At 43.5% G+C, this 432,492-nt stretch overlaps 8 protein-coding genes and 2 long non-coding RNA genes across 22 annotated transcripts in view; 6 read left to right on the plus strand and 4 right to left on the minus strand.

The window, feature by feature from the left end:
- Positions 1–29,793: 29,793 nt before the first annotated feature.
- Positions 29,794–33,022, minus strand: COX19 (cytochrome c oxidase assembly factor COX19). The gene is made up of 3 exons (XM_075899556.1): positions 32,788–33,022; positions 31,431–31,542; positions 29,794–30,410 (listed from the first exon to the last, which is right to left on the minus strand). Exons 1-3 carry the CDS (start codon positions 32,867–32,869, stop codon positions 30,323–30,325), a joined length of 282 nt encoding a protein of 93 aa, XP_075755671.1. The 5' UTR covers positions 32,870–33,022; the 3' UTR covers positions 29,794–30,322.
- An 18,977-nt stretch (positions 33,023–51,999) lies between these two features.
- LOC102457406 (cytochrome P450 2K1-like) lies at positions 52,000–67,332 on the plus strand. The gene is made up of 9 exons (XM_006112942.3): positions 52,000–52,207; positions 55,480–55,642; positions 56,132–56,281; positions 57,066–57,226; positions 58,981–59,154; positions 60,526–60,667; positions 65,466–65,653; positions 66,491–66,632; positions 67,063–67,332. Exons 1-9 carry the CDS (start codon positions 52,007–52,009, stop codon positions 67,248–67,250), a joined length of 1,509 nt encoding a protein of 502 aa, XP_006113004.2. The 5' UTR covers positions 52,000–52,006; the 3' UTR covers positions 67,251–67,332.
- Positions 63,232–102,239, minus strand: LOC112543773 (uncharacterized). Its single transcript, XR_012896165.1, has 12 exons — positions 99,578–102,239; positions 98,865–98,972; positions 87,305–87,418; positions 84,266–84,539; positions 82,983–83,293; positions 81,357–81,487; positions 80,956–80,994; positions 77,505–77,628; positions 75,964–76,019; positions 68,315–68,423; positions 64,463–65,369; positions 63,232–64,102 (listed from the first exon to the last, which is right to left on the minus strand). It is a non-coding gene; the product is annotated as an uncharacterized LOC112543773 (long non-coding RNA).
- On the plus strand, positions 75,739–90,719 carry LOC102455916 (cytochrome P450 2W1-like). 2 transcript variants are annotated; one of them, XM_075899558.1, is made up of 9 exons: positions 75,739–76,055; positions 79,001–79,163; positions 80,972–81,121; positions 81,254–81,411; positions 82,351–82,521; positions 84,206–84,347; positions 86,069–86,253; positions 87,383–87,524; positions 90,586–90,719. In XM_075899558.1, the coding sequence occupies exons 1-9, from the start codon at positions 75,858–75,860 to the stop codon at positions 90,624–90,626; spliced, it is 1,350 nt and encodes a 449-aa protein (XP_075755673.1). In that variant the 5' UTR covers positions 75,739–75,857; the 3' UTR covers positions 90,627–90,719. The 2 variants fall into 2 exon arrangements, with proteins under 2 accessions (XP_075755673.1, XP_014436392.2); XM_014580906.3 differs by lacking the exon at positions 90,586–90,719 and adding an exon at positions 90,222–90,412.
- Positions 102,240–139,194: 36,955 nt separating the features above from the next.
- CHLSN (cholesin) lies at positions 139,195–375,652 on the minus strand. Of its 5 annotated transcripts, none has more exons than XM_025178724.2 (5): positions 375,517–375,652; positions 372,502–372,629; positions 171,540–171,727; positions 145,773–145,854; positions 139,195–139,571 (listed from the first exon to the last, which is right to left on the minus strand). In XM_025178724.2, exons 2-5 carry the CDS (start codon positions 372,601–372,603, stop codon positions 139,389–139,391), a joined length of 555 nt encoding a protein of 184 aa, XP_025034509.1. In that variant the 5' UTR covers positions 372,604–372,629; positions 375,517–375,652; the 3' UTR covers positions 139,195–139,388. The 5 variants fall into 5 exon arrangements, with proteins under 5 accessions (XP_025034509.1, XP_014436428.1, XP_006112911.1 ...); XM_014580942.3 differs by having other exon boundaries at positions 375,445–375,523; XM_006112849.4 differs by lacking the exon at positions 375,517–375,652 and adding an exon at positions 375,372–375,446.
- GPR146 (G protein-coupled receptor 146) lies at positions 186,005–275,115 on the plus strand. 7 transcript variants are annotated; one of them, XM_075899561.1, is made up of 5 exons: positions 186,015–186,754; positions 229,701–229,789; positions 235,286–235,412; positions 248,753–249,001; positions 254,141–261,053. In XM_075899561.1, the coding sequence occupies exon 5, from the start codon at positions 254,185–254,187 to the stop codon at positions 255,184–255,186; it is 1,002 nt and encodes a 333-aa protein (XP_075755676.1). In that variant the 5' UTR covers positions 186,015–186,754; positions 229,701–229,789; positions 235,286–235,412; positions 248,753–249,001; positions 254,141–254,184; the 3' UTR covers positions 255,187–261,053. The 7 variants fall into 7 exon arrangements, 3 of the variants coding, with proteins under 3 accessions (XP_075755676.1, XP_006112906.1, XP_075755678.1); XR_012896167.1 differs by lacking the exons at positions 248,753–249,001; positions 254,141–261,053 and adding an exon at positions 245,212–248,746 and having other exon boundaries at positions 186,005–186,754; XR_012896166.1 differs by lacking the exons at positions 248,753–249,001; positions 254,141–261,053 and adding an exon at positions 239,378–239,760 and having other exon boundaries at positions 186,005–186,754.
- LOC102456427 (uncharacterized) lies at positions 280,625–328,127 on the plus strand. Of its 2 annotated transcripts, XM_025178694.2 has the most exons (4): positions 280,625–281,062; positions 307,957–308,252; positions 316,574–316,735; positions 317,124–328,127. In XM_025178694.2, the coding sequence occupies exons 3-4, from the start codon at positions 316,672–316,674 to the stop codon at positions 318,188–318,190; spliced, it is 1,131 nt and encodes a 376-aa protein (XP_025034479.1). In that variant the 5' UTR covers positions 280,625–281,062; positions 307,957–308,252; positions 316,574–316,671; the 3' UTR covers positions 318,191–328,127. The 2 variants fall into 2 exon arrangements, with proteins under 2 accessions (XP_025034479.1, XP_075755674.1); XM_075899559.1 differs by lacking the exons at positions 307,957–308,252; positions 316,574–316,735 and having other exon boundaries at positions 280,629–281,062.
- On the plus strand, positions 328,390–330,735 carry GPER1 (G protein-coupled estrogen receptor 1). The gene has a single exon (XM_075899560.1). The coding sequence runs from the start codon at positions 329,443–329,445 to the stop codon at positions 330,517–330,519; it is 1,077 nt and encodes a 358-aa protein (XP_075755675.1). The 5' UTR covers positions 328,390–329,442; the 3' UTR covers positions 330,520–330,735.
- A 5,998-nt stretch (positions 375,653–381,650) lies between the features above and the next one.
- Positions 381,651–390,802, minus strand: ZFAND2A (zinc finger AN1-type containing 2A). Its single transcript, XM_014580958.3, has 7 exons — positions 390,722–390,802; positions 389,776–389,872; positions 388,284–388,378; positions 384,615–384,737; positions 383,569–383,720; positions 382,967–383,056; positions 381,651–381,766 (listed from the first exon to the last, which is right to left on the minus strand). Exons 2-7 carry the CDS (start codon positions 389,828–389,830, stop codon positions 381,760–381,762), a joined length of 522 nt encoding a protein of 173 aa, XP_014436444.2. The 5' UTR covers positions 389,831–389,872; positions 390,722–390,802; the 3' UTR covers positions 381,651–381,759.
- Positions 390,803–431,807: 41,005 nt separating this feature from the next.
- LOC142818616 (uncharacterized) overlaps positions 431,808–432,492 on the plus strand; it is a 7,541-nt gene continuing 6,856 nt past the window's right edge. The window contains exon 1 of the long non-coding RNA XR_012896170.1: positions 431,808–432,492. This exon is cut by the window's right edge and continues 3,806 nt beyond it. This is a non-coding gene — a long non-coding RNA (uncharacterized LOC142818616).

Below are 432,492 nucleotides of genomic sequence, written 5' to 3' on the forward strand. Positions count from 1 at the left end.
GGGCTGGACTCAATGACCTCTTGAGGTCTCTTCCAGCCCTATGATTCTATAAGAGTTTGCTGGCTGCTTTTGGGAGTGGTGCAGGGACAAGGTGGGGATGAGCCTGCCTTGGTCCCCTGCACTACCACCCTGAAGCCACCTGTGGTAAGCGGTGCCCAGCTGGAGCCTGCATTCTGAACCCTGGCCCCAGTCCTGAACTCCTCCTGCCCCCCAAACTCCTGCCCCCAGCCTGATAGAGTGAGGATGGGAGAGGGAGGATGGAGTGAGCAGGGGCAGGATGGAGGTTGGTCAAGGGTGTTTGGGTTTGAGGTAGATCCTGGATTGCACGTAAATTCAATAAGTGATCTCATGCTTAAAAAGGTTGGAGACCACTGGCCTAAATGATTTACCAAAGGTCACTTAGGAAGCCTGTGGAATAGTGATGGGCAATCTGTGGCCCAAGGCCCACATGTGGTCCATCAGGGTTCTATGTGTAGCCCATGTGCAGGGTTTCCAAATTCCACTAGTTTCTGTCTGCATAGTTTTTTTCCTATCAGTATTACTAAAGTGACATACATGTGAAAAGCAAGGGCATGTGAAGTGAGGTGCATACTGATCACACACAACACTGATTGTAAGAGGTACAGTATATGTTCCCTCTGCATCCAATCAAAGTGTTGCTACAGTTCAATCCACACACCCTGCAAATTCTAGGTACACAAGCACAGTTAGCAAAACTACCCTATCCTGGGAGACTGTTTTGGTTATGACAAGCCTACGTTGCCCATCACAGCTGTGGAGAAACCCAGGTCTCCCACTTCTTATGTGAACATGCTAAATACTGGCTCATCCTTCCTTTTCAACTGTTAATCAGTTGCTCCTAGATCATATATAGCCTAGAAATGACTGTGCCAAAGTAATTTTTGATTCCTAGCATTTCAGTTTGGTTATGGAACCCTTTTTGGTTTTGTGATGTGGATCCATTTGTTCATACTCCATCCCCTAAAAAAATAAAAAAATCAAAGCTTTCACCCTGGAAAAGCTTACTTATCTGTTTGACTTTATGATGAGGAGTCCTATTGACTTGACTTCCACCTAAAGTAAAGCATGTATGTTTGTAAACAAGTATGTTTTCAGAATCAGGACTCAAATAACCCAATAGAAAATCACCACTAAATCCAAATTATGACCATGATGCTTCAATCACTTAATCACATGTTTAAAACTTCACTCCTGTAAGTAGCACCTTTGATTTCAATGGGACTCCTCCTTAATTTGGAAAATATTTTCTTTAATTTCTTGCCATTTTGACTGATAAGTTTAACTGCATTAATGTCTGAAAATTGACATCATGAGCCAACCCTCTGTATTACAACTTGCTTTTTCCATCTAGTTTTGAAAAAAAACAGCTATCATGCTAACCAAAAATCCAATCTTGCAGCTCTCATTCCTGTTAAGTAGTGCAGATAAAATCAATAGTAGGATTATCTACAGAATCAGGCTTCCTGCTTGTAGGTCAGTCTGTCACCCCCTTAACACTGAGCCTTTGTGTCGGTTTTTAAACTTTTTTCTAGTTACAGACTAACTTAGCTACCCCCCTGAACCTTTTTTTCCTAGTTATGCTGGTATAAATCTGGAATAAACCCACTGTCTTCAGTGGAGTTAATCTGGATTTATGCAAGCATAAATGACAACAGAACTGTCCTGAGACAGATTCTTAGCCCCATCCCTGCAAATACTCACATCTGTGAATAGTTCCATTAAAGTCAATACTCAGATTACTCATATGTGTGTTTACAGGCTGAAGGCATTATGCAAATCCACATCCAGTTGCCGGGTTTTCATCCATTCTTTTATTTTGATGTAGACCAATCCCTTGGCCATTCTTGCCCCCAAAAGCATCCATTGCACACAATGAACTCTTCATGCTGCAGCTGAGATATTGCAAGTCATTACCAGAGGAGAAACAACAACAAAAAAGATTTTGTTTTAAAGTCCCTGTTTAGCTTTCCATCGAGGCTTATTGATTCTCTTAATTTTTTGTTCTTCTGGTTGCTAGGCAATTCCTCTCTATACGCTGTGTGCCAGGGCTGCGGAAAGAAATTTATATCTTGTAATAAAATCAAATATAACAGGGACTGTAGGAGATGATCAGAACAAGCTCTCACATAAAGGAAAGAGGGGATGAAGGGTGTGGAAGACTGATAAGGCTGAGAGCAATTGTCATTATTTAAATCTAATAATAACATAATTGTTAGTGCAGAGCCTACCACAATGCAAGAAACCCTTTGTAGTAAAAACCCCACTGCAAAGTTTAAATGAGGAGAACAAAAAGTGCATGTGAGGAGAGAGGACAAGGGCCCAGCATAAGAAGAGGATGCAGGAGATGGGCTGAAGTCATATGGGACTCAAAGCAGTCTTAGTAAAAATGCTTTGGAAATAAAGGGTCCTGATCCTTTTTCACTTATACCAATTCTACACTAGCATAACTCCATGGCCTCAGTCCTGATTTGTGCTGTCTTAATGCCATAGATTTCAGCAGAGTTATGTACTCCTCATTTATGCCAGATGCAGAACCTTAGTCAATCAGAATAGCTTCGTAAACGTCAACAATGCTATGCTGATTGACAGCAGCCAAGGATCTGGCCCTTTTGTGCCATGGCTTTCGGAGGAGCTACTCCTGCCGCACAGAATGTGACAGCACGAACAGCAGATGTGGGGAGGAGTGATCTATGGTGGGTGCTGGGAGGAGCAAGTTCCATAGAGCAAGGTCCCTCACGGCAAAGACAGTCATCTACTGGCCTGAGTCACAATGACCTTTACAGATAAGGAGCGATCTAAATGCACATGCAAGAGAAGGCCCTGCTATCCTGCTGCCTGTGGTTTTGAGCCAAAGATGTTTAAGATGAGTGAGAGCCTTTCCAATGACTTCAACAAGTGTAAGATCAGCCCAGAGAGCAGGGATGACTGGTGCTTGTAGGGAGAGGTGTTACAACCAAATGGGGAGGTAGCATCTGGGGGCACCCTATTTTGCAATTAAAATTTTAGCAGGGGCATAGAGGGGCAGTGCACCTCCTAGGTGTTACCATGAGTCACTTGTGCCAGAGAGCGTACCAGCTTGGGAAATCTGCTCATGAAGTCACCTGCAAATTTCTCACAGGCTTCAGGGCAATGCTGCTCTCACACTGATGGTATTTCTGTCTTTGTGTTGCCAGTCTGTGTTTTTAGTCAGACCGTTCTTTTAAATGAATAATGCCCCTCATTTTTTCAGGAAGAATGGCTCTTGTGCAAGAGAGGGGTTTTGCGCAAAAAGGAGCAGTCCACACAGCTCCTTTTTGCACAAAAACCTCTTGAGCAAAAAAAGGCCCCTAATTAATTATGCAAATGGAGTGCAGCAATATGCTAATCCATGCTTCATTTGCATAGGCTTTTGAGCAAGAGAGGTGCAGTGTAGCCTGAGAAATTCTGTAAGTAGCATAGGAATTTTTGGCTGACACTGAAAATACCGGACCAAAACGACCAAAAAAGCCATCTTTTCCTCCCCAGCATCAGCTATTTCTTCTCAGGGATTTCAGCTGCTTTCTTTTTATTATGGAGGAGTCAGCTTGCACTGTTAAACAGTTACAGCTGTGTCAACATTTTCCATGATGAAAGTCTATTTTCAGGCATTACTGGACATAAAAATCTCTTCATAGCTGCCCCGGTGAGAGCCAAGAGCAGTTGTTTTACAAAATAAAAATCCATCGGTCTGTTATTGAGAATTATTTAGAACATGTGTAAAGTGGGGAATCTAAGAGGATTAGCTGAAACAAAGAGAATAAATTAGCAATAATAACTGGAAAAGACAGAGAGAATCTCCAAGGCCCCGATCCTACACTGACTAAATCAACACCATGGCTGTGTCTACATTGGTGTGATCTTGCGCAAAAGTGGATGCTTTTGCGCAAAAACTTACTGCCTGTCTATACTGGCCACGAGTTCTTGCGCAAGTACACTGACGTTCTAATGTATGAAATCAGTGCTTCTTGTGCAAGAACTCTGACGCTTCCACTCAGGAAGAAGCCCTCTTGCGCAACTGTTTTTGCGCAAGAGGCCAGTGTAAACAGGCAACATGAATTTCTTGTGCAAGAAAGCCTTATGGTTAAAATGGCCATCAGAGCTTTCTTGCGCAAGAGAGCATCTACACTGACACAGATGCTCTTGTGCAAAAGCACGTCTCTTGCGTAAAGGCATATACCAGTGTAGACGCTCTCTTCTGGAAGAGTTTTTGCACAAGAACTCATCCGCAAAAGAGTTCTTGCGCGAGATCATGCCAATGTAGACTATGATTATGCAAGTAGAAAGTTATTATACTCAAAGCTGGTATGTGATTCTAAAGAGTATTCACTCCATTACACAAGTAAACAGTTTGCATGTATAGCAAACCCAAACTGAAATATCCATAATTCAGGCAGAGAGTAATTAGATAGAAGGAAAAGTGTCTGGAATTTTGTGCCCTCTGGAAAGGACATTGTTAGCTTCCTGATGAGCAGAAGACAGGCATTCCTCCCCACAGCAGTTTTCCTTATCAGCCAATGGATAAAAGCAGTTCCTCCCACTGATCCTAACTGAATCAATAGGGGTGCATCTACACTGAAGGGCTTAACTCGAAATAAGCTACACAAATTGAGCTATATCAATTGCATATCTTATTTTGAAATAGCATATTTCGCAATAGGGAGCATCTACACAGCACTTATTTTAAAATAGAGCACTCTTCCACCGACTTCCCTTACTCCTCACACAATGAGGGTTACAGGAGTCAGAGTAAGAAGTCCTCCAGCTTGATAATATTTTGACACTATTTCAAAATAATTGCCTGCTGTGTAGACATGGACTAAGTTATTTCGGAATAGTGCTAGTTATTTCAAAATAGTGTTGTAGTGTAGACATACCCTAGCAGATTCTACAGACTTCTCTTCTGATCCCATTAAAGAATACCAAAAAACCCTAAACCAACTGCTCCAGAAGCTCCTTGCTACAACTCAGGACCAAATCTACACAAACCTCCTCCTCCCCCCCAAATCCCCAACCAGGAGTTTTTTATCTGCTACCCAAGATACCCAAACCTGGAAATCCCGGATGACCCATCATCTCAAGTATTGGCACATTTACAGAAGGGTAATCTGGTTATATTGACTCTCTCCTCAGACCCTATGCTGCAAGCACACGTAGGTTCCTTCAAGACACCACCAACTTCATGAGGACTGAAAACACCATCGTGGCCATCATGGACATAGAAGCTCTTTACACCAACATTCCACACAAAGATGGATTTACTGGCTGTCCGGAACACTATCCCTGCTAACGCCACTGCACACCTGGTTACAGAGCTCTGTGACTTTGTCCTCACCCACAACTATTTCCAGTTTGGAGACAATTTATATCTTTAAGTCAGCAGCACAGCTATGAGTACTTGCATGGCCCCGCAAAATGCCAATATCTTTATGGCTGACTTGGAACAATGTTTTCTCAGCTCTCGCCCCCTAACAGCCTTATTCTACTTATGCTACACTGATGACATTTCATCATATGGACCCATGGGAAGGAGACCCTTGAAGAATTTCACAGGAATTTCAACAACTTCCACCCCACCATCAACCTTAGCCTGGAGCAGTCCACACGAGAGATCCACTTCCTTGACATTATAGTACAATTATATGATGGCCACATTGCCACCATCTTATACCAGAAACCTTCCAACTGTTACACTTACCTTCGTGCCTCCAGCTTCTATCCAAGACACATTTTCCAATCAATTGTTTACAGTCAGGCCCTAAGATACAACTGGATTTGCTCCAATCCCACAGACAGAGATAAGCACCTTCAGGATTTATAGAAAGCATTCTTAAAACTGAAATACCCATCCGGAGAAGTGAAAAAATGGATTGACAGAGCCAGACAAGTACCCAGATGTCAGCTACTTCAAGATAGGCCCAACAAAGAAAACAATAGGACACCACTTGTTATCACCTACAGCCCCCAACTTAAACCCCCAGCACATTATCAACAATCCACAGCCTATCCGGGAAAATAACCCCTCACTCTCACAGAGCTTGGGGTACAGGCCAATCCTTGCCTAGAGACTACCTCCTAACCTAAAGAAGAATCTAATAACCACGCAGCACGCCTCCATTGTACTTATCCAGGAACCCACCCCGGTACCAACTTTATACACACATCAATACAGGCGACATCATCACAGGACCTAACCACTTAAACCACTACATATAACTGTACATACACCAATGTGATCTATGCCATCAAGTGTCCCTCTGCCATATATACTGGCCAAACTGGACAGTCTGTACGAGAAAGAATTAATGGACACAAATCAGATATCTGAAAAGGCAACACACAGATCCTGTTGGGGAACATTTTAACTTGCCTCGGCACTCATTAATGGATCTCAGAGCCACTGTATTATTTCAAATCAATTTCAAAAGCCAGCTCCACAGGGAAACTACAGAACTGAATTTCATTTATAAGTTTGATTCCTGCAACAGAAGTCTAAACAAAGACATTGGCTGAATGGCCCACTACATTCCACTTCCTAATGACATACAAAACAAACAAAGGGTACTTAAAGTGGGTACTAAGTATTCTTATCAGCTTCATTTAGCATGGACACTCTAATTGACAATTTCTTTCCCCTTTTTTCTTCCTCTTCCCCCCATTTCCTCTCTGTACTATTTATTTGAAAACTGGACCAACCCCTTAGACTCCATTTATCCGATGAAGTGGGTTGTGCCCACAAACGCTCATCTACATTTTTTGTTAGTCTCGAAGGTGCTGCAAGACTATCTGTTGTTGTTTTTTTCCAGTTATAGACTAACACAGCTACCCCTCCAAAACTTGTGAATCAAAAACTTGTGGTATCCCTGTTAAACATATAAAACCTCAGGAGGTTCTCTTTTTAAGATGTGCTTGTTTCTTGAATTATTAAATTCCATCCGTAGACAAAGGGTGAATATAAAAACATAACTATGGCCATACTGGGTCAGACCAAAGGTCCATCTTGCCCAGTATCCTGTCTTCTGACAGTGGCCAATGCCAGATGTCTCAGAGGGCGTGAACAGAACAGGTAATCATAGAACTATAGAATCCTAGGGTTGGAAGAGACCTCAGGAGGTCATTGAGTCCAGCCCTCTGCCCAAAGCAGGACCAATCCCAACTAAATCATCCCAGCCAGAGATGAGACTTAAAAACCTCTAGGGATGGAGATTCCATCACCTCCCTAGGTAACCCATTCCATTACTTCACCATCCTCCTATCATCCTACCTAGACCTCCCCCACTGTAATTTGAGACCATTGCTCCTTGTTCTGCCAGCTGTCATACTGAGAACAGCCTCTCTCCATCCTCTTTGGAACCTCCCTTTGGGAAGTTGAAGGCTGCTATCAAATCCTCCTCACTCTTCTCTTCAGCAGAATAAAAGATCATCAAGTGATCCATCCCCAGTTGCCCATTCCCAGCTTCTGACAAACAGAGGGACCCTATTCCTACCCATCCTGGCTAATAAGTATTGATGGACCTAATCTCCATGAATTTACCTAGTTCTTTTTTGAACCCTGTTAAAGTCCTGGTTTTCACAACTTCCTCTGGCAAGGAGTTCCACAGGTTGACTGTGTTTCAGAGAGTGCCACTGTAGTGAGTAGAACACAGGATGGGGCATGCCTGACTTCTAACCCCAGCCCTGACACTAACTCCCTTCTGTGACCTGAAGCAAATCTTCAGTTTCTCCCTTGGTAGAACAGGGACAATAACCTTCAGTTCCCTACAGTGAGGATGGATTCTTGTGTGTCAAGTGTTGCCAAGATGAAGCAGGCTATGAAAGTGCAAAGAAAAACTGGGAATGGGTGATAAAGTGGCAAATTAACAATCTTCAGCCCCATTCCTGCAAGCTGCATTGCCAGGCAAACCGCTGCCCCTGAGAAGTCACTGGGTATCCATGAAAACCCAGGACTCCATCTAGATGGGGCTGCAGGAAGGATCAGTGATTTCAGCATCACTCCATTCGAGTAGCACCAGGTCCTTCAATCTACATAATCACTCTTTAAAAGATCTTCAAGTGGCTGTCTTGTCACAAACCAATTCTATTAGCCAAAGACACAGACGTTGGAATTACAATTAATCCACAAAGTCAATTCTCATTCTGATGGCTTCCTCAATCGAGATAATGGATAGCTGGGACATTATCAACCTAACATTCAATGAAGGTGCCAACAGCTCTTTGTCTGTACAGATTCTTGCATTAGTACCCTTCCTCTCAAATTGCTAACCTATGATCCTTATCTGCTCCTTTTAACTATCCAATCTTTAGGTGCTTATAGATTACCAGTTCTGCCTTTTTGGTTTTCCCTTTGATATTTTCTGCTCCTTGTTTCTGGCCCCCTTCCATTTTTTCCCTTCCCCCCCTCTCCCTTCTATCTTATTTATTTTGGGTCTGCACATCCTAAACTCAAAACTCTTGTCATCTGAAGAAATGGGCTGTGCCCACGAAAGCTCATGATACCATCTACATATTTTGTTAGTCTATAAAGTGCTACCAGACCATATGTTGTTTTTTTAAGTTTATGGACTGATTGTGAGTTCTGGTGACTGTCAGTCACACTAGCAGAGCTATTCTTCACTGGGACAACTGGTGCGAGCAAGAGTGGGAGATCAGGAAGTGTTAGGTTGGTGACAGGCAGGAGGAAGGAGAAAAGCATGATTTTGCTGATGCTCCTGGGAGGTTTCTCTAGGTATATTCAGGACTGCCGACTGGGGCAAAGGGAGCAACAGCCCCAGGGTCTGGTGATTCTAAAGGGCCCAAGATTCCAGCCACTACTGCTGCTGCAGTGCCTGGACTTCTCCCCTCCTCCCGGGCCCTTTAAATTGCCACTGGAGGGCTGGGCAGCATGCAGGTGGCTCTAAGGGTTGGGGGGAAGGGGTATGGCATACTCCAGGCAGTGCTGAGGGCTGGCTGCCCTTCACGGGCTCAGAAGGGCCTGGAAGTGTGCTCACTAAGCCCGAGGGACTCAAAATGCTATCTCCTCTGCTGCTGCCAGCCCTCTGGCTAGCACCACTGCAGTCCAAATAATCCACTTAGAATTGGAAACTGGTATGTGGAGGTGTGGATTCTTCTTGGTCATGTCACAGCCAGCTCGGTGTCTGACAGTAGCCAAGGAGACCAATAGGAGGAAATTATGTTATTTGTTGCCTCTGGGATGTTTGCGTAGTTGTATTCTTCTGTTCTGTAATATAAACTGTATAACACTACATGAAACTCACAAAGGTGTGCAGATTCCTTGTCAGTAGTGTGCAACCAGTGTAGTGTGTGTGGATTATTACAATGAGGCACCATATCCTCATCTGGAATAAGGTGGCATAGCTCCATTCACTTTGATGGTGCTACACTTTTTTACACTAGGGCTGTGTCCAGACTCAGGGGTTTTTTCGAAAAAACTTCACCTGCGTCTAGACTGCAGCCGCGTTCTTTCGAAATTAAATCGAAAGAATGCAGCTTTTCTTTCGACGGTGGTAAACCTAATTCCACGAGGAAGAACGCCTTCTTTCGAAAGTGCTCTTTCGAAAGAAGGCGTTCTTGACAGCAAACAGGCTTTTTAGAAAGAGAGCATCCAGACTCACTGGGTGCTTTCTTTCGAAAAAGCGGCTTGCTTTTTCGAAATTCCGCGTGCAGTCTAGACGCGCTCTTTCAAAAGAGGCTCTTTCGAAAGTATCTTTCGAAAGAGCCTCTTTTGAAAGAGGCTTGCAGTCTAGACATAGCCTAGCTGAGAATCCAGCCCCATCAGTGAGCCCTATTCTGCACTCACTTATAGCAGGGGAAGCCAGGAGTAATTCTTTGGAAGTCAGTAGGCCTGATTCTGACCTCATTTACACCACTGTGAATCCACTGACCTCAGCAGACTTACTCCTGATTTACAGAAGCTCCAGGGGGTAGCCGAATTAGTCTGTACAGGATCAACTTAAAAAACAACAAAATGCTCTGGTAACACTCTGAAGTGGGCTGTGCCCACGAAAGCTCATGATGCCATCTACATGTTTTGTTGTCTATAAATTGCTACCAGACCATTTGTTGTTTTTTAAGTTTATCCTGATTTACAGTGATGAAAGTGACAGCAGAACTGGACTGGTGGGAGAAAAGTTGGTGTGAGTGAGAGGAGACTCAGATCCTGAGTATGTATCAGCTTATCCAAGAAAAGCTGAAGCGATTTCTCCTTCCTGGCAGTTGTCAATTCATTCCTAGCTGGAGACTGCAGCAGGGCAAGTTCTATAGCATGCAGCACTCAAGGCAAAGCACTTGTCGGGGAAATTGCTTTTGCTCAATTCCAGTAATTGAATCTCTTCCTGTTCAAACGCACATCCTTCCGGGAAGAGTTCTGAGAGGCAGTCAAGCTGCCGTTTGCATTGGCACAATGTCTCACGGTGCTTCCGAGATGAAAGTGAAAGTAAGCCTTCCAAGGGCTGAATGCTGCATGCAGATGGGGAGTGGACAGGAGCTATAAATGGTGCAGCATATAGAACCTGGATGTGATAATAGTGCAAGCAAGACCCTGGCAGGAGCATTCTGTGACAGAGAGAAATAGCTAATAGCAATAGGTCATTTCTGGCCTTAGCCTAGAAAGAGTATGGTCCTTTTAAAAACTGGGCCCAGAGAAGAGAATAATAGCAAATCTTTATAATAATATATGGCATAAGAGCACATTTACTTGGTGTTATTCGGTTCTTTAACTCTTTTTTTTTAATAAAAGGAAAATGTACTTGCTTTATTTAAATGATTGTATTTTTAAAAAACAGGGAGCGAGAGCAAAGCACATAGCCATCTGCCCCCTGTGCACCCAAGCCTGAGTGAATAATGCAGCAAACCATGCATTTCCCCCACACTCCCTGATGAAGGGGAACAGCCAGTAATGTTCCCATATGAATCTGGAGGGTGGGGAGGCTTCAGCCCTCCACCCTGTCCTCCCTAAAGGGTGCCTGGGAGGGTGGGAGGCTCAGGGCTAGATGGCATGGAGGTGAGGACACATCTAACCAGCCCCTTTCTTCTACCTGGTGAGTCTCTCTTCTGTATGTTTCTCAGAAGACCAATCTCATCCCAGGCACATCCTATTTTCCTGGCACAACCAAACCTTGGCCTTGCTTGAAGTTATGATAAGAGGAAGCTGTATACTGAATTTGGTGGTCTGAGCTCTTACCAGAATTCTTGAATAGACAAACAAACCAAACTCTCTCAAATATAGTAAAAGTATCAGTCTGCTTCTAGCCAAGCTGTGTACCATGCCCTCTGCTGGTTGGAATGTCAGATCCATTCAAACGTATGAGACCATGTCACCCTCTGTGGCTAAATGCTAGTACTGCATAGCATTGACAAAAAGAATCACAGAATCACAGGGTTGGAAAAGACCTCCAGAGGTCATTATGTCCAACCCCCTGCCCAAAGCAGGACAAGGAATACAGCACACGGCAGAAGTTAAGGTGTTTGTTCTCTGGAAAAGAGGCTTTTTGACACAGGAAAGAAACAGAACTGATTGGAAATGGGTGGCAATGTTGTTTCATGGAAAAAAAATCACAATTTCCAAAAAATTAGTCAGGTCTAAGTCCCAAGTTATTCTAACGATCCTGCCTTTTTCATACCCTATGGCAAAACAGTTTGAGTAGCTTTGGGAAGACTTTATAACTTGGCATCTAACATACAACATCACCAGGTACATTTCCTGTACCTTTATTATATTGGTTAAAATATTGGTTTCAGTAATTACTTCCAGCAACCTGGGGCACCACAACTCCACAGCCAAAGTCATGTGGGGCATGAAGAAAACATCATGAGAAGTGGCAGCCAAACTTCTTCAGTGTTACAATAAGCAGGTGCAAAAAAACAAACTGTTTTACAAAAGGTTATAAACATGATCCAAGCCAGCTTACAAAACTACAGGCAAGAGCCAGACAGCAACCATTTCCAGGTTCTTTGTACCCATGGATTCTTTAGCTCAGCTGCCAGCCTCTACAGCAGTACTTTAATAAACCAACCAGCCCCGATTATTGGTGCCAACTTGATTGCAACAACCAGTCAGCCCAAGTTATTACTGCAGTAGTGGGTTTAATATATGAGCCAGCCCACGTTAGTAGTGCCACTGGAGTAATTTGCTGTACCAGCCAACCTAACCTATTAGTGCCAGACAGATTTAAGATATTAGCCAGGATTCAACAATAAACAACAGCACCCTGCTTATTATAGACACACACTAAGTGGCAGCCCTGATGAAGTCATCAATCGAGAACTCTCTCCACTTTAAATTAGCAGTTCTAACTTGCAGTTAATGCTGGCAAATGTCCTGGAGTGAATATTTAAGGAGCTGGGGACAGAGATTCCAGGAAAAATCCATTCCTCTCTCTCCTGATTCTTTTTGAGGGGATGGAGATGAATTTTGGGATTCCCCTACCACCCTATTTCCCCACACAAAGTCCCTACATGAATTCCATTCTACATAGGTCTATATACCACACATAGCACATACCTCCCCAAGTAAGAAGGGCTGGATGTAGCTCCATTTAAAGTGGATCAATACTAGTCCCATTCTGTCCACTTCTGTGAGGTGCAAGGTTCTCCCCTCGAGCTCTGTTCACTGCCTTTGCAGTGTTCCCAGGGAGGCAGGACTGAACTGCAGACCAAATTCAGGTCATCTGCATGTTATCACATTGTCTCTCAACAGAAGTCAGAGAGAGGCATGGCAGGGTAGAGTGTCATAGTCCATGCACATGGACCAGTATACCTGAGCCAAGCATGGCAACAATATGTATTGACATACCTGTGACCACCCTCCTCTGGTTGTGATGATGCAGGACATGGCATAAACACCTATCTAGGTTAGATAGCTGCAGATCATCTAGACAATGAGGGAGTGAATATAGCCAGGATGTGGGCACATGCTGATGCTTCATTTGCAGCTTATCTGAGCTCTGTTCACAGCTAGGATGTAGCACAAGGTGGGGAACTCTATTGGCTGTGTCTAGACTGGCAAGTTTTTCCGCAAAATCACATGATTTTGCAGAAAAACTTGCCAGCTGTCTACACTGGCCGTTTGAATTTCCGCAAGAACACTGACGATCTCATGTAAGATCGTCAGTGTTCTTGCGGAAATACTGTGCTGCTCCCAGTCGGCAGCACAGTACTGTTTTCCGCAAAAAAGCCCCGATCGCGAAAATGGCGTTCAGGGCTTTTTTGCGGAAAACCACGTCTAGATTGGCCACGGACGCTTTTCCGCAAAAAGTGCTTTCACAGAAAAGCATCCTGCCAATCTAGATGTGATTTTCCGAAAATGCTTTTAATGGAAAACTTTTCCAATAAAAGCATTTTCGGAAAATCATGCCAGTGTAGACGTAGCCTATGGGTTAATGCCAGCTTCCTACACCTTTTAGTCAGCAGCCTGCATATACTGAACTCAAACTAAACCCAAGACACAGGAGCCCAAGTGCAGAGGGAAGCTGCTTCTGAAGGGGAATATCCTCGTTTTGCAGGTAAATTAAAGCCTTTCAACTGAACCCATCTGTCACGGCGTCAACTCACCACTGCAGTGCCTCCTGCTGGTAGCACTGGGAATTAGCTCTGTTGTCAGCACGGCACTTCCCTCTGGCTGGTGTCTCACCCGTCACCCGCTCTGTCCATGTTCGGACTCTGGACCTGTGTTGCTCTCAGACCACGGTGGCCTCTTTGGGAGACTGCTCTCCAGCAGAGCCCACTAAAGTAGTCTCTCGTTCCCCTTGCAATGGTTTATCAACAGTCCTGTGTCTCTGTTCCCATGGTGGCTAACTGTGGCCTCCAAGCCTAGCCTCTCCGTCTCAGGGCAAGCCATAGTCTGTCTGAGCTATGCTCTCCTCCCAGGAGGGTATTGGCAGGTCTCCGCTTCACCCGCCACTGTGTCCAAATGCAGCCCCAAAGTCCCTTGCCCCATCGGCAAGCCACAGTCTGTACTGGCCACACTTTGGGGCTGTGTCTAGACTGGCAAGTTTTTCTGCAAAATCATGTGATTTTGCGGAAAAACTTGCCAGCTGTCTACACTGGTTGCTTGAATTTCCGGAAAAGCACTCACGATCTCCTGTAAAATCTTCAGTGCTTTTCCGGAAATACTATGCTGCTCCCGTTCGAGCAAAAGTCTTTTTCCGAAACACTTCTGTGCAAAAGGGCCAGTGTAGACAGCATAGTACTGTTTTCCGCAAAAAAGCCCCAATCACAAAAATAGCGAGTGGGGATTTTTTGTGGAAAACCGCATCTAGATTGGCCACGGACGCTTTTCCGCAAAAAGTGCTTTTGCGGAAAAGCATCCTGCCAATCTAGACGCAATTTTTCCGAAAATGCTTTTAATGGAAAACTTTTCCGTTAAAAGCATTTTCGGAAAATCATGCCAGTGTAGACGTAGCCTGGTGGCAAGGGGTGGTGCAAGAGGGAAGGGGGAGAAGAACTGCCAGGGGTAGGATCCTCCAACAGCAGCCTTGCCCTGCCCTCCTTCACCCTCACTCCACTACCTCTTGTTCCCTTGGCCACTTCTCCTGTGACCCTTTTGCACCCTCTTTGGCCTTGCAGCAAGGCCAGCAGTCTGGCAGGTATCAGTTTGGAGTTTCCTCTCTAGCCCCCCTGAGCCTGTCTAGCACTGCTCTCCCAAAGGCGCTTCTCCAGGAACCAAGTCCTGCACCTTCCCTGGTCAGGGCCTAACTACCTACTCTCTGCTGGGCAGCTCCTTATATACAGGGCTGCCCCATCAAGCCACCATCTGATTGGCTCATTAAAAGCCTCTCCCTGATTGGCCAGGGCTCTGCGCAGGATCCCATCTGTCTGCTTTAACCCCATCCTGACAAGAGTGGGGCAATTGCCCCATCACATGATCTAGTTGAACTCATTGCCTTACTCCCATGACATTTTATATCAATGTTTATTAATGGCGACATCAGACCTGATGGTGATTTCTTCTTGTTCAGTTCAACATCCTGCATCCTTCATTATTTTCTCAGCACTGCTCTGACCTGCAGCTTCAGTGCCATGCTGAGTGCACTCTGGATTTAAAGATAAGGGCAAAATTCTCCCCTAGAAGCCTCCTCGATCCTCTCTGTTGTGGCTGCTTTTCCAATCTCCCATGAAATCAGCAGATGGTTCATGGACATGGCGCAAATGGTGTAGTCACACCACTGCCTGAAGAACCCAGTGAGGCAACTCTCAGCAGGACAATAGGTCATTCTGTAGGCAAAATCTTGGCCATTGACTTCAGGGGGGAAGAGGAGGGTGGTCAATGGGTCCAGGATTTCACCCCAAGGCTGCTACTGAAGAATCAAGGTTTCAGTAACTCAGGAACAAGTCCTACATCCCCACCTCCATGGCTACATCTACATTGGCAAGATTTTGTGCTAATACTTTTAACACAAGAGTTTTTGCGTTAAAGTATTTGCACAAGAGAGCACCTACACTGGCATGTGCTTTTGAACAAGAGATGTGCTTTTGCACAAAAGCATCCGTGCCAGTGTAGACGCTCTCTTGTGCAAGAAAGCTCTGATGGCCATTTTAGCCATCGGGCTTTCTTGTGCAAGAAATTCATGCTGCCTGTCTACACTCGCCTCTTGCGCAAGAGGGCTTATTCCTGAGTGGGAGCATCATAGTTCTTGAGCAAGAAGCACTGATTTCTCACATTAGAATCTCAGTGTTCTTGCACAAGAACTCCCCAGTGTAGACAGGCAGCATGTTTTTACCAAAAATCATGCCAATGTAGACATAGCCCATGAGTGGAAGAAAGGGTTAGTGAATCCAAGTATGCAGGTAGCCCCACATAGGGCAGCATGCCATGGCATGCAGGAGCCTGGACCTTCTGTGCAGGCTCCCCAAATCCTACTTTTACTGAGAAGAACAGCGCTGACTTGGCTGTACTCAAGTCCTGTGGGTTTAAAGAGTCTAGGGCAGGATTTGTCCTCTTGAGTACTTTAGCAAGTCCACTGGACCAGCCAGAACCCACACCTGTGCCTAAAGTATAGGGCTATGTCTACACTGGCAGCTTCTTGCACAAGAACAGCCGTTCTTCCACAAAAACTTACTGGCTGTCTACACTGCACAAGCATTCTTCCAGAAGTACATTTCCAGTACAGTGTTGTAAAATAGGGCTTCTTCCAGAAGAGTTATTCCTCTCCCCACGAGGAATAAGCCCTCTTGTGCAAGAGCTCTTCCAGACGAGGCCACTGTAGACAGACAACATGAATTTCTTGCGCAAGAAGCCCCTATGGTTAAAATGGCCATCAGAGCTTTCTCGCGCAAGAGCATGTCTTCACTGCCATGGATGCTCTTGCGCAAAAGCACATGGCAGTGTAGATGCTCTCTTGTGGAAGAGTTTTTGCACAAGACCTCTTCTGCAAAAGTTTTTGCGCAAGAAGCTGCCCGTGTAGATGTAGCCTAGCTGGAAGGATATTCTGAGGGGCTCCATTCATGTCTATGTTTTGTCCCATAACAAGAGCTAACAACTTGCTGTCACAGGGCAGACACCATGGCGCCTCCAGCTGGTTGCTCTGGGAATTAGCTTGTTGACTTTCTGGGTGCCTCCCTCTAGCTCAGGGGTGTCCAAACTTTTTTCAAAGAGGGCCAGATTTGATGAAGTGAACATGCGTGAGGGCCGACCATTTTGCCTGACATTCTTTGAACCATTAAAATTAAATGCAAATTAATTATTTTATGCAAAGTTTATTGCAAACAGCATACTTTTCATTTCGTCACATGGATGACAAATCTAAACAGGTGTTAAATCACTCTGCCTTTCATATCTGAAGGCCAGATGAAAAAAAAAATCCAAGAAGCTGAAATATATGTCAGGAACATTGTAAAGTACATTACATATTTTCGGTAATAAAGGTTGTCTGTCAACTTTTAAGTTCAAAAAATATGAACAGGAACATAACACCAAGTATACATGTTGTGTCCAAATATATTTATAACTGATTTAGACCAACTGACATTAACTGAGATTTTACAATGTATTCATCTCAATACATATGGATTCGTTGGGGGCCATAAAAGATAGATATTGCCAAATTACCTGTGAGGCCGTATTAAACCGGAACACGGGCCGCAATTGGCCCGCGGGCCGGACTTTGGACATGCCTGCTCTAGCTGGTGTCTCTCTGTGTTCCTCTTTGTCCATGGCGTCCTCTTCAGAACACTGCCCTCTGGCAGGGCCCACTCCAGTCTCTTTGAGCCCCCTTCCAGGGGGTGTTATTTACCCAACTGTGCACTCCAGAGTCCTCCACTCCCAAGGGGTACCCAGTTCTTCTCCCAGGGAACACCCAGTTCTCCAGTACCCACCTTGCCTCAGCAACCCACTGTGGCTGTGTCTACACTGGCCACTTATTCCAGAAAATCAGCCACTTTTCCGGAATAACTTGCCAGCTGTCTACACTGGCCCCTTGAATTTCCGGAAAAGCACTGACGATCTACTGTAAGAAATCAGCCGCTTTTCCGGAAATACTATGCTGCTCCCGTTCGGACAAAAGTCCTTTTTCCGGAAAACTGTTCCGGAAAAGGGCCAGTGTAGACAGCACAGTACTGTTTTCCGCAAAAAAGCCCTGATTGCGAAAATGACGATCAGGGCTTTTTTGCGGAAAAGCGCGTCTAGATTGGCCACGGACGCTTTTCCGGAAAAAGTGCTTTTCTGGAAAAGCGTCCTGCCAATGTAGACGCGCTTTTTCCAGAAATACTTATAACAGAAAACTGTTCCGTTTTAAGCATTTCCAGAAAAGGGTGCTAGTGTAGACATAGCCACTCAGTCTTCATCTAGCCCCTGCCTCAGGGGCAAACTACAGCCTGTAATGGCCACTCCTCACTGGCAAAGGGGTGTGGACCTGCTGCCCCTCCCTACTATGGCTGCCCCTCACAGGCCCAGTAGCTACAGGCCTTACAGCCTGGGGCCTTGCTTAACCAGAGTTTCCCCAGCCCTGCCTTCCTTCCCCAGCACTGCTCTACCTCCAAGAAGCCTCCTGTTTCCCAAGCAGCCAGGTCCCTCCCGCTCTCTAGCAAGAGCAGCAGTCAGTTCTTCTTTATATAGCCCCCAGCAAGAACTGCTTCAGCTGGGGCTTCACTCTCAGCCCTCACTCAAGGCTCGGGTTTTGCCCTTAAAGGGCCAGTGCAGGGCAAACACCCTGTCACATCTGTCCAGAGAAGTTATGCCAGAGCTTGCTATAATCTGGAACTCAAAGAATTTGCGAAGTTTTTCTTGAGGAGACTGTTTTCTGCTGCCAGTCTCTCAGGGCACTGATACCTGTGTAATTATTTTCCAAAACATTCCCCCTTGATCAGCACCGGTATCAGTGAGGTTAGGGTCAGGTCATTGTATCAAGTATGACAGATAGGGGGCCCTGCCAAATACATTATGGCTACGTCTACACTAGCACCCTTTTCCGGAAATGCTTAAAACGGAACAGTTTTCCGTTATACGTATTTCCGGAAAAAGCACGTCTACATTGGCAGGATGCTTTTCCGGAAAAGCGCTTTTTCCGGAAAAGCGTCCGTGGCCAATCTAGACGCGCTTTTCCGCAAAAAAGCCCCGATCGTCATTTTCGCGATCGGGGCTTTTTTGCGGAAAACACTACTGTGCTGTCTACACTGGCCCTTTTCCGGAACAGTTTTCCGGAAAAAGGACTTTTGCCCGAACGGGAGCAGTATTTCCGGAAAAGCGGCTGATTTCTTACAGTAGATCGTCAGTGCTTTTCCGGAAATTCAAGGGGCTAGTGTAGACAACTGGCAAGTTATTCCGGAAAAGTGGCTGATTTTCCGGAATAAGTGGCCAGTGTAGACACAGCCTATGGCTACGTCTAGATTGGCATGATTTTCCGCAAATGCTTTTTACAGAAAAATTTTCCTTTAAAAGTATTTGCGGAAAAGAGCTTCTAGATTGGCACGGACACTTTTCCGCAAAAGCACTTTTTGCAGAAAAGCGTCCGTGCTGCTCTAGATGCGCTTTTGCACAAAAAAGCCCCGATTGCTATTTTCGCGATCGGGGCTTTTTGAGGAAAACAAATCTGAGCTGTCTACACTGGCCCTATTGCGCAAAAGCTTTTGTGCAAAAGGACTTTAGCCCGAATGGGAGCAGCATAGTATTTCCGCAAGAAGCACTGATTTCTTACATGAGATCATCAGTGTTCTTGCAGAAATTCAAGCGGCCAGTGTAGACAGCTGGCAAGTTTTTCCACAAAAGCAGCTGCTTTTGCGGAAAAATTTGCCAGTCTAGACACAGCCTATTTGTTTGGGTCAATTTATGGTCGTGGCATTTTAAAAACCATAAGTTTCATGACTGCAGTTATTTAAATCTGAAATGTCACAGTGTTGTAATTATAGGGGTGCTGAGCCAAAAAGGAGTTGCGGGGGTGGCGGGAGGGGGGGGGAGTTGCAATGTTATTTGATGAGGGATTGTGGTACTGCTGCCCTTACTTCTGGTGCTGCTGCTGCTGCTGGTGCTGCCTTCAGCTCTGGGCAACTGGAGAGAAGTGGCTGCTGGTAGGGAGCCCAGTACTGAAGGCAGAGCCTCTGCCAGCAGCAATACAGACATAAGAATAACATGGTATAGTATCGCCACCCTTATGTCTGTGCTGCTGCCTTCAGAGCTGGGCACTTGGACAACAGCCACTGATCTCTCTCTGTCCGGCTCTGAAGGCAATGCAGAAGGGTGGCAATACTCCAACTCCCCTGCAATTCCCTTTTGGGTTAGAACCCCCAGTGTGAGAAACGTTGGTGTCCCCTGTGAAATCTGTATAATATAGGGCAAAAACACACAAAAGACCAGATTTCACATTGGGAAGATCAGATTTCATGCTTTGTTACATGTTTTTCATGGTTGTGAATTTGGTAGGTCCTTAATGATAGAACAATATTCTCCTGTTGGCATTGGGGAATCCAAAAAGTAAACAGGAGCCTCATCATCCAACTCCTGGAAAGATTTTGTTAAAACTGGGAAAAGAGAGAAAAAGAGAGAGAGAGAAGGACCTGTCTCCAGAAATGAGAGCCGGGACCGCCTACCTCTGGTGCTTTGTTAAACCACGCTGATTAAAGGAACAAGCCTGAGTCATTAAAATGCATCATATTCCCCTTGAGGATGACTATGAATAATTACAGCATTTACTTCTGCATCTGACTCTTCCCTTTTCTAGGTTATTTCTCATGACAAAACTAAGTCTCAACAATGCAATACAATGACTGCCTGGTGTGCGTGCTGTTTTGAGTATGGATTTCATTCAACCATGCCCGGGAAGGGGAGGGGATGGGGGAAGGGAGTTAGTAAGCAGTAGAAAATGATGCACACACTAGAGCTACATCTACACTGGCATGATTTTGCACAAGAACTCTTTTGCGGAAGAGTTCTTGTGCAAAAACTCTTCCAGAAGAGAACATCTACACTGGCATGTGCCTTTGTGCAAGAGATGTGCTTTTGCTCAAGAGCATCCATGCCAGTGTAGATGCTCTCTTGCGCAAGAAATCTCTGATGGCCATTTTAACCATAGGGCTTTCTTGCGCAAGAAATTCATGTTGCCTGTCTACACTGGCCTCTTGTGCAAGAACAGTTGTGCAAGAGGGCTTATTCCTGAGCGGGAGCATCATAGTTCTTGTGCAAGAAGCACTGATTTCATACATTAGAATGTCAGTGTTCTTGTGCAAGAACGCCCCGCCAGTGTAGACAGGCAGAAAGTTTTGGCGCAAAAGCGACTGCTTTTGCGCAAGATTGCACCAATATAGACACAGCCTAGCTCATCTATTGCCTATGGCCCTTCCCCCACATTGAGCTTATGGTCTCCTGAAGAAGGGATATCATCCAGATACCGATGGCTAACCCAGAAGCTAGACGGAAAGAGAGCTATCAGTGAGTCACCTAGAAGGTCCCCTGAAGCCCACTGAAAATCTGCCAGTGATAGGGTTCTCCCAGCAGCTGCAAGAGAGAGATGTTTCTCTTCTGGGTTGATTGATTGCCTCCCTGATGGAGAGGGCAAACTGGGTGATGATCCGTTAGACATCTGGACCTTTATAAGCAAGCTAAGAGGGCTCAGCAGGAGGATAGACTGTAGGACTCTCTTGCAGGGGAAGGCCTTGCAGTTTGGGGCAGGAGAGTGAGCTACAGGAGTAGAACTAAGCTCTGTGGTGGTTCCTTGGAACAAGGTCCCCTGTCCAAGGAAGTACTCCTGTGATGAGTGATATGGAAGGGGAACAGGGAATAGAAGAAGCCTACAGGGAGCAGGCAAGACTCTTGTGGGGAGTACTGACCTAGTGCCTCTAAGGAGCAGGGAAATGAAGAGACCACCAAGAAAACTATGAGTCAAACCCAGGAGAAGAGAAGGATCTTTTGTTTATGTTGCAACTTTGATTGTTATGAAAGGGGATTCACTTCTATATCACCTGGATGGAGATCCAGATGACAGATGACCCAGAGAGAGCCAGCCCACTGAAAAGCTGAAGAATTAGAGGGAGGAGGACCAGGGATGAGGACCTCTGGCAGCACTGCGTCCTGATGCAAAAGGGTGCTACTCATGGTGAGGATGTGCCATTACACTACCACTACACCATGGCTGTGTCTAGACTGGCAAGTTTTTCCTCAAAATCATCTGCTTTTGCGGAAAAACTTGCCAGCTGTCTACACTGGCCGCTTGAATTTCTGCAAAAGCACTGACGATCTCATGTAAGATTGTCAGTGCTTTTGCGGAAATACTGTGCTGCTCCCGTTTGGGCAAAAGTCTTTTTCCAAAAAACTTTTGCACAAAAGGGCCAGTGTAAACAGCTGAGATTTGTTTTCTGCAAAAAAGCCCCGATCACAAAAATGGCGATCGGGGCTTTTTTGCAGAAAAGTGCTTTTGCAGAAAAGCGTCCTGCCAATCTAGACGTGCTTTTCCGAAAATGCTTTTAATGGAAAACTTTTCCGTTAAAAGCATTTCCGGAAAATCATGCCAGTGTAGATGTAGCCCATAAGAACATTGGGCCCCAGGAAATTAAAGCACATGCCCAGCTTTATCTTAACAGGAACTCTGCATGCCTACGCAACTGATTTAGATTGCTGTCTTTGAAGGCTTTGTCTCCAGCAATGACGTTGACATTTTGCATTGGAAGCCATATGGCAGTATCAGTTACGTTCCAAATCATTTTATCATGAAATCTGCAAGCCAAAAAAAGAAAAAACCCTCTGCTATGCAGATGGAAACACAGCTTTGCCAGAATGCCTCAAAGAAACAGGAGTGACTAAAAACCTGTGGGAAGGGTATTTTGGTACCTAACTTCCTTTGACAGCCAGTGGGAGTAGGCCACTTGACTCCCATTTGTGCTTTTGCAAACCTCCATGTCCTTAATCTGGACATAAGACTATAGATTCGGGGGGGGCGGGAGGGGGGGGAATCTCAAGACTCCCCATAAGACTTAGGATAAAATTAATCAAGCCAGGTTAATGATCCATCAGGACTATTTTACTTGGGAGACACTTTAGTGTGGCTCAGGTTGAACAATCCACACTAATAAAACATCTCATAGAGCTCTTGTAAATCTTAAAATGAATTCCAGAGAGCTGGTGTATAAATGGGAGTTCAACTCATTCCCAAGTGGCATGATTGAGACACTAAAGAAATGTGCTGATATTCAGTAGGAACAGGATGGATCTACACGGCAACACGTTCCTTGGGGCATGTAGCCTTAAATAACACAGAGAAGTGTCTGCTTAGGAGGAAAGGAAACTATCACTAACAGTCTGTGTCTTTTTTCCTTGAACTTAACACTGTTGCTGTCACCAATTCAGTTTCACTAGCGACAGTAGTTATGGAGTCCCAGTGGAGAAAAGGATTTAACCACTGTGTTGTCTAACCCTGCTCAGCGTTGATCTAGAGCACATGCTGATAAAACATACTGGTGTGACTGCCTGGCACCTTGTCTAAACTAGCACCCTGGGGCTGCTAGCATTGAACCATTGGTAACAAGTGGGGGGAAGGCTTCTTAGTGTGCACACAGCATACAGTGTCATTAATCTTAACATAGACTGCTCCCTGTGAGAGTCTGCAGTGTCAAGCCCCCCTAGAAAACCAGTCGGATGGCAGCTCATAGTAAGCACTATGCCCGGTAATAAGCATATAGAATCATAGAACTGGAAGGAACCTCAAGACGTCATTAAGTCCAATTCCCTATACTCATGGTAGGACCAAGCACCAACATTCTAGACAACCCCCCTAACAGGTTTGTCTAACTTGCTCTTAAAAATTTCCAGTGATGGAGATTCTACAACTTTCTGACAATTTATTCCAGTGCTTAACCACCCTGATAGTTACAAAGTTTCTCCTAATGTCCAACCTTAACCTTCCAGCTGGACTTTAAGTCCATTGTTTCTTCTATCATTAGAGATTAAGGAGAATAATTTTTCTCCCTTTTACTTGTAACAAACTTTTAGATATTTGAAAGCTGTTATATCTCCTCTCAGTCTTCTCTTTTCCAGACTAAACAAACCCAGTTATTTCAATCTTCCCTTGTAGGTCATGTTTTCCAGACCTTTAATCATGGTTGTTGATCTTCTCTGGACCTTCTCCAATTTGTCCATATCTTTCCTGAAATGTGGCTCCCAGAACTGGATAACAGTACTTTAGTTGAGGTCTCATCAGTGCAGAGTAGAGTGGAAGAAGTACTTCTTGTGTCTTGCTTACAACTCTCCTCTTAAAACATGCCAGAATGATGTTTGGTTTTTTTGCAACAATGTCACACTGTTGACTCATAGTTAGCTTATGGTCCACTGTGACCCCTAGATCCCGTTCTGCAGAACTTCTTCATAAACAGTCATTTCCCATTCTGTAAGTGTGAAACTGATTGTTCCTTCCTAAGTTGAGTACTTTGTAATTGTCCTTATTGAACTTCATCCTATTTACCTCAGACCATTTCTCCAGTTTGTCCAAATTATTTTGAATTATGACGCCAACCCCTCCTAACATGATATAATCTGCATACTTTATAAGAGTATTTCTATGCCATTATCTAAATAAATAATCAATGAAGCTATTGGGCTTGTTTAGTTTAGAAAAGAGAAGACTGAGGCTATATCTAGACTACGGAGTTTTCTGGGATACCAGAGGTATCCTGAAAAAACTCTGCCACGTCCAGGGAATGCATCTCCTCTTCTGACATTTTTTGCGAAAGGAAGAAGAGCTTTTCCAAAAGAGGAGGTTTTTACGAAATTTGGCCCAGTGTAGACAGGCCAAATTTCAGAAAAGCCTCTTCTAACAAAACTATTGGAAAAAGGTACACAAATTGCAGCGCGCAATTTGCGTACCTTTTTCCAGTAAGAAGCGGCAGTCTAGACATAGCCCGAAAGGGGACATGATAGCCGTTTTTAAGTATCTAATAGGGTGTTACAAGGAGGAGAGAAAAAAATTATTCTCTTTGGTCTCTGATGTTAGGACAAGAAGCAATGAGCTTAAGTTGCAGCAAGGGAGGTTTAGGTTGGACATTAGGGTGGTTAAACTGTCAGGGTGGTTAAACACTGGAATATATTTCCTAGGGAGGTTGTGGACTCTCCAGCACTGGAGATATTTAAGATATTTGGATAGACATCTATCAGGGATGATCTAGACGGTACTTGACGCTGCTGTGAGGGCAGGGGACTGGACCTGATGATCTCCTGAAGTCCCTTGCAGTTCCAGTATTCTATGATTCTATGATACAATAATAATGAACAGAAACGGTCCCAAAACTGATCTCTGCAGAATGCCTCTTGTAATGCCCTTCCAGCATGACTCTGAACCATCGATATGTATAGCCCTGAAATAGATAAGAGAAACAAGAGACAATTAATAGGAAAAGAATTCAGAGGAGACAGCAACAGCTTGCATAGACCTCTCTATACACTGCATATAATGTTTAACCTTGGGCTCATGAATGTCTATTTTAATTGTTTTGTTGTACTGTATATGCCACCTCCAGACAGATCAGATGCACCACAGAAGAATAAACCCACCCATTAATGGCAATGGAATAGTAATAATCCTCATTGACATAATGTTGAAAGAGCTTCTCAGTAAGCTTCTCAACCTTACAAAATTCAACCCATCTATTTACCAAGCTGAGTGTGGGGTTTTGGGTGAGGAAAATAGCAATCATGGTTTTTCCCCATTCTCATCGTTCTGACAAAGGAAGATCAAGTAGATTTTGTGCTTGGTCTGAGAGTTTTGTGACTATTTCCCAAGGCTAATATAACTTATAGGCTGTGTCTAGATTGCATCCCTTTTGCGGAAAAGGGATGCAGAGTAGACACATCGCAATTGCAAATGAAGCGGGGATTTAAATCTCCCCCACTTCATTTGCATGAACATGGCTGCCGCTTTTTTCCGGCTCGGGGCTTTGCCGGCAAAAAGCGCCAGTCTAGACGGGGATCTTTCGGAAAATAAAGCCTTTTCCGAAAGATCCCTTAGTCCTGATTTTAAGAGCGCGTCTAGATTGGCACGGATGCTTTTCCGCAAAAAAGCCCCGATCGCCATTTTCACGATCGGGGCTTTTTTGCGGAAAACAAATCTGAGCTGTCTACACTGGCCCTTTTGTGCAAAAGCTTTGCACAAAAGGGACTTTTGCCTGAACGGGAGCAGAATAGTATTTCCGCAAGAAGCACTGATTTCTTACAGTAGGAAGTCAGTGCTTTTGCGGAAATTCAAGCGGCCAGTGTAGACAGCTGGCAAGTTTTTCCGGAAAAGCAGATGATTTTCCAGAAAAACTGGCCAGTCTAGACACAGCCTAGTAGAAAGCCTGGAGTTACCCCAGTAAAGGAAAGCAATAGGCATTAATAGATTATGGTCTTTTAGATGAATTTCCACTGTTGCAGCAGATAGCCAGGGCAGGAGTCAGTGTTGAGTGTATAGGAGTAAGCTATGTTTTTCCACACCAGCTGTAACTACGTTTAGCTAAGCAGTGTGAACATGGAAGTATTCAGCTGATCCCTATTCAGCACTATTTGAATCTTCACAGTTGCCCCGGCCTTCCACTAGGTGGTGCTTCACTACAGCTTTTGTGGGTGATTGAAGGAGGTGGAAGGTTACAGAGGCACAACCCCACTTAAGATGCAGGCTGACTGGAGAAAGCAATGTCTAGACACAGAATCGATCTTGCTTCTCATGCCATGCATAGGTGCTGGGGATTTAGGTGTGCCAGGGGTGCAGCGGTACCCCCTGGCTTGAAGTGGTTTCCATCATATCCAGAGTGGTTCAGAGGTGCTCAGCAGCACCCTCCCCCCACACTATACAAATTGTCCAAGCACCCCTGGGAGCTATGAGCAGAATGGTGAGTTACTACCGGAGATCAAACACCCTAAGACACAGCAAAACATTCTGCTCTTACCCCCAGTCCTTCCAGAATACATCTGACCTGCTGGATTGAGGAGCAGGAAGATAAACCCAATAGTCCATTAGTTTACTTTGGTTTAAACACAGGAGTCATTTTAAAGCATACCTACAGGCACAAACCCTGATCCTATACGCAGAAAAGTTTAAAAGGGAACTTGTCTGGCAAAATATGGCCCAAATCACTCCATCTTCCTGCAGGACCTGTGGGAATAGGGGGAAAAGGTAATTCTGGGAAGTTCCACTTGTAGGATTGCTCCAAGGTTGTTCCATAATGATAAGGAAGGGAAAGGATTTAGAATGCCCAGCCCCTCCCACCACCCCTTAGTTGCACTGGAACATCTCAGACCTTTCTCACATCATGGCTGACTTGGGTCCCATATTACCACCTGCCTGAACTTCACCCCAAAATGTGTTGCCTTTTCCAAGAAATCTCCACAGAGCCAGAGGATGTGTGACTTCACCCTACCAGACACTCACTTTCCACATTGCCCCAGACACTGAGAACTCCCTTGCAGAGGTTTGGGCACAAGAGAGACAGTGCTCTGGAGCTGACTGAACTTTCCACACAGGCAGGGAAAGATGCATTTGTGATTTGATGGAATGAAAATTGGTTCCAATGGTGCAGCTCAAATTTTTTTAACCCATTTCTGTCCTGTGGAGTAGCTGTTGTGAGTTCAATCTCCACTGAAGAATGCAACATGCTGTGCCAGTTGGGGTTGGTCCTGCCTTGGCCAGGGGGCTGGACTCGATGACCTCCTGAGGTCTCTTCCAGCTCTATGGTTCTATGATCCCTGATTTTGAGGTCCAGAAAATCAGTGCTGGGCGGGATCCTTCTGACCACAGGAACAGCCCTTTTAACAGTCAAAGACATCCACTGCAGACTGACTTGCAGGCATCCAGAAGACTGACTTGTTGGGTCTTCCTTCATAGCAGTTTAATCTGTTTTCTGGATCTGTCAGTCTATCACACCAGTTGAAGCTAGATCAGAATTTTGAGTTTTTGGGATTGCAAATCTGAGAAATGCCCCACCACAAATAACCTGAGTTGTTTAAAATAAAGCACCTTTTAGCATTCCAGTTCATCAGATGCAATTCAATTATCCAGGGCTTTACTGTTTTATTTCTTTTGCTCACATGGTTACAGAATTCTGCAGCATCTGAAGCATGTTTTTCCTAATACAGTTAAGCTATGGAGTAACTGTCTTTTCACAATAAGATCTAGAGACAAAAACCAGCTGTATCATTGCAAAAGATCTGGTTTAGTCCATTACCACCAGTAGACTCCTTTATTACCACAAGGGATTCTCATCCCCTTATAATATCCGGGGAGCACAGAGGCATGAAATTTGATTTCTTTATTCTAAAGATAGTGGAGATTATTTTAACAATTTTCTCTCGTATTCTTACTCTGAAAAATCTCCCACTCAGTAGTTTAATATAAAATCCTTTAATATGTTTCAGCAATAAAAATCTCTGCTTTTCTGTAAATGTATTAATCTCAATAAAGGATAGAATGTAAACAGCAAAAGAGAATGGTATAAAAATATTGGGGCAAGTCTGTTTTCAAATAAAGATGCCCCTGAAAAAACAAATGCACAGAGGATTTAGTGGTTGATTTTTTTATTTTTGAATGTTAAACCCATTTCCAGATGACCATCTGACTGGCCAAATGTAATTAGTGCAAACTTTTGGAATATCAGCATCAACTAAGACTCATTTTCCTTCAAGTATAAGAAATGGCTCTGTCTCTGAAAATTCATCAAGCAACAAAGTTCTCAGAGCTCAGAGGCCATAGCCACACTATAATAGCTATAGTAACAGAGCTATGCTGCCGTAATCCTGTGGCATACACACACAGACTAGAGACAGAAGGGGCGTTTCCGTCACTGTAGGAACTCCACCTCCCTGAACTACAGTAACAAGATTGACAGTCACATTCTTCTGTCAAATTAGCTGCACTCCAGCGTATAGATTATTCATGGTCCTGAGCACCAGAGGTGTTGACCTAAGTGTAAACCAGGCCTAGGATCCAATAGAGATTTCATAGCAAATCCATCTTAATGGCAGGTCTCCACTAGAAGTGGTACTGCAGAAGCATTGCAGTTGTGCCTGGTGAAGATGTTCTGTGCAGGAGAGCATTCTCCATTTGGCATAATTACGTCACTTCCACTAGAAAGTGTCTCCTGCAGACATAGCGCTGTTTGGACAGTGCTTAGATCACCTTTCAAGGAGGCATCCTTTTCAAAACCCTGAGCAATGTATATTAGATTAATTTATGCAGTAGTGTAGACCTGCCTTTATTGTTTTGTAATAATGCCCATCACCATGACAGCCTAATCCCGTAGGACAAGTCTATATAGCAGGGCTAAATCCAAAATAAGCTTGCAACTTGAGCTACATCAATTGGGTAGCTTAAATTGAAATAGCTTATTTTGGCTTTTGGTGCTGTCTACACAGCAGGAAGTCTGAGAATGAGCACTCTTCCTCCGACTTCCCTTAATCCTTGTAAAATGAGGGTTACAGGAGTCGGAGTAAGAAGTCCTTCGGCTGGACATTATTTCAACATTAAGTCAAAATAACTGTTTGTGTGTAGACATGGACTATGTTGCTACACCTCAAAGGTGAAAGTGCTGCAGGAAGCACGGGGCCAGTGGGAGACTCAAGCAGTCCTCTGCTGGCCCTGTGCTCCCTATGGCGTTTCAAAGTGGCAGCGCTGCATGGAGTCTGGATTCAGCCCCGGGTTCCATGCAGTGCTGCCACTCTGAAATGCCGCAGAGAGCCCAGTATCAGGCTCCATGCAGCGTTTCAAAGCGGAAGTGCTGCATTGAGCCCAGAGTCAATGGGGGAGTCCCCAGCTGATCCCAGGCTCCAAGAGGTGCTGCCACTTTGAAATGCTGCGGGGAGCCTGGGGTCAGACTCCCCATGGCATTTCAAAGTGGCAGCGCCATGTGGAGCTGCTGACCCAGGGCTCCATGCAGCTCTACCGCTTTGACAACGCCGCATGCAGCCCAGGTCAGCTGGGGACTCCCAGCTGGCCCTGGGCTGCATGTGGCATTTCAAAGCAGCAGAACCACATGGAGCCTGGGGTCTGGCCCCGGGTTCCACACGGCGCTACCGCTTTGAAGCACCCCCTCTTTTCCCCTCCCCCCGCTGCCTCTTAGAGGCAGCAAGTGGGGGGAGCGACTAGTCAACTAGCCTGTTGATTATCCGATAGCATTTGCTGATCAGATAGTTGACTAATCGTTCACATCCCTAACCAGGAGTAGAGAAGAGAAATGCCAAGTTAAATTCAATACAAATATGTGGGGGGGGGCTTTAAATCACATGCACATCACCTGTTATATAAGTGTCTCATTTCCAGGTGATTTGTGCAGCAAGTTATTAAAACCTACAACATGTTCACCTTTTAAAAAAAGTCTACATTTTGCAATTTCAACAATAAAGTTTATTACAATGTTTTGATATCCAATTGCACAAATACAGACGAAAATAACACTTGTCTTACATTTTGTAATTATCAGAGAAGAGAAAGCAGGCCTGAGTCTCCAATTAGTAAAACAACTTTTTCAAATACAATTTGCCCATTCAAGAACCTCTACCTTCTAGAGCCATTTCAAGTGGAGGATCTTTGTTATTTCAAAGAGTTATATATCTAACAGAATAAGCACACTTCGATAAATAGCATTTGTGTTCTCTGATGCAACTTTTTCTTAATGCTTTGCAAGCCCATGCTGAAGAATTAACTAAATACTGTTTTTCTTGTGAAATAGTTAACGTAATGGTATTTTCTAAAGAAAACATTTTTATTCTTTCAGAGATCTAACTTCAGAATAAAGAGCTTTCACCTTCCCCAACCCTTTAAGGAATATATTAAAATATAAAACAGATTGTACAATATGTACTACAATAGTGTCACAATTTGCACATATGGGTAGAGTTGTCTTTTCTTCATTATAATTTATTATGCTCTGCTTCTGATTTCTCATCTATTAGGTCTTTGAATCCCAATTTTTCCAATGGTTCTTTAGCCATAAGTTGCCTAAATAAAAAAGCATAAACTGAAAAACAAGCTTCATAATAAACTTAGCAATATGAATATCTAATTCAGCAGCAATAATGTCACTTAAAATAATATTTACTCTTAAAAGGTCTGACAGTGCTGCTGAGAGAGCATTAACCACATACTCCATCCATCTCCTTCAAACTACCAAAATACCACAAGGTATCGACGCAGGAACAGCAATGTCCAGTCAATACTCTATTGTCTGGCCAAAGATTTCTAGTTAAATGTGTAAAATATCCCATACTGCAAGACAGTAGGCTATTTAGGAACTGAGCTGAGTCTTGGATAAGTACAATAAGAGTTAGAGCTGATTTTCCAAAATAGCTGTAGAAACTGCTGAGTGTGAAATGCTGCATGTCTATGAAAAATAGGGACATTTTACTACAATGGATGTGAAAACCAGCATATGCCCCTTCAAAAAGAATTTCAATATCTTCCCTACCTGCCCTGTTTAATAACTCAGGAACAGGTTAACTTTTTCACTTTAAGTATGTTCTGAATGTGGTCCACAAGGAGGACAAGTGCTGCTGAGGTGTCAGAGGAAATTGATTTACAATTAAAAAAGAACAAGTTACGTGCATCTGAACTGGCTATACATTGCAGTGACACCAGCAGTGGGTGTGGTCTGAGTCCATGACTAAAATTTGAGCTAAAACTGTTAAGAATTCTTCAAGTGGAAAAGGGTGTCCGTTTTTAAAGGGGATATGTGCTTTTCATACTTCCATAAATCAAGAAAGGTTCCAGGCGAATGCCTGCGTGAATTCACATCTGATGCCTATTGATGGCCAAAGTGAGTGTGGTCACTAAACTAGCATTGAAAGGTCAGCTTGGTTTCTTGTGGAAATAGCAAGAAAAAAAACCCAAGAAAATCAGACATTTGCAATCTCACAGGCAAATGCAGTCACACACTCAAAGAACATTCTCTGGCAATGATACACACATGTGAGTCTGCAATGAAAACTAATCTGCTTAAATGCTTGTACGAGATTTACTTGCCTCTCCATTCTGCATTCTAAATATTCCTTTGATTCCTGTCTGCACAAAGCATTCTCAAAGCTATTCTCTCTCAGACACTTCATGAATTTCTCTTTAAATCCTTTACATTCACCTAGAACAAAAAACAAATTTTAAAACAATAAAAAAGGTTGAGTGATGTTCTAGCAATAAGAGACAGGAGAAGTTGTGTGTATGGGAAACTATAGGAAAGTCCGTGCATGATCCTGTAGAGTATTACAAGTGACCCTAAGCAATCAAGAACCATGAATCAGCACTGTAAGCATGACTGAAAATCTTGCAGTTTTTAAGGCAAACATGTTTGGGATTCTATTTGCCTTCTGGTGTTTGCAGCTCTTTTGAGTGCCCCACTTTCAAGCTTTACTCTGCAACCAGGAAGGCTGGCAAATTTGTTTTCTGCTGAAAGCGGACATTCTCATGACCACTTGACTCTGGGGCTTTAAGAGGAATGGCCAGTAATACAAATGTGCAATGTCAGCAGAGCTGAGCATTGTGCTTGCTACCAGATTAGGCCCATCGCCAGCAGTAGGTACTGGCAGTACAGACCCCTGAATACGGAGTCTGGGGAGAGGCTTTGGGGCTGCCTCCATGCTACACAGGATGCATGGAGCAGAGGATCTAAATGGGCAGGGACATGGAAAATGTGTGTGTGGAGTTGTGTGTGGGGTGTGTGTGAAACCAGGCTCATCCCTCCACTCACAGAAGGAGCAGTCAATGGTCCCATCTGGCTGGGGAGGAGCCATCCAGGCCTCCCAGCCCCCCCTCGCAGGGCACTGACACTAGGGATGTGACTAATCGACTAGTTGATAAGCATGTTTATCAGGCAGTCAAGTCACTACTTGACTAGTCACTTCCCCCTCCCATAGAGGCAGCAAGCCGGGGGGGAGGGACAGGAGTCAGTGATGGGGAGGACTTCGCATCCCTAATTAGTAGCCCCCCCCCCACTGGACGGGGCAGGCCAAGGGTCTCCAGTGCTTATGGCACCTCAGGGGCTGCGCTGCAGGGGGACCCCGGTGGAGGGGGGGGCTTGCTGGGGGCGGAGCTTCGAGGGGGGGATTGCCGGGGGGCGGAGCTTCGCGGGGGGATTGCCGGGGGCGGAGCTTCGCGGGGGGATTGCCGGGGGGCGGAGTTTCGCGGGGGGGGGGGGATTGCCGGGGGGCGGAGCTTCGCGGGGGGGATTGCCGGGGGGCGGAGCTTCGCGGGGGGGGATTGCCGGGGGGCGGAGCTGCGCTGGGGTTTTCCGGGCGAGGGGGAGGGGGAGCTCAGGGTTTTTCCAGGCCGCGGCGCTGGGGGCGGCTCGCTCCGTTCCCGGGGGGCGGGCCCCGACCCCGCCGCGCACCGAAGTGATCCAGGGGGAAGGCGCCCTTGTCCGGCGGCCGCGGCGTGAAGCTCTTGGTGCCGAAGGTCATGGCCGTGGACATGGTGACGGTGATTGTGGCAGGCTGGGCCCAGGAGGAGCAGCCGAGCGTCGAGTCAGGCCGCAGGCAACGAGAACCGAACGAATCGAGCGGGAGCCCGCCCAACCATCCGCTCTCGTAGGCGCCTGGGCCCGCCCCCGCGGGACTTCGCTCTTCCCCCGCCCTCCCAGCTTGAGTCGCATCGCCATGGAAACGACGCCAACCCATTGCGAGGGGACAGTGTCGCCCAGGAGATGGCGTTGCCACGGAAACCTCACTGTCCCGTGACGTCATCCGGCAATGTCGTCACCCTCGGCCGGGCCAAGAATGACATCACGGAGGAGCGCTGCGAATTGTGTTGCCATGGAAACGACGCCATGCCACCCGATTGCGCTGAAGCGCGTTGGCCTGGAGGCGCTGCCTCGTTCCGGGTCAGTGGGCGCGAGGCCCCGGGCCCATGTGAATCACACCCATGCCTGGGCCCTGGGACCTCCCCTGAGTGCTCCCCAGCCGCAGCCACAGGGGAGAGTTCCACGTCCTCAGCCCCTGCGCGCCCAGGGCGCTGCTCTCTCTTGGGCGCGGGGCGGCTCTAGGTTTTTGCTGCCCCAAGCAAACAATTTTTTGCCCCGCCCCCTTTTTTTGTTGGGTTTTACACACGTTTGCACTTTGCAATGTTTTGCTGTTTTCGTTTTCATCCTGGCATGTAAGCCCTAAAAATAGCAAATAAAATTTTAATTATTTTTTTCCATAAAGGCAAAGGCGCTTCCAGTAAACTCCCCCTCCCCTTTCACACGCTGCTAGGGCGCAGCAGCCTTTTCCCTGTCCTGTCCAGCCCCTCCCTATGGACAAGCACCCCTCAGTCCTGACTCACAGGGGGAGCAGGGTGGAGGGACAGCGCAGAGCCGGAGGGGCATGGGGAACAGGGGGAGCAGGGTTCACCATGGGTAAGGGGAGGCACAGAGCCAGAGGAGCATGGGGACCAGGGGAAGCAGGGGGACTGGGGTGCACAGAGCCAAATGGGTGCTGGGAACAATGTGGGGGGTACAGGGGTGGCACAGGGAATGGGAGGTGCAGAGCCAGAGGGACACAGTGATTGGGGGGAGCAAGGTGCGGGGTGCAGGAGAGGCACAGAGAATGGGACGTGAGGAAGGGGAGGGTCAGAGGGATTAGGGACCAGGGACAGTGCGGGGAATGGGGGGCACAGACCCAGAGGGGCACAGGGAAAAGGGCTGTGAAGTGAAGAGGGGGCACAGAGCCAGAGGAGCACGGGGACCGGGGTTCAGGGGCGGCACAGAGAATGGGCAGCGCAGAGCCAGAGGGTCGCAGGGAACAGGGAGAGCAGGGGGATCGGGGAGCAGGGTGTGGGGCGCAGGGGTGGTGCGGGGAATGGGCGGCGCGGAGCTAGAGGGGCACAGGGTGGGGTGGGCGCAGCGAGCCGGGTGGCTGGCAGGGAGCAGTCTCGCTGGCAAAGGGGGCTGCAGCCACAGCAGGACTGGAGCTGACGGGGTGAAGCCTGGCCGTGCTGCACTCCACAGCCAGCTCCTGGGGACACGCAGCCAGGGCCGAGCTCCTGCGGCCCTTTAAAATCGGCGGGGCGGGGCCGGGCATTGCCGGGGAAGGCTGCTTACCTGGAAATGCCTCCCCAAGCATGTGCTTCATTTGCTGGTGCCTAGAGCCATCCTTGGTTGGTCGGCAACCTTGTGGTAGTGGAGAGGACTTGTGTGAGTGAAAGACCTTCAGAGCAATGCTCCCTCTATTCTCTTCCATCTATGTGCAGATTTTTTCCATCCATGTGTGGAATAATTGTATGTGCACTGAGGCATATACCAATGTGCACCACCAATAGAAACAAAAAAAAAATCTAGCTGTGGATGCTCTGCTAATGAGGTGAGTGGCATCTGAATCTCTTCTAAGTGGCTGCACAAGCACACAGCTTACACTGCTTCAGAGCTACATCATCTGGAGTTTTCATGCTTCTGTTCAGGGGCGGATGAGAGTGCCGCGGGGCCCAGGGCAGCGCCGTGGGGCCCCAGGCAGCGATATTTTGCAGGGCCCCTCCTTTGACATGGCGCATGCGCCGTGGCGCCACGGCGCATACACGGGGCCTCGGGAAGTGCGGGGCCTGGGGCAGCTGCCCTGCTTGCCCTGCCCTAAATCTGCCACTGCTTCTCTTGGCAGGGACAACTAGTGGCATTGGACATAAAGAGGGCACCAGCAGGGAGAGAGAACATGACTCCCCTCCCGTGTGACTTGTTTCCATCTCCAGCCTGGGGTCTCCCACACTCTCCTCATCCCCTCCCCAATGGCACATTACCTTGTGAAGGTGGGGGACACTCTGTGCTCTCCCAGGCAGCGTCCAATCACACTATCAGACATGAGAAGCTTCTTTCAAGTAACTACATGTGAGCTAAGTTCCAAAAGCCTAACCCCCTTACATTACCAGGGCGGCGCCATCCTCCTCAAGTACAATGCAGCCATTAAATAAAGCTAGAAGGAGCACTTTGAGAGACTACTAATCACAAATCTGTTGTTCCTGAAGATGCCACTGAGTCTATTCCACAATACTGAGCAATGGAACCCCTTGCTGATCCCCATCTTCTGGGGAAGTCTGGCATGCCATCATCCAGATAAAAAAATTACAAGACAACAGGCTCAGATAGCACCCAAGCTGAGGTTTTTATAGATGGTACAACAATGCTTCAGCACAAACTTTGCCAACGCCTTGACAAAATCTGGACTTACAAAAAAATTCCACTTGACTTAAGAATGCCAGCATTGTCAAGTCCAACTCCCTGCTAAAAGCAAGACCAATCCCAACTAAATCATCCCAGCCAGGGCTTTGTCAAGCCAGGACTTAAAAACCTCTAGGGATGAAGATTCCACCACCTTCCTAGGTAACCCATTCAAGTGCTTCACCACCCTCCTAGTGAAATAGTTTTTTTTAATATCCAACCAAGACCTCCCCCACTGCAATTTGAGACCATTGCGCCTCAGTCTATCATCTGTCTCCACTGAGATCAGCCTCTCCATCCTCTATGGAACCCCCTTTCAGATAGCTGAAGACTGCTATCAGATCCCCCCCTCATTCTTCTCTTCTGTAGACTAAATAAGCCCAAATATCCCTCAGCCTCTTCTTGTAAGTCATGTGCTCCAGCCCCCCAATAATTTTTGTTGCCTTCTGCTGGACTTTCTCCAATGTGTCCACATCCTTTCTGTAACGGGGGCCTAAAATTGAATGCAGTACTCCAGATTTGGCCTCACAGGTGCCAAATAAAGGGGAATAACAACTTCCCTCAATCTGCCAGCAATGCTCCTACTAATGCACCCCAATATGCTGGCAGACTCATATTCAGCTTCTCATCCACTGTAATCCACTGCTCTTTTTCTGCTGGACTACTGCTTTGCTAGTGTGCCCCAGCCTGTAGCAATGCTTCAGACTCTTTCATCCCAAGTGCAGGACTTTGCACTTGTCCTTGTTGAACCGCATCAGATTTCTTTTAGCCCAATTCTCCAATTTGTCCAGGTCACTCTGGATCTTATGGCTACCCTCCAGTGTATCTACCTCTACTCCAGCTTAGTGAGCTTTTTTACCCTCTTCCTCTTCACAAGAAAGATTCTTACCCAAATTCTACTAAACCACCTTCTCCCCCTTGCTGAGGAATTCCCCCCTGAATCACAGCGTGAGCTCAGGCCATCCCCCAGCACAACTGATATGATCTTCATGGCATTCAGGAGAAGTGTGGAGATCAACACCGGGAATTGTTCACAACATACATTGATCTAGACAAGGCCTTTGACTCTAGGGGTATGTCTAGACTGCAGAGTTTTTCCAGGATACCAAAGGTCCCGGAAAAACTCTGCTGCATTCAGGGAATGCGTCCACTTTTTCGGAACAGTTTCCGAAAAAGCAGGCACATTCTTTCAGAAGCTCTGTATTCCTCATTTTATGAGGAATAAGGGATCTTCCAAAAGAGGAGGTTTTGGGCCAAATGTCGGAAAAGCCTCTTTAAAAAAAGGTGGAAAAAGGTACACAAATTGCCATTCGTGATTTGCATATCTTTTTCAGGAAAAAGAACACAGTATAGACATAACCTAGGTGATGCCCTGTGGAAGATGGTGTGTAGGTTTGGCTGTCTACAGAAATTCAATTCCATTATTAGACTGCTCCAAGATGGGATGATTGTCCCATTCTGTGCAATGGCTCAGACTGAACCATTCAACATTTGCACTAGTGTCAAGCTGGACTGTGTCATTGATCCTACATTCTTCTCCTTTTACCTTGTGGTATTCTCACCTGTGACTGCCTTAATTCCTCTTCAATCTTCAACATGTCCAAACAAAATCTAAGATCACAAGAGTATGCAGATCACAGCCTGGGTCTCTCTCTCTCTCTCAACATCAGGAAAACCAACGTACTCTCCCAGCCCTCACCTGCACAACCTCCTCTTCATACTTCACAAAGTACTCTTTGTACTTCACCATCAGTGGAGAAACTCAGGAAAATGTTTACCAGTTTCCATACCTTAGCATCCACCTCGCCTAAACAGCCAGCATTAACACAGAAATTGAATACAGGATCCATTGTGCCAGCACATCTTTTGGAAGACTACTCAAATGAGTCTTCAATGATAAAGATCTGCAAATAGGCACAAAAGTAGTTATAAGCTAACTACTCACAAAAATCTTGGTTTACAAGACAGTTGTCATCCCCAGCCTTCTGTGTGAGCATGAGAATGCTGATTTCAGTGCATTAATCTTCCCAGCAGATCCTGAGAATTCTCCTAAGGCAGCACTGCTGGACCTACTCCAGTAGCATGAGATGCAATGACATCTCAAGCTCAGGAGGAGATCCAGCAGTGCTGCCTCATGAGAGTTCTCAGGATCTGCTGGGAAGATCGACACATTAACATCAGTGTTCTCTCTGAAGCCAGCATCAGCACTAGAGAAACACAGGTCATGTAACAAACCAACTCTTCAGCACTGGCCACTGGGCAACTCCCAAAGCAAGTTCGTACTCGTCTCTCCACTAAGGCATTGAAGAAGGACCTGTGGATGGCAGTAGAAGCACTTCAAAGACATAGTGAAAGTACACCTTAAAAAGGGAGGCATCAACCCAACAAATCGGCAGGACTTGTCACGGAACAGAACATAGTGACACCACATCACGCAGCAAGCCACAGCTCACTTTGAGGAGAACAGACATGCTCATGAGACAGAGAAGCAACAAAAGAAAAAAGAAAGGGCACAAGAGTCCAGCCAACACCTAGATTACATTTGTCACTTCTGTGGGAAAATTTGCAAGGTGCAAATTGGGCTCCTCGGACACTTAAAAACCTACTAATGAACCTCCTTGGCAGACATCATCCCTGCATCGAAGGGTAACTGAAGAAGAAAAAAATTAGTCTGGAAAAATCTGAGGCTATGTCTACACTGCAGGCTTCTTGTGTGAGAAGCTTTTTGCAGAAGAAATCTGCAAAAACGTCTTGTGCAAGTAAGCATCCACATTGCAAAAGCACATTGAAAAAGCGATGTGCTTTTCCGCAAGAGAGTGTCCAGACTGCATGGACACACTCTCAAAAGAAAGTGCTGATTCCTAGCCACTGAATGGCCATGAGGGCACCTGTGCTTTTTCCTCTTTCTGCACAAAAAAACCCTTTTGCCCGTCCACACACACCTTTAGTGCAAGAACTCTTGTGCAAAAAGGAGTTATTCCTTGTAGAAGGAGGAATACCTACACCAGAAAAACCCTCTGTTCTTTTGTTTTACTTGTGCAAAAACGCACTTGAGGTGTAGACACTCCATGAGTTTTTGTGCATAAACAGCTGGTTTTGCGCAAAAAGTCTGTAGTGTAGACCTAGCCTGAGAATAGCAGCTGTGGCTATGCGGATACAAAATATGTGTCTGCATCTGATCTGTGATCTGCAAAAATGGGCCAAGCATATAAATCAGTGGATTTTCAGGGCTCTAAAAATGCCTTAAAGTGCAGCTTTTAACTGGCTCAATTGACTGATTAATTGATTTTGACCAGGACTATGCTCTCCATCCTGCTACTTTAAGCACTGATCTAGGAGCAAGTTTTGAACAAGGGGACCGTAATTTTGGCCTTAATACTTCTGTAGGTGATATGCTGCATGAAAATGTTAATAAGTACAAAGCTTCTGCTTCCACTAACAGGTTTATCAGTATCCTGTCCTTGTCCTAAAGCTGGACTAGTAGGCAGGGAAAATTGAGTAGGTGGACTTTTTGTGGATCTATTCAGACCAGGAATGTCCCCATCTTTTAATGCTCCAATTCATCTCAGTGAAATTGACCTTTTCTTCTTCATACAAGCAGTTATTTTCCTAATATGCCTCCAGACTCTTCCTCAGTTGTTATTCCAAATCCAACAAGTGCAGGCAAAAACCTATTTAGAGAAGGAAAATGAGGAACTGACTTTGCTGAAATACTGAGATTGTTATCTAATTCTTAAACCTCAAGATAATCCATGTACATTTTTGTTTAATTAATCTAGTGCTTTAATTAAGCAAAAAGAAGTCCAAGCTGCTATTTGGTGACTATGCTCCAAAAGACTTTATGTAACAACTCAACCACCTAACTGCTGAATCAACAGTATTGTTTTCTGAGCTTTTCCAAATTGGCACATTTATTAAAAGGGGTCCTGATCCTGAAAGGTATTGAGCACCTATACTTTTCTTTAATTTAAGGAGGAGTTGTGTACCATTTCATCTCAGGATTAAACGAAGAGGACTCAATTTTAAAAATTGCTTTTAAGGCCTGGTCTACACTGATGGGGAATATTGAATCAAGATATGCAACTCCACTTACGTTAATAACATAGCTGAAGTTGACATACCTTGTTTCGTGTTTCCCCACCGTCCCGTTAGTAGGGACCCATTGGCTTTCTTTACTCCTTGCATAAGCAGAAGTACCGGCAGCCAGCAGGGGCACTCTCTGAATTTGATTTAGTGAGTCTTAATTAGACTCGCTAAACTGAACTCTGGAAGATTGATCATAGCAGCAGCAATCTTCTGTTTAGTGTAGACATGGTCTAAGGCAGTATCAACTATATATTACAGAGAGTTTGTCTGTCTGTTTGTTCAAGAACTCCTCCTAAACAGTAAAAGCTAGGACCACCGAATTCTATATACAGCTTCCACTTATAACTTAAAGCAAGGTAAGGGTTTGGCTGTGCCAGGAAAATGGGATTGCTTTTCATAGAACCATATAGAAGAGAGAGAGAGAATTGATTGCCAGGCAGGTGAAAGGGCAATTGGGGCACAACCCCCCCTCCCATCCAGAAATTGGCCCAAGTCCCAAAACTACCCTCTCCCCTTCCCAGGCACCCTTTAGAAAAGGCAGGGAAAGGCTGAAGCTCCCCCCATATTTGTACATAAACATTGCTGCTGTTCTCCTTTATCAGGGAGTGAAGGGAAAGTGCACAGTTTACTGCATTCTTCACTTTTGCTGGGGAGTGCGATAGGTAGATTAACCTGGACCTGCCCTAGTCAGGGTATATGCATCCCTCCCCTGGCTGTCTCCTCTGGAGCTGCAACAGCCATGGAGAGGCACTACGTAGTTGGCCCCAAGCTGATGCAGTGAGGGAGAGCTGGGATAGTCCTCTCTCCCAAGGGCAGTCCCTATACTGAACCTCTCACCCCCAACCCTACCCCAGCAATGATTGAAGTGAAGCATGTACATTTTCATTTTATTTTCCAAAAAACAAAAAATTGAGTTAATGACTCAAGCAGATAAATCTTCTAGTAAGTATATTAGGGCTGTCAATTGATGTGCGCTATTGCCTGCGATTAATGCAGGGAAGGATTAACGTGTTAATTTTTTTTACGCGTTAATTGCAGGCGTTAATGCTGCATCATCCCTTTGAAGCACATTAGGAGCCCGGGGTCAGCTGGAGTCTCCAGCTGATCCCTGCCTCCGTGTTACTCTGTCCCTTTGAAGCACCAGTCTGGAGCTTCAAAGGGGCAGTGCATTAGGAGCCAGGGATTAGCTGGAGTGCCCAGCTGATCCTGGGCTCTGCTTTACGCTGCCCCTTTGAAGCACTGCCGTTACGCTTCAAAGGGTCAGCGCTGCACAGAGCCCGGGGTCATCTGGGGACTCCAGCTGACCCTGGCCTCCTGCAGTGCTGCCTGTTGGAAACGTTGGGTGGCATTTATGTGGGACAGCAAGGCACAGAGCTGGGGTCAGCTGGGGACTCCAGCTGATCCCGGGCTTCCACATCACTGCCCATTAGAAATGCTGGGGCAGCCTTTCCAAGGAGCAGCACTAGACCGAGCCGGGGTCAGCTGGGAACTCCAGCTGATCCCGGGCTCCCATGGTGCTGCCTCTTTGAAACGCGGCTGCAGCGTTTCAAAGGAATAGTTCACACAATTAATCACAATTAAATTTTTTAATCATGCAATTAATCACGATTAATTTTTAATCACTTGACAGCCCTAAAGTATATATAATTGCTGTTGGACTGCTTTGAAAGCCTTTGGGATAAAGGGATTTGAGAGTTGAGATTCCTGTGAATAAGGCTGCAGAAGTTACAACTCCTACAGTAGGTGACTGACAACTGAAAAGCTTCAAGGGATGAAATGTTGGCCCCATTAAGTCAATGGGCATTTTGCCATTGACTTCAGAAAGGACAGAATTTCATACAAGATGTGTGTGCCACAGCAAAGTGCTTCCTCGTCCTTCATAAACCCTTAGCATGCTCAGTCACATGCAGTTTAACCTTTAATGCCAAGAACAGAGATTTTCCCCATCACTGAATTCACTTTCAGAAATGAATGAGCTATTTGCCTTCTAGGGCAGGGATGGGGAACCTAAGGTCTGGGAGCTGGATGAGGCCCCTGGCTTCCCTGGATCTGTCCCTCAAGGGTTAGGAGTCCCCCCTAGCATTGGAGAGCCCATGCTGTCTCTCCATCTCCCCCCCCCCCATCCTCCATGGGGCTGGAACACACAAAATCTATTGGACCCCCCCGAGGCTATGGTGTGCAATGGGAATGTGGGGAATGTTTTTCTCCTTATCAGTTGGGGGGCCATGTCAGTGAGGTGGACCCAAAAAAAGTTCCCCACCCCCGTTGTAGGCAATGACATAGAAGCTATGAACTATGCTGAGTAGCCTTATTAAGTGATAACAGCAGAGGTACTTAGAGATGGGGCAGAATTAAGTAGTTCACAACTGAACTGCCTTTTCTTCAAAGTTCAGCACTGCTTCACGACTTGGATCTTCAGTTTCGGATCAAGCTCATCTCTGCAGAACATGAATAAAATCAAACAACACAGCTGCAGCAGTTACTGGGAATGGCAGCCATGCGGTGCATTGTATGAACAATCTCCGCTCTCATTCTAAAACAAGACTAATAAACGGTGTCAATTTAACCCAGTCTATTATATTCTTATAGTCTTTCTTCCTTGCTCATAGCTGAGATTTGGCTTAAGCAGGTTTTTCATCTGTTTTAAGTTGACTTTCTTTTAATTAAATGAGTGAGATGAATAGAAAGCATTTCAGGGTAAAGAAAAACAGTTGCAATTGTTAAGAGAAGCTATTACAGAAATATTACCTGAAGCACCATTTAAAGTGTTTTTTCTTTATGCTTTGATTGCTTTCCTATTACCATACTTGAAACTGTAAATGGAAAATTACATAAAGTTGTATTACATGATCAACTGGTTTACACAGCTTGAAATATGAGATTTTATTTATTATGTTTCCAGGCTTGTGAACAATAGATGTTTTTATTATAAAGTAAATAGCACTTTTTCCCTTGACTTCATTATAACACTTAGCATAAAAAAAGATGTTTCTTGCTCGTAAATGTATGCAACATGATGCCTCCTGGGCTTCAGAGAAATAAACACATGACAAAAGGCTTTGTTTTTTCTGCACAATTTTTATTGATATAGCAAAGTATCTGATTTTAGCAAACTGCCTAAATTATGCTCCATAACTCCAGGTTTACTGGACTTAATTACTGCCTCCCTGCACTCCCCATAGTGAAAGTAGAGAAAGAGAGATCAGAGAGCGGGGCTCCTATTGTGAAATTATTTCCTGATCAAGAAGGCGGTTCCCATCCAGGGGACAATCTGTCTCTTGGCTGCATCTGACAAGCTTTGTTCCCATGTTACATAATTTACCATATAAGTTAGGGCAGTTAGTCTTTTCAATGACCCAAACTTGACCTAGGTTCTAGAGGAGGTTGTTGGTTTATGTTTTATTTATTGATTGCAGCAAATATACCAATTGTATTAGAATTTAATACAGCAGACTAGGTCATGACAACCCTTACCAGTCCGGGTTAAACACCAAAATATGACAATCTCTTAAATCTATGTCTGCATAATCATCAAACACACACAAATTATTGGCAAAAAGTTTGTAGAGCAATTTGAACATTTTGTAAAAAAAAAATCAATTTTTCAGTACTGTGGGTTGTATAATCTAAAGCCCAACAACACCAATTGAAGCAATGGAGGATCTTTTATGTCTGCAAAGTAAATTGAAAGATGACAGTCCAGATTTTACAAAGTAACTAGTGTTTGGGGACCCTTAATTTTTGGTTGTCCAACCTGAGGTCCCAGAAAGGAGCCTGCTTTTCAGAAAATGTTGAGCTCCTCTCCACATAAGGGCTTTTGAGCTGTGAACACCGGAGTGGAGACACCCAAAACACTAGTTGTTTTCAAAAATCTTGACCCTAATGTTCAATCAGCATCTTTCAGCCTCATTTATCATATTTCTTGAATGAGATAATGTGTGAGTTTAGTGGCTCATTTTCCCCAAGGTATAAAATGAAGCCAAAATTAGATAATCAGTGTGAAAAAAGTGTACCAACCCAGCAGCAGCAGATCAAGCTAACTAGTTCCTTCAATACTTTCTTTTCAGTAAAAGTAATGCTGCTAATGAATTAAATGCTTTTCACACATTATCACATAATTCTAGTTCTTATTCAAAGCTCACTGTACACACCCCATATATATATTACACAACAATATTCATGATCAGTGAGTTATTAGTTTTCTAATGTCATCTTACATAACACCTTTTAGATACCGATTATGACAACAACAGTGTATGAAGCATAGTATGTCAGGTCTGACAACAGTTGCTGACATAGAGGAATGAATGGCCAATGGGCTTCTGTGTCACTTATAGTTTAGCTTTATGTCCCTGCAGACCTGGAGAAAGGCAGAGCAGGGGGCTCCCACATGCTGTGCTTGCCTGCAGACACCACTCGTGCAGCTCCCATTGATCAATAACGAGGAACCGTGGTCAGTAGAAGCTGTGGGTTCAGTGTCTGTAGATGAGGGACAGCGCATGGCACCATGGAGCCATTGCTGTACATGTCAGCTGCTTTCAGGAGTGGTGCAGAGCCAGGGCAGGAGTAAGCCTGGAAGCTGAATGGTGCTCAGCCAGAGCCTGCTTCCTGAACCCCTGTCCCAGCCCTGAACCTCCTTCTACACTCAACCTCCTGCCCCAGATGTGAGTTCCCCTGCACTCAAACTCCTTCCCAGAGATTGAACCCTGAACCCCCTCCTGGACTCCAGTCCCCAACACTGGACTAAGCCAGAGCCCCTCCCACACTCTGACCGTGGCCCAAGATCAGAGCCTCCACCCCAATCCCCTACCCCAGCCTGGTGAAAGTGAGTGAGGATGGTGGAGGAAGGGAGATGGAGTGAGCAGGGTGAGGCCTCAGAGAAGGGATGGGAAGGAAGTGGGGCAAGGGAATTTGGGTTTGAGGTAGATCTTACATTGCACTGAAATTGACCATAGCCATCACACACAATATATCATGATCCCCAATGTCAGATGCACAGAACATGGAAATGCAGCTGGCATTCTTTGAAAATCCGCAATAAATTAATTATGTGCAAAAGTACTGTAAAGATTTTCTTTTCCAAGCACACTGGTTTGACAGTTAAATGGTGATGAACCCAGAATGACTTATTTGAGCCACAAAGTATGTGTCAGATACTTGGGATATTTGTCACTTATGCTTTTAAGAAAGAAACACAAGGGCCCAGAAGTTGAGGGAGTCACGAGTGGGCTCTCATATACTCTGCAGCTGTACCATTACAGGAAATGGAAAGAGGCCAAAGGCTTGAGAACTCCCCCCTCCAGTTACCTCCCAGATCAGGATTTGTCAAGGTGAAATGAATCCATAACAGCAACAAACCTCATGTTTTTTATCACACAAAAGTGTTTTTAAAAAGTTAACAGGTAATAGAGGGTTCCCATGCTTGATATATTTCAGATAACAATACATGGGCTGATAGGCATCACTATAGGTTGTAATGCAGCTGCAAAGTCTTGTGATGCATACAAGCTGCTTGAGGTTCACTATTACATTATCAGGACTCATTGATTGAATTACAGTCTGATAATAGCTCTCTCCCTTAGCATTATCCTGCTGTTATTGTAGCTGTTCTTACCTTATCTCCGATTAGAGGATTATATGTCCTTCTCAAGGCAAGCATGCAGAAATTAGATAAGTGTGCATGTTTACTCTCTTGGCCCAGTTTCGGCACGAAATGCATGAATCATTTCCCAGAGCTGCAGATAAAATGGCAGGTGTCCACACCATACAATTTTTCTCTTGAGGTTGATGTTCCCCTCAGCTTGTGACGGTGGAGGGGAAAAGAAGCTTGACAGAGTGAGGAATGAAGTGTTTCCTCTGAGACCTTTTCAGTTAGCTTAGCCTGGAACACCTTGTCCAGTTCTGGAAAAACTCTTCATCCATCTCTCTCGGATTGCAGGTCAATACCAGCTCATCACTCAAGTTACTTTATTAGGTCCTGAGCAGGGCCAGCCCACAACATTTTGGCACCTGAGGCGGGGAGCTCAAATGATGCCCTCATGCCCTCTCTTCTCCTGCCTGCCTGTTATGTCTCTTGTGCCCTCCTTCCTTCAGCACAGCACTCCACCATCTCTGTGCATCTAGAGCAGAGAGAATGCATATGCACCACAATCTTCTACACTCTGGGTCCTAGTGGCACCCCCCTCCAGCCCCCCACAGTCTGGTACCCAAGGCGGCCGCCTTAGTTTGCCTCATGGTACGGCCAGGCCTGGTCCAGAGATGCCAGGAGCCTCGCTAGGCCCCAGGGCAATGTGTGGGGGCTGGCATTCGGCTCCCCTCCCAGAAGGAGCAGGGCCTCAGGTGGAAGGGGTGGGGACAGCTGGTCCTCAGCACACCAGGGCCAGCACTCCCTCCCCCCACTGCCTGGAGTGTGCCCTGCCATGCCCCCACCTCCCTAAGAGCTGTCCGGAGCATGCCACACAGGGTTCCAGTAGTGATTGAAAGGGTCCAGGGCTCCTGGCGCCACCATTGCCATAGTAACAGTAGCAGCAGCCAGGAGACCCAGGGCCTAGATTCAAAAGGGCCCCAGGACAACTGCCCCCTGACTGTGGGCCTGTTTAGGTCTGTGACTGCTCTCTGCTCATGCTGGCCAGGCCCAGATGCAGGGGGGCTAAGTATAGAGAGATACACAAACCAACTCATGTCACACACTACACAGTTTATATTCATCTTTCCTACTTCTGACATCTATATTTCTTGCATTTAAGAGTCAATTACTTTACAGAAGGGGGAAAACAAGCTTATCAGTTCCGGGTGTGGCAGCCTATTTTGTTTACTATAAATTTACCTTCATGCTGCGTCTAGACTGGCAAGATTTTGTGCAAAAGCGGTTGCTTTTGCGCAAAATCTTGCCGCCTGTCTACACTGGCTGCGAGCATTTGCGCAAGAACACTGACTTTGTACTGTACAAAATCAGTGGTTCTTGCGCAAATACTCCGATGCTCCTGCTCAGGGACAAGCCCTCTTGCGCAAGTATTCTTGTGCAAGAGGGCCAGTGTAGACAGCCACGTTAATTTCTTGCGCAAGAAAGCCTGATGGCTAAAATGGCCATCGGAGCTTTCTTGCGCAAGAGAGCATCTACACTGGCATGGATGCTTTTGCGCAAAGGCACATGCCAGTATAGACGCTCTCTTGTGCAAATACTTTTAACGGAAAAACTTTTCCGTTAAAAGTATTTGCGCAAAAATCTTGCCAGTGTAGACATACCCTCAATGTTTAGTTTAATTAGCTTCTGCCTCCCTTCTTTACTGTAAACATAGTCACAAATGTTAGTTTTTTCAGGAATCACTTGTTCTGGTTAGTCTTAGCTTGGGGTTGCTCATGTCAGCTGAGCTATCCCTCTGCAATGCTCTCTCACTAGTCCTATGCAGTCATGTCTCCAAGATTCAGTAGCGCATGGGACTGATCAGAAGGGAAGGAGTGTGGGGAGAAAACGGAAGTGGGGGAATGACATACATAAGCAATTAAAAAAATAAATGGTCTCAAGGCTAAAGTTCTCTCATACTCATCTCTTGCTTCCAGTCTGTTTTAGCAAAAATGACAAGGAGCACCTTAAAGACTAACAATTAGGGAGGTAAGAGTTTAACCATTTAAGCGATAAGCATCATTTTATCAGTTTCCTTTATGATTAAACTCCTGCAGTGCAGCCGGCTCCCTAAGAGTGGGGCTGGCAGCTGGGAGCCAGTTTATAAGCCAGTTCCCAGCATGCACTAGCTCCTGGCTGCAAGCCCCTCTCTGGGGAGCTGGATGCCGCTCCACACTGCAAGCTCTGCAGTATCAGCTTTATGCTGTAGAGCCCACAGGGTGGGATGGTAGCCAGCTCCCCGGGAGCCATCACCATCCTTCCCTCCCTAGTCCCACTCAGCCGTAGATCTCCAAAAAAGGTTAACCACATAACTGCTAGGATTTTTAATGGTTACACGGTTACTGTTTGAAATCTTTTGTACCTACCTACTAGCAATTTTAATATTGCATAAGATTTAGGAGTTGCAATTGCACCTGGTGAGTTGAAACTCACAAAAGCTTATACCACAATACAATTGTTAATCTTTAAGGTGCCATCAGACGCTTTGTGTGTGCTGTGTCAGCACCTTGCACTTGTCCAAGGATTGCACTGTAAGTTCACAAGTTGGGATTTGTCCTGCCTTGGGCAGGGGGCTGGACTTGATGACCTTCTGAGGCCTCTTCCAGCTCTGTGATTCTATGATTCTAAGTCAGTGGGAGTTTTATTTGAGAAAGGATTTGGCCGTGTGTAATTACAGACTGTAATTGTAGTGGTTAGTAATCACGTAGTATCCCTGAATAGCTTGGGAGTCCTTTAGTGGGTGTCCCTGTCTTCTATTGCAGAAACCACCAGAATCCTAACAGGGCCTTGTACGTTTATGTGTAATTAGTGAACATGGTTATTTGGAACCCAGTTGTGTCCACGTGGTTTCCTCATATTCTTAATATTGTGTATAGAGCAAAGATTCAACAGTTAGTAGAATCAATCAGCATGTACTTTCAGGGCATCACAGACCACATTTATAATGGGGAGCTCCATCGTCAGAAAAGCATGCTTTTGGGAAGGTCCATTAAAAGAAATAAACTCAGAACAGGGTTTGCATAACTGCTGGGTAAATCTTTGCCCAGCCATCTCTTCGCTCTTCTTTCTGCACACCTTATCAGAATCTACATTTTCCAGGGTTATTCCCTTTTGCTGTAAAACCCCTTTGATAAGAAGCATCCAAGAGCAGACAGGGATGTGCAGTTGCCTTTGTTAATTTAGTTACAGTTTATTGATTCAAGCTGCCTTTGGCTGATGTACTTTTATTAGCATTAATAAATTATCAGGATTTTCCCATCCAAGCACAGCTCACACCCAGAGTCCTCTGAGGACCCTAGCAAAAGTATTATTAAAATTAAAGATTTCTACAGGGCTCTAATGCAGCACAGACTGATAATCAAACAGAGACTAGCTGATATGAAAAATACACTGATTTGGAAAATATTTTATATTGAACCAAAATCAGCTCCTGTCTTGGCCCCTGGCAATAATTAAAATTAATGGGACTCAGGGCTATTTTGCAACCATCTGGTTTGCACAGTGCATTATGTCTCCACTGATTCACTCCAGTGGACACAAAGGAATGGAAATTGGTCCTCTGTGAGCCCAGGAGGGATGCAGCATCAGAGGGGAGCATCACTCCCTTGATTATCTTCTGGGAATGTATTTGGGGATTGTTGCTGCAACTGTCAGTAGCGACTCCACAGGCTGAAACTGCCTGTAAGAGGCACTAAGTCAGCTCATTATCTACTCATCTTGGGTTTGTGTCATTCCTGGCTAGAGTCGCCCTGTCCTGGGACTGTATCAGCTAGCCACGGGCCTCACCCCACAGCACCTGCTGCAGGTGTTTTTTATCACCACACCCCACTTCTTCCATCCAAAGCAGACTGCAAAGAGCTACAAAAGGAGCTCACAAAATTATGTGACTGGGCAACAAAATGGCAGATGAAACTCAAGGTTGATCAATACGTACTGGAACATGTAATCCCAACTCTCCATACAACATGATGGGGTCTAAACTAGCTGCTGCCACTCAAGAACAAGATTTTGGAGTCATTGTGGACAGTTCTCTGAATACATCCAGTTAATGTGCAGTGACAGTCAAGAACAATAACAGCAACAAACAAAATGCTAGGAACCACTCGGAAAGGGACAGAAAATGTCATAATGCTACCATATAAAATCCATGCTACATCCTTGAATTTTGCATGAAGATTACACCATGTATAAAAATATACATTAGGACTGGAAAAGATACAAAAAAAAGCAACACAAATGATTGGGGTATGGACCAGCTTCCACGTGTGGGGAGATTTAAAAGACTGGCACTGTTCTGCTTGAAGAGACCAATAAGGGCTGATATGATAGAGAGCTATAAAATCATGACTGGTATGGAGACAGTGAATAAGGAAATATTATTTATCCCTTCCCATAACACAAAACCAAGGATCATCTAATGAAATTAATAGGCAGTGGGTTTAAAAGAAACAAAATACTACTTCATACAGTCCACCTGTGGAACTCATTGCCAGGGGATAGCGTGTAGGCCAAAACTGTAACTAAGTTCAGAAAATAATTAGATACCCTCATTGAGGATAGGTTATGAACCAGAATGGTCAGGGATGCTACCCTTGTGCTGGGAATCCTAAACCTCTAATTGCTAGAAGCTGGGAACAGATGATAGGAGACCAATCACATGTTAATTGTCCTGTTCTGTTCATTTCCTCAGAAGCAGCTGGCATTGCCAACTGTCAGAACACAGGATACTGGGCTAAATGGACCATTGATCTAACCCAATATGGATGTTCTTATGCTCTTTGTGATAAAGGAGGTCCCTTGGGAAGCCTGCTGAAGCCTGCTGAAATGGGACAGTTTATTGCCAAAGCTGGTGGTTACTCCAATATTTATATTCACCAAACCAGCACAAAACAACTTCTATGTTATTTTACTGGTCAAACCACGCAGGACCCTGCCTCAGGCCACCACCCAGACATCCCAGCCAAATAAAATTTTACCACATTACCTGCCAAGTCAATAAATATTTCAGACCTTATCCCAAACACAAGCTTTTAGACAATCCTTATGAACTGAACTAAGCTGTATTAAAAAAAGAAGAGCAAGGGAAAGAGTATTGGGTACCCAAACTGGGGGACGTGAAGAAATTCCAGGGGGGGGCGCAAGGAGACCCAGACGACCCAGACCCCCTCCCCACATCAATCTCCTTTCCCTAAGTTTTGCTGCTATTTTTGTTTTTTGGCCCTGGTCAGTTCTTTTTTTTTTTTGCTCAACAAGCTTTGCACCTATTGTGGGAGGAGGTGTGAGAGTTTCCCAAAAATCAAATAGGGGGCGTGATGCTGAAAAGTTTGGGAACCACTGGGTTAGAAGAATATATACATACAGACATGAGTTCAATTCCTGAGATATGGTTACAAAACAGAGAAGGTGATCTTGTAGTTGCAAAAAGTGTTTTTAGAATTTAGTCCATGATTATAGTCAGGGCTTGCTGAGCTGCGGCGAGCCCCGCTCACCAGCGGCGCTGTCCAGCGATCTGCGCCTGAACCTGGCTCTTTCAGGTTGTAATCTACTCGCCACGGGCGAGTAGATTACATAATTTGTCGAGCCCTGATTATAGTCCAAAATCCATATCCTGAGTGATTCCAGCTAATAACTGGTATCTCCATCCTTGTGGCTTAGGTTTCTGCTGTATGAAACCTCAAGCAGATCTGAGACCCTAAATCAATGTCCATTAAAAGGGCACCAGGATATCCTGGGATCTCATTTGTTATAGCCTACAGCTTTCCCAGAAGCATCCAAACAAATATGAGACAAAAAGGATTCTATTCCAAGGGTCTTTATACCTTTGCGGCAGCTCCTTGGCTTGGGAGAGTACAATATGCATAAACTTCTGTCTCCCAAACACCATGGCAATCAGCACAAGGTAATGTAGCCATTAAACTCCTTCACAAACAGTTTAGCACAGCCTTCAAAGAGACATATAAACAATAATACTACTTCAACCAAGTGTCATCATAAATGATAATATTCCCTTCTGAACTTGAATTAAAGCTATAGTAACAGACAAGTGTTGTTTGTTCACACCACCAGATCTGAGCCTAAAATTGTACTGTTCTAATGTTTGCATTTCAAAGGTCTATTCAAGCCTAATGTAACAAACAGCCCACATACCATTCATCCATCTTCTGAACAAATCTTTAAATTTAAAGGTTGACCCTGGGTCATTCAGCCTAGGAGCTGGCTAACTCTGGGCACGGGCGACATTTGAATCAGATATCTAATATTTCAATTAGATAACATCACACCCTTCCACTTTATTTTCTGCGGCTCGGAGCTTGTAGTCAGAGAAAATCCAGCACTAGACCCTCCCCATAAAGGGCCTAATTCTTCAATGTGAGCAGGATCCAGCCCTTATTTGCCTGAGCACTCAAACCCATTGTTGAGGTGATTCACCTGCGAATAACCCCTGCTCAAGTGTTGAGAATGAAACAGGAGCTCCTGCTTGACAACAGCCAGGCTAATCCATGTTTGAAACAGGGTTTTTCCTGATGGTTTCCCAACAAAATCTGATCTGCTGTAAGTAAACAAATCTGATCAAGTGAGAAGCGGTATGAACCCCTCTTGCTGTGAAAGAGCTGCATCCCCAGAAGGTGTGTCTAACTAATGAGGGCATCTCTATAAAACCAAGCACCAAGATGCTCATGTATTGGTTGCCCTTGCTCTGGGCTGGACCTTGGTCTAAGTATGGCCATGGTGAAGATTTTGCTGCAGTACCTGAGCACCAGCTTCCTGCTCTCTTTGGCAGGAGGGCTGGTAGTTCTCATGTATTTTCTGACCCGCTCCAAAAAGTCAATTTGCAGTTTGCCTCCAGGGCCACCTCCCCTTCCTCTCATCGGGAACTTGAATGTGGTGGATCTGAAAAAGCCGTTCCAGTCGCTGACGGAGGTAGGCTAGAAATGACAGAATGGATATGTTGAGCTTTGCGGTATTTGATGATTGGGAAGAGAAAGGAAATCTAATGAATGAGACTGTTGTTGTATCTACATTGTGTGGAAACACAAACACATTTCAAATGTTTATCGATAGCCACACACACACACACACACACACACACACACACACACACACACACACACACACACACGCAAAAATATGCTCCAGTTGTCGGACCCATGCGAGTGGACCCTGAAGCATTTGACAATCCCTGTGTAATCCAATGAGAAGCTGTGCTGCTCTGATTGCAGGATCATATACTAAATAGACAGAGTTGTACCTGTTAATTTAATCTTTTCTTCATTTTAAAAAATGACAGCTGTGGTCCTGGGCAGACGTGTGAACAGTTCAAATTCCTTTCAGAGCTGGTATGAAACTCACAGAATACTGACTCATTTTGCATAAGCCATCAAGCAGTTTTCCTCCTGCTTTTAACTGTGCCACATCAAATATTAATGCCACAGCCAGAAGTCAGCAGCAATAAGTCAGATCTGATGCTAAGAAACACTCATGCAAAGAAGTAGCGGTAGGAAAGTTGGGAAATTACCATTGTTGGGTTCAGTGCTATGCTGTACAGTAGACAGCAAAGAATCTTCCAAGCTGTCAAACTGTCATGTGATGAAAACAAAATTCAATTTGCCTTGCATGATAACAGGAGCCGCTTGTAATCTGAAATACAATTTACAATATGTACATACTGCAGTGCAAATCATTACCTGGGCACGTATGAAATGATGATATTTGGGGCAGATGACTTAAAGTATGTTTAAATGAGATGTAATTCAGAGTGAGCGATTATATTGTCAAAGCTGCGGAGTGTAACAGATGATGCATTCTTCGCTTGCTATTAAAGCCTAGAGCTCCTGTGACACTATCCAGGAGTATATGTCTCAAGGCTGAATTCCAGCATCTGATGGACAACAAATAATCCTATTACTGGAGAGACAAGGGCCAAAAATAGAATTAGTTTTGGAATTGTTTCTTGTACATTTGGTAGAATGTATTTTAATTGATAACAGGTACATTATTCTAAGTCACCGGGCCCCCTGCATTATATCTCTGCTACAGCATTTTGTAATGGTCACTGTGTGAGAGCTGCAATGGTTCGGATTGTTATTTTAGAACACTGTTGTCTTACGAAGGCAACCCTCAGCAGGCTCTTCTTGCCTAAGACAACCAGTCCTGTGAAAGTCATGGGCTTTGTCAGATGAGTAAGGCCAAGAGGACCTCCAATGCAAACAGAGACCCTATTTCTGGCTGCCAATATACAACCCCTCCAGTGCCCCAGACTCAGGACCCCTTAAGCAACTCTCCCACAAGCCCTTCCTTTGCTCCACCCTGCCCCCCTTCCCCAAATCCCTTCCCCTGCTCTATCCTGCCACACCCCTTCCAGCCCCTCCTCCACTCCTTTCTCTCCCCCCCAAGACAGAGCATTACCAGGTGCTGGGTGTGGGGCAGCAGCAGGGGTCACCCCCACCCCCACTCATCACGGTAGTGGGAGCAGAGTGGCCAGGCAGAGCTGGTGAATCGGGGGAGGGGGGGTCCTACTGTCATCCCCTGCCCATCCCATCCATAGGGCAGTTGAGGCCGCTACCAAAAGGGCTCCCAAAGTGTGGGGCCTAGAGCGGCTGCTCCAAATCATCCTATGGGTGGGACGGGTCTGCCAGGCATAAATTAAAGCAAATTTAGGATAGCTCTAATCCCTTTTTGCACATAGGCCCAGGGACTGTTCTATAAGCTGGATATTGCCAGGCCATGGGATATTTTGGCCAGGTCCTTTTCTGCCATTACTATTTGTTATTTGCATTGCAGTAGCACTTAGAGTAGATGTCCCAGTCAGGGATCATGGTCTCCTTTGTTCTAGGGTGTGGACACACACGTGGTCCCTTCCCCAAACTGCTTAGGTCCAGATCCTCAAAGATATTTAGGCTCCTAACTCCCATTGAAATCAATGGGCGTTAGGCACTTAAAGGCCTTTGAAGATCTGGGCCTTACAGCTTGGCTACGTCTAGATTGCATCCCTTTTTCGTAAAAGGGATGCAAATTAGATGTATCGCAATTGCTAACGAAGCGGGGATTTAAATCTCCCCCGCTTCATTAGCATAATAATGGCTGCCGCTTTTTTTCGGCACGGAGCTTTGCTGGAAAAAAGTGCCAGTCTAGACGCGGATCTTTTGGAAAATAAAGCTTTTTCCAAAAGATCCCTTATCCCTTATTTTACGAAAAAGAGATGCAATCTAGATGTAGCCCTTCAGAATGAAATAGAGAGTAAGTGGATGCTACACCCAAAGCAGGAGAGCAGGAGATAATCTTAAGACTTCTCCAGCCAGGCCCCTCAAAGCAGGGGCCAGTGACATAGCAGTTTCTCTGCTAACTACCATCCAAGAAGACACAAAGCAGTCAGAACAGGGGATAACATCTGACTCACCCCCTCCTCCCTTCCCCATCAGCTATCACAAAGACACAGTCCCTTTCTCACTGCCAAAGTCTGATAGTATCTCTTTTGCAGAGAAGAGGCGCTGGAATTTTTAAACAATCCAATTAGCTAAACATTCTGAGAAGCTTTTAGAATGAGCACAAGAAATGCCCCAGGCATTGCGGTCTCCTCTACAGCAAATATTTAAAAGCTAGAAGGAAAAAACACATTCATTTTGCAGTGACTCGGAGAATTCTTTACATAACAGTGCAAATATTTTCATGCAACCAGTATAGTGGCAGATTCTGCCTGGAGCCAAGCATAAGCTGTGTATGCTACTGTGTACAATGGTTAATCTTCCAGTTAAGTCAGTGGGAGTCAGACACCTCAGTGCTTTTGCAAATCCCAGCAGTTGCCTATTTAAATCCAGAGGCATCTAAATACCTTTAAAAATCTGCCCCTGAGTACCTGCCATTCCTACTGAAGTCATTGCAAAGTCCTAGTGAAGTCAATGGGACAGAAAGATGCTCAGTTCTGCACAGAAGTGGGTCCTTTGTGCTCTTATTGGGCCAGATTCTGCTCTCAGATCTACATAAAGCTGTTCTCGTTCCATGGGTGTGTTCTGACGATAGAATGTTCCCCACTGGGTCTGAGTGGAGTATGAGGCTTAAAAGACTGCGGGGTTGCTACATGTTATGAGCCAAAGAAAGTGGCTCCATCAGTGTGTACACAGATGATGGCACATTGTGAGCGACATCTGGGATCTAGACCTTGTTTCTGAATTAATGTATTTCCTTACATGTTGAAGCTCTCTGAGAAGTATGGCAGCATATTCACCGTGTATTTTGGACCCAGAAAGGCAGTGGTGCTGGCTGGCTATGAGACTGTTAAGGATGCCCTTTTAAATCATGCTGAAGAATTTGGAGAGAGGGCAGAAATACCCATATTTAGGAAAATAATACATGGAAATGGTAAACAAGCTTTTGTTTTGTTTTTTGGTTTGTTTTGATTATATTTAATGTATTCTTATGAAAAGGAAAAATCATCTTGTTATTACACATTTTCATATAGACTCATAGACTTTAAGGTCAGAAGGGACCATTATGATCATCTAATCTGACCCCCTGCACAGTGCAGGCCACAGAATCTCACCCACCCTCTCCTAGAATAATCCTCTCACCTATATCTCAGATATTGAAGCCTTCAAATACTTTGAAGACCCCAAGATGCAGAGAATCCTCCAGCTGTGATCTGTACCCCATGCTACAGAGGAAGGCGAAAAACCTCCAGGGCCTCTGCCAATCTACCCTGGAGGAAAATTCCTTCCCGACCCCAAATATGGCGATCAGTATATAGGATACTTTGAAAATTCACAGTATTTACTTTCAGACAAGGAAGTAAACATACGTTACAAGCACTATTAATGGAACTCGATACCAAAGAGTTTACCTGTATTTTAGGCATAGCCTTCAGTCACGGAGAATCATGGAAAACAATGCGAAGATTCACCTTATCTACCCTTCGGGATTTTGGGGTTGGAAAGAAAACCATTGAAGTGCGAATTCTTGAAGAGCTAAGTTTCCTCATTAAGTATTTTGAATCTCACCAGGGTGAGTGTTAAGAATTTTATCCTGATATGGACAGTCGAGCCCCAGTTCAGAAATATACTTTAGCACGAGCCTATCTTTAAGCATGTGACGTCAATGGGATTTCTCGTGTGCTTAAAATGAGGTGCATACTTTAAGTACTTTGGGGAATGGCGGTATTAAGCCTCTAAAAAGAGAGCCCTGCCCTGGTGCATATCTTGGATGGTGAACTTGTTTAGTTCTGAGACATTTTCAAAGGAGGCCATAACCAAGGGCCTGATTTTGCATTCACATTCTTTTATATGTGCAGTGTGGCTGACAGCCACCATGGGCCTAGGGTAAGGTGCTGGGGGGAGGGGGCGTGGCGCCATGCTCCTGGACGTGGCAGAGCCTCACGTGGAAGGGGCGGGGCCAAGCCATCCTTAGCACCACCCAGAGTATAGTGCTGGACCCTCCTCCTCAACTATCAGAGCCACACGGAGTAGTGCTCTGGCACTCTCATAGCAATTTGAAGGGGCCCGGGGCTCTGGCTGCCACCGCTGCCGCAGTAGTGGTGGTGGTGGTGGCAGCAGCCAGAAGCTCCAGGCCCATTGAAATGCCCAGCCCCTGTGCAATTGCTCCCTTTTCCCTCCCTGGCTGGGCCTGTATATGTGCAATTTTGCACACCATTACCCAGTGTGTACAAGAACTTAGTCAACCACTCGAGAGAAAGCAAAACCTGGTCCTTTCTACCTGCAGGTGAGCCCTTCTGTTTGCAGCACACAAATTCAATTCGAAAACCAATCTGTTTTCATTGTTTTAAACGTAGGGAAGCCTTTTGATACGAAGGTGATACTGAACAGTGCTGTCTCCAACGTCATATGCTCCGTGCTGTTTGGTGAGAGGTTTGCATACGAAGATCCCGTATTTCTAACTTTGCTGAAGTTGTTAAATGAAAACACAAAACTGCTGGGGTCTCCTGCGGTGCAGGTAATTATTTTTAATTGGAGGGGTTTATTAACACATTCCTTCTCTGAGTAGACTTAGCGCTCACTTCTGGATTTAACAGCTGGAAATGAACAGGGGATGGGATCGCTTGTATGGAGCGGGAGCTGCCAACATGACCAAGCAGGAATGACGGGAGGAATTCCTTCCAGCAGAGCAGTTGCAGGCAGGGTCATTATGACACCACACTCTGCAGAAAGCCTTGGTTCTCCTTTACAAAGAAAGAGCATGTTCCTAACCCCTCATCCCTGTTACCAGATGCTACATGCATGTCAAGGGTGGGGAGGGGGCACACCAGACTTGGTGGCCCCTGGGCAAGGTAGTGAGGGGCCCAACTCCATGCTCTTAGAAGGGGCAGGGCCTCGGGCAGATGGGGCAGGGTTGGGGCAGTCAGCCCTCAATGCTGCAAGGAATGTGCTGCACTACCCCTTCCCCCCTTGCAGCAAGCCCTGAGAGCTGCCTGGAGCTGCACAGGGCTCCAGCGGCGATTTAAAGGGCCCGGGGTCCCAGCCACTGCTGATACTGTGGTAGTGGGAGCCCCGGGCCCTTTTGAATTGCTGGGTCCTGGGGCAAGTGCCACTCCACTTCCCCCCACTCCATCGCAGGGCCTGAGGCATGCACAATTGCCTGCGGCCCTTAGGGCTTCTATCTCCAGTGCTCAGGGAGTGCTAGCAGCAGTGCTCTGGCTGCCTCCTGCATGACTGTGCATTCTCTCTGCCTTCTCCTGGTGTGGTTGAGTCTCCCTGTCCCTGAGACAGAATTAGGTGCACCTTCTGCACCCTGTTCTCTGGTCTGGGCTGTATGTTGGGTATTTAGCTCCTTTTCAGGGTGCGAGTGGTGTCTGAGTGCAGCTGGGAGGGTGCTCTTTGGTCTGGTTCTGTGCTCAGATCCCCACTCTCCAGGCTTGTGGCTCCCAGTGGTCATGGCAGACAAGGCAGGCAGGCAGGCAGCAGCAGAGGGAGTGTGCTTGAGGTTTAATTCCTTTCTGCTGGGGTTCAGGGTTGTTCTGTGAAAACGAAATGGCAGATTGATGGGGAACTTGACTGAAATGGACCAACCTGCCAAGGGCCAAGTGAAAACTGATCCAAGGGGCCTTTCCCCAACTCACTCACAAGAAGTAACGTTCACTCTACTCACATAAAGGCCAGCAACTGAAAGTTTGGGAGGAGAGAGAATTGACACTCCCCCCCCCCTTCCACACACACAACCTGCAGTCTACCATTGTGGCTGCTACTCCACGCTTTGAGCCAATCTTCTTGCAGCAGAGTGAATTTCACCCAACACAACACACAGTGAAACTGAGGAACAGTAAAATAAAAGGAAAAACAAATTAACAGCCTATTAACAGACTGAGGATTCTGTTGTCTGAGAGAGACCGAGGCCAAATGTGGAGACCTGGAATAGAAGGGGCATAACAGCTTTATAATTGCCCATAACAGTGTGGGCTGTACAAGCCAAGACATGAATACAGAAACTTTCCAATCTGGAAGCTTCACAGCATCAGTAATTCACATGTAGGGGGTCAGGGAAGAATTGCTTGTGGAATGTCAGAAACATTACTAGTTAGTTAAGCATTCCCCAGGAATTCTTCTCCATGTTCTTAGAGAATCAAACCAGACCCCACTAGACTAAGGGCGCAAATGGTGTGATGTGGAATACCGACTCCACCCATTTCATGTAAAGATGTTACACAGGTTCACCACAACACCAGTAAACAGCCATCCTTTTGTTTCTCACAGTTATATAATTTCTACCCATCGATTGGATTTCTATTTGGAGCCCCAAAGACTGTTTCTCGAAACATAGAGGAGCTGAATGCTTTTTTGGAGACGTTCTTTAAGGAACACAGGCAGAGGTTTAGTGAAAACAACTTAACAGGTTTTGTTGATGCGTTTCTGATGAAGCAGCAGCAGGTACTTTAAAGCTAATTCTCACCTTAACTTGCATCTTTCCCTTCTGTTAGCTTTCACTTAATGAATGTATTAAATTAATGCTGAACATATGGCAGGGAATGGGAGGTGTGAAGACACAGATTTGTTGTGATCAGAATACCCTAGATCTGGGCTAGTTCCTGCTACCATACTCACATTGAATAGTACTTACACCTTCACTAGGCTTACTGAAATCATTCATACTGTGACCTAATTAACAGGGTAGCCCCACTGAAAATAATGTCACTAGAGAGGGGAGTAAATTACTACTGAATGTGAAAAAAGGTTGCAAAATCCTAATCTTTATGGCTAAAAGTTTGATGTTTCTGTGATATCCTTTATGGAGAAAACAGAGGTTCCACCAATAGTTTAATATGATACTACCAGAATTCCTTGCATACTTTCAGCTAATAGAATCATAGAACAGTAGAACTGGAAGGGACCATAACCAACATATGTCCCCCATCACCACTAAATCCTGCACTTTGGATGGTTGTTTAAAAAAAGCCTCATCCACCTCTTCTGCCTCGGTAGGTGGTCTGTTGGGCTATGTCTAGACTACGCTCTATTTTTGAAAGAGGATATTCAAATTCCGCGGGAATTTGCATATCTTCTTCCGAGCTCACTTTCAAAAGCAGAGCTTTCAAAAGTGAAAGTAGTCTGGACGTGGGTCTGACGAAGTGGGTCTTTGCCCACGAAAGCTTATGCTTCAACACTTCAGTTAGTCTATAAGGTGCCACAGGACTCCTCGCCGCTTTTGCATATTAGGAATCGTTCTTTCAAATTCCCCTGTCTGCAGCCCCTTGTCTGTTTTTGTCCCCTGGTCGCTCTGCCTCTGGCTTTTAAAGGCTGCTCGCCTAGGTCAGGCCTACCCCCCTCGTTATCCACACAGGGGGACGTGGATCCCAAGGCTGAGTGAGGCTGATCAAAAGTAATTAAGGAACAAAAGATCAAACACTCCTAGTCACACAATCCCAACTTCCATTATAACTGAAATCACCTGCAACAGAACAGAAACAAAATGCAAAGAAACAGTCGAGAGAACTCACGCCAAAGCTAGTACACTCTCCTGGTGGCCTTTTCAGTGGCAGGATCTCTTGTGCTCCCCCTCAAACTCACCTGTCTGCAGACGCCTGTCCACTTCTCAATTCTTGATCCACTTGATCAGTTCTTTTATAGTCCATGGTGTTTCATCTGCAATATATCCTTTTCATTTCCTATAACTAAAAGAAAGAGGCAAACTCACCCTCATGTATGTACCCATACAAAGCTGGAACAAAGATGAAAAAATACAAAACTAAAGTAGTCAGTATAATTTGCTATAGAACTAATAATCTTTTTTATGTTTTGAAGGAGTCGAGAAATTCTCACACGCATTTTCACAATGCAAATCTTCTGTTCTCCACACTGGACCTTTTTGCAGCTGGCACGGAGACCACATCTACCACTATCCGTTGGGGTATTCTTCTGATGATGAAATACCCTGAGATTCAGAGTAAGGCTAAGCATTTATCTCTTATAAAAGTCTGCTAAATACCTAATCAAGCCTTCAGTTACAGAAGGGAGAAAGCAAGGTTCCCTCAGTTGGGACTACATTAAATAATAGTAAGTGATCTAAATTAGAAAACAATTGACTTTATAAAGAGAGTTAATTCATTTAAGCTTAACTGACATGTGTTAGCAAACCAGAGAGGCTGAATTCCTGATCTGTTCAGTTATCCAGAAGCATCTACTCAGCTCTCATGTTACACCAGCTGAACAAAGTCATTAGTTTCCCATCTCATCCGAGACACCGGGTATGTCTACACTGCAGAGGTTTTTTTGGAAAAAACGTTGTTTTTCTGAAAAAACGTGTTACACCCATACTGCAATAGTGTTCTTTCGACAAAAAGTTGAAAGAACGGAGGGGGTTTTCCGACAGTGGTAAATCTCTTTCTACGAGGAAGAACGCCTTTTCCAAAAGAGCTCTTTCGCAAAAAGGCGTGTGTGGATGGTGAAGAGGGTTTTCTTTGGAAAGAAGAGGCCTACAGGAAATAACACAGATGAACAAATGGCCACTCCATCCAAAGTAATCACAACTTTATAGTTCTTGTCTCCGGGCACCTCTTAAAGCTGCAGGCACCCTGGACAAGCCTTGTGGCAGGAAGCTGGCCCTGGACCAGCACCCTGACCATGCAGCTGTACCTGCCACAGGCCTTCTGACCCATGGCACATCCACAAGCTCCCGGAGAACTCTCTGGCCCTCACAGGGAGCATGACCAGGGCTCCCAGGATCCACCAAGGGGTACCAAGAGGTGGGCACCCTCCTGGTCTGGAGCGGAGAGTTTGTCCCTCCTCGAGCTGTGGGAGGGGGAGGAAACCCTACAGGATCTCCACTCCAAATGCTGCAACATGGACATTTATGGCCGGATGGCCAAGGCTTTGGCGGAGCGGGGACACCCACCCTGGACCTTAGAACAGGTGTGGAGTAAGGTGAAGGAGCTTTGCCAGGGCTATGTGAGGGCCAGAGAGCACAGCTTGCGCTCCGGGGCAGGACCCCACACCTGCCCCGACTTCAATGAGCTGCACCAGATCCTGGTGGGTGGGGAAGCCCTTTCCCCACCCGTGGTTGTTGACTCCGGCCTGGAGACGCCCGTCGTCACCTGGCCGGAGGTCGCAGAGGAGGAGGAGGAGGACAGCGGGGCAGGAGGAGCAGGAAGAGGACAACACTGCGACCATCATGATGCTGCCCTTGGAGGTGGTACCCATAAGCCTGGACGTGTTGGAGGCATCGTCTGACGCTGGGGAGGGATCTTCAGGTGAGTGCTCTCAGTTTGTCACACACAGGGCGGGGGAGGCTGGTGCAGAGGGGAAGGGCTGTGAGCATCACTCGGCCTGTTCGGGCTGGACATTGTGTTGCAGTCCGTGCACGTGGAACCACGTGCCGCATTAGTGTGCACCACACGGACTCAGCAGGCAGCCCTGGAGCACCCCAGGCTCCTGCTCCCAGGCTCAGGGGAGACCACACACACACACATCTATCCCTGGAGGGGCAGGGGGGCACCCTCCCACTACCTGCCATGGCTGGAAGCAGGCTAGCCACAAGGGCACAGGCACGGCCCCAGACACACCGAGGAGTGCCGCACACAGCACACGGGCATGCCTGCACGTGCAAGACATCACCTGCTCCAGCAGACAGCGCTGCAAGGCGCAGGTGTGTGTGTGCCCTAGGGAGGGCCAAGCTGCTCCAGGCTCCTCTGCCGCCCATGGGATCCCACTGCGGCCAGATACTTCCCTAGCCTGCTTGTCTATGGGGGGTGCAAGTGGGCAGCATGGTTCCTTGGGCACCTCGGGGCCCGTGAGGCAGGCCTTCTGTGCAGGCCACAGATGGCCTTGCTCCCGGGACATCCCTTTACTCTGGCCCAAGGACTGTTGGCCGCTGCTCACAGAGGAGGGCACGGCCACAGGGACAGTGTCTGCGTGGATGACTGATCGTCTCTCTTTCTATTCTCCACAGCTGGACCAGCTGGGACTGAGGGGTGAGCCATGCCACCCAAGCCAGCCGCCTGACCCTGGGAGACCCAAAAGAGCTCAAGGGTCCAGGAAAACCTGATGAGGCAGCATGTGAGCATCCTGCGCGACCTGCAACAGACCCTGGCGCAGAAGGTCTGGGAAAACACAGACTGGTGGACCCGCAGTGGGACCAGCTCGTGTGGCAGGGTGATAACGTGTGTGCCATCATGCGGGAAATGATGGCACACCCAGCTGCTGTCGCTGCTCTTGCCTACCACCCTCCTGCTCCCCCACTAAGCCCATTCTCCTTCCCCTTGCTCCCCCCAGCGATGCCTCTGCTCCCTCCCCAAGCAATGCCCATGCCCCCTGCCCATGCCCCCCCACCATCCCTGACCCAGATCCAGCACCCCCTCTGGCCCAGCACCCTGTGGTCCCAGGACCCACCCAACCCCAAGTTCAACGAGGTCCCCACACCTGAGGTGGCACTTCCAGCCGCCCACCACGGCACTCCCAGACCTGAGCCCCCTTCGCTCTCCCCAGATTTTTTTAATGCAATATAAATACAAAGTTCGGTGTGTTAAAATACAAACAGGTGTCTATTCACAGTTCAGGGAAGGGGGGAAGGGAGGGGTTGTGGTGGAAAAGGGATACTGAAGCAAGGCCCAGGCCCCTATGAGAGAGGCCCTAGGGAGAGTTACTGGGGTCCTTGAGAGAAACTCTTCTTCAGGGCCGCCCGGATGCGCACCCTCAATTGATGGGCCTGGCGGATGGCAGCTGTCTGCGGCTGCTTGAAGGGTCTCTCTTCACAGCCGGCCTCTGCCCCCCACCCAGGTAGAGGAAGGCCTCCCCCTTTCTCTCCACAATGTTGCGGAGGACACAACATGCTGAGACGATCTCGGGGATGTTGTGCTCCCCCGCGCCGAGGCAGGTCAGGATGCACCTGAAACGCTCCTTGAGGCGGCCAAATGTGCACTCCACCTGTGTCCTTGCCCGGCTGAGGTGGGAGTTAAATTGGTCCCTGCTGGGGTCCAGGTGGCTGGTATAGGGTTTCATCAGTCATGGCATGAGGGGGTAGGCCACGTCCCCCATGATGCACAGTGGTATCTTCACATTCCCAACCCCAAAGTCATGGCAGGGGAATAATGTGCCCGCCTCCAGCATCCCATAGAGGCGTGAGTTACGAAATACGTGGGCGTTGTGTGCCCTGCCTGAACACCCGACAAAAATATCCATGAACTGTCCATGGTGGTCAACCAGAGCCTGCAGCACCACAGAGAAGTAGCCCTTCCTGTTAATATACTGGGCTGCTCGATGTTGTGGTGCATGGATCAGAATGTGGGTCCCATCTATGGCTTCACCGCAGTGTGGAACCTCAGGGCAGCAAATCTGACCACGATCGGGTCCAGGTGTCCCAGGTGGATGGACGGAGTTGATGGGACTTACAACGTGCAGAAGGAGACAAAAAACACACAAAACAGAGAATGAGAGGGAGTGCCTGAGCCCTTGGGAGGTGCTGCCCCCTTCGTTCCCCCCCCAAACACCCCAGGAGCCACACCCTATGTAGCCGCTCCCCAGCAGGGCTGTGTGAGGGTGGCACAGCACAACCTCCTCCCCCACACTGCTTTCCCAAGGGTCCCCTTTTTCCAGGACTCCCCCCGCCCCTGCAGGGACTGCAGCCGGAGAGTGCCTTATCTCCATGAGGAGGGCCCTGATGGTGGACTTCCCCACGCCAAACTGGTTGCACACCGACCAGTAGCTGTTGGGGGTGGGGAGCTTCCAGACGGTGATTGTGACCCACTTCTCCAGGGGGATGGCAGCCCGCAGGTAGGTGTCACGTCATCGGAGAGCAGTGGTGAGCCAGGTACACAGCTCCAAAAAGGTGGCCTTCTGGATGCGAAAGTTTTGGAGCCACTGCTGGTCGTCCCACCATTCCATGACCAGCCGGTCCCACCAGTCGGAACTGGAGTCCAGCCTCCAGAACCGTCTCTCCACTGCAGTGTGCTGTGGCACGGGTCTTGCTCCTGCACATAGGGAGAGGGTCTCAAGAACGAGCTTGGTGTCGATCTCATGGAGGCAGCCTGCACAAACTGCTGAAGAAACTGCAGCATGGCGGTGTGGGGCCACCACATGCCCAGGGGCAGCTCCAGCTCCATGGCAAAAGGAATAATGCTGTGGCGTCCAAAAGCTGTGCAGCCAGAGCACGCACTGCTAAAGCTCTGCTGTCCCTCGGAGAGGTAGGCAAGTATGCAGCAGAAGCAGAGAACCAGCTGTCCAGGGGGGTCCCTTTAAGCACGTCTCTTGGCTAGGCTTCGGCACCAGAACTCAGAAGCAACTGGTGACCGAATGCCCAGGTGGCCTTATATGTGAGATAGCATCTAATCAGCGTGGATGCTCTCTTTTGAAAAAGCAAATCGCTTTTTCGATGCACTTTGGCCGTGTGGACGATCTCTTCCAGAAAAACCTCTTCCGAAAGAAGCCTGCAGTCTAGACATAGCCATGGTGGGCTGGATTCTTCTCTCACTTCCACTGAAGAGTAGGGAGTTACCTTGCTGCCAGGATAGAATCAGGCATGGAATTTGCCATGATGCCCTCTAACTCTGCAATGGCCCGATATTAGCTCTGATGGAAACATGGCACCTACAGACCCTCCTGCAGCATGCAGATTTGCCCGAGAAGTGCCATTCAAATCCTGGCTGAACCCCGTTCTGTGGAGATTGAGAAACATATGAGATCACAACCTGTGATAATGTGTCCTCGGCATTCTTGAAAAACTGCAATCCTTCTCCTTTTCCCTTTTTAAGAAAGGATTCAGGAAGAAATGGATCAGGTCATTGAGCCGGGACAAATGCCTAAGCTGGAGGACCGGAAAAAAATGCCTTACACTGACGCAGTGATACACGAAATACAAAGATTTTCCAATATTGTCCCAATGAGTGTACCACGTTCAACTTCCACTGATGTAAATTTCAGGGGTTATGTGATCCCAAAGGTAAGAGTTGAGGTTGGCAACTCAAATTGTAAACATTCGTGCAGTTTAGTGGAAAACTAGCACAAATCTAAATTTAAGACATTCTGGTGTTTCGTCATGCAGTACTTAATTCCTCCCACTCCCATCTGTGCTCCCTATAGAATGGACGATACAAATTTGGCCCAGATTCTATAGCCACATAAATCCAGGGTGATCGGACATCTGACATCAGGGAAGTTATTCTGCATTTCCTCTTGTTTATCTGAGCACAGAATTTGTGCTGGATCTTTGTTTGGAATGTGAATGAAAATGCAGAGGAAAGAAATCAATTTTTATTGGATGAAGTGAGGAGGGAGAAGTGGGATATTAACAAGTGTCAGTATCAAACTCCACGTATGCTGGGCACTCAACATCCCTACATAATGCTCATAGCTTCCTGTTCTCATGTTTATTTCTATGCACTTGGATCTGCCAGATTAAATATTCCCCAGAGTAAGGAAATATTCCCCAGAGCTAAGTTTCAGAGGGGTGGCCGTGTTAGTCTGTTTCAGCAAAAACAATGAGGAGTCCTGTGGCACCTTAAAGACTAATAAATGTATTTGGGCACAAGCTTTCCCGGGCTGGAACCCACTGCTTCAGATGAATCTGATCAAGTGGATTCCAGCCCATGAAAGCTCATACCCAAATACCCAAATTAGTCTTTAAGGTGCCACAGGACTCCTCAGTGTTCTTCCTGTACAGCTAGTTAACCCCACTCAGTACTGTTTGCTTTTTGGCACAGAAGATTGAGTTGATTTTCAGAGCGACCATCTCAGCCCATTGATAATTCCACTTGACAGTTTCCTTTATTCCTTTCAGGGAACAGAAGTCATTCCTCTGCTGACCTCGGTTTTGAATGACAAGTCACACTGGGAGACACCAGATCAGTTCAACCCTTCCCATTTCCTTAATGCTGATGGGAGCTTTAGTAGGAAGGAAGCATTTATACCATTCTCCATAGGTAACAACCTCTTCCCCCACACAGTCTACATGCTGGGGAACCCCTGAAAAAAACGGGGCATCCAAAATTGAGGCTCTCCAGCTTAAATGGTATTTGGGGAAACTTGGATGAAAATCTCCAACAGCACCTAGGTAGACAATGGCATTGCTTTGTCTGCCAACTTCTAGACATGCTGAAAGGGTCACAGATTTTCACAGCTTCCTGAATGGGTAGACACCATTCCTTTTAAATAGCCCTTCCGATATATAGATGGGGTGGGTGTGGCAGGGAAGGTGTGTGTGGGGGTGTCAGCCGGCATCTTTGGCTGCTGTTACAGATATATACATTTATATAGCTATATACATTTTAAAAGATCTCAGACAAAGGGGCTGACCAAGCCACCCTTTGCTGACTGTCATTCCACTGACTTCCGTGTTGGTTAACTTTACAGGACGAAGGGCTTGCGCCGGAGAAGGACTCGCCAAAACAGAACTTTTCCTCTTCTTTGCGGGTTTGCTTCAGAAATTTATTTTCCAGCCCCCTCCAGGGGTGGCGAAGGCTGATCTAGATCTCACTGCTGATGTTGGCTTTACCTTAAACCCAATGCCCCATCTGGTTTGTGCTGTGCTCCGTGAATAAATAAATGTAACTGAATGCAATAAATATTGCTGATGGCTGAATTTGGATCTGGGATTGCAATGATGCAAAAACCAAAAAAACACCTCAACCAGATAATTAACGGAGACAAAGGGGGGATCTCTGGTATGACTGCTCATTCATTAAGTGCCACAGCTGCTCTGTTTCACCAAAGGGGGCGCTACTTTGCAAAGGCTGGCAGAATTAGTGGAGGTGAAAAAAAGCTAAGGCCAGGTTGTTCCTGCATACACCGTTCCTGCATACTCCCTCCAATCAGGGAGAATGGAGCCGAGGGATACAGCCCTGTGGCCTTTAGGAGGAGAACAGGAGCAAATTCTGCTGGGGAACTGATTGGGGAGACGGCAGTGTGAAGGGAGATATGAAGGCACGAGGGTTTGTAGGAAACACAGAGAGCCGGTAAGAGACAAATGAGTCCACTAATAAGCAATATTTCCAGTCTGCTAAATGAAAGCCAGTTGCTTCAGCAAATGCCTGTTAATTGCCAGCACCCCGGCTGGAAAAATAGGGAATTCTAATGGGTTAACTGAAATAACTTGGCAGTGTCCAGTTAGTGGCTTTTCGCAGATAGAACCTGTTGCAGGTTGGGAAGATATTACATCTCCTAAGATCCAAATCCTGTCAATTACTCACAAGCATTCAAACCATCAGTCATGATGGCGCTAAGAGCTCTCTCTGGTTTTAAAGCACTTTACATTCACTTGAAAATGGTGCCCCCAACTCTCTCCATATTTGGGTTGTTTAAATCGCTAGCTCCTGGATTTCTGTGATTATTTGAGAATCTCAGCTTCCATTTAAAAAATAGTAAGTTTTTAGCCTCCAGGATTGTAGAGACAAGTCTGAAAATGCAAACCTAGTGCATCCTAAAGGCATGGAAGCTAGAAAGCAAATAAAAGAAAACCAAGATTTATTGTTTTAATTTAATTCTGTCATTTTCAAGCCAATCTCATGATTTTGAGGGGGTCTGATTCATGCTTTTTTGAATGCATGGAATCAGCAACACGGCATTAAACCAAAGCACACAAAGACTCTCTACAACTCAAATGTACCTGTCACCACTGGCCTCATTCCATTCCTTTCACACTGTTCCTCCCAGTAAGGTCAGATCAGATGTTCCCCTGCCCTTTGCATCATTCTTTGCAACAATTCCACTGACATCTGCAAAGCACAAGTGGGTATCAAAACCAAAGTCAACAAACATCCCCGACTCTCATGATTTGGAAAAAATGGACTCCATTGCTGGAATGCTGCCTGTAAACTGGCAGTAATGAAGGATGTTTTTAATCTAAGGAATTCAATGGGAACGTTCTCCGCAGAGGAGCCAGTGTGGACTGACTGTACAGTCAGAATCTTACAGCACATAATGTAACACAGCACTCTTGAATCAGCTGGAGCACAGCCAACGTGCAACTATCAATATTTGATGGGTTTAAAAATCTTTACCTTTCTGTTAGTCATAGCTCTGTTGGGGTACACGGGGTTATCATTATGGTCTGCAAAATGTTGATACGATGTTCAAAAATAATTAAGCGACGACATCCCATTTTCAAACGTGATCGAGGCACTTAGGTTCCTAAGTCGTTTCTGAAAACAGAACTTACTGGCTTTTGAAAATTCTGCCTTGTTTGTTCTCTATTATACAAGATACATACTCCAAGGAGTTTGACATTTCAAAACTAAGCAGCAAAGTCTCCAGGAAGAGCAACATTATATCGCCTGGTTTTCAGAGTACCCAACAATGGGCTTGAGTTTGTTTGGTGCCATGCAAATGCAGCTGCCATTGACTGTAATGGAAGCCACGGATCCTCAGTATCTCTCAGGATCATGATACAGCAGAGCAAGAATCGGGAGCAAATTCTGATGAATGCAAAAGGTGCAATATCCCCTTGAGTACAGATCCAGGTATGCTACAAAGCAAAGTTAATATAGGATCATATTCTATCCACAGGACACCCCAATCTACCCCCACATCTACTCCCAACCATGAATTCTGTGTAGTCTATACTCCCAAGAGAAGGAGCTTATTTAGAAATGAAGACACCCCTTCAGAAATCCCACGCTCAGCTCAAAGGAAAGAATTTAATCTGAAGTCAGAAAATTGCAATTGAAAAGGCAATTATAGCCGATCCTCTTTCTTACTTATTCATGCTCACCTTTAAATGTCTCCCCCTCCTGAGAATATGCAAATTCAGTTCCCACATGCAGGTTTAATCACATTATTATCCTGGGAACTTGGCAACCACATTAGTGATGCCACACCTGGTTTCACCCACCTGCTGCGTAACAAGGATTAAAAAGATTAACGGTGTCTATAGCTCAGTGCAGGGTGCAGTAGTGTCTAAATCTCCATGCACAGGCAGTTGTCAGGGAGATACAACAGTTCTAGAAGGCTGGGGCAAACTGCATAGACCAGCCCTTGTAGGCTTGGCTAGAGGCACAAACCTCCATGAATTCCTCTTCCCCCCACAGGCTGCCTCCTCAGCATGCCTGCTTCACCTGACGTCTTCAAAGGCACTGGTGACCTAGCCCTCCTGTTCTGTTTAGGCCAAGGCTTGTCCTAGGTCCTCAGGAGGTGCTGGGATGCTGTTCACTGCCAGCCCTTCAGAGGGTCTTCAACAGTGAAGCTGCATGGGTGACGTCCCCTCAATCCACCACAGGCTGTTCTGAGAGGGAAGAGCGGCACGATGGAGGTGGGGCCTGAAGCATTGGTGCCACTTACAGGCCAGGCGATTCTAGGAAATGACCGTTCCCAGCCAGCCTTGTATTGAGTTGGCTGCAGAGGTGATTCTCAGGGGACCCGATGGCTTCTGTGGCAGTAGCACCATCGTGCTAGTGATTTCTCAACCCCAGGAAAGGCCCACCACCGCCTGGTATTGGTGGAGGAAGAAGAAACCCAGCACACTCCCCGATTACAAGTGGGCTTTTGGTTCTGCGCAACACTTTTGACTGCATTAGTCTTAGGGAGATGGCAACTGGCTGACACCTAAGTTCCATACTGGTCGCCATCTTTTCAAATGGATGCAGCTGAATGAAAGGGAGGATCCAGGTGGGGCAAGAGGACTGATTATAGAGAGGAAAAGCCTCTCCCATAAAGAGAAGATGGAAGGAGTGCAACCGTTTGCATGACAGGGCCGATGAATAAGAGGGAGGCATGAGAAAGGCAGTCAAAACAATCAGTGGTGCAGAGATGGTCAATCAAACCCTTCGGTTCAGGATTTTTTAATTGTACAAAGCACAAGTGGACATTGCCTGAAGTTGAAAAGCAGCACGTTTAAAAAGGAAATTACACAATATTGACTCCATGGTTTGTTGCCAAGGGATATCACTGAAGCCAAGGATTGCAACAAATTGGACATTTATACGAGTAACCCCAGCGCCACCAGAGTTATAATAATGAGGATTTAAATACCCCAAGAATTTGGGAAGGGATGGAAACTTTCATACTTTAGGTCATCATAGGCTGATTTCCATCTAATCATGATAAGGCTGAACATTTTCCTCTGGGTCAATGTTCCCTCTAATCTCTTCCGTCCATGTGCAGAATAAATTTTGTTATGTACACCGAGGCATGTGCTGATGCACACCACCAGGAGAAACAGAAATCTTTGAATCTCTCCTGAGGAGGGGTAACCAAAGCCTGAACCCACCTGAGCTCCTCTACCATAGTCAGGGGCTAAAAGAAACATTCGAGTCTCATTGCCCTGGGTGGAGAGGCCAAAGCCAAAGCCTAAGGGTTTCAGCCCTGGGCAGTGGGGAATGGATTGTGGGGTTGGGCTGTCTTTGTCTCTAGGCCCCAGCAAGTCTAACACCAACAAAACCCATTAAAATGGACTCACGAGTCCACTTTGGAATCCCAACCCACCGTTTAAGAACTGCTGATTGAGTCTGACTTCCTGCATATCACAGGCTACAGAACCTTACCCACTTCTGAAATCGACCTCTAACATCTGGCTGAGCCCTCAATTCATGGTTTAAAGACTTCAAGTCACAGGGATGCCCCTATTAACACTAGTTTAACCCGCCAAGTGACCCATGCCCCCTGCTGCAGAAAAAAGGCCAAAAAAACTGGACAGCTTTTGTTCTTCCTTCCATTTGCTTTAGAGTGAAATTAGTGGAGCTGTTCTTGATTTATGCTGATGTGAGAGCCCAATGAGGCCCGCAGTATGGAGAACATTGATATCCTACCTGCCAGTTGGAACACACACCTTGATGCCCATCTACAATGTACACAGCTTTGTTTCATGATTCATGCCTGTGCACACATTATGCCATACCTGCTGCCACCTGCACGTTGTCTGTAGGAATAGCTGGGGAGCTGCACTTTTAAATCCCCTCCGTGTGCACTGAGGTAGGAAAGTTTACTGCAGTTACAGAATGGAAAATAGTTTATATTTTTTTTTAAATAGGGACTGTCCTTCTCAAGCATGGACAGTGAAGATGCACGTTCCTGACGGGCTCATGTTCGCTGGTCTGATTTGCCTTTACTGCCAGTGTAAGAAAGAGAAGAATCAGTCCCAAAGGCCTTAAGAAAAATTAATGGTATCAGTAAACTGGGCATAGGCATTGGAACTAGGGATGGGGGGCTGCAGCACCCCCGGGCTCCTGACCACTGTTCTGGCTGCCACCCCTGTGCCTGGGTACCTGTTGGCTGCCCCCTGTGCCAGGGGTCTCTGCTGCCAACCCCATGCCTGGAGTCCTGGCTGCCAGCCCCACACATGGGGGCTTTGTTCCTGGCTTCACCTAGGGGCTGGGATTTCAGCACTATTCCTCAATGACTGAGTACCCAGTTGCTTCTGGGGAAGGTGGGCTGGAAGAGTGACTGTGGGGTTAATCTAGGGACCTGGATATACGTGGCAGCCATGTTGTATAGCAGGGAGGGGCAACCTAGACTAGTAAGTGGGCTGTGTCGGTGGCCCTCCATCTCAGTGGGCCACAAGATTGTTGTAACCAAGACAGTATCCTGGGATAGGGTAGTTTTGGTAACTGCACTTGCAGAGGTGAAAGCAAGCGGGTGCAAAAGCCAGTAGGGAGCTATTCACAGAGCTGGCAGGGACCTGGGATGCACTAGGACAGTGCCTGTAAGAAATTTAAATTCCCTTCACCACTAGCACTTGCATACCTAGAATTTTCAGGGTGTGCCAACTGAACCACAACAGCACTTTGACGCAATGCAGGAGGAGCACAGGGCTCTCACAGCCAGCGCTGTTGCACCTCACTTCACATGCCCTTGCTTGTGCTTGTTGCTTTTGTAGCACTGGTAGGAAAAAAGCCGCGTGGATGAAAACCACAGAACACGGCAAACCTGTGTGTGGGAACGGTAAACACAAAGCCTTGTGGGACACGTGTAGAACCACTATGGGTTGCCCACCACTGTTGTACGGAGCAGGTCATGGCTCCGTGGGAATTTGGAAACATGCAATGGCTGCCAAATAGTTTGGGAATCTGGTCGGTGAGAAGAGTGCAATGACATAGGTAAGGCAGATTTGAACTATAGTGTTTGCTTTCCTAGGGCTGATCTCTGTGTGCTCTCAAGCAGGGGAGCACGTAGTAAGCGGCATGTCAGGTAAACACGTAGCCGATGCATTATCAAGACAGGAATTTCTTGTCATCGCAAAAACCACATGCAGCCTTGTCATATCAAAGAATCACACCCAGGGGCCTGTTTCCAAAAGATCTTTTCTGTGGTGATTCAAAACTATTTCTGAAAAGTCATTTTTTATTATTTAAACATTTAACATCAGGGCAAAATGCCAAAGCAGTGGCTAGCAGCACATAGCTCCACAGGCTGCAGGGTATGGCAAGCCAGGAACAATCCTGCAGGACAGCACAGGTCATACTGGCTCAATGGATTGAAGTACATTTGACCGTAAGTGCTGACTCCAGGGGTGCTCCACAGCATGGACTCTTGGAGCACCCATGGAAAAAAATTAGTGGGTGCTTAGCACCCACTGGCAGTTCAGCTCTCTTCCCTCCTCCTTCCAGTGCCTCCTGCCCACCAGCAGCCCCACCACTCAACACCTACCATGCCCTCTCCCAGCACCTTCCAACCACTACACATCAGTTGTTCCAGGAGGCACTGGGATAGAAGGGTAGGAGAGAGGGCAGGGGGTGGAAATGGGCAGGAAGAGGTGGGGAAGAGGCAAGGCAGAGGCAGCATGGGGGCAAGAGAAAGTGGGATGGGGTAGGGATTGGGGGAAGGGCCTGGAGCTGAGTAGGGGGTATGCGTGGGAAACTGGAAGCTGGCACCTAGGCATTAGACTGTCCCTTTCTGAAGGGAACAGAGCGGTTACTTGGTGGTTGCGGTGGATGGCAGTGTATGCGTCTGTTGGAGAACATACAAGCCTTCCCCCTCACACTGCAGGCCTCTCTCTTGAACCATGCCCACCATGGTTATAGGAGCCTATTCCAAAGTAACACCACAGCAAATTTGGCAAGTCCACTGTATCCCCTCAGGGTGCTCTCAGGATGTCCGAATCAAGTGCCTTATACCAGCAAAGACTGTTGCACCTCCTTCACAGAAGCAGGGTTTAGTCTTGTAACACATTTTTGGAACCAGTGCTTCCCCTGAGCGAATGACTAGTGCAGGCAGTTTTACAGAAATTTCTTCCAGACTTACATGTATCATGTAACCAATATTTTGAGTTTGTCCTAAAAAGCACAATGTATTTCACTAGTCCCACAATATCCAGGAATGATGCTGCATAATTTTGAGCCCTGTCTACCAGCACTGTATCTAATTATTCCCATAGGTACGGCTGTAGAGCACTTGTGTAACATGAATGCAGAGGAAGCTGCAGGGCATGTATGTAAGAATGTAAAACCCTAGACACATTTAAGCATGATTGCCAGGCCTGAAGTTAGGGTGGCAGCCAGTCAGAGCTCCTCTTCCAACCCCACAAGAAATGTGGGATGTTAACAACTCAGTTCAGAGGGTGGGGATTCATGTAGAATTGTTGTATTTTCTGCCATCATTTTAGAATGTTCAAGCAAAGCTTTTTCATGTTGAGTCAATGATGCCAAACTAATGAAGCAATTGCTTCTGTCATGTCTGTGTCTCATCTTGCTGTCATCCTTGGGAAGATCTCAGTTAAAGCTTGCTGCTTTTAGTTTACCATTTCCACACAGCCCTCTCTGCACATCACTTCCACTCTTTACTGGCTCCTTGTTAAGCTACGCACTGCAACAATTATTCTGGGATATGGCATAAAGACAACTGTTGAAGGGTAAGATGACATTGTAATTAAGGCTATTGATTTACAACTAAATTTTCAACAAGAATGCACTAATACACTTGCAAAAATTGCCGGTACATCGATTTGTATTCAAACGTGTGAATTTGTGTGGGCAAACAGGTATTTGTGCAGGCTCACTAGGAAGTTGGGTGCACAACTACTTGCTTTGTCCACACAGTTGCATCTTTATTCCTGAAAATTCTCATCTACAGGCATAAAGATGAATTTTGCAGGCTCGGTCAGGTTCAAGTGCAAAGCTGATGAAGGCCCATTTGAAAATATGACTAATACAATTGTTTTCCATATTTCATGGAGCAGCAGAATATGTATTGGCAAGAGTCCCAATTTTAGCATATTTCCTTGATCCTGCTGTTCAGGCCTTGGAGTGTTTCACACTCACTTTAAACAGGCAAGAAGGACTATCAAAGGTGCAAGGCAGAGTAGAATTGCACCCACAATTTCTACTTAAGATAGAACAAACTGGAGGAGAAGCACCCACCACTACACATTTTATTGATATGGGCCTGGTAACCATTTGCATGCATTGGACCTTAAAGCATTATAGTCAACTGCCAGTCACTGTCTATTCCAAAGACTTTAATCAACTACTGTGATGCTCAGCTCCCGTGACTATTTTGTGAAGTGTTTCGTGGTGATGGCACAGATCTGGCATCAGAAGTGCTAGGGTTTGACTCCACACTAGCAAAATGGGCTGTTGTTGGCAGTACTTGTCAACAAATCCTTATGTCCCCACTTTCAACAGGCATTGAAAATGATCTGTCCACACTAAGGCATTTTGGTCCCAAATCCACCAGAATCTACACTATTCTCAAGCCAGAGGAAGATGACCTACTGCTACTGCCCTGGGTCCTATTCCTATCTCCGCAACTGACTTACTGTGTGATCTTGGGCAAGTTACTTCATGTCTCTGTGATTCTGTTTCTGCATCTACAGAACAGGCATAATGGTACTTCCTATTTCACTGAGGTGTTTGGAGGGTTATAGAGTGTCGCAGCTCACAGAGTGCTTTGAGATCCTCAGGTGGATGGTACTCTAGGAATGCGGAGCTCTATCACCAGACACATGTATTCCTGCACAAACACGCACAGGTTTGTAACCCGAAACCCGCTTTATTTCTTGACAGACATTGCAAACTGCTTAGACCACATTCTCCAAGGTGTTTAAGGAGGGTGGAGTTTACAGTATTTATTTAGGTATTTTACAAACCCTAATAAGAATAGAACACTTGTAGCAATCGTAAAGAACAAATATAAAACCTGCGGCTAGACTCTGAACAGCGCCACCGCATTTTTTTTTCCATTGCTCCTAGCCCAAAAGTCAGATTACAACTAGGAAAAAAATGGCTTTTTTAATGCCATTTATTTCTGATCCTGCATCAATTGGTCTGCTGTGTGCCCTGCTTTTATTAGGTGCATTTTATTTTTCAACTGGCTCTAAAAATTCACCTTTTAAATTGCCTCCTGGTCCACCTCCTCTTCCGATCATTGGTAACCTGCATTTGCTGGATATTAGAAGGCAAGATAAGTCACTATTGAAGGTAGGAAACAAACCCACCTCATTTATTTTAAGTCTGTCTCAACTAAACCAGTGAGAAGACTTTCGTTGTTTATTAATCTGAATTAAATTTCAGAGCTGTAAAAATTGCACTGTAGTTTTGTCTCAAGCTTCTTTTAGCTCCTGTCTACTCAGAGACAGTGTCATTTCGGATCAACCACTAAAAGAGGGCCCCTGGGTAAGGTGGATTTTTTTCATGTAAACTTGATAAGGTACATGAAGTGTATAGCGCTTGTGAGATTTTAAATATGAACTTGACAGCTCCCTTACCCAGAGGGCTTTTAGAGTATTAGCAAATAACTAACAAGAAAAAGGAAATCCCCAGGAAGAAATAAGCGGAATTGACTAGAGTCCAACAGCCGCATAAGAGAGGGTCAAATCTATATGTGCTTATGCAGTTGTTACTCCATTCCTCAGCCGGCAAATTCCCATTGAAATGGATGGCATGACAGAAAAACAAGGTGGAATAGTTTTTTTCAAGTAGCCGGAATAAAAACCCTATGAACACTTCTGTTAACTTGTTATTAAAACTATTGCTTAAGCAGATAAACAGGTTTTTTTAAAAAATCTGTAACGGGATGCTGAAAAGGTGTCTGTCAGGCTAGGGTAATCCAGGATCTTTGCTTGTCCTTACCCCAAGAGGAAAGTTTTGCACAACTTTTCCCTGGCTCTCTTTCCTGCCCATCCAGCTCTGCTTTGGATCTGTTTCTGCCCATGTTTAATAAACAGAGCTTCAGATATCCTGCTGCATAACTAGAGCTCCTAAACACTAAGTTGACACAAATAGTAAATCAATAATAATAGCAGAGTTCCATCCTGTGCATAGTGCTTATTAAAATGGGCTGTAGCCTGAGTGGATGGACCTCGCATGGACAATTTGCAGGATTTGGAAGGGCTGGGATCCTCCCCCATGAGGGCACAAATGCAACTAACAGGCTGTGGATGAGGTTGCTTTCTATGGCTGGCATCTATGTGTAGGTTATAGCCATTGAATTTTGTGTAGTGGCCACATATCTCTGCATCTCCGATGCCTCTCTTGGCTGGCTTGAAGCACTGGTACAGTGACCTCATGTGTAAACTGTGATGTAAACTTTAAAGCCTTCCTGCATGATGTGACTGGGAGTTGGTGTCAGAATTTACCCCACAGGCTTAGACCCTACTTTATCCCTTAATATATGGAATGGTTTGGAACTTTTCACTGCATGAGAAATGAAGTTTCTTTGCAGGGATCCCATTCACCTCGCCTAAAAATGTATGACACATAGCGGCTAGCCGCATGAGCACATAAGACACCCCCATGAAACTAGGATCCTTCTCCCAAAGCGGTATGCTACACGCAGGGTGTCTATGGGTATCATTAGCAAACATGATTCTTTACTAAACAAAACAGGAATCTGCCCCGCAGCGCAGCCAGTTCTGCAGACATACTTACGAAATTAGTTATGGCGGTAGTTGAGGCAGTATCTTTCGTTGAACCCACTTATCATGGTGATAGAAACAAGCTTTGGAGCTTCTTCAGGTCTAGGAAGGGTACTAAATGTGTCACAGGCCCACAGCTAAATACAACATTGAACAGACAGTTTAGAGTCATTAGCAAAAAAATTCAGATGTGTCAAAATGTCGACATTTTTTAAAAGAAATTAAAAAAATGCAGTGTTTCCTCACAACTTTTCATTCAAATTTTCTTAAATGTTATAGCATACTATATAATATAGTACAGGCAGTCCCCGGGTTACGTACAAGATAGGGACTATAGGTTTGTTCTTAAGTTGAATTTGTACGTAACTCGGAACTGGCTCCAGATTCAGCCGCTGCTGCTGAAACTGACCAGGGGCTGACTACAGGAAGCCCGAGGCAGAGTTGCTCTGCCCCCAGCTTCCTGGAATCAGCCACTGATCAGTTTCAACAGCGGCTGAATCTGGAGCCTGGGACAGAACAGCTAGGGCGCTGCCGGGTAGGTCCCCCCAGGACCAACCCGGCAGCACCCCAGCTGCTCTACCCCAGGCGTCCACAACAAAAGCCTGGTCTACTGGGGGGGGGGGGGGTGCACTAGTTGGGCCCCCCCCCCCAGCAGACCAGGGAGACCCGGAGCAAAGCCGTGGTTGACAACAGAAGCCTTTGTCCTCGTGAAATGAGGTTTACCAGAGTGGTCGACGAAGGCTTCTGTTGTTGACCACGGAGAGTCCAGACTGCCCCGCTGTGCTGCCAAACAGCTGACCAGCACAGCGCGGCGGCCATTTTGATGTAAATGAAGCAGCGATTATTTAAATCGCCGCTTTATTTTCCTGTGTCAAGTAAACTCATCTACATGGCTCCGTCGACGGAGCCATGTAGTCTAGACGTACCCCAGCTGTCCCTCTCCACACTACTGTGCTGCTCCTGCCCTCTGCTTGGAGCTGAGCCTCCTGCTTGCTGTGAAGGGTGAGCATGGGCGGCAGGTGAAAGTCCAGCTGGGGGAGGCAAGCCCCAGCCCCGCCCCTTCTGCTCGAGGCCCCACCCATGGGGCAACCCTACTCATGAGGGTGGGGAAGGCAAAAGAGGAGGGTGTTGAGATCATTGTCCCCTTCCCTCTGTCCCTGTCCCCCATCTCCACAGAGTGAGCAGGGCAGGGCCACAGAGAACAGGTGGGACCAGGCCTTGAGGAAGGGGCTGGGAAGGAGGTGGGACCAGGGTATTTGGGTTTGAGGTAGATCCTGGATTAATTTAAACTCAAAAACTGATCTTTGTGCTGAAAAAGCTTGGAGACCACTGCCCTAGACCAACTTGTCAGCTCCCCAAGAAGAGGTTGGCATAGAACTCATGTGTGTACTAGTCCGAATAGTGCTATAAACAAGTACGCCAGCATAAGCCTAGGCTCTTCAGAGGAAACGAGTGGTTTATTGATGTGCTCTCTCCGTTGCTGACACTAAACCCCTGCCTCTCTTTCAGCTAGCAGAAAAATACGGGCCAGTGTTCACCCTCCACTTTGGGTCGCAGAAAGCAGTGGTACTGACTGGATATGAAGCAGTGAAGGAGGCGCTTGTGAACTTCACAGATGAATTTGTAGACCGACCACCCATCCCGATATTCGAACAAATCCAGCATGGAAACGGTACTAACCACTGGAGACAGGAGAGCCTCAAAAGTGTTCAGCCTTGGCCTACCTCTTCTCCTATGGCCATCATTGCCTGAGCATTTTTGGAAGTCCTGCCTCAAGTCTGTATTTTAGCTAAACTAGCCCCCAAATCCTGATTATTTGGAAGGGCTTGTGGGTGTTTTCACTACCGGTAGTTACTCTGGCAAATGACTTTGTGATCAGTTAATGGTCTGAATTTTAAAAGATGAGGGTAACATTTTAAAGGCACAATGGCAGCTATGCGACTAATTCCTATAGGCAGCCAATATGAGTTAGGTGCCTCACAGCCACTAACACATTTTAGCTGAGGTATCAGTTCACGAGAGAGAAACCATATGGGATTTGGTGCTCAGATATTTTGCCCCTCTTGCCTGGTGCTGCCATTTTGGATGTATTCATTCTAGAACATTCTGCCTCCCCAAATGGCCCTTTTTAGAACAATATATCACAGGTTCAAACAAGGGATATGGGGCGATGCTGTCATCCTTTCCCTCAAACAGCTCCATTGTTTGCAATAGGCAGTTCCTCCATCCCCATATCACAAATGGCTTAGAAAACATTTCACCCAGACCCTCCTCTTATTTCTTCCACTCTCTAGCTCAAAGTTTAACCAGGAATTCCAGCATCAGTTATTACAGGGTGCTCCTTGAGTACAGTGAGTGACGGTGCCCACCCCCCATCACACTCTGAGTGCTGATGTCAGCGCCACAAGCTGACAAATCAATGGAAGGAGAAAAAGAATTGGTCAGAGTCAGTATTGCTGTCACATTGATATAATGGGGGGCTCCTGGTAGTGCAGCAGAAAATCTTTCACGTGTAGTGCTAGGTCAATTCTAATCCAGAACAGCAGAGACGAGCAGCTATTACAATCTGCTGATTTTAGTGATGTGGGTGAAATGAGCTTGGTGGACTCAGCTTCATTCCCAGGGACAGGGATGCTGAGAGATTTGCTGGGCCCCTGGGCAAGGAGGAGGGGGCTGGCTCCATGCTCCCAGAAGGGGTGGCGTCTCAGTTGAGTGGGAGAGGGCTGGAGCAGCCAGCCCACCAGGCTTCCCAGAGCAGGCTGAGTTGGGCCCCTGCCAGCTGTCAGAGCCATCCGGATCGTGCTATGTAGTGCTCCAGTGGCAAATTAAAAGTCCTGGGGCTTTAGCTACTGCTCTCCTGGGGTAGCTGCCCTCCTGGGGCAACTGTCCCCTTCCCCTTCTCCCCCTCCCCCCGTGGTCAGCAAATCTGCTCAGAGGGATACCATCCATGTCACACAAGCAATGCCAATGCCCAGTATTAAATAACTGCCTTGTTAGTAGCTTCAGCAGAGATGCAAAGGACCAAATAAGGGCTCAGAGACTGTGTTATTCCCTGACCACTGGAGGTCATGCCAGATTTGGGGCACAGCTGGAAGCTTTTGCTTCTGCTACTCTGCAGCAGCTATTGAATGGACCAACAGAGGATTTAGGTCTTCAGAGCTGTTAATCTGGCCTACTATGTCAGTACAAAAGTCACACAAAAATATCTTAAAATACAAAGCGCTCTAAATGCCTGGTTGCCTTCCACATGAGTGTGGTGGCAAAGACTAAACTGGGAGGAAAACTATTCCCATGAAGTAAAAGATCATGGCAGGGAATGGGGGACAGGGCTAGGAGGACATAGAAATGAAAGGCAAATGGGACAGCAAGGAGAAATGGAGGAGAGGAACTGCGCAGATATTCTCATATTCTGTGAAGCAGTGTAGGGACCTGTTGAATTCTGCATTCTCAGCAATGACAGGTACCTCGCATATGCCTCAGGTGTCTTCTTTTCTAATGGAGAGCTGTGGAGAACAACACGGAGATTCACTGTGTCAAGCATGCGCAACCTTGGAATGGGGAAAAAGCTTATAGAGGAAAGAATTTTTGAAGAACTTCATTTACTTATGGAAACGGTCAAATCTTTCAAAGGTGAGCTGGAGAATATTCAGGCTAAATATTGCATCACTCAGACTTTTCAAGCACTGTCGTAAATGCAAGTGAAGCTCCCGAGAGGCTGTTGCATGACAGTTACACTTATACTTCTCTTTGTTCCTGTTACAGGTGAGCCGTTTAGCCTCAAGACCTTTAACGCTGCTCCAACCAACATCACTTTTCTTATGCTCTTTGGGGAACGGTTTGACTACAAAGACCCAACCTTTCTCACCTTGTTAAGACTCATAGATGAAGTTATGGTTCTTCTTGGCTCTCCATTCTTACATGTAAGTAACTTCTTCCAGTGTATTTTGAGTCACACAGGCTCCATGGTCCAGTGCAGCAAATCTCAAGCTGTAAGAACTAGAACATCCCAACCAAAAAAATAATAGTAGTTTGGGTGTGGCTGTCCTAATTATAATCATTGTCATTAAAATGAGGTCGGATCCTCATACTATATTTGAAACTAACCCACCCACCACCATTTACAAGTCATTGGTCTAGCACTCTAAACAAAGGGCCTGTGAGTTAGGAGTAACCGCACTGTCCAGAGTTGGATCCATTCTGAGAAAGGACAGGAAGCAGGTCTGCAAGTTTCTGCAACTCTGCAATCAATGCACTTCCCCTGTGACATTGGAGGTAACACTTCTAGCCCCAAGAACGGAGTTCAGGCTCTTGTGTGGTAGGTTGCAAGCCTGAGATTAAAGGATGGGTAAATAGAATCAGCTGTATTTGTGGATTCTGTAGCACATTCATAAGACTGAAACTCCAAGCCCATTTTGTGTATTGACAATTTTCCACGTCTATTATAGTGACTTGTTCTGAATTATACTTTACTAAGCAAAGGTTATCCGCAACAAGAAAAACTAGTTTGGGTGGAGGAAATCCATTGGTTGGTTTAGAGGGCCCTAGACAATGTCACGGGTCCACAGTGCTCCTGAGTGTTGTAATTTGCATTTGGATCATTAATTCAACTGGAAAAAAAATCACACTTTACCACACAACTCCCTCTATTGTTCATGTGAGGATGGTCACATGCAGAGTGTATTCAAGCCAGTTCATGGCATATAATCTGACACAGAGGCATCTGCCCACTTGTTCCTCCTCCCCCATGGATGGTCCTGGTTACAGACCTTTAATGATGAGCCGTTCCAGCACCCTTGTGCATGGTTCTTTCTGTATCTCGGCACATTGCGTTTAACACATCTCTTATTTTCCCTTTCTAGTTTTTTAATTTCTACCCATTCCTTGGCTTATTCCTCAAGCCCCACAAGATCTTACTTAAAAAAATAGAAGACGTGCGCGTCATTTTAAGGAACTACATCCAGATCAGCAGGCAGGACATCAACGAGAACTCACTGAGCTACATTGATGCATTAGTGTTCAAGCAACATCAGGTATATGACTGAGCTGATCCATTCACAATGTACTCTGATGTTTTCAAAACAAAAATGTTTAACTAGATCCTGATCTCAGACCTAACTAAAGTTCATGCAGTTATCCAGATGTAACTGAAATTGAACTCTGTTCCCCAACTTTTGCCATAATGTAACTAATGAATGTTTCACTGAAATTGGATGTGAAAACAGACTTCACCACGTTCTTGAAATATCACCCTACTTGATGATCTGTGATCAACTGTCTGTTCCTACAGCAAAATTAATGGGTTGCATAAAGGATGAATCTGACCCTAGGGTTTAATAAAGAAACCAGTCATTGATCTCATTGTTCTAAAAGGAATAACAGACACAAAGAAAATCAGTAGTTATATCACAACTACCTGTCATGGTCCCACATTTGCATCTGGTCACTGATTTCTAAGACACATTGATCTCAGTGTAATACTGGTTGGACCTACCTGATCCAGCACGCTTGGGACCTGGAGGGATTTTGTCAGACCAGGGAAGGTCTGCCCCTCTGTTGACAGACTCCGGTGTGTCAGCAGATTGTCAGGATCCCCTGGCTTCAGGCATCAGACTCCTGGCTCTGTGGCCCATTCCAAGACTGCTGGGGCTCAGCTGCTCTGACGCTGCCAGGGATCCACTTCTTTGGGCTGCCGGGACTCTATAACCCAGGGCTACCCTGGGGCCACTGAGATACCACAACCCCAAGTGGGGGCTCTCTGGTCCAGTAATGTCTGTGGTTGATGCTGGAGCAGAGCGTTTCAACCTGTATTAAAACAAAAAGCCATGTAGGCTCTATGGTTTTCTTCTTTCAAACAGAGCCGGGCCAGACATGCACATTGCACCTCCTAGTCATTCACCCTGAGCTGGGTTCACCGTGCTCCAGCCATCTGGCAGGGGAGAATGTTCACAAAAATATCTTTGTGCACATTCCAACTCTGCAGGTAGAGTGGGAGGTGTCCCTTGGAGGTCTGGAATCATTCAGCTCACATCCCCAGCAGCACATGGAAGGGAACAGTTATTTCCAAGCCCTGAAAAAGGAGCTTTAGGGCTGAGTTTGTGCCTTCCATCCAAAGTGGAGCTCAGCCCTGCTTCAGATTAGAGATGGACCCTCAACCAATCTCCTCCATCAAAACACCTCTGGCTTCTGGGGAAGTTCAGTTCCCCATTCAGATGTGCACTGTTTGGCTTAGGCCCAACTCTGCCCTTGACTCTGATATTGTTTGCTGGCTTCCCTTTGGCTTGCAAACTTAGGAGAATGCCTGAAAACATGATGGGTGAGGTGGTGCTTTGCAGGCTACTCAACCATCATCTTTCCTTTGTCAGGGTACATCTACACAGTATGCTTATTTTGAAATAGCACGTCTACACTACAGAGAAGCTGCAAAATTAGTCTGAGGCAGGTTTTCCTAATGTGGATGCGCTACTTTGATTTAGAGACCGAGGCGGCACTGGAGAGTAAATAGTCTGAATGGCCCTGGGGAGGCGCCATTTCGAAATAGCAGCAGTGGAGCGTCCACACAACTGCTATTTTGGAATAAGTGATATTCCTTGTGGAATGAGGCTTACAGATTTCAAAATAAGCCGTCCATTATTTTGAAATAACTGTGCTGTTTAGGCACCGCCTTGGAGAGCACAAGAGCCCTTTCAATACTAACTTAAACTTGTGTGTTTAAAGGAGACAAACAAGAAAGGGAGCCTGTTTCATGATGAAAATATAATAGCGTCTGTCCTAGACCTGGTCATGGCTGGAACGGAGACGACTGCCACAACTTTGCAGTGGGCCATTCTCCTGATGATGAAATACCCAGAGATCCAAAGTGAGCCACTCTACAGTTTCTCTTTGTTCTTGTCTTGAAAGTCAGGTGACGTCTGCTGTGTAGATACCAATGCTGCTTTCACCACAAAGGCTGCATCCCATCTCTTCATCAGTAGTTACTAGAAGATTGGCCTGGCTTGCTCAGGTTCTTAACTCTAATACGTTTCAGAGGAGTAGCCATCATAGTCTGTACCTGCCAAAAATCAACGAGGAGTCCTGTGGCATTTTAGAGATTAACAGATTTATTGGGGCATACACTTTTGTGGGTAAAATTCTAGTTCAGCACCCGATTGCAAAGGGAGATCGCTGAACTAACGTTAATTTGCAAATTCAATATGATCAATTTAGGATTGAATAAGTATCTTAACAGGTTAATGCATTAAAAAGGCAATATCCCCTCTCTTGATAGCCACATCAACTGCTGTGAATGAGCCACTTCCTCCCTGACTTGATTAGCCTCATTTACACAAGTGCCCTTTTTCTTTTGCTGTCCTTATCTATACCCATGCCTCTGTAAACTCCCCTCCAATTCATCTGATGAAATAGGTTTTACTCACAAAAGCTTATGCCCTAATAAATCTGTTAGTTTCTAAGGTGCCACAGGACTCTTTGCCCAATGAGTTTTGTTTTTCTTCATTTAAATCAGTGCTCTGGACTGGGGCTGGGGACAAGGGGTTCAGGATGCAGGCTGCCCTGAGAAGAGAGGACAACCCCAGCTCTCTCTCACCGTAGCACCTTGGGGCCAAGTGAGAAGCACCTGTCCATGGCCACTGCAGTGGCAGCCAGGGGAGGAGTGCATGTCCCCTGGCTGGGGGACAGATAGACACACAGACAGACACACAAACAAACTCTCTCAAATGTACAGTAGATAGTTGTCTCTTTCTCCACCCCTGCCTCCTGTTGCACCAGTGGGGTTATAGCTGTTCCAGTCCCCATCTCTGGCCCCCTTGCTACCTCTCTCTGGTCATTACACAGTATAACTGTCCCTGCTAGCAGAGCCCTCCTTTTCCATGTTATGAGAAACAATCAAATTCCAGGCACATCCCATTGTCCTGGTACAACCAAACACTTAACTTGCTTTAAGTTATGGTAAGAGGAAGCTACACACCAAAATTGGTGGTCCTAGCCCTTACTGTTTAGGAGGAATTCTTGAACAAACAGATTCACTCACAGACACACAAACGCTCTCAAATATATAGTAGATTATTTGTATGGTGGGATATAGGAGCCCCAGTCATGGAGCAGGATTCCAATGTGCTTGGCACTCGATAAACACAGAACAAAATGATTGTCTTTGTTCCAAAGAGTTTGCAGTCTAAATTGATTAATGCTGGTTCCTGTCTTCCAAAACGGAATGTTTCTGTATCCGGGAGGGAGCAGCGTAGAGAAGGGTTCTGTAGGTAGAAGGATACAAACCAAAACACACAAATTCAAAAATAGGGAACCAAATACAGGACTATGTAGCACTTTAAAGACTACCAAGATGGTTTATTAGGTGATGAGCTTTCGTGGGCCAGACCCACCTCCACAGATTTGATCTGAGGAAGTGGGTCTGGCCCACGAAAGCTCATCACCTAATAAACCATCTTGTTAGTCTTTAAAGTGCTACATAGTCCTGTCTTTTGTCCCAGCTACACCAGACTAACACGGCTACATTTCTATCACAAAACTAGGGAGAGAGTCCTGTTGATGGGGCTCATTTGTGCTTGCTTCTACTTTTAGAAAAGGTGCAAGCGGAGATCGGGACCGTTGTCCAATTAGGAAGCTGGGCCACATATGAAGACCGAAAAAACATGCCATTTACAAATGCAGTGATACATGAAGTGCAACGATTCATCACCCTGCTGCCACACGTTCCACGGTGCACGTCTGTTGACACACATTTCAGAGGCTACTTCCTCCCCAAGGTACGTATTGCTTTTTAAAATGGACACCACCATGTTCCGCCCTTCGCCAACAGCAATGAATGGAGACTGAGGGTATGTCTACACAGCAAAGTTATTTCGAAATAACTTTCCTAGCGTCTACACAAGCCAACTGCTATTTCAAAATTAAATAGTCATTCCGCCCTCTAGGAGGAGCTCTGTGGGGCTGTCTGCAGAGTGAGGCTCTCTGGAAGACTAGGATGCAGGGTCTGGCCCCGTGTTTGAAGTTTCCAGAGCAGTGCTGGGGATTTAGCCACCTTCTAAACACTCCACATGGCCTTGAAAATCTTAGCCTGTATTGTGTACAGTGCACTGAATGTACGTGTTGAAATCAGCTGTGCAAGTGTACCTGGTAGAACCCAGAACCCAAGCTTTAGTTTGGCACAGCCAGCAGTCAAATCCAGGTTCCAGTGAGGTCACTAGCAAGGTTCACACTTACTTCAGTTAGACCAAGGTTTGGGCCATAGAAGGAGGAGACTGACACAGAACAGATCAGTGGAATTCAGTAATCGTGTAGGACCCAACCCTGCAGCTCTCTCTCACCTCGGTCACCAGTAGTCAGACAGATACAACATCCTTGCCTGTATGAGTACAGCATTGGCAACATTCCTACTCCGAATGTTGTTGTGGTTGTTATTTACTACGGCTACTGTGGCAAGGCCACCGGCAGCAGGGAGCAGAGTGGGCAGTTGCCCTGGGGCCTTGGGCTCCGAGTCCTTTAAATCACTGTCAGAGCCCTGCACGGTTTGCTCCATGCAGCACTGAGGGCTGGCTAGGGGAGATACGGCACAGTCTGGGTGGCAGTAAGGGCTGGCTGCCACTAGCCCCACCCCTTCTGCCCTAGGCTCCGCCCCTTCCCACAGGCCCAGTGCTGAGCCCTCCCCACATTGCCCAGGGCCCAGCAAAATCTGTAGTAGCACAGCCCCAGTCAAAGACTGGGGCACGTTATGCCACGCACTGTACTAACACTGAACAAACAGATGCTCCTGCCTCATAGAGCATTGAGCAACCCACTCCTAAAAAAATTCCTCACCATCAGGGAGTTAGCGCAGCCAGAGGTTCCATTTTGCTTTTGGATGTTTAGGGGTTTGTGCCTCACGTTGTATTCCAGGGAATAACCGTGATTCCTTCGCTCACCTCGGTGCTGCTGGATCAAACACAGTGGGAGACACCGCATGAATTTAATCCTTACCACTTTCTTGATGCTGATGGGAAGTTTGTAAAGAAAGAAGCTTTCCTGCCATTCTCCACAGGTAATGACGGGTCCTGTCCTGCAAGAGTTCTCAGGCTCTGGCAGGATCAGAAACTTTGTACTGGGAAACAGGGCATTGATTAGGAGAGATCTATTTCAATATGATCAAGCAAAGCTAATACCCTGGTAAAGCAGAGCCAATGAATCTGCAAAGGACCTGTCTTATCTCAGCATAAGCTTTCACTCTAACAAAATGGATCAGTGCTCAACTGATACAAAGATAGGCAAAGGAAAAGAAAGGTATTGGCTCCAAAAGCACAAAAAAAGGGAGCCCAAAAGGTACCAAAGAGAGGCCAGTCAAAACAAACAGGACTCGAATGGTCCTCTAATCCAGATACATGAAGCTGCACCTAGGGCTGCCAGGTGTCCAGTTTGAACCGGACAGTCCAGTATTTGAGCTTTCTGATCGGGAAACAAATGAGAAAATATAAATGTCCGGAATTTTCTAAATAAGATGTAATGTAGATTGTGATGTAATGTCAAGTGTGTCCGGTATTTTTGTTGACACCATTTGGCAACCTTAGCTGCACCATTGACTTACTCTGTGACCTTGACACATCACCAAAACCTTTCTGGATTTCAACTTCTTCATCTGCAAAATACAGTTAATAATACTCACAAGAGAGTGGAGAGTAAGGCTTCACTGAAAGATCCCGGCTCGACAGACTTGTAAAATACGGATCTATTCCACTCTAAATATGTGTGTGTGTTTGTATGCATGCATGTGCACACACACAATGAAGGTGGAATAAATCATACAAAGTCCTTCCCAAGAATTCAAATTACATTTTGACGGGAAAGGAACATTGCAAAATATCAGAAATTTCCTGTGAAATTCCATCCTAATCCCTCTTTAGTGAAAAGGTGTCCTCCAACCGGCTTCTCTGCTGTGGCACAGTAATAAATGTTCCCAAATGCTGTTAATTTCCAAAGTTGCCCCCATCCTGGCCTGCCCGTGCTGTTAGCCAGCAGGGTTTGTTACAAGTGGGCACAGCTGGAAAGAGTAGCCTCACTAGGAACTTAACAAATCACAGCACAGCAGGAATCCTGAAGTATTATCAAGGGAGATTTCCTATAGAAATCCTGCCTTGTAACCCAACACATTACAGCTGTCTCTGTTAGAAGTTGAGAGGACCTGGGGACCAGGAGTCCAACTGTGACCCAGCCTAGGATTGGATGCTGCAGCACTGCATCAGCCAGCCTGTGAGTTTGCATTGTTGATGCAAAAATCAACAACGGTGGTTTTTATGTCAGGAGCCACTTTGCCCTGATTCCTTCATGATGTCATGAAGACGGAGCCATGTAGATTTGATTGTTTGGCAAAGGGAAATAATCGCAGCTTCATTTAAATTTACATGGCTGCTGCGCTGAGCCGACAAACAGCTAATCAGCTGTTTGTCGGCTCAGCGCGCTAGTCTGGATGCTCCCGTCAACATGAAAGCCTTTTATCGACCTCCCCGGTAAACCTCATCCTACGAGACATAACGGGGAGGTCAATAAAGGGATTTCAGGTGGCTGTGGGAGTGTCCAGACTAGCGCGCTGAGCCAACAAACAGCTGATCAGCTGTTTGTCGGCAGAGCGCGGCAGCCATGTAAATTTAAATGAAGCCGTGATTATTTAAATTGCGGCTTCATTTCCCTTTGCTGATCAGCCTAATCTACATGGCTCCATCAATGGAGCCATGTAGTTTAGACACACCCATACAGTCATTCTGGGGCAGGGAATCCAGCTCAAACAGAAACAATCGTATGGGAACCAAGAACAAAACACAGTCACCAAAGTGGGACTGTCGGGGTGATACCCTACAGGTCTTCGAACATTCCACCTTCGGGGGAGAGAACATGTCTCTGGCAGGTTGACTTTTAAGAGAAAGGAGTTGTTTGAAAGTGCTCAGGGTGCTGTGGTGTCAGGGTAAGTCTGTGGATGATCTCCAGGGACTCCTGTTGTATTCGAGATCTCAGCTGAGATTCATAGGCCCATTGTGCCAGGTCTGTACAAATACACAGGGAGAGGTAGTTCCTGACCTGTAGCATTCCCAGTCTAAACAAACAAGACAGACATAACACGGGAGGGGAAGAAATGCACAGAGAGGGGAAGAGACATACCCAGGCTCATACAACAATTCAGTGGCTGAATTAAGATCTCTCCTTACATCCTAGCCACTAGGCCATGGGTTCCCAAACTAGGGAGGGGTGTCCCCATGGGGGGGCATGAAGAAATTCCAGGGGGGGCGTGGTGCAACCCAGCCCTCCCCCCCCATTAATTCTCTCCCCCTAAGTTTTGCTGCTATTTTTGTCCTTCGGCCCTGGTCAGTTCGTTTTTTTTTTGCTCAACAAGTTTTGCTGCTATTGGGGGGGGGGGGTTCTCAAAAATCAAAAAGGGGGCATGATGCCGAAAAGTTTGGGAACCACTGCACTAGACCATACAGCCTGGCAGGGACGAGGATGCATAATACATTCATGTATTATATAGCCTGGCAATGTACCATGTGACTATCACCTCCTTGCTATATGAATGTGTCTGACAAATAAATCAGCATTCATATTGTTACAATGCCAATTACTTTGCTCTAATTGTGTGTATATGGGGAGTGCCATTACTGTGCTGAATAGATCACCTGATGACTGTAACAATAACATACACCACCCTTGCCACTATGTCTCTGACAATTAAAACGAATAACTTTTGACACTGCAGGGCGCAGGAATTGCATTGGAGAAAGCCTGGCCAAGATGGAGCTGTTCCTGTTCTTTGTAGGGCTGCTGCAGACATTTACTTTCCAACCCCCGCCAGGGATCACAGAATCAGACCTGGACCTTGCTGTTCCTCAGACTACATTCACGTTAAGACCACAGCCTCAGGCGGCCTGTGCTGTTCTGCGTGAATAAGCAGGGTGGGATTAGGGAATTGTTCCTTTGGATTGACTTTGAGTGCACAGGACATTTCTAGTGGGCACAGCAAAGAGAATGCAGCACCTCGGAGAAATGGTCAGTATGTTTCAGATGAGCTAGATATTGCGCTTTATTCACTGCAGTCGCTTCTCACTCTCTGCTTCTCACAGACTTCAAGGCCAGAAGGGCCCATCATGATCATCTAGTCTGACCTTCTGCACACTGCAGGCCAAAGAACCTCACCCACCCACTCCTGCAATAGTCCCATACTGTATAGGCTGCTGGACCTATGCACTGAGCAGTGTTCTATCTGAAAAAGAATATTATGGGAATCTCAAGATGACTGGAACACCCTTTCTCTGTAATGGGCAGAAATGTTGTAGGGCACTCATGCTAGAGTCATCCAATAGGATCTAATGAATTTCTTCAAGATCTCTGTAGCCATCTGTAGCTTCTACCAAAATTCTACTGTTACCCTCCCCCAGATGTGCTTCAAATGTCAACGCTGAGGCTGCACAACTTACAAAACCATGACTTGTTCACAGGATTTGAGAGTGGCCTGTTAGTACAAGGTTTGGGGACAGAGACCTTAGGGGGAGTGAGCAAACACTGGACAATGACATAGGCATTCGCTCAATGATGAAACTCCGCTTCATCATTTAAATGAAAGAGAGAAGAGGTACATAGAACAGTAATCCAAAGCCATGCACAGGTTTATGCATTTCTGCCCTCCTCAGGCTGCCTAAATGAGTGGAAACTAGCACAATATAACAAGTCTGACTTTCAGAACCTGTCGTTGCAATAGGTTTTGGGTGGGCTTTGATAGGGATTATTCCTGTGTCAGCTGGACAACTGGGATCAGGAAACCAGTGGAAGAAGGGGGAGGGCTTTGAGATTTGTTCTCTTCTGTACTCTTGTCACCTCTGCTTGAGCATGCTCTTTTTATCTGCCATTGTATTAATGAATCACGCTTTTCTTCCTGAATAGCTCAGGCATCCGTCTGTGCTTATATTCTGCCTGCTGACTGCTGTCACTGAATATCCATTATGCTCTCAACATGTGTTTCTTTTTATCAGGCCACTCAATAAAAGTTTTAACCCCAAAATGTACTTACTGCATATAATGTGCAGAACTGAAGGCATTTAAACAGCACATGGAAAGTTGCTTGGCGAGAAACCGCAGAGATAGATTTGTCCTACTACACTGACACAGACTAACAGCCCACCTAATTACCACAGGTCTGGGGCAAGCTTGTATGGCCCAGCCAACCTACCTAGATCACACTACCTTGGGTGTCTATACAAGCTACAACCCCGTGCTGTGATTGCAATGTACATGGATCTTCAGATTCACCAGTTTAACCTTTATGATCTAGTTTGACCTGCATAATGTAGGGGAGACAATTGCAGCTAGTGTTCCTGCATGAAGCCCATTCTTCTGGCTGAACTCAAGCATTTCTTTGGGAGAGGCATCCACTGATGTCAAGTGTTCCCTCAGCATTCTGCACCACGGGCGAGCATGCTAGGACTGAATCGCCTTCCCTTTCTCATACCCCAGTGTAAGTTCTTCCTCCCACCTCTGATGAGGGGCTTTCCTTCCACTGAATAGATACAGGCCCCTATGTATCCTTACCTCAAAAGATTGTCTGGGGGCCCTGAAATAAAAGTTTTAAGAAAGAAAGAATCGTTCTTCCCCAGAAGACAAAAAGCCCAGTCCTGAAGGAGGTATCAGAAGATGGTCCATAGCGGACATCAGCCAAGGGCAGGAGGCTGGCTATTCTTGAAAGAAGGTAGGCAAGTTAGGTCAGAAATCACTCAAGGCAAGTCCTAACCCAGGCCTGTCTCCTCAGTTTCCTCTTTCACTTCCCCTAACACAGCACTCTTTAGTGACATCCCCCTAAAACCAGGCTGAAATCCTGCCTTCTTGAAACGAATTGGTCTTTTGTTATCAGTTTCAGTGGGTCAAGATCAATGTATTCTCTAATCTTTTCCATCCATGGGTGGATTGTTTGTACTCGTGTGCAGAATAATTTTTTATATGCACCGAGGCATATGCCAATGGGCACCTCCAGTAGGGGGGAAAAAAACTAATGGTAGGTGCTCTGCTAATCAGCAGGGCAGCATTTGAATCTCCCCTGAGTGGCCACGCAAGCTCACAGCTTACAGGGAACACAGATCAAAATTCTATCCCTGGGATTTAATCAGTTGCCAAGTAATGTCCATTGAGGGATGTGCTGCTTTCCAAACAGCTAAGTGGCAACACGGTCTAGTGTTTAGAGCAAAAGATGGGATTTCAAGAGGCCTGGGTTTTATTCCCAGTCATCTCTTTGTGTGAGACTGGCCACTGAAAGACTCTTGACTCATTCTCCCAACCTATAAAACACGTATCTACTTCCTAGGATGTTAGGAGGGTTTATTTATGTACATGGGTAAAGCGCTCTGAGCAGCCTGGGTTGGAAAGTGACATGATTATGTCTCTCTCCTGTCCTGAGCAGCAGCTTTCTGCTGAAGGCCAGGCATCACCTCCCACTCTTGCACCTTCTGATGAAGAGAGATGGGCTGTTTGTAGACTGTTGCAGATGAACACGTGATGCACCTACATCAGGAACGATTGAGCCGGAATATTGATCAGAGCCAATGGATCAGCTGCTAGTGTCAGGCTCTGATTTACAATTTTTTAAAAACCATGCGTCTCACTTCCTATGCTTGTCCCTGTATCATCAGCAGATGGGTAGAATGCCTTACTCTGCAGCCTTCAGAGAATCAGGAAGCTGCGTACATCTCTGCACGAAAGACTCCTCCTCTGCGTCTGTCCATCCAAAAGATGGAAAAACACTGACTATGACTCAGTTACAGATCTGATGGAAAACACCTGCTCATGAGCCTTAGAAGTGGGAGTAAATACAAGCTCCGTGTTTTTCAATGGACCTCAAATTTTCACCTTTGCCAGCAAAAGATTTTGGTTAAGTGCTTCTGCCCTGCATTTCAATATAATACTTTTAAGGACTATTAGTTTATCTATTGCTTTCCTTTTGGCCACAAGATGGCACCAATATCCTACCATGACATTGACTAGCAGTTTGCAGTCCTTACTCAGGCAAAACTCCCACTGAGCTCTGCAATAAAGGACTAAGCCCATAGGGTTTTAGACATCCATATGCATATCCAAAGCATATACAAATTAGCTTACATGACTATTTCATCGTTAACCAGGAGAAATTCAGAAATTGCTCAGTGGGTAGGTTCCTTTGCTTCCTTGTGTTGTAGGGGTGGGCAGGGCTTGGGCCCACCACCCTCCCTACCCACCTGGGGTGAGTGCCTTATCCCCATGTCCATTCCAGAGCCTACCACACCGCCTCACTTTTGGAGGGTCCCATATCCTGCCTTCAATGTGCAGGAGCCAGCCCCATCCCCACCCCCAGGGGCAGCCTGTGTGTTGGCCGGCTGTCCCACTGCTTGCAGGGTGGGCGGGGCTTGGGCCCATCACCCCTCCCTTTCTGGGTGAGTGCTCCAGAACCCACCCCACCATCTTACCTTCAGGGCTACAACTACAACAGGGGAACTCCTGTCCCAAAAAAATTCCCATCTATGGAAAACCTTTACTCACCATTGTGAACATTGATTTGAACTAGTAGACCGATTGTGTCCTTTACAGCTCGCACAGGCTAGCACTAAGTGAAAAGAGAGCAACAGAGGATGATGCGCGGTCATCTCCCCTTGATGCTTGCATGATATGGAATGTTCCTCTATGTAATTCCCTCCCATATGTTCATCTGCTCAGAGAGCTCGAATGACAGTTTCTCAACCCCATCCCCATTATAAAACCCTATCTGATCCCTGTGCTGGCCTTATACACAGCATTTAAGACAGGTTAAAACATCCCATTTATTGGTATCTGTACTGCCCACAGCCAAGTGAGGCAGTAGGGATCAAAACCATGGAAGAAGCAGTAGCAGGGGGAAAGTGGATACATGAGATGCTCCTTCTTCCATATAATCACTCTTCCCCTACTGAAAAAAAATTGATGGGTTCCATTAGCAGGACTTAGAACCTGGAATGCTGGTTCCAGAGGAAATTCCAAAACTAAAATAAGAATTGTTGCACATTGGAACCAACAGTCCAATTTTGAAATTCCCATTTTCATGTAGAAAAACTGAAAATGATGTTTTTGAAAGGAAATTGACAAGGCTCCCTGAGCTGCTGGATCTCCAGCTTCCCACCCAAGAGAGGCTATTAAAAAGCTAGCAGCCTTGAAACCCTGAAAATCCCAGCTTGGACCAGGCTGTCACCAGGGAGGCTGGGAGCCCTGCTCAAGATGTTGAGTGCACAAATATTTGGCAATAGGGGATCATTAGAAATAATATATTATAATATGTTAATAGCCAGGAAAAATAACAAATATTTGAGAACAACATAATATTTGTGTCAGTGTCACTTCTTCCTCCAAATAAAGGAATAACCCACAGCTGTGGTTTCATTCTTCCCAATCTCTTAGAAACCAGGACAATACTCTGGGGTAAGACATGTAGTTGATATATAAAGAAAATGAGTGAATGCTCAGGTATTTTCAATGGGACCTGGGCACGTCCTCTGAAAATCCTACTCTGTGTGGTTGAATATATTTTATACATATTCAGTATTTGCAAGACACAGACTGAAACTTCCCATGCATATCCATCGTTTGTTGGGAGGATCTGGTTTCTCTGAAGTGGAGTTAGTGGAAACGTTCTCTGAAATCTAAGACAAAATAATAAAATTAGAGGGTTTTTTTAGTAACATCTCCAGTTTACTCCCTTAGTTTAGCACAGTAGCTGACAGGTTATGGTCTCACAATGAATCCAGCCTCATCAGCAAAGTCCTACCCTGTGACCTCATGTGGGGGCTGAGATGTACATTTCTGGAGCAAGCCTGTGAAGAGCTCCTTCATGGGTAGACTTACCCCTGTGCAGCTGCTTTGCCCTGAGATGTGGAAAGCCAAATGTTTAACAAACTGTAATTAAGGAGTAGCTACGGGTGGTAACACAAGTTACTATTACAGTTAGCACATGCTTCCATGGCTGCATTGATGCACCTTTCGGTGATATTATCAACATGGGTGCCATCAGGATGACACTGTCTGGTAATCGAGAAGCGTCTCCTATGAACAAGCATCTGGGGTCTCCCCCTGCTCCGCTCCAGTCATGTTGTTGATTCCAGAATCAGACAACTGCTCCCTAGTGGAATGGCCATGTTATCTCTACTGTAGAAAGTAATTAACGGTATGTAAGTGCAGCAGAACATTTTCAAACTCTAGTGCCAAAGTGAGGCTCCTAAATCCCTATTTAGGCCTCTCTCTCGGGCAGGTATAGAGCTCCTGTTACCATAGTAACTGAGTGCCTCACAATCCTTAAGCATGCTCCTCCTTATAACACCCCTGTGAGGTAGGACAATGCTTTTTTCTCCATTGTATAGATGGGAAGCTGAGAGAGTGTGACTTGCCTGAGATCACATGCAGGGAACAGAACCCAGGACTCGAGTCCCACTCTAGCACCCTAAGCAGTGAGCCCTTGCCCTCTTGAGTAAAATGGACCTTTTAAGGTCCAGTTTAGAGGTGCTGAGCCAACAGCATCAAATGTTTTGCCATTATTGCAGAGCCATGCATCCCAGCTGCTGGCTTCACCTGGGGGCTAGCCTGGGGGTGGAAGGGTGCCTTGCACCTTGGCCATGGGTGTTGCTCTGGGGCCAGCCACAGAGGCTGCCCACCAGTGCTCCTCAGGGCCAGCATGGAGGACAAGGGACACACAGAGGCCAACAGCTCCTCCCCGGGACAGGACAGGCTTTCAGGCTGGGGGCCCCCTGTGGTCATTCCACAGTATAACTCCCTCCTACCAGACCCCTCCCTTTCCATTTTATGAGAAACAATTGAATTTCACGTACATCCCATTGATCCAGTACAGGCAGTCCCCGGGTTACGTACAAGATAGGGACTGTAGGTTTGTTCTTAAGTTGAATTTGTATGTAAGTTGGAACTGGCGTCCAGATTCAGCCGCTGTTGAAACTGACCAGCGGCTGACTACAGGAAGCCCGAAGCAGAGTTGCTCTGCCCCGGGCTTCCTGGAATCAGCCGCTGATCAGTTTCAACAGCAGCTGAATCTGGACGCCTGGGACAGAGCAGCTGGGGCGCTGCCAGGTAGGTCCCCTCCGTGCTGCGGGGACCAACCCGGCAGCACCCCAGCTGCTCTACCCCAGGTGTTCCCAAGTCAGCTGCTGCTGAAACTGATCAGCGGCTGATTCCAGGAAGCCCGGGGCAGAGCAGCTGGGGTACTGCCGGGTTGGTCCAGTAGCGCCGAGGAGCGGCGCTGCAGAACCAACCCAACAGTGCCCCAGCTGCTCTACCCCAGGCATCGGCGAGAAAAGCCTGGTCTGCTGGGGAAGGGGCGCACTAGCTGCTCCCCACCCCCCAGCAGACCAGGGAGACGTGGAGCAAAGCCGCGGAGGACGTGGGCGGTGGGACCGCCTGGGTCCTCCACGGTGAGAAAAGCCTGGTCTGCTGGGGGGGGGGGGGGCGCACCAACTCCCCCCCCCCAGAGCAAACCAGGGAGACGTGGGCGGTGGGACCGCCGAGACGCGCCGCGTTCCCGCCACCCGTGTCCTCCACGGCTTTGCTCCGCGTCTCCCTGGTCTGATGGGGGCCCCCCCCCAGCAGACCAGGGAGACACGGAGCAGCTTTTCTCGCTGCGGAGGACGCAGGCGGTGGGACCGCGGCGCGTCTGGGCAGTCCCGCCGCCCTCGTCCTCCGGAGCGAGAAAAACCCCGTTCGTATGTAGGGATCCGACGTAAGTCGGATCCACGTAACTCGGGGACTGCCTGTACAACCAAACCCCCTGCCTTTGCTTTAAGTTAGGATAAGAGGACGCTGCATACCAAATTTGGTGGTCCCAGCTCACACATGGACAGACAACTATATCTTTCTATATATATGTAAACCAGTGTTCCCGCTAATCTTTTCCATCTGTGTGTAGATCAATTCCATCCATGTGCAGAATAATTTTATGTGACCAAAGCATGTGCAAATGTGTACCACCAGTAGAAATAAAAAACCTAGCTGTGGATACTCTGGTGGGGAGCATTTGAAGCTCTCCTGAGGGGCTGCCCAAGTGCATAGCTTACAGGGAACACAGATGTAAACACATACATATACAATCGTACTAACATGGCTTGAAATTATTATGACAAAACTTTTTTATATGGAAAATTCAGTTTTTCATTACATGAGGAATATTTTGGGGAAAATGTCATCTTCCATGATGCATCAACTCACCCTGCCAAGAGGGAAGACCATAGGAGATACAGTCCAATCAGAGAACCCAGCCTATTGTGGCATAAGTAAGTTTTAAGCATTCACATTGAGGCCCTGTGGTAATATTTCAGAACTGAAATATTCTGCATTTAACTAAAATATTTTAATTTTTTTTAATTTCACCCCCCCCCTAAAATCTATGTTTTCAAGAGAAAACACATCAATTTTCCAACTAGCTCTAGTCCACACATATAAGGTACTCTATCGATGTCCAACCCACGTACCAACTATATGCTACAAGGTTTAGATCCTTTCTTAATGACTGTAGAAGCTATTCAGTATGAATGTGAAGAGCTGGGATATGTAAGGAGAGGAATGGTATGCAGGCATTGCAACAAGGCTGGTGATGAGTCATCATGGATTGACTAGGTTGATATGTGTATATATCACTACCCTCTCCTGGATAAAACTAGAAATCTGTGTGTTATAGTTCCTGCACTGCTAACAGCCAATGGCGTTTTTTGTTTCACTCAAACGACTTAGGGATTGTGTGATTTTTGGATCAGAAAGAGCTGTGTTGCTTCTATGAAGTTCCAAGTGGTCACAGTGGGTAGAATAGCTCCACTGTGAAGTTCCTAAAAGTAGCCACCAATGTTTTGGTTCTGCTGATCTTTGCTCTACATTCTGGAATATAATTGAAAGTTTTGCTTCTCACTGTATTCTCACAAAATCATTGTCTGTGGGTGAAAGTGCTAGGCACAAGAAAATGATATGTTCTCCTGAGCAGTGTCCTAAGGCACTTTCATCTCACTGTGTAACTAGTAAACTGGTCTCTATTCCAGTGTCCTCAGAGAGCTATGTGATGGTCTTTAATGCATGGAAAAAATAACATGCATTGTCTCTGTCACTCCACTGAAAAGGATACTACCTGCAGACAAGTTTTGCACTGTTATGTCATATGGCATAGTAAATGATTTGGGCCGGGTTATCCAATTTCTTGCTTTTCCTGCAGGGCCAAATTTTTATCAGCTTGTAAAGATGTCTGCTGGCTGTGAAAGAAGTTTAGGCAATGTTTAAATACTTACATATATAACTTTGTAGGACATACTCATGAGATAAATTACAGTCAGAATCTGCATATGACGTATTAATGGAGCAGTAAAATACCTACTGTTTGATCAGTAAGCCATCCATGTAGCTCCTTAAATTGGTTTCATTAATATCTTCTCTGAATGTCATGCTGTATCTCCTAATGACTACACGCACCTCTTCTGTTTTTCTGAATATCATGTTGTGGAGTTTGAAAAGAAATCAAAGGAATGGCAGAAATTAAATACCCTAAAAACTAAACAAGATCAAAGCAGAAATTAGATGTGCCAATTATAATGCAAAACCGAAGTGTTCTGATAGAGAAGCCATCCACATGGCAATCAAAATGACACGTTACTGAAGTTTGTCCTTTTGGTAACTCAAACTTTCCATGTATAAATGTCTCCTCTTATTAAAGGATCCCTAGAGAAATGGAGCCCATCAGATTCGTCTAGACATAGACTATAAACATTAATTAAAAAATACAATTAAGGGAATGTGACAGAGAAACCAGTGAAACAATGAAATTACATTTTAAGAGAGATAATAAAACAAAATGACATAGCATCATACTTAGAGGGAAACCCCCACCAAAAAATTTTAAGAGCCAAATGTTATGTTTTAAAGTTGTTATATCATCTTTTTTAACTTTCACATGAATTATAAATCAATTACACTCAATTACCCGGCAACATTAAATTTCAAATCACAATAAACAGTTTCATTTTATATCATCCCACTACCATATGATCATAAACCAGGCTCCAAATAAAAATCACAAATCTCATGAGCTACCTTTTGCTAACTGGTTATAATTTTTGCTGTTTGCAGCAGAATCCAAGCCTGCAGTAAACAAAAAACAAATCCAATGAAAATGAAAGTTTCTAATCTTTTTTGCTGCTATAAACTTTCATACACAGAATAAATGAAGAAGCACTAATGCAGCATCATAACAGCCATTTAAAAGACTGCATACTAACATAATAAAGATATGAACTGTTTCCTCTAGTCTTCATAAGAAAGTGTTAAACTTAACATTAGCTGCTTGACGATGGTTGAAAGTTTAGTTCGATCCGGATGGGACATACTTTTTCGGCTATTAAGTTACAAGCGATGGAAACTCTAGCACGGAGAGCTCTGGAGTCCCAATAACAGTTAAACTTTTGACAAACTGTTCTTGTAACTAGATTCAGAAAATCAGTTATTTTGAGGCACTTGCGCAATATTCAGCAGCAAGCTCTTCCTATTTAGAAACGAGTTGATTATTCAACAGTTTTACTATTTTTTTTTTTAAGAAGAAACCCTAATCATTGATCGGGGCCTGTCTCATGTCTCTCACACTGTAATGTCTCTTGCCCACTGCTTAGTGCATAGCGAATAAGATCAGTGATACTAATAAAAAAGGAAAGATTGGCAGAATCCCAGCCAAGTCTCCCACCCAAGTATTATGCTAACGTTTGGGAAAGAAGGAGCACAATTCAAGATCCCAGTCCTGCAATCAGATCTGTGTTTGTGGATTCTGTTCACTTTGGGCACGTCTACACAGCAGGGCAAAATTCGAATTAAGCTACACAACTTTAGCTACTATATAGACGCGCTCTTTGTTACTTTGGAATAACATCAGTTATTCCAAAATATGCTGTGTAGACATAGCCTTTGAGAAAAGAAGGAATCAGCCTTTGTTTTTTTTTTCCAGATTAGATACATGTGGGCCCTAATCCTGAATCAGTGTGCGGATTCCACTGACATATAGAGCAGAGTCCCTTGAACCTTCCAGGAATTCCACTGAAGTGTGTGGAACCCACCCCTTTAATCCATAGGCAGGACTGAGGCCTAAGTTCTCTTGGAGCATTAGCCTGAAAAGTAACTAAGCACTTAACATTTAGATTAAGGCTGATTCCATCTGTAGCGCCCCCTCTCCACCTGGTTACCTTCTTTAATGCCAATCTGCTTACAGGTTTCGATGGATAGGTCTGGGTTCTTCTGGATCCTGCCACCAATTCAACTTAATTTTTTCCTATGGATTTATTTGGCGGTGCCTCCACCCCCCTCACTCCTTCCTGGCAGGGTCACCAGGGCACTTTGGGAGGAAAATTCTAACCCAGGGTAATCCCCACGTATTTGCCAGATAGTTGGAGGCTCCCAGAAAATAACACAAACACATACACTATATTAAACACAATTATATTAAACAGGAGACAAATATAACATAACAAGGTAAAAGTCTATTTTTAGGTTCACGGGTGCCCAGCAACTGTAAGGTTAGTGTCCCGTTGGTATGCGTACTTTGTTGGGGCCCTTGATGAGGGAAGGGATATCTCAGTGGTTTGAGCATTGGCCTGCTAAACCCAGGCTTGTGAGCTCAGTCCTTGAGGGGGGCCATTTAGGGATCTGTGGCAAATCTGTCAGGGATGGTACTTGGTCCTGCTATGAGGGCAGGGGACTGGACTCAATGACCTCTCAAGGTCCCTTCCAGTTCTATGAGGTGGTATATCTCCATATATTTATTTATTATGACTTATGACCACAAAATTCTTCTCTGCAGTGGTTTAGCAGTGGGGATGATTGGGTCCAGTACAGCCCAAAGGACTCAGGAGTGGGAGAAGGTGGTAAATCCCTCCTCAGGGTTAATATGCAGCAGGTTATAAAATTCCCAAACAAATTCCCTGACTAACTAAAAGATGGTGCACTCACACGCTCCATGAATGAGCCTCAGGTTCAGAGATGACTCAGTCACTGCAGAGGGGCTGGTCTCTACTGGCAGGGATCCTCTTCAGGCAGGAGGAATCAGGCTGCTTTGATCCCAGAATTTCCCCTCACCACAAAGGGCTGCAAGGCTCAAGGTGCAGGTTACACCACTGCACTAAAACTCAAACTGTAATCTCCTACCCCGGCATTTAGACACACACACAGCAGGCAGCAGCCCTGAACTAGCAGGCAGAGCAGAGCTGACCATGTGGTGACTGGTCTCACCTAGGGAGCTGGAGAGCTAACTCAGCCTGGCTGGGGAAGTTTCCCAGCAAACTCCACAAACTGGGAATCAACAGTGGAGAAATAAAACCCAGCTGAGGGATCTTGCTTTCAGGTCCTTAGAGGCTAGTTCTCGGGGGGACACCCTGCATGCAGGCCTGGGGCTTACTAGCTCCCACACAGACAGCCCTCCCCTTGCTTGATAGCCTCCACACTCCTCAAACAATGGCTCCTCTTCCCCCTCCTGAACTCCCTGGGAGGGGCATCTCACTCCCTATGGGTTGCCAGGAGGACTCTGTCTCTGGTAGGGAGGGGGAGCCAAAGCAAACTCAGTGTGCCTGTCCCTGAGCTGCCAGCAGACAGACCCCCAGGAATCTAGGTAATCTCCTTGGGGGTTACACATCTCTCTACTGAAGAGACCATGTCAGCCTCAGGGCCGGACTGAGGCATGGGCGAGCTGGGCAGCTGCCCGGGGTGCTAACCGATGGGGGGGGGGGGGGGCGCCTGATGGCAGCTGTAAGGGGCATGCTGCGTCCCTTACAGCTGCCATCAGGTGCCGCACGCCCAGCCCCTGCAGCACTGGCCCTGCGGCACCCTTCCTCCCCACGGCCGCGGGGCCCTGCACGGCCCGGTGTGGGCACCAGCAGCGCTGGCCGGTCTGGGCCGGGCAGTGCATGAGCAGTGTGTCCCGGGGGCGGGCCCGTGCACCTTGGGGGGAGGCCCGTGCACCCAGGAGCGGTGCTGCGTGCCTGGGCCTAGGGCTTCAAAAGGGCTCGGGCCGGCCCTGGTCAGTCTCACACAGTTACTGCTACCACATGATACCGTCGGTCTACTATAAGATTTTGCAGCTAGCTAGCAAAAGTACAGGTTGAACCTCTCTAGCCCAGCACTTTCTGATCCAGCAACATCCATGGTATGGCATGATTTTAGTGAGCTGAATGTCCATTTATCATGGGTGTGGCCAAGTTTCACGCAGTCCCATAAAATTTGTTTACAGCCACCAGTCCTGGCGCTCAGTGCTCTGTGCTGTTATTTAGCTCTAATTTACCCCTAAATGTCTTCTAAGAGGCTAGTAAGCAGTGGAAGTGTTGGTAATGCTGCTAGACAATATTGACATCCCGTGGTTCAGCAAATTCTCTGGTTTGGCACTGGACAGGGCCCAAGGATGCTGGACTAGAGAGGGTAAATCTTTACATGCATTTGCATTTTAGGAATGAGTAACAAACAAAACAAACCAGACAACCTTATGTTAACTTCAGATTCAACATCTACATGGATCACCAAAAATCCATGAGTGTTCAAAGTCCACTTAACCCACAATGCAGACAAGACATTAGAAGCATTATTAACTGATGAAAAATATGTTTCAGAGGGAAGCCATGTTAGTCTGTTTCAGCAAAAACAATGAGGAGTACTGTGGCACCTTAAAGACTAACACATTTGGGGATAAGCTTTTGTGGGCTATCAGATGCAAGAAATGAAAAATATGGAGCTCCAAGAAGGATCATAAACATCATCTCTGAGTCTTTATAGAGTGACATGTGTTGAATCTTTATAATTGAACCTAATCCCATGCAGATGATGTTGGTGGGAGCATTGTTAAATTATCTTAATTTAAAGGATTCAACTAAAACAAGCAAAAATATAAACATACTCATCATCCAACAGCTAGACAACACCATAGTCTGTACTGCAGTGCTGTAAATCAACACAAAACTATGGTGACTGGCAATAAAACAGAGTGTTGTGAGTGAGGGCAATTAACCATTAGAACAATTTACCAAGTATCATGGTGGAGTCTCTATTCCTGACCATTTTTAAATCAAGTTTGGATGTTTCTTCTCAAAGCTCGTCTGTAGGAATGACCTTGGGGAAGCTCTGTGGATGGTGGTAAACAGAAGATAAGATTAGATGATCACAGTGGTCCCTTCAGGCTTTGGAATGTATGAATCTTTGGGACATTTAATCAACAAATTCCCATCTCACCTTTGAAAATTTAGGCATTGCACTAAGAAAATGAAACTCTTCGAGAAATCTTCCTTCTGCCATTTTTTTACCTATTTCGAGATCCTGTATGTTTGATATGGTGAATCTACATCCTTCTCCCTAGGAGAAAAGACTATACCTCCAGTAGAGATCCATGTAATACTCTTAGCAGGACGTCTACAATAATATTTAGAACACAATGCAATTAGCTGGAATGTTTTACACAAGAAACTCCTCACAGAAACATCTTTGGGAAATAAGATGAGAGTTATAAAGAGGAATTGTACTAGTGTTTTAGGTGCTGGTAGCCTGCCTATAGTATGTTAAGATTGACACCTCACACTTTTCATTACAAGGCCCTCTTTGCAGTTGCTCATCACTTTGCCAAACTAATATTTCAGGCTGAAGATTCCTTGCTGCTCACTGCTTCAGGCAGATTTTTTCTCGGCAAGTTTCAGATTCGACAGTCCAGATGTTTCAGAGAATGAGATAAGGGGGAAATATGTTGTTTTGTCACATTAAAAAAAATCTTACAGCTGTTTAACTGAGGAATTCTAGCACCTCCATGCTTTAGAACACAGACTTGACTTTTGACATGGCCCCCAATTTGGCCTACTCCAACCCACTACAGCCTCTGCACATGACAGAACTGTGCACAAGAGCAAGGCTGACCATATTTCCCAAAGAGAAAATGGGAGTCCCCCAGCCACTTACTATAGGGCCTGCTCCTCCCGTGTTGTTGCTGGAACCCTGCCCTCCTTACCCAGGCTCTTGTCCATCCCTGGACCCTATCCCCCTATGGTGGGGAGGCGACAGCTTCCAGGAGCAGGTAACAGCCCCCCTGTAGCTGTTTGAAATACACACAGATAAATACTATTCTGCAGTGCAGTCAGTTCTCATGATTTCATTGTGAGCATTGCAATATTTTGTGTTTTTCTTAAAGCCCCCCAGCCCACATGAGAGTCTCAGCTTTATTCGTTCTTTCAGAAGTATGTCTCTAGCCCTCATGAGTGCGGAGATAAAGCTTGAAAACATGACTTGAGTGCATCAAACCCGAAAGGCAACTCCAACAAAGAGCGCCAACATTTATTATTAAAAAAATACATTTAAGCCAGTATCATGATTTTGTGGGGGCCTGACTGATGATTTTTAAATGTTTGGGGGCTACTGCAATTCAGACAACATTTATTAGGAACAAGTTTAGCAAAATTTCAACTCCCTTTCAAACATCCAGTACTATTTGCATGCTGCATGAGACAGAACATCAGTGTAAGTGACCTGTCTGCAAATTCATTGGCAGTGCTCACGAGTGGGTTTTTTTTTCCTATTTTTACTGCCTCAGAGCCTGTCGGCACAACGGCTTTCTGTAGCCCAGACTGGAGTGAGAACATTGGGCCATATTCTTCTGAAAGTTGGAAGTTTGGAAACTTTGAATTTCAACAACAAAGGAGCACATTTACCCATGTGGGGGTCTGGTGCAGAGTAGAGATGTAACAGTATAGTCGATTAACTGATTAACCAATAAGCAAAAGCTTATAGGTTAATGTTATAGACTACATGCATTTCCTTCCCTGGCCTGCCAGTAAATTTTTTAGCAGGCTGGCCAGCAGCCCGGCTCAGTCCTGGCTTGTGATGGGTCTGGGACCTACCCCTGCTGTGGTTCTGCATTTAAAGTGTATTAGAAGCTAGGCGGGCGGGCAGCCCAGCTCAGTTCCAACTTGCACCAGGTCCGGGAGCTCAGGGCCCCCCTACACAGGGGATGCTGTCACCCCATGCTGCTGCCTCTTTATCAGAGGCAGCAGCGAAACAGTGTAAGGTGGCCCTAGATGCTAAGGGAGGAATTCAAGCTATTCTTGATGAGCTACAAAGGGAAGGAATTGTTACAAAGCAGCCAGCAGAATGTAACAGCCCTATCTGGCCAGTACGGAAACCAGACAGTACCTGGAGATTGACAGTGGACTTTAGAAGTCTTAATGAGCAAACCTAGCCACTAAACGCTGCAGTTCCACACATTAAACAGATTATTGACAGTACAGAGTGTGCTAATACTCAATGGATGGCAGTGATAGACAGTGCCAATACATCTTTTGACATTTCTTTACATGAAAAATCATGGGGACATTTTGGAGTCAGGTGGGGAGTGTAGTATGCATTTATCCAGCTGCCACAGGGATGGGTGCATAGCTGTACGCTGTGCCATGGTAATGCTGAGAAACTAGCTGGTGCAGCTCTCCCTGATGGGGTAAAAATTTAGCATTCCATAGATGACATCATGATTGGGGGAACACCCTGGACCAAGTGTATGCAGCGGGGCAGGCTATTTTGTTACACCTAATGCAACGTGGATTTAGTTTAAAACCAGTAAAATTCAGGGACCTGCACAGGAAGTTACATTTTTAGGTATCCTTTGGTCCAGCGGCAAATATGTAATCCCAAATGCTGTTATTGATAAAATCTTGAGCTGGCAGGAATCTTCCAGTAAGCAGGAATTACGGAAGTTTTGGGGAGCTATTGGATTTTGGAGAAATCATATCCCAAAGGCAGCCCTTATAACTAGATAAAAAAGAAAAATGAGTTTGAATGGGGAAGTAAGCAACAGGAAACTTTTAATAGCCTGAAACAAGCTATTGCCAAACAAATCACTTCAGGACCCTGGAGGGATCAAGCTAATGCTGTAGTGTATGGCGGTTACATAGAAGCAGGTCCGTATTGGAGCTTGCGGCGGAAGATTCCTGGGGAGTCACAAGGGAATCCCTTGGGATTTTGGAGTCGGGACTAGAACGCTAGTGAGGAAAAGTATACACCCCTGGAAAAACAGGCACTAGCTGCCTATGAGGCAGTCAGTACAGTGGTGGGAATGGTAGGAGCAGTACTATTACAGCTTGTACCCCAGTATCCAATATTGGGAACCCTATTTTGAAATCAAAAGCCCCAAGGAAGAGCAATAGCTTCAAGATGGATCAAGTGGAAGGCCTTTTTACAGGATTGGGCCAAATTGCGTAAAGGAAGTGCACCACAGTTAGTAGAACTAATGGCAGCATGGCCTACTACCCCAGACCAATTGGTCACTCCCGGGCCCCTCAAAACGGATACGCTCCACTGGCAGCATGGGCAAAGGCATTTGATTAGCTACGCAGCAAGGAGACGCAGTCTGCCTTTTTCTCAGATGGCTCATGCGTGCTGGAGGGAGGAGAGCGGTGGTGGCGAGTGGTAGCCATTCCTGCTGAGTCAGGGCACAAGGTGTGGGAAGAGGGGAGGGCCAGTCAAGCTAGTGTGCAGAACTTAAAGGGGTACAGTTAGCAAGTGAAGAAGCTATTTGTAGGCAATGGCCCCAAGTAATTGTGTACACTGACTCATGGTCTGTAGCAAACAGATTGGTAGTCTGGACTCTGGAGTGGCAAACTGCTGGATGGAGCAAGCATAATCATCCAATTTGGTGGGGCAGAAATATGGGAACCCCCAGCAACATATCCATTGAAATTGGTCACGTGGATGCCCACAGCACAGGCACTGAAGCACATAAGTTTAATAATCAAGCTGCCAAGGCTGCTCAGATCCACAAAATTACAACTGGTACCCAAACACAGGCCATCTTAAGTGGGGGCATGAAAAGATTGGGTATTTGGGAGAGCAGTACACCTGGCAGTGGCTAAAAGAGGTATCGGCACTAGATGTGCATAACATAATTTGAGCATGTGAAGTGCGTGAGGCTGTGAAAGAAGGGCAACAGTAAGCTCAGACTCCTATGGCAAAACTATGTGCAAGGAAATTCAGTTATACCTGGCAAATTGACTACATCGGCCCCATGCAACTACAGCCCGGAGATCCCATTATGTGCTGGTAAGAATAGATATTTATTCAGGATGGGTGGAGGGATGGCCCAGAGGCAAAGCTAATGCCCACAGTACTTTACTGGGATTGCAATGAAAGATTTTATATCAGCATGGGACTCCTAGGGAAATTTAGAGTGACAACGGTTCACGTTTTACTGCTGGAGCTGTGCAGGAATGGGCTGCAAAGATAGGAGTCAAGTGGGTTTTCCACATATTTATTACTCCCAGGCTGCTGGAAAAGTGGAACACAATAATGGAATTTTAAAGATGATACTGCACCTTGTCTGTCCTAAGGACCAATGGAAGGGATGGGGTGACCACCTGCCTGAAGTGGCAAATGAATAATAGGTGGGCCAAAAGAAGGTCTCCATTTTTAAAATGCACCCAAGGACAGCAATGGGAAACAACACATGCTCTTCCAAACACCTGGATAGACTGGCAAGCAGGTTAAGCATTTGGATGTCAAAGCTGCTACACGGAAGCCCAGAGTTAATATTGCAATGGGTTCAGGATGCACCTATTGGGTTCTAACCCCCTGAAAATAACTTGATCTCTGGGCCAGGGATAAGGCTGAATCCCTGAGAATAGTTTTGTGTTCTTTTACAGATGCTGCTACTTCTCTATCTCTGGTTGGTGGACATGGCTGTTGGGCAACGTATTTCCTTATGGACACAAATGATTGGAAAGATGTTTCCTGCTCCACACCTGATACCTGTCAACAATCTGTTCTCGCACAGCTCAGCGACTTTATGGGACGAAAACCTTGGTTAATTACCATCAGCAGTCTACTGATGGAGTAACCTAGACTACTGACCTTACTACTAATTCCACTTTTGGAGTTACAGGATGCATTTGGGTTCACCCAGATCAAAGATCACCAGCTTCAATTTGGGGAACACAACATGAGGGCATCCATGTCCCAAATGGAACTGGCAACCTCACTTTCGAATTCAACATCTTAGTTCCAAACAATATGAACTGGACATTATGGTCAGAAGATACCGAATGTTACTAAAGTAGTATACAAACAGACTGAAACTGTATCTGGGATTTATAATCATTCAGTGATAAACAGATTACAGTTTATCTTCATGGTCATAAGTGCAGGTGTGAATGGCTCACTTGATTGTGCCAAGAAACCAAATAGTGTAAGTATTTGGGAAGCAAATTGGGTGGACATCGGGACACTTCAAAGAGGCAGCAACGCAGAGCCGGGGATCAGCTGGGCACTCCAGCTAATCCCCGGCTCCACATTGCACTGCCCTTTTGAGGTGCCGGAGCAGCATTTCAGAGAGGCAGCTGCACTGAGCCTGGGGTCAGCTGGGGACTCCAGCTGATCCCAGGCTTCTGCAGCGCTGCCCCTTTGAAACGCTGCGGCGGCGCTTCAAAGGGGCAGCACACGTGATTAATTTTTTTAATCACTTGACAGCCCTAATAAAAAGCCTCAGCCCCCAGAACCTCCCCAGTGCCAGCCCTAATCCTCTACTACCCCTCACCACCAGCCACTGACCCCGGAGTCCCTGCACCCAACCACCCCAGTGCCAACCTCCCACCCTCAGAGACCCCAGTGCCAGCCCCCCAGCCCAAACACCTCAGTTCCAGAACCCGCCCCTTAGAGGCCCCCCACCAGACACCCTCGGTGCCAGCCTCCTGTTTCCAGAGCCCCACTGTACCCAGCCCCCCAGAATCCCCACAGTGCCCCCCCAGTGCCAGCCCTGCCCCCATAGCCCTGTCACTACTAGCCCCACCCCCAAAGCCCTTGAGTGTCAGCTCCCCACTCCTGATGCCCCAGAACCCCCCAGCACTAGCCTCATCCCTGGATCCCCCAGTGCCTGCACTGTCCCCCCTCACCTGGCCCTGTGCTACCTCCCAGCCATCAGCTGAGTGCTGCTGCTGCCCAGGTCACAGCAGCTCTAAGGCTGCTGTGCCAGGCTCTGCACGGTCCTCCCGCCACACAGCAAACCACTCTTCTGCTGCCAGGAAGAGACCCTGTCCCAGCCCAGCGCTGGCTGACTGAGAGGTGGGGCAGGACACACCTCTCCCAACAGCCACAGCAGGAGGTAGGGCACTGGGCAGTGTACCTGAGCCCTGGCCCCCAGAACCTCTGCAGCCCGGCAGCCAACGGTTTGTGGCCTGTCACTGGTGCGCAGACCAGCAGTTGGGAACCATTGCCCTAACCCTCTACCCCAATCCAGAGCCCCCTTCTGCACCCCAAACCCCTCAATCCCCAGCCCCACTCCAGAGCCTGCACCCCCACATGGAGTCCAAACCCCTCCCACACACGAACCCCCTGCTTCAGCCCATTAAAGGTGAATAAGGGTGGGGAACAGCTAGCAATGGAGGAGGTGGAGTTGAGTGAGTGGGAGACAGAACCTCAGAGAAGAGATGAGCCAAGGAGATTGGGATACTGTGTTCAATTTTGTGCTATTAGAAAGTTGGCAACTCTCCTTATATACACTAGCACAGGCATAACAAATTAAACAACATTCTGAGTCCATATAAGGAAATTAAGCATATTGATGTAATCTGTTATTCAAAGGTACTACATTCAATTTCCCAGGCCAAACTGAATTTCCCACTCCCAAAGCAAAGTGGAGTGCATGTGCATTATTAAGCAATAAAATTGAGCCTGTCTTAGCAAGATTTAAGACAACTGGCAGTAAGAGATCTCTACAAGCTTCACAAGTCAGATCCTTTTATGCCTGATAGTAAGGTAAATAATGAATTAAGTCGATGGCATTACACCAGTGTAAAACTAGTAAGATCAGAATTAAATCTTGGATGTTGTGGGAGAAGAGACCAAAATCTGGCCATCAGAGGCCTGGTCTATGAGCATGTCTCTATGGGTATGTCTACACTAGCCACCCTAGTTCAGACGAGGGTGGCTAATGTAGTCATTTGAACTTGCAAATGAAGCCCGGGATTTAAATATCCCGGGCTTCATTTGCATGTTCCTGGGCGCCGCCATTTTTAAATGCCCGGTAGTTCGAACTACCTGCCCGCGGCTACACGCGGCACGGGCTAGGTAGTTTGAACTAAAGCTCTTAATTCAAACTACTGTTACTCCTCCTACAATGAGGAGTAACAGTAGTTCGAATTAGGAGCTTTAGTTCGAACTACCTAGCCCGTGCCGCGGGCAGGTAATTCGAACGACCGGGCATTTAAAAATGGCGGCGCCCGGGAACATGCAAATGAAGCCCGGGATATTTAAATCCCGGGCTTCATTTGCAAGTTCGAATGACTACATTAGCCACCCTCGTCTGAACTAGGGTGGCTAGTGTAGACATACCCTATGACACCTTGGTGTACAGCAAGCTAGGGTGTGAATCTACAGCACTCCAGCATGACACATTCCAAGTGTCTATGGGGACCCTGCACACTGAAAATTCTCTGACCCTTAGAACATAGGACTAGGCTCCACACAGACAGATCACTGGAGTGTGGTAGATTCACATTCCTGTTTGCCGCCCAATAACTTGTTATTTAGACATCCCCTGAGATGTTAGCCACCAGTGCAAGCTTGCGGTGTAGCTACAGTCTACACCAGTGCAGTGTGTTTCACACTAGTGCAGCATGCCAGCACCAAGTGTCAAATACCACTGAAAAAGACCTTTTCTGTAACTGCTTTTCAAGCTATATTGCTCATGGCCATAGGTGTGTTTGCCATATGCACTGGTGCTGAAAGTTTTCCCCTCAGCAGTATCTGTAGGGGAGTGGCTCTTGCAACCCTTAGAGTAGCATCCTCATGGCACAGTATAAGGGGTGCTATGCACCCCACCAGCCCTCTGTTCATTCTTGCTGACAATGGGGAAGGAGGGTGGGTCATGGAATCGATACGATGAACACCCAATTCAAAAGCAGGTAACCATCTTTTCTTCTTCGATAGCTTACTTATGTCCAGTCCACATTAGGTGATGCCACAGTACCTGTGGAGGCGGGTAAGAGTTCATAACCATGTAGATTGTTACCCAGCTCTGCCAAACCCAACGTCATCTCTGGCTGGCTAAGTGATGGCAAAGTGAGACATGACCGATGACCACATCACAGCCCTAGAAAGGTCTTGGCCTGCGCTCAGGTTGAATGAGCCCGGACAAGTGGTGGCATAAGGATCTTTGCCCACTCATAGCAGGTCTGTATGCAAGAGGAGATCCAGCTGGAAATGCTTTGTGAAGATACTAAAAGGCCCTCCATTCTCTTGGCCATAGTCACAAAAAGCTGTGTTGCTTGCAGAAGGGTTTTAGTATGTTCTAGGTAAAAAAAAACGAAGGCTCTGCAGACATCCAGGTCAATGTCTGTCTTGTGAGCTACACCGCTCAGCATGAGCTGGGGCCCAATGTCCTGAAGAGGGAGATGAGCGGCCTAACATGGGTGTTAGCTCATCCTTGGCCCAATCTTTCCCCTTAGAGGGAATGGGAGACCAACCCCAACTGGCCTTACTGATTTTCTTGGCCAGAACCACAGAAGGGACTAGGTGCCGGCTTGTTGATGGCACCAGCAGGACGCTGTGCACTGACATTGCGGTCAGACCACTACTCTGGTGCTGGAGTGAGCGCCGACTCCATCAGGAGCGCTCTGACTCTCATTTCTTACTCCTTCTCAGTCCTGGGCTCAAAGGACTTACAAATTTGACACTTGTCGCTTATGTGTTCATCACCCAGGGGACGTGTTTGCTTGCTTTCACTTTCGAAAGAAGATATGCAAATTTGACGGTAATTTGCATATCTTCTTCCGATCGCTTTTTCAAAAGAGTTTTTTTTTTTTTTTAAAGCAAGCAGTTTAGGCGTGGTTCTTTTTTAAAAACAACCCTTTTTTCAAAAGGACCTTCTTCCTCAAAAATTGAGGTTTAATTTGAAAAAAGTTTTTTCTTCCTGAAAGAACTGCGTCTAAACTGCTTGCTAAACCTCTTTCAAAAAATTACCACCGAATTTGCATATCTTCTTTCAAAAGTGAAAGCAAGTCTAGACATACCCTCTGGTACCTTAGACAATTATGAGGCAGGTCACTAATGGGCGTAGGAAGTTTACAGCGCTGGCAGGGTTTCAAGCCTCGGAACCGGGTCAAGCTCCATCCCCCAGCTAAATCCCAGGTAAGACTAACACATGAACTACTGCTAAGGTACTAACAGTAAAACAGTTCACCGCTATTTTACAAAGTCTCTCTGAAACAAAGCCTGAGTGGTGAACATTCTGTGCACCATCACTGGCAGCAAGAAGGAACTGAGGGTGGGTGGAGTGTGCAGCGCCCGTTATACCGCGCCATGAAGGCGCCACTCCAGGGGTCACCAGAGCCACTCCACTGCAGATACTGCTTAGGGAAAAACTTCCAGCACGGTGCACGTGGCAAACACTGCCCCCTATAATGTGGAATGGACATAAGCAAGCTCTCGAAGAACTTTTATTTACATTACAACTAAAGCAGCTCACAGGGAAAGTATTTCAGCTCATTTGATGAAAATAAAATTGCAGCGGATGCCTTAGCTACGGTACAGTGTGTGGCTTTTGAAACATTCATGATGAAATCCTTTAGCTCCTTTATGAGGATTTTCTATTGCATGTCAGTTATTTGTTAATGCCTTAAAAGCCTTCTGGCAACGCAGCTGTCACATCGCTTTTAAAATGCCACGAGCCCTATCTAGAATATATTACCTGAACCATCATGAAAAGGAGATGTCTTGTGTGAAAAGTATCTGTCTGTAAACGTGTGAGTCCTCACATACACTGACATGCATTGGCTGGCACAGTAATTGGGAGAACAGCAACAGATAAGGAGCCCAGTTCAGGCACCTTTTCGGGGAACTGAGTAGTCCCTTTTTGCATGAGTAGATGCATACATATCTGAAGGACTGCTGGCATAGTAAAGCATTTCACCACAGGAGTAAAGATTGCAGAATTGGGCCTATAGATCCTGATCCTACAAAAGACTCATGCGTGTACTTAATTTTAAGTGCAAGCAACTCCACTGACAGAGGGTGACTCATGTGCTTAAAGTTAAGCATGTGTGTAAGTCTTTGGAGAACTGGAGCCTCAAAGTTCTGCCAGAACACTTTGAAACCTTTAAAAACTTACTACATTTTTTTAAAACATGTGTGGGCCCATGTTTTCATCACTTTTGAATTGCACCAAGCAATAGAATTAAGGTTTACATTTAAAGAAAGATAAATTGCAAATAAATTAAGGCTCTGACCTTGCATAGGTATTTATGGTGCCTTTTCACATCCTGAAACTGCAGGCTACCAATGATCAGAAGAAGAGGTGGTCCAGGAGGCAAATTTAAATAATGGCAGGATCAAAATGTAGTGTCATTAAAAGACCCTTGATTAGCAGCTGCTTACTTTTGGTGTGAGCAACAGGAAAGCCGGTTGAACAGTTCCTAGAAAGTGGCTTTTGTATTTGTTCAAGGTTATTGATGGCAGATTTTTGCACAGTAGCTTAAAGCTGGAATCTGACTCCTCCCCACTTCACGCATTGAGATGAGTTAATTTAGCACAGGGGTGGGAAATAATTTTTGATGGGGGCCATTCTAAGAATTTGGTAGGTGGTCAAAGGCTGCACTCTTCCATGAAATTAATGGAGGCGATGTGGGGTATGTGATGGAGGTTGGGTGTGGGAGAGAGATTGGGATAAGGGACTGGGTTGCAGGAGGGGATGTGGGATCTGGGGGGGCTTTTGGGTGAAGGACGGGGGTTGTGATCTGGGGAGGAGACTGGGGTGCAGAAGGGGATGCAGGATCTGGGAGGGTTGGGTGCAGGAGAGGATTCTGATCTGGGGCAGAAGTGCAGAGGGGGTTCAGGGTCTGAGTTGTGACTGGAGGTAAGGGATTGGGGTGCAAGGTCTGGGAGGGAGTGGTGATCTGAAGGAAAGGTGTAGGAGTGTGTGCAGGGTCTGGGAGGGGTTTTGACCTGGGGCAGGAGTTCAAAGATTGGGGTGCAGGGACTGGGAGGAGGTAGGAGTATAGGAGGGGGCAGAGGGTTGAGGAGAGAGAGGAGCTGAAGTGCCAGCGGTAAGCTCTGGCTGCGAGGCACTTTCCTAGGTGGCTCTTGGACAGCCGCCCATTAGGTTTCTTGGCCAGGCTCCCTGCCTTCCATACCCATCAGCCATGTGAACACTGCGAGCCCAGAGAGGAAGGGATACTTCACACCCTGCCTGTCCTGCACACAGGTAGCTCCTATTAGGCAGAAATGGGTCAATGGGAGCTGACATTATCCTGGAAGTGAGAGCAGCACACAAAACCTCTTCTTCTCCTTGCCCCTCCCCCTGGACTTGCAGGGTTCAGAGAGCTGCTCTGAGCAGCATGTGAGGCAGGCCTCTCTCATTCCCAGAGACTAGTGCAGAATTGTTCTGTCTGCTCTGTACTTCAATTCATTGCCCACCAGCTGTGGTTCTACTTCTTCCCCCACAGAGCCTTTCAGTCTAAATAGCTTTACTGTAAGGAGATATTTCCTGATGGCAACCTAAAGGTTTCCTTTTTCATTTTCATGCTATTACACTTAATTGGTCTTTTCCTGATTCATAAATAATTCTTCCCCTTCCATAACGTGAATTCATCTCTACACACTTTCCTCCATCGGTTCTGCACACGATCTGCTAACACTAGCCCCACAACAGCGCTGAGAGGTAGGTTAGCATTAGTAGCTCAATTAAACAAGGAGAAGACCGAGGGTATGTCGTTACAGAAAGTCCCCAACTTAGGAACGGATTGTGTTCCAGAAGTTTGGTTGTTTGGAACTTGGAATTCATTTTCCCATAGAAACAATGGTAGAAATGGTAATTCCCAGGCTAGCTCACAAAAGCTTATTTAAAGCCAGAATGCAGCTGAAATACTGTGTATTTGCATTGAAAAGGAGTAGAAATCGTTCTTTATTTAAGCTTTAGTGCTGGTGCTTGAGGAAAGGCAGGTTTAACTACAAGAGGATGAGGAGGTAGGTGGAGACTCTGAAGGGGACTTCTGTGCATCCCCTGGGTGCCACCCACATGGGGCTCTGCACCTGCTCCGGCAGCCAGCCCCATTCCCCGCGCCCCCACAGGCTGCACCCAGCCCCCCACTCACCAGGAGGCAGTGAACAGCATGAACACAGGCCAGAGGACTCCAGAGGAGCAGGGGGTGGTTATGCAGCTGGCGGCTGGAGAGAAGCAGCGATTTCCTCTTCAAAGCACTTCTTCTCTCCAACCACTGGCTGTGCGACCATCCCCTGCTCCTCCAGAGGCCTCCAGCCACACTCTCGTTGCTCGCCACCACCTTGCCTGTTGCCTGCTGCCCTGAGGCGGCCAATGAGTTTTGTCTGTGTCTGTTCGTAAAAGGGATGTTTGTAACTCGGGGAGTGCCCGTACTGCACTCAGAAACCATGGCTGGCCTGTGCCAGCTGCCGCTGGGCCATGGGGCTTGGGCTAAAGGGCTGTTTAATTGCTGTGTAAGTGTTTGGACTTAGAATGGAGCCTGAATACTGGGACATGACGAGGCGTTGGGGTTTTCAGGTCTGAAGAAGAGCTCTGTGTAGCTCAAAAGCTGGTCTCTCTCCCCAACAGAACTTGGTCCAAGAAAAGATATTACATCCCCCTCCCCCTTGTGTCTTTTTCCGAGGGGTACTATACTACCCGGATCCTATACCCTCCACATTAAGAACAAGAGGGAAAATACTATTTGCCACCTCTTGATGATTTTCTATGGACAAAGTTTCCATCCCCCCAGAGGTGAAAGTAAGGTTGTGCGCCCCCGTGCGCCCCTGCTATGAGCTGGCTAGGGTGCTCCGCTGCAGGACGAGGTGGGCGTGCTCCCAGCCAGGCTCCTGGGGCTCTTCTGTAGGCTGCTGCGCTAAGCAGCAGAGAAGTAAAAGAGGCTAGCTGGGGGTGCAGCCTGCCACCAGGCCAGGATTGCCCAAGTGCCTCCAAGGAGCCCTTTAGACAGGGCAGAGGGAAACCCCTTCCCTGCCCCGCTGCTGCTGCTTGCTGTTCCCCTGTGACCCTGCCAGGGAGCAAGAGGAAAGCACACAGCGTGCCGGCCTTCCTCTCCCTCCTGGCGGGTGCAGGCAGACAGCAGAGGAGTGAGGGAGCCACACTATGAGCTTTCCTCTCACTCCCTCCCTCTGACAGAAGGGGAGCAACAAGCAGTGTCGGTAGTAATGGGAGCGCTTCAGCTCCTTCACCCTCCCTAAAGGACCCTCTTGCCCCACACACTCCCACCATGCCCCTGCCCTGATTCCTGCATCCCCTGACACCTAAGCCCTCTGCCCTGAGCCCCTCCTCACATCCCCAACCCTGACACCCACCCTCCTCACAGCCCCAACTCCTGAACCTCCTACCTTCCCACCCCCTACCATCTACCTCTCATTTAAACTTCTTACAGACACTGTCATGTCACACAGCTCGAACCCCCGGCCCTGAGCCCTCCTGAGGGAGGAGTGGCAATAGAAAGTACCTGTAAGAAATGTAAGCAACATGTTACTTTCACCTCTGCATCACCCTATTATGATGTAATGAAACTATGTCCATTTGAGGTCCTGCAGGCTGCATTTTTACATCACAGGATTTTTCCTTAAGATCAGGACCATCCCACATAAATCAGGATGGCTGGTGTCAAGCAGGATGGGAGTCAGTCTATGCTTTGACAGATTACATCACAAACCTATTCCACTTGTGCTGTGAAAGACAGTGTTTTCTAGTGGTTAGAGCAGGAGACTATGGGTATGTCTACACTACATGGCTCCGTCGACGGAGCCATGTAGATTTGTTTACTGGGCATAGGGAAATGAAGAGGCGATTTAAATAATTGCCGCTTCATTTAAATTTAAATGGCTGTCGTGCTGTGCCAATCGGCTGTTTGTCGGCTCAGCACGCTAGTCTGGACACTCCACGATCGACATCAAAGGCATCTGTCAACCTCCCCGGTAAACCTCATCCCACAAGGCATAATGGGGAGGTCGACAAATGCCTTTGATGTCGACCGCGGAGTGTCCAGACTAGCGCGTTGAGCCGACAAACAGCTGATCGGCACAGCGCTGCAGCCATTTAAATTTAAATGAAGCGGCGATTATTTAAATTGCTGCTTTATTTTCGCATGCCGGGTAGCCTAATCTACACGTCTCTGTCGTCAGAGGCATGTAGTCTAGACATACCCTAAGAGTCTGGGTATGTGGGTTCCAGGCCTTGCTGGGACAATGATTCAGTATGGGATGCTGAGCGATTCACATCAGCACTATGTACTGCCTTGCCCTGGCAATGAATCAGAGCTGTGTAGTGAATGCGGCTGCTGCCTACAGGACCCCAGCCTAATCTGAGACTTGACAGAACTTCCATTAAACTGATTCAGCTCCTACTCTTTGTAAAACGTGTAGCCATTTCTGAAAGGTGCTTTGAGATCCACAAAGGAAACACTCAAATGGAAATTATTAACAATAATTGTCATGTGGCAGCATTAGAGTTGCCAAGGGCAGTAGACTGAGAAATGCCTGCCTTAGATTGAAAGCCTATTTCTAATTACTAAATGAGAGGGACTAAGGGAGCAATCCCATTAACTAACAACGGTGCCAACCAATAGTCACTCGGCTAGGAGCCTATCACTCTCACTGCCTTCTCCCATAGCTATGTGCATTGGTAGGAGGAATTAAAGGCAGGTCGCTACATACAGGTTAAACTAACTCATGGAAAAGACAAAGCTGGGCAAAGATCAGAATACGTCCTTCAACCAGCATTTAAATACATTTGCACACAGGGATTTTAGTTAAACATTAAATCGGAGACAATTAAGCATTACCTGGAAGCCAGTGACCCTCATGAAAAATTAAACATTGGCAATTAGTTCAGAGCCAGGCCATTTCCAGGGATGCTGGGAATGTTACAGAGGGAGAGGCACAGAAAGAGGAGTCTGCCAGAGTAAATCCATCCCACGCCAGGAGTGGCAGAAAGTCGTCACCTGACAGCCATTCCATGGTCTACGTGTGGCGTGAGCTCCCCAAAGCCAACATCTGTTGGCAGCAACTGCAGGTCTGACAGGCCAACAGCAACTTCTCTTCCTGCTTGGGAGGCTCCCTCCAGGACATGACCCACTGAGAGGGAAGTCTGCACGGCTGCCTTTGGCATTTTATTGTGTGGATGAATCAGTCTCCAGGAGTATCCCTCTGACCCATTTCAGGAGCACTAAACACACACACTAACCGTGTAACATAACCTCAGGCGATAAACAAGGCAAGGCAGGACACAAGATTCCACATGAGCTGGCATTTGGCCAATGCTCTGTAGGCACCCACAGGAGTACACAGTGTACACAAGAATTTTCTGGCTGGGGGTGTTTATTTACACCATTTTGTAAGCGCTGCCTTTTCTGGGCGCTCTCTAGCTTTGCAATAAGTCTTCTGAAATCAAGACAGAATTGAATATCACATCAAGAGGAAAATAAACCAGGGAAAGGAGTCACTGTTAAAAACCACACTCTTCCTCATCTCTTTTTGGGTCGTAGAATTTGTATCAATTTTCTTAAACTAAGATCGTACACAGGGGAAAGTAACATTTCAGCCCCTGCCCTAACAGACCTGCTCAACTGGTCTGTCTCCAAAACAGGAGGCAGCAGATGTGCAGTGACTTCAGAGACCCAGGTCTCAAAAGTGCTCTTGTCATTTCGTACTCCCTCCAAAGGCTTCCTAATCCTGACGCTAAGCTTCTCCTTCTGCTCTCTGGGCCAATCCCACCTGTAGGGCATTTTGAGCAGGAGTCAGCCTATGCATTCTAAATAAACCTCCTCTTTCCCTTAGTTCTTCTGCCCATCTGCCAGGCCCCAAAGCCTCAATCCCTATCTCTAACCGGAGTTTAATTATGATAAAATGCCACCTATTGAAAACAAACATCTTTTCACTCTCTTCCTTCAGTCTGGAGATCACTACTTCAATGAATCCTTTTTCTGGAGATCACTACTTCAATGAATCCTTTTCTAAATTCAACCCCCTCCCTATACGGATCTCCTCTCTGCACTCACGGCTGCGAGCAATGCCTGTTGCATTATATTCACCCGTGTAGGGAGTTTTTTGAGAAGGGAAGGTGGCTTACTGGTAAGCTTGGCTGCTTTCTAGGGAATGATAAAAGCAACACTATTTCTAATATCGGTCCTCCAAAGATTTCAAATCGTGTTGCAAATATCAATTCATCCTCATGGCGTCAGGTGGCTGTTATACCCCTTTCACAGACAGGGAAGTTGAGGCAGGGTTACATACAATGCACACAGGAGGCAGAGTGAGGAATAGCCCCCCCCCCCGGGCTCCTACCCCCTGCTGTCCTATAACTAAGTCACCCGATCTGCACTGAGAAATCCAGCACTCCCTCCCGGCTTGAAGGAGGGATGCGTTTGCCTTGCTGACATGATGGTGGAGACAACAGCGTCAGGCCTACCTCAAGGCAAGCTCTTGGTTTTAGGGGGCCCTGTGCAAGCTGGAACACATGGTACTTTTCTTCCCACTTGCAACTGGGCTTCCCGTGGGTCTGGTGCTACCTGAACTCAAGGTGTACAGAGAGGAGTTTGCACTCCAGGAGGGTAATAAGCAAAGCAGCGAATGGGGCTAATGCATAGCTAGCTTGTAGCTAGTGTCAAACTGCAGACAGACAAGGATGGAGCTGAGGGGAAGGTGGTTTAAAGGCCAATGTGAGGTGGGTGGTCTCTGAGAACTTCCAGTGCTGGCACTATCAGCTGTTTGGTGGTTGGGCTCCATGCCCCTGGGCAGCTGCCACTGCATATAGGTTTCCAAATAAAACGTTCAAGACCATTTACGATTATTTTTCTTTCAAACTAAGTTTTGGATGTTATTTTGAACGGCCCTTTGAACAGCATGAGCCCCCTCGGTGCCTTCTCTTGAAACTTTAATGAATACCCGCCATCAGCTGGGACTCCAATGAGCACAGAAAAGGTCATTCGTCACACTTAATTGTTCTCACTGTAGCTAGAGAGGGGGCCCAACCCAAAATTTTGGATTCCTCCAAGAAGTCTGCAGCACCGATTCCATGTCTTATTGAAATCAGGTTGTTATTACAGCACACCACTAGGGCCAACCTACTGTCTGTTTGGGGAATTAGCAGCTGCATTCCAGTCTTTCCACTTTAAAAAAGCAACGACTTCTTGCACATAGGCTAGAACTGCTGTCTTTTAATGCAGATGCTTCTCCATAAATAAGGCTTGGGGCGGGGTTATTATTGGGAGGGTTTCGTAGGGTTTTTAGTTTTGATTTGAGAACTGGTTGTCAAGGGTTGATTAAAAGAAAATTGAGGTTCAAGGGTCAGCCATTCCCCTTCCCCACCTCACCCAACCCCACCCCTGCTCCTCCCTGCCCTCTTACCCCCTCCCCCTAGCAACGTGGCTGAGGGGATTATGGGGCCTGGTGTAGCAGCAGCAGGGTTTGTCCCCCCCCACTCACCGTGCGGGTGGCAAGAGCTGGAGAGGTTGCATAACCCCACCATGCTGCTCTCTCCTGGCCCGTTGAGCACCACTTCTCTGTGGCCCCCGTAATCCCTCAGTCCTGCCTATCCATAAGAAGGGCCTCTAAAAGTGTGGCGCCTGGGGCAGCCACCCCAATTCATCCTATGGATGGGACAGCTCTGCAGACCAATACTCCCATTTCCTTGTGGTGCTTTCAAGAACAAAGCCATAATTTTCTTTAGCATAATCTCTCTAATTCCCATCAGTCAGCTCTTCTTTGCAGAGTGATAGGACACTGTTCTTTATGTAAACACAGTGCACTCTAAAGTGCACCCCAGTAAGGAGGATCTTACTGGTAAGAAAGGCGGAGTGACACGTCCAAGAACAGGCAAGTCAAGATTAGAACTCAGTTTACATTCCAATAGGCACTATACAGCATTAGACTGCATGGTAACATTGCCAACCGGAACTGATATCCCAATGTCCTAGGAGATAATAATATACTGTCACTAATAGATAAATTTTGCCAAATGGGAAGAAAATGAAGTAACCTGGAGTCCCTAATCTATTCCATGTGTCAATATCCCTGAAATTGGCAAACTGACACGCCAAGGAGAACTTCTCAGAAAGCAGCAAAGTTTCCCCTTTTTATCTCATTTTTAAATCAATGACTTCAGGTTCAACTGTATCAAATTTAGCAGTCCAAACAAATAGTGTGTACAATTCCCAAGTCCAAAGCAAGCAAACCTGCCTTTCCGTGAAATCCTAACGACTTCCAAAATTTTCCTCCTCTTCAATGTGCTTTGAGGTCCTGCCAGAGCTTTCAGGAAACAGGCAATAAATCAAACCATATTTGCTTCACAGAGTATTAGCTTGCAAAAACTGAAATGCATGAGCTTGATCTGGAAAAAAGGTGTGCATTAACGTTTCTTGTTTGGTAACAGTATTATTAGACTCACAAAACTGAAAAACATTTCAGAATTTTTCCATGGAATTTTGCAAATTTTGTTAAATTACCGTTTTCTCCCAGGAACACAGTTTTTTCTGAACTGGTTAAAATAGAAAAGGTGAAAGTTGTTGCCTGTGAAAAATAGCCTTTTGATAGCATATTAATAGCAAGCATTTTGACACAAACTTAGCAATATCTTTTAAATGTAGTAATGTGGGATATTTTCACCAGGAATTAGAATCTCTTTTCTCCTTCCTAGAGCCCTTAAGTCGGGAGCTGATGGGAAGCAAAGCTAGAATTTTATAATGACCATAAAATATTCTAAGCAGAAGTTACTGGGTCATTTTCATACTTCTTGAGTGATAGCCACTCACAGCCAGAGCAGGACAAAAGGACATAACTTAGCATGAATATTACCCCAAATACATGCGCCACCAGGTGTCACTCCCACATCACTACTGAATTATTCAGCAGTAAATACAAGATGTGTGTCTTGCACCAACCACTACTTAACTCCAAAATTCACAAAATTCTGAAGTGCTTTGACTACGTGTAGCTACCTACCACAATTCAACAGATGGTCCCTTTTTTCCTCATCCCCATCATCTCTTAGCCCTGGTCTATATTAGGGAGTTATTTTGAAATAACCCCCCTTATTTTGAAATAACAAGTGAAGTATCCACACTACCAACACCATTATTTCGAAATAACAGGCTGGTTACTTTGAAATCTGTACTTACGCTTATTCCCTGAGGAAAGCAGATTTCAAAATAGTTATTTCAGGAATTATTTCAAAACAAATTATTTAGAAGTAATTTCCTAACATAGACATGCCCTATGGTGCTACAAGACCATTGTTGTTTTTTAAGTCTTCTGAATGGGGTGATTTTGAGTGGGGAGTTTAGAAAGAATTGAAACCAGGGATGAAAAGCTACTTTAGGGCATGTTTCCTCAACTTCCATTTGGCCTGATTCTCTTCCTACTGATAAGAGTGGAAATTTTGCCATTAGTTTAAATGTGAGAGTCATTTCATTGACTTCAACAGGATGATAACCACTCAGCCTTTAGCAGGAAGCAGTATTACAGATACTGGCTTCAATAACATTAACTTACTTTTCCAAATGGAGGGTCCAGAAAGGGTCCTCTGGTGATATGAAATGGATCGACCCCAATGTTCATGTTCCTAATTATACCAGGTGATCTTTTTTGTATACACAGTGCACAGGTTAGCTGATGTGGTAGAATTCTACCACGGATGCTCAATGACTATGGTTAAACCTAGTGTTCCTTATTCATGTGCAACATTTATGGTACTAATGTTCTTTCTTAGCCACACAAAAGAAGGTGGTTAGGTATTTTAACTTCCTATAAAAGGGGCTTATTTTCTAATTTCTCTCCATATAAGTGATAGGCACATTAACTGTGTTTTTTCTGTAGAGTAATATGCAGCTGAATTTAAAAATCCAGTTTCCATTTCGACATTTCCTCTCATTGTTTTGACTCTTCATATTCTGCATGTGGATTTGCTATTACCGATACAGAGTCTGTGTACAGCCTGCAAAAATATATGAACAACACAGACAACTGGGACAAACCAAAAGGAAGGGACCGTGGAATTGCTGTTTCCCCTAATCTTAAAAGACGAATGGTCCATTCTGTAATAGCAAATCCACATGCAGAATATGAAGAATCAAAGCAATGAGAGGAAATGTCAAAATGGAAACTGGATTTTTAAATTTGGCTGCATGTCACTCTACAGAAAATGTGGCTGAAGTGTCTCTTGGTACATATGGATTCACCACTGCATTCTGGCACTGTATCTATTCCTTTAATTTATGTTTGATTGCACTATCCCACAAGCCTGTGAATTACTCAGATTTCATGATCTGGTTAAAATACCAACATTCTTTCAACTCCCAGTTTCAAATCTGTGCTACACTGGAAAAAAGGCTACGTTCTAGAATACAACATCTTATAAACATTGGTTTTAACGGCCATCGTCCCAGAATCACTTTTGGTGTCTTTAAACACAGTAATCACAAAGTATTTTGAATTGTAGCCTGCAGCAACTGAATAATCTTTAGTCTCAGAATAGAAGCAAACCTCCTCCCATCTTGTGTCTTGGTTTTTTGGGCATTTTGAGGTTCTGCTGGTTCTTTCTGGTTTCCTTTTTTGTATTTAATAGGCACGTCACATCTGGATGCCAAGCCTCTGATCTGAGTGCCAGTCCACCAGCTTATTCTGCAAGGAAAAGAATCCAAAGAACAAAATATTAATAGAGATGTTCCAAGGAGGAGAGGCTTTATCTGCTTGCATTTAAATGTTTAATAAGGTAGCATGATCTAGAATACTGAGGTGGGAAGTAGAAGCCAGGGGACCAAAGTTCTATTTGAAGGTCCACCACGGATTGCTGGGTGACCTGGGCAAATCTTAGCTTCTTTTCCTCTGTTTCCCTATCGTGATACAGGGATAATGAACTACACTCCCCATGTAAGGCTTGGTGTGTTCCTTAGAGAAACAGTGACAACAGTAGAACCTCAAAGATACGGACATTAGAATGGGACACTGTCTGAAAATGGAAGTAACCAATCAGGCAGCAGCTGAGACAAAAACCAAACGAAGAAATGCGGTACTATGTCTGTATTTGTATCTTAAAGGTAGAAACATCTGGGCTGCCAGTCCCCACCATACCCTGCCTCCAGGGCAGCCACAGTAAGAGGTGAAGATGGTGGGGCTGCCAGCCGAAGGCACCTGAAGCCAACAGAGCAGGGGCAGCACTGGGCTTTTTGTTGCTTCCACATTCACACATCAGGAGGGGATCACACAGTTTTCAACCCCCTTCTCCACAGGCTGGGAGGGGATCTATTGTTAGACAGACAGACAGACATGGGAACTGGCATCTGCCCTCTCTTACAGAACCTTAGAACTCAGCTACGCCTGCTGATCTGTGTTATCTGGGTAATCCAGGAGGGGGACAAGCCTGCTAGAGTTGAGGAGAGATCTCAGCTGCTGCTGAAACCTGGCCTGGAGTCTCAGCTGCTGGAACTAGAGCCTGAGCCATGCTTTGCTCAGGGTTACAAACATTTCCAAGTTATGGAGAGCCCCATTCCATACCTCTGGTGCTGGTGTCCCAAGGACTAAAAATTGTTATACACAGGGCAGCCAGAAGATCACGAGTGTTCATACTTAGCTTAGGTATCCTCTCTCCTTCTTACTAGTCTGCAAGTAGCACTGCTGCTAACAGAAGTTACATATTAATGGAAGACTAGGTGTGCTAGGTGACCATTCCAATTGCATGTAAGTACCATTGAAACAAAACCAAGAAGAATCAACCAGCCTAAAGAGAGAGCAAACCAGAAGCAAAGGATATATTACAGGTCAAAACCCATAGACCTCAGGCCAGACATACCAGCAGGAGTCAACTTCCAGTTAGACCAAAGGAGGGAACAAAAAGGCATAGCAAATATCAAAAAGATTTGAAGGGGTGCCTCCAAGAGAAGGATAACTCTTCAATACACTTTATTATTTGCCTCTCCTTATTTATCTGACAAGGGGCTTAATTCTGTAGAGACTCTTGTTGGCCCTGACACAGCAAAGCCCTTAAATACGCACTTAACCGCAAACACATCCATGGCCCCACTGAAAGCAGCGGGATGACACCGTGTTTAAGTGCTTTGGTGCTTGAGACCAGAATGCGGGGCATCTGGTGGAATGGAGCCCACACAGTCCTCTTACCACATCACCCCTTGTTCTTCACTATACCAGAGATGCTAGTCTCAAGGGTGCATTTGTGTTTCCCCTAAAATGACCTTTGCACTTTATTCCACACTGCCTTACTCCACCCCAATACATAGAACTCCCTTCCAGTGCTCTTCTGCAAAGTCACTCCCCTCGGCTCCTTCAAACTCTACGACTCACATGCCAATCTGTCTTCTGCTTATTCATTCTAGCCATTTATTTCATGTATTGACATTAAAAGTCTCTGGTGTTTCATGCCATGTGCTAGCCTTGCTGAATACATATAGCTTATTAAAGCTGCCATGTTCTAGAATCTTGCATCCTATCAACAATTAGCATGGAAACTCCTGGGGGCAGGGATCTCGTCCTACAGTCATTTCGAGAAGTGTCTTAGGACCATAAGCAGACCCCACCAATCAACTTTGTTGCCCAGGGCAATTGGGCTATCAGATTCTTAAAGCTTGGGTTATCAGTGGTTTTAGATACTAACTCTAATGAGCTAAATGATCTGATAAGAATGCTGGCAGCCTGAATACAAGCACGACTGGCTTGTGTGCTTGTCTCCAAAGGAGAGACTGTGAAGCACTGTGAAATAGCTACAGCTCAGTTTCAAGGGAAACCCAGTTTGGATGAGCACATTACAATAGTCGACAAAAGGCATGATTGAGGTGAGGGTCACGTCTGACAGAAATCGTAAGTTTTCCCAGATAACAAGCCAGTGCGACATCTGTCTCCTCACAGACAATTTTAAATTTCCAAATATTGAAATATTATCCCAAAAATGTAACACCACATTCTAATTTGGGAAACAGAGGGAAGCAATGCAATGTCATGCTTCATCCTTTAGGTATCTTGGGAGCAAAATTCCATGAGGAGAAGAAATATTCCCCTATAGGTTTTTTTCAAAAGATTTTTCAAGCTCTCTGAAAAAAATACGAGATTCAGCAGCTGGATGCCTATATAAGGGAATGGTAGACATAGTTGCTCTTTTCAGCCCAGCATCGAGGCAGTTCAACACTGCAGTGAAGTCTGCACCCTATTAAAAAGTGTGAGTGAAAGCACTGGGCCATGTTTTGTTGCCTATCACCTGCATGGGTTGGCCTAACACCATGAACTAATGTTGGATTCTACAGAACCTTCTCTAAAACATTCCTGCAGAGAGAAATTCTAAACATAGTGGCTCTCTCAGCCCAACAGCACGTCAGAAGTTTGACTAGTAAGTGATTCTAGGAGGAAAACGAGACCCATTGCAAAGGCAATAATGTAACCAAGGTTGATCGATACAATCTATTGTGTCAAATACAGTTCTGTTATAAAGAAGACATCAACAGATGAGCAATATTCCAGTGAGTACTGTTTTTCATTGGCTTTTGTCATCTTATCTTCATTCTTTTGTTTAAACAGCAGCCTTCTGTAGTATTTCCATGGGAATTGGCATCTGCCCTCTCTTACAGAACCTTAGAACTCAGCTACTCCTGCTGATCTGTGTTATCTGGATAATCCAATACACTAACGAAACAATGCCATGAGTATTCTTGATTGCTTTGCATTGGAAGTTTTGGTTTTTGCTTTGTTCAAAGACAACTGAAATAATATTAAAAATGACTTAGAAAACAAAAGGCCCCCTGGAGACTATATCTATAGATAGATAGATATATAAAGGCCAGTCAACATTTTCTATGACTCAGCCAATCTCTGTAAACAATTGTCAAAATAACTATAGTTTTCATAGTCTGTTCTTCACTATATCCTGTTTTTAAAAAATAAGAGTGTAATATAATTTAATAAAATGCCGAGCATTATTTCATGACAAATTACTGTGGAAATGGTCACTTTTTGCCTCTGATTTTATTTAAAAATCCCCAAAATTTGAAATCCAAACAGCTATTCAGGCTATTATAAAATTGAGGCCAACTCCTGCATTTACCTCTAAGATTTTATCTAATTCTGATGAATGGTTTTTGTCCTGGTTTTCTATGTTAATTCACTTAGCGAAACTTTTCCACATATTAATTAGGCTTAACTATAATTTTCTCAGGAACTTCTCCTACAGGAAGGAAAGCAAGAACACAGGGTAATTTACAGTGTAACATTTGTAATGCAATCATCTATTCAAAGAAGGATTTTCATTGTTTTGGTACAAAAAGCACATTGTTGGGGGGGAAATAACTAACCCTTAAAATTAAAACATGTAGGAGTTTCTTCTTTTAGACGCAAGAAAAAACAAAGTTCCTATTTACAACAGGCAATGAAAGCTACAAACAGGTTTTTATTAGGGGCAGATAATATTTCGTTCCATCTAGGCAATGTGCTTCTCTGTTAGACAACTGACTACAAGCTGAGTTCTATGATCCAAATCAAAGGCGCGCACTCAGGCAAGATTCCTAGAGACACCCAGGGAGTTTTGTTTTAAGTGAGGACTGCCAATTTGGACAGTCATTTAATCATTTGCATGATTAAAAGCAGAATACAGTGACTTGTGGAAGAATCTCAAAGCAAAACTTCCAAATTTCTCCCCGCCACACTTTTTAATTGCTTACCTTTGTATCCCTCCGGAGTGAGACAAGTTTGAAAGCAGACAGAGCTGACTCCCATGTAATCTCCCCTTTTTCCAATATCAGAGCTTATCCCCTATCCTCCCGCACCAGTGCTCTTTCTCCACCCACAAGTCATGCACTGTCTCTTTGTGCTGGCTCTTCACATGAGCAGCAAGAAGAGGAAGTTACTCACTTTGATGCAATAACAATGGTTCTTCGAGATGTGTGTCCCTGTGGGTGCTCCACTGTAGGTGTTGGGTTGTCCCAGCACCGCAGATTGGAGTTTTCTAGAGCAGTGACCTGCCAGACCACGCATGTGCGGCACGCGCTCTGCGCTATTCACACCCTTTTGATGTCTCTTGTGGTCCAGTTCCTGTCTGTTCCTCAAGTCCACCCCAGTATCTGTAAGATATAAGGAGAAATCCGAGGCGGGAAGGAGGGCGGGTAGTGGAGCACCCACGAGGACACACATCTCGAAGAACCTTGTTACTTCTTTGAAAGGTCAACAAGCCTTGTGGATAAAGGGGAAGCAGCAGATGTGGTATACCTCGACCTTAGTAAAGCATTTGATACAGTCTCACATGACCACTTTATCATCTATAAACTAGGGAAATACAACCTAGACGGGGCTACTATAAGGTGGGTGCATAACTGGTTGCATAACTGTTCTCAAAGAAAACTTTAAAAATAGTCCTACTGCACTCAGAGAATAGCTGGAAGCGCATAGCAAGTGGGTTTCCACAGGGATCAGTTTTGAGACTGGTTCTGTTCAATATCTTCATCAATGATTTAGATGATGGAGTAGAGAGTACATTTATAAAGTTTGCAGATGATACCAAGCAGGGAGGCGTTGCAAGTCCTTTGGAGGATGGGGTCATAATTCAAAATGACTGGGAAAAACTGGAGATAAATAGGATGAAGTTCAATAAGGACAAATGCAAAGGACTCCACTTAGGAAGCAACAATCAGTTTCATGCATATAAAATGGGAAGTAACTGTCTAGGAAGGAGTACTGAGGAAAGGAGATGGCTCCACACTCCCAGAAGGGGTGGGACTCTTAGTACCTCCTGGACTGTGCCATTCACCCCATCGCCCAATCTAGAACTCACCATGGACGCTTCTGGCAATGATTTAAAGGCTGCGGTGACAGCAACTGGGAGTCCTGAGCCATTTTGAATCCCTAGGCCCCAGGACAGTTGCCCCCTTTACCCAGTTCTGTCAATGGGCCTGACAGGACGGAAGGCATAAAGGAAAGCACATACACCTAAAACAGATTATATGTGGCTAAAACCTGATTATAATTCATAGATTCATAGACTTTAAGGTCAGAAGGGACCATTATGATCATCTAGTCTGACCCCCTGCACAGTGCAGGCCACAGAATCTCACCCACCCCTCTTAGAATAATCCTCTCACCTATATCTCCGATATTGAAGCCTTCAAATACTTTGAAGGTCCCAAGATGCAGAGAGTCCTCCAGCTGTGATCTGCGCCCCATGCTACAGAGGAAGGCAAAAAACCTCCAGGGTCTCTGCCAATCTACCCTGGAGGAAATATATAAATATATAAATATAACAACATTTAACATTCCTGGGGTGGGAAGAACACCTCATCAGCCCAACACTGTGGGTGTGTCTAGACTACAGGGTTTTGTCGACAAAAGTGGACTTTTGTTGACAAAACTATATCTGCGTCCACACTACCGCTGAGTTCTGTCGACATAACGTCGACAGAACTCAGCAGTTTTGTCGACACTGGTAAACCTCATTTTACGAGGCATAACGCCTCCTGTCGACAGAGTTCCTGTCGACAGAAGGTGTTATTGCATGTAAACTGTCCTTTGCGTCTACACTACCATGTCAACAAAGCAGCTTGCTTTGTCGACAGAACTCAATGTAGTCTAGACGCTCTTTGTCGACAGAAGTTTTGTCGACAGTATCTGTCGACAAAAATTCTGTCGACAGAAGCCTGTAGTCTAGACGTACCCTGTGGCATTTAATTTCAAAAAGGGGAACTATGCAAAAATGAGGAGGTTAAACAGAAATTAAAAGGTACAGTGACTAAAGTAAAATCCCTGCAAGCTGCATAGACCCTTTTCAAAGACACCATAAAGAGGCCTAATTTAAATGTATACCCCAAATTAAAAAAAAAGAAGAACTGAAAAAGAGCCAACGTTGTTTAACCACCATGTAAAAGAAGCAGTGAGAGAAAAAAAAGACATTTTAAAAAGTCGAAGTCAAATCCTAGTGAGGTAAATAGTAAGGAGCATAAACACTGCCAAACTAAGAGTAAAACTGTAATAAGAAAAGGTAAAAAGGAGTTTGAAGAACAGCTAGCCAAAAACTCCAAAGGTGGTAATAAAATGTTTTTTAAGTACATCAGAAGCAGGAAGCCTGCTAAACAACCAGTGGGGCCCCTGGACGATCAAGATACAAAAAGAGCACTTAAAGATGATAAAGTCATTGTGGAGAAACTAAATGAATTCTTTGCTTCAGTCTTCACGACTGAGGATGTTAGGGAGATTCCCAAAACCTGACCCGTCCTTTGTAGGTGACAAATCTGAGGACTTGTCTCACATTGAAGTGTCATTAGAGGAGGTTTTGGAATTAATTGATAAACTTAACAGTAACAAGTCACCTGGACCGGATGGCATTCACCCAAGAGTTCTGAAAGAACTCAAATGTGAAATTGTGGAACTATTAACTATGGTTTGTAACCTATCCTTTAAATCAGCGTCTGTACCCAATGACTGGAAGACAGCTAATGTAACGCCAATATATAAAAAGGGCTCTAGAGGCGATCCCGACAATTACAGACCGGTAAGTCTAACTTCAGTACCGGGCAAATTAGTTGAAACAAAAGTAAAGAATAAAATTGTCAGACACATTCATAGAATAGAATCATAGAACTGGAAGAGACTTCAGAAGGTCATCAAGTCCAGCCCCCTGCTCTAGGCAGGACCAATTCCAACTAAATCAACCTGGCCAGGGCTTCGTCAAGCTGAGACTTAAACACCTCTAGGGATGGAGACTCCACTACTTCCCTAGGTAACCCATTCCAGTGCTTCACCACCCTCCTAGTGAAATAGTTTTTCCTAATATCCAACCTGGACCTCTCCCACTACAACTTGAGACCTTTGCTCCTTGTTCTGCCATCTGTCACTACTGAGAACAGCCTCTCTCCATCCTCTTTGGAACCTCCCATCAGGAAGTTGAAGGCTGCTATCAAATCCCCCCTCACTCTTCTCTTCTGCAGACTAAACAGACCCAAGTCCCTCAGCCTCCCCTCATAAGTCATATGCTCCAGCCCCCTAATCATTTTGGTTGCCCTCCACTGGACCCTCTCCAATGTGTCCACATCCTTTTTGTAGTGGGGGGCCCAGAACTGGACATAATACTCCAGATGCGGCCTCACCAAAGCCGAATAAAGGGGAATGATGACATCTCTGGATCTGCTGGCAATGCTCCTCTTAATGCAACCTAATATGCCATTAGCCTTCTTGGCTACAAGGGCACACTGTTGACTCATATCTAGCTTCTCATCCACTGTAACCCCCAGTGAAGAACATAATTTGAAGAACATAATTTGTTGAGTAAAAGTCAACATGATTTCTGTAAAGGGAAATCATGTCTTACTAATTATTAGAACAGGACTATGCAGCACTTTAAAGACTAACAAGATGGTTTATTAGGTGATGAGCTTTCGTGGGCCAGACCCACTTCCTCAGATTAAATTGTGGAAGAAAATTGGCATGACCATATATACCAAAGGGATACAATAAAAAAAAATGTGAACACATATAAAATTGACAAATCAGATTTTAGAGCAGAGGGAGGATGTGTGTGTGGGGGGGAGGTTAGTAAATTAAGTTGTCATGGGATAAGAGGGAAAATCCTTTTATGGACTGAGAACTGGTTAAAACACAGGAAACAAAGGGTAGGAATAAATGGTAAATTTTCAGAATGAAGAGGGGTAACTAGTGGTGTTCCACAAGGGTCAGACCTAGGACCAGTCCTAATCAACATACTCATAAATGATCTGGAAAAAGGAGTAAACAGTGAGGTGGCAAAGTTTGCAGACAATCCTAAACTGCTCAAGGTAGTTAAGTCCAAAGCGGACTGTGAAGAACTTCAAAAAGATCTCATCAAACTAAGTGACTGAGCAACAAAATGGCAAATGAAATTTAATGTGGATAAATGTAAAGTAATGCACATTGGGAAAAATAACCCCAACTGTACATATAATATGATGGGGGTTAATTTAGCTACAACTAATCAGGAAAGAGATCTTGGCGTCATTGTGGATAGTTCTCTGAAGATGTCCACGCAGTGTGCAGCAGCAGTCAAAAAAGCAAACAGAATGTTAGGAATCATTTAAAAAGAGATAGAAAATAAGACAGAGAATATCTTATTGCCCTTATATAAATCCATGGTACGCCCACATCTGGAATACTGCGTACAGATGTGATCTCCTCATCTCAAAAAAGGTATACTGGCATTAGAAAAGGTTCAGAGAAGGGCAACTAAAATGATTAGGGGTTTGAAAAGGGTCCCATATGAGGAGAGATTAAAGAGACTGGGACTTTTCAGCTTGGAAAAGAGGAGACTAAGGGGGGATATGATAAAGGTCTATAAAATCATGGGTGGTGTAGAGAAAGTGAATAAGGAAAAGTTATTTACTTGTTCCCATAATATAAGAACTAGGGGCCACCAAATGAAATTAATGGGCAGCAGGTTTAAAACAAATAAAAAGTAGTTCTTCTTTACACAGCACATAGTCAATCTGTGGAACTCCTTGCCTGAGGAGGCTGTGAGGCTAGGACCATAACAGGGTTTAAAAGAGAACTAGATAAATTCATGGAAGTTAAATACATAAATGGCTATTAGCCAGTATGGGTAAGGAATGGTGTCCCTAGCCTCTGTCTGTCAGAGGGTGGAGATAGATGGCAGGAGAGAGATCGCTTGATCATTACCTGTTCGATTCACTCTCTCTGGGGCACCTGGCATTGACCACTGTAGGAAGACAGGGTACTGAGCTGGATGGACCTTTGGTCTTACCCAGTATGGCCATTCTTATGTTCTTAAGTTCATTATTTGGACATTAATAACAACCTCAGGATTGTTGCAAAGATTTTTTTTTTAAAATTAAACATCTAATCAAATGACATCCCTGACTTTCTCCTGGGACCAGGGAAATCGATAGCAAAGTTCCCATTGATTTCAATGATGGAGAATCAACCACCACGGTCACTCACATGGCTTCAATATAATGATGTAGAGCTAAAGTTTGGAATCTGGAAGAGATTGACAGCTTGAAGATGGAAAATACAGAGCTTCACTGGTTAAAAATGTTTAATATCCGTTTTACTCAATGGAAGAAGTAGTACGTGATCAGGCAAGTAAAGACTATGTCTTCACATGCACAGAGTGAATTAAGGTTTCACAGTCAACCTTGATCCTGGCATTTCCTAACTTTTAACTGCTCCACTTTGCAACCTTTATATTCTTTCCCCATAGTTCCTTGAGCGTAATGTATTTATAGATTGAATATGCTCTCTGATGGTTTATTCTGTACATTCAGTACTGTATATTAAGCTACACTCATATCTTTCATGATATTATCCAAAAAGGCACCATTGTGAGACTGCCTAGCTCTTTTATAATGGCTGTTGCTTTGCTCTGTTCTGGGTGTGGGCAAACTTTTTGGCTCACAAGCCACATCAGGGTTTGGACATTATGTGGTGGGCTGTGAATGCTCACAAAATTGGGTGTGGGGTGGGACACAGAGCTCTGTCTGGGGGTGCATGAGGTGGGTCCGAGCTAGGACCAAGGCGTTCAGCATGTAGGAGGGGATTTAAGGCTGAGTTAGGGGGTGTGAGTGCAGGGTGTGTGTGTGTGAGGGCTCCAGCTGGCAGTACTTGCTCTGGCGTGGGGTTGTAATGAAGGGGTTGTGATACAGGAGGGTCTGGCTCTGGTCTGGGACTGAGGGTGGGAGGGATATCAGGGCTGGGGCAGGGGTTGGGACGTAAGAGGCTCAGGAGTGCAGGTTCTGAGTGGCACTTTTCTCAAGAAGCTCCCAGAAGCAGCTGCACATTCCCCCTCTAGCTCCTTCATGGAGGCATTGCCACATGGTTCCGCATGCTGCCCCACTGGCAGGCACTGCTTCTGCAGCTCTCATTGGCCATGGCTCCCAGCCAATGGGAGCTGAAGGGGAGGGGATTCTGTGGGGAGAGGCAACACATGGAGCCCTCTGGCTGTTCCTATGAGTAGGAACCATGAGGGTTCTGCTTCCAAGAGCTGAGTGAAGCCACGGCACACATGGAAACTCCAGACCCTGCTTCCCAGCGGGAAGCTTATGGAGAGATTAAAATGGCTGAGAGGTTGGCTATGGCCCACAGGCAGTAGTTTTCCTACACCTGTTCTATTCATATAATAGGTGAGAGGAGGAAGAATAGTTTCTAAAGTAACTGAGAAATTGTCAGATCAGACTAGATCCAGCCCTCTTTAATATTAACCTAGTGCCAATAAAACAGAGCCACTGCTCTGTACTGGGTAAAAAATAAACTACAGATCCAACATCTACAATTTGCTTCTTAAACGAGGATGGAGAATCAATTTCCTCAGTAATTTTGCAACTGTGGTAACAAATCAAAAATGAGGGCAGGCACCAGATAACCAAGAAGATGCATAACACAGAACAAAATTCACCCAAATTAAAGCAAACTCTTCTACATTGTCACTTTTTTAGTAATTAGTATCATTAGAGGCACAGCTTTAAGCAATTTTGAGTAATTAATGTTTTTATATTTTGCATAAGAAGTCCTGACTTCAGCGTTTTCCTAGCACACAAATTCTCCTAGTCAGAGCCACACAATACAGATTAACTCAGTTGAAAGACAATTAGAGTAAGCAGAAGAAAATGTAATTTGTCAGTCCGTACAAACTATTACTTCCAGCTTTGGATTTGATTTTATTACCAATACAACTGGCTGATTTAAATAGAGGCAGACGGATGATTTCATCAATTCCTATGAACACAATTGCTGAGTATCTAAGCCACAAGTGCTATCAAATATTTAACATTTTAAAATGACCAAACAGACAAAAAAGCTAAACAAGGGAAAACCTTAATTCCTTGCTAGGATAGGATTTTAATCAAAATATACACTTATAACTTTCCTCTTTCATATTTTGTTATCTGTATTAAACATTAAAAATAATGAATTGTGCAGGAAGCTCAAGGCTGGCTTTGTGGTTAGTACATAGGGTGTCATGTTAGAAGTCCTAGGTTCTATTGCCAGAACAACCACTAACTTTCTTTGGGACTCTAGGCCCAGCTCTGTAAAATGGGGCTAACATATACCTGCTTTCCTACAAGTGTTCTGAAGATGTCTTGTTTGCAAATCTGTGAGATGTTCTAGTGAAAGGGTCTGTAGAAGTCCAAAGTCTTATTAAAAAAATCAGTGACCAGTGTTTGTCCTTTCCTGTTTTAATTACAATGTTAGACATAAGATGGAACTTTGGACACTGGGAAAAATTAGAGCCCTGATAACTTTAAGCTGCAAATACATAGTAAAAATACAATACATGAAATTTTAGGTTCCTTTTACCTAATAATTGCTAGAATTGGATAGTGGCTTAGAAGATGTCAGTAAAGAGAGGAAAGAGAAGGAATGGGATCGGGTGGAGATGGATATTTCTGGTCTTACATGAGACTATATCAGTTCTCTATGGGTGTGCCTACATTGCATCCACAGCTCGAAATAAGCTATGCAATTTGAGCTACACACCTTGCATAGCTTATTTCGAGGCAATTTCAAAATAACTTATTTGGCACTGTCTACACAGCACTTAATTTAGAAATAAATCGCTATTCCGAAATGTTGCTTACTCCTTGTGGAATAAGGTTTACAGGGATGTTGACATAGCAAGCGCATTATATTTGGAAATAACAGGTACTCTCAAAAGTTGTGAAATAGCTATTTCAGGATACTTCCAATATCCCAAAATAGCACTGCAGTGTAGACGGAAGCCTAACAAAATATCACTCTCAGAGGAAGCCAGAAAACACTTTTCCCAGCCTTCAGAATTAGCAATACTGATTTATTTAACAACAACAAAATGACGTGCCTCATACTGCAGACCCTTTATCCTGGTTCTTTCTGATTCTTTTCTGCTACAATACATGGTACCTTAGTGTTGGCTGCATAAATTCAGTCAGCACCATCACAAAAGGGGCATATTTTTTGCTTGGAACCAACCCTAGTGCTATTGATCCACCCTTATCATATAAGTCTGTTAGTTCCTTCAGTTTCTTGTTGCTGCTTTGAACCCCATCTCTTCCCCTTGTTTTCCTCTGTTATTTACTAAAATTGTGATGGACTCAATTCAGTTGGCTCTTGATCTCCTTGTCTTCTAGACAGCCAATAGTGCTCATACTTCAGCCTCAGGCCAGCTGGCAGCACATGCCTATGACGACAGCATTCTCTGAGACACGTCAATGACAGAATTAAATTAAGTAGAACAACAAGTCGACTGACAACTGTACTATAAAATGCATGCAGGGCTATAATTAAATGGCTTCACTTCCAACCTTTTACTTACCCTCCTGAAGAAAGTAGATGAGACAGGTCACCAAAATACGATTGGTGATTTGGGATATGGGATAGCATGACTACGTGCACCTATGTCCATGCTTTTCTTTCACACCATACAGCCTCTATGCTTTAGTCTCCCTAATTTGCCATTCAGCCACTTATCTTTAGAAAGGCTCTTTTCAAGACTCCTGCAAATCACCTCCATCTAAAGATGAAAGGGCTTTTAAAAGGGGTGGAAATGAGAGACCTTCCATCCTTACGAAGGCAGGAGGAAATCTTATGTCTGGTAGGTTAAGGTGAATTAGGTGGAACAAGGGAGAACCTATGTATCCATCACAACATTCAAATAAATTCAAGGTAGTTTGCCAATACAATCTACTGATCATGCAAACAGAACTGCTTCATTTCATTTTATCATAGAAAACACAGATTATTTAATACTTTAGATGTATAAACTACATTGAGACCAGTGGACATCAGAATGCACATATGAAGAAGCAGAACAAATACACCTGAACCTCTGTGATCTCGGGGCACCTGATCTGGGAACACCTGGGGTTCAGACCCTGGCAGCGGGAGAAGGATGAAGCTTTTCATGCTGTCGCTCCTCTTTCCCTCCAGGTGAGGAAACAGCAGTGCAGTGAAGTGTTGCTCCAGAGACTTTCTCCCCGCTGCTACTATAGCAGTGGGACAGCAGTACCAGGAGGCAGGAGGCATGGAGCCACGTATGCCCCCAGGAGCAGAGCACCAGGTAAGCACCCATGCACAACCCCCTCACACCTAGACCCTGCCTCCCTATACCCTTCTCCCATCTTCCCTCCTCCCCATCCCCGGCGCGCTCCTTCTCCCTCCCAGACCACATATGTATTGCTATCTATGTCACACGTGAAATAAAAATTCAGCGTCTTACAAAATGTTTTTATTTTCACCTTCAAAACAACTAGTATACGTAAACATCCATGGTCCAGAAAATTCCATAATCTGGCATGGCCTATTTCCCAAGGTTGCCAGATTAAAGAGGTTCAAGCATATTTAGGAGATGAGACTATCTTCTACAGCTTCCCATTTTATCTCCCGACTGAACTTCATCTTGGGGGAAAGAATGAATCTCCTCAGGTTTAGTTGGTTTTATTTTAATTGTAATCAGTAGCTGCCTTTACTTGTAGTAAAAAAAACCGGGAGAGATACAAATGAGAATTGGTTTGGGCAAACGCAAAAAAGGAAGAAATGAAAGAAAATAATAGAGCTGAAGACATGGCAAGAAGAGAAAATTGAGAAAGTATGAGAAGGGATCCAGGTAGCACAACTGGTAAGTAAGAAAATATCCATAAGCAACATGTGTGTCCTCACTGTTTCTGCTCTGGGGATTATCGGCACTTTCTGTTGTTTTGTTCTCTATTATATCTTGGCTCACTCATTATGTTAAATTCCATTATAGTTACCATATTAGAACAGCACATGTTAGATCACTCAATATTTTTGGCTCCGATTGTTTTAAAGAGGTTACTGTGTATAAGCTGCTTTTATAACGGGTTGTATATTTCAAGAATTACAGCACTTCACTTATGTGTAGGTTGTCAAAATTCAGCCAAATTGCGTAATTACAGAACCAACCCAGCAGCGCCCCAGCTGCTCTGCCCCAGGCATCCCCAAGTCAGCCGCTGCTGAAACTGACCAGTGGCTGACTACAGGAAGCCCGAGGCAGAGTTGCTCTGCCCCCGGCTTCCTGGAATCAGCCGCTGATCAGTTTCAGCAGCAGCTGACTTGGGGACGCCTGGGGTTCTTAAGTTGAATCTGTATGTAAGTCAGAACTGGCATCCAGATTCAGCCGCTGTTGAAACTGATCAGTTTCAGCAGCGGCTGAATCTGGACGCCAGTTCCGACTTACATACAGATTCAACTTAAGAACAAACCTACAGTCCCTATCTTGTACGTAACCGACTGCCTGTATTCACATCTATTCACATTTTCTGAATATTAAGCTATTGCAATAAAGTACCTAGAAACTTTAAGTATTAAAAGGAAAAGTAACCAAGTTGACAATCTCCAGATCTTTACTTAAATTGCTAATAAGCAAACATGGTATAAACCCCATGGTCAATAGCCTGAAAATTATCTTTCCCAAATCCAAACGACATGCTGCTAAAGCTGAAAGTAATAGATTACAGCTGGCTGATCAAGCACTGTGCTTTATGTTCACTTTTAAAACTGCCCTTTGTGAAAGAACCTTCAGGCTTTCTGGTAGTTTGCTTTGCTTTTATTGAGACAAAACTTCTCTCATCAGTTAACAGTATTTACATGTGGATATGTGAAGAACTAAAGGGAGATGGATGTCTCCATTCATTTTCAAGAGATGTAAAAATTACTTGATGGAGCCAAAATAGAATGTTTAACAATGTTTGTTTTGACATCAGTCTCTTTATAAACTGTTTAATGATTGATTAAAAATATTGTACAATGAGCAAGGGAAATATGATATCTCATCAAAATTACAATTCTTAATGAGAAAAGTGTCATTACATTTTAAAAAAAGTTATTTGTTGCATCACACCTGCTCTGCCAGAGACAGACGAATCTAGAATAATGACAAGGTTTGGTTTACACACTTTCATGATAATAGCTGTAAAACTTTTCGTATGCGCTCACACTTCTCCAACAGGCCTGGATCTTCTGTGTCTGAATTATCATACTCTTTCATAAGAGCTTCAGCTTTCTTCATGGTTACATCTCGTGCGTTGCCTTTAAGCCCCTCCAGATAGTCCAATAAAATAGAGAAATATGAATCTGGAACCTTTAAGAAGAGAGAGAGTTGAGAATTAAAGTTATGTGAAGGAAGAAAACCTCAGTTGGCAATTCAAGTCATGTGATGGCATCAGGCTGAGTCAGACAGCTAATACATGGCTATTACAGGCTGCCAACAACTCTCAGCTAAATGGGCATATTTATTGACAATGTGCTAATCATTGTGGGAGACAATCATTTCATATTTACTCTATGCTCAGATCTCCACAGGTTTTAGTATAAAACTGTAAGACAGAAAGAAAGAACAAGAAAGTCACATGTCATAAAGAAATGTTTGACGTTCACAGCATTCTAGCTCTTGGTGAGAAGGGGAAGAGCGTGAGAGGAGCGCAAATCAGTCAGTTTACACCCTCCTAAAGTGCTTGGAGGGAGGGAGAGAAACAGGTAAATGTGGGGCTCCAGTGTACCCCGATATACGAGAGGTGGGGGAAGAGACAGACAGGGGTCTGCAGGTCACAGGTGCCCGTGAGCCGCAGGTTGCCCACCACTGCTATGATTGCTGCTGATGGAGAAAACAGTAGATGAAATTGCATCCTTGGATATGTGTGTGCAGGTTCTATTGAATTCAATGAGCATTGTATGCAAATAACAAAGGATTTGGCCAAAGAGTTCAGAATGTCTGAATAATAATGGCAACTTTCCTCCCTCAATGCCTCAAATTATCTGAGCTGCTGGGAGGAGATTCCACCCACTGTCACACAATAGACTGTGACTTTGACAGAATCATCATAAAAGCGGTTTGCATTTAGTTTTAAAAACAACAGACAAAGTCAGACATATGGAAACCACAGATCACAGTGAACTGGACTCTGGAATCATGTAAGCAAAAAGTGCCTAATGTGAAATAGCATAATGATCTCTAAGCAGCCATCGGTTTCTCCTTTTATTTCCCTTCTCATTAGTTCGTAATAGGTTAAATTTTAGCTTCATCAGGAGGAATGTAATGCTGTTATAATACATTACTGAAATCCAATGAAGACATTTTATGGTTAAGAATATGAACGAAACCAATGTATTTTCAAGAACATCACATAACCTGACTTTGTACAAGCTTTTTTAATTTTATGTACAATTTCTAGGACACCAATCCCAGTTATTAATAAAATATTTTCCTGTGATTTAGAAGAAGCTAAAATAATCCAATCCAGCAAACATTTGTACACATGTTTAACTTTACACATGACTTCAACAGGACAACTCCATACGTGTAACATGAAGCACATGCACGGGCATTTGAAGGATCAGGGCCATAATTAACACAGGACTGTATGCTTTTATTCTATCAGAGAAATAAAATTTTACAGAAGAGAGAATTTTAACAGATAATGAACTTTACAAGGTATTTCTGCATTGTCACGGAGCCCAATAACTTCACTGAGGCTTTGTCTACGCTTAAAAGTTTAAGCACAGCCATGGCAGTGCTTTAAACTGAAATTGTGGCCACTGCATGGGTACTGGGAGAGAGCTCTCCCCAGTTATATGTAAACCACCTCCACAAGGGGAGCAGCTAACAGTGCTTCACGTGGGCACTTCACAGTGCTGTAACCTGCTGCCCTTGGGGGAGGGAAATTCACGCCCCAAGCCAAAAAGTTAGTGCTGTAAAGTGCCAGTGTAGACTTAGCCAAACTGAACGTTCTATCACCCTCAGCGCATTGAAGAACTGACTGCAACAATGTTATGGCAAATTAAGGATAATACAGAACACTAAACCAAAAGTAAAGTCATTCAGACTTACAATTTATCTAGTAGGGAAGCCAACTATCATTCTTTAGCTACAACCAGCAAAACCTACCTAAAAAGGAAATTAACCAGAGAGATAGTGATGAAACTAACTAAACAGAAAGTGTTGTCAAATGCAGAGAGCAAATATATTGAAAAAACCCCTCCAAAACTATCTTCTTGTTTTCTAATCTGTTTCAGTTATAGTAAATTTGCAAAAATAGCAGACCGAAATGATCAGATACAAATATGATTTTTCAGTTGATAATACTGTTTTAATGGCAATAATTTTCTCTATAGTAATATTTGAATTCAACAGCCTGTGTACTTTAGCCAAAAAATCCATATATGATTTATTCTCCTTTTTACTAGACTTTATCTATGTTGTCATAACGCATCATGTATAATTATATCATTGTATAACTTAAGCAAAGTGCTTAAAGGAGCAATTAGTAGTTTATGCTAAACTTAGAAATTGTATGTGTGGAGAGAGTCACGTGGCTAGTTTGTTCTTAAGGCTACAAAGCATTCAGTTTTCAAAGACAGGTGAACCAAATCCTTTGAAACATTTCTTTAATCTAGCTATATAATTTATTCCAAATAAGAATGTACATTACACTACCATGTTAAGCAGATAGTAGTATGCTATGTATTTTTCCCTCCGTTAAATATGCAATAGTGGTAGACAAACTTAACGGGCTTATGGTTTGGTCGATCATTTCCACTGTCATTTATCTTGGCTTTTGTTTCATTTCTTCTCTTCCACACAACTTCCTTGCCTCTAGGCTTGCCTGCATATGATCCTGTAGAATATTAGTTACTTGTAGACTTGCTATGTCTACAATTAGAGGATGCACTCTACCAGGTCTCTGACACCAGCCAACCACCATATGGATTTTTATAGTCAGCCCTAACTGATTTTACAAAAAGAAGCAAGTACACCTTCCTCTCTAATCTCACTCCAGGACCTCTAGGTATTAACTGGGTACCACTAGAAGTCTGAAGATGCAATCTGGGAAGGAACAGAAAAAGTGTTTTCTTTTATATTTTATTCATCACTCAAACTCCTGTAGACTAATGGCTAAAGAGGAATGGAATTTAGGCATAAAAATAGATTCACCTTCACTGAGGTCCTGTGCAGGGAAGTACTTATGTATGTGCTTAACTTTATGTACTTGAATAGTTCCTCACTTAAACTCATTGAAATCAGTGGAAGAGGCCTATTTAAAGACCATTTGCAATCTGATCTCGATAGTATTAGTTCAAAATATGCTAGTATAAATAACTCACATGAATCTCAATAGATAAAAGAAGATTCAAAAATAGGAAAGATTTCTATTTCAGTATTGAGAAACACAGAATTCAGCTATGTATTGATACTCTCATGTATTGAAAACAGATGCTATTTAAAGATACTATTAACCAATTTATGTCATTTTGAAAAGAAATAAATCCAAAGACGAACAGATGTAAAAGCAAGCACATCATTTTGGCTTTGAAATAGCTTCTAGACAGCTGTAGAGAACATATGTTATATTTGGTAAGATGTTAAGGTCTGTTTTAAAGGAGAAACAAATATATGGCACTAGGCAAATTATTCCACAGATCTGCAATTAAACTTTTATTTTGTCACTTTCTAAATATAGCTATACCAGTAAAATTATATTAACAGTTTGTGAACATATTTCCTGCATAAAATACTGATTTTACTAATTTGTTTTCTTTTTTAATCTCTCTTCCCATTAAGGTAACACCTTAAATTGGTAGCTGGCTTGAAATCTAGTACCAAATATGTAAAAAATTACTTAAGTTTACTTTATATAAATAAGAAATTAATCAAACAAATCTTTAAATATATGGAACATTTATGCAGTTGGCAAAAATTGATTCCATGAAGGGCTTTAAAGTGATTAAAATTAATTGCTCTTAATCATGCAAGTAAAATTAATTGTGATTAATTGTGAGATTAAACAATAGAATATCATTTATTTAAATATTTATGGATGTTTTCACATTTTCAAATACATTTATTTCAATTAAATTAAAAAAGTACAAAGTGTACAGTGTTCACTTTATTTTTGCTTACAAATATTTGCACCTGTAAAAAACAAAAGATACATGAACATTAGCACAAAAGTTGAACTTGCAAATGTAGAACAATGTACAAAAAATAGCTGCATTCAAAAATAAAACAATGTAAAACTTTAGCACCTCCCAGTCCATTCAGTCCTACCTCCTGTTCACTCAGACACACAAGTTTGTTTACATTGCAGGAGATAATGTGGCTTGCTTCTTGTTGCAAATGTCACATGAAGTATGCCTGTTTACACTTCAAGCACAATTCCAGAGGACATGCATCCATGCTGATGATAGGTTTTGCTCAATAATGATCCCAAACAGTGCAAAGCGACATGTACATTTTCATCATGCGAGTCAGATGCCACCAACAGAAGTTTGAGGGTTTGGGGTTTTTTTTGTGGTTCAGGTTTTGTATTTTCTGCATTAAAGTGTTGCTCTTTTTAGACTTTTGACAGCATGCTCTACACCTTATCCTTCTTCAATAAGGAACAGGTGACAAATAATACTCCACCAAGGAGTTCACTCACAAATTTAATTAATGCTTTTTTAAAAAAAGAGTCATCAGCATGGAAACATGTTCTCTGGAATGGTGGGCGAAGCATGAAATGGCATATGAATGGTTAGCATATCTGGCATATGCTTGCTTTCAGGTGACATTGCAAATAAGAAGTAGAAACATTATCTCCTGTAAATGTAAACAAATTTGCTTTGAGATTGGTTGAACAAGAAGTAGGACAGAATAGACTTGCAGGCTATAAAATTTTACATTGTTTTGTTTCTGAGAGCATTTACATAGCAAAAAAAATCTTCACTTCTAAATTGCATTTCGTTATAAAAATACTGCACTACAGTATTTGTATGAGGTGAACTGAAAAATACTGTTTTTGTTTATCATTCTTACAGTGCAAATATTAATGTTAAAAACAACCAAGAAAGCAGTGTACATTTATATTTTGTGTAGGGATGTAATAGTGTAGTCGATCAACCGATTAACCGATAAGCAAAAGCTTATAAGTTAATGCTATAGACTACATGCATTCTCCCCTCCCTCCCTACCACAACCAGTAAATTATTTAGCAGGCTGTCCGGCAGCCTGGCTCAGTCCTGGCTTGCAATGGATCCGGGACCTATCCCTGTTGCAGCTCTCCATTAGAAGTGTATTAGAAACTGGGTCCGGAAGCTCAGGCTCCACCCCAAGACAGGGGTTGCTGCCACCCTGCACTGTTGTCTCTTTACCAGAGGCAGCAGCCGCGCAGGGTGACAGGCAGCCAGTATGCAAGGGGAGCTGGTTTTTAATCTGGCTGCACTCACAGACCAGCTCCCGTCTGGCACCCCAAGGCAGAGGCAACAGTGTAGAGTGGCAGAGGGCTCCTCAGGGTGACACTGGAGTGCACTAGCTGCTAGTCCCACCCCACCACTATAGAATAGTCGACTAATTGATAAGAATTAATGAGATTACTTGACTATTCAATTAACCGATATTTAATATCCCTAATTGCGTGTTGTAATTGAAATAATTTTATTCAGAAATTCAGGAACATATCCAAATATATTTAATCAATTTCAATAAAAAAAATCAATGAACTTAGTACATATTAGTTAGGTGGTTTATTCTATTACATTATAGAGCGAAATGATTTGAAACATTCTCTCAATGCCACTCTAACCAGAGACTAACTGAAAATTAAATCCATTGTTTTAAAAAGTTATTAAATTGCTGGATTCTATCACTCGTGCAAAACTTGCCTTTGATTTTTAACACAGATGCACTGCCAAGCCTTTTATGATCATTCTAAGGGTCCCACATATATTGTACTGAGTGAGAAATCATACAGTATTAGATTCCTACTAAGATGGTTTCACATCTGCATCAGAGCCTGAAAGGATCTGAAACAGCTTCAGCTGCCTAAAATGTGAGTAACTATGATTTGAATATTAGGTTCCATGTTCCAAAGTTCAAATTAACCAATAAAGCTGAAATGTGGTCTAAGTTTATCTTATATTTGTAATTAAAATGCAATAATATTTTGTATATTAATTATAACATACTTTATATGTATGTTATAACAAACTAATGTACATGGGAGAAAGGTCATTCCAGATAATCCATGATCTATTATTATATTTTTTTCTAAGTCTTGCTGTGTTAACTCCAAATGATTTAAAGAAGAGATGGGCAAACATGTCTTGCCAATTGCTGTGAAAGGCTACAGTAGCAAATGATTTCTAAAAATTGCTGATTTTATTCTAAAATTTAAATTTTGGCTCCTTGTTTAGATTAAATAAAAAATTACACCTGTGTTTGGATAACACAGTAACATTTGGCTAACAAAAATTACATATAACTAATTTAATATTACTTCATTAAATAATAAGTAATGTTAATACAAACCTTCTCTTTATTATACATGTGCAAAAGAAGCCAAGTCTGTCTTGTCTTTTGAAACTTCCATTTATTGGGTTTTTTGGACCAGCTGTAACAAAATAAATGCGAAAATAATTGTTCAAATAGAATGCTGGATAATTAAAAATACACAGAAACTCACACAGCACTTTTACATAATGACTTAAAGTGCTTTATAAACGTTACTTTAATTAAGCCTGATAATGTCCTTGTGACCTAAGTGTTAGAATATATATTGTACAGGTAACAAATATGAAGTACAGAAAAATTAAGTGGCTTATTTTGGGTGTATTGGGAGAACAAGCAGACAGGATCATTTTACATCATATTTGTAAAGTACATTGTGTTTTAAAAGCTTGCAGAACAAATGCACAGTGTCAGCAAACAGTCTCTGAATGCTTCATATAAAAAATTTAAATATGTAAACATTGAAATGAGCTTATGTCACTGATGTATGCAATTTGCATATAGTAAGACTGGAATTTTAAAGCTGGTATATTTTACTATAAATATGAAGAGGAGAATTAAAACCAGACTTGAGAAAATGGGCATTTCATCTAAAAACAACAGAATAAAGAGCAAGTAATAAATCTGACTCTAAAATGTATGGTGCTTTTTTACCTCTAAAATATAATATGCAAACATTTAATATCTTAATAGAAAACAGTACAAGTCAATGCACTGAGCAATTATTACAGATATAGCTCAATAACAGGAAAAATAAATTCTTGTAAACTAAAATTATTAGACTGAAGAAAAACAAGTCTCTAAAGATATAATGTAAGTCCATCTTTAATGTCCCATGTTATTTTACATAATAATATCGAGTACAGAAATCAATTGGAAAGCCAGTGGGGCAAAAGTATTAACTTTGTTCAAACACTGTCAAGTCTAATAGAGCAAAACAGCCCTCACATTAAATTTTTTCTGCACTGGCAAATCAATTGTTCAGTGAACTCTGTGAAACAGAAAGACCAAGTGATCACAAATTTGTCCAGGAGGGTTTCATGAGAGCATCTGTAGAAACATACAAGTGCACAAAATAAGCTCCCTTTTAACTTCAGAGGTTTCCAAACTCAGAAAGTGGGGAAGGGGAACCTGTAGTTTCTTTCAGAGTTCTCAATGGTAAATTAAATGGAAATCTGCCACAAAAAACAAAAGAAAAAGCAATGATAATAAAAATGTAAAAAAAAATGGTTAATAACCCAATGCACTATATTTTATACCACCAACTAAAGGTAAATTTGCAAATTAAGAAAGTCAATCCAGAACTCTACTACAGGATATTGCAGCTAAAGAATCAAACTATAAGAAAAAAATATTGCAGACAAACTGAAAAAGCAAGGAAATTGACAAGATAAGATCAAAAAATTACGGAATCAAATACAAAAATGAAAATTAAGAAACAAAAATGCTCAATCTTTTGTGTTGTTTATCCCCTCAGCAAGAGTGCCTGCTATAAAAAGAATGGCTAACATTTGTGGAGACTAGAATGGCTAACTTCAGATTTGTAGAGAATAGAAAATTAACAATAAACAAGGGAATAAAATTCAACATTTTCACTGGTACTTTGCTTGCATTTGCCTGAAACTTCTTTATTCATCCAAACACATGCACTGGCTGCAAAAGGGAAAACTGGCACTCATGCAAAAAATAGGCAGTTTTATAGCAATTGACTAACCAAAGTCTGTTCTTTAAAAATAAAAAAAACTGTGTGGTATATTCATGAAGTTGATGGAACCATGTTTGAGCCTACTACATTAGGCAACCACTTCAACTGTTCATTCTAATCTAGTCCACCTTTTGCACTATTATGGCCATGATCAAAGTAGACTGTCATGTAAAGAAATTGCATGATACATCAGTGATGTTCTTCCATGTATAGGTTACTGGCACATTCACGTTTTCTGAAAACAATTCTACATTTTTAACTAGTGCGCTTGGCTTGATCGTACTGGTTGCACTCATTCTCCCAGCTTTGTTGCATGTCTAACTCTGACCCCATTCTGAGCCAAAGAACCCATAATCATGGATACAGAGTTAATATAATTTTCATAATAGAATTTACGTGGCTGTTCCACATCATGAACTCCACCCCCAGTTCAACTCTTTTAGTATTACATAGCATAAATATTTCATTAATACAGATGGATGAATGAAGGGAAAAACTGATAAATGAGGAGAATATCACTACTGAGATCATTAAAATCTATAGTAAGTATCACTTTGTGAAATTCAGAGAGTGGGAAAACTCTATTAGAATTTGGTATTTATATCTTCATTATTATTTAGGTTCTCCATCCTTTAAAATACAAACAAGTTAAAACCTTTCAGTACAATGTAATACAACAAGTCACATGCAGATTATCCCAGTCACATGCAGAGATTTTTCTTAAAGGTCCTTCAAGTTTTCTTGACATATTACAGCATGAATGCAGCCTTTTTTCCTTGAGTGATTTAGTATCCAGTATAAATAAGATTAACTCCACTATGCTTCATAATAATTATTGTTCTATATATCGTTAAGGTTTATATCTTTTTTTCGAGCACAAGCTGGCTGAAAAAAATGTAGCTGACTGAAGTTTAATGGATCTTAAAATTCATGTTGCAACACAGCTTTAAAAGAGAAAAGAAGACACATAGGAAATGGAGTTCATCGTAGCTTGAATCAGACAGTCCCAAGACTTTCTTGGAGAATGATAGTCTCATGTGGGAGGCTTGCTCAAAACCTTCAAGACCCATCTACATTATAGTACAACCACGATTTTCAGTCAGTACATCAGGTCTCCTATGACCGTTATATGAAATACAGTTGAGTTGTATACAGCAATGCTTATTAGAACACAATCATGTATCATTGATACAAGAAATGCTGAGAAAATCTAGGCAGTTCTCTCATAGTACACACAGCAGGTCACTGACAACACGTAGGGACAACTCACTCTCGGGTGTCTTAGCATGCAGAGGCCTCAGAGTAAGGAAAACCAGTTCCACAGGCACAATCAGAGTGACCAAGCCACAGAGCAAAACAAAAGCGTTACAATCTGAATAATGGAAAGGCAATCACATGCTTAGTCTGCTGGGTAGGGCAGAGTACTCCAGGTTGAACCTCTCTAGTCCAGCAACATCCATGGTCCACCATGTAGTTAGCCAGATGGTTGTGGCCAAGTTTCCTGCAATCCCATAAAGTTTGTTTACAGCCACCAGTCCTGGCTTCAGTTTTCTGTGCTGTTATTTAGCTCTGATTTACCCCTAACTGTCCTCTAACAGTCCAGTAAGCAGTGGAAGTGTTGGTAATGCTGCAAGACAATATTGACGTGCCGTGGTTCAGCACCAGTCAGTTCCCAAGCATGCCAGATTAGAAGAGGACGGGAAGCTGGTGTGCGAAGTCGCTAGCTTGGCTCCAGCTCCACGGATGTCTTTTCATTCATCTCACACACACACACGCACAATGTACTGTGTGTGTGAAGTGTGATGAATGAAAAGACACCTGCGGCGCAGGGACTGTGCTAGCGACTTTGCATGCCAGTTTCCCTGGGCTTTACAATGCAGAGCTGCTGCTGTGTGAACACGTGTGTGTGTGTGTGTGAGACAGATATGAATGAAAAGACACCCATGGAGCAGGGACTGAGCTAGTGACTTTGTGGGCCAGCTTCCCCGGGCTTTACAATGCAGAACTGCAACTATGTGTGTGAGAGCACTGCAACTGCCAACCATTGGTGACCAATCGAATAGTTGACAGAAAATCTATCGACTATTCAATTAGGGAAGTAATCGCCTTTTAACATCCCTACTGACCATAAAGACACAGGATAAAATCCGGTGCACCCAGGAATACAGGGACAGGCTGAGATGGTTTTAAGCACTCTTCTAATAGATTTATCCTCAAGGACTATGAGGCCCTCAGAGACTACTGTGACAGAGGTCATAACTTATTAGAATAAAAAAAGAAACAATCTCCCAAACTTGTTAAATAGAAGTTGAATGTAGTATTTGTTGACTTTCAAAATAGAAACTGAATTGATTTGTTGTATTGTTCTTTTAAACATACATACCCTTCTTGGTCTATTTCTACCAAAGAAGAGATTAGAAAAAAATTAAGGATGCAGTAAAACAAAATAAACTGCACAACTGAACAGCACATTTCTTATAATGAACAGCACAATTGAAATTCTGATGACCAAGATTTTTCAGACCCCATATGTCAATCTTTTTATCATTTAAAACTAATATTGTCTGCTTATCTTGTGGGATTTACTTTGACATTTTGCCTATTTTGTTTTGCCAAATCTGAGCTTTTCCAGCTGGTAGGGAGAACACAACCTGTCTGTTTAGAAGGCAAAGGAGTTGACCTAGTTAAGATCTTTATAAAAAAATATGTTTGCATTTGATTAAAAATACCTTCCTTAGTCAGACATTTGGCACTTCAAAGCAACTTGTTCAAACCAACAGTTTACAATACAGTACATAAATGATACCCAATCATTTGTACACTTTAGTTCCTATCTTATTGCATTCATTTGGGAGGAAGGTAGCATGTGTGTATTTCAAGACCAATTCAGCAAGTAAATTAGAGATACAGTTACTGCACCAATGGAATAGGCCAATGGGCCAGTCAAACCTCTCTGAAAGTCTGTAGCCAGACAGAAACCCCCCCTCCCACTCCGAAATCCTTGGGAGGGAGAATCCTTGGGAACGAAACTGTCTTCAAGGCTCCAGGACCTCCAGAGGTGCTGGAATAACTATGCCCTGGATGCTAGACAGAAACCAGATAACAGTGGCAGTTGGGCCAGCAGACGATCAGGGTCTCGGGCTGCCCTTGGCTGGTACCAGTAAATGATATGCCTACACACCGACCCAGAAGAGGAATCTGCCGCCCCATCAGGAAAAGAATGTCCGGCCCTAATGATTACCTCCACCTCACAGGTGCAATTTAAGCTTTGGCAACTCCCTGTGGGAACGGGCGTCACAAAGACGTTCCAACTTAATTGGCATTTTATGACAAGAGAAGCATCTACGTGACCACAGGGGTATAAAGTGGGGTCCTATGCCCCACTCTAATTGGAGATCCAACCATATACCTGCTGGTCAGGTGGTCCTGGGACCCCTGAGACTTTATGGACGCCTTCGTCTCATACCGACTGCTTCCCATTGGGATTGAGAGAAACACTGGCTTTGCCGGAATAAGGATTGCAGGGTTGAGAATATACCTGCTAGGTGTCTGTTTTGCACACATTCAATAAGACCTCAGAGAACCAAAGGGTTCCATGGTACCTTTAAGTGACTTTTATTGTATTTCTGTCTTGTCTTTGTAGTGACTGTGTTATCTGTAACACAGCAGTAACATTTAACAGCTAAGCTTGCCTTGCAACAATAAAGTAGTAACTGTTTAAGTCTTAACCTGACTCCTCCTGTTGCTGTAACAGAACCGAACACAATCAAAAGAACCATAGCCTGTTTGGCTATCTTGCCGCGATCAGGGGTAAACGCAGTAAGAGCTGAGCGTTGAGTCATGCCGCCTCCACGGGGCTGACTTATGGGGTGCCCGTCATTCTCCCTGGCTGCCTGCTGCGAAGAGACTTTGTCCTAGCAGTTGAAGACGTGGGTGTATCTTTGGGGCATCTGTTGGTCATTAGGGTCGCCCGCTGAGAAGGGACTCTGTCCTAGCAGTTAAAGACTCGGGTGTGATAGGGCTCACAGACCACTCATTACCCCAGCCACTGGCTAACAAAGTCACAGGAAACTAAAGAGCTTAGCATGGTGGCATGGAAGTCTGAGGAATCTGGAAAAACTTAAAGAAACAATGAATAGTCTAGCAGCACCTTAAAGACTAACAAAACATGCAGATGGTGCAAGCTTACCGTTTTCAGAAAAAGAGGCATGTACTTCTACTAATGGGATGAGTAATCCCTGATCCTTTACCGTACACAGCACATTTAGCACTGCTAACCTTTTTGTGGGCCACATCACACTGAAAGCTTTTATGGGCAAAATACTTGTGTTTTATTTATTTGGTTTGGGTTGTTAATTTTGTGTTCAACTGTTTTCAGAGTTTTCCCTGGGACCATGAAAAGTTGGCTTCTAAATTATGTATATTGCTAGCCCCAAACCAGATCACAAACAGCAGCACCTTCTGGAGCAGCTCCTTCTTAGGAAAGGAAGAGAAGGACGGTGGGTAAGGAAGCTGGAAGTAATATCTGATGTTGTCAATGGGATAAGAAGAAATATCTGTGAATGTTCAGCTTTGAATTGATGTTAGGCAAGTTTGCTATGTTTGAAAAGTAAATTCAAAATATAAAATAAATTCAAAATGTAATGTTTGGATATGTTTTCAAAGAACGGAGTGGAGGGTTTGACCCTAAGAACCATGAATGCCCACTGGCATAAGGAACGCTATCTTTCTTCAGACTGAACTACATACAACACTGTCTTGTCTTAGTATTTATCGAAAAGGTATTGCATAAGGTATCACATAAAAGCCAATATCATACTGGTCCTTAATGTCATTGTAAAATTATAGAATAATCACAGAATCATAGAACTGTAAGGAAACTCAAGAAGTCATCAAATTGAGTCCCTTGCACTAATGGCAGAACCAAGCACCATCATTCTAAACTATCCCTGCCAGGTGTTTAACATGATTTTTAAAATCTCAAATGATAGACATTCCACAACCTCCCTAGGCAATTTAGTCCAGTGTTTAACCACCCTGACAGGAAATTTTTCCTAATGTCTAACCTAAACCTCCCTCACTGCAACATAAGCCCATTGCTTCTTGTCCTACCATCAGAGTTTAAGGAGAATAAATTTTCTCCCTGCTTGTAACAACCTTTAAGTTACTTGAAAGCTGTTATGTCACCTCTCAATCTTCTTTTTTCTAGACTAAACAAATAAGGTTCTTACAATCTTCCCTCACAGGTCATGTTTTCTAGAACTTTAATTGTGTTTTTTTTGTTGTTGCCATTTTTGGGGAAGTGAATGTGCTTACATTAATATTCTCAAATACAGTGTTTTCCAAAAATAGATGGATATTCTCAATTATATTCCTGTTAAGGCTTTTCCATAATTTTCAGATGACTGAAAGAAAATAAAAGGAAAAACTGTGTAGCACTTTAGAGACTATCAAGATGGTTTAATAGGTGATGAGCTTTTGTGGGCCAGACCCACTTCCTCAGATCAAGATCTGATCTGAGGAAGTGGGTCTGGCCCACAAAAGCTCATCACCTATTAAACCATCTTGTTAGTCTTTAAAGTGCTACACAGTTTTTCCTTTTATTTTAGCAAGATCAAACTAACACGGCTACCTCTCTCTTACTATTCAACATGAAAGAAAAATGTCACTCTTGGAGCTTTTTTGCCAGAAGAGAATTTCCTGAAATTGTCAACAGATCCTAGAATCAATGCCACGGTTTTGGCAGAAAAGTTATAATGGCAACACTGCCAATCTGTGATTTTTAAAACAACTTTTAATGTGTCCTTCCATCTGGTTCAGACACAAAATACTGGCTTGAGATCTGTGTGTGTGAAGGGGAAACAATTACTGCCTCTTTTTTTGGCAGCAAGGTAAACAGCAGAGAGAAAAAGAAACCACAAGGCTGTCAAAAAGTGCTTCTATTAATGTCTTATTTCTGCCCTAATGTCTAGTAAAAGGGCAGGTGGTACCTGCACAGCAGACTGAACGAGGGTCCAGATTTCTCTAGAAAGCATAATAAAGTAAAAGAAAGATCCTAAAATGCCTTGAAGCAAAGAAAATGATTATGTCTATAAAAAGATTAAATGTGCATAAACCAAACCCTTTCTGTGTATCCAGCAGAACCATGTTTACCTGATCTAACCAAGACCCGAGCCAGGCTGGATAATCCAAAATTTGGATAATCCGGAGAATGGGAAAGTGTGAGACTGCAGTGCCATCTAGCAGCCACAGGAGCGATCGCCCACTTTTGGACCTGTGTGCGATTATTGTTCTGTTAATATGGAGTGAGATAGTAGAGGATCTATTGCAGCGGTGGCCAACCTGCAGCTCCCAAAGAAAAAAACTGCAGCTCCTGATGGAACCAGGGTGGAACCTGGAATGGCTTAGGTCAGCTGCTCTCACGGCCGGGCCACTCTGAGCCGCATATGTGCTCAAGGCCCCCACTGTTCCGCTCAGAGCTCCCAGCGCATTACGTCATATCCCGTATGAGGGGATTGGGTTAGAGCGGGGGGTGGGAGGAAGTAGGAATCCCGGTACTGCATGCCAGCTCCAACTTCTCAGGAAGCACGTGGCTGTCGTGGGGAGCAGAGAAAAAGCACGCGCTTCCTGAGAAGTTGTAGCGAGCATGCAGTCCCAGGATTCCTACACACCCACACCCCCCTGCACAGGCAGGCAGCGGGAGGAAGGAAGTCCCCAGCCAAGCAACAGACCCGGTGTTTCAGGAAGCATGCCAGCTGTTTATGCGAGGAGAAGGGAGGAGAGGGGAGGGGAAGAGCAACCCGCGCGCTCTGAGTCCCGAGATCCCCAGGTACTGGCCGAGCTGTCACTGTCCCCTCGCCCTGGCCAGAACCTCCCCCACCAGCACCATGTCTCCTGCCCAAGCACTCTGTCCCCAGCTCCCACCAGCACAGTTGGGGCCACATTAGTGACACTTGGGTTTTTTTTGGAGGGGTTGTTTTTTGCATCTCACTTGTGTGGCCCTGACAGACTTTTCTGTGGGTCAGTAACCCCTGACTCAAAACAGGTTCCCTGGCCCTCTCAAAGACAGACAATGCTGAAACATGTTGTTTGACATAATATTTTATTTAAAAATGAAGCCTGGCCAACAAGTCCCCAACTGGGGCCAAGCCCTCATCTGGTCACAGCATCATAACACTGTTGTACCTCCCAGATCCCAAACCTGAGCCTATCATATACTGGAACCCCCTGTCCTGAGCCTTTCACGTCCCCAAACACCTACACCCCCACATCCCCAATCTTCTGCCACAACACTACTGCACCATCCACACGCTGCAAATCTATGTCCTGAGCCCATCATACTCCCAGCCTCCCTGCCCTGAGCCTCTCATGAACCCCAGCCCAAATTCCTGCACCCTCACAGCCACAAGCCTGTGGCTTGCTCAGCACCCCAACCCTCCACCTGACTCGAACACTGTCCAGCCTGGAGCTCCCTCCCTGGGACGGCGTACCAGCACCTACTTTCCCCCGGCATGCCTAGATTCCCCCCCCCCCCGACATCTCCTCTCCCTCCCCGTATGTGGCTCTTCACATCCTGTCCATCACTATTTTGACTCTTCGTCTCTAACAGGTTGGCCATCCCTGTTCTACTGTAAATTCTTATTGTTAGTATTATTAATTCTTTGTATTACAGTTGCGCATAGAGACTCCAACCAAGACTGGGACCCATTGTTCTAGACACTATACAAATAAACAGTGAGAGGCAATCCTTACCTTGAAGAACTTATAGTCTAAAGAGATAAGACTGATGAAAGATAGGAAAGGAAACTGGCCCAGAGATTTGACATAAGGTCTATAAATATCACAGCAGGTCAGTGACAAAACCAAAATCAGAACTCATATCTCCTGAGTTAATACCCTGCCCACTGGACCATACTACCTCTTCTAGTATTTTTTGTTACTTTTCATTCAAGACGCTGCAAGCAGCATTAAACTGTGAAGATTTGTAGTTGATTTTGAATTAGGGATATAAAATCCTGATTAATCAGTTAATTGCTTAAACGTTAAATTAACTTAACATTTAACAGATAACTAAGTCGGGTCCTGGCTAGTGCTGCTGTTAAATTACTGGTACTAGAGAAAGAAACAAACAAAAAAAAGTTTTCACTCTAGATATGTAGACAGTAGTAGTGATGTTGAGAATTTAAAGTGTTCCTTCCGGCAGTAACAAAGAATAGCCAGCTGGTAGGCATCAAAGACCATAGGTGAGCTGAATGGTTCCTAACACTCCGTTAATGTACTTTGCCTACATATATGAATGGGGTAAAAGATGGGAGTAGATAATGAAAAAAGTATAATCCATTTTCTTCTCTCCCAACACATTTTCTTGAATTCCATAAAAGCCCTTCGGAATTTTCCCTGTCTCATCTGTGTCCTTGGATAAATGTGCTGCAATGTACTACCTGAATGACATGCTAATGTCTTTCTGACCAGATGTCAGTCTTTTTCTACACATAATTCTGATCACCCGGATGGCCAAGATCAGCAGTGACAGTGTGTACAGTAGTGGGAGAGAAGAGAAAAAAATAGCTAACATTCTTTCCCTCCCATGAAGAACATCTTGGGGAAGAGAGTGAGGAAGGAAGGAGGCCCCTTTGCTGGCATGAATATATCTCAAAAAGCCAACTGCAAAAAGATCATTTACAAATACTGCCAGTATTCTGTCTTACTTATACAAATACTTTATGATGATTACATGAAGGATACATTACCAGCCTCAGGAAAACATAATAAAGTCTCATTTTCTCCCCACCCCTATACCTCATCTCTCCTTTCCCCACATATTACCACAATGTCCCAAACAGTCTGATTCCTGTAATGAAAATATTTCTGGTGGGGTCTGATACCTTGGCTGGAGGTGACTGCTTGTTTTGGCAGTTTCTGACTGATTGGAGTGTGGGGAGGGAGGAGGTTGAGGTTAATTTGACTTTGTTAGCCTTTTTTCCTCCTAGCCAGATTGGGATCTCGAAGAGAAATGATGTGGCAGCTTTGCACATAAGAGCAAAACTGAAAATAATTTGTTTTAAACCACATACTGTATATTTGGACTGATTCCAGGTGCTCAAATATAACTATTTTCTTCCTTCATTTTCTTACGTCAATCATTTTCAAATCAAGAAGTTATGGACTCTTTTAGCCTTTAAGGGCTATATCCACAAAGGGACTTATGCACTTAACTGCCACTTTAGTGGCGAAGTCCAAAATTTAAATCCTCAAAACTTCTGCTCATCTGCTGCCTACTCTAGCTGGAACTTAAGTTTCCACTAGTAGAGTCACCATGGAGCCAAAACTTCTGTGAATATGAACTCAAACAAAACTGCCTAAGTCCTGACACTGATCAGCTGCTTGGCAACTGTGGGTTCAAGTCACTGCTCCAAAGTAAGAGGGGATTTGAAGTTGGTTCTCCTACTTCCTGCCCTAACATAGTGGTGGGGGGTCACAAGCACCTTCTCCTGCCTTTTTCATGAGAAAGGGTAAACCTGACACACCTAACTCCAGGAAGTTTCATGGCTGTGAATCCAGAATAGAGTCAGGCACCTGAATCCTATTTTCAGATGCATTATATAGTAAACCTGGGCACCTAATGCGGGACTGAATTTCACAGACTGAGAGGGTGCCTAAACACTGGGCATTACAAGGCTGTGGATTTAGTCCTAAGTATTACACTGGATAAGAAGTTACTACTCTCTGGAAGACAGATTTAAGATGTCTACAACATTTGACAGCCAAATGGAGGGGTCTGAGCAGCCCTTACAATATGATAAAGTTACAATCACCATCTCTGCGAACAGTTTGACAACTAGTGATTTTCCAGTCACATGGTCAAGAGATTCTCATCGAACATGATGGGAATATGACCCATTTCACTGCATATTTCTGCAAACCTGTAAAAGGACATGTACCAGCACAGATCTAGACAGAAGTACATCCAAAGGTCCTGATCTAGCTCAAATTATATCAGTTTTAAATCTCCCATGATTTCAGGGGTGCAGGATCTGACTTGAAGCGATTATAGTTAAGAGTGTGTGTGGGAGTAGGTTGGGAATAATAGAGGTGTGAATGAGAGAATCTACTAGAAGCTGTTTTGAACAAATCAAATATTCACAAAAAAAATAAAATGTATAGTCATCTGATCCCTGCTACTGAGAGCAGAAAGACTTGCAGTGGTTAAGAATATCAACCAATTATAACTTTTGCTATGGAAATACCGAGGTCATGTCATTGTGCCTAGCGAATCTGAAAGTGTCAGAAGGAAAAAACATGAAACTTGAGGGTGAAAATTCATCAATGATACTTCCTGAGAAGAGAAACAGGAATGAACAAGGTTGACATTGAAGCTCTGGATGAGTGGATTTTGCTTTGGGGTAGCTAAGATGCCAAATATCAATTTATGGCTTGATATATTTCACAGGCAATTTATCATCATATCCCTCTGGTGCATGGGCTATTTTACAGCAATGAGCTATGGTACAGCTGGCACCATAAGAAGGTGTGTCACTCATCTGAGCCCTTAATTGGCAACACTGCTAAAAAGGTAGTGTTTCTTCTTGAGCAGATGTTTTTAATATAGTTTTGATTTATGTATTATTGCACTACTAGCACTTTCATAATGATCCATCAGACTTTTATTGCCAACAAGATACAAAGTACTCCTCATCTCCAGTTCCAGCCTCTAACCAGTTATACAAATGAATTCTTCTGGGATGAGATCGAACTGATATTGTTCAACACTGATATAATCCTTAGACACTTGGACAGTTATGAAGTTTGTGGAACTTATTTTAATAGCTCCATGATTACTATTCTAATTGTTGATAGATAACTGGAGATTTTAAAATCTAAAAAAGTGCATAGAAACTATTTAAAAAAAAATCTATCCAAGGATTTACATACCCTAACATCACTCGCACCACAACAAATCCCAGCAGCATTACAGAATCACTTTACAGAAGTGATATACTTTCAGACACTCCTTTCTACCCCTTTATCATTATGGAAAACATGCTCTCAGCCATCTTAAAAAATCCTGTCAAACAGAGGGCTTTTTACACCATGCCTAAAAGGTCACCAAATTTAGGTTATTTTGGACTACATATAGAAGCAAGCTCCTGACTTTCAGGGCCTTCACAGACAGTGATCTGCCATCCACCCTATTGTCTCTTACATACTGAGGGAGGGATTCAGGCTCAGTGTCTCTGCTGACTGCAGCTGGGGAGATATGGAATGAGAGAGATGATTCCTCAGCTAGGTCAGTTCTAAGCATTTTAGTCTTTATTGTTCATACCTAATAACTTGCACTCCACTTGGAGACCAGCTATTCACCCGACTGTTTGTAAAGACAGATTCTTAAAGCTGACAAACACAAATGCCAATTAAGAATAATCTATGTGTACCTGATACCCAGGAACCCTCTGCGTCCTCAGATTCTGCTATACTTGGCATGGAGTGCCACGTAGCAGGCAACATTTTTTACTATACTGGTGCACAAGTGTTCAGGGCAGCATCACATTTTCTCCCTAATATGCTGTGATGTGCAGGGTTCAGCCAAGAATAGATTTCTGCCCCAACAATTTATGCTTGGGGAAACTGATTCACGAACTACTGCTTCCTCCAGATAGCTGCTATTCCACTTTCATTTTGTTCATCTTCTAAAAGAAACAACTTTTACGTTTTTAGCATCATCATATTAATAATAAATGTGTGAAGTGGGAGGCTTATTTTATTAAGCATCTAGTTTTATTTGTTTTTAAAACCCATGTCTTGTTATTTTAACTTTGGCTGGGAGGTCATGATGACTCCCTGGAGCTAACTGATTAATAAACACTGTCATCTGCATTTTACATTTTAATTTTGGCTTTATTCGACTACTTTAGACACTTCCCTGCAGCTAGGAAGCTGCTCTCCACTATATTTGCAATGTTTGGATGGCTTCACCCTTCCTAGAAGCCAGAAAAAATTGTTCATTCTTTAAAAGTTTGCCTCATATTTTATGGCAAAATTATATGAAATCATGCACAAACCTCATTGTGTTATTTTCATGTCAAGAGCAAAATTAATTGGAGTGGGGAAAGGTGGAAGTGGATAAAAGATGTGTGCTAGAGTAAATACAGAACAATATGGTCTAAAATACCTGCTCAGCAAAAAAACCTTCATGGCCAAAAGTGTGAAAGGCCTGCAGGGTGTCAACTCTGGAGGTTAGAATATAACTGTTGTCCTCTATGGATCCTGAATATGCCTCATAAATTAAAACATGAACATGATCTCAAGGGAATAAAACTGGATTGATCTATACAATCTAGTATCAAGGAAGAAAAATAAATAGCTAGGATATTTTGGTAGGTTTTGCATATGACATCAAACCGTAAAGTTAACTGGCATTAAGCATTTCCCAGAGTTAGAGGGAGAATAATAATGCACTGATAATAACGCTTGTTCTATTGGAGAAGGGTATTCCAATCATTTATTACTTTGTTTTTTATGGTAACTTGAAAAAAGGAAAGTGTTCTATGCTTTCCTCACGTTGCATGACGAGAGGCAGATGATCCTATGAGGTGCTCAGCACACACATCTTCAGTGGGAATTGAGGCACCAGGTAATTTGAAGGAAGAGTCCTAATCTAGATGGGCTTTATGCTGCATATTTTTCTGTTTCTGCACCTCTCTATAATATCTTGCAAATTTTATAAAGGTCTTTTCAACTTTTTCAATTAAAATTTCCCTTTGAGCAGTGAAAGGGTCTCTCACCCCTTGCAGATGAGACTAACTACCAAGCTTTAGAGTCACCCTCATGCTTGCTTTCTCTCTCTCGCTTGTCCAATGAGTCTTTCATTAAATATCCACAGTGGAATGGTTTCAAAAGAAGAGACCCGAGGGAGTCGTACATCAGCCTGTCTCAGATGAGTAACTAGGGCACTCATGAGAGATGGAAGTTCCCTAAGTCCCTCCTCTGTCACAGGTAAAGGGGAGATTTAACCAGGGGTCTCCAACACCCCAAGTAAGTACCTAACCACTTAGCTAAAAATTATGAGGGAGGGCCTCCTCTCTCTCTGGCCCCTCCCCATTTTGTATACTCTGACCTACAGGGGCTCGATCTGCTATGAGAGATCTGAGATGCATACTGAATTATGCACCACAGGCAGGCTAGCTAAAGAAATGCCTATCTTCCTCCAGTTCATACACCACGCTGGGGCTCAAGCATGAGGCTGGAGCACAAATGTACAGAGAGAACTTTGACTGAAAAAATGCAGACAATGACAATTTTAGTATTATGTAGCAGCTCAGTGGGATTTTTATGAATCTGAGTGGTGCCTGATTCTGGGATTTAGGCTTCTAAAGTGGCAGTTGGCCACATAAATGTTTTGTGACTCTACACTTATTGTACAGTATATAAAAGCAGATGCAACATGAATACCAACTAGCAAAGGTACCTAATGACTATATTCAATGGACTGTAATAAATTGCCAAGAAAATTCATTTATGCCAAATTATATTTTCTGGAAATGAGAGTAATTATGAAAGAATGCATTCAATTTTTGGAATTAAGTTTGCAAATCAAGCAGTTTCTTGACAGGAAAGAGAATTAGGTAGAGAAATTAACTATTTTGGTCAAAGTATTTATGGGTTTAACGCCTGTAATGGTCAACTCCACTGATAAAACATTTTTACAATCATTATATTTTATCTGAGAAAGTTTATGCTGAGCTTTAAAGATCCTACTAAAGTGAAAAAAAATACAAGTAAAATAAAACTTGACACAAATCTGTTCACCAGCAATGAATGGAAAGCCTTCCTTGGCAAGCATGGAGGCTTCAAAGCAAACTCCTTTATAATTATGAAGACAATCCTGCAAACATCATCAGATGTAGTACTGTTTTATCTAATCTGCAGACAGACCACTCCAATGCTTCTGCCCCTCCTGGCAGATTTGCCAAGCAGCAAAAAAGTGACATTAACAAGATTCTGGTCAGTTTCACTATACTATTTAGAATCCCATAAGCAACACTGAAAATTTTCCTGGATTGCTGCTGTGAAAAGCTATGGACGGTACTATGGAAAAGCACTGTATCTTGGTGGAGATAGAGGACATTATTATTAAAAATAGTAATAGAAATCCACTTAATGGTGGGTATTTAGCTGATTTATAATTTTCAACAGTTGATTCTCGACTCAAGTGCTATCATATCCAAAGGACTTAAAATTTTGTGTTAATGATATTATTAATATAAAATATTTTCTCCAAAGAGAATGTCTGAACCAAAAGATTGTGTAAATATTTTGACAGCTTTACTTCACACAGACACAAGGGTAGGAGTGCAGGGAGGCGTGGAGTGGGTTTCAAAGTAAATCGCTTTGCAGTTTTTACTGAAATATGCTTTGACTCTCCATAAAATAAATCAAACTTTCATAGAAGAGAAAAAATTGATTACAAACTGCAAACCAGGATTAGAATTTCTTATTCTATTTTTTCTTTTTCTATAAACTGAGCAACCATTTATGGTTATGGAGAGTATAGGAAAAAGTCTCTTGCTTTAGCCATAAACTAAATAGCATGATGGGCTGATCAAACAGCTACTGATTCTTACAAACTTAAAAGTGGCAACCGCCTCTGCAGCTTTTTCCTTACTAGGCAAACAGCTTAAGCTACGTCTAGACTACAAGCCTCTTTCGAAAAAGAGCATCTAGACTGCATCCAGTACTTTCGAAAAAGCAAGCCGCTTTTTCGAAAGAGAGCACCCAGGCAGTCTGAATGCTCTCTTTCGAAAAAGCACAGTTTGCATTACATAGCGCCTTTTTTTGAAAGAGCGCTTTTGAAAAAAGGCGTTATTCCTCGTGAAATGAGTACCACCGTCGAAAGAAAAGCCGCATTCTTTCGATTTAATCTCGAAAGAACGCGGCTGTAGTCTAGACGCAGATGAAGTTTTTTCGAAAAAGGCTACTTTTAAAAAAAAAAACTCTGCAGTCTAGACACAGCGTTAGTGAGCTAATCCAAACCTGCTCCATACAAAAGGTAGACTGGTTTTATATAAAAGAATATTAATAACTGTATCTTAAAAGATTTGGTTCAGATAAACATCCAGAAATTAGACTGTTTCACTGAACCTCATATGAATGAGATGAACCCTTGAAGCCCACAAAATTTGACTTGAAAATCTCACAAGAAGTGAGGTTCTGATATTTCTTTCTTCAGACTATGTTTGAAATACCACATGATCTCAGAATTTCTGCTTCTTGTCGCAACTAGAACCCAGGAACTCAGTTGCCTAAGACTACAAATTTAGTTCCTAAAAAGAGAGCTATGAGATGGGACAGGCATTTGGTAGGGAACAGTTACGGAATCACCTTTGGCATGTTCTCTTTTCTTTTCAGGACATGATGCTACTAAAAATAGGACTACTCCCTCATATGTGTCTATTTCAGAATGGAAATTAATCTAATGAGTTCAATCAGGTTTCTCTTCTGACATTTTATGTCTAGATATATAAAAAAGTTTTTCCTGCTGGGTAACCAAATGACATCATCATGCTCTCTCATTCTCTGGCTACCAAAGTGGGAGTTGGCAAGTGTAGTGAGCACAGGGTACAGCCTGCTAGTAACTCTTAACATCCAAAATTCTTGAGATGTATCTAACTGAAACACCATATAGGAAGAGATGGGAAGGATATTTGATTATATGATTTTGTCTTCCTGGAAGTCAGCATCAGTACCCAGAATGCTATAGATGTGGCTGAGGTAATTCATGGGATCCTTGATAAAAACAGATATCTGACAATAGCCCAGAACTGCTTATAGTTCTTACTTTTGGCTGCATTTTTCCAAAAGTAAAATGGAACTAATAATATGTTAACTAATAATATGGGGGAAATAAACAAAAACCACTAGTTTGTTGGTTTTAGATTTTGTCTGATAGCAAATTTCCCTTCAGCTAGAGGGACTCACTGAAGTAGTATCACCATCAGCATTTACAAATATACCTGTTGAAATAACATGTTTAAGATCCTGGGAAGTATGGAGGGTTGTATATTCAATTTCCCCTCAATAGCAGGTCAAACCAAATAATATTAAGTTTAAAATAACCTTGCTTGCTGGATGGGTGGCAAGAAAGGACATTTCATCAGGTACTTAACATTAAGTATCCTGGATTAAATTAGATCATCTGGAGCAGAAAGCTAATTTGCTCAGCGCCACATGAAAAGGTCATCAAAAGGTCTAAATTTTGATAGAACTGGTTCCTTACGAAGCACATAGTGAGACTCAAAGAGACTTGGTGGATTTAACTAATTACTTAAGATTCTTTTTCTTACTGTGGTTCCGTAGGATGCAGCCCACAATGGTTTATTTATTTGTTAGTCCGATACAATATAAAAATGAAACTCATTATAAAGAAAATTAAATGTTTCCCATGCTTCACACGAGTTCAGGATATTGATCCCAAAGATGAAATGGATGCAAACATAGCACGGTAAGAGGAACAGTGTTAACAGTAGATCTGTGTCAATGCAGACTTTCATGCAGATGTCCAGCAGTGGAAAATCCAGCAGGAGAGGAGACTTTGGCAGCACAGAGTAGCTGCCACCTCTGTTGCATTGGATAGGTGCAGGAAGGGGCTTGGATAGCTCTCAGAATGGTGCTGGATGGGAAGGTGGTAGAATCAGGACAGCTAAACAGAAGCGCTAGTTTTACCCGGGCTCCGAGACTTTTACCAGATTGGAGGAGTGGGGCTCCAGCAGGAACATCTACATTGGTATGTTGTGTCAAACTCTGACCAGAAGAATTACTTCTAGTGTCTTGCTTACTACACTAAGGATATTAAAAGGTGGGTCATTTGGTAACTGTGTAGTTGATAGAATTTTTATCAACTATACAATTAGTCGATAAGGGAAGAAGCGCTCAGTCCTGGCTTGCTCTGTGCCCGGGAACTACCCCCACTGTGGCTCTGCAGTTTAAATGTAGTAACAACCAGGTGGGCAGGCAGCCTGGCTCCTACTTTGTTTAAACTGCAGAGCCACAGTGGGAGTAGGACCTGGACCTGGTGCGAGCCAGGACTGAGTGGGGCTGCCAGTCTGGCAGCAGCATGACAGTGGGGGTCCCAGAGGCTCCTAGGCCCACCACGGGTAGAGACTGCTTTGCAGCAGCCTCCCCTAGCCTCGCCTCCACTCCCCACGCACTGCTGTCTCTGATAGAGGCAGCAGCATGGGGGGCAAGGGGCAGGTGGCACCATGGAGATGGTGGTGGGGAGAGCCAGCTTAAAAACTGGTCATACAGAGGCAGTGGGGGAGGGAGGATGCGAGTAGTCAACTCGACTAACCGACAAGCCTAGGCTTATCAGCTAGTCCACTACTTGCTTACATCCCTATACTACTCTCCTGATAATACATCTCAGAGTATCTGCTTTTCTTACAACAATGTTACACTGTTGACCCCTATTTAGCTCATGGTGCACTATAACCCCAGATCCTTTTCCTCAGTACTCCTTCATATGTAGTCATTTCCCACCATGTGGAGTACTTTACATCTGTCTTTAGTAAATAGGATTAAATTCACTTCACCATTTTTCCACTTTGTCCACATTATTTTGAATTATAATCCTATCCTCCAACGCACATGAAACCACTCCCAGCTTGGTCCGCAAACTTTATAGGTGTACTCTCTATTATCTAAATCATTGATGAAGACACCGAATAGAACCTGACTGAGAACTGTTCTCTTTCAGCTTGATTGTGAATCACTCATGACTACTATCCGGGAATGATTTTCCAACCAGTTCTACACCCACTTTACAGTAGCGCCATCTAGCTTGTACTTCCCTACTTTGTTTATGTGAGTAAACAAGGTCACGTGAGACAGTTTATCAAAAGCCCCAAGTCAAAATATACCACATCTATTGTTTCTTCCCATCCACATGGCTTGTCCCCACAGTGTGAGCCTGAGTCAGTTGACCTGGACTCTGATATTTGCTGTGGCTTTTTTTTTCTTTTTTGCACTATCTCGCTTTAGGCCCAGTGGCAGCTCATGGATTAATGCATTTAGCCCTCCCTCTTGGTGAATCCTTCCTGAGGCACAGCCTGAACTATTGATTCCCTGCCAGCATATTGAGGAGTAGAAAAGAAACAAGATATACATAAGCCATGAGCCTAGAAAACAAGGAGTGTAGATGTTAACGTGTCTGTGGAGTTGCAGCAAAGCATGTTATACTGCAAATGGAAAGAGCAGCTACTCCGTGTAGTTACTAATCCTTCTGAAACAAAAGTTGACAACAGCTGCACAATATTCCAGCAGCAGGACATTTTGAGGTTAGGGAAACACTGGCTTGGGTCCAAAAGCAGTCCACTTTGTCAGCTGCCACCAAGATGCAGAAAACTGAATCCAAAAGTGCAGTGAATAGATTGATAGGGACAGAAAATAACCATGTCGGCTGCAGTTTAACATCTTGATGAAATGGGCAAAAGTTGTGTGCTACACCTTATACTCACCTTATACTATTGGGAGTATAAGGTGACATTCATGTGGTTCTCAATGTACAGTTTTGTAAATCAGATTAAGGGGAAAAGACGATCACCCCACCATCTCTATATATTAATATGCAAACCCATCTCTGATTATGGCAAGCCAGGACTACCTGCAACTTTCCTAGTGCCACATTGAAATGGGAAGTAATGGCTGTTCGAATAGTAAGGTGGGTGAGTTAGTATGTTTTATTGGACAAATGTCTTTTGTTGGTGAAAAAGACAAGCTTTCGAACTTGCACATAGCTCTTATTCAGGTCTAAGCAGTACAAGCTCAGAATTTTGTCCCTTTCACCAACAGAGTTTGCCCAACAAAAGATATTACTTCATCCACCTTGTTTCTCTCATATCCTCAGACTAACACAGCTAAAACAACATTGCAAGCAAATCTGAACAAAGTTGGTAGGTCTATGGGCAAGCCTATATTGTCATTATTATGAGAATGAATAATCGTTAAAGAGACCAAGCATTATTGTGAAAAGCAAATTAAACAATCTTGCAATGTGATATGGCTACAAAAAAAAAAAAAGATTAATTCAGTTTTGTCCCACATAAACAAAACATCACAGCATGGAGGCAGAAAGTAATATAGACTTTTAGTCCTTACATGAGCACCGGGTATCATAAGCCACAGAGGGAATGATGGAGGTTAGAGTAGTGATACAGGACCACATGCAGTACAATGGAGACAGTTGGGAGGAAGCAAAATGAAAAGATGGATTTGGTGGCTGATGTGGTATGAAGACCACCAATGCTGCCCCAGACCGTGAAACATGGCTCCTGTTCTGAGCCTGATGGAAGGCCCAAGGGGTCCAAAAAGGCCACTGCGGGGGATTCTGCCATTGGAGCAGCTGCTGAGTGGGATGAGGCCTCTGACAGTGCTGGGACGAAGATCATCTGTTGCCAGCGATGCCAGACCTGTAGGAGTCCAATTCTGACTCAGTATAAGGACCATGGAGGAGTCACACTTCTCAATGCTGATCTCACCGATGCTGAAGACCATCGTCTCTTGAATGGCACAGAGAGGGGGATCTTGCCTGCATCCCTTTTGACTGCCCCGGTGGCCTTGCTGGCGGCTGAAAGGGCCCATGTTGAATCTTGCCTCAGCGGTGAGAATGGTTCTGTTAGGTGCATTACATCCTGTGCTGCATGAAAAGCCTGGGATGCCAACAGCATAGGTAGATGTTCTGATGGCACTCGTGAATGGTGCTGGCCCAGACTCAACTGCCTTGGTTGGGCAGGAGTGGACGTGGACATCACCCGGGCTTCAATCTCAAGGCCTGATTACAGTACTGGTGCTGGCTGGTCACTGGGTTTTGCAGGTGGGGAGTGCCCATATCTTTCACTTTTCTGTGGCACAGGAATTACAACTGGAGCTGAGAGGTCACCTGGCTGTGAGAAGTGGCATGGCGATGATCAGTGTTCCCTCTAAGCTGCGAGGCAGCACAGCTTCACAGGTGATTAACCAGCCGGGTCCAGTTAGTCAGCTCCATGCATGGAGTCCTGAGCCTCTGACTGGGTGGGGCTGATTAATCACCTGTAAAGCTGTCTTGCTGCATAGCTTAGAGCAGTGTTTCCCAATTGGTGCTCCGCGGAACCCCGGGGTTCCGCAAAGCGAAAGTAAGGGTTCCACGAGAACTCGGCACTCCCCCGCCTCCTCTTAAAGAGACAGAACCTTTTTGCGGTAGAACTCGGAGAGTCTTTTTTTTTTTTTTCTCAACAAATTTTACCCTGGCAACCGTAGGGATTCCTTGAAATTCTTTTCAAGCTGAAAAGGGTTCCTTGGGCAAATAACATTGGGAAACACTGGCTTAGAGGGAACACTAGCAATGATGGTCTCTGCCTGTTTCTTTTCTAGGCACCTTGTCCTTCGACACCAGTGCCAGGGTGCTCTACACCGAGGAAGACATATTAAGCACCATCTCCACAGTGCTAGGGTCAGATTGGGGCTGTGCAGTCAGCTTCACGAGGACAATAGGGAGATACTTTTCTCTCTCCCTTATTGTCCAAGGCCTAAATTCCCTGCAGATTCTTTAGCTATCTTTCTGGTGACCCTCGTCCAGACACTTCAGACAGAAAGAATGAGGGTAACTCTTTGACATGTGCTTGATGCACGGCTGGCAAGCCTTGAATCCAAGAGAATGACGTATACCCCAGGAACGGCTTGAGCAGAAGGGGGGTGAGGACGCCCTAAATTAAACTTAACTAACTGCTAACTAAGAACTAACTATGACTAAGAGAACTACCTACAACTATATACAATAAAAGCAAGAGCTCTGATCTACTTGTGAAGGAAGAGAAGAGCATAGGGAAGTTCCAGCTACCATCACTGGCAGTAAAAAGGAACAGCCCGTTTGTTGTCTGGCCTCGCACTAATGAACAGAAAGCAATTCAAAGCTTTTGATCTGCACTGGAGCATGTAAACTCATTCAAGGGACCTGCGCGTGAGATGAATACCTGGTTTTCTCCAAAGTTCAGTTTTGGCATACTGATTGCTAGCTGACATTAACTTATGAGTTTCCCTTTGGAACTGATTTATCTTGATAGTTGGCCATCGCATAAAACCCCACATATCTGAATAATAGTCAGGAGGATCCATAATTTAGAAGGACCAGTAAGTTCAGATAAAACGACTACCTGACGTTTTGGAAGCCAGAAACAGTTTGGTTAACTTTTTTAATGCCCCTCTACACTTCCTGATTTCACCCAGAATTAGAAGCAGAAATACCAACACACCAAAAGAATTAAGAAAAACCCAACACTCTCATGAGCTTTCCACTGCAGCTAAAACCAAGAACAGGAACTCTGAAGAGAAAGTCTGTTCTTAGAAGATATACAGACTAATTTCTTGATCAAACAAGACTAGACATGTTCAGCTGCTAAGCTTTGGGATGCTTTTCCAAACTAAATATTTTGGTAGCTTCCTCATCACTAGGTCATTATCAATGAATACAAAATATTGACAACCTTCAAAGCTCTTACCTGTTAGGGTAGTAGTACACAGCAGTTGTATACCTTATATTTATAGGATAATTAAAAGCACAGTTAAAACACAAAAAAATAAAGTTACATACATTTCAGATTTGAGAAAAGGCAGAAAATGTTCTAAGCAGGCATTTGTCATGCTTGTTTTTCATTTTCAGACATGGTAAACTAAAGATGTAAGCTGCATCTTACCTTTCAGTTTCCAGGTTTTTGTCAGGATAAAGGTGTGTTACATCTGATATTTAAATACAGTGTGTTTTTCTTCTTTGTAATATAACCAAGCATTAGAAAACAGTTATTAAGCTGTTACTTTTGCTAATGTGACTTAAATTCCTTCAATTACAAGGAGGCATTGATTTATATGGGGCCAGTATTTCATTCTAGATTTTTGGGGGGACTAAAAACACATGCTCCTTTGTGATGAATTTAAATTCAGGCTGTTGTTGCTCTTCTGTAGGGGTTTAGGAAGTTTCCCAAATGAATAAAGATTAGGCAGATTTGTCTGTAATTTATATTAGAGCAGGATTGCTAACTGGAGTTCAAGGTTGGAAACCTACATTAACATGTTTGCTCTGCAGTTCAGCATCTTAGGAGCCCTTTTGTCAAGCTTACTAGACACAAGTCAGTGGTTTATGCAATGATCCCCTTGATATCCTATATCCACAGGACTCCGTCTATTTATTACCTGACCAAACTGTACCTGCCATAGTTAAACATCTTCAAATGGTAATTTAGCATTAGGCCAAGTGAAACCCTTGTAGCTACATTTATTTAACCCCAAAGAAAAAATACTCTCAGGTGTCATAATGTAGTATCTAAATAGGCAAAAATCCATAAAGATTACTAGACTATTCACCAAAAAAACCACAGCTTGTTCCTTTGCTTTCCGATCCTGAAAACCATTATCTCCATATCCACCCCAACATACATTCCAGAGTACAGTTGAAACAGATGGTAGCTAGCTGCCAATCCAATTGCAGTTCAAAACAATGGTGAAGTATCCCAGATGTTTTCCAGATTGAAAATATTATTGTCATTTTGTTATCACTCCATGATGAAGTTTATGTAACAAAAATGCACATGTCCTCCAGTCTGGAATGCAATTAATTTCCTTCTGCCCCACTGAAAGTTGTAAGTTGTAAGCAACCATTCAGACTGTCTGAGAACTCCAGTTTTAAGTATTACCAGAAATAGAACACTGGGGCTATTCCAACTGGTAACCTATTCTTTGTAACATGCAAAACTTCTGGAATTTTTAGAGGTAAAGTGTAGCTTGCAATTTGGAAAGAAATAAACACTACTTTCCTGTTTATCCATAATGTCTAATTGGCTGTAGCTTGTTATGAAAGTTTCATCACATTTGTTTTTATTGTAAGCGCAGGCTTTGCTTTATGCTCGAATTTTACATACAAATATGCTCACTATAGTAAATAACTATCTGCAGTCTGAAACCAATCACTTAACTTGGCATGTAATTATAAACCCGTGGTATGCAAATATAAGGCTTTGTATTTTACGAAGTTTAAAACAAAGTTTAGTGCATCTAATTTATAACTTCCAAACGTCATAGATTGCTTTGGGTGAAATTAAGTAATACTGCATGATCTCAAACTATTTAATGTAATTTTATTACATAGAGGTTAAAAGCAACGGTCCTATTTTAAAATGACAGATTAAATAAATAGAAGAAGTTCTCTCAATGCAATCTATTTAGTGATTTTCATTAGCAAGATCTCAACAATCTTTGAAAGTGAAGCAATTCTAGGAATATTTAGACTGTATGATCTTCAGAGTGGGGGCTACCTTTTTCCTTATGGTTGCCAACTTTCTAATCACACAAAACCAAATACTTTTGCTCTGTCCCCACAACTTCGGAAGCTCTGCCCCTGCCGAGGCCTTATCCCCGCTCTTTCCATCCTCTTCTCCCCCTATTGCTCACTCTCACCCCAAGCTCACTCACTTTCATGTCCAACTCCTGAGAGCAGGGGCCTGAGGGCTCTGTGTCATAGCTACCCCCCAGCACCCATTGGCTGCAGTTTCTACCCAATGGGAGATGCACAGCTGGTACTTGAGGTGGGCCTGTGAACAGAGCCACTTCTGGCCCCTGCACTTAAGAGTCTGAAATGCAGACCATTTCCAGGAGCTGTGCAGAGTCAGGGCAGGCAGGGAGCCTGCCTTCGTCCTGCTGTGTCACCAGCTGGACTTGTAATGGTCCGGTAAATTGTGCTGACCAGAGCTACCAGGGCCCCTTTTCAATTGGGCATTCTGGTTGAAAACAGAATGCCAGGCAACCCAATTTTTTGTATGTGTTTGTTCAGTGCCTATCAGAGCAGGGCCTTGATTGAGACCCCGGCTTCTACTGCAATACAAATAATAAAATAACAATATGGAATAGACCATTTTATCCATGACAGCTCTGATGAAACATTAATTTTGCATTTATCTGTAAACATTTATTTTTAAGTCCTATAGCTTAGTTCACTCTGTTCTGGAGTTCTGATATTGCCTACACATTACTTTTCATAGGGAGCTTTACATAGGCTTTGGGCTTCTCACCTAGTTAAATACTCCAGTGCTAGCTCAGCTCCTGATGGCTTTTTGGGCTCTTCTTTCTTTGCAGCAATTCCAGCTTCCTGCATTAGTTTTTTTTCTTCCTTCTTACGTTCTTTCTTCAGTTTTCTTTCTAATGTCCTCCTTTCCTCTGCAGTAAGGTCCTCCACCTCCTTCTCCACCTTTTTTGCTCTCTGAAATAAAATACAAGAGTAACTTGAACTGAAGACTTCATGAAATATTTCATATGAGAAATTCAAGTTGGTAATTTGACTATATACTCTATCAATCTCCTGCACTGTCAAATGCTATTGTAAGTAATAACCAACCACCAACCACCAAATGAGCAAACATACCAAATTATTGTTCTATTCTATACAGCTTTTTATATTGAGCTCATTATCACAATAACTGAGTGCCTAGTACTTTAACTGGCATGATTAATACGTGTCACCTGCTGTTTGTTCTCTCATTCACTCCCCAAGGAGAAGAGGCGCAGTGAAATGTTTTGGTTTGGTAGGTTGTTTTTTTTAAAATACGTATACACATATGTTGCTACGCATTTGTATGAGAGAAGCCTGTGTTGAAGAAAAGTGCCTTGCACCAGAGGAGGAAGATGGAGAGGTTTGCGCTTAGTTCCTGCATACAATGTTCCCTCAATCTTTTCCATCCATGTGCAGAACACATTTGGAATATGGAAATGTGCACCACCAGCAGAAACAAACAAACAAACAAACTAGCTGTGGACACTCTTTTGATCGGGTGGTCAGCATTTGAATCTCTCCTAAGGGTCCGCACAAATGCACAGGTTACAGGGTACACTGCTTGTGTATCTTCCACTGTCTTGGACCAACTCCCGACAAAGTTCTGTCTCCTGCAGAATGAGCTTCACTTTTGTAATAGAGAGTTCCATTGTTTCAGAGGAACTGAGTCATCATTTACGGTCTTCATCCTGAAGCTTTAAGTAATTTGAATATCTTGGGTCCAGGGCCATTGGGTGTTGAAGACCTTGTACGTTGTGAGTGAAGACCAAGAATTTGAACCTTGTTTCTTGTGTCTTTTTTTCAGCAGTGTAAAGATTGCGTGGAAAGAGAGTGTTATATTTCATATACTTTATGTATACCAAGTAAATATGGCATGTGATATATTTATGGTTTTTGTTATTGGTAATGATTTCATTTTCAGTATGAATAACTTATTTGTATGCAAATCTAAACAAATTTCACTTCCTCTGATTGCCCTCCCCTGCTTGGAGTTTCTTTATGTTGGAAGATAGAACAGCTATTCACACTGAAAGTAGAATTACTAGAAGCAACAAAATACTCAAATGTTAGCATGCAGTATGCTTATGTATTTGGCAGCTATGAAGTGCATGAAATGGAATACATCTACATCTCAGGAAGGAAGAATCAAGTATAAAATGCATTCAGAGTACACACAGTAAAAAGTGTTACGTGGCAAAAGATGAGGCTTATATAAAAGAATCCAACAATCTTACAAAATATTTGTTCATAAACTTATAGGCAGTAATTCATAGAATCATAGGACTTGAAGGGACCTTGAGAGGTCATCTAGACCAGTCCCCTGCACTCATGGCAGGTCTAAGCACCATCTAGAGTCTAGACCAGGGGGTGGCAACCTACGGCATGCATACCGTAAGTGGCATGCGAGCCAATTTTAAGTGGCACGTGAGGAGCTCAGCCGCCCTCTCCTCCCCCATGCACTAGGGAATCTGCGCTGCTGCTGGAGCCCTCCCAATTCCCAGGTAGCAGATTGGGCTGCATGCACCTGGCGACGGTGGGAGGAGGCAGCACTGGGACTGAAGTGGCTGGGGCTGAGGGAGAGGCTCCTCAGCAGCTCCTTCAGCATCCAGGGCCTGCCTGGGACTGTGTGGCCACAGCAGTGGCGTCTCCGGGGCTGACCTGGGACCGCATGGCTGTAGCAGCGATGACTCCAGCATCCAGGTCCAGCCTGGGATCATGTGACCATGTCAGCGGTGCCTCCGGCCTCAGGGGCCAACCCAAGACTGCATGGCTATGGCAGTAGCTCCTCCAGGGCTGACCTGGGACCATGTGGCCACGACAGCGGCTCCTCTGGCCTCTGGGACTGGCCCAGAACTGCATAGCCACAGCAGCAGCTCCTCTGGGGCCATCCCAGGACTGCGTGTCCGCAGCAGTGACTCTTCCAGCACCCAAGGCTGGTGGGATTGCATGGTCATGGCTTCGGCTCCTCCGGTGGCCAGAACTAGCCTGGGACAGCATGGCTGCAACAGCGGATCTTCCGGCAGCCAGGACCACCACCCAGGACAGTTGGCAAGTCACCACACAACCGTGGCCCCAGCTTCAGCGCTGGGGAAGGGCCAAAACTGGGTTAGGGCCACATGGTAGCTGCTTCTGGGGCAGACCGTGGGGCTCCGATGTGTCAAGGGAGTGCCAGGGAGCTGCTCTGGCAATGGCTGCTGCTGCAGTGGGGGATCAGGCTGCCATTCTTCTGTCATCATCACTGGTGGAGTGGCGCTGTAGACAGTAGCTCATGTGCTGCTTAAAGTATCAAACTACAAAGCCTGAGATTGGAGAACTGAGCAAGGAAAGCAAGGCCAAGGATCACACCAAACGGTAAGATCTGCATCTTAATTCATTTATTACTGAAGCTGCTAAAATGTAGGTAGGACTATTATTGACTTTAAAAGTATCAATGGCATGCAGACCCATAAATAGAAGCAAATAAGTTAAATCTCGGCACGCCACTTCTGAAAGGTTGCTGACCCCTGGTCTAAGCCATCCCTGACAGATGTTTGTTTAACCTGCTCTTAAAAATCTCCAGTGATTAAGATACCACAACCTTCCATGGCAATTCATTCCAGTGATTAACTACCTTGACAGTTAGGAAGTTTTTTTACTAATGTCCAACCAAAGCTGCCCTTGTTAAAATTTAAGCCTATTGCTTCCTGTCCTGTCCTGAGGTTAAGGAGAACAATTTTCTCCCTCCTCTTTGTAACAGCCTTTTTTGCACTTTAAAACTGTTATTGTATCCCCTTTTAGTTTTCTCCAGACTAAACAAACTCAGTTTTTTAAATCTTCAATTATAGACAATGTTTTCTAGATCTTTAATAATTTTGTGTTACTCTTCTCTGGACTTCTGCTGATTTATTCATATCTCTCCTGAAATATGGCACCCAGAATTGGACGCAGTATTCCAGTTTAGGCCTATTCCAGTTTAGGTATCTAAAAGGGTGTCACAAGGAGGAGAAAACTTGTTCTTCCTGGTCTCTGAGGATAGAACAAGAAGCAATGGGCTTAAACTGCAGCGGGGGAGGTTTAGGTTGGACATTAGGAAAAAGTTCCTGTCAGAGTGGTTAAACACCGGAATAAATTGCCTTGGAGTGGTTGTGGAATCTCCATCTCTGGAGATATTTAAGAGTAGGTTAGATAAATGTCTATCAGGGATAGTCTAGACAGTACTAGGTCCTGCCATGAGGGCAGGGGACTCGACTCAATGACCTCTCGAGGTCCCTTTCAGTCCTAGTATTCTATGATTCTATAATCAGCATGGAGCGGAGCAGAAGAAATACTTTGTGTGTCTTACTTACAACAATCCCACTAATATATCCCAATATGAATGTTGAATTCCACTGAAATAACTTATTGGTGTTCCTAACTAGTTGTTCTTGATTATAAAACTAAAGGTATGGGAGGTTCCAGTTGGTGTAATATTACATCAATATTACGCCAAAGAAAATAGTTTAACATTTTAAGAATTTTTATTTTCCTGTATGAAAATTCCCCATTGACTGAAACTGGTGGGGATTGCTCTTTCACCCTTCTTCTCACACAGTGATTGTAGATGTCAGAATCTTGGTATCTTCTACAGATGCAAACTGTATAGTGAATACACCCTACTCACCAGAGAGACACTGCCTCCTTTTACATCTGATGGAGATTCTGTGTTCCCAGCATTTTAAATCTAATTTTCTATAGGTGCCAAGATTCCTAAATCTCTGGGAAACAGTGTGTTTTGTACACTGGAGAATACCGTCTTACAGGTAATTGATCAGTAACAGCTGGACCATGGAGAATAGAAGATACTGAGAGCAGACTCTAGTGCCGGTGCTAATGAGGCTAATTAAGTGGGCTAGAAGTGTGAAATAAAGACTGTGTTTTTAAGAAGTTCATTTGCAAAGCACGTATTCTTTACTGGACAGATGTCCCTAAAGAAAGAGGATGAACCAGAGTCCCCACAGGGTAGATCCCTGGGATAAGTGTGCATAAGCAAGCAGGAACTCAGGACAGAGGGGAAGTGTTCAGTATTGGTTCCAAGACTTAGGGCAGCTGGACTGCAGAGTCCCATGTCCTAAGATGGGGCCAGGCAGTGAGTCTGTATCCTGGGAATCTTCACAACAGGCCAGAACTACAGGCCATGTCTGGACTGTGCGCAGGTCCAGCTGGCTTGAAAGCATTTTGGATTTAATGGAGAAAAGTGATTATAAGCAGTCTGGTGACCATGCGATAGGATACTCGGCCAAGTGTGTAACAGGCCCCATAATAGCCTTTTTAGCTTTGAGAAACCATGTATAACAAGAGATCAAATTTGTTAAACACGAATCCCCTGTGAGGAGAATTTCAATTGTGTACCTACATTAACATACTTGCAAAGCAGGGAAAAAATTATTCCAAGGGACATTGTTATATCTATATACTATAGCATAGGAAGCTAACCAAAGTCAAACTGAACACATCCACCAACAAGATAATTAATTATTCCCTGTGTCTCCTTTTCACCTCATATGAATGAATATCCAGCATACAAGACAGAAATGAGAATTGCACAAAAAGATAACCAATTCTAATAAAAGGCTGGTTAAATTATACTTCTTTAATAAAGGCCAAACCCTTAATGTGTCAATCAATGAATGTGTGTGAAGTGTTTTAAAATGAAAATCACAATGTAAAGGCTAAGTACTATTATTATTTTTCTATGAAGAGAGATGTTAGATAAAACATACCTAGATGCAACCTGGTGAGCCAAAGACACCTGCTGAGAACAACACATTTTTTCTGTTTGGATTCACAAATCATCCAAGTTTTCTCTGACTCACATCCACAGTTTGGTGCTTTCAAAGACTAAACTGATCTCAACAAGATGGAGAAAACCCCCAAATATTTTAATAAATGAGGGAAAATCTAAGAAAAGGAGATTTATTTCTCTAAAATGCTTTCTTGAGCATAGGCTGTAACCAGCATGCACATACACAAACACTTAGAAAAATCAATCAACTTTAGTAGGCAGTATTGTATAGCATTTGTGTTAAAGAGGTTTTTTAACTCATGCTGAAAAGAATTATTACTAGTGTGTAGGATGAAGGCAGGAAAATTGTTATTTTACAGGAAGTGAAGTTTTCACTTGATAAGCTGCTGTAGTATTTACTGAAATAACAATCTAGCCATGCAAAACCCAGGAAAAACATAGAGTGTAGTCATTCTTAAAATGTTTGTGAAAGATTATTATAGCAGCTGTCCAACAGAGGACACATTTAATCTTTTGAAAATAATGTAATGAATGTGTTTACTTTTCTCTTTGAGCCATGAAGCTTTCAAATAAAGTGACTGTGGCACATCAGTAAAACAGTTCTGATAAAGAGGCCTCTTGCATTCACATACTTACAGTAAATCTTTTATCTTCCCTTCCCCCACACATTCCTCACATTATCAAAAAGCTCTTTATCCCTCTCCATACTGCTTCAGTAAAAACAATACAAGTTGTGGCATCCACGTAACTATATCCAAATAGAAATCCCAATCGCTGACAACATTTGTTTCAAGCATAAAATTAGTGCACTTTAGTGACATCTGAAACAAAAGCATTGTTCTCACTTTGGACTGGAATTTATCCTGTGTTAAGAAAGTTAGAGTTTATACATCAAGTTACCCTTTTGACAGAACAACCTATTATAATCCATTCTGATTAAAACATGATCCACCCAGGCTTCTGTTCAAAGTTCCCAACACATTCGCTATAAATATGCAAGGAAATTTATAATTCACAGAAATCTTTTTAATTACACTGAGCTTTTACTCTTTCATACTAGCTTCATCAGGTTTTATAAATGTATGTACTGTGGAAACCAGGAGTTTGTCTTTCAATGAACATTTGTATGAAATCTAGCTCATATTGTACATTAGATTTAAATATCTAAGAATGAGTGTAAGCCAAAAAGTCAGAGACCAACCTTTTCAAATGAATTTCAAGGAGCATTCCCCCCACCTCAGCCCCTTCAATACACCTTACTGCCTGCCCCTAGCACTTCCACCAATAAGCCCAATATCTCCCTCCAACACTCCCACTGTCCCCCTTCGCCCCCCCCCAATATCCCGACAACCATCTCCTCTCCTCCCCCCCAAGTCCCCATTCAATCCTCCCACCAAGACCAAAACCAGAACTGTGCACAAAGAAAACCTATTATAATAAAAAGCTGGCTAAATTATATATCCTTGATGCCACTAATTATGTCATTCAGTGAATGACTGTGAAATATTTTAAAATGAAAATCACAGTATCAATGCTAAATGCTGTCCGTATGATTTACAAGCAAAGGAAAAGACACAGTAGATTATATAATACCTATATGAAACCAGCCTGATTTGCCAAAGACACCTGCTGAAAGTTAAACATTTGTTCTGTCTGGCTTCACATATTGCCCAAATTTACTCTGACTCATTTCCCCAACCTGATGCTTTCAAAGACTAAACTGATCTCTGTTGTATAAAACCTCCGCCCAATCCAGTATATTGTGAATGTAAGACACATAACTTTTTGTATTATAAGTCATGTCAGTTTCAGCCATTGCCAGTCCTGTAAACTCTGTTACTTTAAGATATGTAACTTTCAAGTTCTGCAACTTCTTTCAAGCTTTGTAACTCCCAGCTATTGCTTGTACAGTCTTTAAGCTCTGTAACATTCTATCCTGTCTGTAAGTGGTGTGAATAAGGTATGTGCAAGTGGAGTCAATAGGGTTATATCTGTGCCTTTATGGAGAGGAGCTGTGAGGCTACAGGGGCTAGATGGGGTCTGATGTAATCTTCGCTTGCCCATGAGAAAGGCAAGAAATGGAGGTGCAGCGAAGATGAGAAGAAGGATAAGACCATAAGAACGGCCGCACTGGGTCAGACCAAAGGTCCATCTAGCCCAGTAGCCTGTCTGCCGACAGTGGCCAGCACCAGGTGCCCCAGAGAGGGTGGACCGAAGACAATGATCAAGCGATTTGTCTCCTGCCATCCTTCCTCAGCCTCTGACAAACAGAGGCCAGGGACACCATTTTTATCCCCTGGATAATAGCCTTTTATGGACCTAACCTCCATGAAATTATCTAGCTTCTCTTTAAACTCTGTTATAGTCCTAGCCCTCACAGCCTCGTTCCACAGGCTGACTACACGCTGTGTGAAGAAGAGCTTTCTTTTATTAGTTTTAAACCTGCTACTCATTAATTTAATTTGGTGTCCTCTAGTTCTTCTATTATGGGAGCTAATAAATAACTTTTATTTATCCGCTCTCTCCACACCACTCATGATTTTATATACCTCTATCATATCCCCCCTCAGTCTCCTCTTTTCTAAGCTGAAAAGTCCCAGTTGCTTTCACCTCTCTTCATATGGTACCTGTTCCAAACCCCTAATCATTTTAGTTGCCCTTTTCTGAACCCTTTCCAAGGCCAAAATATCTAGGATGCGCATGTGTGGCTGATGCCAGAGTTCCCTGTAAGAGCTGTGCGCTTGCGTGATCACTCAGGAGAAATTCAAATCCCCACCAACTGATTAACAGAATGCCCACTCTGTATGTATATTGGTGGTGCACATTTGCCCATGACTTGGGTATACATAAAATTTATTCCGTACATGAATGGAAAAAAATCCACACATGGATGGAAAAATTTAGAGAGAACACTGGCTTACAAATATGATTCTGAGATTGGGAGTCAGGAGTTTTTTGGTTGCAAACAGAAATTTCCCTGACATACTGAAAGACTTGGGCTATGTCTACTCTACCATTTATGTGTGTAAAATTTATGTTGCTGAGTGAGTGGTGTGAATTTTCCATCCCCTTGAGTGACATAAGTTATGCTGGTGTAAGTAGCAGTGTGCACAGTGTTATGTTTTCCACTGCTCATTGCAGGTGGTTTTATTATGTCAATTAAAGAGCTCTTTCCTGACACGAGTGACCTTACAGTGGCACAGCTCCATCAGTACAGCTGTGCCACTGTAAGCGCTCTAGCTCACTAGTGTAGACATAGCTGCCATACTGTACAAAGCTAGGATAGGAAACCAGTTTCCTCAAAGTTTGAAGAGTGGTTCAGATCCGATGATTTGGTTTGGCCTCATCTTTAAAGAGCAATGAAAATAAATCATGATTTCACTTGTTTTATTGGGATTATAAATATTTCCAGTTGTCTTTTTCCATCTTTGTAAAATCGCATGGTAACATGTGGTGCTTTTTAAAAGATAATTATAACATAAATGCACATATCTGCACGTGATACATTTGTTTATGTCGTAAATTTAAAACACGTGCAATACATTTGCTTATTTGCAAAGCCTGCTGCAAGCTATTATACCACCTTGGACTGTGAACTCATTAGATCTCAATCTAAACAAAGTCAGGGTAGGTTAGTGCTTGAATGAAAAACATCTCTATTTCTTTTTCTTTGTCTCTGTCTCTATTTCTTCATTTCTTCTCTTAAATTATTTAATGGTGTTGCATTTGTTTTGCTCCAGAGATGGCCACATTTCAATGGTGGGCAAAGCAATTCCTATATATCACTATAAAATAACTGTGCAATATTTCCAAATAACCATACTATAGCAAAAGAAGGCTTTCAAAATTTATGGCATTGGGATAGTACTAGCCATATAAAAATTAACACAGAGTTTGGCTAATACCACGTTCTCCTTCCTAATTCAGTCACGGTCTTTAAGAAATCACTTCTATCTACTAAACATGACAGCAATACTAAAGTTTCTTAGTGGAAATGAAAACATTATATACATAAGGAAACCATAAAACGATAAGGGACTAGCTAGCTCTACACACTGATAATACAAGATGGAACCCTATATATCTAAGTCATAGATTATAATTTGAAACAGGTCTGTAACAAGTAAAAGGCCCTATACTCTGACAGCTATTGAACAGGCTTTGATAAAATAAGTGATTATTTAAATTTAGTTCCTATCTGCCAGATAGTTACAAAATAATTAGCACCCTTATTGGCTGATCAAGACAACAGGCTAAGAACTGAATGGGCAAAGAGCCAGTAAAATACCATCCATAACCTTCACAGAAATGGTCCTTTTAGGACAGGCCTGGGCAAAATATGGCCCGTGGGCCGGATCAAGCCCACAGAGGCAGCAGGAAGCCCCAGGCAGGCTCTGCTGCTTGCCCTGCAGCCTCATGTGCCATGCAGAAAAGCGGCTGCAGGGCTCCATTTCTGTTTTAAAACTGGAGGCGAGGGGGGAAGTTTTAGGAGCCGCCCCGCCCCCAACACAATCCCATTGGCCGGTTTCTGGCAGAAACCAGCCAATGGGAGCTGCTTGTTAGAAGAACAGGCAGCTAAGAAGAATCACGCCCCCTCTAGTGGGCTCAGTTGAAGCACATGGCCAGGCAGGAAGGCTGGGGAACATTTTAAGTCTGCAGGCAGGCCCGTTTGGCAGCTGGCAAGGCAGTCTCTTGGCCACAGCCTGCTTCTGGCACCCCAGCCCTTTCCTGCCCCAACTCTCTTCCCCCCCCTCAACATACCCAACCCCCCTGTCCCCGTTACTCCCTCCCAGATCTGGCACCCCAATCTCCTGCCCCAGATCACAATACCCTCCTACCCCAGATCACACCCCAAGCCCCTGCACTCCAGTCCCCTGCCCTAGGTCATAACTGCCTGCTTCATCCCAACTCCCTCCCAGACTCCAGTCTCCCTCCTGCATCCTATTCCCTTACCCCAAGCTCCCTTCTGCACCCAACCTCCATCCCAGACCCCGCATCTCCATGAATATCATGGAAGAGTGTGGACCTCGACCACTTTCCAAAATCTTGGAGTGGCCCCCCTCATCAAAAATTATTGCCCACCCCTGTTCCAGAATACCATTGAGGAGCACTGGTTGGGCAGCGTGGTGAAACTCACACAATACATTATTCAAGCCACATTCATCTACAGGGAACTTCAGTTTCTCGGCCACCACTAGTTTCTAGGGCCTTTCATCAACATCAGATTTGACACTAATCACACTGAAAATTTTAAAATATCAAAAAAATTAAATGTTTTTGAAATAAAATATTAAAATATATGTTATAAGCAGCTCTAGTAAAATAATTCAGGTTACAGATTCATGTGCATCAGATACAGAAAGGGGATGTTGAAACATCACCTGCAGTTGAGGAAGGTCATAAATATGCATCACAAAACTGCAATGCTGCTTTCTTAACTGACACTTTTTTTAAGGGCCCCGTGCAACAGCAGCTAGGAACTCAGCAAATCACATAAGGCAATTTATGAGGGTTGACATTAAACTATTTTCTCTCACGAAAAATATCAGAGACAAACAAATCATACATGAATGCTTCCTGTGGGACACACCTCTCCCTACTTGGCTCAAGTCAGTCAGACTTGGGCTGTAGTGGTCTGTCAGGGATAAAATCAGTTTCAAAAGTCATCAGCTGAGGAAGACCTTCTACTTATCCCAGTGTATAAAGTCAGGAACCAACAGTGCATTCTAGTAGATCTTAACTGTCATCTAAAACCTCACCATACAATCTTTCTAAGAGCCAGCTGGCAGATCCTTTAGGGATTCAATGATCATCACTAGCACCTTAGACTGCACTCAGAAATCCAAAGGAAGCAAACGGGAAGACTTGAAGGGTTATATGCTGCGCATAGTGGCTAGTTAGGGGTTACATAAAAAAGTAGGGTTGCCAGATGGTTTCAACAAAAACACTGGACACACTTGACATTACATCACAGTCTACATTACATCTTATTTAGAAAATACTGGACATTTATATTTTCTCATTTATATTTTCTCAATTTGTTTCCCGAACAGAAAGCTTAAATACTGGACTGTCAGGTTCAAAACCGGACACCTGGCAACCCTAAAAAAAATGTTGTCAATAGGAATAACTATAGATTTACCGTCGTGAAGCAGAAGAAAATCAGAAGGGCTGTCTGTTCATATGCGCACCACTCCAAAGCCCAGTTACACTTCCAACAAAAACTAATGGCTGAGAGATCTGCCCAATAAAATTCATACAACGCAGTAAACTGAATGCAATTATAATAAAGGTATATCTATAGGTCCACAAATGAGGGGGAGGGAAAGGGGCAACTGCTTTTGGGCCTGAGGATTCAGAGAGACCTGGGGCTCCCAGCAACCACTGCAACTGTGGCAGCAGCAGCAGCTGGAACCCTGGGCCTTTTAAAATTGCCCCTGGAGCTCTGCATAGTGAGCTGCAGGCAGGTCTGACAGCTTGGGGGATGCCCTAGCCCTGCCCATTTGAGGTGCATGGACCCATCTCCCCACCTTACTCAGGGACCCAGAAAGTCTGTTGACTGCTCCCCTCCCCATAGATCTATGATTGATTCTGTCATGTCTCCCCATAACAACAAATGTATATTTGAAGAATAACTGGTAGATAGATGGATGGAAGGTTACATATTTGTTCCTCATATTTCCATAGTATAAAAGAGAAGATGCATTTTAAGATTAGTTGGATGTATGGTTTTAAGGTACAAGAGACTGCACTGGACTACACTGCAAACTGAAAGCAGTTTTGCTTTTTAAACAAGATTTTTTCTCATTACCTACTTATTTTCTAGAATTACCATTAACCTAAATTCCAGGACACTTTGCACTTAGATAATACCCAAGGATTTATTCCAAAGGCCCATGATCTTTAGTCGCCTGCTTCAAGATTCCCATCATTGAACTGTCACTGTTGTGTGATTGCAACAAAATGAAGTTGATTAAATTTGTGGTCTCTAAAGAAAAGACCATTGCAGGGGAACTTAATTTTTATTCAAATAGACAGGCTCTGGATCACAACTGTCTTTAAACTGTGTTCTTTGTTTCTTGTTCTGCTTGCCAAACCATTCTATGCGATGGCCTTGTCAACCTCTGGCAACAACAAGCACAAACAGAGCCAAATGGCTGCACATTTAGCTGCTCTGCCGTGGTCAAGAACACACAGATTTCTAATGCTGCAGAATACTGCGTTGGGACCCAAATAGGAATGTAGAAGAGCTACTTGTGTCTCACTGACTACAGCTGGGTCACCCTTACAGAACTGGACATGATTACAAAGAATGGGGAAGAACAGAGGATGAGAAACACCACAGTGGAGATACACAATGCTAAAGACAAGGAACAACACCACAAAATGGCACAAAAAAGGAAGAAAGTCAAATTCACCATTGGTGCAGGACCCAGCTCCACAAATGTCAATGGAGTTGCACTCTTTTCTGCTAGCACACACAGCAGAAGACAAGGGAATGGAAGACCATGGACATGGAAGAGATATGACAGAGATAAAGGAAGCACCAACAAAAATTCAGATGAACAAATCTTAACTTGACCAACAATGACAAATATACTGAGGACACAACAAATTTCCCCAAAGCAGATGAGACACTACTCCCATTTTGCTTCTAGTAGAAGCATTGAATTGCCTTGGTCTTTGGTTTTAAGCAGTGTGTAACTGCCATTATTTTTTACATTAAAGTGATGCCAAAAGGGACTTGTTCACACAAGTGACCACAAATACGATTAATTTCATTTTAAAGACTTCATTAATGAAGTCTTTTGCCCCTCAATTTTAAAGTCAGAGTAGCTAAAACATTCAGTGTCTCCCCCCCCCCCCCCCCCCAAATCCTGACAGATTTGTGGCCATTTTCCAGCTAAAAAATTCCAACACCTATAAATATATTTTAAAAGCTGCAAAGAACCAGACCAGAATTACACAACTCTCAAAAGCAGGGTTAATAATGAAAAGGTTGATAGATGATTTATTAAGTGAGGCTTTGCCAAACAATTATACTGTAACTATAACTACAGAAACTACATTAAAAAAAACTCACACTCTAACTACTTTAAAACATTTTCTGTAGTTCACCCCCTTATGAACAGAGAAAGTATGAGCATAAAGAGCATTTAAGTTTCACGAAGATGCAGAGATCAGACTTAAAATCAAAGTAGCCTTTACCCCTTGCTGTGTAAGCGTTTCAATAATTGGACATTTTAAAGACTGCATTTCATATAATACAAAATTTACTTTATAAAGAAAATTATTGGATTTGATTTTAGGCCCATAATAATATGCTTAGAATCCAGTAAATAATTCTAAAAATGTATAGCAGTATCTAGACAAAATAAAAGATATTTCTAAAGTAACACATTGTAGAAATAAATAAATTAGTGCTGTTTCTTTAAAATGAATGTTCATAAAAGCTAAATTGTTCTTGCAATCTTATAACTCTTGACAACAGAAACACTGAGACCAAATTACGTTAACTTGATTTGGAAAGGTTTCTATAGATGCATTTCAGGCAGGAAAAACCTCAAGTAAGTTCTGCATGAAGCCAGATTTAAATGAGAACAAGGTTTTTTATTTTTTCTGGTCCAGGAATTGGATTCTTTCAGCTTTTATATGTGAAGAGGAAAAAAGTGCATGCGCACACACAGAAACATACAGTAGTATTTACTGTATCCCCCACAAACAAGAAGCAGGTATCATTTGCAATTAAAATTGAGTTCAACAGGCATGCAATCTTAGTGACATCAAAACATGGCCAATTAAAAGCTTAACTATTTCATATATCTAAAAACATGCTTTTGAAGAGTATACAAAATGTTATCAATGAGAAATGCTGAATAAAAACAAAACTGTAAATTTAAATTACACAGAAGACTAAGTGCACACTGGAGAAAAATATTTGCAGAAACTACTGCATCAATTTAATTCCACCCCTATATATGTTCCTTTAAAGTACTGAAATTGATCTCTGAAACAAGAATTAGTATTTTATTTCTCATTTTTTTGTATCATACTTCGGTTTCTTTATTCTGACCACAATACAGTTCTAAAGAACAAAAACAAGCACCTTTGCTTAGCCTAAAACTCTGGCACTGACAGGATTTGGTACTACTATTTTACTTAATTAAAATATCTCATTCTGATGAAATAGTAATGTAGCAGAAGACAGAACAAGGTCAGAAAAAACATTTTTACCCATTTATTCAGTACTTAGATTTGTATAATTAATCCAACCTCTCCTAGCCCCCCAAAAGAATAAATGAAACAGAATGATTTCAAATAAAAGGAATCTGAGATTGTTATGGGAACATTTGAATAAACAACCAGTATTCAGAGCTTGCATCATCAGCAACAAAGTTATCTCTGTGAGGGTGTGGATAAAACTGCCCCAAATATTGAACAGTTTAGACTTAGGAAAGGTAGAAACAGAGAATAAGATGTTTTGAAGTTCTTGCTGGAGAAGAAAACAAGAGCTTGGTTTCCTCCAATGAAAGAAGTACCACAGAGAGTAGGCAGGTTGCCAGGCAAGCTCGGCAGCGTGACCACACTGCATTGAGTTTCTTTAATGAAAGCCAGGAAAGAACACATTACACAGTGTTTCTTCTGAGAGCTAGCTAGCCTCCAGTGATTGAAATCAATAAAAACAGTCGGCATGGGGCCCAGTGGGGGAAGAGAGAAATCTCTACTACAGCGTTCAGTTTGCTTTGCACATTCTCCGTCTCCCTAAAGTTAAACTTTGAACACCAAGACAAACTACTTCATTTTCAGCACACAGAAGATTTTGAGAGGGGTGGAGAGAAGGTAGCATTTTAAATTTCCTTCTGCTTTCTATGCTCTCTCTGCTCTCCTACGGAGTTCAGAAAATGAAACGGTTGTTTTTAATTTGAATCCTGCCTGGAAGAACTTCTACAGACAAGTGCATCATCCAACACTTCGGAAAAGGAATGAATTTTACAGTGGAAGGATGTTAAATGGTGAAAGAGAAAAGAAAAAATGGAATCTTATACAGCAAGAAGTACATTTACCGGATAGAACGTCAGCCACTGCTGTGAAAGCTTTTGAACCTGCAAGCTCAGTACAATACACAGTCTAAAGCAGCTGAAACTTATAAAAATACATGCTCAACGCAAAAGACAGGCTCACAAGGAAAATAGTGGGTAAGTTGGAGCTGTTTTTAATGATTGGGTCTCTCATGTTTGAAATCAGCAATGCACATTTCCACTGTAGTTTTAAAGGGTTTCATGTTAACTCTTGGAAAACTGAATATTTAAAGTTAGATAATATTTACGCAATTTGATTTATACTATTTTAAAATTCTGCTAAATCACTGATCTTCACAGAAAATTTTCAAATATTCATAGAATATATTTCTTTGGGTTTTTTAAAGTTATGTTTACAGACAAGGTACCAATCAGGCCAGTAGGCAACTCCACCCACTCTTTCCAAGCTCTGTTTTGCTATTTTAATTATGAAACACTATAGAGCCCATAAGTTGAAACTGAACTGAATTTGAAAAACTGCCAGGAATGTAGTTTAGGGTAGATATTTATCTGTTATAGAGCACTTAATCACCATTGCAGCTACACTACATACCTAGACTAAGTTCTGTGTGCTGATTTAAATAATAAATTATAGCAAATTGTATATATGTTGGTTAGTTTCAACTGACATAAAAATGTACACATAAGGTATCTATAAAAAAGGTGTTAGAATTTTTTCCTGGAAAATGGCCACAAATCTTTCAGTGGTATTTGATGTGTGTGGGAAGACACTGAATATTTTAGCTACTATGACTTTAAAGGCATTTCTAAATCATTTATTATAACACCCAAGGTGGCTTTTTTGGGTTGATATATTGTTTGAAAAATGTTACATAAGTATACTCAGCACTTAAAAATTCAGCTATTATAACTGACAACATTTTACAGGCAGAGACTAGCAGAAAGTGGGGGAGATAGATGACCAATGCCACCAATCTTTCTGTAAGATTTCAAATTTTAAAAAAACTTTTCATTTAGATATCAGACTATGATAGGGGACAGTTCCTGTCTACAGCAAGGATGAGAAAAAATGCTGAGTATGCATCTTCTTTTACAGGGTGTGTCTATACAGCAAAGTTATTTTGGAATAATGGGTGTTATTCTGAAAAAACTATGCAAGCATCTACACAGCAATTCCGTTATTTTGAAATAATTTTGAAATAATGGACAGGTTATTCTGACTTCTGTAACCTCATTCTATGAAGAATAATGCCTATTCCAAAATAGCTATTTTGAAATAAGATGTGTGTAGACGCTCCACTTCTGTTATTTCGATATAGCCCCTCACCAGTGCCATTCTAAGTTATTCCTCCTGGGGCTCTAAATCAAGATAGCCTGTCTATATTATGGAAGCCTGCCTCAGACTAATTTTGAGGCTTCCCTGCAGTGTAGAGTGCTATTTTGAAATAAGATATTTCAGAATAACTATTCCAGAATAGCTTATTCTGAAATAACTGTGCAGTGTAGATGTAGCCATAGAGTTCCAGATAGGGCAGGAGTGCACAGAGAGAGCCAGAGTACTTGAATGTGGGGGTGCCTTTTGAGCAAAAGAACCATACATGCCCTCTGTTCAGGCTAGCATTTACTGGTGACAGCAGCACTGATTACAGCTGGGATGGGGAAGGAACTGAATTCCTCTCAAGTCCCCTTAGGAATGGGTCATGTGGGCTAGTGCAACAAGCAGGGCTTGACAAATCACGGAATCTACTCACCCATGGTGAGTAGATTTCAGCTGGTCGCCCCGTTCACTGGGGTGTGCGCATGCACAATGCGGGTCTTGCGCATGCGCAGTGCAGGGCTGGCGAATAGGTTTCGCAACCGTTTGTCAAGCCCTGGCAATAAGCATCCACATCTCCCAACACAACCCTGTAATTAAGGTAGCATGCCTGAATGATTATAGCGGTGGAGGATGGGAAGAAGAGACTTTCTGTGTTGTCACTTGTGCTCTAGCAGGCTGCATTCATTCCTTGGTGCCTTAAAACGCATATTCAAAACAGGGAACCTCATTATGTATGGGAAGCACTTTAAGGAATACTACATGATGTGAAGTAGTTCAGGCTAACTGTTGTAAGCAACTGAAAAATGAAAGTTTGTTTTTTAAAATCCATTTTGCTATTTTTTTTAAACTAAGAAAGAACTACATAGTGACAGTTTTGAACATCTGTATGTCAGTCTCATTTATCTTTTATAATCTTCTTAAAAATACAAGGCTACATCTACACTGGCATGATCTTGCGTAAATACTCTTTAACTCAAGAGTTTTTGCGTTCTCAAGAGTTCTACACTGGCATGTGCCTTTGCACAAGAGATGTGCTTTTGCGCAAGAGCATCTGTGCCAGCGTAGACGCTCTCTTGCGCAAGAAAGCTCCAATGGCCATTTTAACCATCGGGCTTTCTTGCGCAAGGCATTCATGTTGCCTGTCTACACTGGCCTCTTGTGCAAGAACAGTTGCGCATGAGGTCTTATTCCTGAGCAGGAGCATCATAGTTTTTGCACAAGAAGCACTGATTTCACACATTAGAATCTCAGTGTTCTTGCACAAGAACTCCCCGCCAGTGTAGACAGGCAGCATCTTTTTGAGCAAAAGTGTCCGCTTTGACGCAAGATTGCGCCAATGTAGACACAGCCAAGATGTTTGACTAGGCACGTGGAAGGATCAACTCTTAAGATGGACTGAAAAAACAACAAATAGTCTGGTAGCACTTTATAAACTAACCGAAGTGTTGGATGTCTAGGATCAAAATAAATAGGAGAGCCGGGGGGGGGGGGGGGGGAGAAGGGAAAATTGTTTAGGTCCTGGCCATTTGTACAGTCATATTTTTGCATGCAAATGAGGGGCAATTATATGCGCAGATTAGTAGCAAGGTGTGCAATCATCAGCTTTGCTTCCACAGCTGTGGGATTTTGTTGGTACAACAGGTGAATGCACATTGTGCAGGTGCACCCAATGTTCCTGCTTTGGAAATCTGGGCTTTTATGGCCATTTTACTGCTTCCATTACATGGAAATACAAAAGACACTCAATCTTGCAAGTTACTGGTCTAATAATAGAATTTGGTTAAAGATTCCATAACTGAACCAAGGAGCTGTTATTTAAGTAGATACTTGTGCAAAAATATTTTTAAAAGCACATATTTTTTCAATCAAATGTTGGAAATAGCATAGGTCGTAGGTTCTGAGGTAGTAACACATCTTAAAAATTATTTTCACTGTTCTAATCTTCAGCACCAGAAACAAAACAAAACAAAATATACTTGGCAGAGCAGCTGGTCATAATATAATTAAGTAGAAGAACAAGGTTACAATTCATGATAGTGACAATATTGCTTGTTTTTGGCATATGTCCAGCTATCCCAAATTCCATCCTTTCTGTAACCACTCAATCCAAAAATGTTTTCCTTGTTTTGTCCTTTGCCTCTGGTAGGTTAGGGAATATTGGCAGTTATTCCCACAACAAATGCTCTAGCCCTTTTTCTACTACTTTCATAGCAAAATAAATATTTTTGCAGAGGGGTCTGTGCGCCACTTCAGGCCCATTTTAGTCTTCAAAATAGGACTTAAATGTGACGTAAGTAATATAAATGGCTCACATTGGCCTTCTGTTTGAGGAAACTGTCACATACCCCATAGCACTGTTCTCTTAAGCACAAGAGCAAGAAAGCTCCCCAAAAAGTCTACGGCCTAGTCTACACTAAGTTAGGCTGACATAAGGAATGTTGACCTGATTATGTCAGTGTACACACTACAGTCTTGCTCCTGCTCATGTAAGTGCCCTTTCACACCAACATCATAACTTCACTTCCACAAAAGGTGTAAGGCTTGTAACAATATAAATAGGGGGATGAAGAGTCCATGTGGATATGATGCCAACAGGCTGATCTGAACCTGGCACTTCTGTAGCAGGGTGCATGAGCTATAAAACCAGCTGGCTCTCAGCTAAGGCTGTAGACCTCACTCATTCTTTCTTTCCGTAAGTGGTCTAAGTACTGCTACATGGGACCAAAGGTGTGTGGGTTACATAGACACTGTGGATTGCTTACATCAGCTGTTGGCGCTCTTGTCAACTAACAAGAAAGCTGCCCACTGTCAACCCATGGAGGGGGAGTGGAGAGGGGGTTGCGCTCCAGAAAGAGCCTGCCTGCCTCCCTCCATGGGCTCCCAATCTGAGCTGGGATGCTGCAAGGGTTCCAGCACCCTGCTCAGACTCCAGGTGGCTCTCAGTTCCTGGTGAGGAGCCAAGAACCTGGGTGGCTGTCATGCTCTCAGCAGGGAGCAGGTAGACTGGAGGGTAAAAGGGCTCCTGGTTGGTAGTTGCAAGTGGAATTTAGAGCTTGGGTTTTTCAGACTCCCACATCACCCCTTGTAAGTTACTGGAAATGTTCCTGATGAGGACATGCACCATCAACAAAAGGAAGGTAGCATGGGCATGAACCACCACAATAATTACAGCAGTAGTTGCAAGTCAATTTAGCATAGGTCAATTTAAGTGTGTAATGTAGACATGCCATAAGACTATTTCTGACCCTGGTCGAATTTTTCAAATGACAGGAGACTCAGCAATATTGGTCTCCATAGTATTATTAGCAGACTGTTTCTAATACAACATACTACATTTCTATGTGGTACAAAACACATCAGGCATTTTCTAATTAAGAAGAAAGGTCTTGACTGGGGACAGATACCTCATACCAATAGGCTGAACTTTATATGGATTTTCATTCACTCCAACAGTAAGAATCAAGGACAATTTCCTCCAGACCAACAGCTCCACTAACAGTGCTTCCAGTTCACCAGACCATACTTATACAGTAATTCCTCATTTAACACTATAGATATGTTTCAGAAAATGATCGTGTTAAGTGAAAACGTGTTATGCAGGGTCAATTTTCCCATTGAAAATAATGGAAAAGTTGGGGGTTGCGTTTCAAGCAGTGGTGTCTGTTGGGACTGGGACATAAGGTTGGGGGAGAAAGGGGACTGGGTTACAGCAGGGAGGGGAGGTGTTTGGCTCTGGGGAAGGGGAAGGGAGGAGAAGGCAGGGAGATTGGGTTGGGAGTATGCCCCTGTGATGGGTCTGCTGGGACCTGCACTGAGTCTGGCGAGGAGAGGTTGCCGGGGAATGGCGTGGCGAGTGGTGAACCCTCCACCGCTTTGCAGGGAGGCGGGGGAAGCCCCGGGCAGCCACCAGCAATGGGCCAACTGGGGAAATAGTGTTATTCCGGGGATGGTCGTGTAATTCAAAAAACGTTCCCTAAAAAAAATCGTGCTACCGTGAAAACATGTTAAATGAGGAATTACTGTACTTCAGTCAAGAAGGTTTAGCATCTGGAATAAACCTACTATTTGGTGGAGTAGATACAGAATCTAATCTATAGATTATTGTTTTTCACCAATTTCTGCTGTCGTAATATCAGAAATAATTTAACTCCAATTAAAAATTCTGTTACACAGCCCCCTATTCTTATAGCATTAGGAAAAGAGCAGTTTCAAAAATTTCCAGGGAGGAAGGAGGACGAATGTGACAGTTCTAGTCTAATCTCACATATACAAATTTGTATGGACCAGATCTAAAGATATGTACACAATCTGAATAAGGTATTCAAAACCAGCAACAACAAAAACACAGGCACATGAAAACCCAACAAGTGATTCATCAAAAAATGTTGAACTAATGCCAAATATCTCAGACACTTACCTATTTATTTAAAGAGCTGGATGACCAGACTTCTGTGCTGATTGGAGAAAGGGTGTTTTAGTCTCTTTCGGATGAACATGATCTGCACTTTTTGACTATCATAAACCTGTACATCTTGGCCCAAATCCTCCTAGGTATTCAGGCATTCAGCTCACACTGATTTGAATGGAAGGTGCCGCAATACTTTTGAGGTTCTGTGCCCTCCTTCTTATATTGGTAGTCCATGCTGATGACATTAGATGGATTCAACTAAGCAGTTTGCAGTGTGATGTCATTACACAGCTGATAGACTTAAACCGATTGGTTTTCTGTAGTTTACCTATTTTAACATACAGACAAGTTGTAATAAAAATGGTTACTGAAGGCACAATTTTCTTCTATGTATTTAAAAGTTAATGAAGGCATGAGACTGCAATCATTAAATGAAAGACAATGGGCAGTTTTCTCTAGGCAAGATAGTTTTTGCAACTGCTGGATACAGAGTCCTGATATTTCACTCAGGAAGAAATGAATTCTTGTTGTAAAACATAATGAGTTTCATATTTGTGCATACTTATAAAAAAGTATACACTTCATTATTAATCTGTCATCTATAGTCTTAGCTTCAAAATTCAACAGAATATGTAACTAGGAGAAATTAAGTATTCTGGGATTCATTTTCTACCTTCACCTTTCTAATGGTATGTTTACACAGCAGCTTTTTTTTCGGAATAACTGATGTTATTTCAAAATAACATAGTGTACGGCTACACAGCAAGCCGTTATTTCAAAATAATGTCAAGATGGAGGACTTCTTACTCTGATTCCTGTAACCCTAATTTCACAAGGAGTAGGGGAAGTCGAAGGAAGAATATTCTGTGTAGACAGTGCCAAAAGCTGAATGAGGCTATTTTGAGTTCAGCTAAGAAATTGACCCAGCTGAAGCTGTATATCTTAATTCGCCTTCTGTCCTACAGTGTATATGTGCCCTAACTATACATCCTTCCCACCTAAATTAAGAGAAAGAATTACCTAACTGGAGAGTGACAAATTACTAATTTGAGTGGACCACGACCTCTATAATTTGATATATCAGGGACCTTTAAATAGCTATTTAAATATTCTACCTTTTATTCCTTATAATTACTATACTCATGTGTACTTCCATTTGCCATAGCTCATACAGACAAGGAACCAAATTAGACCAAAAACCCCAAATAGATTGGGCAACTTTATATTATGAGAATTCATTTTTGCACAATTAACTTAGAATCATAGAATAATAGGACTGGAAGGGACCTCGAGAGGTCATCGAGTCCAGCCCCCCGCCCTCAAGGCAGGACCAAGCTCCACCTACACCATCCCTGACAGATGTCTATCTAACCTGTTCTTAAATATCTCCAGAGAGGGAGATTCCACCACCTCCCTTGGCAATTTATTCCAATATTTGACCACCCTGACAGTTAGGAATTTTTTCCTAATGTCCAATCTAAACCTCCCCTGCTGCACTTTAAGCCCATTACTCCTTGTCCTGTCCTCAGAAACCAAGAGGAACAAATTTTCTCCTTCCTCCTTGTGACACCCTTTTAGATATTTGAAAACCGCTATCATGACTTGTTCTATAGCATCTCAATTCACTATTCTACATTTCTGATGTAAATTTCTCACAATAATTGCTAGAGTACTATGGATCTGATTGTCCATTGCACAGCACATTCAGACCAGTGCAAGCTATGCAAATGCCACCATTCTGAATTGGCAGCATCTGAGACTCTACACTTTACAAAAGGATAAATACCTGCCTGTGGTCTAGGGAGATGGAGAACTGGGCACCAATTTTAATTAGGACAAGGAACTACTGTGACAGCATGTATCTAACATTCACATTTGACTTTGAGTATGTCGGATATGAACTGGATACAAATGATTCAGCCTTCTCTGCCAATTTTTCAGTGGACACATTCTGTGCTCAAAATCATGTGGTTTCCCTGGATTTCAATGGGAACCTTTAAGAATACCTGAGGCCTTGGAAATTTAAACTCAAGAAAATAAATACAACAAAAACTTCTGCTTATGGCTCATGCACTATTCATATTGCTAGTTGTCTCAATTTTAAGAAACTGTGTACCAAAGTAGTACAGTAACTATAAAAGATTTCTATTAGTCTATATGAAAGTTCCTTAGATTTAACTCTCTCATCCAATCCAAAATTATCTACTCCATATAGTTACAGATTGGTTGCAACTCTATAGTTGAAGCAAACTCTGAATATTAGGCTACACTGGTTCCAATACATTTCCTAGATATTTCAGAACCTGAATAAAAGCCCAGAGATATGATTCCTGACTTTTTCCACCATAAGAGAGGTTTTTCTTTGAGGAACCTTCATATGAAACTGCGTTAAAACATCAAGACAGCAAGAGAAAAATTGAATTATCTTCATGCAGAATTTGAACAGCTTACTTCTGCAGTGTACCCATCAACTGATAGATAAGGTTTCTTTGAAGGTCCTCAGGAAAAAAATTCATTTTCTTATGTATTTGCAGAGGCAATGGAATTAAAATGTAATCTGTTCCCCAAATACCAGACTCCTCTATTAAGGCTTACATGTTTTCTGCTCTTGCTAGCTCTCTGATAAACTGTCTGTGACACTAACCTGTAAACTCCACACATTTACTACACAATTCTAGAACACTGAAATGACATCTGTTTTTCATAGCATCAGGTGTACTTTCATTATGTTTCTGTGAGGCAGAGCAGAAAATTGAAAACCAATTATGATTTAAGACCCCAAATTAAAACCTGTCGACTGTTAAGTAAAAATACTCAATAAAACTTGTTTGCCTTTCAACAAACATACTGAAGTAGTTTGCAGTGTTGCTGTAGCTGTGCTGGTCCAAGGACACTAGAGAGACAAGGTGAGCGAGGTAGTATCTTTTATTGGAAAAAAAAGCTCTGTGTATGCTCAAAAGCTTATCTCTTTCACCAATAAAAGTTGGTCAAATAAAAGATACCACCTAATTCATTTTCCTTTTAACATCTCTGAAGTAAATCATTTTAAATGCAATTAGCATGCAAAACAAGGATTTATAAAAACAGGAACAAAACATAAGAAACAAACCGAACCTCTCAGGCAAACCACAGAATCAAAGAGAGTCAGTTTTTTTTCAGATATAATAAAACTTATGTTACCCTTAAATCTCTTCTACCTTCTTTACATTTCTTATTATCTAATATATTTTAGAAAAATGCATCTGTCTGTAATTCTGTTCAAGAACTTCTCTTACAAGGTAAGAGCTAGGACATCAAATTTGGTATGAAGCTTCCTCTTAGATTAACTTAAAGCAAGGCAAGGTTTGATTGTGCCAAGAAAATGGGACGTGCCAGGAATGGGGCTGTTTTCCATAGCATAGAAAGGGAGGGGCACAGAGAGGAAGGATGCATTACTGACACTGGCCACTGGGGGCAGTGAGTGCAGGGAAGAATTATACAGGAGGCTCCCACTTTACGACCGTCCAATTTACAACCCCCTGCACTTACGACCTTTTCCGTAAGTGAGGAAGGGGCTGAAATCCCCCGACTTACATCCTCAGCCCCGCATATCCAACGGCGTACGACACCTGTCGTAAATGTGGGCTCGAGTTACAATGCCCCCAACTTGCGATGCTATCCCTGGAGCTGATCACGTCGCAAGTTGGGGGCAGCCTGTACTGCAGATTCACCACTGGAGTCAGCTGCACCATCAAGAGGCCAGCAGGGCTGGGGCTTGCCATCATACATGCCATTAGATTGGGTAAGTAGCCCCAAGCCTTCCCCACCCCCGCAGCTCTTGGCTGCTGTGACAGGAGGGGGCAATGATGGAGGAACACATGGGAATAATGAGACAAAGCTGATCAGCATGGAAAGCAGTCTCAGCACACCAGCTGCCTTTTTGTTGTTAAGTTTTTGTAGACATCACAGCAGAGTTTAAGGAGGAATCTGAATGTGGCTACTTTGCAGATATTTATGGGGAGCTCCTCCCATGTATGAGAAGCAGACTGGGGAAAAGCAGAGCTGCTTGCTAGAAAATTTAGCCTGTGGGTGAGGGAGGCTGGCATTATGAACTAATCAGAGAAGCAAGAATCAATAGCCTGATAGCAAATGACAGCTAAGAAAGGCTATATGTTGTGCAGAAAAAATAAGGAAGAGTTAGATGTAGCATGGATGTGAAGACCTAGAAGAAGGCCTGAATCATAGATTACAGGCCTGAGGGACTGGCAGGGTAATGGTGTTGACCACACTAGCAGAGAAAGCAGGAAATGTGGAGAGACTGGGAGAGAAGATTAGGAGCTCTTTTTGCAGATGAGATTATGCAGAAATGAGGTGCAGAGGAAGATTAGAAAGAAACCAGACAGAGCCCCGTGGAACCCCCAGAGAAAGCTGGAGGGCAGATGAAGGGGATTCTTCAAAGGACACACTGAAAACGTGATTAGAGACGTAGGAGGAGAACAAGCAGAAGACAGAGTAGCAATAGCTGAAACGAAGGGAGTAAAAAATTTCAAGAACAACGTAGTCTCTAGTGGCAAAGGCATGGAACAGGTTAAAGAAGGTGAGACTAGAGTACTGGTTCCAAGATTTAGCTAGCAAGAGTATATTAGAGACTTCGGTCAGAGCAGTTTCAATGAAGTGCAAGGGAAAAATCAGATTCTAGAGGGTCTAAGATGAAATTGGAGGAGAGAAACTCTCAACAGCAATTACTTACATCATGTTCAATGAGTTTAGAGAGGAAAGGGAGAAGAGAGACAGGGCAATAGTTGAAGATGAGTTCAAGGGAGAGTGAAAGCCATGCTGTAAGTTTGTTAATTTTCTCTTGGAAGAAATTGGTGAAATCATGTGCAGAGAGAAAAGTGGTAGCAGGAGGAGGGTAGGTTTCAAGGAGCCAGTAAAGGCAATGAAAAGGCAGCTTGGGTGGGGAGCGTTGGGCTCAATTAAGCTAGAGAAGTAGAGGAAATTGCTGGTGATAAGAGGTATGGGGAAATAGAACTAGTAGGTGGTACCATCCCTCTCCCCACTTCCTATCATGCAGAAGAGGGGAGTGGTAAAATTCACAGGGGAGTAAGCAGATGGACAAAAAGGAAAACAGAAGAATGTTGTGAAGATAATGCTAGCACAACTGTCCTTCGGGTAGGTGGGCACGCGATGCCTCTTTCTGCTGCGGAGGGAGGAAAAAGAAGCAGGGCTGCACCACTGGGAAGTCTGAGGGACAACAGGGGAATAACAGAGGAGCAGCTTACGGTGCACAACTAGTGCAAAAGTTAGAGCAATTTTCATACCATCGAAAAGTCATGTTTTCAGCAACATTACATAAACATTTCTTCTTATGCCAAGGAAACAAACAAATTATTATGGATCATAGCTATTTGGTCTCAAGTGATTTGTTTGTTCAAATCTTTTCTTCATTGATGATGTCCTTTGGCAGCTGGAGCTATTATTTCCTGGATCACAGGGTTTAACTATTCAACAAATGCATTGACTTCCTGCCCAAAGAGAACTGAAAAGCAAATCCAGGAAACACAAACACTAGGAGCCAGGGAAATAACTAGAATTCAAATGGAGTTCTAAGCCTTTCTAACTTTGTCAAATTCTCTCTGTAGTGGCAAGAAATGCTGATTTGCTTTTTCTGCATTGTAAAATGGGGTTGTGGTCAATAAAACCTCCTTCCCCACCCCCACTTCTGCTCTATGTAGTCAGCAGATTAAACAAAGGCAAAGCACCCATCAGAAACAGTCACTTCTATTTGTTCTTTTAAAAGGATTCACACTCTTGCTTGCTACTTTTGGGTGGGTTTTTAAACTGAAGAGTACTGCAGCGTTAAAACAGATTGTTTGGCTGGATTGAAAGAAAATTTGAATTTTGTTATGGAAGTCTAACATTACCAAAGTAAAACTAAGGTTTTCAGTTGATAGACTTCCTTCAATTTATAAGAGAAGGATTATGCTAAACTGATTAATATATTAAACTAAGGTAGCATTTCAATCTTCCTTAAGTATTTTTATGAGCAAAAAAATGTAATGGATACTTCACTTCTATTTTTGGCAACACTGATTCCTTAGTTTTAATAAAATATGATATAATTAAGAACCTACCTTACTGAGATAATTTGATATTTTCCTATACTAAAATACAACAGTATATAGGTAGCATGCCTAAATTGGTTAATTGCTTTCTGGGGCTTGGCATAATTGCTCTGATCTCCATTTGCCATCTGTTGCCATCCCCTTGGCCTTTTCCCTGGTGCTTTCCCTCGCATTTCATTCCTTCTTCTTGTAGGTCTACACTTTTGGCTAAGCTGATCTAACTTGTGTTGCTTAGGGGTATGAAAAAGCAAGTTTCATGCTATCCGCACTGGCACTGTTCTTGCCAAGGAGGAGTAATTATCCCAAGGGGAGAGCACTCTCCTGTAGGCATAGAGCATCTTCACCAGATGCCCTTCAGCTGTGTTGATATAGCACTCTAGTGTAGGCTCGCTCTGAGAGAAGTTCCATCTCTGAAGGTGTTAATTCAGCTCAGTGTATACTGAAAGCCAGAGGCAGGCCAGATTGACTGAAATTAAAATCAAGTAATAGGTAAAGGTGTTTCATTTTATAACCAGAGCATGTAATAACTACTGAACTGAGGAATTAGAATGGATCTATACTTTTTATTTACTGAGCATGGACAATGTGTTTTGTATGGAACAGAACAGATCAGGACAATCAGAGAATATGAAATATGTTATTAATATGAAAATTATTTTATAAACATATATATTTGGTGTTTTTTCATGCTATAAGCTGTTCATTGTCTTTTGAAATACATCATGCTGATCTGAAAAAAGGAGTTCATTCACGGTTTCCCTCTAAACAACATGAAACAAATGAGAACAGGACTACATCGATCTGATCTCAAATCTATGTAATTTTTCTGAAGAATATTGATTCAGCTACCTAGTGACAAGACATTTTAGAACCTTGCTGCATGTTCGTTATTCCTCTAATGGAATGAAACAATATTTTCACCTTTAGCTGTTTTGCAATTAAGTCAGAGTCAGGATGATAGAATATGAAGTAGTGATATGTGGAGCTATCCTTCCAAGTCAAAACACACTCATCTGGAGAAGTGTTGCCACAATATGAAAATGAGGTACGTATGACATGATGTGATCACAGAATATTCCCTGGAGTGCTGACAAAACCACTGACACTCGCCTCTTTGCTTTCTGGGGCTTATCACCACCATGTGCTGCTGGGCCAGCTCACCTGGTCCCCTAGCCAAGGCACAGAGCTGAGATCACTGTTCCCCTCTCCCCCGAAGGAGCAATACAGACACAGAAACACTTCAGGTCCGAGGAAAATGCAGTTTTGGGCCCAGCTTTCAATGAAATCACTCCCCAAATGAGATCAGAACCCCAAATGAATTATTTAAGTAAACCCCTTTAACAATGAAAGGAGAATGTACACACTGATTGCGCCCCCAGGTAACAATTATTTACCCTGGGATTGGTAGTAAATGAAAGTGGTTTTATTAAGTGGAAGCAGTTGGATTTAAGTGATCACAAGTGAAAACAGACGAAGTAGATTACAAAATCAAAATAACAAAAAAGGAAAGCTAATTCTAACACTTACTGCAAACTTACCCTAAAACTGTTTTTATTCCATCTATGCTTCAAAACCACCTAAGTTCCTTTTCTCCCTGGGGTCTTTGGTTCATTCTCTTGGGAGTGCCATGCCAGACAAAGAACTGAAAAAATTTGCATCTTAAATAGCCTCCCTTTGAGGCATGAATTCTCTGTTTTACATTCTCCCCTTCCATGGAAAATAACCTGGTCAAACATGACTTCCTTAGACTTACAGGACAAAAGGGGCTGTTTACGGGGGATCACCCAGAGATTGAGGGAAACACCCTGGATGGCTTTTATTTGCACATTTCAAATCATAAACCCATTCCATACTCTATATTCCTAATGCTACATACAAGAATGATACATACACCCAAAATAATATATACAGATCCAGCAGACTGAGACATTAAAATTGATAGGTTACATGAGGTATTTTGTTTAAGGTATCTTCGAGTTATACATATTGGTGTCCATAAGTCAATTTCATAAAGCATGAGGGGAGCTGCCTGAAATGCCTGTTTCTATCTGCCCTAGAGCCAAGAAGTTTTTAATAAGAGTAAAACGTATTACTCTAGGGGAGGGAGAGGAGTATAGGAGGAAAGTAGAATAAATACATAGTCTACTGTATATAACAGTTCAGGCAGAAAAATTAATATTTTCGTCAGTAAATAAGATAGTCTAGTAATTGAATTATGTTTTATTACCTTTGCTCTAAAAGAGCTCTGACTTATAAATGTGGGGTTTTTTTTCATTTAAACGTATTACATTAGGCATATGCAACCTATTTAATCTAAGTTTGGCTAATTAGTGGAAAATTGTAATTGTAACAGTCCTTTATACTTCCAATTCCTTTAGGAAAAAATGACCACATTTTTGTCTTAAAAGGGGACTGTAATGTTATTAGGCTTTTCTTGTATAAACCATTAACATTTCAAACATTCAAATATATTTTTAAACATATATGCATCCAGTAATGGTCATTATTAAAAACTGATTTTCATAATGAGGAACTTATGTTTTGTACTTAGACAACTTAGTATAGACCTAATGACACAGACCAGAAAAGTGTTCAAGTACAAATTCTCCAATTCCTCAAACATCAGACTAACTTTTTTCTTCAAACATTAAATCAATATTTGAACAGTAGAGTAAATATTTGAAATGCAACTAGTTAGTTACCTATTACAGAGAATAAATTGAATTTAAATGATTTCTTTCTCTAGGAACACTGAACAAAATCTAGATTTAGTTCACAATATTTAAAAGAATTTAGATATTTTACTTTGCCCCCCCAATTCAAACCCTTATAAGGTACTGTTTTTATGACAATATTGGTTTACAGGCTGCTTAATCATGAAGGAAGACATTTCCTTCCCTGAGAATCTTGGTCTATTGCAAAGTGCTCTTCACTTAGCAGGATTAAATGAGTACACAACAACAGTGCCAGTTCATACAACACTGCTGAACCAGTAGCCATAGACAGCTCATTAGTTTACACATCACTTCCAGGGACAGGCTGAAAGGTTAGTAAGATATTTACTACTCATGCTCCATTACGGTGTGTATCATGATTTCTAGACCTTTAATCATTTCTGTTGCTCTTCTCTGGACCTTCTCCAATTTCTCCACATCTTTCTTGAAATGTGGTGCCCATAATTGGACACAATACTCCAAATGAGACCTAATCAGCACAGAGTAGAGCAGAAGAATTACTTCTCATGTCTTGCTCACAAAACTCCTGTTTATACATTCTAGAATCTGCTGATAGCAGCAGATTAACTTATAATATTTATTCAAGAGGCTAACGCAAAAAAGGGTTATGATAAAGGATGCCCACAGTCAATAGGTCACGTTAAAGATGCAAAATAATACTGTGGCTTACGTGCAGTTCATACATTGTGCACATTTAAGTCTCCATTAAAGTTTCCATTAAATTCAAAAGCTACACGGAAAGAACAGAAAATTTTTTCACTGGTCAAATGTTATATAATTTTGGTTTGTTTGCTTGGTTTGATTGCTGTTAAAGAGAGGGGCAAACTTTGACTGCAAAATAAAAGGAAAGTAGAAATGCTCCAACTAAAATTTTTTTAAACAAAATGTTAGATGGAAAAGAGATAAATAAGTTAAAGCGTAATCATTTCAAGTATAGCTTAGCTCCAGTTTAAGACACCACAAACATAAGAGAGCAAAATTGTGATCTGTTAATTTTGAACAAATTGAGGACTTGAAACACCTTCTAAATTAAACTATTGGGATTTGGTTATTAAAAATGTAAAGAGCATGGGGGGCCGAGGATCCCAACCTTTTCCAATAAATCCTCAGATTCCCCTTACAACCTCATTGTCCAGGTTACTTGCACATTCTTAATCTACGTAAGAAGGTTCAGTTCCATAACAGATGTTATTTTGTTTAACTCCATTTGTTAATCTTTTAAATAAAAACATTTACTCAAACCCCACATGGAGAGTTCTCAGAAACACAACAGGTTCAAAATTACACCCCGCAGACCTTCTTTTTTTAAAATAAAGTTTTCATTCCAAGATTGAAACAAGAACCTGCTGGCTCCAGTATGGGAGAATGGGGGACCCATGGGAAGAAGCAATGCTGGACAGTGAGCCCATCCTCTCTCACCCCAGAGCAGTGGCTCAGCTCAGTCCTTCACTTCTGGAGTTGCAAGCTGGCACACATGGTCTCAGTACTATTTACGTTTTGTGTATCCATCTCTTCACAGGTGGAGAAGGGCAAACTCTGGGATGATGACAATGTAAGCCAGTTTGCAAAGCCAATCAAATTTGGCCCTCCATCTCTTCCTCTCCAAATATGGGGGCAAGAGGGAAGGGCAGATGTACCAAACCAACTCCTTGGGAGGAAAGTCCCTAAATATGGGGGTCACAGACGTCATTCAAATTCACTATTACCATGAATATCATGATCTTTGTGCCAAGATCATAGATTTAATTATGAATTCTAATTTAAGTGAAGTGGTATGTTGAGTCTACGAAACTAATTTGTAAAGGTGTCATGCACTCTGGCTAGGTTAAAATATATCTGAAAATAGAGGCATAAAAAGACAGTATGAAGTCAAGTTTCCTTTTGCCAAAATGCAAGAATTAGAGAAAAAGTCTACATGTAATCAATGCTGAAAACATGGAACCACAAAACCCATTGTTAATTATTGGAGACAGAAAATAATGTAGCATTTCCATGGCACTTTCTACTGACTGTTTACCAGAAATAAAGAAAACAGAGGAAAAAAGCTGACTTACCCTCTAACAACAGTGGTTCTGCAAAATGTGTTGTTTCACAGGTTTTCCACTTTTGGCAGACATGCGCTGCATAAACACAAGATCAGAATTTTTTGGACAGCAGTATCCATCAGGGATTGTAGCCAAGGGAATAAAGGGCAAAGTGGCTACAAATGCCTTTCAGGTCCTTCACTAAAATAGAACCCATTTGACCCGGGACTCCGCAGTGGTGTGGAAGGAGTGCAGGTTGTGAAATACATGTGGACAATAAGTCCCAAAGAACAACAGTTATTGTGGGCTAAGTAACTGTTCTTTCTTCGAGTCCTGAAGATAGGTGTTCAGTATCTATTGAAGCAACAACTGGAAGGCAGCTCTGCCAAAGTGGGTGATAGATGTAGAGCCCTCTACTAAACATAAGTGCTGGAACTAAAAATGTTGCAACACCCCATATCCAGTTTGATGTGGTTTCTATTAGATGCAGGATTTGCTGTTTGGTTCAATTGCTCTCGAGACCTCCACTGTACAAACTGTACCAAGGAGCAGTACCGGCTGAAGGTGTGAACTGAATCTTAGATAGCTGCTCTGTAAATTTGATAGACTGGAATGCCCCTCACAGCTGCAGAAGTTGGTGGAATGGTCCCAGCTCTGCCTAGGTCCAGGGGTGTCCAAACTTTTTTGAAAGAGGGCCAGATTTGAAGAAGTGAACATGCGTGAGGGCCGTCCCCGCACTCTCAGCCCCAAGGCGGAGGGCCCGCAGAGTCGGAGGCGGGCGGAGAGCGCAGGGCACGCCGGCCCGGGGGCAGGGTGAACCCGCAGCCGAGCGGGGGAGCGGGGCTGCGGACGTGCCCTACAGGGCAGGCTCTAGGACCGCGGAGGCCATGGGCGGTGGCGGCGCGGCCGGAAGCGGCGCGCTGGGCGCGCCAGTTCAAAAGAGCGCCGGGGAGCCAGGAGAGGGGGAGGAAGCGGGGGCCGGATTAAATCGGAACACGGGCCGCAATTGGCCCGCGGGCTGGACTTTGGACATGCCTGGCCTAGGCAGATCCAAGAGATCAATCACATAACCAAGTTCTAATGTAGTCTGAAACATTGTTAGCCTGGGTGGCTACAGTTTGACCTCTCATCCCATTGGCAAAGGCTAGAAATACTCTCATTCTGTTCAAATACTCCTGATGTCAATTCAATAATCATTACAAATGGGCCAGGAGAAAACAATCGGAAAGAATACTAATTTTATATTTTTAATCCCATAAAAATCTTAATTAAAATTATTTTGTGTCAGGCCTGCCAATGGAGGGAGGGGAGAGGGAGGCAAAGGAGGCAGTTGCTCCAGGGATTGACAATTCAAGAGGGGTCTGGGGCTTCCAGCCACCACTATTGTTACTTAACTCGCTGCCTGAGCAACATGCCACATGCTCTGAGAATCTCTGAGGACTGTGGTGAAGGGGGGCACTGTGCTCCGGCCAGTGTGCATGGCTGGCTGGCGCTGGCCCAGGCTCTGGCTCCACCCCTCTTGCCTAAGGCCCAGCCCCTTCCGGTAGAGTGGAACCTCCCCCTTCTTCCACTTTGCCCAAGGACCCATGGAGGCTGTCGGCTCCCCTGCTTTTTGTTCAAACCATATTCTCCTGGTAACAAGGTCTGGAAGAATGGCATCAAGACTTGCTAGTCACTTTTACATGCTTACCTCTGTTCATCCCTGGAGTGGTTTTAAGCAACAATTGTCTCAAATTAGTATGGGTTTTTAGGGTGTGGAAAAGGAAAATAAGGGATGTGAGAGGATTTGTTCCCCCCTAAATCAAGTTAGACTCACAGCCTTAATTATAATCTGTCACAGAGGTTATAACAGTTACGGATTCCGTTTTCCATGACTGCCATGATTTCCACAGCTGCAGTGGCCAGAGCTGCTTACCCTGGGACCAGCCACACCAACAGGGATTGTCCATGAAGATGTCAGTTCACTTGGCCTTGGGGCACCCTAAGCGGTGGCCATTCAGCAATGCTGGGGGGTGGCCATTGAACACCACCCCAGGGGCAGCTGCAGAGCATTGGTCCCTGGGCTTTTTGGAGCAGCGGGTGGCCAGAGACAGTTAGTCCCTGCTGCTGCAGCAGCAGGGGCCAGCCATTGATGCCTAAGAGGCCCCCACAGTAACGAGGCCCAAGGAGCAGCTAATATTTACTCAGGGATATTTAAATAATAAAAGTCAAGGACAGGTCACAGGCTATGAATTTTTGTTTATTGCTTGTGACCTGTCCATGACTTACCAAAGATATCCATGACTAATCATAGCCTTTGTTATAATCAAGTGAAAACATCATGAGGGGGAAAAAAAATCCAATTTTTTATCTCAACAATTTGCATAAGTAAAAACTGCTGCAGTACTTTAGTTTTGTTTCTATATCTTATGTATGCAGTACACAGGGAACAGAACAGGCATAAGCACAATTTTAACCATTGTTTCAGTTTATAACAGTGTCACATAAAACTCCAAAATTTCAAATTTTCCTCACATGATTTCTCAGCATTTCCCAGTACAAATGGTCTCCTTGTTAACTTGATGTGATGATAATGCACAAGACTAGAAGCAGACAAAACACTCTTAGAACTCTAGGATCATCTGCATATTCAATAATGCAGAGCTAGATAACTATTCAAAAATCCAGAAAGAACTCTTATACTGTATTTAGCCTGGATATCAAAGTTTCATTTATTACTCTGTGGCTACAAAACTGTATCAATGTATATGAAAGAATTCATGCTTTCTACAAAGATTATCACTGAGGCCCAGTTTTCCCTGGGATGCTATCAAAGACTATTCTAGTTAGCAGCTGAGAAAGTGAAAGGAAATCTTGGTAACTTTCAATTCTAAATAACAAAGGAAAAAAATGCATTAAATGCCTCTTGTTTTTTCAAATGACTTATAGAAACTTCTCACTGAAACAGCCCCTTATTATTTAAGCACTGGGATATTAATGCATGAAGAAAATATACTGAGACAATGCCTGGATTTATTTCCACAGTCTCCAGTGATGAATTAGTATTTAAATGCAAAAACAAACTGAACAGCTGTTTATGGCACCAATTTTTATTTTGGCTGTTTCTAATTTTCAAAATTATGCCAGATGTTCCGTTCATATTTTGTAGGACCCACTTTGATCCCCATGCTGGGTATCTCACAATAGAAAAATCCAAGAAGTTACATAGAAGAGAACTATGTTTGTATCATATGTCCCATTTTTGTCAGATTGTACCTGTATATTTTACTTTATGTTGCCATACCTCGATTTAAATGTTCTGAATGTGGGGGATTGTAGCCCTCTCTTTAGAAGATTATTCCACGGTCAAAAAGCTGTTAAATATAGCTTCAACAAAGCTTGCAGGACTGATCATTATTCTACTCTTTTAACCTCTAAAATCAAATGCACACTTTATTGAACCTGAGAAGGAATTATCATCATGCATGCATTTTAATTACACAAATGGCCATGGCAGAAAACTCTCCACCAATGAGGTAAAGACACTTACGCCAAATATAATATGTGATGGATTACCTTCTAAAGTCAAATTTCTGTTTATAGACATTGCTTTGGCATTTGGGTGATGTAACAGCTATAAGCAACAGTTTCTCAAAGACAACTACTATAACTTCAAACTACATAGCATTTGCCACAACATTTAAAAGACCCTCTCTGCCCCAAAAATGCTTCCTGCTTTATCTAAAGCTTGTGTTAGCATGGTCTTATGTGAATTATCATGTTGGAGATGCAATGCATGTGGACTCTGAAATGAAAATCTTTGTCCTTAGTTTTGGACAACAAAAAAACAGGAATAAACAGCAAAAGTTACCCAGCATAACCACCACAATGAGGCATTATGACTCTACAAATGCATGTTGTGTATATCAGGAAAGGTTTATGCCATCAGAAAGTATATAATTATTTGAAATGTTATAATCTTCTCTGAAGCATCCAACAATCAGAATTAGATTTCATGGAGGAATACAGAATTATTAGGAAAATGACTAACTGATCTTGACACTGCATGGTCAGTAATGAATTCTGCTATAAATGTGCAACAAACGATCAACAATATGGAATAAGTTACATCAATGGTATAATTTGCAAAAGAGTGAAGGGACTTTCAATTATGACAGTATGTGTTTGCACAGTATTTAGCAGAATGAGGCCCAACCTGGTTGTGGCCTTTTGATACTGCTGCATTAAATATTGATGGCTGGCTCTTTTGCTGGTAAAAATCAATGAAGACTCATTGTCTTCATTGGAGCCATGCTGATTTATGCCAATTAAGGAGTTGGCCCATTATCTTGACTATTGTTTGTGTCATAATATATGTGATACACCCTTATGAGAGTTTCAATATATCCAGCATTATTTATTCATTGTGCTTGTATAAGAAACCTAATTATTGTAATTTTGGTAAATTGTATTATCATTTGAATCATATCATTTCACAAATTTTAAAGCTTTATCCAGGCTTATAACAATCATAGTGAAGAAGTTTCTTGATTTCATATAATCTGAAGACCCTCAGAGGCACAATAGGCCCAATTTATGACTGTGAATAGGCTTTATTTATCAATATAACATGGCCTATAATTCAGTTCAGGGAGTACACTGTCTAGTGATTTTATAATCTGGAATACCTTTGCTGGGCAAATGTTACAAACTGGAAGCGGTATTGCATTCTGCATTGTCAAACAACCTAACAGGAAATGACAGTTATGATTTCTAAGGCACAAGTGATAATTGGATTGCAAGGCAAAGTTCAGGAAAAGAGTAATGTTCTTGTATGTTAACAGAAGGCCTGCTCTGCTCTGCATCTTGTTAGCCAACACCATTTCCTTCCTTAATATTAAAATTCTAATCAGTCTTCATTTCATCTGCAAAAATGTATAACAAACTAAATCCTGCATGTAGCTATTCAAACAAAAACAACCTGGAATATCAAAACCAACATACTGCTGCAGAGCATAAATAGATTTCAAATTAAACCAAAATATCAAAAACAGCATGTGCAAAACCACAATATTTGGAAAGCATTGAGTGTCTTTTGAACTACTGGCTACACATTATGTTGATATTAGAAAAGATTCAAAAGTTTGAATTTCATTTTAATGAAGGAGTGTTGGAGTCTTACTATCTCAGAAATGAAATGCAAATAAAATGACCCATTTGAGGGGATCAATAAGTATGTGGACAAGGGGGATCCAGTGCACTTACAATTCCAGAAAGCCTTTGACAAGGTCCCTCACCAAAGGCTCTTACATAAATTAAGTTGTCATGGGATAAGAGGGAAGGTCCTCTCATGGATTGATAACTGATTTCAAGACAGGAAAATGGGAAGTTTTCAGAACGGAGAGAGGTAACTAGTGGTGTCCCTCAAGGGTCTGTACTGGGACCAATCCTATTCAACCTATTTATAAATGATCTCAAGAAAAGGGTAAACAGTGACATGGCAAAATTTGCAGATGATAATAAACTGCTCAAGATAGTTCAGACTAAAGCAGACTGTGAAGAACTTCAAAAAGATCTCACAAAATTAAGTGATTGGGCAACAAAATGGCAAATGAATTTTAATGTTGATAAATGCAAAGTAATGCACAAACCTTTGCATCAATGCACACTGGAAAAAATAATTCTAACTATTACATACAATATGATGGGGCCTAATTTAGCTATAACCTCTCGGAAGATCCGAGATCCTCCGAGAGATCTTGGAGTCACTGTGGATAGTTCTCTGAAAATATCCACTCAATGTGCAGCGGCAGTAAAAAACATGAACATAATATTAGGAATAATTCAAAAAGGGATAGAGAATAAGACAGAGAACATCTCATTGACCTTGTATAAAACCATGGTATGCCTACATCTTGAATACTGCATACAGATGTGGTTGCCACATCTCAAAAAAAGATATATTGGCATTGGAAACAGTTCAGAAAAGGACAAAAATGATTAGAGGTTTGGAACGGGTCCCATATGAAGACAGATTAAAAAGACTGGAACTTTTCAGGTTGAAAAAGAGGAGACTAAGGGGGATATGATAATGGTCTATAAAATTATGATAGGTATGGAGAAAGTGAATAAGGAGAAGTTATTTACTTGTTCCTATAACATAAGAACTAGGGGTCACCAAATGAAATTAATAGGTAGCAGGTTTAAAACAAATAAAAGGAAATTTTTCTCCAGGCAGTGCACAGTCAACCTGTGGAACTCCTGGCCAGAGGAACTTCTGAAGACCAGGACTTCAACAGGGTGCAAGAAAGAACTAAATAAATTCATGGAGGTTAGGTCCATCAATGGCTATTAGCCAGGGTGGGTTGGAATGGTGTCCCTAGTCTCCATTTGTCAAAGGCTGGAAATGGATAACAGGAGAGGAATCACTTGATTCCCTGCTCTATTCACTCCCTCTGGGGCATCTGGCATTGGCCACTGTTGGAAGACAGGATATTGGGCCAGATAGACCTTTGGTCTGACACAGTATGGCCATTCTTATGTTCTTACGTAAACCTAGAAACAAGATTAGATACACAATATACCAGATGTGAATTCATACTTTCAAACAACAGAAGGAGAAAAGTTATCAGGCTTATTCAGTCTATGGCCTGATCCCATAAACAGAAAAGAATGCTTTTAAATTCAAGCTACTCAAAGGAGGTGAACTAAAAAAACCCAAAAACTCTAGATGGGAGTAGGGATGTAAGCGACTAATCGACTAGTTGACTATCTGATAAGCAAAAGCCCACTGGGGCTCTTGTACATTTCAAAATTGGAATGCCACCTGGAGCCCAGGGACAGTAGGGAGTACCCTGCTGACCTCAAGATCCATGCGGGCACTTCCGCTTTGAAATACACAAGAGCCCCCACTGGGGTTCTTGTACATTTCAAAGGCGGAACACGGAAGCTCTTATCGACTAACTGAATAGTCAATGGAAAGCTGATTTACTTCGATTAGTTAATTAATTGAAATTTAACATTCCTAGATGAGAGTGTGTTTAGGATCCAGAACTATGGAAGAAGAATCACAGAATAATGAGGCTGAAGCAGAAAACACAGCTTAGAAGCTGAACATAAATCTGCTGCAGTGATGTGGAATATATTTTAAAAACAAAAGTAAATATATTTAAAAAAAAACCTTCTCTCCACAAACTGTGAAACTGAAAAGGCAAGAAACCGTAATAGGAATCATGTTGTCAGCAAATTGCATTATTTAAAGAAGTGAAACATGCCCTACTGTGACTGCAGGATTTTTAGTATCTGAACGCAAACTTGGTTCCCCAGGCTGAAAGTTACCTCTCACATTCAGTAGTAATTTTCTTCTCACGCCATGACTTATTTGTCTGCAGACTCACTGAACATAAATCAGATGTCTGATGCACCCCTTAAAAAACACTGTATCTAATACTGTACTAGCAGGTGCTGCTGAAGCATTTTATCTTTAATTCCATAAAGGTTGTTTGGCTGATTAGCCAACAGCCATAAGTTATACTTAGAAAAGTAACTTTTCAATACTGGACTCCTTTATACAGATCCTCTCATGTTTGTTTATCAGAAAATAAAAACCAGTGTATCTGCAGAAGTACAGTTACAAAATGATGGTTACAAAACATTGTACCTAGGTTTCAAAGTTTTGAATTCTAATTTAATTACAGAAGGATTTCTACAAATTAGGCTCTAAAAAGGAGGTTTTTCATTTATGCAGGTTGCAACAACAAAAAAGTCTTTAGGATATATGGGAGTGATGGTTCAGACTGAGTCACACTGATTAATCATATAGGAGTTACATGGATCACTAACTCAGTTCCTCTTAAGACAGTGGTCTCCAAGCTTTTTAACCACAAGATCACTTTTTTCAATTTACGGTAAGTGCAATGTAAGATCTACTTCAAACCCAAATACCCCTGCCCGGCTTCCTTCCCGCCCCGTCTTTGAGGCCCTGCCTCTGGTCCGCCCCTTTTCCTCCCCCATCCTCACTCACTTTCACCAGGCTGGGTAAGGGTTTGGGATGCAGGGTCTGGTCTTGGACCCCAAGGTATTTGGCGTGTGGGAAGAGCTCCAGGCTTAGCCCAGGCTGGGGGGTTGGGGTCCAGGAGGGGTTACAGGGTTCAAGCTCTGGGAAGGAGTTTGGGTGCAGGGGAACTCATGTCCAGGGCAGGAAGTGGTTCAGGATGCAGGTTCTGGCTGGTCACCATTTAACTGAGACAGCTTCTGGGTGGTGGAGCAGTGGGGGTAAGGCAGGCTTACTCCTGCCATGGCTCTGCACCACTCCCGAAAGCAGCTGGCACGTACAGCAATGGCTCCATGGTGCCATGTGCTGCCCCTCATCTACAGGCACTGAGCCCACAGCTTCTACTGGCCATGGTTCCTTGTTATTGATCAATGGGAGCTTATAGGAATGGAGCCCGCAGGCAAGGACAGCATGTGGAGATCCCCCCTACTCTGCCTCTCTCAGGGGCTGCAGGGACATGCCAGCCATATCCAGGAGCAGTAATTGCCATAGGGATAATTACTCCAGCCACAAGAAGTTAGGCATTTTAGAACTCATTGCTCAAATAATTAAATTTAAGCATTAGGGAAATGAAAATGGTGAAATCACAGACCAGTCAGAAACCAAAAGTAACCCACTTTGCAAGCAGTAAAGAAGTAACAACAATCCCCCAGGTATGTATTGGGTTGAGAGATGAGAGTGAAGGACAGTGTGTTTGTGAGAATGACAGACACACACAGTGAGGGTATGTCTATTCCTCGTTCCACGAGGTGTACCGGTAGTTCGTTCCACGAGGTGTACCGGTAGTTCGGAATAGGAAGCCTAGTCCGAACTACCTAGTTTGAGCCCCGTGTAGCCGCGCTGCACGGGGTTCGAACCAGCGGGGTTTTAAAAATGGTGGCTCCCCGCTTACGCAAATGAAGCCCGGGAAATTCAAATCCCGGGCTTCATTTGCAAGTGCGGTATGCATACATTACCCCGCTAGTTCGAACTAGGAGGGTAGTGTAGACATACCCTGAGTGTGTCAAGAGATTTGTATTGCCATGCTCCCTCCATCCCCTTCTCTCTGCATGGAGATGGGGTACAGGAGTAGAGAGGGGGTAACACCCTGACATCAGCACTCCCCTTTTCCCTCCCCATCCTGCACAGCAAGCAAGAGACTCCCAGCTCTAAGGCAGAGGGCAGAAGCAGCATGACTGCAGGTGGAAAGGCAACTGAAGTGCCAGCGCTCGATAGCTTCCTGGCCAAACCAGTCAGACTCACCTGTCAGAGACGCCAAGACCTACCAGTAAATCCCGATCTACTGGTTGGTGACCCCTATCCTAAGCTAAGCAGCCACACAGCTTCCCATTAAACCCCGTGTAGGGGCTCAGGGCTGCAGTGAGGCGAGATCTTTCCCCAAGTCCTGAAGCTTCTGGGGACAGTAGGGAGATGCACCTCTCCACTGATCCCAGCATAGAGCTGTGTGGGGTGGAGGGTGGCACCCCTCCCCGCTTGGCCAGTGCAGGGTGGAGAAGTGCTTTCTCTTACTGGCCCCAGCACTGAGTAGGTAGGGGCAGTAGCACTGCAGCAGGTAGGGGCAGTGCTCCTCCCCACCAGTTCCAGCACCTAACTGCTGCAGTGGGCAGGCAGGCACCTCTCTCCTCCAGCTCCAGCAGGAAGCAACCCAGATGAGCCCAAGCTCAAACCCCTTTCCCACCTTGAACCCTGCCCCCCATCCCTAAGCACTTTCCTGCATGCCAAAGCCATCATCCCTGGACCAACCCCAAAGCCCATGCCCCCAGCCTAGCGCCTATACTGGCTCCTGCACCCCAAACTTCAGCCCCGAGTCTGCATCCCAAGCCAGAGCTCTTGCATTCCAGCCCTCTGTCCCAGCCCTGGACTCCCTCCCACACTTAGAACCCCTTGCTCCCACTTACCTTGCGTAAATTTTCAATGTGTTGCACATCACCTCCACATTGGTGCACATAAGATAACTCATTCCAATCGGATGGAAAAAAATTAGCAGGAACACTGCTCATTAATCCACACATATACTTGGAAGGATTAGATTTTAATGGTAAATGACAATAAATGTTGATTTTATCACACACACACACACACACACACACACACACACACACACACACACGAAAAAATATTTCTATTGTTAATAATGAAAATCTATAGATAAGCAAGGTAAGAAAATGCTGCTTGAGAAATTACTAGAGCATGATTTGAGAATATTTACTTAGTATATTTTGACATGATGTGATGCTGACAAGTTTTAAGTTAAGTTATTAGCTTTAATTTTGAATCTCAACATTAATTATTGCCTGGTCCCTTATTGACTGATTCCCTTCTGGGATGTTAAAATGTGTTTATTTGTGCAAACGTGTACCCGCTGAAACTTTCAGCGGATACACATTTACATGTTGTGGGGGGGGGAGGAGGGGAATGAAGCGCGAAGGTGGGAGCTAGTTCTTGCGGGAAGCCAGCATCAAAGCCAGCTTATGTACCGGTTCCTACCTGCTCATGGCTAGGAGAGGGGAGTTGGAGCTGCAGAAGCCGGCTTCCGCCTATCTCCCTTACCCACCAAGCTACTGTCTCTCTAATAGAGACAGCAGTGCAGGGGAATGTGGCGGGATGGGCAGGCAGCTCCATGGAGCTAGTTCCCTGCGTGTACCAGCTCCCGCCTCCCTGCCTTGCTGCCCTGATACAGAGGCAGCTGGGAGGATGGGGGAGAGGGGATGGACATGTGGTCATTAAGATTAATCAATGAGTCCAAGCTTATCAGTTAATCATATAGATGACTACACACTACCATCCCTAATCCCCTGCATAATTTTCTACAAGAAAATTTAGAATAGATAAAAATGCTTAGATATCCACTTAAATTACATTTAAAAAAATAATTTCTGCCAAGCCTACCGATTCAGCAGTGGATGGGTAGTAAATTTTTTATTTTTCTGTAACATCTTTGTTTTTACTAATTTTGCAAGACCGCTCCTCCTGTAAACAATAATTCTGTATTGAGGATGTTCTTTTAAATTTCTTTGTGTGTGCCAATGCATGCTATCTGATCCCAGCACTTCAATCAGTCTCTTTTGGGGAGCTAGCATGCACATGATTTGTGTTGGATGGAGATGGGCCCCAAAAGATCCTCCTCCTGATAGCTACTTGGGCCTTCAGCCAGCATCAAGAGATTTGTGGAAACTGAATTCCTGTATGTTTCAAGAGACGGCTTACTGGTAGTCAGGAAGAGCTGGCATAGATGTCACGCACATTCACAATTTCAGAGGAAACCACCACCCAAGGAAAGTTGGTCATCAGAGATGCTAGGACTTCTGCAGTACAGTAAATTAATTTTGAAGCCACTCAACTCTGACAGTGATCTATCTGCTGAATTTTTATCTATGTAGAACAGATACAACATGGCCAACAACACAATAGCAAACACCAGCAGCAAATACCAGTTTCTTCTTGGCCAGAATAAAATACTACTGTCTGTCCAATTCTATGTACAGAATAAAAAGTTCAACTTATACTAGTAAGCCCTCATATTTTATTTGGCTGAACGGGGCCAGAAAATGGGAACTCTTTATAGATCAATGGACTCTACTTCAACCTAGAAGCTTGTTTCTAAACTATGGAAGTACTGTATCACAAATGAAAAATATTAGCTTTCTTAAAATTGTGGAAAACGCACAGAAACCCAGAGTGGGTTCCAAAGAAAAACTAGTTACACTTCCATTATAAATTTTGTCTGCAACAGTACTTTTGTTTGCTTAGCTCATTGCCTTTCACTGAATTATATAGTGTAATTTAGTTTTGATCCAAAAGAACTTTCCTTCAAAGCTACCCTTTCCTTACTGACAATAAATTATTTTTTATTTACAAAAATCTGATATCCCGTATTTAACAATATGCATGAGGTTTATGTTAACGGAGCGTTTTCTCAGTGGGGTGAATGAGTTCAAAGCACCTTCCGCTTACTTAGCAGATGATTGTTTTTTGCAAGATGGGAGGTACTTTCCATTTATCTTCCCAAACCAGAACTCAGAGTGAATAATATATTCAAAAGAAATGCATCATGTTAAAGTGAGGATACTGGCAGCTCAGCTGAATCACATGCATACGGTCTACAGGTTTCAAATCCAAGCTAAGGAAATAGGGGTTGCGACACACTGCAAACTGGGAGAAATGCTGTTCATAAAGTGAGATGTTAAATCAAGTCCAGTCTGTCAGCTCTGGCAGTTGCTCATGTTGAAGTTAAAGATCCCGTGAGAGCATTAAAAAAAGGGAACACTTTGGTATCCTTGCCAAACTTCCTTCTCTCACTTAATGTCACCACAGATTAACTGCTTCCAGAGCAAACACTTCTGGAATGTTGCAGCCGCGTAATGGCTGCCAATTCATTTACATCCAATCACATAAAGCAGGAATTAAATATTTTCTAAAGCACTTCAGAAATCTGACTACATAGGATCTTGGCATGTTTTCATATCATTGCCAAATATCTGAGCTCCTGGGGTATTTTGAACAAAAATAAAAGTGGCACAGAGAAGGTCTTACTGACATTATTCTGCATTAGAATACTTCATATTCTAATTTGGTAACCTTTTGCTTGGAGCATCAACAGAACTTTGTTATTGATACAATAAGCACTAGGTGCTAGGATTTTTCAAATGTAACCAGTGGATACAAAAAAAATTTAGACTCAGGAATCTACTAGTGGGATAACACTACTCAGCAAAAGTGGGGGAAGCATTTCCTCCCCAGAATATCTGATAGGATGCCAAAAGATAAAGCTAAACTTGAAAAACTCATAGCGACTACAATGCTATCTATGTCATATTCTGTGCAAACAGGTGGATTCATTAGACAGTGCCTGAAAATGGTGAATTCTAAACTTGATCTAGTGATATGATTCACATTATGAGAAAAAGGGGGCAAAAATAACCCCAAAAACAGAAAGACATTTCAGACCCATTTTAACTACTACTGAAAAATCACATAGATTAAGCATCCCATTACTGGGTGGCCTTGAGATTCCATCATCTGGAAAGTCCTTGGAAAGTTTGCCAACTAAGTCTGTGTCTACACATCAACATTATTTTGGAATAAATGACATTATTTCAACATAAAGTGTGCATCTTCACAGCAAGCCATTATTTCAAAATAATAACGAGATGGAGGACTTTCTTACTCTGAGTGCTGTTATCCTCATTTCATGAGGGGTAAGGGAAGTCAAAGGAAGAGTGTTCTTCCTTCACCTTCCTGCTGTGTAGACAGTGCCAAAAGCCGAATTATGGTATTTCGACTTCAGTTACAGAACTGAGTAGCTCAAGATACGTTTCAATTCAGCTTTGGCCCTGCTGTGTAGACGTGCCCTAAGAGAACAGAGGCTCTGCCAAGTGGACTCTCAATATTTCTCTCAGGCAGGATAATCAAAATGTCACTCTCCAATATGAGACAACTCTCTTGTTATTCAGAGCCATGACTCAAATTCTTGTACCTGGCACACACAAATTTAAATGCATAATGGCCATTTTATAACCTTCTACAAGTTTAAAGCATGCTACAATTATTACGCAATTAATAATAAATCAATTTTTTTTTAAATCCAGCTTTCAGCCATACCAGACTCAAAAAAAACCCCAAAACAACCCCCTCTCTCCCCAATCCCACTCCCATCTATAGGGATTTATACGGGAAAAGCTTCCAAATTCTTCCACAATAAATTGAGGACCAGATTCTGGTCCCTGCTCTGGCAGCACTAAGTAACTAGAAAATCAGTTTAAGAGCCTTTTCTCTGTAGGAGAAATCCCTAGGTGTAGGTTGCAGCTCCTCTGACCCTGCTCTTCAAGTTTATGGCATATGAATACAGTTGTTAGTTGCTGTATCAGACTGAATTCTGGTGGTCAGGCATTCATCTAAAGGATTCTTTGCTAGCCTTTAGATTAGAGAAGGGATTAAAGCCACCTTTACCTCCACACTCAGCACACGTTGGCCAGTTCATGGAATCTGGTCCCGAGCGTCCAGTGCAAAGATAACAGCTATGTTTTTTTTTTTGGTTTCTAATGCTATGAAGTAGATCAGTGCTAATTAACTTTGGAAGCCCCAGGGGCCACAATGATATTCACAGGATATGCAGAGGACTGTAAGTTAAATGTGGTTGCATATACATGCAAATAAATATGCAAATAGCTTTTCACACTGACACGCATGAATACAAAGATCAAGGCAAGACTATACAACACGCAGGCCCCCTTTAAGTCAGTTCTGCTGCTATTAATAAATTGCAATATCTACCCAATTTCCACCCATATGACAGCACTTTTAATGAGCAATGGCAGTCCAGGAATTTAATTACTAAAACACGTATAAACAGAAGACCATTACATTGACTTGCCATTGTGGAGTGTGTTCCCAGTGGAGGCCAAACAAATGGGTAGCCCTGAAATAGATGCTTCACCAGACTAAGCAGAAACAACAGAAGTCAGGGATCTTGGTGGGGAAAGAAGAATCAAACTGACACTTTCCCTCCAAAAATGAAAAGAAACCATGAGCATTGGAACCAGGCCCATATGCGGGGGCTGCGAAGAGTGCGAATGTTTTCCTCCCCCCCCAACAGTTCTTCATAGTCCACCAAGGCACCGATTTCTGCCAACCTAGGGAAGTCAGGGGCATTGCCCTAACCGCACTCCCACGTGCTCTGGCCAGCCAAGGGAAAGAAGGGAAGCACACTGCCAGCTTCCTTCCCCCATGCTCCGGCCCGGCAGAGAAGGCGGGGGCTGATTTCCCCCCCCCCTTCCTTTCCCATGAGCGAAGCTGTGGGTGGGGCTGGGCCACCGGGGATGGTGTGGGGTGGAGAATGAGCCAGGGGTGGGAGTGTTGGGAGCCACCTGCCCTTCCCACAGCTCGCACCCCTACACAGAAATTCCTGGGTATGGACCTGCGAACCATGACTGGAAAGGAACTATTTTAGTGGACTGTTAATTTTTACTGAATATAATTGTGTGAGTATTCCCTTACTTTGTGGGTGACTGTCAAGCTATAAACGGATCAGTTTTACATACACTCAATGCCAGAACAAATGGAATGCTGTTTTCCTTTAGTTTGACCTGGGAATATCCAGGTATTGTTCTCTGTTTAACAATGGCTATCTACCACTGACAGGCTGAAAATAACTCCTTCTTTTGCTGTACAATTGCTTCACTTTGTCCTTCATTTTAAGGAATGAAGAAAAGGAATTTACTCTGTAATTCAATGTCTAAACTTGTGAAATTCCCAGAATTTTCAACTCTCATTGATATTCTGTGGCAAACACTACTAAGCTTCCGGCCCTTTGTGTTATCCTAATGCACACTGTATAATACCTTATTCAAGGATATTATAACATATTTTACAAAATATAACAGATTATTGTTTTTAAAAAGTTAGCTTAAGGTCATTTTAGAAAGAAAAATTTACATTTTTGTTATGTCCGAACATGGAAAATTTAATTAGCTCTCAAAAGAATCAAAACTAGACATTACCTGAAATTTGTCTCTCTAATATGTACTACAGTCTTCATGGCAACTAAACATTTTATATGCACATAGTGAAAATGTAATGGCACCACTTACAAACTTAATAACTTGGGTTTTTTGGTCCATGTAAATTGCTTATGTGAAACATCTCACAAAAGTGCTATTTAGCTTCAATAAAACTTCCGAAAATCAGTTAAGTATATAGACTGCAAAATTCATTATTTGTTTCTACCAGCTTAAATAAATGAAGAACAGTATGAAGCTTAGAATTTCAGTTATCATCCACATTATGCTCCTTTGCTAAAGAATTTCCAAAATATTAAGTCTGTTTAACAAAGAAACTTTATTCCCTCAACCAAAGATGTCTGTTTTGCAATGCAAGCAAATCAAAATCTCAAGATGGGTGATTCCATCTCTCAGGGGAGCTGGTTTTAAGATATATATTCATCAATTTGAATCCAGTTTAGGTCCATAAAATAGTATCTGATTGCTGCTGACTGGTTAATAAATGAACTGGTGTTCAGTCCAGTTCCTAAAGAACTGTGTGCTCATAATAAAAATACCGATTAAACAACATAATACATAAATATGGTATCCTTCATCTAAGAACCTTAAAGTGCTTTAACAATGAGAAGTTCTGTGGCACCTTATAGACTAACAGATTTATTGGAGCATAAGCTTTCGTGGGAAAAGACCCACTTCATCCAATGTATGTAGTGGAAATTACAGAGGCAGGTATAAATATACAGGCATAAGAAAAGAGTTCCAATCTTTCTTTCAATAGAACACTATTTTAATCTTACAAATACTTTGTAAGGTATCTCCATTTTAACAGACAGGGGAACAAAAACATGTCTGAGATGACAGAGCAATGTAACAGCAAATCGGGGGGGGGAGGGGAACTCAGAAGTCCTAACTCTCAGTTTAGTATTTTAAGCACTAGCCTATATTCATTCTCTCTTTACCTCTGATCCTTATTATAAAGAAAGAACACATGGTATCACAAAGGGTAATACTAATTTTAAAATGTATTTCTAACTGATGATTTTGAAACAGGGGCCAAATGTTTAGAGATTCTTATGTCAATTTACAATAGAGCCTCCTTGGCCACATGCTTGTAGCAAGAGGCCCCAAAGAACACTTGTGAATGCAAACATTCTGAATGCAGCTCTTATCAAATTTCCTGCCCACACCATGTTTTTCATTAATCTATATGGTGTTAAAATAAATGATGCATTTCCTTTTGCATTTTATTCTTTTAATATGTAACAATATTTCTACAAATGTTTTGTGCTCCTGAACCACACTAAATCTGAGAATCTATTTTCTGATGAAAGGTGAAAAAAAAAAACAGATTAAAAGCAGAGCAATGTTTACACTCTTCACTGGGGTCCAACCTATTTCCAGTGCCAAGACCCATACTTATGCGGGTTACAGTAACAAAAGGCCACCAACAAGCACATAGTTGAGAAACATATTCCCAGAGTTTACATAGCAGATGCCAACCAGTTTACTCCCACACAGCTGACCTAGAAGAATTATTTCAAGACAATCCTGCCAGTCATGCACCTGCAACCCACTCAGCTGCCAGACCCTTTAACCCTACCATGCAAATATGTAGCATCTGGAAATCTGCTTAAGGCCCCACACATATGATTTTCACAAGGGTCTTTTTGCATAAGGGCCAGCCCAGTTCAACTTTTGTATAAAATAACATTTAAATGTTTAATTAGTTAAACAAAACTACCTTAAAAACACCGCATATATTTTAAAAAGTTCACCAAAAAGTTGCTCTTAAAGTTTGCATTTAAAACTAACAGATAATAGGCAGTATTTGAATTTAGGGAGCTAAAAGATCGTTTCTGGTAACCACATCCTTCACATTTTAGAACCAGAAGATCTTCCTTTCTTGCACCTGGTTTTCATTCACATGAGGCAAACAAGTCTTTGCTTCTTATTTAACACCTGATTGATTCCTTACCTTTAAATAAACTAGTGGCCTGGATTGAGCTAGCTGAATAAACTGAAGTGAAGAAAATATTCTCTCTGCACCTGCAGCAGAAGTGTTACTGCTGTCTAAAGTGGGTTTGGCACTTCAACAGACTTTCCTGGAGCTTAGATAGCAGCTTCAGTTCAGTGGTTTGACTTTCTGTAAAACTTAGATGCAAACATGTACAGATGTTTTATTTAACTGAAATTATTTTAATCATTTTATTAAGTGCTTTAACATTAGTTGTCATAATTTCAAATTTAATTCTAATTTTTTAAAAATAGGTTTAGCTCTTTTAGAATATCCTTTTTTAGTTTTTAAAAAACCCATTGATGTTATCCATCTTATAGCTACTTGAGACTACTGCTGCAATATAGGATTGCCAGGTGTCTGGTATTCTACCGGACAGTCCGGTATTTGCGCTTTTTGTCCGGTAAAAAAAAAAATCAGAATACCGGACATGTCCAATGTCCAGTATTCTCTGATTTTTCCAGCTGCGCACCGGACGGAAGCCTGGCATGGGCGGGGAGAGCGTCTGGAAGGCGGGGCCACGATCAGCGCTAGGAGCCTGTGATTACACAGAAGCCTGGAGGGGGTGGGGGGAGTGGCTGGGAGTCCCAGCCACCTCCCCGCCCCCAGGCTTCTGCACAATCACAGGCTCCCAGTGCCGATGGCGGCCCCCCCTCCCAGCCTAGGAGTCCCAGCTGGGAGGCGGGGCTGCAATCGCCACTCTGGGTGTTTCAGAAGCCTAGCCAGAGCAGGGAGTCCCAGCCACTCCCCCCGCCCCCACAAGGCTTCTGAAGCGCCCAGAACGCTACCAGGTGGGGAGTCCCAGCTGGGAGTCAGGGTTGCGATCACTGCTCTGGGCGCTTCAGAAGCCTAGCAGGGGCAGGGGGAGTGGCTGGGACTCCCAGGCTGGGAGGCGGGGCTGCCACTGGCACTGGGAGTCTGTGATTGCGCAGAAGCCTAATGGGGGCAGGGGAAGTGGCTGAGAGTCCGCCCCCACAAGGTATTTTATGGGAGACTATCGGGCAACCATAGCTGCAAAGAAGAGTGAACAAAGATATACCTTAATGAATTTCACATGTACTTAATGACATCAGTTACTGTTAAACTGTATAGTGAGATAGTGTGTCATGGCTAAAGGGCTAGCTGTACCTCTGACTCCTCCCTCTCCCAGTCTCACTAAATATACACCACACAAGTGTTAACTTAGGCCTCATGTACAGGCAGTCCCCAGGTTACGTACAAGATAGGGGCTGTAGGTTTGTTCTTAAGTTGAATCTGTATGTAAGTCGGAACTGGCGTCCAGATTCAGCCGCTGCTGAAACTGATCAGTTTCAACAGCGGCTGAATCTGGACACCAGTTCCGACTTACATACAGATTCAACTTAAGAACCCCAGGTGTCCCCAAGTCAGCTACTGCTGAAACTGATCAGCAGCTGATTCCAGGAAGCCCGGGGCAGAGCAACTCTGCCTCGGGCTTCCTGTAGTCAGCCGCTGGTCAGTTTCAGCAGCGGCTGACTTGGGGATGCCTGGGGCAGAGCAGCTCAGGTGCTGCTGGGTTGGTCCAGTAGCGCGGCCGCTCCTCGGCGCTACTGGACCAACCCAGCAGCACCCCAGCTGCTCTGCCCCAGGCGTCCTGATTCAGACGCTGCTGAAACTGACCAGCAGTGTCTGAATCAGGACTCCTGGGGCAGAGCAGCTGGGGTGCTGCCGGGTTGGTCCAGTAGCGCCAAGGAGCGGTGCTGCGGGACCAACCGGCAGCGCCCCACCTGCTCTACCACAGGCTCCGGGCTTTGCTCCATGTCTCCCTAGTCTGCTGGGGGGGAGGGGGCACTAGCTGCGTCCCCCCCGGCAGACCAGGGAGACGCACAGCAAAGCGGTGGAGGACCCGGGCCGGACCGCGGTGCTTCCAGATCAGCGCTGCGGGTCCGGCCCGGGTCCTCCGCCGCTTTGCTCAGCGTCTCCCTGGTCTGCAGACCAGGGAGACGCTGAGCAAAGCGGCGGAGGACCCGGGGCCAGACCTGCGGCGCTTCCAGCTGATCTGGAAGCAACGTGGGTCCGGCCCCGGGTCCCCCGCCGCTTTGCTCCCTGGTCTGCTGGCTCCCCCAGCAGACCAGGGAGACGGGGAGCAGCTTTTCTCGCCCCGGAGGAGGTGGGCGGTGGGACCAGGCGTCCCGCCGCTCCAGTCCTCCGGGGCGAGAAAATCCCCATTCGTAACTTTGGATCCGACATAAGTCGGATCCGCATAACTCGGGGACTGCCTGTACTTAAGTTTTCTGCGGTGAAACCCTGACACTTAGACTGGGTCCTAGGCCACATGTGTACTGACCATGTTTACCAAGCAGGTTCAACTGGGTACCCGTGTATCTTTCCGTAGGGAATATATGACCAATGGATTACAATAATCCAATATGTTTCCTAACTTTAAATGAACTATTGAACTGAGCTAGCTGAATAAAATGAAACTAAAATGTTCTCTCAGCACTTGTGGAAGAGGCCAGATGTCAAAAGCTGGTTTGTTACTTCAACAAACTCTGGTCTAAAATGACCCAAAACAGCTTTCCTAATACTTTTGCATCTGAACAGTAGGGAAAAAGCATAAAATGAAAGCCAAAAGGATTTTAGAACAAAAGGCCTACATACTTCCTGACATGTCTATCTTACCCTACAGTCTGGCTGGAGTCTAAGTCTTAGCCACAGTAATCCATGTGACCCTTTTAAAGAGGGGAGGGGGAGAGAATCTCTCTCTCTCTCTCTAAATCCAACCAAAGTTTTTTGTTCTAGGGGCTCAGAAATTTGGACTTGCTACCTAAAACTCCGGTCATCTGAAGAAGTGGGCTGTGCTCACGAAAGCCCATACCATCTATATGTTTTGTTAGACTATAAAGTGCTACCAGACCATTTGTTGTTTTTTAAGTTTACCTAAAACCAGTTTGGCAAGCTCCGTAGGGGGCTGGAGCCAGAGACTCAAAATAAATGCCTCATGCATTGTCTTCTCAGGTGTTTGCCATGAGAAGCATATCAGAAAACATCCCCCTTCCTGGGTGTATTTCCTTGAATTAACTCAGTATATGCATACTGTAGAAATCACAGTAACCCAATGAGAATGCAATATTTATAAATTATTACAGTAAGCTCCAAACCTACCACACCATTTAGGATAAGCTGTGAGTACACTTTTAATCTAACTATCAGTTTGCAGGTCTTGTTTCTTTTGTCTGTGTGACCATTTACCTCCTGTGCCCTTACCTACTCACCTCTGATATTGAAATCCCCTGGCTCCACAGTTAACTATTGAAGAGCTGCAGCCAATGAAGTGGAGGAAAAAGAAAAGACGAATAAAACTTTAAAAACTAAATGTTTAAAAAGATAAGATTAAAGATTAACTTTTCTTGCCTCAGCAAAATACACATACTGGATGGAAATATCTTCTGGTAAAATTCTCTTTGATCATATGGCTTTGATCAATAGGAATCACCGATGTTGTTCCTCCTAAGAACTTTCCCAGATGACTGATATGTACCATCTCAGTAACAGGGAACATATTTATTGCATTTCATAGATCAAATTTCACATTGTTTACAAGCATATAAACATATGTTCTCATTGGAAACCCCAAAAATTTCCCCTTGACCCTTTTCATCTCATGCATCATCACCAGCCACAGAGTCTCTTCTGGCTAAATATCACCCATACAACTTCATTATCTTCTGATTTTACCTTCAGACACACCTCTGTAACTCAATTAACCTTAAATGAGATTGCACAGGTGTCACTGCTGACATCCTCTGAAAACTCCTGCACAAAAGTAACTGAGGGTATTATTTGGAGTACAGGGCCAGTAGTTTGGTAGTTGAGTGAGAAGTTGCAGAGCCATGACCAGAATTAGAGGGATGATTACAATGGAAGACATGGTCAGGGAGGAGGCTGTGAGATGCTTTTTATACAGTCTCTGCCTGGCTAAGGAGTGATGGGGGCATATTGTGATATAGACAAAAAGCATACAGTCTCAGCTAGCAAATCTGAGGATGAGGAGAAAAGGGCATTGTCATGACAGCCCAGACTTTAAATGGCTTAAGAAAGCCTTAGTATGGATGTAATGGGAAATTTAAAGAATGTAGGGTGGTTACTAAAGATGACTAATTGTGCATCAATTGGCACACAAGAACCAAGTCAGCATATCATAGATAAAGCTTCTATTTTCCCTTTTATTTTCTTATGTATTTTTGTCTGTCATTAACCGTTGTCTTATTTTACTTATAGAATTGATGAAAAATTAAAATTGACATGGGCCAACATCTATTCTACATTCATTAACACTGGTGTAAATCTGGAATAACCCCCAAAGACTTCACAGATTTATACCAGTGTAATTGAGAGCATCATTTGTTCCCTAGAGTTCTAATCAGTTTCAATTTGTACACCAGGTGTAAAGATTTACCTACTACAAAGGGACAGATTAATTAGGGTTTTTTAGTATCAAGCTATTTAGGGACAAGTGGATGCTCAGGAAAATTATTATTATTGCACCACCGTTTTAATCTCACTTGCATGGAGCTTGTTGTTCAGAGGCTAGTATGAATCTACAAACTAATCCTAGAGTTGAAACAATAAGGACTTGGTTTCCCTCTGCCTGTTCTTTACACAAGTGCAAAAGGAAACTAACCAGAATGCTAAGCTCTTTCCTCTCTGTTATTCCTTCGTGTTTCCTTTTGAAGTGTAGCCCCAGGTGGCTGCTTCTACATAACTTTTCAGTTCATCTTTAAAGTGACCCCTCCCCATCTTTGCTGTTATATATGAGTATAGAGACGAACACATCATTAATTAAAACAAGCCGGTTGTATACCATTTCAAGCCTTTGCTTCAAATCTTAGACCATTTTGTAACACCTAACATGTAGGTATTCAGACTACACTGCAGAAAATGCCAACATTTCATAGACTGAATTGAGGTAAGATGATTTGTATAACATATGAACAAGCCTTATCTGAAAAAGCCATTTACTTTTACTTTAAAGTAAAACTGCATTTTACAACGTAGAAGCTAAAATTCAAGCTCTGGAATAGTTCCAACTAGTTTCTAACATTTTCCTACTATCTTTAGTCGATACGTTAACTCCTTCCTCATTCCATCACACATACACATTAATAAGATTGTTTACAGCCACATTTCTTCTTCAAAGATGTGAATCTATATATAAAGTTCATGTGGCTGGATTCACATTAGTCTAACTTGCAAATAGAAAGATAAGTCAGTTTTATGACATAGCGCTGTACTACAAACATATTAAACCATCATTACACATGCCACTATCTTCAAACTAACATATAAATAGTGAGTATAAAAGTATCATATTGGTGGTTCTCAATTTTTTTTTTCATACTGTAGACCACTTCTTAAGACAAGCACCCGTGTTAGACAGCTCTCCAGATCTCAGCAACTAGAGTGCTTGATAACCAATATTCAGATAGCAAGGTAAAGGGTTAAAATAAGGCTGATTTAATGTGATGGCTGTAGATTCTTGATTAGACCCAGACCCACCAATAAGGGGGAGTGCAAAAGGGGCAGTTGTTCTAGGGCTCAGCAATTCTAAAGGGCCCAGGGATCCTGGCCACAACTGCCCCAGGCCCTTTAAAATTGCTGCCAGAACACTGGACGGTGCCTTCCAGAGCTGTGGACTCCAGCAAATGGCAGTGAGACACTGCACTGGCTGGCCCCCCACTCCCACCCTTTTGGGAGTGTGGAGTTGAGACACAGTCCTCCCCCATATTGTGCAGGAGCTCTGCAATCCTGTCAACTCCTCTGATTAGATTCCCCCATTCACACTTTGTATATGTGCTGTTTATTTCCTTTTCCTGGATGAATGACTTTAGCATCACAATTACCAAATTTCTTCCTATTGCAAACATTTTAATCCAGACAAGTCAATTTGCATTTTGATCCATTCTCCCATTTTTTCTTCTTCTTCTCAAATTTTGCTGTTAAGAACAAGTGTAACCAGGGTTGAAATTACACCACAGAAACACCTATCAGAGAAAAACACACACATACATTAACAGACTGAATTTTCTGTTCAGCAGCAGTCATAAGTAGCAACAGCTACTCTTTGGATGACTTGTTGAGTCTCACAGCTTTAACTCTGTAAAAACAACTAGAAGTCCTGTGGCACCTTAAAGACTCCAACAGATTTATTTGGCATAAGCTTTATTCTTTAAGGTGCCACAGGACTCGTCGTTTTTGCAGTTACAGACTAACATGGATTCCCCCACTGAGCTTGAACTCTGTACTTCTTAGGAATACATACTCATACCACTGAAACCTTAACATCTTCTTAAAGATTTATGTGGGGACACTTTCTGCAAAAGTTAGGAGACTACCATGGGGAGGTTTAATCTTACATATTTTAGGAAGGAGGGCAGGGGAGAAAGACACTTGGTCTTGAAATTCTGCTTGCTAACCATAAACTTCAACCCACTGTGCGCATGCCACAGACTTCTTATGGTCTAATAAAAGCAGTTTTCCTTCCCCCATGTCTGTGGGTACTGCTGCACTCCAGACATCATAAAAGGAGATGACTGCAATGATGAGCCCCTCTGTTCTCGCCAGCCCTCAAGCACTCCACTTTTCTCATTCCCCTGGCTGCTCCAGGACTTCCTGATTGAAATTCTAGTGGTTGAATGCTCCCTCCACTGCTGCCTGCAATGTCCTCCCATCAGGCCAAACCAACCTAATTCCCTTCTTTGATAAGTATTTTTGCCTAGTAGATGGAGGAAAGCAGTAGATGTGATACAGCTTGGTTTCATTAAAGTTTTGATAAAAGGTTTAGAAAACATGACCTTTGGGGAAAGGTTAAAAAAATCTCCGGACGTTTAGTCTTGAGAAAAAAATTACTGAGAGGGAACCTAATAACAATCTTCAAATATTTTAAGATTTGATATAAAGGGAACTGTGATCAGTTATTCTCCATATCCACTGAAGATAGGACAAGGAGTAAAGGGTATAATTGGCAGCAAGGAAGATTTAGATTAGATATTAGGAACATTTTTCTAATTTGAACAGTAATTAAACACTGGAATAAGGCTTCCAAGGGAGATTGTATAATTCCCCTTGCAAGAGGCTTTTAAAAACAGGTTCAATGACACTTATCAGGGATAACAAAGGTATACTGGGCCCTGTTTCAGCAAGGGGCTGGACTTGATGGTCTCTGGTGGTCCCTTCCTGCCCTACATTTCTATGATTCTATCACATTAAGCCTTAGGAGGCTTGTGGCTTCTCACTCTAGAGTCTTAAGATGTTCATCTGGGCTACTAACATTCCCTAAGAAACACACTAAAGCTGGTAGGGTGCACTATTACAGCTTTAGGAGATTCTTCAATCCCAAATAAGGGAAATAAGGCTCATTAGGCCTCTTCTGAACCAAACACGTTTAATTAGAATTAAAAAGTCTCAGAGGAGGTGTTAGGTCGATGAGAAGGACAAATGACCACTAGGGATTTTCCCTCAAAGACTCTGCTTATAGTCACCTCTCCATGCCCAGAAGATCAATGTCTGCAAGAGCAAGACTCCCTTCCTACAGTCTTTAGGAAGTACTGTACATAGGGAGGGAAGATAAAGAAGAGAAATGAGATTGGTTGAAGGAAGGGGCATTTCCCTTGTCCTCACCATTTAAAGGTCTGCAGGAAAGAACCTTGTTAGCAACTGCTTTAATAAAAAAAGTCAGGACCAGTGTTTTATATTAGCTATGTTTGAATTAGTCTATACTGTAATAGCTAAATAAACTGATTTAACATTTAATGACATTTTTAAACAGGTAATATAATTACCCAAAGTATGCAAAATCAAAGAACCAAACTGAAGCACCATTGTAGTCTCCAAATCCATCTACAGCAGGAGTGACCTAACTCTGAACTTTAGTAGATCCCTTTTAACCACTTAGATTAGAGATCAAATGTAAATAAGCTAATGTATAGATTTTCTAAGTACAAGAGACAGAGATATTCAGGTCTCTGGCCATTAGCCCCATTTCTATATGTACGGAATGCAATAGAATCTTATCAGCTGCTACTCCAGCATAACTAGAGATTGAGGGTTTCAAATTCTAGGGACACAACAAAGAGTAAGAAAAATCTCATGCTTTTAAGAATTATGTAGAAACATATTGTTGGTTATATGTTAAATAATACTATTACTTAGTTCTCCACATTACAGAGGTATTTTATCTTTATTTGAAGTGGACATTAGTAATAAAGAGAATTAAAATTATTTGCAGGCACTGAGATCCTATAAATATGGATTTAAATGAATACTGGAATAGTTTACAGAACTATGAACTCTGCTCAGTCCTGGCTTTCACATTTATCTTGAATACACATACTCATGTTTAGCAATTAGAACTAACCTGCCAAATTCAAAACTAACCTTATTTTCATCCTTGTAGTAATAAACAACAAGGTGTTGTCTCTTACGTAGTAATATGAGTCAGGAACGTGTTGTATGATGAGCAATATAAAGCTATGTGAAGGTGTAGTTCTGAATACTCTGGATTATTTGCATTCCATAACTATAACATCCTTATCTTGCATCAACTGAAGGGTGGTACTGTGTTAAAAAAAATATACATGCACAGAGTTTGCCACTGCCATCAGTTGTTTATGCACATCAAGAGGAAAGATTGGTTTTGTGGTTACAAACGTGAAAAGGCCTGTATCACTTTTTCTGTGTACTTGAAAAAAAAAACACCCCAGTAATGGAACATAGATTTGCTTTCAGTGGCATTCAAAAGCTCTCCAGATAAGAAAAGTAAAACATAAAGACAGATCTACATTAGCACTGTTATTTTAATATGTGATAACAAGAAAATATGAAATCTAATGTAAAAATGTTGATGCACACATATAAACAAAAATGATCATATCTATTTTAATGCAACTTCAATTAGGTTTTTCCATCTTAAAGTGTTCTTGTGTGAACATCTACATTTTTTTTTCTTCAGTTAAAAGTTTATAGAAGGATTTTCCTGCTTCAAAAGTTAAGAGTACAACCCTCCATTTTGGGTCTGATCCAACACTCAGGGAATTCAATGTGAGTATTTCCATTTATTTCAAAGAGAACTGGATTGGGTCTTATTACTGAATAATCATACAACAATACCTCTTCATATCAGAATGGGCACGGAAAGATTTCAGTTACCAAGCAAACTGATTTAACATCTCTACGCAGAATGGGTTTTTGTTTGATTTTTTTGTGTGTGAGTGGGGCAGTGTGGAACAATGGAGGGGCAGGCAACATTATTTAATCAAGGTTTTTATGTTGGGCCAAACCCTACTCTCTATACCTAGAGTGGGGAACCTTTTTTTGGTTGGGGGCCAATGACCCATAGAAAAATCAGTCGGGGACTGCATACAAGTGAGAAAAAAAAACTACTGTTGCCCCCCAACTGAAAAGGAGAAAGACACTCTCCACATTCCCCTTGCACACCAGAGCTTAGGGAGGCCCAGACTAGTAAATTTTGTGTGCTCTAACCCCACGGTGGGGCAGCACAGGGGCTGAAGTGCCAGTGTGGGCTCCCCAGTGCTGGTGGAGGGGAGGCTTTGAGCCTCGGGGGGCTGGATCCAGGCAAGCCAGGGGCCGCATCTGGCCTCTGGGCCTGAGATTCCCTAACCCTGCCTTATACTCATGAAAACTACCAATGAATGGGAATTTTGCATGAGTGAGAATAGCAGGATTTTGTCCATTGTTGTTAAGGAGCAAAACAGTTGTGTAGAGCTCAGGCTTATCTAACAGAACCTCATTTACACATCCTGGGCCATCCCTAGGAGAGTATAGAGCCAGGACAATCCCCGACCACCTCAGACCCCACCTCTTCCCAATCCTGCTTCACCTCCACCCCACTTCACTCCTTCCCCCAAGTCCTGCTGATGCTCTGCCCCACCTGCCTCCATTGCACTCATTCCTCCAAGCTCCCTCGCTCAAGTGATGTGACCCAGGGGACTAGCAGGGGGCTTGGCACCAGCAGCAGGGGTCAGGCGCCCCTGCTGAACTCACCAAGACATCAGGAAGCGGAGTCACCCAGCCCCAGCCTACTCTTGCTTCTTTGGCTCCCAGCCACGGCGCTTGGGGGAGTGGAGTAGTCTGGGTGGCTCTGCTTTCTGTCAGTGAAGTGGAGCTACCCAGCTGGGAGATGGCGGGACAGAGCAGGCTGGGGCTGGGATGCTCTGCTTCTCGCAGCGCCTGCCACCAGTGACGAGTGCAGGAGCGGGTCCAACCCCTGCTGCCAACTCCAGCCCACCCTCCCCCATTCTAGGCATCTGCCCCAGACTCTGTGGGGCCCTGCAAACTGGGCCTAGGATGGCTGCTCCAAACCATCCTATGGATGGGATTGCTTTATATCCATCCTCCTCACGCGGGTTTTCTAATACATGGTCATATTACTCAGATATGTCAGGAAAATTCAGATGTCTGCTAGTCAGCTTCCCAAGTGTTCTGGCTCAATAGAACGGAGGTGTTAACTACAAGGCTTTGTCTACATTACACAGTTTTAGCAACATGGGCGTGTCACTAAAAGTCAGGTAGCGTAGCCGCTGCTTGTAGGCTCTTTTGCCGACAAAACATTTCTACCCCCAATGAGCAGTGTTCACGCTGTTGGTAGGAGAGCACTCCTGCACACAATGCGCTGTTCACACTGGCACCTGTCACAGAAAAACTTCTTCTGCATCTTTAGGGCTTAGCCCTGTACTACCCATGCTGTAGCTGGGAGACAGGAGGCTGCTAGTTTATGTCAATGGTTAGCAGCAGTCTGGAGGAGTTAGCTGCCTTTCAGCACTGTGTGGGCAGGAAGAGACAAGTTGGGAAGAGCTCTGCAAAGACATGGGCCAAGTCATCCCTTCCTCTCCACTACACCATGCTGAAAGGCTGCTGCTGGACACATTCTGGGGTGAACTTTGACAGAAATATGGGAAGGAAAGCATGTGAGCCTGCGTGCCCCCCACCATGTGCTGCTTTAGGAAGATGTGGCACCAGGTACTGGGAGAGGTGGGCCTGTCCTGTGGACCTGGCAGGCATGGAGGACAGCAAGCATTAGGTAGGGAGAGTCAATGAGTCACCTGTCATGTGAGAGGAGTAATCACATTTATAGTTGTACAAATTATATGCATATGGAAATAGCTGTATTGCATATCCATTAATTTACAAATGTTACACAGATATAGGAAAATTTAAATGTATTTTAATGCATACACTTAAGCAGTGGGGGTTTTTTTGTGATGGTATGTCCCGGAACATCTGGCACCTGTTTTCCTGGGGCAGCTTGTCTCCTGACGGAAGCCTGCTCAGGACGCGCGGCATTTTTTTTTTCTGGCACTTTGGCTCTTAAAGGGGCCGCAACCCTCAGTGGGCTGCAAGATTGTCATAACCAAGATCAATGGTGGGTAAGGTGTGGCCCGTGAGACATTTTGTTTACTGCCACCCATGTACAGGGTTGCTAGATCCCAGAAGAACATCTTGGTTATGACAATCTTGCAGCCCACTGAGATGAAGGAGGGCACTCATGCAGCCCACTTACTAGCCTAGTTTGCCCATCGCTGACCAAGATTATTTCCCAGGATAACTGTGCTTACATCTCTAGAATGTACAGGTTGTGCCAATTGAACCATATCAGCACTTTGATTGGATACAGACAGAGCACACAACTCTCATAGTCAATATTATGTGCAGTTAGTACACACCTCATTTCATGTGCCCCTGCTTTATGTGTACATCACTTCAGTAATTCCGGTAGGAAAAAAACTACACGGACTGAAACCCGTGGAATCTGGCAACCCTGCACATGAGCAACAGTAAACAAAATGTCTTACGAGCCACTCACAGAACCCTGGTGAGCCGCCTGCGACTCTCGGCCCATAGGTTTCTCACCACTAATATACAGAATACACAATTGACTTTTCCACTGACAGTATCAGGTCTGCTGATACTCCAGAAGTGACTTCATTTGAACCATTCAATGACTTCAGCTTCCTTGAGCCATTACAATCCTTTTAGTATTCAAGGTTCCGTGCTAATCAAATAAGACTTTTACGCTATCCACATTACTTCTAATTGGAAACATACAATAGCATTGTGAAATTGTCAAAGAGCACTATATTATACCAAAGGCATTGTTACATTGTACCTTACTCAAGTGACTAGCAACAAAATTATGTTTGACTGATGGTATACTTAGAAATTAAGAGTGAAATTTACGCTAATGAGGGTCCACAAAGCAATAAGAGCCACTCAAGTCCTGAAATGCTTTTGCTTGCTGGGGATGGGGAGCAGGGAAACTTTAGGATTCATTTACTCTGCAAAAAAATAAAAGCTTGTGATGGTGAGTCAGAGCCTGGGTCTACAAACTCGAGTTCATGATAAGGGGCTAATACAGCAGTGAAGACATCCCCCGTGGCCTGAAGCTTGGACTCAATCTCAGCAAGAGGTAGTGGGGATGTCTACACTGCTATTTTTAGCTTTGTAATATGAACCCAATCTGAAGACCTGGGCTCTGAGGGGTACTTCTTTAGTGCAAAAAATGCCCCTGTAACTGCAAGTCTCAGAGTCTGGGTCAATTGACTTGGGTGTGCTACAGGACTAAAAATAGCAGTGTGCATCTTCCTGCTTAGTTTAGAGTTTTGATCTGAGACCCTCCCCTGTTGCTGGGTTTCAGAGCCTGAGCAGGAGCACCTATGCAGTTATTTTTAGCCCCATAGTACAAGCCTGAGTCACTTGACCTGGACTCAGACTTTCTGCTGTTTTGTTTTTTGTTTTTTTAATGTAGCTGTATCCTTAGTTTGCAAAGCAGCCTCAGAGGAGCTCCAAACAGTCTAAAGTGAGACTTGCTGAGGCCTGGAACACTGAATGCAGCCTTTTAACTGAGGCACAAGGTGCAAAGACCCTGCTGCATAAGGACTGGCCACTATTCCAGCTGTAGAGTAAACGATGCAAGGGAATCTTGTGGTCTGGCCACAGGATGGAAGGGGGGGGAACCATTGCAACCCCAACCCTTACATTTATTGTTTACACAAAGCCCATTTGCTGAGGTTTATGAGTTTAGGTAAAGCATATTTCACATTACATTTTATAATCACAACATTCATGGCTGTTCTGAACTGTAAATCACAACAGATCATTTTTTGTGCTTCAAAATACAAATAAATAAAATCCTATCCACATAATGGTCTAACTGCCAAAAGTGTAATTAATATATAAATATAAAAATGTAGAATCCATTTTAATAATAGAAATGTCATCACCAAGAGCTGTCAAACCTTTCATACCCCGCATAAATACAACTTTGGGGGGGAAAAAAGATGCATATTTTATTTATCTAACAACTTAACAATAGAGCATATAATGGAAATGCTGACAGACATAACTACTGCAGAGTTCCCAGAGCCACTATACTATTATATTGATTATAAATAAGAAATAATGGAATCATTCTTTTACCTTTTCTAATGTATAATCTCCACAATAAACCATGAAATTATTTAATTAGGCAATTGTGGTTTAACTGTAAATAATGCTAAACAACATACAGTTCTGCTTTTCAGTCGTTCACTCTAGGTTTATTTAAATGACTTTTCTATTAAGATTTATCTTACAAGCTAGTTTAAGAATAAAAATAAGCAACTAATGGTTTCAAAAGCTGAAAAAATACATTTTGAACTCAATCTTACTCCCATTGACACCAATGACAAACTTTCTATTGACTTCAATGGGAGCAAGATTACTCCTTCCTGTTAATAAAAAGTTGTCACACATTGCTGGTTATTGCTTGGGGGAGGAAGGAGAACCTACATAAATTAAATTGCTCATTATGGTCTGAAGTAAAGGCAAATTATTTAAGGGTCACCTGAATCCAAGCTAAATAATTGGAATCAATGTACAATAGACTCTTTATTCAAATGCAACTAATTTAGATACTTAAAATCTCATTAGCTTAAAATAAAAAAAATCTTTGTAACACTGAATGAACAAATGATAGTCTTCCTTAGTGATATCTTGTTATTAAAATAATGAAATATTCTTGTGGAATGGCTGAAAATGTTCCTAGAACAGGACATTTTAAAGTAGTATAAACTACTATAAGCATGTTTTAAAGACCACAAAATTCTCTGGTTTTCAGACCTAACATTAGTTATGCTCTAGATGTATTTAATATTTGCTTTATGTTATGCAATTGTATTATAGATCTAATAGTTCTCAAACCACAATAATGCATTTCTAATATGTGCTTTAACACACACACACGTTCATGATTGTGCACTCTGTTACACAAAATAGGCCTCAGAAGCGATCAAGCCCCATGATTAATAAGTGATTAAGTCAGGAGGTTAAGGGGTAGAGATACCAGGGTGGAGGGGGTTGTTTTTGTAATAGACCTCTCAGCCAATCAGAGTATGCAGCTAAAGCTTAAAGGATTATACGTGTGTATGTGGGGGGGGGGGGGAAGTCACATGTATATACAGAGTTCAGTAACACTAACAAGAGTGGTGCAGTGGAGTCAGCGTTCTTTTTCTAAGCTCTGCTATTGTTTATTCTTCCTAGAGAAATGAGACGACAGAGGTTCTGCTGAACTTACTCTGAAAAAGGTTCCAATACAAGCAAAATGTTTGTGCCTGCTATCAAGAAACAAATTAGCTACAGCCTCAAACAACAGGGTCCTGCTTACTGGGTGAGTTTTTGACAAGTTCATATTGTAGCTTGCTCTAATTTTTTGAAGCCTGCATAATAATTTAGGTATCATACACATAAACACCAGCTCAGTAGAGCTGAATAGTTTCTTTGTCAGAAGACAATACACCACTTGTATGATGCATGTCTAGAAAGAGACACAGCATTTTTAAAATTTGTGCCTGTTACTGCTTTTATTATGCACTGTTCAAAGGAAAAAGCTACAGTACACTCTCTTGTGTGCACATTAATCCTCATTCATTTCCATATTAAGCTGGATTTTGCAAATATTGTCTCTATTCACTTTTTACAATATTCAAAGATAAAATTAATGATATCGTCAATTTTTACCCCTTATTTATTTGAAATATGGAGTTATGCCAGCAGAGAATTTAGTCTGAAGTCTATTCCTTTAACAAAATAAACCTCCCCTGAAAAACCACCATAGTTATTGAAAAAATGCTCTTTTTTACATGTTTTATTCACAATACTACAGCAAGAACTATAGTAACTGTACTGTGAAATAAAATTGGAAAGTAGTGAGAAGACATTGCAATATAACTACAGTCAGAAACTAAACCACTCACCAAACCATTAACCTGTATTGCATTCATTAGTCTGTATTACAACTGAGAGCAAGACTGAAATTTCATCATGATACAGATTTGCTTAGTACTTTCAGCAAATATAAACTATTTCAAATAGTGTCTTTTTTAGCTGATTAGGTATTTATACTATGCTTATCACTGTATGTATTTTCTTACTGTACATAAGAGAAATTAGGCCCAGTGTAAAGTAGAGCTTTAACTGTCAGTTGATCTTGAGGGCTTTCTTTATAAATCAAAGAAGGGGAAAGGGTGTGACATAAATGCTATTTCCTTTATCACTAAAATATTCATTATTTTGGTTAAGTGGTAGGAGCTGGAGCTACTCCAGCCCTGTAGGACCCGCAGCAAGCCAGAACAGCCCTTGACCACAGCGGGGGTGGCCATGCCACTAGGTTGCAGGGGATAGCAAGGGCCACCTACAGCTCTTTAATCAGTTAGCCAGTTAAACAATGTTTAACCTGTTAACCAATTAAACAGGATTTTACATCCTTAATTCTGTGATGTATTCTGTTGCCCCAATTTAATTCACATTAGAGTCAAGGAAAAGTCTCTTGCTGAAATCAATGGAAGTTGGGCTAGTCCCCAAATTAGTCAAGGACAAATGGCTATCAAATGTTTTGGATAAGACAACTCCTTCGAATGTCTGTTCTTGATCTGTAATAATGAATCTCCTAGGAACTAAAAAGAGAACTGTACATATCTTGCAAAATCTAGATATAGGGCACGATTCTGCATGTGCTTAATTTATGTACTAGTAGTTCCAACCAATGCTTCCTCTAATCTTTTCCATACATGTGTGGAATAAATTTATGTGCACCAAGGCATGTGCAAATGTGTACCATCAGTAGAAACAAAAAAAACTACCTCTGTGTGTGCTGCTAATCAGCTGGGCAGCATTCGAATCTTTCCTGAGCGGCAGCACAAGCACATAGCTTATAGAAAACACTGGTCCTAACATCCCTGTTGTTAACTGTGCTACAGTATAGGCATATACAGATTGCATCTCTAAAATCTATGATTCTCTGGTTCAGCAACACCCATGGTCCAGCATGACCACAGATGTTCCAGGATCAGAGAGTCCCGGCGCAGTACACGGGGGTGGGGACCCAGGAGCCAGTGCACGGCTCAGTTGGGCTGTGAGGGGGGAGCCAGGAGTTGGTACATGGGTCAGTTGAGTTGCAGGGGAGATGGGGACAGCAGCTGGCACTGTGAGGGGAGCGTGTGGCTCAGGTGGGCTGGGGACGGGCTGGGAGCTGAAACGCAGCTCAGCTGGGCTGTGGGTGGAGCCAGGAAGACTGGAAGGGGCGGCAGACGAGGCTGGCAAGCAGCAGGAGACCTGAAATGACCTCCCGGAAAAATTCCTCATCCAGGACCACTCAGGTCCCAAGGGTGCTGGACCAGGGAGGTCCAACTTGTATTTTTCTCAGTACAATCACATGGTACAGCCGCTCCCCGAGTTGCGAACGGTTGAGTTACGACCATTTGCACTTACGACCAAAGCTGCCATGGAGCAGTCGTAAAGGCGGTCCCTGAGTTACGAACGCCACCCGCGCTTACGAACAATGCGGTCGCGTGTAATTCAGTGGAGTCCGAGTTACGAACAGCTCGAGTTATACCCAAGTGTTGGGCCGTAACTTGTTCGTAACTCAGAGAGAGGCTGTATAGTCTAATTTTTATTTTGATATAGAGATCTCTTTGACCAGACATTGTCCATCCGTTCAAAGTAGTGTTTGCTTTTCCTAGTTTCATATGAATGCCTTCCTTGCAGATACCTTCTATTGTCAACTTACTCCCCAGATAGAACAGATAGAAGAATTCTGCTATTTCTTTTCCAGCCACATACACCTTTTCATCTGTAGTCCTATTTCCTACCTTCATAAGTCTCTCTGATTTTACTTTCAATCCAATTTTTGTCGCTTCCTGTTCTTCTGATATAAAGGTTGTATGCCGTTCCATGTCCTACTTAGTAAAGCAATACTGCCAGCAAAGTCAAGGTTGTGTAACTCATCTCCGCTAACCTATTCGACACTGTCTGTGATGCCTTTTGTTGACCATTTGATCACTCAGTCTGTTGCTAACTAATTGCAATGCAGTCTGGTGATGATAAACACCTTTGTCTAACTCCAGGTACAGTGTCAAACCATTCACCCAGGCCTGTATCTGATCTTACTAGCTATCTGTTACATCATATAAATTCATTATTACGTTGGTCAGTTTGTCTGACGTCCCGTAGCTTCTAGCAATATTCTATAGGGTGTCTGTGGACACTAATGAATACTAGGGATGTATGCGACTGGTCGACTATCTGATAAGCAAAAGCTTATCAGATAGTCAATACATTAGTTGACTAGTCACCTCCCCCCCATTCTGCCTCTATCACAAAGAGGCAGCAGGGGGGAAGAGAAAAGAAAGGGGTGCTGGGGGAGCCAGCTTAAAAGCTGGTTTCCCCCAGCTCCAGCTCTGTGGGACAGGGCAGCAGCGCTTCCTCTTTGAAACGTTCAAGAGCCCCAGCAGAGGCTCTTGTGCATTTCAAAGATTGAAACACAGCATGGAACCGTCCCCTGCTGGTCCCAGACTCCATGCAGTGCTTCTTCTTTGAAATATACAAGAGCCCCAGTGGGGCCAGCTGTGTGGAGCCTGGGGCCAGCAGGGAGTCCCTTGTTGACCCAGGCTTCATGTGGGCACTTCTGCTTTGAAATGTACAAAAAGCCCCTACCAGGTTGATTTGGTTTAAAGTCTGGAAGGGCACTTCCACTCTGAAATGTGCAAGAGCCCCCACTGGGGCTCTTGCACATTTCAAAGTGCAAACACCCACATGGAGCCTGGGGTCAGCGGGGGACTCCCCGCTGGCCCTGGGCTCCACGGGGCATTTCAATCTTTCACATTTCAAAGCAGAAGTGCCCTTCCAGACCTTAAACCAAATCAAACCATTTACTTACCAATTCCCAAACCCATTATGTGAAAAACAAATTCTGTTTGTATTGGTGCATTTCCTGGAACTCTTTATTCAGTACCATGTCTCTGCAGACTGAGGCTGAAGAATTAGTCTGTTTCACAACAGGAGTCTCCTGTGGAGTCACTGTAATGTACTGCTGATAAGTCATCAGGTCAGCTTTTACTTATTTCATGGATAGGAAATAGCACAATGGTTTTCAGGAAAACTGACATCTGCACCTCCTGTCAGTCTTTGCAACTGGCAACAGCACATCAACTGGGAATGGCTTAATAATGCCAGTTTTCAGCAGTGCTCCCTCACAGATTCTAAGCACGGGTGAATTTAACAAAATGGAGTTTGCATTAACTGTTGTTTCCATCACGCCTAGTCACTAGGCTCAATTTAATTCTGGTATAATTTCAGTAGAGTCAGCAGAGCTGCAACTTCTGACACTAGGGTTGGATTTGGCCCTACTATCCAGTAACAACTCAAGCATGACAGAGATCCTGAAATCCAGCCACTTATGCTGCCCCATAAAAGGTGTAAATGGCACATGTGACATGGCCATGATTCCATCAGCTTCCTTTTACAGATGAAATGAATACATTTCAAGGATTTCATTATGTAATGTCTTGTGACTGTCTGTGCTTTCACAAATAGTATGTTAGCATTTATTTCTTTGCATCTTGTAATTTTGATACAGTAAACTTCCGATAATCTGGCACCTTTAGGACCCAAGGGGTGCCGGATTATCAAATATGCCGGACTATCGGAAGGGGGGGCTATGAGGGGTCTAGGGTGGTGTTGGCGGGATGCCACCCCAGACCTCTCATAGCCGCCCCTTCCGATAGTCCGACTCTGCCCCAGGTGTCCCAGATTCAGCCACTGCTGGTCAGTTAGCAGCAGCTGAATCAGGACGCTTGCGGCAGAGCAGTTGGGGTGCTGCCGGGTTGGCCTGGTAGCGCCGCCCCTTGGCGCTGCGAGATCAACCCGGCAGCACCTCAGTTGCTCTTGGGGATGCCTGGGGCAGAGCAGGTGGGGTGCTGCTGGGTTGGTCCCACAGCACCAAGGGGGGGCGCTACCAGACCAACCCGGCAGCACCCCAGCTGCTCTGGCCCAGGCTCCCCAAGTCAGCTGCCACTGAAACTGACCAGTGGCTGACTCCGGGAAGCCCGGGGCAAAGCAGCTCTGCCTCGGGCTTCCCGGAGTCAGCCACTGGTCAAGTTTCAGCGGCGGCTGAATTGGGGACAGCTGGGGTGCTGCCAGGTTGGTCCCGCAGCGCCGAGGGGCAGCGCTATGGGACCTACCAGCAGCACTCCAGCTGCTCTGCCCCCGGCTTCCCCAATTCAGCCGCTGGTCAGTTTCAGCAGCGGCTGAATCGGGGAAGCCGGGGGCAGAGCAGCTCCAATGGTCCGGCTGCCCGGAGCACTTCCGGGTTCCTGATGGTGCCAGACCATCAGGAGTGCCGGACCAATGGAGTTTTACTGTATATCAATTTTCATTCTTATTTTGGTTTTGGCTTCATAAAGTGTAAAGTATTTTCTCTTAAAGACAATCACAACTGCTGATATTGTGTAGTCTGTAAGAGTCTGCAGGACAAGATATAAACTGTGTTAGTTTAGAAGTGCATCAGTATAACTAGGGTCCTACTAAATTCACAACCATGTGCTTTCAGAGGAGACCAGAGTTTCTCAAATTGGGGGCCCCAACCCAAAGGGGAGTTGAAAGAGGGTTGCCAAGATCATTTTATTGGGGTGGGGGAGGTGGGGTTAGTAGTATTGTGACTTTTACTTCTGCACTGAGTGGCTGCATAGGATAGCTGTTGGCCAGGTGCCCAGCTATGAAAGCCCACCAGCAGCATCTCTGCCTTCAGAGCTAGACTCCCAGCCAGCAGCCACCACACTCCAGCTGCTCAGCTCTGAAGGTAGCGCTACCACCAGCAGCAGTGCAGAAGTAAGGGTAGCAGTACAGAGAGTCCCCTACAATAACCTTATGATCCCCTCAACTATTTTTTGGGTCAGGACTCCTACAATTACAACACTATGAAATTTCAGATTTAAATAGATAAGATCATGAAATTTATTATTATTATTTTTTATGACCATGAAACTGACCAAAACAGACCGGAAACGTCGTAAGGCCCTACATATAACAAATGGTCCCAGTGGCTGATCATAAAATAACATTCTGCTTCTTGACAGAATTTTCAAGAAGTCAGAGTAAATTGTTTGATTAAATACTTCCATTGTGTATAACAGGCCAAATTCATCAACAGGCCTACGTATGGAAATTATTCCTAAACATATCATTATAGTATACATTCTTTTTGAAGTTATTTATCTTTCTCTGGTTCTTTGTTAAGTGTATATGTTAAGAGTATTTCACATTAAAAGAAACTTCAATTTATGCTCAGATTTGAATATCATGTGCATTTATTTTAAGGTTGATGGTGTGGTGTGCTCCACAATAAATGGTTTTTATGTGACATACTGATGTAGCACACAGGAAATTCTACAGTAGGTTCATTTAAATTTTAAAATGGCAGTTTTTACTGACCCAAATAAGAAAATGAACAATGCCAGACGTGCAGCAACCTTTCAGTTATTCATCCAAGTAGTAAACTAAATTTCTTGCTGCCTCAACTTATTAGTTTTCAATGTACTGCAGAATACTGGACTGACAACAAGTAACTGCATTGGAGAAGGTGTTTAAGGAAAATGTTGCATTAAAAAAGGCATGGCAGGTGGATTGGGACGGTAGTAAAATGAAAATGACTGTATATTCGTACTAAATTATCAAGAGTGAAGTAATTGACAATGCTTACATTTAAATTGTCTCTTGTGTTCCAAAAATTCCTATTTGGGAAAGGTAATTGTGTAAATCATCAACATGGGGAGTTTTAGTTTTCTTACTCTAGACTGCTTATATGTATTTACTGTGTAAAGATTGTTTACTTTAATGAGCATGGGGTGTGTTTAACTTGTATTACTTACATTATTTCTTTAGATTTATACAAAAATAAAACACAGAATCTCCTAGTTTGCTGCAACAAATTGTTGTGTCATAGAACTGTCATGCTGGAAATGAGGCATTAAAGTCTAGTGTGCGCTTTTGCAGGATGGGGGAAGTTACACCTCTCACACATTCTGAATGAACTTAAAAGACAACAAATAGTCTGGTAGCACTTTATAGACTAACAAAACATGTAGATGGTATCATGGGCTGTCATGGGCACAGCCCACTTCTTCAGATGGCCATTCTGAATGGCCACGTCACCTCTCCACATTGAGGCTGTATTGAGTTTTAGCATTAAGTCCAACTCAGAAAGGGATGGGCTAAGAGAATGGTCATATTACATTATCAGATGCCATCTCCTACTCAGCCAATAGCCAAGTTAACAAAACAATGTTTGATTGATGAGTTAACTTATACATAGCCACCTCTGCAGCAGCTGTTACTGAGCAGCTACAAAGGGATGCTATCAATGGTAGGCATCATCCCTGCAGAAGCCATTGTGACAAGCAGTGTGTAAGTAAATAAATAAACAGCCAGCAGAGTCATTTGGAGAGAAGATACCCCTACTGACTGGTTTCTGTCTCTATGAATTAGGGATGCTTTCCCTTCAATTCCCCAGGATCCATAATGTTGGGATTAGGGATGCAAGCGACTAGTCGACTATCCAATAAGCAGAAGCTTATCAGACAATCGACTAGTGATGCGACTAGTCGCTTCTGCAGAAGCCAGTGCTGGGAGGAAACGGCTTAATTAATTTAGAAATCAGGGGATGGTCTGCTATGGTCAGTAAAATTGTGAGCGACACAGGTGGCAGCAACTCTCAAAATGTGCACTTGGACTAGGGCCTGGCTTAATTTAAAGAATGACATGATGTTTTTTTACCAGACAAAATCATGGTTTTTACACCTCTGGGAAAAACCACCAATGAGTTGGGAAGTTATGCCTGTCAATCTTTTTTACCAGATAAAATCATGGTTTTCACTGTCCTGGTAAAAAAGAGGTTAGGAAGTTAAGCCGGTGATTACTCATATTTCACTTTTCAATAATATATAAAAAAGTCAAAAACATCTGATTATGTGAAAATGACAATGCAGAGTTGTAGGCTTGAAGCACTAAGCCAGAGACAGGGAACCTTTTTTGCACTGGGGGCTGCTGACCCACAGAAAAAATCAGTCAGGGGCTGTGCACCGCACACAAGTGAGAAACATAAAAAAAAAAAAGCAATAAACTCTCACTCCCAATTCATACACTCCCCACATTCTCACACATCAGGGCCTCCGGGGACCCAGCCTCCGGGGAGCAAGGGGAGAAGGAGGCTGGAGCACCAGTGCAAACTCCCCAATGATGGCGAGGGGAGGGCCCTGAGCCTCAGAGGTGGGATCCAGGCAAGCCAGAAACCACATCCAACTTGCTGGACACTGATGCAATTATTTTTCCATTTCCCAGTTTAAATTAGGGTTAAGCTGATATTTACCAACACCATGTTCCAAACTAGTTTTTCCTGGGAAATTGCCAACCCTGCTTAGTTCTCAAGATTTTCCAGATTAATGTTGCTACCACATTGCCAGTTAGTCCCAGAGATAAGGCAGTTTAATCCACAGCATGCCCTTTGGCAGTTATTGTGGTTTACAAACTGATCAATCCTTTTGTGTTTCTCCCTGTATGCATTCTTCCATTTTATTTGGCTTATCTGAAATGTTCCCATATGTTAATTTATTAAAAGAGTGTGTGTGAGAGAAAAACAGAGAAAGAATAAAAGAGAGAAAGAAGAAAGAATATGCCCTCTGAGTATTCATTTCTGAATAAAACAAGCATTACTTTGAGATATTTTCCATCAGTTTTGGATTCAGTCACACGGCAGCGTTCCATTGAACATTCAGCAGGAATGCTCATCTTGAAAAACCCTTCCCATCATTTATAGATTTTCTCTCTACCGAAATAATTATAGGAATGTCTTAACAAGACTCAGTAATGTTTGCAGCCCCATTTGCCTGCACCTGTACTACATATATAAATTCCCTGAAAGTTGACAATCTTATTAAATAAGGACTAGCAGGCACAAGACTACTAGGGAAGAGGAGATAAATGTCACAGTTACAGAAACAAAAGCATGCATATATTAGTTAATACATACAATTTGGAGGTTTTATTTTTTAAATAAAAATAAGTGTTACAGAATTAGTCATATTGTTTACAAGAGAACCACCAGATTTCCTAATTTGACCTTCTGCATATCACAGACCACCAACACCACCTACATATGAAACACATCAACTAAAATTAGACCAGTGTATCACAGCTCATGGAAGACTGCACTATTCTCTGTCACAGAACAGGAAGTACTGAAATGCATCATTGTCTGAATGGGTGGGAATTAGGGATGTAAAATCCCAAACAATCAGTTCATTGGTTAAACTTTAGGTTAACCCAGAACTGACTTAAGTGGGATCCCAGGTGAGGAACTGCTCTAGCTCGGCTGGAGTAGTCCCCAGTCAGTGGGGCTCCTGCCCCAGCCTATGAGGGGCTGGCTACAGGGCCGCCAGCCTCCTGGCCCCAGGTTTGTAGGCTGGGCCCACAGCAACCCTCCACAGGTGGAGTCTGTTCCTGGAGAACGGGTTAACTGGTTATCTGTTCGTATCCCTAGTGCAGGCATGTGAAACTTGAAGCCTACTGAGCTTTTAGCTTTCAGGGCCACCAAAGAAAATGCACTTCTATTGGAAAGTCGTAATTATTTATTAATATAGATTATGTTTTAGGTATATTTTATAATATTTCTTCAGGTCTTGTTTGAATATAATACAATAATTTGATGTGTAAAATTGTTATTTGCATCCATGAAAATTTTGAGATTAAGGTGCTTCAGCCCCCCCTCTAACCCAATGCCCTCCCCCTCCTGAGAGCCAGGCACCCCCAGCCTCCCTGCTCTAACCCAATCCCCTATCTCCCCCGGCACCCTCAGCCCCTCATTCTAACCCAATCCCCCTTCGCTTCCCCAGAGCCAGGCACTCCCAGCCTCCTCCCTCCCCCAGACACAGGCACCCCCAGTCCCCCATTCTAACCCAATCCCCCCTCGCTCCCGCAGAGCCAGGCACTCCCAGCCTCCTCCCCCTCCTCCGGCCTGTTCTAACCCAATGCCTCACCCCTCCCCTAGAGCCATGCACTCCCAGCCCCTCCTCCCTTCCCCCGTTCTAACCTAATGCCTGGGCCCCGGAGCCGCCACAGCCATGTGCTTCTCCCTCCAGGCGCTGGGATGCATGCACAGAACAGCCAGCCGTGAGCAGGCTCTGGGACACGTGCGCAGAGCGGCTGGCCATGAGCAGTCCAGGTGCGTGGCTTAGAACCAGCAGGACCCGCATTTCTTTGATCAAAGAGCCGTGGGTTGGCCACCCCTCTTATACACAATGTAACCAGGTGGGCCACACTTTGAATTTTCAGGCCGCATGTGGCCTGCAGGCCACATGTTTGACATGACTGCCCTAGTGGGAACTGATTAATTGAGATATATCCAGATAATCCTGGCAAGTGACCCACGCCCTCATGCTGCAAAGGAAGGTGGGGGAAAAAAAAGATAACTGCTAATCTGAGTAGAGAAAAATTCCTTCCCTGTTTCAGGTGTAGCTATCAGAACCTGAACATATAAGCAAGAACTAGCCAAAGAGAGAATACTTGATGCCTCCTCAAAGGCTCGGCCCACCCTGACTTATGTCTCAACTCCAGTGGTGGGCAACAGTGGTTTAGAACATAAAACAAACTGGAAGTGAGTCCTATGTCCTACCATCACAAGCAACTCCACCATACAATCATACTCCTACACTTGTCCAGCTCTCTCTTTAAATTAGTTGTTGCCTCCACAATCCCTATTGGGAAGATGTTCCAGAACCGTACTACTCTGATGGTTGGAAACCTTCTAATTTCCAACAAGAATTTCTTCATGGGCAGTATATATCCATTCATTCTTGTGCCAGCATTGTCCTTTAGCTTAAACAGCTCTTCACCCTTCTATGGTCGTTAATCCCCTCCCCAGTGTATTCATAGAGAACAATTATATCCCTTCTTGGCTTTAATTTTTCTAAACAAACCAAGCTCTTTCAGTCTCCTCTCATATGAGAGGCCTGCCTATTTCTTTAATCATCCTATTAGCTCTTCTCTACCTGTTCTACTTTAATTTTGTCTTTCTTGAACATGGGTGACCAAAATTGTACACATTATTTCAAATAAAGTCTTAGCAGTGAATTGAAGGCGTTCAGCATTTCATAAGATTGGGCCAAAATAAGTAATGACTACAAGAGCTGTGGATAAATTAGTTTGTTTCCCCTTGTGGCCAACTGTGGTCTTTTTGCTTGTATTTTTGAAACCTGCAATATATTATTAGATTCAGAAGTATTTTGTAAATAAGTCATTTGTTCTTTGCTTCTCTTATACTGTACCAAATTTACTACTTTACACCACCAGTCTCATATCATACAATTACAAGCACCTCACCCAATAAACTGGTCATCAGCTGCATCACATAATCATAAATGACAGGGTTGGAAGAGGGCTCTTGGATTACTCAGGTCAACACCCTGCATCAAGCAGGATTTTTCTCTGCAGTAATGTCAAAGGCATTTTACTTGTGCTTCCTAGGGGCCATTGTCCTTACAATTACAAGGTGTTTTATGGAATATAGCTATTTCCATGTAGTTTTAAACCATGCCTTCTTATATGTCCAGCAAACTATTATTCTGTTAATCCCTCTAGCATGACAAATAAACATTCAAGAGATTACTGGTTATCAGGCTTGGTGATAATGGCACCCAACGTAATCACTGTCTTCTATCCTGATTGCCTAGCCTTCCTCAATTACTAGCAAGGACTGTCTCTTCTTTCTAGGGTAAAACTTTTATTAAAACAAACAAAAAAAAGTGACTGGTGAAGTGTTTCCCAAACTTCAGGACATGCCCCCAGCATAGGTCATGAAAAAACCCATTGAAGGGAAAGCATCCCAAACTCTTTGACCCACAAAACCCCATTCCAGATGAAGCAGCTCCTGTCCCATGTGACTGGCTAAGCTGGGCTCCCTCTCTGGCTCTTGGGACACAGGAATTGAGGCACTGCTGAGGTTTTGTAGAGCCACCATGACAGGGGTTGGCTATACCAAATTTGAGCAAGTGGTAGCACTTATCCCTACCCCAACTCCTCCGTGCAAAAAGGGTTGCAGCATGAAAATGTTTGGGAACCACTGGACTAGTGACTAGTAATTCTGTAAACAAACACCATAATTACAATCAATAATATTGAGCATTTACATTCTCAAAATACAGTACTTACAAACACTTGATTACCTCAAGCTAGGATTATAGTACAAGTGCAACATTTCTGACGATTCTTTTTCAATCATCTCAAGCTAGTCTAAAGAAATTCTATACAGTCCAGTAAGATGCTTTGTGCCTTCACTCACATTATACAATATTGGTTTTTTTTTTCTCTATAATGTCAACAGGAATTTACAGACTTCTAAATAATGCAGGATTGAGTAGGTAGTAATGTGCAAGAGTCCTAGACCTAAAAGTACATGTGATTAATATACCGGTTAGATGTAATTGCCAATCCATATTTCTAAACTTGTGAATGAGTTATCAAAGCTCACATTCGGGTTTTGGTAGTTGTTTCACACATCTATGATAAATCTATAGTTTAAGCAAATGAATATTTTCTAGACAAAAGATTCTGAGTTTACACAGCAAAAATTCCAGTGTCTCATGGTTGACATTTCAGTTTAAGTCAAATGACACAATCAAAATGGAAAATGTCACTGTTTGAAACCCTGTTAGCTAACTACCTCAAAATCTATGTAAACAAATAAATCCTTAAAAAGCAATCAGGGAAACCAAAGCATCTGCAGCATAGCTATAAAGTAAGTGAAGAAAAAGTAAAACAGTGTTTTGCTTCGGTTGATACTGTCAATTAAAATGTACATTTAAAACCAGGCAATAGCATATTTTTTGCAATAAATCTTTCTGTTCTGCCTCTTCTGGGAAATTTATTTTAATAGTCTGAGCAGCTTCTGTACAAACAAAAGAACAGATAAAGTAAAAATGAAATATAAAATAAATTGCCAAACCACAGGTCAGCTCTCAGAAATACTCATTTTTAAGAAAAATCGGTCTGTCTGTCCATCCATCCATCCACATGCTTGTTTCTCTTATCCACAGAAGGTGGACCAAAAAGATTTTACCTCAATCACCTTGTAAATACACAGACAATTAGGAGGTGAATTAAAGAGGCTTTGAAAATACTATTTTTTCCATTTTCTGGTTTTTTAAACGTGTTCACAAAGTCATTGCAACATGAAATTCTATATTCAATAATATGCATTAACATTTCACTATAATGCCTTTTATATTTTCCATCTCTAAATTGAAGGTAAACTTTTTGAATTTGTTCTTATTAACTCAGAATACATGCTGCTTCTTATGTAAGTTGCAGGGACATGTGAACATTTTGTAATCTGTATTTAGATATGCTTATCTAGGATGCGTCCCCTACCAAAGAAACCCCTTAAACTGAAAGTCAAAACACTGCTGCCAAGTGAGTTAAATCTTCCATTTAATGAGAAAGTAGTAAGTTCTGAAATGGGAAGAAAAAAATGCAAAAGTAAGTGTCTAAACACCAAACAAGCCTTAGCGCTCCAGGAATCTATATGTTTTAGTAGTAAACAAGAAGCCCTAACATTAGGAGTTTATTCAACAGTCCACTCCCACTGAGCACAGCTTCTCATTTCTTGAAAATGGCTGTAAACAGAGCAAGGGAGGAGCCACAGCAGCTTGCCAAGTGAAGCAGAAACTTTGTGAGTAATTTACTAGAGGAAAAACAAGTGCAGCACACACGCACAGAAAATACCATGCTGTATGTGTTCTGCTGATAGTAGAGCACAATGTTTTCAAAGAGGAACAAGACAACCCTTTCTAGTCTACTTCCTTCCTCCGAAATGTTACTTACCAACCGTGTTTGGACCTTGAAGTACAAAGGAATGTGCAACATGAACTGAAGGTAAGAATTTAAAAGGTTTTACAACAAACTAATGAAATAAAGTTGGGGTCAGGAGAAAGTGAAAGACGAAGAAATTTCTGAGCAGTGGGCAAGGAGGAGTTTTTATTATTAAATCAGAACTAGGCATTACATTTAAATATAATACTAATGTAAAAAATGAAGCTGGAGAGGAAGACATTTGGGGAAGACAGTCAAAATACAATGTACTGGGGAAGTATAGGATTTTACTTACACATCAGACTTGATCTAAAACTGAGTAATAACTTCTTCAGATTTATCAAGAGATACAACTAAATTTCAAGTACCCTAAAGACTCAAGCCTACAGTCTAAGGCAAAACTCCTTTTGAAATGATCAAGAATAAGGAATGCAGATTGAGCACTATAGTTACATGTCTAATAGGTACAGTAGTTTCTCATGTGAACAACAAGCATGTTTAAAAAACAAGTGCTTTTGTTTCCAAAAAAGTAGTTCCTCTAATATTTAAGACACCTTTCAACAACATTTCTGCAGGAAATATGTTGATTATGGACTTTAGAATCAGTTCATTTATATCCATTTCTAATTAGTTCTGTAATGTCATAAGAAAATGACTGGACAACCTCCTCCCTAAAATTATAGCATTACATTTAAATTTAATTATATAAACATAATGGTGTATCTTTAAACATTTGCAGAATCACATAGTAAAAGTGCAGATAAAATTACACTCTCTTCTGAATAAGACAACAGAAAGCAAAGTACTTTGTGTCTGATGTAATGTAGTCTGGGGTAATTACTATTAGCCATTTAGAGAAAAATCCTACAAAACGGATTTGTCTGGGCAAACCCATGTTTATACATAATTTTATTGCAGTGCATAGGGTTCCACATTGGTGCAGTGGTATACATAGGTGTCTAGCGCTCAGTCTGCAAAATTGGTTGAACTCACTGAAATGTATGAGTTGATTTGTGGTTGCAGTCACCAGCAATTATTTCAACATATTTAAAATAGTGTACACTTCCTGTACAAGAAACTAGACTGCTTTAGATTTTCAAAGATAATACAGCGCTTCAAAAGACAACAAACAAGCTACATAATATTGTATGCTATAGCTTATGAACACACTAAAGGAAAAAACACACTGGGAAAATAAGACTAATTTAAAACAATGATGATGGAAGCAAGGATTAAACAGTTATTAAACATTTACCTTGTACTTCCGCTGAAAAAAGTTTAGGTGAGAAAAGTGAATTCTTAAAAGCAAGTGAAAAGATTAAGAAAATTTTATTTTTAGATTGATTCTTGCTGCAGGAGTATGATGGATATGGTAACTGGAAATACAAACACACACACTAACCAACAGCAATAGATTTGGGGATTAAACCTTACAGACTCAGAGTCAAATTCTGTGCAACTCTTTTGACAATTGAGTTACACCTTTGAATCTGGGAGCCAAATGTGGCCCTACTGTGTTTATAAAACTCATATTGTGTAATTCAGTCGTGTGCAGTTCATTCAGTTAAACATGTTGTCTAGTGACATTCATTTCAATTGTGACATCTTTAGCACACACTTATCATAGAATCATAGGACTGGAAGGGACCTCGAGAGGTCATCGAGTCCAGCCCCCCGCCCTCAAGGCAGGACCAAGCTCCACCTACACCATCCCTGACAGATGTCTATCTAACCTGTTCTTAAATATCTCCAGAGAGGGAGATTCCACCACCTCCCTTGGCAATTTATTCCAATATTTGACCACCGACAGTTAGGAATTTTTTCCTAATGTCCAATCTAAACCTCCCCTGCTGCACTTTAAGCCCATTACTCCTTGTCCTGTCCTCAGAAACCAAGAGGAACAAATTTTCTCCTTCCTCCTTGTGACACCCTTTTAGATATTTGAAAACCGCTATCATGTCCCCCCTTAATCTTCTTTTTTCCAAACTAAACAAGCCCAGTTCATGAAGCCTGGCTTCATAGGTCATGTTCTCTAAACCTTTAATCATTCTTGTCGCTCTTCTCTGTACCCTTTCCAATTTCTCCACATCTTTCTTGAAATGTGGCGCCCAGAACTGGACACAGTACTAACTAGTGCAGAGTAGAGCGGCAGAATGACTTCACGAGTTTTGCTTACAACACACCTGTTGATACAACCTAGAATCATATTTGCTTTTTTTGCAACAGCATCACACTGTTGACTCATATTCAACTTGTGGTCCACTATGACCCCTAGATCCCTGCCATGCTCCTTCCTAGACAGTCGCTTCCCATCTTGTATGTATGGAACTGATTGTTCCTTCCTAAGTGGAGCACTTTGCATTTCTCTTTATTAAACCTCATCCTGTTTACCTCTGACCATTTCTCTAACTTGCTAAGGTCATTTTGAATTATGTCCCTATCCTCCAAAGAAGTCGCAACTCCACCCAGTTTGGTATCATCTGCAAACTTAATAAGCGTACTCTCTATCCCAATATCTACATCATTGATGAAGATATTGAACAGTACGGGTCCCAAAACAGACCCTTGAGGAACTCCACTTGTTATCCCTTTCCAGCAGGATTTAGAACCGTTAACAACCACTCTCTGACTACGGTTATCCAGCCAATTATGCACCCACCTTATCGTGGCCCTATCTAAGTTATATTTGCCTAGTTTATCAATAAGAATAACCTTGATTAACCTGGTCTCCTTTTTATTTCTTTCTATAAAGCGTGCCCACTCCCTCTCCAGTATTAGAAACCAGGAATTTAAACTAATGATGAGAATCTAACTATCCCTTTGTGTGTCTGACATGTAAGATCACCACCATGAAGATATCCAGCCTCTGGGACAGATGTCAGCAATCTTTAAACAGAACTCCCCATTTACTTCCATGGGGAGTCCTACATAAAAACTAGGGGGTCCTGTGGGAATACCAGTGCTGATACCACAGCCAGGAATATTTTTATTTTTCAACATTATAGGAAAATTATTTCCATACTTTTGCAACTCATAGCTTCCATTTAGGTTTGTGCTTAGATAAAAACTGGTTTCAGTAGAAGAGTTATCCTTAAGTTTATTAAGAATGCAGTAGCTGGGCAAACTCTAGAGTACAGGATTCTTTTTAAAGATATTAAAGATCAGACTTCCTTTTTTAAAGAGGTTAAGCAATTCCAGAAGAGGAAAGATGAATAAAAGTCAGACTGTCCTGATTACCCATCTCTGATAACATTACAATGTGTATTTAGTGTCAGTGTATACATTACTTGATTATATTTGAAGTGCTGACTTCAATATTTTCTTTTTGCTGAAAATAATAAGGACCTTTTATGTACATTCTGTATGAGTTAGGAAAAGTAGAAATGTGAAACATGTATCTCAGAGATGTCTTTCAAGTTTCTAGACATTAAACATTTCTGAATTCCTACCATATCCTCATAACAGGCTTTTCATGGTAAGATAACACTCTTTAATATTATGGAAGAGATATTACTACCACCATAATTTATAAGAAATGCATTCCTTTTTTGAAATACATATTATAAATGTAATATAGTGCAATATTTGACACAACTGCAGTGATTTCAATGTTAATTAGGGGCAAAATTCTAAACCATGCTAAATGTGGAAATTAAGAAAGGAATATTTTAAAAGGCTATTCCAAAAAAACCCTATACTTTTAAAAATTATTCTCTACCGAAGTAAAGTAGAAATTAATGAATTGGGCCCCAATCCTCCAAACAATGAACCATAATTATACTTACATATGTGGTCCTACTGAAATCATCGGGTAATTATTCATTGACCTGAGGCCTTAATTTGGGTACATTACTAGAAAATATACATTAGTTTTCCAAGTTCTCTGTGGTCTTGGTCCATCTCACTATTGGCCTAATCTGGTCCCACCTTCCATTATGATCTATCCTGACCTTGAATAATACTCAAATGCATTGTACAAGAGGTATAGCTTATGTATTAATATCTGTTGCATGCTCTATAACAAATTAATTAGTATGATGGATATGGTAACTCGAAATACAAACACACACACTAACTAATATTAAGAATTCCACACATCTATTCAAATTACAAAAACATAATTCTGAGCCATAAATTTTTTTTCCCTAGAATCATAGAACTCTAGAACTGGAAGGGATCTTGAGAAGTCATTGAGTCCAGTCTCCTGCCCTTACAGCAGGACCAAGCACCGTAGACCATCTGTGACGTAGTGGGGGTACCTGGCTGGTTTCTATGCTGCTGGCTCTGGGGTAACCCCCACTGGCTGCCGTGGGTACCACGACCCAGCAAAACAGGATGAGTCACTATGCAAACCAGTATGGCCAGACACCCCCCATGGAGAGGAACAAAGGAAGGTTGAATGCTGCCCTGGCTGGGGGGCAGGGCTGGAAGAGAGTTAGTGAGTGGCTGTCTGAGAGCATGGAGGAGACAGCCTAGGGAAAGGGGCTGGAGTTTAGGGGCCCAGTCTCCCCGATCTCAAGGGGGCCTGAGGCATCCTAGCACAGCTCTGTGACCAGATTACATCTGTGCTGTGCTGTATCCTGGAGAGGCAATAAACTTCCTCTATTCCACCGGCTGGTGCAGTCTGTTTGTGCCATTTCGGGTTGCAGGAGACGGGGGACCCCCAACCCGCCGTCACACCATCCCTGACAGATGTCTATCTAACCTACTCTTAAATATCTCCAGAGATGCAGATTCCATTACCTTCCTAGCCAACTTATTCCAGTGTTTAACCACCCTGACAGGAAGTTTTTTCTAATGTCCAGCCTAAACCTCCCTTGCTGCAGTTTAAGCCCATAGCTTCTTGTCCTATTCTCACAGGCCAAGGAGAACAATTTTCCTCCCTCCTCGTGACACCCTTTTAGATACCTGAAAAGCGCTATCATGTCCCCTCTCAGTCTTCTCCTTTCCAAACTAAACAAGCCCAATTCTTTCAGTCGTCCTTCATAGGTCATGTACTCTAGGCCTTTAATCACTCTTGTTGCTCTTCTCTGGACCTTCTCCAGATCCTAGACTAACAACCACCCATGCACTTTAACCATTTGTAGCACATAAAATGATCACATGTTGTGTGTAATATGTTTTCTTCAAGCTTAGATTCAATTTTATTTAGAATTTAAAACATGAACAATTTATTTACCTTTGCTATTTCTCTCCCTTCAGAAAAGCTGGTAATCAGAAGGGAAGATACAAAAGTTAAGATCACTATGTGGAGCTGTGAAGCTGTCAATGATACCAAGAACAGCGAGAACCAGAATCTCTGCCATGACTTCCATCTGGTTCTTTTCATCTTTTCCTTACTCTACCTCATCATTTGTTTTCCAGTTGGCCTTTGTTACAATGCCCTGCTGGTCCTAGTCAATCTCTGTAACAAAGCAACTATGACAATGCCAGATGTTTACTTTGTCAATATTGCAATTGCTGGCCTGATCATCAGTGGCATGGCACCAATGTACCTTCTAGGACCTGGCAATACAAAATGGGCCATCTGGAATTTTAACAATGAAGTTTATATTACATTACTCATTTTATTCAATGTTTCATCTTTAGTTATCATGTACTCTACTACATTGCTCAGCCTGGATTACTACATTGAACGTGCTTTACCAAGAACTTACATGTCAAGCGTGTACAACACTAAACATGTATGTGGATTCATCTGGGGAGGAGCTATGCTTACAAGTTTCTCATCTCTCTTATTCTACGTTTGCAATCACGTATCCACTAAAATAATTGAATGTTCCAAGATGCAAAACAAAGAAGCAGCAGATGCCATTATGGTTTTTATTGGGTATGTCGTACCAGTTATTGCTGTACTGTATGCACTTGTGTTAATTTTGCGAATTCGTAATGAGACTACACCACTGGACCAAGACACTGGAAGATTAGATCCTTCAGTGCACAGGCTTTTGATTGCTACAGTCTGTACACAGTTTACATTATGGACCCCCTACTATGTAACTCTTTTAGTAAATACTTTTATTAATGCACAAGGAACACTTACAGATGAAAATTACATCCGAATATTAACTTTTATCGAGAGTTTATCAAAATTGTTGGCTTTCTCAAGTAGTTTTGTGATGCCTCTACTCTACCGATCTATTAACAAAAACTTTCCCCACAAATTACGACGGCTGCTTAAAAGAATACACTGTGGAAATCAAAGATGTTCTCATGAAAGCACAGTAGTACAGCAAGTTATGACGTAGGTATGAAAGAATCCAATGGTGCTCAATTACTGCAGTGTTTTGTATTCTGTACTCAATTTGTGACAAAGTTTTGTCTATCTTGAAATATTATATATGGGAGCACCTAAGAAGGAGGCTTGAAAAGAACTTCCATTATAAATATATAATTTACAGGTTAAAATCTACAGAGTGTAAAAAATGTTGCAAAAAGTCTCTTAAGAGTCTATCTACATATTATAATCATCCCTGTGTTTTCCAATATTTTCAATGCACTGAGTCAGATAAAAAACATGTTCTTTGTCTTCACAGTTCTAATAATCCTGTCTGGAGAAATCACTAAGAGCTTAAATGAAGCCCTGATTGAATACATAGCACTTTGTTATCTTGTACAAGAAAAAAAGTAGTATTTTACTCTCCATAAAGGAACACAATTGTTTTAATTTTAAAAGAACAGCTATTCTTGGTGAAGATGATCTCTGCAGAATATCAGAGTGTTCAACTATACAAGTTTTAATTGTGAAGTGCTAATTATTAGTTTCTTTAGTATTTAATTAATTTGCTTCCTATCCCTTATTCAAAGAAGGGAAGAGGAACCTAAAATGTAATTCTAAGAAAAGATATTCTCATACAGACTTAGCTACATCTTAACTTCTTTGACAAATCAAATCTTCCTAAAGGTAACAAATAACAAACGTGCATTTATGTTTTCATTGCTCTCTGTGTGTCATAAAAACATTTCAATGGTTCAGAAATATTTATTAACTATTTTAAGAGAATGAAGAGACATTTGCTCTTATTAAAATGAAGGATACAGTGGTTCATGAAGTCAGAGTGAAAGCAAAATGTACACTATTGAAGAGTGTTTGGCTAAGTGTTATGGTTCACAAAAGGTTGTGTAACTAGAGTGAATTATCTTACACAAATAAATATGTTTCTAATGAACATTTTGCATTTTTAAGGGATATGTTTATGATAGTAATAAACTGAGTCTCTTTAATCACAGGACATTGTTCAACATTGGGAGGAAAAAGCTTTTCAATCTAGATATTGTTTTAAAATGGGCGAGGACCTGGAACCCTTTATAAGTCTCATAAGTTACTCTTTTCCTTGAACAGAACAATGTGTTGCTTCCTTTAAAATGTGTTAGACTATGAGTAGTCATTCTTAAACTAGGCTCAGTTATCACTATTTTACTTTTTAAACATCAAAATTATAGCACATGAAGTAACAGGAAATGTAAAGCAGAACGAAAAGCAAAATCTATAGCTTCTAGTATTTTTAAACATTTTAGCATCTAAATTTAACCACTTGAAACTGCTTTGTTTTACATAAACAAAAATAATTTGTATTTTATTTAATACAGCAACAGCCAGGTAAGGAAGGGCGGAAACTAATCCACAACAGAATATTTAAAATGGATAGTTATTAATTCCAACCAGCATTAGTTACTTGCTAAATATTTAGAAGAGGAACTCCTTGCAACATGACTCTAGGATGCATGGTATCAATTCAATTCTCTTAATTTGCAATAGCAATAAAGAAATTCAGTGCAGATTGCCAAATTTCACAGTTGGGAGAGTATTTGAAAAACAGAGATGCTGCAAATACAAATAGTGGAACCTCGTTGACCTGCACAAACAGGAGAGGGCAAGTTAGAGAGGTTTTGGGACCAAAATGTTTGGTGAGAGCACTGATCCAATGGCTAATTGTAAGTGCCCTCACTTGAGTATAGACAGCAGAGAGGCCAGAAGATGAATTAGTCCTCTCCTGCTGGCTTTTGGGGAACGTGATATCATCAAAACTGGCCATGTATCAATACAGTAGCAGAATTCCATGGGTTTAGAAGTAAAACTGCAAAACTAAAATTCCACATTAGTGTGGATATATAGTTTACCAAAGTGCAGGTTAGCAAGATTATGTTGCAAAAGAAATGAGAATAACTTTAAAACCCTTTTAGCTGGTTCATAGTACCATTTCACCATACTCTCTATTCCAGGTTTTTGTCTCTCTCTTTATTGATTACAAACTACTGTACATGAGACAGGAAAAATGGCTCACAATCCATTTACCATGTCTTTCTCCTTTTCCCCACTTCAATACTATTCCTCCACACACCTGTCTCCGCTTCTATTTTCTGGATAGTAATTTATTCAGCTCTCCCAAGAACAGGTTGGTGTCTCTACTGTTCTTTTTCGTATATTGTTTATATTTTTTTTATTAATTACTTATTTTAAGACTTTTGCCCAAAATAATTTTATGTTTATTCCCCTGTATAGTAAACCACTTGAAGGACTGTTCAGCTCAATCATATTAATCCCTTTCACAGGGATGTTAAATTTAGTTTAATCAACTAATCGACTAGTCAATGGATTTTTCATCGACTAGTCAATTAGTCAATAAGCGGGAGAGCCATAGCGGGGTTAGCTCCTAACCCTGAGAGCTAACCCCCTTTGCAGCTCTGCCTTTTAAATGTATTAAGAGCTGGTAAATGTAAAAAGGCTGGAGTGCAGTGGGGGAATGAGCTGGCCCGACTCGCACCGGGTCTCCCCCCCCCCGCTGTGCTTCTGATTTTTAAACATATTGAGAGCCGGCAGAATAGAGCCACCAAGAGTTTTGTGTCCTTGACACACCTGGTTCCTCAAATTGCCTTCATATTTTCCTGTGCTCATAACATTGTGGTGTTGTTTACAAGACATCTACAGCAAATAAATGGCATGACATTTAAGACTTTACAAATGCTGCAAAGGAAGTTAAATGCATTTTTTAAAGTTGATAGTCTGGACTTTTTAGGACAAGTAGCACTTGATAGAACATGGCCAGCAAACTCTTGGGAAAGAGCATCCTGTACAGAATGAAGCTGGAGTTGAGAGAGGATAAAGTTGCAATGACAAAAAGAGGTGTTTGTGTTCCTCTATTTTCAGACAAATCATTTATCAGAGTTCCATTTCTGAAACTAGTTTCAAGACGATCATAGAATCATAGAATAATAGGACTGGAAGGGACCTCAAGAGGTCATCGAGTCCAGCCCCCCGCCCTCAAGGCAGGACCAAGCTCCGTGTACACCATCCCTGACAGATGTCTATCTAACCTGTTTTTAAATATCTCCAGAGAGGCAGATTCCACCACCTCCCTTGGCAATTTATTCCAATATTTGACCACCCTGACAGTTAGGAATTTTTTCCTAATGTCCAATCTAAACCTCCCCTGCTGCACTTTAAGCCCATTACTCCTTGTCCTGTCCTCAGAAACCAAGAGGAACAAATTTTCTCCTTCCTCCTTGTGACACCCTTTTAGATATTTGAAAACCGCTATCATGTCCCCCCTTAATCTTCTTTTTTCCAAACTAAACAAGCCCAGTTCATGAAGCCTGGCTTCATAGGTCATGTTCTCTAAACCTTTAATCATTCTTGTCGCTCTTCTCTGTACCCTTTCCAATTTCTCCACATCTTTCTTGAAATGTGGCACCCAGAACTGGACACAGTACTCCAGCTGAGGCCTAACTAGTGCAGAGTAGAGCGGCAGAATGACTTCATGAGTTTTGCTTACAACACACCCGATGAGATAGTGGAGCATGAAGAGAACTGGCAACATAGCAAAAAATTATTTAGAGGAGGAGATCTATGCTTGTTAACAATAGAGTTTAGAGTTAACATCACATTGAAATGAATGGGACACCTCATACTTCTAAAGAGCTATTGTTCAGGCTGTCTGCAGACTAAGGGAGACTTCACTGTACCAGTTACTCTCAGTTTGAGAGAGCCTATACTGCCTGTGCTTTCACCTGGCCATGGACGAGCATTTTCGCAAATCATTGGTTTCCTTTTCTACTCTGAGAATTTGTAACTGTTGCTGTCTGCCTCCTATAATTCCCACCAACAAGTGAACAGCTAATAAAACTTCACATACCCATCTAGAAGAATTAACTTTTCTTTTCTGTCCTGTAACAGTTGCTACAAGTGCAGTCCAGCATTCAGTTGCTACACAAGTTCAAGGCACTGAATTTCTAGGAGAGAAACCAACTTTATCTAGTGTGACTATAGTCTCACACAAGATTGAATGCCTCTTTAAAAAGCACTTCCAGAATGTTATAGCTGTCTTAGCCTTGGTCTACACTAGGACTTTATTCCGAAATAACCCTTTCAAGTTCGAATTTAAAAGTGGTGCATCCACATTACCAAGACCATTATTTCAAAATAAGGGGCCATGGAATTTGAACTCTGTACTCCTACTTTTCACAAAGAGTAACGCTAATTCCAAAATAGTAATTTTGAAATAACGTCAGTATGGACGTTCCAGTGCTGCTAATTTGAATTTATTGGCCTCTCGGAGGCCTCCTGCTACTCCCCAGAGTGCTTCCTGGGGCTCTAAATCCAAGTTAGTGCTACCACATTAACTAAACATGCCTCCGACTAATTTCCCCCTAGTGAGAACACTAGTTTGAATTTGTTAAATTGGGAGTTCTTAAGTTGAATTTAGTACTTTTGAAATAATTTCCTAGTGTAGACATGGCCTTAGAGATTTAGCTGCATCAGTTTTTTAACTCCACTATTTGCTTTCCTTGTTCACTTACAATTTTATATCCCCACATAATCTTATCCCTAATCTTCACAAATATGCATCCTCTTCATTTGTAATGGATAAAATGCCACATTAATTTCTGTCCTTTTCCACTTACATGAAAATCCTTGCTTCACACCATTGATCTTTTATAATCTCTCTTCAGATTATCATTTCGTGTCACTTTTAATGTACTATGAAATTTGATTTTCATGTTTCATTTTGCTCTTTTACTCTTTTATATGGGACCTCATGCTTTGTCTGTGGAACCATTCACTGTGTTTTAGCGTCACTAGGTTCCATTCCATTGTCTTTTTATAAAATTTCAGTTTTATCAGAATGATTTGATACTGTAACTCAAAGTTGTCCAATAGATGCTGTTTTAATGAAAAAAATTAATCAGTTTACTTCAACATATTCTACAAATCTGAAGACCGTTTTAAAGTTTAGATTGTGTGTGTGTGTGCATGAAGTTAAGAATGATTGCATATATCTTCAGAAATATTTTAAATATCAGGGTATCATCCCCCTCATTTATGTTTCTGGATTAGACTGGGTTTTTATTTTCAACCGTGAACCTGGCTACTCTATAGACTTTATGACATGAAACTGCCCAACTACTTTTCTAGGGGAAGGCTGACAATGCTTTCTGTATTTGCACTCACTCTCCATTAATATTAGATTAGTAGTGTTTTTTTTTTTTAAATGAATACCCAAATGGGCAACAGCAATTTTACTTTTTAAAAATAAATACCCAAATGGACAGCCGCTTTGCAGGGCTTGTACAAATATAAAAACATATGAACACAAACATTAGAAACTGTACTTGAAAGAAAATTACATATGGGGTAGTGAAAATATATGGAATTTTATGGCCAAATCTTTGATAGGTCAAGTTCTCAAAACATAGCAAACACCAGTAAATCAAAAGTGGGGCCTTTCCATTTCAATTCCTGAAGGTTTTTGATTGCTTTGTAAATATGAGCTGATCTATTTTGCATTTGAATTAATAGTGGTAAAGTAATGTATATATACAGATAAAAGTAGCCTACTGATGTAAAAAAATTGCAAAGAATTTATTAAATTATTTAAAAAATAAGATACAAGTCTATCACCATTTAAATGTAGACCTCTTTCAATAATTGAAGTGTACTGTATACATTTCTGTTTGCATAAACTGTAAATTAGAAAGCACACAAAAAGTGCCATTATTAACAGTATTATTTTCTAACAGAGTTTAGTATTTGAGCTGATTTATTATTTGTAACCTCTCCACTTTCTGAAGAGCCAGTTATGTCAAATCAATAAACTAACAACACTGTTCATGTCTACCTCAACTTATGTTATTTCTACAGCTGGTTTTCAGCCTGATTTGTGTTGGCTGATTGATAAAAGCACTAGTTTCCACATTTTCCATTTGAAAACCAAACTCCAAAGGGGCTCTGCAGAGTTATCTTTCTATCAAAGAGCGGTGATCCACCAGAAATGTTTTCTCTCCACATTTTTTAAAATCAGTGCAGACTGGTCAGCTCTGGTCAATTCTTGCTTTTTGTTGCTGCTGACGTGGAAACATTATATAGTTTTATTCCTTTTGTATGCTTGAAACACTGCCTATCCCACGCACCTTTTTAAAAATATTTTAAGCATATTTTAAACTTTATTGAAACCAACATACTTTGTAAAACACAGGAAAGAACAACCTAGCACACAAGTAATTTGCATCTATTTATATACATTTTATCTGCTGAACTTATTTTCTGATATCTACATTTCTCCCTTCTCCACTTGTGACAGTGAGAGATCTCTCAGTTAAAGTGCAGCTAGAGGGCATGTGATACCAAAAATTTGAACTTTAACCTTCAATTGTTTTGTGATGCACAATTAAGTATTACACAAAGCTTAAGTCTATGCCAAAAATAATGGCAATATAGATAATGGTGACGTTCTCTTCCTTACTAAATAATTAAAACTACCAAAAATGGCAGTTCTGCATTTCATGGAAAAATCACTCCCTCATAAGGTTCCTTAAGGCCCTGTAAAAAGGGGTGTGATATTTTTGCACACATAGCTATGCTAGTGTGATGGAGCTACTTGCCTCTTCTGAATACCCTCTATTGCAGGGATGAGGAACCTTTTTTGGGGCTGTTGACCCACAGAAAAAATCAATCAGGGGCCGCACACAAGTGAGAAGCAACAAACCAAAAAACAAAAACCCTCACTGACATGGCCCTGAACAGGAGAAAGACACTTCCCACATACCACTTGCCCATCAGAGCTTAGAGGGGCCCAGTCTAGTAGATTTTTGTGTCTCCAGCCCTGTGGTGGGGGACAGCCGGAGGCTGGAGCACCAGCACAGGCTTCCCAATGCTGAAGGAGCTCTGAGTTTGGGGGCTGGATCCATTAGGTATGTGCATGCCTGTCTCTTTTTTCAGCTTTTGAGCTGCTCACTGTGCCTCCTACTGGTTACCACCCTTGTCAGACAGATCTTTGGCAACTCAGACATGAACAAAACACACTCCTTCCAAGGTACAAGTCCAACAGGGCCTATGGGTGTGTCTAAACTACATGGCTCCGTCGATGGAGCCATGTAGATTAGGCTGATCGGCAGAGGGAAATGAAGCCGCGATTTAAATAATCGCGGCTTCATTTAAATTTAAATTGCTGCCGCGCTCTGCCAACCAGCTGATCATCAGCTGTTTGTCGGAAGATCGGGGCAGTCTGGATGCGTTGCTGTCGACAAGGAAGCCTTGTTCAGCCCTGCAGCCAGCCAGGAGTGTATCCCTCGATCACTTTTCAAAATCTTGGAGTGGCCCCCCCATCAAAAATTATTGCCCATTCCTGCCTTAGAGACTAACAAATATATCATGAGCTTTCATGGGTAAAACCCACTTCCTCAGATGAGTGAAGGGTCTGTTTTGGGATCGGCTCTGTTCAATATCTTCATCAACGATTTAGATATTGGTATAGAAAGTACGCTTATTACGTTTGCAGATGATACCAAGCTGGGAAGGGTTGCGACTGCTCTGGAGGATAGCGTCATAATTCAAAATGATCTGGACAAATTAGAGAAATGGTGTGAGGTAAACAGGATGAAGTTTAATAGAGACAAATGTAAAGTGCTCCACTTAGGAAGGAACAATCAGTTTCACACGTACAGAATGGGAAGCGACTGTCTAGGAAGGAGTATGGCAGAAAGGGACCTAGGGGTTATAGTGGACCACAAGCTGAATATGAGTCAGCTGTGTGATGCTGTTGCAAAAAAAGCAAACATGATTCTGGGATGCATTAACAGGTGTGTTTGAGCAAGACACGAGAAGTCATTCTTCCACTCTACTCTGCGCTGGTTAGGCCTCAGTTGGAGTATTGTGTCCAATTCTGGGCACCGCATTTCAAGAAAGATGCAGAGAAACTGGAGAGGGTCCAGAGAAGAGCAACAAGAATGATTAAAGATCTAGAGAAAATGACCTATGAAGGAAGGCTGAAAGAATTGGGTCTGTTTAGTTTAGAAAAGAGAAGACTGGGGGGGGGGGGGGGGGGGGGGAGGGAAACATGATAGCCGTTTTCAAGTATCTAAAAGGGTGTCATAAGGAGGAGGGAGAAAACTTGTTCATCTTGGCCTCTGAGGATAGAACAAGAAGCAATGGGCTTAAACTGCAGTAAGGGAGGTTTAGGTTGGACATTAGGAAAAAGTTCCTAACTGTCAGGGTAGTCAAACACTGGAATAAGTTGCCCAGGGAGGTTGTGGAATCCCCATCTCTGCAGATATTTAAGAGTAGGTTAGATAAATGTCTATCAGAGATGATCTAGACAGTATTTGGTCCTGCCATGAGGGCAGGGGACTGGACTCGATGACCTCTCAAGGTCTTTTCCAGTCCTAGTATTCTATGATGCTTTAACTGTGCTGGTATCATTAAATATACAAGATTAAAAGGCAGACAAAACTTTGGGAACATCACACATGGGGATGTTAAATATCAGTTAATAGTAAATTAACCTTATTAATTTTTTGTCGGGGGCCAACTGAGCTTCCGGACCAGGTGCATGCCAGAACTGAGCTGGGCTGCCTGCCTGGCTCCTAATGCACTTTAAATGCAGAGCCTCAGCAGGGGTAGGTCCTGGACCTGGCATGAGCCAGGACTGAGCCAGACTGCTGGCAAGCCAGCTAAAAAATGTACTGGTGAGGGAGAGAGGAAATGCATGTAATCTATAACATTAACCTATAAGCTTCTGCTTATTGGTTAATTAACTATACTATTACATCCCTAGTCACACATTATAAAGCTTGATCAAACTGTATTATTAATTTTTAAAAAATTATTGAACTTTGCAAGTCACAGTTCTAATATGAAAATCTCTTCATCCATGAATGTGAGGTCAGCTGTGAATGAAAAAAATAACCCCTTATTCTCAGCATAAAGCCCGAGGAAGAAGAATATGGTAAAGAACCCTGTGTCTCTGTTTATGAGATGTAGTAGTAGTTCCCCATGTCCATTATTTGTAGTCAGTGAATCCATGCAATTCATGCACCATTTGGCCGTATGCTTGAGATTCCCCACTTTTTGCACTGCAACTGAGAACAATCATAGAACTTAACTCCATGTACAATTACTGCTGCTCCCGAATAACTTAACTGTAGTGATCCTACTGCAAAGTAGGGCGATTAGAATCCATGTAAAAAGGTAACCATTTAACTGCTAAAAAGCATAGAGGTCACAGAGTTACATGCTGGGGCTCTGCAGTATACAGCTTAAATAAGCTTTTCACTGCAGGGCCCACTGGCTTTGCTCTTGGCTCCTCCCTGAGAGCAAAGCCAGCAACAGCTGCTGGCGCCTCTCCTGAGGAGGCAGTTTTGCTGCCGCAGGGAAGCCACTTCTCCAGGAGCAGAGCCGGCAAGAGCTGCTGGTGTATTTACTGAGGGCTCTGCAGTTGGCGCCACTCCTGGGCAGCCAGCATGTAACCTGCAGCAGGGGGGCTGGGCCAGGCCCACCACAGCCTGGAGCTGCTTTGGCTGGCTGGCCGGAGCAGCCTCTGCCTGCAGAGGGCACCGGGGCAAGAGCAGCTGCTTCAGCCCCTACAAGTTAATCAAACCGGCAAGCATTACCTGGTTAGAGCAATGCTTACCACATCCCTACTGCAAGGTGAGCCTTACACACTATGGAAGAATTTAACATGCTGTAAAAGGGTCCTACATCAGCGGGTGGGGCACCGCTGATTCCCTAAAGTGCCCACAAGTCCGTGAGGCATGCCTCAGCCGAGTGATAGTTTGTGAGGCCCCACCCGGGGTCAAGGCAGGGGCGACGGACACGGGATTAATACAAATAGTCACCAGTTCACACTTAAGGTGCAGCCTTGGGTCAGGGCGACAAGTGTCTATCAAAGCTTTGGCTGGGTCCCAACCAGACAGGCAGTCGGGTCTCCTCACTCTGGGAGAGCCGACAAGCACAGGGGTTCTGGCTCTACGGGGGGACGGGGAGGGAGGACGGGGATGAGTAGCAAGGGGGATGTGGGCCCTCCCTACTCCACCACGTCCCGGCCCAGGGCCCTAACAGTGGCAAGGGGACAGCCACTGAACTGGCGGGGCTCCAGGCCGTAATGCGACATCCAGGTTGGTGGGTCAGCAGGGGGTCCAAACCACAGAGTGCTGCCCACCCAACTTCCATTTCTTCAGCCGTCACAGGGTCGGCTGTTCCTGGGCCACTTTCTACGCCCCCTGTGGGCCTACCCGATTCTGGTGGATCCTCGGGCAACAGTGGGGCTGGCAGGGTGTCCATGGGCTCCAGTTCAGGCAGGGCTCCAGGTGAGCCAGCCCAGTCGTCGGTGCCCAGCAAGGGTTCCGGTGGGATCAGCATGGGTTCGGGCGGTGGCCGATGTCTCCACAGTCCGGGTCAGGGCTCTGAGGTTGGCAGGGGTCCAGGCAGGGCAGGATTAAGACCTTTAGAGGCCCTAAGCACTGAAAAGATTATGGTGCCCCCCATATGTAATTCAAAATAAAAACAATACTATACCGTAAAATCTCTCTCTTTTTTTTTGGGTGCCCCTGCTTTGCTGGTGCCCTAAGCACGTCCTTAGTCTGCCTATTGGGTAATCCAGCCCTGGGTCCAGGCGGCCCAACCCAGTTCTGGGGCTGGGGGCAGTGTGGCTGAGGTCTACACTGCGGGAGCCAGGGCCAGGCATCTGCTCAGCTCAGCTGCCTGGCTACGACTGAACCTGTGGCTCTTATAGCCCCAGACCTGCCCTCTGACTTCCTGTGGGCAGGGCTAGGTGTGGCTGAACCCATCCACCAAGGGGTCATAGAGGGCACTTCCTCTTCCGGATCAGCGGGCAATCATGTTCCTGTCCCAGGCTCAGGCTTATAACACATGCCATTCAAAAGGCTGATAACAGCACCTAAGAGAGAAAGGGTGCCTCCGGCTATCTCACCCCCATTAGTAAGTACAGTACTTCAACAAAATATCTATCATTAACAGTCAAGAACATAAGTGTCAGAAAATATAGTCACAATTATTTTCTTAAGCCTTCTTTCTGATTTTTATATAGATTTGATACAGAAAGCAAATGAAAAGTAGCTGTAATTCACAAGGGATGGATGGTAAAACTTTAAAAGGTGCTTCAATAACTCAGGCCTAACTCTCGCTGAAAGTCAACAGAAATTAGGAGCCTAAATGCCAAAGATTTTTTTAAATGGGACCTGAGTTGCTTAATCATTTTTTACATTTTTACCCTAACTCTCAATTTCAAAAGTGATTTATGTATGTAAGTGCCTAAATCCAGCTGATTTTCAGTGAGACCTGGATTAAGGCTAAATGGACCCAGATCATCAATGGCAGGATATATTTTTCTTCATGAAGGAAAAATGTCCTAATTTCCAAGCAGTAAATTAAAAGCCATTCCCTACTACAGAGGTTCTCAATCATTCCAACTATTATATCCCTTTCACGAGTCAGGTTTGTCTTGCATATTCCAAGTTTCACCTCACAAACTGCTTGCTTAAAAAAATCAGACATAAAAATGTGTCATAGCATAATATTACTGAAGAATTAATTGCTTACATTCTCATTTGTATCATATAATTATATAATTAATTGAAATATAAATATTATACTTGCATTTCAGTGTATAATATATAGAGCAATATAAACAAGTCATCCGCTGCATGAAATTTTAGATTATACTGATTTTGTGCAGCCTTATATGCAGCCCGTTGTATATCTAGGCACCTATCTAGTTGAGTATTCCCTTCAAGACCTCGGTGTATCCCTGGGATGGAGAATCTCTATTCTGTTAATCTGTATAAGAGAGCCAGCACTCAATGAACAAATTAAGTAATATATGAAAAGCTTTTTTGAGATGAGCAATCCTGTGTTATCTGTTGAACTTTCCATCTCCATTGGTACACACCAAAAAGACAATCGGAGTACATCATACAGGTTTCTAACTCCCAAGTCTGGCACCCCTGGGAACTGACCAGTCCCGAACCAGGGAATATGCCCGAGTAGGGCAAGTCAATGCCAGCCCCCCTGCTTCCACTGACTGCGGGGCTCTGTTATGGCAGCAGCAGAGGGACTGGCATTAACCAAGCAGGGTTAAGGGGGAAAGAATGCTTGGGGGAAGAGGGAGGGCAGCTGCAGGGCTCCATGGCCAGGCTGTACTCCCAGCCCCCACGGCCAGCCACACTGGCCTGTACTCCCAACTCCTGGCTGCAAGACTCCAGAGCCACCCCACTTCAATCCCCGAATGTTCCTCCTTGGCTCCTCCCCATCCCTCTCTGAGATTGAGTGCAGCAAATGAGCTATTTGCAGCAGTCCAGAAACTCTGGGAAGGTAGGGGAGGAGTTGCTGAGCACAGGGCCCAGCTTTTCCCCAGGAGTGCTCCAGCACTCGCCCCTCTATCCCTGCTTGGTTAATGCCAGCCCCACCAATACAGAGGTAACAGGAAAAGAGGGATGGTCCCACAGGAGCTAGTATGCGTGGGGAGCCAGCTTAAAAGCTGGCTGCTGCAGCTCCCACCTGCCTTTCCCCAGCACTGCTGCCTCTGATACAGAGGCAGCAGCGGGAAAGAGGGAGTGTCTGGGTATAACCATGCAGGTTAATTGATGAGCCCATGTACACTATCATATTCCTACCAAATATGTGCTATAAAGTTTAATTTTTGCAAAGCTTTTAATTAGTACAAATTATTGCTACTTTTACTATAAAATGCCACATTCATCTACAGTAGGGTTACCAGATGATTTCAAAAAAATACCGGACACACTTGATCTCAGATTGGGGGGAAAGGGGCTGGCTGGGAGGGGATTGGTGAGGGGGGAGCGGGGCTGACCGGCGGGGAGCGGGACTGGCCAGGAGGGAGTTGAGGGGAGCGGGGCTGGCCCGGGGAGATTGGGGGAAGAAACTGGCTGGCGGGAAGCAGGGATGGCTGGGAGGGGGTCGAGGGGAGTAGGGCTGGCTGGGAGGGGAGGGGGAACCAGCCGGTAGTGAGCGGGGCTGGCCCAGGCACATGCAGATCCCAGGGCGCTGCCCGTCCCGTGCATGGTCCTGGCAGGGCACATAGGCAAGTCCGGCCCTGGGGATTCCATACCGCCCTGACCCCGCTCCCCTCCTCTCTACTATATAGCTGCATACTGCCTGGCTAGTAGACACGCACACACTGCGTCTACCAACCAGGCAGTACGCAACTACATACTGATACTCATGATAATAATAAAACTTAATTAGAAAATACCAGACATTTATATGTCCAGTATTTTTTCAATTTGTTTCCTGGACAGAAAGCTCAAATACCAGACTGTCCGGTTCAAAACAGGACACCTGGCAACCCTAATCTACGAGTAACAGCAATCGATTTTATGTCAAACTACTACAACATTAGATTGCCATGTAGCAAATGTGAAGTATCTCCTGCTGGACTTTTAATTTTAATTTTTCCATTGTCCACAATTCAAAGCATTTTAACATATTCTAAATGTTATTTTTGCATGTATAGAAAAAAGAGCTAAAAGAAGCATTTTCCTTTTTTTATTTTCAATGATTTATTATTTGTAATACCTGCATAAAATCTGGAAATATAACTTTTCTTCTCTCTGTTTTGTTCAATTACATATTTTGCACCTGAAAAGCAATCATCATTCCCTTGCTCTTTTCTCTGGCTTTAAGCACCAACATCTTTAATTATATCAACAAGTATTTTCAGAATTTTTGAGATTATGTTTATTAACTTTAATTCTAGCAGGTGCAGCTCCTACATTAGTGCATGTCACAACCAGAAGGTGATTTTGAATGTATTAGGTTCTCATAAGAGCTGTAGTTTTAAACAACAAAAATGTACTTAAAACCATGTTTATCGCTAAGAGTTCCTTGAAACTGACACCAAACACTGACAAGAGTCAAGTGAATCTGTTCTAGATTTTAAAGCATTTGCTGGCTTATTATAGAGAAGATTAAGTAAAAACAGCAGTGGGGAGGATCAATAACAACTTGGAGTTCTGACTATGAAGCTGGTGGGAGAAAAGAGAAGGGAGGTTTACAGAATGCAAAATACGAAGTTGAATTCTGTCAGGTCCAATAACTGACTAATTTTATTTAACATTATGGCTAAAAATTTCAAATCTGGAGGACTATAATCAGCCTTCTAAATGCATATTCCCCTCCCCCAAAACAAGAAGTGGCCTCATTTTCAGAGGTGCCAAATACTCACAAACCCCAATGAAGACAACAGGAGATGCAGGGGTTCCTTACCTTGGAAAACTAAACCCATTTCATTTAGCTACTGAAACACAAATTTAGAAGTCTTATTTTAGGGCATCCAGGTTTGACAATTTTATCCTGTTAAAACTCATGTTGAAACTGACACAATCTGTTGCTTTTTGAAATTAGTTGGCAAATTACAGAGAATGAGCCTTTTTTAAACACGTTTTGTTTCAGTATTAATAAGAAGTATTTTAAACAATATTCAAATTAATTCGAGAATTACAACAAAGTAATAGCAAAGCCTTGAGTGAAAACTCTAGAAATTCCACTTGTTGAATAGTCTTACAGTTCACTATAGCAGTTATAATTAAAAAATAAAAGTATTTTACTATAGCAAATTGTTAAAATATTCTACACTAGATTCCCATCAACTATAGACTGACATGTAAATGGAGTAGGGTTGCTAATTTTGGTTGGACATATTCCTGGCAGTTTCATCATATGACATAATCTTTAATTAAAGATTAATCTTGAATTTCTGGAGACTCCAGGGCAATCCTAGATAGTTGGCAATCTACAGTCGACAGATCAGCTCCATTAGTAGAGCTGTGATTAATGCCTCTAAGGTGGTTTTCCACTTCACTGAAATTAGGAGAGGCTCATTTGTAACAAGGTAATCAAGGAAGTCAGTTGTTGGAAAACACAGCTGAGCAAAAACTGTGCTACATGCTTGAACAAAGACAAACTGTTGAAATAAAGTTACATCTCAACTACAGGACCACATATTACTTAATTATGTTGGGAAACAACTCTGCTGTAACTACTTCCTTCAACATGATCATTGTAGCAAGTTCAAGCCTTGAAATACCCCTCCTAAGAGGTTACATGGGCATTTGGAAATAACCAGATCATATTGCTATAGTAGTTAAATGAAATGTTCTGAGAAACAAAACAGAAAGAGGAACTACTAACGAGGTGTTTCTAAAGTAAATCCTCCCAATTCCCACCCACTGTGGGAACTCAAGGTCTTATGCAATATATTTAAAATAATAAAAATGCACTATTAGTTAAAGTCAGGAAGCAAAGAGAAGACAAAGGTGCTAAATGGGGACAGAGAGGAAAGTAATAAATATTATAAGTTCAACAGCAATCATGTTAAAACACACCATTAGAAAAAAAGGTGTACGTTTTAATTTGTTTTTTAAAAAGAGACTGATAGATTACTTCTTCTGAGAGGAAGTTCCATATATTAGAGCTATTCTAGCCAAAGAATAATTGCTGATTAAAATACTACAGTACATCTGGATCTCCAAAAGTAGGTGCTGCGTAAGCACAGAAACCAGTCAGAAAGAAACATAAGGAAGAGGCCTTGCATAAAGCCAGGGCTCATACTACTGTGGGTTTTAAAAACACAGACAATGCAAATATACACACATATATATACAGAGCAGGCATCATTTGAGCATAACTGCTGTAAGCCAGTATACTACTCCTTTAGACACATAATAAGGAACTCTTGACTACAAGCTCTCATGGGAGTGAATGAAAATAAGGAAGTATTTTAAGCAGGAGGACACACACATTGCTGTTGCAAACGTGAGCTGAACTAGTAAACGTACTTGGTGTTGCCCGGATCTGGCCCATGGCCACTCATTCCAGCTGCTGGCTTTGCGTTGGAGCCGAGTTGGGGAGATCGGGGGAGAAGGGACCATGCAGGCAGGTGGTACAGGAGTCAAGGCAGGAGGTAGGCTCTGGCCAGGTGGTGGAGGGTGTAGGAATCAGGGAAGAGAGTTGCAGAATGAGGAGGGGCTCAGGAATGCGGTTTAGGGGTGAGGGACTCAGTGCAGAGATTTGGGGGGGCACCTAGAGTGAGGGATCGGGGGTAGCTCTGGGCAGGAAGCTGAGGCTGTGGGGGTGCAGAAGTCAGGGTTGGGGGTGAAGACGGGCTCAGGCACGGGGTTGGGGGGTGCAGGAATTAGGGTTTAGGGTGAGGAGGGGCTGAGGGCAGAAGGTTGGTGTGGGGAAGAGCTGAAGTGAGGGTTCATTGGTGAGGAGTGGCTCAGGGCAGAGGTTGTGGGGAGGCTGAAGTGAGGGTTTGGGCTGGAGAAAGGACTCAGCGCAGGGGGCTGAGAAGTGTGGGGGGCTCTCCATGGCCACCTGTGGTGGCGGGGATAGTACTGTTGGCGTGGCAGTGGATCCTTGAGGGCACCCACAATGGAAATGGTGGTGCTGGTGGGGATTCCCTGAGGCATTCAGGGCCACATTGCTGTACCTGGGGGAGGCTCCCCAGGGCTGCCATAGGGCACATAGCCAGCCAGCTGTTGGGGTGCCCCCATGCAGCCCTGTGGGCTTGTATGCCTGCAGATGCTGCAGGGCTTCTCCCTGGCCTCAGCCACATGTGTTGCCATCGGCCAGAAGAAGGTTCCCTGCTAACAGACATGGGCAGAGAGGAGCCCCCAGCCTCTGCAGCTCTGCTTCAGCCTAAGGAAGCTCCCGCATCCCAGTAAGTGGGGATGGGAAGGGCAGAGGAGAGCGAGGGAATCCTCCGTAGGAGCCACATGGGGGTGGGAAGGAATCCCAATACTAGCCACTGAGGTGCCACATAGGGGGAGGGGGAAGCTTCTGGTTCCCTTAGCAGCTGCACAGGGGAAGAATGGGGAAGCCCCAGACCCCAGCAGAAGCTGGGAGGGACCCTCAGTTGCATAGGGCCCCACAGTTTGAAAGGACTGCCCTGTGCTGTGAGGTCTGGGGGCCAGAACAGGGAGAGGGAGGCCTGGCTAGCACCAGTACAGGAACCTTAACCATGGATGGTGACCAGACTGGTCATATGCGGAGCCCTGTCCCCATCTCTTGGCTCGTGATGTTGCTCTCAATGGTCACTTAGCTGTCCACTATGCTCACTATCCCCAGTGGTCACTGTGAATATAACACCCCTCCTCTCTGCTCACTTCCTTTCCATTGTTTTGGTAAACAGTCCCATTTCCATTTTCCTGGCACAATCAAACCCTGGCCTTGCTTAAGATAGTATAAGAGGAATCTATATGCCAAATTTGGTGGTCAGAGCTCTTACCATTTAGTAGGAGTTCTTGAACAAACAGACTCACAGGCAGACATTTCAGATCAGATCAGATCAGATCAGAGAGAGAGAGAGAGAGAGAGAGAGAGAGAGAGAGCAGACATTTCAGATCAGGAGAGAGAGAGAGAGAGAGAGAGAGAGAGAGAGAGAGAGAGAGAGAGAGAGAGAGAGAGAGAGAACAAACCTTAAAAGACAGATGGATTTCATGGAAAGAGCTTGAATAAATAACAGTAAACTATTTAACCCAACTTACTTATTTAGAGGGAGATATCAATTAAAAACCATTAATCCAAAAGATTCAGGGTGTTCTTGCACTTTCCTTTGAAGCATCTAGTGCTGGGCACTGCTGGTGACAGAGTGCTTGACAGAATCTCCTTTGAAGGGAAACTCAAACTGCTTTAGAGAGTCAATAGTCAATTTAGCTTACGTAATATTTTTACAGATTTACACTAAATCTATGTCGGGCACTCAATTCTGAATGTGTGTCTACACATGTCATCTGCATGAATTTAATTACACCGGTTCATAAAACACTGTGATTAAATCAGTGCACAAATGGTGCATACAGTAACCATAGGTGTAATATCATATTCTTGAATACCTGACTGAATTGGATAGCAAATAGTTTTCTGAAACAGGATTGATGAAACTTGGTCAGCAAATGATTCCACTGAACAACATTTCTCCACTACTCAATCAGATAAAGCAGTCAAAAGAAAGCACCAGCATGGCAATCTCTTGGCACATAGACAACTCATACATGTTTATCCCCTTAATCTATTATTGTAGTAGTTTTATCTTCCTTCCTCTCTCTGATTAAATAGCAGCCTTAGTAGTTAAAAAGAAAGTGAAAATAGGCAAAACACATTCACAACCTATTAAAAATAAGTTAGTGAAATATCTCCAGGCTTCTCTTCAGTCAGGAATGTAGCACTTGTTACTTGTTACAGGACATTATGAAATTTATGGCAGCTGTAGGCTGACCACTCACCCCAAATTGTACAGGACGGTCCCAAAATGCAGTTCAGGTCCTTGGCTGATCTGAATGACTCCAGGACAGGTTTTGTCCCAGATTCTCTGCAGTACCACTCTCTCTCTTATTGTGTGTGTCTGTGTTTTGAGATGGGCCTTAGCCACCCTCTTTGCCACAGGGCCTTGCCTTGCCTCTTCCTCTCTCCCTGAAGCCCTGCCCCCGGTCCAGCTGGAAGTCAGAGCTGGGCTCTGGTAAGAACTTCTCAGGTAGCCTGAGTCACTGTTGGGAGCCTCATATCCTCCACCAGCCCTAGGTGGCATGCCACAAGAACTGGGGACATAGGCCACTCTAGGGCATCCCAGCCCAATACAGAGTCCAGAACACCCCACAGTGGCTCAGGCTTCCTAAATGGCTCTTAACACAGCCCAGCTTCAGCTTCTGACATGACCAAGGCCTCAGATGGAAGAGAAGCGGGTTTGTGGCCTTAGAAGAAGAAGAAAACTATGTTTGGGGTGCCTCCATGTGTCCTATTTTTGTCTTTTTGAAAAGTTGGTCACCATAGGCCATGGAAAACTCTAAGGCTATGGTAGTACATAAGCACAGTGGTCCTTAATTATACTGACGCCCCAAAAGAGCAGGAATATAAGGTATGTTAAATAAACAGCAGTAATTGGCAAAGCAGCCTAGGGAAGGAGAAGAGCAATTCCTATTTCTCATGCATTCCAGGCAAGAGTTAGCCACTTAATTACAAAAATTTAGAGCTAGTCATCCAACACTAATCATATCCATAACCTTGCTGCCTGTCTTGGTCATCTCTCAAACTTGAGGATGCCTGTTTGGTGTAGGTTGGAAGACAAAGATAAGCCATAAGGCTGAGTGTTAGGCCTCACTTTGCTCAGCAAATTAACAGGGACAACTACAGACCACAAAAGATTGGAGTACAGCAACAAGTCAGAATTTTCCATCTCTGTTGGTTTACCGAATATGCACAACTGCATCCTCTTTTAAGTAAATGAGCATAGAGAGACAGCAGGCTTCATTATTTTATTCTTAACTAGCCATACTAAGCTGTAACTCAAGGTAAGGGACGTGATCAGTGTCTCTCTGATCTGATGATAGTGTGTAATGTCATAAAGGAGAGTGCCATTGACAGATTCTGATCTGCCTCTCAGACATCATCATCAGTCAGATCAAACAATTAAAGACATGATTGTCTGAAATCGAAGTACAGAGAACAAATGTAGCAAGTCGTTTTAATTAGAATAATATAAACTATGTTTTTATGCTCCATTTATTTTGCCATATGAATAACAAGATGATATTTTTTTTAATTATCAGATCTCAGCTACAACTGGCTATTTGCCTTCTACACTGTTTGGAATTCTAAATCACCTGCAATCTACAGAGCTTTAATAATTACCACCGAACCTGACAACTGCTTAACTACTGCAACTTCAATCTCACCTGCCTCCACTCTACCAAAAATATCCATGCTAACAATTAGTCCTACATATCTCAAGAGAGTTATTCATTTATTCAACATAACACTAAAGTCATGCATCATCCTAGTCATACAGCTTCTTAGCCATCATCTTTTGAAAAGTACTCAGCCCATTTTGTATCTACAACAGAGTAATAAAGTTTGTTCTTTTACTGTAGTCAGATGACTGCATCCTGTGATAATTAAAATAAATCATATTGAGCTGATTTACTGATTTAAGGGAAAACACAGCTGAGAAGAATGACAATTTCTATCTCATCCTCTTTCAGTTTCCAATGTTAATGTGATACAACAGTTACAGTGACTAATTGTTCATGAAATGTAATGCATCATGCAAATTTATACTGATTATGGTATTTCTGTTCAAAGGTCTTTACCTTTATCACAGATTTGCAAGTCTGATTTGTTTGAAATGCTCTAGAATCAGTATACACTCAGCACCCAAGAAATGCAGCTATCTTTATGGGAAGCAGTGTGGTTTAGGGAAATAAACATGGAGTTAGGATTCAAGGATTCAAGATCTTCTGGTATCTCATTGTACCACTACCACTGACTTATTCTGTGATCTCACAGAAGTTGGTAACATCTCAGTTAGGATATGTCTACACAGCAGCATTATTTTGGAATAACTGACATTATTCCAAAATAATATAGTGTGCATCTACACTACAAGCCTTTATTTCAAAATAATGGTGAGCTGGAAAACTTCGCACTCTGACTCCTATAACCCCCATTTTACAAGGAATAAGGGAAGTCAAAGGAAGATTGTTCTTCCTTCAACTTCCTGCTGAATTAAGCAATTTCAAATTCAGCTATGCAATTGATGTAGCTGAAGTTGCGTAGCTTAATTTGACTTTAGTCCTGCTGTATAGGTGTACCCTTACTGAGTTTTTTCTTTCTTTAGGAATTTTCTCAGAATTAGTTAATATTTATATTGCGCCTGAAAATATAAAGTGCAACTTACTATCATCTATCTGAAATCAACTGCAGAGTATTGGAAATGTTATTGCTCTCATATGACAATTTACTAATAAACCCTATTCTATACGGTAACTCAAAACTTATGGTATATTTTTGTAATGACTAAGTTTTCAGAGACAGTGTATTAAACTATCTTCTTCTAATCTCAAAGCATCTTCATCGCCATTCATTCTTGTCAAAGCCCAGTCCTCCATTAATCCCAGCCTGGTCACATCCATTCAAACCATGTTGTGCCATCTAGTGGATCGTTTGGTCTCTAGTTCTGTAACTATAGTTGCATTTGCATTATTTTGTTTGGCATCTGATGTAGGGACGTAAGCAAGCTTATCAGGTAGTCCAATTAGTTATCCGGTAGTCAAGTAGACTTGACTAGTAGCTTCCCCCGCTTTGCTGCCTCTATTAGAGAGAGACAGCAAGGGGTGAGGGGATCAGGTGCTGGGGAAGAGCTGGCTTAAAAGCTGGTTCCCCCCAGTAGTGTCTGGGGGGACCGGGGAGGCAGAGGCACAGCTAGGGAGACTAGGAGCAAACTGGGAATCAGCTGTCCCGGCTCGCTCCCTGTCTCCCTCCCCTCCTTCCCCCCACTGCAGCTCTGCTTTTTAAATGTATTAAGAGCCTGAAGACTCTTAATACAGGCAGTCCCCGACTTACGCGGATCCGACTTATGTCGGATCCACACTTACGAACGGGGCTTTCTCGCCCCGGAGCTCACAGGCAGTGGTCAGCCACCTTGACCTCCGGGGAGAGAAAAGCTGCTCCCAGTGCCTCTGGTCTGCTAGGGACCGTCTCCAGCAGACCAGGGGCATCGGGAGCAAAGCAGCAGCCCCGGCGGGTTTGCTTGTGGTGCCCCTGGTCTGCTGGAGACGGTCCCGCGCCAGAGCAAAGCCTCAGAGGCGAGGCACCCCGCTGCTGCGGCTTTGTTCCCCGTGTCCCTGGTCTGCGGGGGGGGGGGGGCGCAGCTAGTGTGCCCCCCCCCCCCCAGCAGACCAGGCTTTTGTTGTGGACCCTGGGGCAGAGCAGCTGGGGCGCTGCCGGTTGGTCCCGCAGCGCCGCTCTGGGCACTACTGGACCAACCCGGCAGCACCCCAGTCCTCTGCCCCAGGCGTCCTGATTCAGCCGCTGCTGGTCAGTTTCAGCAGCGGCTGAATCAGGACGCCTGGGGCAGAGCAGCTGGGGTGCTGCTGGGTTGGTCCAGTAGCGCCAAGGAGCCGCGCTACTGGAGCAACCCAGCAGCACCCCAGCTGCTCTGCCCCAAGCGTCCCCAAGTCAGCCGTTGCTGAAACTGACCAGCGCTGACTACAGGAAGCCCGAGGCACAGTTGCTCTGCCCCGGGCTTCCTGGAATCAGCGGCTGATCAGTTTCAGCAGCAGCTGACTTGGGGTTCTTAAGTTGAATCTGTATGTAAGTCAGAACTGGCGGTCAGTTTCAGCAGCGGCTGAATCTGGACGCCAGTTCTGACTTACATACAGATTCAACTTAAGAACAAACCTACAGTACCTATCTTGTACGTAACCCGGGGACTGCCTGTACATTTAAAAAGTAGAGGCATAGCATCGGGCGCAAGCCTGGCAGCTACTCAAACTTTCCTAAGTTCTTCATTTGTCTAAAAATGATTCTTTGTACCTGCCATCTCCTGATGAACTCTCATCCCTACTGCCTCCAACCTTCTGATGTCTGTTTCCTTAATGTAACTACGTCTAGACCACTGAGTAATACCATTAGTATGTTGATACAAGTTCACTCGGGTACCAAATATGTTTTTATCAGTCCACAATCTCATCCAATTCTGTACATTATTTGCAGCTAAAGCACATCTCCTTTTATTTTCATTCTTGATGGAACCATTGGCACTGATCAAGATTCCTACACATACTAGCAAGATAACAGAGCAGCTGACAGACAAACTTTATAAGAATTAAAGGAGGGTAATGTAATTAATGAAAATCAACATAGGTTTATGGAAAATAGATCCTGTCAACTAAATTAATATCGTTTTGACAAGATCAATAATCTTGGTTGAAAAAGGTAAATAGATTGAGCTGACTGGATATCTATACTGCAACTATACACCTGTGGCTGGCCCGTACTAACTAACTTGGGCTCCAGGGTTCGGGCTATGACAGGGTCAATTCACTACTGTGTCGACTTCAAGGGCTCTGGCTGGAGCCTGAGCTCTAGGACCCCATGAGATGGGAGAGTCCCAGAGCTTAGATACCAGTCTAAGCCTGGAAATCTACACAGCAATGAAATAGTCCCCCAACCCAAGCCATAAGCCTGAGTCAGCCGTGGATTTTTCTTTGCTGTGTAAACACATTCTTTGAGTCTAACAAACATAAGGTTATGGGGTGACTTTATAGTCTTAAGTATCTAAATATTTAATAACTGGCTCTTCAGCCTAACAGAAAAAAGTACATCAAAATTCAATGGTTAGAAGTTGAAGCAAAACAAAATCGGACTGCAAATTTTTAACAGTGAAAGTAATTAACAAACGGAACAATTTACCAGAATTGTGGAGGGTTATTCATCACTGACAATTTTTAAATCAAGCTTAGAATTTTTTCTAAAACATATACTCTAGGAATTATTTTGGGGAAGTTCTAATTCCTGTATTACACAGGGGGTACATATTAGAGCATGGGTTCCCAAACTGTGGGCCGTGCCCCCTTAGGGGGTACGTAAAGAAATTCTAGGGGGGACGCGAGGCAACCCAGCCCCACACACCCCCATCAATCCCGCCCCAAGTTTTGCTGCTATTTTTTTTGGGAAGGGGGGGCATGAGGGTTTCTCAAAAATCAAAAAGGGGGTGTGATGCCGAAAAGTTTGGGAACCACTGTACTAGATGATCAATTCATAATGGTTCTTTCAGGTCTTGTTCTTTTTTCTTTATTATAAACTTTTAGTTATAGACACTAACTAATTGGCTGTCAGCATGGTATTTTTGGATAACATCTAAATCTATACCTACCTGGTAATGTGGCTGGTCGTTTGGGGTCAGAAGAACATTTTGTACATGTGAACAGAGTTTTAAAATAACTTCTCACTGTAGCCAGAGAACTCAAAGGTAATAAAAGGGGGTTGTGTGATTTTTTTTTTTACTTCTTGATAGTCAGTGTGGGGATCAGAAGCACAGTTTGTTACTAGTTGGAAAGATTAACTTCAATGTTACCCACCAGTCTTGGAGTATCCGCTGTCCCTTTTGCAGCCTGCCCTGATCTTGGAATTTCCAGAAAGAACTACACCAGGCACCCCGAGTAACACCAACTCCAAGACCAGTGGGCCAAATTATTACCTTGATCAATCCGTCCATCAGCCCTTACCAAGAGAGCAATTATTACAACAGTCATTTCAATAGGCTGAGTTACCTTGTCACCTTTCTGCTAATACTATCAAAAGAAAACCCAATTAGTAGAGTTTTTAAAAAAATGCAGAAACATGCCCACTGAGCACCACCAATGTAGATGACATACCATCCAGTGGTGATGCAGTGGCTACGTTTCAGTTACTACAAACTATTTAGCACGCTACCTGAAGTTTGACCCATGTACTCTCACTTTGTATATTTTCAGAGATCTATTTAAAACAGATTCCAAAGTGTCCTGAACCGAAACTTCAGGTACAGTACAAATTGACGAGGAAGCACTTTCTCTAGACAATTTGTGATTCATTTTTTAAATACAGAAAATTTGTTCTATACAGCTTCCCTATATAAAATGTCCAGGCTCTGTTTTTCAATTGGATTCTTTAAAGCATGATAAAATGGACCAGATAAGGGGCACTGTAGAAGCATAGTGCTGACCAAATGCAGTCCAGTGAAAGTTTTAGGTCCTGCATAATCCCTGTGCCTACTACAGATTTTCAAAAGACTACCACATAAGATTGGGATTTCTCCCTCTTGTACATACTGATTTGAGGGAAGATTCTATGACTAACAAATTCTAAGCAAGGAGGTTATATAGGCTGTCATGAGCCAATCCTATTTTCTCCCATTTATAATTGACATTTTAAACACACTAACAACACTGATGCTGTCCGAGATAAAACACATTAAAGACTCAAAATTCTGTCCTCCAATACAGAGCAGGCATTAGGGATGTAAAATCTCATTTAATCAGTTAACTGGTTAAATCTTAAGTTTAGCCACTGGTTAGCCACTTAAACAGGATCCCACAGGTGGGAAGGGGCTGGTGGCGGTCCAACCTGACTGGGCTGGAGCGGCCCCCTGCCCATGCTGGAACACACACCCATTCTGCCACACTGCAGACTGCTCAGACCAGGTTGGCCTGCTGCGGGTAGGGACAAGTCTGATGCACCATCCTGCGGACCGCTCTGACCAGAGCACCTCCCACCTGCGGCACTGTGGGCTTGCCCGGGCTGGAGCAGCCCCCTACCTGAATTGGCCAGGCCGCTGGTTATCCAGTTACTGGTAAGCATCACCAGATAAGGGTGATGCTCACCAGTTAACCATTTAACCAATGACATCCCTAGAGGGTATTGTACTGGATCTTGGAAAATAAGCTATTACATGTGCAAACTATCGGACCTTCTAAAAAGCAGAATCCTATGAATCAGAAAGCAGGACTACACTCTAAATTAATTTTAAGCAAGGTGATGTTTAATTTTTTTCTGTTTTTCCCTTGGACTTTTTTCATTATATTTTATTATATAAACCACTACACTGCTACAAATTTAATTATAAAGGTTGGCTAATACGAGAAGGATCATTTTATGAACAGAAAAAAAAATCCAAAAACTGAATTATAAGCCACTGGATGGCCTCACATACTCAGAAATGCTTGGGGCTCTCATTACTAGAATATCGGACTGCGTAGGAAAATTTGAACTTTAAAGTCACATGATGAAACCACTGGTTTCCTAAACATGCTACGTATATAGTTTCAATTACTTAAAACCAAGGTTCTATTTCCCCGGCAGAACTGAAGGTTTTTGCAGTCTGCGACTATCTGGGATTTTGAGTTTGAAATACGGCAACCAAAGAAGCGACTTCGTTTACACAGAAAGCAGAATATGTACTAAAAAGGTGTTACTTCTTCCTAATAGTAATTATATTTCATCTCAGTATTCACTGTGAAAGACTCAGACAGTTGCATCTGTGGAACATTGCAGAGGTAAGTGTTTTACCTTGTTTTAAATATGCAATATTTTAATCATCACTCAAGGATCAATGTATAATGTTTAAATTAAATCATTTTTCCTATCATCTGGACCCTACAAAGTGCAATAAAATGTGAGCCATCTGGGAAATACTTTCATAAAACTAATGCTTAATTGTGAAACTGAATTTGAGACAAACAGATTTAGAGACTAAGCATCCAGACCATGTTCTCAATAGTAGGAATTAACACGCACTTTTAGATACATAACAGAAAATCTATATCAGTGGTCACCAACCAGTAGATCGGGATCAACTGATAGATCCTGGAGCCTCTCACAGGTGATCCTGGCTGGGAGGCTGTCTTTAGTTGCCACTCCTCCCACTGCTGTGCTGTTCCTGCCCTCCGTTTTGGAGCTGCCCCCCGGGAACCTCTTGCTTGCTGTGCAGGCATAAGAAGTGTAGGAGGGGAGCACTGAAGTCAGGGTGCCCACCTCCCCCTTTTCATGTCCCCAAACTCCACAGAGTGAGCAGAGTGGGGCATAGGTGCAGGCCAGGCAAGATTATCTGGGTTTGAGGTAGATCCAGGAAGTGCCAGGAATGGGGCTGTTTTCCATAATATGTAAAGGGAGGGACAGAGAGAGAGGGGACGTGAAAGATAGGGGCACAGGAGAGGAGGAACACAATATGGAGATTGGCCAGTGAGGGTAGTGAGCCCGCAGTGGGGAGCTATACTGGAGAGAGACCACTGGGCCCAGACGCACCACCAGAAGAATGGCCAACAGGGCTGGGGCTCTGCCATCTGGCATGCCACCAGATCAGGTAAGAAGCCCGCCTATCCCAAACCCTTCACCCCTTGGCCTTTGGCCACAGTGCTGGAGGTGGGGAGAGAGAAGGCCCCCGGAGGCCAGGGAGGTGCTAGGGGAAGAGAGAAGACCTCTGGCAACTAGGGGAGAGAGAAAGCTCCACCGGATGGGTCTCCCCTCTCACCCTGAGCTCCTCCTCAACCCCCAACGCTCACTCTCACCCCCCTCCAACACACCTTCAGCCTCCTGCCAGGCCCCCTCTGCCTCCCCAAGGCTCTGCCCTAACTCCTGCACCCTCCATACCACCAGCCTTCTGCCTGAAGGACCCACGTAACATTGGGTAATTCTTCTAGTATTATATAAAACAAACAGAAAACATGTCAACCTTACTGATTAAAGTCTAAGTTAAGAGTTAGCGCTGCTTCATTTACATTCCAGAAAATTAAATATGTAAAGTTTTGGTTGGACAGAAACTGACAAACTTTCTAAAATGGAAGGGTCTGGTTCGTTAAACATTCAAAATTCCACAATTTCAAGCCTGAAATATTTGTATTAAAGGTTTAATTATTCATATAACCCAAAGACTTGTAAGATGAGAAGAATTTCAGTAGGATATTTTAGTATTTTATCATCTTATTGTACATTTTAGTGTTTCATCATCTTACTATACAGCAGCTGTTGCCTCATATATAAATTCTGTCCCCACTTTTTAACATCGCAGAATCTAAAAGTAGTAGGAAAGCTAATCAGGGTATACTGTATTTAGAAAACCTAAACTGCATTGCTTTCAGGAGTTAAAACTGCACATGCCCCATCATGGACTGAGGGTTGGTAGCCACAGAAATCTTACGCACAAAAGATTTCTGGTTGGATGAAAGGAAATTTTGATGGTGGTTGGAAAAAGAATGCAGGACGACTCTCCTCCTAAATTTTTTATACCAAAATAGACTTGTTTCTAAGGAAATCATTCCCAAATTTAGAGGTGCCCCTTTGAAGGTTTTAAATAAGTGCCAGTTTCCATTAAGCCAAGGATCCAAGACTTGGGTGCTTAAGTAACCAAACACGGGAAAAATTGGTTTTAGAGTCCAGGCTCTCTTTTTCTCTGTTTTCTTTTCACTTCTTGCAGTCCTGCATTGCCTCGTGGGCATTACATTGAATTGCTCTGCTCCATCTGTCGGCAGTGAAAGATAATTTATTAGCTGTGTGCCTGTGCTTCAGAGAACAGGAGTCTGACACGTACACCTTCACTGCCAGCACACAAAGCATAACAGATCAAACTAGAGTAACATAGTGCCAAGAAAAAAAAAGCAGAATGGAAAGGGAGAGACAATATGAATCAGAGGAACAGTGGACTGAAGAGCCACATGAGAGTGGTGTTGAACTATAAATAAATACAGGAGAACAAAGGCAAGGAAGGAAATAATCTAAGGAGATGTAGGAAAGAAATAGACAAGTCAGTATCAAGAAGTGAATACAAACAGAATATTGAGGATGCTTTTGTGGCTAAAGCAGAGGACTTAAATTACAATGAGATATGGAATTGTGGCAGAGCCTGGAATTAGTCTCCATGTCATGTCTGATACTTCGCTAGATGCAAAATGGGGATAGTGTTACCCATGAAATTTACAGGAGAGTTGTGAAGAATTCAAAAATGTCTATCAAGTGCTTAGAATCTAGATTGGTAAATTCTACATTAAACCAATAAATAAAGAAAATATAACAATCAGGCACAGCATAAACTATACAACTATATGAGAGTACACTGCATGCTACTGAAGTAATGTAAGGATTAGCAGCAAACCTTTGGAACACCAGAATTTATCAGAGTGGGTGAAAGACTGTAAAGTCCTTCATTTTTTCCATAAAGCTAGCATGCTAAAAAGATCATGGCCACAATGGCACAAGTGCCAGCTTCAGCTAGCCAGAGGAGTACTTACCTATGGGATCAGGTGGCATTGGACTTGGGTGTCTAACCCACGCAGCTCCCCATTACACTACAGCCATACTTACGCTGATAATATATCCCATTTTTCTGGGACTGTCCTGGAAAGCTCCACCGGACATTTCACTACTTGACAGGGACACCAGGTTGTGGGAAGAAGTGCCAAGCTGTGCCATTGCTTCTCACATGGTGCAGCAGCCTCCTCCCTCTCCCGCCCTGCAGGGCTCATAGGGAAGCTGGGCTGGCTTCCAGTGGCATGCAGCCCTTTCCTCTCCCTCTTTCCTCCCTCTCCCAGTTGGACTGCCTCTGCCAAGCAGGGTCTTAGTCTGGCGGCACCGCCTCCTCCTCCAGGCTGCCTTGAAGGCTTAGCGAGAACTGCACAGATCCCAGCTGCGGTGCTGTGGGGCCAGCCACACACGGGCTTAGCAAGTGCCGGGACTGGAGCAGAGGCTGCCCGTGGTCCTATTTTTAGTACTGCGGTTGGGGTCCCCACAGGCGGCCCCAGCTCTATCTGGAATCAAGCGGCAGCTACACAAAGTGCAGTCCAGCTGGGGCAGCCTCACCCACTATAGAAAGGATGTGGATGCATTGGAAAGGGTCCAGCGGAGGGCAACCAAAATGATTAGGGGGCTGGAGCACATGACCTATGAGGAGAGACTGAGGGATTTAGGCTTATTTAGTCTGCAGAAGAGTGAGGGGGGATTTGATAGCAGCCTTCAACTTCCTGAAGGGAGGTTCCAAAGACAATGGAGAGAGGCTGTTCACAGTAGTGACGGATGGAAGAACAAGGAGCAATGGCCTCAAGTTACAGTGGGAGAGGTCTAGGTTGGATATTAGGAAAAACTATTTCACTAGGAGGGTGGTGAAGTACTGGAATGGGTTACCTAGGGAGGTGGTGGAATCTCTATCCCTAGAGGTTTTTAAGTCTTGGCTTGACAAAGCTCTGGCTGGGTTGATTTAGTTGGGATTGGTCCTGTCTTGGGTAGAGGGCTGGACTTGATGGCCTCCTGAGGTCTCTTCCATGATTCTATGACTCCAGCTGGAGCCGGGCAGCCTGCCGGGACCGGGACCTCAGTACTAAAAATAGCACCACGGGCGGCCTCTGCTCCAGTCCCAGCATGCGGTCCTGCCCCAGGAGCAGCTGGGGCCGGGATCGCGGTAACAAAAATAGTGAGGCAGCCAGGCTCCATCCCCACAAACTGCATTCCATGTGGAAGGCAGAAGGTGAGGGAAGGGGCAGAGGGAGAATTAGGGGGAAGTGGAAGTGAGGAGAGGAAGGGGCTTGTGCTGAGGAGAGAGAAGGGAGGGCAGGAGAAGAAAGGGGCAGGCACCAAGGGGCAGGGTGGAGGAGAGACAAATGCCAGGAGGCCAAGAGGAGACAATGAGGAAAAGGGCAGGAGGGGGGATGGGAGAGATGGTGTCAGTGGGGGTGGGAGAAGGGACGGGACAGGGTGATGCTGGGAGAGGGGCTGGACAATGGGGACAAGAGGAAGTAAGAGGAGAAGGGAGGAGTGGGTGCCAGAAGAGGAGGGGTTGAAAGGAGGGATGGGCATGAGGAAGGCAGAGGATGGAGCAAGTCATGTGTGAGGGCACAAAGAGGCATGAGGAGAACTGGGGCAAAGGGTGGTGAGGGGTGGGCACCAGGGAGGAAGAGGGCAAGGGCAGTGAGGGAAGGGAGAGGGACCAAGAAAGTGCAGGGGTAAGAGAAGGTGCCAGGGGATTGTGGGGGTCAAGTAGAAGGGAAGACATGGGGGGCACAGGACAGGCACCAAAGGACACAGGAGAGAGGTAGGGCAGGTGGTCAGAGGGAGGTGTTAGGAGAGGGGATGGGGACGGGAAGCTACAGATGATCAGAGTGGGGCTAGAGGAGTGGACACGGGAAAGAGAAGAACTGGTTCAGGGGAGAGGGGCAGGTCCCCAAAGGGCTAAGGGAGTGAGAAGGGCAGGAGCCAGGTCAGCAGAGGAGGGTGAGAGGTGGGGGGCAGCAGCAGGCACCAGGGGAGCAGAAAGGGTGAGGGGAGGGGAGGAGACATGGCAGTAGAGGGAAAAGGGAGAGGTTTATAAGATATTTATTAATAACTTGGATGCCACAGTGGCACATCTGAACAAGCCACATGAACTCAATACTGGTGCAAAACTCACTCTGTTCATGGGAGGAAAGTCTTAGAGTGAACACTTTCCCCAGCCTCTCCCCACAAGTTAATGCAATGCAAATTGGGTTAATGCAACTGCAGGATAGTTGTGTGGGGGGTCCTGTGAGGGCCAAACTCATCCCTATTGGTAGGACGGTGGGAGGAGTTTTTAGAGGGGTCACATGACACCCTTTACTTCTGGTCATGTGTCCATCTTAACCCTGGGAGTACTACCTCCAGGAGTGGGACTTCTTGTGGCAGGGGGCGTGGCTAATGGGGGTTGGAGTGTGGCTAATGTGTCCCTAATTTTGGTTCAGAAAATATGGTCTCCATAGCCATACTGCTATTTTCAGCATGCTGACAAACAGAGCTAACACACTACTGTCTATCCACACTGAGAAGCTCTCTATCAACAGTTGGATAAGCATACTAGTGTTTTGAATAAAATTACAACCTGCTTGAATCTGGATTCTCTGGAGTAGCAGAGGGTGTGAAGTAACTGCCTGTAAACATTGTGCTGTCTCCCACAGCCACACACACATTTATGTTAAATTCAATAACCACCACATCAGTAGCAAATATAAACGTTTATAAAAATGTGCAAGGATTTTCATCTTATTTTAGCAGCGCTTGTGTGAAACTCCTCAAACCCAGCTGATATTATTCAGGAATATAATCTTGTCAACATGGATTCATAACAATTTAAGAGTTCCATTCTGGGTCAGAAAATGAATCCTGTCTTCCAACAGTGGCGAGAGACAGGTGATTCAGAAGGAATAAACAGAACAGAGCAATTATTGAGTGACCCATTCCCTGTCATCCCTGCTTCTGGCAATCACAGGTTTAGGAATACCCATGAGGTTGCATTCCTGATTATCTGTGACAGACTGGGCCAGGTCTGGGCACCGCTGAGGACATCAGCTCAGAGCGAGTTGCTCAAAACCAGGGCTACTTACAGTCCTCCACTGGAGACCTTTCCCAAATAGGCCACAAACCAGTCACACGGAGCACTTCAGCTGCCAATCTGGCCAGCAGGAAGCCTCATGAGCAAAACCCCTCAGGCACCCCAGCTCTCCCTGTGCCACAATCAGCCCATGAAAATGTTAAACAGTACAGGTCCCACAGATTTTGCAATAGCCACCGTCAGAGAAAGAAACATGGCTCTAAAGTTTTAGTTTATGTGCTCTCCAACTTTATGAGAGAGTGTGGGATACTGAATCCTTTGTATTAAACCCACAGTTACAAAGAGCTCTTTTCCACCATAGCCAGAACTCACACTTGAAGGGATATCAAATGAGAACACTTATTATTGTATGTTTTTTAAAACTCCTAGCAGAAAAGAAGCTCCCAGAAGCAATTTACAAGAAGAACTGACACCTAAAGTACTCATTTTAATCTTGCTAATGTTCCAGTTTAAAAATATTCAAGGATACACCACAAGCCTTTAACTTTCCAAAAATACCATCTTGTGTTTGCATTTTTATTCTCCTGGGATAGACTACACCTTCATGAATTCAAGGCGGCACTGTGGGCTTACTGATTAAGGAAAACTGTAAACAGCTTGTTTTGGTAAGATCTCATGAACGTGAGGAGTTTCCTGAGAAATTTTTTTAGTACAGTGCATTGCTAGGATGAAGACAGAAAACAATTAGGCCTTATCAACACAGTGAAGTTTTACCAGTTACACTAATATATTTATACAGGTATAATTATAGCAATGTAACAAAACTGTCTGTCCTGCCTCCCAAATCTGGATTACTCTTAACTCTAGTGTGAATGCCTTGCTACAGTTCAGCTTAAACCCCTTATAAAATGACAAACTAAACTGAAAAGAGACACTTGCACACAGGAATAGAAGCACTCACATAGGAATAGTGATAGAAATGTAGCCATGTTAGTCTGGTGTAGCTGAAACAAAATACAGGACTATGTAGCACTTTAAAGACTAACAAGATGGTTTATTAGATTTGAAAGATGATGTCTGTCTGTATCTGTGCAAGTTTCTTCATAAACCATCTTGTTAGTCTTTAAAGTGCTACATAGTCCTGTATTTTGTTTCACATGGGAAGTGATACTAGCTTAAATGCACATCAGTTCAAATTCACCTCATTCCCCAAAGTTACAAAGGGGAAGGAAGAGAGAATGGGAAGAAGGACAAAAATCTGTAGACCAGACCTCAGCTGTAGTATTAATTTGTTTCCTTCATCTCTCTTTATAAGTGTTGGAAAATGAGGCCTAAACAGGTTGATATCTTTTTTAAAAACATCACTGTGTGCAAAAGCAGCAGGGTAAGTCTACTTACTCAGTACTGAAGAGCATGCAATTTGTTAAGTCAGTAAGTTACAATTTCTCCAGGTTACTTCTCTATGTCTAATGTTCCTTGTCTCAGTCTCCTTGGCCATATACTTTGGATGTTCTAAAGGAGTGTTAAATGCATGCATGATTTCCTTGGTTATATTCAAAAGATGGGGCTACGATCAGTATCAAAGCCAGATCTGACCAACTTCAAACATATATCATCAGCATTATCACCTAGTCTGATAGTCGGATGTAGGCCAATATTATTCACAGTGAAATCTAAAGCTACCTTTCTGTTTCATGAGCAATGGTCATATTACTGAACAATAAAAGTAGCCTGTTAAAAAAGCTATACTAGGATTCCATGTAAGGGAACTGGGCATGGTTACTTGAGAGGTTACTTGGCCAGCATTCTGAAAGAAGTTCAGAAAGCAGAAATGGAAACATTTTCAGAGCCAGAACTAATTACAAATGCTCAATGCTCTCAAAAAGCTGACTGGTTCAGATGAAAATACCATGGGAGGCTAAAAAAGGTCCCTAACCACAGAAAGAACTCAGCCTTCCAATGACATTGTGTTGGATAATTCCTTAAATAAGTGACCACCCTGTGACACATTTCCCTTATGGCGCCACCTGGAACTGGTATATTGCTGAGCTCTCTGACCTGAGTCTGGGCTCTCTCTCACACTGCGGTGCTATGACAAACTGCAGGCACACTCCTGGTTTTACATTTCCACCAGCATTCACACAGATAGGGACATACCCAGCTTTACAGGCAGGCTCTCTGACCTGCCACTGCCTGTGAACCAACAAGAGAGTAGCTCTAGCCAAAATAAACCCCCAGCTTTCCTGCCCTGATCCAAATCCCAATCAGTATAAATTTATTATCCGGTTCACTCACCTTCAATGTGGAGAGGAATGTGCAATAGCCCCTCTGAGCTAAGATTCCTACACACTTCACTCCAAACTCATTGGTTTAGATTCAAACATAAAAACGGTATTAACTACAAAAGATAGATTTTAAGTGACAGCAAATAAATCAAAGCAAATTACCTAGTAAATAAACAACCCCTCCTTCCCCAAGTCCGCCGCTCGTTAGTTTCAGCTGCGGCAGCGGCTGACTTGGGGAAGCGGCGCGGAGCAGAGCAACTGGGGTGCTGCCAGGCGCCAAGCAGGGGGGTGAGGGGCGGTGCTGCAGGACCAACCCGGCAGCACCCCAGCTGCTCAGCTCCACACCGCTTCCCCAAGTCAGCTGCTCGTCAGTTTCAGTAGCGGCAGCAGCAGACTTGGGGAAGCAGCGTGGAGCAGCTCCAATTGTCCGGCTGGCCTGAGCACTACCGGGTTCCAGTTGGTGCCAGACTATCGGGAGTGCCGGACCACTGGATGCCGGACAATTGGAGTTTTACTGTACTACCTTGCTGAACCTAATGTCTTATGAGATACAAGCCTGTAGGTTACTTGCATTATTGCTGCATCTAATGCAAAGCAGAATAAAATGTAGCAGTGAATATAATGATTCTGGAATACAGTAGCAGTAAATATTACAAAAGCAAACTAGGCTTAACACAATAGATAACAGAAAAATGGGAACTGCCACACAATTAATTAGCTTGTGCGCCTTAAAGGGCTGGCAAAATTTTGACCGTAAAAATATTTTAAGACATATAAACAATAGTAGGATACTAGCCAATATCACCATATGTTATGCTTCCAAATAAGCCTCCTGTATAGTTAACCTGGTAGGTTACCAATGACGATGATGACTGATCCTGTCAATACCTTCCTTCTGGCCACACTAGAGTGTGTCCACCTCAAACATATGTATTTGTCAAGGTACTGATACCCCACTTCAGAGCAACAGACCACTGGTGGAATTTTCGTTTGAGTGTTATACTCCCAAAGGAGGTACATTGCTGGGTTTACTGTAGATGCTGTCTTCAAGGTGATTGCAGGTAAAGAGGCTATGAAGAGGACACACAAGGTTTTGCTGTACTAATCTTAATAAAAGTCTTAATTAAGTGCAGTATTACAGACCCCACACCTGAATTATTTTAGTGGCACTTTATAAAAATTGAACAAGTGGCTTTTCCTGTTTCCTGTTGTAAAATAGTAATTACCAATACAATATAGGTGTTACTAATTCTTGGTTAAATGAAAGACCTTCTTCAATCCTAAACTTACAGGATGGTGCAATATGTACATACTGCATACAGAATTGTCTTACACCATACTATCTCCACTGCTATATCTGATATAGATGTCTCCATGATGAAGTTATTGATTTGAAGATAAATCCCTTTTCAGGTTACTAAAGGTGCCATGGTTACATTCACTAGCTTGTAACAGAGGGTTGCACTTTCACTTGGTATGCCCCTTAACAATATGTTCTTTTAAGATACATTTTGGTTTTGTACATATACAGATATGACACCAATGGCTTAGGCAATAAACACAATGCTGTGCATATCCAGTCTTCTCCAAATTTTGAGAATGAGATTATATCGCCCCAAAAATATACTAATGCACAAAAGAGTGTTCTTGCACAAAAGGGTTTCCTCCTACCATTGGCTTCAGATGACAATTATCACAGAGTTAGAGTTCACCATGTGGAGATTTACACCAGAGTCTGTTTTCTGCATTGTCTTCACATGGTACAAACACTGGAGTTTGGGAATGAGCATTTAATTGGCCAGGTGTATTCCCAAACCAAATATTAGGACATAACAGCTGCTGTCAAGAGCAAGTCCAGGAAACATAAGGGTTGACAACATTAACCGCACCGGATTTATCTGAAAAGAGGTCTAATAAATTAATTAGCAGCTGAATATCTTTAAACCCTAAATTAGAACATAAGTGAGTGGATAACTATTAACTTATCTGAATCTGTTTCAGATTCAAATTAAAACTGGTTAGTTGAGAAAATGAAAATAAACTATCCAGTGTAAGAGTGGGGACTCTTCAAACCTACACATTAGAGTGTAGGAATAAAACAAGTTTAGGCTTACCCGTCTCTATGGCTGTGTCCAGACTCCATGCCTCCGTCGACGGAGGCATGTAGATTAGCCAGCTCGGAAGAGGGAAATGAAGCCGCGATTAAAATAATCGCGGCTTCATTTAAATTTAAATGGCTGCCCCGATCTGCCGATCAGCTGTTTGTCGGCAGATCGGGAGAGTCTGGACGCGATGCCCCGACAAAGAAGCCTTTCTTCATCGACACAGGTAAGCCTCGTGAAACCAGGTTTACCTGTGTCGATGAAGAAAGGCTTCTTTGTCGGGGCATCGCGTCCAGACTCTCCCGATCTGCCGACAAACAGCTGATCGGCAGATCGGGGCAGCCATTTAAATTTAAATGAAGCCGCGATCATTTTAATCGCGGCTTCATTTCCCTCTTCCGAGCTGGCTAATCTACATGCCTCCGTCGACGGAGGCATGGAGTCTGGACACAGCCTATCTGTTTATAGGCCCAGAGGATGGTACTCCGTTGCTGAAAGATCCTCATTCTCTGGGCACCTTTTGAAGGTGCCATCATGTGCCAAAAGAACGATCCAAATACTGACTGACCAATTTAGGAAGCTATTAAATCTGACAATAGTGCCCCCCTACTAAAGAACATTTCTGTCTGGATGAGAACTGTTAGTGTCCCTTAAGTAGCAGCAGTTTCTCTGCTGTTGATCTTTAGTGCATAGAATGGGGTGGACAATAATTTTTGATGGGGGGGCACTCCAAGATTTTGGTAAGTGATCGCTGACCACACTCTTCCATTATATTAATGGAGTTGGGCTGAGGGTCTGGGGTGGAGGTTGGGTGCAGAAGGGAGCATAGGGTAAGGGACTGGGTTGTGGGATCTGGGAGGGAGTTTGGGGGGAGGAGAGTATGATATGGGGTAGGAATGCAGAGGTTTGGGTTGTGACCTGGGATTGGGGTGCAGGATCTGGAAAGGGTATAGGTAGCTGCAAGAGAGGATTTTGGATTGGGAGAGGAATATAGGGGGCGGGTGTACAGGGCCTGGGAGAGGTTTGTAACCTGGACAAGTGCAGAAGGGGGTGCAGGGATTTGGGTTGTGACCAGGGACAGCAGATTGGGGTCAAAAGTCTTGGAGGAGGTTGTGAACTGAGGCAGAATCTAGGAGGGGGTGCAGTGTCTGGGAAGGTGCATGGGGGCTGAAGCAGAGGAGCAGAACTTTTGGGTTACATAGGGTAGGGGTGTAGCAGGGGGACAAAGGATTGGGGGAAGGAGGGGCTGGAGTGCAAGAGGCAGGGTCTAGCTGGGAGACCTTACCTGGTCAGCAGCTCCCAGCCAGCAGCCCAGCAAGTTCCTTAGCCAGAGTCTCTGCCTTTCACACCTCTGTATGTGCTCAGAGCAGATGTAGTGACCATGTTTGCTGCTGTGAACTGAATATTGTGAACACTGGGGACGAGCACATCACATGCTGCCTGTCTTTCAAACATGCTGGCAGTATTTTATTTTCTCCTTTCCCTTCTCCTATCCCTCCCTCCTCCACAGAGTGTGTGCTGTGGCTGGCAGGTGGAAGCTGAGAGCTTCTAATCAGGGTTTGAAATCTAAAAGCCTCTGCTCATTGGTGGAGCCTTAATCGGGGGAGGGGCTATCAGGCAGTCCAAGGCTTTATAAAGGAGCGAGTCAGAGACCAGGGAGCTTGTGAACAGGGGCTGTTAACAGGGAGTCTGGAGAGGGAGTTTGGAAAGGGGTGAGAGACACTCTCCATTCTTTAAAATCTTTTCACTACACTCCTGCCCTTCAAGGATGCATTTAATAAACACTGAGGAATCTCTCAGAAGGAAACCAGATATGGATGGTGATAGCTCTGCTGTTCTTACCTGCACAGCATGTGCCATGTTTGTCTTCCTCCTAGAAGACAGAAGGGATTTAATCTTTAGTAAGTGCAAGCTGGTCACCATTTTGGAAGAAAAAATTAGAGGACTCGAGGGCCAAGTATCGACCCTACGTTCCATCAGAGAGGATGAAGACTTCCTCGATAAAAGACAGCATTTAATCCTGCAGGCACAGCAGGCTGAAGAGCCCGTCAGGGCAGTACAGGATAAGGAAGAGAACTGGCAGCATGTAACCTCTAGAAGGAGAAGGCGGCCAACTCAGGTATCCCCCATCCCTGTAGAGGTAAGTAAGCGCTATCAGGCTCTCTCCACAGGCACTGCGGTGGAGAATGCTTTGGCAGGGACCTCTCTGGGAAGAAATCAGAAGGGAACACCATCTACCAGGAGGCATGGGATGCATAGTCCTAGGGATGGGGGTTCCACAAAAGAAGATGGGTGGTGGTGGTCAGGGACTCCCTCCTAAGAGGGACTGAGTCATCCATCTGCTGTCCAGACCTACAATCTCGAGAAGTGTGCTGCTTACCGGGAGCTTGCATTCAGGATGTAACCGAGAGTCTTCCCAAAGTGATTAAACCTTCGGATCGCTACCCCTTCCTGCTTCTCCATGTAGGAACTAACAATACTGCCAAGAATGACCTTGAGCGGATCACAGCAGATTATGTAGCACTGGGAAGAAGGATCAAGAAATGTGAAGCACAAGTGGTGTTCTCGTTCATCTTTCCGGTTGAAGGAAAAGGTCCGGGTAGGATTAGTCAAATTGAGGAAGTAAATGCATGGTTACACAAGTGGTGTCGGAAAGAGGGCTTTGGTTTCTTCGACCATGGGACTCTGTTTCAGGCACAAGGATTGTTAGGAAGAGATAGGATCCACCTAACCAAGAGAGGAAAGAGGATCTTTGCAGGCAGGCTTGCAAACCTAGTGAGGTGGGCTTTAAACTGGGTTCGCTGGGAGACAGTGACCAAAGCCCTGAGGTAAGTGAGGAAGTCGGACACCAGGAAGAATCACTAGGAGGAACAAGCAACAAAGGAGGACCCCTGATTCGGATCGAGAAGGTAGGGCAATCAACTGGTTATCTAAGGGGTTTGTACACAAATACGAGAAGTGTGGGAAACAAACAGGAAGAATTAGAAGCTCTGGCCCAGTCAAAGAAATATGATTTGATTGGAATAACGGAGACTTTGTGGGATGACTCGCATGACTGGAGCACTGTCATGGAAGGGTATAAACTGTTCAGGAAGAACAGGCAGGGAAGAAAAGGAGGAGTTGCATTGTATTTAAGACAGCAGTATGATTGCTCAGAGCTCCAGTATTTAGAGGGAGAAAAGACTGCTGAGAGTCTATGGGTTAAATTCAGAGGTGGAAGCAACAGGGGAGATGTTGTGGTTGGGGTCTGCTACAGACCACCGGATCAGGTGGATGAGGTAGATGAGGCTTTCTTCGGACAACTGAGATAAGCTTCCAGATCGCAGGCCCTGGTTCTCATGGGCGACTTTAATCACCCTGACATCTGTTGGGAGACCAATACAGCAGTACACAGACAATCCAGGACGTTTTTGGAGAACGTTGGGAATAACTTCTTGGTACAAGTACTGAAGGAACTGGCCAGGGGCCATGTGCAGCTTGATCTGCTACTCACAAACAAGGAGGAACTAGTAGGGGAAGTAGAGGTGGGTGACAACCTGGGAAGCAGTGATCATGAGATGGTAAATTTCGGAATCCTGACCAAAGGAAGAATGGAGAGTAGCAAAATACACACCCTGATCTTCAGAAGAGCAGACTTAGACTCCCTCAGAAAACTGATGGGCAGGATTCCCTGGGATGCTTACATGAAGGGGAAAGGAGTCCAGGAGAGCTGGCAGTATTTTAAAGAAACCTTATTGAAGGCACAGGAAGAAACCATCCCGATGCACAGCAAGAAAAGCAAATATGTTAGGCAACCAGATTGGCTTACCGGGGACATCCTTGGTGAGCTTAAACACAAAAAGGAAACTTACAAGAAGTGGAAACTTGGACAAATCACGAGGGAGGAGTATAAATATATTGCTCAAGAATGCAGGGGAGTTATCAGGAAAGTGAAAGCACAATTGGAATTCCAGCTAGCAAGGGATATGAAGGATAACAAGAAAGGTTTCTACAGGCATGTTAGCAATAAGAGGGTGATCAGAGAGGGTGTGGGGCCCTTATTGGGTAAGGGAGGTAACCTAGTGACAGATGATGTGGGAAAAGCTGAAGTACTCAATGCTTTCTTTGCCTCTGTCTTCATGGACAAGGTCAGCTCCCAGACAAATGCACTAGGCAACGCATCATGGGAAGGAGGTGGACAGTCCTTGGTGAGGAAAGAACAAGTTAGGAACTATTTAGAAAAGCTAAATGTACACAAATCCATGGGTCTGGATTTAATGCATCCGAGGGTACTGAGGGAGTTGGCAAGTGTCATTGCAGAGCCTTTGGCTATTATCTTTGAAACTTGTGGAGATCAGGAGAGATCCTGGAAGATTGGAAAAAGGCAAATGTAGTGCCCATTTTTTAAAAAGGGAAGAAGGACAATCCAGGGAACTATAGACCAGACAGCCTTACCTCAGTCCCTGGAAAAATCATGGAGGGGGATCCTCAAGGAATCCATTTTGAAGCACTTGGAAGAGGGGAAAGTGATCAGGAATAGTCAACATGGATTCACGAAGGGCATGTCTTGACTGACCAATCTGATTAGCTTCTATGAGGGGGAAACTGGCTCTGTAGATATGGGAAAGTCAGTGGATGTGATATATCTTGACTTTAGCAAAGCTTTTGACATGGTCTCCCAAACTATTCTTGCCAGCAAGTTAAGAGAATATGGATTAGATAAATGGACTGTAAGATGGATAGAAAGCTGGCTAGACTGTTGGGCCCAACAGGTAGTGATCAACAGCTCGATGTCAGGTTGGCAGTCAGTTTCTAGCGGAATGCCCCAAGGATCTGTTCTTTGACCGGTTTTGTTCAACATCTTTATTAATGACCTGGATGAGGGGATGGATTGAATCCTCCGCAAGTTCACAGATGACACTAAGCTAGGGGGAGAGGTAGATACGCTGGAGGGCAGGGATAGGGTCCAGAGTGACCTAGACTGATTAGAGGATTGGGCCAAAAGAAATCTGGTGGGGTTCAACAAGGACAAGTGTAGACTCCTGCACTTGGGATGGAAGAATCCCAAGCATTGTTACAGGCTGGGGACTGAATGGGTAAGTAACATTTCTGCAGAAAAGGACCTGGGGGTTACAGTGGATGAGAAGCTGGATATGAGTCAACAGTGTGCCCTTGTAGCTAAGAAGGCTAATGGCATCTTGGGATGCATTAGGAGGAGCATTGCCAGCAGATCCAGAGAAGTGATTATTCCCCTGAAGGGAGGTTCCAAAGAGGATGGAGAAAGGCTGTTCTCAGTAGTGACAGATGGCAGAACAAGGAGCAATGGTTTCAAGTTACAGTGGGAGAGGTCTAGGTTGGATATTAGGAAAAACTATTTCACTAGGAGGGTGGTGAAGCACTTGAATGGGTTACCTAGGAAGGTGGTGGAATCTCCATCCCTAGAGGTTTTTAAGTCTTGGCTTGACAAAGCCCTGGCTGGGATGATTTAGTTGGGATTGGTCCTGCCTTGGACAGGAGGCTGGACTTGATGACCTCCTGAGGTCTCTTCCAGCTCTATGATTGGCCAGAAAGCAGCCAATGGAAGCTCCTAGGGGGTGGAGGCAGTGTAAAAAGCCTCTTGCCCCCTCTTCCGAGTTCTGAGTATTCACACTCTCTTTCTCTCTTTCACACACACACACGACTTTTCTGAGTGCCGAGTGGTGGTGAGTCAGGCAGGGAGTTGGCCGAGGCTCTCCTGGGCCAGATCCAGCAGGTTGGTGGGCTGGACCATATTTTGTCCAGTCATGACACAGAATGCTGGTCACATGGTTTCACTGCAAAAGCTAGAATAGAATATCTGCTCTGCATTATACTTTTATTCTTTAGTAAAATTATATAAAATATTTAAAAAATGAAAATAGCAACTTTGTTTGGGCCACATAAAAGGGAAACTTGCAAGAGATAAGTCAAATAGATTCTTTTGCAAAATTAAAACTTATAACAATAACTAGATAGGTAACAAAGGCAGCTGCATCTTCCTAAGATACTTCCTGTGTAAAGCAGAAAGAATATACATTGCTGGTTTCTATTACCAAATTGGGTACGTTTGAAATTGCAACTAATTTGACACCTTTTTTGGAATCATGATGCATAGCAACTGATTCAGACCCCAGGGTTTGTGACTGCAGCTGGGTAATACAAATATGCAAGTAATTAATACTCGAATTTCAGACCTACGAGCGTTACACTAAATTTCTTTTCTACTGCCTCCAAGGTACAGGTTTGAGAAGAGTGGGGGGAGTAGTGGTTAGCAATAGTTTGCTTTCCCTTCTACACTAATACTAGATGTAGCCCAATGAATCCAAAGGATGAGATTTTAACTTTAATATTATTCTGGTAAAAACAATTCACTTTGCCCGCTTCCTCATTTCTCCTATAGGTTTTATGTATGTATTTAGTTAGTTTACCGCGATCTGTTAGCTGCTACTCAAAGATACAGTGACTTGATTCCTGTCAACTTCAAAATCTTAAATTAAAAGCACAGTGTCTGTCAATCTGACAGAGTACAGAATCTGGATTATAGTCTCTATGATTAAGGGGGCTGAGTCTTTGGTATCTTCTTGTAAGAAAAGTTGTTCTTTCAAACAATTTGTTTAACCAGTTATATGTGGTTTCATTTCCTGGATTGCTAAACCCTGCGTTTGGTGGAAGAGATGTTTATATAGTAGCACGTAGGCAGTTTTTATTTCTTCTCTTTACTCTAATAAACCTTGGCTGCTTGTGATACTTAAGTACAGAAAACTCTACTTTTGTACTGTTCTCTAATCTTCCACACTTTTGCTGACTATTGCAGTAAACATCTTAAACATAACATTAAACATAGGATCCTGTGATCACCTCTGACCTAGCTGATTACCTGACTATGTTTTATTCATACTTGCTCTACTATACTTACTGAACTCCATTCCTCTCCAACTCCTATTTCAAATGAGCTAAATTAATAGATTATCGGTTCTCTAATTAGTGTTTATATATACAAAAAAATTCATACAGATTAGAGACGTCACCGTGTAGACGACTACACAATTAACCAATAACTCTTTGCTTATCAGTTAGTCCTGTCAACTATACGCACTCTCCCTCAGAGGAGTGGGGAGGTGGGAGCTGGTGCCTCTGAGAAGCCAGGCAAGCACCAGATCCTGTGGAGCTACCTCACCCACCCCAAGCCTCTGTGCTGCTGCCTCTAATAGAGAGGCAGCAGGGGGAGGAAGGAGTGCAGGCAGGAGCCAGTACACTCAGGGAGCCGGTTTTCAAGCTAACTGTCTGCATGTATTGGCTCCTGCGGAGCTCCCATCTCCCCTAGCAGAAGCAGCAGCGTGGGGGGAAAGCGGAGGCAGGTGGGAGCCGATACGCATGAGGACCCAGCTTTTAAGCTGGCTTTCTGCATGTGCTGGCTCCACAGTCACCTTCCCCCCGCTACTGCCCCCAACAGGAGTCAGAACTTGGGAGTAGCCAGCTTAAAAGGCAGCCCCAGAGGCAGCAGTGCGGGGCAGAGAGGGAAGCAGAAGAGTCTGCTCTGCAGACGCTAGCACAGCCTCTGTCTTCAGGGACCTTGGGCCCACCACAGACAGGGGCTTCTGCTGCCCCATGCTGCTGCCTCTGATTCAGAAAGCAGCTGCATGCAGTGAAAGGGGGCTCACTGGGAGTGGGGGTGGGAACGCACTGGCTGCTGGCCCACACCCAGGGACTAACAAACAGTCATGTAACTGTTAAAATGTGATGCGGCTACACAACTATTCAATTACATTCTATCTAACATTCCTAATACAGATGTCTCTCCGTAAATAAACAGCCCCATAACCGGTTTCAACAATTACTTAAACAGGTCCCCAAAAACATGGGGGGAGGGTTGGCTCCCTCTCTCTTCCCTGGATAGCTAGTAGGCTCTTGGCTGATTAAGAGGTTATTACCCAGTTGGGACCTACCAAGCACAAGGGGGAAGTTGCAAGGAAATGGATCTAGTGCTTCCCATCGGAGTTGAGGGGATTGAAATAAGGTAGCTTAAACCACACAAGCTCTGAGTTACTGTGGCCTTTTGGCAGGAATTAATACAAAAATTGATCAACTTCCCCCACCACCTCCGAGAGAGGATCATCAGACTCAGATGGGACTGAACTTGTATCTTCTTCTGGTACTGTAATATTATCACAACTCAACTTACAAAGCCCCCTTAACACATGTATAAAGGAATTTCCGTCTTGCAAGATTCTAGTAACTAATCAAGAATACCCAAAGAAAATGCCTTCAGAGTGCAATGAGGAAAGGGGCCCTTCTATAATTACAATACCCCCAGAGATCTAATTGTTGGGAGACAAGTAGTCATCTACAAGGCATGCCAAATTAGTCTGATGATCAAGACCTCAAGCACTCCTTTGTGTCTATACCTACTATTTCCCCTGGAAGACATATTCCTCCCTTGATTGCAGGATTAATCAGTTAAGAAAAGTGTACTACAGGTAAAGAAACAGAAAGGAAACAGCTGAGGAGAAAGAGGAAGTCCCTGGTGAGATATACAATGTGAGATATACTCACATCAAATGACAGAGATCAGTTGAATTTCAACTTAAGATTCTTACTTAACGTTTCCTATTCCCAGGAGGAAGATTGTTCCTGTGTGCCTCTCAGTGTCCCATCTGGGGGTGCCAAATCTGTTGCCTGGTCTAAGATAACGTATAAATTTTCAATTGCCACCTTTAAGGTTGACAGGTCCTTTGTCCCAGGATCAGGCCCAGTATTAAATTATTCCAGCGGGTTTAAAAAAAATTCTCATGACCCAGTTGAAGAAAATTGTTAATGCCTGTGACCCAACATAATTTGACTCAAGTGTAGGCTCCAGGGTGGGGCTGAGTATGACAGCTCTAGCATGTAAGAGGGGGCTCTGGGTTTGGGGGGGGGGTCAGTGGCGCTAAGGCAGCTTCTTGTCTCTCTCCTGGCACCACAGACCATGCTGCACCCCAGAAACAGCCAACAGCAGGTTCCCAGCTAATGGGAGTACAGAGCAAGTGTTCAGGGCATGGGCAGTGTGCAGAGCCCTATGCACTCTCGCCTCCCATCCCCCCCACCCAGGAGCTGGGCTTGCTGCGTAGTCTGCAGTGCCAGGAAAGGCAAGTAGTCTGATCCCCAGGCAGCAGTAAGACCCAGTGCCTGACATTCCACAACCCAATACTGAGTCACAACATGTAGTCTGAAAACCGCTGAATTATTCTATAGTTGGGAACCCCGATGTGCACAGTTGCAATGCCCACACTATAGGAATTCTTGTATATTTAAAAATATAGTTTACTAATACATTTAGCACAGTCACAAACACCCCAAATTCATAAGATAGGGAATGTGCATCTATAGTTTCATAGCATATACTCACACCATTCCTTCTAGAACAACCTGAGACGTTAGCCATTTTCCTCATCACTTTCACCTTCCCCATTAGCAGCATCAGTGGCCATCATTCTGGCACCTCCGAAGGACTGTATCATCTTCTCCTACAGCCGCCTGGCTGGGATGTCACTTTTACACTAGGTCACGCTCAAGTTATTATGCTGGATACATTCATCAAGGGATGTTTCCTTTTCTCCTTATTTGTATTTCCTCACCTCTCTAATGGTGAAGCATCTTTTTCCTATAGGTCAGTGATCTCAATGTATTATCATATGCATCAATTCATTGCCATGGGCCTTTTGTGGCTATCACATTTGTTATTTCTGTCCTACCCAGTTATTCGGTCTAGTCTTAACCTGTTATTCCAGGTTTTCCTAAGTAATGTTGTACCTGCTAAGCTTTGAGGGTATTCTTGGAAGCCCCCTATGCCATTGAAGGTTGCTTTTTCTTGGTGAAAGGTCCCAAATATATGCACACAGACTTTGCTCTCTGGGTGAAAGGTCCCAGTCATGTGCATGCTAGCTTTGTGATTCAGCCAGAATGCCAATATAAACCTACTGAAACTTACAATCAAAACCATAAGGATATAATACATTTATATATGTATAGCCAAGAAAGCAGGTTAGCTCTATAGCCTACATGACCTACCTTCTACAAAATGAAACAGTTATACAATAACTATATTACTATGATGAATATGGGCTGCCGTGTTACATACCCCTACTCCCTGTGCCCAACTTCCCTTCATTGCCTCACAGTCTAGTTTCTTTGGCCATACCTAGCACTACAAACTTTGGTTGACACAAGTTAGCATAGAGCAGTGGTTATCAAACAGTTGATCGCTGTGGCCAGCCAGCTGCCTCTTTTTGATGCAGCCCAGCTGGAGCACGGTGCAACCTTGGCAGGCTGACCGCCCCAGTCAGCTGCACTCCAGCTGGGCTGGATCAAAGAAGGATGGCTTCCCTCTTTGTTAACTTGCCTGCTGAGAGGGTGAGGGGAGAGGGAAGAAGAGGTGCATGTGCATCCCCGGCTCTTGTCCCCTGCTCCAGGAGGGAGCAGGGCTGGACCTGCTCTGCAGATCCAGGGCTGGGTGGCCGGCACACATAGAACGTTGGGACCCAGGCTATGCCGCGCTGTTCCCTGTGGGCTTTGTGCAGGGTCAGGGAGCCCCTTCCCCAGCACCCTGCTGTGCCCGGCGAGCCAACCCTGGGCAGCCCCGGGCTCTGCCTGCCCCAGAGCTGCTGTCTACAGGCAAAGGGCTGGGCCAGGCAAGGAAGAGACTGCCCCCTACCTGCTCTCCTCGCCCCAGTGCTACTTCCAGGAGGCTGCAAGTCTCAGTGCTGTTGCCATGCCGGTGAGTGTGCTGAGGGCACAGGGATGCGGGGTCAGAATGGGAGGAAGCAGGGGATGCCCTGAGAGGCATGGGAGGGGGTAGGGGTTGCACTGAGGAGCATAGGGTGATACAGGGGATCAGGCTGAAGTGACAGGATGGGAGGGGACAGGGATTGCACCGAGGGACATGGGGTAATGCAGAGGGAATTAGGCTTTCGGGGGAGGGGTGATGGGGCTGAGGGGAGTGAGGCTAGAGCAGAGGGAAGATGTGAGTGGGGAGAAGATACATACAATTTGCGGAAGCTGCACTTTCATTTACTCCCCCCCACTTCTTTGCCTCCCTCCAGCTAGCTATTTGGCTGCATTCTAACCATTTCACCTTTTCTGCGTTAGTCCCCCAACCCCATTCTGCTCCCAAACTCCCTCATATACCCTCACCCCACCAAACTCCCTTCCAGACCCTGCTCTCCTCACCCCGTCCTGCACCCCACCTCCCACCTAGATTCTGCATCCCTAATCCCATTTAAGGGCAGGCTTGTCCCGCACATTAAGCCCCTCATTTTTGTTCCCATTCCATAGCCTACGGTGGTCCACAAAATCCACTAATTCCAGAAAAGTACATCTGGCCTATGGGAAGCTCTGAACCTCAGTCCTCCCTGTCCCTTCCCTTCAGCCCGTGGGCGCTGGAATGCTTGAAGAATGAAGTGTCTGATTTGGGGGCCACATCAATGAAAGTTGGGGGTTTGGGGAGGAGTTTTTTTTGCTTCTCATGTGGTCCCCAATTGATTTTTCTGTGGGTCAGTGGCCCCTGACCTCAAAAAGGTTTCCCATCCCTGCCTTAAATAAAGAAAACAGGGAAACCTTTTGTGTTGGACATTTTTTACTTTATTTAAAATGAAGTTTGATAAACTAACATGAGACCGTTAAACACTTAATCTGTTTAATCATTTAAATTAAACCATTCTCCCCAGCTGCAGTCCTAGCAAAATGGCTCAGGTGTAATTATGTAATTAACGGTGAGTTTCCATTAGCAATGGGTAATCTGTGGAAAGGCTTGGAGAGGGCAGGGATTCAAGAAAGGGGTGGGGTATCAGGGAAAGGATGGGATAGATCCTGGCTTGCCATGACATTTTAAAAGTGATCACTGGCATAGAGCAATCAGTTTGCTCATGTGCATGCAAACTTGATTCCTTGTACTGGCACTGCACATACTTAGGAATGCTTGTATTGATACACAATGTTGTGCGCTATGGGCACGTATCCTACTATGCTGCTTGCCATCTTCCAATACATTGACTTTTGGCAATGCATGGTGAGGCAGAACTAAGTCACGCCGGGGTGACTGTGAGCAAGTAGGCAAGCTCTCTACATGCAACTTACTTCATCCAATAATGTCATGCATATCCCATATTTTTCCTGCTTGTTTTAAATCTGCAAAACCTGTGATAGTTCTCACAGTCCATAATCTCTGATATAAGCACTGAGCCCACACAGCTCTCCATTAGTGTCATGAGCACTGCAAACATAAGATGAATATGCCTCTGATATTCACCGAGCTGCAGGATGAGCCACAGCAATGGGGCACAACAAATTTGTAGAGGACAGATTGCTGTGATATAGGCAAAAAAAATTCAAGGCTTTTAGTAACCCTCACAATGCAACTGCAGATGGTGGAAATGCCACTTCTATGTCCAAGAAACAAGCACTGATAGGCAGTATCACATTGTAATGTAGATTTGGGACATCAAGCAATAGCTGCAGAACTTCTGGATGCACAAAGCCAAATGACCACCTCTGAGTGCCAAGCTTCCAACATAGGCACATCAGAGCAAAACCTGCACTAACTGTTGAGCGATCACACTTCAGGAGATTGCAAAGCATGATTCCTACTGGTCAGTAGGAAATCACTTTTGGAATCAGAAAATCCTTATTGGGGACCATTGTCATGTAAGCTTGCAGAACCATTAATCATTTCCTGCAATGAGGTGGTGAGGCAATAGTAGTGTGTGTGTGTGTGTGTGTGTGTGTGTGTGTGTGTGTGTGTGTGTGTGTGTGTGTGTGTGTGTGTGTGTGTGTATTTATATATCATTGTTTTGACAGCAGCTTTTGACATGTTTTGATAACATTTTCTATCTTTAGGCAGATTAAATTTTATTTTGGGAGGGTTGAAATTTCTCACGTGCAACACCAATATAGAGGTAGTGTGTGGATATGCACCACCAACATACACACACACACACACACACACACACACACACACACACACACACACACACACACACACACATTAAGCAGTCCATATGTGGAGAAGAAAATATATTACAAGACACCTGTGTCTAGTTGCTGGAAGGTACCCTTAGTGATGACAAAGATGCTGTACAAAGATAGGGAATTAGCCTTCTTCCACTGGAGGAAGAGTAGAAGCCCCAGAACAAATTAACACATGGCTTCAGGGTTTGTAGACAGATGCATGTTACAAAGACCCTGCAAATAAGGTTTCATCCTACAAAACTGGCATCACACCTAAACTTGCTACATGTGACTCACATAAGAACCAGAACTCTACCACAAAGCAAAGATCTGGTCTTAAAGAAATACCATTGACCATGTATTAATTAGCAACACGGGATTTAAGAAGCTTCAGGGGGTAGCCAAGTTAGTCTGTACAGGATAAACTTAAAAAACAACAAATGTTTTGGGAGGTCTTCAGCATGTGGCACCCTTTAGCTGCTGTTTACAGACACCCCTGCCTTGCAACCAGCTGAGCTCTCTGCCTGCAAGAGGAGCTTTGAACCTCTGAGCAGGGCTCAGAAAATAGCTGTGCTGCTTACAGGGCACTTTGGCCACAGAATACATTAACAGAAAGGGCTATTTTTCTATGGTTGTGCAAGCATTGACAGCTCACAAGGCATGCATCACTGATGCAGTGTTAGCCAGTCAGGAAAAAAAATGCATGACACTTGTATCTTTTTACTCTTGTGAAAATTCTGCATATTTTATTTTTTAAAAGAATGTAATATAATCGTGAAGGTTTCAAATATTTTGACAATTTATTTTAATTTCAATACAGAAAAAACTCACAACAACAAATCAGAGTTTCCTAAACACATGAAATTAAATTTACAAGTACTTTGTAACCAATACTCTGCATTCCAGTTAAAATCCTCAGTTTTCATTTAAATTACATTACAAAACAGCAAAATATTGAGTGGAATGGCTCAGACATTCACACATGAAAGTCTTGCATTTTTGCTAATCATTGTCTTGCATTTTGGTACAATCCCGTATTTATATTTAAATTATAATACAGAAAATGGTGTTTTCAGGTTTTTCCCTCACTTAGGGTGTGTCTAGACTACATGCCTCCTTCGACGGAGGCATGTAGATTAGCCAGATCGGAAGAGGGAAATGAAGCCGCGATTATTTTAATCGCGGCTTCATTTAAATTTAAATGGCTGCCCCGATCTGCCGATCAGCTGTTTGTCGGCAGATCGGGGGAGTCTGGACGCGATGCCCCGACAAAGAAGCCTTTCTTCATCGACACAGGTAAGCCTCGTGAAACCAGGTTTACCTGTGTCGATGAAGAAAGGCTTCTTTGTCGGGGCATCGCGTCCAGACTCCCCCGATCTGCCGACAAACAGCTGATCGGCAGATCGGGGCAGCCATTTAAATTTAAATGAAGCCGCGATTATTTTAATCGCGGCTTCATTTCCCTCTTCCGATCTGGCTAATCTACATGCCTCCGTCGAAGGAGGCATGTAGTCTAGACACACCCTTAGTGATTTCCTTCTGCCAGAAAGGATCGAATTGTGTAGTTAAAAGCTTCTCTACATCTGCAGAGTCTGAGGCAGCATTTATGCAATTCAAGTTCAATTTGACAATATTTGGAATCCGCTCTTTCAATGAAAGCCAAAATATTGGAGGTCTACAAAAATAGGTTGACTTAAGCACAATCTTTTTCTCTGTAGAGTTTTAGCTCCCATTCTAGTACCTCTTGAAAGCCAGCTCACTGAGCATACCATCTACCCCCTTCCCACTCCCGCCCCCGCCCTGCTGTCCTGTCCCTGTGGGAGACAAGAGGGGGAGGCAGGTCCAAGAAGCTGGCTCCTCATGTGTATTGGCTCCCACCTGCCCACTCCCCGCGGTGCTGCCTCTGATAGAGGTAGCAGCACAGGAGAGCAGGGGAGATAGGAGGAGCCAGCTCTGCGGGAGCCAAGCTGGTATATGCAGGGAGCCAGCTTGAAAACTGGCTTCCTACAAGTTCCAGCTCCCACCTGCCCCCACTTACCTCCTGCACTGCTGCCTTTTTATCTGCCTCCCACTGGCTCCCATCTCCCCACCTTGCTGCCTCTCACAGAGAGAGGTGGAGGCATGTAGTTGTTAGGATTAACCAATAATTGTTTAACTGACTACATGCTAACATCCCTACTCTAGATGTGAATTTAAATATATCTGCAGTTCTCCAAGGTCAAATGCTTGAACACTTCAAGACCTAGCTCTCAAAACATCAGATTTAAGCTGAGATTTGATCACATTTCTGTGTTTCAGTGTGACAGAGCTCAATGTGGTATGGACTGTGCTCTATCTGGTTCTGAAGTTTTGGAAGCTATGAGGAAATATGTGGTGCTCAGTGTGCTTCTATGAATATAAGACTGTTAATGCATTAATTCATTTTTGTGATGGTTGCCAGACATTTACAACACTGTGTTCAACTCTGATGCTATGGGCTCTATCTATCACCCCATAAAATTACAAGCAATGGGTGTATTCAGAAGCAATGGGTGCATTCAGAAGCAACAGGCATTCTACAGCACATCATGAATGTAATAAAAATGACTTATTTACCAAAAATAGTTAGTTATTCACAGTACCAATACCAGAGAAGAAAGCAATGAGCAATAAAATACAACTACAATAAAAACTTCAAGGGAAGCAAGACCATGATTGTTGAACCGGGTGGTCAGCAAGAGTCTGCAGCATTTATCTCTGCTGCTAGAAAAGTCTCTTTATATGTTTATGCGTCTTCCTCTCTGTCTCTAGGCCTCTTCCCCAACTGCTCTTTCCTTCTCCAAACTGTTTACAATATTCACTTTTCAGAGTTCCCAGTTCAATGCAGGATCTCACTAAACATATTCTCTGGGTCCCCCTTTTCCTTATCGCATTCAGGCATTCTCTGGGTATGGAGGAGGACTGCCACAATAGCAGCAGCTAATGATATACACACAGATCTAACTATATTTATAGGCAACAGAAAGCAAAAGTTAAGTTTTGGAAAACCCTTCCCTTGTTCCACAGAAGTTTTAAACAAGACATACTTATTGATACTTCAGTTTTGGAGCTCCTCTGTACACCGCTGCTCTCCCATCCCAGTCATGGCGAGCAGGAGTCAGAGTAGGACGACAAATTGTTTGTAGCAAAAATATCAGGCCCTATTTCTCTGAATGTGTGTGCAGGGCAAAGGTCCTGGGAACTGTCACTATTTTCCACAGGAAGTGGTGATTTTAGCGGATCTCTCTTATCTGAGTGCAAAAATAGTATAGAAAGCACACCCATTGCTGGTGTCTAGGAAGCCACCTAAGCCCATATAGCATTAGCTTGTATACTGCAATTATACATGTTAAAACAATTGCTGTCTGGTGTGGGAAAGTGTTCTGCAATGGAGGAAGAACTAAGATTGCCAGCTCTAGAAACTTTTGGGAGAGGGTACACCTCCACAAAAGTTTCATCAAGATCGCTAAAGAGGATTCATGGGACAGTCCTTAGCATATAAACAAATTGCTCTGCACGGCCTTTCCCCCTCCCGCCCCCAACCTCGACCAACTCTATAGCAGAAGGAAAAGCAGATAACCTTTCTTCTGTATGTTGTACTGCTACCTCTTCTAGTACAAATAAATCAATGAAAAGTCACTATGCATCCTGCTGCAGTGGAGTCAGGCTTCATTTGTACATTGCAATGAGAAATGCATTCACTTACCCTAACCTCCTTTTCCTTCATTGTGCTCATTTTCCAGGATTAGCTGGAGAGCAGTAGTCTTAAAAAGATCCTCACTGCTGGCACAGCTGGACATCCCAGTCACATGACCCCCCATCCTCCTCCTCGCGGTTTGTGGCAAGTGTCTCTCAGTCTCCACTAGATCTCTCCAGGGAGCTGTCACAAGACCCAAATATTGAGCCACGCAACAGAGTGCTCCAGACGGACTCCAAGCAGCCTGACAAGCACAGAGAAGAGACCGTGCTAGCAGCAGCTACGCCACTTGGGGATCCTAGAGACTCGTGGGAACTGAAGAACATTGCCAGGGCAGAAAGGGTAAGTAGTAGCCGAGACTTCAGACTCTTCTCTGGTGAGTGAGCCAGGGAACTAGTCAGTGTCAGGATCTCTGCTGACTTGGTGAGGAGCTTCCCTGTCACCACCAGGGCCCTGGCTGGGACTCAGAGGAGCAGGGAGGGCCCACGTCCCCCTGCCCTGGGCACTACATAGTGACACCTCTCTTCTCCTACAAGAGAACTGGCCACAATGTACCCCAAATGGGTACCCTTATTGACTCTGGTCACAAGGTCATGCTGCCATGAGCACAAAGGCCACTTTACTGACTCCAGCCATTAGGCCACACTGCCCTGACAAGAAGGGCATTTCATTGCCTCTCGCCAAACTACCAAATTTTATAGTGAGAGCCAGAAACACAGAGACTAAGTGGTTGCCTATACAGTTTTTTCCCTTCTCACCTCATGCACCTAGCACACTGGACAGAGATACCTCACCCAGAACAGGGTCAATATAGGCCATATAGTGTCTATATTTGCATTGCATCAAACACAGTATGCTGACCATGGCTCAATGACACCCAAGGATATGGTGTTACAGCCAGGTAGTAATGGAGCACTTATGGCAGCAGGAGACAAAATTGAAGTATAGCAACATGCACAAGAAGGTTGATGCAAGGTGACTTATATCGACCTAGCTTTGTAGCATGGACCAGGTCTTTCATTCATATTCCTAAAGAGCAATCATATCAGGGTGGCAGTGCTTACTAAAAAACCCCATCCCATTTGAGGATCCAAAATCTGACCTATTTTGACCCCTTCATGCACGGGTTTTCTTCAGTATGTTCAAGGAGAGAAAGACTGGTGAAACTAGTATTTCATGGCCACCGAGAAGGTTCCCTGGCAACAAGAAAGGGAATGAAAGCAACAAGGGAAAGACATGGACAAAGGCAGCAAGTCAGACAAGCCTTGTTTAGCAGCAGACTAACTGGCATGCAGTTAACAGTTGAAAGAATTTGTACCTGACTGCAAGTCAATATAAGAGAGTAGTTGCAAAGCCAAAAGGTAGCACTGCACTATCTGATTTTGGGAGGAACAAATTCTGGATCGTCTATCTGCAGTTTTTTATTCTTTAAAGCCTCCCAAGAGAAACTAAAAGAAGCCACTGTCAATGCATGAACTTCATTTTCTTGCTGCACAGGTAATGAAAGTTAAACTTGTGAGCAAAAAACTGTAGTGACACAATCCAAGACTTCTGCCGCTTTCTCTTGACCATGGAATAGTGTTGAAATTCACATGAAACCTTAACTTACCATTTCCATAACTCAAACTAAAGTTTGTAAGATCTAACTTGAGGATAAGCCAACCTAATCAGCGTTGAAAAATAAATACATTCAGCTACTCCAAAATTTGGAAGATAAGCATGTATGAATGAATACACCCAGGATGCAGATCTACAAAGGAAGAAGTTGTCATTTAGATACCGAATAATAGAAATGCCATCCAGTCCAGTCCTTGCACTCAAACTATGACTATGTAATAACTAGACCATTGCTAACAGGGAGTGTTTAATCTGTTCTTAACAACCTCCAATGACGGAAATTCCACAAACTGCCTATGCAATCTGTATCAATGCTTAACCACTCTGACAGTCAACAAGTTTTTCCTGATGTCCAATCTAAACCTCCCTTGCTACAGTCTAAGACCATCATTTCTTGTCCTATCCTCAGAAATTGGGAACAATTTTTCACCAGCTTCCTTGTAATAATCTTCTATGTATTTGAAAACTTATGCCCCCCCCCCAACAGTCCTCTCTTTTCCAAACTAAACAAATCCAATCAATTTTCTCTCTCTTCTACCTCTTTTCCTCATACATCATGTTTTCTATCTCATCTGGACTTTCTCCAGTTTGTCCACATCTTTCCTGAAATGTAATGCTTAAAACTGGACACTGAGGCCTAACCAGTGAAGAATAGAACGGAAGAATTACCTTTTATGTCTTGCTTACAACATCTCTGCTAATACATCCCAGAACGATTGCCACCCTTTTTACAACAGTGTTACACTGTTGACTTATATTTAGCATGTTATCAATTATAGCCCTGTGATCCCTTTCCGCAGTACTCCTTCCTAGGTAGTCTTTTCCCTATTTATATATGTGTAATTGATTGTCTCTTCTGAAGTATAGTCCTTTGTATTTGTCCTGATTAAATTTCAGACTATTTACTTCTGACCATTTTAAATTTTAATCTTATCCTCCAAAGCATTTGCAATCCATCCACAAACTCCAGGACTGATTCCTGAGGGACCCCACTCGATATGCCCTTCCACCTTGACTGTAAACCATCGATGATTACGATCAGGGAACAGTTTTTCAGTCAGCCCACCTGAAAAGTAGTTTCATGTAGGCTGTATTTCTTTAGTTTGTTTATGAGATCAGCCAAGACAGTATTGAAAGCCTTACTAAAGCCAAATTATACCACATCTACCACTTTCCTCCTAGTCACAAGGCCTGTTACTCTTCAAGTAAAGCTATTAAACTGATTTGATAGGATTTGTTTTTGACAAATGCATGTTGAGTGTTACTTTTCACCTCAACTTTTAGGTCAGTGGATTTCAAACTATGGAGCATGCTCCTTCTAGGAAGGATGTGGAAGAATATTCAGGGGTGTGTGGCAGAGTGGGGTCAGCCTCCATGGAGGGGGAGAGGGAGTACCACCCACCCCAACTCTGCCCCCAGCTCTGCCATCAGCCTCTGGCTCCCAGCTCAGCCCAGATTGCAGACTGGTCACAGCTCCACTCCCATCCCTGGCCACAGACTAACCCCCAACCTTGGTGCCCACCACAGCTCCACTACTGGCTCCAGTTCTCAACGATGGCTCTGATCTCAGCCCCAGCTCCACTACCAGTTCTGTCCTCAGCTGTGGTTATAGCCCCCTTAACCCTATCTGCATTAACCTCTACCCCTTGACTTGCAGCCCAGCTCCAGTTGTTGACCACAACTCCTGGAAGGGAGGCATGAACAGGGCTAAGGAAGTGCATGACATGAAAAGTTTCGGACCATTGTTTGCAAACTGATTATTTGTTCCATTATTTTTCCAGGTACAAAAATTAAGATGAGCAGGCTGTAATTCCCTGGATGGTTCTTATTTCCCCTTTCATAGATTGGATCTGTATTTGCCCTCATCCAGTCCTCTGGAATCTCCCCCATCTTCTATGATTTTTGAAGATGATTGCTAGTGGCTTAGATATCTCCTCAATAAGCTGTTTGAGTACTCTAAAATGTATTTCATCAGGCCCTACCGACTTGAAGACATCTAACTTGGCTAAGATTACATCTATACTGCATTTATGTTGTTAAAAAAACCACACAGGTGACCAACAAAAATGTTAATAGGCATTGGTGAGGAGAGTGCTTTGTCAGAGGGAGACACTCTTGTACTGATGAAGCTACCACCTCTCATTGGAGGTGATTTTATTTTGTCATCAGGACATAGCTCTCCTGATAACAAAGAGTGGCTACATCGCATGCCTTAGAGCAGCAAGGCTTTAGTGGCACAGCAGTGCCACTATTAACTGAGCAGTGTAGACACAGTCAAAGTAATTTAACTTCTCTCTCTACTTTAGCCTCAGCTCGTACTTTATTTTTACTGTCATTCACTATATTAGATGTTCAATGGTTACTAATCTTTTTGATAAAAACAAAAAAGTCATTTAGCATGTTTTCTATTATTTTCTTGAGTTATAGGCCTACTCTGCCCTTGAGCTTCCTCTTGCTTCTAAAGTATTTGTAGAGTATTTTCTTGTTACCCTTTGTGTGTCTAATTTAATCTCATTTTGTGCTTTGGCCTTTACTATATTTAGGTTGACATAAGGCAGCTGATGTTGACCTGTCGGTGTCTACATTGCAGCCTTGCTCCTGCTAACATAAGTGCCCTACTACACTAATGTCATTCCAGCTCTACAAGAGGCATACAGTTTATGTCAGTATAGATAGGGCAAGACAGTGTCTGTAATGACACTGCATTAATTACTTTGGCTGTTGGCTATCTTGTCTATTTCAGGAAAGAGAGAAGTCAGGGGGAAGCTGAGCTCCCAGCTGGGAGCTATGTGGAGCTGTGAGCCCTGACACTCAGCCCCACGCAATCCCCCATTTTCAGTTGCTGGAAACACTATTGGGGAAGACGCACCCCACCAACAGAAGTATGGACATTAGCCATCACAGTAATTCTGATAATAAGTGAACCTAACAGAGATGAACTTAGTATAGTAGTTTAGACCTGCCCTAATTATCAAAGTAGAAAATCACTTTTTACACTCTTCTAAATATGCACGACTGAGAAATCAGCACTAACATTTAAGTAGAGATTTCATGTAACCTTTCTGTCCTTTATGAACAACCCAATTGTATTTTTCCCCAAGGTCACCTTTGAAAAGATTTTCATTCCAATTTTCACAAATTCCCCTCCACTCAACAACTAACCCCAAAATGGTCCTGTTAATTAGTAACTCAAATGCTTTAATTTCTTGTAAATGAAACATAACTTATGCATGTCCATTCTGTTATGTATCCTATATACCTTCCAATATCTAATGACATTTCTCCACCTCCAGATTTACTGTCCCTTCTAAGGTTGTTAAGAGGCGGGTAATCCACCAACTATGTAGTCAATAATATTTTTTATTGACTACATGATCAGTCGATAAGGGAAGGCTGTTGCAGTTCCACAGTTTAAATGTATTAAGAGCCAGCTGCACAGGCAGGCCAGCTCCTACTATTTAAACTGCAGAGGCACAGTGGCAGTAGGACCCGGATTACTTAGTCCCAGTTTGCATCAGGTCCAGCAGCCCATGTCCAGAGGGGAGCTGGAACTGCCTGCAGATAGGGGCTGCCATGGGCAGCGGCTGCTCCAGCAGTAGCCCCTGTTCAGGGTGAGCCCAGCCACCGCTGGCAGAGGCTGCCTCACAGCAGCAGCCCCTGTCCATGTGTGGGTATCCCAGCTCACTGCTGGTACGCTCTGCGGACAGGGGCTGCTGCTGGCAAAGCCTTCTCCTGTGGTGAGCTTTGGCCCATTGTGGGCAGAGGCGGCTTTGCAGCAGCTTCCCCGGCCCCCCCCTCCAAGCTGCTGCCTCTGATAGAGGCAGCAACACAACGGGGAGCCAGGTGTCACAGCAGAGACGGTACTGGTGGGAACTGGCTTTGGCTCCCCCCAGCACTGGCTCCTGCTTCCTCCTGCCCTTGCTGCCTCTGATAAAGATTCTATTCAGAGGCAGCAAGGTGAAGGGGAAAGTGAATAGTCGACTTGACTACCCAATACACCTAGGGTTATCGGGTAGTCAGCTACTTAACTACTCACTTACATCCCTAGTCTCCTCTCTCTATGCTTTAGAAATTTTCACCTAAATTTTCACCTAAAAATTTTGTCTGGAAATGGGTGACAGGAGAGGGATCACGTGAGGGTTACCTGTTGTGTTCCCTACCTCTAGGGCATCTGGTATTGGCCACTGTCAGCAAACAAGATACAGGCAGTCCCCGACTTACGCGGATCTGACTTATGTCAGATCCGCACTTACGAATGGGGCTTTTCTCGCCCCGGAGCTCACGGGCGGCGGGTCGCCACCCGTGTCCTCCGGGGCGAGAAAAGCTTCTCCCGGTCTTCCTGGTCTGCTGGGGGGGGTCCAGCAAAGCCGCTGGACCTCCCCAGCACACCAGGGACACCCGAGCAAAGCTGCCCAGGTGGCGGGAGTCCCGCCGCCTGGGCGGCTTTGCTCGTTTGCCCCGGAGCAAAGCCGCCCAGGCAGCGGGACTCCCGCCGCCTGGGCGGCTTTGCTCGGGTGTCCCTGGTCTGCTGGGGGGGGGGGGGTCCAGCGGCTTTGCTAGACCCCCCCCAGCAGACCAGGGGGACAGGAGCAAAGCCGCGGAGCACGCCCGCAGCGGGACAGCCCAGGCGCGCTTGGGCTGTCCTGCTGCGGGCGTTCTCCGCGGCTTTGCTCCTGCCCCCCCGGTCTGCTGGGGGGGGGGGGGTGCAGCTAGTGCCCCCCCCCCCCAGCAGACCAGGCTTTTCTTGCCTACCCCTGGGGTAGAGCAGCTGGGGGCTGCCGGGTTGATCCCGCAGCGCTGCTCCGGACCAACCCGGCAGCACCCCAGCTGCTCTGCCCCAGGCGTCCTGATTCAACCGCTGCTGGTCAGTTTCAGCAGCGGCTGAATCAGGACGCCTGGGGCAGAGCAGCTGGGGTGCTGCTGGGTTGCTCCAGTAGCGCCGAGGAGCCGCGCTAGTGGAGCCACCCAGCAGCACCCCAGTTGCTCTGCCCCAGGCGTCCCCAAGTCAGCCGCTGCTGAAACTGACCAGCGCTGACTACAGGAAGCCCGAGGCAGAGTTGCTCTGCCCCAGGCTTCCTGGAATCAGCTGCTGATCAGTTTCAGCAGCAGCTGACTTGGGGACGCCTGGGTTTCTTAAGTTGAATCTGTATGTAAGTCAGAACTGGCATCCAGATTCAGCCGCGGTTGAAACCGATCAGTTTCTGCAGCGGCTGACGCCAGTTCCGACTTACATACAGATTCAACTTAAGAACAAACCTACAGTCCCTATCTTGTACATAACCTGGGGACTGCCTGTACTAGGCTAGACTGACCTATGGTCTGACCCAGTATGGCTGTTCTTATGTTCTTCAATGAGTTAGGAGCCTAAGTTCACTTGAAAAATCACTTTTTAGAAGGGAATCCAGGTTTCTAAATCATTTAAGGTGTTTTGTCCATCAGCCTCTTGTGCTCTGGAGTTGAAAACTTGGAGCATGCAAGATGATGTGAGACAGGTGTTGTCTTAGCCTAGCGGGCTCTTCTTCCACAGCCTACACATCTGAAACAGATATGTCTTCTGTTTGCAGAAGCTATTCCTGCAGTGCTCGTTTTCCTAGTCATATAATGAGAACTCCCAATAGCAAAATGATCTAGAAGAGTACTATTTAAGGAAATACAACGGAAGATTAGTCATTTCTATGTCATAAGATGTGTGTGTGTGTTTGTGTATCAAAATCACAAACGACTTTTGCAAAAGATATAATATTAAAACAACTAATTGGGGAGTGAATAGAAGTATCAGAAATGCAAGAGGGTGGAAAAAGAAAAAATACAAGAGATGCGGAAATAGGAGGATTTGATTTTATCTATAAAGAACATAAATAAACATCTATTTCTGTAATACATAAGTTACTTACATAAGTTAAGGTTATAATTTTCTATGAGAGTTGGTCAGCTTAAAAATACCTTCATATTCAGAGTTTAGGTCATCAGATCTCTGTGTAAAAAAGCCTTATGTACAGTTGGAGATACATTATTCCTGTCATTAACATGGGCTATACAGAATCTTCAGCTAAGGGAAACAATCCAGTGTGCTACTATATCACTTGCTAATTCATTGTCCACAGATACTGCTTGAACAGATCAGCTTTACATACAACTGAATCAAGTTCAGAAACTTGCATTAAAAGTATAATTTAGTGCAAAATTAAAATGCTTGTATGCCAAGAAAGTGGAAGGAAAAAAAGCTCAGAAAATATGCTATATTTCTAAACTCTGGATATACTAAACCAAACTATTTCAATGTTAGAACTTTACTTTTGTCAGTAGAAGCTTAAAACTTGCTAATTCAAAGTATTTGAGTTCATTATCTACTGCAAGGAAGTGCTTCAAATTGATATATTCCTCCTTTGCAACTAAATTACCTACTCAATGAGAAATAAATCCATATTTTCCAAAGCAGTTGACTTTCCAGTGCAAAGTGCATGCAAACTCTTTTTTGACAGTGAATTAATTATGCTTTTAGCTAGTCTATAAAAATTTATAAATCCATATTTATTGCATTTAGTTTCTCTCAAACAAATTATTATTATATTTCCTATTTGCTTAAAAGAAAAAAACATTTTCATGGTAGCAGAATTATTAGAGTAACATTAAACCCATTACAGTTAACAGCATGTCTGCATTATCTGTAAAAACCTCTTTCTTCAGGAATTTATAACTGTAAAACTCATGCTCTTGGGTGAAACTTAACAAATAACAGCATAATGTATCTTTGAACATAAAGTAAAATTTAAGGGAGGGAAATTAAATTTTACCAGTCTTTAGAGCACAAGGCTTCTGCAGTGTTTAAAATAAAAAGATTATATTATATTAATGGATGAAGCTCCAATACTATGAAAAGACATTTCTTTCTGAGTCGTTCTCAAGGAGTAATTCCCATTAATTTTAAATGGTCTCCTCAGCATGGACTTCAATTATATAAAAAAAAAGCTAATCTTAATATAAGGAATCTAAAACTTAAATATTAAGGAAATATGTTTTTTTATTTCATATTTTGTTTATTTTAGCATCTTTCAGCACACAGCATGAGTACAACAGGTGGTGCTCCAAGGAGGTCAGCAGGGGCCAAGTGCCATGGAATCTTCATATCAGCCATAGCACTATAATGAAGCCACTTGTGACTACACCTCTAGCTATTGCATTGCATATATGCATTACCATTTGGAAAGGTGAGGAAGAGTGGGTTTCACACAGCAACAGATCCAACACCTTTTCCACTATACCCTACAGATCCCTGCTCTAAGGCACACTGAATCCCTCCCATCCTCTGCTCAACAGAAAAGCACTAGTTTCACATCTACAAAGAAAAAGGGAAAGCAGAGCATAGATAGTAGTGAGGTCAGGATTTGTCTTGCTACAACTATTAAACTATATATGCTACCTGGAAACTAATGTGAAAATTGGTACTGTTATCTAAAATATTAAAAAGTGACTTTATATTGAAAAATCAATTTGAAGAACAAGAACTCAGGAATTTCTGGCTATAAATCTAAAAACATGTGAATGAGTGACCATTTAGACTTGTTTTTTTAAGTTGTACTTTTACTTTCATTTTAGGTTGCGGTTTCAATCTTCATAAAAGAAAAATAAATTTACACAGAAGGATGCTCTCTCACAACATGACCTGGATAAGCTATCCAAGCCATAGCTTGGACTCATCCATCAAAATAGAAGACCTCATAGCTTCTCAAAATGTCATATCAAGATTTATGCATTGCTACATTGCCTTCTTTGTACCCACAGGTTTAATAGCTGGCATATTTATCCTGACCATCTTCATAAAGAACTTGCAGCATAACTTGAAAAAATTAGACACATTTCTTTTTTATTTCACCATCAGCAATATTGTGATGATATTGTTTTCATTTACAGTCATAACTCGACCTGGATATTTAATGGCAACCTACTTAGGGTGTGGAGTTCTGTCATTTTTTTTCAATGTAAGTTATTTCAATTCTCAGTATCTTCTAATTTTGATGCTGCTTGCTTTTTTACTCAATAGATTCCCATCAAGCACTGCTGTGATGACCAAAGCAATTCAAAGGCCACTGTTATGTGTTGGATTTGTACTAGCATGTGCCTTCTGCATATCTCTGGTAGTGGTGTCATTGCTAGGTACGGATAACTACCACAAAGTAACAAACTGTCAATTAGATCCATTATTTGCATTGCCTGAATATGAGATTATTAAATTCAGCTTTGGGTTTGGAATTCCATTGTTTTTCCAGATATTCTGTTTTATTTTATTCTTTGTTAAAGAAGCCCAACCAGAAGCTCCAACCTTAAAAAAGAATGTTCAAACTTATCTGGCTGTGCTGACTATAACAATAACAATGTTTGCATGCCGTCTGTTTTACAACATTATGATTCTCTCCAGGACCACATTAAAGATACACAAAAGCATTGGCACGCCGAAGAATGAGCTAATGATGAATATAGCAGAGATAGTGTTGTTTAGTGAGAGCTGCATTAGTTTGATATTCATACTTTCTCTGCATAAACCATACCAGGCTGGAATACTGAAAATCATAATGAACCTCATAAAAGTTTGCAGAAAAGATACTACCAACGAGTCTCCTGAAATACGAGCAGCATCTATTGATGATGAAAGTGGGCCTCATTGACTCTCCTTTGTCCCTCAAAGTATTGAAACATTTTCACTTGTTTTATCAAGAACTGTCCATCTTTTTTGGCTCAAGACTAAACCTGCTTTACAAATATCTGAAGAAAAAAATGTTGCTTGGTACTTACCATCAAGGTTTTCAAAATGAAAGGAACTGATTTTTGTTAGGCATTTCCCTACACCAAAACAAAGTCTTGCACATATTGATGCCAGAACAGTATGCTTTCCTGATGACTTCAATGTACAAGCACAAAAATAAACAAAAGCACAGCAAACGCATCTTTACCAGTGACAAAAATCAAGAGGGAAACTGTATTTCCATGCAACTGGAATATAGTCTACTAGAAATTGACAATATTTATGCATTATACAGATAACGGCTAATTTGAAGCGCCAAAGCAGTAAAATATGGCCCAAGAGTGAAAACAGTCTTCAAACTGTGATATATTGTACAGGATTCCATAATTTGAAAAAATACTGTGCTAACCTGAGAACATTCTCTCCTCTCTCCCTGCCTTCCTTCTTGTAGCCAATCAATATTCTGGGGATTTTTGCCTTCATTCTCCTTGTGGACAAAGCAGTCTTTTGAGTGAGAAGTGGAGAGCTCCAAGATTGCCTATTAATTCATGACAGCCTTTGGAGAAATGTGTACGTTACAGTTTCTCAAATGCAAGGCAGTTTGGATCGCAGGGAAGACTTCAGGACTGCAATGAGTCACAACATTAGAACAGAGAAACAGGATGGCAGATTAAGACCTTGTACAGAAATACAAGATTTTTGTTGATGACTTTAATGCACAAGCATGGATATGCTCAGGCGTTATAACTCAACATTAAGACTGACAAAAAGTAGTGATGAGCTTTGTTGGCAGATGGATCCATGTAGCTCCATCCAGAATATAAAGGTGAATGTCTCTTTGGAAAGGAGGGAAATAAAAACCTAGGGCAGGGAAAGCCCTGAAGGGAAGCCTCTAGGACAGTGATGGGCAACCTAAGCCAGTGAGTGGGACACATGACTGGTTCTTCTCATCAATGGGCCACAAGATTGTTGTAACCAAGACTGTCTCTCGGGATGGAATAGTTTTGCTAACTGCGCTTGCGTACCTAGAATTTGCGGGATATGCTGATTGAACCATGGTAGTGCTTTGATTGGATGCATGGCGCTTTCAGTCAATGTTGTGCAAAATCAACACACACTGCAGTTCACGGGTCCTTGCTTTCTTTATGTGAGTGTCATGAAGACAGAAATCAGCAGAATCTAGCAATCTTGCTGCATGGGCAATGGTAAACAAAATGCCTTGTGGGCCACACACAGAACACCGATGGCCACATGCAGCCTGCGAGCCACAGGTTGCCCAACAATGCTCCAGGAAGAGCCAATTTTAGGAAGGAATCTTTGGATGAGGATTTTTTTTTAAATAATAAACAAAATAATTATAAATAAAGCTAAACCCCAAGAAGGGGAAAGTTGGACTAACAGGTTCTGAGTACTTTGCTGAGGATAGGTTAGGGGCTAACATTTTGTAGTGGAGGTGGGATTCCCTAATATCCACTGCACAAAGAGGGAAAATGGAAGAAATTCTGAAATGGATGATAGAACAGCATCTACACTAGCAGGCAGTTCAGAAAGCACCCTTGCAGCAACAGCACAGGCTGATGTTCCACTGCTACCAGTTTCAGATGCAAATGAGGCTTATCTGGTTACTTATGAATGGGTAATTAATGCAGTTCAATGAGACAAGGAGTCATTTAACCTCTTCCACCTCCCTTTTATTGTTTGACACAGCAGTGCAAGCTTCATTTGAGGGCTTGGACAAGCATGTTGCCATAGGTTACAAGGCTATATGGATTTATTTTGGACTGAATGAGAGGTCTCATGCGAACTTACCAGAAGAGGTTCTGAAGTGAGCTCTTTTTGTTAGGGATGGAACCACATATTTTTGCACAGTATTTGATGGCTTGGGAACTCATTGGCTCAGGCCTAATACCCAGATGGTAAGGGAACAGAAAGATGTTATAACAATGGAGCTCTGCTTAGAAAGTCTGCCTGAGAGGATGAAGGCTTCTGTGGACAGCTGGTGTTGGTGCTCAGTGGTAAAGGGACATAAAGAGGATTATCCAGAAGTTAAGCCACTAGAGATAACCACAACCACGTGCTAAAAATAAAGGACATCCAGCTGGACAGTAAGGATTAAAATCCCTTTTAACTAGTTAACCAGTTAACCGATTGGGAGGCAGTGCCCCCCCTCCCCCCCCCCCCCCCCACATTATCCACAACATACTCTGCAGGGGTGGAGTAGCTGCCTGCCCATGGCAGGCAATAGGTTGCTTCAACCCCCACTGGTTTCTTGTAATGACTCATCTGTTAAGGGTGAGGTTTATTGGTTAACCATTATCATCCCTGCTGGATAGATGATAGAGCCATCTCTTAGAAGAACGAGGGAGGAAACAAGAAGGACAGGAATGCTTGCCCAGAATCTAGTAAAAACCCAACACCTTTGACAGGGTGATCAACTTTCACATATAAAAAAAAGCCATGCATTTCTGGAGCGTGACTACGTGGAGATTTAAGCTCTCACTAAAGCCACGAATACTGGACTTTTGACAGGAAGAGACTGCCAATAAACTAGAAAGAGGATGGTAAAACACCTAAGAAACTTGGAAGTGACCAAATATAAGTTAGAGGGTTTTAGTCAAGAGTGAGATACTATAGGCAGCAGAACCTATTAAGATCACGTCTGTTAGCATGGGAATTCTGAACAGAACCCATGACTTGCTTCCCTATTTGGGAGTCATATGAATTGACTCTGTTCTCCTCATCACCATGGCCTGTTGCCAGGAGGGGAAACTAGAAAATTTCCCAGAAATCCAGGGCATGTGCTGGTATATTTCTCAGTGGTGGATATTATGTGTAATATACACATAAGCTCATAGGTACCCAAAAGACATGGACTTCTTAAAGGTGTGTGTGTGCACAACAATTAGCTCAAATTAGTACAACGAGCAATCTAGGCTAGAAGAAAAACTTCACAAACAGAAACCAGCAGACTCTGGCAACCCTATGTGGGAAATGGTAAATAAAATGTCTCACAGGCCACACAAAGAATGCCGATAGACTGCAGGCTGTCCACCGCTGAATTAGTATATGTGAGTTACTGAAGTCTCGCTAGTTTAGCTCAGGTGAGTGATCAATAGTAAAACACCACAAACTCCAGAATGGTATAATTATATGTGCAAAATTATTTGATTAGCAGTTGAGTCATAATTCAGGATGCTGCATCCTCTCTCCCCCTCCCCCCTTTGCATTCCAAAGATCAGCAGCACTCCAGCTTCAGACCACACCTATTGATGGAATAGCTGGATCAAATTTAAGTACCACTTAATTAACTATGTGATTTTTAAGTGTGGGCATCAGTTATATGCAGGCAAATCTTGACTTACACCACAAACTAATAAGGTATCAAGGATGAGCTCTGAAGCTCTATATATTTAACAGAACATATACTCTTCAGACGCTCACAAAGATTTTCACACAATATCCCACCAATGAGTCTAACCCTGATCTGCAAGGATCACTTGTTGGAGTGAAAGGACAGATTTAATTCCTTAGTTTTAGGCACTGACTGGACAACAACAGAACCAATGAATGCCGGTTGTTTTGCTGGGTTTTATGTGGATACATACCCACGTACCTGGGGCCTGTCTGAAAAGTGAGACTGATGTCTCTAGCAAAGGCTGAGAGACTCAATTAGGATTTCCAGAAAGTACTGCTATTTCTTTAATGGTGGAATTTTTTCTTATTCTATATTGATATTGCTTGCAATGTGAAAGATGTATGATTAGTTATGACGTTTTAAGCGTACTGTCTTTTTTTCTTGAAGTTTTAAAGTACGGGATACTAAACCCAATTTTTGGTAACATTTTAACAAAAATAAACTTTTTACAAAATAATTTATCAGTGATCCAGATGGCCTCCATTTCAGAACAGATTCAATTTTCTTAAAATTGCTAACAAGAGAAATGTATTCACTTGGAAAAAGTTGGTCCACAAAATACACACTGTTGAGCACTTCCAACAAGCATGGAAACAGCTATCCATTCCCACTCAGATCAAGAAGTCTTCACTGTTAGTAACTGGAGGAAATTAACAGATGCTACCTGTGTTTGGGGAAAGTGTACGGAGTGGGCCAAAGGGAAAGGATGTCGCTTAAGGGTTTTTTTCAAGGTAAAAGTAGTGTGTCAGGAGAAAGACTATGGAGGGTTGAGAGAATTTGGGGACACAGAACAACCTACACCCAAAAATAAGACATATTGTGATTATGCATTTGAATTATATCAGAAGGATAAACATATCCTTTATATTTCCCTACAGATTTATACTTTGTTAATGTCAACAAACTTAACAAATGATAGTACTAATTTCAATTTTTTCCATATATGGAGATGTTACTTTTATATTTACTTCACAGTTTTGCTCCTCTTTCCACTGAGTACTGCTTCCCTTCCACCTGGGAATACTTCAGCCCGCTATCCCAGTCCTATGCTCCAAGGCTCAACTACTGCACACTTTCCAGTGCTGTCTCACACTTCTCTTGGCAGTTTCTAGCAGCCTTCATCTCATACACATGTGAGAAATTTCATCAAACTCCTCCACAATCTGTAGCCAGCAGAAGCGGGCTGTTTTGCTGGTAGCATGGAAGGTGGGCAGCACTGCTTGGATTGCTCCTTGCCCTGTTCTCAATTAGGCTCCTACCTCAATTACAAGTCCCATTCTTTCTGCACCATAATGGCAGGGAATACAGAGGAAAGGCTGCTCTTGCCAGATTATGTGGGAATGACAGCTACTCTTATATATTCCATCTGTAAAACTACTGCTAATACATGAGAACACAAAAATTACAGTCACTAAATCCTGTTTGTTAAACACAAAATTATTAAATGCTATTACATACAAAATAGTCAATTGTAACACAATCACAAATAATTGGATCTGGAAGATCGAGATACAAAAGGAGCACTTAAAGACAATAAAGTCATTGCGGAGAAACTAAATGAATTCTTCGCTTCAGTCTTCACGGCTGAGGATGTTAGGGAGATTCCCAAACCTGACCCGTCCTTTGTAGGTGACAAATCTGAGGACTTGTCTCAAACTGAAGTGTCATTAATGGAGGTTTTGGAATTAATTGATAAACTTAACAGTAACAAGTCAGCGGGACCGGATGGCATTCACCCAAGAGTTCTGAAAGAACTCAAATGTGAAATTGCGGAACTATTAACTATGGTTTGTAACCTATCCTTTAAATCAGCGTCTGTACCCAATGACTAGAAGATAGCTAAAGTAACGCCAATATTTAAAAAGGGCTCTAGAGGTGATCCCGGCAATTACAGACCGGTAAGTCTAACATCAGTACCAGGCAAATTAGTTGAAACAATAGTAAAGAATAAAATTGTCTGACACATAGAAGAACATAATTTGTTGGGCAAAAGTCAACATGGCTTCTGTAAAGGGAAATCATGTGTTCCTAATCTATTAGAGTTCTTTGAAGGGGTCAACAAACATGTGGACAAGGGGGATCCAGTAGATATAGTGTACTTAGATTTCCAGAAAGCCTTTGATGAGGTCCCTTAACCAAAGGCTCTTAAGTAAATTAAGTTGTCACGGGATAAGAGGGAAGATCCTTTCATGGACTGAGAACTGGTTAAAAGACAGGAAACAAATGGTAGGAATAAATGGTAAATTTTCAGAATGAAGAGGGGTAACTAGTGGTGTTCCACAAGGGTCAGTCCTAGGACCAATCCTATTCAACATATTCATAAATGATCTGGAAAAAGGGGTAAACAGTGAGGTGGCAAAGTTTGCAGACGATACTAAACTGCTCAAGGTAGTTAAGACCAAAGCAGACTGTGAAGAACTTCAAAAAGATCTCACCAAACTAAGTGACTGGGCAACAAAATGGCAAATGAAATTTAATGTGGATAAATGTAAAGTAATGCACATTGGGAAAAATAACCCTAACTATACATATAATATGATGGGGGCTAATTTAGCTACAACTATTCAGGAAAGAGATCTCGGAGTCATTTTGGATAGTTCTCTGAAGATGTCCACGCAGTGTGGAGCGGTAGTCAAAAAACAAACAGGATGTTAGGAATCATTAAAAAGGGACAGAAAGTAAGATGGAGAATATCTTATTGCCCTTATATAAATCCATGGTATGCCCACATCTGGAATACTGCGTACAGATGTTGTCTACTCATCTCAAAAAAGATATACTGGAATTAAAAAAGGTTCAGAGAAGGGCACTAAAATGATTAGGGGTTTGGAACGGGTCCCATATGAGGAGAGATTAAAGAGATTGGGACTTTTCAGCTTGGAAAAGAGGAGAATAAGGGGGATATGATAGAGGTCTATAAAATCATGAGTGGTGTGGAGAAAGTGAATAAGGAAAAGTTATTTACTTGTTCTCATAATATAAGAACTAGGGGCCACCAAATGAAATTAATGGGCAGCAAGTTTAAAACAAATAAAAGGAAGTTGTTCTTCACACAACACATAGTCAATCTGTGGAACTCCTTGCCTGAGGAGGCTGTGAGGCTAGGACTATAACAGGGTTTAAAAGAGAACTAGATAAATTCATGGAGGTTAAGACCATAAATTGCTATTAGCCAGTACAGGTAAGGCATGGTGTCCCCAGCCTCTGTTTGTCAGAGGGTGGAGATAGATGGCAGGAAAAAGATCATTTCATCATTACCTGTTCGATTCACTCCCTCTGGGGCAACTGGTATTGGCCACTGTTGGCAGACAGGGTACTGGGCTGGATGGACCTTTGGTCTGACCCAATATGGCCATTCTTATGTTCTTATAAGCCTCTTGGAACTAGTTCCTTAACTGTGATTTTTTTTCTATTCTCATTCTCACATCCCATGCTCAGAGGTACCAGTAATTATCAAGTGCATTATTAGCAACAATAAAGTTGATGTAGTCAGGAGGTACCATAAACTCCATTAATATATGGTTTGTTAAGACATCCTTTACTATCAAATATGTCTAGAATATCAGCAAAGCTAATGAGACAGAAGGGTACAATGTTCAACAGCCAGTAAAATGCGTTGGAATCATTTTATATCCCTTTTTACCATGACAAGGCTGAATGTTAAGATGTCACTGTATTAGTCAATAACATAGTTATAGCTAGACAAACGTAAGCCTACGTTCATATTTGAATATGTTTCGACCTTTTTGAGAAAGGTTCCAAGAAACTTCAATAGAGCATGACTGCATTGCACATTTTGTGTAGTCTGATGAATACAGAACTCATAAAATTATAATAATTCTGGGTTTGACTTTTTTCTGCTTTATAAAAACAGCTACTTAGTGGCTAGTGTCAAAGAAAATACCTTGGTCATTTAAAAATGTTCATTTTCTCCAAAATACCAAAAGAATCAGTACTTTTTACAAAATTATGTATTTTAATATAAAGCCAACTGATGTTCAGAAAAAGGTATTTTAAACTGCAGCTTTGTTTTCGTGACACTGTTCCCTCTATAACTTAGCACAACTCAGTGAGGCAGTATTTTTGCTGCAACAAGATCAAGAAAAGCCCATCATCCACTTATCAGAAACGTGCAAGGCCCTTTTACTCAAGTTTTACACAAGAAAACAAATCTTGTTCCTCTCTTACTTCAAATAAAAAAGGACACCAAAACAGCTCAGGGAATTTTAACAATGATTTCTAAACATGTAACAAGGGCATCAGGCTGACTACGTCTATCTAGGGATGTAAGTGAGTAGCTGACTCGTCGACTAACCAATAAGCGTAGGCTTATCAGTCAAGTCAACTACTCGCATTCCCCCCTACTTTGCTGCCTCTGTATAAGAGGCAGCAATGGGAGGAGCAGGAGCGGGCACTAGGGGGATGGAGAGTTGGCTTAAAAGGAGGTTCCCCGGCGCCATCTCTGTTGTGGTGCCTGTCGCCCCACCTCCACACTGCTGCCTCTATCAAATGGGACCCCCCGCAGAGAGGGGCTGCAGTTGGAGCAGCCTCTGCCCGCGGTCAGTCCAGCTACCCACCTGGTTCTTACTACATTTAAACAGCACAGCCACAGTGGGAGTAGGTTCCAGACTCAACGTGACCCAGGACTGAGCCAGGCTACCTTCCTTTATCGACTAACTGTGTAGCTGATAAAAATTCGATCAACTATTTGATTAGCCAATTAACTACATCTTAACCTGCCTACTTCTATCCCAAGCTGAATTTGTAATTTGAACTTTTGAAAATCCTGAACATGAGGACCCATGCTTAAAACCATCCTTAGAAGAATAGTTATATAATACTGCATAGAAGTAGAGCAATGAGTGGCATTTTACAATAAAAGATCCTAAGTATAAAAATATAAGTAAAATTTAACACTTTGAACATTGTGCATATGAACTTTGGTTTTGTTCTTTCAAATGAGAAATAAAGGTTTAAAACATTTATCTGGTTTTAGAACGTTCTTAAGACTTTCTTTCCAGTTATAATAGAACAATTCTGACAACCGGCAGGTGGTGTTTGTGCAACTGTCAGCTAGTTCTCTGCCCCTGGAGATGAAATGCAGAACTCCACCTGCCTTACTGGGATTTGGAAGTAAGACTGAGTCTCCAAATCCACTGCATCATTAAGCTTATTTCATAGAAGAGGTTTTCAGCTGAACAACTAAGCAGCAGCAAGTTGAGGATACCAATGAAATACAAAAGATTAGGAGAGAAATAGAACAAAGTATAGGAAAATTTTAGTCAAGATTTCTGCTCATTCATTAACTATTTTTCTAACTATTTTTAAATATTTTTCTTGGCACTGTGAAAATACTTTAAACTCTCAGATAAACTCAACAACTGCTATAGATGCATAGTAAAACATGTTTATTTGCTATTTAAAATTAATCTTTGAAGCGGTGGCTCAATGAGCATTTGAATCTATAGTTCTATCCTCCCTCAAAAACAAAGGGAGGGTAAAATAAAAGATAGAATGAGCATTATAAAGTTCATTAACAGATATGACGAAAATATTTATGTCTAGTTTTGGTAAAGAAAAGGAACCAGCAAAAATGGGGTTAATTCTAGCCTTAAAAGGAAGCCTGTTCAACACCACTTCAAGTGAACACAAATTAGAACGACCCTGGGAATCTATAAAGCCATGTTTTATTGCCAAGGATCTGCAGTAAGATCTGCATTTGCTGTCAAACAATGACAGTCATTATTTAGGATGTTTAACAGAATATGCTTTTATATGGATTTTTTGTTACTAAGTTGCTCAACAGGTGGCATTCAATGCAGCATGGCATCACCTAAATAACATTAAAAGTTTTGAATGTCTGTATAGCTGAAATTAACATATCCACTAACAGTGTATCTGAATATAAACCAGCCTTATGGTGTGTGGAAGAAAATCAGATCTGAACAAATGACTATGGATGGACACACGGGAATTAAAGGTAAATTCTAACACTTTACATAGCTACAAACAATCTCATTGCTGAAGGTATTGATTTGAATTTGGTGGACTTTTATGCATAGTTAGATTATCATTAGACACCTACCTTTGTGAAACATTAATATTCCAAAACATGAATTTTCCCTTCATTGCATCTGAAGCTGTTTATCACCTCATTCAAGTACAAAAATTGTTTCTAATATGAATATTTCAGGAAAAAGGCAACAATTCTATTATTCATGACATGCTTAGATTTCTAGTTGAAAAAAAATCAAAATTACCTCTCAAAAATGCTTTGCACAAACAAAGACTTGCACTGCAATAATGCCTCAAAATATATCCTGCTAACGACTAACCATAGCTGGAATAATTTTAAAAACATTAAATCAATACTAAAATTCATAATGCATTCTATTAATTTTCTCCAATTACAATAGTCTGATCTTTTTCTCCCCTGGGAGCATGCCCTACCAGTATTTTAAAGCATGAAGATTTTAAAAGAATAAAAGGATAAAGTATTCTATTGATTCATGTATTTATCCAAATATATCTTTGATGTGTTTTATACAAGTATATATTTCACTTTTATAGTTCAGAACAGAATGTAATCATCCTACTACTAAACAGGTTTGTTATTTTAAAATATATATAAAATCAATTATAAAATATTCAAATTGATCATTTCTTGCTTTAAAAAAAAGTTGAAACTCTTGCCACGATTTCAAATTTACATAACCATACATTAAAATAAAGGTCTTATTGTTCACCCTGGTATGTCATTTTCACCTCCATTTTCATTATGAAAGGTGATTCAGTAAAATTTATTGCAAAGAAAATAAGATTAAACATGAAGATGGTGTAAATTAATACAAATTCACATTATCTTCACTTTTAAAAAGATGTCTTTTCCTTCTGTCTTCCTCCATAAGCAGAAGGACATTTCGTCTGTCTAGATTTTGCTAACATTTTTGCAGCCAAAGGCTATGCTCTTTAATAAGCTTGCTATTTAACTATGAAAACAAGGAATATGATACATAGAAAAGTTCCTCTCCTACCCCAGAGATTAATGGGTCAGCTTTACTGATGCATCCCCCTCTTCTATTCATCAATATTAAGAGCGCCTGATTAGCACATGTTTGAGCTGACTGCTCCTAATAATTTCTCTCATGTACGTTAAATGCTTTTTTGGCTGAATATTTGTTTATATGTATTCGAGCATCAAGCTCCTAAACACAAAATTACTTGTGTATGTGAATAAGTGTAAACTCACAATCCCTATACGATTGAATGCCTGAGCTTTAAAAACATTAACATAAATCATCTAAGCATGAGATTAATAATTTTTCATTTACTAATTGCAGATCCAAGGATATTCAGCAATTGTTAAAAGGAATGAATGGACCAAATAATCTTCCACTTTCCAATTTCAAGAAGAAACATTTGTGAAGAAACATTGTATATGCAATTCAATTATCATTACGTTCAGAAAGGCCCCACATGATTGGGTATTAAATTTTCTCACTTACCTTGTACATGGAATCTTACAAATAGGAAATTAATTTATTTTCTGTAACTGATAAATTTCCAGTCATTCTAAGCCTAATTAATTTGGCTTCCATTCCATTTCCAAACAGTTTAAACATTTTATACACAACAAAACCCCTATTTCCAAATCCTTAAAATTCTTGCTGAAACCTCTTTGGAAATCAACAATTTACCATTTTGGCCTGAAAAGTCAACGCGTAAATATTGATGTAATCTTTCGAGCAGATACCTTAACCATGGAATCTTACACAGGAGCATTATTGCCATTTATTTGTAACAGCACATCTTTTGAACGAAATGGATCATATTTATGTAATGAAAGCATGCCTTCTAGCTTGGCTGATGAATCAGAAGAACACCAACAATACATTATTGGGCTTTTCTTATCATGCCTTTACACTATTTTTCTTTTCCCTATTGGCTTTGTAGGAAACATTCTGATTTTAGTTGTGAACATAAGTTTTCGTGAAAAGATGACTATCCCTGACCTGTACTTCATAAATCTTGCAGTAGCTGATCTGATTTTAGTTGCTGACTCCCTCATTGAGGTTTTTAATCTTGATGAAAAGTACTATGATATCACTATTATTTGTACTTCCATGTCTCTGTTTCTTCAGATCAACATGTATAGCAGCATTTTCTTTTTGACATGGATGAGTTTTGACAGATATATAGCACTTGCAAAAGTAATGAGGTCCAACATATTTCGCACTATGCAACATGCTAGATTAAGCTGTGGCCTCATATGGATGGCATCTATCTCTGCAACACTAGTGCCATTTACAGCTGTACATTTGCAGCACACTGGAGAGATCTACTTTTGTTTCGCAGATGTAGAAGAAATCCAGTGGTTAGAAATAACTTTGGGGTTTATAATCCCCTTTGTAATCATCGGCCTTTGTTACTCATTAATTGCTCGAGTTCTTGTAACAGCACACAAACACAGGAGTCTTCGACTACGGCGCCAGAAGGCTCTTCGAATGATATTTGTAGTTGTCCTGGTTTTTTTTATCTGCTGGCTACCTGAAAATGTCTTCATTAGTGTTCAGCTTCTTCAAGAGAAAGGAAAGACAATCTCTTCAGGCAACCCATCTTTTCGGCATGATTATCCCCTAACTGGACATATTGTAAACCTAGCAGCCTTTTCTAACAGCTGTTTGAACCCTCTGATTTACAGTTTTCTAGGTGAAACTTTTAGACACAAATTACGATTGTATGTTGAACAAAAAACTAAAATGTCAACATTCAATCGTTTTTGTCATGCTGCCCTAAAGTCAGTTATTCCTGACAGTAATGAGCAATCAGAAGTTTAATTTAGTAGTGCTATATAAAAACAACTGAAAATTGCACAAATATAAACTATAATGCTTGTGACTAACAGTAAAATATATGTATATACAATGCCTTGCTGAGTATTGAAGGTTTATTCTCTAAATATTTTTATGACAAGATTTCAATGGGGAACAATACATTTTAGTTAGATTTGTATTTAATTATCAACAGACTAATTAAAAGCTGACTAATAAGGAGCCTTTAGTTTTGCATGATTTATCAGAAAATATTATTGAGCTAGGAAGAAACAAGATAACTCAATTATCAGAGAATAGCTACTTTGCTATATGTAATATGCTAGATGTTTCCACTTAAATAATGAAGTTGCCACAACAGTGAGAAAACCCATTACAACACATTGATGTGGAGATACAGAAAAAAATTACTGATTTTCCATCTAAATATAGCCATCTGACAACTTTGTGAAAAACTATTGTGCTGTGCACAGTGCTGCATATGCTTTCTGTTCTAACACATTTGAGTCATTGATTTTTTGTTTCTCTTAATGTAATATACTAGCATGCAGATTCTTTCCTAGTTTATAATGTTTACTTCAAGTCTGAAGTCACACAGTCACCTCCTTCCGTACATTACCTTATCTCAGAGAACCCATCAAAAGCAAATTTTGCTGCTTCATTTTATTTTTAAATGTTGTCCAAAGGAAAATCAGGGTATTTTGTCACAAGTGCAAATGTCACATTGAAGTGCCCTAAACTACTGCTATCTTCATATTAATATTTGTGTGTGTATGTATACACACAAACACATTTACATCAGTCACCACATTTAAATGAAAATTGAGACTTGTTAATATTGTAACAATAACTGTCTTGGCTGTAAAAATGGAATGTTGTTTTTAAAAAATACTTGCCTACTGCAAAAAGTGACAGTGTAAGAAGCTCTAATTAAAATGTATTTTTTGGCATCACAACTTCTATAATTGAGAAAATGATTAGCCATCAGGGTTTTTTCCTCTCAAATCCACTGGACTTCCAGGATCTTAGATGCCTGCTGGCTTTTTTATGGATTTTCTCCTTTTCAGAAAAGTCAGATCAAGAAGTAAAAGCAAAAACATCTTAGCATTACACAGTGGAATGGGGGAGGAGGAATTTTCCAAATTCTGCCTGCCTTGAAACCAATAACTGAGCCTTGATCTCAGATGCCCTGGCATATAGCATGTAATACATTAAGGCAAGGCCTTCACAGAAGGTGAAAAAAGATCACATTAGGAGCACTTAAAAAAAAAACCAACACAGAAACACTGAAATATTACTTATGTCACTGAATTGCACAGAACAGGACACAGACATATAATCTCATCTCTATATTCAAGTAGTTACGCATGCAAATCTCTCCAAACTGAGATAAGACCCCTTTATTCCCACTTTACATGTATTCTACATGGGCATGAGTATGACACATGAACAAGGGTTTTTTTAAAATATTTTTTAAGAATATTTCACATGCAATTACATTTCTGCTGAAATACTTGAAAAGTTTCTTAATGGAAGCTATAACCACAAAAGACTTGATCTCTAGGTGCATAGGTACCACTGGGTGATGGGAGGATTAACACCACATTTAGCTATACAGATATTCCTCAAATTGACGTACAAGAAACGTGTATGTTGGTGTTTCTTATACCTGTTTGTTCTTTGGTTTTATTTGCATATTTTCATTATCCAGAGCATCTGAGGAACAATTTCACTTTTGCACATCTTTCCCGTGGGAGTGTGAATTCATCTCCCAGGGAGGGTGTCTGGTATCGTGTCTTCTACATGTAGAATGAGTTGCTACACAACACTTAGCAACAAATCTCCTATATTCCTACTATCTAACATGTGGTGTTTTGTTCTTTCCCCACCCGCTTGCATCTCTGCAATTAACCAACGTTATTCACCAGCTATTTATTGTCCCTGTATATTAACTTCATCCTGGAAAGAATGGCATTTTAACTGGCATAGACTTGAAGGAATGGATTCTTCCCTCAGGTAAGCACTGCAGATAAGTCAGTCACCACGCATGCATGTACAAAAATCCTGGAGTGTCCCTCTCAAGCATCAAAATTACTCAAAATATCTTACATGTGCTTAAAAAAACCGAACACACACTCAAAACAATACCATGTATAACGGTGGGTCTGGGGGCACTACTGTGAGGGTCAAATCAGGGCAAACTGCTTAGAACCAGAACTACTTATAGTTCAAGATTGGGGTCCTTCTCTACAAGGCATCAAATCAATCACACAGAGTACTTCAGCTGCCACTCTGGCCAGCAAGAAGTCTCATAAGCAATCCCCTTAGATAACCCAGCTTTACCTGTACCACAACCAGCCACCACTCCTTACACAAAAACCAATCTCACCAACTACGAACAGGTTCTCCCGTCCCAAAAGACTACTCATAGTTCCAGGTCAATTTACTGCTGTACCTATCCTTTAGCATCTAAAATCTAAAGGTTTATTAATAAAAAGAGAGAGAAGGGCGAGAGTAAAATTATTCAAGAAAGCACATTACATACATCAATCACCAAGCTCTTGATCCAGGCTCTGAGCAGAGATGTAATAAGCTGCTAGCTTAAAAGTCTCTGGAGTACATCCTATGTTAGGATGGGTCAACAGATCCTTCCTAGCTCTGTGTTCATAGCAGAGCTGTTCTGAAGTCAAGAATAGGATTGAAGACAAAGATGGAGGAACCCCCAAGATCCTTTTATAATCTTGCCCATATGGAGGGAAATCTATTGTTCTCCTGAGTGAGGGTACCTCCCAAAATGGAGCTGACCACATGATCAAATGACCTCTCCGTGTCCCTTTAAGCAAGGAGCCATAGTGTACCTGCTGGTCTGCAGGTTAGCAGCCAAATTCCTCAGGTGTTTATTGGCAACACATAAGAGTCATTGTTCATGCAACAGCACAGCTATTCACTGATTAATCACTCCTCACTGCTGCTGTCTCCCAGACATAAAACATTTAAAATACAAGTACAGAACCCATATTCATAATTTTACAGACAAAATTCACACATGTATACAAGTAGCATAAATAGAATCAGCATAGCACAAGCTTTCATTAGAGACCTCACTTGTCCAACTTTGCACAGGATTTGGGGCAAACACACGACAGGTATCAGGGGTTCAATATGGAGGTTGTCATGGGGAGAGAGAACTATATCTCTCTCACGATAGCAGCTTGGGGCTAGTGAGAAGTGCATCTCCATGTCTGCTGTAGTGGGCACAGCCGGGGGAGGGGTTCATGTCCTCTGGCTGGAGCAGGTCCATAACCAAACCCTTACCTTGCTTTAAGTTATAAGTACCCTGACCTTACGTCCCAAATTTTCTGGGACTGTCCTGGTTATAGGTACTAAGTCCCAGTGTCCCCATCGAGTAGAGAAATGTCCTGGAAAGTCCCACCAGACATTTCACACAGACCGAGACTGTACACTTCCATTGCTCCTCAAGCGGCACAGTGCAGCAGCAACAGCGTCCTCCCTCCCCCGAAGAGCGCACAGGAGGCTCCATTGGGGCTTTTCAGGCTGGGGTGGGTTTCTGGTGGCATGTGGTTTCTGGCTACTTTGCCACCCACTGCCCCAGCACCATGTGGTTCCCTCCTTCCCCCATGGGACTGCCTGCCATGCAAGGCCCCTGGTCCGGCCACACAGCTGCCTCCTCCACATGTGCAGGCAGCAGCTTGTTCTTCTTACAGCGAGCGGCCTCATGGCTGGGTAAGGATCCCCACTGTATGGGGCAGGGAGACTGAGCTCCCTCCCCCTTCTCACCCTGCTGGGGGAACAACAGAGTGCTGTCTGGAGGCACTTCCTGCGGCAAGGGGGTGCAAAGCCAGGAGGCACTTGTAAATGCAGGATAACTGCACTTGTAACTTTTCTTACAGGTTACAAGTAAGAAACACCTGCCCTTCTCACTGCCCTCAGCCCTCCTGAGACCTGCCCCCCTCCACCAGCCCTTCTCTCCCCCCTGTGCCCACTCCTCCAGTAACCCCACTCTGATTATGTGAGCTACCCCCTTTCCTAACACTTCCCTCTATACACCTGCCCGGCCTCTCCCCTCTGGTACTGGTCTCTCCCCTGCAGGTATCTGCCCTTCTGCTTCACCCCAAGAATCCCTTGGCACCTGCACCTTCCCTTACCCCTGCACCCTCCTGGTGCCTCCCCTTCCCTCACTGCCCCTGCCCCCTTTGTCCTCTTTTTCCCTGATGCCCACCCCCTCATCACCCTTTGCCCCCGTTCCCCTCATGCTCCTGTGCCCTCACACATAACTTGCTCCATCCCCGCCTTCCTCATGCACACCCCTTCTTTCAAGCCTCCTCCCAGCACTTCCCCCTCCCCCCTCTAGCCCTCAATGCCCTTACCCTCTCCTCTCCCAGCATCACTCTGTCCCCCCTCCCACTGATACCTCCCCTCCTGCCCTTTTCCTCATTGTCTCCAGTTCGCCCCCTGGCATTTGTCTCTCCACCACGCTGTCCCTTGGTGCCTTCCCCTTTCTTCTCCTGACCTGCCCCCCTCCCCTCAGCACAAGCCCCTTCCTCTCCCACCTCTTCCACCTATTTTTCCCGCACCCCCACCTTCTGCCTTCCAATTTGATCCTGTGATCGGGCCCGGCCACAGCTGCTTCCGTGACCCCTGACCTTGTGCCAGGCCTGGAGCCGGGCCGCGCAGTTTTAAAATTTAAAGTCCCGGGCCGTGACGTCACAGCACACCGAGCGTCTCCCCTCTCAGCTGTTGCGCGGGCATTTGAACATGCCACACATGCGCTCCCTCAGATGTCTTGCAAACCTGGCGCCTCCCCTCTCAGCTGCTGCGTGGAGAGGGTGCGCAAGTCTCTTGGAGGGAGTGCATGCCGCCATGCAACAGCTGAGAGGGGAGACGCTGGTTTGCAAGACATCCGAGGGAGTGCATGCACCCCACTTTGGAGACTACTGTTTTTAAAACACTGGCGTGGGCGCACATAAATGCCCGGGCGGGCGCCATGGCGCCCGCGGGCTCTGCGTTGGGGACCCCTGGAATAGAATATCGACTATTTGCTCTCCCTCTTGATGCTTCGATGAAAGGCAGCAAGGAAGGGGAAATAGGAGCCAGTGCCGGGGGGGGGGGAGGGGGGGAGCTCGCTTAAAAGCTGGTTTCCTCCTGTACTGTCTCTGCAGTGCCACTTGTCCCCCCCGCCCTGCTGCCTCTACCAGAGGCAGTGGGGGAAGGGGGCATAGGGGAGGCTGCTCAGGTAACAGCTCCAGTCCATGAGGTCCCAATGGGGAGTTGGGCCCCGCAGACAGGGGCTGCTGCCACCAAACAGTCCCGTTTATGGTGGCCTGGGCTGTCTGCTGTGAACAGGAGCTACTGGACTCAGTGCGATCCACGACTGAGCAGTCCCAGCTCACACAGGTTGCTACACCTCTGCATTTTAAATGTAATAACAGTCCGATGGCTCTTACTACACTTAAAATGCAGAGTCGCAGCACACATGGCCACTGGAGCCAGCACAATCCAGGACTGCTGAGTCTCAGCCGATTCCTGAAGCTATCCCTCTTGCAGCTCTGCAGAGTGGCGCTTATTGACTAATCATAGTTGATACAGGTGACCCCTGATTTACGACCCCCCCACATTTACGACAATTTTTTTTCATGCAAGATAGCTCCTAAAACCCCCCAATATATGTCCACAGATTGTATTTATGACGGCATACGACACGGACTCCATGCATCATCCCAAAATGGGAAATGCACAAGGTCAGTCAGACTCATCGGCCTGCAGCTGCTACTTGAATTGAATGCATCTCTGCCATATGTCTTCACTTTTTAGTTATTTTTGTGCATTATTTGAATTATTTAGTTTAGTTTTCCTCCATTTCCATAGTTAATTTTGGTATTTTTAGGGTGTGAAATGGGTTTCCAGGAATGAAACCGCCATTTATAACATTGCGCCTATGGGAAATGAGGGTAGGATTTATGACGGATCGACTTATGGTTGTTCTCCAGGAACCAATTAGGTCATAAGTGCGGGGGTCACCTATACAAACTGTATCGACTACATGATTAGCCTGATAATTGCAATTTAACATCCTTACCTTGAACATCAGTTCTCTCTGTCCCTTCCCCTCAACCTGTGAGGCTGGAGCGCCAGAGGAATGAGGTGTTTCAGTTGGGAGCCACATCAATGAGGGTTAGGGGTTTTTGGAGGAGTTTTGTATGCTTCTCACCTGTGTGCTCCCCAACTAATTTTTCAGTGGGTCACTGGCCCCAAACCCAAAAAAGGTTCCCCCGCTCCTGCCATAAATGAAGAAAACACGGAAGCCTTTTGTGTTGGACATAAATTAATATTTTACTTTATTTAAAATGGAGTTTAATAAATTAACACAAGGAAGTTAAAATGCTTAATCTTTAACAATTTAAATTAAGCCATTCTCCCTAGCTGCAGCAATAGCAAAATGGCTCCGGCTTAATTATGGAAACAATGAGTTTCCATTAGCAAATGGTGGTCCACGGAAAGGCTTACACTGAGTCAGGTGATTCACGGGCCAAAAACTTTGAGAACCACTGAAATAGAGGCACCCCTGATCTCTTCCCCCAAGTTAATGCAATACAGGATGGATTAATGCAATTTCTGTGTAGTTGCATGGGGGGCGGGTCCCAAACCCATCCCTATTGGTAGAGGACGGAAAAAGGAGTTCTTAGAGGGGTCACACAACACTCTTTACTTTCTGTCACTTGATCCCAGAAGTACTACCACCGGGGGTGGGACTTCATGTGACAGGTGAGTGTGGCCTAAGGGATCGGGTAGGTGGCTAATGAGGATGGGGCATGGCTAACATGTCCCCAGTTTTGGTTCAGAAAAATATGGTCACCGTAGTTAGAAGAGGAAGCTGTATATGGAATTTGGTGGCCCTAGCTCTTACCATTTAGGAGGAGTTCTTGAACTAACAGACAGATGCACAAACTCTCTCAAATATATAGTAGATATTTACTCACTCAATCCCAAGTCCTTGAATGTTTTACCCATGATAAATGTCTAACTTTGGAAATAAATAATTTTTTACAACAAATCTTTCAAACTCTGAAAACTTTCTGTAGTCAGTTATTATTAAAGTCCAGATACCACAATGACAACTAGAAATATCTAGGCAAATTATATTGTTATAAAATGAAAAAAATGTGTAATGTCAGGAATTACAAAATATGCAATTCCTCTTACTGACATAATGTACTACATTTAGAGCCAAAATTACAGCATGCCTACCACAATGAAGAAAAGCTGTTTGCTGTTGCCTACATATTTTAGATTTGAGTACAATCATGTGCTTCTTGAAACTCTAGCAATAGTTCTTCAATTACTCATTAAATAAAGTCCTCTGCCAGGGTGCAAGAACAGCTCACCTCCTCCCACCATTTCTCTCTCCCCTGTTTTTTAAATTAATGCAAATGAAGCAATATTCATATAAATGCCATTCAACTTCTACATGTACTGTATCATCATAAGTGCAGTTAAACAATCCACCTACACCATCACATATGGTATCAACTTGTGCCATTTCATCCATTTACAGAAAGGACAATAAATTGTCACAGTCAGTTTCCATGGCCCTTCTTTAAAGTTGGAAGGTATGCTTTTTAACAAATATAAAGTGCTTCTGTGGGAGAGAAAAGGGGCACTCTGGGTTGGTCTCCCATTTTCTTCCATCTTTGAGTCCCATAATACGACTTGCTCTTTAGACAGGAAAGGTAGGTCAAATCTGTCACTGGAGTCATTGTTTCAAACACTAGATCGTTTGAGAACAATGTGCCTCCTCCTGGCTTCCAGTTCACTCCCCCAATCAATCTTCTACCAACTCCTTGAAAGAGTGAGTACAGTTTAGAACTCAAAGTCGGGTCTCCTGTATAGCAGAAACCCAAAAATTAGAACCAAAGATAAAGTTATCAGTATTTTACAGCTGCTATTGAAGGGAACTTTTACCTGCAGCAAGATACCAGAAAATTTATAAATAATTTGAAGTCACACAACAATATTAAAACATTGTTATTTTAAACTAACCCACAATCTGACTGCAATATTTATACTGGCAATTGTTTGTTACTCCTCACGCAATTTTATGGACAGAACAATCTTTTGTCAAAACTCAGTTGTGCTTTAATGTAAACTAGTAATTTTCTCTAAGAATGATTAAATGTAATTAATGCTTTTTCAATTTAAGTGCATACCAAATAGCACTCTAAATTACATTTCCAATGTAAAAATACATTAAGTGGCTGAAGACATGAGAAAAAATAGTATCCACCAAGGGTGCATCTACACAGCGCCCTAAACTCAAAATAAGATACACAATTTGCGCTATGCAAATTGCATATCTTATTTCAAATCTATTTCAAAATAGCTTATTTTGAAACAGCTCCAAATTTTGAAATAATGCGCTATTTCAAGCCTTCCGTTATCCCTCGGGCAACAAGGTTTACAGGGATGGTGAAACAGCATGCCCGTTATTTAAAAAAATATTTCAAAACAACAGGTGCCTTGTGTAGACGCGGGGTAGCTATTTCAGAATACTTCCCGAAATAGCCATGCAGCGAGACATACCCTAAGGGAATTAATTCAAAAGTTCCCAAAGAATTAGGAGCAAGTCCCACTGAAGAAAAAAAAAATCAGTGAGATGTATGCTCCTAAAGTCATACATGTACTTCTGAAAAATCCCATCTTACATTAACAAACCTTTCTCTTGAATATCATCATCAACAACCACCATGGGCTCAATGCCCGTTGGTGTCCAATGCCTTCTCTTGAATATGTTCAGTATTAAATGTCAGAAAAGGAGATAAATCAAAAGACACATCAGCACAAATGAATGACACCTCCAAATATGCTGTTTTGTGGAAGAGTCATAATGAGAGATAAGCATGGACAATGGGTATAAGAAGAAGGGGGAGGCTAAGTGCCCCCAGACTGCCCGGTGTGGCCTGCCCACTCTCCCCCTTCTACTCCCGGCTCTGCCAACTGTCTGGCCACCACGCCGTCTGAGGATGGGAAGAAGACAGCCAGGACTTCAGGCAGAAAGGGTGGGGCCTTAAGTGGAAGGGGCAGAGCTGCAGCACTAGAATCTCCAATGCAGGGGTTCACCCATCTCCTGTGTAGATAAATCACTAGTTTGAATCTAGGTGACTGAAAGCCGTGATTGTCCAACATGCTAGCCACCAGCCACATGTGCCCATTGGGCTGGCTCAGAGTATCTAGTTCGCTATAGCAGTAGCCACTATAGTAGCTACTGCTTCAGAACTGGCTGGATATCATAGACCTAAAGCAATTGCCTCTGACAGCTGTGCACAGGCTTCTCTGAAAAATCAGCAGTCTCAAGCCACGGCCATTAGAGCTGTCTCTATTTAAAAAAAAGCTAACATTTTTGTTGACCCTCCCTCACACTCTTTAAGCAGTCTCAGAAGAGACAGTAAGGACTGAATGTGCAAGGACAGCACACTACCTTCTCAAATCTTTAGGTGGTTTCCCCTCCAGATCAGGGCTGAGAAAGAACTGTGGAAAAGCGTGAGAAAACTTCTCCTGATGACTTTTGTACCTGTTTTATATATCAGTGGTTCTCAACCAGAGGTCCAGGGCCCCGTGAAGGGCCATAAGCAGGTTTCAGAGAGTCCTCCAAGCAGAACCAGCATTAGGCTTGCTGGGGCTCAGGGCAGAATGCCAAAGTCCTACCACATCCAGCAGAAGCCAAAGTCTGAACAACTTAGCTTCATGGGGGCCCTTGTGGTATGGAATCTCAGGCAACTGCCATGTTTGCCTAATGCTGGCCCTTGCTTTTATATGCAGAAAATTAGTTGTGACACAGTGGGCCATGGAGTTTTTATGTTGGGGGAAGGACTCAAAGAAAAAAGGTGAGAATCCGTATTATAATTAGAAAGCCCATTTCCAGTACCGTCAATCTGGCACCTTTGAAAAACACTGCATTCACTTCAAATTACAAACCAAATGTTATATTTAAAAGCATCACTTCCTTTACTGATTCCACAAATATAAGCTGTCAGCACTATGAAGTGCAATTCCTTTGCTCACGTACTCATACTTGCACTAGCTCTCACTGAGCTAGTGCGTGTGTAAATGGCAGTGTAGCCAAAACAGCACATGCAGTGGTAATGAAGGCACAGCTGAGTCCTGTGAAGTACAAGCCAGTCTGAACCAGGGGGATATGTACTCAGCACAGCTTAGCTGTGCCTCTGCTCCACTACAAATGTGACTGCAGCTACATTCACTAGCGATTCATGAGGGGGTGTCAAGGGGCCATGTGTCCCCCCCGAAAATGTTGTGCATGGGAGAGGCAAGGAACCAGAGCCTCTGGGCAGCCCCGGGGGGAGCAAGCAAGAGAAACACCTGCCACATGCAGCAGGGGCCAATCCCCCTCACATTCATTAACAGTGGAGGGTGGACCAACACAGTGCCGCTCCTTGGCTGCATCAGTCAAGGAATGACAGGACACCCCCCCCCACACACACAAACTCACTAGTCGGAAGTGGAGCAATATGGCTGACAGCTGGGGGAGCAGGCTGGGGCAATGTTGCTCTATTTTCTCCCACTGCTGCCAGTGAGTGCAGGGGGCCTGACCACTGCTGCTGACACCAAACTTCCCTCGCTAGTGCTACTGACCATATTGCTTGGGGGGAGGGGAAAGCAGGGGTTTTCCCAGACCTTCTCCAGCAGCACAGGGAGGAGTCATGTGGAAAGGACGGTCACGGGGCCAATGTCCCCATCCCATATTCTTCCTCGTCAGTTGCCCCTGGCTACACGGGTATTTATAATCATAGACAAGTAGGGAAATCATTAGGGATATTGAATGGCAGGTAACTGACTAATCGGATTGTTGATGCAATTCGCCCTAGTCAATAGGGCGTGTCTGCCTTTGAACTGTGGCAACAGCCCTAGGGCTGTTGCTATGCTTTAAAGGCAAAAGCGCCACGTGAAGCCCAGGGTCAGCTAGGGACTCCCGCTGACCCCGAGCTCTGTGCGGCACTGCCACTATCTTTCTGATAGAGGCAGCAAAGGGGGGAGAGCAACGAGCTGTCAAGCTTGTCAACTATCAGATAAGCATTTGCTTATCGGGCAGTCGACTAGTTGTTCACATCCCTAAAAATCACACCCCTCCTTTTCAGTGTAGGTGTAGTCTGAATGCAAAAAGATACCTTCTTTTCTCATTTTTGTAGCATATCTTGGCAAAATAAAGCTCTTACCTTTGAACCTGGTTAATGTATAAAGTCAATCTGCTAAATTTTCAGGTAGGCAGACTAAAAATGCCAATGCTTTCACTTAAAGGAAAGCCATAAACATTTCAAAAGAAAAGAAAACAATTAGTATCTGAAAATTTGTATCCTATTATTGAGACGCAGCACCGGTCACTTTCTTCGAGCTACTAAATTGCATTCAAGCTAAAAATACATCAAATACTTTCCCAATACTACTTAGCTATGTAAGAAATTGCTATCGTTTCCACAAATGTTATAAGACTGCAGTAGGGAAGTGAAGTTGTTTGTGTAGTTGTGAATGGCAGAGGAGGTGAACTCACAAGAATCTCTCCATTTAGTAGCAGTCCACACTACAAAAAAGGTATGAGAATCCATGACATACAGGATATGATTTAAGAATTTAGGATCAGCTCTTTGATAGCCAATTAAAAGAATTGAAATGTATATTAAAATCTAATACCATTCGGCAGAAATTTCTACAGAAGTAGGAACAATCTGAAATTTAAATAAAGAAATCAGCTGAATGAAGCAGCTAATTTTGCTTTTTAATAATTACCCACCACAGTAGCCTATTGGATTGATTTTATTTTTGTTTTTTAAAAGTCAAAAGAAATCAAGCTTTTTTTAAATTTTCAGCAGAAATACAGATACTGTGTAAGGATAAAAATATATATCTAAGTGGTTTTAAAAGATTCCAAAAATGGCATATGATCTTAATCGAGATCTTAATTAAGATAATCTTTTCCATGGCAAAAACAGTAATGGGGAAAAAGTTCCATTTCCCCCCACGCCATCTGACACTTCTTCCCTTGTTATCCATTCTGGTCATCATACATATACCTAACGCACTCTTGACAGGGCTGCCTATAGGAGAACTGAAGCCACCTCTTTAGTCAGCAGTAAATTACATGCCTGCGATATTGATTACATTCATGGTAACCCTGTGGACATGGAACTAAATGCATATGTGCCTTGCTATATGGATGTTCACAGCAGGTATTTTTTTTGGAGGGAGAGGCTGTTTATGTTTAACAAACCTGTCCCAATGAGCAGTTTTCACCTTAGAATCGTACTGTCCCTTCCTTGTGTCATCTCTGCAAAGCAAGTAAGGCAGGGGCGGAGAACCTCAGGATCTGGCTCCCGAGGCTTAGAGCCCCTTCTCCCAGCATTAGGGAGCGTGCACTGGTGCTCCAGCCCCCGTGCTGCTCCACTGCAGGGCTGGAGCACCCAAAATCTACTAGGCTGGGCACTCCTAGGCTCTGGTGACTAAGGGGAATTTGGGGAGTGTCTTTCTCCTCACTAAAAAAAAATTAAAAAACAACAAATAGTCTGGTACCGCTTTAAAGACTAACAAAACATGCAGATGGTATTATAAACTTTTGTGGGCTCAGTCCACTTCTTCAGATGACCCACTGGGGGCCATGTCAAAGAGGGGTTTTTTGGTTTGTTTTTTTTTTTACTTCTCAATTGTGTATGGTCCCCGACTGATTTTTCTGTGGGTCAGTGGCCCCCAACCCAAAAAAGGTTCCCCGCCCCTTAAGTAAGTGACGAGATTGCTTAGTCATAGGTTCTGCTATGAAAGTTTTAATCATGTATGACCCTCTGCTATATTAATAAGCAGGATTTAGGACATGAACAATCTTCATTCTGATTTATAATTTAGGCATGCTTTTTTCAAAGGTGTTGTCAAAACTATTTACACAAATATATTACTGTAAACTTAATGCCTGGCTTTAGGCTTTTTTTCAGCCTTCTTTCCCATCATTCAGTGATATAACAGAACCAGGAGCTAAGAATAAACAGCTACCTACTGAGCCAATCACTATAGCTGACAACTGCAAGGCACTGACAATTCTGTTTTGTTCTGAGAATCTGAGATAGCACAGCTTCAGCTCATTACTTCCAGTCCTGCCACTCGAATACTGCAAAACTGCAGTATACTTTGATGAGCAGCTCTGGTAAATTTTCTAGCAGTATTAAAAATGATAATGAGACTGAAGTATCTTTGATAGTCTCCAGCACAACTGACAAACCAAATGCCCAGTCCCATAGGCTACTTTCCAACCATTTTTTCCTCAAATTCCCATCTTCCTCCACAGCATATTTTTAACAATACATTCTTTTCCATAACAATCTTCTAAACAGGTTACAAAATATTAGTTTTTCCCACCATACATGGATACTTTTTGGAATATTTTTAAAAGGCAGCATTGTCACTTAAACATAATGTTGAAAATGACTTAGAATACCATTTTAAAGTTTATTGAAAAATATTTTAATCAACATTAGGAATTAAGAGTTTGGGGAAAGTTATACTATTAACTAGAGATATTTACAATAATGCTTTGCACATTCAAAATTGGGAAGGTCTTAGCATTGGGTGCAATCCCCTATTTATAGAAATTCTGTTTAGCTTTTTACTTCTGCTTTTACAAATTACTGTGCCAATGTGGCAAATCTGTCCAGCCACAATTCGTAAATTGTGCATAATGTTATGAAATTGCTCTGTCATTTGTGAAGTCAGTCATATTCTGTCAGGGCTGTATCAGGTATCTTCAGAACAACAGAAGGTAGTTAAACCTTGATGGCTCCCATTCAAAGTGAAATCGACAAGGAGTCAGTGATACATTAAAGATATCCATTTATTGTTCTGCGTTGAGACAGTTCAGTTTGTCCAATGTACATGGCAGAAGGGCATTGCTGGCACATGATGGCATATATCACATTAGTAGGTGTGCAGGTGAATGAGCTTTTGATGGGATAACTCAGTGGTGTCTAACCAGTTCTGAAGCAGTAGCCACTAAAATGGCTTGCCTTGTATATTAAAAATGTACACACTTGGACTGAAGTGGAGATGAATGTAGGAGATAGCTGTGTAGAGAGTCTCTGGGTTAAGCTAAAAGGGGTAAAAAATGAGGGTGATGTCATGCTAGGAGTCTACTACAGGCCACCTAGCAAGGTGGAAGAGGTGGATGAGGCTTTTTTTAAACAAATAACAAAACTATCCAAAGCCCAAGATTTGGTGGTGATGGGGGACTTCAACTATCCAGACATATGTTGGGAAACTAACACAGCGGGGCACAGGCTATCTAATAAGTTTCTTGACTGCATTGGAGACAACTTTCTGTTTCAGAAGGTTGAAAAAGCTACCAGAGGAGAAGCTGTTCTGGATTTGATTTTAACAAATAGGGAGGAACTAGTTGAGAACTTGAAAGTGGAAGACAGTATGGGGGACAGTGATCATGAAATAATAGAGTTCATGATCTTAAGGAAAGGTAGAAGGGAGACCAGCGCAATTGAGGTAATGGATTTCAGGAAGGCAGATTTTGATAAGCTCAGAGAACTTGTAGGTAAGGTCCCATGGGAAGCAAGACTGAAGGGAAAAACAACTGAGGAGAGTTGGAAGTATTTCAAAGGGATGTTGTTAAGGGCCCAAAAGCAAACAATTCTGCTGTGCAGGAAAGACAGAAAATATGGCAAAAGACCAGCTTGGCTTAACAAGGAGATCTTGCATGATCTCAAAATAAAAAAGGAGTCATATAAAAAATGGAATCTAGGACAAATAACAAAGGATGAATATAGGCAAGCAACACGGGAAAGCAGGGGCAAGATTAGAAAGGCAAAGGCACAAAATGAGATCAAACTAGCTACAGGCATAAAGGGAAACAAGACGACCATTTATAAATACATTAAAAGCAAGAGGAAGACCAAGGACAGGGTAGGCCCACCGCTCAGTGAGGAGGGAGAAGCAGTAACAGGAAACTTGGAAATGGCGGAGATGCTCAATGACTTCTTTGTTTCGGTCTTCACCAAGAAGTCTGGAGGTGTGCCTAACGTAGTGAATACAAGCAGAGAGAGGGTAAGTTTAGAAGATAGGATACACAAAGAACAAGTTAAAAATCACTTAGGAAAGTTAGATGTCAGCAAGTCACCAGGTCCTGATGAAATGCATCCCAGGATACTCAAGGAGCTGATAGAGGAGGTATCTGAGCCTTTAGCTATGATCTTTGAAAAATCATGGAAGACAGGGGAGATACCAGAAGACTGGAAAAGAGCAAATATTGTGCCCATCTATAAAAAGGGGAATAAGAACAACCCAGGAAACTACAGACAGGTCAGTTTAACGTCAAGTACCTGAGGAAGTGAGTGGTATCTCATGAAAGCTTTTGCCCTAATACATTTGTTAGCCTTTAAGGTGCCACTGGACTCCTCCTTGTTTTTCCTGAAACAGATTACTACGGCTACCTCTCTGAAACCATTCAAATTGACAGCATCTTAGGACAATCACCACATTCTAAGTGGAACCAATTTTCTCCAACTTCTTTGGAAAAGGGAGTAGGGTTGCGAGAGTGGAAATCCCAAAATAGATCAAAGATCAGACTTTAGTGCTGTGTTCCAGAACCTCAGAGACTGCAAGGAGTGGGGGCGGGGAAGGAATAGAAATCCAAGGAATGCATAGAGATAAAGAAGGTTGGGCAAGAGAGAAGAACAGAGAGGACTGCTTTCATAGCCAAATGGTCTTGTCTTAACTAAAAGGACAAACTGATAAAAGAGGAAGAAAATCGATAGAGAGGACAAGAGACTCCATGATTCAAAAAAGAAACCATGTTCAGAAACAGAAATACTGGCCTCCTAGAGGACTCTAACCTGACCCCAAAGAATGCAAAAGAGTGGTGAGGAAATGGAGGCAGAGAAATGCATACCGATACATTGTTTTGTCTAGATCTGTACATTTTTATGCTAGCTGAAGTAAAGAGCTATTGGTTGTTGAAACTCTTACAAAACTTGTATCTCTACTTGTTTTCACTATCATATTTCCCTAGAGAGATTAACTGTAAATCTGCATTTCCCATGAGGCTGGAGCTCTGAAAGAGGATGGGCTGAAACTACTGAGGAGCCTGAGATATCAGCACTGGTCAGCAGGGTCATGAAGTTCCATTGTCATGAAGTGGTAATAGAGTCTGAGCTCATGAAGCATGCAAGAGGCAACAAGGAAAGAGTGGCCAGGTTTGGCAGGGGCGGCTTTGTGCTCCTGGATGGTGCCAGTCCATCGCTGTCACAGTAGCAGCCAGGATCGCCAGGCCAGTTATGCCCCTCCGTCAGCAAGCCTGAGTGTAGCAGCCTAGTCAGACTAAGGATGTTAAATATCAAGTAATTTACTAGTCAAGTACTTGATAGAATTTCCATTGACTACTCAATTAGTCGATAGGCACTTCCAAATTCCTCTTCTGAAATGTACAAGAGCCCCAACGGGAAATCCCGCTGACTGTGGGCGTGCCAGCTTTGAAATGTATTTGAAATGTGCATTTCAAAGTGGAAGTGCAAGCATGGAGCCTGGGGGCTCTGTGTGGTTTGAAATGCCACGCTGGAACCCAGGATCAGCTAGGGAGTCCCCAGTTGACCCCGGACTCCAAGCGGCACTGCCGCTTTGAAACACCATGGTGGTGTTTCAAAGGGGCAGCGCTGCACAGCTGATCCAGGGCTCAGCTGTGTGGCGCTGCCCCTTTGAAACGCCACCTCAGCATTTCAAAGCAGCACCATGCGGAGCTGACCCCGGACTCCATGCGGTGCTGCCCCCTTTGAAATGCCACCATGGCGGCATTTCAAAGGGGCAGAAACACACAGAGCACCGCCTCAGCATTTCAAAGTGGCAGTGTCACACGGAGCTGCTTTGAAACTCTGAGGCAGCGTTTCAAAGGGGCAGCGCCGCACAGAGCTCGGTACAGGTATTTGATAGAGGCAGCAGGGGGGGGGAACCGACTAGTCGACTTGACTAGTAGACTACTCCTTAACGTCCTTAAGTCAGACCCATAGATGCTTAACAACAGAGAGACCTAGAGTGCTGGCAGCCAAACGCAGCAGCCTTGTGATTTCTGAAGGAGAGAGCTTAACCAGGTTTGTGATGGTTACACTCAAAATATACATAAAGATCATGCCGCTGTTCAAATTCAACAATTTTTGTTTAAAAATCCCCAGTCTGCATGACTAATACGTGCAATCCCTTATAAAAAGTTTAATAAATTACTAAGAAAATGTGTTTTGGGAAGACAAAACAAAAAGTAGAGAAAGGAACAGTGTATCAGTGGTCCCCAACGCAGTGCCTGCGGGTACCATGGCGCCCGCTGGGGCATTTATGTGCACTCACCAAGTGACCAGGGCCGGCTCAAGCCATTCTTGTGCTCTGGGCGTGCGGCACATGCGTGGCCCCTACCCCCAGACACGCAGGGCATGAGCGACCCCCGCCCCCAAGACGCACGCCGCATGAGTGGCCCCCGCCCCCAACAGCCCCAAAAGGTTGGGGACCACTGTAGATAATCAAAGTCGGTGCCTTTTGGACTTGGGATGGGAGTTTTTTGATGGAGGGCTATCAGCAACAGGATTCCCTAACATAGAAGGTCAGGATACATTGATTTCTTACTTCAACACAGTATATACGTACCCTGTTTTAAGCCTTCTCTCAACAGAGGCAGCAACATAATAGCCATCAAGTGTTATCCTTCCTATACAGTTCTCCCTATAAGGAAGTGCTATACTTCATCAAAGAAAAAGTCCTCACCCAAACACAAACATTTTAATTCTTGTATTCTCGTGCCTAGATACCGCAGTAATAGAAGTACAATGGATGGCAGAGAGGGAAAGAGAGTGTGCATAAATACAAAAATAAGTACCATATGTGGGTGTAAGGCAGGCATGGGCAAACTTTTTGACCACATCTCAGTATGCAACTTGCATGAAGAGCTGGCTGGCACAATGGATTGGGGCGCACAGAGGGAGATGAGGGCTGGTGCACTGGGGTTCAAGTGCATTTAAGCAAACATGTAACCCCTGAAAATGTCAGCAGTTATACGTTTACACGTGGGAGGGAGGTGGGTCCCAAAGAACTGTCGCAACCCTCCACCACGCAGCTACCTCTGTATTAGAGGCAGCAGTGCAGAGTGCGGCGGGAGGGAGGAAAGGCAGGCGGGAGCCAGTGTTCACGGGGGATGTGGGCTCTGAATGTTGGGATTGGGGTGCAGGTTGGGATGGAGGAGCCTGGGGGAAGGACAGGAGAAAGGACAGGGAAAGGAGGAGGATCAGAGCTTAGGCTGAGCATAGGGGGGGCATGGAGAGTGAGCCTTCGGCTGCGATGCAGACTCTGGGTTTGGGCTTCAGATGAGAGGTTTGAGGTGCAGGAGGGCACTATGGGCTGGGACTGAGGGATTGAGAGAGCAGAAGAGGGATCAGAGCTGGGGCAGAGGGTTCAAGTGCATAAGGGGGTTCGAAGTGGGCAGGATCTGGGTGGCACTTATCTGAAGCAGCTCCTGAAAGAAGTGGCCCATCCTTGTTTTGGCTCCCACACGCTCTGTGCACTATCACGACTGCAGGCACTGCCCCTGCAGCTCCCAATGGCTGTGGCTCCCAGCCAATAAGAGCTGTAGAGCTGGTGCTTGAGGAGGGGGTAGCGCAGAGCTGCCATACACGCAAAGTGGAGCAAGGCAAGCCTCTAACCCCTTTCCCCAGCTAAAACAAGGAGCAGGGAAAGCTCCTGACCCCACTCCCTAACAGGCACTTAAAAACCAGATTAAAAGGTCCAACAAACCAGATGATGCCCGTAGGACATAGTTTGCCCATCCCTAGTGTAAGAACATGCCAATCAGCAACCAGAAAATTAAGTAGCAATATAGAGAGATGTAGCGCTAAGGATGTGTGTAAAACAATTTTAGAGTTTCTTGGTTTTCAAATGTCAATAATAACCAAAATAAAAAGGTTTACTTCTGACATCCTTACAATCTTAAGGAAATTATGCTTTTTGCATAGGTATTCATAAAACAATTCAAACTGTTTATATAGCGAAACTTTGATTTGCTGATTTAGTTATTAAACTAAACCCTGAATTTGATTTCGTACTAGTTGTGGGCCAGATTATCAGTTGTGGGACAAATACTGAAGTTCTTGAAACTGATTGTGCATTCCAAAATTTGAAGCACAATCAGAGAGGGAGATGGACTATAACAATCACTCTTAATATGTTGTCCACACTATGGAAAAAGTTTGAGAAGCCCAATGTAGCCATCAGATTTTGTTTTTAGATTAAGTGAAATTATTAATTGAAAATGAGATTCATTACAAATTTAGGTCTTGTTTCCATTTGTGAATTGATCACGTAGAATTTTTTATATTTGACTATTTGCTAATGTCTGATCAAATAATTTGCAAATCAGAAAAATATTTGTGTTGTTGTAGGAGAATATGAAGCTTCCTCTACATACATTGGTGGTCAAATACCACAGTAAATTCTTACACCGAAATACAATATTGGGAAAGTATAGAACATTTTAGCTTACCTCTCTCTATAGATAGAGAGAGAAGTTTTTCCTGCCGGGCGACAGAAAAATGTCTTCATGCTGTTTAACACACTGGTCACTAAAACTGCCAGAGAGAGGGGGTTTGGCAAACACAGTGAGCAGGAGGTGCAGCTCTCTAGTTATATTGTAATTTAGGATTAGAAATATGGAGAGTCAGCATCATGTAACCAGTCAGCTCCCTGCAGACAACCAGCAAGTGCTCCAGTAAGCCATAGTTTGCAAACCACTTGGCTATTTCTGAACTAACAGCATCTGACATTTTGCAAGCCTTCAGAAACTTGATATCCTTGCAACATGGTTTAAAACACATGTTGCAAACAATGTCTCTATTTCTCTGTAATACCTCAGGGCTCTGTAAGGGGGCCACTAAGGTATTTTCCATTGACATATTTGCCACTTCCTTCAGTTTTCTATCATTACAACAAAACGCTGTCATGTTGATTATACACCATACCCTTTTTCCTCTCTCTGCTTTGCTTGCAGCCTCTGTTCTGCTGCAGTATCTGGCAGAGATTCAGGATTAGATAGCTTCACATTTTCTAAATCTCAGTTTGGAAAGATTGAAATAATGTTGGTTGGTTTGTGACGTGTCTGTGATGCCTGTAGCAATTTCCAGACTTCAGGCAGTCAGCTTTTGCAGCAGGAGTATGAGATAATGAAGTGCAGCAAGCAGCCAATGGCAGGCAGTTTTGACAAAAATGAGGGGAAAGGATTCACAAGAGCCAGCAGCCATTTGATCTAGTCCAGACAAATCTTTGTAATTAAACTCCAATATCCCTATTTAAGGAAAAAACACCTTGAATTTTAAATGTACAATTCTTTTAGAAGAAATCCCTTAGGAAATCATAGAACTGCAGGCCTCTACCCAAAATATTGGGAACTCTAGACACGAGCACAGCCACAATTACAATAAATTTAGTAAAGAGGGGAAAAAAACAGTAATCCCTAACCTGTTCCAAAGAGAATCATTAAAAAAAGATAAAACAGCAAGTAACAGGAGAGCTTCATCCAACATCAGCTGATATCAATGGAAAGATTCCCACTGACTTTAATGGGCAAAGGACAGGCACAGGCAAAATACAGCCCAGAGCAACACTGCCCAAAGTGGCGAGCTGCTCCCTGTAGCAATCTGTGCTGAGTAGGGATGTTAAATTGTGAGTAACTGACTAATCGAATAGTCAATGCATTTTGCGTTGACTATTGGATTAGTCGATAGGGCACCTCTGCCTTTGAACTGTAACAACAGCCCTAGGGCTGTTGCTATACTTCAAAGGCGAAAGCGCCACGTGGAGTCAAGGGTAAGCTGGGTTCTCCTCCACTGACCCCAGACTCTGTGCGGCGCTGCCGCTTTGAAACACCACAGGGAGCCCGGTGTCAGGCTCCTCACTGCATTTCAAAGCGGCAGTGCCCTGTGGAGCCCAGAATAAACTGGGGACTTCCAGCATCAGGCTCCACATGGTGTTTCAAGGTGGCAGTTCCACATGGAGCCCAGGTTCAACAGGGGAGTCCCCAGCTGGTCCCAGGCTGCATATGGCTTTTCAAAGCAGCAATGCCATGTGGAGCTCAGGGTCTGGCTCCAGGCTCCAAGTGGCGCTGCTGCTATGAAGTACCCCTTCCTATTCCCCCTCCTTGCTAACTCTAATAGAGGCATAAAGGGGGGGAGGAAGTGACTATTTGGCTAGTCCTTCACATGCCTAGTGCTGAGAAGTGGGGGGAAGGCTTCAAGCATCGCCCCTACCCCCAGCAAAATCTCTCAACTCCTATTGGCTGGAAACTTGCCAATGGGAGTTGAGAGATTTCGTTGGGGGCGGTGACAATGCAAAAAGCCTCTTCCCTCTCTCCCCCCCAAAGCACAAAGAGCCACATGGAACAATCAGCAAGGGGACCCTACTTGAATGTGCTTGAATGGCTGGGAGCTGCTTAGGTAACCACCTCCTGGCCAGAGCCTACCTCTGGCACCCCACCCCTTCCCACATCGCAACTCCCTCCCAGACTCTACACCACCTCTTACAACTCTCCCCCAGGAAAAAATCCTCTCCTTGCACCATACTCCCTCCCAGACCTGTACCCCAAACTCCTACCCCAGGTCAGAGGGAATAAATAGAATAAGGCAATTATCAAGCAATCCAACCCTTGTTGCACAGTCTACTGCTGGCAGTCAGAGGCATAGGAACACCCAGAGGATAAGGTTGTGTCCATGACCATCTTGGCTAATAGCCATTGATGGACATACCCTCTTTTTAAATCTAATTATACATTTTGGCCTTTGTAATATACTTTGGCAATAAGTTCCACAGACTGTACATTGTATGAAAAAGTACTTCCTTATGTTTATTTTAAATCTGCTGCCTATTAATTTTATTGGGTGATCACTGGTACTTATGTTATTTGAAGGAGTAAAGAATTCCCTGTTTAGTACCTCCATCTCATTCATGATGTTATAGACCTCTATCATATAACCTGCATATTTATCTGGGGCAACTTATTTGATAGCTACCTCATTTTAATGTCACCCCTTAATTTTGGTGATGAATCTCAAAAAACACTAATTCCACTAGAAATCCAGCCTTTTAAATGGTTTTACCTTTTCTAGAAACACTTATAAAATAAGAATTATTTTTGCCTCTAACTGCTATTTCCTCATACTATTTCTACTCTTACTATGAGTTGGTGAATCTAGAACTCTTAAAATTCCTGAGAAGTCATTTTTGCTCTGCTGGCCTGAATAATATAATGGATAAACATATAGTAAGCATTCACTAATTTTGCTTGGCTCTAAGGTTGGCTTCCAATGCACAAAAGTTATTTCATTTATCTTATTAGCTAAAACAAATCTGACCCAATATTTTCACCTTGCTCATTTTATTTAATTTATAGATGCAGAATTTTTTTTCTGCCTCTTTAGCGGATATCATATTATGTTTACACATCAAGCAAAATAATTATCTGTGGGTTTCTTATTTATACTATGGAAGTTTTCCAGTCTTCCCCTCCAAAGCTTTAATACTTTAATACATATAATTTGATTCCCTAATAAAAATCTTTAATACAGATTCCCTACAACTCAAAGATACAATACTGGGACAAGGAAAGAAATATAGCTTGTGGTAAAGTCAGCAAAACTGAAATCTCAATACTTAAATTACATTTTAGTTTTGCCAACAACATAATGTTAACAAAACTGTATCGAGAGCAACATCCAAGCAATAAGATATTCTGGCTCATAATACCAAGATTTACATTGGGTATATCTCCAAGTCTCAAGCCCAGTCAAAGAAGCCTGCTTTTTTCATATGCACAGCTCTCCTCATTTCATGCCATACTGATTACCATCTTTTTCTTTCCTCTACAAACTTACTGCTTAGATCAACTCTTCACTAAAAACTGTGGCCAGCATAAGTTACATTGTCAGACTGCTGCCAAAGTTCATATATCAGTTGAGCATATTTATACGTGGCTGCTTGGGTATGCAATGGATGTATGCGCCAAAAGTGCTTGTATCGATGTAAAGCATGGTACACCACGAGTAGATATTGGCAGTGTGCTACATGCTGCTATCTTGGCACAATGCCTTTTGGTAAATATGCACAATGCACTGCAGCACACAAAGGACTTGCCCAGTGATCTCCAGCCACTTAGGGCAGGACTACTTAACTTTGGAAGCCCCAAGGGCCACAATGATATTCACAGCATATGCCGAGGGCTGCAACTTAAGTGTGGTTGCATAGACATGCAAATATATATGCAAATATATGCAAATAGCTTCTTTCACACTGACGGGCATGAATACAAAGCACTTCCCACAATGCCCTGGCACTCTTGGCACCTCCTCCCTGGGAGCTAGAAACCCCAATACCCTGTACCCATCTGTTACAGCCAGCCCAACTGCTTGCATCTTTCAGTGCTCACCCCGCCTGGGAGATGCCTCGCTGTCATGGAGCGTGTTCCCAGTGGAGGCTATGTACAAAGGATCTCACCCACTGACTGTGTGTTGAGCCCCGTGTAAACCCAAACAGCACCGCAGGCCGCAAACAATTGGGCTGCGGGCCGCATGGGGCCCGTGGGCCGCATGTTGAGTAGCCCTGACTTAGGGCAATGTTGGGCAACCTGCGGTCCAAGGGCCACATGCGGCTGATTGGGGTTCTGTGCATGGCTCACAAGACATTTGTTTATATTTGCTCTTATGCAGCGTTACCAGATTCCATTGGTTTCTGTCCATGTTTTTTTACCCACTGGTATTACTAAAGCGATACACATGTAAAGCAAGGGCATATGAAGTGAGGTGCGTGCTGACTGCAGACAACACTGACTGTGAAAGCCGTGTGCACCCTCTGCATCCAAAAAGCTGTTACAGTTCACCTAGCACACCCTGCACATGAGGTGTGCTAGGACAGCTAGGAAAATACTCTATCCCGGGTGACTGTCTTGATTACAACAATTTTGCAGCCCACTATGAAGGAGGGCCACCTTCTCCCACTAGCCTAGGTTGTCCATTGCTGACATAGGTTCAAGCTCCCAGTATGCAACTTTCCTGATTCCATAATGCCACTCATATCCTGTAATTTTCACACCATTTATTCTCCAAAGATCACACAAACCCCCACAGCACTTTTTGGTGAATGCCATCTCTTAGAGAAGTCTGGAACCTGCAGAACTCTGCACTATCCTCACAACATTACAAGGACACATGATTCTGTTGTATTTGCAGACTGGCAGGGCTAACCCCAACAAGGGAAGACATCAATTACTTTTTAAGACCATTTGCTGAGGGAAATAATAAAAGACAATTCAAAGCAGTTGGCAGCATTCACAGAGCAGCTGCAGACAGTGGAGTGCCAATTTTGGGCCAGAGAAATGATCACTGATTAGTGTGATCGCATCATAACACAGGTTTGGGATGACAGGCAGTGGCTGCAGAACTTTCAAATATAAAAGACCACATTCTGGATCGGTGTGCTGATCTCACCCCAATCCTCCAATTATAGACACGAGAATGAGAGGTGTTCTGAGAGTGGAGGAGTAAGTGGCAGGAAAGCTTGGAATGCTGAACTGCTATTGGTAAGTGGGAAATCATTTTGGAGGTGGAAAACACACAGTGCAGGACATTGTGATGCAAGTATGTAGGGCCATTAATCTTCTGCTACAAAGAACACAGTCTCAACAATATGCAAGAAACAGTGGATGGATTTACAGCAATGGGATTCCTGAAAGTCTGTGGGGCTATAGATACAGTGATCATATTTTCTGAACCAAAAATCAGGACACATGATCGGTCACAGGATTTTTTTCAAATTTGTAAGTAGACTGGGAGTGCAGGACCTCAGCAGGGCAGAGAGTGATGGGGTGAGGGTGCAGGGTCTTGGTGGAGGCTGTCAGTGAGCAGGCTGGAGGTGTGGGGCCTTGGCAGGGCAGCGAGTGAGCAGAGTGCGGGGTCTAGGTATGGAGGAGAAGGGGGGGGGAACCACATACTTACTTTCCAGCGGCTTCCAACACCATGCCCCAGACACCACCTCCTGATGCTCCTCTTATTGGCCAGATTCCAAAGTAGTAGGAAAAGCCTCCAGGAAGCACATCCCTGTACTGCTGTTCCCCCAGCTGGGGGAGGGGTAGAGGGAGCGTCAGCGAATGCAGCTGCTTCTAACTGCGCTTCTTCCCTGCAAGCTGGATCTGGTGGGGAGTCTCAGGGCTTTTTCTCCCCCATCCCCGCACCAAATACTAGAATTTCTGGGACACTTCTGGTGCATCATCAGGGACACTTCACCACTATCAATGCGAGATGGCCACAAAATGTGCTGGATGCTCTCATCCCTCTTTAAGAACACAGGACTGTTCTGACAGGTCGATTGCCATTGGCAATACTGAAATGCCAATAGCAATTCTGAGGGACCTACCTTGCTCCTTGTTGCCCTGGTCCTGCAGCCATATACTGACCACCTCAACAGATTCAACTATCAGCTCGGCATGTGTAGAATGACAATTGAATGTGCCTTTGGTAGACTGAAGTCACACTGATAGTGTTTGTTCACAAGACTGGATCTCAGGGATAAAAATATTCTAATGGCTATAGCTGACTCTTGTGTCCTACATAAATATCTGAATCAAAAAGGGAGAAGTCACTGCCAGGCTGAAGACGTAGGTGGAATATCTCATTAAAGTTTCATCAAGATCTCTGAGGAGGATAAAAAGGACAGCCCTATGCACATAAAGTGCTCTGGAAATCCGTAACCCTTTCCTAACTCAAAAAGAGAATGAAAAAATTGCCAACGCCACCTTTATTTGTTGTACCTCTACCTTTTCTCATACAAACAAAAGAATGAAAAATAGATACATTTATCTTAACCTGGGGCTGGACCAAGCACCATCTTTGAATTTAAACATTGTAAGGAAAAATACATGCACACTTACCCTTGTAGAAGTGGCAGACCTATAATGAAGTACCTGATATATTGTTGCACTTCCTGACCTTGTGGTATTCCTGGAGAAGTTCCTTAACTTTCAGGCAGCAGTGCTGCTGATCCCTATTGTACTCCTTTACCCACATCCCTATGCAATCTGCTCATAGATGTCCAGGTTCTAGGGCTGGTCCACAACTGTACTTGCATAGCCTCTTCTTCCCACAGGCCCAGGAGATTCAATATATCCTGTCTGCTCAAGGCAGGAGCAAGTCTAATGTACAGAGCGAGCATAGTTGGTTGGGCAGTTGCACATATCAAGGGTGAGGTGCACTGTTCCCTGTAAATTGTATGCTTGTGCACTCAGAAGAAATTCAAATGCTGCCCAGCTGATTAGCAGAGTGCCCATAGCTAGGTTTTATGCTTCTTTTGGTAGTGCACATTCGCACATGACTCAGTGCACATAAATGTATTCCACACATGGATGGAAAAAATTAAAGGAAAAAAGCATTTTAAAAAAAATTGGGGGGAGAGAGAGGTTAAAGGGAACAGTGAAGGACACTGCTAGGCTGTGTTGCTTCTGGATAGTGGAATTTACCAAAATAGTCATTATTGCAGAGAATGCTGCTGGAAGACACACTGTGTCAAATTCAGTAGGTTGACTATGGCTCTATGCTGTTCAAAGACACTGTTTTACTGCATCACTGTAGCAAGACGCTTACATTGACCGGAGACAAATTTGAGCATAGATTCATGCCCAAACACATCAACATTATGTTGAGCTATCTTTGTAGTGTAGACCAGGCCTGCATCTCTTGCAGAACTGAGGTTTTTGGGTTTTTGGTTTGTTTGTTTAGTGTGGTTTTTTGTTTGCTTGTTTTTTACAATTTAACCATGAGATTTGCCATGTTTTTGTTGAATATATATATTTACTGTTCATGCATAGTGGTCAAGTTCCTAACGTGCACCTTTTCATTATTTGTCTCCCCAGGACAATTATTTACATTATGAACGAAAAGCCATCAGTATATCAACTCTAAAACAGAAAGTGTTTTTCAGTCAAGAATACAATGCTCAAGCGGCTGGAGCAGAGAACGGGGACTTAGAGTAGATCTGGAGTCTAGTCCTAACTCTGCCAGTGGCTGATTAATATTTTGGAGCCTGGATGGGTTGCAGTCAACTCAACGACTGCATCATTGCCTCTGCCTGCCTACGCCAAACTGGGACCTTAACTGTTCAATTTCATCCTGGTAAAGATATCTGCAGCTAAACCCTGTTAAATAGGGATTGATAATGAAAATGACAACAACAAAAATCAAATGCTGTAAACAGAACCATTGTAGTATACCACAATACTTGCTGACAATGGTTAAAGCAGGTGGTAACTTGAAGGGAATCCTCACACCACCTGCTAACAAAGGGGAACTATAAGCAAGTAATGCTTCCCCAAACTGGGTGGTATGGGGGAAACCTTCCCTCTGCTTCCAATAGAGAAGAGAGATTTGCACCTCACTCCCCATTATTTTAACTGCCTACTCCCTGACTATATGTATGAAAGTAAAAGGCGAAAGTTAAGCAAACATAATTAAGAGAAAATACATGGTAGAATGAAACAGTTTTTCAGTTATTATCTAATGAGGACCGCTTAACTCCTTAAAAATTACTGAGAAGCACACTAAATATGTTTATACCAAAACAGTTGGAGACGTGAGCCATTTGCCTGGGAAAACCATCTTCAAAGTAGCAACTGTTTTCCCAGCTGCGAAAACCCTTTTCCTGGGAAATATGTTCATACCATTACAAAAATAATTTTCAAAGGAATGTAAAATTATTCAGGCTAATCTATGCATAGCAGTATTTCAGACACAGTTGTTGTGCACTTTCTTTGGACTTCTCTGTTTACAAAAGCCCTAATATTCTTTGTAAACTTTAGTTTCTCAACAAAGCTTCACACTTTCAATAAATAAAAATGTACTGTTAATTAATTTAGCAAAAGAATTTAAAGATTTTTTAAAATAAACCTCGTTTTCCTTCTCACAGCACAACTGGACTGATGTACTACTTTTCTGCATACATTACTTGAACAAGAGAGGTAGTTGATCACTGACTGAGTGAAGGTAGCGCTAGAACTAGCATCCCTATATAGCAAAGCTTCTAAAGGTTTTACATGCAAGCTGATATGTAGCCACATATCAGTATCCAGGAAATAGGAAATTCACCTTAGACTATCTCACTTGCAGTTATTCTCTTTCTGTAACAAGTCATGGAAGGGGGAACCACTTCTTTTGGAGGTTCCAAAATAAGCCTAGAATTAAAGGGGATAGACTAGCAGAAGAATAGGACAGTTGTAGCTGATTTGCATACTTTAAGCTCTACCAATGCTTTTAGTATGAATTAGTAAAATGACAAAGGACTGAATATGTTCTGATAGAGTAAATTCGCCCTGAAAGTATAATCTTGTCTGTCAAATTCATTAAACATGTTCATTCTGCCACCAGTAGCCTAAGATACCGAATCAATGGCAACATGCTAGACACCACCACACAGTAACTCTTCATCCATCCATCAATATCATGCCTTACAGCTTCATTTCCACAGCTCAACAAATATAGCTTTATACATAGATCTTTGCATCATTATACTGAAAACAGTGACATAAAACCATTACATTTTTGTTATTATGCTGCTATTTAATAGAAATAACTCTCCACTGGCCGTTATAATAACCCCTGTGAAACTTGAACATAAAAATGTTTTCCTTACTGATTTTGTCCTTTTCTGTTTGAGAAATAGATGTTTCTGTTTGGGCACCTGCATGCTATTTCACTGATTAAAAGGATACTATTACTTGTTTATTCTTCATTGTTTATATTTCCTATATGGAATCTTGAAAATAAAATTCCTTTCCCACTGACTTTGTCTTTATTGGGGAATATGTTGATTTCTCCTTCCCCTCCCTTTGCAGTGCAGAGGGCAGCAACTCCCTTCTGTTTAGTAAGAACCTGACCAAATTATAACAGCATTATGATGGGACAATCTGAGGCCCTGCTGTAACATTTAGCATCCATTTAATACATGGAGTAAAATTTGGATTTTTAAAAAGTTGAATTTATCTTAGTCTCACAACAGGTTACAATGGTTTTTTAGGCTAAATTAATAGATTAATAATTAATGGGGCTTTTTATAAGATCTTAGTTTAAATTTTAAGCCAGACAGAGGCTTCCTGGGGAATACAGAATAGTCGACTAACCGATAAGAATTCATGAGGTTAATAGACTATTCAATTAACCTATAGTTTACATCCCTAATCTGTAATAAAAAATATCTGCTAGACCTGACTATCTGAGTATGAAAGTTGGGCCCTTTCCACCTGCTCTATCCAAGCCAGTGAATATTTTTCACGAAGTACTACGAAGGTCAAAAATTATTTCCCATTATTTTCTTACATTTCAATGAATGCTCAGCCTGGAAAAGAACTAGGACCCACATAATCTCTTTGACAAACTTCTGTAGATTTCTAACTGAGGAAAGTAGTTTTGTTTGATTTTGAACAGTAACTTGATTTCATAAGCAAGGGGATATGGTTGATTTCCCTTTCCAAGTCTTTATAACAACTACACAATTAGTGGGAGACTAAGGCTAAGTCTACAGTGGCACCTTATTGCACTTCAACTTTCTGGCTCAGAGGTGTGAAAAAACTTACATACCCCAGGGCAGTAAGTTATAGCACTATAAAGCACCAACATAAACTAGGAATTATAAAGAATGTAAATGGTTAACCAGTTACTTGGTAAGCATCACCCTTAGCTTACCACTCAAGATGGGTCCACCTTGCCGCAGGCAAGGGGCTGGCCCAGCCCAGCCAGGTCCACCAGATCCCAGTTTAGGGATATTAAATTTAGTTAATCAACTATTGGACTAATTGATGGATTTTTCATCGACTAGTCAATAAGCAGGGGAGCCATAGCGGGGTTAGCTCCCGGCCCCTGCGACAATTTGGGAAAGCTTTGTGAAGGAAGGGGGAATCCTAAATTCTTCAGAGGACTTTGACCTAAGGGCAGAGAATGCTCCAAAATCATGATGAAAAGCAAGCAAGAAAATTCCTGTCTGGATCTCTATCTCTTGCACCATATTAATTACAGAGTAGTTATGCTTAGAACCCTTCACAAAGCCTGTGTCCATTTGCTTCGCTATCATACACTCCTAAAGAGGTGAACAATAAATCCAGAGCACCCAGAAGAATGGAGCTCTGGTAAAGGGAGTGCATAAACAAGAAGCTGGGATGGGGTGTTCAACACTTATCTGAGGCAAGTTTGGGCAGCCTGCCTGTAAGATCCCCTTTCTGGGAAGGGGTAACAGATGTAGAAATTGTACCCAGGAAATATGCTGGAGAGGCTGAAGGAAAAGACTGTGCTGCAGTTTATTAAGTCCAAGGAAACCTTAGGACAGAGGTGGACAATAATTTTTTAAGGGGGACCACTTCACAAATTTCTCAAGTGGTCACAGGCTGCCCCAGAAGGGGCAGGGCAGAAAGGGCAGGGCCAGGAGGCTTCCCATGCTCCCCCGCCCACAGACCCTGATTGACCTGGGGGTGGCGGAGAGCATGTGAAGTTTTTGCCCCCTCCTTCCCCAGCGCCTAGAGAGAACTACCAGCTATTTTAAAGAGTTAGCAGTTCCCTTTGGCGCCGCACACCCCTGGCAGGGGGAGTAGACTTTGCATGCTCCCCTGTACCCAGGTCTCTATTGGCCTGGGGGCAAGTAGGCAGGAGGGCAGCCATGGGCTGGATCAACCAGATTGGCAGGCCAAATCCAGCCCACAGAGGCTGTCTTGCCCACCTCTGGGGTAAGGGATTCAGGTGCCTCTGAGGTACAGGATGGAGTTTGGGGGAAGAAGGCAGTTTTGACCTGGGACTCAGAATTGGAGTGCAGGGATTTGGGTTGTGACCTAGGGCAGGGGACTGGAGTGCAGGAGGGAGTGCAGGGGTTTGGGTTGTGTCCTAGGGCAGGAGGGGACTGTGATCTAGGGAAGAGAATTGGGGTGCAGGAAGAGGTCAGAGGGTTTGGCTTATGTGGGATAGGGGAGTAAAAGTGGGGGGGCAGAGGTTTAGGGGAGGAAGGGACTGGGGTGCCAGAGCAGGCTTTGGCCAGGAGACTTACCAGTGAAACTCCCAGGCAACAGCCCAGCTCTTTTCTCAGGCAGGAGCCTGCCCTGCCCCCGCCCCCCCCCCCCCCCCCACACACACACTGCAGGGCTATGTGCTCTGGGAACAACAGCTAGAAGGGGGAATGGAGCTTTGGGCACTGCCTGTTTTTAAAACAGGTGGCTCCCATGGTCTGATTTCAGATTGTGCTGGGCCTATTTGAAATCATGGGAAGGTGGGCGGGCGAAGCCTGGGATTGTGCTGGGGGCAGGAGCAGCCATAAGGCATCACTTCCCCTCCTGCTTAGTCTGTGGAGCACAAACAGCCCCACAGCCACTTTTTGGAGCAGCATGCAGGCATATGGCAAGCAGGAGAGTCCTTCCTGAGGCTCCCTGCTGCCTCCATGGGCCAAATCTGGCCCGCAGAGGGTATTTTGCCCAGGCCTGCCTTAGAAGTATGCTGGTCTAGTGATTTGGCTCCAGCCTCCTGGTGAGTATCTATCCAGGGGAATAACTTGCGTCACCAAGGCGAGTGTCTTTTTCACACACCTGAGGTAAGTTTAATCAATGTAAGCAGTAGTGAAGATCTGCCCATGGAGAAAGATGTGGAAACTGTAGCAAGCAAGCTGGAGACTGAGGTAACTGGGCTGAATTTAATTTACAGAAATCTGCAAGGAACGATTAAGATTTAATTAAGAGGAAGTAAGTGTATAACCTTTTATTGTTTTTACCCTTTGCTCTGCATGCCATACATCGTTGGGTGAATTAATAATGTTTTGTTTTGAAAAAGCTGATTTTGAATCACTTTAATAGTCATTGTCATAGACTCCTGGAGGAACAATGGCTTACTGCTGCCAAACTCAGTTGGTCCCTGTTGTGTTTATGACTGTTGAGAAATGGGAACTGCAACCCAGAGAGTCAGACTTGAAGCGATAGGAACACATGATTTCACCCTGAGAAATGTGAAGGTCGTGAAACCTGTCCCCAAAGGCACAGCCGTCCCATCACAGAGGGAAGCAGAGAGCCCCAGCCTTGGCCTTAAGTCCTCTCTGCAGGCTTGGGGGAGCAGAGCAGAGCGGAGCAGGCTGGGTGCTCTGCTTGCTGCCACCACAGTGAAACAGACTGACCCACCTGGGAAATGGAGGTGGAGCATGTTGTTGGGTTGCTCCATTTCCTGCAGCTCCCACCACCACAGTGAGTGCGGGTAGAAGGGGCGTGACCCCTGCAGCCACCCAGTACCAAGCCCCTAGTAATTCCCTGGTTCACATTCCTCGGGGGAAGGGGTTTCAGGGAAGGGGTGCAATGGTGATAGGAAGAGGGCAGAAAGAGGCATAGCAGGGGTAAGGCTTCAGGGAAGGAACAGAGTTGGGGCAGAGCAGGCGCGGAAAGAGGTAGAGCAGAACTCAAGGCCTGGGGCAGAAGGGGGCTGCCCCAGAACCCACATCTCCCCTAAGGGCAGCCCTACCCAAATGTATTCATTTGAGCTCAACTAAAAGGAGTTCAAAACTGCAGCTCTCCCTATAACTGACAACTTTAAAGATTTTTAAAAAGTGATGGAGCAAACTTATCTTGAAAAAAAATCTAAATTTTTTCAAATTGGAGAAATTGAATCACCCAAAATCAACAGCCACTTTTGAAAATACAGTGCACTGTTTATGGTAAATGATTTGTAAGTGATGTAGGTAATCTGTAAACACACAAATTGCCAACAAATACAAAAATGCTTTCTATGGAAATCTAGATATTTTTGTACATATATCTTCTACTATATATTTTGAAGAGATTATTTGTGGATTTGTTTGTGCAAATAAAATTATATTTTGCAATTACTTACAGATATCAAATATTGCATAAACAATCTTGCCACTTAAATTAACTGAATGCACTACTTTACACACTGGAATATGCTGGATGAAAAGTTTAAATAATTATTCTTGTTTTTCAATGGAAAAAAGTCATGACTATTATGATTAGAGTTCATAACAATATTTGCTAACAAAATTAAAATCGAGTCACCTATTCAACTGTCATTTTAGCGCAAAAAATTTTACTCTTATAAGTCACAAAATAATTTAAATTAGTTACAGAAAGAGTAACGGAAACTTTACTTGATCCGAGTTACCTTTTTCGGCGTTCATACTTATTTTGTTTGACTTTTTAAGAATGTGTTCACATATTAACTACTACTATGATAAATATTATAAAGAATCAGAATTGATTGCTTGATATCCTTGTCTAAAGATTTTTATGCACCAGCAATTTATTTCTATTTCATTTTTTATTTCAATATTTATTTTGACCAATATCAGTTAATTTTCTTCACTAATTAAGAGTTTCTGATTCAAGTTTACTATGTATGGTAATTCTTTCAGTAAAACAAATCATGTTTGAGGTTGAAATTTACATCCCTTTTGCAAGCACATTCATAAAAAATTCTATTAAGTGTATTTAATTTCTTGAATTTTCCTGTAAGTTCAAAAGCTTCAGAGGGGTAGCCAAGTTAGTCTGTCACCGGAAAAGCTTAAAAAAAACGAATAGTCTAGCAGAACTTTAAAGACAAACAAAACATATGTATGGTATCATAAGCTTTCGTGGGTACAACATCGAAGAAGTGGGTTATATCTACCAAAGCTCATAGAATCATAGAATAATAGGACTGGAAGGAACCTCAAGAGGTCATCGAGTCCAGCCCCCTGCCCTCAAGGCAGGACCAAGCTCCGTCTACACCATCCCTGACAGATGTCTATCTAACCTGTTCTTAAATATCTCCAGAGAGGGAGATTCCACCACCTCCCTTGGCAATTTATTCCAATATTTGACCACCCTGACAGTTAGGAATTTTTTCCTAATGTCCAATCTAAACCTCCCCTGCTGCACTTTAAGCCCATTAATCCTTGTCCTGTCCTCAGTAACCAAGAGGAACAAATTTTCTCCTTCCTCCTTGTGACACCCTTTTAGATATTTGAAAACCGCTATCATGTCCCCCCTTAATCTTCTTTTTTCCAAACTAAACAAGCCCAGTTCGTGAAGCCTGGCTTCATAGGTCATGTTCTCTAAACCTTTAATCATTCTTGTCGCTCTTCTCTGTACCCTTTCCAATTTCTCCACATCTTTCTTGAAATGTGGCGCCCAGAACTGGACACAGTACTCCAGCTGAGGCCTAACTAGTGCAGAGTAGAGCGGCAGAATGACTTCACGAGTTTTGCTTACAACACACCTGTTGATACAACCTAGAATCATATTTGCTTTTTTTGCAACAGCATCACACTGTTGACTCATGTTCAACTTGTGGTCCACTATGACCCCTAGATCCCTTTCCGCCATGCTCCTTCCTAGACAGTCGTTTCCCATCTTGTATGTATGGAACTGATTGTTCCTTCCTAAGTGGAGCACTTTGCATTTCTCTTTATTAAACCTCATCCTGTTTACCTCTGACCATTTCTCTAACTTGCTAAGGTCATTTTGAATTATGTCCCTATCCTCCAAAGAAGTTGCAACCCCACCCAGTTTGGTATCATCTGCAAACTTAATAAGCGTACTCTCTATCCCAATATCTACATCATTGATGAAGATATTGAACAGTACGGGTCCCAAAACAGACCCTTGAGGAACTCCACTTGTTATCCCTTTCCAGCAGGATTTAGAACCGTTAACAACAACTCTCTGACTACGGTTATCCAGCCAATTATGCACCCACCTTATCGTGCACCCACTTTATTATGCACCCACCTAAGTTATATTTGCCTAGTTTATCAATAAGAATATCATGCGAGACCGTATCAAATGCCTTACTAAAGTCTAGGTATATGACATCTACCGCTTCTCCCTTATCCTATCAAAGAAAGCTATCAGATTAGTTTGGCATGACTTGTTCTTCACAAACCCATGCTGGCTATTCCCTATCACTTTATTACCTTCCAAGTGTTTGTATATGATTTCCTTAATTACCTGCTCCATTATCTTCCCTGGGACAGACGTTAAACTGACGGTCTGTAGTTTCCTGGGTTGTTCTTATTCCCCTTTTTATAGATGGGCACAATATTTGCCCTTTTCCAGTCTTCTGGAATCTCCCCTGTCTGCCATGATTTTTCAAAAATCATAGCTAAAGGCTCAGATACCTCCTCTATCAGCTCCTTGAGTATCCTGGGATGCATTTCATCAGGACCTGGTGACTTGCTGACATCTAACTTTCCTAAGTGAGTTTTAACTTGTTCTTTGTGTATCCTATCTTCTAAACTTACCCTCTCTCTGCTTGTATTCACTACGTTAGGCACACCTCCAGACTTCTCCGTGAAGACCGAAACAAAGAAGTCATTGAGCATCTCTGCCATTTCCAAGTTTCCTCATACCACCATCTACATGTTCTGTTAGTCTTTAAGGGGCTGCTAGGCTATTCATTGTTTTTAAGTTTTTCCTGTAAGTGTAATCTACACACTGACTTCACCCAGTCAACAACGGGCCTCACCTGCTAGTACTATATATTTTAGAAACTTTGTGCATCTGTCTGTGAGTCCATTTGTTAAATTATAAGAACTAGGACCACCAAATTTGGTATGCAGCTTCCTCTTATCATAATTTAAAACAAGGTAAGGGTTTGTTTATGCCAGGACAATTGAATGTGCCTGGAATCGGACTGTTTTCCATAACACAGAAAGTGAGGGGTCTGATAGCAGGGACAATTATTCTCCAGAATGACCACAGGGGGTGGAGTGAGGAGGGGCAGGGGATAGTTATATTGCAGACTGATCACAGGGGAACAGCCACACTTGTAAAAGAGTGGCTGACTGAGTGCGGGGCTCTGCATATTGCCAGCCACAGGTAAGTGGACCCTCTGCCGCAAAGCCAAAGCCCAAATCACTTTCCCCTCGGCCCCAGTACTGGACATCAGGGTGGGGGTGAGCCCTGCCAGCTAGCAGCTGCAGCCTCCCCCCACAGGTGCCAGGCTGAGCAACACAACCCCAGCTGGCCCAGAGAACAGCCTCCACCACTGCAGCTCCGCCGCCCCAGACAGCAGCTGCCAACCAGGCAATGCCAGCCTCGGAGCTGTCCCAAGTCCTGGCCAGCCTCGGAGCTGTCCCAAGTCCCCTCACACCTTACAACCCCCTCACTGAGCCCCCACAGGGACTGAGCAAATAATGCATAATCATTAGCCATCCCACTCTGTTTGCCTGGCCCATTCTTTTGAACAGGTGGGGAAAGAATACACCTGGTGCAACATGCAATGCTCATGTTATGAAACTATAAACTTAAAGCTTGCATATCAAATAGTACTGAAATCCTTATTTCAGCAGACTTAATTTTTTCTCTCAAAGAGAACTTCAAAAATCTAATTTGGGAAATGGTACTTTTAAATTACGACTGTCAACCTGGAATGCACAACTTAAAATCCATTTCCCTAGGTCTATTATTTTTAGGTTATATGGCTTGAGATGATCATTGCAAAGAAAAAATGATTTTGAAATACAATTAGCATATTGATAAATTTTAAAAAAATCAAATAAATAACATGTAAAGTTCATTTTGGATAAATTAAAAACAATTAAAATGTGCAGCATTTGCCACTAATGTTTTAATAAAATAGTAACACTATGATGAAGTGCTAGTAAAAATACAGAACTGAACAAAGAGTAAAAATGTATACACTATGATATGTAATTCCATTACAGAAATGCAAAGTCATTTAGAACTATAGTTTTAAGAACATTCATGAAACCATTTATTTTAGATTTGAACTGCTTGATGCCATTTAACATAAAAGGAGAAAACAAGTAGATGAAAAAAATCAACAACATTTTACTGAAAAGTAAACTTGTTCAAAAGAAGAATGCTTCAGCCTTATGCTAGTAAGTATTTTTGGAACAAATGTCATGAAAGAATAATCAATGTAAAACTAAATCCAGTCACTGAAGATGCATTTTAACTTGCCCTCCTGCAGGTCTACACAGAAATCAATTAGAGATTTACATTTTCTACTTTGCAGCCTAAAAATGCTCTGCTGGAATAGCTAAAACTAAATCATGGGTAAACAGTGACTTAAACCAGTGAAATCTCTCCAGTGCCAAAAGGAGTATATTATGCATCTGTTCCTTTAGACGTTTTAAAGCTATCTTTTGGCTTTTTTCATCACCATACAAGGTTCTTTATAAGAACCTAGAAAGCAGTTGTACCCTGTTTGAACCTTTTTGCTTCATGAATTCAGAAAGTTACTTTGAATCAAAGTTATTACATTAAAAGACAACTACACTTTATTCAATACTCTTGGAATTTTTGGTGACTCCTCCCCCATCTCCTGCACTTAGCAAGGTATGACCTCTTTATTTTAAAGCAATTCTACATTTAAATTCAAATATAAATATATCAGACTATGTACTTAGGTATGAAAATCCTGCATGCCAACAGACTAAATGATTTAGCAGGTCTTTTCTTATTATCCATATCCATTGCATGAATTCTACATGGAACTCTAAAAAAATTGTAATTAGCCTTTTCTGGGGAGAAAAAAGGCTTGAACTTAAATTAAAGTAAACTTCCAAGAACAAATGAGTGCGCAAATATAAGACACACTGTGAAAGTAAGATTCCAGGGAAACATCAAGAGAAGAAAAATTCTAAGATGTGGGGGAAAACAGACACTGACAGCATACTTTTAGATACCAGTCATAGAAGATTTGACAAGATTTGTCTTAGAATTAGCTCTTAAGGATAGAGGGCACTGTCTTGTTTTTAAAAAGCTGTCAAATTTAATATCTTTTAATAGCTTCTGTTTCAGGGTGTCAGAAAATGAGTCCACATATCCACACAGTAAGATCAGAAAATACTAGTTTGGTTGCATTAACTCAGTTTTTCTACTAAACTTTGCACACCCTCTGACAATGCTTGCTGAACAAAGGAAGTACTTTAGAACAATCACCACAAATTGGTTATTCCCCCAAAATAAGTCTAGTACATAACAGATGTAAAACGAAATCCAGGAGGGAGAATGCTAAAGGCAATTTTTCATTAACATTTATTGAAGCACAATGTTAAGATATATCTCACATTTGTTACTCTCAACAGTAATTTCAAACAGTAAAAATGTGGTTTACTAAGTAATGCTTTCCCAGTATCAACAATTACAGTTTATAATGCTGATGCCAAAAAAATAGCTTGGGATAGGACTTGTATGGTACTGCATAAAACTAACACTGCATACATAACTCCTGTAACTCCTGTAATTCTCATGACTGTTATGCTTTACTGATGTTCCCAGATAGAATTTAAGGACACTGTTCTTTAATAAATATTTCCCTCTGTCCACAGTGCAATAGCTTGTACAGGTTGAACCTATCTGGTCTGACCACAGAGGTTGCATGCTGGGAATGGAGCCCAGCCTCTAAAGGGTAGCAGGCCTGGCTTTTGAGCCTGGGGGGCAGGAGGAGAGGCCCATTCCCAGGGAGCCCCACCAGCAGTTGGAGGCAGTGAAGACCGGCAGGCAGGCCAGGGGCAGCAAGCTGGCTGAGTTGGGGGACAGGAAGGAATCCCCAGAGAGCCTGGAGGCCTGGCCTCCCCTAGTCTAGCAACTCTCTTGTTCAGGGCAACGCAAGTCCCGAGGGTGCCAGACTAGGAAGGTCCAACCTATACAATGAGCAGAAACTAAATTTTGTGTATCAAAAGTTGATCAGACAAGACAAACAGTCCAGAACAGCTCCGCATTCTTAAGGTTTATAAAAAGTGATATTCAGACTGAGGCTCATGGCCCACAAGTGACTCGTTAATGTGTCTCCTGCGGCTCTACAGCACATGATATTAAAACTCTGTGATTTAATTATTAACCAATCTAAAGTATTAACCAAACAGGATGATATTACTATTTTATTAATAGGTATAATAGTGATGTGAGAATTGTTTTATATATATTCTATTAAAAAAGTAAATGAAACACTGAATCCACACTATTACAGCTTTTTTGGATAATGCTGAATGTTAATTTGGCTCCTGAATCTCAGAGGTCTGAGTTTTACTGGTTTATAAGGTCTATCTGGGTTGAAGAGTTTCGCAAGATGCTGGTTATGCATACAGACTACGTTAAAATTCTGTTAAACTGCCTTTAGCACTCTCTCTCTAAATCACAATACATTTTTGGCCTGAAGCATTATTTCCATTCAGGATGTTAAAAGGTGGGCAATTCACTAATGGGGTAGTTGATATAATTTCTAGCAACTGCACGATTAGTTGATAAGGGAGTGCTTACTCAGTTCTGACTTGCGCCGAGTCCTGAAGCTACCCCCACTGAAGCTCTGTAGTTTAAATGTTCAGTAGTAAGAGTGGTGTGCACAGGTAGCCCAGCTCCTACTACATTAAAACTGTAGAGGCACAGCGGACCTGGAGCTGGTCCAAGACCTGGCACAAACCGGGACTGAGCCAGGCTTGCTCAGTCACAGCTCACACCAGGTCCAGCAGCTCCTCTGGACAGGAGCCATTGCTGGCGCAGCCTCTGCCCACAGTAAGCTGGGCCCACCGCAGGTAGAGGATGCTTTGCAGCAGCCTCCCCTGCCATCCCCCCATGCTGCTGCCATTGATGGAGGCATAAGCACAGAGGTAGGGCAGGCATCACCGCAGAGACGGTGCTGGGGGGAACCGGCTTTTAAGACAGCTCCACCCAGCACTGACTCTTCCCCCCACACTGCCTCTGTTACAGAGGCAGCATGGGGGGAAGCAAGTAGTCAACTCAACTACTCGCTTACATCCCTAATTTCCACCTAACTCTTGAATTACTTCCCTGTACGTTCTAAAGAGTGCTTGAAAGAAGTTAAACGATCCTATTATATCCAAAAGTATTTTAGAGATATCTAGTGTAAAGATAGGAGGATTGTCTCTTCATCATCAAAGATAAAATTTAATTGAAATTATGAGTCCCAACCCTTTCCTGACCTGTATATGCTACACACACTAATATTGCATTCAAGGGGTACCTATATCAGGAAGCAGATGCCTCAGTAAGTCTATTTGGAGGCAGATCAATTAACTTGAAATCTGCAAGGACTTCACAGCTTTTTGGAACCTTATAAGTGCAATACCATAATCTCTACACTGCAGTAGCTATATTCAGGCAAGTTGGAGACATTTACTCACACATTGAGAGTTTCTTAAAATATTTGTCCCATTTGCTGACTGAGCCTAAATAAGATCTATCCGACGATCAACATCCATGGGTTTTACTGTGAGGCTACATCTAAACTACACCCCTCTGTCGGCAGAGGGATGTAAATTAGATGTATCGAAAGTGCAAATGAAGTAGGGATTTAAATATCCCACTCTTCATTTGCATAATGGCGGCTGCCGCTTTTTTTCGAAACGGGGCTTTTTGAAAAAAATCCTGGAAGTTTAGACAGGAAAATGCCCTGTTTCATCAGATCTTGTATTCAAGGAGTACAGGGTCTTTCGAAACGGGGCATTTCTGTCGAAAATGCCCCATCTAAACTGCCAGGGTTTTTTTTCCGAAAAGTCCCATTTTGAAAAAAAGCAGCAGCCACCATTATGCAAATGAAGCGCAGGACATTTAAATCATGGCTTCATTTGCGCTTTCAATACGTTTAATTTACATCCCTCTGCCGACAGGTTAGATGTAGCCTGAATGACAAGAAGGGAAATCACATCAATGATAATTACAACTCTGCTTTAAGGACTTGCATAAGGATTTGCAGGATAAGGATTTACGATTCCAAATGTTCCTGAGGAAAGGCAAGAATTTTTTCCTGTTCTCTCATACTCAGTATTAATATATTTGACATCTGCCTGGTCAAGCTTTTTAATTGATCACTGAATCATTTGATTAGTAGAACCTGGATAATTTTATAAAGTCTTTGCAGATACACATTTGTATACTTCTTTCACACAAGATACCCAACTATAGAGGCAATAAGCACTAATTGAGAAGTGTAAGAACTTGATCTTTGAGGCTTGTCGCTTAAAATGTAATGGCTTTGGTGGCACTTGAATACATTACATTTCAGCTATGTCTACACTGCCTCCGGGAGAGGCATAAGGATCTTGCGCAAAAAGGGGGTTTTGCGCAGAAAGGAAACTTCTACACTGCTTGTTTTTGCCCCAAAACCCCTTGCACAAAAATGGCTCGAATAGATTATGCAAATGAAGTATGACAAAATGCTAATCAGCACTTAATTTGCATACTCTCTGCCAGCAAAGCCAGCAGTGTAGACAAAGCCTTCAAGTATTAGTTCACCTGATAATAGCTGAATGGGAATGCAATGTTCATACAGCACTCTTGCAAGAACTATTCTTCAATTCTGCTTTTGCAAGAAATAATGACATGCAATAGTGCCCTAAAAAAAGAATTTCTATCAAGTGGGGGTTACTTTTTGCTAGAATATATTATGTTGTTAATTTCAGTTCCTTTAAAATTAATTTGTAAGTACTGTATAATGTGAAGAGACTGCTGACACCTTCTGGCCAGTCAGAAAGCATAATTTTCTGACTACAGTGAGCACAAACATGATTTCAACACTATTTTCAAGACAAATCTTTCAAATTTTTCAAATATGATATCTGGGTGCTGAGGAATGTGTGTATTCTTACACTATACATATCTTCCCATCTGGTGTTATTCCAGAGAAATCATAGTCACATGGCTCCCACTTTATCTTTAGACCCTATCTGACAACTTTCCTATTAACACAGTAAACATATACATAGGCTACTGTTACACTCTTTAAAAACAGACATAGCCTGGATCAATGGATCCATTTATGTTTTAACTTTGTCATCCTGACTCACTCTAGTGCATTCAGATCTTATTGTAGCATGGGAATGATCAACATACCAGCAAACTAAACAGATTCATTCTTGGGCACTAACCTCCAGCTTTTGTTTCTTTTTCTTCGGTTCATTTTCATGGACTAGCTCTTCCTTTACTGCCCCAGAGTGCTTTAATTTTTTCTTCCTTTTTTCTTCCTTCATTTCTGTTTTTCTTATTCTTTTCTATTCTGAAATAAAGTAATTGAAACACATTTGCTAATATGTTTTAAATCATAAGTATTTCTGTATTTAGAAGATAACCAGAATCTTTGCAGGAAGTTTCACTACCTCAAAGACAAACAGGATACACAGACAGCACGTTTTTTGCTGACAAGAAAATTTGTGTTCATATCACTTTGAAACCAGACCCCTTAACATATCTGCTTGCAACTAAAATTAATATGTTTTTGAAGGATTTTCATCTTATTCATTGTGAGCACAGTAAGACAGAACTACGTTCACACTGCAGTAGCTACAGCAGTACTGATGCAGCTGCATTGCTGTAGCATTTCAAGGGAAGAGAAAGCTCTCCTGTTGAATTAGTATCTCCTACTTCCATAAGAAGTGGTAGCTATGTCAGCAGGAGAAACTCTCTCACCGCCATTGTCCTCACCAGCTCCTAAGTCAGTATAACTTATGTCACTGAGGGGTATGGATTGTTCACACTCCTAAGTGATGCAAGTTATAATGAAGTAATTTGTAGTGTACACAGTCTAAGATATTGTAAATAAGAATGCTAATCCCCACAGAAAGCTGAGGATTTGGGATAACCCCTTCAGAACTCAGTGGCCGTGTCTACACTGGCAAGTTATTCCGGAAAATCAGCCGCTTTTCCGGAATAACTTGCCAGCTGTCTACACTGGCCACTTGAATTTCCGGAAAAGCATTGACGATCTAATGTAAAATCATCAGTGCTTTTCCAGAAAAACTATGCTGCTCCCATTTGGGCAAAAGTCTTCTTTCGGAAATCTGTTCCGGAAAAGGGCCAGTGTAGACAGCACAGTAGTGTTTTCTGCAAAAAAGCCCCGATCGCGAAAATGACGATCGGGGCTTTTTTGCAGAAAAGCACATCTAGATTAGCCACGGACACTTTTCCGGAAAAAGTGCTTTTCCGGAAAAGCGTCCTGCCAATCTAGATGCGCTTTTCCAAAAATGCTTTTAATGGAAAACTTTTCCGTTAAAAGCATTTCCGGAAAATCATGCCAATCTAGATGCAGCCAGTGGCTGCATCTAGACTGGCAAAAACTTGCCAGCTGTCTACACTGGCCGCTTGAATTTGCGCAAGAGCACTGACGTTCTAATGTAAGAATTCAGTGCTTCTTGCACAAATACTTTGACGCTCCTGCTCAGGGATAAGCCCACTTGCGCAAGAGGGCCAGTGTAGACAGGCACCTTAATTTTTTGCGTAAGAAATCCCGATAGCTAAAATGGCCATCGGAGCTTTCTTTCACAAAAGCACTTTTTGCATAAAAGAATCTGTGCCAATCTAGACGCTCTTTTGCAGAAATACTTTTAATGGAAAAACTTTTCCATTAAAAGTTTTTGCGCAAAATCATGCCAGTCTAGATGCAGCCAGTGTGTTTAAATACAAAATTTTATTACATCTATTTTGAATTTAATTTTGGATAACCTGTGGAAAGAAAGGAGGGAGAGATTCCAATATAGCTCTGAATTTGATGCCAGACAGACAATGGTCTGGTCCTCATAGATTGCTCCACGATAACTTACATTTTGCTACAACCATATTATGATGCTTTCACTGCAGCTTAGGACAACTAAAACCTAGAGGCTTTTTAGCTACATCATCAATGCGAAACATTCAAGGGGTTGTGAACAAAAATACTGCTGCTGGATACCTCCATGCCATCCAGGCAGTACCTAGCCTGACAATTTCCAGAAAAAGGCTCTACCAGCTCTGCACCAATTTGCATACAAAACAGCATTTCAAAAAGTTACTGAATTGTAAATACAGTAAAATATCAACTTTATTTTGTGGCCAGCAGTGTGGTATGCATGCATATAGAAAATATCCAGCTATCCTCAGACGGTCAGCTATTACAATAATTACCAGTGATTTTAATTATATCATGTTTATTAGTCACTTGTTTGCAACTAAGGCTGCTGTGTTTCCTATGAAGTACCTATGATGAGCAGACACGGGAAAGGAAGTTGACAGTTGTACGGTATTTCATCTCACACTGAGCTGCAAAACCTACTTTTGTTAATCTTTAAAGTGCTACCAGACTATTTGTTGTTGAAGTTTATACCAACAAAAGGGTTACTCATTTGGTTATTTCCAGTACACAGGTGGCAAGAACTTTTATGACTGTAATAGGATACACTAGTACTGATGAGTGCTTGTCAATTACATTACCTTCAGGGGTTTTGTAGTGCTACCGCCTAGTCTCATTCTCTTTAATTATGCTGCTCACCTCCCCTTTCACTGAGTACTCTAACCAGAGCCCGATCGGCAACCAGCTTATTGCAACCCCGGGGCAGACTGGAATCATTTGCGTTTCAAAGAGCCCACGAAAGCTCTGCAATCAGGATACTGCCGGAGCAGAGCTCGGCGAGGAGCTAGAGACAGCACCCGCCTTGCACGGAGTCAAGGCGGAGAGAGCCTCCTGCAGAGCTGCGGAACCACCCAGGCCCAGGACGCGTGGGAGCCGAGTCCAAGCACTTAATGGGACGGGCCCAGAATTTCTCATTGGGAGCATCCGGCCCCGCCTTGCCCCTCACCCTCCATCCCAAGCCTTTGCCAACCCCCTTCGCCTCACTAGGCCCTCAGCCAGGGACACCGAGGAGCCACCTGCGCTGCTCCCTCAGAGCGCGGGGAGCCCTACGAAGAGCCCCCCAGGCAAGGGGACAGTAGAGCAGACTCCCCAATAGCGGCCGCTCCCCGGGGCCCCAGGCGGGAAGCGCGGCCTCACCCCATCTCCTCGGGGCCCTTCCGCGCCCCGAAGGGATTGGAGATAAGCGCCCTCCCCAGGAGCGCCTACTCACCCCGCCCCCTCCACGCCATGCACTTCTCAGACCCGCCTCCGCCGCCCCTCAGCGCATTTAACCTGCCCTTGCCTTGGCGCGGCAGCCCGCCCTTCTCTCTCATTGGCTCCCGAAACCCAGCGGCGGAGCCTCGTTGGATTTCGCTTTGTCAATCACGACAATGGCCAATAGAAAGCCAAATTGTCTTATTCCCGCCCCTCTCCCAGGCGGCTGGGCGGCACGCGGGAAGGGGGGGGCGCATAGTGTTGAGGTCATCACTGTGCACTGAGTTGCAAGAGCCGGTCTCTCAGCTTCCGGAGTGGGCGGAGCCTCAGGAACTTGGCACTTCCCACATCCGTGGGGTCAGCCAAGCTCCTCCCCGAGGCGTTGGTCGCTCTGCCTTTCCCCTCCCCCGCTCTTTCCGCCCAGCCTGGCCTGCCCCTCCCACGTCCTGTGCCAGAGCTGCCCTGCTGTGGATGGCACGTCTCAGAGGGACAGCTTAGTCTGGATCTGCAAAACCAATAAGGAGCCCTGTGGCACCTTTAAAACTGACATTTATTTGGGCATAAGCTTGGATAGGCATCTGACAAAGTGAGTTTTTGCCCACCAAAGCTTATGCCCAAATAAAAATATTAGGCTACGTCTAGACTGGCATGATTTTCCAGAAATGCTTTTAACGGAAAAGTTTTCCGTTAAAAGCATTTTCGGAAAAGAGCATCTAGATTAGCATGGACGCTTTTCCGCAAAAGCACTTTTTGCGGAAAAGCATCCGTGGCCAATCTAGACGCGCTTTTGCACAAAAAAGCCCCGATCACCATTTTTGCGATCAGGACTTTTTTGTGGAAAACAAATCTCAGCTGTCTACACTGGCCCTTTTGCGCACTTTTGCCCGAACAGGAGCAGCATAGTATTTCTGCAAAAAGCACTGATTTCTTACAGTACGAAGTCAGTGCTTTTGCAGAAATTCAAACGGCCAGTGTAGACAGCTCGCAAGTTTTTCCGTAAAAGTGGCTGATTTTCCAGAAAAACTGGCCAGTCTAGACACAGCCTTAGTCTTTAAGGTGTCACAGGATTCCTCATTGTTTTTCCTGGTGTGGATGCAGCAGATGCCAGAGTTACTGTGCCCAAGGGTAGGGTTGCCAGGTGTCTGGTTTTGAACCGGAGAGTCCAGTATTTGATCTTTCTGTTTGGGAAACAAATTGAGAAAATATAAATGAGAAAATATAAATGTCCGGTATTTTCTAAATCAGACGTAATGTAGATTGTGATGTAATGTCAAGGGTGTCCAGTATTTTTGTTGAAACCATTTGGCAATCTTACAAGGGTGCACACTCTCCTGTGCCCCCACTGACATGTACCTCTGCCCTAGGCTGCTAAGTGCTCCTTATCCTGAAGCAGCCCTGCTATCACTGGAAGAAGGAGGGATCTGCAACTGCGTGGGAAGTAAACAAGGGAGCTGTATCTGGCCAATAGCTGATTTAGGTATCTCTCTTTTAGGATCACACAAAATGAACACCCTTGCCCTGTACCACCTGATCTTGGAGACTCTGCTCCTTTTTCCAAGCCCTACCTCCCACTTCTTCCCTTTCCCCACCCTCACTTTCAGACAGATAGGATGCAGGAGAGGCTGAGGGCTCTGGCTGTGGATGTGGACTCTGGGGTGAGCCTGGAGATGAGGGGTTTAACATGGGGGAGGGGACTTGGCTGGGGAAGGGGTGAGGGGTGAAGGCTTTGGGAGAGGACACTGACCTAGGACAGAGGCTGGGATGCAGGAGAGGGTTTGGTGTGCAGGCTCTACGAAGCAGTGCTTACTTCAGACAGCTCCTGGAAATAGCCAGCACATCAAGCTTCTAAGCTCCTAGGGTCAGGAGGTTCTGCACACTGCCCACTCCCACAGGTGACACCCCACAGCTCCTATAGCTGCAGTTCCCAGCACCATGCAGATCCCTGTGGCCACCTCTGCATCTACAAGCCAGACGTGGGCCACATGGAGCCAGAGCAGGCAGGGAGACAGCTATGCAGCTGATTTGACTTTTAGTGGCCTCATAAGAGCCACCAGGATTCCTTTTTGACTAGGTCTTCCTGTCAAATCAGATGCCTGGCAAGTCTAAGGAGGAGTCTGTTTCCAAAGAAGAGCAAGTTGCTCTTAAAAGGACTGAAGACCAGCACTGGGTAGTTCAAAAGCTTGTCCCTCATTACTAGAAGTTGGTCCACTAACATTTCACTGCACCCATGTTATCTTTAACAGGCCTGGACATATTTATTTGTGCAATTTATGCTGCTTGCTGTAATGCAGGGCAGGCAAAATATGGCCTATGGGCTGAATCTGGCCCATAGACCAGCAGGATCCTTGGGCAGGCTCCTGACCTACCCTTCCCCCATACACCCCTCAGAGTGGCCCTACGCCCCTCTGCCATGAGCTGGGAGGGGGTGGGGCAGAGAAGAGGCTTCATGCACTACCCTGCCCCAGCACAATCTTGCAGCTCCCAGTAGCTGGGAACCAGCTAACCAGCACTACCTGTTTGCAGGGCAGGCAGCACATGAAGTACTCTGGCCTGGGGCTCATTATGCTCAGAGCAGTACATAATCCCCCACCGCTGACCACTATGAATGGAGGCATGGAAGGCAGAGAGCCTGCTTGAGGAACCTGCTCACAGTCAGCACAGTGTCAACCTGTGAAACTCCTTGGCGGACGACCTGGTGAAGGGTAGATCTTTAACAGCCTTCAAAAAAAGAGTAGCTAGATTCATGAAGGTTAGGTCCGTCAATGGCTATTAGCCAGGATGAGTAGGAACTATGGCCCTAGCTGCTGTTTCTCTGGAAGTGGGAAACAGGGGAGGGATCAGGTGATGATCACCTCCTGTGATCCCTCCCTCTCTGGCATCTGGTATTGGGCACTGTCAGCAGACAGAATACTGGGCTAGACAGACCTTTGGTCTGACCCAGTACAGCGGCTATGTTCTGCTCGGTTACTGGCAGAGAGCCACATAGGAAGCATGTGGCCCTTCACTGTTTGCCAAATTCTAGGAGTAGCGCCCTCCCAACAAAAATTAGTGCCCCTCTCCCCTACTATAATGGCCAAATCTTAATCAGGCTGAAGTTTTGCCCTGTCTGTGTGGAAAGAGTGATTGGATTGAGTCTATACATGAGTTTATTTGCTGCCACCTGGCTAAGGATAAATGTACTGCAGTTATTTTGGTTCTCTGAATCAAAGCACAGTTGTCCATCATTCACACAGGAAGTACAAAGCTATGGTCTACAGCTAGATACATGCATATTGAGTGAATGGAGAAATGTCAAGTTACCTGTTCACTAGTTCCATGAACTGATTTTTAAATCTGGAAATTGTAGTATTTGAAAACTTTCTAGTCAAATAACTTAACACTATAAAGGAAACAGAAACAGACACTGTTGCTCAAGTCAATGAGAGTATACCTCTTACCATAAGAGTACGGCTACTTGTTTATAAATATTTCCCACAGATTCTCCACTATTTATTCAATCAGCAGTTTCCACAGTCATTCTTCCCAGAAAAAGTTTGCTATGATTAACAGTGCCAAAAAGGGGTGTATTTGCTTTCTGATCTGAATGAGTGAACCAGAAAATTTTAGTATAGTCTAGCATATGTACTAAACAGAAACATACAAGCTGAGCCTTACTTAAATTTTTAGGATGTTAAGTCATTTAAACACCAACTCCTAGCACATCTAGGCTCCTATGAGCATCACATGCTCCCATCCCCCACCTCTTTATCAGAGACATTAGGAAAGAGGAGCTGATGGGAGTTAGTGATCACTAGCAGCCAGCTTAATAGCCAGTTCCCACAGAGCATTGGCTCCTGGCTGCCCTGTGTGCAAATGCTAAATTCAAGTACCCTTTTCAAAGAACCTGATAGTTAACATCCCTACTTTATGACTATAATATGGCAGAAATACAAGTCTACAATATGGTGCTTGTGTAATTTAACACTCAAATCTATAATCTAGAGTTGAAATAGCAAACAGTTAAACACCTCAAATAGCAAATGTTTCATTCTATGTCCTATTGTGACCTCCTGTGGTGAAATGTAGTATTACTGATACTGAAATTGCTTCCAAATTCAGGACTACATAGTTAGGCGGAGGAAGTGATTCTAGAAGACTGATTTTCCTGGGAAATTGGTGGGGAGAGGTGGTATGGGAAATGTATTTGGCACCTAGTTAAGGTTGTAGCATAATTTCTGGAAGCTATCTTTAATGCTCTAACTTGACCACCACAGAACCTTGAAGATTGGTATAGCACCTAAAGATCTAGGGCCCCTTTAGTGGAAACAAAAGCCATTTGGTCAAAGGAGTCCCAAAATACAGTTCTCCCTCAGAAGAATTAGGACCACCACACCCATCCTTATCCAAAAGGTACCATTTTCTATGTCCACCACTCACAACTAAGCAGCTTTCTAGAAATCACACTGCTAAAAAAGGCTGAAAGGAATAAGGTGCTACAGCATCCCATACCCCTCAGGGCATAGCTTAGCAGGGATCAGGGTGCATATAGCAAGAGGACAATTCCTAGACAATTTTAGACTGGCCACAATTTCCCAGTGTTAAGCTAGTTTATAACATTGAGGGGACTTAACTGCCCTTTGTTGTGATAATTAAGTTTGTCTAGAGAGACCATAACCATAGGAGATTGCAGAGTACCAACTGTTAACAGGAGATAGTAGTAATGTAAATGGCTACATGCATCTTTTACTACAAATAGATTATAGGTTCAGAAGTTTGGGAGGTAGACTCATACAACAGAGCAAGATTGAGCATGAACTCCTTGTAGCTAGTATGATTAAGTAGATACCGTTAGCCTCTGTTAATTCTAAACCAGTGTTCCAACATAACAGTCTGTGACCCTCTATTAGTGGAGATGGCATTCTGCCAATGAGACATGAAATTGGAGGTCTTGAACACCTAGCAAGTTTACATGAGTGGAGTACAGTTCCAGTAGTTACATTCTTTATACTGAGTCCTTCCAGCTCATCTGAAGGAAGACTTTCAATTCTTAAATCAGTGGAGTGTAACAATATATGCAGTTTAAGTCTACAATTAGCTATTTTGAGGACTTCAGTTTTCCATTTAGAAGCATGGCATGATTTGCTTATAAGTAGTGAAAAAGCCCCTAATAGGGTAGAACAGAGCATATTTAATAGCCTTCATTTGCTGGAGGCAGAAGATACTGTTCTTCCCATTAGGATGTAAGCAAACTACCCACATTCCCCCTGCCTTGCTGGCTGGGAGGTAGGAAGGGGAAGAGGAGAAGGAAGCAGAAGCTGGTGAGTAAGGAGTCAGCTTAAAAGCTGATTTCCCCTAGCATTGGAATGCTACCTGTCAGAAGCAGCAGTGGGAGGCTGCCATGAAGCAGCCCCTGTCTGAAGGGGACTGCTACAGGGTGGGAGGGGATGCACCACAGTAGGGGAAGGCAGCCCAGCCACCATGGACAGGGGCTGCTCTGGGCAGGCAGCCTCATGCTGGATCCAGGACCTACTCCTGCTGTGCTTTTGCAATTTAAATTTAGGAGCAGCCAGGCTACCTGCATGCCCAACTCCTGCTACATTTAAACTGCAGAGCTGCAGTAGGGGTAACTCCTGGACCTGGTGCAAGCTGGGATTGAGCCCCTTCCCTTATCAACTAATCATAGCATCTAAAAACTCCAGCTACATGATTAGCCACTTACCTGCCTCTTAACATCCTTACTTCCCATCACAGTAAGGAAACAAATCAACATCTCACCCATGTTTCTGCACTAAACCCATCAAACTTTGTAGCACATGCTGAAGAGATTTCTAGTCCCAGGACAAATGAGTTCAAAGATGTTTCTGCCAGCCCAAACACCTCTGCTGAGCTGCATTCTACTTTGCAGTTCAGACATAGTAGATAGCAGATACCAGTCTTAACTCCAGCAGTGGAGTCACTTTCCAGTTGCACTCTGCAGCAAATATAACTCAGATGTCATGATCACATTAACTTGCTTAGTGACTATAGTTTATAAGATGTCCACTGGAATAATACTGATTGAAGTATTTGTTCACTACTTTAGTGCTTCCTTACACCATATGCACAGTGGTTTCCTTGCTCTTTGATTTTACAAAAAAATGCTTGCTGTTCTAATCAAACTTCATGTGTTCTCTCCATTTGGAATACCTAATGTTACAGTACTGCTCTATACTTTTGTAAGGGACATTTATTGAACACTAGAGATTGAGAGAACTATTTTATTTGCACTATAGAAAAATATACATGCTTTAGACAATACAATTACATTAATTTAAACATCTAATGGCTGGAACAATGTGACTGGCCCAGCTCCTCAGCATCTGAAAGAACAAAATTACAGATTTAAGTTGAAGTCCTCAGGTGACCAACTCCAACAGAGAATGTTTGAATAGCTATTTTCTTTAGCTCAGCCATAACAGACTATGTCACTTAATACAAAATTGACACAAGTAACCCTATACTAAGTTCCTACATTTTGGTCATGTCAAGTGCAGACTGAGTCAGCTACTAGGTCACTAACTAGTTATAGATTTAGTACTCAAATTGCATATGAGGATTTTGTTTGCCTCTGTAGCAACTAGCTACATCTTTACTCCTGGGGGATTCTGTGCAAGTTAAGTTTCACACAATATTTTAGAGTCCTGCATATTTTTGTACAATATCATGGTTTTAATTGATAATTGTTTAAACTGGAATGAATGGGGATTGGATTGAGGAGCACTGGCAGCAGTACTATTACATGGAGTTTAGGTAATGCAGCTAGTGTTGACCCTTTACTTCTAATTAGAAATCAAATAAAGGCAGTCATATGCTCAGCATTACATCACAGGCAACTGAAGATCAAGTGAGGGCTGGGGACTAACTCAATTTATATGACTGACCATCTCCAGAAAGGTCATTAGTAAACAGTTCATGCAATACATTTGAATAGCATATTTTTTCAGTCTCAAAATGTAGATCAGTTCTGATCACTGAAGTACCATAAGCATTTCTGAAGTCCTGCTGTTCTTTACAGTAAGGCTTATACCACTTAATGGAGCCTTAATTCTCTCATTACACCTGTTTTAACCTCAGGTGGAATTCATTAAGGACAGGAACTCCTCACTAAGCAGGCAGGCTGCTACATTCTGTTTTTCCTGAGGGGGAAGAACCTGCCCCACATCTACCTCCTCAGAAATACCCTAAAACCCTGCTTTTACCAGGTGCTCTGGGCACCCAAACCAGCCTGCCTACACTGCTGGGGAAGGATTGATAACTGCTCTAGTGGCTTATTCCCCCCCCCATCTGAAGTCATTTTTCTGTAGGGAAGCAAAGCAGTCTGTAGAATTCATGGCCTCTATACACATGCACTGATGCAGAATTCTCCCAGGAGTAATATCTTGGATTGTTAGAGGCACCTCCCCTATGCTCCTGACATTGCTGAGATGGCAGCTAAAGAAGTTGTAATAAAAGCTGTCAATAATCCTACAGCCTATAGGTAGAGCTCTGGTTTAGGTCATCCTATTTTGACAAGCTTATACCTGTTATGCTGAGGATGCCTGCCCGACGACATTCTGTTTGATCCTGTTGGCCTGAAGCTGGGTTCAGATGCTCTCATTATAGCTGCATATCTGTAAGGAAATAGAACTGTGCTGAACACTTATTTATTCAAATCACATCCACCTATTTCCTGATTTGTGGAAAACTGGTCACCCAGCTGCTCTAGAATCTTTGGAACAAGAAGGTAGTTGTGCTTATAAGAGACATGGTACTTCATTAGAAGAAAGACTCAAATTTATACTGTTTCTTACTACAGCAAGACTGATACTATGGGAATTGGTGCTTTAAGCCAAACTCAGTAGAAGCTGGTGAGTGATCAGACAACTAGAAGAAGAGTCTGTTGGTCTTTCTTCCAAGCATGTTCTCAAATTGCTCTCAGAAATTAGTCCTGGAGGATCTTTAACATTAGAAAGAGCCAAATTCTTCAGCAAGATAGCTGGCCATCTGCATCCACCAAGAGAGAGCAGCTATAATAATTTGACAACTCATTCATCTGAAAGTTGGATGATGGTATTTCTATTGGTTCTGAAAAAAGCTGGAGGTAGGCAAGCATTTCCTTCATTATGAATTTTAACATCCTTACCCAGCTTTGGAGAGGGAGTGACCTCCCGCTTTGCAGTCATGATCCTGAGGATGCCGATGTTTTATACAGAAGTTTCCATGGCAGTGGTTACAAATGAGCTTTATCATCTCTTTCCTTTTGCAGCCTTCTTTTGAGCACTTATTGGTGAAAACCTTAAAGATAGTCAAGTTGCTTTAGCTCAAGCAGGAAGCACTTCCGCACATTACAAAACTTGCAAGTACTCTGGCCAAGAGGGTGTCCAGGCCTCTAAATTAACCTGAAATCTAGAGTGCAGTTTGAGGAAACAATTGTTCCAACTGCTTGAATTCAGAGTGATCTATTCATAGTGCTCTAATCAGTAGATGTTATATTTTGCCCAGCACAAGTGATAGTATGTTCACAAAGACCAGAAACACTTGAAGTCAGAGGTACTAAGTTTTTGGGTCTTGATAAATCCTTATAGCTTGGTCACCAATTAGAACTAGAAAGGGAAGAGTATAGCAGTTTAAACAGGTAACCGATAAGCTCATGCTCATAATTGTTACCTGGGGAGCAATTAGTGTCCATATCCTCCTTTCTTTGGAAAGGGGATTACCTGAATGATTGGGGTTCTGACCCCATTTGGGGAGTGGTGTTCCTAGAAGCTGGTCCCAATACTGAATTCTCCCCAGAACTGAAGAGTTTCAGTGTCTGTTGCTTTTTTGGGGGTGGGGGGTAGTGATCTCAGCTCTGTGCCTTGGGTGGGGGAGACCAAGAGATCTGGCCCAGCAGGACTGAGTAGTGAGAAACTAGAGTGTAAGGAGACCAGTGTCAGTGGCTGTGTCAGCAACCCAGAAAGCAGCCCCAAAGGGGTCTTCTGGGAACACACCCTGTCACATACTGCTCACATGATCAGCATGGGCAAAAAATTAAAGTGAGTCTAGCAATCTCTTCAAGTCTTCCAGAGGAAACTTGAGGCCTAATGACATGGCAGTCAAGTGAAACCTTCATTGTTGCTGCTTATGTCAGGATATGCAATTGGGAGGCTTGTCTCTATAAGCATCAATTTCAAAAGGAAGTTTCCTTACCCTCTGAGTGGGATCATATTTGCAGTCCTTGTCCATGTGTGCTCCAACGACAATGTCTGGCATCTCCCCTCTTCTCACAGGGATGGGAGTGTTACATAAAGGACATACTGGAACCTGAACATCCTTAAAAAAAAGGACAGTGAAGTCATTGGATTAGAAGTGAGAAAGCAAGATTCCACTTGCTTTGGAAAGGACACAACTTAGATTTCCAACCATTGCTTTCAGAGAGGCAGAAAAAGTTAACTGATTGACCCGCCATTCCCTATACCAAGATTTCTTCAGAATTTCCAGCACATCTACTTCAGCAGCACTGGATTCTGTATTTCCAGTTTCTACAGAAAGTCCACATAAACATAACTGCAGTTAAAGCTGGTCAGCCACAGTTAAATCTCATCTAAGTTGCTTTTAGATATGTACTTTTCAAATCTCAAAAATCACTGCCATGGACTTGGTTTCTTCCCCAATCTTGTGTATATTTGTTGAGTTTCTCAGACCTGGTATACCACTACCATTCTAGAACAGAGAGGTACAACCTAGGCTAGTGAGTGGTCCTCCTGCATGAGGGCTGCAAGATTGTCCCCCAGTATAGAGTAGTTTTGCTAACTGCACTGCATACCTGACGTGTATGGGCATAGGCATGCGCATGGGTGTGCCCAGGCACCCCCTAATTTCAAAGGGCCACCCTGGTGCACTGGGGAAGACACTGCACAGGGTTTGCCATGCATGCGTGGTTAAAACCGGCGGGTCTTAAGACCCCACAGAAATAGGCGGCAGGGAGCAGAATTGTCACCCTGCCTCCCTAGCAAGCGAGGTAAGTTTGAACCCCAGGCAGGAAGGTGGGGGGGGTGCCCGCCCCCAGGCAGGGGATGGGAGCAGCGCAGCTGGGCTGGCCCAGGGTCTGGGACAAGGCGGCTGACCCGGCCCGGGGGGGGGGGGGGGGGGGAAGAAGGGAGGAGGAGATGGGAGCAGCACAGCTGGGCTCAGGGCAGGGACCAGAGTGGCTGGGCTTGGGGCAGGGGCAGCACAGCTGGCCTGGCCGGGTCAGAGCAATGAGGCATATGCACACAGCTGTCCCAGGGAGGGGGGGCAGGGCGGGGGGCCCCTGCAGAGCTGCTTCCCATCCCCCCTTCCCTCCATGCCAACCTCATGTTCCTCAACACCCCCCCCCCCAGCTCTGCTTCCTGCACCTCCCTCCTCCCAGCCAGCCCTGCTTCCCCCCCTCCTCCTGAGGCTCCTGTGCTGATTGACTGGAAGGTGGGGCACATTCACCCCACCACCACCAGGCTTCAGTCTGGCACCCAGCTGGAAAACCAGGAAATACCAGACATTGCATGTGTCCAGTATTTTCCTGGAGATAGATATATCTATTTTTTTAAACACACCCCCACCAGACAGAGGGCCCAAAAACCAGACACCTGGCAACCCTATGAGTCGGACCCGGTACAGGCACCAAGTGATGGGGAGACTGCTGGAACTTTGGGAACCAGGGACTGCAGGGTGGGGGTTTGTGGCCCAAAAAGGGGTCTGAGAAACCTAAGAGAGTAGGGGGAGTGCCAGAAGGGTGACAGTCAGGGCGATCCTAGAACTGTTAGACCAGCTGGCGGCAGCTGGAGGAGGGAAAAATAGGGGGAAGGGTCAGAGGAAGGGGCTCGTGCTGAGGGGAGGGGGCAGGTCAGGAGAAGAAAGGCACCAAGGGACAGAGTGAAGGAGAGAGAAATGCCAGGGGCCAAGTGGAGACAATGGGGGAAAGGGCAGGAGGGGAAGTGTCAGGGAGAGGGGGGACAAGATGATGCTAGGAGAGGAGAGAGGAAGGGCTTGGGGGGGCTAGAGGGGAGAAGGGGAGGTGCCGGGAGAAGGCTTGAAAGAAGGGGTGGGCATGAGGAAGGCAGGGATGGAGCAAGGCATGTGTGGGGGCACGGGGGAATGAGGGCAGAGGGTGGGCACCAGAGAAAGAACAAAGGGGGCAGGGGCAAGGGAAGGTGCAGGTGCCAGAGGATTCTGGGGGTGAGGCAGAAGGGCAGACACCTGCAGGGGAGGGACCAGCACCAGAGGAGAGAGGCAGGGCAGGTGTATAGAGGGAAGTGTTTGAAGAGGGGATGAAGAGGGGTAGCTCACATAATCAGAGTGGGGCTCCTGGAGGAGTGGGCACAGGGGGGAGAGAAGGGCTGGTGGAGAGGGGCAGGTCTCAGGAAGGCTGAGGGCAGTGAGAAGGGCAGGAGTCAGGACAGCAGAGGTGGGCGAGGGGTTGGAGGGCGGCAGGCACCGGGGGAGCTGATGGAGCAAGGGGAGGAGATATGGCAGCAGAGGGAAAGGGTAGAGGTTTATAAGATACTTATCAATAACTTGGGTGCCACAGTGGCGCCCCCAAACAAGCCAAACTCAGTACTGGTGCACAACACAAAATGTATTGTGCTCATGGGAAGAAACTAAGAGACACTTCCCACAGCCTCTCCACCCCCTGAGTTAATGTCACACACATTGGGTTAAAGGAATTGCAGGGTAGTTGCATTGGGGGTTGGTGAGGGCCAAACTAATCCCTATTGGTAAGAGGATGGTGGGAAAAGTCCTGGGGGGGTCACATGACACCTTTTATTTCTGGTCATGTGCCAATATTGCCCCAAAAGTATTACCCCCAGAGGTGTGGCTAATGGGGGTCAAAGTACATTTTTAAAAAATTCTTTGGGTGCACACCCTAATGAAATGTGCTGTGCACACCTATGTTTATGGGATGTGCTGAGTGAACCCTAACAGTGCTTGATTAGCTGCAGAACCACAATGGGCTGTATGGGGCCCACAGGCTGCCCACTGCTGTTCTAGTCAGAAGCGACTAGAACAAGGAATACAGGAGAACAAGTATTTGAAGACAGCACCTTCCTTAGCTACATTAGGTCAATTTTGTCAAGTCATTCTGAACCTAAACAAGGCTGTATTTCTGTACTGTAACTTTGCTGGCTTTCTAGCAATGCAGACCTCTTGAAGTCTCAAACTCCAGTTTTCATATTGAGCCATATTATATAGGTCTAATGTTATTACTAATCAGACTTTCCACCCATCAAGTGTTCTGTAGTTTGCTGTTAGAGGTCATTCTCTATAAAGTTAAAATATTGGAGAAAACGGAACCCTCAACTGGTAGACATTACATTGCTCAAGTAGCAAGGTATTATATCTGCACTCTTTATGGAAGCCCAATTTAAGTGAATGATGGAATCATGTTTGATCCAGCTTAGAAGTGTACCATTTGAACTTTAAATTTCAATTGTAAACTAACCTGAGCCTGCTGGGCCTCCTGCTGCAAGTAAAGTAGGCCACAAACCCTTATTTAGATTTCAAAGTTGGCTTTCATTTAGCGATGTGAATGTTTAGCCAGTAAGTTTCACCCCGAATGGGTGAGGATTACTTGTTAAGGTTAAGCCATGGGGGCTTGAGCAGTTCCCTGCCTGCTGCAGAAAGAGGGCTGCTATGGGCCTGCCCTGGACAGGGGCTGCTCTGGCATCCTGCCTGCAACAGGAGAGCCCTCTAACTGGGCTGGAGCAACCCCTCTTGCCCCCTGCCCCCTTAATTGGTTAAATCTGTTTAACCTATTGAATGGAATTTTACATCCATTTACTACTTTCATAACAGTTAGAAAATCCAGAAAGTGCAAGCATTTGGTATTGCTGTAAGACTTACCTTCTTGTATGCAGAAGTGCATTTGTGTTTGTCATAGGTGATGTGATCTTTACAGAAAACTTCCTCACATGCATCACATTTTAAAGGAAGGAAATCTATAAGAAGCAGACAACATTAAAATCTATGCAGCCAGGGAAGACATTTTTAAATTGTCTCTAACAGTCATTGTGAGTTAATGCCTCATGCAAATATCCAAGCAGGCATCTGGTTATTCAGAATAAGACTTCTAAATGAAGCTAGCTTAGGCCATACCAAGATGTATCTTTTGGTGAGCAACAGGAAGAGATGCTTCTTAGTTAGAAATTGAGAAGGTTGCCTCCCTTCCACCTATTAATCCACAACTTACAAGAACTGTTAAACTGCCCTGTATCCCCTCTCAACCACAGCAGCCACTAACAGTTTAGGGGGCATAATTAGAGTCACCACATACACTAGGATAAACCTAAGCCTCAAGACATCACATTTGCTTTAGTACATTTTATTATACCCAAATATTAAAGTCTCCCAGCTATTAGAGTGAATGGCTGAGAGGGGTTATAAAACTGTAGCTTTTGCATCTGCAGTTATTCTTGGATATCCTTAGGATTAATAATTGGGCCTACATATAAGAGGAGAGTCCATGCATTACATCAAGGAATCCACATATTTTGACAGACATGTTGTCTACCTACTTTGCCAGAGTCCACAGCCTGAGATGCTTCTGAGTTCTAAGGTTTCATTGATGGTTGGTTTGTTTCAGCTCTGGCTGTAATTCTAGACACCTAGAAGTCTGAATCTGAGATCTGCAATAGTTTAGTATAGGACAGTTTGTACAGAGTAGAGCTACTTGCTTATTTAGCTCCTCTTTTCCTCCAAGATCTGTACTAGCGACTATCAGCAGGTTTCAAGTCTCTTCCTGTACTACTGTGATAGAGACCAGACATTAGTTTAATCATCCTCAAATATTAAGGCCTTGAGATACAGGCTTTTCTGCTCTTGTTTCTCCAATGGCCCAACAATATAATATTTTAAACCAGCGTTACAGTATTTGGTTTCGGTTGTTCCCAAAGAAGTGCTGGGAATATTTGTTTGTTTGTGAGGAACATCTGTCTAAGTAAACAAGGTGTGCAATACTAGAGTTCTCAGAATACTGATGAGTTCATTTTATAAGACTAAGAGATACTGCCTAGCCACATTCCTCTAGTCCTGGCAGTGAAGACATGTTCCCTAAATTCCAGTTCTCTGAATCAGGAAACTTCCCCCCCCCCCCTTCCTCCTTCACCTCCGGGAGGCTTTGAAACAGTCCACTGTCATTTATGGTGTCAGCGCACCACTACCAGTCAGAAGAAGATCTGGATTTTCATTCAGCAAGTCTCCAGAAGTTGAGGTGTACCACTTATGTGTATGGAGGTTAGCTTTGCAGGAACCCAATTACCTACTGGACTACAGCAGATAATTTAGTCTACTACAGTCTACTAACAACACCAGCAGTTGCATTGGAAGTACTTCTTACCCAGCTGTTTGCAAGTTTTTTCTGAACAATGCTTGCCCAAGTCTGGGAACTCCATAATAGCAGATCCTTCAAGCTGCTTGGCTACTGCACCAGTTATCTTCAAAATAAAATAAAATCGAAGTTTAGTTAATTGCTGCATCAACCAAGCACCACCTCAGCCTCAGTAATCACAGCATTCTGCAGGACTGATCTTTAGATTTAAAAAAAAAGCTAGGCCAAGGTATTTGACTAGATCAGTGCGGAGAACTGTTTTTTGGGCCAGGGACCACTGACTCTCAAAACTCAGCTGGAGGCCACACAAAAGCAAGCAAAAAACCCAACCCTCACTGATGTGCCTAACGACACGTTCCACACGCCCTCACACACCGGAGGCAAGGGGCAGCAGGATAGTAGATTGTGTGTGTGCTCCAGCCCTATGGTGAGGGCATGGAGGGGGGATGGGGACTGAAGCACCAGCACAGGTGCGGGGGCAGGACGCCATGTTGAGACTTAGGGCCAGATCCAGGTGAGCCAGGGCCATACCCAGCCCCAAAGCCTCAGGCTCCCTACCCCTGGGCTAGAGGAGTGATCGGCCTGCTCTAGCACTGAGAGGAGGTGGGGATCACCACCCCCCGTGCAGCACAAGCTACCAACAGGGCATTGGCCGCAAGTGGGACAGGCCAAGGCACCAGCTCCGCCTCCAGACACCTGAATGGAGCCGGACAGGCCAGCGCCTCCTCAGGGCAAGTGGGCCGCAGGAACGAGCCCTCTCGCCCCGCCCTGATCCCGTGGGGACGCGGCTCGACTCCCCAGCGCCCTGCCCCATCTCACTCCATCCCTCCCTGCTGGCTACGGCTCACAAGCGGGAGAAGAACCCGCCCCGCCAGCGCCCGGCCCCAGGGATGCAGCCGCTTCCATAGACACAGCGAGAGGCACCGGGTCGCCTAGACGCACCCCGAGCACTCACCACACGCGCTGTCCTGGCTACTGCGTCTCCGCCACTGACGACCTCTCCTACCCTCGCCGCGCCGGCTCTTTTATCCCACCCTCCCACCGCGTCACGCTCCGTTCAGCCAATCCCGTCTTTGTCGCGTCATGCCTGGCGCATGCGGTTAGGGATGACATCAGCACCCCGGGCCAATCCTAGCTCTCCGTTGGCGCATTCTACAGCGCGAACTCGGCACCCGGCCAATCAGTGGCCTGCATCTGTGCTGAGTCACGGGGCGGCGGACTGTAGGGCTGCTCAGCTGTGAGGGACGATGACTGTGCGGGTTTGGGTGTTCTGGAAGAGCCTAGACTAGGCAAGGCCCCATCAGCCCCAAAGTGGGTATTTAGTAGGGACAGGCTCCCCACAGTTGTTCAGGGTCCCCACAGCACTGGGCCAGGTATCAGGTAAGGGCAGGATCCCCACAGCCCTGAGGGAAATTACATAGGAGCAGTGTCCTCCTGAGCCAGCCCTTCGGAGAGTAGATCGCTGAGGAGTGGGAACAAGCAAGAGTGAAAGCCTGGAAGCTAGAAAGCCCTAACAGTCTTCTATATAAAAATTCATACAATCTTGTTTCTATTCTTTATTGGCTGTCACTCATGCTCTCTGTTCAGCACTGCTGTAGAGGCTGAAATATCATGTACTATAGCTAGACTGGGGATACCAGGCAAACTCCACGTAGTGTCAGGAAATAGGCAACATCCATGTTGTGTAGACAGGAGCATGACTATTTGTCTTGCAGTATTTGTATATAGCCACAAATGTACATGACTATAGTGCAGTACAACATTGGAATACAGCATGTTGCCTGTCTGAAACTGATGGCCATCTAACATAAGGGTTTGTCGAAGAGACTTACTGATAAGCCTACATGAGACCCAATTTATCTGTGTCTAACTATTCAGCTGTGAAAGACTCAGAGAGGTAGCCGTGTTAGTCTGTAAGGGCACATCTACACAGCAAAGCTAAAGCTGAAATAAGCTATGCAACTTCAGCTATGTCAGTTACATAGATTAAGTCAAAATAGCTTATTTCACCTTTTGGTGCTGTATACACAGCAGGAAGTCTGAGGCAGAGCACTCTTCCTCTGACTTACTTTACTCCTCATAAAATGAGGATTATAGGAGTCGGAGTAAGAAGTCCTCCAGCTCACCATTATTTTGATATACCTTTACTGAAAAAATTTAAACAAATGGTCCTTTAGCACCTTAGAGACTAACAAAAAATGTAGGTAGTGTCATGAGCTTTCGTGGGCACAACCCACTTCTTCAGATGAATGGAGCAAGGTGTCCAGAGGTACAAATAAATACAAATACAAGCCCAGAAATACAAGTTATTTTTGCATCTCTAATACTGTTCTCTAGGTAACCACATAATAAATACCTGACTTTCCAATATAGTAATATGAGTTGTGTGCACACAATTATGTGCATCATGGGATCAGGTAGTCATGTGCTCATTTGATGAGGAAGGCATATGGTGTTTTGGATGAAAATGACTAAGGCTGAATCGTGCTGTGTGCATAGTAAAAAGAGCATGTGATGATCATGTGACACCCTCGTAATGCTGTTATATCATGCTCACATAAATTACTCTCATATTTACATCACCGGGAGATAAGATAAGACAATGCTAGAGCTCTCTCCTGAAAATACTGTCTCTCTGCCTGTTGATTGTCAGCCAGACCTTTTTCTGATACAGGTCCTAAGCTGATCCATCAGAAATGCAGGTCATAGTGAAAGCCAGAAGATGCCAGCAGACCAAGAAGAATTAGCAGACATCTAGTTCCCTGGAAATGTGTGTGAACTAAACCCAAATTAGTGACATCTGTGTACAGCAGTGGTGAAGATCTGCAAAACAGGAAATTTTCTGGAATTGTGTTGGGGAAGTGGGGGTCATTGTAATTCCCTTCCCTTTCCCCAGGATTATCCTTAACATTTATGGTGCCCTGCAGGGACGGACAGCCACTTGGTTGGGGGCTGTGCTCATGCTGCAGTGGGCAGGAGCAGAGCACAGAGGCATAGGTGCAGGAATTAGGGAGTAGTGGAGCACTCCCACATTTTACATATGGTTTCTGCTGCTGGCCCCACACTTATCCTGACTGGCACCTGAGACCTCAGCCATCAGCCCTGCATCTGGGGTCCTGGCTGCTGCTCATGGCTCTGCTGCCAGCTCCACTTCCCACTCCCAGTCCCATGCCTGCCCTTAGCTGTGATCTCAGCCCCCAGCCCTGTCCAGGTCCCCTCCTCCCAGAGACATGGCTCTGCTCCATGGAGTGCAGCCTGCCTTACTTGCTTGATGTCCCAACAGTCTTACGCATACTCAGCATAGAGCACCACTACCTTTGGGGCACAATCCCAAATTTAGTAGTGCCCTATGCAGTTGTGTATGCTGCATATGCCTAAGGCTCTCCTACCCCACTAAGGGCAACCCCTGATTTCTCCTTAATTTACAACAGTAACAGCATGAAGTGTGGTAGAGCCCTCCTCAACTGAAGCTGCTAAGAAGGCAGATGACCAAAGTGTCTCTTTGTTTGTGCACTTCCACTGTCTTCCTAATGCACTCAAACAGCAGATGAGGTAGTAGGTAGGGTTGTATAATTCCAGTTAATCAGTTAACCAGTTATGGGGTAGGTAGGCAGTCTGGAGTGGGGTCCCTGCCATGAATGGGGGCTGCTCTGGCCAGGTTGGAGTGCCCCTGCCTGTGACATCCCGGGCTGGGCCTGCCACGGATGGGGACTGCTCTGGCCCACCATTTAACTAATCAGTGAGCATCACCTGCATATCAGTTAACCATTCACATCTCTAGCTGTAGACAGCGTTCACTGTAAGCTGAGCATTTGGGCAGCCACCCAGAAGAGAGACAGGTGCTGCCCAGCTGATTAGCAGAGCACCCACAGCGGGCAGTATCTATTTCTACTGGTAGAGCACATTGGCACATGCTTCGGTGCACATGGACTGAAAAAATTAGAGGTAACCCTGGTAGGCAGCACAAAACTGGGTGAACACAGGAGTGCGAGGAGCACACATCACAGGACAAAACTGAGAAACAACTTGAGGAAGCTGCAAGCATGAGAGATTGTAGCTTTAGCAAGGGGCTGTTCCCAAAAACAGTTCATTGTTACTTTGTGACATTATCTATACATGTTAATGATCATATAAAACTGCTATGTTTGGATAACAAGAGAAATAGAAAGAGCGTGGATTTTTACATGATAAATAATAGGAAGGAGATCATAGAATCATAGAATAATAGGACTGGAAGGGACCTCGAGAGGTCATCGAGTCCAGCCCCCCGCCCTCAAGGCAGGATCAAGCTCCGTCTACACCATCCCTGACAGATGTATTACAGATGAGAAAATTGAGGCACAGGAGAGGTTAAATGACATATCTAGTATTACACACCAATCAGTGGCACAGCTGAGGATACAATCCTGACATCTAGTCATTCAATCCCATTATCTCATAATGTACCTTGGAAATACCTTGAAGGTAGCAGAACCACATTCCTTTGCCTAGGGTGAAGTAACGTTAGTTCCGGGGTGGCAGACAACATATTTTCCTATATGTTTGTAGTTTTGAATTTGTCCTGCTCACATACGCCTCACAATACTGTTGTATTATTAGCTTTCTATTGGTATCTTACATGGCACTTTTTAGATGCAGGTTATAATATTAGTGAGTTGGTTATGATACAAGTGAACTGGTCAGGTATATTGAAACTTACTACCAGATACCAATAAGGCTCTTGCATTGAGATGTTGTTAGAGTCGCACAAAGTGGCTATGTCTAGACTGGCATGATTTTCCTCAAATGCTTTTAACGGAAATGTTTTTCCGTTAAAAGCATTTGCTGAAAAGAGCGTCTAGATTGGCATGGACGCTTTTACACAAAAGCACTTTTTGCAGAAAAGCGTCCGTGCCAATCTAGATGCGGTTTTGCGCAAAAAAGTCCCGATTGTCATTTTCACCATCGGGGCTTTTTTGCGCAAAACAGTTTTCAGCTGTCTACACTGGGCCTTTTGCACAAAAGCATTTCCGAAAAGGGCTTTTGCCCGAACGGGAGCAGCATAGCATTTCCACAAGAACACTGACAAGCTTACATGAGATCATCAGTGTTCTTGCAGAAATTCAAGTGGCCAGTGTAGACAGCTGGCAAGTTTTTCCGCAAAAGCACTTGCTTTTGCGGAAAAACTTGCCAGTCTAGACACAGTGAGTCCTAAGTGCATCCCCCAAGCTTGCTTAGAGTGTACATCAAGGCTGAGCAAATATCAGCCCTTGGGCTGGATCCAATCTGCCAGGGTTAACCAAATCCTTGAATCTGAAAGCCAGTGCAGAGAGGAGAACTTTGGGTTACGTGTTCTGAGTTGCTGAGTAGGCAGGCAGCTGCATTCTGAACCAACTAGAGCTTTTTCAGGATGGCAGTATCATTCTTAGATATAATGAACTGCAATAATCAAACCTAGAGATCTTGAATGTGTGGAACTGGGTTAGCAAATCAGGGACTGATAAGAGTGCCAGCTAGAAATGCAAGAGAGCTTATTTATCAGTCAGAGCTATTTGGCCATCTAAAAGAAGCAAAGTGTTCAAAAGGACCCAAAGACTCCAGCCTGTCTTGATGACTGAAGTTAAGTCACCGTCCACCGAGGGTGGTGCTAGGGGCACTGCAGGTCCTTCAAAGCAATTTCCTGCTCGTTTCCAGCATGATCTCCATCTCTCAAGTTCGGTTACAGCCAATTGGAAAAACTTCCTAACTGTCAGGGTGGTTAAGCATAGGAATAAATTGCCTAGGGAGGTTGTGGAATCTCCATCGCTGGAGATATTTAAGAGCAGGTTAAATAAAAATCTATTAGAGATGATCTAAATGGTGCATGATCCTGCCATGAGAGCAGGGGACTGGACTTGATGACTTCTCAAGGTCTCTTCCACTTCTGATATTCTATGATTCTATGAATTGGCTGATGGTTCTGAGGCATGAGGAGAGCAAGGAGATGGTGCAGTTACCACTTGATGGTAATGAAATGTAGATCTGGGTGTCATCCAGTTGTTGGCACTTGAACCCATACTTCTCCACAGATGAATTGATTGCTGTGTAAGTAAAATTCATTCCTTATGAGTCATGCTACACTACCTGGGTTCTACCTTATGCTATTGCTATCCGTGCTCATTCTTCTGATGGACGTTGGATGGACAGTTATCAGAGGAGTAGAAAGAAATAGTAAATGGCAAAGAATAGTCACGTAGAGTAATAAAATGCCCAATCATGCAAGGTGCTGGGGCTTTAGGTCCTGTTATTTATAAAGGACTCAAAAATATGCTAATAACATTGCAGAGTAGAGTCAGGCACACGTTCTGAAGATCTTACAAGCAAACTCTCACCTCCTAGGACAGGAGCATGCAGCACTTCATAGGATGGAACCAAAAATGTTCCTAATAGAAGGTTAACTATAGCGGGGGAACTGCAGATAGGCTATAAGGAAGAGGGCAACATCTTATGCAGTTGTTTGGCTTATGTTGTTAGGCAGTCTGGAGAGCTGCATAAGACAGGGATCATATTTTGAGATAGAATAGGGGAGGAGTTAGTGTACAGATAACAATGGAAATGGTTTTGCAAAGATTAGATACTCTTAAGGAAGTCTGTAAATCCCAAGTCTCGAAACCTATACAGTATAGCCAGGCATCTTAATAGGAATGCGGATTAGAAATTAGCTGAGGTCTTAAGTGATATTTTTAGAAGTTCTTTCCTGGCAGGTTAGGCTGCTGAGAACTGGAGGAAAGTGCCGAACCTGACATTATTCAGAGAAGGATCACACAATGCAGCATGTGATTATAGACTGTCTAACTTAGCGGCAAGGAGATGGGAAGGGTTAGAAGTGATTCGGGAGGATTTAGCAAGGGAAATTGCTTGAGAAGCAGAATTTGATTAGAGACAGCCAACATGGATTTATAAGAAGAAAGACATGTGTAACTAACTTGCTGGAGGTTGGGGGAGATAACATTGCCTTGACAGACAATGGCCATGCAGTGGATATTACGTAACTTGAGTTACAAAGCAGGAGCCTGATCTTGAAGTTCCCAGTAGTTCCCAGACAATGTGGTTCATGCTGCCAATAGCTGTGGGTAGGTTCCCTTGACACACCACACTCTCCCTGCCTCCTTCTCCCTTTCTCTCCCCTTTCACTCCATTCCTTTTCTGAGATTTTTTTGTTTCTTTTCCCCCGTGGCTGCTCCCCCTCTCGATTCCTCCCACTCACAAAGCTCTGTGCTGATTTGCCTGGGTGAGATCAGACACTGGCACTCTCCCCAGCTTACCTGGATGCCACTGGAGGATCATGGTGGATTTCCCTATAACATTTCACAGAAAATCAGACACTGCTCTCCTGCCTCCAAGAGCCTATAAGAGTGAATGGGAAAACCCTGGAAAGACAAGAGTCCCTCTTCTCAGACTTAGGAAGAACTGCTTTTCCACCTCCAGATCCTTCCCTTGTAGACTCATACAAAGTTCACACCTCTCCAGTCTTCTGCTATGAGAGCTAGTGAGGCAACAAAGACCAAGGTGCCAGTAATGTTAAACAGCATCATTTCACAATGTTGTCATTGCCCAGCAGACACGAGCACATGGATGGGAAACAGCTGGCTAAAGCTAAACCTAGATGAGATGGGAGTGATACCTGCAGGAAAGAGAGAGCTCTCCTGAGATCTTGCCTCCTCTTTAACTATCCCTTCTATCATAGGCATCCATTCAGAAATTTTAAATTTGATGGGTTAACTCCTTGCTTCCACTGCTTGCACAAATAGCTACTGTCATTCAAAACACCTGTTTCCATCAGTGATTGGTTAGATGAGTGCACCCCAATCTATTAGACTCAGACCAGAACACAGTCATTACCTCCAGGCTTCATTGTTGCAACTCATATCTAGGAATGAAGCCACATGTCCTGAGAAATTCCCAATAGCACAGATCACCGCAGCTTCACAGATCCCTCAAAGCATGTCTTTCACTGATCTGCATTGGCTCCCCGTTGAACACAGAGCCCAGTTTGAAGACTCGGTCCTGATACTCAAAAGTCCTCCCTTGGACCAGCCCTCCCTAAGGCCACCGTTGATCTTCTGGGGTCCGATTTAGTGAGTCTAGTAAAGACCCACTAAGTCAAACTCAGAGGGTGCCCCTGTTGGCGCTGGTACTCCTGCTGCTTACAAGGAGTAAGGAAAGCCAACAGGATCATATGCTCTTGTCGACCTCCCACTGTGTCGGTGGTGCGGAAACACAATTTAAGATACGTTGACTCCAGCTATGTAATTAAAGTAGCTGGAGTTGCGTATCTTAATTCGACCTTCCACGGTAGCATAGACCAGGCCCATGTAAGATTACCTGTACCTAAACAGCTTTGTTTTCCCACAAAAGCTATGTTCCAGTGGAAGTTCCAGGAGCGGCCCGAGGCCAGCTGGTGCCCTAGGCGGGACGCTGATTGCGGCGCCCCTGCCTGCAGGGCCATCAATGGCCATGATGTCATCACAGGGCGCCCCAGTGCCCCGTGACGTCATCATCGGGCACCCAGGCCAGCGGCGCCCTAGGCAGATTCCTAGCTTGCCTAGGCTCACAGGCTTCCCCTGAATGGAACAACAAAACTGTCAACCAGTGAAGTGGAGGAAGGCCTCATGAGGTCAATGACAGATTGACTTTGGCTCAAGCTGGGCACAGACCTCACTGTATTCAAAACTAAAAGCAAAGCTCATCTCTCCCTCTTAGCTTTCGCTCAGTAAGTTCTTCATGCCTGGAAAACAACATGGTCAAACTTGTCACATCATTTATCTGAGACACAAGGTGGGTGAGGTAATATTTTTTACTGAACCAACTTCTGGTGGTGAGAAGAGGCAAGCTTTCAAGCTACACAGATCACTTCATGCTGTATTTACCTGACAGGTTATGAAGGAAGATGGAGAAATAATTATTGTTTGAAAACAGATGGGTGAACTCAAATACTGCTGCGATGCAACCATGAGAACATAGGGTATGTCTACACTACCCCGCTAGTTCAAACTAGCGGGGTAATGTAGGCATACCGCACTTGCAAATGAAGCCTGGGATTTGAATTTCCTGGGCTTCATTTGCATAAGCCGGCCGGTGCCATTTTTAAATGCCGGCTTGTTCGAACCCCGTGCCGCGCGGCTACACGCGGCACGGGCTAGATAGTTCGAATTAGCAAGCCATTCCGAACTATCTCTACACCTCGTTCCACGAGGCGTACAGATAGTTCGGAATGGCTTGCTAGTTCGAACTATCTAGCCCATGCCATGTGTAGCCGCGCGGCACGGGGTTCAAACAAGCCGGCATTTAAAAATGGCGCCGGCCGGCTTATGCAAATGAAGCCCGGGAAATTCAAATCCCGGGCTTCATTTGCAAGTGCGGTATGCCTACATTACCACCCTAGTTCGAACTAGGGTGGTAGTGTAGACATACCCACAGCGACAACAGAAGGGAAATTTGGACCTGTGGGGTCTTGCCTCATCCCTTTCTCTACGTGTGATTCCTGCAGCTGGTTGCATTATGGACCACCATGCAGGTGCTTTCAAAGGAGTTGTCCACTGCTGGATCATCATGGTTCAGGGCCATGCTGCTTTTCCTGTCTGCCATGGCTTCTCATCTCTGACTTCTGTCTGCCTGCACTAGGTGGCACCCTCCAGATGGATAACATTATCTAAAGCAACCAGGAGTCCTTTGGCACCTTAGGGTATGTCTAAACTACATGGCTCCGTCGACGGAGCCATGTAGATTTGTTTGTTTGGCAAAGGGAAATGAAGCCGCGATTTAAATAATTGCAGCTTCATTTAAATTTACATGGCTGCCGCGCTGAGCCGAAAAACAGCTGATCAGCTGTTTGTCGGCTCAGCGTGCTAGTCTGGATGCTCCCCTGTTGAAATGAAAGCCTTTTATCGACATCCCCTGTAAACCTCATCCTACGAAGCATAAGTGGGATGTTGATAAAAGGCTTTCAGGTCGGTGCGGAGCATCCAGACTAGCGCACTGAGCTGACAAACAGCTGATCAGCTGTTTGTCGGCTCAGCGCGGCAGCCATGTAAATTTAAATGAAGCCGTGATTATTTAAATCACAGCTTCATTTCCCTTTCCTATCTGTCTAATCTACATGCTTCCATCGACGGCGGCATGTAGTCTAGACACACCCTTAAAGACTAACAGATTTATTTGGGAATTAGAACATTTACTAGATGTTGCTTGGATCCTTCAGGGCAGGGGGCTGGGAATGTGGGAGGTGCAAGAGTCAGAGTTGGGCGTGAGGAGGGGCTCAGGGTAGGAGATTGAGGGGGTGCAATACTGAGAGTTGGGGATTAGGAAGGGCTCAGGGCAGGGTACTAGGAGTGTGGGGGTGCCGGAGCTGGTGGAGGTTGCACTGGATGGGTGGCGGCTCCCAGGGGCTGGTTGAAGCAGCAGCCACACTACTTAGGCAGTGGCTCCCCAGGCAGTGGCCAGAGGGGGCCATGCTGGCCGGCTGGCAGCTCCCTGTGGCTAGGCATGATGGGGCCGTGCTGACTGGGGGCATGACATTTAGCTGCATCCCTGTCTTCTGCTACCACACTGGGGTTATAGTTGTCCTAATCCCCAGTTCTGGCTTCTTGCTGCCCCCTTTGGTTATTACATGGTATAACTGTCCCTGTTAGCTGTCCCCTTCCCTTCCATGTTATGAAAAACAATCACATTCCAGGCACATCCCATTGTCCAGCACAATGAAACCCTGACCTTGCTTTCAGTTATGTTAAGAAGAAGTTGCATATCAAATTTGGTGGTCCTAGCTCTTACCATTTAGAAGGAGTTCTTGAACAGACATATAGACTCACTCGCTAACTCACAGACAAATAAACTCTCTCAAATATATAATAAACTTTTGTGGGCAAAACCCCACTTTGTCAGATGCATGGGGTCTTTGCCCACTGAAGCTTATGCCAAATAAATCTGTTAGTGTTTAAGGTGCCACAGGACTCCTCGTTGTTTTTGCAGATGCAGACTAACTCAACTACCCCTCTGATACTAATTATCTAAAGCCTCAGTCAAAAATCCCAGGAGCATATTCAAGTAGGTAACAATATACTGGTGTCCTTGGCATTCCTTCTGCTCATAGTTTCTAAGCTAATGCTGCTGCTGCTAATCACAGTTCTACTTTACACTCCTTTGGAACAACCCACCTGTTTGTTTATCACTGAGACAAAGCCATCACTAGATTTAAGCAGCATTTGCATAAATACTTAACTCCAGCTGGTGTTTACCTCCATCAGGCAAAGGTACTGACCTCTGATCATATTGTTTCTTTTTTCTGCTTGTAATTTTGTCTTGGGCTTTTTAAACTTAATTTTATTTTTATTGCAATGACCCTGCACTGCCACCAGGTCCCACTGTGAATGAGATGTGACATCTCCATTATGCATCTCCGATAAGTGCCTTAAATAGACCACACATACACACGCACACACAACCTAATGGTACCTATTTTTATTAGGTTTATTACAGAAGGGGAAGTAAAGCAGTAAGATGTCCCCACAGGATACTCTTTTAACAGCAGCAGGCAGAGAGAGGATAGATCGGTAGAGGCAGATCAGTTTTCCAAGAATATTAGCTACTGCTGCTCTAAAATTAGAGTCTAGGGAGAGCAGACGGGTTGACATAATTGAAAGGACTGTCTTATGGGATGTGATAGTTAAACGAGCCTGTGATCAGCTTTCGAGTGACGGCTCAGCTACTATCTTAATCCCTGAAGTTTATCCCTGAGTTTTGAGGCTGTGATTTGGTTAGTTCTGGATCTTATCTTGTGGGGATGTCAATATTATTAGAGCCTATTTCTAGGGACATGCCTCCAAAATTTTCTGAACATGAATTTCACATAAATTTAACAGGAGAGATACTCCCCCACGCTCCACCCCAGGAGCAATAAGAAAGCATAGGGCTGCCATAAGCAGTCCTGGAGTACTCCTAGCTGTGGAGATTCTGGGAATAGCCCATAGGCAGTTGGGTGGGGCGAACCAGTCAGGCCAAAATCTGAGCAGCAAGCACAAACATGGCTCCCACCCTACTTGTTTGGAGGTACAGGACAGAATTTATCCCTACAGCTTTAACTCAGTTCTCCATAGTGCCCTTTAAACAATGCCCTACTCCACACTATCCCTTTGTAAGAGTGGGGGATCTGTTCCTTTCTGGTGCAACACACACGAAAGTCAATCCATAACAAGCTAGGGTGTGAATTTAAAGCCGATTACTTAGTCTTGACTAACTCCATGTGTGGATACTCTTATTCCAAATCAGCTTAATCCTGTAGCCCACAGGCCACACCTCCACCTACAACCCATGGACCTCCTGACTGCCCACCCTCCCCCATGTGTGTCTCATGCACTGGGGCACCAGAGTCATGTACTTCCTATGCCTCCTTCCTCCCTACCAGCACTTTTGGAGTGCGCAGTTCACCTGATGCATGGCACTCTAGCTCTGGGAGGGAGGTGGAGGAGTAGAAATAGAGCAAGAATCAGGCAATTCACTGTTCCGAAAGTGCTTGGAGGTGGGGGGACATAGGTAGTACATGCCTCTGGTGCCCAGTGCACAAGAGGCACATGGGGAGCGGGGTCTCAGGTAGAATCTCAGTGGGCTTCATGCTGCTGCAGTCCACTGAGGTGAAGAAGAGCCACTTATGCAGCCCACTCCCTATTTCAGGTTGCCCATCGCTGGTTTAATCCAATTGCAAAATGGATTAAACTAATTTGGAATAAGGCATTCTTATTCCAGAATTAAAGCAGTCAATAGATAATCAGGAATAATGCTCTGTGTAGACCAGCCCTTAGCAGTCAAAACTCCTTTTTCCCAAACACACATCTCACCTCAATCCTAACCCTGCAAGATTTTCCAAGCATGCAGTCCCCTAGAGAGTCAGGGTCTTTTATTCTGGAATTGGCTGAAAAGCTGTCTGATATGGAAAACTGTATTTACCATTATTTAATATGCTACACAAAGTAACAAAGTTAAAGGTGATATATAATAGCAAGAGCACTGTAATAAGTAACCTAATTTTAAGATAAATACATAACTCATTAGCCTGGGAAATAGCAAAAGAGAAATATGAGAGCAATTCTGTATTCATGAATAACTTTAAAAGAGAAATAAAGACAAGTTCTGCAACTTTTAATGGCCCTCTTATGATTTTCTTTATTAAAAAGAGAAGTTTGTATCCATTTTTTTCTTGCACACCCAAGGAATAGATTTACAGAAAAAGCAAATTGGAGGAAATGTCACTCAACGTGAACAAACAACTATGGGTGGAAAACTTTGAGAAGAAACATTTTTAAAAGATTCTGAAAGGACTTAATTCTGCAATTTGTAGTGAGACAAAACTCTCACGCATGCCTATGCATAGCTGAGTCATGGGATGGGGCTGCTGTCTAGAGCTGCCAAATGGTTTAACCAAAAATACTGAACACCCCTCCCCCCCCACTGGGGAAAAAATTCTGTTGGGGGGTGGAACTGGGGGCTGGGCCCAGTTGCCAAGTGTGTCATAGGATTGCCAGGTGTCTGGTATTTTCACCTCCTGGCAGAGAAAAAAAATCAGAAAATACCGGACATTTTAGGTGTCCAGTATTTTTTTGAATTTTTTACCAGACAGAAAATACCGGACTGTCCAGGTCAATACCGGACACCTGCCAACCCTACTGCTGTCATTTGTTTTTAATGTGTTCCACTCCTTCAAACGAGGAAGAAGTCTGTAGTCATTCTGGTGGGCTGCCAGGTTCTATTGTATTTCAAATGCAGATTCTTAAAATAACTGTCTGCTTTCTCACAGAGATTTCACATTTGTTCTGCTTGTCGGTTGTTTTAGTAAAGATGACCTGCAAAAAGGTGAAAGGTCAGAAAGGGTACTTGCATTTTTGGCTTCTTTTTGATGCACAAAAGATTAAATATTATTTTGTTTTTCACTTATTTATATTGAAATATGCTCATATTACTATTATATATTATACTTTAATAAGGACAAATGCAAAGAATTCCACTTAGGAAGGAACAATCCGTTTCACACATACAGAATGGGAAGTGACTGTCTAGGAAAAAGTACTACAGAAAGGGATCTAGGGGTCATAGAGGATTACAAGCTAAATATGAGTCAACAGTGTGAGACAGTTGCAAAAGAAGCTAACATGATTCTGGGATGCATTAGCTGAAGTGTTGTGAGCAAGACACAAGAAGTCATTCTTCCGCTCTACTCTGCATGGATTTGGCCTCAGTTGGAGTACTGTGTCCAGTTCTGGGCACCACATTTCAAGAAAGATGTGGAGAAATTGGAGAAGGTCCAGAAAAGAGTAACACAAATTATTAAAGGTCTAGAAAACATGAGCTATAAGGAAAGGCTGAAGGAACTGGGTTTGTTTAGTTTGGAAAAGAGAAAACTGAGGCTACGTCTACACTGCAGGTTTTTTGCAGAAGAGGAAATGCAAATGGCATGCTCATTTGCATATCTCACGCTTATTTGCATATCTTCTTCTGATCCTTTTTGCGGAAGAGGTTTTTGAGATAAAAAGCCCTGTGTATACAAAAAAAAAAAAAAACCCTTATGCGCAAGATCCCTTATTCCTCAAAAAATGAGGTTTTACAGGTTCTTGCGCAGATAGGGTTGCCAGGTATCTGGTTTTCTACTGGACAGTCCGGTATTTTGGGGCTCTGTCTGGTTAAAAAGTCCAGGAAATACCAGACATGTCCAAAGTCCGGTATTTCCTGGTTTTCTGGCTGGGTGCCGGACGGAAGCCTGGTGGGGGCAGGGGGAGTGCCTGGGAGCCAGGGAGCGATGGGCGCTAGGAGCCCTGGTCGTGTGTCAGGAGAAGGGTCCTGACCCCCCTCCCCGCCAGCTCTGCTTCCTTCCCCTCCGCCTCTAGGCTCCCCTCCTGGCCGGCTGGTGTGTCCGGTAATTTGTTTAAGCCTATCTGGTAACCCTATGCACAAAAGGGTTTTTTTCCCCAAACAAATGGCCCCATCTACACGGGCTTTTTATCACAAAAACCTCTTCCACAAAAAGGATCAGAAGAAGATATGCAAATGAGCACTCTATTTGCATTTCCTCTTCCGCAAAAAACCCACAGTGTAGATGTAACGTGAGAAGGGACATGATAGAGGTTTTCAGATATCTAAAAGGGTGTCAGAAGGAGGAGAGGGGAAATTGTTCTTCTTGGCTTCTGATGATAGGACAAGAAGCAATGGGCTTAAACTGCAGCAAGGGAGGTTTAGGTTGGACATTAGGAAAAACTTCCTACCTGTCAGGGTGGTTAAACACTAGAATAAATTGCCTAGGAAGGTTGTGGAATCTCCATCACTGGAGATATTCAAGAGCAGGTTAGACTGACATCTGCCAGGGATGATCTTGATGGTGCTTGGTCCTGCCATGAGGGCAGGGGACTGGACTCGATGACCTCTTGAGGTCCCTTCCAGTTCTAGTATTCTATGATTCTGCTAGGGTGGTTTAGAGGTTTGGTCTTGTTTTGGGTTTGTTGCTGGTATGGTACAAACAGGTGCTGTGTGAACAAGGTTGCAGTATGAGGGCCAGATTTTCAGCTGACATGAATCCACATAGCTCATTTGCTTGCAGTGGAGTTACACCAGTTTACACAGTTTTGCTGCTTCCGCGTGTGGAATAACTGAGATTGTAAGTGGAAACTCAGCTGAGATAGGTGGAGGGAATTCACATGGACCAATCCACTAAGGTTGCCAAACAAAAATACCGGACACACTTGACATTACATCACAATCTACATTACATCTTATTTAGAAAATACCAGACATTTATATTTTCTCAATTTGTTTCCTGAACGGAAAGCTCAAATACTGGACTGTCCGGTTCAAAACCGGACACCTGGCAACCCTACAATCCACAGAAAGGCTACCGGCAGTACTGCAGGCCCTTTGCAGCCACTATTACAGATTCTGTATTGCTTATGTAAAGTTTTGGCCAATGAATTCCTATGCAGGCCCTCTGTTGTCTTTATCAACAGTCCCCTCTGCACCAGTCTGTTTGGCACATAGGTCCCATTGATCGCTTGTTCCCTAAATATATGTGAGGATCTTGAGCCTTGCTCCTCAGTTTGCAGAAGCTATTCGCTTCCTACATGCACATCTCCCCTGAAGGTGTTAAATGATACTTAGAGCCTTACAGAGGCCCTGACCACCTAGGCAGACTTTATAGCTGGTATTTTACCTGTCTGTAATTGATCTGTTAATAGGCACAGGTATTTTATTCCCTCACATTTTAGGCCAATTCATCCATTTGCCAATCAGTTTCCTTACTGAGCCATAAGGTAGCCAAGACATCCTAGTCCATGACCAGCCTTCAGGCAGCTAGAAGGTACTGAATTAATTACAGAATTACCTTTTTACCAGTAAAGAAATTCCTAACACAAATATATATTGGGTAGCATTTGCAACTCATGCCATCAGGTGGCACCATTGCTTAACCTCTCTGCTTCCTGAAGTCGCTCTTTTTTAGATTATTGGTAACGTACATCTGAACCCCAGAGGTACGTCTACACAGCAGCGCTATTTCGGAATAACGTCTGTTATCCCGAAATAGCATTCTGTGCATCTTAACAGCAAGCCTGTTATTTCAAATATATTTGAAATAACAGGCCTGTTATTACGATGTTGCCCGAGAATTAAGGGACTCATCGGAATAGCATTCTATTTCAAAATTAGCGCTGTTTAGACAGTGCCAAATTTCAAAATAGGCTATCTCGAAATAAGCTAGGCAATTTGAGTAGCTCAAATTGCGTAGCTTATTTTGAACTATGCACTACTGTGTAGACGCACCCTAGATATCCCATATAAAGTATGTTGTAGTCCAATAACAAGGACTCACCTTTCACATACATCCTAGCTCTTATCATTACATTTTATTTATACATTATTAATAATGTTTCCTTGCTGATAAAAGGTCAGAAAACTCCTAGGATTAACTTTGAGAAAACTGCCATTTGGAAGGGTTGTTTTTTAGCCTCTGTGAGGTGGGATTTGGGGCTTTTCCAGTTTTGAAATCTATTCTTTTGCTTTAATACTTTGTATTACTTTGAGTCCAAAGTAGGCTGAAACAGAAGCAGGAACTTTTCATCATATCAGCCTATAAGGAGGGGGACTCAATGGGGAACATTGCTCCTCCAAGGGAGAGAAGAGGGAGACATCCTTTGATTTTAGCAGAGAAGGGGAAACAGCATTCCCCTTAAATTTTATTTTAACCCTTGATTTGTTGTATAAAAAAACACAGGGCCTGATTCAATGTACGACTGTGTCACGACAGGCAAAAAGGAGGCATTTTTCAATAGTGTTAATACAAGGCACCACTGCATGATTGAAAAGCCTTATAGGGCGTTGTCTTTGTTAGACTTTTGGACAAATCCATGCACACGAGAGTCTTAGTATGTTTGTAAAGCTAGTGTGGACATTCCCCACACATCTGATGCAGGCGATAAACATTTGTTCTTAGAATGAGAAATCAGTTAACTCCAGATAAAATGGCCTAGTGTAGATACTCCCCCGTAAGAACAGGCGTTGCAGAAGAGCAAGGTCACCAGAGCACCGAGCAGTAGGAAATCCACTTTGGGAGGGTGCATTGCAAAGGGCAAGATCCCTACAAATAGTCTTCCGCCAGGGTAGAAATGAGGCAGTCTCCTAGGGTGTGTCTAGACTACATGCCTCCTTCGACGGAGGCATGTAGATTAGCCAGATCGGAAGAGGGAAATGAAGCCGCGATTAAAATAATCGCGGCTTCATTTAAATTTAAATGGCTGCCCCGATCTGCCGATCAGCTGTTTGTCGGCAGATCGGGGCAGTCTGGACGCGACGCGCCGACAAAGAAGCCTTTCTTCATCGGCACAGGTAAGCCTGGTTTCATGAGGCTTACCTGTGCCGATGAAGAAAGGCTTCTTTGTCGGCGCGTCGCGTCCAGACTGCCCCGATCTGCCGACAAACAGCTGATCGGCAGATCGGGGCAGCCATTTAAATTTAAATGAAGCCGCGATTATTTTAATCGCGGCTTCATTTCCCTCTTCCGATCTGGCTAATCTACATGCCTCCGTCGAAGGAGGCATGTAGTCTAGACACACCCCTAGTATCCCAAAATGCTGGCAGGAGGCTGGGAAGAAAGGGCATGTCAGGTATCTGCCATTCTTCTCCAAGAACCTCCTGAAATACACACCGCTTCCTTACAGGATATGGAGCTATTCAGTGCAAGGCACTTACGTATTTCAAAGAAATGAGTTGGACTAACTTATAACACTCTTGTGAAATGATACAATTCTAACCAACCCACCTATGTTCTGTCAGTATGTTAGATGCATAGAGACTATTCATCCCCATGTGATCCCATTGAGACTGTTTTTGCCCTAGACCTACACCATATGATGAGAATCATGCTAACGAAGTGTGCAAGAGGGCAATTCTTACCATACACTTTTACCTTTTCTCGGACAGAGAGCAGACCGACATTTCCTAACAGTCTAGGAAGAGTTTAAAGATGATGTGTCATTTATTCAGAATGCCCAAATCTCTTTGGTAAGGAAAAATCTGTGATAATGACATTTGCATGTAGGGTAGACAAAAGAGAACAATTCATTTGGATACGTTTTGTAAACTCTTGCTATATCTTCCTGGGTTTCCTGCATTCTTGCTGTTTGGGGACAGAGCTGAGAAAATGCTGTCAGAGACTAAACATGCATCCATGTGTAACAACAAGAGGCAGAACAGGACCTCCAGAGCTTAGTGCATGAGCCACTTCTGCATGAGCTAGAAGCCAACTGGCTATTAGTTAAAGTTGTAGATCAGAGTCATTATTCTCTCTCTGCAAGGGTGCATTTATACTGCGGTGCTCACTCGAAATAAACTACGCAATTTGAGCTACACAAATTGCGTACCTTATTTCGAGCTTATTTTGAGAAAGTCTATTTCAAAATTTGGCACTGTCTACGCAGTGCCAAATTTTGAAATAGATCACTATTCCAAAACGTCTGCTAATCCTCGTGGAAGGAGATTTTACTGGGATGTTGGACTAGCGCACCCATTATTTTCATTACATTTCAAAATAACAGGCACACTTTCGAGACGTGGAAAATGCTATTTCGGGATACTGGAAGTATCCCAAAATAGCACTGCAGTGTAGATGTACTGTAAGTGACTTCGGTGCCACTACATGGGATAGCACATCAGTCCCAGAAGTTGTGTGGGTTACCTACTTCCCCTACCTGAGGAAGCACATCCAAAGCTTAAGAGACACCCCTGTTGAAATCCCAAACTAGCTCCCACTTATAACACTGAAAGATGGAACCAAACCTGGGACCTCCAGACCTTAGTGCATGAGCCTCTATCAGATGAGCTAAAAGCCAGCTGGCTATTAGTTAAGGCTGTAGAGCGAACATTATTTTCTCTCTGTAATTGGTCTCAGTGCTACCACATGGAATAGCAGCTAACTGTGGCATAGGTAGAGCTGAGACTGATCTTGTGTTCTAGGGCCAGATACTCTGTGATGGTTCATATGAGCAAACTTTTGTTTGTGGAATGAGAAAGGAGTATTTGTGATTCTACCAACTGACTGTGCAAGTTTGAAAGTGTTGGGGCTTTGAATAGCATCTATTTAGAGGAAAGAGGTAATAGCAGGGCCATAGGTGACCAGTTTCAAAGCATGAATGAAGAGACATGAATCACAAGTGCTTGAAGCAGTCATCCCGGTAAACAGTCCACATGCTGAAATGTGTTCTTGTCAACCGTTTACCAAAGAATGCTGAACTATGAGCACCTGATCAGCCAAAGACTTAAGCATGTGCTTAATTGTAAACCACATGGCCCGTGGACTGACTGCTCTCATGCTGAAAAAGCAGCACATGCTTACGTGCTGTGCTACATCAGGGCCCTTCATGAACAGGGGGAAAGGGTTACATTTGCCAAGTAACCTGTTTTCTATGACTAGCATCCCCAACTCTAATATTGGAGCTGTGAGCCGCTAGTTAAAAACTAAGGCTGTGTCTAGACTGGCAAGTTTTTCCGCAAAAGCAGCTGCTTTTGTGGAAAAACTTGCCAGCTGTCTACACTGGCCACTTGAATTTCCTCAAGAACACTGACTTCCTACTGTCTGAAATCAGTGCTTCTTGCGGAAATACTATACTGCTTCCGTTCGGGCAAAAGTCCTTTTGTGCAAAAGGGCCAGTGTAGACAGTTCAGATTTGTTTTGCGCAAAAAAGCCCCGATCGCGAAAATGGCGATCGGGGCTTTTTTGTGCAAAGGCGCATCTAGATTGGCACGGACTCTTTTCCGCAAAAAGGGTTTTTGCAGAAAAGCGTCCGTGCCAATCTAGACGCTCTTTTCCACAAATGCTTTTAATGAAAAACTTTTCCGTTAAAAACATTTATGGAAAATCATGCCAGACTAGATGTAGCCTAAGACTTCTTCCTGAAGAAGAAATTAATGAATATGCTCAAAGGAAAAGATCCCGAGTCAGTTCATTGGTACCTGGCAGCGTTTAACTTGCTGCATTAGAAAGACTGGTAAAACCTCATTCCTGACACCTGTGTTGGGCAGCTGAAAGTTTGCCAATTCAGTGTGTTCAGATAGGTTTCTGGGGAAGAAAGCAAAGTAAATCCAGGTGGCAACTGCGGAATCCAGACCCAGGAAACAAAGGGGTAAAATAGTTCAGAAATAGTGAACTCTGCAGCAATGACCAAGTTCTATCACAGCTACAGAGAATCAAGGGGTTTTTTAGGTCTTAGTGTTCTCAGATGAAGAGACCATTCTATTTTGGCTCCTTAAATCAGTATTAAAAAAAAGAGATAAATTTACTATTACACTTAATACCTTGGAAGCTAGATGTCATAGTAAAAAATTGTGCTCAAACAGCACATCAGCAAAAGCACAGAACAATAATTAGGCCCAGAATCTGCAATGGTAACATTACTGTTAATTATTATTAGCAGTAGTATTGATAAACATCTATATGGCTTCAATGTGCTATACTGTACAAACATACAATTGGTGATAGACCCTGCACCAAAAACTGTGTGTGTCATTCAGTTAAAGCCTTGATTAGACACCTTGAACCAAGCATTGGCCTGGCCTGAAACTCACCAAAGCTGAGGTCAAATAAGCCATGGAGTTAAGCTCCTTCCATAGTCCAAGGCCGCTGACGGCCCTGCTATTGAGTGGAGAACACAACTCCAGAAAGTGAGTGTCCCAGCAGATTGGAATCAACATGATGGGAGATAGGAGGATAAGCAATCTCTTGTCACTTGGGAAACTATCTTCAACTCCTGGCTCCCAGAAAGGAAAGTGAATTCAAGCCTAGTGTTATTGCAGGGACTGCTCCATGATACATGTTTTTCTAGCAAATGAACACAACCAGTTATATTCTATTTTTTCTAATGCCTGCAAATCCTACATTATGTTTCAACAATTCATCAGCCTTGTTGTTAGCATCTTTCCTGTTTGCTATGGAAACCCTAGAATACATTTATGCCTGTTCTATGAAAGTAGAGCTGAGATGAAATATAAATTCTAAGGGCCAGCCCTATCTGTGGGGCAACACCACTTGTAGCAAAGGAATTACACCAGGGATGAATTTGGATGCATGAGGTGAATTAGGTTAAACCAAAAGGTGGCAGCACCTCATTCAGTATTGATTGTGTAGGAATATTTCTCGTATTAGCCACTTCTCATTCTAATCACAAAATGTAAGCTGTAAATTTTAGAGGTGGATAGTAAATATATTGCAAGCCCTATCAAGCTGATATTTTAGCAACAACTGTAAACTTTTTCTGATGGCAGATAATTGACGGGAGCAAGTGGCAGATAAAATTCAGAATGATTTAGACCTATTGGAATAAGACAAATTATATTTAATGGTCAGAGTTGTAAAGTAATTTACTCTGGGTTCCACTATAATAAATCTAGATACACAGTAAATAAAATCAGCCTGGCCAGATGCCTTGGTTGCAGCGCTGGGCATGGCCCTGCAGGAGATGCAGCTTGGTTTGATTTCCTTTCCTCTGTCATTCCTTACGCAGTTGCTGGGAGAGGCAGCATGTTCAATGTATGGAGAAATGGTTGATGGAATTTATCCCTGTGGGGTTCGTACTCTTGCTCCAGGACCATGGTGCAAGCCTGCACTCCACAATCCTGTGATTCCTGAGGGCGGATTCAGCTCCCCACACAGGTTAGGTCAGCCCTGAATGCCCCTATGGGCTTTGTGAAAGTTAGAGAATAGCAGGCTCAGGAATCCTCCAGCCACATCCCTGTACATGCCTCTGTGCCAGACATGCCCTGCAATGTCCCCTGTGCAGGGGGAGGCCTTGGAACATGCCCCATAGGTTCTACACCTGGTGGGAAAGGCTCTGTGCATTAGAGTGGAGCTAGACAGCTGGGATGTGGTTAGTGTCCAATGGCCTCCAGGCAGAACTAGAAACTGGGCCCTTCCTGGGTTTGCTCCCAACAGTGGCTGATTAAGGAAAAGCCTTGATGGTCCCTAAAGGGGGTTGTATGGAGGTCACATTCCTAGAGTACCAACTGGCCATGGCTTGCCAGAAAGGGGAGAAATCCACTTGGGGAAAATCCACTATTTACAATAGAAAACAAGTGAATCCAGAGTCCCCTAGCCTGAGCTGGACTTGGGGAGCTTAGGCCATTTCCAGGATGGGAGACAAAGGGGAGGAGGGGAGAATGATTTTTTTAATGTCAAGATATCAAGCTTCAGTTAAGGCCCATTCAAATTCTGTTCATATTAGATTTGTGTAAAGTGTCCTCATCTTTCTCAGAGCACAGTCTGTAGGTATAATAGAACTAGAGGACCCACCAGCCACAGTTCTCTCAGCACCTTGTAATGTAAGCAAAATATTACTAACTCCATTGCAGATAGGGAAACTGAGGCCTGGACTCTTTGTAGGGGAGATCTGCCAAGGCACAAAGGTGCTTAGCCACTTCACTCTCACATGAGCTTTTGAAAAATCTCCCCCGAGTAATTTTGCTCAAGGCTTCACAACCGGCAACCTCCTGACTCCCATTCTGATACTCTAACCATTACACTTCACTGAAGAGAGGCACTGATTTCTTTGGCACTCTTCCCAGGACATGTTAGGCTCCACCAAAAATAAATACAAATGACAAAATCCACTCCACAAGACTGCTTATTGCATCTTCACTGCCCTGATTCACCAACTGGGGAAAAAGACATTCAAGTTCCAAATACCACGCCCTTCTCATTGCTTTCCTCAGGGCTGGAACAAAACTCAAAATCAGAAAAAATCAATTCAGACTACTGAGCAGTAACTGCTAGGCTTTCAAGCATCAGCCAACTGGAAGGAGACAGAGCAATATATTCCTTATGACAGTTTTCTTTACAGCAGCTTCCCTTTTATATCCACACTCCCCTAACTTAGTCATATGAGAGCCAGGAATCCAGGATCACCTTGCATGCTGGAGTGTCTTTGGCACACCCGGCTTTTTATGAAGTACCTGCATGTTAAGAAGATATTGGACAACTCCACACCAAACTGCACAGTTAATTCGGCCATCGTGTTCTGAAGCCACCAGACTCAGGGTTCCATTAGACCTAATCAGGGAGCAACCTTTGAAGGCGAGGAGCCTTTGTAGAAACAGAGGTGCTAAGAGTATTTTAAGGCAGGTAGGTACAATCTTTGGCTATTTGGCCATTTCAACAAGCCAACCCAGAAAACATGTCTGAATATCAACTGACCCAGGAGGTCCAGCCTACTTATCCTTGAAGGTATCTTGAATACCACAATGATGAACCTCTGAACATGGCTGTGTCTACATTGGCAAGATTTTGCGCAAAAGCAAGTGCTTTTGCGCAAAAACTTGCTGCCTGTCTACACTGGCCACGAGTTCTTGTGTAAGAACACTGACGTTCTAATGTAAGAAATCAGTGCTTCTTGCACAAGAACTATGACGCTTCCGTTCAGGAATAAGCCCTCTTGAGCAAGTATTCTTGTGCAAGAGGCCAGTGTAGACAGGCAACATGAATTTCTTGTGTAAGAAAGCCCGATGGCTAAAATGGCCATCGGAGCTTTCTTGCGCAAGAGAACGTCTACACTGGCAGGGATGCTTTTGTGCAAAAGCACATCTCTTGTGCAAAAGTACGTGCCAGTGTAGACGCTCTCTTGCGCAAATACTCTAATGCAAAAACTCTTGCGTTAAAGAGTATTTGCGCAAAATCTTGCCAATATAGACGTAGCCCATGTGTGCTGAGAAATCACAAGCCAGCAAAAGTCCTCATTCCACCCTGCTGCTGGAATCCTATTGCTAGTGTGCCTCTACCCCTTTGAAGAAGTCACTCAGCAATTAGAAATTCAGCAGCAATTATGCAAGCTTAAGTATTAAAAAATGCATGCGAACCTGAAAGCAAATATGAAGCTGCTGCTGTAACGCTAGCTTTAAGCTGTCTGCAGACCCCAGAAATTCTCAGTGGGATGTTTGAGAAGGATGTATATGTGTTGACAACATTAAATGATCCATAGCTCAAGGACAGAATTGAAACCATACATCTACTCCATGCAGACGCTGATCACTGGGAGGGTGTTTTTTCTTAAATAAACTGCCAGAGGCCATGCACCTTCTCCCCAGCAGACAAATGCATCTCCTGGAGCAGAAGGTACACACACTTTCAGAATGTCCCAGAGTGTGAAAGAGTTTAGTGAGATGGGGAGAGACACATGGACACCATCAGCAGGAAAAATGTTATTGTGTCTGCACCATCTTTGAGTGAAATTGAGCATGTCAATTGAGCTTGTCAATTGAGCAGTATACAGCCCTCTTCTTATCATCCCCCAAAGAGGCAGTGCTGTTCAGACACACTCAGTCAACATCTGGTGAAGAGACTAGCCGCGTCAGGAAATTCTTATTGGAATTTAAAATTTGATGGGGAAAAATGTGCCTTTTGCTGAGGTTGCAGGCAACTGTGTGTTAAAAAGGCCGAGTGCCTCACTTTATTCAAAAGTTACATGAGAATGTTTTAGAGTTGGTACATGTAGAATGTCCAAGGAGAAGACTGAACCCGGATTCAATGAGGGCAAATTGATCCCTCTAGGAACCCAGGAAATACCACAATAGAACAACTTGTTGCCACTTTTGGACTGAGTGATGAGCCAATATTGGGGGCCTGATGGGTTGTTTCTGTTAAGAGGAGGAATGGATGAAAAAGTCAGGTAAAATCATCTGGGCAAAGTCACTTATTTGCAAAACATGTACACTGTGTAATTCTAATCTCTTTGTGCGATTCAGATCTTGTAGCAGTGGGTTCCACTGATCACATGCTGCATCAAATGTATTTACTTTTATCAGCTAAAAATGTGTTTTCCCTTTCTTTATCTGTGTGAAACCCCTGAGTGATTTGTCTTTAAAACCATCTGATTGATGGTTGGCTGACAAAAGCAAAATGGAACACCTGTGTGCCAGATGTTCATCCTGGCTTGAGTGCCACTGCTGCTAAGCCTGCAGAATGTGTCACTGGCTACTTGTTCCACGGGGTTTGTTGTGAGAGGAGGATCCATTCTGGAAGGCAGCCTTAACTTTCAAAAGAAATTGAACTTTTATTCTCCCTTTCATTTTGTACTTCTTGCCTTAATTTTTCATGCACATTTGGTGAAAGCTTCTACTTTGGTAGGAGTGGCAGGTTTTACCCTGGTAGTCCTTGAGAATGAAGGCCTCTGTTTATCCACAGGGAAGTACAGTTATCCCACCCAGCTCAGCCAATGTGACCCAATCCTGACCTGAGAGACCATCTCTATGAAAGAAATAGGTTAAGGTTCTGACTTCATTTACCTTTTGGTCTCTTTGTTGAGATTGCCAATCACTGCAGCTGGATATTGGTAGCTGGAAAATGGACTGTGACTATCAAATTCACTTTGCAAGCTACATTGTTACACTGAAATTTTCAACTGCAGGAGCTCCTAAAACCATATTTACGCATTTAAGTAATTAGGCACATTTTCAGGTGTACTTTTCATTAGTAACAAGTCACACTGCAGACCAAGTTGTAGGAAATTAAGCATGTTGAGGCATTACAGTCTGAGAACTAGTAGCTTACCTCTGCTTGCATTCCTGAGCTCATGGTGTCCCACTGAATTGGACCCTTCCTAAAACCTAACTTTTTTTTCTCCAGTTCCACTCATCCTACTCGCTATGCCTGGCAGCTTCCATTGAAGACTCATCAAGTTCTCAGTACTTGCAAAAAATCATTCATGCCCACTTTTTTTTCCTAACCAACTGATGCCACGTTTTTCACCATTGCAAAATCTGGCCTATGCATTTCCATAGGAGTTTCACCTGTCTACACTTAGTCTGAATTTGGTCCATACTCTGTAGGCTGGGATCAGTCCTATATCCTGTGTGTGCATGAGACTATCGTGATAAACAATCAACCACTAAATAACAGTGTCATTGCCTAGTAACATTGTGGCCATATATTTGTCCTACTTTTGGGCAGCCACTTTCTAAAATTGCTTTCACTTATTAAATAGGTAGCATTGGAGCCTTTATTCCGCACTGTCACTTTTTCAGGAAGGAAAAGGCAAAAAATGGGTCTATGAGGCTGGATTCAACACTAATCACTCTCCAGACTATTACAAGAGTTTTTCATTGGAAAGCATTAAAGATGGTGCAGGTTCTGAGCTCTACTGAATCACCTTGAAACCACCCCACCCAGCCCAGTTGCCAGTCTATGTAATTGTAACTAGCCAAACAAAACACACATGTGCTGCATTTTCTGCCTATAGAGAACTGCTGCTATGTGAAACTACAACTGGATTGGCATTTGAGGTAATAGTTACTGGTTGCTGTTCCATGGTAAGTAAGTGCACACACGCCAGTTCAGGGAGCAGATTTCATCCACTGATTAAACACTTTTCTTGGGTAAATGATGATTTACTCTCCCCACCCTCCTCCCCCCCAAGAGTATCCAGAAAGGATCTGAGAGCTGAAGCAGCCCATGGTTGGACATTAGGAACTTTTTCCTAACTGTCAGGGTAGTCAAACACTAGAATAAATTGCCCAGGGAGGTTGTGGAATCTCCATCTCTGGAGATATTTAAGAGTAGGTTAGATAAATGTCTATCAGGGATGGTCTAGACAGTATTTGGTCCTGCCATGAGGGCAGGGGACTGGACTCGATGACCTCTCGAGGTCCCTTCCAGTCCTAGTATTCTATGATTCTATGATCACCAGTAGCAGGAAGAAACTTAACTTTGGCAACTAAAAGGGAATAACTAAGGGAACTGGGTCAGGAAATGTTTCCTTTGGGGTGTTTTTGATAGTGTTAGCTTAATTTACTCTTTGTGTTGCCATAATATGGAGGAACTCTTGTTCAAGACTAGGCGCCCATCATACTAGGTGCTCTATGAAGTATAGGAAAATGGCCCCTATTCCAAAGAGCTTGCAATCAAAGTAGAAGATGGGAGATAATGAATGGATACAGACAAACTGGGCAGGCCAAGGAAACAGTGAGACAACATTGGTCAGCATGGTGGGCAGTAACTCAGCACACCAACAGCCTCACCATTGTCAGGCATCACAACAGAGGGAATGTGAAGGGTGGATTTGAAGGAGCATAATGAGGTTGATTGCAGGTGCTTCTCCCAAAAGTGAGTGGCAGAAAACATGAAGGTGCTTGTTTGAAAACTTAAACAAGTGGGTGATGGAGGCTGGTACCATGGGCCCATCACAGACAGGCGTTGACTTTTCAATAGTGAATGAGAGATGGTAGGCAAGGTAGGAAAAGGCCATAAAGGGTTTTGAAAAAGGAGACAAGAGGCTTATTTGTGACTGCATAGAGAAGGGAGAGACACTGCAAGGATTCAAAGAGAGGGGTGACAAGGTCAAAGCAAGGGGCTGTCTGACTGTGAACTGTCCCAAAGGGAGAGAAATAAATCCCAAGCAGCTGACTCCAATTGAGAAGCTACTGAGAATGGGAGGAAATGGGTCAGTATAAGGAGGAAATGAGGCAACGCACAAGAAGACTGGGACTGTCTGGAAGACTGAAGGAGTAAGCGGGGGCGGGAGAACAGCCCAGTAAAGAGGCAGGAGGGGAAATAATCATGTTAGGGAACAGGTAATGGAGTTTGCAGAGAACTGTGTACTAACTGAGCCTGCCACTGCAGGAAATTCTGGATTTACCTGAGAGGTCAAATAACTACGGGCAGTTGGTGAACCTGCCACTTAGGGAGGTAGTAGCTTCCCGGCCTATCCCCCGCCCCCTTCCCACTGTGTCCCTCCTCTGTTCCCTGCTCATCCTGTATCTGTGCTCACTGCGTGCTTATCCCCTTCCAGCCAAATCCCTGAACCCAAGCAATTTATTTCTGAAAAAACCGTCTGCTTTTCTGCAATTTCTTTCTCAGCAAAATGGAGCCTGTTTTGTACCATGTGTCAGCCATGCAGAAAGTACCTAATTAACAGCTCTAACTGGGGCAAATGGCTCCAGCATCACATGCAGGGAGGAGGAGGTCATCCCATAAAGTCCCAAATTGAAATTATCCTGTAATGCAGGAGCAGTGGCGACTACATGAATAATGAAAAAAGATTTTGAAATTGTAAAAAACACTTTGCAAAATTGCACTTCTCAGCACTTTCCATCTGATGACATCAAAACACCGAACTAAAGCTCAGCAAATTTACAAAGACTCCTGCGAGGCAGGCAAGTATTATTATTATCATCCCTTTTTTCGGATGGAGAAACTGAGGCACAGGATAATTAAGTTCCCTATCTGCTGTTTTTTAAATCAGTGGAAAAACTCCCCTTGAGACCAAGCCTTAAATGATGGGTCTAATGTCATACTGGAAGTCTGTGACAGGAAGGCCATTAAGAAAACCCTTCATCTTCACATTTCTAGCAGAGAGGAGCACAGGCCACTGTCTGCATTGAGGTGGGGAGATCACCCTGAAACCCCAGCCACCCCCAATACAAGAACTCCGCAGTGAGGCTGCAACTGACCCTAACACAGTGGCTATGTCTAGACTGCAGGCTTCTTTCGAAAGAGCCTCTTTCGAAAGATCGCGTCTAGACTGCAGGCGGCTCTTTCGAAAGAGAAATCCGCTTTTTCGAAAGAGAGCACCCAGCGAGTCTGGATGCTCTCTTTTGAAGACGGCCTCTTTACATTGAAGAACGCCTTCTTTCGAAAGAGGAACTTTCGAAAGAAGGCGTTCTTCCTCGTAAATTGAGGTTTACCGCCATCGAAAGAAAAGCCGCGTTCTTTCGAAATAATTTCGAAAGAACGCGGCTTGAGTCTGGACGCAGGGGAAGTTCTTTCGAAAAAAGGCTACTTTTTTCGAAAGAACCCCTGAGTCTGGACACGGCCAGCGTGAGGGCTAGTCCTGCCCCTCTCTGCCAGGTGTACCAGGTTATCCAGGTGTGGGGCAGTTTGTGTGGGTGGCTCCATGCACAAGGCTGGATGCGCAAGGGCTCTTGGGGGTTCTGGTGTAGGGGCAATGGGACTCTGGTTGAGCTCAGTGGAGGAGTTGGATGGAGGCGGGATTTCATGTGGGGTCCGGACACCTGTTTCCCTTCCCATGTTTCCTTTTCTTCTCCATCCCCCTCCCCTCATTCCCCATTCCTTCCCCACTGCCTATTCCCCCACCTCCTCACCCCCCTCATTCTCCATTCCTTCCCCACTGCCTCCTCCCCCACCTCCTCACCCCCTCACTCCCCATTCCTTCCCCACTGCCTCCTCCCCCACCTCCTCACCCCCTCACTCCCCATTCCTTCCCCACTGCCTCCTCCCCCACCTCATTCCCACTCCCCACCCAATTCCATTGCTGGGCACAAAAAACAGGAAGCCTGTGTGGAGAGGACAAGAAGGGGAGGGGATAGGGCAGCTATCTCAGCAGGGCTCCTTGGGCCTAGGCAACCTCACCACCACCACCACTCAGCACAAAGGGGAAGGGGGACTACGGGGAACAGGGGCAGATGAGAGTGTCAAGGGGCCCCGGGCAGCACAATTTCACGGGGTCCCCCCCTTTGACACAGCGCAGGCACCATGGCACATGCGCGGGGCTTCTGCAAGTGCGGGGCCCGGGGCAACTGCCCCGCTTGCCCTGCCCCAAATCCGCCGCTGATGAAGTGTGTGCGGGGCAAGGGCAAGGGCAAGGGGAAACGAGTTCCCAGCAGCAGGCTCAGTAGCAACTGGGCTGGGAAAGTGAAACCAAACCAACCACCACTCCACACACTAGCAAAGAGAGGGGAGCAAACTGACAGGGAGAGGGAAAAGGAGAAGGGGGCAGCAAAGAGGAAGCCCACTTTGCTCACCCTGGGCCAAGGTGCAGGGAAGGGGCTGGATGGGGTGAGGGGCTGAGCAGGAGAAGAAACCGGCAGAGCAGGACTAGTGATCCTCCTGGAGCCAGTGAGATGAATGGAATTGCAACTAAACAGGAGGGAGAGCCTTGTGCCTTGTGCCTGTGCCATGCAGGTTCAGGGGCAGGCTGCTGAGGAGGCTCCCTGCTTCTCTGCCTTCCCAGCCGCCCTGGAACCTGCCTGAGCCACACTAACAACATTCCACAGCAACCCCACAGGAGGGGTGGGGCCAGCACGGCTGCAGCTTTGGGTAGGCTGTGCCTTGTTTTGCCTTCCGGACCAGATGCCCATGCAAATAACATATGGGAAAAGGGGATTCAAGATGTCAGGTGTAGATGATGATGATAAACCCTTTCCTAAGTATTTCTACCACCTCTTGGGAGTCTTTTCTTCCTCCCTCCCATTCCCCTCCCCGCTTTTCTGTGGTGGTCAGGTCAGCCTGTCCTCTCCCACTTGTTCCTGGCAATGGCTTTGTGGCATTGGAGTTGGGGGATGCTGGGCTTATGGGAAGGCCAAGTCCATTTAGTGATAGTCTGCTAATGGGGGAGGGGAATAAAGAGGGCAACTGCCCCAGGGCCTAGCAATTCAAAAGGGCCCAGGGCTCCCAGCTGCCACTGTCACTACTGCAGCAGTGGTGGATGCCGGAGCCCCATGTAACACACTCTGAGTGGCAGGGAAGGCTAGCCCCCCAGTCCTGCCCCTTCTGCCCAAGGATCCACCCCTTCCAGGAGCCTCCAGCCCTACCCCCTTCCCCTCCCCCACACCTTGCCCAGGAGCCCACCAAGTCTGCCAGCCCTCTTGTCTCTTGAATTCCCAGTGACATTAAAGTGATGCCATGGCAACACTGCTGGGCCGTACTGGCAGGGCTGCTGAAAGAGGGGAGCAAAAGGGGGACAGGACTCGGATTTAAAAGGGCCCATGGCTCCCAGCTTCAAATTGCCACCAGAGCCCTGGGGCTCCTGGCTTCCACCATTGCAACCTTAAGGCTCCCTGCTGCAAGCCAGGAAGGACTGATTGATGAGTTTTGTCCCCAGCCATGCTCCTTCCAAGGGCACAGAGCCATCCTTCATTGCTGAGGACGCCATGCCCAGCGTAGAACGCACTGTTAATTCCTAGTGTCTACTTTCAACTCTGGGTGAGGGACTAGGAAGGGGGGGATGATACGAGCTCTGTTTTACATTGGACTTGAAGTGACACATAGACACCCATGAAGAGACGTCAGACAGAGAAACAGAGATTTTAATCTGGCTGGAAGGATTCAGGTCTGGAGTAGCTGGGTAGATCCGTGACTGGTGCTTGGATGTGTGGTTGTGGTTGGGATTACCCAGAGGTAAGGTTCAGAGGGAGAAGAGAAGGGGACCAAAAAGGGAGCCCTGTTGGCAGAGCTGCCCCATCCATAGGATGGTTCGGAGCAGCTACCCCAAGCACTGCACTTTGGGGGGCCCCGCAGCAGCAGCCTCAATCATCCCTCACGGAGCCCAGGGTAGCCTGGGGATTACTCATGGGGAGGGCTTGGCATGAGGTGGCAGCATGGTCAGCCCCCAGCACTCACTGTGGTAGCATGGACCAAAGCGATCCAATAACCAGCTCTGCTCCACCGCCCATCCTCCGGCCTGCTGCACTCTCCTTCACCACACGAGGCCCCCAGGGAATCCCTGGGAGGCAGAGGTGGGAGGTCTGCAGTGAGGAGATGGCCCCAGGCCCTGTTTGTGAGGCATGCGGGGTTGCCCTGGGCCCCAGGCCTCCCCTAGGGACAGCCCTGTTTGTTGGAAAGCAGATGAGGAGGATCCTCCAAAGGACAAGCTGAACAAGCTATTAGAGAGGTATGAGGAGAATCAGGAGAGGACAGTGCCATGGGAGCCAAGGTGCAGAGACAAGAAGAGACAAATATATAAAGTTTACTGTCATTCTAATGATGGGTGCATTGTTAGTGAATATTGTCAGGTGGTCGGCCTTACACCACTTAAATATCCAGAAGTCCATAGAAAGCCTTGGGATCCAAGTCCCATTGACTTCAGTGGGATGAGGCTGTGGGGGTCAAACCCACACCTACTTAAGTCAATGGGAAAACTCTTAGGGTACGTCTAAACTACATGGCTCCATCGACGAAGCCATGTAGATTTGTTTGTTTGGCAAAGGGAAATGAAGCTGCGATTTAAATAATCGCAGCTTCATTTAAATTTAAATGGCTGCCGCATAGTGCCGACAAACAGCTGATCAGCTGTTTGTCGGCTCAGCATGCTAGTCTGGACGTTCCCCTGCTGACATGAAAGCCCTTTATCGACCTCCCCAGTAAACCTCATCCTACAAGGCATAACGGGGAGGTCGATAAAGGGCTTTCAGGTTGGCGTGGGAGCATCCAGACTAGCGCGCTGAGCCGACAAACAGCTGATCAGCTGTTTGTCGGCTCAGCGCGGCAGCCATTTAAATTTAAATGAAGCCGTGATTATTTAAATCGCAGTTTCATTTCCCTTTGCCAAACAAACAAATCTACATGGATCCGTCGACGGAGCCATGTAGTTTAGACACACCCTAGAAGTCACTTGTCCATATCTTGTAGCATGTTACCATGTGGTGGCAGCAATATACCCTACGGGTGTGTCAACACAACAAAGTTATTTTGGAAAAAGGCCATTATTCCAAAATAACTATGCAAGCATCTACACAGCAATTCTGTTATTTGGAAATAATTTTGAGATAATGGACAGCTTATTCCAACTTCTGTAAACCTCATTCTACAAAGAATAATGGCTATTCTGCAACAGCTATTTTGAAATAAGGCGTGTGTAGACGCTCCACTTCTGCTATTTCGAAATAGCCTCACCAGGGCCATTCTAAGTTATTCCTCCTGGGGCTCTAAATCGAGATAGGCTTCCCTAATGTAAACGTGCTGCCTCAGACTAATGTTGAGGCTTCCCTGCAGTGTAGACGTGCTATTTCAGAATAACTATTCCAGAATAGTTTATTCTGAAATAACTGTGCAGTGTAGACGTAGCCTAACAGATTAGCCAGTTGCTTATGGGTCTAAACCCTTGAAATTGTAATGGTTTGGCCAATAAAACTCAGGTTTGAAACCAAGGCCATCTGAAATGTGGACTTTGCCCGGTACCTAAGCTCAAAAGACACTCAATACAATGGTCAGTTCAAATACAATAATAATGCTTTGGCCTTCTCAAGCATGTCAAAGCACTCTCCAAATATTAATGAAGTCAGCCTCCCAGTATCCCAAACCCTAGAGTAGGGGAAAAATGAAAAAGGTTTAAGAATAGTTGAAAACATCCTGGCTTTAATTCACAAAACTCCTCTATTTCACCCACATCTAATATCTTAGAAATTACCAGTTGCAAGAATGTAGGTGAGACAGAGCAAAAGGCGTGATCTGTGAGGCCAATTAAGAGGAGAATAGAATGCAGTGAAACGAAAGCCCCCAGAGGGAGGCCAAGGTTACATAAATAAGAGTGTGTAACAGCAACATTGAATTTGCAGACGCTCCCCCCCACCAGTCATGCCCCTTCTAGCTCAAGAAAATTAAATATAAATAATAAATGTTTAACCACATAACAAATAAGCGCAATGAGGCACCTTTAAAAATTATACTAATAAACAGCAAGCTATTGTCCTACTCAGGGTGGCTATCTTTAGAGTGCTAAGGATTCAGACTGCTACCAGTCCATTCAAATATCTGATGGTGGGTTAACTGGTTAGCTAACCCAGGTGCCAGTTCGGCCTGAACTATCTTGAACCATCCTTGTCTCCCTTAGGGAATTAAAAAACCTGCCCGCAGCATGTAACAAAACAGTCTACTGGAAGTAGGAGCAGGAAGAGAGATAAAGGAATGAGTATCCAGTGGATTGCAGATAGAAACTCAAAGCTGGATGCAGCAATGCAAACCCAATGGGCTTCCATGTGGTAATGGGGAGCAGAATTGGGCCATCGATACTAAAGGAAAATCCAAAGTGGCCCGTTGGTCATTTGTGACTGTGGTATAAGTGAGCGGTGAGTTCCCAGCCCCATCACTCGCTTTACAATAAGAACTCAGCTTCAATACTTTCTTATTTTACTGCTTCATCGGGAGGAAAAAAATGAAGTGGAGATATAAGAAGTAAAGGGGCCATTTATTGTTAAGAACATTAGGATGGAAGAGAGAGAATAAAGCCACTGGAATGACTTAGTCAGAAGCCTTCAGGGACCTGTTCAGTGGTACTCGCACCAGTTTTACTAGGTTGCTTGAACCTTTTGTGATGTGCTGCACAGCTCAGACCTACACTATAGATCATGATTCTTACCATGTTCTGGAATGATGCCTATAAGCCCTTGACTATCCCTAAATCCAGACTTCTCCCCCTTGTATTGAGAGAAACTATTTGTAGTTCACTTTTACAGATGGCCTTGTCAGCCTTGCTGAAACCATAAAGAATTTAGGAAGGAGGGTGGGATGATATGACTCCCTAGCATCATCACTCTTTGACCTTTCTCCCAAAATGGGCACTAGGTCAGGCAGCAATGAGGTATCAAGGGCTTTGTCAAATGTGTCACAGCTCTCAATCAAATCCTTTCCTTATGATGTCATTTAATTTCCCCCCAAATTCTAAAGGGAAAGATGGGACAAGAAGACTTCCTTGTGCTCAGACATTCCCAGGCAGGGTAATTATATTATCCAGCATCTTGAACGCTTGAACAATAAACCCACAGAATGCTACCATCCCATTATGGATAGCAATTGGTTTCTTTTCTTTCAAACACCTGTAATTTAGTGCAGCTCTTATTGTATGTTCCTAGGGCCAAAGTCTCCCTGGGAGTAAGACCACTGAAATCAATGGGTTTGTATCAGAGATGACTTTGGCCCCAGAATATTAGCTGACATGACAGGCAAGGGAAACATTTCTCTTATAGAGTTCTGTTTTCTTCAACCTGTTGGATTCTTCGCACCTTTTGGTTTTAGTGCATGCTGTGCAGCATCAAACCCTGGATCTGAACACCTCTAAACTTTGGGGAAGCTCAGAACCAGATCTGATCTTCACAACCGGTTCCATCCCTATATAATGGCCTGACCCTGAACTAACATTCCGGGTTTGAACATTCTTCCAAATCTAATGTACATTTGGTTCTGAATATGAATGTTGCAGATTGGGGCCAGCACTTGTTTTGATATTCCACTGACTAATCATAGAGCACAACATTTCCCTTTCCCTCTATATTATCTCTCTTCATTGCTCCTCATTGCTTCATTAGACCAATTCTAATAATAATGAATAATAGAATAATGAATCTTGGTGTGTGGATGGGATAATTAAGAGCTGATACTGTACTGTACTGTCTGTACTGTCTTGTTTATCATGATTCTCATTTCTTTCTTCAATATCTAACCGCTAGGTCAAAAATTTGGGACTCCAAATTCTGCCTTAGTGTCAGCAGGTGAGTTATTTGCTCTAGCACCAGGGATGGACGCCATCATCTCACAGTCAATAGGTTAGACCCAGTCAAAGAATGTCACAGTCATGCCACTGGACATAGGTTTAGTCACTACTTTTAGTCAGAGTGATAAGTTCAGAGGTAAGAGAAATGTAGCTATCTATAATATGGCTCTGCCCACTCTGTGATCAATCACAGCGAGTCTCTAGACAACTCCTTAGGGTTAGTATGAGCAATGCCTTATACAATGGTAAGTCTTTATCCAATGGTATAGAACACTGATCATAAAGACTATCAAGTCATTAGGGGCTGGAGGATGAGCTAGATTTGTTCTAGAATGCTGTTGGCTTCATTCTGTTCTCCAGGACATAAATTTTGATTTCTACATTTCCTGTTTGTTGCTACAAATTCTTTTGCTTGTTTTCTGTTCATCTAAGTGTATTATGGATGCTCCTTCTTGATCATTTGGCTACCACTGTTTCTCTTTGATTGGTTTCTCTGCCTAGGAATGTTGTGGTTTTTTCCCCCGAATGTGGTTCTTTCTAGCTTAGCAAGATTTCTCTACGACTTTTTATTAATCTTCCTGACCTTTTTACTACTTCCATCATTGTAACAATGGTTCTCTGTCTCCCTCTGCCTGTCAGGAATGGGCCAAGAGGAACTAAAATGGAGGGTGAAATAAAGTATTAGAATTCTAGAAGAGCCAGCCACAGGAGGCTATGAGTACTAGTAAATGCTTGGTACAAATTTTGCTACAAGTGTATTTTAGTTAATTTATTAACACTTTTGCCTCCCTTGGCAAATTATTCCACTGCCCAACTGACTTCCCTGATAGAATGCCAAATTTTATTTTTAATGTTCCCTTTCCAGTTCCTGACCTTTATTTCATGTCATATCACCCACACCTTGGTTTAAATAATTCTTCCTCCTCTACAATTATTATTGCTTGTTTGCATCTCTGCAGCACCCATTGCACTCAACACCTGAGATGAACAGCCTGTTGTGCTTGGCACTGTACAAACACAGACCCTGCTCTAAAAAGTGCACAGTCTTACAGTCAAAGAGTGGGAGAAAAAGTGATGTTACCTCTGTCTACAGCAGAGCTGGGAATAAAATCTAAGGGGCATTATAGCTCCATTAAAGTCAATAGCCCCATGGTCAATTGACTCCCACTCCAGTGACTTAGCTGCTGGACTACACTGCCTTCCTTGTGTTCATGGACAGTTATCCTATTAATGGCTCCTAGTCCCCTTTTCTCAAAGTTCTCTCTATTATGTTCTCTCAGCCTCTCTTCCTGAACCATGCTTTTTAGTTCTATTACATCGGATCTTATAATATTCTGTCAGCTTTCACTTAATGTTAACTCCAGTTGCATAGTAGAGTCTTGGAAGCCTCTTTTTTTTTCACCTGCAGTCTACTCCTTTAGAGCCACTATCCGAATAATGAAAGACAATGGAGGAAAATAGGAAGAAATAAACCCTTGCCTTTATCACTGGATTTCACCAGGGTTTTTAGTATTCTTTGAAACAGCCTAGCCCCATGACTCTCTGCCGTGTTGTCATTGCTCTGATAATAGCAACAAGGTCACTTTGGAGTCTGATGTAAGAGGCTTCTCTTTGGCAGCAAGGTTGTGGGGAAGATGGTAATGAGGGAAGTCATTTTGCATCTTGAGTCCATGCATTTTCATGATCCTACCCAGCCAGTTTAGGTCTGAGAGTGACACAGAAGTAGAAGGAAGAAACAGGTTTGGAAGCAATGAGGCCACCCCTACTGGTGCGGGTGCCCTATATAGCCCAGCACCGGTACTTCCTGTGCCCCCAGCCGCCGTGCTGCATGGGGGTGGGGAGAACAAAACTGTGGGGAAGAAGATGCCAATTTTCCCGGATATGCCATTTACTATAGTGGGGTTGGGTCCAGTCTATCCAGTCTGGGAGAGTGTCAATGCTGGAGCAGGGCCAGGAGGAAGGCATGGGCCAGGGGAACAGTGGGGCGGGAGGGGGGTGGTTACACAGTCAACAAGAAAGAAGTAGTGTTTTTAAAGGGAAAGTACCGCTTCTCTCCAACTGCCCACTGTGTGGCTGCCTCTGCTCCATCTCAGTCCTCTGGCCTTGCAAGTGCTGTTTGATGTTGGACACTGAGCCCTGAAGGAGCAGCCAGGGATGGGAGCTGCTGGAGCCCCAGGGGAGCAGCCACAGGGCCCTGGCACTGAGCCTGTGGGGAGGAGGAGCAGAGGATGAGGCTGAGGGCTTCTGGAGTCCAGAGGCAGCACACAGCTGCATAGGGTGCCATGAAATTTGGGGTAATTTGGTGCCCCAATTTTTGTGGTGCCCCATGCAGCTGCATGTTTTGTGTATGGGTAGGGACGGCTCTGGGAAATAAAGAGAGAGAGAGAGAGAGAACTGGAGAGAATAAAACCTCATTTCCTAGTAGTGTTTGTTTTGCTACAAAATTATAAAAAAAGTATATACATTTATGAGAGAGGCAAGTTAGGTGAGGGAATGTCATTCATCGGACAAGAATGAAATCTTCTCCTACATTGTCTGTCCCATAGCATTGAACCCACGTGGCTACAATACCGCCCCTCCCAACAATTTATATTTATGATATTTTCATTTTATATGTAATATGGCTTTGAAAAAAAAATGTTGTCACTGAATAGACCCCTGGGATATTATATAGGTAGTCTAGGTGATGAAGTAGTATTAAAGTCCAATATTTGCACTTACAGGCAGATACTTATTTAGACTTGGAAAACTCTTTGGAAGATCTGCTTGCATTTCATGTACTCAAGTGAATATGAGCAATGTGTCCAAAGAGCAGCCATCCTCCAAATAGTTATACAAACAACCCTCTGTTCAAACCGTTTGTGTTCCATTACACAAGTTGAGCAGCCAGCTCTGTTCGTGAACACTCAATTTTTGCATCTTTCACCCAGTTCTGATATATAAGGCACTGACCCTGCATTCATATGCTTAACATTATGGGATCACCGAAGTCACTAGTCAGAAGCTTAAAGTTAAGCAGCTATATATTTTTTTCACAACTGAGGCCTAAAATGCCAAAGAGAACCTGTGCATCAGCAGGTCAGCCCCTCTGAATGGTTATAAATGTATCTAAAAATTCAGATTTAAAGAAGCAGCTTTTTTCCTGCAAGTGCTATAGATTTAGAGAAAATAATTAAATGTAAAATTAAGCTGATCTCTGTTTTGATGAGGTCAATACAGTGCACAAGCAACGCAAGGCCAGAGTGCTGTGAAGCAATTCAAACTCCCTTGCAGGCAATGGATACCCACAATGAGAACTGGCTGGGCAAACATTTTTTTTCCAATGGTAAATTAACAATAACCATTTGTTTTTCATTGTCATCAACTTCTTTATTGTTTTTTCAAGAGTTTATTTAAAAAACACTAAAGCTCACCATTCTGATTTTATGCATGTCTGTACTGACTGCTTCTGTCAACTGAAAATTGGGAGGTGGGTTGGAATCCCTTTAAACCAATACATATGGACTGCGTCTAGACTGGCAAGTTTTTCCGCAAAAGCAGCTGCTGTCTACACTGGCCACTTGAATTTCCGCAAGAACACTGATGATCTCATGTAAGATTGTCAGTGTTCTTGCGGAAATACTATGCTGCTCCCGTTCGGGCAAAAGCCCTCTTGCGCAAATGCTTTTACACAAGAGGGCCAGTGTAGACAATGCGATATTGTTTTGCGCAAAAAAGCCCCGATGGCGAAAATGGCGATCGGGGCTTTCTTGTGCAAAACCATGTCTAGATTGGCACGGATGCTTTTCCGCAAAAAGTGCTTTTGCGGAAAAGTGTCTGTGCCAATCTAGATGCTCTTTTCCGCAAATGCTTTTAACGGAAAAAATTTTCCGTTAAAAGCATTTGTGGAAAATCATGCCAGTCTAGACGTAGCCTTGGGGTATGAGGGGTGGCTTGACAACTCCAAACAGAAAATGTTTGTTGAAACCATTTTTTATTCTTCATAAAAGCATGGAGATTTTTTTTAAGTCTTTTGATTTGTTTCCACAAATGTGGACATTTTTCATTAAACAAACATTTTGTCCAAAAAGCCATTTTCTGTTGGAAAAAACTATTTCAATAGAAACATTTTAACCAGTTCTAGCCATCATCTAGCAGACTAATAGATTACAGTCAATGGCTTCTATACATTAGGGATTTTCTACCTTCCATAGCTACACCCTTGCAAGCCCCAGTGTGGATGCATAGATGCAGTGCAGATCTTCATGCAACTTAGCTGTTAAGAAGCACTGGTCTTGTAACCAAAGTAAATCACCTCCTTTTAGGCCCCATCTTAACCTGGGTATCGTCACTGGTGTAGCTCTCTGCACAAATCTCCCTAATGTATGCATGCCCTAAAGAAGTCATTTGTGGCATTAGTGAACTTTGCTAATGGACTTAGCGCAATGCTGGATTTGCCCTGTAATACAGAAAAACAAGGTTACAGGACCAGGGTGTCCAGCTTTGAAAACTGGCTTCTCAGCTTCGCTTGGGGCCTAAGCCTACATGAGTCTCAGTGGCCTGTATCCCCATTGTCTTGGCTCAGGTTTTTATTCAGGAATGGAAAGATGTCAGATCCATCCCTGGGATCAATGGAGTTACACCAGGCGTGAATCTCTCAAGCCCTGTGTCATTATGCCATCAATAAATACCCTGCTGGTTTTGGAAGAAGCCGCTGGAGAAACCTCTGAAGGTGTCTCATCTCTGAGCAAACCCAAGGCTATGGATAGAAACCACTGTAACCATTTATGCCTGGATCAGCGAGAGACCTCAGAGGAGTCAAGATTTCTCTCTGTAGGGGGAAAAAAACAGGCCTTTTGCATTCCTAAGGGCTTTTCTATCATTTTTAAGGAGGGTCTCCCCCCTCCTTCCTTTGACTTTGTTACCTAATACTCTAGGAATGCATTTTCCCCTATATTAAATGTTTCACCCCATGTACAAGTTCCATCTTAATGTTCGCATCTTTAATAGCAGAATATTACCATATTAATTGCTATTGTGAACCAGAAGATACTTATATCATCCTAGCTTTCATTACTGTCAGGGAGGGATTTTTTTCCCCTACTGAGTCAAAAGTGACCACTTTCCTTAATCCCCTGTTGCAATGCCCTGCTTTTCCTCCTGACATGCCTGGCACTGTGGCGTTTTGCTGAGTACCAACTTGGAATGAGAGACTTGTTTGAGGATAAGGGTTACCTCCCCTGTTTGCTCTGCACCCCGCTTCTAGGCCGGGCAGATTGCTTTGCTTGCTGGGGAGAACTCTCGGTTCAGGTGGCAGGGTAGTTAGTTGTTATGCAATTAACAAGCAGCGCAAACCTCCCCCTCTCTTCCCTCCCGTCCGCCTGCCCATGACCAGGATTGAAGGACAATGGGGAATTAGCCCGGCAGAACAATAGAGATTCAATAAACCAGCGGATCAGATTTCAGCTCTTTGTTGCCAGCGCCTCGTGCCGGTGGGTTAATGGGGCAGAAGGAGATTGAGGATGGGGGACAGCAGCGGGCATTGAATGAATGGGGGGGGGGGAAGTGTCAATAAAAAGGGTGGGAGACAAAGGCAAAAACACACACAAGCTCCGAGAGGGACAGATGGAGTGGAAGGGACACAAAGAGGGAAGGAAAACAATTAGGAAGCGATTGAGAGAGAAGGCTTCCTCGTTTATCAGTTAATCAGCCCGGCTGGCTCAGCCCCCTGGTTATTCAACATGCCCCGGGAACAAGAACAAAAAAAAAAAAAAGGAGCCAGCCACCCTCCAGCAGGGCTGCGCACGGCGTGTCTGGCCTGGCCGCTGGAGGAGACTCTGGTTTGTCTGTTTGAATCATCCGCAGCAGAGATCTCCTAGTGCGTGTTTTGATCCTCTGATAAATTAATCCCTGATTTGCCCCGAAGGAGCCTTGAACGCACTGTCTAGTCCCGTGGGATTCCTCTCCAGCTCCCTAACGCTTCGGGAGTCGCTTTCCCCAGTGCTCCGGAAACTTGGATTTTCCTTTCTGAAAACCCTGCCTCCAACTTCCCCGGGCTGTGGTGCTTGCAAGATGCCCGGGCCGTCCTTAGACGGCGCTGTTTCGCCTTGGAACTGGCGCTGCAAGCACACAATACAAGCCGGTGCTGTTTAATTAACGTGCAAATTGAGTAGATTAAATGACTCTAAATAATTAGCCACAGATCCTATAAACAGGATAACATATTTAATTAAGCAGCGATATAGATTTTGGAAACTGTTAATGTATTTTTAGAATGGCTGCTCAGATCTTTCACTTTCCTCCAACTTCAAACAACATGTAAGTACAGACCTTCAAATAGGGATAAATATCTAGGAACAAGATCATGCCTGTTAACTCCAACTAATAGAAATGTTGGTTTAGCAGCAACCTGCCTGGAAAGAAGCACTTGGGCTAGTAACTTGCGGCCCCGTGCTCACACATGTGAAGGCTGAAATGTGTTTTCTAGGGGTAGAGAGGAGGATACAGTGTGAGGGATAAGGTAAGTGAAAATAAAATCCAATTTCATTATATCAATCAAATTTAATTGGCAATTTGTATAAGCAATGACCAGGCTGGCTTTAGGTAAAACTATTAGAGGGAAGTCGGGTTGCTACTAAAATTCTTGGTTAGTTAATTAGTGTCTGAACTGCAGAGGAAAAAGATCCTCAGATTTACTCTCTACAAAGAGAGAGCAGCACAGACAATTCATTAAGCAGGCGGCTTGTAAATTAGAGCTAAGTTAACCTGATTTCCCTTAATTAAAACATCTTTTCTCGTTTACGATGTGGATATAAGTAGATCTCCAGGGTTTTGAATTTTCTACAACAGCAGATGGTCAAGCTAGAAGCAGATAATAGTTAACGCTTTCTCTCTAGCAGATCCGAACAACGTGAGCTGCAGACCCAGCAGAGGATTAAAATTAGGGGGAACAAAGAGCGGTTAACCCTTTAGAGGGCAGGTTACCAAAAACCAGCCCCTTGGC

Source organism: Pelodiscus sinensis, chromosome 16 (assembly GCF_049634645.1).
Source record: "Pelodiscus sinensis isolate JC-2024 chromosome 16, ASM4963464v1, whole genome shotgun sequence".
Classification (NCBI taxonomy): domain Eukaryota; kingdom Metazoa; phylum Chordata; order Testudines; family Trionychidae; genus Pelodiscus; species Pelodiscus sinensis.

Excerpts from the sequence above, each read along its gene's own strand:
- CHLSN (XM_025178724.2), bottom strand. The coding sequence starts at position 372,603 with ATGAAGGAAGAAAAAAGGAAGAAAAAATTAAAGCACTCTGGGGCAGTA. Across the intron at positions 171,728-372,501 it reads AAAAGAAACAAAAGCTGGAG|AGAGCAAAAAAGGTGGAGAA; the intron begins GTTAGTGCCCAA and ends ATTTTATTTCAG. Across the intron at positions 145,855-171,539 it reads GCACTGGAGTATTTAACTAG|CTGGTCCAAAAAACCCAATA; the intron begins GTGAGAAGCCCA and ends ATTTTGTTACAG.
- ZFAND2A (XM_014580958.3), bottom strand. The coding sequence starts at position 389,830 with ATGGAGTTCCCAGACTTGGGCAAGCATTGTTCAGAAAAAACTTGCAAA. Across the intron at positions 388,379-389,775 it reads AAAAACTTGCAAACAGCTGG|ATTTCCTTCCTTTAAAATGT; the intron begins GTAAGAAGTACT and ends TGCTTCTTATAG. Across the intron at positions 383,057-383,568 it reads CACTCCCTCTCCAAAGCTGG|ATATGCAGCTATAATGAGAG; the intron begins GTAAGGATGTTA and ends ATTTCCTTACAG.
- COX19 (XM_075899556.1), bottom strand. The coding sequence starts at position 32,869 with ATGTCCACGGCCATGACCTTCGGCACCAAGAGCTTCACGCCGCGGCCG. Across the intron at positions 31,543-32,787 it reads CTTCCCCCTGGATCACTTCG|GTGAATGTAAAGGATTTAAA; the intron begins GTGCGCGGCGGG and ends TTTTTGTTCTAG. Across the intron at positions 30,411-31,430 it reads TTAGAATGCAGAATGGAGAG|GCAACTTATGGCTAAAGAAC; the intron begins GCAAGTAAATCT and ends TTTTTTATTTAG.
- LOC102455916 (XM_014580906.3), top strand. The coding sequence starts at position 75,858 with ATGGCTTTTTTAATGCCATTTATTTCTGATCCTGCATCAATTGGTCTG. Across the intron at positions 76,056-79,000 it reads AAGATAAGTCACTATTGAAG|CTAGCAGAAAAATACGGGCC; the intron begins GTAGGAAACAAA and ends CCTCTCTTTCAG. Across the intron at positions 84,348-86,068 it reads GAAATACCCAGAGATCCAAA|AAAAGGTGCAAGCGGAGATC; the intron begins GTGAGCCACTCT and ends TTCTACTTTTAG.
- GPER1 (XM_075899560.1), top strand. The coding sequence starts at position 329,443 with ATGGAATCTTACACAGGAGCATTATTGCCATTTATTTGTAACAGCACA.
- GPR146 (XM_075899561.1), top strand. The coding sequence starts at position 254,185 with ATGTGGAGCTGTGAAGCTGTCAATGATACCAAGAACAGCGAGAACCAG.
- LOC102457406 (XM_006112942.3), top strand. The coding sequence starts at position 52,007 with ATGGCCATGGTGAAGATTTTGCTGCAGTACCTGAGCACCAGCTTCCTG. Across the intron at positions 56,282-57,065 it reads GTATTTTGAATCTCACCAGG|GGAAGCCTTTTGATACGAAG; the intron begins GTGAGTGTTAAG and ends TTTTAAACGTAG. Across the intron at positions 57,227-58,980 it reads TGGGGTCTCCTGCGGTGCAG|TTATATAATTTCTACCCATC; the intron begins GTAATTATTTTT and ends TGTTTCTCACAG.
- LOC102456427 (XM_025178694.2), top strand. The coding sequence starts at position 316,672 with ATGAAGCCACTTGTGACTACACCTCTAGCTATTGCATTGCATATATGC. Across the intron at positions 316,736-317,123 it reads ATGCATTACCATTTGGAAAG|GTTGCGGTTTCAATCTTCAT; the intron begins GTGAGGAAGAGT and ends CTTTCATTTTAG.